Raw genomic sequence first — 576,716 nt, forward strand, 5'->3', positions numbered from 1 at the left:
TACTCCTTGTAGGTGCTTGACCTTTTTTTTTTTTTTTTGTTAACACAAAAAGTGTCCTTCACGACAAACTGGGTTGACAGAAGGTGATGTCCAGAGTGTGATGGTCAATCAGGTGAGAGGTGCAGGGATCAAATGTGTTCTCTCAAGGACCCTTCAAGAAAAGCGGGTTCAGGCTTTTCTGGATGTATTTTCTGAAAATTTTGGATAAAAGTTTTACAGACAACCTTAACAAAATTGAGCTATAGACATTACTTTTTATTACCAGATGACCAATGATGATGATTAACCAGTTGGTCATTGCCAACTCTGGGTCACCCTATGGATCACCATTCTTGCTTTGTAAATCCATAAGGTTTTGTTGGTGAAAATACTGGAGTAGGTCATCAGATCTTTCTCCAGCCATTGCCTTAGTTGGCCTGAATAGGATCACGATGCAGTTATACCCCTTCGCCATGTTGAGGCCTACAGTCGGGTTTGAAGGGGGGAACCAATATGGACCCTTAAGAGATGCATCTTCATTTACATGAATGTACCAACTTTTTGGTGGCACCAGGGTTGTCAATCAAAAGGGTTTGTCCCACAAAAGCAAGTTATTCCCTAGCCATTGAATAGCAGCACTGGTCTTGCGTAGCCTTTATGAAACTTGCATTCTCACAGAGATCATACTTGATATAATGTATTATTTTCCTACTTATCTACAGCTGACTTCTGAAAGCCCTGTCTTATGACAAAGTCTGTGAGGCTTGGCCTAAATCTCATGTAAATGGCCATACTCTGAGATTTATATCACATGGATGCTGAGTATGGAGGGGGGGGGGGGGGGGAAGAATTGCATCTAGCAGAAATTCCAGTGCTCTATGGGTCTTTGGATTTGGCACTGCTATGTCAGTGAGCCCTGATCAGTGGTGCGCCACCAATAGAGGCAGACTATATGATTGCAATGAGGCCCACAGGGCACAGTAGTCCATGGCCAAATGGCCCTGTACACAATTCCATCTGAGGAGCCTTTAGCCACCATTACTGAGCCTCCAGCTACCAGTAGGAATTTTCATATGTACTGATGCAAGTTGCTGGGCATTGTATGCGCAATCTGCCTGCTCTCCCAGTCTCCTGCACACTGTACTCTTGACAGTAGGAAGGAGAGGAGTTGGATTATGTTAATGGCATATAGCCATTGTTGAGCTCAGATATGTGCGAGTATGAGGACTATTTTTACGGTGGCTGGAGGTTTGGCAGCAGGGACTAGAGGATCATCTGGTGGGACATTGGGAGGGGCATGGTGTATAGCTGTAGGATGGGGGAAGAGTATGCAGAGGCAAGTTGTGGTTTTAAGAAGCCTTTATGATAGTAAGGAGCTGGATAGACAAGGAAAGGAAATCACTGGTTTCATATTCACATGATTTTCTCACCTGTGTGGAGCCAGACTTGTAGTGTAGAACTTGTATTTGACTAGATGGTGACTGCATTACTTAAAGGTATACACGAGTTGAGCCCACCAGGCTATAAATATTGTAAAAGGAAGAAAAAAAAAGCATTCATGTGAACATAAGTTATGGCTGGATGTGTAGAGGCCCATCAATTAAAATAATCATTATGCAAAAATGAAGCACAGCACAAAACTGAAGGCTTAAAAAGACGTTGACTTGCAGATGAACCAGTGAAATTCAAGTCTTCAAATAACATAGACAAGGAAACGGCTTCATTAAACATTACGCCTTTCTTTCAACCCAAGCATTCTTGATATTGCCAAGACAAAGTCTGCCATGCCCCTGCTAATATTTCATGCGCACCGATGACGGATGCCTACATTTTTCTCATTCTTTCACAACATGAGATGATGAAGCTTGCAAAGGAACAAAAAGGAATCGGCCCAGTGCTGAAAACATAATGGATGGACTGTGGGCTCGGAGTAGGGAGACATTCAGTGACACCTGGCAACCTGAATGCTTCACCAAGTTGATTTAATGGGATTTTCCATATGACTTTTTATAAAAAATCTACTACAGGTCGTCTGGTAGTTGGCCCTGCGTCAGCTGGCATAGGTTACTATCTGGAGCAGGACTTCTTCCAAGTAAAACTGCCTACCCCGCTGTGCCTCATCAACAGTTGGGCGGTACCTCACTGGTAAGACCCACTGCAAAAACTGAGAAGCATTGATTTTTATTTATTAAGCGGTGAGGTAGATTAACCATATAGTGTGAACTTTAACATCTGCAGTTAGATGAAATGGGGAGTTTTACACATGTATATGGTAAAAACTCATATGTGAGTTAAAGTGGAAAATCCCATTTTTATGACGGCGTTATGGGCTTTACAGGTCCAGGAAATATATTTGCCAACAATCTAAGGCTACAGAATACATCTACAGTATATTTGGTATAGGTAGCCAATTGTCCTATGCAGTAAAGAAAAGAGCCACACCTAGGAATGCAGAGTGAGGGTCAATCACTTCTGAGTCAGAGGTTCCATCTGGAGTAGCTTTCCGTAAAACTCCAGAACCTAACCATAGAGCTCTAAACGTATTTTCGAGTTAGTCTGGTACTAATATGTAGGGATAGTGTAACAAAATTAAACTTCAATATTTTATTTATCGTATTAGTGAAAATAACATATGAACGGATTTTTATTAAATTTACCTAAAAATGGCCATCAAACTAAATAAACTTATTCCTTGTGGTCATTGCAAACTGGAACAGTATGTTTGCCAGAAATGTCCTTGCTGCAGGAGTAGCATAAGAACTTGGTCATCCTGTGCTTCTGGTATAGACAAAATGCACTAATTTTGTTTGTGCTTTAAAAGTGTTAATGGGGGGGAGGAAATTGGTACAGTGTTAGCCAGTAGAGCAAAATGTGATTGTTCTCAGCAAGAGAAACCAGGTAATCTTGTAGATATGATACCTTTTAATGGCTAACAAAAATACATGATGTTAAACCAACGCAGGGTTCTACTTCCGGCTTAAATTAACTAGATCCGTGGCATGAATATTTATACACACATACTTCTGACAAGGCACAGACAAGGATGTGATTGGTTTGCACTTAAAGGAATACTGCAACAGCAAACAAACTTTTTTAACTAGACACTGATAAGGGAGTAAAAGTTTTATGGTTCCTGAATTATTGTTGGGAGGGACCAGGCCAGCAGTGTTATCTGTGCTATAGATGTCTTATACCTCCCAGTCACGCATGAATCCTTGTGAAGAATTTAACCCACTATTCAAAGTGCCAAAAGTTGTTATAAATTTATATTCCCAAATTCTTCTATGGCTTTGTGACTTGAAACCGCCCTTCAGTATCATAGCCCTCATATGCTCTAGGTCGTGTCCATGACTAGAAAAGTGCTCGGCCACAGGTAATTCTGTCTTTCTCTGTTTAATTGTGTGGCAATGAGATCTCATCCTGGCTTTCAGTTTCTGTCCTGTTTCTCCAACATAAAGGCCCCTAACAGGATATTTACTGCACAGGATCAGGTACACAACATCAGACGTGGAACATGTGAATGTCCCCGGGATCTTATAGTCCTGCTGTGTGTTGGAGATCCATATCCTCTCCGTTGTCAGTACATGTGAACAGGTCTTGCAGCTTCTTACATTGCAGGGATAAGTTCCTTTTTGTGTATCAGAGGGCAATGCACTCCTGATTCCAAAATTCCCCAAATTTGGCAGTTGCATGTAACACAGAAGTGGAGGGTGCGGGAATATGGTTTTCAGAAGTCATCCTTGTGTAGGGTATGATGGTTTCTTTGCAGTTTTCCTTAGTACCTCTATCTGCAGATTGAAGGTCACTACTAAAGGTACACAATTGTTTCCTTCTCTGTGTATTGGAGTAGCTGATTTCTGGATATCCTGGTAGCTCTGGTGATTTGGTCATCAATTGAGGTGGGATGGTAGCCCTGATTTTAAAAATGTCCTTTTAAGATGGTACAAATGTTCCTCTCTGTTGGGTTGGAGCAGATCCAGTTGTATCTGATAAACTGGCTGTAAATTATCAACTTTTTGATGTGTTTAGGGTGGAATCTGTCCCATCTGAGGTATGTTGGCCGATCTATCGGTTTCCAGTATAGGGATGTTTGTATTGAGTTGTTTAAAATTTTTATGGTGGTGTCCAAAAAGTTGATTTCTTTATATGAGTAGCTTAATGTCAGGTTTATGGTGGGGTGAAATGCATGGAATCTCTCATGGAATTTTATTAAAGTGTTGTGGCAAGTACTTCTCATTTTTAAAACATCTTTGATACTTGCTTTTAAAATCCCTCCTCAAGATTACAGTATCGAAACGATCCCGCAAAGATTGCCCGGTGAGAGGGTCTGTGAGACTGTTTAGTGATTGAGGGTTAAACAGTGCTTCATGCTGCGCTATTTTGTGCATGAAAGTGCTTGAGTACAAGATGGTTAATGGGTTCAATCTACCTCCGTTCATCCCGTGAGCCGAACAATACGGAAACCAGAAATGCTGGACTGAAATCAAACGATGGAATATATCCACAATGTGAACAAGCCCTAAAATTACTTCTGTTCTAATGCAATTTCGGTGCATGACAATCCCACTCTTTTCACTGCATGTATGTGCTTTTTCTGCGGGCATGGTCTATCTGTATTCCCTGCTTTTTTTCACCCAGGAAGGCCCAATTGATGTCACTATGTTCTTACCCACCATCTGCAACATGCGTAAAAACACAGTGCTAACACAAGCAACTCCATATTTGCTGGATTTTTATGCAATCCCATTGACTTTGATGGACAAGTTCAGTCCGTAATTATGGACCAAATTAAGATATGCTGTGATTTTTTTCACACGACCAGTCAGTGGATGAAATAAAATGCTCATCTGAATACCCCAATACAATTAATGTGATTTTACACTGTCCATACTACTTCCATACAAAGAATCTGGACAGTAAGTACCCTGTGTGAATGCTCCCCTAGGGCTTTAGCACACGAGCGTATGAGAGATGTACCCAACATTCTTGGACGCAACTGTCGTTGCACAGCACACACGTGTTGTGCAAGACCTGCTTGTGGTGCACATTGAATGTCCGATTCTAGTCTGTGATAACATGATGTGCATGAAAAAATGACCACGTGCATAGCCTAAGTGGCTATAATGGGTCTATGTGGCGTCCATGAAATACAAGGATGGCACATGGACCGAATACACGTTCGTGTGTGTGAGCCCTTCTATATTTGCAGAAAGAATATCAGAGGAACAACACACTGTAAAGTTGTTATAACTTATAAGACAAGGTGCTGCAGAATACTTTTTTTTTCACAGGAAATACAAGAACTTTCTAAAATAAGACATCACAGATCCTTTTAAGCAGGCATTTATGTGCCTGTCGAACGCTCATGGGAAACTGGCCTTAACCTGCTTTCACATAGCATTTTGCAGCATTTTTTTATTAGTGGCTTACTTTGTGACCAGATGTTACTTTCAAGTTTAAAGTGAAGTTTAAATTGCACAACTCAACAAGTTGACTTTGTACATTGTTTATGCGTGTGTATATATATAATTTATTTATTCTTTATTTTTTTCAAAGTGCAGTATCCCCTGAGTATGACGTGTTTTCTGGTATTTTTCCCATTAGACTTCTCTCGGACATGTTTTTTAATCTTACAAAATAAAAAAACACCACCGCAAATGCTTGGAAAGCTACCCTGAAAAACAATTGTTAGAAATAAACAGAACTTGAATTTCATCATGGTTATCTATAAAAAAAAAAAAAAGTTTAAAACCTCCAAACATAGAATACTTAAACCTCTAACTAATTTATACTGGGATACAGCCCACCCATCCCTCAACCAGACAGATTGCTTGTTGGTAGTCCATCAAGTCCCCCCACCCCCAGCTCTTCCAGAAATATAGATATACAGATATAACTAAGTGGGGAAGTAAATGATATATAAATGCTCAATTACTTGCACAAAACTTGGTAAATCTCCATAACAATTGTGTCAATGGAACATTTTATCATTTTAATGGCATCACACACAGAAGTGGCCGTAGATGGGGAAAAAAGCTTTTGCATAATTTCCTTTACTAGGGTGACACTGATATATGTTCTTGATCATGTGAATAGCTGTTTTCACATTCCTCACGGCCTTAAGACTACCATTGAATGTAGGTGATATGTAGTGAGCAGAAGTTGAATACATCATGTGCATGCTAAAAGAGTATACAAGCCAGAATTCCTTTTAGATATTTGGGAAGGTCTATCAAAGCCAACGTCAAACACCGCCTTTTTTTTTCCTGCTATACAACTACCTTTTATTGAAATTGGCAAACAAGATGGGGTCATCACAGCAAAAAATAAAAAGTTCTATCACAACTATCCTGCATACAAGTTAACTGTACCAACCACTGGGGACAGAACCATAGAAGATTTATAGGTTCCAATAGCACCTGCCCCCTTCCCCCCTTCCCCAGTAACTAATGGGGCTCCTCAGCCGGTCCGCCTAAGAGGACTGCAACATGTAATTTGTAGGACTTTGCAACAGATTTTGCATTGGCGTCTATAAGCTTCAAGGTTTACCTCTGCCAACCCCTGTAAGTCACTAGACTATCCTGTGTGTGTATGTGTGTGTATATATATAATATATATATATATATATATAATGCGCCTGTACACACATGCTGAGATTAATGCACTCCCAAGAAGAGCTTTCAGAATTGGCAATGGGGCGAGGTGCATTTTAATGCTTTATCTATGGAGTCCAACAATATTGGGATGGTCTTTACTCTCTCGTATCACAGTTTACCTATAAAAATGCGGACTAGTTTGGTGCTTAAGGACACAATGGTATTTGGTGCCTTTTTATCTCCACGTTTAAAGTTCACTTTTCCATTCACTGAGCTATGTGAGTGATTATTTTTTGCACGACTACTTGTACTTTTCATTTTTATCATTTTAGGGTACATATGACTTTTGATCACTTCTTCAATTTCTAGCAGGCAGATGAAAATAATTCTTTTTACAGTGTTTAATGTGGGCTAAATAATATTTGTTTTATTGCATGGGTCGCTACAGGCACGTCAATAACTATTATGTATTTTCTTTTACGTTTTTTTTTCCTATGCCCCAGTAGGGACTTGAACATACGATCCTGTGATTGCTCATGTAATACTTCTGTATTGCAGCAAATTATTTCTATTCTTTTACCTTGACAGCCATGGCAGGCCTTAAGGGCACCGTTATGCCACTGGCTGCTACAGGAATCCATCAGTCCTCAAGGATTGCACTGCAGGGGGCTGATGTGGTCACAGACGGAGCCGCCTCCTTATAAATCCCTTAGATGTCATGGTCGGCACTGACCACAGCATTGTAAAAGTGAAGAGGCTGGGATTGGAGTTATCCTTGATCATGGCCATTACCCCCGGGTTCTGCTATATAATACAGCAGAGGTATGCAAGTGATGGTGCTGGCACAGCTCCTTGGCTCATACCATCACTGTTTCTTAATAGTATGATGACTCGAGCAAAGGATATGCGAACCGCAAGGGGTTAAGAGCCTGAGATCTGCCCAATGGGATGGGTCATTGTTTTTCTATAGGCTGTATAGTAATTTATAGGATTATGTTTAGATTACTTTTTAAGTTTTTGTATTTTTGTGGTGGTGTTTTTTTTTATTTTTTAGAATTGTAAGTTGGGGTATTTTGCAATCGCTGTGTTTCAAGTAAATATCACATTTTATATATTTTTCTTTTCTAGTGCTTTCAGCACAAAAAGTTTTGAGAGATACAAATGAATCCGGGCCACAAAATAACAATGTCCACCTCATGCTGGTCACAAAGCTGCTAGCCAGCCCCTGTATGATGGGAAAATTTGCATAATTGTTTGTTAACCTTCCACGACAGATGCTTGTAATTCCTGTCACATACATGCGAGCTGAACATTCTCAGTTTGATTTAAGAAGCCAAAAAAAAGTTTCCTTTTGATTTTCTTTTTCGTTCCTTTGGAGATCTTAAATTCTGCTACTCTATACTCTAGTTATGTGTAACTAAATTCAATTGCTGTTTAAAAAAATAAATAAATAAAGCCTAAAACTACGGATTCCAACTACGGAGACAGACGCTTTACCTTGGAAATGAAATAATATTATTAAAGATTTCAAGTTCCTGTTACATATAATTACATGGGGCAAGTGGGCGTAATAACGGCCTGCGTGATAGACAAGTATTGTTAGGCAATAAGTAATATGACTTGTGTGATGCTTTTAGCAGGCTTCCTCAATATCATTTAGATTACTTTTATATTGTCACTTATTTTATTGGAACCAAAGAGGAAAAAAATCACTAAAAAGTTGTAATGGTAATTTTACCCAGAAAAAAGGCTTTGGACACCCTTATACAATGTGATTAGAGATGAGCGAGCGTACTCACTAAGGCAAATTACTCGAGCGAGTAGTGCCTTATGCGAGTACCTGCCCGCTCGTCTCTAAAGATTCGGGTTCCGGAGGGGAGCGGGGGAGAGCGGGGAGGAACGGGGGGGAGATCTCTCTCTCACTCTCCCCCCTCCCCCTGCTCCTTCCTGCTAACTCCCGCGACTCACCGCTCTCCCCCGCCGTAGAGACGAGCGAGCAGGTACTCGCATAAGGCACTACTCGCTCGAGAGTAGTTTGCCTTAGCGAATACGCTCGCTCATCTCTAAATGTGATGCTTTCAGTATCATTTTTTTTAATGTTTCCATTTTGAAATTATATCAATTTGGATTTACTTAGTCCAGCTTTTTTTTTTTACTGTTTTTATACTGGAGATTGGGTCAATGAGTCAAAAATTGATTTTCCTTGAACCAGCACAGAAGCTATTGTTAAGAGTCAATTCTGAACAGGGATGAGTTATAAGTGGTGACCACAAGGGTCTCTTCCGGGTTCTGTTCTTTTTAAAATGTTGGTAAGTGACTTAGGAGGAGGTTTAATAAGTAAGGTCTGTCTGCTGATGACACAAAAGTATGTAATAGGCTTGACACTCCTGGTGGTGTCTGCAAAATGAAGAACAATTTAGTTTAACTGGATAAATGGTTAAAACAATGGAAACTGCAATGCAATGTTTGCAAATGTAAAATAAAGCACTTGGGGAGAAGAAATGCTCAGACTGAGTATCATATTGGTTGTTCTGTGTTATCCAGGACTTCAGAAAAGAAGGATTTAAGAAGTTTTGATTGCTGATGACTTCAAAATGCTGCCTCCTCACACTGTGGACTCCACAAAAGTAAGTAGGATGCTCGGCTGCATAGTTAGAGGTATAACCAGTAGAAAGAGGGAGATTGTGATTCCCCTGTGGTGAGACCATATCTGGAATATCGGGTTCAGGGCTGGAGGCCTCCTCTACAGAAAGACATTGATAAACTAGAACAAGTCCAAAGATGGGTTATAAAAATGGTGGAAGGTCTCAAGGACAAAACGTATCAGGAAAGACTTAAAAGAACTTAATTTGTACACCATTGATGAAAGAAGGGATAGAGGGAAAATGACTGAAACCTTTATAGATGTTAAAGGTATAAATAAGATTTAGGAGGGAAGTAACAGTAGAACAAGGGGGTACAGTCTGAGATTAGTTACAGGAGAAATAAAAACAAGTGATGTCAGGAAGTATTAATTTATTTAAAGAGTAGTAGGTACTCAGAAGAAACTTCCAGCAGAGGTGGTTGGAAAATCAACAATAAATTAATTCAAGCATGCCTGGGATAAGCATATATCATGGCATATATTCCACCAGGTATTGAAATCGTTCTACTGGAATATTGGCCCAGGAGGACAGTATAGCTTCTTACAGTTTCTGCAAATTAGATGGAGGTGCTGAAATTCTCAGAACAGCTGACAGGAAGGGTTCATAGATTCATGCTGCTCACATGAAATTCTGATCCTCTTATCAGCAGGGTGCCATAAAGATTTGACTTCTGACCAGGCAATGTTTTTCCACTACTAAATGACCCACTTTATGCACTCTTTTGCCCACTAGAGTTGCTAATTTCTGTTTCTCTCAGACATCAATGGTGCTGGAACTGGTCATCTGCTGTTATAGCCTATCCACACTAAGGGATGAAGAGTTGTGCATTCGGACACATTTGAGTGAAATTTGCTTGACTGTGCCCCACCTGTTCATCAGAATGATTCCTAACATCCTCCTCTGACTCCTTTTGTCGATGAGTTCTTTATGTCCGCAGGATCCCCTTTTGCTGGATATTTTCCTTGTTCACACTATTCTCGGTACACTCTCCACAACGTTGCATGAGAAAGCCCTAAAAGGTTGACAGTTTTTGAAATACCGTGCCTGTCTAGTCTAGATGACCAATGATTATACCTGTTTTGAAGTCACTCGGATCGCTTAATTTTCCTATTCTAATGTGGGTTCACACTGAAACTGATCCACGGAAAACTTGTCACTTGATTTTATGCTGCTCTTCGGGGTCATGAGTATAATTTTCCATAGAAAGAAACTATATTTGTGGAAGGGGCAGGATCTCTAAGAAAAGTGGTCAATCAGTGTATATGTACAGATGGGTCTTTCTTTAGGTTGACTTTTAACAGGATGTGATAGCACGGTGTGACATACTATCAGGGTAATTACTTTACAATGTGTTGTGTTAAGAGAACAATAGCTTTTTAATGGGTTAAGATAAGATAACTTTCTGCACCATGCTATCACAATCAAGTTAAAATAGGTCCTATCTGTACATATATCATGTATAAGAGATGAGAGAGATGAAGCCAGGAGAGGAGCTAAAGGAATCCAGTGGATCCCACTACAGATAAGTGGTAGGCTGGCTAATCATCCCAGTGTTAGTGAAATGAATATGACACCATGTTCTATCCTATGCGTAGCCATTTTGTGAGCAAGTAGCCATCTTCTGTGTCAATGATTTTGACTTTTTCATTAACAAGATTTGCTAAAATGTATTAAAGAATAAGAAGGGATGTCAATGATTAGAACATTCCAAGGCCCTAGAATGTCTCGGGTCATTGTGTGCTCTGTTCTCCTGTCTTTCTCTAAACAATTATTGTTTAGATTTACTGTTCCAAGAAGGTAATCATGTATGGTCAACTTTGCGCCTGCGTGCATTTGGTAGGCATTTTAGATGTTAAATTCCTTATCTTGTATATTTATATTTTGTTTGTTTCTTTGACCAATAGTGGCAAATCAATTATAATAGATTTGAATTATTGTAATTGAACATGTGACCCTATATAAACTGTTGCCTGTCACTCAATAAACAGATAAATTTGATGATGCAAAGAGTTGATGTGGTGATAGTTATTCTCCTGAGCTCAGCTTACCTCTAACATTGAATTTGGGCGCCAATAGCATATCATATAGCAAATATTGGTTTGCTATAACACCAGCATTGAGAATTACATATGTTTGAGGAAATTGGGGTAAATGAAAATATGAAATTATAATGCTGGAGATTAACGAGGAAGGAGGAGGCATGGGCAACTAAATGAATGATAGCTATGGTGTGATACTGAAATCAGGAGCAAGGGTGATTCAGGAACCACTGTCTTGGGCACCAAGAGAGCTTCTACCACCCCTCAATGGGAGTAGACATTTGCTTTTAGTGTTAATGGATAGTCCTTGACATGTAGATGCCATGAATTATGTAGAATGTCAACATGGATTATACTGCTCTCCTCTATCCTTTGCAGTTGCTAGTACCAGGGTCTGAATATTCTAATTGGTTACTAACCCTGCATTTTAACTACAATGCTCACAGAGGGAACTAAACTGCATAGTAAGTTAACTAGAAACGTTTTCCTGGTCTTGTTTGTTTCATTGGGCAGCCATATATCTACCAGTGTCTCAAGACGTAAAAAGTTGTATTTCCTTAACGGTCCAGAGAAACCGTTCCACAACATTTCTAAATCTGGTGTCAAAATATACAGATGGGAGAGTGATGCCCAGTAACATTATATAGTCTATACAGAGTTTGGCTTTACAGAGGAGCACAATAATTAACAAATCTTGTAACATTTAGGTTGTGATTTCTGAAGTTACTGTATATTCCTTTTAAATAACGTCATCTAGCGAAGTCAGTGAATCTGGATACTGTGTTCAATCTAATATTTTCACAGTTAAAGGTTTTAGTAATAGATTTGGTCTTAATGGAAAGGCATGGGGATATTTACATTAACACAACGATGGGGAAAGTTAGCAATTAACGCAGTTTGGAAACAGCATGCATGCCATTATAGGTAATCTTTATAGCGCACAAAGAGATTCTTTTTTTAAAAGGTTATATAAATGTTCTCAGAAAATATGGAAAGTGCAAGAGGGAAAGATGGTAACGTAAATGTAGATATCTGTAGAAAACAAGTTATTTCATGTATAATATATTAAAAGGGTTTTCTGAGATTTTTTTCAAGTTTACCCTCCAACCTCACTTTTTCACATAGAAGCCAGAGCCACCAAATGTGCCTGTTTGGTGCTCCAGTGAAAATCTGCGTGATCTGTGATGTTATAAGGTCTTAAGGCCCTAGTCACATCTCATATACACACCACATATTGATTTGATTTACATTTCACTTTGCTTTTTGATAGTTAACAAAAATAAACTATTTAGGCCAGTTTCACATCTGTGGCGGAAGTTATGGCACAGATCCGGCTGAAAAAAACTGGGAGGAAAAGCGCTGCTTCTATCACTTTTTCTTCTGTCCAAAAGTCGGTCAGTTGGGCGGGAAGCAGGCGGACCCCATTATAGTCAATAGGGTCTACCAAGCTCTTTTCTGTTCCGTTCACAGATGGAACCGTTTGGCTGTAGAGATTCCCCTTTCCTGCTCCCCGAATGCAATACCTATGCAGTTGTGAAACCACCCTAAAACTTCTATTTTTGATAGCATTCTTACTTTGCAGTATTTCTCCACACTTGCCTAAGACGTTTGCTTAGTACTGTACATCATGGAGTTGGGAAGATAAATAGTTTAGATATATTAGAATTCTCCTACCGTCCATTCTTTGGTCTCGAGCACAAAATCCCTTATTCTAAAATGTTAGAAGATATTTCATAGACAGAGAGACAAAAATACAGAAAATATTTCCTTGAAATGGGAACTGACATTGTTATAAGTGTGGGAAAGAATGTTGCCTTAAGTGGCAAGCCAAGATAATTCATGTTCACACATAGATGGTGGGAAATTGCATTATATACAATTACTACAACTCTCTCATCAAACTATTTCGACATTAGGAAAGAGATAAATTCTTCTATGCTGCCACTGAGATCTGTGCTCCTCTATGCAAAGACTTTGTGCTGAAGTTCTCCCTGTGTATTTCTGTGGGTCAGAGGTGAAAATAAAGATATTCACCACTTAATTTCTTTCTGACAGAATAATTACTGACTATATAGGGCTAATCATTGGGAAAAAGCATCGGTACTATCACGGCGCTGATGATGCTTGGGTGCAGGCATGGGTCACATAATGAGCACAATGGTGCATGCATGGTGTCATTTAGCAAACGAACACCATGGGAGAAACTTTCCCCTTCTGTGTTGGTGCCGATCGGCTGACTGAGCAAACAGCTTAATCAGCCTATCAGTGTTTCTCTTGGGGTACTTATTCAGATGCTTGTTGACAGAGGATGCCAGTAACTCATGTGATTTACAGGTATTGTTCAGTGGTTACAGGTATTTGTCCTTAAGCCTCTGAGTACTCCTTTTGTACCTTTTAGGCTGCATTCACACGAACATACATCGGCTCGGTTTTCACACCGAGCCGATATACGTCATCCTCATCTGCGGGGGGGGGGATGGAAGAGCCAGGAGCAGGAACTGAGCTCCCACCCCCTCTCTGCCTCCTCTCCGCCCCTCTGCACTATTTGCAATGGAGAGAGGTGGGCCAGGGGAGGGGCTAATTCTCGCAACTTAGCCCCGCCCCGTTCCGCCTCCTTTCATTGCAAATAGTGCAGAGGGGCGGAGAGGAGGCAGAGAGGGGGCGGGAGCTCAGTTCCTGCTCCTGGCTCTTCCATCCTCCCCCCCTGCAGATGAGGACGACGTATATCGGCTCGGCGTGAAAACCGAGCCGATATACATTCGTGGGAATGCAGCCATAAGTATTAGCTTTGTACTTTTCTCTCCCCTGTCTGTCTGTCTCTCTGGAACTGTGTTTGGTTATCTTTGTGCTTTGATTCTTGGCTGTGTTATTTTCTGCCCATTCTCGTCCTGTCCTTTTGTACTACATTTTGCTCTGTTTCAGACTGAAGGACATTGTAGGGTGACAAGTTAAGTTCTAGCTGCAGGGTTGCCTCCTTCAGGACAGTTGCACCACTTGTCCAGCAGGATTAGTTAGGGCTTATTTAGGGAGAGGTTCTAGGTTCTTGCCTCTGGCTATTCCCTTGTCCCTACTGTCTAGCTTTTAGGTAGTTTCCAGCATTGTACATGTCAGCCAATCCCCGTCTTCCATTTCCGAATTTGCTTGAAAGAATGTTAACTAGTCTGAATGGACATGACAAGCACTAGAGATATGCCATGCCTATTCATGTCCTGTTGGCTCTGCTCATCTTTTTACAGTAGTTATAAGGTTATAGTAAGTGGTGGACCTTCTAAAACAACTCAGAGGAGTCAATGGGAGACAAAGTGGAAAAACGCTTTTCTAGAGCTGTTATAATAATATCGAACAACTTTCAGACTGCTCACGGCAGTCTTTATTTCCAAACACAGCAAACAAGAAAAAGTGTGCTTTAAAGTCCCAGAGGTACCTCGCAGGGTCCTCAAGTCTATACAGCAGACAAATGTAGTTTGCACTATCCAAGTGCTCAGGGGGTTTCTCCTCAGGCTGTCAGGCCCTGACTTCCTGGAGCTGCAGCCTTTTATGCTCCAGTAATGAAGTCAGGGCCTACAACTGGGCTTCCAGAGAACTAGGGTGAAGCTATGAACTGGAGCGCTACCCCGTCCAGACTAAAAGCCTGGGAGGGAGGTATACTCCATCCTCAACTTCACCCTTTGCATGTCTACAATAGGTACACTCTTCATACATTAGGCACATGTCAAGCCGTCTGGGTACCTACACAGAAATATAAGCCATCCATGAGCTGGAATAGATTTCTCCTCTCCCCGCGAGTTCTGAATTTTATACTCAATGCCATTAAGGAAGCATAAATAATATATTATTTTCCTATTATTACAATATTCATCATTCAGTTTATTTGACAGAAAAGGAAATCTGAAGAACGTATATTGAATGGTATAACTATTGTGTGTAAAACTCATTACATGTCCTCACACTACCATGACCACTGTCAGCCACAAATTATTTTGATAGTTTTTCAGTCTTTGGGTCTTATTTCTTAGAATTTCATTATTCACTGTCACACCTTTTTTCTAGTGCGAGTAGGTAACACCATCTTCGTTAAGTGGCCCTCACTTAACAATGGAGTGAGTTACTGGACCCATAGCCTCTGACAGTGACGTCCTTGGTCCACACATATCTAGTATGTGTTGTGTACTCACCTGTGCACTAGCGCTGTCTCATCATCTCTCTAGGCACCAATGAAATTAATTATGGTGGGGCTGGTTGAGGTGTTGCGCGATGTATAGATAGAGGCGCTGTTTTTTAAAATGGCAATACAATGGCCTCTGTGCTAGTTGTAGGTATTTTATACTCTGGCTTGCTTTATGCTTTGTGTTGGAACCTGACCTTGAAGCTAACTGTTGGATTTCCCTCTGTACTGCATCCTGATTTTGGCTGCACACCGTTACATGACCCATGGCTTATATGACTACACTCATGCTTACTCCAATCAGTGCCGGATTAGACCCTGTAGAGGCTCCTAGGCAATTAAAATCTCAGGCCGTCCCCCTTTCACATGATCTCCTAATATGTTTTTCATTTTATCAACCAGGATGTGGATGCTCTCAAAGCTTCTAATCACGAATATTCTACTAGGACCTGGAGTTGGCGGGAACTTGCGGCACACTAACTCACAGAAAGTTTAGTTTCTCAAGGTTTCTCATGTGTGCACTCTTGTGGGATATCATTGAACTAAGTCATGTAGCGTGCACGTCCGCTGCTAGATGGAGAGGACAATCACTACTGTGCATTACATATACGTAGGTTGCACCACAATCTTTTAGAAACTGACAGCTGACAGAAGATGAGCTTTAAAGAGCAGAACTGTAATGTGAACCTCATGTCTATGGTTTATGTACTTCAAGTTGTTAAAGCAACCATCCAATTTCAGGACAAAATTGTTTCCCAAAACTGGAGGTTGGAGTGGTGTCTTACCTGTACTTTATCTTCTCTTCCTGGCCCCTCCATTCTGCTGGTTTGCTGCATCGTTTTTGAGCAGTCGCGATGGCTGCCGCCATTTTCTAGCATTCTAATAGATGCTGTGAAGTAGTCTGTGATTATGTGAGCAGCACTGGCCAATCAAAGAGCAGCTACAGTCCATTAGTAGTCGTAACACTACCAATGCACTATAGCTGCTCTGGTATTCCAAAGACGGTGGCTGCCTGAAAAATGGAACTGGAACCAGCAAACTGAACAGAACTTTTTCCTAAAACCAAAGGGGTAGATTACATTAATACAGTATTTTCTATATACCATATATGATGTAAAGTTTTACTGTCTCTGAGATAATTCATTTTTTCCTATCTTTTGGAAACAATTTTGTCAAATGAATATTATTTTGATCTGTTGTCACAGGGCCCCTAAAATCTCTGTTACTTGACCTTGGGCTTGTCTGACTATACTTATCTATTACTCTTGCACTTATGACCAGGAGCGAGTCAAGTGCCTTATCCAGAAGATGGGTGCTATAGGTGAACTGTGCCGTCACGATGATTCTTTCCTTGGTTATTGCAGCAACCTGATTATTACAGTTTATATACTAGGAAGACCGCTTAGTTTACCTTAGGGTGCAAGAGGATAAGGTGACCCGCATCAGCAGCTGGGCTCCATAAAAAGTGCAAGGCTTGCTATTGTTGTGCTTACACCCTTGCCTACCATTGTACTTCTTTAGGGGAAAAGCCTACCTTTAATGTTCTAGCATCTATAACTTGGTTGCATGTCTCTTATGGGAAACATACTGATGAATGTTAACCAGTCAATTTGGCCCACAATGTGATAGAAACCTCTCAAGCCTGTATTACAGCAGATAAAGTAACCTATGTGACTGAAGAGAATACTAAATTCACATTAACCTCTAACCCATAAATTAATGGCATTTTACTGATTGCATGTTAAGCAATGTCAATCATTCTGTAGAAAGCTGTTCGCATTTTTAGTGGAGACGGAGGTGAAAGCTCAGTATGAAATATGTTTGTACAGACGACAGCATAAAGAAGCAAATAATGACAATCATTTGTATCTCGGCAGGAATTTACATAATGCAACCAAAAGAAGCGTAAATGATCAAAACACATTTGCCAACGATATGAAAATAATGATTAAGACATCTACGAAGAGCACAACGGGTGACCACCTACAGGAGAAGCAAATATTAGGATTGTAGAATAATGATATTACAACATGATGTTGGTAAACAACGTACATTTCTCCTACACTTACCTAATATCCATTCATTATAAAGTAGAGGCCATGATGCACACAGCAACAAAACTTCAGCTTAGGCCGCTTGCACATGGCGGATCGGACCTCGCATGTGGGATTCCCGCAGCAGAGTTTGACCCGGTGCCCGGGCCAGTGACTCCAGCTTACCTCTCCGCCAGTCTTCTCCTCTGTTGCGAATGTGCCAGCCAGCACATGCGCAGTATATAGGACGCCGTGCCGTCGCTATGGTGATGACGCGGCTCCTGCGGCCATTCTGCAATGATGATGACCGTGCAGAATGGCCGTGGGACAAACGGCTTCCAGTGACTTCAATCGATTTCCGCTCATGGGCAGGAAATCGTGTTTTCTCATAGCATGCTATGGGCTAGATTTGCTGTAAAATCCGGAGGCAGAATCCTGCTACGGATTTTGCAATGTGAATCCACCAGTGTGCAGGAGGCCTTAGGCTGGGTTCACACAGGGCGGATTTGCCGCGGCTTCGCCGCGCGGCATTTGGCCGCGGCAAAGCCGCCCACAGCCGCTAATCTCGGGATTGGCCAGCCATGTGGACGAGATTTCTCAGAAACCTCGTTCACACGGGACGGCCAATCCACTGCGGTAAATCCGGCAGCCGCCACAGCCGCGGTTTCAGAAGATGCAGCATGTCTATTTACCTTTCGTTTTTTGTTTATTTTCGTCGCGGCCGCGCTCTCCTCTATGGGAGCGCTGGCCGCAACGGAAAAGCAAGCGGCCGGGCTGCTTCAAAGCCGCCGCGGCTTAAACCGTGGCGGTTCTCCCGGTGGAAATCTCGCGGTTTTTGCTGCGGCCAAACCGCGAGATTTCCGATGGGAATCAGCCCTGTGTGAACCCAGCCTTAAAGTTGTCAGAACTTTCCTTGACTAGTTAAATGGACTGTGAGTAGAGATGAGCGAGCACGCACGGATAAGACAGTTACTCGAGCGAGCATCGCTCTTCTCGAGTAACTGCATTCTCGTCCGAGCAGGCTCGGGGTGGAGGGGGGTAAGTGGGGGGGGGAGTGAGAGAGATCTCTCTCTCCTACCCCCACTACCCCCCGCCGCCCCCCCCCCCCCAAGTCTGCTCAGACGAGAATGTAGTTACTGGATAAGAGCAATGCTCTCTCGAGTAACTGTCTTATCCAAGCATGCTCACTCATCTCTAACTGTGACATGTATAGAAAAAGGGGCCTCAAAGCAAAGATCAAAATGCCCCTTCAATTATGATACCAGGTTTTGCCACTCAAGACCAAAGAGTCTGCTGTTTGTTTTCCCCTTCACCCTCTTTCCATTGGCAAATTCCCATCCCCTTTTTACTTACAATGTAGAAGAGAAGGAAGTTCTGCATAGGTTCCTGTGACCCAGCAACAAAGGGGTGGGACCACCCAGGACTAAACCGCCCTCTGTTGGAGAGCCTTTGGCTATGGTGAAAGGAGCAATTTTTGGTACGTAAGACTCAGAATGCAGTCACTCCATTCCCACTCATCTAATATGCATTACAGCCAAAGTACAAGGGTCACTCCGAAACCAATGCCTCCTATCTTAAAATGTTGGCACATGATGTCATAAACTGAGTTTAGCATTATAGCGATAGACTCTTAACCCTCTTGCTAATATCCAGTCAATTTTGTTGCTGTGTCACAGATGGAAGCATAGGGGCAGTGTGACAAAATGCCACCTGACATGTCCTCCATGCAGAAAAAATTGCAGCCATTGACATTCATCAAAAATTGCTGAATGTTTACGGAGACCAACCAGTGGATGTTAGTACAGTGAAGCTGTGGATGGTGAAATCTGCAGTGGTGATGGCAATATGAAAGACAACCTACGTTCCGGATGGCCATGCACAGTTACCACACTAAATGAAGAGCGTCTCCATCAGCTCATCCACGTGAATTGGCAGATCATTGTTTCCAACGCTTTGAAGCCGATATTAAGCTTCTTACACAGTTCTCTGGTCGTAATCCATTGATTTACACGGACGAGCTGATTGAGATGCTCTGCATTTTGCAGTGTGACAGCTGTGCATGGCTGTCCCAAATCTGGCTTGTCTTTCACATCGCTGTCACCACTGTTGAAGCATACACCCCAAGCTTCACTGTGCTAGCATCCACTATTTGGTCTCAGCAAGTGTCGATGAATGTCAATGAGTGCAATTTTCTCCATATGGAGGAATTCCGTTGCAAACCATTGCTTTATATGCACTTTCATGTCAGATGATATTTTGTAAGACGCCGTTCTGCTGCCATCTGTCACATGGCAACGAAATTTATCAGTTTTTGGCGGGAAGGTACAAACTCTACGGCCATACTGCCAACATCTGCTTCTGATGTTATGTACCAACTAGTGATGAGCGAGCACACTCGCTAAGGGCAATTGCTCGAGTGAGCATTGCCCTTAGCGAGTACCTGCCCGCTTGAGACAAAAGGTTTGGGTGCCGGCGGCGGGCAGGAAGCTGCGGGGGAGAGCGGGGAGGAGCGGAGGGGAGATCTCTCTCTCCCTCTCTCCCCCCCCACTCCCCCCTGCTGACTGCCGCTACTCACCGCTTCCCCGCGCCGGCACCCGAACTTTCTGTCTCGAGCGGGCAGGTACTCGCTAAGGGCAATGCTCGCTCGAGCAATTGCCCTTAGCGAGTATGCTCACTCATCTCTAGTACCAACATAACAAGATAGGAGGCATTAGTTTGAGAGCAACCCTCGTAAGAGTACGTAGCCAATTACCCTAAGCATGTTCTAGTAAACCATAGTACATGGAAGAATCTTAGTCAAATATTATGAAAACATGCAGATTCCATGTGGATGTTCCCTTCAACAGATTCAAACCCATGGTTAATATTATGGTTAAGGAAAGCCCTCGTAGGCAATCCAGGATTCATGATTATTTTGGGATTCTGGTCAATTGATGGATTTAGCTTACCATACGTAATTTTGAAATGATAGAACTGCTTATACTAATATTCAGTTTCTTAAAGAACGACATCTACTTTAAAAACTCTGAAGCATTCAACCACTAAGTATTGGATTGTTCAATGTGTTTTTATTAGCCCCACATTCTTGAATAGCTGCCTGTGAAGGAATGTCATGGTTGGAGCTAGAAGAAGAGGACAGCGGGGTCCCGGACACCATTGGAACAGTATATCATCTTGACATCCAGTGAAACTGAATATTGATTTGGATTAAAGTGGTTGTCGGGCTGCTGAATTTTTTAATTATTTTAACAGCTCAGAATATTGTGAAAGACAAAAAAGTGATAGTCATTTCACCGTACCCCCATTCTTTAGTATCTCCCCCATCTCCGAACTTCTTGCTTCATGTAAATGTAAGGGGTGCGGTTCTTATTGTCTGTATTATTGTTCTTATGTTTATTTGAGACAGTCAAGACAGCTATGCTGTGGTGTTGGGAGCTAGGGCTCTTCCCTGTGTGAGGCAAGTATAACTTTTTATGGTTTTAGAAAGGACTGCAATGTAATTTTTTTTTTCAAGAGACTATCCCTTTAATACTTCAAGAAAACTGGTTAATGGAGCATTTATTTTAGGAGTTGTACTCATTTTACTGACCTCGGAAGGATGGAGCTCTGAGTCAACCTTAAGTCGGCTACCTGAACCTTGTGGGGATTGAACTCGCAACCTTCAGGTTGTGAGAGTTTAGGGCTGTATTTCTGCTGCCTTAACACTAAAATGGTTGACAGGAACTGCACATTTTTCCTCGGTGAATCCAGAAAATAAAAAGGATCGAAAAAGGAAGTTGAGGACTAACAAGTGAACAATGTACTGGAGATGTATATCATCTTGAAATCCAGTCAAACTGAATATTGATTTGCATTAAAGTGGTTGTCGGGCTGCTTAATTTTTAAAATTATTTTAGCAGCTCAGAATAGTGTGAAAGACAAAAAAGTGATAGTCATCTCACTTCCTTAGTGTCTCCCCCATCTCCGCACTTCTTGCTTCATGTAAATGTAAGGGGTGCGGTTCTTATTGCCTGTTTTATTGCTCTTATGTTTATTTGCTGATATCTGTAGCTTTAAAAAGCTACAGGTTTAAAAAGGGCCAGAAATTGGGAGTAGCTCTCTTGAGTGGGAAGACCACAGGAAGTAGTCAGTCGAGACAGCTATGCTGCAGTGTTAGGAGCTAGGGCTCTTCTCTGTGTTAGGCTGCGGTGCATAGCATCAGCCCTACCGGCACAAAATCCTCATCTGGAAGTAAGGATTTAGCTAGAGGCCATACGTCAGAGAGTCAGCTGCTTTCTCATTCCCTCATACATACTTGCCAATGTTAGCAAGACTGGAAACTGCCAAAACCTGATTATTAATATTCTGGTTAACCGGATTTAAATTCTCAATAAACAGGCAGGGAATACTGGACTGAAATAACCCAACAATCGAGTGTGGACTCTAAGGTCTGACTTTTCCTGGGAATGGGAGATGTAGAACTATTATTGGGCAGCCATATCAGATCCCGGATTCTTCATGACCTATCCTTAGAGCCCCCATGTTACTGCTACCAAGCATACATATTTTCATACTTGGCTTCTCCCGAACCACTCTGCCCGAGTACATGGCTAGGGGCACTATTGTGACGCTGGAGGGACTGGGCCTTGCACTCCCAGTTCCAGAGCTAGCTTAGTCCACCACACTGCAAGCTGATTCATCGATGCCGCTAGAGGTAAGGGTAGACCCCGAGCCTGAATCCTTCGTGCTCTCACATAACCACTGCACCCAGTTTATTTAATGTCTACCCTGCGAATATAGACTTCTCAATTTTTATGGCTGCAACCATAGATGTATTTACACTAGTGAATTCATGGAACTTTCCATAAAATTACTAGTTTTCCCATTACATAGTTGCTGAGCTTTTTTATTTTTCAGCTTCCCCAATCTTTTCACAACATGTGTACTGCGGCTTAATCTGGGAATAAAAATACTGAGCCAACGGAACCATCTGCTGACACAAACATTGACCTTTGGGGCTCAATTTTGCAAATTAATTATATCTGCCTTATGCTGGCAGCCATGGATAAAGTGTTTACAGAATAAAATATATAAGTATCTCACCTTAATGTCAATAATGAGTAAAAATGCAGCTTTACTACTTCAGCCTACTGAAGTCAAGGAAAATTATTGAGAATTGCAAAGCACAGAGAAAATGTTATACCCAGTACAGTAAGAATGGGTTGTTTTATGACTTTATATATGTAACCAGTCAGTTCTTCCCTATATAGAGAAGCGACTCATTGAAGGGGACGAGAATAAGGCCACAGGGTATATAAAAGAAGTAAAGGATGGAGCAAGCAGACCAGGGCTGCCTCCAGTTTCAGGATACGCATGAAGGGACGAATATTTGCATTCATATTTTTTCCCTATGCCTATTTTCTATTGTTATTTAGTATTTAATGAATTTTTTCTTCTCTTATCTTCTTTTGCATTTTTTTTGCATATTCTTATGGTACATTTACAAGGTATTTCACAAAGCAATATGGAACACTGAACGAGAAGTGAACGATTCTCCACATCTAAACAGTTCACACGAGTGCGAACGAGTTACTGGTGACATCACTTGCTTGTTCAAATGAGAATCGTCTCATCTAAAAAGGGGCATAAACTTCCCTATAGTCCAAACCTCCCATTTCTGTCTTAAGACTTTTCCTGAGCTGCACCAGTTCTCTGGAATGTACTATCCCAGGCAGTCATGCTAATCCCCACAGTCGTAAGCCTGCCCTGAAAACACATCACTTTAGGGAGGTCTACCTCATTTCCTAATCTAATTCTTCTCCATTTAGCCCTCCTCTACATTCTTCCTTAGAACCTGAGCCCCTTTAACAGATGACTGGACCATTGTACAAAACAAGCACTTGTATCTCTTGTGCTACCCCTACTTCATCCTAGATTGTAAGCTCTATTCAAATTGCCTATTGATTTAATACTGTATGTAATATCTGATTCTGCCTCTACATGTACCCTCTGATTTGTAAAGGGCTTTGGAATATGTTGGCACTATATAAATAATAATATTTTGTTCCTTAACTGATTTTGCTCTGGAATTATTACATTTGCATCATACATGATGGGCAATGGAAATAGTGGTTACTAGCTAATGTGCATCAACAGATTATATAAGTCCTTTCCTATATAAGTTTATTCCATAAGGAATAAACTTTCTTGGTAATGATCTACTAATATTAATAAAAAAAGCTATCCGGGTATAATATGTGCATCATGAAATCAAAAGCTGACATCCCTGCTTATCATTAGTTGTAAACCCTGGCTGGATCTATTCCAAATTAATATGAGATGCTTTAATCACCTGAACGCCAAATCACGTGACACTAAAAAACGGAAGCACTTCTTGCCTCCGTTAACGACTTAATGATCATAGTGAGTGTTATTACATTAGGCATCAGCCTTGTATGCAATAGAATAATTAAAGAGAGGGCTGAGGGTGAATTGCACCTGGCTACTACGATTGTCAAAAATTGTTTGTGGAGGTACAATGGCATCTCATGTTAATTGCCTGATACAATTATGCTGTTATCAAAGCATTGTATACAGTGGCTTGTGACAGCAATGGCAAATTGATGGGGATCCAGTTAAATATTTTGCAATTAGACCTCGACAACCGCTAACTTCAGAAGGGTCGGTGATCCAGGGATTATTCTGATTGCCAGACTGGAGTCAGGAAGGAATTTTTTCCCCTTAAATGGGGAAAATTGGCTTCTACATCATTATTTTATTTTTTTGCCTTACTCTGGATAAAGATTTGGAGGTAATGGGATGAACTGGATGGACATATGTCTTTTGTCGGCCTTACAAACTATGTTACCACTTTAACAACACCTCAAACCATACATCTTCAAGTCAGAGATGGCAGAAGGCCCCAAGAAGAAGGCAGTTACGGTCCTTTATGACTTCTACTTTTTTAGTTTTCATATAGCCCTCACTATTTCCTCCATAAACAGCTTGTGCAGTTCTCAATGCAGTGCCGACTGACGACCCTATCACCCATCTCTGCTCAATGCTCACCTCTCTGTACATCTGCTCTCTGGCTTCTGCTTACAATGGAAGCCATGACTCTGTGCAAGGGATCTAAATGACTTAAATGGGGTTCGGTTTAGGTTTACATCATTTTCATGAAAGAAATAGAGCTGTTGGTGCTCTATTTTTCATTGTACTGTAATTTTACATGCCTGCAATGCTGCTTCTCGCCACTAGATACCACTATAGAGCCAAAGGACTGTCCGCCTGTAACTTACAGAAGAAGGCACTGTAATTGGAGAGGCTGTTCTCAGGGAAGTAGTTCCAGCCCAAACAGGAAGGGGATGAAAAGTGTGTTCTTCAGAGCCATGTGTGAGCAGAAAGAGAGAGATACATGATCTGTAGAGGGTGGTGGTGTGAATTAGCCACCAAGTGTCCCCTGTAACATTCAGACAGAAATACAAGAGCTGTGTCACCAGTAAAGGGCTCTTAGTGCCCAGAGTAGTGTGGGACTGGAGGACACAGAAACAGTGTAATGCCATAACACAGACAGTAAGCCATGACCAGCACCAACATGAGTAACAGCAAAGGCAAAGTGAAATGTGTCTATAAAACCACCTGAAAAAAGAACAAGGGCACCCGGTGTATAAGATTAGTGATCCAGAGAGATGCAAAGACTTTGCATTATGGAAGCTAATGACATTCAGAGACTATTTACTGTTGTTACCTATAATGTATATATTCTGCCTTGTGGTGCCAGTTGCATGCCTGTACTTGCTGAATAGTTATCAATAAAGACCCAGTATATGGCAATCTTGCCACAGTATATTGTTGCTCGTTCCCCTGCACACCTCATCCCCTAAACTGAGAAATCTAATGCAGATACTGAACAATTACAGGTTGTACTTGATGCAGACCACCTCCACTTTTCTAGATAGTTCTGGGTGCAGCTTGAAAACTTTGCCCCCTTTTTTCTATCACCTATGAAAATTCAAGACTGGGGCAAAAGGTAACAAAATAGCTTGCTTCCTTTTAAGATTTCCAAAACAAAGAAAAACCCAAAATGGTTGAAACCTAAATAATTGAAAACTGTGCTTTATAGTAATTGCTTTTTTGAAAGTACACTTTGTACCTTGTACAGTATGTGAGTCTCTTAGTCATCGCTTGTCACAGTGGTCTGTGCTTCTTCATTAATCTTAAGAGGCAGATTTTATTTTCACCGTAGAGAATGGAGAAGGAGATATTCTTTTTTAATTCCTTTCTTTCTTTATAGGATCCTTTTTTTGTTACCGCTTTCTTATTATAAATCAGATCTAAGAGTAATACACACCAGACAATGCAACCATTTGTTCATACGGATGATAGAACCATCAGCTCCAAGTCAATGGAACGAGAATCCGTCAAAGAGAATCAATAAAGCTTGGTCAGCATTTCGCTGGTGTTCTTTACACGAGCAAGACTGATAATTTCAGAAGAAAGTAATGTGTCACAAGCCCTTGCCCTAACGAAGATTATAGCAAAGCAATCAGTCACTTGTTACAGGAGTGCCCGCTCTTCTAAAGAAGTTGACTACAATGGAAATGGCCCTCGTGATGAGACCTAAGATAACATCTGACCATTTCTTAAAGGGAACCTGTCAATAGCTGCTCTACTATACATTTTGCTGTATATAGGGCCTATTACTCAGGCAGGCAGCTACTTACTGCGGAGAGATAAATGGGGAAGTTTCTGCCTAGGATTAAATATAACTAACAAGTACTACACCAGATGTGGACATCTATTAGGCTCAGTCTACAAGTCTACACACTGAATACTACTTCTGTATCGGACAATGAATTCGGTGCAAAACCCTCATGCGTTATATTCTGATTTTGCAAAGGACTTTAGTGCATATTTTGAACTTTCCAATACATAGTGTCACTTCCGTGCGGCATAAGAGCCCCACACTCAGCACGGGCACAGGGTGACATTCACACTGAACGCAAGTATAATACACTATGCACTGCGGGACAATGAGCACCACTCCAGGAAGACGGAAAGAACCTGTCCCTACCAAACAGGGAAGTGAGGAGTCCTGGCCTGCAAACAGAGTTATTGTCCTGATAAGGACAGCCCCGCTGTCTTCCTCTGGGCCCTGACTGTCCCTATAGGAACCCCTGAAGAGATGAGCTGCCACAGCAATGCAAACAATAAAAGAAAGAACAAAAGAAAGGATAAAGCAGCGCTTAACTGAAATAGGAGCTTATCACCCAGGCTAGAGGATCTCCCCAACTCCAACCTCTCCTCTAGTAATCTGAATATAAAGCTCTCCACACCTGCAGATAGGAAGAACAACTGGAGAATCACACCCCAAACCCTCTCCCATGTATGACTAATAGTCAGCAAGCAAATATGCAGCGTACAGAGAGATAGCAAAGCAATCTCTGCACAACATGCATTAACCCTTGTCCTGCATAGCAACAGGGCGACAGGTCTGACCCTGCATCGCGGCCACCATGCCACGACGCTGTCGCAACCGACAAGCCGCGACATATAGACTGAAAGATGCTATAAAGTCCTAGGCAAAATCTGCATGTAGCACAAGAGGATTTTGCATCAGAATATTTGCTACATATTTGTGATACAATCCGCTACAAACTGCAGCAGAATTGACATGCTGCAGAATACAAAACTCCTAGCATGTCTTCGAGTCGGCAATGATTTTTTGTGCTACATGTGGATGGGTTTTTAAAATCTGCACCAAAAATCTGCAGTAATCCAACAACATGTGAATTCATGCATGCCACAATTTTGTTTCTGTTGAAGTTATGTTGAATCTAAGAGAAAAAAAATGTATCTTCCATATAAAATCTGAGGCACATGGAGTTACAGTAGAGCCAATGTAAAACTGAGACATAATATGGCCATGTGCATAAGAGCTTATTCATATGGATGATTTTCATCTGAAACGGACTGCACACAAATAGCACACTGCCCGATTATAGTCATCGGGGCTATAATGTGTCAATATCAATGCAGTGATATGACTAGTATAACAGATTTAGCCCTTTGATATATATACTCTAGACTTTCTATACACAGGAACATTAAAAACGATGTGGGATATGAGATCAGGCTTCATGGTAATACTTCCTATTTGATTAGGATCTAGTCTGGGTTTTCGTAGTACAATTTTGCAATATGTATTCCTCAATGTATATGCTTCTCTTCAAGTTTATTGTTGCCCTCTAGTTGTACCCTTGTTGGTAGCTGCCTAAGATTAAGTATAACCAGCAAGTTCTCTACCAGATGTGAGAACTTTGTGGTAGAACATCTATCAGGCTCAGTCTACAAGCAAATACTACTGTATTTCGATATCAGACTGCATCGCAAATCCACAATGAATTTGGTGCAAAATCATTGTGCATTATATTCTGATATTGTCAAGGACTTTAGTAAAGAATGGATATAAGCTGCAGACCAGCTTGCTGAGTGCCAGGAAATTTAGTGTCCTGGCTGCCAGCTTGGAGGAGGCGTCAAGAGTCAACATGGGCCAATGCCAAGCTTTGTGCTGAAGCTCTGGCAAGTCCACAGATGGAGTGTCCATCAGACGTAGAGAGACTACCTGCACTACGTCCTACTGAGGGGTCTGTTCATACAAATGAACAGTGTTTAGACAGTTGAGGCTCATTTACATGCAAAGACAATCTTTCAAACGATTAAAAGATTGACAGTTTTAGCAATGGTTTTGCATTAAGTACTAATGGGCACTAATGACCATTAGCACTTTATCAGCTTCATTTTGCGTGCAAATGAGCTGTTTGCAAATCCCAGCATATGGTCTGGACTTTGCACTCAGCTGCATTGTCTTCGCACAGGCTGCCACGGGCTGTTAGCAGAATACAATGTAATCAGCTGCTCCCATGCAGAACACAGCATGCTGTCCCTGCTATCTCTCTCTGGCTGAACAATGGATTTTATGCTCACCTAAAAATCATTGTTCAGCCGAAGAGTGAAAGATGAAAGCGTTTACATGCAACGATTATCACTCAAAAGCCATAATTTGAATGAATTTTGAGCAATAATCGTTGCGTGTAAATGGGGCTATATTGTAGATTAGATGTCAACCATTCTTTAGAGCCTCCTGCAGATGACCATATTACTAATGTGTGTTGCATGGATTCATAATACAAGGTGCATAAAGTGCTATCAGCTCATATTATACCTCAGTGTGCCTTCTATTTTATATTAAAGGGGTTGTCTCGCGGCAGCAAGTGGGGTTATACACTTCTGTATGGCCATATTAATGCACTTTGTAATGTACATCGTGCATTAAATATGAGCCATACAGAAGTTATTCACTTACCTGCTCCGTTGCTAGCGTCCCCGTCGCCATGGATCCGTCTAATTCTGATGTCTTCTGGCGTTTTTAGATGCGCTTGCGCAGTCCGTGCTTCTGGCTGGTGAATGGGGCCGCTCGTGTCGGAGAGCTGGTCACCGCGTCGTCATCGTAGCTCCGCCCCGTCACGTGTGCCGATTCCAGCCAATCAGGAGGCTGGAATCGGCAATGGAACGCACAGAGCCCATGGTGCACCATGGGAGAAGACCCGCGGTGCACCATGGGAGAAAACCGCAGTGCATCCCTGGGAAAGGACCGGCGGCCATCTTAGGGAGAAGATTTTTATAACTCCATATTTCGTCAGATCAGTGAGTAGCAAGCGGTTTAAAAACCACTTTAAATTGCTATTTTATGCCAGGGGGGTGACAGGGGGAATGGGGTTATGTAAAATTTTGATGTTTGCCGCGAGACAACCCCTTTAAGGATTATTATTGGCGCACTCTATTGCAGAGGTATTCTCTCATAGAAGCATTGTTCTTTATAGAGAATATGGTGCCAAATGCAGGTACTATGTGGCAGCTGGTTGAGTGTCTACCAGTTTGTATTGTGAAAATGTAAGGACTCTGCACTACTTGACAAGGTCCACGAATGATCAGAATTCTGACCTTGGTAGGCCAGTTGCTACGGTATGAGTTACCTCAGGTTTACACACCACAATCACCCTTAATAAGATCTGAAAAAAGTTTTATGGGCTGTGTGATGTCACACTGGATAAAAATCAGTTCTCGTGAGGTGTAAGAAGAACACAAATATAGTGTGAATATGACCCCTACTTTTTTGAATGGAGTCATATACATGAACATGCTCTACCTCATTGCATGCCGTGTGATGTGCATGTGAGTGCAATGCAAGGTTTCCCATTGAAATCAATGGGAAATACTTCTGATCCTGTATTGCGTGTGAAACTCATGCGAGAGGATTAGTATTTTCACTCATAAGCTCGAGTTTGGTATTACTGTAATATGTCTCCACCAGAAAAATTGGTGGAGACATGGGTTGGGCATCCTGAGTAATAGGGAACACCTACAGCTGCTGATTGACTGCTGCAGATATGTCCTCCTGTGTTCTCCAGCACTTCCCCGCTGGCAACGAACCAAGCTCCTGGAAGTGGCTCTGGCAGGGCCGCTGCAGCTGCTTCTGCTCCTGGCCGGGCAGTTCCTGGAATCGGCGGCAACTCCTGGCTGGCCAGCTTCTAGAAGCGGCTCCAGCAGGGCTGCTGCGGTGGCCGCTTCTGTTCTTGGGTGGCCAGCTCCTGGAAGCTGCTCTGGGATTCCTGCTGTGGCCGCTCCTGATAGGGCACCTCCTGGATGTGGCTCTGGCAGTCACACTGCGGCGACTCCTGGACGGGGGCACAGGCAGACATGGTGGGCATTGAGGAATGGCTTCGGTGGACACAAGGTCGGCATGGAGGCAGACAGCGTCTCTAGCATTGCCAGGAAACGTGAGCGTAGGCATACACAGCTGACAGTGGGAGCACTCCTAGATTCTGCAGCTTGTATTTTTGCCAGGAGATGTGAAGCCCAAGACAGGGTGCCTCAAAGTCGAACTGTTTCAATGAGTGTCTCAGATTATTAGATGTGACATCCAAACATGCAACATCGTCGGCGTAGTCCAGGTCGGTAAAGTGGTACTGCAGAAGAGTGACCCCATTACGTTGGACAATACGTTGAAGAATCCAGTCCATGGACCTGCAGAAGAGTGCAGGAGCCAAGACGCTGGAGACATGGTATACTAATACCCTCGAGTTTCACGGCCAGATATTCCGCTTGCCCATATGTAGGTAGCCTAGAGAGGCTGTTGCTACAGAGATTGAGTACGGTCGCTTATAGGGCCAAAAAGCATAAAGGCTTTCTCACAGTGGTCAGTTTATGTTCTGTGAATACATTTTCAGTATAGCGCTGAGATATTACTGTTGTGCCTTATTATACCTCTGCGACAATCCTTGGAGGGCGACCACCATCACTACTTCCAGGAAAAGATCATTACATCTCACTTTGTTTTGAGACAATTGCAACATCAGCATCAATAGCAAAAATCTTTTGAAAATGCTCATTTTATGTCATTTAAATACTGAAATTAACCCACCACTATGCAGATTATGTTAGTAGATGTATACTGGGAAATTTTGTGCTGTAGGGGGCAACAGACAGTCAGTCTGGTGCCTGAGACAAGAGGAAAAACACCCACAGGTATGGTATGGAATGGAAGATGTATGTCACAGAGGTTGTTAGCTTCTGTGATGTAGATCGGCCTAATAAACTCCTGGCCAGTTCTTCCACCTGAACCAGCAAGCTATGTAAAGGGACAGGTGGAAGTAAGGAGGTGTATGTGTCTGGGAGAACCAGACTTGTGTTGCGACCAGACTTCTGGTCAACCTGACTCAGATTGCAAGCAGAGAGAGATCTGTGACCAGGCGGAGAGACATTGTCCTGGGGGGACGCTTGGGGAGCTCTGGCCCTGGGAGCAAGAGGTCTGGAGAGAGACCTGGATGCTGGAGAGACTGTTCGTGTGCCTCAGGAAGGTTGGAGTGAAACCGTCCTGAGGGAAAACAGAGTGAGTCCTGAAGACAACTATATGAAGCGGCCCTGGAGAGTGGGTGAGAACCACAGTTGGACTGTTTATTAAAACCTTGAAGTAAAAGGATATTTAAGTTTACGTGCATAAAGTGCTATGCTGAAGCAAGCTGCTATTGCTGGGAAGTGTAAAATAATAGACATTTGGAGTTTAACCCATTGGTGTCTACCTTTGATGTGAGCGAATTAACCCCCGTGTTGCTACAGTGGATATATTCCTAAAGTGAATATATGGGATAATATACCCCCCCTTAAGTGCCACAGTGTTACAAAGCCCAAGACCACATGCCACAGATCGCATGCTTTTTTATAGGTCATGGAATTGGTAACATATACACATTAGGGTGGTTTATACTGCATACAGCACTTTTTTTTTTTTTGAGCGGGATTTGTGACGGAGGTTCAGGCACAAATGTGAAATCAACCTTATCCTCATTTTCATATAGTGAAGCACGAGAAAAGCAGAGCATCAATTTTAATGGAATAGGATCGCTATGAGAATACCACTTCTGTATGTTTATCATGGAAACCTGTATTATGTGAAGTCTGAAATACAGAATGATAATGTGCATTTCTTCTCATTTCTGCATTCACTATGTGGCATCACATGAGCAGCGATATCACCGACATCAGTCTTACAGGATGAGTGCACCATTTTATCATTGCAACACTTACAAATTGTCATTGCACATAACCGTTTTGATTTGGTCGGAACCTATTAAAAACTGCAGGACAAAATTCTTCTCCCCCCCCCCTCAATGGGTATATTACCATTTGACCTTCATTTTGTTGTTCATCTGATTGAAGTCCACTCTGCATGATATCAGCAATATAAAATGACTTACTTAAACCGACTTTCAAATGATATAAATTGAAGTGTGCAGGAGATAAGAGATTTTCTCTTACCAACAAGCAGAGAAGTGTGCAGAACAAAATTCATCCTCTAATATTTCCAGACACTGGAGCTGGCAAGCAGCTATTATAGACGCTTATCACAGATTTTTCAGGAAATATCGAAAATGCAGCCAGCATGAAAAGGATTAGGCCATGAAAATCAAACTGCTTGGACTTGAAAAGTGATTCAGTTTATTATTCAGGATTTTATCAGCATTAAAGAAGCCTTCTGCACTACATAACTTTATTGAAGTGGTAGGGATCAGGTTGGTATATGATGCCATAGCTCGCAAAGTCTTCTTCTTTATATACAGACTAGCTGATATACCCTCCTTCACCCGAGTTAATTTAATACAGGTATTTACTTGTTGTTTGCACAGAAAATTTATCACGGAGTCATGGTTACTTCAGAAGATCCAAGGAATAAAATATGTATACACATAGAGGTTAGATTCTCCTCAGACTGCATGCACTGATGCCTTTCTGAAGAATGTGCCACCCCTCCCACTCTTCACTTTTTACCCTTACAGGTAACACCCCTTTTATTCAAATGCAACCCCAGACTGGAGCTTGCAGCCCTTTCTTATCCTTAAAGGCATGCTCCATCCCTGCAGTCCATGGCCGCTTCCTTATGTACTTTAACAGCCTTTCAGTATATACACATAGACATGAGGTAGACTCTCCTCAGTATATACACAGAGGTGAGGTAGATTCTCCTCAGTATATGCACAGAGAGGTCAGTTTGATTGTTCTCAGTATATACACATAGAGGTGAGGTAGATTCTTCTTAGTATATGCACAGAGAGGTCAGTTTGATTGTTGTGCCAAAGAATGCTCGTGCCAAATTTCACGCTTGTAGGACACCGGGAATTTACATTACAAAGGGGTGCACTTACTTTTGCAGTTAGCATTGAATAATCGAGTTGTGACCCCTTGACTTTTCCTATTTATGACCTAAAGAATGGTCATGACAAATTTCATGTTTGTACGACATCGGGAAGTTAGAGAATTAGATTGGGTACATTACATAGGAGTGCCAATTAGAGATGAGCGAACGTACTCGGATAAGCACTACTCGTCCGAGTAATTTGCTTTATCCGAGTATCTCGCCGCTCGTCCTGAAAGATTCGGGGCGCTCCGCTGCTGACAGGTGAGTCGCAGCGGGGAGCAGGGGAGAGCGGGCGGGAGAGAAGGAGAGAAAGATCTCCCCTCCGTTCCTCCCTGCTCTCCCCTGCAGCTCCCCGCTCCGCAGCGCGTCCCGAATCTTTCAGGACGAGCGGGGAGGTACTTGGATAAAGCACATTACTCGGACGAGTAGTGCTTATCCGAGTACGTTCGCTCATCTCTAGTGCCAATACTTTTGTACTTAGCATTAAATAATCAAATTGCGACCCCTTTATTTTTCCTATTCAGGACCTAAAGAATGCTCGTGCCAAATTTCATGTCTATATGAAACCAGAAAGTTAGAGAATTAGATTATGTACATTACATAGGGGTGCCAATACTTTTGCACTTAGCATTAAATAATCAAGTTGTTACCTCTTTAGTTTTCCTATTCAGGACCTGAAGAATGTTCGTGCCAAATTTCACGCTTGTACGATATCAGGAAATAACAATACATAGGGGTGTACTTACTTTTGCAATTAGCATTGAGTTGTGACCCCTTTATGTTTCCTATTTTGGACCTAAGAATAGTCATGCTAAATTTCATGTATGTACAACCCCGGGAAGTTAGAGAATTAGTGGTGAGTCAGTCAATGAGTGAGTCAGTCAATCAGTAAGTGAGGGCTTTTACCTTTACATATATATATAGATGTACCAATCGTTAACGTGACTGATGGCGCTTCTCGATTTACAGCATCGTGCTACATTGTAGGCAGGTTATCATAATATGTTTAATGTCAAGTTAACATTTGCTACATCTGAAAATGAAGACAAGGGCTACAAAATAATATAATTTTCATAATATGCATTGTGCCTCACCTGTGCACTAGACTTAGGCTGAAGTCATTTAGGGTCATAGAAGAAGTGTTCTATGATACAGACACATTATGATCAGTGGAGGTCCATACGCTAGGATCACCACCAAAGCCATGACTATAGTGGGTGATGAGATGTGGTCACACCCAAGCTCTGGAACCTTAGGTGGCCCATAAGGTCTCTCCCCATATTACGAGACCAGTAGTATAAATATAGCATTATAATAGAGGGCCCTGTTTATAGGCGTAGCGTCAGGGGATGCTGGGGTCGCCATGGTGCGAGGCTGTTTCCACATAGATTGTGACCGTGCTATCCGGCCATGAAACACGGCCTAAGGCCGGCTTCACACTGGCGTGGGTGATGTTGCGCCGTGTTTCACGGCCCAATATCGCCCTCGCAATCCATGCGAAACCCCTAGATGCAAGGTGTTTCCATGTGGAAACAGCCTTGCATCACTGCGGGGCTGAAAGATTTTTCCGTGGCAGAGGTTCGCGGAGTTCTCCCATTAAGAACAATGGGTGATATTGCCGAAAGATAGGACATGCTGCGATTCTTTTTCTGCATGGCATCGCAACGTGGTGCAATGCAAGACAACATTGCAAATGTGACTAAATTCATTCAGAAGAATGGGTTTCATATCTGTCTTGCAACGCACAAATCTCGCATGATTCTCTCACCAGTGTGAAGCCGGCCTCAGGGTATGGATTCCGCTGTGGAATTCTGTCACTTTTTCAGTGCAGAAACTCATCAGAAAAACCACCTGCAGACTCTGTCTATTGACAGGGCTAAATCCGCATGTGGATTCCGAGGCAAAAACTGAGGTAGACTAGCTGCGGTTTGACAGGCATATTCCACATGAAAAATTCTGTAGTGTGACGATATCCTGTGTGACTAATGTGGTAAGAAACACAAACTGGTGCAGATTTCAACTAAAAGTTAAGCCAGTTTCCGACATAATTATATATATGTGCCCCATCCAAACCAGTTGCATTCTAGCCTGATGAAGGATCGATTGAAGACCTGAAAGCTAGTTGTAACATAATGTATTTTTGTTAGATATTAAAAGGTATCATATCTACAAGATTACTTGGTTTCTCTCACAGAGAACAATCACACTTTGCTCTACTGGCTGACACCGTACCAAACCTTATTTTCATTTGCCATAACTATAGTACATCTGACGGGCCACATGCAGCCACTTGCCCCAACACTAAGCTCCCCCCAGCTTAAAAAAGAGACGGAGGCCTAAAAAAAATGGCAATTAGTTGTAATGTGTTGGGGAACACTGTAGCAAGTGTTCCATACTGCTTCAGCGCCACCACAGGGGAAATTAAATATTGCACAATTGCAAATTAAATCAATAGGCTGTGCATGTAAGGTATCTTGGGCGCTCTTGGCTTAGGCTAATACCTGAGGGTCCTGAAATGGCAACTCCCTTCGATTGACTTAAAATTACGTAACAGGCTATAGGCTGTTTTTTAATGCACATTTCTTTAATGAAAACACCAACACCAAACACGGTATGATAAAAAAAATGTAACACAAAAGAGCATTGTACTCTCTAAACCGCACTCTATTGGAGCAGCGGTGTTGTGTCAGCGGGCAGAGTGATGTCCCAGGCGCTGTTCTGCCGATTCTCAGGTACTTGTCACAACAAGTTAGAGCGAACAATACACCAAGCAGCATCCACATTTTTCTTCTTTGAAGACACAATGCAGCTACATATTATGGCTTGACACATCGTTTAGACTTCATCTCATTCTTTCAGACAGGAAATTGTTTGGTTGGGATAACTTTTTTCAGCTGCAGTAGAAGGTGTTTTACAAACATAGGACCATGTCAAATGAAAGTGCTAATAATTATGTCTTTCGCTCCCATCCGCATCAGAAGCTCCATTTATAGACACCAGCGCGTATCCATCCCAAAGTCCCTGATGAAATAGCACAGCATGCTGCACTACTTCTTTCCAGGGAAATGCTGGAGGGCATGACGGATTCTGGACGGAGCCCATTATAGTCAATAGTGTCCGCCATGCGCTCTTCTGTTCCGTCATAGCATGAACTAGTTCCCAGCAGGGATGCTGTTTTTTGCTCCCATGGAGGCAACAGGAAAGCAAAATCCAGGAACAGAACTGTGAACATTTTGAGATTTTAAGCAGGCTGATTATGGGTAGGGACTTGACTTCCCTTGTCTTCATAGCCTAATGCCAAATGAAGACAAACATTTAAAAGCTTGTCTGTGTTGCATTCACTATAAATTTGACTTTTTCCTGTGTGAGCACTGAGCAGTTCTGAATGATGTTCACATGCTGTCCGTATGTTTTACTTCTGTATATTATGCACTTTTCATATCCAAAAAACTGAATTAGGACGCAATTTTTTTTTCTGCGTCTCTTAGCAATGGACCCATGAAATCTGGATGACACATGCGGTCTATTTTTTTGTGCCCCCATTGACTTGAATGGGCAAGTCTTGTCTGCAAATTGGACCAGAATAGTAAATGCTCTGATTTTCTTGTGTGTCTGTGTTAAAAAAGGGAACACAGACAACACCTAAACTTTGAACATATTTGGAAGCCTTGGAAAAACTTCAGACTTACCAGAAGTATAGGCTTTAGCTCCCCAACAAGAATCCCCACTTAATGAGACTACCTTTACTCTACTTGTGGTTATTTTTCACTCAAAGCTTCCTTAAGAACCCTCAGAGCCTACAATTTGGCAGATCCAGTGGATGTACAACTTTGTAAATAGTTTTTTTTCTTGTTTCGTTATGTCATCTGCGAAGTACAAGCAAATAATAATGTATACTCTACCTCTAAGTAGGTTCATTGCAATGTTAGTCTCAAAGGATTTACCTTGGCATACTTTGACCGCCCTATCCTTCTATCAACCCAGGTATGTACAATGTGCATTAAATTGAAAAAAATGCGTGTGCCGTGCAGTTTGCCGTGCTCAGCCGTAGACTTCTATGGGCAGTGCGGGCACGGCAGTCTGAAAAGAGCCAGATTTCCATACAGTGTGCGATCTTCAGAGGGACACCGCTGGAACATGGGAGCGGGTGAGTATAAAAAAAATGTATCACCCTGCTCCCTGTCACCTCTACTAACAGCACCATAGCTTAGGTTATGATGATGCTGTAGGGAAGTTCCCTTTAAATAAAAATGTACTGGGAAAGAATTGCCCCATAATATAGTTATAAAACCCCTGCTCTTATACTTTATTTGTACTATTCTCATATTAGATTATCTGTAGGACTCGTGACATCATAAAAATACCACTCCGGACGTTACGGAATGCTCATTGTCCACGCTAAATCAAATCACCACGAGACGCAGAGTCAAATGAATTGGATTTACCCAACGAAACAAACCATGCTGCCAGCCTTGCTGGAAAAGTGGTGATTAGGTGAAAGCCTATGCTTCAAGCCATAATGTAATCAGTGAGGGAACAGCAAAGAACATAAAGGGACTGTAGGCTGCTGGTAGGAAACTTGACTGTCGCTGAGTGCATTAGAACAGCGGGGAGCCTAAGACATATCTTCAGTCACAGCCATACATTCTGTACATGGTAAAAGTTTTATCTCCAGCTGATGCAATCTATAAAGAAACTTTCCCGTTCTTTTTCATGTTTATGTAGGGCTCAGTTTTCCGTGTCTGGAGCCACATGCTTTCTGAGGGAAATAATTCAATTTTTCCTTTTGATTCAATGTCCTACTATTAGGTTTTATATGCTACATTATTACACTACCGTTCAAAAGTTTGGGGTCACATTGAAATGTCCTTATTTTTGAAGGAAAAGCACTGTACTTTTCAATGAAGATAACTTTAAACTAGTCCTAACTTTAAACAAATGCACTCTATACATTGCTAATGTGGTAAATGACTATTCTAGCTGCAAATGCCTGTTTTTTGTGCAAAATCTACAAAGGTGAAAAGAGGCCCATTTCCAGCAACTATCACTCCAGTGTTCTAATGGTACAATGTGTTTGCTCATTGGCTCAGAAGGCTAATTGATGATTAGAAAACCCTTGTGCAATCATGTTCACACATCTGAAAACAGTCTAGCTCGTTACAGAAGCTACAAAACTGACCTTCCTGTGAGCAGATTGAGTTTCTGGAGCATCACATTTGTGGGGTCAATTAAACGCTCAAAATGGCCAGAAAAAGAGAACTTTCATCTGAAACTCGACAGTCTATTCTTGTTCTTAGAAATGAAGGCTATTCCATGCGAGAAATTGCTAAGAAATTGAAGATTTCCTACAACGGTGTGTACTACTCCCTTCAGAGGACAGCACAAACAGGCTCTAACCAGAGTAGAAAAAGAAGTGGGAGGCCGCGTTGCACAACTAAGCAAGAAGATAAGCACATTAGAGTCTCTAGTTTGAGAAACAGACGCCTCACAGGTACCCAACTGGCATCTTCATTAAATAGTACCCGCAAAACACCAGTGTCAACATCTACAGTGAAGAGGCGGCTGCGGGATTTTGGGCTTCAGGGCAGAGTGGCAAAGAAAAAGCCATATCTGAGACTGGCCAATAAAAGAAAAAGATTAAGATGGGCAAAAGAACACAGACATTGGACAGAGGAAGACTGGAAAAAAGTGTTGTGGACGGATGAATCCAAGTTTGAGGTGTTTGGATCACAAAGAAGAACGTTTGTGAGACGCAGAACAAATGAAAAGATGCTGGAAGAATGCCTGACGCCATCTGTTAAGCATGGTGGAGGTAATGTGATGGTCTGGGGTTGCTTTGGTGCTGGTAAGGTGGGAGATTTGTACAGGGTAAAAGGGATTCTGAATAAGGAAGGCTATCACTCCATTTTGCAACGCCATGCCATACCCAGTGGACAGCGCTTGATTGGAACCAATTTCATCCTACAACAGGACAATGACCCTAAACACACCTCCAAATTGTGCAAGAACTATTTACAGCAGAAGCAGGCAGCTGGTATTCTATCGGTAATGGAGTGGCCAGCGCAGTCACCAGATCTGAACCCCATTGAGCTGTTGTGGGAGCAGCTTGACCGTATGGTACGCCAGAAGTGCCCATCCAACCAATCCAACTTGTGGGAGATGCTTCTAGAAGCATGGGGTGCAATTTCACAAGCTTACCTCAACAAATTAACAGCTAGAATGTCAAAGGTGTGCAATGCTGTAATTGCTGCAAAAGGAGGATTCTTTGACGAAAGCAAAGTTTGATGTAAAAACAATGTTATTTCAAATACAAATCATTATTTCTAACCTTGTCAATGTCTTGACTCTATTTTCTATTCATTTCACAACGCATGGTGGTGAATAAGTGTGACTTTTCATGGAAAACACAAAATTTTTTTTTTTGAACGGTAGTGTATATATATTTATTATATACGCAGCATATATTTTAGCTATATTATTATTATCATCATGTATAATTTTATAAGTGGCATATATTATTTAATCTGAAAAATGAGCATAATACATTGTGTTTTTTGCTAGCTTGTAAAAAGCTCCATGAATTTCATGTGTTATTACTACATTTTTTTGGTAGCATTTTTTCATACAGATATGCTTTTTATTCCTATAAAGAACCCTATTGGAAATACCTGAAAAAAGGCACACTTACATATTGTCAGGATCTACGCCAAGATTTTAGCGAATGGGTAGAAATTATTCATTCCTTCCATCACGCACTATGACCAGTTGTAGGGAGGCCGGGGATAACACCATTAAGGTTTTAGCCTTGATTTCCTATGCTAAACAATGGTGCTCTCCTTTGTGCCTCCTTACCATCGATGCCGATAAAGCATTTATCTGGGTTGAGTGGAGTTTTCTGCAAGTGCCACTGGCTTATATGGGGCTGGGACCCATTTGGATCTCATTTATAACGGCTCTCTATTTTGCTCCTACGGCACAGGTTCGGGTCAACTGGAATCCGTCACGACCTTTCCCTCTGAAGAATGGGATGCTTCTTAACTCCCCTTCTGTATATTCTGGTTATGGAGTTCCTGGTAAGAGCCACACGTACCAACACTTCCATAGCGGGGGCAAGAATAGGGCCTCATGAATATAAGATGGCCCCTTTTATTTTGCTCCAATCTGATTGTAGGCTTTCCAAATATTTTGAAGGAATTCCAGACTTTTGGGGATTAGTAGCATGGCTCATATTCGGCAAGTGTTCCCAAAATTTGACCCATTTAGGAGTCTATTAATGGGCTATACAATAAACTGTGCAGTTCCTCCTCCCATTGGACATTAGAAATAGCAGTGCTGGCCATGATTTCAGGAAAGATCTCACACCAGATAAAGCACTTGCTATGTTTTTTCTTCAGACTGCACGCCTTGTTATACCACATCATTGGAAATCGCCTAAATCTCCATCTAGCAAAGAGTGGTTTAAAACATTTGAGGAGTTGCAACCTGTGGAGGAGCTCATCGCAGAGGATTCCGACACTGGCGACAGGTACTATGGTGTGTGGCAGGTGTGTTTCACGATCACGCGGTCCACTCCCTTTGTGGAGTGTTTAGCTCCTGTGATTAGTAGTCTCCCCCTCCTTTTTTCTTTTGTTCCTTCCCCTCTCATACCCCTTCCTCCTGTGTCTGTTTGTTGGTCACATGTAGTTGTCTACTCGTTTTCATCATTCCCGATTCTTTCGATTGTTCTTGTTCATACTTCCTATTGGCTTTATGGGAGTCTATTCTTGCCTGTTGTATACTATGTAATGGTTTTGTATAGCCTTCTCTAACATGCGCTCCTTGTTTTTCAATAAAAGTTCTTGAACGTAAAAGCCACACCTAGAATGGGCTACATTTAGAGAGGGGAAATGCCCTGGACCCCCACAAAAATGAATCAAAAGTAAAGAGAAACACTTAAAAAAGCACTGTTTGTGGTGCGTTTCATAACTCCTTGTTATGGGAGTAATCACTTAATTTAGGTGATACTCAATGGGCACCGCAGGCTTATCGATTAGGTATGCCTAATTATTATTCAATGCTTTGGAGAAAAAAACAATGAAAAACACTCAAGTGATGTTTCCAAGCTCCTCTGAAGCGCCTTATTATTGCATAGTTTATATAGCAACATCTCTAGCACTTGATCATCGGTTACTTCGCCTCGTCAGCATGCAATCATAATTCAAAAGCGAATGATAGTTTACATCTTGTACACATTCATGTATCTACAGCTGTAGAAGCATAGAAAATTCTTTTATGCATTATGTTCTATTGCAAAGAAAATGGTCCTTGAAAAGGACACTCAGTACACGAGCGAAGAATAACGGCAACATATCTGGAATTATGATTATCGATTCAAGGACATTTGTTAAAGAAGAATTCATTATTAGAAATTGTATTTTTCTGTCGCTTTGTGAGTGTATAAAGGAATGATGTGCTTTTATACCATTACTCTTGGGTTACTTTCACACTGTTGACCTTCAGCTAACATCCAGCCGCAGCGGTTTTTGCCTTAACCCTTTCCAATCCACTGTCTGACATCTCAAGACATTATGATTTAAAGGGGTTGTCCCGCGGCAGCAAGTGGGTCTATACACTTCTGTATGGCCATATTAATGCACTTTGTAATGTACATTGTGCATTAATTATGAGCCATACAGAAGTTATAAGAAGTTTTTCACTTACCTGCTCCGTTGCTAGCGTCCTCGTTTCCATGGAGCCGTCTAATTTTCGGCGTCTAATGGCCAAATTAGACGCGCTTGCGCAGTCCGGGTCTTCTTCTTTTCTCAATGGGGCCGCTCGTGCAGGATGCCGGCTCCGTGTAGCTCCGCCCCGTCACGTGCCGATTCCAGCCAATCAGGAGGCTGGAATCGGCAATGGACCGCACAGAAGCCCTGCGGTCCACCGAGGGAGAAGATCCCGGCGGCCATCTTCAGCAGGTAAGTAAGAAGTCACCGGAGCGCGGGGATTCAGGTAAGCGCTGTGCGGTGTTCTTTTTTAACCCCTGCATCGGGGTTGTCTCGCGCCGAACGGGGGGGGGGGTTGAAAAAAAAAAAACCCGTTTCGGCGCGGGACAACCCCTTTAAGGCTGTACAGCTCCCATGTTGGAAGACCCCCGTCGGGGTTCTCTTACCGTATATTGCCAGCCTCTCTGCTGTTGGATCCTATCCAACGTGTCACCTCATGCAGTACTGGCTTTAGCCAGCAGATAGCGCAGTTGTATAACGGCAGAAAAAGAGTAAGCCCCCTAGGAAAACCAGGATACAAATTGGATTGGAAAGGGTTAAAAGACACAGCTAAAACCACTGGATAAACATGGCATTTTTCCTAACAACATATATGTGAAACCACCCTAAAAGGGTTGTCTCGTGCCAGCGACCCCCGTCCATATGCCCTTTTAGGATGCGTTCACACACAGCAGAATGGCTGCGGAATTTTAGCTATGGAATGCGATTTAAAATTTTGCAACAATGTGCAGTAAAATGTCCACAAAGTAAACAGAGGCATACACTACATTAAAGAATATTAATCTTTATGACACTTTATGATCATCATAGCATAAAAAAATGATTATTTATTCACTCAGGTGTAAAGGTTGTCCAAAAACAGTATAAAAAATATAACACCTAATACACGGAATCCGCACGGGTCACCCGCGCGTAAGATCGACAATTCAAAGTCCCCATAGGGAATCTTTGGCATCATGCAGTACTGGCTTTAGCCAGCATATAGCGCCGTTGTATAACGGCAGAAAAAGAGTAAGCTCCCTAGGAAAACCAGGATACAAATTGGATTGGAAAGGGTTAAAATCAAGTAGGGAGGTGGGGAAAAGGCAGGGAGGTGGATGATGCGTGGATGATCCGCAGTACATCCGCATGGAAAAACCATTACATCCTGCAAATGGTTTCCGCGGGTCTCCTGCTGCGGAAATCTGCATGTGGAATCTGATTTGCCCGTGGATATGCGGCCTAAAAGTTACTTTAGGCTGTTTTCACGAGGGCGACAAAATCACGCGATTTTTTCAAGATGTGACAGCGCTACAGATCGCATATATGTGAAACCCATGCTTTCCAATTGGTTTCTTCCCATTAGCGATGTTTTGTAGACTGCAACATTGCATTAAAAAAAAAATTGCGGCTTTCTTAATATTGGCACGATTTGCGATGTTTTATAGCCCATGTTTAACTATGAAGCCTTCCTTTGTGTTGCATCGCATAAAATTGCGGTTTTCGTGCGGTGCGATGCAACTTTTACAGTAGGAAGTCTTACTGTTTTACCCCAAAATAAACCCTTTCTGCATAAAAAACTCCCCAATACATTACCTAACATGCGCTGTCCACTCCGCCACACTTCTCCTCCGGCAGTTTCACAGCACTTGTTTGTAGTCTTTAGCCAGCCCTTCCTGGTCAGGGGCTTCATGAATCCCGCCTCCAGGAAGTGATGGCTCTGATTGGTTCATCGAGCTCCGTGGCTCAGCCAATCACTGCAGCGCTTAATGAACCAATCACAGCTACTCAATGTGATGCTTGTGATTGGTTCATCGAGCGCTGCAGTGATTGGCTAAGCTGTGGCATTCGAGAAAATTGCAGCTGTAGAGCATGACACTATTTTTTTTCTCGCAATGTAGCAGCGTACAAAACATCGCTAATGGGAAGCAACCAATTGCAAAGCATGGGCTTCACATACACGCGATTTGTAGCGCTGTCGCATGTGCGATTGTCGCCAGTGTGAAAGCACCTGAAAAAAGTCACGGACACATCAAAAATCCCCCATTTCTACGAACTGCGCAGGAATTTCTTCTGTCTGGTTGGAACCCTACATACAGGATATAATCCTGCACTAGATTCACATAGAAGGTAATGCTGGAATGAAAGCCATAGACTAGTAAAGAGATGTGGCTGGATGTAAACAGGGTGGTGGACCACTACCATTAGTAAAAACTCATTACTAAAGCAATATCTTAATAAACGATAAATGTTCCTTTATGGAATATTACGATTGGATTTTAGTATATATGGCTAGAACAGTCTAACAAGCAACTGCCTGGAGCTGGAGATGAAACTGTCTGCGTTGCCAATAGCAACCAATCATAATGCGACTTTCATTTCTCCCAGTACTGTTAAAAAATGAAAGCTGTGCTGTGATTGGTTGCTACGGGCGACATGGTTTTCCTTGCAGTTTCATATCAGGACTGTGTTTTTGAACTTTGAGTCTTTGGACCGTACCACCTTATAATAGGGGGAATAAAGATAAAGAGTAGCGCTCTTTAACAAAAATAATCGTTTTTCATCTCTTGTTTTGACATTAAAAAATATAAATAAATGTCCTCTCTTTGACCTGTGAACAGCTATTATTGTCCACCCCACGTTGTCATTATGGTAACACGTGACTGTATGAGATCCCCCCCCGCTGGCTGTCACTTAGGTCTTCTGTTTCAGGAAGGAAACGTAGTCTGTTCTGAAGTGAATTTATTAGAGGGAGAGATATATGGTGACTTATGGGGCAGGAAAGTGTCTTCGGCATGACGTGCTTAGAGCTCGAGTCAGCCATTTTCTAGGAGTCCGAATGTATCAGCAGAACATGTAACTTCAGCACTCGGCACTGGAGACAGGGAAGTTATATTGAACTCGGCCTCTTGTGGCAGAGGGACACTTGAATACTCCTTTGATAGTTGGTAAGTTTGTGCTATAATTTGGGTTATTGGATATAAATTGTAACTGTGCTTGCTGTGGGACAGGGGGTATTCCTGCCTGCTCCTCTTATGGGGTCAGCTCATATAATAGGTTCATATTTGCATAGACTTCCTTAAAATAATGTGTGAACACAAGTATAGTAAGTACATTCTGCTGCGGCATGACCGATTGTTTTATTCCTGGGCCGATATAACATAACAGTGCATCCCCCATATTTTTTGGCCACCGCTGTATGTAGCGGCCGCGACGGTTTCCCCCGTCTGTAAGAATGAAGGGTTGAATTGGTGTCTAAGATGACGGGCTGTAGCCCTCTATAACGTATGTGAGAGAGGGATGAAAGGAGGAGAAAAAGGGCTAAAAACAATAATTACGTTAAAAATTAAATTATGGAATAAATTAAAGCACATTTCCAATTAAAGGGGTTTTCAAGTGAAATACTATTTCTGACCTATCATCAGGATAGGTCATGAATAGTTGATCGGCTGCGGTCCACCGCTCGGGAAATCAATGAGCGCCATGCCTGCAGTTACAAGTGCCGGCCACTACACGGAGGTCGGCGCAGAGGCTTCCGCTTCGTCCTCTGTGTTATTGCGGTCCTAACAGCATGCGCCTGCTTAGCTGATCGGTTGGAGTCCCAAGCAACGGACTATGGAGCATAGTTGCGCATGAACAAGGTTTTTATTTTTTCCTCGCCGGCCATTTAAACTCTGCGCCATAGCGCAGGAGTTTGAAAACAAACGCGGGAACATAGATCCGTAGTTAATACTACCGGGGCAAGTCCTATCTTTTCTCACTTGTACAATTAACAGCCGCGAATCCTGAGAGTGAAAACTAAATCAATTGAAATTGGTGGTTTAGTTTTGTCCGCAGTTATCACGACCGTATAACGAGACAGGTTCATGTGTCTAAGCCCTAAGATCTGCGGTGCCTCATGGCAGCTCTTGCCGGTCGGTGTGCACAGAGCTGTTTTCTGGCAGCCGGTAGTCACATTCACTCTATTGACGTGCGGCTGTAGGGCTGACAGGAAGTGGCAGTGAAGAGGTCGGACACCGCCAAAGTGATGGCATATCCTGGCAATGTGCCAACACTTTACTAGATGGACTACCCCTTTAAGATATTCATGATGTGTATCGGCATTATGTAGACTGGGTCCCGATTCTTTAACAAGGATGCTTAGCGGAGTCGGGTGGGGTCAGGACACGGCTCGTGGTTATTTACATGCCCGTATTTGCAGTATTTGTACGCCCCGTATTTTTTCTTGTAAACGGGCCCTTTAGAATATATATCAGTCTATGCCCATGTCTTTGGACAGAGACCATCATGGTAGGCATATAGCGGAGGCAGCTATATTGTTGCTCTTAGGCCGAATGCACATGACCGGGCTGGTTTCCGCGTGCGGGATTCGACCCTGTGCCCGGCCTGTGACTCCCATGTACCTGTTCGGTGTCAATGGAAGCTGCCTGTGTGGAATCCGCGCTGAAAATAGAACATGCTGCGATTTTCCCACTGCGAGCGGAAAATCGCGATTCACGCTCGGGGACACGGAAAAGCGATTTTGCATAGCATGTCTATGGACAGTATTTGCTTCGGAATCCAGAGGCGGATGCCTGCTTCGTATTCCGCAATGCAAATACGCCCATGTGCATTGAGCCTTAGGCTGGGTCGATTCGGGGTTAATTACCAGTAGAGTGTCTGCAGCCGGCATTCTGCTGCAGATCAGCCAAGAAATGCCTGCCTCCAAACCCGCACCGGGTTTCATCGCGAATTCCTCATTGAGAGGGGGTGATGCATTATTTTGCACGACGCAATTGCATACTCAAGATACGTGCTTGTGAACGAAGCCATTGAAATGAGTGGGTTCTAATTTCTGTGTATTGCGGTGTATGATTATATTGACGTGTACATCGGAGGCTCGTCTCAGGGTCAGTTGTGTTGGATAAGAAAAATGGCAAGTGAGTCTGGCGTAAAGGCGACAAGATAACCGAGTGCGCTTAAATATGCAAACAATAAATGCCCTCGTTACCGGTACTTTGCAGAATACAGTAAGGCCACTCCCACACTTGCGTTCAGAAAACGTCTTTTAAGATCGCGCCATTTGTACGTTGATTTTGAGCAGCCTTTTTGAATGCACATCGCAGAGTTTTACAGCGCTTTTTATTGCACTCCGTCATTGTGATGGGGAGCGTTTACAACGCGCTCGAAAATCGTCTGTCAGCCGCATTGGAGGATCGCTACTTCCCCGAAGTAATGCGAGACATTTTTGATACAAAAACGCCTCGGGTCTGCGGGTAATCGCACATTGGCGAGTGCGGTATCGACCCGCGTGAAATTAGCCTTACATGGAGTGGAAAATTTCCTTATCAAATCTGCATGATTTTTGAAAAACTCTGCGGCTCCTGAATCTGCAAACGCTATTCAACGAGTGGCTTAAAATACAAGGGTTAAAACCCACAGCAGATCTGCAACAATGTACTTGGCAAAATGCACGCCATTTATGTGCGGATTTCGGCACTGTGGATTTGTAGTGGGTTTTCTGTTACAGAAAGGTACCCTTTAGGGCGGTCACACGCAAGCGTATTTGAATTGCGTATTACTGACGCATGATTTGTGATGAATGGCTTCCAAGAAAGTACATTTGAATTGCAGAAAGGTTCCCTGGGTTGATCAGGGAAATGCGGTGGATATAGTATATCTTGACTTAAGTAAAGCATTTGACAAAGTATCTCATACCATACTTATTAAAAGAAATTACCGAATATGGCCGCCTACAGACGGCCGGGTCGGATCCCCTGCGAGAAATCTCGCAGCGGGACCCGACCCGCGCCCCTGCAGGGACCAGTGCGGCTCTCATCTTCTCCCGCGGCTCTGTGATGTTCTGGCTGCCGGCCAGCCGGTGCATGCACACAGCAGAGCCGGGGCGCCGGGAGTGACATTTCTGTGTGGGCCTCTGCGAGACCCAGTGATCTTCAACATTTTTATAAATGATCTGAAGGAGGGAATTGATGGGAAGCTGATCCATTTTGCCGACGACACAAAGCTGGGAGGGATAGCTAACACTAGGGAAGAGAGAGAGATTATTCAATAAGATCTAAAAAAGCTTGAACAGTGGGCAGAATGATATTTAACAATGAGAAATGCAAAGTCCTACATCTGGGCAACAAAAATGAAAATGGCACATATAGAATGAGAGGAATTGGGCTAAGCAGCAGCAGATGTGGAAAAGACTTGGGTTTACTAATAGATCTTAGACTGAACATGAGTCAACAATGTGATGCTGCAGCCAAAAAGGCAAACACAATTCTGGGTTGTATTAAGAGAAGCATAGAGTCTGGATCACATGAGCTAATTATCCCCCTCTACTCTTCTGGGCACCGCACTTTAAAAAAGACATAGACAAACTGAAGCAAGTTCAGAGAAGAGTTACCAAGATGGTGAGCGGTCTGCAAAGCATGTCCTATGAAGAGCAGTTAAAGGATCTGGGAATGTTTAGCTTGCAAAAAAGAAGGCTGAGAGGAGACTTAATAGCGGTCTACAAATATCTGAAGGACTGTCACAGTGTAGAGCGATCAGCCCTATTCTCATTTGCACAAGGAAAGACTAAGAGCACTGGGATGAAACTGAAAGGGGGGAGATGCAAATTAGATATAAAAAAAACAACTTTCTGACAGTGAGGGCTCTTTCCCATGGCCGTAGGTATTTCTACGTGCGCCTGCTGGCGCCGTAAAAACACGTGAATGGGCACATAAATCTAAAGCTTGTGCGCCTGTTCAGACGGCACAGGTACCAGCGCATTTATACGCCGAGGCCGCAATGCCATTGCCTCCCTTTCCCCCCCCTTCGCCGGCTCACCTCCTCTTTCCTTCCCTCCGGAGGTAAGCAACCGCCCCCTCCCCGCCCTTTGTCCGCAGCCAGCAAATGGAAGGGGGCAGGCCCTAGCTCAGTCCCCGTCCCACACCCTTCCATTGCAAAGAGCTAAAAGGGAAGGAGAGAAGAGGGAGGGAGTTTAGCAGTCCCGCTAAAGGAGTCCCACCTCCCTTCTCTGGCTGCTCTTATTGGCTCCCATAAGAGCCCATGCAGCGGCCGATGTATTCCGGATAGAAAGATAGTTCCAGGACTATTTTTTTTCAGCCCGGCGGGGCGCTTTTACGCTGCGGACATACGGCCATGTGATCTGATGCATTGGAATCCAATGCATCAGATCGTAGTGTATATTGGCCGGCCGTGAAAACTGCGCCGATATATGCTCGTGTGAAAGAGCCCTTTGGGAGATGAATGAGTGGAGCAGGTTACCACGGAAGGTGGTGACTTCTCCTTCAATGGAAGTGTTCAAACAAAGGCTGGACAAATGTCTGTCTGGGATGATTTAGTGAATCCTGCACTGAGCAGTGGGTTGTACCCAATGACCCTGGAGGTCCCTTCCAACTCTATGATTCTAACTATTGACCCATGAGATATGATCACAATAGTACACATGGTCATGTCTATGGCTATCTACATGTAATTTCAGATTTGGGATGGTTTCCCATGCAGCGTCAGAGGAGCGGACCCATCCTAGGAGACAGCGGGGTAGAGTTTGGGCCCTGTCATGGTGGCTCTTCTGTCTCCCACCTGGAGGGTAATCGTTGACACATCCAAGGGTCCAAGAGCAGGCTATTAAACAGGGTAACTCATTAATGGATTACCTTAGTCCTTTGTGTCACGCGTGACGCCATTGTTCCATCCTCTGCGGTGAATCCAGTTGTTGGTAATAAATAGTCCACACATAGGGATTTAACTTTCTGAGCCAAATCGGGAACGGTCGGTGAAGCTCGTTTACTTGAAAATAACTTGAATACAATCTAACAATACATGCCAGCAGTAAAACAGGGCAAAAACTCAAGACGGTGTGACAGGAAGGATTCACGGAAAGTCAGAATAAACCACAGTCCTGTTATCTGTAGGTCCTGATCCCGGCAACACTCTTCTCTAACTCTCTACCGGTCAACACTCAAATTTAGGCAAAGGTACGCTGCTCATTCTCTCTTTCTCTTAGCATTGAGAGGGTACTTTCACATCTCCTGGGTACAGCAAGTCCAAGGCAGGCTGTAGATTTCTTTCAGCCTCTTCCATTTTGGGTCACACAGGCTGAAGGTGCCAGTGTGGTCCTCTTGCAGATCTAGAATAGAACTCAACAGGACTCAACTCTCCTCTCTTATGCACCTTGCATCCACATATATATCACAAGGTCACATGACAAACAAACAGATAAATTTTCCAGACAGTCAGCTCATATACCAGACAATTAACTCTTTCAGTGCTGCAGCTATGCAATACACATCAGTCATGGAGCACAGAAGACACTGACATTACATAGACAAATGCATGCACACTATTATGATTCTATGACATTGACTTTTATTTTTCCATTCACACTTGCGGCGTACATCTATTGTGTATTTTACACACGTTTAAAAGAGCACAGCATGTTCTATTTTACCACTTATTATGCAAGTACCTCCCTAACGTTTTCTATGGGTGTGTTCGGAACTCAATACATACACAATTACATTGCATATTTACGGCTTTTTTTATGCATGTTGCTTGGAAAAGGGAATTAAAAAGAAGTCAGTGCATGACCGTGTGCGTATAATACGCTGTTCATGTGCAGGCAATAAATGCGACAATGCGCAGGGATACACGTTTCTATGCACTGGTAGAATGAGTGGGTTTTTTTTTTACACAGCGTATCACCATATGGTCTTATGAGCCCGGCCTTAAAGTGACATCCACAGTGTTGTTATGAAGGTGACAGGCATAGTCCATATAGAAATGAGAAACCGGTTTCCAATCAAAGCTGATGGCATTACCCTCGGAGCAGTGGGCAACCGCTTGGGCACCACTGCTAGACAATGATGTTGGAACTTCTCAAATGTACCTAAACTTTTCAATCTGTCCACTTCATGTATAGTGATTTTCGCAGTCCATCATTCTAATATCCATTAATCAGAGATCTAAGAAGATAACCCAAGATTTCCTTCTAATAGACCATCTTAATGACTTTCCTTTATCCAGATGAGACCATTAATCGCGTATTGTCTTTCAAGCAGCTTCGTACAAAGAGTCTTGCCATGGAGTGATGGCCGCCGCTACAGTGCCGACGTGCCAGGGGTTGTGCGGCTGCATCTCTATCAGACTGTAACATTAGGAACTCCTGACAGATGATCACAGGGTCTCTTATGTGCAAACATCACATTGCTTTCATTTCCCTCAGCCCCGTTTTAAAAAATTCCCACTAATGAAAGTCTGAATGCTCTTATTTTCTTGTGAAAGAAGTTGTGGTTTGCAGCTAATGAGGCCTTATTACAATCAGGTGGCACGAATGCGTTCTGAGAGCAATAATCATAATGGGCTATTCAGGAGAAATAGACAAAAATGTAAAGAACAATTTGGCAGATGAGCATAAATGCAGTTCTTAGAGCTGCTCTTTGTCTATTGGAAATTTGGTTTCAGATCTCATCTGTGTTTTTACTAGAGCTTGAAAATCCACTCCGTATATCATCAAACCAAGAATTTTTTATTTCTTCTCAAATTTAAAATAAACAATCTGGAGAAAAAGTACAGAAGTAAAAGACTGGGAAGTTTCATCGTGCCAACTGTTTGGGCTTATTCACATGGGTGTATAATCGGGGTGCGTGCGGTCTGTGTATTCCACGACCCTGTAATAGTCTGAGATTGTCCATATGCGTGTTTTTTTCCACACAGACTGAAAGTCCATGTGAAAAAATTTCTGTGAAAGCCCTATTCTCATCCTTTTTCACGGGCGAGAATAGAAAATGCGATATACGTGGTTGCTTGGGTGAAGCACTCTTAGACCCCATTTCGGCTTCATTCCCACGAGCGTATATCGGCTGCCATTTTCACGGCCGGCCGATATACACTACCATCTGGGGCGTAAAAGCTCGTGAACAGGTGCACAAATCGAACGTTCCCAAACAATCAGCTCCCAAACAATTCCATTAATGCCAATATTGTCTGGGTAATCTAGGGGAAAACGGTGGTGGTCCCTGCCTTCATATATATAAAAAAAAAATCAAAGGTATAGCCTCTAGTGCTCTCGCACACCTTGTATAATTTAATGTTGTATCTGATGTCTTTGGATGGGATGGGATGGGATGAACTGCTGGAAAGCAAGCCGGCCCTTGAAGCTCATCAGGGATTCGTCAACTGACAGATTTTTCTCAGGCGTATAAATATAAATTTCGAAAGGATTCTTTTCAGAGAAATTAGGGGCCTCCGTTTTATTTAAGTGATCATAAGAAGGGTCATCTCTTTGGGGGGAAATTAAGAATTATTACTAAAATTGAAGAATGTGAATGTTCCCAGTAATAGAAACCAGGTAATCTATTAGATATGATACCTTTTAATGGCTAACAAAAATACATGATGTTAGTGCGAGCTCCCGAACCAACACAGGGTTGTTCTTCGGGCTTAAATTAATTAGATCCAAAGAGGCATGTATATTTATACACACATACTTATGCATGCCTCTTTGGATCTATTTTATTTAAGCCTGTAGAAAGCTGTATACTATGAAAATTGGACACCGCGCTCCTAGGAATATCCACCCTCCGGAGGGTGGATATTCCTAGGAGCGCGGTGTCCAATTTTCATAGTATACAGCTTTCAACTTCAGCGGCTCTCGAGGAAGAGAGACGGAGGACCTGCAGATCTCTCCCCTGTCTAGCCCAGGGGATTTAAAGGGACCCACCGGAAACTTATTTTACAGGCTCTCCTGGATTAAGGGGTGTTGGTAAGGATCTTGGATAAGGTCTTTACCAAACACCGGGTGAGTGTGATTAATATATTTTGTTCACACATTGTTAGTATAAAGCCTAACCACTCAGGAGCGCTAACCTGGTTCATTTACTTTGATTTAAGCCTGTAGAAGAGCCCTGCGATGGTTCGAAAGCCCGCTACAACATCATGTATTTTTGTTAGCCATTAAAAGGTATCATATCTACAAGATTACGTGGTTTCTCTTGCAGGGAACAATCACATTTTGCTCTACTGGCTAACACAGTACCAAAACTTTTTTCATTGTAAAATAGAAGAAACTTGTTACCGTTTCAAAGTGGGTTAGGGGTATAACTGCCGCAAATACAGGGGTCACAGGCACTGCACTGGTAGACCATTATGAGTGGATGGAGGATGTTTTTAACTAAACCTATTAAAAACAAGATTCACTATTTTTTATTTTTTTATTTCTGGAACTCTTGTGGAGGTCCATAGTCTTGAATAGATAGAGGTGGGGTGTTCTGCAATAAATGATCTGGCATAGATGTTGGGAGGGAGAGGGGAAGGGAGAGAAAGAGAGACAGAGAGAGATGGAGATGAACCAAGAAAAAAAAAAAAAAAGCTCGGGACCCGGTGTCCCACATACAAATTTTACGAAAAGCTCGACTCCAATAACGCGGACCCGAGCATTTGGGTGCTTGCTCATCTCTAGTTTGTATGATACTGGGAAGTTAGAGAATTAGTGGTGAGTCAATCAGTAAGGGCTTTTGCTTTTTTTATATATATATATATATATATCTTTCAAAGGTGCAAAAATTAGCAACATTCGCATTTACACCTACAAATTGGGGTATGAGGGAGGGGAAGCAAATGAAACTGCTGAATTCCCCCCCCCCCCCCCATTGTGGGGGACATTGCACAACTCGGCCCTAATGACTAAACAAGTGGTTCAGCCCCCCCGTAGGGCTAGCGGTAGGAGTAGAGTTGTCACTGCTAGAATTTATTTCTGTATTTCTGTCTCCAATGCATTTTCATACCAGAACTGCTAGAACAAAGCAATGTGTATGCCTGACCTGCACTAAACCTCCTATGCGCCATTTTAGAACATTTTTTTCTTTTTTATAATGAACTACATATAAGCCCCCCCCCCCCAAAAAAAAAAAACAGCTAAGGTGAAACAGACGAAATAACGTAATGCTGCCTAAAAACTAACCACCCCAAAAAATTGAAAACTGAGAACATATTGGACGCATACTACTAAACAATATGCTACTATATTAAGTTTATTTATTTGCTTTTTTTCTTTCAAAATTTTTTTATTTAATTTTATTTTTTTAAACAGCGGTTAACCGAAAAAGTGTTCTTCGCTTTGTGGGCAAAGGAGGGCGATCATTAAAGCTTGCATTATGAAAACCTGATGAAAGGTTCACTTTAAGGATTCTGTTTGTGCTTTTACTGTTTTTAAGATTCTTCAAGTGGGTACATGGGCATACAAGTGTCCTTGAGAAAGTAAGCGCTACCCCCTTCCGCATACACTTATATATTCTGTTACTGGGCATTGCATGTTGATGCAGCAAGTTTATTAGTGAATGGCAGCGGCACTTCTGTGTATTACTTAGTGGTTGGTAAGTGATTAAAAACCTTTTTATACATTTTCTTAAGTAACTGGGAAGGCTAACTTGGTGGATCAGGAAAGTCGTAATTGGAGTGGAGAAGGAAGTCTAGTGTCTGGATTGGTCATTTTCTTTAAAAAATTGATTGGTTCAGTCTTAGAGTATTGTAATGTCCAACACCTCACTGGAGATGCTAGTTGTACAGGTCAAGATGGTCTTGTTTACTCTTAGTGCTCTGGATGTCCTCGGCAGTAACAGAAGGATACTTAAAGGGAATCTGTCAGCTTGAACAAGCTGTCCAAACTGCAGGCAGCATGTTATAGAGCAGGAGGAGCCGAGCAGATTGATATATAGTTTATGGGGAAAGGTTCAGTATAACTTGCATTTTATTCATTTAAACCTTTGCTCATTCTTAGCTGAACAGTCCAATGGGCGGAGCTATCAGTGATTGACAACTATCTCTATATGACTGTACATTGAACGCCTGGAGTGAATCCTATGTTTTACATTGATTTAAAGCTAAAGCTAAAACTTTGTTGAGTTCACCCAATACTGAGATGTTGTGTTGACCTAGAGAAATACAATTTTTAGTAAAATGAGCTATATATAATATTCAATTCTGAAGCCAGATGTGATAAAAATGCCAGATTGCTAAAATAATCTCATGATCCATGCTGATAGGAAGTGACTCTGACCTGTATCATTAAACTTGAATGAATAGAAAAATCTAAACTGGAAAGTTAGAAAGTTACCTGTGCAGTCAGTCCTAATCATTCTATCTGCATGTTGATTATTCATGCAGTAAGTATGAAAATCAAGTAGCTGACATTTACTAATAAGTGCAGTAGACTAGATTTTTTTTCTTCTAAAAGTGAACCTGTCACTTTGAACGAGCAGTCTGATCTGCCAACGTCGTATTAGAGAACAGGAGGAGATGAGCAAAGTGATGGATAGTGTCATGGGAAAAGATTCAGTATGAATTGTATTTTATTCAATTATATCCCTACTTCTTTTGCACTTGAAATCCAGTGGATATCTTAATTAGTGACTTACTTCAATCTCTGTATTCTTACTCCTATAGGGAAGGCTGTCAGTCATTGACTGACACCACCCACTGGACATTTAAGCCCAGAATGAGCAGGGATTTTAATCAATGAATCTTTATGTACACAAAATCATATATCCAGCTACTCTTCTGCGATGCCAGTAGATTGTTCAGCGTTTTCATAATGATAGGTTTCCTTTAAAGCAACTCTCCACTCCTGAGCCCAAAAGTGGTATGTAGGTCTGTACCTAGCGGGGAGAGGTACTGTTGTATTATGTCACCACCGGAAGTTAGGGGTGGAAGCATAATACAGCTGTGTTGATGCCCCCATTTTCTGATTGGCTGTCCCCCGCTGCCCTGTCGGCTGTGATGTGCCGTGCAGTTCATCATCCCACCCTGCCGTCGGCAACACTGTTCTTCTCCACTGCTGTAGTGGCGAGATCACCCTGCTGCTGACCACACTGGATTCCCCCCTGCTGTATCACCGAGATGCGGACGTTCGCGGATAGTCCACTCCCCTGGGAGTGTTTTTCGCTGCCTGACGGCATCAGCACTTCTGACAGCTGGTGAAGGGAGCGTGGGGGGATATGGCCACTGACGGCTACTTGGCTCCCCATTGTGCTCTCAGCAGCGGTGCCTGTGACAGCTGGTGAAGGGAGTGCAGGCAGGGGAGCAGAGTAGCCGTCAGCAGGTTGCATCCACTGTAGCTGCGGAGAGCGTGGCACGGGCTGTCCCATAGCGGTCTGCGGAGCAACAGCAGGGGCGAGGACAGTGTTGGTGGCGGCCGCCTGATCGAGCTGTGCACGGCACTTCAGAGCCGAGAGGGCAGTGTGGAAAGGCCGACACTTCAGAGGCAAGAGAGCAGCAGGGAGAGCCATTCACAGGCTGGGGGTGTCACTCGACATGTCAACCTAGCTGTATTATGTCTCCACCCCTAACTTCCGGTGGCGACATAATACAACAGTACCACAGGGAGATTACATGCTATTTATATCTTGCTGATGTGAAGCTTTTTATAGGGGCTGTACTAGGATCACAAGTTATCCCCTACCCACAGGATAGGGGTTAGCTGTATGATCTGTGGGAGTCTGACTGCTGAGCCCCCCACTGATCTCAAGAATAGGGGTCCCATGTCCTCCTCTGCCTGTCACTATGACGGCACTCTATTCATTGCAATGGGACTGATGAAAATACCTGAGTACTTGCAGCTTGGCTATCTCTGGCAGTCCCATTGCAAATGAATGGAGCATTAGTGCACTGGTGCAAGCAGTGCTCTGTTCATTCTCCTCCTCACTGCAGGGGGTGCAGTAAGCTCACAGTGAAAAGGACAGAAACCTCGCAGTGAAAAGGACAGGAAACGCAGGACCCTCGTTCTCCGGATCGTTGAGGTCTTAGCAGTGACACCCCCACAATTCTCCTCTGCCCTATGGATAAGGGATAACTAGTGATCCTGTTACAGCCCTTTTAACTTATCTCCATTAGGTCAGTGCTGTGGTCTGTGATTACAGTTTAGCTGCAGTATCTGTAGAGAGTATGATTACTAGAGACTAGATACAGCCGTATCAAAATCCACACCAATGGTGCAGTTTTTGATGCGCAATTCGACACAGACTTTAGTGCATATTTGACGCTGCGTAAAATTTGCATCAAATCTGTTACATGTGAACACAACCTTAACCCTATAGGATGCATGTTTACGTCCTGGCTGCAGAGTTTAAACTAAGCCCGGGCTATCTGCAGCGGTAGGAGTCTGAGACTGACAGCCAATCTCTCACTGCAACAGCAGGGATTTGTGAGAACACTGGTTCCTGCTGTTTTATCCTTTATATGTAGCAATCTATGTTGAGCGCAGTATGTAAAGGCTTCACTGAGGGAGTGTGTTCCCTCTGTGATGCCATTGGCCTATCGCAATGCCACTGCGAAAAAGCCGATAGTTTGCCATTGCCTGGTGTCTGTGTCTGCCATGGCATATGATCGCAATATATTATCATAGTGATCATACGATTGCGGGTTCAAGTCTCCTGCAGACACACAAAAAATGTGTAAAAATGTAAATGAAAAGTAATAGGAAAAAAGTTTTTTGCCTACTTTTCTCTATTTAGAAAAAAAACCAAAACCCACACATGCTTGCTATAGCAGAATCTGTAACGACCTGTACAATAAATTCAACACACTATTTACCCTGCATGGTAAAAAACTGGAAAAAAAAACAGCTAGAATGCTAATCTTGTTTATTTCTATTTCCAAACAACACAATAAAAGTGATCAAAATAGCTGTATATATGCCCAAATGGTCACAATTTAAAACTAAAGCTCACAATGAAAAAAACAAGCCCTCATATGGCCATGTTGATGAAGGGGGGGGGGGGGATTATGGCTTTTGAAAAGTGGAGATGAAAATCCTCCAAAACTTTTTGCATCCTTTTTGAAACTCTGTCACCATCTTTTTGCACCCCTCTCTAAGACCGGCATACTGACAGGCACACTGATTACAGTGATATGTCTGCTGTGTAGATCTGTGCTGTAGTTTTGGAGAAACTCTAAGTAGTTCTGCTTATTGATGAGCTGCAGGCTAGATACACCCTCCAGCCAATGATTAAATGCCTATTTCTGTTCATAGTGAGAGCTGCCAATTATTGGCTGGAGGCAGGGCTAATTGTGTGTCTGGTTGCTACTAATAAAATGTAAGTTTCTCCAAAACTACTGCACAGATCTACACAGCAGACATATCACTGTAATCTGTGTACCTGTCGCTACCTTATGGTGCTCTCAGTGAGGGCTGCAAAAACTTGGTGGAATATTCCCTTTAACCCTTTCCAATCCACTGTCTGACATCTTCCTACATGCTGATTGAAGCTTGTACAGCTCCAATATCAGAAGACGTCCGAGAGGGTATTCTTACTGTCCATTGCCAGCCATTCCTCTGTCGAAACCTCTCTGGCGCACACACATTGGCTTTAGCCAGCAGATGGCACCATTGTATAACAGCAAAAAGAGAGAGCCTTTTAGGAAACCCTGAATCCAAAATTGGATTGGAAAGGGTTAAGGCCAAGGTATGCCTTAAGGGATTAAAGCATAAAGATATGTCACTATCTCTTCTCCCATATTAGCCCTGTCTGTCTCATATCACATGTAGGAGCTCTTGAAGCTGAGTATTGTGCCAGGCTTTGGTTTTTGTTCACGGAGGTCTGGTTTATGCTGATGCTGTTTTGGATTTCCCTCTCAGCTTTCTCTAGCTTTGGTGGGAGTGTTTATCGGAGTGTTCTGCTATCTGTTGCACCTGCTTAATAATTAGGGAGGGCTTTTATTCCTGTCTTGGCTGTGGACCTGTGCAGATTATTCTCAGTCTTCATCTGATAGTTTGAATCAGCGCTGGATCTTGGTTTTTCCTGCTCATCTCAGGCTAAGTACTGTGGTTACTGGTGGTAGTTGTATTCTGAAGCCCCATTTACATGCAAAGATGAATGTTCAAAAGATAGGATGATTTACAGTCAGCGATCATTTTGCATAAGCGGCTAATGGGCACTAATGCCCATTGGTAGCTTATTAGCTTCATTTGCATGTAGATGAGCCTTTGTGCGCTGTATGCAGAGAACAGTAGGTGGTCTGTTCTCTGCATACAACTCTTTTGTCCTGCCGTGGGACTGCAGCTGAATACAATGTTATCAGCGCTCCCGTGGAGAAACACAGTGTGCGGTCCCTGCTAACAGCTCTCCGACCGAACAATGGATTTTAAGATCAACTAAAAATCATCGTTCGGCCGAAAAGTAAACGATGGTAGCATTTACGCGCAACAATTATCGCTCAAAATACATCATTTGTGCAAATTTTTAGCGATAATCATTGCGTGTAAATGGGGCTTTACTTAGTTGTTTACGTCTGTCCCAGGTAGGGACAGTGAGTTGCCAAGGAACATAGGTTGGGTGCATTCTTTTTAGGACGGGACATCCGCAGTATGCAGGTACGGTCTCTTATTCTGAGTCACATAGGGAAAGTTCCCCTCTCCATCTGTTATTCCACACGTTACTGTGGTGGTTTATGTTCTTTGTTGCACTGTGTAAACAGCCAGAGAACTGTTCGGGGGACGGCTTTCGGTACATCCTGGTCAGACTCCACCGGGGTCGCCTGCAGATGATGCGATTAGACTGCACATGGCAGTAGCAGTCAGTTTCGTTCTGCCTGGCCCATTGAGTGAGTCTGAAGTTGGCTTACAACAGCACGGGAAAAATGCAGTCATGCCAAAGCATGGGGACAATGCAAAAACTGACAACAGTATCACATTCTTTAGAGTGTTTTTGGAATTCTAGATGCTGCTGTTATTTAGATAGAGCGATACATAAAGTTCAGCTCTGATGGGACAGCACTGACGGGAGATGATTAAATCCTCGGGATGTAACGACGTGTGAAGAAGGAGCTATCTGTCTATCTCCTATTTACTGTTGTACACTTCAGAAAGTTTGTTCTTCCATATTAGTCCTTTTCGGAGCTGCGAGCCGTCTCATGAGTGTTGCAGTCCCACAACGTCTGGAGAGCCGGCGGCTGCTTAAGTTTGATATACGCCTTCCCATATCTAGACATGGCTCTTTTCATTACTCATTTACAAGTAATTTCCTGCCGTATGATTACATGGTGCCAGTAATAACTAAAAGTCATTTTCCTCAACAGAAGCCAGTGAGTCGGAGGAACAAATATGACTGTGACTCAAAGTAGATCCTCCTCCTCCGTCAGCCAGAACAGCAGACAACATCTTGTAATTGTCTTTCATGCCAAGCGCCTTGATTTCCCAGAACCCCCCCTGTCTTTGCTGTTCCAGAACCCCCTGTACTTTTGGGGAATTCAGTGCATGCAGCCTTTTATCTCCTTCCCCGCAGCAGAGGCGCATGTTGCCAGTGAAGTTTGGTGTATCAGCTTTTGTTTTCTTGACATTCCGTTTTGTGATTCGTAGTCTTCGCTCCAAGTTCATATCTTCCCAGCACAGACTCAGAGGTTGACAGCTGCTGAATTCCCACGTAAAGACACTAACCCACTTTCTGTGGGAAACAATAAAGCATCCGGCTCTTATGGGAGATGCTTAGTAATGGAGGGATTACACTAAGTGATGCCGAGCTGCGAACTACCACTAACACCAGTTTGCCGCACCGAACGTTTATGCAACTCTTTCTTTCATTGTTTGCATTTTTTAATATTCTTGAAAAGATGTTTGTACACATTTTTGGCAGCAAATCCTGGTGTTTTCTGTTGGATCTGTTGACAATCTAATACGATTGAGGGATTGCAGTCTGCACTGGCCAACTTTAGCTAAAAAGAGGGGATTAGTGGATACCACCTCTCCGCCCTCCGTAGAAAGAATATGGCGAAGTCAAATGTACTTTTCAGGGCGGGAGATGGAGTTTGTTAAAACTTTTTGGCCCTCGTCTAATGTCTTATGTCCTGTTTAAAGGGTTTCTGTGGGATTAGGATAGGGTTTGCTTTATTTCTTTCAGTAACATTTTGACTGTTTATACTTAGTGTTTGCTATTGCTTTTTTTTGCTATTGCTAATTGAGAGGAGACTTAATAGCGGTCTACATATATCTGAAGGGTTGTCACAGTGCAGCGGGGTCAGCCCTATTCTCATTTGCACAAGAAAAGATTAGAAGCAATGGGATGAAACTGAAAGGGAGGAGAGACAGATTACTGTGTTTCCCTGAAAATAGGACCCTGTCTTGTATTCATTTTTGCCTCAAAAGAGGCACTAGGCCTTATTTTCGGGGGATGTCGTATTATACTTCCCAGCAGGCTCGATTCACGTCCCCTAGCCGAAGTATTGATTGGCCAATTCTTAAATCCCACCTCCACAACGCGATAGCTGTGATTGGCTGAGCAGCGCTCGAGAACCAATCAATGCATTGCTAGATGAACCAATCACAGCCATCGCATTGGTTCATCGAGCGCTGCATTGATTGGCTGAGCAGCACTCAAAAACCAATCAGATCCATCGCTTCCTGGAGGTGGGATTTTATGAATCCTGTAACCAGGAAGCAATCTTCTGTGGGCGGCCGAGGACTGCAGGAAGAATGCTGGAGCTCTGGAGTTCAGCGAGAGGGATGTGGACCGAGCCTGCTAGGTAATGTATTACCTTTTTAAAAATGTAATGCAGCTAGGGGCTTATTTTCAGGGTAGGGCATATATTTCAAGCCTCCCCAAAAATCCTGAAAAATTGGGGTGGGACTTATTTTCGGGATAAGTCTTATTTTCAGGGGAACTGGGTAGATATTAGAAAAAACTTACTGACAGTGAGGTTGATGAATTAGTGGAACATTTAAGTCAATATTATTATTTTTTTGCATTTTATTCCTTTTCTACCACATGTTTACTATATACGCTATTTTGCCAAAAGTGTTTGGACGCCCCTATCAGTAGAATGGATCGTGTCTTATTAGCATGTCATTTGTCCTAAAACCAAGCTTCGCAAGATGCAGACTGGAGGCGTCAGCCATAGCTTGTGACGGGAACTACACACTACTGGATATACTGGTTTTGCTGCTGCACTCAAGCCATCCATCATGAAGTGCAATGCATCAACCTGTCTACAATGTTGCAAGGAGCGTTGTCATTGGACAGGTGAGCAATAGAAGAACATTCTGCAGAGTTACAATCCACGCTGCGCCAACTTCAAATCAAGTAGACGTACCTGGGTGTGTTGGATGCCTGGGGAACCCCTTTTGCCCGAGCGTGTTGTCCAAAAGTTCATTACGGCAGAGGTTCTGTTGTGATTTGGGGATGTTTTATGTGACACGGTCTCTGTCCGTTGGTTGTAATGTTACGATTTGCATAGAAGTCAACAAGGGCCTCCAGCATCTGTTGTAACATGGGTAAATCCATAAATCTTTGGTAAATCCACTTGCTCGTTCTTCCTGTCGCACTATTATCAGAGGCGGGCTACTTTTCCGTTTCCCACCCTGTGTAATGATTGAGTTCTGTAGCTATGCTGTATTATTTGTATGTTACTTAGATCGGGTACACGTCGGCTGTGGCATGGCAATTTGGAGATACCATAGAGAATTTAATTTGTAGGCACAGTGTAAATCATCACTATGGAGTCCGTCTGGTTCTTTTTGTATCTATAATGCTATTCTATTATTCAGTAATCACAAGTCCATTCTGCTTTTATTGTAATTTTATATTATTTTTTATGCTGATTCTACCCATAGTGAAAGTAATCAGAATGACAGTGAACATCATGGGCCTAGAAAAAGGAAGCAATTTGCTGTCCTGTAGAACACTGCTTATGGTAAATGGAGGTCATATTTGAAATAATACGATTTCATAGCTTCAGTGTCACATTTATTACATTATATGGGGAATAATGGATAATAATGACATTCATTTTAAGAAAACTTCAAGTGTGTGTACATAATACCGTGATCCCCTAATCCGCCAGCAATGTAACCTTCTCACTGCAGTGTCACAGTACTAACCGTGCGCTAATGTCATTCTTCATATCCTGGGAAATCTCGATGCTAAATAGAATATTTTAGAATCAAACATTATTAGTAGCGGTAGTCCTCCTTTAAAGAAATAATTTGCTGGATGTCTAAGGGAACGTCCTTCGAATTACCAGAAATGTTTCTGAATTTCTGCATTAAAGATAATTCTCCCTGAAATAAAATACTACCAGTAAATACATTCAACGACCACTTCATTAGGGCCAACTGGTGAGTGATATCTTGTGATGAGTAACGAGGTGCCATGTGATGACCTCTTCTGAAGAAGGCAACATTTGGCAGTCAATGGTAAACATCGTGACTTCATTGACTTTGACCATGGGCAAATTGTTGGTGCTCGGAGGTGTGGTGCCAGTATTTTTGAAACCGTTGCACTTTTTGCTGTTCCCAAACAACGGTGTACCAAGGCTGGTTGAGCCACAGACAGACATCCAAGAAAGGATCACACAGTTGAAGGCCAATTGTGGTTGATCCTAGAGCCGAGCATCGTGTGGCACGTCTGGTATCTCAGCAACAATGTTCCACAATAAACCAACTGACCCAATAGTACAACGGGAAAGTTAAACAAATTTTCACAATGAATTCATGGGTATCCATGCCAAGATCTGCTGGTATATCGCTTTTTTTCAACTATGAACATTCATAGGTTAGTGGTAAAAAAGAAGCCAGTATTGAGTTGCTGCATCGGGGTTATATATGTACATATATAAGCATATATTGCTGCTTGTCTTGGCGCCGATGCCCATTAATTGCTTGTAATTTTAGGTTTGATTTTCTACCATTTGGTTTCCTGTAGCCTTAACCTTATTTGGATACTTAAGTTTGAATTTTCTTGTGGGCTTTGTATTTCTTTATGGCTACTTTCAAATTATGGATGGACTATAAAGGGTCACAAGGAATATTCAAAATGTTTTTTTTTTTATGTTTGAATGTCCGAATAAAAACAATTCTTTCTACCTGAATCAGGCTAGGGAAGATTTAAGGCGATTGGGAGAAATGATTAACTTGAGAATTGCATGATTTATGTGAAATTGCTTCATTCGAGAAATATTTTGAGTTGGGTTTCACTCCAACTGGGTTAACTATTTATAAGCCACTAGCTGGATATGGGGGATCCAAACATTTTGAGAGAGTGGGATGAGATGTTTGTGGGCTTTTCTATTGAAAAACATCATATGACTTTTGGTTGAGATGATTAAGTCAGTTATAGCTTTGTTCGATAAGTTGAAACAGTATGAGGAGAATGAAGAAATAAAATTGCTTTCTCCTAGTATCTGAGAAAAACATTAGGACGCTTAGAAGATAATGTCCATAGGAAGTAAAATGCAGTCATACCGATATGTATCAGAACCTAGGCTGTGATTGTGATGTCTATGCGATTGATAAATTGAGTGGTGATGGTGGGGATTAGACATGCAAATTTACCCTTTATGAAATCTCTGGGGTCCCGTTGAGTGAAGATGGTTGTACTTCTGATGTGTTTAATAAGGACATGAATACTATAGATAAAACACATGACATCCCAAGTTATCACAGGGGTGGAATACAAGAGAAAGATAGACATGATTGAGAAAATTGGTTCCTCATAAACATAAGAGATGAAGTTCAGTAATAGATATGCACGTCTGAACAACCTTACCATGAAGAATTTATTCCCATTTTCTATAGTAATATGGCAGCTGCTGGTGATTGTGTAACTTGAAATATAATGGGATGAATATTGATGGTGGAGGCGAAGGAGAAGAGCACTGAATGGGATAGATGGAGAGAGCAGAGTAGGAGTGGTAATGGGAACTATATGGATAATGCTACTACTAAGCAGACTGGTAGAGAGAAAATAAAGAAATTAAATGGGGGAGTTACTAAAAAAGTGAAGACTATTAAGAAGGATCTTTTTGAGTCAAAAAAAGCCAAGCAGGGAAAGAAAGGGGCGCAAATCCATAAAAAGAATGAACAACAAAAAAAGTTGAACCGGATTGTAAGAGATATAGTTTGAGTGCTTATACCCTGTCTTGTGCAGAGGAGGCCTTATTGTGTAGAGAAGATTAAAATTTGCCCCCTCAACACCACTGAACGACTTCAGTCCTTCTATTGGTATAAAATGGCTTATGTGGAGGTTAGCTTTAATAAAAACAAATGTGAAAACAAAAATAGAAGAGGCAGGGAAGTTATAAACCTACTGGGGTTAATATATAATTGTCATTGAATCCCCTTAATGAATATTCGGAGACCTTTCACCTATTTCAAAATGTAGTGATTACAGACATCCGGAAGTTTAAGAAAAATGTAATAAATGTATGCGTCAGAATTTGACACCTGAGGAACAGCAAACTCTTTTAACTTTACAAAAAGTAAAAGATGGTAATTAGACCAGCCGATAAAGGTGTTGAGGGGGTTTTCGTCATTTTCAGTAAAGAGGACTACCATGTAGAATCCTTACATTTATTTAGTGATGAAAAAAACGTGTAATTCGCTTTTAAATCTGACTGATCGTTTTTTGAGAGAATTGGAAGTTCTCATAAGACTGTGTAAGAATAAAGGGGTTCCTTAATTAAAAAAAAAAAAGCAGGCCTTCATTCTTAACAAGAGTCCACACTTACCTGTTTTTTATTGCCTCCCTAAAATACATAAATCTTTGCACCATCCTCCAGGCAGGCCAATAATTTCTGGATTGACTCGCTTCCAATTTTATCTGAGTTTGTGAATAAACATTTACAAATTTTATGAAGAACCTCCCGGCTTTTGGAGGAAATTGAATGGAAAAAGGATTTTCTAATTTGGACATTGGATTTAGCATTCTTATACGTTGTTATTGATTAAAATAAGGGATGCAAAGCAGTGAAGCAATTTTTATGAAATCAAGGAAAGTACTGTGAGGAGCTGGTGGACTTTATTGTGAGGTGTATTACATTTATTTTAAATCCCATTTATTTTCTATATGAAGATCTTTTTTACTTGCAATTATGGGGTACATCCATGGGGACCAGGTCCATCCCTAGTTACGCCAACCTGTATAAGTGGGAAAGATCCACCATCTCGTTGGTTAGTGACTCTAGTTTGGGCCTGGTCCTCTGGAGGAGATTTATTGAGGATGTCACTTTCATATGGAAAGGTAGCGAGGCATCACTTAATGAATTTTTTAAACATATCAATGTCAGTGACGTCTTTATACAGTTTGGTCCCTTGTTGCAATAGGGACTTGTCAATTTCCTGGATATCCCTATATATGTTGATTAAGAAAAAACTCCTTACAAAAAGTTATCTGACGGAAATTGACACAGATAGTTTTATATCCCTATCCAGTTGCCATCTGTCCACATGGCTTTTTAATATTCCTAAAGGTCAATTTATTGGGACGCACCAATAATAATTATATAATAATAATCTTTATTTGTATAGCGCCAACTTATTCCGCAGCGCTTTCAGGCATGGATAAATGCAAAACAATACAACAATTACAATATGAGGTACATTCAGTTTGACACAAATGGGTTGAGGGTGGTACAGGAGGTGCAAGGGGTGGGGGTGGGGGAGCAAGGCATGGGGAACACAGGCAATAGGGGATTACATGTGGAAATCAGTTATTAGAAGGCAAACTGAGTGGGGCGCCATAGGAAGAGGGGGGGGGGGCTAGGTCAGGAGATTTGGTATGCTTCCCTGAAGAGGTGCGTTTTTAAGGCACGTCTGAAATTTCGTGCATCGGGAATTGTCCGGATGCCTTGGGGTAGAACGTTCCAGAGGATCGGTGCTGCTCTGGTGAAGTCCTGTAGGCGAGCATGTGAGGTTCGTATTACAGGGGTGTTAAGTCTGAGTGTCTTAGCCGATCGGAGTGAGCGGGCTGGGTGGTGTACTGACAAGTAGGGAGGCGCCAAAATAGTTCTAGTATTATGGAATATTTCAAAGAGGCAAATAGGTTACAAGAGACCTTCCTAAAGAGTGTTCTAGCACTATACGTGTGGAAAAAATATATAGAGATGCAATATAAGGAGCAGACAGGTTTATTCAGAAAGTGTGTGTAAATATTAGCCTCTCATTAAGGACTCCTGACCACACCCTTATGAGCAATCCATACTGTTAAAGGGGATGTGTTGGTCAGAGAGTTCTCCTGAAAATAATGTGACAGTTCTGACTTGATATCTCCAAGAGTTGGAATGTTGTGGATGAGGGATTCATTTAAGTGGCATTCCAGGCATCTGGGAGATTCAGAGGTGTAGTCAGTGAAGCATAAAGCATAGCGTGGCCAGAAAGTTATTGGGTCAATGGAAGATGAGTGGATAAAAGGTATATTCGTGTGATGTACAAAAAAGTAGCCAATTCTGGAGTAAGTGTCTCGAGAAGGAGAGTAAAACATGTACTCCCTAGAGTTAGGGTTAGTAGTACACCAAACGTCCTTGAGTTGATGGGTGTGGAGGAGCTTTTTAATTTTGTTTCAGGACCGAAAAGGCAAGGTGAGAGACACCTGTGGAGACATCCACTAGAGGACCACGTACTATATTTAAATCTCCACCCAGCACCAATGTACCCTCTATGAAGCCCTCCAGCTGACGTATGATGCCATGCAAAGCAAAAAAAAAAATCATAAGGCCATGATGCCTCTGCCATATAATTACTTACAATTACTACCAAACCCTGTTAGAAAGCTGATACTGCCATAACAAAGCTGCTGCCACCAATTCCCATTGGTTTCAATGCTGCAGGGCCATCAGTGTGGTAAGATGCTCTTCATATAACAAGATCTCATCTGCAGAAAGATCTTGCTTCCACATGGATAGTAGTGCATGTTAGGGGTGGGAAATGTTCTTTAAGGTCATTGAGACCAGGATCGGAGCACTCCTTTTTAATCTGTTTGTCTCTGTTTTGTTCCACTCCTACTTGACTACAATGCAGTAATAGATAGAGGACAAACCCAACAAAATGCAAATGACCTCTGTACACCTTTTAAGGAATCTTTCCATGTGGACTGCCCCTTACCTAGGACTATTGTGTAAGCTCATTGAGTGCCTCTTGTGGTTCTCCAGAAAGTCTTAAAAAATTAAGGAACTTTATATTATAACTTTATTACTTCCAGTTCTCTGTTTGATGTCAGTTATTGACACACAGATATTACTGCACCTTAGAAAAACTCAGAATAGCTCCCACCCACAAAAAGAAGTAAAAGACAAAGAAGACAAAATGTTTTACAGCAACTAAACCTGCATTCTTTAATGTCCTTTGTTTGTTCTCTAGTGCTTAAAAGGGTTTTTCCACAACCTAGATTTGCTTCGCAACCCCATAGTCCGTCCTGGTTGCTGCTGACCAGGCCATGTGACTGCTGCAGCCAATCACTGGGTATGGAGGGTCACTGCTGTGGCTGGTGATTGGCTGCATCAGTCACATGTCCTGGTCAGCAGCAACCAGGAAGGACTGAAGGGTTGTGAAGGAATTTTAGGTAGAGATGAAACCCATTTCAAGGTGCTATATAGTAATAGATCCAAATGTGTTAAAATAATAAAGCAGGGGTACTTGCCTGTCCTCTTCCTTGGCAATCCAGCGCTGCACCCCCACAGTCCTCACGGTCTTATTTTTGGAACGGCTACCACCTAAGCGTTTCAGTCAATCGGAGGCTGCGGCTGTTAGGTGTCGTTCTCCTAGCATCACCGTTAAGTTGCTGGGAGCCACGATGCCAGGAGAAAAACTCTTAACCACTGCACCCTTTGATTGGCTGCAGTGGTCAGGTGGCAACCGTGCCAAGATGAAAACCGGAAGGATCGTGGGACCGCAGAGCTGGATTGATGGCTGATGAGGACGGGTAAATGCTGCTGCTTTTATAGTTTTAACAGAATTGGTTATATTTTTAGAACTTTTTGTATAACACTCAGAGAATCCCTTTAAAACTCCTACTTGGGCATTTCTTTTTCTGGGAAAGCTAAATGACCAGCAGTATTTCAGCTGTCGCCCAACTATAGTACTGAACAGCAATTTTACCTGACGGTGCAGTGATACAACTCCAGCTTTTAATGATAGAACAAGAGACATTTTCCAGAGCTTGTACCCCGCTTGCTCATCACAGCTGAAGGGGTGCAGCACTCGGCTGAGCGCTTCTGCCACTTAGGCCTTATGTCCACGGGCACACACTGATTCCCAGTGCAGAATCCCGCAGCGGATCCCACCCGAGCCCGCAGCCATGAGGCCAAAAAAGACATTTTCTCACCTGTCCGGACGTGGCGTGGGTCTCCTCCATCACGGATGGATCTTCATTCCTCTGCACGGCAGATGTGTCCTGGTTAGAGATGAGCGAGCGTTTAGGCAAATTACTCGAGCGAGTATGGGCATTTTCGAGTACATGCCTGCTCGTCTGAAAAGATTCGGGGGTGAGCGGTGAGTTGTGAGAGTGAGCATGGGGGAGTGGGGGTGGGAGAGATATTGCCTTGTCCATAGTGACAGCAGCACCAGGAATCAGTGGAGATCCTGAGTTCCAGTCCCCCGCGATCATCTATTGATGACCTGCGGACAGGTGATCGCTAGACAAAAATCAAAAATGTCCCGAATAACTCCTTTTTGAGATAAAATTCTAATCTGGAGTGTGATGGAACATTTCTACAGGAAGCCCGAGGCCTACAGCGGCACGGTATGGGCTTCTAGATGTTTATGGGACTGTTTTGTAGATCTGTCTGTAATAGGCTCATGTATGTGAACCCTAAAGCACATCTATTAATAAGACTTGTACCATCCCTCCGTACAATCTACTTTCCATTATTGCTGCTTGTCTTAAAACAATATTATTTGTGCTTCTAATCCCAGAAGGGATTTAAAGCAATGAAAACCGAGCCACGGGCCGCCTCCTGCTCCATACGTGTATTTTTATGTACGTCTCTAAACCCCGTAAATCTCTGTAGTATCAGATAGAAAACGTGATCCGCACTACAACGCTCTGGTCGAGGTAAAGTGATCCCGCCAGAATGTGCGCTCTTAAACAGGCAATATCCTATTATATAAGGCCCGAGGTTGTAATCACTTTCCACTTTTATAAACTGTAATCCCGTGTCCTCACAGTTTAGGAATTCACATAAATGTGGTCAATGGATCTGTGCTCCAATTTCACGCTTTGTGCGGCCATTTTTCTCATTCCAGCTTAGTGTAATCATGGAAATAAATATCCGTTACCTCGTGTTGACTTGTTTCTGCTTACGGACACGACGGTCTGTGACCTGCGATGGTTTACAATCTGTTCTAGCCTAGAATACACAATTCATAGTAGTCCTACTTCCCTTTTAGAAAATCCCATTCTGCCAATTTCTGCATTTCTGGGAACGCTGAGTAACAGACAGTGGGTCTTATTTATCAAAGCAAGACCGTCCTTGTTGCCCATAGCAACCAATCAGAGCACAGATTTCATTTCTTAAAGTGCTGTGGAGAAATGAAAGCTGAGCTCTGATTGGTTGCTATGGGCCGCAGGGACAGGGTTACCGTTACACCGTTTTGATGAATGAAGACCATTATGGATACCGTCACCCAACTAGTTCTAGGTAATTAGTAAGTTTTACATCCTAATTGTATTGACTTGTGTGGGAGACCTGCTCTGTGATCTGTGCGGGGGTCATTGTGCAGGGAGGGTATATAGTCACAGCTGATCACCTGAATGGTGAGTCCTGTGTTATTTACACATAGGAGTTACCTTTCAGTGTAAAGGCCCTTTTCCACACAACGATGATCGCACAAAAGACATATTTTGAGCGATAATTGTTGTGTGTAAATGTGTGTCCATCGTCCACTTACCGCATATTTTTCGTCCATCGCTGACTTTAGGTCCGTATGAAATACTCATCCCTTGGGACGATAAGATAAGACGGACCGCACGCTGTGTTCTCCGCGGGCAGCACTGATAACATTCTTTAACAGCAGCTGTCCCGCTGGAGAACAATAGTAATGTATTTAGAGAACAGACCACTCGTTATTCTCTAAATACATGCAATGAAGTACTAAAAGGCTGATTAGCCCATTAGTACCTATGCAAAACGATTGCTCAAAGCTGTCTGACGAATTTTGAGCGATCATCTGTGTGTGTAAATGAACCTTAAGACCTCATGTTCCCAGGCATTTTTTCTCTGCACATTAAGTGTGTGGTGCGCGGCACTTGATACGCCATGAATGGAGTCAATGAAAGTAAATGGACTTTCCTTGATCCATGCACAGGAGCATGTAGACACTGCATATCGATACGCACGAGAAATAGATCACAGCATGCTCTATTTCTGGGCATACGACGCAGTGTGATCCTTACACTTTTGTAGGGGCAGCATATGTAATGCTGGCCATACGGCGATTCATATGTAACACTGATATGAAACCGAGTGGGGAATTACAAAAAAAAGAGTCCCACTCTCTGCTCGTATGTGTTATCTGCCGGCATCACAAACACCGGTAAGGCTCTGCGGGGACACCGGCAGTATTTTTCCCTACGCCCGTGGCCATGAGCCCTAATCCTGCATATCATGGTGGTGAGATGACGGCTGCAAAGCTTTCTGTGTCCGCCTATTAGGCTCTGTGGTCAGTGCGGAAAATGCAGTTTGGGACTGAAATTGTGTATTAAAAAAAATCATGAAAAATTCTTTAAAAAAAGTGTTTAGGGACTTTTTCACACAGGACGGAATTACATCGTAGGGTGCAGCCAAATCCACAGCTTTGCAATTCCATGCCAAAATCTGCAGGTCTAACTGCGGACTTTGATGCGGAATTGCAGGCAGATGTTAAGTCATTATCAATTTGCATGGAAATCCGCGGATTTTGATGCAGAATTTACCGTGGCTTGTGATACGTTGTACAGCCTATTCTGTCCCATGTGAAAGGTCCCTTAACGTAAAAATGTAATTTATCATGCATTCCCTTTAAAGAGACATTGTGCAATATCCCAACCCCTTTACAATTTTATTGCAGTTCATCAAGCTGCGTTTTCCTCTTTTCTGCACCGCTGCCCTTGCTGCGCTCCCTGAAAAAAAGCCCTTTGATTAAAATCATAAATTCAAACTATTGTTGCGTTTCAGGTTAAAATTTCATAATATTTTTAAGTATTTAACTTCCCTTTCAATCATTTTGCGTCGTTTGCTGGACTTTAACCGTGTTAATGTCAAGAATAACTGGAAAAATCGAGGTGTTCTAAAACTTTTGACCAGGAGTGTATTTTATTAAAATTATTAGTGAATTGGCTCCAGACCAGCAGATTAAAGTGGCTCAAGCAGGAATTTCAATTCTAGTGAGATTTGTATTTCTCCTAGTACTATGAGAGAAGATCTTGAAGCATTATCACGATAACTGAGCATCTGTAGCCTGGCAGATTAGGATAATGTGAAACGAAGATAATGATTCTATTAAATCTAATGTACAGTAATCCCTTGCTTTATATTCCACAGGATTGTATACTCTAGGTCAGTGATGGCGAACCACTTAGAGACCGAGCGCCCAAACTCCAGCCCAAAACCCACTTATTTATTGCAAAGTGCCAACGTTTGATTTTTACCTCCATCATTATAAAAAGGACAGGTCTGTTTCAGAATAGACAGGGAGGAACTAGCTGGAGTACCATGCTATGTGGCGCTCCCCTAGCCTCCTCTGAAGGCTTCACGCTGTCAGCGCTCCCGGTTTCTGGGTCTTAGCGGCATGTAGTGGCCTCAGCTGACCAGCGGTGTCGCACCTGATTATGCTGCGTAGTATCAAATTAGCTGCGCTTACGTGGATTATTTCCAGTCAAAATCTGAGCCAATGTTGTGAAATTTGACTGCTTTTTGGATGCAGAAATGCTGCATAATTTGACATGCAAACTTCCGCTGCGGGCATACCGCAACATTTCCGCCATGTGTAAGCATACTCTAAGTCAGCTTGAGGTAAGCTGCAATGTGCAGAGGGGCCTCAGTAGGAATTGTGTTCCCTATATTGGCCTCAGTAGTAACAGTGCCCCCTATATTGGCCTCAGTAGTAACAGTGTCCCCTATATTGGCCTCAGGAGTAACAGTGCCTCCTATATTGGCCTCAGGAGTAACAGTGCCTCCTATATTGGCCTCAGTAATAAGTGTCCCCTATATTGGCCTCAATAGTAACAGTGTCCCCTATATTGGCCTCCGTAGTAAGTGTCCCCTATATTGGCCTCCGTAGTAAGTGTCCCCTATATTGGCCTCCGTAGTAAGTGTCCCCTATATTGGCCTCCGTAGTAAGTGTCCCCTATATTGCCCTCCGTAGTAACAGTGTCCCCTATATTGGCCTCCGTAGTAACAGTGTCCCCTATATTGGCCTCCGTAGTAACAGTGTCCCCTATATTGGCCTCCGTAGTAACAGTGTCCCCTATATTGGCCTCCGTAGTAACAGTGTCCCCTATATTGGCCTCCGTAGTAAGTGTCCCCTATATTGGCCTCCGTAGTAAGTGTCCCCTATATTGGCCTCCGTAGTAAGTGTCCCCTATATTGGCCTCCGTAGTAAGTGTCCCCTATATTGGCCTCCGTAGTAAGTGTCCCCTATATTGGCCTCCGTAGTAAGTGTCCCCTAGATTGGCCTCCGTAGTAAGTGTCCCCTAGATTGGCCTCCGTAGTAAGTGTCCCCTAGATTGGCCTCCGTAGTAAGTGTCCCCTAGATTGGCCTCCGTAGTAAGTGTCCCCTAGATTGGCCTCCGTAGTAAGTGTCCCCTAGATTGGCCTCCGTAGTAAGTGTCCCCTAGATTGGCCTCCGTAGTAAGTGTCCCCTAGATTGGCCTCCGTAGTAAGTGTCCCCTAGATTGGCCTCCGTAGTAAGTGTCCCCTAGATTGGCCTCCGTAGTAAGTGTCCCCTAGATTGGCCTCCGTAGTAAGTGTCCCCTAGATCGGCCTCCGTAGTAAGTGTCCCCTAGATCGGCCTCCGTAGTAAGTGTCCCCTAGATCGGCCTCCGTAGTGACAGTGTCCCCTAGATCGGCCTCCGTAGTGACAGTGTCCCCTAGATCGGCCTCCGTAGTGACAGTGTCCCCCAGATCGGCCTCCGTAGTGACAGTGTCCCCCAGATCGGCCTCCGTAGTGACAGTGTCCCCTAGATCGGCCTCCGTAGTGACAGTGTCCCCTAGATCGGCCTCCGTAGTGACAGTGTCCCCTAGATCGGCCTCCGTAGTGACAGTGTCCCCTAGATCGGCCTCCGTAGTGACAGTGTCCCCTAGATCGGCCTCCGTAGTGACAGTGTCCCCTAGATCGGCCTCCGTAGTGACAGTGTCCCCTAGATCGGCCTCCGTAGTGACAGTGTCCCCTAGATCGGCCTCCGTAGTGACAGTGTCCCCTAGATCGGCCTCCGTAGTGACAGTGTCCCCTAGATCGGCCTCCGTAGTGACAGTGTCCCCTAGATCGGCCTCCGTAGTGACAGTGTCCCCTAGATCGGCCTCCGTAGTGACAGTGTCCCCTAGATCGGCCTCCGTAGCGACAGTGTCCCCTATATCGGCCTCCGTAGCGACAGTGTCCCCTATATCGGCCTCCGTAGCGACAGTGTCCCCTATATCGGCCTCCGTAGCGACAGTGTCCCCTATATCGGCCTCCGTAGCGACAGTGCGCCCTATATCGGCCTCATTAGCGACAGTGCGCCCTATATCGGCCTCATTAGCGACAGTGCCCCCTATATCGGCCTCATTAGCGACAGTGTCCCCTATATCGGCCTCATTAGCGACAGTGTCCCCTATATCGGCCTCATTAGCGACAGTGTCCCCTATATCGGCCTCATTAGCGACAGTGTCCCCTATATCGGCCTCAGTAGCGACAGTGTCCCCTATATCGGCCTCAGTAGCGACAGTGTCCCCTATATCGGCCTCAGTAGCGACAGTGTCCCCTATATCGGCCTCAGTAGCGACAGTGTCCCCTATATCGGCCTCAGTAGCGACAGTGTCCCCTATATCGGCCTCAGTAGCGACAGTGTCCCCTATATCGGCCTCAGTAGCGACAGTGTCCCCTATATCGGCCTCAGTAGCGACAGTGTCCCCTATATCGGCCTCAGTAGCGACAGTGTCCCCTATATCGGCCTCAGTAGCGACAGTGTCCCCTATATCGGCCTCAGTAGCGACAGTGTCCCCTATATCGGCCTCAGTAGCGACAGTGTCCCCTATATCGGCCTCAGTAGCGACAGTGTCCCCTATATCGGCCTCAGTAGCGACAGTGTCCCCTATATCGGCCTCAGTAGCGACAGTGTCCCCTATATCGGCCTCAGTAGCGACAGTGTCCCCTATATCGGCCTCAGTAGCGACAGTGTCCCCTATATCGGCCTCAGTAGCGACAGTGTCCCCTATATCGGCCTCAGTAGCGACAGTGTCCCCTATATCGGCCTCAGTAGCGACAGTGTCCCCTATATCGGCCTCAGTAGCGACAGTGTCCCCTATATCGGCCTCAGTAGCGACAGTGTCCCCTATATCGGCCTCAGTAGCGACAGTGTCCCCTATATCGGCCTCAGTAGCGACAGTGTCCCCTATATCGGCCTCAGTAGCGACAGTGTCCCCTATATCGGCCTCAGTAGCGACAGTGTCCCCTATATCGGCCTCAGTAGCGACAGTGTCCCCTATATCGGCCTCAGTAGCGACAGTGTCCCCTATATCGGCCTCAGTAGCGACAGTGTCCCCTATATCGGCCTCAGTAGCGACAGTGTCCCCTATATCGGCCTCAGTAGCGACAGTGTCCCCTATATCGGCCTCAGTAGCGACAGTGTCCCCTATATCGGCCTCAGTAGCGACAGTGTCCCCTATATCGGCCTCAGTAGCGACAGTGCCTCCTATATCGGCCTCAGTAGCGACAGTGCCTCCTATATCGGCCTCAGTAGCGACAGTGCCTCCTATATCGGCCTCAGTAGCGACAGTGCCTCCTATATCGGCCTCAGTAGCGACAGTGCCTCCTATATCGGCCTCAGTAGCGACAGTGTCCCCTATATCGGCCTCAGTAGTGACAGTGTCCCCTATATTGGCCCCATATTTCAGTTCTGCAGTCCCCTGCTGATGTAGCATCCGTTTTGTACTGACTGATGAAATACTTCAAACAATCGTTGCCATCCTGTTCCAGTTTGTCTATCTGGTTCACTTGTTTTCTTTCACTAAGTCTGATTAATATCTAACAGGCAGAATATGTGAGGATCAGCAGATTGTCTTTCCACTGAATGTATTTACAAAGAAGTGGTTTGCTGGTGATAGGGGTAGAGGGCTGCTGCTGGGCCTGCTATAGGGGACGTGTGTAGGGATCCTGAATACTATGTCTAAACATAAACAGTTCAGAATGACATGGATTGCTGTGTACAGTGGTGCTTCATATATAACCTTAGCAGATCTCTAAGCCAAATAGGCCGCCACAAGAAGGAGGCGTCTGCTTCTGAACCATGGAAAGTGCCCTATTTAGTATTATACGCACATCACTGAGATTACTGGTTTCCCAAGAGGTAATAGAATATTGGGACATACATAGTGTTTTTTAACCCCTATAAAACTAGAGGAGTTTGTTTTTTTTTGGTCCTGCCTTCCATTACTTTTTTATTTCTCCGTTTACATAGTTGTATGAGGGCATGTTTTGGTTTTTTTTGGAGGGCTAGTTGTATTTTTTTTTTTTTTTTTAACAGTACGATTAAAGGTATCCGATAATGTACTGAAAAACTTTTAAAAAACTTATAGTGGGGTGTAAAAGATGCAATTGCGCCATTTTTTAAGTGTTTTGTTGTTACACCATTTACAGTGCAGTAAACCTTGTGCGGATCGGTACGATTACAACAATACCCAATTTATAGTTTGTTCTTTTCTCTTTTTACAAAGGAAAGAAACTTATTTTGGTTTTTAATTTACAAAACTGTTTTCCCTCACCACATTCTGAAATCCCTAGCATTTTTAGTTTTTTTCATCGATTGGGCTGCGTGATCTTTTTGATCACCATTTCAATCAGTTTTTTGGGGAGTTCAGGTATTTTTGTATTATTATTTTTTATTCTTGCTCACCATGTAATATTTTAATAGCTTGAACTACTATGAACACAGCGATATCAAATATGGTTTTTTTTTCATTGTTTTAGATATTTTATGGAAAAAAGTGAATGGGGTTTTCTTTGAATTCGTTACAATTTTTCTTACTGTTTTTAGATATTGCGTAAAGCTTTTTTCTACATCTCTTATTGTCCCCATCAGATAACTGGAACGTGTGATCATTTGATTGCTTGTACTACACTCTTTGTAAAGATGAAAACCAAGCACCTAGCAGAATTTGTCATTTTGCTGTAAACATTGGCATGCAGATACATCTCAGGCTGACAAGCAAATGATTAGAGTTGTGGTGATTAGATGAACGGTCTTGCCATCTGAGACCCTAAAAGTGGTCCCACCCTTGGCCTATAAGAAAAAACTCTCAGAGGCTTCTTGTGTGTAGTGGTCTCTTTTTCCGCTTGTGTGGGGCTTGTTGATGACTAGACATGACTGTACGACGCAATCGTAGAGCTTTTGCCCAGTTAACAGAGTTTGAGAGGAGTCGCATTATTGGAATGCATATCGACGAATTGCCCACCACCTAGACCATTCTGACCAGACTGTTAGGAAGTGTTGGGACCAGTGGATGTGTGAAGGCCCACAGACAAGGCAACGGGCCTCAGGACACCCTCAACAGACCACCAGTAGAGAGGATCGTCTGGCAAGCCTGAGCAGCTCTAACTGTATCCAGATACAGATGGCTCCATCGTTACAGTCCTCTGTTTGCTGGAACCCTTTTCAGGCACTTGGCTGTAGGACATTTGGTCTCGCGGCGCCTATTACGTGTCCTGCCTTTTACACCCATGCACCATCGCCTCAGTTTGCAGTAGTATAGTGAACAAATAAATTGGACTCCTACAAAGTAGAACCTGTTGTCTTCAGGAATAAATCCAGGTTTAGTTTAGGCACTGACGATGACCGTGTTTTTATTTGGAAACCATGGGGTGAGCGCCTCAATCCTGCTTTGGTGTGGAGTGGCACACTGCCCCCTCCTGGTGTGATGGTCAGGACAGCCATTGTATACAACAGTTGGTCACCCCTAGTAGTGGTACAATGACCGCTCAGTGATATGTTGAAGACATCCTGCAGCCAATGTGTTGTCTCTTATGGCAGGGCTTCCAAGAGGCATTTTCTGGCAAGGTAATGCTCGACCGCATACGTCAAGCATGTCACAGTAATGCCTTCTCAACATGGCCACACTTTGCCGCCCGGGCATCAGATTTATTGCCAATAGAACATGTATAGGACCATCTGGGATGCCAACTTCAACAAGTTTGCACAATCAAGAGGCTCAATTACAGCAAATGTGGACTGATATGCTACAGGATGCCATACGGAACCTCCATACCCGCCTGAATCACATCTTATATCCAAGCTAGAAGCCATACAACAGGGTACTAGAGCCTCCATGCCCGCCTGTTTCACATCTTGTATCCAAGCTACAGGCAGTACAACAGGATACTAGAGCCCCCATACCCACCTGTATCACATCTTGTATCCAAGCTAGAGGAGATACAACAGGGTACTAGAGCCTCCATGCCCGCCTGAATCACATCTTATATCCAAGCTAGAAGCGATACAACAGGGTACTAGAGCCTCCATGTCCGCCTGTTTCACATCTTATATCCAAGCTAGAGGCAGTACAACAGGGTACTAGAGCCCCCATACCCACCTGTATCACATCTTGTATCCAAGCTAGAGGAGATACAACAGGGTACTAGAGCCTCCATGCCCGCCTGTTTCACATCTTGTATCCAAGCTACAGGCAGTACAACAGGATACTAGAGCCCCCATACCCACCTGTATCACATCTTGTATCCAAGCTAGAGGAGATACAACAGGGTACTAGAGCCTCCATGCCCGCCTGAATCACATCTTAAATCCAAGCTAGAAGCGATACAACAGGGTACTAGAGCCTCCATGTCCGCCTGTTTCACATCTTATATCCAAGCTAGAGGCAGTACAACAGGGTACTAGAGCCCCCATACCCACCTGTATCACATCTTGTATCCAAGCTAGAGGAGATACAACAGGGTACTAGAGCCTCCATGCCCGCCTGTTTCACATTTTGTATCCAAGCTACAGGCAGTACAGCAGGGTACTAGAGCCTCCATACCTGCCTGTATCACATCATGTATCCAAGTTAGAGGCGGTACAACAGAGTACTAGAGCCTCCATGCCCCCCGTATCACATCTTATATCCAAGCTAGAGGCGGTACAACAGGATACTAGATCCTCCTAATAATGAGTCTATTGTATTCATTATCAGAAAAAAATCAAACACCTAGGAGTTGTCAGAATTGAATAAATTGCAGTATATAATACTCTTCAATGCTACAGGCAAAGCTTAATAGGCATCCTTGCATGTTGGCCGTGGGCCCAGGTGAAAAGTTCAGCTTGGGCTCCCCCCCCCCCCCCCCCCCAAATACTTTATCTATATAATGCAGTCACCATATAATAATCAGATACACTCTCCATCCTGCTGCAACCCCCCAATTCACCTTTCAGTGCCTCCAACAGTAAAAGTACCCCTCTTATGCCCTACACACAGTAATAATTCCCTATCGTGACCAACACCAGAAATGGTTCCTGCTTCGTTCCTTCGCACTGTAATAATACCCGCTTATGCCCCACATAGTAATAATTCCCCTCTGTGTCCAACAGCAAAGTAGTAACACCCACTTTGTGCCCCAGAAAAGTAATAATACCCCTCTTTGCTCACACAGCAATAGTTGCCTCTATGTACTCCTTAAAGAGTGGATCTGTTGACAGGCTGCAGCAGCCTGTTTTTTGGATGTAACAGACCACTGTAATCAATCACAGATGTCCGTGCTTGCACGCTGAGGTCTGTAATTAGCTGCAGCAGCCTGTGATGTCTCCTATACGGGCCGCTGAAGGCTGTCAGTACAGTGTCATAGCTTAGATCAGAGGATGCGGCGGAGCTGGCGTTACGGTGGAGCATGTATAGCACATATAGCAGGGTTGGGAAGAAAGACACATTACACACTGAGCTCAGTGAGGGATTTACTACAAATGATGCCTCTGTGGCCTTCTGCAGTGACAAGAAGAAGGCAGCGCAAATGTCTAATTTGTAAATTCATGTGAGTGAAGCCCAGTTATGTTAGTGGCCACCCCTACTGCGATGCCACTGGCATACCACAATGTGACTGCTGCAGCTAATCAGTGCTGTAACTGGTATGGCTAAATCATTGCTCTTGGAATATAAAGACGGGCAATGGACCTCCGGCTCACTGGTTGCATTAAACAAGTGAATACTGTGAGTTTTTTAATGTAAAATAGTCGCTACTTTTTTGTAAACTCTTGGACAATCCCTTTATTTACTTATAAAAAAAAACTAATCAATAAGACCGGGCGAGGGGGGGCTGGCATGCAAGGTGTGATTGCTCCAAGCTGCTTTTCCATTCCTCTGCTGTCAGAACGCTTATTCCAGTTTTAAGCGGAAAATTAAGGATTTGAGAAAAACTGATCGCAAGATATATGCTGGTTTATTGCTGAAGTTTTTCATATAGGGAGCCAGGCAGATGGTCTCAGGTTCCTTAGCTCTTGAAGACCCTCATGTCAGCAGGGTTGATGGCATAGTGTTTCAGCTGTGGTCCTACTGACTCTTTTCCCTCTGTTCCCTCCAATTCCCCCTGTTGAGTTTTTCTTAGCTCTTTCCCAGAGCTGTTTAAGTGTCAGGTGGGCAGTTCCCAGAGCTGTGAAAGTGTCAGGTGGGCGGTTCCCAGAGTTCCCCTTTTGCCAAGTCTGATATCACCCATTGACTGAGCAGCGGGGACCGCCCACCTGACACATTTCCAACTCTGGGAACTGAAACAAAGAGGAGCCTTTATGGGAGAAAAGAGACATGGTTGGAGTCAGCAAGGCAGTGATTGCAAAGCTATGCAGCAGGCCCTACTGACACGAGGATATGACCGTTCCTATTTAATCCCTGTATTCACATGAGTGAGTTTTATTTCCATCTGATAGTAATATGGGTAGAACTCACGTGTGTTAATAACACCTATTTCAATGTGTTTATTCACATGAGTGAGTTTTCTTTTGCAACGATGCTGCGAGATTGAAAGATCACGGTGTTCTATTTTTGGGTGATTCTTCATGAGTTACCTATTATATCCTATGAGGTCTTTAAAAAAAATGCATCACACTTGCATGCCTTATATATGCCCTACCCCAAAAATAAGCCCTAGCTGCAGAGAAAAAAAAAGCACAAAACATCGCGTAAGAGGCGCTGTCCAGCTCCGGCTCAGGTCTCCTCTTCACCTCTACAGTTGTCTTCAGTCTTTTGCCAGGCCTTCCTGGATTGGAGGATCAAAATCCCTGCCTCCAGAAAGTGCTGGCTGTGATTGGTTCATCGTACGCTGGCAATGATTGGCTGAACCAGGGCGCTTGTTAACCAATCACAGCCATTCATTGAATGGCTGTGATTGGTTCAACGAGCACTGGTTCTAATCACAGCCAGCCCTTCCTGGAGGTGGGGATTTTGATCCTCCAATCCAGGAAGGGTTGGCAGAAGACTGAAGATGAGTGTCGGGGATCTTCAGAGAAGACGCACGCCAGAGATGATAGCGCTTCTTAGGTGATGTATTGTATTTTATTTATTTATTTTTTTCTACAGCCAGGGCTTAGTTTAGGGCTTTGACACTAGGATTTCCTACTGTGAAAGTTGCACGGCACAAAAATCGCGTTTTGATGCGATGCAACAGAGGGGAAAGCTCCATAGGGAAACATGGGCTACAAAATCTCGCAAGTCGTGTGCATATCGCGAAACCCGCAAGGTTTTTGACTTGTAATATCACATGCTACAAAACATCACATTTGTGTGAAGTCCATGTTTTTGTATGGGTTCCTTCACATTTGCGATTCGTAGCATTGTCGCAACGCGTGAAAATTGCGCGACTTTGTCACTTGTGTGAAGGAAGCCATAACCATATAGCATAAATGACATGATACATTTTTTTTCTACGGTTTGGTAAAATTACGACGATACCACCTTTTTTTTCCACCTTTGCACAATAAAAAACCTTTTTTGGGGGGAAATTGTTTACTTAATTTTTTTTCCATCACTGCATTCAAAGTCCCATAATTTTTTTATTTTTTATTTTTCGATCGACTGCGCTGTTGTGTGATGAGCTACAGCTTTTATTGGTAGCATATTGGGATGGATGCAGCTTTTTAAAATCCCTTTAATTGCATTTTCTTGGGAGACGAAATGAACAAAACAAGCATTTTGGCTCTGATTTTATTTTTTACAGTTTTTACTGTGCAGGCTAAACAGTGTATTCAATTTATTATACTGTTTTTACAGGTACGATTATACCAAGTATATGTTTTTTGTTATTTTCTAAATGTATACAAAGAGGGGAAAGTGCGCACAAGGTTTTTTTGTTTGTTATTTTTTGCGTGTTTTTTTTACATTTTTTTTAATGTCCCCCTGAGGGGACTTGAATCAGAAAAGCTATGTTCGCCATGATCATAGGATAGGCCATTAATAGTAAATGCCTGAGATACCCCTTTAATTGGCACTGAGCTAAAGGCATAAAATTGGGAAAAAGTGCTAGGTACTAGTGTTGCTGGGTGGTGCAATGCTCCAATTACCAATATAATATAGTGAAAAGTATTGGAGTTGGTCACATGTCCTAAACCAGCAGAATCAGACAGCAACAGTGTGCTTACACGGCCTGCGATGATGTCACCATCGTGATCAGTTACCGGGGGCTCTGAGCTCCGCCCCTGATCACATGGCCGTGACATCACAGGTCCTGTGAGCACATGGCTGCTGTCAAGCTCTGCATATTTTAGAACCTGTGATGACGTCACTGCAATGTGATAAGGGGGCGGAGAGCAGAGTCCACGGTGACTGATCACATGACAGTGACATCATCACATGTAACTCAACCAGTCACTCACAGACAGGTGGTCTTTAGTATTTTGATTAGGACCTGTTCACATATCCTTTTTTATTCTATTTATGGGTTGCATCAGGCTTTACATCTAAGTCCCTGAAAATTAAACCCTTGGATGGGGTCTTTGGCCACCATTGGTGAAATCTGCAGAAATGCAGATAAGTAGTTCTTGGCAGCTTTTTGTTAGTTTTCTGGCATTTTGAGCAGGAAAGAACAGCCTGGTGGATCGTGATGGCCTCAGTGATTATGTGTGCTTGAACTGCACGTGACCACCTGGTTAAGCGATTGGGAGGGTGAGTAATGGCTGTTTTATTATTTCCACTATTTCCCCAACTTGGGCAACTTTTCTAGAAATATTGGAAAACTCCTTTAAAGGGGTTGTCTCATCAAAGCTGATATTGAGAACGCAGCCCCAGCATATCCTGAAGTGCGAGAAGCGAGGACAAGAATAAGCACCTATGCTCCGTTCAGGGGGACCGTAAGAGACAGCCAGGTTCAAGTGCTCAGCTATCTCCAGCGGTTCGATTGAAGTGAATAGAGTGGAAGTGCACATTGGGACTGCATTCTTGATATTGGCTTTGGTAAGACAACCCCTTTAACTCTCCACAGCTCCTATGTTCTAGGGATTGGTGGTAGTCCTAGACATCACACCTCACAACCTACTTTAAAAGTCTTTTCAGGGCCTGAAATATGCTGTTTTTAGAAACCAGAAAAAAAGGGGTTCCTTCACCTTCCGGTTCTCTCCATGTTTCTGAATTGCTAAGATTCAGCTAAAGGTCTACATTACGTCTTTTTCTGCCCACTATACTCTAAAATAAGGGTTTGGGGGACTAAAATAATTACCCCATAGGAAATATATAGACTGACCCTGTGGGTCCATTCTGTTCTATTTTTTAGGACATTGGAGAAAAAAAAACACAAAAACAATTTAAAAGAAACATGCCATGGTTTGTAAAAAAAAAAACTGCCAAAAATACATTGTATAAAAAATAACAAGGGGAGGGGGGGGGGATAAGAAATCTTATGGAAAGTTTTTCGAAGTTTGTCAATCGCCAAATGAGCTAAACATATTGTGGTATCCAGTTAGATGAGATCTTGGCAGCCCTAATGATAGTCGGTGCTCATGGTTTGTTGTTTCTGAATGTACAGATTGCAGAGTGTCCTACGTTGCGTCGCGTGTAATGAGAAAACGATGTGGAGAATTTCGTTATAACCTAGAAACTTCTCTTCAATCGCAGCTGAGATGTCAGGAATAAACTTGTTTCCCGGAGATGAACTTCAAACTTGTATTTACTTCTGAATAAAGTTATTTCTCAATAACATTGGAAATTCGTCTTGAATGGAGAAACTAGAACAAAGTTTTGGTTTATTCTTCCAATATGTTCTGCTGCTGCATTATTTCTTACCTGGGGGAACAATCTTACATGTTGTTTGGAAGTTTGACAATCTAGTAATATCTCCACAACCCGGAGGCCTGTATGTGTTGCACTAGAAGAAGTCAGATTCAGCTCCTTCAGAAATTTTGACCCAATTCTAAAATTTACAGGTAGCTTTTGCTTTTATTTTGGAATCATGAAGGTTAGAGTTTAGAGCCTTTATGGACGTACACGGAGACTCTGTGGCTCTATAAAACAGAGTCGTAGACGTTCTGTGTGCCGCTGCATGGGGCCTCCACATGGCGCCATATTGCATGTTTCTAGGCAAGAATATTTCTATAACATGACATTTAATGGAATGTAGCACCATTTCTTTTAGCATTTGAGTCAAACGGAATCTGAAAAAACAAAAACCCAAACCTCTGTATGAAATCCGAGGCGTATGAAGGTACAGTAGAGCCCCATAGAAGTCTATGGGCAGTTTCATGGCTTCATACAAATTAGAGGTTATATTGGGCCACAATCAGATCATGTTTATGAGCCCTAAGAGTGCACGTCTATGAAGACAGGCCTCTTATTAACCCTTTCCAATCCACTGTCTGACGTTTAAAGACATTCTGACGGAAGGCTGTACAGTTTCCAATGTCAGAAGACGTCCAGCAGGGTATTCTTACTGTATATTACTGGCCGCTATGTTGTCGGGGGGCCTCTCCAGCATGTCCAATACCTCAGTAGTGGCTCTAGCCAGTAGGTGGCGCCATTGTATAATGGCAGAAAGAGAAAAACCCCCTAGGAAACCCTGAATCCAAAATTGGATTGCAAAGGGTTAAGCTAGTTATTAGATTTGATTCTAAATCTAATTTATTGGATACCCAGCTGTTATTTTTGTAAGAAAGACAGCAGGCTACTTGATGGCCAAGCTCAAGCAGCTCACTCGGAATTTTGGGGGCTGCTCAGTAGGTACAACAGCACCAGCTTGCTTTCACTAAGGTATTTAAAGGGTTGTCCGGTTATAATTTAAAATTAGTACCAAATGACTAAGAGCAATTTAACAAAGGGTACTTGCCCATCCTGAGCCCTTGTCTTTCAGTGCTGTAGGTCCATGATTCATCCAGTCTCAGTTGACCATGGAAGTCAGGTGACTGCTGCCTGCCAATCAGAGGCCAAAGTCTATGTCAGGAAACTATTCTCATCATGTTTGAACCATTGTATTGAGTTGATGTTGGTTAAAGAAATGTGCAAGGAACTGTAAACACATGCCAAAATGTATGAAGGATATGTGATAAACTGTGTGGACTGCTCTACAGTTTGTACTCCTTGATGCTTACAGCATTGAATAAGTAATTGCTGTGATATATAGCGGTACTGTTTGAAAGAAGAACAAACTTAGAGAACGTGTCATCAGAAAATGACCTATTGTAAAACTCTGGTTTTTATGTCAAACATGTTTTTTAAGACTTTTGAATGATTATTTTAAATGTTCAGTATTCTAAAAGAACAGTCAAAATCTGTACCATTGGTGCAGATTTTGACTAGAAATCAGCTGTAGATACACAGCGGTGCTCCTCCTCACATCCTCCGATGGCTTCCTGCTGTCAGCACTCCCCAGCTTCTGGTACCCAGTGGTCTGGTCAGGTGATACCGCTACAGGCTGCTGGGAACTGGAAGCCGGTGAGCCCATACAGCAGGAAGCCCTCGGAGGAGGTGCGGGGGAGCGCCGCATAGTATGAAGTCAGCTGCGAATGCACAGATGATTTCCAGTCAAAATCCGCACCAATAGTACAGATTTTGACTGTTTTTAGATGCAGAAATGCTGCAGAATTCGCTCCCTGCCTTCTTTTTTGAACCAGCCCTGTACTTTTTATAACGGCCAAGGTAAAATCGTACATTGTGATAAGCACCACCCCAGACTGCACCCCTCGATCCCGCTTTGATCCTGGGAAAATCTGGTCACCTTACATTCACTATAGAGCAGAAATGCTTGTGAGGATCGGTCTACAGTATTACATAGAAGAAGAAGGCTGCTGGTGACACATTCCCTTTTAAAAGGTGCCGTTAAAGTTCCTATTCAGTTGTAATTCCCTGCCTTATCCATGTTGACATACGCTCCACCAGCAAAGGCATATTCATATCTACATTCTGAGCATGCTCAGAGTGCAGAACACATGCTCTGGCTGTTAATCAACACCAGGAGCATCTCTTGAGCACGTTCTGTAGCTGTTCATTATTACTGGGGCACAGCCAATGGAGCATACTCTGATTGTGCTAGCTGCACTCCATCCAAAAGCAGGGATGTTAGCAGAGCATCAAAATGGATGCGGAAACTGTAAGGATGTAGCTGGCAAGTAAGTCTAAAGCCAGTTCTCAGTGTAGTAATTATCTATAGGCCCTTTTAGATGAGAAGAGTGCCGGGCAAACAATGCCAGACACTTGTCCCCACACGTTAGCTTCCGTGAACCTGCACGGGAGCTAGTATCGCTGGCTCACAGTGGGGTGACTGCAGGAGATTTTGCTCCTCGTGCTCCCCCGCCCCTCTCCATTGACGTAACATAGCGGCTATTCAGTACTGAACAGCTGCTATTTACACTGAACGATCAGCTCATCATCCATCGTTTATGCTGCATGGACAATGAGCTGATCACTCATCGTTCAGTGTAAATAGCGGCTGTTCAGCAATGAACATTCGCTATGTTAAGTCAGTGGAGAGGGGCGGGGGAGTGAAAGGAGAGAAATCTCCTGCAGCCTCCCCAACCCCCTGCTGGCCACTCTGTGGGTGAGCCAGCACTAGTAGGAGCAGGAGAGCGAGGACACACAGGGACGGGTGTTGGGCATCGTTTGCCCGACAGTTGTCTCGTGTACACCCGGGTTAAGGTGTGATCTGGCTGGTCTTTACTGAGCAGGACAGAATGGAGAGGGTTGAAGGAGATCCTCCCTCTACAGGCTGTTCATGATTATATCAGCTGGATCATGAGCACTGTGCACTCCAGCAGGTCACATGATGCATTCTATGATGTCACGGCGAAGTACTCTGGGAGTAATCCAGCAATGTAAATATGAATATGCCTCATGTGACTCCGGCAGCTGTCAGTATGTACGGCACATGACCACTGCTGCCAGTGATTGGTATGTTATGGCTGTATTACTGTAAAATAGGACCACAGACACATTAGTGTTGTAGTTTTGAGAGTGAAAATTTGTGTATTTTGTACCATAAATGTCTGCCAGAAGTTTTTTACAAGTCGGAATCCATTACTTATTGCTACATGTAAAAATCCTATTTTTCAGAGACTAATCTAGCAAATTCTGCTATTCTTCTTGATCCCATAGGAACTCCTTCTGAAAGTAGTGAAATGAAGCCTTCTGTACTGACAGGCATGCTTATACTCTATATTCTGTGCATACGTGTGGAGTTCAGCAATCAACATAATGTCCATCCAAGGAAATTGGAACAGATCAAGGAGGAGGTGGCTAGCTATAAAGATATAGCCAAATCTATCATCAATCTTGCCGTTTATGGCAGTGCCCAGAACAGATCCTATGAAAGGTTGGCACTCTTTGTTGATACTATTGGAAATAGAGTGAGTGGCTCTGATAATCTCAAAAATGCAATCAAGTACATGTATGCAGCCCTGCAACAGGACAAGCTACAGAATGTGTCACTGGAGCCTGTAAAAGTCCCACATTGGGAGCGTGGGAAAGAGTCAGCCATGATGATCCAACCGCGGAAGAAAAATCTGGCTATACTTGGACTTGGAGGAAGTGTTGGAACTCCAGCCGAAGGTATAGTACAAGTCTTTGCTGGCAAAACTCCTTAAAGGAAATACATTCTTTCTTGTCCGGTTCCCATCTTGTAACTTGTTGCCAATACTCTCTGCTAGTCCTTACTGGTAGACTGCTGGATATGTAGTGGGTAGGTGGTGCCACTATGCAGATTCTGGAAACGATGCAGCAGAAGGAGTTACAAAACAGTATTTTTATTTGCTAACAATGAAAATGAGGAATGTATAATAAGCAAGCACCTTAACTTTGACAGTAGATTTATTTGTCACTAATTACGGCAAAGAGTCCTTTTACACTGAGTGATAAATTGTTTGCGCAAGCGAAGAGCTTGCTTGCACGTTCAGCTAGGTTATACAGCTGAACGAGCGACACAAAATTGAATACTCACCTATCCCGGCGGCTCTCTACAGTGCTGCATTCCTGGTGCTAATTGCATATGGGCTGCGGGTCCGACGGCTTTCATTGACATCAATGGAGGCCATCTGCACAGATTCCGCGGCAAAATAGAGCATGCTAAGATTTGTTTTTCATGGAATATGTAATTTGTATTCGCAAGTGTGCATGCATTTCATTACCAACGTTTTACCGGGTTGTCAGCGCGGATGGCGATCACGGAATCCGCAATACAAATCCGCCCATGTCAGCCCTACGACCCACCCAGCACCCTTCTCCTGCCTCCTAACTCCGTCATAGACTCCGCCTCTGCACTATGTGAGGGCAGCCTCTTCCGCATAGGTTGTATTCTTTTCACGTATATCCCTGCTAAGCTTAGCGCTCCAGTGGGCGGTCCTCTAAGTGATTGACAGCTACTCTTGCATGCACAGTCATACTCAGCTGTCAATCTAGGACCGCCCATTGGACCTCTGAGCCCAGAATGAGAAGGGATATAAATGGATAAAATAGAAGTAATACCGAGTCTTTTTCCACCAAACTATATATCTTTCTCAGCTCATCCTGCTGTATACCATACTGCCTGCACTATAGTGATTAAATAGGGCAAACTGGGTAATGGCTCGGGGTATTGTTACAACTACACAAAGTCTGAGGCCTCATGTCCACGGGGAAAATCGGGCCCGCTACGGATTCTACATGTAGAATCCGTAGCGGGTCCCTCCTGCCCCGCGGACATGAGCGCTGAAAATAAGAATTTAAAAGAATTTACCTATCCGTAGCGGGCGGGGAAGGTCAGCTGTTCCTCACAGCCGGATCTTCTTTTTCGGCCGGCGGATGAATTCGTCACGCAGGCGGCACGTCGCCAGCACGTCGTCGACGTGCAGCGCGCATGGGCCGGGCACATCCGCCGAGCCGAAGCAAGAAAGATGCGGCCGTGAGGAAGAGAAGACCTTCCCCGCCCGCTCCGGATGGGTAAATACTTTTAAATTCCTATTTTAGGTCTCCCGCGGATCCGGACGGCTTCCATAGGCTTCAATAGAAGCCCGCGGGAGCCGTCCCCGCGGGAGACCCGCACGAAAATGGAGCATGGTCCAGATTTTTTCATGCTCCATTTTTTTAAAAATCCCTTTTATTGACCATCCGTGGGTATTTATCTACCCGCGGGTGGTCAATGCATCCCTATGGGATGCGGATCCGCATGCGGGAGATCCGCTGCGGATCTTAAATCATATTTTGCCCGTGGACATGAGCCCTGAAGCTGTGACGTGTATTGCAGTGTCTTCAGGCCGGGCGCACATGTGAGAAAAGCATACTAGAAATAAAAAATAAAGAACGAAGACCGATAAGAACCCTTTGGGGGTAACTTGTGTTTCTAAATCATTTGAGCGTTCACAGAAGCGCTTTGTCCCCTGACAGCTAATTTAGACTGAGCTCACGCTTAGGTGACAAAACCAAAACAAGTATTTAATCAGGATTGTTCTCAGTGCACAATGCAGGATTATACAAGATTGTATATCGTGTTCTATTAGGGAGTTTTATTTTAATATATGTTGGTTTGTAGCCCATCCTTTCATATGTCCTTTGGCTGTGTCTGATGTAGCCTGCTTGCTTGATGAATTCAATTATTCTAGATAATTGATAGAGTACAACAGGTTTAGTTAGATTTGAGGGGTTTTACATACTCCCATCACTTATCTGTACTACTAGGACATTAAAGGGGTTGTCCAGTTGTAAGTTATTGATGGCCTATCTTCGAGATGGGCCATCAACAGTAGATTGGTGAGGGTCAATCACCCGGGACCCTAAGTGATCAGCTTTTCACTTTGCCAGTCCACTCATGCACTAAGCAGTAAGCAGACAGCTCTGTTCCCACTGCAGTGGCCAGGCTTAGTATTACAGGCATTGAAGTGAATAAAAATGTTGCCTGTAATACCAAGCCTGACTAATGCTGTGAGAATGGAGCTGTCTGCTTCCTGTAGAAATCAGCTCAGTGCACAGGTCTAGATGACAGCAGATCGGTGGAGGGTCCCGGGTGATGGACCCCCACCAATCTACTATTATTGACCTATCTTGAAGAGAGGCCATCGGTAGTTTACCACTGAACAACTCCTTTAATCCTCATTCAGGGGTAGTAGCTGGACACTGTTTTTTTGAGTAGAAGAGCATTTGGGTTCCTTTTGGTCTTTATAAACCCAAGCTTGTTATCCACTTTGGCTCTGAATGAATGGTGTAATACCTGGGAGTGTTCAGAAGGTGATAAGGCCAGTGTTGAAAGTTCACCAACCTCACTGAAACCACCCAATGCCCTCTGCTCCCGGCAAACGGCTGACTGGGCAAGCATTTACCCTTCTTGCAGCCGTTACAGAGGAAATGTAATGCATAGCGGACATTCAGATGAATGGCCATCTATGTAATATGATTACACTTCAAGTACCAGAAGGGAGCCGCTTGTGCAACAAGAACCCCCCACAAAATAGAGGAAGAAGATGGCATCTGGACAAAGCAGAGAAGGCATGCGATGGAACTAGATAAGGAATTTAGCTGTAGAATAAATGGTGGTTTGCCAGGAAGTGGCTGTTTGTAAGATTTGGAAGATGTCTTTCTTTTGTTTATACCCACCCTTGTTCCTCCATACGGGCTCTCCTTAGATTTGGCGTCCAACGCTGTGAATCTGTTAAGTGGAACATCCCCACCGCTCACCGCCAATCGAGTCTGATGTCGCCAATTGACAAAACAGTGAACCATGGTGACTGCCTACTTGACACATTCAAAGTGCCAGGAGCCAAAACTAAGAAGAGTTGGTATGGGTGAACGTGATGAGCATCAACAAACGAAAGGCATAGTTGAAGTCAGTAGGGCTGCGGCTCCAACCAGCCTAGCTGATATGAGGATATGTCAGGTCCTCTTTAAGTTATGGAATATCCTAGTATTATGCCAACATTTACTGTATTGCAGAAAACCTCTTTTAAAAGTGTTTCAATTTCCCTCTCAAGTTCTTGAAAACGATCGGCTATACTTGAAGCGTTTTGTCGTTTTTATGTTTGATGTTTTCTACTCTACAGAAAAAATAGAGAATGGTCCTCTACAATGACGGTATAACTGGCTTGTATGTTTGAACAATACAGTATTCAGACATGAAACATAAGAGTTAAAAGGAATAATGGAGTCAATTATCAGCGGTATAACTGGTTTGGAGCATTTTTTTTATATACCCGAATAGACTATGGCATTTCCACTCTTTAGTACAGAGCACTGTCTGTCAGCCATATTGGTTTTCATGGGCTGGTTTCTGTCACCTAGAGCTCCCCCACGCCGTGCCTCAAGTTCCCCCAGGCTGTGTTCACATATGTATTCCTGATGTTTTTTGTATGCTACTTAGGCAAAGATATGATGCATGGCAGCCTACTTCCGACACCATCTCTGCGGTGCCATATCTTTTTTGCAGACTGCCTGAAATGGGTTTTGGCACACAGGTAGGGGCGTAGCTAAAGGCTCATGGGCCCAGGTGCAAAAGTTTATCTTGGGGCCCCCTAACTTCTCTAAACCCCTTAACGCAGAGGCGTAACTTGAAGCTCCTGGGCCCCAATGCAAAACCTGTAACAGGACCTCCAACTAGAACGCTTTATTCATAGTACTGGGCTCCCTATATGGAGAAGAGGGGGCCCATAAGGCCTTTCTTGTCAAGGCTCCTGGGCCCGGGTGCAACCGCATCCCCCATAGTTACGCCAGTGCACACAGAGACATGCATTGCTACAATGCTACAAATCGCATGTATGTGAAGCCCATGCTTTCCTATGGGTTCCTTCACACATGAGATGTTTTGTAGCATGCGACATCCCGACACAAAAACTTCGCTGGTCCCATGATATGCCCGCGAGTCATGAGGTTTTGTAGCCCATGTTTCCTTATTGAGCCTTCTTCTATGTTGCATCACATAAAAACGTGATTTTCGTGTAGTGCTATGCAACATTGACAGTAGGAAATCATACTGTCAAAGCCCTAATCTAAGCCTTAGTTGCAGGAAAAAATAAAAAAAACAGTATACATCACTTTAGAAGCGCTGTCAGCCCGGCCGCATCTTCTCCTCGAGTCCCCGGCACTATTCTCCTTCATTTCTTGAAAAATCCCCACCTCCTAGAAGCGCTGCCTCTGATTGGCTGACGCTTAGCCAATCACAGCCAGCGCTCGATTAACCAATCACAGTCATTAATCGAGCGCTGGCTCTGACTGATGCTGGCATCTGCAGATGTATCCAGATCTCAAGATTTTAGTGTAACTAATAGATTTTTTTTAATCCAATAAAACCCCACTCAGCTCCTCTTGATCAATTTCAAGAATTGGTTGAACAGGACTTAAATACTTTATATTCTGGAATATATCATAATAATCAGGTCAGTAATTAAAGAAAAGGGGAAGACCAGGCTGCTTCTCGGCTAATACCCGATTACACGGACAGATGATCGCTCAAAAGTCGCTCAAACGAAAGTACGAGTGACAGTTTTGAGCGATCATCTTTCCATAGTCTATAGTAGCTAAGTAGCTACTTAAGAGCTATGCAGGCGGAGCGGGACACTACCGCTATCACTCAGCGAACAATACAGCTGTTTTGCATAAGCAAACAGCTGTATTGTACTCTGGGATTACAGCCGGCGTCCCCCTGTGAACTACTAGCGAAACACGGTTGTAAGAATCTCATCAGTGCCGCCGACTGTGATAACAGCCTGCACCGCTGATAAGAGTTCATCGCTCAATTCTAGAAAACTAGAATTGAGCGATGACCGAATTGTGCACGAAAGCTGCATGATGTCCGTGCATTTAGACGCAACGGTTATCGCTCAAAAGGCGGCTTTGAGTGAATTTTGAGCGAGAATCGTTGGGTCTAAATCGGCCTTAAGACTTATGTCTGATGTTTCGTGAGGCGGACAAGGCGGTTCTGTGATAATTCTTGGTGTAGGGCTATATCCAAGACATTGCTATGTTCAGTGATACTGCCAGTCATCTTGAGCTGCACTTTCATCTGACATCGCAATACCAGGCAGAACTTTCTTTCTTGGTGGATGGTGGTTTAGATTTAGGAGTTTTTACATCCAAACAAGCGGAAGGCACCACTTCTTGTGTTGACAGAATACACCGGTAGATGCCCGATGATATGAAGAACATATTGGTACCTTCATTATTTTCTCCAGCGTCTGCACAGATATAGCCTGGTATTTGGCGTTTCCGCTATGCCTGCAGACCAGCTCTCTCCTTGTCCATTGATGAAGAAACCTTGCCCATTTAGTATTGGAGACCTCATGCATCACAGTGATTGCACCGATTGAGCGGGTACATGCTCTGTGACTCTTTCCCAGCCGCACTGACGACGTGCGTGACATCAGTGTGGCCGTCCGGCCTTGTTCTTTTTCTTTGAATGTTGGATGATCTTTAGGGGATAGAATAACATCCAAGTTGTATAAGCAAATATAATGCTCAAAAATTAATTGGAAATGTCCTGTGTAGAATGGAAACACTGTCCTAATAAGAGGCATGTCATTATGGGCTTATTGTATTTTGAGCACCAAAAATTTGAGGAGAGCATGCATGGGCCCTTTCCATAAGCCTTTTAGTCCTGATGGACTGCTAATACAGTAGGTCACAGAGGCCTGGTGTCTACAGCGCCCGTTGAAAGGCCTGCGAAAGAACATTCCTATATAGCAGGCCTGCAGAACTTAGCCGTAAGCAAGCCCTAAGGTTCCTTAGTGAAGGACTGCCTGCACAGTCCTGTCACTTAGTGTCACTGCAGCAGTACCGCTAGTATGGCATGACTGTGCTGTGGATACACTGTCACAGTTCAGAGCCTGCAAGAAATCCTCTGCTGGGCCGACTGTTGCGCCATCCTGCTACATAGACTCAACAAGGAACTCGTGAAAGGAGGTCAGCTTGAATTGGTGTTGGCCAAGTTTATTGCTAGCCAAGACAAACTAGAAACAATATACAACACTAGCATTTAGGGCGCACACCCACTCGCTTTTTTATTTCTTGCACTGCGAGAGCGAGTGAAAACACTCGCATCGCAAAAAAAACGCTGTGATATTGCCAGTGTTTTCAAGGGGGCCAGCGGCAGCAGCGCTAGCCCCATTGAAATCATGGAGTATATCGTGGACTTCCAGGATGGTTGAAAAACCCTAGCTGGTTAAAAAAAAGAAAAACTTACCTCTCCGCCGTTCAGACGCGTCCTCTGGCTGGCTCCCCTGCACTGCTGTCCAGCATTTTTAGCAGGCGGGGATTTAAAGGTCGCTGCCATCCAACCCGGTATGGACATCTATGGAGAGTCATGTGAAGGTGTGCAGAGCAAAGACATGAGATCTGGTGTGACTTGAATGGTCTAAATTTCATAGCTTCAAAAGTTTAATTCTCTGTATTATTACTAACCAGTGTAACGTGTTTTGAAGCCTTTCGCATCTTCTTCATAGACCTGCGGGTGAATACCGTGGCTCCTGCCAGGAGAGACTGGTGTCGCCCCTAAAGGAAAGCCATGTTCTTCCATGGCAGGAGCCACTGTGCTCACCCCCCTCTCTGGAGAAGAGGTGGCAGGCCTTGAAGCACACTAGCTGCTGGTTAATAATAAAGAGGATTAAACTTTTGAAGCTATAAACATTTTGATTTGGACCAGTCAAGTTGTGCCAGCTGTCATGCCTGCGCCCCAGAAGAGAGGACCACGGGGTTCTGAGGAGGTTAGAAGGTGTTCTGTGACCGTACTGCTGGATGTCTCCTTGGGTTCGAGAAGAACAAGTCTGGAGTCTTCCCTATGATGATATAAGTGCATGTTTTTAAAGCCACTGCTGCGGAGCGGTCACAGACGCGCTCTCACGGGGGACGTAGCTGGCTACGGGCGCAGCAGTACATTTTCTACATGCACTTTGATTACTGAGCAAACCTCAAGATATGAACACTAAACCACACAACACATCACTTTCAATTCTTGTTTGATGTGCAGGCCAAGCGGAGAGGCACACATGCCGGTGATGATGGGTATTTACTAGAAACCGTAAATCCTCCCTGTGATTTAAAGGATTAGCAGACTTTGGAAAGTAAGACACTCCTTTCTAAAAGTCATTTCGTTTCTAATCGAAAGCCTGCAGCTCTGTTTTGGAATGGGTGTTACTGGCGGTATGTTTGACGCATATAGGGCGAGGTCCATGCAGTCACAGATGGGGCGAGGACCCTGCAGTCAGATGGGGCGAAGGATCCTGCACTCAAAGATGGGGGGGGGGGGGGGGGCGAAGGACCCTGCACTCACAGACGGGGGGGCGAAGGACCCTGCGGTGACAGACGGGGCGAAGGACCCTGCGGTGACAGACGGGGCGAAGGACCCTGCGGTGACAGACGGGGCGAAGGACCCTGCGGTGACAGACGGGGCGAAGGACCCTGCGGTGACAGACGGGGCAAAGGACCCTGCGGTGACAGACGGGGCAAAGGACCCTGCGGTGACAGACGGGGCGAAGGACCCTGCGGTGACAGACGGGGCGAGGACCCTGCGGTGACAGACGGGGCGAGGACCCTGCGGTCCCAGATAGGGGGGGGCCAGGACCCTGCGGTCCCAGATAGGGGGGGGCCAGGACCCTGCGGTCCCAGATAGGGGGGGGGCCAGGACCCTGCGGTCCCAGATAGGGGGGGGCAGGACCCTGCGGTCCCAGATAGGGGGGGGCCAGGACCCTGCGGTCCTGGCAGAGAAGACCATGCAGTCACAGATGGGGTGAAGAACCCTGCAGTAACAGATGGAGGGGGGGGGGGGGGACCCTGCTGTCACAGATGGGGGGCGAGAACTCTGGTCACGGATGGGGGGGGGCGAGGACCTTGCGGTCACGAATGGGGGGGCGAGGACCCTGCGGTCACAGATGGGGGGGGCGAGGACCCTGCGGTCACAGATGGGGTGGAGGACCCTGCGGTCACAGACGGGGGGAGGGAGGACCCTGCTGTCACAGACGGGGGGAGGGAGGACCCTGCTGTCACAGACGGGGGCCGAGGAGGACCCTGCGGTCACAGACGGGGGCCGAGGAGGACCCTGCGGTCACAGACGGGGGCCGAGGAGGACCCTGCGGTCACAGACGGGGGCCGAGGAGGACCCTGCGGTCACAGACGGGGGCCGAGGAGAACCCTGCGGTCACAGATGGGGGGAGGGACCCTTCGGTCACAGATGGGGGGGCGATGACCCTGCGGTCACAGATGGGGGGGCGATGACCCTGCGGTCACAGATGGGGAGGTGGGGGGTGGGGGTGATGACCCTGCGGTCACAGATGGGGAGGCGAGGACCCTGCGGTCACATACGGGGTGGAGGACCCTGCGGTCCAGACGGGGTGGAGGACTCTGGTCACAGAGACTGATATTCAGCAATAGGTTCCTTGTACGATTTTTTGTTTCACACTGATTTGCCAAGTATTGCATTCTGTTTGTCTGCTAGTTTCTTTTGCATATACTATTGTGTACTGAAAAGGGAAATTCATCCAAAATTGATATTTTGCCGGGTCTTAGATAGAAGTTCAAAGATAGTATCAACCTAATCCGTGACCTTGGACCTCCATAAGTAGTCAGAACAAAGTAGCTCTATTTCCCTCAAACCTATATAGCACCACTGGCCACTTTTTAGGGACTGGAAATGTACTGCACCACATTGAGTGAGTGTGAATCCAAGTTAATGGAGTTTGCTTAGACAAGTGATGTTCAAGTTTCCTAAGCCAAGTACCCCCAATGCTATGATCCTATACCATGCTGTCTGTTCAAAGCACCGCCTGAAAAGAGCTGGATCATCCCACTGAGATGTGCCATGTATCCCACATAACACAGTTTGAGTACCTAGGGCTTAGAATATCGGCTCAGAGATTTTTCTTGGGTCCTCTATAGTTTTGAAAATTGTTAAAATTGTTTGTTTGTTTCCGGTGGAATCCACTTTTGGTTTCCGTTCCATTTGAAAAAAAAAGCATTAGTTCAAAACGGAAATCAAGATAATGTGAAGGAGCCCTTATAGACTCCCTGGTGTGATCTACATCTCTGTGGTATGTCAAAACATACATTTTCTATAGATTTCCCTTTTAACAAGTCAGGCTGGGATTCCACATAGCAACTTTCTGAATAGCCTACTGTAGTAAAAATAGATAATATTCCAGTAGAATTTTCCTTTAAGAGAGGAAAATTGGCTTCTACCTCATTGGGTTTTTTGGCTTCCTCTGGATCAACATTGAGGGGGGAAGATGGTAATAGGCTGAACCCGGATGGACATATGTCTTTTTCGGCCTAACATACTATGTTACTATGTTAGTACCTATGTATAAGTGGAGAAAAGACCTGTGTATGACAGGATCTAATATACTACTTTATATGGCAACACTTGTTGAAATGTGGAGCAAAGAAAAAAAGCCGTCAGAGCTCTATGTGGGGTGGCCTTTAGGTGACTAATGGATGGCGTAGAAGGATTGCTGCCTTACTAGTGACGCTAATAAACCCGAGGCCTACAAGGGTGTCAGGTGCATATAGTAAAGGAAACCAAAAGTCTAGGACCTAAGCACAATGTCCACGGGCGGATGGGATTTGCAGAGTCCGCATGGGAGCACCCTCGCAGGAGATCCACAGATCAAGCCGCCCATAGGGATGCATTAGCATCTGCAAAGCAGCTAAAAGCATGCGGATGTGTTTTTTTTTTCTTTCTTTTACCAGCGTGCGGATCGCACGTGCGGGAAGAGATCGCAGCATGCTCCATTTTTCCTGCAGATCCCGCTGGGACGGCTTCCATTGAAGTCAATGGAAACCGTCTGATCTGCGGAACACCCGCAGCTTACACTGCAGATGTGCCGCAGATCCGCAGGAAAGAGGAGATTCAAAAAAGAAAAATGGCACTGCGCATGTGCCGGGCAGAAGAAAGAAGAAGCGTCCGAAACGGAGGAGGCCCGCGCTGGATCTGGAGAGGTAAGAAACTGCATTTTTTTCTGTCCATGGCTGTGGGCACGCGTGGATTTCATTACAAGATTAGGCAGTGGAATCTGTGCGTGCAAGTGGACATGAGGCCTTAGGTGCAAATCCGTATGAAGCATAGACATGGAATGGAGGAATGGTGAAAAGAACTTTATTGTAACCACTGGCAGGGGCATAACTATAGGGGATGCAGGGGATGCGGTTGCACCCGGGCCCAGGAGCCTTAGGGGGCCAAGAAGGTCCCTCTTCTCCATACAGTTAGCCCAGTACTACGAAGAAAGCATTATAGTTGGGGCCTGTTACAGGTTTTACTTTGAGGCCCAACAGCTTCACGTTACACCTCTGGTAATCAGTATCATCACGCTTTTTAAGGCAAAGTGCCACTTTCTCAAACATCTGAATAGTGGACTGTAGTCTTCACTTCAGATGTCATTTTCCCCTTTTTAACTCTTTCTATGTCAGCAATAAATGTTCGAAAAATGTTGCCTAGAAGTTTCTGGACAGATCTTGCACACAGTCTTCATTTTTTACGACTACTGCAAATCCCAGCAGTCCAGTGAGCAGAATAAACGGGTGTCTCTTTATCGTCATCATAGCAGTACCGGAGCCTCAGATGTGAGCTGTCTTGGCCAAATTACCTTATGATATACGGCAATCTGTTCAAAGATGATCCAGTGACCTCAGACAGACAGTGAATGGGTGAGGGAGGGTGCCTTAAATAGACAGAAGTCTATCCAGGTTGACCTGGGATGCGAAAGCTAGTTGCACGCACTGACCCTTTAAGAGGTAAGTGGTATGCATTCATGCACCATATGGGAAGTAGGGACAGATGCCTGGGATACAAGGAGAGGCGGTGTTTACCACAAATGACAGAAGCAAGGAAATGGAAGCCACAGCCACCGGCAGGTGGAGGTGAGGAAAGTTAGTGGCCGCTGCCCTCCACATAGAACATATACCAACAACACAATGCCATTTGGAAATTTCAATAAATTTGGAAATTATTTATAAGATTTTTCTTTATTTAGCTACTTATTATGAACATGTAAATGGTACTAGTGGTAACAAAGGATCACTCTGCTTACGTGTTTTGAACCTTACAAGTTTGAGGTCCGAAATGCATAAACCGATTGATCCTTTGTTACCACTAGTATTGTTCACATGTTCCTAAAAGATTGGAAAATAAAAAAGAATGTCTACAAGACACTACAAGTGCTGGTCTTTAGCTTTCTGTTACGTGTGCTGCTGAGACCTGTAGTACTATTGTCTCTAGCAGCACAGCTCCACAGGTGGTTGAGGGCTAATTGAGCTAGCTGCGTGTGGTGATCTCGTATTAGCCAATCCCCCGGGTCTTTGCTCACATATAAGCCCAGCTCCTGTTCAGTGTCTGTCTGTTCCAGAGTGAGCAGTCATGAATCCTTGTCTGTTGCAGCTTGTGGTGTGATCTGTGTCTTGCTGGTTCATGTCCGTTTGTATGTTTATTTTCTGTCAGCTTGCGGTGTGACCTGTGATCTGTGTCCTTTCCTGTTGCAGCTTGCTGTGTGAACTGTGTCCGGTTCTGCTGGACTCCTGGTTAGTGTAGGGACTAGCAGTATAACCAGGAGCCGTGAAGTGGCCCGCTAGCTCTCATGTTTTGTACAAAATATCAGCTAATACCTGGTATTTACATTTAGCTTATCATCTCTTACTAGTGGTTACATTTTGGCTGCTGTATGCTGTGTACTCTGCTCTGTGTATCCTGTAGTTCTGTCCCTGTTATGTGGTATGTGTATGTCTCCTGTTCTGTGGTGTGGTTCCTAGGATCAGCTAGGGCCCAGTTCCGAAGACCGCTGGGCCGCCCTTTTATGGGGGCAATGTCCCATCCTCCCCGTTAGCACAGGGCAAGTTTGTGTGAGACCGTTTTGTATCCATCTCTTTCTCTTTTGGTGACGATCGTGTGGGCCTCTTTCTCAGTTTGCCCACACGATCATAACACTTTCGACTTTGAATTTCTTTTATGGCGGGGGAAAGGGGGGACGCAGTTCTTTGATGAAATATTTTTCCTGCAACGGTTGCGCGCACCATATATTTGTGTAAATGAGCTGCATGGGTGAATCCTTAAAGAATCCTCTGTTTTATTGGGGGAAAGTTATTAAATGGGATAATTAATGCTAAAGCTGCCTCTATGAAAAATGACTTCAGTAGGGTGACTAGAGATGTAATCAATTAATGAGGGTCTGATAGCTGTAGTGAATGTTGATTAGTTTGTAAATATTTGTTTTCATTTTGACATTTAAGATTCTTTTTTTCTGTTGATCGGTGTCAAGTCTAATTAAATCCAAAGTGATTCAGTGTTTTATACAATAAAACATGAGTAATTTAAAGGGTTTAGCTTTCCATATCCCCTAATAAAAGCTGCCTTGACTGTAATATTTGACAGGTAGATAGAAGAATAATAACCCACCTCCATCTGTTTTACCGAGCACGATGACCTGGGTCATGTTCTCCAGCTCTTTGACATGACTTTGCCAAGTATTTCCAATGTTGTAACATGATAAAGTAATTACAATGTTTCATCAACGTAGAGCTGGTGGGTGGAGACTACCTGCTATTATGTCTTCTATGGAGAAAACAGCAGATTGTACTGCCTAACTCTGTAGCACTCAAATACAAATATCATCAGGAAGGACAGTAGAGAAGTGCTGAGCAGTGTAGATGTGACTCCAGTAGCTATAACACAGCAAATAACGCACCATTGGCAGCAAATAACGCACCATTGGCTGCAGCAGCTATGACTGAGTCTCTGTTTCTTTACTCTTCCCTTCTCCTGTCTACATAAGACATTTCTTGGCAGCATGAGTCTCCATCCTCCTCCACTTCCAGTTCTTTGTCTTGTTATCCCTTACTAGATGTGGACTTCACTTGATAAGAGGCAGTTGACAGCAAATTAGAAGGAAGAAACTGTTTTGCACTTTTTGTTAGTTATTACGTAGACTATGATATAAGTACAAGTTCTTTGAAAAGTTAGTGACCATTGAAGGAACACTCATGCATCATTAAAAAGACCGTTAAAAAGGCATTCAGAAAGTCCTCGGACGCTTTCACTTTTTTACATTTTGTTATATTGTGGCATTGTGCAATAAAAAAATCAATTTTCCCCCATCATTCTACACTCAGTACCATATAATGAATGACAAAGTGAAAACAGAATGTTAGAAGCCTTTAAAATTTTGCATTGACATAAGTAGTTGAAGCAGCAATTACAGCCTCCTGTCTTCTTGGGTATAATGTCACAAGGTTTGCATACCTGGATTTGGAGATTTTCTGCCATTCTTCTCTGCAAATCCTTTCAAGCCCTGTCAGGTTGGATGGGGACCGTCGATGGAGAGAAATTTTCAGGTCTCTCCAGAGATGTTCAAATGGGTTTAAGTGAGGGCTGATTTGACCACTCAAGAACATTCACAAAGTTGTCCTTAAACCCCTCCCTTCTGACCAGTCTGAGGTCCCTTGCTCTCTGGATCAGGTTTTCATTATGAATGTCTATGTAGTTTTCTCCATTCAACTTTCCATCTCCCTGTCCCAACCACTGATAACCCCCCCCCCCCCCCCCAGCATGATACTGCCACCACCAGGCTTCACTGTAGGGATGGTATTGGGCAGGGAATGAACAGTACCCGGTTTCCCGGTTTCCTCTAGACACAATGCTTAGAATTGAGGCTAAAAAGTTCAATCTTGGTTTCATCAGACCAGAGAATCTTGTTTCTCACAATCTGAAAGTCCTTTGCCATAAAGCCCAGATTGGTGGAGTGCTGCAGTAATGGTTGACCTTCTGGAAGTTTCTCCCATCTGCACATAGGATCTTTGGAGCTTGGCCAGAGTAATTGGATTTTTTGTCACCTTTCTTACCAAGGCCCTTCTCTCCTGATTACTTGTGATTAGCTTGTGAGTCGTCAGCTCTAGGAAGAGTCCTGGTTGTTCCAAACTTCTTCTAAGATTTATGGAGACCGCTGCGCTCTTGGAAACTTTCAGTGAAGCAGAAATTTTTTCGGAACCTTCTCCAGATCTGTGTTTCTTCACAATCCAGTCTCTGAGCTCTAAGGCAGTTCTTTCTCCTCATGGCTTAGTATTGACTCTGATATGCATTGTGAGCTGTGAGATCGTGTATAAACAGGGGTGTGTCTTTTTAAAATGATGTCAAATTGACTGAATTTACCACAGGTGGACTCCAATCAAGGTGGAGAAACATCTCAAAGCTGATCATGAGAAATGGGAGGCTCCCAGAGCTAAATTTCAAGTGTTATACCAAACGGTCTCAGTAAAAAGGTGCAAAAAAACAAAAATAGGGGTGCAGCTATCTGAATGGGTGAGTGATTTGGAAAAAATTATAGGTAGAGGAACGTGCAGAAGATGTGATTCTTCTCTCTCGTTAAGATGGTGGGTCGTGGAAAAGATCTAGTTGTTCTGGTGCTGCCAACCAATGATAGTCGCACTGGTAGGTGAGACTGTTCTGATGGATTAGTGAAGAAAAAAATATGATGGGTGTAGGCACAGCTGACCAAAATCTAAAGTTCAGTACAATACAAGAAGTAAGCTCAGCTTCTCCAAATTATTTTAAACCAGCATAAAGACGCGTTTCGGGGAAATGCCCCTTCCTCAGTTATAACTGGTGATACACTTTGTGTTGGCTGTTGGTGTGTGCATGGTGCACCAGGCAGAGGGGCAGATGAATGACGGCTTGTTTACAGAGGCCAGTTGTTCGGTTTTTATGCCTGCCTAAACTGAACAGCAATCGATGAACAAATGAACTCTTGTTTATGGTTCATTCGCTGACTGTCTTTACGCTGAACGATTTCAGATTGGCGCTATCCTGACATAATCGTTCAGTGCAAAAGTTGTTCTACAAGTTGAAAGTAGTTTTAAGTTACAATGACCCATAAAAGACTATATTGCAAGTTCTATTGTTGCCCAGTCCATTGTAACCTGATGGACCTCTGTACAATGTACTATAAGACAATATTGCACAGGCCTAGATGAATCCGATACACATAGATTCATGGCTGTTACGAAGCATCTGACGTTGGCCCATCCTGACTCCAGACTACACCGCTAACTTTCAGAAAGTTACAATTCGATAACAGATAGCTGACTCCGGCACTTTTCAAAGCTGCAAAATCACGTTTCACTCTAAAACTTGGTGGGTAGGTGAAATAATGGGATTTATGATGTACGTTCCATTGATCCTGTCTGGATTTTGATTGTATTTGCTTAAAATTGTGAATGTTGAAATATTGAGAAAACACATATTTTAATAGAATGATATTTCAGAGAAAAACTAGATTGTGATATTGTGGATTAGACGCACAATGCTACTTTAAATTAAAAATCAATACAGATGATTGAAAATTTTGTCATTTTAAAGTATACCTATCATTACAAAAAATCAGCCCTCCTGTAGCGCTTGTCAAGTATATTAGATGTCCTGAAGCCAGAAATGTTGTGTGGAAGTTGCATATTTTAAGTCTTTACTTCTTTCTACTGTTTCTACAGGGAATCTACTCCCCCCCCCCCCCCCCACTCTCCACATAAAGCAAAGTTAGGGGCTCATAGTAGCTGAAGTGCTGAACCCAGGGATGTGACTTTTATAGTTCCCATCCTTGCCGTTGCCCCACCGTCCTCTTGCAGAGCTGTGGCTGCTTGTTCCCCTCGGACTACAGAGGCAAGTGCATCTACTGAGTGGACTAATTCCGTCATTCTGTGCGCTCGCTAGGGTAGTCCATGGGGTGCATGCAGCGGCGGCTTTGCAAGACGATAGCGGGGAAACGGTGAAGAGGGTAACTCCCTGGTTTAAGTGTAACCGCTCCAATGAGCCCCTAACTTTAGTTTATGGGACTTATAGTTGCTGGCAGGTTCCCTTTCATAAACAGTTTCTCTCTTTGTGTTTGCAGAACGCACAGCTTCTTACTGGTGTGATATCAGAATTGTACTACATGCATGGGGATATTCCGTTCTACTTTCTGTCCCTTCTAACCGCACGAGTCACATACACTAAAGCCCCATGTACACATTAGATGAGCTCCCAAAATTCACTAATGCCCATTAGCAGCTTATTACCTTCATTTGCATGTAAATGAGCCTCCCTGAGCTGTATGCAGTGAACAGCAGGTAGTCTGTTATCTGTATACAGCCCCTTTGTTCTGCTGTGAGACTGCAGCTGAATACAATGTTATCAGTGCTCCTGTGGAGAATCACAGTGTGCAGTCCCTGCTATCAGCTGCCCGGCCGAACAATGGATTTTAAACACAACATAAAATAATCATTCGGCCGAAAAGCTAACGATGGTAGCATTAACGCAACGATTATGGCTCAAGAGACATCGTTTGAGCGAATTTTGAGCGATAATCGTCCCGTGTAAATGGGGATTAAGGGACAGATGCTACAGTTTTTATTTTTTATTGGTATCAATAAAAACTGCAACTTCCTATTGAAAAAACAAGCCATTACACAGAAATGTCTATGGGAAAATAAGAGAGTTCTGGGTTTTTGATTGTAGCGAGGCAGAAAAAAAATGATTAAAAGAAAATTATTTTTTTTCACTTTTGAACAATAAAAACCTATGTAATTTTTTTATTTTCATAATCATACCAATCCGCAGAGATGCGCTATCATGTCATTTATATTGCAGATTAATGCCGTTTAAAAAAAAAAAGGAAGAATTGATGTTCTTTTATCTTGTCCCACCTCAAAAAAAAAAAAAAAAAAGCGTTCAACAATACATCATATGTACCCCAAAAATGTACCAAAAAAACTACGGCTCACCACCCAACAAACAAACTCTCATATGGCCATGTTGACTGAAAAATAAAAAAGTTCTGGCTTTTTTGAAAAGTGTAGATGAAAATCCCCAAAGATCGTTGCTTCCTCAATGATCAAACTAGGCCCCATCCTGTTAAAGGGTTAATTTGGTAAAATGTAGGTATATCCAAAATAGATGGTTCACTACCTGCAGAAAATGCTGCTCCTCATTGTTGGCATGTGGCGGGATACAACAATAACTTTTTTTTTCCATGTATAGTAAATAGAAAGCATTAAAGTGTTTACTGCGTTTGTAATGAACACAACACAGAGGGAAATTTGATTGTAACAAGATACAAAGACTTTAATTAGTACAGAAGAATTTATAGTAAACTAATTATGAGTGATGACCATAAAGATAAGATGTTCAAAACATCCTTCAATTCTGATCAGCAGTTCAAGTCATTTAATTACCATCAAACAGATTGATGCTTTGATGTAGTTGGAGGCTTGTTTCCTGTTCTGCCTACCAGCACTTGGACTGGGTGACATCTGAGAAAACTTTCTTGAAGTGTGACAGAAGAATAAAAGATAGTAAAACCGCCTGTAAACAATAAAACACAAATACTGCAGCCAGGAAGCGTGCCGCAGATTCCGTAAAAATGAGAACATGACTATTTTGGCAGATCAATTTAATTTCTATTCTAGTCTTAAAAGGATCCTGCCCCGTTAAACACGATGTCTGATCTGCAGTCTGCATGTTATGGAGCAGGAGGGGCCGAACAAACTGATAGATATTGTAGGTAGATTCTGTATAACTTGTATTTTACTCATTTATACCACTGCTAATACTGAGCTTAGGAGTCCAATAGGTGGTCTTGTCAGTGACTGACATCCTTATCTGTGTGCGGTATTATTGTATCTTGACGCCACCAGAAAGTTCTGGTGGAGACGCCCCCTGTACCTGATTGGCTGCAAACAACTCTCCCTTGCAGGTCCTGGCAGCCCACGAATCTGCTGCTGTCCCGGCTCACCTTGCTGATGGAAGTTTTCCGCTGCTGCTGCAGTAAGTATGTGTGGCCGACCCCCGCTGCCAGCCACGCCTATCCCGTACGAAATTGCAGCATGCTGCAATTTCTTCCCCATGAGCAGAAAATCAAACTGATTTCCGCTCGTGGACAGGACATCGCGTATTCCCATAGTATGCTATGGACTGGATTTGCTATGGAATCCAGAGGCGAAATCCCACTCTGAATTTCACAATGCAAATCCGCCCGTGTGCAGGAGGCCTAACATACGGTCCCCAGGTAGGACTGCATATACAACATGACAGGTTCTTTTCAAAAGCTATGATCTGTGGATTTAATTTTACAGTTTACGTATAGAATTAATCTACATATAAAGTTGCGGTATGCTGCCATTCAGGGTTCCATTTAGAGCTTCCACCAACTACTTTTGACAATGGCGTAGGGCTGTATTTGCATCATAGGATTATCGCGATCAGTCCTGTGATCCTCCGCTGCTAGTCTAGACTCAGCGCTCCTTGAGCACCGCCTATAGGAAATTGGAGAAGACAGAAGTGGTTGTAACGCCTCTGTCTTGGGTAATATACAGGAGGGTCTTCTATTTCGCCTTCCTGTTAGATTTACAAGTAGCTCAAAAAGTTGTAGTAAAAAAACTTGTAGTAAAACTTGTGTCGTTCAACTATTAACTCTACTTTGTTATATAGCAACATAGAAGTTGGGATCTATCACAGAAGTGTTTCCCAACCTTTTCAGCCTTGGGGCATCCCTGGGAAAACATTTTTATGGCACTAAAAGTGGGTGTGGTTAGGGGTGTGGCTTTATATTGGTCAGGGGCGTAGCTAGGGTGTGGCTTATTACGACATATGATTTTTATCTCCATTGTATCTAGAGATGAGCGAGCGTACTCGGAAAAACACTACTCACTCGAGTAATTTGCTTTATCCGAGTACCGCTGTGCTCGTCCCTGAAGATTCGGGTGCCGCTGCGGCTGACAGGGGAGTCGCAGCGGGGAGCAGGGGAGAGCGGGCGGGAGAGAGGGAGAGAAAGATCTCCCCTCTTTTCCTCCCCGCTCTCCCCTGCAGCTTCCCGCTCCGTGCCAGCACCCGAATCTTCAGGGACGAGCACAGCGATACTCGGATAAAGTAAATTACTCGAGCGAGTACCGCTTATCCGAGTACGCTCGCTCATCTCTAATTGTATCGTATGACAGGGCTGTTTAAAAAAACACACTGGGAAGACCGCTGGATGGGCTATTGATATACATTATATTTACAATTAACATGCTGCGAAATTAAATCCCACGCCTCATGTCAGTGTCCACACCATGTGGATGATTTTCAAAATCTCATCCACTTTGCTGCTACAGCTACTATAAATTCCGCAACTAATCTGCCCCCTGCAGCAATAGCGGACCCATATTGTGGCTCCCTATTGCAGCTGTGACAGCAATAGCGACCCCCTGTTGCGGGCCCGGCAACAATAGTGACCCCCTATTGCTGGCTCGGCAGCAATAGCGACCCCCTGTTGCGGGCCCGGCAACAATAGCGACCCCCTATTGCGGCCTCGGCTGCAATAGCGACCCCTTATTGCGGCCTCGGCTGCACTAGCGACCCCCTATTGCGGCCCCGGCTGCAATAGCGACCCCCTATTGCGGCCCCGGCTGCAATAGCGACCCCCTATTGCGGCCCCGGCTGCAATAGCGACCCCCTATTGCGGCCCCGGCTGCAATAGCGACCCCCTATTGCGGCCCCGGCTGCAATAGCGACCCCCTATTGCGGCCCCGGCTGCAATAGCGACCCCCTATTGCGGCCCCGGCTGCAATAGCGACCCCCTATTGCGGCCCCGGCTGCAATAGCGACCCCCTATTGCGGCCCCGGCTGCAATAGCGACCCCCTATTGCGGCCCCGGCTGCAATAGCGACCCCCTTTTGTGGCTCCGGCTGCAATAGCGACCCCTATTGCTGCCCCAGTAGTAATAGCGACCCCTATTGCTGCCCCAGTAGTAATAGCGACCCCAATTGCTGCCCCAGTAGTAATAGCGACCCCAATTGCTGCCCCAGTAGTAATAGCGACCCCAATTGCTGCCCCAGTAGTAATAGCGACCCCTATTGCTGCCCCAGTAGTAATAGCGACCCCTATTGCTGCCCCAGTAGTAATAGCGACCCCTATTGCTGCCCCAGTAGTAATAGCCACCCCTATTGCTGCTCCAGCAGTAATAGCGACCCCTAATTGCTGCTCCAGCAGTAATAGCGACCCCTAATTGCTGCTCCAGCAGTAATAGCGACCCCTAATTGCTGCTCCAGCAGTAATAGTGACCCCTAATTGCTGATCCAGCAGTAATAGCGACCCCTAATTGCTGCTCCAGCAGTAATAGCGACCCCTATTGCTGCCCCAGCAGTAATAGCGACCCCTATTGCTGCCCCAGCAGTAATAGCGACCCCTATTGCTGCCCCAGCAGTAATAGCGACGCCTATTGCTTCCCCAGCAGTAATAGCGACGCCTATTGCTTCCCCAGCAGTAATAGCGACCCCTATTGCTGCCCCAGCAGTAATAGCGACCCCTATTGCTGCCCCAGCAGTAATAGCGACCCCTATTGCTGCCCCAGCAGTAATAGCGACCCCTATTGCTGCCCCAGCAGTAATAGCGACCCCTATTGCTGCCCCAGCAGTAATAGCGACCCCTATTGCTGCCCCAGCAGTAATAGCGACCCCTATTGCTGCCCCAGCAGTAATAGCGACCCCTATTGCTGCCCCAGCAGTGATAGCGACCCCTATTGCTGCCCCAGCAGTAATAGCGACCCCTATTGCTGCCCCAGCAGTAATAGCGACCCCTATTGCTGCCCCAGCAGTAATAGCGACCCCTATTGCTGCCCCAGCAGTAATAGCGATCCATATTGCTGCCCCAGCAGTAATAGCGACCCCTATTGCTGCCCCAGCAGTAATAGCGACCCCTATTGCTGCCCCAGCAGTAATAGCGACCCCTATTGCTGCCCCAGCAGTAATAGCGATCCATATTGCTGCCCCAGCAGTAATAGCGACCCCCTATTGCTGCCCCAGTAATAATAGCGACCCCTATTGCTGCCCCAGCAGTAATAGCGACGCCTATTGCTGCCCCAGCAGTAATAGCGACCCCCTATTGCTGCCCCAGTAATAATAGCGACCCCTATTGCTGCCCCAGCAGTAATAGCGACGCCTATTGCTGCCCCAGCAGTAATGGCGACGCCTATTGCTTCCCCAGCAGTAATAGCGACGCCTATTGCTTCCCCAGCAGTAATAGCGACTACTATTGCTGCCCCAGCAGTAATAGCGACTACTATTGCTGCCCCAGCAGTAATAGCGACCCCTATTGCTGCCCCAGCAGTAATAGCGACCCCTATTGCTGCCCCAGCAGTAATAGCGACCCCTATTGCTGCCCCAGCAGTAATAGCGATCCATATTGCTGCCCCAGCAGTAATAGCGACCCCCTATTGCTGCCCCAGTAATAATAGCGACCCCTATTGCTGCCCCAGCAGTAATAGCGACGCCTATTGCTGCCCCAGCAGTAATAGCGACGCCTATTGCTTCCCCAGCAGTAATAGCGACCCCTATTGCTGCCCCAGCAGTAATAGCGACCCCTATTGCTGCCCCAGCAGTAATAGCGACCCCAATTGCTGCCCCAGTAGTAATAGCGACCCCAATTGCTGCCCCAGTAGTAATAGCGACCCCAATTGCTGCCCCAGTAGTAATAGCGACCCCTATTGCTGCCCCAGTAGTAATAGCGACCCCTATTGCTGCCCCAGTAGTAATAGCGACCCCTATTGCTGCCCCAGTAGTAATAGCGACCCCTATTGCTGCCCCAGTAGTAATAGCGACCCCTATTGCTGCCCCAGTAGTAATAGCGACCCCTATTGCTGCTCCAGCAGTAATAGCGACCCCTAATTGCTGCTCCAGCAGTAATAGCGACCCCTAATTGCTGCTCCAGCAGTAATAGCGACCCCTAATTGCTGCTCCAGCAGTAATAGCGACCCCTAATTGCTGCTCCAGCAGTAATAGCGACCCCTAATTGCTGCTCCAGCAGTAATAGCGACCCCTATTGCTGCCCCAGCAGTAATAGCGACCCCTATTGCTGCCCCAGCAGTAATAGCGACCCCTATTGCTGCCCCAGCAGTAATAGCGACCCCTATTGCTGCCCCAGCAGTAATAGCGACCCCTATTGCTGCCCCAGTAATAATAGCGACCCCTATTGCTGCCCCAGCAGTAATAGCGACGCCTATTGCTGCCCCAGCAGTAATGGCGACGCCTATTGCTTCCCCAGCAGTAATAGCGACGCCTATTGCTTCCCCAGCAGTAATAGCGACTACTATTGCTGCCCCAGCAGTAATAGCGACTACTATTGCTGCCCCAGCAGTAATAGCGACCCCTATTGCTGCCCCAGCAGTAATAGCGACCCCTATTGCTGCCCCAGCAGTAATAGCGACCCCTATTGCTGCCCCAGCAGTAATAGCGATCCATATTGCTGCCCCAGCAGTAATAGCGACCCCCTATTGCTGCCCCAGTAATAATAGCGACCCCTATTGCTGCCCCAGCAGTAATAGCGACGCCTATTGCTGCCCCAGCAGTAATAGCGACGCCTATTGCTTCCCCAGCAGTAATAGCGACCCCTATTGCTGCCCCAGCAGTAATAGCGACCCCTATTGCTGCCCCAGCAGTAATAGCGACCCCAATTGCTGCCCCAGTAGTAATAGCGACCCCAATTGCTGCCCCAGTAGTAATAGCGACCCCAATTGCTGCCCCAGTAGTAATAGCGACCCCAATTGCTGCCCCAGTAGTAATAGCGACCCCTATTGCTGCCCCAGTAGTAATAGCGACCCCTATTGCTGCCCCAGTAGTAATAGCGACCCCTATTGCTGCCCCAGTAGTAATAGCGACCCCTATTGCTGCCCCAGTAGTAATAGCGACCCCTATTGCTGCTCCAGCAGTAATAGCGACCCCTAATTGCTGCTCCAGCAGTAATAGCGACCCCTAATTGCTGCTCCAGCAGTAATAGCGACCCCTAATTGCTGCTCCAGCAGTAATAGCGACCCCTAATTGCTGCTCCAGCAGTAATAGCGACCCCTAATTGCTGCTCCAGCAGTAATAGCGACCCCTATTGCTGCCCCAGCAGTAATAGCGACCCCTATTGCTGCCCCAGCAGTAATAGCGACCCCTATTGCTGCCCCAGCAGTAATAGCGACCCCTATTGCTGCCCCAGCAGTAATAGCGACCCCTATTGCTGCCCCAGCAGTAATAGCGACGCCTATTGCTTCCCCAGCAGTAATAGCGACGCCTATTGCTTCCCCAGCAGTAATAGCGACCCCTATTGCTGCCCCAGCAGTAATAGCGACCCCTATTGCTGCCCCAGCAGTAATAGCGACCCCTATTGCTGCCCCAGCAGTAATAGCGACCCCTATTGCTGCCCCAGCAGTAATAGCGACCCCTATTGCTGCCCCAGCAGTAATAGCGACCCCTATTGCTGCCCCAGCAGTAATAGCGACCCCTATTGCTGCCCCAGCAGTAATAGCGACCCCTATTGCTGCCCCAGCAGTAATAGCGACCCCTATTGCTGCCCCAGCAGTAATAGCGACCCCTATTGCTGCCCCAGCAGTAATAGCGACCCCTATTGCTGCCCCAGCAGTAATAGCGATCCATATTGCTGCCCCAGCAGTAATAGCGACCCCCTATTGCTGCCCCAGTAATAATAGCGACCCCTATTGCTGCCCCAGTAGTAATAGCGACTCCAGTAGTTATGGCGACCCCTATTGCTGCCCCAGTAGTAATAGCGACTCCAGTAGTTATGACGACCACTATTGCTGCTCCAGTAGGAATAGCCATCCCTATTGCTGCCCCAGTAGTAATAGCGACCCCTATTGCGACCCCAATTGTAATAGCGACCCCAGTAGTTATAGCGACCCATATTGCCACCCCAATTGTAATAGCGACCCTAGTAGTTATAGCGACTGATATTGCGGCCCCAGTAGTAATAGCGACCCCTATTGCTGCCCCAGTAGTAATAGCGACCCCAGTAATTACAGCGACTGCTTTTGTGACCCCAATTGTAATAGCGACATTAGTAGTTATAGCGACACCTATCGCGGCCCCAGTAGTAATAGCGACACCAGTAGTAATAGCGACCCCTATTGTGACCCCAAATGTAATAGCAACCCTAGTAGTTATAACGACTCCTATCGCGGCCTCAGTAGTAACATTAACCCCCCACCTCCCAGTAATAACATTAACCCTCCTGCCCCAGTAATAACATTGACCCCCCCCACCCACCAGTAGTAACATTAACACCCCCAACACATATACTCACCTCCTCCTTGCAGTCCTGCGCTCACTGTGTCCCGGACACCGGCTCTGTCCTTGCTGCAGACGATACTGGTGTACTTTGATGCCGAGGTGGGGTGAGTGACAGCTGTGTGGCCGATGGTGGCAGCACAGCTGTGCCGACCGCAGCAGCCAGAGGGGCGCACATTGGAGCAGGCAGAGGGTTGGGGACCACTGATGGCAGGAGCGTCAAGGGATTTAAGCCACGGCCAGCCGGGGGTGAGTGATGGCAGACTGATGTATTATGTCCCCACCTCTAACTTCCGGTGGCGACGTAATACACCAGTACCGACATGATTTCCAGCCAGGAGCCGCGGCACCCCCGGCAGCCTCCCACCGCACCCCGGTTGGGAATCACTGTATCACAGTATAACTCAGCAGCCGGTGTTGGAGAGTGTGAAATAATAGCATACTGTGCTTGTTGATGGTCTGACTGTTCGCAAGCCATTATGGCCTTCGCTCAGGTGCCTCGTTAAGGTTTCCATTAAAAATCCTGAAAAAGGCACCTCTGAACCGGACCTTTCTTGACCATTAATGAAAGCTGCTTAACCAGGTTTCTGGTTTGATCGGTTTCTGTTCTTCTCCAACTTTTTGTGCCAGAAAGAATAATGTGGTGGATCGCTCTATTCTTTCCAGCATAAAATGCCAAAAACCTATTGGAAACCTGCCACAACGTGGATCTATTGGTTGCCATATCGTTAATGGCTGAGATAGGTTCCATTCAGGTCCCGTAAACAGAATTCATGACCAGTAGGAATTGTGGTTGTTGAGGCTTAAAGAGGTATGCCAATCTTATAGGTGGTCTGACCCATCGATGCTGAGAATGATTGGGCCATGGCATTGGTTAAGCACACTATCCCCCTCACTGCACAACGGGGCCCGATCACCCACCACAGGGAACTGCAGCACAGCTCTTGTCGGTCAATGGGACTGAGTGCGGCACTAAATCAGCACTGTGGCCCCTCCAGTCTTGGGATTGGTGGTGTTAGAGGTCGGATCCACGTGATCTTGATGTGGTGCACTTTAATATTCTTTTACAGCAGACACATCACATCGGATCTAGAGAGTTTAGTAACCACTTAAAAAGTTTCTAGCTGACACAGATTTGTTGTCGCAGTGACCGGAGTTTTATTTGTTTTCCTGTTACAAAATGTCACTGATAAAGAAATGTTTATAGAACAGAAATCTGTCAGACACATTTTTGTAGTGATTTTTGGAAAGTCTTCTGTCACAATGTTTATATTGTTACAATAAATGTCTTTTTTTTTCCCCCATATAAGCTATTCTAAGTATTTTAGCACTCCGCAATCACAAAGCAACAGTATAGGAAAGAGAAACGTATAGATGATACAAGAATAATTGATTCACTCCTGTTTAATAGGATTTGATTTAATTAAAGGTTTTTTTAAAGGCATTTTTAAACCACTCGGTACCCCAACCGATCCGCTATTCCAGTGCGCACTGTCATCAGCAAAACACACAGGGTACAGAGCAAAAGCGGATTGCCCTGACTTCTGTGTAGTGGCTGGCGCTGGTAATTGGAGGGCAGCCCACATTGAAAACAATGAGAGCTGTGCCTGCAATTACCAATACCGACCACTAGACGGAGGTTGGAGTGTTCTGCTTGCATTCCATAACCTGTCGTTTTGGCAGTGACCGCAAAGGCCTAAACAGCTGATTGGTTGTTATCTCAAGTGACGGACTCCGGATGATCAGCTATTGATGACATATCCTGATGATAGGTCGTCAATAAAAAAAAATATCTATAAAACCCCTTTAATTTAGTGAGTTATAGACAAAGGCTGGTTTTCATAATGTTAAATACTAAATTGATGTTTGCCTCTAATGTGACTTTAAGGAGTAACTACCATTTACTTCTGATATCTCTGTTTTATGAAATACATGTACGAGGGGCTGCTAAGTCTTTGGCTTTGTGTTCTTTTTTTATTTCTATGGTAACGAATGTACATCACATGAAAGCCTTATGTGTCTAATATATGTTTTCCAAATTTTGTGTTTGTAGCTTATGGCAACAGTGATCTAGGCACGCGGGAAAACAAAATGGCGGAGTCTAAGGCGATATTCACAGCAAATGAGAGCAGAGGAGTGATAAAATTCTTGTTTCCCCCAGTCGTCTCCACGACAGCACCAATTGAGATTGCCTCCTCCTGATAGGACAGGAACACACTGAGAGGTTAAAAGCTCCCCCCCTTCCCCACTTTCCTCAGTGTCTTCCTGTCCTGGAGGCAGGATCTCTGAGAGGGGCTGGTGGAGAAGCCAGCCGGAAGCCTACTCATGGGCGGATCGGAGGGCACTGGGTCAGCCTGTCCTCCCTTCCCAGCCAGACGACTCCTGGGACACCACATGGGGTGGTAACCCCCGGGCCAGGTTCCTCCCGCGGCCCATGGGGGGTACAAAGCGGGAGCCTCAGTCCCCCTCCTCCTCCTCGTATAGTGACAGCGCGGCGCTCCAGGAAGCCCTTTGACGGCGGGGGGCGGGGCGCCCAGCGTGGTGACGTCATCACGCTCGCATCAGGAGCCGCATGGAGGGGGCGGGGCTTAGTGCAGGAGCGCGAAAATTCAAAATAAGGAACCTGAGAGAAGCCAGAAGGTGGACCAGCACTACAGGTCGCAGGGTGTCTGCAGCACCGGTACAGTAATGAGTGCTCCAGCCCCAGAGACAGCTGAAACCTCAGCCTCAGTGGCCGTAAGTAGCCAGTGCAGCAAAAAATACAAAATGCTAAATCCAATGTATTGTATATGGAAAAATTGCATATTTACCCGCAAAAAATACTTTCCCCTCTTTGTTTGTCAGGGGGATAAAAAAGACATCCTCCCCCAGAACAAAACCCAAAAAATGCATGGAGTGCGGGACGAGACTGCCAGCTACGTACCAGAGGCCTCTATGCAAGGCATGCGTAGCTAGGCTAGTCAAAGAGGAATCGGGGGGATTCATGGAGGACGTTAGGAAGCTGGTGAAGGAGGAGGTTCGATCAGCCCTAACGTCACAGCTGGCGCCGCCAGCGAAACGCCAGAAAAAGGCGTACGTTCCCGACGAGCCTTCCGACTCCGAGAGTTCTATCAGATCAGAGCAAGAGGAACAGGCGGCCGAGGAGTCCTCAGACGAGGAGGACTACAAAAGATACCTTTTCCATCAGGACGACTTAACAGAATTAATTAAGTCAGTCAGGACTACATTAAAAATGGAAGAGCCCAGAGAACCACGCACCCTGCAAGATGAGATATTTGGGGGACTAGGGGAGAGGCGTAAATATACCTTCCCTGTCCACAAAAACACCATTAAAATTATCCAAAAGGAGTGGAAGAAACCAGGCGCAGGTTCCTTCTCCGCTAGAGGGGTAAAAAGAAGGTACCCATTTGAGGAGGAAGTTTGCGCAAGCTGGGAAGAGATACCCAAGGTAGACGTCCCAGTGGCCAAAGTAGCTAGGAGGACGAGCCTGCCCTTTGAGGACACCACACAATTAAAAGATCCCATGGATCGCAAAGCCGAAGGCCTTCTAAAAAAATCATGGGAGGCAGCAGCAAGCATACTTAGGCCAGGGATCGCAGCCACCTGCGTGGCGCGCACCCTGGGGGTATGGCTCGAACAGCTGGAGCTACACTTAAACAATAAAACGCCAAGGGAACAGATCCTAAATTCCCTACCTATCCTGCGCATGGCAACAAATTTTCTAGCGGATGCCGCGGCCGAAACAGTTAAACTCTCGGCAAAAGCTACAGCCCGATCTAACTCAGCCAGAAGAGTACTATGGCTGAAATCATGGTCAGGCGACTTGGCCTCAAAAAATAAACTATGCGCCCTCCCGTTCTACGGTCAGTTTTTGTTCGGACCAGACCTAGACAAAATCCTGGAGAAGGCGGCCGACAAAAAGAAGGGATTCCCGGAAAAAAAGCCGCAGAGAGGGGAAGACCTTCTTCCGAACCCCAGAGCAACAGTCCGAGGCCTACCGAGGCAAGGGCAAGACAGGCCGCTGGAGTTACCCCAAGGGGGCAGAGGGAGAAATATCCTCTTTAATCCCCACCAGGGGGAGCCCAAGCAGAGACCCTGACGCCAGCTCCGTAGGGGCAAGGCTGGGGAACTTTGTGGACCAATGGGCCGCAATTTGCGAAGGCCCATGGATCCCAAAGATCCTACAGCAGGGATACCGGATAGAACTGGTGTCCCTCCCCAGAAGGAAATTCATCATCACAGGAGGCTCAGGGCGACAGTTACACTTACTAAGGCAAAGCGTTCGGGACCTGCAACATCTAAACGCAATATCCCCCGTACCGCAAAACGAGGAAACTCAGGGCCATTATTCCAGGCTCTTCCTAGTAAGAAAACCCTGCGGGAAACACCGCATGATAGTGAATCTGAAGCCTTTGAACACCTGTGTCAAGTACAGGAAATTCAAAATGGAGTCCATCTCTTCAACGATAAAGTTGATTCCCAAAGGGGCCTACATGGCGTCCATCGATCTGAAGGACGCTTATTTCCACGTACCGATCCACGAGGGGTCCCAAAGATACCTAAGGTTGGCAGTGGATAAGGGCAAAGGAATAGAGCACCACCAATTCAGATGCCTGCCTTTCGGGATCTCCTCAGCACCCAGAATTTTTACCAAAATTATGGCAGAGGTAGCTGCCTACCTGAGAAAAAAGTCGATCCTAATAATACCCTACCTGGACGATATTTTAATAATAGCAGAGTCCAGGGAACTACTAACGAAGCACCTAGAGATAGTGCTAGAACTCCTCCAGTCTCTAGGATGGATCATAAACTGGGAAAAATCCAGCTTAGACCCCGACGGGAAGAAGACGTTTCTGGGCATAATGCTCAACTCAGAATTACAATGCTCCTGCCTGCCCGAGGAAAAAATCCAAAAAATCCAAAGGCTGGTCAGATCCTTCCTAAAGAAACGATCATGCACAATTCGGGAAGCCATGTCTCTCCTGGGAAGCCTAACGTCATGCATTCCCGGAGTAGCATGGGCCCAGGCTCACACCAGAGCTCTACAGGCCTCCGTCCTATCCGCATGGGACAAAAAGCAGTCCTCGGTAGGGACAAACATGTATATCCCAAACACAGTGAAAACATCCCTGCGTTGGTGGACATTCCCAGCGAACCTGCAGGAAGGGGTTCATTGGCTACAAAACCCAGCCACACACATCACAACGGACGCAAGCGCCTGGGGATGGGGAGCGCATGTGGGGAACCAGTTCTTTCAGGGCCCGTGGTCCCAAAGGATAAAAGAACTATCCTCCAATTACAGAGAGCTACAGGCCGTATGGCGGGTCCTACAGCAGTTAGGAAACTCGCTACGGAACCAGCATATAAAGATACTGTCGGACAATACCACCACGGTCGCCCATATTCGGCACCAGGGGGGCACAAGGTCTCCGGCCCTGCAAAACATTTCGCAGAAAATCTTCCACTGGGCAGAGGGCCGGATCCTTTCGATCACAGCAACCCACTTAAAAGGGACGCTAAACCAAAAAGCGGACTTCCTCAGCAGGAGGCAGATAGACCCAGGAGAATGGTCTCTCTCCCTGGAGGCATTCAGAATCCTGACCAACCGGTGGGGGTCCCCACAATTGGACCTATTTGCAACCAGGGAGAACGCCAAAGTAGGCAATTTCTTCTCCCTCCGGCCAGGAGATCGTCCTACAGCAATAGACGCCCTAGGCCAGGACTGGGGAAAGGGGCTAGCGTACGCGTTTCCTCCGATACCGCTGATCCCCAGGGTCTTACAACATTTCAGAACCCAGGTATGCACGCTCATCCTGGTGACCCCCTTCTGGCCCAAGAGAAGTTGGTTCGGTCTTCTGACAACATTGAGTGTCCAGGACCCAGTCACCTTTCCGATCTGGACAGATCTGCTATCACAGGGGCCACTGAACCACCCGGGCTTAGACAGACTCCACTTAACAGCATGGCTCTTGAGGAATCCTCACTAAGGGGGAAGGGATTCTCACAAAGAGTGGTAGAAACGTTAATGTCCAGCAGAAAAAAGACGACCCACCTTATCTACCAGAAGGTTTGGAGAAGGTTCTCCTCATGGAGACAGGGAAGGGATTCCGGGGATTCTATCCCGAGCATCCCTTTGATCTTAGAATTCTTGCAGGAGGGCCTACAGATGGGCCTCTCTCCAAGTACCCTGAAGGTCCAGGTCGCAGCCCTTAGCACCATATGCGACACAAAGTTCGCGGACAATAGATGGGTCAACAGGTTCTTGACAGCAGCAGCTAGATTACGACCTAGACCCATAAAACTTGTTCCAGACTGGAACCTTAATGGGGTTCTAAGGGCCATGTCAGCGGAACCATTCGAGCCGATCGAAGCACTACCGATAAAAATGCTTGCAATCAAGACCGTTTTTTCTAGTAGCCATCACGTCTGCAAGGAGGGTTAGCGAGCTGCAGGCCTTGTCCATTCGCCACCCATTTCTAAAAATCTCGGATTCCAAATTAATATTTAAAACGGACCCTGCCTTCATGCCAAAGGTGGTATCACATTTTCATAGGTCCCAGGACGTAATAATTCCCTCATTTTTTAGCAAACCAAAAAACGAGGAAGAAAAAATCCTAAGCTGCCTGGACGTCAGGAGAGCAGTCCTAGGCTACATAGATGCGACAAGCCACTGGAGACGGGACGACAACCTGTTCATCCAGTTCAGTGGCCCAAATAAAGGGAACAAAGTGGCAAAAAACTCCATAGCCAGGTGGATCCGCCTGGCCATTATATAATCCAATAAAGCCCTCGGGAAGGAAATTCCTTTATCTCTTAAAGCCCATTCTACAAGGGCAGTAGCATCCTCATGGGCCGAACATAGCTCAGCCTCGGTCGAGCAGACAGGCAAGGCCGCAGTCTGGAAAAAAACCCACACGTTCATTAAACATTATAGGGTAAAAGTGCAGCAGGACGAGGACATGGCCTTCGGCCGCAAAGTCCTCTCGGCAGCAATCCCACCCTAATAAACTTTAGTTGGTACGTCTCAATTGGTGCTGTCGTGGAGACGACTGGGGGAAAAAATGGATTATACCTACCTGATAATCAGGTTTCCAGGAGTCTCCACGACAGCACCCGTACCTTCCCCCCCCTAAATTGATAGAAAAGAAACTATAGAATATAATATAATAAATAAATATATAATATAATTTTATAATCAACAAAAAAAAGCCCGGTTAAGGGAAAAAATTTAAGTTGAGCTCCTACCCCGGCAATTCGTTAGAATCCACTGAGGAAAGTGGGGAAGGGGGGGAGCTTTTAACCTCTCAGTGTGTTCCTGTCCTATCAGGAGAAGGCAATCTCAATTGGTGCTGTCGTGGAGACTCCTGGAAACCTGATTATCAGGTAGGTATAATCCATTTTTTCTGCAAGGAAAGTCTGCGAAGGATATTCATGGTGATATGTCGCAGACATTGGGGGATCAATGCCCTTCATATTCTACAGTTAAGAACTGAGTTGCCAAATTTAAAACGGGCCACTTCAGCACCAATGATGAGGAACGTCCTGGACGACTGAGAGAGGTTGTTGTTCCGGAGATCGTCGATGCTGTGCACAACCTCAAACTGGAGAAGCGGCCAATTTCAGCTAAAGGAATAGCAGACATCATGGGGATTTCTGGTGAACGTGTTTGTGTCATTATCCATGAACCTTTGAACATGAAGAAGCTATCTGCACAGTGGGTCCCCAAATGTTTGACAACAGATCACAAAAGCATGCGAGTGAAAACTTCCTGGTCCAGTTGTCAGCGTTTCCGGACTGTTAAGAACTTCCTGGATTGACTGGTCACTATGGATGAGACCTGGATTTATTTGTATGACTCTGAAACCAAGGGGCAGTTAAATGAGTGGAGGCACAGTGGTTTTTCTTGCCCAAAGAAGTTCAGGGTACAAAAATCAGCCACTAAGGTGATGGTGTCTGTGTTCTGGTATAAGGAGGGCGTGCTGCTAGTGGACTACCTTCAAAATGGTTCCACCATCAATGCAAGGTATTACATTGAACTTTTGGACCAATTGCAGGCAGCTCTGAAGGCCAAAAGGCGCGGCAAGCTGTCCAAAGGAATCTTGTTCCTACAAGACAACGCCTCCGCTCACACTGTACAAGCGACCACGGCAAAACTGGTGGAGCTAGGCTTCCAGCTGGTTGACCACCCACCTTATTCACCAGATCTCGCTCCCTCCAACTATCATCTGTTTCCAAACCTGAAGAAAGCCTCAATGGTACCAAAATTCACACTATTTTTGATGCCATAGCTGCTACAGATGACTGGTTTGAGGCACAACCGAAATCCTTCTTTTTGCAAGGCTTACAGAACTTGGAATACCGATGTAAGAAGTGTGTTGACATCAGTAGAGAATATGTGGAATAAATGTAAAGATTAATCTTCCTATCTTGCTTCTTTCTGGGTAAAGCCAAAGACTTATCAGCAGCCCCTCGTACAACCCCAATTCTGAAAAGGTTGGGATGCTGTATAAATGTGAAGAAAAAAAGAATGCAATAATTTGAAAATCTGATATAACTATATTTTATTCACGGTAGAACACATATCAGAAGGTGCTAAGTGAGACATTTTACATTTCATTTTACAAAATTAACTGATTTAGAAATTGATGGCAGCAACACATCTCACAAAAGTTGGGGCAGGGCCGTGTCTACTGTTTTTTCTAGCATCTCCTCTTCTTTCTACAACAGTCTGTAAATGTCTGGGTAATGATGAGACCAATTGCTGGAGTTTGGGAATGTTGTCCCATTTTTGTCTCATGTATGATTCTATCTGCTCAACAGTTGCTGGATTTTTTGTTTCGTAACGCACCAAATGTTTTCTATTGGTGAAAGGTCCGGACTGCAGGCGGCCAGTTCACCCCCGGACTTTTCTTCTGAGAAGCCATGCTATTATGTTGGACGCAGTATGTGGTTTATCATTGTCTTGCTGAAATATGCAAGGCCTTCGCTGAGAGACACGTTGTCTGGATGGAGCATATGTTGTCCTAAAACCTCTATATACGGCTCAGCATTGGTAGTGCCTTTCCTGATGTGTTAGCTGCCCATGCCATAGGCCCTAATGTAACCCCATACCACCAGAGACGCAGGGTTTTGAACTGTGCGCTGATAACAAGCTGGATGGTCCCTCTTCTCTTAAGTCTGCAGGACACGGCATCCGTGGTTTACGGAAATAATTTCAAATTTTGGTTCATCTGACCACAGAACAGTTTTCCATTTTGCCTCAGTCCATTTTACACAAGCTTTGGCCCAGAGACGACTCTGGTGTTCCTGTATTGTATTGACTTAAGGCTTCTTCTTTGCATGATGCAGCTTAAACTTGTATTTGTAAATTGCACTGCAAACAATGATTTCTGGAAGCATTCCTGAGCCCATGCAGTGATTCTCTGTTTTTAATGTAGTGACACCTGAGGGCGTGTAGATCTCGAGCATCCAATATTGACCTTCAGCCTTGTCCCTTGTGCAAATGAATTTCTACAGATTCTCGTTATCTTCTGATGATATTATGTATTGTAGATGGTGGGATATTCAAAGTCTTTACAATTTTACGTTGAGGAACCGTTTTCCGAAATTATTCAACAATTTGTAGGCACAGTTTTTTGCAGATTGGTGAACCTCTGACATCTTTGCTTCTGAGAGACTCTACCTCTCTAACATGCTCTTTTTATACAGTCATGTGACTTAGTAAAAAGGTTGACACTTCAGCTGTTTTTCATTAGTACCACTTTTCCAGCCTTTTGCTAACCCTGTCTCAACTTTTGTGAGATGAGTTGCTGACATCAACTTCTTAATGAGTTAATTTTTTTAAATTAAATTGAAAAATGTCTCACTTTGACCTTCTGATATGTGATATCTGTTCTATTGAGAATAATATATGGTTATATGAGATTTCCAAATCATTGCATTCCTTCTTTTTGTAATGGGTATTTGCACTTTACACAGCTTCCCAACTTTTTTGGAATTAGGGTTGTACTTACCATGAAATAACAATTGTAGATGATTTTCTGGTAACTCCTGTGTTGTGCGGTTCCTTTGTTATTCTTCTTGAATATTTGTGAATAAATTGATAACTGGATGTTACTGTTGTCAACGAGGCGTGTCCTCAAATACTCTGATACTGGAAGCAATATTACTGTCAGACTGTGTAGTGATACATTGCCAACTAGGGCTACACAGCGACGTGTCACATGTGATTTCATGTCAAATGATGGTCAACGGTGTCACATTGCGACCAGCGATCTAACTCACTTGCGACACAACAGTTCTACAAAATCAAAGTCTGTTGGATTTGGGTTGCAAGATACATGCAGCGTTTTCCACCACACACATCAAGGTAAGTCGCATGTGGCTGTGACCGTCCTGCTATTTGGCTGTGTTTTAACTGTTAAATCACAACTCTAAAACTGTTGCCGACTTTTATTCATACATTTCTAGAAGCATTAAAGGGATTTTCTCATTAAAACAAAACCCTGTCCCCCAGCTGAGCCCTACCTAAAATAACAAGCAAGGGTATTCTCACCGCTCTGGGGGCCCCAGGACACAGCTGACAGCTGGCATTGGCATTGGTGGTGACTTCCAGGTGGCCAGGCAGAAGTACATAACCGCTGCTGCTAATCAGAGGCCACAGCATCACCGTCGGCACTCCTGGCATCAGCACGCATATCCTAGCCACCAAGATGCCAGCAGTTTGGGGACGTGACACTGTGGTCTCTGATTGGCCACAGTGGTCACGTTCTTCCACCCACCCCATCTACCAGGAAGTCATGGCTGATGTCAGTGCCGGCTGTCGGTTGCGTCCCGGGGGCCCTAAAAGAGGTCCAACTGGGAGACTGAGTTTTCTTTTAATGACAAAACTCCTTTTAACAGAGCAACTGCAGAATGCAGAGGTATTAGAGCAGAAGCTCCAGAATTGTTATATTATGAAGAATACGAGTATTTACTAAAATAGGCAAAAAATATTTTTCAAACAGTTAGGCTTTAAAAAATTTAATGGTAACCATCTATAAATTGCAATCTGCATGCCTGATGTGTATCCCATTGCACTGAAACCCTGAATCAGTCTAAATGCTCACTTACCCACTCCCTAGTCCCCGCCACAAATATGCAGTTTTCAATTCAGGACTGGCTAGCTACTATACAGCGCAAAATATTTAACAGCCCCCAACTATAATCTTTCATTCATAGCACTGGTCTTATATGGGGAAGTGAAATCTTGTGGACCTGCACCCATTCTAGTTACACCCCTGTCTGTGTTTCAGGCACCAATCTGTCACCAGTGCACTAAATGGAAGTGCTTATCAGAGCCCATCACTTTCAGTAACTCAAAAACAGCATCCATTGGTAATATTCCACAATTTGTCAGACTCTACCCTTCGCCTTGGCCTGGTTCTATATTGGGTTTTCCTATTAACAGCAGAAGCTGGTTGATAAAACAAAACCAGAGAACTGAACTGTAGGATCTCAGAGGGGACTATGTCACAGATGATGTCTTCCTTCTACATATAGAAATATTACAAGCCCTGTCCATATGTCCTATCAAGTCATATGCACATTGTACAGGAGAATCCCCTTGAGTCTCCCATCTATGTGCCCAAACTCTGGCGAAACTGGTAGTTCCATGCATTTCGGGGGAATTGTGTGGGCAGCTGTGGCTTTTCCTGGAGACACCAACTGGGGTGAGAGAAGCTTCTTTTTAGAAAGGGTTTGTCTTCATGAGACAATAACTGTATATACATATCATATACATTTTCAAATGTTCCCATTTTTGCCTTGTTTTCTGATGGTTAGTATCTTAAAGGCTGATCTCATCCAGTCATATTTTCTGCATATTTTCAGTCTTTACATCAGACTCGGGCTGGCCCACAGGGGAACAGGTGAATCCCCCGGTGGGCCCTGAGCCAGGATTAGACCACCAATCAACCACAGAAATGATGCACAGTGCTGTACACTCAATGCAATACATATTGATAGGCAGCATATTGGATAGATTATACTTGCATGTAATTGTTCATTGGACCCCCAAAATAAATCTTACTGATGGGAAGGCCCCCCCCCCCCCCCCCGAGACACAAACTTGAATGTAAGAGAGCCTGTAAAACAAATTATAAGGCTTTCTAAATGCACGAGAAGGAAAACTCATTGCATTTTTTTCTGCAGGGACTTAGTATGTATTGTGTGTGTATGTGTATTGATTTCTAATGCAGAAAGGTTTCTGTACCCTTTAAGCCAGGAATTACAATGTTCCCAAGGTCAACTTTTTTAGAGCTAACATGACTTGACATACATGGAACTAGTGGGTTGTCATTATTTAACAATGACAGCTTTGAAACAAAATCTAATAATATGTCTGCAGTTAGCCACGAAGTCTACTACTAATGAGATCAATTTAAGGGACGTCTACAGAGAGAACGAATTTATTAAATACTGGACTGATTAAATCAATGCAGAATGTTAAATGGAGCATCGGGCTGAGTGCCAGGTACAATGTCTTCCACACCCAAATAGTCAAAGTTTGCCTGTGAAACTAGAGGACTATTGTTCACATTCCTTGACCTAGGAGTGCATTTGTCAGGATTCCCAGATATGGAGACCTATTGGGAAGAAAAGTATGAAACCCTGAACAGTAAGAACAAAATGTTAAAATGCAAATTCTGTATTTCTAAGTTTGTTTTTCAGAAAATATTGGCTGCCTATAAAAATTTATATTTTAGGATTGATCTATAGAAACAGTTCAGGATCCATCATATTTGATGGTGAAAAACCATGGACACCCAACAGACCCAATTATAAGTTGGTGAGGATCCTTGGGTACCATCGTGCAATTGATTTAGCTAATGTTGTGGTTTCCATTATGAATCTAACCCACAACATAGAGTTTAAAGGGGTTGTCCGACTTCTAGCCATGTTGCTGTTGGAAGCAGACAGCTCCATACATTCCACAGTGGCCGGAGTTGGTATTGCAGTCTTGAGTCCCATTCACTTCAGTAGAACTTACCCTGCAGTACCAACCTGGGCAACTGTGTAGTGTACAACACTCTCTGCTTCCTGCAGTAATACAGCTAGAAGTGAGACAACCCCTTTAAGACCACAGAAAGGGAGCATTGTACTGGGATCCTTACAAAGTTTCTTACTGAAAATCATTGTCAATATAATCCCTAACTCTGCACTTTAGAACTAATATTGCAAGAATGTAATAAAATCGGTTGGAGACCAAAAATAAGTTTCAAGTAAAAGATCAATATCCATTCAGGCCTATAACTCATCGATAGACACGTGACTGCGTTCAACGTACAGGTTGGGCATACAGTCACATGTTTATGTAGAGTTTTGTGCCTGAATGGATGTCAAACTTTTACCTGGAACTTGTTTCTGGTCTCCATCTAATTTCCTCTATTGAATCTCTTCTGATCGACTGGCTACCTGTGCTAATAAGGTCGAAGCATCGGCATCATCCTCCTTTGCACTCTAATAGTGTTTTATCTACATTTGCTAAAACCAAAAAAAAGGTTTGGTACGATGTCAGCCAGTAGAGTTAAGTGTGATTGTTCTCAGGGAGAGAAACCAAGTAATCCTGTAGATATGATACCTTTTAATAGCTAACAAAAATAGATGATGTTACAGCAAGCTTTCAGGGCTTCTGCCGATCCTTCGTCAGGCTAAAATGGACTGATGAAGAATTGATAGAAGATCCGAAAGCTTGCTGTAACATCATGTATTTTTGTTAGCCATTAACAGGTATCATATCTACAGGATTACTTGGTTTCTCTCCCTGAGAACAATCAAAATCTACATTTGCACAGCATTCATGACTTCCACAGAGGCTGAAGCTAACTTTTAGGATAGGTCATCAATAGTTTATTGCTGGGAACACGCCACTCAAGATCCCTGGTGATTAGCTGATTGTCCAGCTCGCTGTCAGCAGCGTGGATGATGATGTTGGAGCAGAAGTGCCAGAAGGGTGATACGAGGTTTCAAGTCCCATTGATTGCAATGGGAGCAAATCCCTCTACGAAATTTCCACCTCCTACCCCGATGACGACTGTACCGCTGCCGGTCAATCAACTGATCGTTAGGGATGCCAACCAGGTAGGTCCCTGGCAATTCACTATTGAAAAGCTAACTTGAGGATAGGTCATCAATAGAATTTGCCTGTTAAACTCCTTTAGTAGTTTTGGCAAGTGATGTAATCAGAAAGCCGTTTCCTGTGGCCGGTAACGTGATTGCTCTCCACTATCCATATTATGGTACTTTTCGTATATTGAATATGACAGTACTTGATGTTTTAATATATTATATGAGAGTGCTGGGTACTGATCTAAAAGCTTGGGGGAACATACGGAGTAAAAGCTGCATCATACCAAACGTTAAGAACTTGCCAATCTAATCGCAAGTGGTTTACTGAGAGGCTGTGCCAGAGAAAAAGTGAAATAAGAAATGGTAAAATTGTAGATGTATTGTAAATATATCCTATATAGTTCAGCTGGCATTCCTCTACTGCTGCGCTTCATTCCTTCTTGAATAGAATAGCTTCTTTTCTGTGCGAACAACACTGAGGTATCAAATTCTGGACACAGTGTCTCTCTCATGTAATCTCATCGACTATTTTTGGAATTACTCAACCGGACTATTAAGGTTACACCCACCAGATTTTGGCTTTACATACTGAATTTCCATAATTGTAAATTGTGACACACCACGTGCTTTAGGGCTCTTGCGTTTTTCTTGCGTGTTTTTTTTTCACACGCTATCGCTGCATTTTTTACGTGAATGTCCACGGGACTTTTTAATGTTAAAAACGCATCGCACGCAATTCGCAAGTTTGTGATTTGCAATTTTTAACATTAGAAAGTCCCATTGACATTCGTGTTTAAAAAAAGCAGCGATACAAATGCAAATACAAGTGCAAGAGCCCTTAAGAATATTACTGCCTTATAATGCACAGATTTTCAATTAACCCAAGAACTTGTCTGATAAAAGGGAAAAATTATTTATATATATATATATATATATATATATATATATATATATATATATATATATATATATATTACACACATACCTTGCTTCCCTGAAAAAAAGACCTACCCTGAGTTTTCGGGATTGTTGGGGAGGCCTGAAATATAAGCCCTACCCCGAAAATAATCGCATTTACATTTTAAAAAAAAGCAATACATTATTACCTAGCAGGCATGGGCCGCGTTCCTCCCGCTGTCCTCCGGATCTCCGGCAGGCTTCCTGCAGTCCTCGGCTGCCCACAGAAGAGTGCTTCCTGGTTATGGGATTCATAAATCCTGCCTCCAGAAAACGATGGCTCTGATTGGTTGAGCAGCGCTCGAGAACCAATCAATGCAGCACTCGATGAACCAATCATAGCCATCGCCTTGGTTCATCGAGCGCTGTATTGATTGGCTGAGCAGCGCTCGAGAACTTATCTGAGCCATTGCTTCCTGGAGGCGGGATTTATGGACCTTCTACTTTAATTTTTCAGTATATTCTATGGTATCTTAAATGGTAAGACTGAAGAATACAAATTGTCCTACTAAAATACAAGCCCTCAGATGGCTATGTTGATGGAAAAATAAAGAAATTTGGGAGGAGAAAACAAAAATAAAAAAATAAAAAATTCTCACGTCCTTAAGGGATTAAGAATGAGATAAATAAAGATAGAAGTTCTGTTTACCTGGAAACCTCAAGTGTCTTGGATTTTTGTATACCTTATGAATTGGTAAAGAACAGAGACTCAGACTGGTACATGGGGACATACTATTGATTATTGGGAGCGCAGCCCCAGTTGATCTATTTCGCTGTTGGTCGGCACCAAACCTACCGTATGGAGAGCCTTTTTTTCTCCAACATACCTTCATTGTAAGTAAACAAGAGGGTAAAAAGTTAGCGCAATGGTCATGGAAAGTGTAGAAGGGAAAACCGCCTGTCCTGTCTGAAAGACTAGGCATCGTAATGAGTGGGCCGTTTTCCTCTTTTGTTACGTTGCCCCTATTTTCTATACACCTTTCCGATTTCAACAGCTGTTATGAATTTGTGCGCCGTTTCCGAAATTCCAAATGGCTAAAAAAGTTAACTTTCTTGTCACCTTCTTTGCTCTGCACTGACATTTGCCTATTATTATCCTGCCACGACGCATCGTTGCCCCCCATAAATCTCTGAACCAGAACTGTCCCGATGTTAAATTGATCTCATCCATACATAACCACTCTTTGTGTCCTATACTTTTCCATTTTATTGAAATCTTCATGTTCAGCGGAGCAAGCAAAACAAATGTCCGAGGTAATTTAGATTTCTAAAGCACTTAGCAGACGTCTGCCGTAATCCTCTGATAGGAACACGTCTTGTTTTCTTCCCTGATGCTATAATTTTGAACTTCTCTCCTAAATATGCGTGGTGTATTTCACATCCCCGGATCGTCTCTGTATTTTCTTTCGGCAAGTACAATATATCATTTGAACGGAATGTAAAAGTATAATTTAATACAGGTTTTTTTTCCTATTATTTTTTATAACTTTGGTATAATTACAGCTTTCTCTCCTGTATAATTATTTTGCAGAATCTCTGAAAGTGCTTTTTTTTCCCAAATGTAATGGATTACAAAAGTGTTCGCATTCATAACATTATAATGACTAGTACAGAAATGTAGCAGTGTGAGCCAGGGTTACCGGATGGCAACGTGTCAGAGAACATTTGCAATTATGGCCCCATTCTTGAGAGAAAATGATATAATTTGTGGAAAGCACAGTGATCAACTTTAATATATATGATGCCAGGCAGGCAGTCAAATGGTCCACTTTGTTATGTAACTTCTGATCGGAGGTTAAAGTACTATTTTCATCTATATGGATTTATAGCTTCTGTAATGTTCTAGTCCTTAACTATTGAAATTCAGCCTCGTTCACACAACTATAAAAATACATAGCTCAATAAGGACTATGAAAGGGAGAAGACACCCATTCGATATTAGAAGGAAGGTTTCTGACAGTGAGGATGATCAATGAGTGGAACAGGTTGCCACAGGAGGTGGTGAGCTCTCCTTTAATGGAAGTCTTCAAACAAAGGCTGGACAGACCTCTGTCCGGGATGATTTAGTGATCCTGCACTGAGCAGGGGGTTGGACCCGATGACCCTGGAGGTTCATTTCAACTCTACCATTTTAGGATTATAATTAGAGATGAGCGAACCTACTCGGCCACGCCCCTTTTTTGCCCGAGCGCCGCGATTTTCGAGTACTTCCATACTTGGGTGGAAAGATTTGGGGGACGCTGTGGGTGAGTGGGGGGTTGCAGCAGGGAGTGGGGGGGAGAGGGAGAGAGAGAGGGCTCCCCCCTGTTCCCCGCTGCTACCCCCACTCCGCCACGCCTCCCCCGCCCCCCCCCCCCCCCCGGTGCCCCCCGAATCTTTTCACCCGAGTACGGAAGTACTCGAAAATCGCGGTGCTCGATTGAGTAATTACTCGAAACGAGTATATTCGCTCATTTCTAATTCTAATATATTCTCATGACTCCATGGCTAATGTTTAGTAGTCTTTTAGTCTATGTTCACACGGTTGAATCTATGTCTGATTTTTTTCCATCAGATTCCCCATCAAAATCCATGGCAGAAATCCACAGCTAAGCCCGGGATTTCTACCTCAAAAGTTCACTTAAGTATATCGCGAATCTGCAGGCGGATTTAGCCCTTTCCAATGGGCAAGTCCATATGCAGATTTCCCAACACAGATTTAACGCAGAATCCACATCAAGAAGTTACATGTCATAAAGACGGCGGAAGAGATTCCCATTAACAGTAGTGAAATGCAGATTTAATGTAGAAACTGTGGCAAAAAAATCCTTTGTGAATATACTCTTAAAGGGATATTCTCCCCTTTGTCCTCACTTTCAGGTGCTTCTCCTACCCATGATGATGTTATTGAATAGAGCATAGGTCGCGTTTGTGGGTCTGCCTATCCATTCATTTCAACAAGGTTGATTGAAATAGCAGAGCGCTTTGTACTTGCTTATCTCCAGCAGTCCCACTGAAAATGAATGGAATGGTACTGTGCAAGTGCAATCTGCACTCGATTTAATCTCCGCCTCACTGCTGGGGCTGCAGCAAGGAGGACTGGGAAAACGTGATCACCATTCTTAGGATCAGTAGGGATCTCAGCTATTGGTCCCCTACAGATCTTTCCATTTTCTCTCATCCAGTGGATAGGTGAAAACTTGTAAAAACTGTTACGTCCATGCAGGCCATGAGAACCATGATCTACAAGAATGCAACCTAAATATGACTGGAAAGGATACGCACTTGAACGGACACCAACAACATACATAAACGAACTTGCATACAAACAACCACAAAGATAACAAATGCCAAACTACTTACCAAAAGTACTAAGCTACTATACAGGTGGAAATATCTAAGTGAGTATGTATTTTGGCCAGACTACGTAAGTTCACAAGCCCACGTCAAGAGTTCTCGTCTTGTGAGTTCCTACTCTAACAAAACAACTAAAACCACAAAAAGGGAAACCTGACTACAAGCGGGATGATCGTCCTAATAGGGACGGCCCCACGCTGGAACCTAGAAGTCAACTGTCTCGACCTAGATGGTAACAGGCAGGAATGCTAGACAAGGGAAATAACACAACAGGGGTCTGCTCACCTACAGACATAGGGTAATACAACATTATGACACCTAATGTCTTAACACCTGTAAACAGACACTGAACAAGTCACTGTTGAAATCAACAAACAGACAAGAGAATCCCACCCAGAATCTCCTGAATGTAAATTACACTGAAACAGAACATGCATGACTCCAAGCACCAGAGTTCTCAGTGGGAAATGTATCAATGACAAAATGAGCAGCACCCTCTAGTAAGAGAGGCTGGTGTCTATGTGCATAAGACCGATGCCTGCATAAACCGCACAACAAAAGATGAGAGAGATTTTGCATGATTCAATGATTAACTGAATGCCATGTAAAAAGGCCCTAAGTTGCTGCTAAACTTCTCTAGCGGTGGCTTATCTCCCTTAAGAACATTTTGTCAATCATTCTGTCCTCCAACATTTGTGGTCAGTGAAGAGTAGGGAAGCCCCATACACAGATTGCTTGGAGAAAAAACCCACTAAAATTGTGCTCTAACCCTGGAAATATCCCTGTTCTTCAGTAGTGACCAGCTGGGATCTATAACCATTCATTTGTTATATGCCATATTCAGATTAGATTAAGTGTTCTTGTAAAATTTCCCTTAAGTGAACCTCGGGAGTTTGCATTGGTCCTCACTTGCATGGGGTACACATTGGTCTTCATCATAGCAGCTGCTCAGATTCCACTTTTTAGGAGTCTTGTTTAGCTAAATTAATGGAAGCTTACAACATTTCTGTCTGCATAACATTATGGAAACTGCTCCAAGACATAGCTGCCAACTGAACCTAATTCCATCACAATGTCTCATGTTCTAAGAGTTCGTCTATGGAATGTTCCTGCCCTTGGTAACACTCATTCACTTTTTAGTAAGACATTAGGCTTATTCTTTAATATATCTTGTACAGAGAAGTCCAATTTTCCTATTAACATAAAAGAAGTATTCAGTATGAAAAGCAATTTTTTTTAATACAGGGATGACTGAATTATTGAAATTTGTAGAGGGTTGGCTGGCCGGCCCACTAGAGGACTGGATTGGCTCAGGAACTGCTAATGGGCGCCAGCTACTACAGGGCCTGAGAGGCGCGGCAGACTTTATGGTTCAGTTAGAGCCGCACCACCTATAGTGGGATGGTGGGCCCTCAGCCTTTCCTCCACTGAATAATTTGAGACGATTGGTTGCTGAGGATATATGGCCTAACAGTGATAGACTTTTATATAGGGTTGACTGATTGGCAAGCATACACTTAGTGAATTACTTACTACTTCAGCTCATGATTGAAATGGCCGAAGGCAAGGACGTTGGATTGCTTACAGGGGTTTTCTGCGTTAATTAATTTAAAAAAAACTCTATTTATCTACATGGTAAAACAGTTAATACCTATACCGACTACCCGCATGTTGCCCACCGGCAACTCCAAGTCTTTTCTGTCATGTACTCTTCTAGGATAAGTGATAAGGGGGGACTTGTTATTTGTATAGCGCCAACTTATTCCGCAGCTCTTTCAGGTAATTTATTTTTTACCCTCCAGCAAGCTGAGTACTCATTATACCGACCTCTGATGGATGGAAGGCTGAGTCAACCTTGAGTCAGCTACCTGAGCCAGGCGGGGATTGAATTTGCAACCTTCAGGTCGTGAGCGAGAGCTTAGGACTGCATACTGCTGCCTTAACACTCTGTGCCACACAACACCCATAAAAGTCTGATTGGTGAGAGTCTAACCGCTGAGACCGTACCAATCCCAAGAACGGGTGTCTTCTGTTCTCCCTCCTCACTACACACTTCTTATAGCCCCAGCAGTGAGAAGGAGCTTAAACAAAGTGGCAGCTGAACATGCGCAGTGCTGCTCCATTCATTCTCAGTAGGACTGATGGACATGGCTGAGTACAAGTGATCGACTATGTCTGTCAGCTCCATTTATTCTGATATTGCTGCGGGTGGCAGAAGCGACCCCACAGTGATGAGAAGAAGGGGATTCAGGTCCCAGCGGTAAGACCCCCACCAATCAGGCTTCTCTAGGGGTAGGTGATAAAAGTTGATTCTGGTAAACTCCTTTAACGAACAAGTCGGACAGATGCCAAATGATGGCGAATATCCACTGTAAAGCTTGACTTACCATGTTGGGTTTTCTCCGTGTTCGTTAGGTGCTCTGCCTGAAAAGGTTTTCATTCCTAATGACAGATCTACACCCTATGAGCCCAGATTAGGCCACAGATCATGGCAGAGATCGAACACCAAATTGCTTTTTTAATCTGTGGCACTGTTGTCCAAGACCGCAACATTAATAGACTGTCTTCGAACAACCGTTTATTCAGCTAATGAGCACTTGAAATCCCTAATATATGGCCGGACTTAGTTTTATGATTTATGGAGAAGGAGCGAGTATAGCCATATGTCAGTTTGCCATTAGCAGGTGCTCACCCCTCAATGCTACATATAGAAACCGCACTATTATGCTTAATGATGACTGTAAAAGATCAAAAAATCAAATAATCAAAAATAATTTTTACTTTATGGTCTAGTTATGCTGAATGTTATTTTTAATTAAAATGTAGCTAATTTAAAAAGTATGCCCACATCACCTGCTTATTGATGGTTTCCAGAAAATATAAGAGAATGGTGATTTTACATATATCCTGCTATGTATACTTTTATTAGACACTCGCCAATTCAGGATTGGAGCTTCTCTGTATGGAAATTAGACCCTGATGGACAGCAGCATAAAATCAAGTGAGCGAGTTTTCTATGCATTGGTTTCAGTGTGAACCGTGAATCCGCATCAGAATGCGAAAATCGAGCGATCTGAGTGACTTCCAACAGGGCCAGGTCATTGGTGCTGGACTAGCCCGAATTTTAAAAATTGGCAACCTTGTGGGGTTTTCTCTTGTAACAATGTGGAGAGTATACCGAGAATGGGGTAATCAAGTAAATACATCAAAGGGGATCCTGTGGATGTTAAATACCTAGTTGCCGCAAGGGGTCAGAGGAGGATGTCAAGAGTTATTCTAACAAACATACGGTGTCCAATGAAGCAAATTACAGGCGAATACAATGTTGGTGCTCCAACTAACATATCCAAAGGCACAACTCATCACTCCTTAGCACGGAATGGCTATTACAGCAGGTGACCAATTTGAATACTAGTGCTGTTTGAGATAAAAAGGCGAAACTCCAGAGGGTCAAAGAGCACAAAAATGGATCACTGAGCAAAGTGCTGATGGGAGGTCAGAATTTGGCACAAGCAGCATGAATCGCTGAACCCTTCCTGTTAGAACATGTCAGGACCTTCATCTAATCTGCAGTAACTACAAAAAGGTTCCTGTCTGCAGGGGCCGATATTCCTGCAGAACTATTTCAACATCTAGTTAGAGCCCCGTGTGTTGCAGAGAGTCCTAAGCTCTCGCTCACGACCTGAAGGTGGCAAGTTCAATCCCCGCTTGGTTCAGGTAGCCGGCTCAACGTTGACCGAGGTCGGTAAAATGAGTACCCAGCTTGGTGGGGGGTAATGAATAAATTACCTGAAAGTGCTGCGGAATAAGTTGGCATAATACAAATAACAAGATGTGTCTACGCCATGATAAATCGCTGCGGTTACTAATGAGGACCAACGTGCTACTAGATGGGGCGGTCTTTAATAAATTGTCGATTCAGTGTTAGTATATTGAAACGGAGAAGGTGCTAGATGTTATTTTTGCCCGAGCTGTTCAAAGTTAGCGCTACACTTTTAGGCCTCATGTCCACGGGGAAAATCAGGCCCGCTACGGATTCTACATGTAGAATCCGTAGCAGGTCCCTCCTGACCCGCGGACATGAGGGCTGAAAATAAGAATTTAAAAGTATTTACCTATCCGTAGCGGGCGGGGAATGTCTGCTGTTCCTCACGGCCGGATCTTCTTTTTCGGCCGGCGGATGAATTCGTCACGCATGCGCCGGGCACATCCGCACATCCGAAGCAAGAAAGATCCGGCCGTGAGGAATAGAAGACCTTCCCGGTCCGCTCCGGATGGGTAAATACTTTTAAATTCCTATTTTAGGTCTCCCGCGGATCCGAACGGCTTCCATAGGCTTCAATAGAAGCCCGCGGGAGCCGTCCCCGCGGGAGACCCGCACGAAAATGGAGCATGGTCCAGATTTTTTCATGCTCCATTTTTTTTAAAATCCCTTTTATTGACCATCCGCGGGTATTTATCTACCCGCGGGTGGTCAATGCATCCCTATGGGGTGCGGATCCGCATGCGGGAGATCCGCTGCGGATCTTAAATCATATTTTGCCCGTGGACATGAGGCCTAACTAACATCTCAGCCTGCGTTTCCACATATGATAACTTTTTGTAAATAGATTCCAGATGGAACCAAGGCATAGTAATATCAGATATTGCAGGCTAGGACCGAACAAAGGATACACAATTTAATTATATGCTGGAATGTTAAAAATGGAGTTTGCCAGAGCATTCCTGTATAAAGTACCAGCATTATTCAGTTCCTTGTGTCTGTATTCAGGTGGAAATGTACCTTGCCTTGTGCTCCCTATGTATAGGGCTGTCAGGATTATTGTTCATTTCAGAAATCCCCCCCCCCCCCCATTCTTCAATGACAACCCCATCTGCTTCTTGCAGGAATCTGATTTGGCAGACATTGTTTGCTGGCATTTTAGAGCAGCAGATCTTTTGCAAGATGAACAAATGCTTCAATGACTCCAATATAAGACTCAAATTATGTTGCTTCGCTAAATCATAGCAGCCTGTTGTGTTAGTGAACAATTAGATTCTACAGGCAGCAGATAACCAGATGCTTTGCTAGTTACAACTCACACAAACACTTGCATATGTTAAGTCTCACAACCACGGAGAGTCTGAATGTTACTTCGTGATTACTTGGTCACAGCAGTTGTGCCCGTGCCAGCACCCACGGGGAAGTGAGTGATTGATCGCCATCACCCAGGTGGCAGAAGCCCTTCGACCCTCCTGATAGTGTGATCAATCATGATTACTCATCAAGAAGAGGGTGATGGTGACCACTGTAGCTTAACCCTTTCCAATCCAGTTTGTATCTTGGTTTTCTTAGGGGGCTTACTCTTTTTCTGCCATTCTACAACAGCGCTATCTGCCGGCTAAAGCCAGTACTGCATGAGGTGACACATTGGATAGGCTCTGACAGCAGAGAGGCTGGCAATATACAGAAAGAGAACCCTGACGGATGTCTTCCAACATCGGAACTGTACAGCCTTAAATTATAATGTCTTCAGAGGTCAGACAGTGGATTGGAAAGGGTTAACCCCTTCCTAACAGCTATATATGTTCTAACTGCTCATGCCCTATATACAGCCAGCTTTGGGGCCAAGCCCACTCCATGAACGGCAGGTATCAGCTGTCTCTAACGTTGTGCATAGGACATAAGATTAGGGCCACAACGGGTATGTTTCTGAACACACGACAAACAGGGGTATCCATTTTGGGGTATAAATCCTCATTTTCACGCGCGCTATAAAAAAAAATCCTGTCTTATAAATGACATATTTGCAAAAACCGAAAAGAGCAGCAGGTGGCTTTCAGAAGAGAAAGTTTGCTTGAAGGTGATTTAGGCCCCATTGCCCACTTGTAGAGCCCTTGAGTGGCCAAAACGACAGGGAACTCTCACAAATTACCCCATTTTGTAAACTAGACCCCTTAACGCATTCATCTAGGGGTCTAAGCTGAGGGAAAAAATTATAATTTTAATTTTTTTGGCATCATTTAAAAACTTTTTTTTTGTACAGCACACATAGGAATGAAGACTTTCACCCCAAAATGGCTACCCGTGTTTGTCCTGTGCTCAGAAATATACCCAGTGCGGCCCTAATCTTATGTCTAGCTGCACAACGGGGCCTAAACCAAAAGGAGCATTGAAGTCCAACTGTTTTTAACTTTTACGTGATCGCCATTGTCCGTTGGATAACGGCAATCACGTGACCTGAGACTGCTCACTGCGGCCTCAGTCACTGCTCCAGGCTCTTGGCTACCTTTAGTAGCCAGGAGCAAGGAGATTCTAAATTTCCCGGACCCTCCCCAACTTCTGCGCTTGTGTCCGCCATCTTGCCAACAGGCGCATGCGCTGAAGTTGGGTAACTGTCAGCGGATAAATATCCAATCAGGGGACATCGACGGAGGCCTTAGGTAAGTAATTTCACCTACCCTCATGGATCAGATCCGTGATGGGAGGTGAAATTTTTACTTTTTTTTTTACATTTATGTGATCGCCATTATGCATTGGATAGCGGCGACCATATACCCAGGATCTGCGTACTGCTGCACCCCGTGAAATCTCCATACTCTCGGCTATGTTTTGTAGCCAGTAGCTGGGAGATTTTAAATTACCCGGGCAATCTGCTGCTTTTGTGCATGCGTACACCACTTTAGCGATGGACGCATATGCAGAAGCTGGCATAAAGTCCACGGATAAATCTCGGGGCCTTAGCTACGTAAGTTCATCCTCCCTCACGGATATGATCGGTGAGGGGAGATGAAACTTTAGCTTTTTAATCTTTCTTTTTTTTTTACACTTTTCTTAAAACTTTTTTTTTAACGTTCCATGATAACTGTTATCCTGGAAGGTCCATATTGTCGAAAGACATCACGGAGGACAGGGGTGAATGTCTTCACTTCCCCTTATGGATGGATCCGATCCATGAGGGTAGGTGAAAATTTTATTTTGTTTTACTTTTTTGAACTTTTCTGTAATCGCCGTTATCCATTGGATAGCAGCGGACACGGACCTGGGGACTGCTCACCGTGGTCCCTGGTGACATCTCCTGCAGGAGATTTCAAATGTCCCGTGCCGATCTGGTCGTCTGCGCATGCGTCGCCATTTTATTTTAGGTGTACATGTGCAAAAGACGCCAGAAGGTCCATTCCGGACCAGATCAGCGCCGTAAATCGCGAAGGATGAGGGGTGAGTAGTTTCAGCCCCCTCATGGATACGATCGACCGCTTGCCACAGTCTTTGTCAAGTTAAAAGTGACTGCCACTAGGGGTCTCCCTTCCATCACCTTTACAATCCACTGCCTGTTGTTAGGCATTTAGCTGCTCTAGTAAGAGGGACATGTAGACACTGCTAATTACTATATGCAACAGAGGAGCTGGCATTTAGATTATTGCAGCTGAGTTATGCAAGGCAGCATGAGAACCGTGGTTCTCCGTGAAGTCTTGGCCAGTGCCGTACTGGCAGAATGGCGGAGTAGCATACCACTCCTAACTGTAGAGATTGCATACAGGGTAGCAGAAATACAGGAAAATCTATGTGGAAAACTGCATTGATAGAGCTCAAAGTGGGTGCAAACAGCAGCAGAGCAGCGGCCAATGAACACCTGGCCTGCTTTTGACAACTTGTTGAAATCTCAGGTAGGCTTTAAGTTTTTAAGAAAGTTGGAAGTTTTGTGATGAGCAAACTATTTATTACAATCCATTGAAAGCTGAACTTTCACGGCTGGACCAGGGCTTGTTTCCACGAACGCTAGAGATTTTCCTTCCTCTGCTTTGTTTTTGGAGCGGAGAAACGGAAATCAAACGGAATTAAAAGTTTGTTTTGTTCCCCATTTATTTCAATTTTTGTTAATAAGAACTGAAACCTTTCCGTTTAATTTCTTTTCATTAGCGCCATTTGTTCAGTTTGAAAAACGGATGTGAGAAGAAACTGAATTAAACAGAAATATTTTAGATTTTGTAAAAAAAAAATTATATCAATGGGGAACAAAACGGAAAGATTTAATTCCATTTTATTTCCGTCTCTCTGCTCCAAAAATGGAACAGAGGAAAGGAAGTCTCTAGCGCTAATGGGAACAAGCCGTAGTACAATGGTAAGAAACTGATACTTTTCGGTAAAATGCAACTGAATGTTATTTGCTGCACACATTATAAAGCCATCTAAATATTTCTCTTTTTTTGTGCAATCCACAATATGACAATGCTGTGTATTATTACGATAATGCCGGGGGGGAAGAAGCAAGTATATGACACATTATGTGAAGCTCTAAGCAGCTTTTCGTACATTTGGCAGATAATGTTAATATCTTGCCTTTAAGGCATTTTCACATTGCATTTGACATTATAATGTAAGCTGAGCGCTAGACAAATGAGTTCTATTCTTCTTAATGTTCCATAATGATGTATTGGGTGCATTATTTAACACGTTTCCTTCTAGATGATGGGTGAGAAACGGGAAAATAAGTTCCAGAACCATGCTGATTTGTGACTCCACCTTTTATTATCAAATCTCTATTGTCAGTAGTCACAAGCTGCCCAATATATGTTGGCATAACTAATTATATGTATTCATGATCTCATTGGTGGGGTTAGATGTTATATACTGAAAATTATACAGTGTAGCCGATGTAATACTCACTGCCCCCCAATGTAATACTCACTGCCGTTGGTGTTTGTACATTGTTGCCTTCCCATTATGGGTTTTTTGCTTTTTTTTTTTTACTTTTTAGGCTCCGTTCACACCAGCGTTTTGGGCTTCAGCAATAATTCCATTTCTCTGCCCTGACAAGTTGTCCAGTGTTAAAGGGCCTTGACTTGTAAGAGTGCTTTCACATCTGCGCTGGGGATTCCGCTTTCCTGCTTCGTTCAGGGAGCAGGAAAGGGGGATCCTTGCCGCCGAAAGGTTCCATCTCTGGACAGAGCCAAACTGTGCTGGGCGGACCCCATTGACTACAATAGGGCCTACCCACTTTCTACCCGGCTTTTGGGCGGAAGAAAAAGCTCTGTCCACAATGCAGTAGCTTGGGTTGGTATTCCAGTCACAACTCCCATTGAATTCAGTGGGAGCTGTGCCTGCAATACCAACCTGGACCACTGCGCTACAGATAGAACTGTCTGCTTCCAACTCCATCTGCAATAGCAGCAGGCTCAGCAAACATCTGATTGGCAGGCATTCCGAGTGGTGGACCCCTCTGATCAATTATTGATGACGTATTCCGAGAATAGGTCCTTAACCCATTTAGGACCAGACACTGTAAATATACGGCACTTGGACCCGGGCTTAAAGCCCATCCATATGTAAAATTACAGTGGGGATTAAAGCCTTCTGCTTTTGTAATCAATCAGAAGCAGGACGGGTTTTCAGCTGTTAGTCACAACTGATTACCTGGAGGAGGAGTGAGAAGTGGGTTTTAACCCTTTCTGCTGTCTCCTTTCTTCAGTACACATCGCTCAATGAGTGATATGTACTAAAGTGAAAGTGGAAGTGTTTCTTCCACAACGGGAGCCCGGGGGTCACGTGACCACCAGGATTCCCTGCAGGGTCTCCCCTTTAATGAAGATGACATTATTTTCTAGAGCTTTTTGTTCTCCTTTTATCTTTTGGGTATGTTCTGATGATATATTTTGGATTTTTTTTCTCTGTTTAGAGGCTTAATAGAAATGAAAAGTGAACTAAAGCCAGGCCCAATTTTGTGAAGCAACAATATATTACCATAATGGGTAAAGGTAAAGTCGCCTGGTGTAAGTACCGAGTCATGACTGACTCAGATGGAAGGCTGAGTCAGCCTTGAGGCGGCTACCTGGACCGAGCAGGGATTGAACCCACAACCTTCAGGTTGTGAGCAAGAGCTTAGGTCTGCATTTCTCCGGCCTAACACTCTGCACCACATGGAGCCCATATATGACCACTTTTAAGAATCTGATAAGTGATCATTTAGATGAATGGTTTGATTTTTGGAAAATGGACTTGAAAATAAAATATAATCAGCATACCGACTATTTTAAAGGGGCAAAACCTTTTTAGTTGGGGGCGTTGTAGCATCGGATAAGGTAAAGTAAGCACTTTTGAAAAAAATGTATTCGCTTTAATGCCCTCTTTAATAAATTTCCGTGAACTGTGAAAACGCCGGGGACACAAGTAGGACCATATTAGTTGTCACCCAGCTTTCTCGAAACCGATAAAACCAAAAACAGCTGGATCAGATTTTTCCCTGTAATGGATGACAGAAGATCGTATATTTATGGATGAGATTTTGATTTCTAGGCGAAGACTCTTAAACATTTGTTTTTCTGCAGTAAAATCAATTTGTTCTTGTCATCAAGAAGTGAAATGTGTAGTCGTATAAAATGAAGCAATGAAATGCCTTATTTATATTTTTAGGGTTTTTCTGCCGAATTCATTTGCATGACAAGAGCGTGATCATCCCCTACATAGCACTATTGCTCTTCGGAGACGGTGTTTTTTTTTTCCTTTACTATTTTTCATTTTTTGCAGTTTATTGAAGGGTGATGATCAGTTATGCAAGGAAGTGATGCAAAAAGCCCGGTATTTGCCTCCATTGATGAGCAATCAGTACCATTTTGTATGTCATTACATTTCTTAGTATGGTGCCTGAGTTGAGGATCGGGCTAAATGAGACACTGCAGTAATTCTTCTTTCATCTGCTAGGAGAAGTGATATGAAATGTAGATTGCAGTGCCAGCCTGCTGGGACATTGGGTTTCTAATGGAATATGAAATTTCGAGCTATCTGGCTGTCTTTCCAGTGGCATGCATCCAGACTCTCGAATTATCTTGTCATTGGGACATTCCTTCGGTAGAGTATTGAACCTGGTGTTCATTTCAGGCAGCTGCAACCTATCAGCACATTTTACCTGCATGCCAAGAATAACTTCACTCCGGTGTCTCCGCGGCTCGCTGTTCTTTATTCCACTGACAGCAGGCAATTATGTGCAGTAAACCCATTCTGGAGGACTGTTTACCTTTGTAGTACAGGCGATGGGAGCAGCACCCGACCGAACGCAGACGATTATTTCATTGAGCTTTACCGTTCCTCAATTATTTAAATTGCTTCTGTACTCTTAAAGGATGTAACTTAACATGTTTCAAATTGAATATCATGATTTTTACTACTACTCCCCATATTCTTCACCGATGAAACCGATGTTGCAGGGTGGCAGCGTCCGTGTGGGACTTGCGGAAATGTGCGCAGAGCCGGCGCACCTTTCCGAGCAGGTCTGACAAGCTTCGGTAGCTTTTCAGAAAGCGCTGAACCACCAAATTAAAGACGTGGGTCAGGCATGGCACGTGCGTGAGGCTGCCGAGCTGCAGAGCCGCCACCAGGTTACGGCCGTTGTCACACACGACCATGCCCGGTTGGAGGCTCAGCGGCGCAAGCCAGCAGTCGGTCTGCTCTGTCAGACCCTGCAGCAGTTCGTGGGCCGTGTGCCTCTTCTCTCCTAAGCTGAGTAGTTTCAGCACGGCCTGCTGACGCTTGCCCACCGCTGTGCTGCCACGCCGCGCGACACTGACTGCTGGCGACGTGCTGCTGCTGACACATCTTGATTGCGAGACAGAGGTTGCATAGGAGGAGGAGGAGGAGGAGGGTGGTTTAGTGGAGGAAGCATACACCGCCGCAGATACCACCACCGAGCTGGGGCCCGCAATTCTGGGGGTGGGTAGGACGTGAGCGGTCCCAGGCTCTGACTCTGTCCCAGCGTCCACTAAATTCACCCAATGTGCCGTCAGGGAGATATAGTGGCCCTGCCCGCCTGTGCTTGTCCACGTGTCCGTTGTTAAGTGGACCTTGGCAGTAACCGCGTTGGTGAGGGCGCGTACAATGTTGCGGGAGACGTGGTCGTGCAGGGCTGGGACGGCACATCGGGAAAAGTAGTGGCGACTGGGAACTGAGTAGCGCGGGGCCGCGGAAGCCATCATACCTTTGAAAGCCTCCGTTTCCACAACCCTATACGGCAGCATCTCCAGGCTGATAAATTTGGCTATGTGCACGTTTAACGCTTGAGCGTGCGGGTGCGTGGCGGCGTACTTGCGATTGCGCTCCAACACTTGCGCTAGCGACGGCTGGACGGTGCGCTGAGAGACATTGGTGGATGGGGCCGAGGACAGCGGAGGTGAGGGTGTGGGTGCAGGCCAGGAGACGGTAGTGCCTGTGTCCTGAGAGGGGGGTTCGATCTCAGTGGCAGGTTGGGACACAGGGGGAGAGGCAGCGGTGCAAACCGGAGGCGGTGAACGGCCTTCGTCCCACCTTGTGGGGTGCTTGGCCATCATATGTCTGCGCATGCTGGTGGTGGTGAGGCTGGTGGTGGTGGCTCCCCGGCTGATCTTGGCACGACAAAGGTTGCACACCACTGTTCGTCGGTCGTCTGCACTCTCAGTGAAAAAGTGCCAGACCTTTGAGCACCTCGGCCTCTGCAGGGTGGCATGGCGCGAGGGGGCGCTTTGGGAAACAGTTGGTGGATTATTCGGTCTGGCCCTGCGTCTACCCCTGGCCACCGCACTGCCTCTTCCAACCTGCCCTGCTGCTGCACTTGCCTCCCCCTCTGAAGACCTGTCCTCAGTAGGCGTAGCAAACCAGGTGGGGTCAGTCACCTCATCGTCCTGCTGCTCTTCCTCCGAATCCTCTGTGCGCTCCTCCCTCGGACTTACTCCAATTACTACTACCTGAGTGATAGACAACTGTGTCTCATCGTCATCGTCCTCCTCACCCACTGAAAGCTCTTGAGACAGTTGCCGGAAGTCCCCAGCCTCATCCACCGGACCCCGGGAAATTTCCAAAGGTTGGGTATCGGTCGCGACAAACTCCTCCAGTGGGAGAGGATTCGGAACCATTACTGCCCATTCTGGGCAGGGGCCCGAGAACAGTTCCAGGAAGTCTGCCTGCTCCTCAGAATGTGTCATTGTAATGGAGTGAGGAGGCTGGGAGGAAGGAGGAGCAGCAGCCAGAGGATTCAGAGTTGCAGCAGTGGACGGCGCAGAACTCTGGGTGGTCGATAGATTGCTGGATGCACTTTCTGCCATCCACGACAGGACCTGCTCACACTGCTCATTTTCTAATAAAGGTCTACCGCGTGGACCCATTAATTGTGAGATGAATGTGGGGACGCCAGAAACGTGCCTCTCTCCTAATCCCACAGCAGTCGGCTGCAATACACCTGGATCAGGAGCTCGGCCTGTGCCCACACCCTGACTTGGGTCTCCGCGTCCTCGCCCGCGTCCACGTCCTCTAGGCCTACCCCTACCCCTCAGCATGCTGTATTACCAGTAGTGCAGAAACGGAACGCTGTAATTAAATGTGCCGCTTATTGGCCTGTGGTTGGAGGCTGACTTCGCTTACGGAACGCACAGCAGAGCCAGGAAACAATTTTGCGCACGCCTGTAGTGAGACGTAGGTGCGTATGACTGAGCTAGTGGAATTCACAGCGCAGAAGCAGTCAAGTGGCCAAAGGCCAGTAGTAGGCCTTAAGTATTTTGCTTCTATTTTTTTAAAATGCTGAGCTGATACAGCAGAGAGATACTGTAGGCGGCGTATAATATTATGTATACTGTTTCCCTCTGGCGGGATGACGGCGGTGATGTAACAGAGACAGCAGAGCCAGGAAACAGTTTTGTGCAAGCCTGCTGTAACGCTTAGCTGCGTATTAATTAGGACTACTACCCCCAGCAGATAGATACTGTAGGCAGCGTATAATATTATGTATACTGTTTCCCTCTGGCGTGATGACGGCGGTGATGTAACGGAGACAGCACAGCCAGGAAACAATTTTGCGCAAGCCTGCTGTAACGCTTAGCTGCGTATTAATTAGGACTACTACCCCCAGCAGACAGATACTGTAGGCAGCGTATAATATTATGTATACTGTTTCCGCCTGGCGGGATGACGGCGGTGATGTAACGGAGACAGCAGAGGCAGGAAACAATTTTGCGCAAGCCTGCTGAAACGCTTAGCTGCGTATTAATTAGGACTACTACCCCCAGCAGACAGATACTGTAGGCAGCGTATAATATTATGTATACTGTTTCCGTCTGGCGGGATGACGGCGGTGATGTAACGGAGACAGCAGAGCCAGGAAACAATTTTGCGCAAGCCTGCTGTAACGCTTAGCTGCGTATTAATTAGGACTACTACCCCCAGCAGACAGATACTGTAGGCAGCGTATAATATTATGTATACTGTTTCCCTCTGGCGGGATGACGGCGGGGATGTAACGGAGACAGCAGAGCCAGGAAACAATTTTGCGCAAGCCTGTTGTAACGCTTAGCTGCGTATTAGGACTACTACCCCCAGCAGACACGCAGTAAACTGAAGACGGTCACAAGCATTTTTCCCCAATTTCTTTGAAAAAGCCCCCTGCCTATATAGCCTGTATATCTCAATGACTGCAGACTGAGGACGCAATGTTCTGCACGCCCGATATACAAAAAATAATTGTGCAACACTGCTAAAAGCAGCCTCAACAGTACTGCACACGGTCAGATGTGGCCCTAAGAAGGACCGTTGGGGTTCTTGAAGCCTAAAATAACTCCTAACGCTCTCCCTATAGCAGCTCCGGCACCAGCAGCACTGTCCCTGATCTCTGTCAGAACGCATCTGTGGCGAGCCGCGGGAGGGGCCGATTTATATACTCGGGTGACACCTGATCTCGCCAGCCACTCACTGCAGGGGGGTGGTATAGGGCTTGAACGTCGCAGGGGGAAGTTGTAATGCCTTCCCTGTCTTTCTATTGGCCAGAAAAGCGCGCTAACGTCTCAGAGATGAAAGTGAAAGTAACTCGAACATCGTGTGGTACTCGTCACGAGTAACGAGCATCTCGAACACGCTAATACTCGAACAAGTATCAAGCTCGGACGAGTACGTTCGCTCATCTCTAGAGTATATGCCTAATTGTATATGCAGAAGGAGTTTTACCAATAAGCTATAACTCGGACAACCCCCGAATGGTTGGCACTCTGGTTATGTGCAGCAATGTGCTGGTACTATTTGTTATGGGGGCACTCTGTAGGCTCTGGTTATGTGCAGCAATGTGCTGGTACTATTTGTTATGGGGGCACTCTGTAGGCTCTGGTTATGTGCAGCAATGTGCTGGTACTATTTGTTATGGGGGCACTCTGTAGGCTCTGGTTATGTGCAGCAATGTGCTGGTACTATTTGTTATGGGGGCACTCTGTAGGCTCTGGTTATGTGCAGCAATGTGCTGGTACTATTTGTTATGGGGGCACTCTGTTTGCACTTCTTGTTAGCAGGAGTCGCTCTCGTTGCACTTTTGATGTTTTTGTGGGCTGGATTTTTTTATTAGAAATTGGCTGCATTTAAAGTCCCCTCTAAAGGGATCACCCAGACATTTAAAATTGATGGCTTAATCTTAGGGTAGACCATCAATATTAGATCAGTCTTGATCCGACCCCCGACGCCCCCATGGACAGTTGTTTGAAAAGGCCAGGGACTCTTCAATGTTTACAATGGTTTCAGACTGGTTCACACTTGCAAGTGTCATACTTTTATAGGGGCAGTACAAGGTATTGCAGTGTTGTGCCATTCAAGTGAACAGTGTCATTCCCTTTGTGATAGCAGCTGATCTCCAAGGATTCTAGATGCGAGACCCACAGCAAAGGCTGTTTCATTCTAAGGCTGGGGTCACATGGGACTGAAATTTCGTGGAATGACCGCGGTTTTTGGAGCAGCTTTGCCGTCGACATTTTGCTGCGGCTATCTCTCCCCATAGAGAGGAGAGAGACCTCCGCAGAAACTGGGAAAGAATTGACATGCCGTGAATTTGAATTCCGCGCCGCATATCAATTTCAGAGCGGTTTGGCTGCAATTTCTCAACCGATTGGCCGATTTTTTTTTTTTTTTGGCAAATCTCGTCCACTTTGCTGGCTAATCGCAGGATTAAAAACGCGGGCAGAATTTCCGTGTAGAAATCCCGCATGGACATTCCATGGCAATTCCGCCCTGTGTGAACCCAGCCTAAGGGTGCATTCAAATAAGACAGATTCCCTATAGATTATCCACAGCTGAAAAATCCGCAGCAAAATCCATGTCAAAATCCGTACTATTTAGTGTGAATTTATACACGTATCTGCAGCAGACTTCAATTAGGGTGACGTCTGCCACGAAGCCATGTCCAGATCTGCGTCTAAATCCACACAAAATAGTGTGGATTTTCATGCTGATCCACGCAAAATCCATTGTGGAAAATGTGCAGTGAATTTTGGCTCACATTCACACTAAGGCCTCATGTCCACTCGCATGTACGGATTCCATTGCTGAACCCCGCAGCGGAATCCAGCCGTGCCTGCGGATATGGACTGGAAAAGACATTTTCTTACCGCTGGTCTTCTCTGTGCCAGCCGGACCTTCTTTCTTTAGCACGGTGGATGCGTCCAAACGTGCCGGATGCATGCGCAGTCCAGGTTTTTTTTTTGTTTTTTTTTTCAAATCTCCTGTTTTCCTGCGGATCTACGCACGTCCACGGTGGCAGCTGTGGCTGTGCCGCGGATCGGACGGTTTCTATTAACTTGAATGGAAGTCGGCCCGCAGAACCCGCAGAAAAATAGAGCATGCTGTGATTTCTTCCCACGCGTGCGATCTGTATGTCGGGGACAAAAATCACATCCGCATGCTCTAAATTGTTTTGCGGATGCTAATGCATCCCTATGGGCGCCTAGAGCTGCGGATCTCCCGCACGGGAGACTTGTGCGCATTCTATAATTAAAATCCGCCCGTGGACACTGGGCCTAAGACTGGGCTCAAACAGCCGTAAGTAGAATTCGTTCGCAGAGGCCCGCAGCGGATTCCAGCTGTGAGCCCATTCCTGACCCCGCAAATGGCGGTGAAATTGTACCGCACATGACCGCGCACTCATGCAGGCGGTCATGCATTGCACCTTTTTTTACTTACATTTTCCACACCGTCGTTTAGCGATGACGTGGATAACCGCATATATACCCAGGGCTATATCTGCGACCATATTGAACAATGGCCTCTGTCATGGATATCCGTGGCAAAATAGAACATGCTGCTTTCTGAGAGTGGATTGCGCAATTTTGATACACTAATGTGAGCAAAACTGTGTAATTCAGTGCATTTGATCTGCAATTTAAATCCGGTTGTGAGCCCGGTCTTAGACAGCAAGAAGAGGAACCAACTTTCATAAGATCACCAGTTTATTGATGCACATTAATATCCTAACAGGAGTGGCTTACAATAGCGTGACCAGCTGACGCATTTTTAAGTGGTCGCAGCAGCTCTTAGTCATGGCATAAGAACACGCACATGCTCAGTTTAACCCCTTAGTGACCATCCCATTGCCTTTTTACGTCCTGCTTTGCTGGGCTTTAATCCCCGAAGACGTAAAAACACGCTTTCTCTGGGAATTAAAACCCTGCTGGCTCTGGACGTGACAGCTCCATGCTGCCGGTTACCGGAGGTAGCCGACATCCTGAAGTTGTCGTCTCCAGGCTGCGGGATACTGGCAATCGCATTGAAGTCAATAAAAATTTTTTTTTAAAGTTAACGTTTCAGATCCCCTTACAGATCAGATTCATAAGGGGAGCTGATAATACTCACCCCTGTCCTCCGCGATGTCCCCTGGCATTCTGGTCCTGCAGGACCTGACACCGGCTTCAGCGCATGCGGGCCATATGTCATTGCGTCAAGCGTATGCTCAGAGGGCCTGGAGGCCCAGGAAATTTAAAAAACTCCCTGCTCCCAGGGATAACAGCGATCATGTAAAGCTTAAAAAAAAGTTTAAAAAAGTGTGAAAAATAAAAAAGTTTGTTTCATCTCTCCTCATGGATCATATCCGTGAGGGGAAATTAAATTAGATACCTAAGGCCCCCGGATTTATCGACGAACCTTACCCTGGCTTCTGCACACGTGCCCGTCGTCAACGTGGGCGACGCATGCACAAAAGTCGCAGATTGCCAGGGTAATTTAAAATCTCCCTGCACCTGGCTACTAAATGTAGCCAAGAGCCAGGAGATCTCACGGGGGGGTGCAGTACGCGGTTATTGGTCACATGCTCACCATTATCCAATGAATCATAGCAATCACGTAAAAGTAGAAATAAAAGCTAAAGTTTCACCTCCTGTCACGGATCTGATCTGTGAGCTGAGGTGAAATTACTTGCCTAAGGCCTCCTTCGATGTCCCCCGACGGGATCCTTATCCGTGGACCTTTCCCCAGTTTCATGGCGGATGCAAGTGCAGAAGCTGGGGAGGTCCCAGGAAATTTAAAGGTAGCCCAAAGTCTGGAACAGTGACAGAGGGCCGCAGTAAGCGGTTTCAGGTCACATGATCGCCATTATCCAATGGATAATGGCGATCACGTAAAAGTTAAAATAAAGTTTGATGCTCCGTTCGGTTTGGGCCCCCTTGTGCATCCAGACAGAAGATTAAGGCCACAATAGGTATGTTTCTGAACACAGGGCAAACGGGGAAATCTATTTTGGGGTGCAAGTCTTCATTCCTATGTGTGCTGCACAAAAAAACTATTTTTAAAATGACACAATTTCCGAAAAAACGAAAATCGTAATTTCTGCTTCGCTTAGATTAATTCAAAAACTGTGAAGTCAAAATACGCAGTACACCCCTAGATGAATTCGTTAAGGGGTCTAGTTTCCAAAATGGGATCATTTGTGGAGGTTCTCTATCGTTTTGGCCACTCAAGGGCTCCACAAGTGTGTAATGGGGCCTAAAACACCTTCAAGCAAAATGTCTGATCTGAAAGGCACTGGCTGCTCCTTTTGGTGTGGGCCTCGTTGTGCATACAGACATAATATTAGGGCCACAATGGATATGTTTCTGAACACGGGACAAACAGGGGTATCCATTTTGGGGTGTAAATCCTCATTTTCATGTGCACTATAGAAAAAAATCCTGTCTTTAAAATGACATATTTTCAAAAATATGAAATTTTATTTTTGCATTAACTCCTGAAAAGAAACTATGGGGTCAAAATACTCCTGACCCACCTCAGTGAAGATATTAAGGGATGTAGTTTTTAAATGGGGTCATTTGTGGAGGTATCTATAACTCGGACACCTACGAGTCTTTGCAATCTTGGCTTGGTGCAGGAAAATAAAGTGTTCCTCAAAATGTTGATACTTAATGTTAAATTTGTACGTCTCCTAAATAGTTAAAAAAAAGTTTTTCAAATGTGTGTCCAAAATAAAGTAAACAGATGGAAATATATATATATCTCATCAAAAATGTGTACAGTAGGTTAGCACATATTTGAGATATTGCAGTTGAAAGTGTGAAAAAATAAAAATGTATTCAAAATGTTCCCAATTTTGGCACTTTTAATAAATATACACAAATGCTATCAGTCTATTTTTACCACCTAAATGAAGTACAACATGTGGCGAAAAAACAATGTCAGAATCACTTGGATATGCAAAACCTTTACGGAGTTATTTTATGTTAAAGTACACATGTCAGATTTCCAAAATGTGGCCTGGTAATTAAAGGGGTTGTCTCGCGGCAAGCATCAAAATTTTACATTACCCCATTCCCCCTGTCACCCCCCTGGCATAAAATAGCAAATTAAAGCGGTTTTTAAGCCGCTTGCTACTCACCGATCCGACGAAATAAGGAGTTTAAAAAATCTTCTCCCTAAGATGGCCGCCGGTCCTTTCCCAGGGATGCACTGCGGTTTTCTCCCATGGTGCACCGCGGGTCTTCTCCCATGGTGCACCATAGGCTCTGTGCGTTCCATTGCCGATTCCAGCCTCCTGATTGGCTGGAATCGGCACACGTGATGGGGTGGAGCTACGATGACGACGCTGTGACCAGCTCTCCGGCACGAGCGGCCCCATTCACCAGGCAGAAGACCGCACAGCGCAAGCGCGTCTAAAAAAGCAAGAAGCCAGCGAAATTAGACGGAGCCATGGAGACGAGGACGCTAGCAACGGAGCAGGTAAGTGAATAACTTCTGTATGGCTCATATTTAATGCACGATGTACATTACAAAGTGCATTAATATGGCCATACAGAAGTGTATAACCCCACTTGCTGTCGCGAGACAACCCCTTTAGGGAGCAAACAAGCCTGGTCACTAAGGGGTTAAAAAGAAGCATACAATCGATAAACAAACAAAAAAAGTAATAATGTAATGAAGCAGAAAAAGGGAGGCTGCTCTCACACAGGCAGCTGTAAAAATGTCCTGTTTTAACGCAGTGTTTTATAGCTTTTTCAGTCGGTGTTCCACAGCGGTTTTCAACGCACCCCATCATTGCAATGGGTGATGAAATTCAATAAAAATCACTGAAATGTACTAAAATAGAGCACATAGCGTTTGAAAATCGCAGCTCATCTGTGAAGCCCCACTGAGATCAGTGGAGGTGTTTTCCAGTGTTTACCGTGGCGTTTGAAACATTGCGCTAAACGCTGTAAAAAACGGCCTGTGTGAGAGCGGCCTTAGTAGTACAAAATCGGGTCAGATCCCTTATTTAAACGAAAAATCCATATGCTTCTCTATTAAATAATTTCTGATGGGGGGGCGTGGCCTGGACGCTGAGCAAGATGGCCGTGTGAGGGAAGCGCTCCGTCCTAACGGCACCGCCTAAGCCTCTCGTCAGCAGCTAACAAGCGCTAAAATGGGGAAAACCTCAAGGGACAGGAGCGTGGAGCACCAGGGGACCCCCCGACCGGCGAAATTACAACCGGACATGCAGCGCTTCTTCAAGGAGAAGAGCGCTCACTCGCCGCGGCCTCCCTCCAAGATGGCGCCGGCAAGGGAGCTCATCGCGTCTAACAGTAAGGGGGAAGGGGAGGGAGACTCCTCGGAGGGAGAAGACTGCGAAACCATATCCAAAGGTTTCATGAGAAAACTGATCTCGCAGGCCCTGCGCCCCATCAGCGCGGATCTCGCTGAGATCAAAGAAGAATGCAGGTTAATGGGGCACAGACTAGATGATTTAGAATCCTCTTCTTCAGCGGTTATTTCGCACGCGCAGCAACTGGAGCAAGCTCTGAAAGACCAGCAGATGCATCTAAATAAAGCCCTCCTGATGCAAGAGGACTTTGAAAATAGGAGTAGACGGAATAATCTGCGCATCAAAGGCCTCCCCGAAACCTTTGCAGGTGACTCCCTCCCTAAAGTGGCTAAGGAAATCTTTGGATCGCTCCTGGGCGCGGAGAGAGCTGATTCTATCCTAATTGAGAGAATCCACAGGGCCCTGCGACCCCCTCCAGGCGATGCGGAGCCCCCACGGGACATAATTTGTAAGCTCCTCGCCTTCCCTGACACTCTCGCTATACTAAGGGCTGCCCGTACTCACAGATCCCTTTCATATGCGGACACTACTCTCTCTTTATATCAAGACTTGGCGCCTTCTACCCTGGCTAAACGCCGTCTTATGCGCCCGCTACTGGAAGTCCTTAAAGAGAGACAAATAAAATATGCCTGGCTCTTCCCGTTCGGGCTCGGATTCTCCCTTAAAAATAAAAGGATTAATATCCGCTCACAGGAGGATCTGGAGGGGGTCTGGCAGCTGTTGGGGATCGAGCCTATTGACCTCCCCTGCTGGCAGCCGCTTCCGGATCTCCCCCGCTTTCACCCACTGGAGCATCTTGGGAGAGAGCAGGCCTCCGGAGGTTCCAAGTCGCCCAGGGAGAAAAAGAAAAGGCCTAAAGAGGATTTCCCTGGATAAAACGCGAAGGAAGGAGTTTCGGCTATTTAGTCCCGCTTGTTGGGTGGAAGTCGCTGGGGTCATGTCTGGAGGGTTTACGTTGCCATCACCCGCAGGTTGCTGCGGCGAGTACTATGGAGAACTATGGAGCCTTTACCATCTCTGAAAGAGACATTTATTTCTCTTCATAGCGGACACAACACACTCCGTAGCAGGCGGCACGGACTACCCTTGGACTGGGTCCCCTCAGGTGGCGCGTTACGCCTGAAAAGCGGGACCGGCGAGTCCCACCCCAGACCCACGTTTCCAGTTTCTACAGTTTGTTGGGCTTTTTCGTGTTAAGTTTTACACCTTCAGTGGTGGCCCAACTGTGACCCTTGATTCAGAGTGATCTGCACCAGGTTCACCTTACGATATATCCACTCTATTTCCACTCTCTAACCCCATAAACAGTCGGAGAGGCCGGCGTTAGTGCCTGTCAGACCAGGCTGTGTTGAGTACACCACTACCCCGGTGGTGCCTGTAACTTAACAGACCCCCCCAGTAGTACGCCCTCATCTTGGTGGGGGACTCGGGTTACTATACACCCTCCCCCCTCCCAAGGTACTACTTGTTTAACTCGCGGACGCTTTTGTCTGCCCCTGTACCCTTATCCCCCCCCCCTTTTTCGTTCCCTGTGTTTCCTCACCCCTCCCTTGTTTCCCATTAGTACTATACATCAGAACTCGTCAGGGAATTCCTTGTACAGTGTACCATCAATAGTACCAGGTTGCAGTAGTATTTCTCTTAAACTTTGTGTGTAGTCACATTTTCTATTTCCTCCTCTATACAGGTCGGGTGCCATGGGGGACCTCCGGCTCACCTCTTTCAATGTGAGAGGACTAAATTCACCGGCTAAAAGACACAACACAGCTCTTCTCACCAAAAGGTATGGCACGAAAATCCTCTTCATTCAAGAGTCACATTTTAAGGGAGACAGAACATTTAATCTACCGGGGAAATATTTTTCCCAGGCTTTCCATAGCACCCACCCCTCCTCAGCGTCAAAGGGAGTCTCAGTTTACGTACACAAAGATGTAAGATTGATAGTAGAAGCCCAATATAGTGATGGAGAAGGCAGAGTACTTTTCCTGAAAGGAACATTGAATAACGTAAAGGTCACCTTGGCCAATTTATATGCCCCAAATGCTAATCAGATCCAGTGGCTGTTGCAGCAATTAGAGACTCTGCAACACTTCGCGGTGGGCCAGCTACTGATTGCAGGAGACTTCAACGTCACGCTCAACCCGCTCCTAGACTCCTCAGTGGGACGCTCCCAGGTTTCACAGAGCAAGCTAAAGAAATTAGGGAAGTGCTTGCTTGGTCTGGGGGTGGTGGACGCCTGGCGTCTTCTTCACCCCTCGACAAAGGATTTCTCCCATTACTCCTCAGTCCACTCCTCGTTTCAGAGGTTGGACTATATCTTTGTCTCCTCCGCCCTCCTTGCGACCCTCGAGAGGGCGGAAATCGATACGATTACGATCTCGGACCATGCACCAGTGCACGTGGTCTTACGCCCCACACACCAGGTACCGAGGGAATGGAGATGGAGAATGAATGCCTCCATATTAGAGTCACTGGAGGACAGAGACCTCCTAAACAAAGCGTTGGAGGAATACTTCCTCTTAAATAGCGTCGGGGACACCTCGATTCCGGTGAACTGGGAGGCCCATAAAGCCTACATGCGTGGCATGCTGATCGCACTGGGCACCCGTGTGAAAAGGCGCTTACAGAAAGAGATAGACGGGATACTGATCGAGATTGCCAAGTTGGAATTGGTGACCAAGCTCTCTCAAACTAAACTTAATTTGGAAAGCCTTGCAGCCCTTAGGGCAGAGTTAAAACGCCGCCTGGACGCTAGATTTAACAAGAAACAGCTTCACTTTAAACACATTATCTTCGCGCAAGGGAACAAGGGCAGTAGGTACATGTCGTCTGTTATTAAAAAAGCTAAGACGAAAAATCTAATCAAATCAATAAAATCTGAAAAGGGTCAAGTGGTAACTGCCTCGCCCGACATAGCAAAAGAATTCCAGGCCTTTTATTCTAAGCTATACAATTTGAAAGCCAACTCTAACCCGTGCGGACAAGAAGACGCCAGCCAATTAATAGACCAGTTCCTGGGGCAGGCGAACCTCCCCAGGCTAAACCCAGCAGAAACATCTTCTCTGACCTCTCCGGTTACCCAATCGGAGATTCAGAAATTAATATCATCCTGCCCGCCGAATAAAAGCCCAGGCCCGGATGGGTTTACCATTCACTATTATAAGACCTTCCAAACCATCCTAATACCCAAACTCACTGACCTTTTCAACGACTTGTTGAAGGGATCACCCCTCCCTAAACAGTCCCTTGAGGCCCACATCACCCTGATCCCTAAAGAGAACAAAGACCTGGAATCGTGCGGTAGCTACCGCCCGATATCCTTGATCAATCTGGACATGAAGCTTTGGGCGAAACTCCTCGCCGAAAGGATGGGCGGCTTTATGACCAGCTTGATCGATGGGGAGCAGGCAGGCTTTATGAGGGGAAGGGAGGGGAGGGACAACTGCCTCAGACTCCTACACGCTGCACGGTACGCACAGTCACACAAAATACCCCTGGCACTAGTAGGCACGGACGCCGAAAAGGCCTTTGATAGGGTTGATTGGAGCTACATGGAAGGGGTTCTGCGCCATTTTAATTTCCCGGGAGAATTTATCGCAGCGATATTCTCCCTCTATACCCAACCGTATGCACGTCTCAGGATAAATGAGGTACTCTCCCCTCCCTTCGACATCAAGAACGGCACGCGTCAAGGCTGCCCCCTGTCGCCGACCCTCTTCATACTGGCCCTTGAACCCTTCCTACGGAGAATCAGGCAGGACCCGGCTATAACTGGCCTAAAGGTCGGGAATAAATGTCTTGATACGGCAGCATATGCCGATGATATAGTGTTCCTGGTCACAAATCCAGAAGAGGGCTTGACAAGGCTCGCGGAACAACTAGAGGAGTTTGGTCACATATCTAATTTCAAAGTCAACTTCTCGAAATCGGTAATTCTGAACGTCTCCATTCCCTCGGCCCGCTATGATATCTTGAGAGCAAATTCCCCCTTTTCATGGTCCAATACCTCAATTGACTATTTGGGAGTGAAGCTCACTAAAAAAGCAGAGGACCTTTACAGAGCTAACTTCGCTCCCCTGTTAGATCAGGTGAAGAATCTGCTGGGGTCTTATGACGTCCCACTGGCCTCATGGTTTGGCAGGAAGAATATAATAAAATCATACATCTTGCCAATAATATTATATAAGATACGTATGCTACCTATCTTCCTACCGAGATCCTTTTTCAAGTGCCTTAATTCTGCCTTCTCGGGATTCGTGTGGAGGGGGAGGAGACCACGGTTGGCCGGCAGTTTGCTGATGAGGAGAGGCGCTGAAGGAGGGATCGATCTCCCTAACCTTCATGATTTTTACCAGGCGTCTCAACTGGGATACTGGGTGACTCTTGCCTACCCTCATAAAGATGATCTGCCCCAGATCCTTGCCGAGGGCTGTGCGGACGAACCCCTGATGGGGGATCTCTGGCTGCCAGCGAGGTCTCGCATCGGTGGTCGAAGCTTCAGCCCCCTCTTGAGAGGCCCATGTGCAATGTGGGACAAACTGAGACCCTCGCTGGCGCCGGACCCATCTCCCATCCTGCCACTCCGATTGATCGGTAGACTAATGAGATATCCGTCGGACTCTTGCTCCGCGTCGATCTGGAGGAGATCCGGTTCATTGACAATCGCCGACCTACACTCCCTAGCTCACCTCCCCCCAGAATCTATAGTTCAATCCTTGGGCTTCACCGAAAACCTCTCCTTCTTACACAGAGCTCAGATCAAAAATACCATAGAAGAGTTCCTCATGCTACACCAGACACTCAGACCGACTTTGCTTTTTGAACAAACTCTAACCAGAAACAGGGTCGGACTGAAAAAGATCGCCTTTCTCCGCAGGGCTTTCATTACCCCGCCAGTTGAATATAAACCGGCTTTCCTCTCTTCATGGGAAAAAGAGCTGAACATTACTCTCACATCTGAGGAGTCCAATTTGATTCTTAAAACCTCCTTTGGCCTATCGCCTTGCATTTTAGCTCAAGAATCTCATTACAAATTGCTGGCCAGGTGGTATAGGACGCCTCAATGGCTATTCGACCACCATCTGACCCCACAGAACCTATGCTGGAGATGCAGGGGGGACATTGGCTCCTACCTCCATATCTGGTGGACATGCCCGACCCTGGCGCCCTTTTGGAGGGGGGTGGAGGAGACCCTGCGGAGACTTTCCCCCACATTCATTCTATCCCCGGACATTATCTTTTTGTGGAGACCCTCTAGCTCCTTTCACCCACTGAAGAACAAGCTCCTAGCGTCACTAATAGATTCAGCCAAGGCCTTAATTCCCCCCCTATGGCAGCAAAACACACCGCCTACATTGAGACAGTGGAAGGAGAGGGTGGACCTCCTCTACAATCTGGAGGAAATGCACAGCTGGACCAGAAACACATATGACAAATTCTTACAGATGTGGTTCCCATGGAGGGCCATTAGCGACTCTGACATATGGACCCGGTGAGCGGAGGCCCCCCCCCATCCTCGCACCCGGCCGGTAAGTGACTTCTACATACGCTACCTTCTCTGGTTTCTCCGTTCTTCGTTTATCTCTCCTTTTGGCGCCTTCTCTGCCTGACAACGATTAATTATGCGACTATTGTGACACTCACAACCCCCCCCCCTTCCCCCCTACCACTGCTTCCCTCACCCACTTTCCTCATTTGCTCCTGCCTATCCCTAACCCCCCCCCCATATTTGCTCTTTAGCTCAACTTGCCGTTGCAATGAGCTATAGATTAAGACCTAGGTCTTTCTGCGGTGTAGAAATCTGCACTATCTCGAGACCTTGTGTGCACTCTCAGTGTAATACCTAAGTTCTCTCAGCACCATTGTTAGCGGTCTTGGCTATATTCTAACAAGTTGTCGACACAGACCTAGAGGCTAACGATTGTTAGACATTTTTCTTGATGTAACTCATATGGCTTCTATTGTGTGTTTATGTTCATTTAATGTTAAAAACCTGAATAAAAATTGATTTACAAAAAAAAAAAAAATAATTTCTGATGGAGGTCTCTTCCCCTAAAGGGACGACTGAGCCGTTCCACGCCTGCCGCACGCATAGGGTGAAAGACTGATCCACACCAGAATCCACCATTTGCGAGAGCACACTTAGGGGATGTTCTCATGGCGCAATTTTCTGCATGAATGCCACCTCAATAAAACGTAAAAATCTGATTTGTACCATGAATGAAATCCACGGCAAATCGGAATCCATTTGGCAAAAAATCTGCTGCCAAAAGTTTAAGGCAACGCGTTTCTGATTTGCATGGAGTACGACTCAGAAACGTGTTGCCAATAAACTTTTCTTCAATATCCTGTGATTCCAATGTTCTTCCCTCAGCCGAGCCTTCATGACTCTTCATCTGTGGTTTCCCTGAAAAGAAAACCCACAGCAGCAATCATAACGCAGCTTTAATTCCTTAGGCCTCCTGTCCACGGTGAGGTCGGATTCCGAATGCGAAATATTGCAGCGGAATCAGACCCGGCGCCCCCCAGAGACCCTATACTCATCTCTCCGGATCTGTCGCGAGTGTCTTGCCTGGCGAGCTGGCGCATGTGCAGGGCAGCGCATGACACGCCGGCGCTGAGCTATGACGCGTATTCTCGTGGTACTTCTGCAGTGTTTACAGTGAAAGTATCGCAGGACAGACGGCTTCCATTGACTGCGATTTTCTGCACAGAACAGAACATGCTCCGATTCTCCCCCGCGAGCGGAAAGTTGCAGTTGGTTTCCGCTCATGGGCAGGGGAGAATCGTTTAACACCGCATGTCTTTGCACGGACATTGCTGTGGAATTCACGGCGGGTGTCTGGCTGCGAATTCCACAGCAACAATCCGTCCGTGGGCATTCGGCCTTAGGCATCATGTCCACGGGCATGCACGAATTCCACATGGGGAATCTCTCACGGAATCCACCTGTGCCCGCGGCCGGAGACCCTGCGTACCCGTCCGTGTCTTGAAGTTCTATACTGCGGATGTGTGCGGAAGTGCTGCGCTGGCGCTCATGTGCAGTACGGATTTTTTTTTTAATCTGCTCTTCCCGTGGAATCCGCAGTGTCAACTGCGGACGGGCCACGGATCAGACGGCTTACGTTGACTTCAACCGCATGCTGCGATTTCTCATCCGCGAGTGGAAACCTCAATTGGCATGCTATGGAGAGTTATTGCTGCGAAATCTGGAAGCGGAATGCCCGCCCACTCTGGATTCTGCAGCAAAAACCCGCCTGTGTGCATGAGGCCTTAAACCGCTCTGCTACAATGAAAGCTGCGCTGTGATTGGCTGCTACGGGTAACAAAGATAAGTTTTCTTTTCTGCAGTTTTGATAAAATGTGCCTCCAAATTATCTTTTCTCCCAAATATCTTTGTTTCCTAAAAAAGACCAAATCCCTCCAGCCAAATCCACATTTTCTGACCCATTTCCCCCACAACATGCGCCTTCTGTGCGGCCGTTCAGAGCACATCGCAGCGTGTAGTTTTAGAGATTTTTTTTTTCTTTTTTTTAAATTTGTAATTATGTTTAATTGCAAGACGGTTGTTTACATCTAACATATTGGGAGTAGGCTAGTGATTTTGTGCTACAATTTTCCAATTTTCCTCAGTAGGAAAATTACTCATATTTCATACAACAGCTATTCAGTCTTAATTGAGCAGAGATTTTGCAGCTGCTTTAGAAAAATCACTTGTGTGACGCTGCTTGTAATTTCAGTCATTTTAGTTCAAATTATTCCGAACTTGCATGTTTTATTTTGGGCTATTTAAAGGGAACCTGTCATGCTGAAAATGCATTCCTATCTGCGGGTGGCGAGTTGTAGAGTAGGGGATGCCGAGCGGACTCCTATATGGGGAAATACTCAGTAGAACTTGTCCTTTAAGGCTCTTCCCCACTGGCGATGCGAGAGCGAGTGAAAACGCATGAGTTTGAAACCAATGATTTTCAATGGTTTCACTCACTGCAAGTTGCTGTAAGAAAATCTATGATATCGCCCATTGTTTTCAAATTATTCTCATAGTCACCAAGAGAACCCCTGTAGCCCCACCCCCGCGCAAGTCATGAGAACGTCCTCTAGCCCCGCCCCCACGGAAGCCCTGGGAAAGTCCTCTAGCCCCACCCCATCTCTCCACATATGGGGAAAAATGTAAGAGATCCCCAGTAGTTCCGCCCCTCTCTCTCTCTCCCTGCAATGGGGGATTCCACCGCTCTTTCGCGATCTTCTCCTATTGATTTCAATGGGCTGGCGCTGCTGCTGCTGCCGCCCCATTGAGGGCAATGGGTGAAATAACAGATTTGAAACCATTGAAAACACTCGCATTGCTAGAAAATCTTATCGCCAGTGGGGAAGAGCCCTTATTGATACAAATTTGTGCTCCTTTTGGGCTTAGGAGCCAGTGAGTAACAGCTAAGGGCTCGCTCACACTCAGACGCCCATTGATTTCTATCCAGCCACTCGCACCTATGGTTTTTTTTAACAAACACGTGGAAAAAAAACGCAGCATATCCTATTTTGGTGCATATTATGCACTAATATAGGCTGTGGGGATTTGCAATGTGCTACATATTTTTGCATGCCTAATATGCGAGACACATACACCCATGTTAGTAAGCCCTAAGGCCAGACTCACACGTCCGTAAGTGTAAAACGTTGCTGGGCTCCTGGCCATGACACTGCATAGGGCCGCGAAATTGTACTGTGTGTGACTCACACACTCGGTCATGTGCAGTACACCTCTTTTTTTTTTTTTTTTTGTTAATATTTCTCGCGCCGTTGCTTAGCGATGACTCGTATACCCGCAGCCCGTACGCAATGTAATTGCTTATGGACTGCGGGTATATAGGTAAGAAAAGAGAACAGTGGGCTCTATTACACGCATATATACACAACACAAAATAGAAGATGCTGCATGCTATTTTGCGCTTGCCGATTAAGCAATTATGACAAACTAATGTGAGCCAAACTACGTAAAGCAATGTAATTTGATTGCCTGCGAGCTACAGAGTATCACACGGGCGTACAGAGCCCGCAATTCCCATACGGTCGTGTGAGCCTAAGTCTGTATGTGTATTCCTATAGGGAATACCATCAGTCACTGATAAGATGGTACACTGGACTGCTGAACCCAAAATAAGGAGAAATTTGCAGTGCTGTGCAAAAGTTTTAGGCCCAATGCCCACTGACGGATGATCGATGCAGAATTCAGAGCCAGATGCCCGTCGTGAATTCCGCAGCAATGTCCGTCCATAGATATGCCACGTTAAATGATTCTTACCTGCCCATGAGTGGAAAACAAACGCAGCATGTTCTATTCTGTGCGGAAAATTGCGCTGGCAGCTTCCATTGCAGTCAATGTAAGCCGTCCGATCCGCAGCGATTCCATAATGTCAATTTTAAAATTGCAGTCGATTCGCGTCATCGGTGGCGCAACAACAGCGTCGTGCCCTGCGCTGTGCATGCGCGTCAGCCAAGACTCAAGCCGCGGATCCATATGAGTATAGGGTCTCTGGCCGGCACTGGGTCTGATTCTGCTACGAGATTTTCGCAGTCACAATCCCACCCAGCCATGGACATGAGGCCTTAGTAAGTCATGCGGAAAAAATGTTGCAAAGTAAGAATGCTCTCAAAACTAGAAGTGTTACTCGTTTTATTTTTGTCAATTAACAAAATGCAAAGTGACTGAACAAAAAGTCTAAATCACATCAGCATTTGGTGTAACCCCTACCCCACCACCACCACTCTTTGTCTTCAAAACCTCATTAATTCTTCTAAGTACCCTTGTGCACAGTTCTGAAGGAATTCGTCAGGGAGGTTGTTCCAGACATCTTGGAGAACTAAGCAGAGATCTTCTGTGGATGTAGCTTGTTCAGATCCTTCTGTCTCTTCATGTAATCCCAGACAGACTGGATGATGCTGAGACCAGGGCTCTGTGTGGCCGTATCATCACTTCCAGGACTCCCTGTTCTTCTTTACACTGAAAATAGGTCTTAATGACATTGGCTGGATGTTTGGGGTTGTTGTCCTGCTGCAGAATAAATTTGGAGCCAGTCAGACGCCTACATGATAGTACTGCATCTCCACGACTGCACAAGAGAATGTCGCCTGGTTTGATGTCATTCCCTGCTTGTGATCGTTCTTCCATGTGGATGATATGTTGTCACATGCAGTACATCCGCGCGGAGAACCGAAGTTTGTTGTCACACTACGGAAACCGACACAGAATTTTTTGCGCATATTCCTCCTCTGAAACTGCTGCAGAAATTTACTGCTCAGGCCTCCTTCACACGGGCGACAAAGTCGCGCGATTATGTCGTGTTGCTACAATGCTACAAATCGCATGTATGTGAAGCCCATGCTTTCCTGTGGGTTACTTCACACATCTGATGTTTTGTAGCATGCAACATCCCAACACAAAAACCTCACGGGTCCTGTTATATGCACGCAACTCGGCAGGTTTTGTAGCCCATGTTTCCCTATGGAGCCTTCATTTCTGTTGCATCGGATCGCAGCTGGGGCATATTTTTGGGGTAGGGCTTATATTTCAAGCCCCACCCCCCAAACCTTGCGTGTGGTGCTGCAAAATCGCGGTATCACCATGAAAAAAACACAGTGATATCGCACGGAGCAGCGATGCAATATTGCTGCGATTTTTCTGGTGGAGATGCCATGTCGGCCGTGTGAACGACGCCTTGGCAACATGTTTCTGCTGCCGATTAGCACACAAGTTTAGCCCTGTCTTTGGGCATCATCTGTGGGCAGAATGCCAAAGCCTTTCCTTCGGATCTACTTGAAGTGACTTGTTTGATCCCCAGATTGTAGCCCCCAGACAAGTCCCCTATAGGCAGTAGGTGCAGCTGCTATGTAGTCACAGGAGTATAGTCAGACGGAGTCAAGTGTAAGAACCATAAGCGTAAGCATGAACGACAAATCTAGAGCAGATCAGAAAGGAAGAATCAGAAGTCTAGGCCATTGGCCAATGCTTGATAGACTAGACAATGGACGACCAATGCAAGCAATAAGACAAGATGCTGAATCCAAATACAAGCTTGGTCAAACACAGGCTGTCAGACATGTGCAGCTACAATAGAGGTATTGACTCCAGGGTAGCAACTGATATGCAGGTAAGGGTCAGGCATTGTTTAAGCAGTGATTAATATCTATTGCTGTAGCAAGCAGATGCCCTGGCTAATGACATAATTGTTGTGTGCTGGTTGCCATAGCATAGTGGTACACCTGTCGGTAGAAGCCTGGAAGACCGTGCTTGAGTGAGAAAAAGCATGTAATTCAATTGAAAGAAATTTCTATCAGTTATACATGATTATAGTCATTATTAAAGGGGTTGTCCAGTTGTAAACTATCGATTGCTTAGCCTTAGGTTAGGCTACCTTTAGTAGATTGGTGAGGGTCCACCAACTGGGATCTCCACCGATCATCTAGAGCAGTGTTCCCCAACTCCAGTCCTCAGGGACCGCCAACAGGTCATGTTTTCAGGATTTCCTCAGTGTTGCACAGGTGATGTCATTATTGTCGGTGCCTCAGACATTGCCACAGGTGTTCTTACTATAGGATATCCTGAAAACATGACCTGTTGGTGGTCCCTGAGGACTGGAGTTGGGGACCCCTGATCTAGAGGCTTGGTCTTTGTGCTCATGCACTGTGCTGATTTCTGTAGGAATCACACAGCTCTATTCCCAATTCAGTGGCCAGACTTTGTATTACAGGCATTGAAGTGAATGGGAACTTGGCCTACAATGCCTAGTTTGGCCACGGCAGTTCGAACGGAGCTCTCTGCAGAAATCTTCTCCGTGAACCCACGCCGATTTACCATTGCTTGCCTATCCTAAGGATAGTCATCAATAGTTTGCAACTGGACAACCCCTTTAAAGGAGACCTGCCATCTAAATTACACTGCCCTAACTGCAGGTAGCATATTTTAGGGACAGGTGCTTCATCTGTACTGGACTTTATTTTACTGTGAAGCACAGAGGCATTGTAGAGATCACCTAGTTTAAGCATTGGCTCATGGCTAGTCTTAGACCCCCAGCTGTGGGAGAAGGGTCTGTTGCATCCCGATTTCCTTTGTCTAGCTCTTTTGATTGACTGATCTTTCGCTATGCACAAGCAGGGAGGTACCCATCAGTCTGTTATCTAGGCGGGAAGAGGCCGACAGGACTCAGCCCCTGTGACTCCAAACCCCATTCTGTAGAGATTTTGAAGTATGTAACCCTGAAATGCCGCAGCGTTTCTGAATCACACACATACCCCTGTAATAACTCTGACTGTTCCAGGTTCATGCTCTCCATGGTCCGTAACAGGTTCCCTTTACTAAAAATTGGCACTGTCTCAAAGGTTGCTTCATATTGATGCCAGTCCGGCAATCAACTGATAGCGGGGTGGGCAAATGGGGTGGGGTTTAAAGTCGACTTTGCTAATACCGCAAGAGGAAGCTGCAGCCTGCCAAACAGAAAAACGTAGTATTATATGCCTCCATTTAATCATGTAATATATGGATGGGTTTGACGTGAGAGCCAAAGTTTAACGGTCTAATAGAGGGCAGTCTTGATCACTACTAGAGATAAGCGAACCTACTCGTTTCGAGTAATTACTCGATCGAGCGCCGCGATTTTCGAGTACTTCCGTACTCGGGTGAAAAGATTAGGGGGGCCGGGGGGAGGCGTGGCGGAGCGGGGGTAGCAGCGGGGAACAGGGGGGAGCCCTCTCTCTCTCCCTCTCCCCCCCACTCCCCGCTGCAACCCCCCACTCACCCACGGCGCCCCCCAAATCTTTTCGCCCGAGTACGGAAGTACTCGAAAATTGCGGCGCTCGGGCGAAAAAAGGGGGCGTGGCCGAGTACGCTCGCTCATCTCTAATCACTAGACATCCACACTATATGTTTTAATAAGGGGTTCTCCTGGTGAGACAATCCTTTTAACTATTCCAGGGCCACCTATAATGGTAATGATCAAATCAAAAAAATTCTGGTAAATTAGATTCAATAAGATGGTTCATTTAAAAAAAAAAAGATATTTGACTGATTGAGGACCCAAATATGTGCCTAAGCCAAGCCTAGTGCTCCTATTATACCTTACACAACTTTATGAACATTCTCCTCTACCGCTTATATTTTAAAAAGTTAGAAAATTTGGCACTACTTTAGAAATCCAGAGGAGAGCTTTCATGTTTAGTGCTTCATCTATATTTGTATCTGCCAGTGACCTACTTGTGTCATATGTTACATGTACGCGACTCATGACTCCATTTATTTTTGTAGCACATAAAGTTATTTCCAGCATTAAAAAAAACCAAAAAAACCCCCACTTTTTAACTTTTACTTCTATTTCTTTGCAGTAGGATTAGCGACTGACCTAACCTCGCCAGGCCATCGGGATCATAAGCTAACACTATAAAAAATGTAAATTTTAGGGGAATGTTGACACGTCGCTGATTTGCAGCGGATTCTCCTGCTGATTTTGGTGCAGATCTGCAGCAGATTTCACCCTTCCAATTGAATTCAAATTCAGGGTGAAATTTGCTGCAGATCTGCATCAACATCTGCAGCAAATCAGCTACACGTGAACGCACTCTACGAGGCGTATTAGAGCATGAACCGGTGTTTTAGTTTTTTTTTTTTTACTATTGAAAGGGGTTGTCCTGCGCCGAAACGGCTTTTTTTTTTTTTCATACACCCCCCGTTCAGCGCAGAACAAACCCAAGGGACGTGATAAAAGAAAAAAAAATTTTTACTTACCCGAATCCCGTCTCTGTAGCTTCTTTCTTCTTTGCAGCCAAGATGGCTACCGTGATCTTCACCCACGATGTACCGCGGGTCTTCTCCCATGGTGCACCGTGGGCTCTGTGCGGTCCATTGCCGATTTCAGCCTCCTGATTGGCTGGAATCGGCACACGTGACGGAGCGGAGCTACGCGATGACGCGTAGAAGGGGGCGGAGCCAGAACGCCGCTCGTGCCGAGACCCAAGAGAAGGGAGAAGACCCTTCTGCGCAAGCGCGTCTAATCGGGAGATTAGATGCTGAAATTAGACGGCACCATGGAGACGGGGACGCGAGCGCAGGGAAGGTAAGTGAATAACTTCTGTATGGCTCATATTTAATGCACGATGTATATTACAAAGTGCATTAATATGGCCATACAGAAGTGCTTACCCCCACTTGCTGCCGCGGGACAACCCCTTTAAACTCTGCACTATTGAGCGCAAGTTTGAAAAAAAAAAAAAGTAGATAGGTCCTGTTCTACCTTTATCGCTTGTAGAAAAACTATATTCGAGTGAGATGGGGCAGGTCCTATCTTTTACACGCGAGTGAAAATAAAAACCATTGGAATCACTGGCTTAACTTTGTCCCGTTTTGTGGCCGTTACAAATCACGGTCGTCTAAAGAAGCCCTAAGGGTATGGTCACACGGCAGAATTTGCCACGGAATTCTCCACAAGAATTCCATCTCTATGACAACAAAATGTTTGACTTTATACTACGGTTTTCAACTTAAATTTGCACGCGGATTTAGCCCTGTTAATGAGCAAAATCCACATGCAAAATTCTGACCCGTTTCCGCGTCGAGATAACGTGTTACTTATTGCCGCAGGAATGTGTTGGAATTGCACGCGCGGATTTTGCCTGTTGACATGGTTAAATCCATCAGCGGATCCGCGGCAGAAAGCTGTGGCTTTTGCTGAGTCTTTTAGAGGCAGAATTCACACAGAAAATTCCACAATGGATTTCTCTGTATCGCCATACTGTAACGGTAGGTTCGCACGTAGTAGAATTTAGGCCTCATGTCCACGGGGAAAATCGGGCCCGCTACGGATTCTACATGTAGAATCTGCAGCGGGTCCCTCCTGCCCCGCGGACATGAGCGCTGAAAATACAAATAAATGACAATAAACTCACCTCCCATCCGCTCCGTTTCTTCTCTTCGCGGCGGCGTCATCTTCTGTCGTCGCGGCCGGATCTTCATTCTTCGGCTCGGCGGATGTGCACGATGACGTCGGTGACGTGCCCCGCGCATGCGCCGGGCCGAAGCAAAATGATCCGGCCGTGGCTGAGAGAGGATGGCGCGGCGCCGAAGAGAAGAACCGGAGCGGGTAAGTAAAATGTGATTTTTGTGTCCCGCGGATCCGGACGGCTTCCATAGGCTTCAATAGAAGCCCGCGTGAGCCGTCCCCGCGGGAGACCCGCATGAAAATGGAGCATGGTCCAGATTTTTTCATGCTCCATTTTTTTAAAAATCACTTTTATTGACGATCCGCGGGTATTTATCTACCCGCGGGTGGTCAATGCATCCCTATGGGGTGCGGATCCGCGCGCGGGAGAAGAGTTAAAATCCGCTGCGGATTTTAATTCTTCTTTTCCCCGTGGACATGAGCCCTTAGTGTGGGTCCACACGCAGATATGCTGCGGATTTTGATGCGGGTCCATAGCAGATTCGACCCTTTTCCACAGTGAAAAATTTGCACCAATTCCACTAACGACGTGTGAAGTACCCTAAAAGGGTTTTCAAATACCCTTTTTGACTTAGTACCCATGGCTCTCATCTATTAACCAAAGTGGAGAACTACTATGAATTGTGTCTTGCATGTCTATACATGATGTTGACAATGGATTTTATTGTCCGTTGTCAGGTTTCAGTTGTGTAATTGTTCTCCCACTGGCCTGGTACTGTAGGTTAATTAAACACTTCCTACTGGGTTTTCCCCCACAAATTACAGTTGATTTCTAAGGATCCCAGCAACTGGACCAGCCTTGTGATCGGCTTACCATCAGGATACCATTCTCCCGAAAACAAATTCTCTAAAGTGGATACTTAAGTGAATTCAAAACTTGAGTTTGCATATTAGTTTTAGCTAACAAAGATTTTTAACCTTGGTGTTTACAAAGTGGCAACTTTACAATATTTGGGTCATTACCGAGTTCTCTCTTCTCTCCAATCCAAACCTTCTCTTCCCGCCTCCAAGATTTTTCCCAAGCCGCACCAGTTCTCTGGAATGCGCTACCCCAGACAATCAGGTTAATTTAAGCGTGCCCTAAAACACATCCTTTTTAGGGAAGCCTACCATCAAATCAAACTACTAATTTGGGTCATTACCAAGTTCTCTCTTCTCTCTAATCCAAACCTTCTCTTCCCGCCTCCAAGATTTTTCCCAAGCCACACCAGTTCTCTGGAATGCGCTACCCCAGACAATCAGGTTAATTTAAGCATGTGCTAAAACACATCCTTTTTAGGGAAGCCTACCATTAAATCAAACTACTAACGACGACCTGTCTGTCCGTCCATGAGTGAGTAGTTTTGTGAGTGACTTACATGTTTTGCCCCTGATCACATGATGGTGACATCATCAAAGGTCCTTCATCCCCAGTGAGGAAGTTACATTCTCCGCCCCGATCACATGATGGTGACCTCATCCCAGGTCCTTATGCACACGGCTACTGTCTGGCTAGGTGTTCGTTAGTGTTCCATAGCAACTGAGGCTGCATAAGGATATAGGCCCTTAAAGACGTCACTGACGTAATCAGGGACAGAGCATGTAGGTCATTCATTTGGAATGAGTGTCACAGTCATGTGATCAGGGGCATAGCCGCAGGGCTGTAAGATGAATATGATGTAATCTGCGCTCCCATGGAGAACACAGCGTGTGGTCCCTATTATCTACTCTCTGGCCAAATGATGGATTTTATGCTCACCTAAAAATCATTGTTCATCCGAAAGGTAAACGAGAGTATCATTTACACACAACAATTATCGATCAAAAGCCATTGTTTGAGCAATAATCATTGCGTGTAAATGGGCCTTAAGTCTAGCTAACAGAGTAAGTGCCTGGGATGATGTAAAATGAAAAAAAGCCAATGAAAGTGCGATAAAACCACACCGTTAGATACCGGACTTATCGAACCTGGTTCTAGCTCAGTAACTTCACATCACAATGATAACTTTTTCCTTTTATTTTAACGTTTCTCGACTAGTATCTACCATCAGCGGCACGAATCGATCACCGCGGAGCCCAGGACTCTCTCACGCCTAAAACAAATGTAGAAATTTTTTTTGCACTTTCAGGCATTAAATTAACATAGTGAAGTCACAGTCCCTCCAGAAACCATATTTCCATGTAACAAACCAGCCAAATCACGACAGCTCTGGCTGACAGATCTTATAACATAAATCACGGCGAACTGTAAATAGAAACTAGCAGGCGTAAATCTCACTGGAGACCCGGCGGCAGAACTGTGCGGCTTGTATAACAGGTGAGAAATTGAAACAGAGATGCATTTCCCAGTCCGCCTTCTGAATGTAATCAACGGAGAGACTCTTGTGTTATCTCTCTAAGGGCGGCTGCCGCTTTCCAGAACAAAAGGCACGAGGAAAGGCCTCGAATTATGTAAAAAAGAAAAATGAGTGCGTAATTTAAGCCCGTATTCCCCGGACGCCCTCTTGGCAGATAATTTTGCCTTTTTATGTGACACTTTTACGGGAAATCGAATTAATCCTTATGGTCTTTTACGCTTATTGTATTGCATGCGATTCTCAGACTTTAACCCTTAGAAACTGCAGTTTGTGTTTGTTTTTCTTGGGGGGGGGGGGGTTGGTGGAGCTATTTTTTAATGTGCCATCATTTTACCTTTTAATGGCTAACAAAAATACATGATGTTATAGCGAGCTTTCAGACCTCAAAGGGTCCTTCTTTAGGCATTAATTGCCTGAGGAAGAACCACGTGAGGTCTGAAAGCTCGCTATAACATCATGTATTTTTGTTAGCCATTAAAAGGTATCATATTTGCAAGATTACGTGGTTTCTCTCACTGAGAACAATCATGTTTTACTCTATTGGATAACACGGTACCGTGGTTTTTTTTTTTGTTTCATCACTTTACGACACATCGGAGCTAAATATTTGTGCCCCTCTTATGGTGCATTGGGATCTATTTGCGCTATATAATATATAAAGAAAGTAAACCAAAAGTCAAATCACCGTTGTAACGATTATAATAATGTAGTATAATAGTTGCAATGAAAAACAGAATCCCTACAGCTATGATTGTCACCCAATTCAGGGTAGGCCTCTGGTTAATTAAAGGCGGTGTACCGCAGCTGACTCTTACCGCTATTCATAGGATAGGTGATAAAAGGCTGATCTGTAGAGATCTCACCACTGAAACCCTCACCCGTGTTCCCTCCTCTCATCACTGAGGGCACGCTGCAACCACTCACAGTGGCATTGAGATTGACTGGAGTGGCATCGCAGATGTGTGGCACCACTCCATTTATTTAATTGGGAAATACAGAAATAGCCAACTACATGCTGTCAGCTATCTTTGGCAGTCCCATTGAAAATAAATGGAGCATCAACATGCATGCACGACCGATTCTTCATTAAATTTCCTCACTGCAGGGGGTGTAGAGAGCCCAAAGTGAAGTGAGGGCGGGCACACAAGACCCCTTTTCGAATTGGTGGGGATCCTTGTCAGGTGCCCCCACGATCAGACTTTTATCATGTATCCTATGAGATCAGTGATAAAAGTCAGTTGTGTTACATCCTCTTTGATGGGGGGGTCAGAAACGCTATCATTTCTCCTTAGGGAGAGCATCTAGACGGTGCTCCTCTGTGTAATATGCAAATAAGGGAGATGGAATAATACCTCCACAGTGCCACCTATTGGAAGGCAGCATTCCTTCAAGCCAAAGTTAGACTCTTTATACAAGCCTTGTAACAATGACTGGGAATTAAAAGCAAAGCCAGACTCCATGTACAGACAGCTGTTTCAGGCTATACGGTAGGAGTCTGGCTTTGCTAGTGAGAGGCCTGGGACAGGAATGGGGGGTGGGAGATGGGGGGCAGTAACGCCATATTTTTTCCTTAGGGAGAGCACCTAGACGGTGAGTGAGGAGACTCAAAAACCATTCATGCTCCTCTGGGTAATATGCAAATAAGGGAGACGGAATAATACCTCCACAGTGCCACTTATTGGAAGGCAGCCCCTATTTGGTGCTCAAATGGTAACTCTCCATACTTACAGTAATCGAACTACAGCATCGTACAAATCATGGCGGTAGCAAGCCTCGGCTGGCAGGCTATCTGTGGAAGCTGCTTTAGTGGAGAAAGCTGGAACATCCTGCCTGACGGTACAGATTGCATACCCCTAAAGCCAGTCTTTAAAGTGCCGCAGACTTTTTATATAGCTATTCTTCATGCCACATATAATCTTGAGTCTGTCTTAGCTGACAATGAGTGGATTTTTTATTGCATGACAGTCACAGTCCTGAGAAAATCCACAAGAGTTGAATTTACAGATATAGCAAACATTAACTTGACATTTAACATCTTAAGTGCATAACTGCAGAAACTGGCTTAACCTGTAGCTGAAGCTCGTTGCTGGCATAGATTTCAGCTTTGGCATATAGACGGCCCTAAAGATGTGCCAAGTGTATTAAAGGGGTTATCTAAGAAGTTTTTTTAATTAATACCCTGTCCCCTTTGCAGTAAAATAACTAACCAGGTGTGAGTGCTACCAGTCTGGTACTCTATAAATCAAATGAATAAATAAAGGCCCATTAAGACACAACGATTATCGCTCAAAATTCACTTGAAAGACTTCCTTTGAGCGATAATTGTTGCGTCTGAACTCGCGTCCATCGTGCACTGTTCATATACTGTTCGTTCATCGCTCATTTCTAGCCAGCTAGAAATCACCAATGACTCTTATCAGCGCCACACGCTGATATCACAGTGGGCGGTGCTGATAACATTCTTTCAGCTGGTATCCTGCTGGCAGTTCTCAGCGGGACACCAGCTGAAAGCATCGGGAACAAAGCAGCTGATTGCATATACAAAACGGCTTCTGTTCTCTGAGCTATTGCTGCGGTATCCCGCTCCGCCTGCATTAACTCTTTAGTAGCTAATTAGCTACTTAGAGTTATGCAAAGATGATCACTCAAAACCGTCACTCAGACTGTCGTTTGAGCCATCATCATTCCGTGAAAATGGGCCTTTAGAAATGAATTGACCTTTGCTGTTGTCTATGCAGACTTCTGGATTTTCAAATGATTATTTATATATCTTCTATAATATTAAATGGGTTATCCAGTGGTGGTCCGTGCCAGCACCACCACTTCCTTCCCAGTGCTGACATCAATTCATGGGGTTTATGGTCTTAGTCCCCCCTATCATAGAGTAAGAGGCTAATATGCGATCAGGCTCGACACGGCTGCTGTCCGACTCGGCTGGTTTAGCACCTGTGATGACGTCACCGTCATGTGATCAAGGATGGAGCTCAGCCCCAGTTACTGATCACATGACACTGACATCAGAGGTCCTGTAAGCACACGTCTGCTGTACAGCTCTGCTGGTTTAGCACCTGTGATGACGTCACCGTCATGTGATCAGGGACGGAGCTCAGCCCCAGTTACTGATCACATGACGCTGACATCAGAGGTCCTGTAAGCATACGTCTGCTGTCCAGCTCTGCTGATTTAGGACCTGTGACCAACTCTAATCCCATTCACTATATTATATTAGTGAGTGGTGCATTTCGCCACCAGAAACACTGGTACTATAATTTCCTAATAATTACTAATAAATATATATAAAATATATATAAAACGCTGTTGAATTCTGCCACAACCTTCCCTGTTCCCAGGGGGTTTGAGGGTTTTACAATCTAATCTTCCTCTAATCGTACTGTAGGGTAGATTTCATACATGTCCAAGTAAGCGTAACTGAGCCTAATTTTATTCTGCAGGAATAACGGCAGAAGTGATCGTGGTGTCTTCCTTTGATGAACTGCATAGGAGAGCTGAGGAAGCCAAAGGGAAGATTGTGGTTTACAACCAGCCATTCATCACTTATGGGGACACTGTGCAGTATCGGTCACAGGGAGCCTCAAAAGCTGCCAAAGTTGGGGCTGTGGCCTCCTTAATCAGATCAATAGCATCATTGTCCATTAACAGGTAAGGCTTGTATTCTAATTTCTAGTAACACCAAAATCGACCACCATGGAATCCAGAGAATATTGTATACCTTTAAGAGATTTTGGGGACTTTATTTTTACCTAAAGGGACTAACTCACCAATTATTTTTGTGTTAATTAAAACAAGATAGCAAAACATTTTCCATTTTTCTAATTGGTTTCCATTTTCTGATTGTAGATTTTGTATTCTGATGTCTATATAGTACTATGGGGCAGCCATCTTTTCTGAGTTACATTTAACATTATTTAGAACATTTAGAGTTGGGCTTTACTACAGCTTCATGGGCCATTCACACAATGATCTAGTGACTTGTATGGGAGGCTGTGCTAGACATGCTCTGTGACCTGTGCAGGGAGGGGGAGTAGATGGTCACAGCTGATCACCTATTGTGAATGGTGGATCCTGTGTTATCTATATACAGGTGTTACCTATCAGTGTAATCCTGCCTGTGATGTTAGTAAAGGCCCATTTAGACACATCGATTCTTGCTCAAAATTTGCTCAAAAGCCGTCTTTTGAGTGATAATTGTTGTGTCCAAATGTGCCCATCTTTCACTGTTCTGCCAAACGACGGTTTTCAGTACTGCTTGAAAACCGTTGTTCATCAGAACAGCTGATGAACAGGACCGCACACTGTGTTCTGCCCATGGAGAGCGGATTACCGCTGGTAACATTGTTGCAGCTGTTCTCAGCTCTTAGCCCTGCCGGAAGAACAGCTGATAAGCAGGACCGCACGCTGTGTGCTGCTTGTGAAGAGATGAATACAGCTTATAACAACGTTACAGCTGTTCTCAGCTCTCAGCCCCGCCTACAGAACAGCTGATAAGTAGGACCGCATGCTGTGTTCTTCCAGGGAGCACTGATTACAGCTGATAACATTGTTACAGCTGTCAGCCCCGCCAGCAGAACAGCTAATAAGCAGGACTGCATGCTGTGTCTGCTGTCCATGGTGCTGAATTCTCCACTGGGAGCCTGTGGCTGAACAATGGAGCTAATTACAGAGCTGAGACCTCCTGCTGAGTTCTGTGACAGCTCCCAGAAGCTCATTGGCATGCTAATGAAGCTAAATAAAGTACTAATAGCAATTAGTGCCTTTTAGTACTTTGTGCAAAACAATCGCTGATCTTTCAATCTTTTGAAAGATATCTGTGTGTGTAAATGGGTTTTAAGATGACTGCTGCAAAGCTTTCTCTACAGATCAGGAAGTATCAGAATTATTCGGCTCTGTGGTCAGTGTGAAAAATGCAGCATTTTAGGATTTTAATTTTTTTAAATACAGATTGTGACCGACAGTTAAAAAGATAATTACCAAAACTTCTTAAATATGCGAAACACAAAAATGTGATTTATATAATAAGCCACAATGAGACATGCCTTTTAATGGGGTTTTCCAGGAAAATACCATTGATCACCTCTCCTCAGGGTAGGATCTCATTAAAATCAATGGGAGCTGTGCCTGCAGTTACAAGTACTAGCTACCACATTAGGGTCCGAGCAGCAGCTTCCGCTCCGACCCTTGTGCACTGTGCTGCTGACAGTAGGCACCCAATCAGCTGATCGGCTGGGGTCGCGAGCTGCTCAATCCAGGTGATCAACTATTGATGACCTGCTGCTTCTACTTGATTCTGTGCGGCAGGCACTGAGGCTTCAGCGCAGAAATGTGAGCCACCGGAATGGGTGAATATTCAATTTTTCTTTATTTTAAGACTGTAAAACCTTGTTTTTATGTCCCGGAAAATCTTTAACACTGGGGAGAATCTGACGTTATCGTATGCCACTGAAATGCACAAATGAACATCTATGTATATAAAATTGAATGTATGTGTGTGTGTTTGTATGTGTGTCTGTATGTGTGTCTGTATGTGTGTCTGTATGTGTGTCTGTATGTGTGTCTGTATGTGTGTCTGTATGTGTGTCTGTTTGTGTGTCTGTTTGTGTGTCTGTTTGTGTGTCTGTATCTGTGTCTGTATCTGTGTCTGTATCTGTGTCTGTATCTGTGTCTGTGTCTGTATCTGTATCTGTGTCTGTGTCTGTGTCTGTATCTGTGTCTGTATCTGTGTCTGTATCTGTGTCTGTATCTGTGTCTGTATGTGTGTCTGTATGTGTGTCTGTATGTCCTTTATGCGCTTCTACACCATTCATCCGATCGCCATGAAACTTTGGGAAGTTGGTGAGTACACTCCTGGGAAGATTACTGGCATAGTACATCTATCCTATGATAAATGGCGCGTGCGAGCGTCGTCGACAGTTACGCCCCCCATGTAGATCGTTCGATTTCCATCATTGCCACTAATTCTCTCACTTCCCGATGTCGTCCAAATTTTACATGCGGAATCTAATTCTCTCACTTCCCAATGTCATAAAAACTTGAAATTTGGCACGAGCATTGATTATGTCATAAATTAGGAAAAGTTAAAGGGTCCCAACTCGATTATTAAATTCTAAGCGCAAAAGAATTAGCGTCCAAATTTTACGTACGAAATCTAATTCTCTCACTTCCTGATGTCATCTATATATATATAAAAATGAATGTCTGTCTGTCTGTCCTTTATGCATTACTACACCATTCTTATTTCTTATACTGCTGAGGTAACATGAAAGCTGTGCTGTGATTAGTTGCTATATATTCTACTGCTGAGGCAACATGAAAGCTGCGCTGTGATTGGTTGTTATATATTATACTGCTGAGGTAACATGAAAGCTGTGCTGTGATTGCTCGTTATATATTATACTGCTGAGGTAACATGAAAGCTGCGCTGTGATTGGTTGTTATATATTATACTGCTGAGGTAGCATGAAAGCTGCGCTGTGATTGGGTGTTATCTATATATATAAAATTGAATGTATGCGTGTGTGTCTGTGTGTCTGTCTGTTTGTCCTTTATGTGCTACTACACCATTCATCCGATCACAATGAAACTTTGGGAAGTTGTTGAGTACACTCCTGGGAAGATTACTGGCATAGTACATCTGTCCTATGATAAATGGCGCGCGTGCGAGCGTCGTCGACAGTTACGCCCCCCCCCATTTAGATCGTTCAATTTTCATCATTGCCACTAATTCTCTCACTTCTCAAGGTCGTAGAAACATAAAATTTGGCACGAGCATTGATTATGTCATAAATAGGAAAAGCTAATGGGACCCAACTTGATTATTTAATTCTAAGCGCAAAAGAATTAGCATCCAAATTTTACGTACGGAATCTAATTTTCTCACTTCCCAATGTCATAGAAACTTGAAATCTGGCACGAGCATTGATTGTCATATATAGGAAAAGTTAATGGGTCCAAACTTGATTATTCAATTCTAAGCGCCAAAGAATTAGCGTCCAAATTTTACGTACGGAATCTAATTCTCTCACTTCCCGATGTAATATGGCACAAGCATTGATTATATCATAAATAGAAAAAGTTAATGGGTCCCAACTCGATTATTCAATTCTAAGCGCAAAAGAATTAGCGTCCAAATTTTACGTACGGAATCTAATTCTCTCACTTCCTGATGTCATCTATATATATAAAAATGAATGTGTGTCTGTCTGTCTGTCTGTCCTTTATGCATTACTACACCATTCATCAAATCGCCATGAAACTTTGGGAAGTTGTTGAGTACACTCCTCTGAAGATTACTGGCATAGTACATCTATACTACGATAGGTGGCACGCGTGCGAGCATCGTCGACAGTTATGCACCTCAGACAAAGATCGTTCGATTTCCATTTCAAGCACGAAAGCAAAAGGCATTACGAGCAACGGGATGCGTGTTCAACTACAAAATGATGCATCCGCCGAATCGTTTTGCTGGATATTGAGAATGCTGAGGTAAAATGAAAGCTGTGCTGTGATTGGTTGCTATTTCTTATACTGCTGAGGTAACATGAAAGCTGTGCTGTGATTGGTTGCTATGTATTATACTGCTGAGGCAACATGAAAGCTGTGCTGTGATTAGTTACTACTTATACTACTGAGGTAAAATGAATGCTGGGCTGTGATTGGTTGCTATTTTTCATATTGCTGAGGCAGAATAAAAGTTGCGCTGTGATTGGTTATTTCTTTTACTGCTGAGGTAACATGAAAGCTGCGCTGTGATTGGTTGTTATATATTATAAAGCTGAGGTAACATGTAAGCTGCGCTGCGATTGGTTGTTATATATTATACCACTGAGGTAACATGAAAGCTGCACTGTGATTGGTTGTTATTAGAGATGAGCGAACATGTCCGTTACGGACACATCCGCACCCGGACACCGGCTTTGCCGAACACTGCAGTGTTCGCGCGTAAAGGTCCGGGTGCCGCCGGGGGGCGGGGAGATGCGCGGCGGCGCGGGCGGCAGTAGCGGGGAACAGGGGGGAGCCCTCTCTCTCTCCCTCTCCCCCCCACTCCCCGCCGCACCCCCCCGCGCTGCCACGGCGGCCCCCGAACTTTTTCGCCCGAACACTGAAGTGTTCGCAAAGTTCGGTGTTCGGGCGAAAAAGGGGCGGGGCCGAACGTGTTCGCTCATCTCTAGTTGTTATCTATATATATAAAAACGAATGTATGTATGTCTGTCTTCGCAGCAACGCGCGACGGGTAAGCTAGTCATTTATATAATTTATGTATTTGACATATTGATGGATATGGTATTTTCGGGTATATATGTGACCCCCTGTATTTTATGCAGTCTTTATATTGATATCTATGAGAAATTATGTAATTCAACAGACCCTCTCCTTACAAAATGAAATTCTTTTTAGGCCGAATGTCCACGGATGGATTATCGCTGTGGAATTTGCAGTCAGACACCCGCTGCGAATTCCGCAGCAATGTCCGTTCATAGACATGCTGTGGTAAAAGATTCCCCCTGCCCACAAGCAGAAATCAACAGCAAATTTCCGCTCTCTGGAAAGAATCGCAGCATGTTCTAATCTGTGCGGGAAATCGCCAGGGACTGCTTCTATTGCAGTCAATGGAAGGCGTCCGTCCCGCGATACTTCCGCTGTGAGCACTGCAGAAGTATCATGAGAATCTGCATCACCACCCAGCGCCGGAGCGTCATGCTCCACACTGCGCATGCACCTTGGCTCACTGGGCGAGACACAACGGATCCAGACAGGTGAATATAGAGTCTGGGGGCGCCGGGTCTGACTCCGCTGCGATATTTCACAAACGGAATCCGACCCCGCCGTGGGCAGTAGGCCTTACTGTAATAAAATGTTCATTCTCTGATTACTCGGAGTGCGTTATAGTTACATCTAAATGAACCTCCTGAACAGTTAACTATTTAATTTGGTTTGATTAGAGAATAGCGCGGAGCAGACATTGATTCTTTTATGTGTATGTGCTCAAGGACTGAAAAACATTTTTATATAAATATCTGTTAATTAACCTTTTGTGTGCTTTTTATTTTCCTTGATGTAAAGTAGCGCCCATGGTGGTTATACGGTACACGGAGGGGCAAGGACACATTTACTACAGAACTAATAAATGGATGGAAACCATTCTAATAGCTGCACAAAGGAGCAAAGCTCAAGGTCTCCCCAGCATATTCATCAGCGTGCTTTACTTCTTTTTGTTTAATTCTATTTATTACTCGATTTTTACTCTGCGCAACAAGAATGACAGTAAATGTAGCCCACCAATCCATGCTACATGTAAAGTCACTTGCAGGATGAAAGAAGACTCAGTCACCAGGGGCTTTTTACGCGCTTGCAGCACAGCGCTAATTGCAGTATAATGCTCCCATTGTTTTCAATAAGAGCTGCTTAGACAGCCGCTCGATCGCAGCGCTTTTTAGTAGTGTGATTTTTGAGCAGAGTCTGTTCTGTTTTTGAGCGTTTAGCGCTCCTCATCAGTGATACCGCATCGCATGTGTGAGGGAGGTCTTAGTCATTTTTATGGTAATTAATATTTTTATGGTAGTCGGCGCTCTAATTTTTTTTTTTTCTGATACGAGTTTGAAATTCCCTGCAAATGCGGTACATAAATTATAGAATTCTGGGTGCTTGCAAGCACCTCTAGGGGGAGCTTAGGAGTCTACTGCATACTGTTTTATTATAGAGTTCAATGTTAAAGCTGTATGCAGTAAGCTCCCGTGCTCCTTCTAGTAGCCATTGTCAGCAGGCCACATTCTATCATTTAAAGGGATTTAGTCAGTTCGAACTCACTGTCCAAACTGCAGGCATGTTAAAGAGCAGGAGGAGCGGAGCAGATTGATATATAGTTTTATAGGAAAAGATTCAGTATAACTTGAATTCTATACATTTATTTCTCTGCTCATTCTGAGCTGAACAGACCAATGGGTGGAGCTATCAGTGATTGACAGCTACCCCTGTATGTACAGTCATTCACAGATGGATGTCACTGATGGCTCCGCCCATTGGAACACTTAGCTCAGAAGAAGCAGAGGTTTAAATAATTATAATATAACTTATACAGAATCTTTCCTCATAAAATTATATATCAAACTGCTCAGCTCCACCTGCTCTATAACATGTTGCCTGCAGTTTGGATAGCATGTTTGAGCTGACATATTCCCTTTTAAGGGCCACTCTGGGGAAAACACTATTGTGTATTACTGCACTCCTCACCTGATTGTCTGTCACACTCTAAAACTCTCATTTGAACATTGCACTTTCATGCAGTGCAGCCTCCTGTCTGATGCTTATCCGCCACCAATTTGATGCTAAGTTTTCTCCTTTCTTTCTCTTTCACTATTCTGTGCTTTCAATTTCATGATGCATCAGCACAACATTACATGATCAGCTAGAGCCAGTACCGTTTCTGCCTGCAGGGAAGACGCTGCCATTACATCTGTATTCAGATGCTGCAGACCAGACCAGAAGTACACAGTCAGGAGGATGAGCTGTGATCACCTTCATTTATAATTGTGTGACAAAAGTCTCTAATAATCAGCAGTAACTATAATGAAGATGTGTTTATCCTCCTCTAAAGAGCTTGTGTGGCAGGGTTAATGAAATAGCATATAATGTGTATGTAAGGCCAAAAAAAGACATATGTCCATCCAGTTCAGCCTATTACCCCCCAATGTTGATCCAGAGGAAGACAAAAAACACCAGTGAGGTAGAATCCTGGATCAACAACCCTTTTGAAGTTATTAATGCTTGTAACCTATAATATTGTTTCACTCAAGAAAGGCATCCAAGCCCCTCTTGAACTCTTTTATTGAATTTGCCATCACCACATCCTCAGGCAGAGAGTTCCACAGTCTCACTGTTCTTACAGTAAAGAACCCCCTTCCATGTCTGTTTAGAAACCTTCTTTCCTCTAGATGTAGAGGGCGCCCCTCTATTACAGTCACAGTCCTTGGATATAAATAGGTGATGGGAGAGATCTCTGTATTGTCCCCTGATATGTTTATACATAGTTATTAGGTCGCCCCTCAGACGTCTTTTTTTCTAAACGAAATAATCCCAATTTTGATAACCTCTCTGGGTATTGTAGTCCATCCATTCCGTTTATTACTTTAGTTGCCCGCCTTTGCACTCACTAAAGCTCTGATATGTCCTCCTTGAGTATCGGTGCCCAAAAGTGTCCTCAACTTTCTATGTGTGGTCTGACCAGTGACTTGTAAAGAGGAAGAACCAGGTTCTCATCATGCGCCCCTGGACCTCCTTTGATGCACCCCATTATCCTATTTGCCTTGGCAGCAGCTGCCTGACACTGGTTGCTCCAGTTAAGCTTACAGTTAACTAAAACCCTTAAGTCCTTTTCCATGTCAGTGTTCCCCAGTGGTTTCCCATGTATTGTATAATGGTGACATGTATTTCCTCTTCCCATGTGCATACCCTTACGTTTATGAGTGTTAGATCTCATTTGCCACTTTTCTGCCCAAGCCCACTAACTTATCCAGATCCTCTTGCAACCGTATACTGTCATCTCTTGTGTGAATATCTTTACTTAGTTTTGTGTCATCTGCAAATATTGATCTTTCACTGTGCAATCCTTCTAACAGGTCATTAATAAATATATTAAAAAGAATGGGGCCCAGTTCTGCCCCCTGTGGTACCCCACTAGTAACAATGACCCAGTCAGAGTATGTACCACTAATAACCCCCTCTGCTTTCTATCATTGACCAGTTACGTACCCACTTATACACATTCTCGCCCAGACCAAGCATTCTCATTTTATATACCAACCTTTTATGCTGCACTGTATAAAACATTTTTGAAAAGTCCAGATTCACAAGATCCAATGACTCTCCCCGATTCAGTCTAGAACTTACCTCTATAGAAGCTGATCAGTCTGGTTTGACAGGAGCAATCTCCAATAAAGCTATGCTGATATGGAGTTATACATGTATTTCCCTTGAGGTGCTCTGGGATAGCATCTCTTAGAAACCCTTCAAACATTTTACCAACAATAGAAGTCAGACTTACTGGCCTGTAGTTTCCAGGTTCACTTTTTGACCCCTTTTTGAATATCGGCACCACCTTGGCTATGCACCAATCCAGTGGAACAGAGCCTGTCATTATAGAGTCCTTAAATATAAGAAACAAGGGTCTGTCTATCACATTACTCAATTCCCTTAAAACCTGGGGTTTATGCCATCGGGACCCGGCGATTTGTCTATTTTAATCTTTGTAAACCTCCTCTGCACCTTTTCCTGGGTAAGGGCTCCTGCACACTGACAATCGCGATATCACTGCTTTTTTTAACGCTAATGATAAGACTTCCTAATGTTAAAAATGCAGCACACAAAAATCGCAAGTTTGTGCTTTGCGATTTTTGTGCAATTACTCTTAGTAATCTATCAACTCAATCTGCGATGTGTCGAAGTCGAGCGCCAGGAAGACAACTCACTGTTCGACAATCCTAGTCTCTGTGGCAGATAGCCCTATCAGTCACCCTAATAATTGAGTCTCCCACTAGCAGGACCTGTCTAGCCTGCCCTGCGCTCCTATTCCCATTCTAAGTGGAGCAGACACCCTCCCTGGCAGTCAGAGGGCATGTCCTGCTGCAGCGGTGCAATCCTGTAATGGCATTCCCTTCATCTGCCAACTTTGCAAACTTGTTGGGGTTTGTCAGTTCAGGACCAGCCTCCCTGGATCTCTTCTCTCTACTCCTCCTACTAACTGTCACCCAGCTTGCTGCATGCTCATCCTTCTCTCCCAAACTACCATCCACCCCCGCATCTACCCCAGCGAGCGTCTGCTCAGCGAGCAGCAAGTTCCTTTCCATATTGCCAATGGATCTCGGTTTTGCAAGCTGCTTATTTAAATCCAGGATCTGGGCTTCCAAATGTGCAATCTACTCACATCTCACACAGCAGTATCCATCCTCGACCGAGTGTTCAAGGACTGCATACATGGCACAAGATTTACACTGGATGGCATTGTCAATCATGGAGCACATTCTAAATGGGGACTGTACAGATAGATTAGATAAAACGTAATATATGCAAAAATTCAGATAAATAAACCGTAATAAAATACAAAGGACTTTCCAAAGCCCCCCGAATCCAAAGTCACTAATCCCAAGTCACACTTACGACACAGTACAGTTATGTCAGTCACTCACATTCGCATATCTTGCACGCTCACTTAGGTCTTGGTTGATAAAACACTTGGCAGTAGTGCTTCTGTTCCTCCTCTCTACAAAGCACAGATATTAGGATGACTGAGAAACTGACTAGTTTGTGAATACATAAACCCAAGTAGATCAGAATTGAGATCTCATAACCCACCTGAGAAGGGCTCCAGGAGTTTCCGATAGAAGATGTAAAGATATATTAGGAAAATAAGCAGCACAGATCAATGAACATGTATCGCAGCTATCTGACAGCAAGAGTCGTTTTTACAGTTTCTCCTTAAATAGTATGTTTTCGAAACCTTTAAAGGCAGTCTGTCAGGTGAAATTAGCCCTACTAACTATTACACTGTCAGATGTGCAAGGAGATCCTAACATTATTTCTTCTGGCAGCGCTTCCATTATAGAGAAATCTTCCTCCTTCTTCCCTGCAAACAAGCTCGAGACTGTCTGATGGGAGGTCCACTGGGCTCAGACTTGTCCTGTTCTTCTGCTCTGTCTTCATCATCCCCTCCCCTTTCTTAATGATTCCAAAAGGGAGCTGTCAATCACGGGATTGGAGGCTGCAGAGGGATTGTGGGAGAGTTCATGTAACTAGTAACTACAGGGGGATCACAGGATGAGTTTTGTGATTGTTTACTCAGGAGGTGTGTGGGGGGGGGGCATCTGTGACCGATTGGGGGGAGTGTTGGCACAAGCAACTGATCATTGCAGGAATGGGGGGTAGAAGTAATGGGAGGGGATCCAGCAGCTGCGAATGATTGCTGGGGGAGTTTTTGGTTATTCAGCTTGTGTGGTAGATTTTTTAGGGGGGAGGGCAATAGGGAGATTTTGCTCCTGTGGCTGATTACTAGGGGAGATTTAGCTCATACAGTTGATTACTGGTGGGGAGGGGATTCAATTCCAGTGGCTGATTATTGGGGGAGATTCGGCTTATGCCGTTGATTACTGGTGAGGAGGAGATTTAGTTCCTGTAGCTGATTACTGGGGGAGATTTAGCTCATACAGTTGATTACTGGTGGGGAGGGGATTCAGTTCCTGTGGCTGATTATTGGGGGAGATTCAGTTTAAGCCGTTGATTACTGGTGAGGAGGGGATTCAGTTCCTGTGGCTGATTACTGGGGAAATTTGGCTCCTGTGGTTGATTACTGGTGAATAGGGGATGTGACTCCTGTCACTGATTACTAGGGGATGGGAAACTTGTAGTTCTGGATGGAAGTAATTATTATACTGTGGGTATGGGGGCCACTCTGGGTGTGATTATATTAGGGGGATGGTCTGGGTGTGATCACTGTACTGTGTGGAGACACTCTGGGAGTTTATACTAGGGTGTGGCATCACGTTTATTATCTTGGAGAGGGCACTCTTGCTGAGTACATGTAATTTATAGTACAGTAAGTGTTATTTATTTCTACATTAATCATATGTATTCAAATTTGGCGGCTAACAATTTTATTTGGCTACTACATTTTTCAGTTCAGTAGCCAATTTCATCTAGGTACCTTTTTTTTTTTTCCAATGTGGAGCCCTGCTTACCTACTATGTTACTATGTATATTTTTACTATTCATTTGAGAACTGGCATAATTAAAGGGGCCTCCGAGCTCCAAAAGCTTGTAAGAATAGTTTTTTTGGTTAGCCAGTAAAGGCATGCACCTATTATGCTTTTGCTTTTTTTATACAAAAGTATTTAACATTACATAGATTTTTCTAGCTGACATGATACTATGTTGTACATACTTACAGCTATGTTAACAATAATAGACAAATACCTATACAATGGTTCGTCAAGTTTAAGTATTTTATGATATAGCAATAGGATTGATCTCAAGAACCTCTTCAAAGGAAAACTGCAATTAGAAATACGGAGAGAAAAAGAAGTAAAAACTTGTTGCCCTCGGCTCACTTCTGACAATGTCGGTATCCAGCGCAAATAAATTAAACATATGGAAAACATTGCAGAACACGCTTTCCCCTGACATCTGCTGTTGAGGGGAAGTCAGAGACCCCCATACACGAGCTTGTAGGCTGATTCTACCGCAACTGGTTGATTCGAACAACCTTTGTATGTATGACGAGCTCTAGTGTGTGCTCTTTACATCTTCTCTTACTGGCCCGAGCCAGAAGGTGTGAAATAACTAGCTAAGCTGTAAAAGTCTATTTTAATGACTGACGCTCAAACCGATGAAACCTCTGAAAATCCTATTTATGCTTCAAACCGTGCTCCTTTCAAGTCATTAAAATGTGAGGATTTATTCTTGGCCATAGATGTGTTTGATGGAGTCATTATTCATCCCTGGCTCGCAATTAGGCTTTTATAATTGTGATTTAAGCCAACGTTCCACAGTTGACTGAAGATAAATCTTGTATCAATATTTGTGTAAAAAATGTCATGTCTTTTCATTAGCTCCAACTTTAACTGCCTTAGTAGATAAATAATTAGTATTGGGTAGTTTTTTTAATACTACAAGTCAATGAGATAACAGATCAGATCCATAATAAGGCTCTGTCCACATTTCAGTATTTTACGAGGTGCATTCAAGTTCTAAGGTCTCCTAATTTTTTTCTCGGGACAGTAGCAGATAGAAACATAGGACACGTTTTAGAAGATGTAGGCATACTTCTGGGGTCAGATGGTAGCACAGAACCTACATGACAGCATTTGGAGTTGGGAATGTTCTTAATGCTTAAAATGGTTATGTTCACATTCCACGAGCAGGGTGTAATTATCCATTTTCTTCACTTACACTCATCAGTTGAGTGAAACATACGGTGAAGGTGTCATGGATGTGAAAAATGTGTGCTCGTGGGTGCACCGGTTCAGAGAAGGCCAAACATTGTGTGAGAATGAACCAGAGGAACCTCGGCCATGCTCCAGCGAGTCCGACAGCTTAAGTGCGCAAGTGGAGCAAGTGGTTATGGAGGGATGCTAATTGACCGTGTAAGAAATTGTCTGCCAACTCAGCATTTCTGTCGGATCTGTGTACACCATCCTACGTGAAGAGCTGAAAGTGCGGAAAGTTTCCTTCAGGTGGGTGCTGCGAATGTTGACTGCCGATCAGAAGGTTGCCCACGCGGCAATGTGTCCAGCAGTCTTGACACATAAAAGCAGCATGAATGGAGCCTTCATTACGTCAATTGTCCTAATGAATGAGACGTGGATGCCATTTTTCAATCTTGCATCAGGGATTTTCCAGCGGGCAAAACGGACCCATAAAGAAGCATTCACAGTGGCCATGCAGTCATGGTGTCAACGTTAGGAAAAATGTGAACGTGAAGAGGGAGATTCTGTTGAGAAGTGACAATATGTTCAGCCTTCTGGGGTAGGTAGTTTTTTAGAAAAGAATTAGGAGATCGTAGAACTTGAATGCACCTTTATAGTAGGTTTGGTGTATATACAGGGAAAGCTATCTATAGCATATCCATAGGCCTTGACACAGGTCCCATAACGGTGTCTTGTTAATACTTTTTTATTCTTCACTGTTTTGTAGTCTGTACTATTTCATGCAGAGGCATATAGTAAGAAAAAAGTCAGCCACAAAGAATTGTTTTCTCGCTCGTGTCATTGGGGGACACGGCAAAGATCATGGGATATAGCTACTGCCACTAGGAGGCGACACTAAGCACCAAAGTGTTCGCTCCGCTCGCTAGCTATAGCCCTCCCTGCCGATGCCCGGCTAATCATTTTTTAGCTTAGTGTCATAGGAGGAGGACGATCTCGCCCGTAAGGGCTGAATGTTATCCTTGGATGGGCCAGGGCTAACGGGGACACAGACTCGCCCAGTTAACCCAGCCGAGGAGGGCAAACAGTTCAGGAGTTGTTCCGGCTGTTGTCTGCCCGGCCCCACTTAGAAGTAAAGGAGGCACATCAAGGGTTCCTGCATGTGGAGCGCCAGCTAGAGCCCCCCATAGTCTTCCCAGTGGTTCGCATCACCTCCCCATGTGGGGTAGGCGATGTTAGGGGGACGGCTCTGCTGGAGCTGGGGAGCCACCACCCTTCAGGAGTCCAAGAGGAGAGTATATCTCCCTCCTCCTCCCTCTCCCGTACCCCAGTGAGCCTCTCCTGAGGGGCTATGAGGGAAGGTGGCAGGTTTGAATCCCTGATGAGCTTCTCCTGTGGCATTACAGCTCAGAGTCTCCTAAAGTTATGGCCAGCATGGAGGTAGCAGGGAAAATCTACAAACCGTAAGTAGTCCACACAAAGCTGATTGCTTATGTTTGGTGAAAACAAAGATCTGGTACCGTGGTAGCCAGTAGAGCAAAATGTGATTTGTTCCCAGCAAGAGAAACCACGTAATCTTGTAGATATGATACCTTTTAATGGCTAACAAAAATACATGATGTAATAATAGCGAGCTTCCGAACCAACGCAGGGTTCTTCTTCAGGCTTACTGGATTGGATCTGAAGAGGCATGGATATTTATACACACTTATAACATACATACTCATGACAAGGCACAGACATGGATGTGATTGGTTCGCACTTAAAAGGAATTCTGCAACAGCAAACAAACTTTTTTTGTCTAGGCACTAATAGCGGAGTGAAAGTTTTATGGTCCCTAAATTACTGTTGGGGGGGGGGGGAAGGTCAGCAGGCTAGAAATGCTACAAGAGGTACACAAACATTTTTAACTAAACACTGATAAGGGAGTGAAAGTTTATGGTCCCTGAATTACTGTTGATGGGGGTCTTATCTGTGCAATCAGGTCTCACACTTCCCATTCACGCATAAATCCTGGGGAATAATTTAACCCAGTATTCAGCGTGTCAAAGGTTGTTATCAATTTATATTCCCAAATGCTTCTGTGGTTTTGTGACTTGAAACCACCCTTCAATATCAAAACTCTCATATCACCTATGTTATGTCCATGGTTAGAGAAGTGCTCGGCCACAGGCAATTCTCTCTTTCTGTGTATAATCGTGTGGCGATGAGATCTCATCCTCGCTTTCAGTTTCTGTCCTGTTTCTCCAAAATAAAGACCCCCAACAGGACTTTTGCTGCACATGATCAGATACACAACATTGAACGAGGAACATGTGAATGTCCCTGGGATCTTATAGTCCTGCTGTGTGTTGGGGATCCGTATCCTGTCCGCAGTCAGTATATGTGAGCAGGTCTTACAGCTCCTTACATTACAGGGATAAGTTCCTTTCTGTGTGTCAGAGGGTAATGCACTCCTGATTATAAAGTTCCTCAAGTTAGGAGGTTGCCTGTAACACAGAAGCTGAGGGTTCGGGAATATGGTTTTCAGATGGTCATCCTTGTGCAGGACATGGTGGAGTTTCTTTGCGGTTTTCCGTAGTACCTCTAGTTGCGGATTGTAGGTCACTACTAGAGGCACACGATTGTTTCTTTCCTTCTCAGGTTTTTTCTCTTGCTGGGAACAATCACATTTTGCTCTACTGGCTAACACGGTACCAGATCTTTGTTTTCATTATACCTAATGGAGGATACCAGAATGTACCGTACAAAAATGGAACTGAAACATCTTCTGAAGAAGTTGGCACAACTGAACAGCGACATTTTTTTTCTAACCAGATGCAAGAAGTAACATCTAATTCCCAAAGGACTCTGCCTAAAGAACCCAACTCTGCATACTTACAATACTCGTTATGCACAACGTCTTTGCTATAGGACTTCTGAGAGACTGCGGAATCACCTTATTCATGTCTTCTACAGCAACAAGAATAAGGCCCTTGTGGACATACAAACTTTAAGAAATACACTTACAGAGGACGTGAACCTGGAAATGCAACACTTTTATACAACACTATGATGCTGCCTTATTCAGAACAAGGAAAAGAAACTCCAGAGACTTTGACTCAAAGCAGGCCTGTACCCAAACACGGATCAGGAGCACCCCGAGTCTGGCAGGAGGGAGCAGAACCCCCAACGGGACACGGACAAAGGTAAAGTCAGCTGTGTTATCAATCTGTCATCTCACAACCCCAGTAAGGTGGAGCTCAGTGTCCTCTCCAGGGGACTTTCATTCTGTCCCACTAAAACGCTTGACAAAACAGAACTTTGTAGTGACATGGAGGGATATTTCAGAAGACTTAGACTGAAAGAATTCTTTCACAATAAAGAGGACACAGGACTTTCAAGCACACAAGCACAGGAGAAACTTGGGGCCAAAAAGAAGTCTGATTGGACGCCCCCTCCTGGCCGGAATCCCACTTTGGACAAGTACATAGACTCCTTTAGACATGCGGTGCAATCCACTATACTGGACAAGCATGGAAGTGAAACATTTAATATCAATATGCAGGAAAGAAGGGCCATCCATGTACTTAAGAGCAACAAGGAAATCACGATTAACCCTGCAGATAAGGGTGGTGCTATAGTCCTCATGAATACGTCAGACTACAAGAAAGAAGTAGACAGACAGCTACGGACACCAGATACTACACCAAACTGAATCAAGACCCGACTCAGAAATATGTGAGGGAATTGAGAAGGGTCATCAGAAGCCTGTCTGTGGGCTCCACAAAACTTCTGGACTTGATACCGGAGAACCCCAAGGTTGGAACATTCTACATGCTTCCAAAACTACACAAAGCTGGCAACCCAGGAAGGCCGATTATCTCAGGTGTGGGTATCCTCACTGAAGGAATCTCAGGATGGGTGGAAGGCATTCTCAAACCACTGGTAAGAAACAACCAGCTACCTGCAAGACACCATGGACCTACTGAACAAACTGTCAACCGTAGGCCATAGTTGGCCACTATGGATGTGGAATCCTTGTATTCCAACATTCCACACAAGGATGGACTGACTGCCTGCCAGGCGCACCTTGAGGCCAGTGGGGTCGCCTCTGATGCAGTGCTACAACTCACAATATACATCCTCACACACAATTATTTCTCTTTTGGCAAAGAGATATTCCTGCAACTCACGGGGACTGCCATGAGCAGTAAAATGGCACCGCAATATGCCAACCTTTTTATGGCAAAACTGGAGAGTGACTTTCTGGCCTCATGCCCCAGCAAACCATTGGCCTACTTCCGCTACATTGATGACATCATTATCCTCTGGACCCACACCAAACAAGAATTAATAAAATTCCATGAAAGATTTAATGCATTCCACCCCACCATAAACCTGACATTAAGCTACTCGCATACAGAAATCAACTTTTTGGACACCACCATAAAGATTTTAAACAACTCAATGCAGACATCCTTGTACTGAAAACCGATTGATCGGCCTACATACCTCAGATGGGACAGTTTCCATCCTAAACACATCAAAAAGTCCATTGTTTACAGCCAGGCCATCAGGTATAACCGGATCTGCTCCAACCCAACAGACAGAGTGGAACATTTGTACCATCTTAAAAGGACAGTTCTAAATCAGGGCTACCATCCCACCTCAATTGATGACCAAATCACCAGAGCCACCAGGATACCCAGGAATCAACTACTCCAATACAAGGAGAAGGAAAGAAACAATCGTGTGCCTCTTGTAGTGACCTACAATCCGCAACTAGAGGTACTAAGGAAAACCGTAAAGAAACTCCACCATACCCTGCACAAGGATGACCGTCTGAAAACCATATTCCCGAACCCTCAGCTTCTGTGTTACAGGCAACCTCCTAACTTGAGGAACTTTATAATCAGGAGTGCATTACCCTCTGACACACAAAAAGGAACTTATCCCTGTAATGTAAGGAGCTGTAAGACCTGCTCACATATACTGACTGCGGACAGGATACGGATCCCCAACACACAGCAGGACTATAAGATCCCGGGGACATTTACATGTTCCATGTCCAATGTTGTGTACCTGATCATGTGCAGCAAATGTCCTGTTGGGGGGCCTTATATTGGGGAAACAGGACAAAAACTGAGAGCCAGGATGAGATCTCATCGCCACACGATTATACACAGAAAAAGAGAATTGCTTGTGGCTGAGCACTTCTCTAACCGTGGACATGACATAGGAGATATGAGAGTTTTGATATTGAAGGGTGGTTTCAAGTCACAAAACCACAGAAGAATTTGGGAATATAAATTGATAACTTTTGACACACTGAGTACTGGGTTAAATTATTCCCCAGGATTTATGCGTGAATGGGAAGTGTGAGACATTTATTGCACAGATAAGACCCCCATCAACAGTAATTCAGGGACCATAAACTTTCACTCCCTTATCAGTGTTTAGTTAAAAATGTCAGTGTACCTCTTGTAGCATTTCTAGCCTGCCGACCCCCCCCCCCCCAACAGTAATTTAGGGACCATAAAACTTTCACTCCCTTATCAGTGCCTAGACAAAAAATGTTTGTTTGCTGTTGCAGAATTCCTTTTAAGTGCGAACCAATCACATCCATATCTGTGCCTTGTCATGAGTATGTATGTTATAAGTGTGTATAAATATCCATGCCTCTTCAGATCCAATCCATTTAAGCCTGAAGAAGAACCCTGCGTTGGTTCGCAAACCCGTTACTATTACATCATGTATTTTTGTTAGCCATTAAAAGGTATCATATCTTCAAGATTACGTGGTTTTTCTTGCTGGGAACAATCATCTTATGTTTTGTGTAACGGCACTCACCTGTTAACGCAGGTTGAAACTTCAGAGCCACAGCCTGGTGATTAGTTCACTGGCTGTGTAGCCCCTCCCTCCTTCCTCTCCCCCTGCTGGACGGTTCATCTTCCTGCTCCATCCTGGCAGCTGTATTAAGGTTCAGTGGTGGACAGTACTCCGATCTCTGGGCCCTGCGGCTCCCTAGGCCACATTTGGACCAAGGGTAAGCTCTGTCTGGGGACCAGCTTCCCCGCTGCTGTATCCCTCCTGCATGTGGAGTGTGAATAATTGGCAGATTTTTTTCCTGTGAGTTCCCAGCATCATGTCCGACCCCAGAGCTCAGGAGACATTATGCTTGCTCTCGCTGTAATACGAAGTTCGCATGTGGACAGGTTGAGAACAGGCGGCTGTGCAACCTCCAGACACCCCCCCCCCCCTCCCCATTTAGCCCTCACCTGCAGTTGAGCCAAAATGGGCCCTCTGCCTGTCTCTTGTGGTGTGTAACCTCACCCAGGCGGCTGGCGCAATTCTGGGTAGACTGGATCACGGACTATGTGCCCCTTTCCTAGGTGCCATGGCTCCACCTCCTCCTGCAGGTTGATGGAGTAGTATTATTCTCTAATCTACCCATACTCAGAAGGGCGAACGCGGTCAACTTTAGCATGATTCGGGTCTTACTGAGACCTGTGGTTCTTCCCATATGGGGAAGAGTACCTGCACACTGTACAAGATTTACACCAAGCTACAGGTTATCTTGTGTGGCAAACAACAATTGGCTTGTGGTACCTTCTATGCACGCTCCGGACTGGGTTGAGCTTACCTTATCGGTAGCTCCCCTATTGCCCCTCCTGCAGTTCCCTGCACCCAGCCGTACGGCAGTGTCTGAGTCCAGGATGACACACGGACAGGGGGCGGCCAGAGCCACATACCAAGTGCGTTCTCGTCACACGACAAGATTTGCATCCAGCAGAGAATACGGGTTGAGCCTCGCCTGTCGCCCTCCTGCAGTTCGTTGCAGGGATTCTTAGCACAGTGTCTGTATCCAGGATGACACACGGTCAGGGCCGGCCAGAGCCACATACTATGTGCACTCTCGCTACAGTACGAGATTACATCCAGCCGGAGAATATCTCATCTTACGAACAACAGTATTCAAACTAATTGCTAGCATGGCTTTGGCCTTGCTGAGATCTGGTACCCTTTATGTGGGATAAGTACTGCACTGGGAGTCCCCGGACTCATCGCTCCCCAGGTCTGCTTCACACCAGGTGGAGCCTTGCCTGTTGGTAGCTCTCAGGTTGCCCCTCCTGAAGTTCCCTGCAGGCAATTTTGGGCAGTGTCTGTGTCACAATGACACCTGGACAGGAGCCGGCCAGAGCCACGTATTATGTGCGCTCTCACTACAGGCATCCAGCCGGAGAAGATCTCGTCTTGCAATCTAATTGCAGCATGGCTCCAGCCATGCTGATACCTGTGGTATCCTTCATGTGTAAGGAGTGTTCGCACAGGGAGCCTCCAGACTCATCGCCCATGAGGTCTGTTACAGACCGCGTTGAGCCTTTCCTAGTAGCTGTCTCTGTGAGGGGTGCCGCCTGTGGTTCTCGACAGGCAGCCTTGACGCATTGTCCGTGTCCATGACTGCAGGCAAGAAGCACATGCCATGTGTGCTCTCGATGCAGTACAAGATTGCATCCAGCCATGTTCAGACTGGTTGTCAGCAGGTACTCCAGGCGTGCTGACATCGGTAGTTCCTTCCTTAGGGAAGGAGTACTAGGCACAAGAAGTCCACGGACATATTGCTTTTTCTTTCTACACTTCGGAATGGGGGAGCCGTACCTGATGGCTAGTTTCCCTATGGTGGCCCGTCTGCATGGTCCTTGCAGGCAGCTTTAGCACTTTCCTTACTTAGAGGAGTAGACGCGGGCTAGGACTGCCCGGAGCCGCATACTATGTGCACTCGCACCGCTGTGTGGGATGGACATCCAGTCAGGATAGTGGTTGACTGGGGGGGGTGCCTCCTCCAACTGGGTGCTGCGGGTGGTAGATCCATCTACTAGCTCCCCTCCAGTCAGCTCTGACATGCTGATCCACTATGGGTCCGGTCCTTCTCCTGGCGGCCTCGGAACCAAATCAGCATGTGTGGCTTTCTAAAAGGACTGAGGTGGCAGGCTTAGTCAGCTGTGTCAATGCGGACGTGGGTCACGCACGTCGAACAGGCCTCGCATTCTCTGTTGTTAGGAGTACTCTGTAGTCAGAGCAGTCTGTGACTTCACTCCTACAGCATTTCTCTACGTAGCCTTCCTACGCAGGTAAGCGCACAGACCGGGAGACAAGCATTTAATCAGATGGAGTAAGTAGCGCGCTGCGATCCTCCTGCGCTATTTCCTCCAGCAGGATTGTTAGCAAGAGACCGTGAGATGGTATACATTAATACTGTTTTCAATTCTTAGCATTCACCTTCCCGACTCCGGAGGATTTTGCGAAAGGACCAGCGAGGCTAACATCCGGCAACTAGGTCGCCTGTCAAGGGGCCCCAGCTCTTTGGTTTCATCCCCTCTTTCTGATTGTTCTAATATCATGTTCAGCTCGCCCGGTCTACTCGTCTCTCTACTAAGCGGGATGCGCTATTGGGCGAAGGTTCTTCGGTCACCCTGGCTCTCAACTGTTGCTCCTGACAACACTGTTGGAGCCCATATTTCTAGAACGGGTGCCTCATTCTGACAACACTGGTGAAGTCTTGGTTTCTGTGGTGGTTTCCTCGCACTGGCGCAGCTTCGCGGCAGTGCGGGGTCACTGTGCCGGAAACCCCATATGTTCAGGCTGTGTTACGGCACAAATTTCTAGAACGGATGCCTCATTGGAAGCTCCTCGTTGGGAGCTCCCTTTTTTCTTGGTGGTGGCTGGTTCTCGGACCCCCTTTTTTGCTCTGTCTCTGAGCATGCGGGTTGCCTAGGCACCTAATTGCGGTTAAACAGCTAAATTTTGCTTCTTTACATGCGGCTGCTTATATATTCCCAGCGCTTGGGTACTGCTCTTGAAGATCTCAAGGTCGAAGCCGTGCCCCCGCAATGATATAGGCGAGAAAGAGATTTTAGGTAAGTCAGACCCGGTCATTCAAATGATGTTTAAGAGGAAGCCATCCTCATCGAGGGTGTATCATCCCGTGTGAAGAGGGTTTGTCCTTTGGTGCCAGGATGGGCTGGAGATGAAGCTTAGCCTCAGTTCCCTCAAGGGACAGATTTCCGCCTTGTCTGTGCTTTTGCAGCGCCCCATGGCATCCAGGTCGGCTGTAAGCACTTTTCAGCTGAGAGTCGCCCACACCGCACCCCCGTTTCGCTCCCCGGTACAACCTTGGGATTTGAATCTCGTCTTAGATGCCCTACAGGATTATTCATTCGAACCATTACAAAGGGTACAATAGCGATTATTATCCTGGAAGGTAGCCTTGCTGGTGGTGGTTACCTCCCTCCGAAGGGTCTCCGAGGTCACGGTGAAGCTACCCTTTACAGGGTTCCACCAGGATGAAGTTGTATTGCGTCTGGTTCCTTCTTTCCTCTCCAAGGTGGTGTCGTCTTTTCATATCAATGAGAACATTGTGCTGCCGTCGCTCTGTCTTGTGGCAGTCTACCCAAGGGGACGGGTTTTACATGCTTTAAACCTAGTGGGAGCTCTGAAGATCTATTTGGAATAGACGTTCTGATTCTCTATTCATGATACCAGAGTGTCCGAGTCGTGGTCTCGCGGCCTCCAAAAGTCGTCATCTCAAGCTGGATTCGCTCGGTGCTGGTTGAGGCCTTCCAGGCTATGGATAAGACACTGTTGTTTTCGGGTGACTGCACACTCTGCCAGGGTGGTGGGAGCCTCATGGGCGGTCAGCAATGGTGCCTCCGCCTTGCAAGGGTGTAGGGGGGCTCCTGGTCGTCCCTACACATTACACAAGTTCTAATGAATTCACACTTTTTGCGTCAGCCAATGCTTTGCTAGGCAGAAGGTTACAGACAGCTGTAACTGACCACGTCCGTTGGGGATTTTCCTTTTCCCTCCCTCGGGGACTGCTTTGGAACATCCCATGGTCTTTGCTGTGTCCCCCAATGACACGAGCGAGAAAAGAGGATTTTTTACTCACCTTAAAATCTCTTTCTCGTCTCGTCATTGGGGGGGCACAGCACCCACCCCTTATTTATATGACACCGTGTTTTGTCCTGACCAGGACCCCAGTTCTGTAAGTTGCACATGGTGCTGTGTTTTCATTACAGTTATAACCTTAGTGTCCTATTTCTTACTATTGTTGTTTTTTCCGTTCCTGCTTGGCTGCTCCTACTGCTGGCATACAAACTGATTAGCTGGGCGTTGGCAGTGAGGGATATAGCCAGCGGGCGGAGCTAACACTTTTTTGCTTAGTGTTGCCTCCTAGTGGTAGTAGCTATATCCCATGGTCTTTGCTGTCTCCACTAATGACGAAACGAAAAAGAGATTTTACAGTGAGTAAAAAATCCCTCTTTTTTTTGACCCCCTCCCTTTTTTATTTTTCTTAAATATACAATGGTATTCATCGCAGTCTTCAATCAGAATAGTATATGTTTCCCAAATTGTGTCAGTCCAAGATAGCATGGAGATGGGGAGAAAAAGTGGAGAAAGACAAAAGGCAGCTTTCTTGATGTAGTAGTGCTGAAAAGTGTCAAAGGATAAACTCTCGGTTGGTTTTGCCATACGGCGCAACCCCAAAAAAGTGCACATCATGGATCCAGAAGTAGTAGTTGTTAACCAGGGGCTGCCAGCTATGCTCTCTCTAAGAGTCTTGTGTCACTGACAGTACAACTCAACAAGGCATCAAGAGGACAACTAGAGGGACGGTCTAATCTATCCTGTGTGGCACATAGAGCCTCACGGTTGTTTTATCATTTGTACATTCATCCATCTTTTTATTTTTTGCTGCGTTTCCAGTGGTTGTATTTTTGGCTTTGCTTATGTATACTATACAGGAACGCTGTACTCTGTTTTATTGTAAGTGCCTGACTAAGGCTCTGATCTGGAGTGGACATGCATTGTTCTGCATGTGTTATCTTTTTTCCCCAGTAAACCATTTCTCTTATTGCCATTCACCATCTGATATTTTGATGTCCATGAGAAGCATTCTTTCCAGTTGTCGTTTTGATGTTCTGTCTAGTTATATACCCTTCCTTCAAAGGTATGCATCCGGAAACACTTTTGACGTATACATCCAAAGGCTAAAACTAAGCGAACAGAGCCCAAGTCTGTGACCCTCAACCTGTGGCTCACTAGCAGCTGCAAAACTAATGGACAGTTGTCCACAAAATAACTGACTAGACTACACAAGAATATGTTGTGGAAAAAAAGTCAGACAATTTAGGCCGTATTCAGACTGAGTTAAACCCAAGAAAGTTGGCCACAACGGACCGCACGTGTACACTTAATAAGGTGCTGGTAGGTCGGTTATCTGGAGCCACGCTGATTGCAGTGCATTCCACAGGTGCTGGAGTGTATGGAAGAATCTATAGAGCAAACACAGCGATCAAGGTGGTCCCACAGATGCTCAATTGGGTTCAAGTCTGGGGAATTAGATAGCCAGAGAAGTACTTGGCAGTCTTGGTCATACTCTTCAAATGACTGTCAGACCTTTATAGCCATGTGACATGGCAATATTTTGATGGAAGATCCCATCTATCCCAAGACACAGAATCGGCGTGTATGGTTGTACATAATCTGCAAAGATGGTTTCGTAACCAAATCGGTACAGAGTGCCCTCCACATGGATGAGCGGGCCCAGAGTACGCCACAACAAAAATTCCCCAGACTATAACACTGTCGCTAACTTCTTGCGTTCTTAGAGTAATGGTTGCAGGGTGTTTGTTCTGTAATGTTTCTTGCATGATACATCAATGTCCATCCATTTGATGAAGCAGAAAATGGACTCCTCTGAGAAGGCAACCCTTTGCCAATCAGCAGTGGTCCAATTCTGCTATTGCTATGCAAATTGAAGCCTTTTCTTCCTATGCACCTTTGTTATCATAGGTGCAGTGACCATCCATCTGCTTCGGAGCCCTATATGCAGTAGGGTTCGCTGAACTGCTGTCTTAGGCACATGTCTAGTAGTCCCTGGTTCATTTTTATGGTAAGCTGCTCCACTGTAGCGTATCGGTCGCCCCTCGCGCATCTTCGTAGCTGGCATTGACCTCTCACATCAATGGCACGTGCTGCTTTGCAGTTTCCATATCAGTTATTCCCAATGGTGCCATTTGTCCACCCGCGATACACTTTCACCACAGCAGCGCTCACACAGTTCAAAAACTGCGCTGTTTGAAAAATATCGCCACCCTTGGCTTGAAGGCCAATAATCATCCCTTTTAGCAACTTTGATAAATTGCCCCTTTTCCCAAATGAGTGATATATGAGCAAAAACCCTATAGACCTTTATACCAAGTCAGCCTATGACATGGCACTGCCTTCATGGGCTACACGCTACCCATGGCGAAAGTAGGAGGTGCTCCTAGTAATGTAACTCAACGGTGTACATAGTAATTAACCACTTGATTAGGTCACTGTGGAAGTATTCTGTAGTTTTATTGAACGCATAAGAACCCGGTTTTCCTGTAAAACAGTCTTACAAATGCGCCACATGTCAAGAAAATTCCAAAATCCTTTTCTTTTTAACTTCTGCTACTTTATGTTTTCTGCCATACAGAAACTAAACAAAAACAGATGGCGTGTGCAGTGCTTCTAAGGAGCGCCACTCTTTATAATGCTAATTTTTGCATAGAAGTCAGCTCTCTGGTTTCAAAAAAATAAAGAAAATCTCCAGACTGTATAGAAGCATGATGTATTCACTAAAGCCCCCCCCCCCCCCCCCCCCCCCCCGTCCTTCATAACAGCCCCTCAACCAATCTGACTTGTTCCTTATGGAAAACCGCTGAAAATATTTATGTTGAGACGGCTCAGCGTCCCTTCTAGGCACTTTTTTAATTTTCTTTTTGATACAGAGATGGTGATTGCATATTTCATATTTATAGGATAAACTGAAAGCTGTCTCGCTATAAAATGTAACTTTTCATTTGTATTCCCAGCTTGAGGCTGACAGCCATCTATGTTTCTACGAACAGACCACAAAAATGACATTTTTAAGATCCTGTCCGCAATCTCCTAAAAAAATGCCCATTGATTAGAAGAACACAGATCAGGAATACAAGTATATACACATTTCATAGACCCCATTGAACAGATAAAGACTGGATAGGGTTGGGTTAGGAGCTGTTTGGCTAGTGCCTAGTGGCTTACGGAGGTCTAAGAGGATACTAGACCAGCTTAGTGCAGGTAGGCAAGAGGACAGTGGCAATGTCCAGGCATTATTGATGGAGGTATAGATGATTATAGGTGATGGAGAGGCTGGTTAGGAGGACATTGAGTTGTGCAGGAGAATGGCAACTCTGGGAAGGAAAGTGGCTTCTTTATGCAGGAGCTTGGCTACTCTGTTCTGGAGAATCTTCTTTGCGTAGAAGAGTGGTTACAATGTGCAAGAAAAAAGGAACACTGAAGATGATTAACTCATCTGCAAAGAAGAATGGCTACAAGGATAGTTTCTCCATGGAAGGAAATGGCTACTCTGTGCAGAAGAATGGTTGCTGGGTTCAGGAGGATGTGCGCTGTAGACAGGAGAATGGCTGTGCTGCAAAGGAGAACGGGTACGGTGTTCTAAAATTTATCTACTCTGTGCAAGAGAAAGGAAACTTTGTGCAGCAAATTATATCTCTTTAGTAGAGTAGCTCTCCTGTACTGGACAATATCTGCTTTGCATAGGACAATGGCTACTCTGTACAAGAGAAAGACAACTCTGCAGGAGACTAAAGGCCCTTTTACAAGATAATTTTTCAAACTGCTGAAAAATTTAGCGATCTATTTGCATAAAGTGTTAATGGCCATTAACACTTTATCATCTTCATTTGCATGTAAAAGGACCCCCAGAAGCTGTTTGCAGAGCCCAGCTTGTGTTTAAACACACACTCAGCTGTGTAAATAGCTGCCAACATACTCCTTTGTTTGCCTCCAGGCTGTCGACACATTGCATTGTTCTCCTCATGGCTAGTATAAACATGCCGCCTGGAGAACATCCTGCAGTATTTTAAAAGATGACCGAAATACATTCAAATGGAATGTATTTGCTCAGTTTTTCGGAGGTGTGAAGGATGGATTTTAAGTTTAACTTCAATCTATCGTGTAAATGAAAAGTGCACAATGCCTGTGTTTACATGTAATGATTATCGCTCATTTGCAGCCATTTGGATGAATTTTGAGTGATAATCTTTGCATGTAAAAGGTCCCTAAATCATCTGTTAAGGCGAATGACCACTCTGCAAAGAAGAATGGCTACAAGAATGTTTACACCATGCAGGAGAATGGCTGCTGTGGGCAGGAGAACCCTACTCCATGTTGAAAATGTAGGGGAAAATTCATAAAAGACTTTACGCAAAAATTCAGGTGTTAAAAAGGCCCTAAGTGCACAAAAAGTTTAGACTTTTCTGCATTCTGTGCCAGCCTCTCCACTTTTGTAAAAAGATAATGGGGCTTGGCAGGAGAGGGCAGGGCCAGCAACGGGCCAATCATTTGGCAGAAATTATAGCACAAATCTAAGATAGGTTGTAGATTTCAGCAATTGGCAGACGGGTAGCCCAAGACATGCATGTTATTATGTTTGATACATCTTACTTCATCATCACTTCTCTACGACTAGGGTGTAAAACATTGGTCATAGATAGTGGTTCCTCGTGCTATGTGCAGTAGAATGGCTGCTCTGTACAGGATGAAAATAATTGTGTGCAAGAACTAACAGGTGTACAGCTGTGAGCAGGGCCGGGTTAACAATGGTGCTAATGGAGCAGCGGCTCCAGGCTCCACGTATGTTCAAGGGGACCACTGGAAGCCTGCGGGGCGCTGTGCAAGGTGGGCATTCAGCTGTTTTTGTTTTTTAAACTAGCAGAAAATAGGGCAAAAGAGATGGTATTACAAAAGGGGGCAGAAAAGGCAGCATTATTATTAACTGGGGCAGAAAAGGCGGCATTATTAATAGGGGCAGAAAGGGCTGCATTATTACCCATGTGGGCAGAAGAGATGGTATTCTTACTAACAAGGGCAAGAAAAGGTGGTGTTAATAAATAGTGGGCAGAAAGTAGGCATTATTACTCATAAGTACAGAAAAGGGTCATAATTAATTATGGGGGCAGAAGAGGCAGCAAAATTACTGATGGTGACAGAAAAGGAGACACTTTTGCTATGTAAACAGCAATAAAAGCAGTACTTACTGCATATTGACTAATTACTATCTGGGGCACTATGGATTGTGTAGAGGTGTGCAAAACAAACATAGGGACGGTGATAGATATCTTTGGCTCCTTGCGTTTCCGTGTGTCAAATTCTGCAGAGACAAGTTATGGCCAGGAGGAGTTATTGTGGCGGTCTGGAGGCTGATAAGAAAAGGGAAAGAGGATGACACCAATCAGAGATGACGCCACCAGTGATCAGTGAAGGTAACTGCACTGTAATCAATATCAACATGTTGAGCTGGCAACTGACTTATTTAGAGATATACTATTAAGGGGTCACTAGTGAGTAATATTACTGTGAGGAACTACAGAAGTCATGGCTTAGCCGGAAAGGCGTGTCGCTTAAAAATTTGGCACGCCGTAAAATTATCCCACTAGCAGGGGTTAACATTGGGGGGTTATCATAATCAACAGCTCCTCTGGGCAGCCCTAATCTGCCCTCCCCTTCCCTTTATATAGCGCAGTGTATTTTCGCAGTCATCTGAAGTGGGTCATCTACAGATCTCTATAGAGATATCTATTTATATAGGGGAATTTTAGAGCGATGACCTAAATTTCACCTCTTTGCTTAAAACTTTCAAGTTAGATGTTTGGTTTTCTTGTTTAATTTGGGTGGCTTAATGTCTGGAAGTATATTGTCTGTAGATTTTAGTGGAATACAAGTCGCTGTCTGGAAGCCGGCAGGCAGAGATTGTTTACATGTTGTCTGCTAGTTGGATGGTTTTCATTACATGTAATACAAGGTCAAGAAGAGACACAATTGTAAGAGGTAGGTAAGATCCAGAACTGCCAATAGATTACTTGGTATTGAAAGGAAACCAAAACAAAATATCAATAGGGTGTGTCTGTCTGTAGGCTACTACAATTCCAGGAGGTGCAAAAGAGGACCAGTACAATGCAGAGTTGTGAGTAATGATAATTCTGAGTTCATAGAGGGGAGTCCCACATTGAGATCCCTATCTATTATCCAATGTGGAGAGCTGCTACAAAGAACAGTTTTAGAGGGCCAGGTAGGTACATCCTTATATTACATGGACAGCCTACTGATTTCACTGAGCACCATGCATACTTCCAAGCATTAGGCCGGTTTCACATCTGTGTCGGAACCACCGGTTTGAGGTTCCACAGCGCTTTTTCTTCCAGACGCCGGGCACCTGAGCGGAAACCAAACAGACCCCCGAAATTGCATCATACGTCCATGCAACTGGCATGATGGCACATAAGTGTGATGCAATTTTTTTTAATGATGATAATAATATGATTCCTCCCAAGGAAAAATGGGACATATAGCGTTTTTTTCCCCCAAAATCAATGTCAGTTAACACATTGAAACCTGTTATTTTCACAAACAAGTTTTGTCCCTATCGCAATCGGACGGAAGTGGCGCATGAAAATCGCCCCTGTGAGTCCAGACTTAAGAAAGTACATTGGAAAGTTTAGATCCTGAGATTATTACACGCTATCGATGAAGATGACCCTGATAACAAATGCAATACTGTGAGTTGGTTCGATACATGGTACACGAGGATAAGGAGTGTGTGGAGAAAATGGTTTGGTTCGGTGAAGCACAATTTAAATGAATGCCCAATAAATAGAGATGAGCGAACGTACTCGGATAAGCACTACTCGTCCGAGTAATGTGCCTTATCCGAGTACCGCTGTACTCGTGCTGAAAGATTCGGGGCGCTCCGCTGCTGACAGGTGAGTCGCAGCGGGGAGCGGGGCAGAGCGGGCGGTAGAGAAGGAGAGAAAGATCTCCCCTCCGTTCCTCCCCGCTCTCCCCTGCAGCTCCCCGCTCCGCAGCGCGTCCCGAATCTTTCAGCACGAGTACAGCGGTACTCGGATAAGGCACATTACTCGGACGAGTAGTGCTTATCCGAGTACGTTCGCTCATCTCTACCAATAAATCATCCTAATTTTTTTTATTGGGCTCCAGCTAATTCTCACATTCATGTGAACAAAGCAGTCCGTTCACCGGGGCTCAATGTCTGGTTCGGACTGTTATCTAGGGATTCAATTGGCCCAGCGTACCTCAACAAGCTCCACACATTCACTTTACCAGCTATTTGTGTGCTTTATGTGGATGAACAATTTTACTTCCAGCAAGATGGCACTCCACCACACTACCAGTGAGCCGCGAGAGCCTCTCGATGCCATCTGCCAGGACTTTGTATAGGAAGAAAAGGTGCTGCCGACTTCCCTCTTTGTTCCCCTAACTTAACATCCCCGGACTTCTACCTGTGGAGAACCCTAAAGAATGTGATATACCGTAGTAAACTGGCTGCACTGTGGGGAGAAATTGAAATGTTGTGCGGAACAATCCCTGTGAACACAGTAACCAATCTTGCTTGTGCAGTAGTTTCCCAGAACTAGAAATGTCTGGATGTTAATGGTTACCACTTTGAGCACCTAATATGATTTCAGAAATAATACATGACTTAGAGCTATCCTTTGATGTCTATATAAATCTCGTAATAAAGCTTTTATGCACATATTTTTCATGCTGAATTGTGTATACATTTTTTGTGCCATCCCGTATGTGTGTATTGTAGGAGAGCAGTATACAGGATGGCCTGCAGACTGGCATCCTGGACCCTGAGAGAGGGTTAACACCTGTGGGTGTGGCAGAAACTACACATAAGTATCAATTCCTGCCACACTCATGGGGAAGTTATAGCATAGTGAAGCTATAAGGGCTGCAAACCTGAGGTCCAGGGTGGATCAGCAGACGCCTTGAGTCGGATAGCGACGGTAACCCTCGACTGTCACACCTAAGTGGGGTGTGGAATATGAACTTTGTGTGGTATACTGTGCACATATGTTTACTGTAGTGACGTGGAATAAAACTGGCAGGTGCAAGATTTAAAAAAAAATCCAAGTGTCTGGAGTGTTTGACACGCGTGGTGCCCATTTTTCCGACAGAGAGGTCGGCGATCCGCAGAGAGTGACCCTTGCTTGCCACAGTATGTATGTATATATAATGTGGTGTAGTGAAAAAGAATACTGGTGTCCTATATTGAAATAGCAGTAGCGTACTTCAAAAAAGGCATGGATACACTACACAATGGTATGGCATATGGGCTCCTGCGGGCCCTGGAATGCGGATTCCGTTTTTTTTGGTTGGAAAAAAAAAGTAAAATGCAATTGCAGAGTTGGAGAGTAGCATGTGAAAAGCAGAAATCCGCTTACCGCGTCTCTCGAAGTCCTGTGGGACCGCTGCTATGACTGAAGGAAGGAAAGCGTACTGGAAGTGGCCTCCTGCTGCTACAATAGAGGAATATCATCCGGGTAGCCATCAACCGTCGTCTACAGGAGATTCAGATACCGATATCCATACACAGGTCCAATGATAGCTCCATACATCTATTGTAGCAGAAGAAGGTCACTTCAAGAGTGCTTTCCATACTTAAGTTATATCAGCGGTCCCACTTATGTGAGGCTACAGTACCTCGGTGACCAGCCTTTTTTGTGTTAGCTTGCATGGGGAAAAAAACCCTTCTAGGTGTCTCTGTGTAAAATTGGAGGCACATGGAGGTACAGTATGGACCCATGCCAGGCTATAGGCTCTGCATCATGGATCTATACAGCATGTATCTGCAATATAGCCTTGACCGTGAGCCCTAAGGCTTTAATCCTTTGATCAATATATTAGCTGTATGCTTAGAAGCAGAGCCCTGTGCTTAGACTTTTACAGGTTCTAACCTCCAGGAAAGTTACTATATTTTCTCTGCAAATAAAACTTGCCATGGACGCTTTCCTCCACGAATTAAACTTATTTAAAGGCTTGGCTCCTGAGCTCATTGAATCATAAAATGTGCTAACTGGTATCAAATGTGCATGCGAAGTTCATTATTTTTAATGCTGTGCCAGAAAAACACTTGAAGCCAATGAAAAAGCAAGAAGCGGTCCTCGGAGAGATGTTGATTGGGATGTGGCAGAATCCGTTTAAGTTTAGGAGAAATTACCAAAAAACAGTTGTTGTTGTAAAGGTGCAATAAAAAAAAAATCACCAGTGAAAATAAGTCCTTGAATTGTCCTTTTCTGTAAACTTAAATATTCTATTTAGCCAAACCGCTGTATCTGTTTTGGGGAAATTCAAGCGGAAACCCTTGTGGGAGCAGCGCTGGTTGCCAGTGTTCCTTGTAATCGGTGCATAGACGTTTACAAAAAAAGTCGAAAGCTGTTTTTTCTGTTACTTTAGTGGTAAGTTGACTTTAATTTTTAATTGAGATAATACCAGTCGAATTTCTTAAACATGTACTTCTAGTTATAATTGTTTTTGCATGCATCAGTAGTTCAGTGCATGGGAAAATAGGAAAGTTTGTAATATGTCTTCTTAACCTCTCAAGAACCTACAGTTCCTTGTTTCTGACTGTAAAAACCTATTAAAGGAGATGTCTCATGAAAGCAAGTGGGGTTATACACTTCTGTATGGCCATATTAATGCACTTTGTAATATACATCGTGCATTAATTATGAGCCATACAGAAGTTCTTTCACTTACCTGTTCCGTTGCTAGCGTCCTGGTCTCCATGGTTCCGTCTAAAATCGCCTCTTCTGGCGATTTTAGACGCGCTTGCGCAGTCCAGGTCTTCTTCTTTCTTCAATGGAGCCGCTCGTGCAGGAGAGCGCTTCCGTGTAGCTCCGCCCCGTCACGTGCCGATTCCAGCCAATCAGGAGGCTGGAATCGGCAATGGACCGCACAGAAGCCCTGCGGTCCACCGAGGGTGAAGATGCCGGCGGCCATCTTCACAAGGTAAGTATGAAGACGCCGGACCGCGGGGATTCGGGTAAGTACTATGCGGTTTTTTTTTTTGATCCCTGCATCGGGTTTGTCTCGCGCCGAACGGGGGGGCTATTGAAAAAAAAAAAACCCGTTTCGGCGTGAGACATCTCCTTTAATGCACTAAAAAAAATCATATATAGTGTAAAGCATTACATGCAAGACAGGTAGGAGGGGCATGCAAATGTAGTTGCTCACTTTTTTTTAATGAAACCGCATGAGGGAGAGAGGGGAGGCAGAGCAGCAGGGGAAGTGAAGCAGCAGGGTAGGCGGAGCAGCAGGGGAGGCATTTGATTGGCTCACAACTTCAGTAAGAGTTTGCCCACTCTGCAATGTAGGGAAAAATGTATATTTTCGGAAAGCTATATAGGGGTGAGAAGATGCACTATAAATGCACAAGAATTCGATCTCAAATCTATCTCCTATATGTCTACAGCTGTCCAAGTCGGCTTGAGATGACTTTTATTTGGTAACCATACAGATCCTGTCTAGAGATGAGCGAACGTACTCGGTAAGGGCGATTTCGCAATCGAGCACCGCGATTTTCGAGTACTTCACTACTCGGGTGAAAAGTACTCGGGTGCACTGTGGGTGAGCGGGGGGTTGCAGCGGGGAGTGGGGGGGAGAGGGAGAGAGAGAGGGCTCCCCCCTGTTCCCCGCTGCTACCCCCCACCCCCCTCTGCAACCCCCCGCCCCACAGCGCACCCGAGTAGTGAAGTACTCGAAAATCGCGGTGCTTGATTGTGAAATCGCCCTCACCGAGTACGTTCGCTCATCTCTAATCCTGTCATATCCCCTACTAGGGCGTATAGTCGTCATAAAGGGGGTCCCCTGCTTAGGACCCCTCTCTGAGTCACAACAGAGAGCCACTCTGTAAGAACTCTACTATTATAGTTGACTCAATCTCCAGGAGGTGTTATGTTTCATCTGTAATGAGAGGGAATGAAGCACGTATCAACTTAAGGCCCTTTTAGACTGAACGATTTTTTTTTAATGCTAATCGTTCCAATGAGCAAAAGTGAACGATAATCGTTCAGTCTAAACGCAGCCAACAACCGAATGTTCACTCTTCATTCGTCGTTCATTTTATGCATGACTAAAAATCATCGTTGGCTCTTTCACTTATTGTTCAATTTAAATGGCACTCATCTAGTCATTTCCATTCACTTATATGACTGAACAATTTCTTGTTTGAACGAGCCAACAATGTATCTGCCTGTATAACCAGGCCGCATGAGCGAACTCTGACATTGTTTCCTCATTCGCTTGTTCAAACGATAAATCGACCCGTCTAAACGGACCCTCAGTGGAAACACAAATGCAGCTAGAAATCCGCAAGTAGATGACGGGGCAGAGAGTGATGGTACCTGGATGAGGATGATTAATGTAGTGAAACTGTCATTCTAGACTGAAAGAGATGATTTAGAACCAAAATAACCAGAGAAGTGCTGACTGTAAGGCCGCTCTCATGCACACTGCTTTTTACCGCGATTCGCGCAGCATCCCTAGCGCCGTGCTAATCGCTGTACAACACTCCCATTGTTTTTAATCGGACTTCTCAGACCTGCGCTCCAATGCTGTGTTTTTAATGCTGCGATTTTCAAGTGCTGTCCTATTTTACAGCATTTTTTAATGCACCCCATTTACAAATGATGGGATATGTTAAAAAGCGCTGTCAAGCGTTGATACGTGCATTCAAAAATGCCACTCAAAATCACGGGTAACATAGCGAGCGGCATTTAATTGAACATATGTGTGAGAGTGGTCTTACACTGGCTCTCCCTAATTTCTTCCTGACACTGTCCCTAAACAGTCCTACGTTGTCCCTATGGACAACCCTGCCTAAAATGCTATCCCTGAGAGCAAGAGGGCACTATGGGCCAGACAAGAGGCTGAAGAAGCAAATGTTGGAATGATCCAAGGCACAAAGAAGTAAACAGACAAGGAAAGATCAAACAAACCACCAAACTAAGAAACACAGGTTGAACTAGAAAAATCAAGGAGCAAGACACTCTAGACAGATTAGACAAGACTGGACTAGATCTAGAAACTTTGAACTAGAACAAGGAACACTGGGTAGAACATAAGCTGTCACAACTATCAACCGCACACTGTAACCTAGGGGCTGACAGCCTTAGCTGCGGTAGACGCCCCTAGCTTATGATTGGCTCCTAGTCTGCTGTGTTTCAGAAAATTTCGGCCCTCGGATTTCCCCATCCCCAGCGCTGCCTACAGCTGCAACCACCTCACAGCTCGGTCCAGCGCCAGGTGTCGCGCTGCCGGCGCACATCTCCTTCCACCTGCCCTACCGGGTGTCTGCTACTGCTGCTGCTGCCGCCTCACAACTCGGTCCAGCACCGTGTCTCAGCCCTGTGTGTTGCGCTGCCAGCGCACAGCTTCCTCCACCGCCGCAGGACTACTCACATGTGCGCTCCCGGCCGCGCGGTGTGACTGCAGTACTCCCCGACCTACAGACATGTGCGCTCCCCTCCACACCGGTAGCTGCCACTCGGCCCAGCCAAACTGCAGGAGACCTCCGGGGACCGAAGGTACGAGTGGCTTCGGACAGCTGCAGGGCAGCACAGCAAGGCACATAGCTGCTGCGCTGGGGCGGCGTAACAGACCCTAATTGTAACCCTAACATTCATCCTAACCCTAATGCCATAACACGCCACCCTAGGCAATCAGAAGCTCTGGGGCATTTACTGGGCGGACGCTGCCTGTCTCTGGGTCTTCACCCATCATTCTGGTGGAGACAAGATACAATAGTACCTGGATAATAGTTGTAGCAGAATAATCTTCTTCCATAGAAAAGCATTAGATCTGCATTCTACTATAGCACAGTTTATCTTCACCTAGACTAGATTTTAATGCATTACATATTCCTTCCATGACAGGATCACATATATTAATCTAATTTTTCATCCAATTATTTGGAAACTGAAACTGGATGTAAAAAAAACAGCAAAATGAAGATGGAGTGTCTAGTTGTAGTTTGATATATTCACATCTATTGGATAGTTTTTTTTTTTTCTTTTGCATAATCTTATTTTTTAGATTCTCTTCATTCCAGGTTGAATATTAAATGAAACTAGCGCAGCAGCTTTAAAAACCTTTCCTTCTTTTACTGAAAATTGCCATTCTGCGTGTGCCAGCCGGTTGTTATCGATATCATCTGTAGGATCTGCAGCCTCAACCTGGATGTATGACTCTTCCAGGATAATTTAATGAGCCATCTGGTAATATTTTTTCAATCTTTTGTACAAAATCTCTGGAAAGCGGATAAAACCATCATGTTTTCTTTGCATCACAAGCCGAAATGTTTACTTCTGCGCTTCAAGACCCTGCCATTAACACTTCAGACATATTTTCTGCATATTTCGCCGAGTCGACACACAGTTTATAAGGGAAGCTGTGGCATGACATCAAAACTGAGGCAAAGTAAAGTTTTAGTCCTGTCAGGTTGCGTTTGATGTTTTACGTCTCTGATGTGATGTTCGCAAAATAAACCTGAAGAATTGGAGCAAAGCAGGAGAAAGTTGTTGTATTAGTGACACTTTATTGTAACAGATCGCTGACAGGTTACATGGAGGGATGTGATTCGTTTCAGACAGCGCTGCTAGAAGATTTGGGAAACCATTACAATTTTCTCATTGGGAACAGATTGGGCCTGGAATATATTAAGATTTTTTTTTATCCCCTGGAACTATAAACAGCACTGGTTCCAATGGAATGGAGCAAGCAGAGATCCTGAAAAATGTGAGGAATTGGTGCAGAAAGTTAGTTTTTATTATACATAAAATAACATTTACTGAAACCATGATAGCTTTTTAATTCCTTCCCTCTCCATGGTGTCCATTTACATCATGGCAAGGGGGTCATTCCTGGTTCATGGGAAAATGAACATCATAGTAAACTATGCCTACAAGGGCCAGTGGTGATTGATAGCTGGGCTTCTACAGTAGCGTCTGGGAATGAAGAGAAGGCCAATCTCCCTACATATTGTGGTCAGCACTGATTGTATCATCTTAAGTGATTTTAACTAGGGAGACAGGAGGTTCCGTCCAACACACCATTGCCCCCCACCCACCAAGTTGCAGTATGCCACTACTTGCTAAGGCAATTGGAGACTTAATAATTGGCCTCCAGGTCCGCCATGTATGGAAGCCTATTAAATGGGCACTAACTTTTCAAATAACTTGGCCAGTGTGTTAACAAGAAAAACTGCAATTTACTTTATTTGCCTAAAATGTTGTTTATGTGTTAAAACATCACCATAAAGTTCTTCCCAGTAGGGTTCTCCCTTCCTCCTAACTTTCTGTCCACTTTCTGTTCTCAAGTCTGTCATTAAAGACCAAATTATGGAAGTGGAGGAGAGAGAAAAATCATCATTTTTGTTGAAGTGTATAGAGAGCAGAGGGGAAGGAAGAGGAGAAGGTGAGACTCACGCAGAGGTAGAGAGGCAGAATAATGACTGTTAGCCATCATACACTGCAATAGATAAGTGCAGAATATTATGTAAGTAATCAAACACTTGTGTTTTTAAGTGCCCTTATGGGGGTACTAGGTTTTGTATGTAAAGAAGTAGAAAACAAAAGTGAACCTGCTCCATATAGTGACACTGAATGTGCACCGCACATGCATAGTGCATGTTGGGAAGGGGTTAAATAATGTCACACTGAACATTCACTGCATTAGGAATAGCTGGCGTGTGACATTGTTTGGTCAGTATCACAGTACCACATGATGGCCGTGTCACATTCGGCTCTTAGATAATGTGCAGACCTCTACTCTATGCAAAAAAAGGCAGCATTTGTTAGTCTTGGGTGACTTGAGTGATTTTGACCGCGGACAGATTGTTAATGCTCAGTGATGTGGTGCCAGTATTTCTGTAGTTACACTTAATAGCTGTGTCTGAACCAAGAATAGTTGAAAAATGAACAGTCATCCGACAGAGTATCACACAGCGGCAGGCCACGTGTGGCTGATCCTAGAGGCGAGCAGCGGGTGACATATCTGGCATCTTAATGTTCCACAGCAGAGTAACTGACCCAGCAGTACAACAGCAGGGAGGTTGGACAAATTTCCGCAATGACTTTGTGGTGTAACTTGCGTCGACTGGGGTTCAATAGTCAAAGACTGACAACAACGTCTCACATGGGCACAGGAAAGACGTCAATGGACCTTGGACACGTGGCAGAAGGTCGTTTAGAGTGACAAGTCCCGTTTCCTACTGAAACAGATGAATGGCCAGGACCACATTTGGTATAAACAGCATGAAAAAGTATTCCATGGGTGCACTGTTGGGGACCAACAGGCCGTCACGGCAGTGTCACGGTTTGGGGAGCATTTTCCTGGCATGGCCTAGAACTGTTGGTCATCATATCACAATCCTTGGTTGGTGAACTCTACACGGACCTATTATCTGACTATTTGCACCCATATCTTCAAGACGTCTTCCTCGACTACAGTGCCACTTTTCAGCAGGACAGAGTTCCATGTCGTCAAACAATGACTTCTCCACACGTACGATGCCTCCAGACTCGCCACACTGCAACCCCAATGAACATGTTTGGGATAAGCTAGAAAGGGCTGTGAGATCTGCTCCTACTTACCCACAATATGTGCACCAACTGATGGAGCGGCTGTAGTAGTTGTGGGTCAAGTTGAGTATCGAGGATGTTCGCCACCTTGTGGAATCTGTTCCCGGATGTCTGAAAGCCGTGATCGCCCAAAAAGTGGACCAATCCCTTATTAAGTAGGTGTTCCTAATGCAGTGATTGTTCAGTGTAACGAAGACATATGACAAATGTTATTTATTAACTACTTTTATGTAGTATGACCATCTGTCTTACAACAGGGAAATTCAAATTTAGAAAGCTGCACATTTTTACATATTTTCAGTAAATTTCTGATTTTTTAAATAAATAATTACAAGACCTATCTACCATTTATCTCTAAAATGAAGCACAGTTGAGATTATTAACAATACAAAATTTTGTTTAAATGGGACCGTGGTCAGACCATACTCTGGTCTACGGGTCACTTCGGGTCTTGGCGGGGGAGCGTGGAGGGAGGAGTACTTGGAGATTAAATGACAATATCTTAAACGGCGCAATATGCCTGAGAGATATTCGCTCAACAATATAGCGGATCATAGATTGGATAACACGGCGGCTCCTATACAGTGGGAGGCCTTGAAATGTGTAGTGGGAGGAGTTTGCATTTCACATGGTACAAGACTCAAAAAAACAGCACTCACAGAATTTAGAGAAGAAACTAGAGGAGCTAGGAATATTAGAGGGATCAAAAAAAGGGGCCCTCAGATAGATCTTGGGCAGATATCTCAGAACTGCGTAACCAGATATTATCTATTTTGGACCAGGCATCCCTCTGTCGTAGGGATAAAATCAGGGGGGGGGGTATATATGGAGAACAATGCGCTCTATCCTGCAAATATACACAGCAAAATAGAACATGCATTCTTTTTCGTGCTTGCATATTACGCAATTCCAACACGCTAATGTTAGCGGTACTATGTAAGCCAATGTAATTGCCTACGAGTTACCGCTTATCACATGGGCGTACAGAGCCTGCGTAATATGCAGTAAACATACGGTCGTGTCAGCCCGGCCTACATTACTTATTAGTAAATAAGCCCCAATATGTCATAAAAAGCAGTCTCAGAATCACTTGCGTAAGTAAAAACTTCAAAACGTATCCCCCGAAGAAAGTGACAAAACGCTAGATTTGAAAAATGGGGTTGCATCCTGAAATCCAAAATAGGCCGCATACTTAAAGGTGTTGTCCAGTTATAAACTATCAATGGCGTATCAGCAGCCTAGGTCACCATAGTAGATCAACAGGGGTCCGATGCCAGGAAACCTTGCCAATCAGCTATTCACTGAGTGTGCTCGTGCACTGAGCTGATTTCCGCAAGAAGCAGACAGCACCATTCCCACTGCAGTGGCCAAGCTTGGTACTACATGCAAAGTTGCCACTGAAATAAATGGGAACTTGGTCTGCAATACCAAGCCTGGCCACTGTAGTTGGAATGGAGCTGCAGAAATTGGGTCATTCTATCAGTACATGGACCCAGCAAACAACTGATCAGCTGGGGTCCCAGGTGGCAGACCCCTGCCGATTTATTATTGATGGACTATCCTGCTGATTGGCCATCAGGGGTTTAGAACTGGACAACCTCTTTAAGGGTTAAATCTTGCACATGCATTGTATATAAGTGAGACAATCTCTGCGCAGGCAGGTAATTTGGTGATACTCTGTAGCCTGACAATTTTTCAATTAATTTTCCTTTAATGGGATATTATTTTGCCAGAACACATTGCTTTTATTAGCACAGTCAGAATTCTCCTACAGTAAACTGTTTTATAATGAAATTTTCTGAGAGTAATGCCTCCGTTCAATTAACTTACTAAATATCAAGTCAAAAAGTGCCGGCTCTGTTTTTTTAATTCTCCTTACTTGCCTCATTTTGTGAGGATTCACGTTCCTTTTTGATGAACTCTTCTATGCTGATTTCTTTCTTGGCTCTGCTACAGACTACCTGCTTGGCCTTTAGTGTTGCAGCATTATACCTATATATGTTTTCTATGCAGCATGAGGTCCTTAATTTGCCCAGTTATTGCTACTGTATTACCATAATAGTTCTTTAAAGCAGCATTATGGAACCTGAGTGCCGGATTATACAGCATTTTGGGCAGATATATAGTCATAGAACGATCTGTATGGGTAGAACACCTCCAGGATGATGAGCAAGAATAAAGTGTGTTAAATGGGGTATTCCAGTGCTTTTTTTAATTTTTGCTATTGATGACAGCAATAGATCAGCAGCTGATTCCTGGGGCGAGCTGTCACTGCGGTCAGCACAGGAAGCAGAGTGTGCTGGCCATAGCGCAGTGGCCCTGATTGGTACTGCAGGTGCAGTTCTCATTCAGTGGGAGCTGCACTATAGTACTAACTGGGGCCACTGCACTATGGTTGACAGCTTCAATTTCTACCACGGGAATCAGCTCAATGGTAACCATCTGAGCAGCGGATCCTCACCGATCATCTATTGACTTGTAGGTCATCAATAGCAAATATTTAATTAAAAAAAGTCCTGGAATACCCTTTTAATATTTGACTCTCCCAAATGGTTATATCTACTGAAGGCCCTTTAACTGTACATGGGCTCATGATAGGCTCAAACGTTCGCCTGCCTGATCACCGGTTCATCTGAATATGCTGGTGATCAGCCAACGAATGAGTGCTGTGCTGTTAAGGAATAATATCTTATTCCTTAATATCACAGCAGTGATTCGTTGGCTGATCGCCAGGGATGAATACATAGTAACATAGTAACATCTCAGCATAAAAATTTAAATCAGCTGTAAAATGAGCAAACGGTGATTACTGGCATATTCAGAGTTGCCGATGAGCAGGCAGGCGAATTTGTAGAAGAAAAAAGTTTTACACCGACATAGAAGGGGATTCTTTACTGTAAGAGCAGTAAGACTATGGAATTGTTCCTAAGGACGTGGTGATTGTGAACTCCCTACAAGAGGGGCCTGCATGACTTTACTTTAGTGTAACAATATTACATGTTCTAGTCACTGATTACTTCAGAAGGGTCGGTGATCCAGGGATTATTCTGATTGCCAGATTTGGAGTCGGAAAGAATTTTTCCCCTAAAAGGAGGAAAATTAGCTCCTACCGCATGTTAATTTCCCCCCCCCCCTTTTTCTGGATCAACTTTGCAAGATAATAGGCTGAACTGGATGGGCTTGTGTTTTTTCAGCCTTGTATACTACCGTGTTTCCCTGATAATAAGACCTACCCTGATAATGAGCCCTATCCTGAGGGAGTTTTTTAAGGAGGGGGGTGGGCTTGAAATATAAGCCCTTCTACGAAAATAAGCCCTAGCTACACTACATGTAAAAATAACAACAAACAATATTCTAGCAGCCGGCGTATGGGTCCCTCACTCTGGGCTGCGATGCTGCTGCAGCTTCTGTGTCTTCCTGCATGTCGACAGAGCACTTCTTCCTGGTAGCGGAACTTGAATACCCCACTTCCAGCAAGCTAATGCTCTGATTTGCTAATCGAGCACAGCTTCAGCCAATGAAACACGATACTCGATTAACCAATCACAGCCACTAATGATGTCATTCAATGAACATTGTGATTGGTTAATCGAGCGCCGTCTCTCATTGGCTGATGTGGCGCTCAAATGACCAATCAGAGTATTAGCTTGCTGGAGGCGGGGTAGTCAAGCCCCGCTATCAGGAAGAACTACTCTGACGGTGTGCAGGAGGAAGCCTGCAGCAGCGATGGAGACCAGTGCGAGGGACCCGAACCTAGAGTATTATAAGGCGCCCCCCAAAAACAAGACACTGTGCCTCTTTTGAGGCAAAAATAATCTAAGACAGTGTCTTATTTTCGGGGAAACGCTGTATGTTACCATGTTTGGGCCCGATCATCAGCCTGTATAAAAGGCCTTCAGTCTTCTTTATCAGATCTGAGATGTTAGATTGTCTTGCATTTCTATTATGGAAGCAAGTGCTGGTCTGTTAGCTTTTCTGGAAGATGGCAGTAGTTGTATTGTGTTACTGTTCTACTATAACAACTGCTTGTCTTGCAGCCCACACACAGGATGGCAGTATTATGAGAGCGATGTCCAAAAGATCCCCACCGCCTGTATTACCGTTGAAGATGCCGAACTCATGGCTCGACTGTCAGCCCGCGGTGTTAAGATCGTCGTCAATCTCAATATGGGAGCAGTCCAGCATCCAGACGCTGATTCATTCAATACAGTGGCAGAAATAGTGGGCAGCAAATACCCAGAACAGGTATGTGATCAGCCAAGCAAATAATGTGGGAGTTCGCCCACCCTTATCCAAGGGCTTTATGGTTTACCTTCTGTGCCATAAAAGTTTGTTTTAACCACTTTTACTAGTGCAGCCTGATATGACATCTGCTACATGGAGTTTAAAGGGGTTATGCTGATATTAGAAGTTGTTCCATAGCTGCTGGATAGGGAATAACGTATATATTGGTGAGAATGCAAGCACTGAAATCCCCACTGATTCTGAAAACAGGGGTCCCAAAAGTCCCCGCAGGAATGGTGCGGCTGTTGACATTTGCACCACCATTCCATTAATTTCAGTGGGGACTGCTGCTCTATGTTGCTCTATGGTATGGTACCTACATACAGACACCGTGCACACAGCTTGGTCGTGAGGCCTAAATGACATGCTGTCTCAGCCATCAAGTCACTACCAATCGGATATTTATTTCCTATCCTGTGGACAGGGGAGAATAATAATAATAATAATAATCTTTATTTGTATAGCGCCAACTTATTCCGCAGCGCTTTCAGGCATGGATAAATGCAAAACAATACAACAATTGCAACAATTACAATGTGAGGTACATTGGGTTAGACACAAATGGGTTGAGGGTGGTACAGGAGGTGCAGGGGTTGGGGAACACAGGCAATAGGAAATTTCATGTACAGATCATTTATAATAAAGCAAACAGGGTGGAGCACCATAGGGAGGGGCGAGGGACTAGGTCAGGAGATTTGGTATGCTTTCCTGAAGAGGTACGTTTTTAAGGCACGTCTGAAATTTCGTGCATCGGGAATTGTCCGGATGCCTTGGGGTAGAGCGTTCCAGAGGATGGGTGCTGCTCTGGTGAAGTCCTGTAGGCGAGCATGTGAGGTTCGTATTACAGGGGTGTTTAGTCTGAGTGTGTTAGCGGATCAGAGTGAGCGGGCTGGATGGTGTACTGGCAGTAGGGAGGCGATGTATGGTGGCGCAGCGCCATGCAGAGCTTTGTGAGTGAGGTAGAGGAGTTTAAATTTAGTTCTGCAGTGGATGGGCAGCCAATGCAGCGACTGGCATAATGCAGAGGCGTCTGAATAACGACTGGATAGAAAAATGAGTCTAGCTGCTGCATTTAGTATGGATTGGAGTGGAGCGAGTCTAGTGCCGGGGAGGCCAATGAATAGCGAGTTGCAGTAGTCAAGCCGGGAGTGGATAAGGGCAACCACGAGTGTCTTTAGCGTGTCCGTGGTTAGGAATGGACGTATTTTAGCAATATTTCTGAGATGCATGTGGCATGTTTGGGCCAGAGATTGGATATGGGGGGGAAAAGGAGAGGTCAGAGTCCAGTGTGACCCCAAGGCATCGGGCATGCCGTCTGGGGGTTATGATGGTGCCAGACACTGGAATGGAGATGTTGAGGGGAGGTCGGTTAGAAGGTGGAAAGACAAGGAGGTCAGTTTTAGAGAGGTTTAGTTTGAGAAAAAGGGAGGACATAGTATTAGAGACAGCGGACAGACAGTCGGTGATATTTTGGAGGAATGGTCCAGAGATCTCACGAGAGGTGGTGTATAGTTGGGTGTCATCAGCGTAGAGATGGTATTGGAGGCCAAATTTGTGGATGGTTTGTCTGATTGGGGCAGTATAGATAGAGAAGAGAAGGGGACCAAGGACCGAGCCCTGGGGTACCCCAACAGCGAGAGGAAGTGGAGCAGAGATAGAACCAGCAAAGGAAACACTGAAAGAGCGGTCAGAGAGGTAGGAAGAGAACCAGGAGAGAGCAGTGTCCTTTAGACCAATAGAGCGGAGCATAGTGAGAAGGAGGTTATGGTTGACAGTGTCAAATGCAGCAGACAGGTCAAGGAGGATTAGTAGGGAGTAATCACCTCTCGACTTTGCAGTCATCATGTCATTTGTTACTTTTGTGAGGGCAGTTTCGGTCGAGTGTAGAAAGCGGAAACCAGACTGGAGGGGGTCGAGGAGTGAGTTGTCAGAGAGAAAGCGATTAGGCGGGAGTAGACCAGGCGTTCCAGTAATTTGGAGATGAAGGGGAGGTTTGAGATGGGTCGGTAGTTGGCAGCATCAGTTGGGTCCAGGGTTGGTTTTTTAAGCAGAGGGGATATGATGGAGTGTTTAAATGAGGAGGGAAAAGTGCCAGAGGTTAGGGAGAGGTTGCAGATTGTGGTGAGGTGAGTAATGAGAGCTGGGGAAAGGGAGCAGAGGAGGTGAGAGGGGAGAGGGTCGCTAGCTCAGGTGGTGGGGCGGGCAGCGGAAAGGAGCCTGGAGACTTCTTCCTCTGTCGTTGGTTCTAGCGTAGATAGTGAGTAGGTGCTGGAAGCAGTGCTGATGAAACTGGGATCTGGGCTAACCATGCAGTTATCAGAGATTTCTTTACGAATGTTGTCGATTTACTCTTTGAAATAGGCAGCTAGTTCTCCAGCAGTCAGGTCTATCACAGGGGCCTGTTCTTTGGGGCTGAGGAGGGAGTGGAAGGTCTCGAAGAGTTGTTTGGGGTTGTGGGATAGTGAGGAGACAAGGGAGGTGAAATAAACTTGTTTGGCATGGTGAAGGGCTAGGTTATATGTTTTAAGCATGAATTTGAAGTGGAGGAAGTCTGCTGGCAGCTTTGACTTTCTCCACAGCCGCTCGGCGCACCTAGAGCACCGCCGGATGAAGCGCGTTTGGGACGTGAGCCAGGGTTGCCGTGGTCTGCGTTTGACGGCTTGAGTCACGAGTGGTGCCGCTTCATCCAGGACACGGCTGAGGGTGGTGTGATAGTGTTCGGCTGCCAGGTTAGGGCAGGGGAGGAGAAACATAGGGGATAGGGAGGACTGAATAGTTTCGGCAAACTGTTTAGTGCGGACAGACTGGAGGTTCCTAGAGGTGCGATAGATAGGAGGGTCAGGGGAGATGCTAGGGTGCCTGATGGAGAAAGAGAGAAGGGGGAGAACTTTATATGTTAGCACAACTACTTTAAAGGGATTGTCTAAATCAAGGAACCCCCTGTCATCTGATCCCCCATGTGTTAAAATATGAAATCAGCATTTATTCACTTCTCTCGGCTCCACGCTCATCCCGCGCCGCTGGCTCCAATCTCCACTGTCTTTGTTTACAGGCTGCTGTCACGTCCTGCTGTAGCAGCCAATGACAGCACTCGGCCATGGTCACTGAGCACTGTCATTGGCTGCTGCAGCTTGTTTCAGGCTGACTGCAACCTGCAAAGTGACATCACATGGACAACGGTCCCGTCGGCAGATGATTAGTGGGGGAGCCGGGAGAAGTGAGTAACTGCTGATTTGTTATTTTAAGGCACGGGGGACCCGGTGACAGGGGTTTCCTTAAAGGAGATGTCTCGAGGAAGCAGTTAATTTTTTTTTTTTGCCCAGTCCCCCTAATTAAACATACATTACTAATTACCCCTGTAAATGACTTTCCTAGCTGGTTCGTACTTACCGTTCCAGCGTTTCAGCAACTTATAAAAGTTTCCCCAAGATGGCCGCCGGCTCTTTCCCCGTCGCTCGCTGCAGCCCGACGTGCGCGCTCCCGAGACGCTGCCAGCTGTGTCTCCATGGCAACCGGACGCCCTGCAGCCGCCGACCAGACGCCGCGCAGCCGCCGACCAGACGCCCCGCAGCCGCCGACCAGTCACCCACCGCCAGGCAGCAGGTAACCGGCGCTAGCCCCCGGCTCCCCAGCGCTACGCTCCCGGCTCCCCAGCGCTAGACCCTCAGCCCAGGTGAAGGCCCCGGAGCCCAGCGCTAGGTTCCGGAGCCCAGCGCTAGGTTCCGGAGCCCAGGTGAAGGCCCCGGAGCCCAGCGCTGGGCTCCGGGGCCTTCACCTGTCAGTGAACATCACCCCCGACCCATCACTTACCCCCCTGGCCCAGCGCTAGTTCCCCCGGCCTAGAGACAGCCCCCCCCCGGCCTAGCGACAGCCCCCCCATCGCAGCGACAGCCCCCCCCGGCCTAGCGACAGCCCCCCCATCGCAGCGGCAGCCCCCCCCCCCCCCATCGCAGCGACAGCGACGACAGCCCCCCCCCCCGGCCCATCACTTACCTGGACGGCAGGACAGCTGGACGGCAGGACAGCTGGACGGCTTCTCCGGACAGCTGGGCGGCTCTGCACCTTCCTCTAACAGAGGAAGGTACAGAATGGCCGCTTCAGCGCGCTCCCGAGCAGTGACAGCTCATCTGCGCATGCGCAGAAGAGCTGTAGCAGGGAGCACACTGAAGCGGCTCGTGCTGAAAGGAGAAGACCGGACTGCGCAAGCGCGTCTAAAAAAGCAAGCTGCCAGCGAATTTAGACGGAACCATGGAGACGAGGACGCTAGCAACGGAGCAGGTAAGTGGAATAACTTCTGTATGGCTCATATTTAATGCACGATGTATATTACAAAGTGCATTAATATGGCCATACGGAAGTGTATACCCCCACTTGGTTTCGCGAGACCACCCCTTTAACTCGGACAGTCCCTTTAACTCTGACAACGGTGACAACCTCCTGCCCTAATTGCAGTGGAAAGTGCAGCTCTGAAGTACAAACTGCTGCTTAAACAAAGTGCTAATCATAAACACATGTCGGCTTTATTACTTGGGTGCAGCAAGCAGTTTGGCTGATGCTATATAGAAGCATTAGCTATAATTTGGAAATTATCTTTTTGTCAACCTTCCCGTTAGGGATTGCGGAGTTCTAGCTGGCGGGTCACATGGTAGGTACAAAGTATTTGCTTAGAATAAAAATGCAAATCTCTACATTATTTTCCTGGCACTGTACTGCTCCTTTGCACTTTTGATCACGTTTCCCTTCATGCCTGATGATTGATCTACCAAGCCCATAATTATATCGCACACTGAATAGCGCTGAGTACGCCAATTCCAATGTGGGGAATGCGGTTCCAAGGATTTCTTTGTGCTCTTAATGAAGACATTCGCATTCTGCTCTATATGTCTTCTGTGCTCTTGGAACTTTACACCTGAAATCAACAGTTTGATACTTTGTATCTCAGTGCCGCTACTTCACATATTCTTCTTGCAGCTACCGAGGTGTTCGGAATCACACGATTACACGTAGCTTCTGGTAAATCACATATTGTGTGGTGGCTTTGTCATTAGCACAGGCACCTATATCACACGGGGTCCGCCTGTGATGCCCAGAGTGGATTGAGGAGTCTGAGGACAGCGGGGTCACAGCATGATCTAATGAGACACATTTAGAATAAGCTGCGCCGTCTCGCTTGCCCATACACCATCCTAAACTTTACAGTGACAGAAGATCAATAAAACTTCTTTTAAAGAATGTTGCAGTTTTGTCCATTGGTTTTGGCGGCTGAATAAGACGTTATTTTTCGAACACCTGTAGAAGTTGAAATACAATGCAGCAGTTGGCAATAATGGTTTGTCCTAGAAAGGTCACTCATCAGCATACGCTGCCGGGGCGCTGGCGAATGTATAGTTTATATAACCGCTGCAATAAATAGAGAAAGTCATATAGTACCGAAAGAGTTTGTCCCTGTCTTAAAGGGGTTTCATTCAAATAAAGCTTAAAGGGAACCTGTAACTAGATTTTCACCCTCTACATTATCACGTTCTACAGCTAGGGGAATAGCATCTTCAACCTGTCCCTATCAAAGATGCAGCACCAGCCTTAGGCCCAATGTACATGGGCGAATTGTTGCTGCGGAATTGGCGGCGGGCATCTGGCCACGGATTCCACAGCAATGTCCGTCCATAGCATGCAATGTAAAATGATGCTTCCACCGCACGAGCGGAATTTACCTGCGATTTCTGCTCGCAGAGGACAAATCGCAGCATGCTCTATTTTGGTGCAGGACTTGCACGGACGGCTTCCATTGCAGTCAATGGAAGCGATCTGGCTTGTGGCGATTCCAAAATGTCAATTGCAAAATCGCCGTGCCATCGCTGGTGCTGCATTCTCTGCACTGCGCACTGGTGCGCTGGCCCGGCACATCCGCAGCAGGGAGAAAGCAATGTGAACAGGTATCTGGGGGGTCACTTGCCGGCACAGGGTCTGATTCCGCTAAGGGATCCGACCCGGACGTGTGCATTTGGCCTTAGGTTGGATGATGCCTGGTGCATATTTTTTTTTCTTGGCGTCCCCCACCTCAAAAAAAGAAAAATGGAAGTACAAAGAGGAGACAGCGCCTCGGAAGACAATATAGATCATTGGGGGGGGGGGGAGATCTTCAAGTTCTCATATGATCCACATCAGTGGAGAGCAGCATATGGGGAAAAGGATCTGTTTTTTTCCTCATTGATTGCAATAGGGTTTTTAAAAAATGGAAAGCTTTCACTTACTTCTGTTCTGTTAGGTTTTTGTTTTTTAAATGGAACACATAGCGCAGCCTGCAGCGTAATTTGCGCTCTTTAAAAATGGAAACCTGACCGAATGGAAGCAAACAGAAGCTTTTCATTGAAACCAACGGGGGAGGAAATGGATCCTTTTTTTTCCTGTTTTAATTCCAATTCTCTGCTGCGTTTGTGGATAAAGCCCTAACGCAGAAGTGAACTTGAGCCTAAGTGATTGGAGTGAACAAGGCCCCCCCCATACACTTTTATCGTATCGCGCCCCCCCAGCACAAAATGCTCCATTGCTCAACCTACATATCAGATTATCTATTGAAGGTTCCCATTTTCAAGTGTTTTTTAATAGAACAAAGCAGTCAGGCATCACAGATCATTTGAAAGGATTTCTGCCTCTTTTGCTGCTTTTTCTTGATTTTGATACACAGCTCTGGCCTGCGTCCCTCTAGGATGTTTCTTATGGACTTTGCAGCTTTTTTTCCCCCATGTCTGAAGATGGCATTTACATCTTTCTGAAATAGAAGCTGCGCAGTTGGACTCGGGTCATTGAGGACACTTCATTACATTGCAGAACTCTTTTATCATAAGTAGCTCTGCGCAGTCTGAGCCGCTGACTTCACTCTCATACTAACTATATACTGATGTAGCAAAAATGTAACCGGGACAGATTATCCCATCATACACGGAGGTGATCTGTTATCTTAGGGGTGCATTCACAAGGCAGAATCCCATGTGAAATCACGGAGGAAATCCACAATTATGCAGGTTTCAGAGGCTGAAAATTTCAGGGCCAATTTCGCCGCGTGAACCTACCCTTAGGGCTCCTGCACACTAGCGAGAATATCATATAAAATTTGTGCATTGCCAGACGCACAAATCTCACACAAATATGAAAGCCATTCTTTTGAATGGGTTAATTCACACTTGCGATGTTTCCTGCATAGCACCGCATTGTGATGCGGGAAACATCGCAGCATGCCAATGCTCTAGCAATATCGCCCATTGCTTTCAATAGGGCCTGAAGCAGCAGCGACGGCCCCATTGAAAGCAATGGGAGAGCCTCACAATCCTCTGCCACTGCTGTAACAGCAGTGCCAGGGGATTCCTTTATCCCTACTGGGAAGTCCCTTCATGACTGAACACTGTGGCAGCAGTGGCAGAGGATTGCGATCTTCTCCCATTGATTTCAACGGGGCCGGAGCCTCTGCCACCGGCAGCATTAAAAACAATGGGAGAACATCACGATCCCCTGCTGCAGCTGTCACAGGGGATTCCTTCAGCCCTGCTGGGATGGGAGGCTGTTTCCCTGCGGGAATGCCTCGCATCCAGGGCTTTTCAGAAGGATTGCGAGTGAATCACATCCTGATATCGCTCTTTTGCACGAAATCTGCCTGCAAAACATGTAGACAAATCAGCTGCTTTTTTTCCACAGTTTTTGGCGCAGATTTGCACATAGAATTTGCCATGTCAATGGGAAAAACATGCGTACGGAATTCCAAGGCAGCCAATCCTGTTTCTGCATCAAGTGTCATATCGCTTGTTTCCACGTCGCAATTCCGCGCGTTGATTTTGTCCATTGACGGCAAACTCCACATACGTATCCGTGTCAAAATACGCAGCAAAAACCTTTTTTTACATGCTTTTTCAGGCGGAATTTGCAGTGGAAAATTCTGTAATGGATTCCACCACGTGGAGATGCCCTAAGGCCTCATGTCCACGGGGAAAATCAGATCTGCTGCGGATTTGTAACGCGGATTTGGGCTGCGGATGCACTGTAATTGCCTTTTATTTTTCATGCGGGAGATCAGTTGTGCTATGTGCTCTATGAGCTCCCGCACGCGTGATCCGCACTAAAATGCTTCATGCTCCAGAAATTTTTTAATTACCATCCGCAGGTATTTATCTACCCGCGGGTGGTCAATGCATTCCTATGGGGCGCGGATCCGCGTGCGCGAAAAACGCTGTGGATTTTAATTCTTATTTTCCCCGTGGACATGAGGCCTAAGGGCTTTTTCACGCAACCGCATTTGTGTACGTTTTTCTACATGCAAGTTGCAGAGAATGGAGCCCATTGATTTCAGTGGGTCCATTCCGATGAGCTTGTGAGTTTTGCATAAATATTTTGGTGCAAATGTAGAACCTGCTTTATCTTACTGGGTTTTGCACAGCAAAGGTCCCCATAGATGTCTATGGGAGGTGCGCAAATTCGCAAGACGATGCATGATACACTGCGCAAAACCATGAAAAACAAAGAAAACCGCTGGACATCATTAGACTAATAGCCTTATAATCCATGGAAATGGTGTCTCGTGTGTGTGAACTCACCCTGATGCACAAAATGTACAATACTATGCACAGACATAGGGATCTGCTTCCTACTGACAGTGGGACCGAGAATCTGCTGATTGGAAGGATCTGAGCATTGGACCCCCGAGGATTGGTTATCAATAGAAAAAATGTCCAAAGCTTGTGTGTCAAGCATATTTTTTTTGTGGGAGAGACAGAAAAATTTACTAAGACCCAATGTCCACGGGTGGGTTTAATTTGCAGAATCCGCACAGGAGATCCGCAAATCAAGCCGCCCATAGGGAAGCATCGGCGTCCGCAAATTAATTAAAGCATGCAGATTTGTTTTGGTCCAGAAAACAAATCGCAGCATGCTCCATTTTTGTGCGGTTTCTGCACGAACGTCTTCCATTGAAGTCAATGGAAGCTATCCGATCCACGGCGCAGCCACAGCCGACATTGCGGACGGGCCGTGGATACCGTGGGAAAGCAGGAGTTTGAGAAAAAAAACTATACTGCGCATATCTGATGGTGAGCCGTGAGGACCATGCACAGTATAGCAAAACCAGAAGTGGAGAGGTCCGCTCGGACACCGCTGCCGGAAAATTACAGGTACATAATGGTCACTGGCCGCGGGCAGGGCTGGATACCGCGTGGGATTCCCTGCATGGACATGAGGCCTAAGCTACGCTTTTCTATCCCCCAAGAACTATATAAACTTTAGGTCTACTGGTTATATACTTATGAACTACATCTCACCAATTATGGTCTATAGGTATGCCAAGCAATAGGATTTAATAGTTTTTTTTCATATTAAAGCGTATAGTTTTGATAGTTGTCTAAAATGTGATGTGAAGAGCTCACACGCGTCAAATTCAAGGCCCGCGGGCTGAATCTGGCTCTCCATGTCATTTTATGTGGCCCATAAGGTCCAGACGCAGAAAAGCCCTTTTCTAGATTGGACTGTCTGGCGCTCTGTGAACTCATTTGCAGCTTGCTGGTGGGTACTGGGATCACGGCGGCCATCTTGGTCCTACACTGGGTACAATGCGGACTGAGCCCTGTGGCCGCCACTGCAGCCCCTGGAGCCTTTGGTTTGCACTTCTTCTGCTGAGCCTATCTTGCGGTGCAGCGCTGCTTGCCAGGACTCAGACAGTTACGTTAAGCAGATTTCTGTACTTTGCTTCATTCCGCTATCCATAACCCCTGACCGGTCTCCATGTTCTGGCCGCTGAGTAGCATTTTACCCCCCCCAATGATGCTGCCACCACCAGGCTTCACTGTAGGGATAGTATTGAGCAGGTGACCTGGTTTCCTACAGACATAATGCTCAGAAATGAGGCCAAAAAATTAATTCTTGGTTTCCTCAGACCAGAGAATCGTGTATCTTGTGGTTAGAGAGTCCTTTAGGTACTTTTTGGCAAACTCCAGGCAGACTTTTACTAAGGAGAGGCTGTAAAGACCGCTATAAAGACCAAATTGGTGGAATCCTGCAGTGATGGTTGACCTTCTGGACGTTTGTCCCATTTGCACGGAGGATCTTTGGAGCTCAGCCAGAGTGACCATTGGGCTCTTGGTCACCTCTCTTACCAAGGCCCTTCTCTCCCGATTACTTAGTTTGTGAGTCGGCCAGCTCTAGGATGAGTCCTGGTTGTTCCAAATTTCTTCCATGTAAGAATTATAGAGGCCACTGTGCTTTTTGGCACTTTCAGTGAAGCAGAAATGTATTTGTAGCTTCTCCAGATCTGTGCCTCCCCACAATCCTGTCTCTGAGCTCTATAGGGAGTTCTTTTCTGCTTATGGCTTGGTTTTGGCTCTGATATGCTTTGTGAGCTATGAGACCTTGTATAGACAGTGTTGTCTTTGAAAATTATGTCCAATCAACTGAATTCACCCCAGGTGACTCAAATCAAGTTGTAGAAACATCTCAAAGATGATTAAGAGAAATGGGCTCCCCCCAGAGCTAGATCAACTAAGGATCGGGTACCTTACTATCTGCTTGTACGTTGCCCCAGATGAATGTGTTGGTTTTCTAGGGTTATATCAATAGCACAGTTTGGGCTCAGAGTTTTTGATCTTTAGAGAGACAGCATTAAAATAAATAGGGTTTTAGTATATGGCCAGTTTTAGTCTGGGCTGGTAGTATGTGTCCTTTTGCTCTGAAAGTGCCATGTGAAGTATTCCTGCAGCTTTTATAGCAGACTTATAAAACATGGTGGAAAGTGCTTCTTAAACCTGATTTGTTGCAGCTGTTGAGTTCTCAGCTCTTAAATACCTCACTTTTATGCACTTGACCTTCCATACACGGTAATGTTTTATAATCACTTTCTTTGCTTTTATTGAAATAAAAAATTATGGTAAGCATCTTGTTTTTATTAGCGAAGGAAAAGTTCTCAATGCCACCACCGATGATCCATCTGAAAACTTCCACAATATCTCACACTCTTGGCACCCAGGTTATTGGTGCAGAGCGTTTGTTATTTCTCAGTTAATGCATGTTGGTTGTTAAAATTGTTGGCAAAGTTATTTTTTTTACAAACATATTCTTGCAGTTTTTTTTTTTAGTTTCTTTTTTTTTTAAATTCTTGAAGAATTCGAGGGCTACATATAAAAATGTATATTCTGGAGAAAATATCCTACCATTTTGTATCTACAGATACTATTCCGACCTATGTGTCTTCATGATTAAAGCGACGCTCCAGTACTGAACAAACAAAGATGTCCACAGCGCTCCTGTGACTACTGCTACACACTGTGCATTAGTATGCATCAGTAATCTAAGGTCAGGAAGGCTAGAGTGCCTACAAGGTGTGAGGAGACTTATAAGGCCATCCATGCTCCTCTGGGAAATATGCAAATATGGAAGATGGAACAATACCTTTACAGTGTAACCTATTGTAAAGCAGCATTCTTTCAAGTTAATGTCAGATTTTTTTAACAATCCTTGTAACAATAACTGGGAATTATAAACCAAAGCCAGAATCTTTTTCAATAAGGAAAATATAGCCATGCATAGACAGCTGTTTTAGGGTGATTGTCAGTGTGCAGCAGGTTTCTGGCTTGCTGCCTTCCAATAGGTGGCACTGTAGAGTTATTGTTTCATTTTCCTATTTGCATATTTCCCAGAGGAGCATGCATGGCCTTATAAGTCTCTTTATATCTTCTAGGTGCTGTTATCGGAATAGCAATGGGATACCCTGATTTCACTGCCTGCTCTGAATTGTAATTGAGAGGGGAGTGCATGCCGATAAAGCCGAAGACACAGAGATGTATCAAAAGGCAATATGCTTCTGTTATTTATCAGAAAATAGCCTAGCTTTTTACAGACAAAGCATTGCATTGCAGAAGAGGAGTGTACAGAAGAGTAATCACATTTACATCTGATTGGTTACCTTGCATACACAAAATGACGTTTCATTAGAGATACATACTCTTAAAGTCTTAAGAACTCAGAAACTAGAACCTATCCTATTGATTAACATATGTTAACGCCTTAAGGTGTGTGTTACTACTAAAACAAGTGATTTCTAAGAAACAGTGTAGGACAGTTTGATCCTGTAGTCATACTTCCATCACTTTCTTACCTCACAGTAACTTGTACATACCACTGAATGGCCACTTTATTGGAGACAGCCATCTAGGAGCATTTTGGACCTTCTATGGCCTTCAGAACTGTAGCAGTTCATCATGAAATAGATTCCACTAGGTATTGAAATAGATTTGCAGGAATATTAGAATTAGATGGAGTTACTAACGTGCTTTGGACACCCGATGGGAAAGGTTCAGCAACTCCTGCTGCTTATGCCAAATTCTGACCCTCCCAGCAGCATGGCACAACGTAAACCTGGATTCATCTGACTAGGCACTGCTTAGTAATCCAATTTTTGCCCTTTCTTGCCTCCTGGTGTTATGCCTTTCTGTTAGAGAACAATGGCACTAGAACTGGTTGTCTGTGTTTACAACTCAAACTCAGCTCAACTGGAAACTCCCAAAATAAAGTCTTTACCTTTCAAAAAGTCTACCCTTTCTGATAGCGGTAAAAGGGTACACATGGCAAATAACACTAATGCGAACAAAAATTCAATGTCCATGTTCCTGCAAGTATTCTGCTATTACTAATTCAATATCTTACTAAAAGCATTTGAACGCCCCTATCAGTAGAATGGATTGTGTCTTATTAGCATGTCAGGTGTCGTAAACCAGGCTACATAAGATGCGGACCCTTGGAGGTGTCCATCATAGTTTGGGACGGGAACTGCACGCTGCTGGATATAAGTGTTATGTTGCTGCACACAAGCCGTCCATCATGAAGGCAATGTATTGGCCATCTACACTGATGCAAGAAGCATCATTATTGGGTAGCTGAGCAATGGAAGAACCTTCTATGGAGTCACAAAGTACTCTACTCCATTATCAAATCAGATGAACATACTTGGGTGTGGAGGATGCCTGAGGTATGCTTTTTGCCTGAGAATTGTGCGAACAGTTAAGGCCAGCTTCACACGGTCGAGAAACTCTCACGAGATTTGTGCATTGCAAGCCACACAAATCTTGCATGGGTATGCACCCTGTTCTTTTGAATGCAGTCATGTACATGAGTGATGTTTTCCTGCAACCTATCGTGCTGCGGGTAAAAATCGCTGCATGTCCTATCTTTTTGCATTTCTCGAAACGTGTTGCCCATTGTTTCTCAGACCAGTATCGCACTCGCCATGTATAGGTAGCCTTAAATAGGGATTTCTGGGACATAATTTTAAGCCAGTTTACGTTTTTCTTGTTTTTTTTTTAAAGAAAAATCGAAAACCCACCAGCGGCTCACCATCTAGCACTACAGCCTCAGTGCCCGCGTGGACACTAGAAGAAAGAAGCAGTGGGGGGTTCATGTGTTATTTATTGCACACGTGGCCACTCAGTCACTTACATACTTCCACGGCTGTGGAAGAATCACCACTGAAGTCTGTGAATGGCCAAGCTGTCATGTGCAAAATGAGTGGCACATGGCTGCCTGCCGCTGCGTCTGGGTACCATGCGGCAGACACACTGTATAGTAATAGTGAACCCCATAGTGGCCCGAGTGGTAATCGGGTCCTGTATAGTTGCCCCAGTAGTTATAAGGTCCCTATAGTGACCCCAGTGGTAATAGGGTCACCCATAGTGGCTCCAGTAGTAAGTTACCCCCATAGTGGCCCAGTAATAATAGTGATCCCCATAATGGCCCCAGTAGCCATATTGCTCCCATAGTGGTCCCAGTAGTAATAGTAATCCCCATAATGGCCTCAGTAGTCATAGTGCTCCTATAGTGGCCTCAGTAGTAATAGTAACCCCCATATTGGCCTCCTTAGTAAGTGTCCCCTATATTGGTGGCCCCAGTAGGAATAGTGCCCTCCATGGTGGGTCCTGTAGTAATTGTGTCCCCTATATTGGCCACAGTAGTAAAAAGTGACCCCCATAGTAGTCCAAGTAATAGCAACCCCTCTCCCCCCCACCTTTCTCGTATTTGCCTCTGGCCGGCTAGCAACCCAACAGGCATTCCACTCACTCAGGGCTCTTTCACACAGGCGTATACCAGCCCTGTTTTCAAGGCCAGCTGATAGACGCCACCCATCTGAGGCATTGGTTTCCAATGCCTCACGTCAGATGGGCATTTTTCCTCTGCGTAAAACTGTCCAGATGGCCAGAAAGCGGATACGGTGCGCATTCCGGTCGGTGCTTCTATGCCGGCCAGAAAAGATAGTTTTGGAACTATCTTTTCTGGACGGAATATGGCCGCTGCAATAGACTCCTATGGGTGCCTATGACAGCTACAAGAGAAGGGAGGTGGGAGGGAGTATAGCAGCATGTCTGCTAAACTCCCACTCCCTTCCCTCCTCCTCTCCGCTCCTTGCTGGCTGTTTGCAATGGGACGGGTCGAGAGCTAGTGTGCTATGCTCCCCCTCTCTGACCCTTGACGGCTGCCAGAAATGGGAGGGGGCGGGGAATAGCACACTCCCCTGCCCCCTCCCCTTGCCGAGAGCTGGTGAGGGGTTGGAAAGGGGGGGGGGGGGGGAGGCAGTTTAGCAGAGGTAAACTGTCCTTCCCCACCCGCTGTATCCCAGGCTTAAAAATAGCAAATGAGTCCAGTAGCACTCTTACTCTTATCCCACTACAGGGAGAGGTACTCGGTCATGCACAGCCACAGTATGAGAATCATGGACCTCCAAATGCCCAATATCGATCATAGTTCAGAAAAAGTAGCGGCAGCATCAAAGGTGTATAGCCAAAATAGGAAAGATTTTATTGCTCAATGTTAAAAGGCAATGTTTTGACTAGAGGTCCTAATCACGCCTATCCCGGGCTTGGCGTATACTCACCGGACCCGGGCTGCTGCAGGCTGAATGAGTGGATTGCCTGTTAGGTTGCTGAACAGCCGGCGGGCTACATATTATGAGATGGCAGGCCAGATTCGGCCCGTGGGCCTTGTGTTAGACGTGTTTTAGACAATAATGTGCTGCTGACAACGTGGTAATACTCTGCGAATGGTCAGCAATGCTTCCAACAAGACAATGCCTGTAACCAATGCCACGCTGTTTTACATTGGTTTGAGGTCAGTGTCCCATGATTGGATTGGATTGGATTGGCTTGGCTTGTACAGAGTTTCGACCTGAACTCTATTGAGCATCTCTGGGATGAACTGGAACATCAGGTCAGGAAATATTAACAACGTCCATCATCTTCTTGGAAAGAACTTGCCAGACATTTGCAGCATGAATGGAAAGAAATACGGAAGTCTATCAAATGTTAGTGGAAAGTATGCCACCGAGAATTTCCAATGTCATTAGGGCCAAGGGAGCCCCACTAAGCATTAACATATGTTAATAAATACTATGGACTCTTGCTCAGGGATCCAATTACTTTTGATAGCAATATATATATGTGTGTGTGTGTGTGTGTGTGTGTGTGTGTGTGTATATATATATTCATTCTCATAACTAATATAGATCAAGTCAACATATTATGCTTTTCGTACAGTTTCCTCCACTCTTCCGTCCCAGTAGACCTTGCAATCTAATCCTGCAATACAGTCACATGATAGTTCACTCCAGCCAATTTAACAGGAAGTTAAACTTGTCATTATGTTTCTGGAATCTGGGAAGAAAGTAAAGTTGTTACAAGAATACCATATGGCCAGAAGGGGAAAACGTACAAATTCCATGCAGATGGTTGAAAGCAAGCCCAAGGCCCGAGTCTTACAGAGCAGAAAAGTTAATCATTGTGCCACCCAAAGCACTTAGCACGCTGGCAGGAGAAATCCCATGCTCTCATCTTCGGTTGATACGTCCCTAGTCTCGCAATATGCTTCATTTTTCATAAGACCCAACAGATTCCCTGTAACATTCGGAGCTAGGACATGACACTTCTGTTCTGTAGGATGAGTGACAATTTCCATGCGGAGGATCTGTCGTAGTTACTGAGCCCTGTAAATACAAAACACACGTTTACCCGAATCCCAGCGGCTGATTACCTCAGATTATGCATTTATTCATTATTGCAAATTAGTTGAGAACGCTGACACAAATCAGGCACACCCACTGACTACAGGCACTGTGGGGAATCACGGAAACATTTCGGAGTAATAAACGTGTTTCCTAGGCTACGGTATCTACACAATATTTTATTAACAATCAAATCACAGAATAAACATATTGGCCGGAAATTAATGAGAGAACTGTTATTCTCTTGTGGAACAGAATCCAGAGCCGTTCACACTCGGCTCTTTGCTCATCAAGTGGGTCGTACTTGACAATATCCTTGCTTTTATATGAAGGAACAGATTTGCTCCATGCAGTAGATATTCATAAACTAGTTTTTAGTATTATTTATGGTACCAGTGATTCTGGTGGCGCCATTTACTAATATATAGTGAAAGGTTTGTTTCAACACTGGACAACAGTTGACGATTAGATGAAGGCTGGAGTGGTGTTGGCGGTATTAGCACTTGAGATGACAAACGGACCTAGATAAGCTGGGAGCTTGGGCAGAAAAATGGCAAATGAAGTTCAATGTTGATAATTGTAAGGTTATGCACATGGGCAGGAGAAACGGATGTCACCAATATACACTAAATAGGGTACTGCTAGGGAAAAATGATATGGAAAAAGTCCTGGGGGTACTAGTGGACTGTAGAGTAAACTGGAGTAACCAATGCCAGGCAGCTGCTGCAAAGGCTAATAAAGTCTTGGGGTGCATTAAAGAGGTATAGGGGTGAGGGACGAGAACATTATCTTCCCACTATATAAGGCACTAGTCAGGCCTCACATGGAATACTGCGCACAGTTCTGGTCACCAGTGCTCAGGAAAGATGTTACAGCGCTTGACAGGGTTCAAAGAAGGGCAACTAAACTAATACATGGAATGACGGGACTGGAATACCCAGAGAGGCTATCAAAATTGGGATTATTTACTCTAGAAATAACTATGTATAAATACATGAGGGGACGATACAAAGATCTCTCCCATGATCGGTTTATACCCATGACTGCGAAGGTAATGAGAGGGCATCCGCTATGTCTAGAGGAAAGCAGGTTTCATCACCAACATAGAAAGGGGTTCTTTAGTGTAAGAGCAGTGAGACTGTGGAACACTCCGCCTGAGGATGTGGTGATGGCAAAATCCATAGAGGAGTTTAAAAGGGGACTTGATGTCTTTCTGGAGCGGAAGGATATTACAGGATATAAATCTTAGGTTAATTGTTAATCCGGGTATACAGGCAGGTAGGAACTATTAGGGGTTGATCCAGGGATTAGTCTGATTGCCATTAGGGAGCTGGGAAGAAATTTATCCCCCAAAAGGGCTAATTGACTTCTGCTCTTGGTTTTTTTTTGCCTTCCTCTGGATTAACAACACAGTAGGATAAACAGGCTGGACTGGATGGACATTGTCTTCATTTGGAATTACATACTATGTTACTATGATATCACATTCAGGAGATGTGAAGATAGTGGTGAAGGACTATGCTTCAATGTTGTTGGTCCGTATGCACCGCCAGCTATGTATGTGGACATTTGTGAGGTGTCATTTATCGGAGTCTCCACACAGGTGTGCAGCTGTTTCACAACCAGCTACAAACTGCTAGACTGAGTACTGTAGTGAGCTGATGATTACTGGTGACATCATCTGCAACAACAAATACCAGGATCATGGTAGGGCTGCAGCGCTGGATTGCCGCATCAGCGGACAGGTAAATACTGCTCCTTTTCTTATTCTACCACAGTGGGCCCTATAGGGGGAATATTGTCCAGTAGTCAGGCAACCCCTTTTAATACTGTCATACGATGACCAAATATTACTACCATATATATGGACTGAATAATACCACCAAACAATGGTCAGTTGTTATCACTACACCCTGACAAGAGCTGACCATTACAACTCCCTGTCACTTCATTAGGGTTGAATTATGAAAGTGCCCGCCCAATCTCTTTACTGGCAGAGCACTAGACAGTGAGTTTGCCACTAAAGTGGAGGACACATATATACGTCTTAGCTGCGTGGTACATCGACAATTTGGATGTTAGATTCTTCTCAGACTGCATGTACTTTTGTCCCTCTGCAGAATGTGCCACCCCTCCTATCCTCATCACTTTTTGACATTAAAGGTAACGCCCCTTTTTATTCAAATTTACTCCCAGATTGGAAGTTCCAGCCCCTTAAGGGCATGCTCCATCCCTGCAGTCCATGCCCGCTTCCTTATGTACTTTACAGCCTTTTAGTATACATAAATACAGAGGTCAGTTAGATTGTTCTCAGTATATGCACACAGAGGTCAGTTAGAGTCTCCTCAGTATATACACATAGAGGTGAGGTAAATTCTCCTCAGTATAGACACATTGAAGTGAGGTAGATTCTCCTCAGTATATACACATAGAGGTGAGGTAGATTCTCCTCAGTATAGACACATAGAGGTGAGGTAGATTCTCCTCAGTATATACACATTGAAGTGAGGTAGATTTTCCTCAGTATATACACATAGAGGAGAGGTAGATTCTCCTCAGCATATACATGTAGAGGTGAGGTAGATTCTCCTCAATATATACACACAGAGGTGAGGTAGATTCTCCTCAATATATACACACAGAGGTGAGGTACCTTCTCCTCAGTATATACACACAGAGGTGACGTACCTTCTCCTCAGTATATACACACAGAGGTGAGGTACCTTCTCCTCAGTATGTACACATAGAGGTGAGGTAGATTCTCCTCAGTATGTACACATAGAGGTGAGGTACCTTCTCCTCAGTATGTACACATAGAGGTGAGGTAGATTCTCCTCAGTATGTACACACAGGGGTGAGGTAGATTCTCCTCAGTATGTACACAGAGGTGAGGTAGATTCTCCTCAGCATACACACATAGAGGTGAGGTACCTTTTCCTCAGTATGTACACATAGAGGTGAGGTAGATTCTCCTCAGTATGTACACACAGGGGTGAGGTAGATTCTCCTCAGTATGTACACAGAGGTGAGGTAGATTCTCCTCAGCATACACACATAGAGGTGAGGTACCTTTTCCTCAGTATGTACACATAGAGGTGAGGTAGATTCTCCTCAGTATGTACACACAGAGGTGAGGTAGATTCCCCTCAGTATATACACATAGAGGTGAGGTACCTTTTCCTCAGTATGTACACATAGAGGTGAGGTAGATTCTCCTCAGTATGTACACACAGGGGTGAGGTAGATTCTCCTCAGTATGTACACATAGAGGTGAGGTACCTTCTCCTCAGTATGTACACATAGAGGTGAGGTAGATTCTCCTCAGTATGTACACACAGGGGTGAGGTAGATTCTCCTCAGTATGTACACAGAGGTGAGGTAGATTCTCCTCAGCATACACACATAGAGGTGAGGTACCTTTTCCTCAGTATGTACACATAGAGGTGAGGTAGATTCTCCTCAGTATGTACACACAGGGGTGAGGTAGATTCTCCTCAGTATGTACACAGAGGTGAGGTAGATTCTCCTCAGCATACACACATAGAGGTGAGGTACCTTTTCCTCAGTATGTACACATAGAGGTGAGGTAGATTCTCCTCAGTATGTACACACAGAGGTGAGGTAGATTCCCCTCAGTATATACACATAGAGGTGAGGTACCTTTTCCTCAGTATGTACACATAGAGGTGAGGTAGATTCTCCTCAGTATGTACACACAGGGGTGAGGTAGATTCTCCTCAGTATGTACACAGAGGTGAGGTAGATTCTCCTCAGCATACACACATAGAGGTGAGGTACCTTTTCCTCAGTATGTACACATAGAGGTGAGGTAGATTCTCCTCAGTATGTACACATAGGGGTGAGGTAGATTCTCCTCAGTATATACACACAGAGGTGAGGTAGATTCTCCTCAGTATATACACATAGAGGTGAGATAGATTCTTCTCAGTATATACACATAGAGTATTGCAGATTTCCACACAGTTTTTCACACATAGAATTGAATATTAATGTTGCAACCCCTCTACTTTTCCTATGTAGGCCCTAAAGAATGGTTGTGCCAAATTTCAAGTCTGTACAACGCCAGAAAGTTGGAGAATTAGTGGCAAATTAGTCAGTGAAGGCTTTCGCCTATATATATTATGACAGACAGATGGTGGGCGTGAAGGGGTTAATATGCTGTGGATATAATTTAAATAGTATGTATATTTTAGTAAACAAACAAGCCAAGATGTGTCGGCTGTCTTCATTGGATTGCCATTCACGGAGTAGCCGTAAATGATTATTTATGATTATTTAGTAATATCGTATTACTAATTGTCTCTATTTAGAAGAAGCTGATGAATCCCTATAAATTTTTCCTTAATTGCCCGCGATGGCATCGGAGCAGTAAGCCACGGCGCAGTGTTATAGTTCCGCCACCTCTTTCCCGTTGCCCTGTATTTTATTTTAATCTGGCAGTTTTGTTATTCAAATCACTTGTCAGCTTTCTATTTCCCTGAATGCTGCCATGTGCAATAAATGTGGGTGGTCTACTTAGTCACGGCCCCATGGGAATTGTAATGATTGCAATCTTGATTCATAACTTGTAAGATCCATCTCTTTAATTGCACAAGAAACTATCTGCCGTTAATCTCTACATGAAGACATTTGAATTCCAGAAGCGCGGTAGAAATAGAAACGATTTCCTATTAATATTTCAGTATTGTACCCACGCGGGGGTTTAGTCGCCTTGTTTATAAAGATCTCCGCTTCGCCTTGAATATTAAAAATGATCGTTCCTCATATGAGAAAGTCAACATGTATTAATACAGCGCTCCGCTGCTTAAAAGCTATATAGTCAATTTTCTCAGTGTGGTAGCAGGCTATTTGCCTCTTTACCAAGATTATGCTGCTACATTATAGTTTAACATATGGTATGTAGGGATTGGTTTTAGATAATTACCCACAGTTCTGTTGGGTTTATGAACAAAAATAGCATGCTCCAGTATAATGGCTACAGTCCAGACTATCCTGCCATGTAGCTATAAAACACAATACTGCAATGCTAAACTGCAATACCAGACTCAGCCCCTAGGACAGGAGAGGTGCGGTTTCTGGAAGAAAGCGGCCATGTTTTTTTAAATCCTCATACAATCCATTTTAAGGGGTCATTTTGGTTTCCGCAAACGAATGTTAATTTTTTGTATGATGAATATACCGTATATACCGGTGTATAAGACGACTTTTGAACCCCGAAAAATCTGCTCTGAAGTCGGGGGTCGTCTTATGCGCCGGTAATACAAAAAAAAAAAAGTGTAAAAAAAAAAAAATTCATTACTCACCTCCCCCGGTGTTCTGTCGCGCTCCGGCAGGATGTCGCTCGCTCCTCGTCCCCGGCGCAGCAGTGCTTTCTGAATGCGGGGCTTGAAATCCCCGCTTCCAGAAAGCTAATACACACGCCGGCAGCCATGACAGCATTGAATGGCTGTGATTGGCTGAAGGCGCACGTGTTAGCAATCACACCCATTCAATGATGTCATTGAATAGTGTGATTGGCTGAAGCCACGTGTGTTTTAGCCAATCACAGCCATTCAATGATGTCATGGCTGCCGGCGTGTGTATTAGCTTTCTGGAAGCGGGGATTTCAAGCCCCGCATTCAGAAAGCAATGCTGCGCCGGGGACGAGGAGCGAGCGACATCCTGCCGGAGCGCGACAGAACACCGGGGGAGGTGAGTAATGATTTTTTTTTTTTCTCCACTGTATACCGGCGTATAAGGTGAAAGTTGGGGGGTCGTCTTATACGCCCCGTCGCCTTATACGCCGGTATATACGGTAATATATAATTCCACTATGGCTTGTTTCTTACGAGAGTATCCCTATCGCACGTTTACTGCTCAGATGGCAACCTTTCTTCCCAGTCCTTACCTCCTTTGGCTTGATGAAGGGTTTTTGCCCAAAACGTTGCCGTAACCTCTACTTTATACATCGGTAGCATTTCCAATAGGATGTCAAGTTTTATTTGCATCAGTTTCAAAGTGTGTCCGCTTTTGTATTGGGCTACATTGAGGAGTCTCTGATGGTGTGACCCCAGGATTGGCACCACATCAAGATACAACTTTTCAAGAACTACTACTTGTGTTTACTCTACTGTTGGTCTAATGAACGAAACTCAAAGCATCATAAAGTGCCATGATGCTGTGAGTTCAGGTCAGTAGAAGCAAAGTTGGGCTGGGAAACCCATTCTTGTAATGGGTCAGAGAAATGTATATGCTTGTGTGAAACTGCCTTATCGCATCTATTTTTAAGGCTTCTGCTTGTCTTTTGAAGGGACATCTGTCAAAGGCGGCTGCACACAACCCGGGTCGGATTCCGAATGCTTGATTCCACACCGGAATCCGACCCTGTGACCGGCCGGTGACCCAGCGTACTTGTCTTTTCTTTTTCTGTACTGCGGATGGTCCGCAGTACAGATTTTCCTGCACCGTCGCTAGGTGATCACGCTAGTACCAAGACCTTTACTCAATGTTAATTGCGAAAGGGCCGCAGGCCGGACGGCTACCATTAACTTCTAAATAGAGCATGCTGCAATTTTTTTCCCTTTGCGAGCGGAAAATCGGAATTTATTTACGCCCATGTGCAGGAAAAAGCACTTTTCTGTAGCATGTCTATGGCCGGTATGTGCTGTGGAACCCAGGGGAAATGCCCGCCACCAGATTTGGCAATTCAAATCTGTCTGTGTGCAGCCGGTGCAACTGATGGATGGAGGGGATGGCACGGCGATAATCACTGGACTCCTTGTGTCTTCTACTGTAAAGTATGAGGAGTCGCAGGGCACTGTTATCTGAAGGTGTGTGCTACATGAAAAAAGTTTGGTACCATATTAGCCAGTAGAATAATATTATATTGATCTCAGTAAAAGGAACAAAATAATCTTGTAAATATTATAACTTTTAATGGCTAACACATGAATGATGATGTTAAACTCGTAAGCTGGCAAGGCTGCTTAGGCTTCTTTATGAGGCTGGTATAACAACATATCTGAAGAAGTAGACACCTCTTACTAATCTCTATACTTTGCTTCAATCTAGTGGTGACACGCTGTTTGAAAAAACCCTTCATAAATGGTAAATTGATTTCCCAGAGTTTACGGTGGAGGACTGGGAGGAGGTACTAGCCAATTGTTTCCAACTGTACTCAATGCCCGTGATGCACTAATTCAATATAAATTTCTATATAGAGCTTACTTCACATCTGTCAGACTGAAAGCATTGAATATCTTAGATAATGACATTTGCTCCATCGTTCATGTAGTGTGACTGTGTAGCAAGGTGTCATCCATCTGATCTGCAGCTCTCCTGTTCAAGAATACACACTTCGGTTTTCCAAGGATTTTGTCACCTCATGTATTTCTCTTGGGAATATTCTACTCTCTAGTTCTAGGGACAAATTAAACATTTTTCCTACATTCTACTATTTTGTGCTCGTAAAATTGTTGAAATCTCTTGGAAATCTGCAGACCCTCCATCTTTGAATCACTAGCTCAAGCTGGTTAACTACTACATTTCATTCTACAAAGTCCTGCAGTGAGTAAATTTGAAAAAATCTGGGCCAAATGGCTTAGTATTTCAACTTCTATTGATATGCCTATCTTTAGGGGTCTGTCACCAGGAACCTTCACTAATCATCTGTCTTCGAAGCCGATGTGCTTGTGCATTGAGCTGATGTCTGCAGGAAGCAAACAGCACTTTTCTCACTATAGTGGCTCAGCATGGTATTCCAGACACAGCTACTATTGAAATAAATGAGAACTTGGCCTGCAATACCGAGCTGGGCCACTGAAGTGAGAATAGAGCTGGCAACTTCCTGCAGAAATCAGCCCAATGTACAAGCACATCAGCCTCGAGAACAGTTGATCAGTGGAGGTCCCCGGTAGAGACCCTTGCCAATCTACTATTGATGACCTACCCTAAAGATTACAACTGGACAATCTCTTTAATCCAAGTGAGAATGTGGTGAGAGGGTAGGCTAACGTGTCGGGGTCTTTATCTTCTTGTCTGTATTTGTCTTAAGTGTGTGAGCCTGCACCCTTTTTTCTACAGTTGTTCTTAAGCAATGATCACTCAATCCAAATTAATTTTGTACTCCAGTATTGTAATACAATATGAATGTCCACCTTATGTGTCAGAATCTGTTTTCGTCAGCTGGTCCTAAAGTATCGTTGCTGGTTTGCTTTGTTTTTCTTTGCTAGCTCTGGTACCGCTTTCTTCAAATGTGCAAGCTAAAACCTTAAAATAAGTATCTATTTGAGGATGTTTTGAGCGCCAATGGGTCTTTTTCAAGCAACAATAAGCCCCAAAACTGTTTAAATATACTGCAATTTGGCCATACAAGACCACAATGATGTCACAATTTATTGTATCCAATACACTGTGAACAATTTTTGAAGTTTAAGTAAGTCTGGGGTGCGGGATAATGTTTCTTCTTGTGGAGAGCACCACATGGGTCTAGGGAACCTTATAGGCCATGCAGTGCTCCCTGGGAAAAAGCTATGCAAATGAGTGATGAAAAAATCCTCCATAGTGCCACTTATTGGAAGATAGCTGAAGTTTAAGTATAAATGAAATGCATAAATAAAGCAAAGCAACCAAAAAGTACAATCACCTCCTGTGCAGCCTTCACCACCAGCTTCTTCTAAAATGTTCCTTAGTAGGTTCTGTAGTATTTTTAGGTTTCTGTGTGGTCAAAAAGTTTGAGAACCCATGCTCTATAAAGAAGTCACATACAAACCATACAATAAGCTCCCGAGACCTCATATAAACTCCACTAAAAACTGGAGACCAGTCTCCTTGACATGACCACAAATGTATAATTTAGCTTCCATTTTTATATAAATGTCATGACTGGTTTGGCTTTGAGCGGCAGCCAGAGAACGTGATGTTTACATGTCTGAACATCTTAGACTTCCCTACTCTTATGAATTTTATCTTCTCCACTAATTTTCTGCACAGTTGCTCAAGAAGTTGCTAGCTAAGTTGCTCGGGACGTATCAGCAAGTAGACCTAATGTTCTGTGAAGCTCTCCAGAATTCACGAGGTTCTCACGCAGCATAACTGCCTATATTTATACATGACCTCCAGACAGATCGGGATGCCTTTAATACATGATGTCCAGGTGGCTTTCTGTTTCGTCCACATATGCAGTGAGGTCATCTGAACGGCAATATCTAATAGTGGAGAATTTGTGATTTCCTTGTCTCCTCAGCAGTTTCCCCATGTGGATCTGATCAAAGGTGACCCAGCTGTTCTAGGGAGTGTCATTGTAACACATAATTTAGAACATGCACAGTGGAAAAATGGGGAAAGACAATTTGCAAAACTACATGTTCATATTCTGCTATTTCTATAGTTGCAAGAAAGCCCTGTTAGCTTTTAAACTCTGCTCCCCCTAAGCTGGCCGTAGATATGAAGATTTCCCCTGGTCTAATGAGTGTTCCCAATTTGTTTTGCAACTAGGACAATTTAATATTTACCACATTCTGAACAATTTTCCCCTTGGAACATATCCTTGCATTGCCATACATGTAGTATGTGTATGGAAGGAAAGCACATACTGTTAGTGTAATGTTTGCAACTAGCAAGGAAGAACATATTTGGACATATTAAAGTTTTTAATATATTTGCTACACAGTGAATCAGGGGAGAGTGGGTGAACGCTGCATTAAACACACAGCTGACGCCTGCTATTGTGGTGGCCCAGAATATCCATTTCTGGCCCCCTCAATAATGTCATACATGTCATGTCTTTTGTAGGTGCGCTGTGCCAATTTTCTAGTCATTCTGTTATGTGTATTGCAAAGCTGCAGCAAGTGAGGAGTTAAATGTTTGCATGAGACTGAGAGATGCTTGCAATGCATCAATATTTGTCTAGTCATGTGTTCTATGTGGTCTATAAGTATGAGTACTTTGGGTGTGGGAGTGAACTCTTCTGGGTTCCTGAGAGTTCCAGCCACATGGGGGTACCTTCAACTCCCATGTGGTGAAGAATGGAGGAGGAAAAGCGGTTTCTGATCTTCTGTGCGGCAGTGACTGTGGAGGAGTGAGTCCCAAAAGAGAGAGAGCGTGACCGTGTTGGTGGTGAGTGAAGGCCCAGCCCCTGTGCAGTGGTACTTTTGTGCTGTTTTCCTACATGGCCGTCCTGTACTTTGGGATCAGCGCGTAGAGGTACTAAAATTCTGCTGTTCTACGCGGCCATTCTGTGCCCTGGGATCACCGTATAGAGGTACTAAAGAAGATTCTTGTTGTCCTGCACATCTGTCCTGTGAAATTTGTGCCTTCACCTAGTGTTTGATGAGAAGTAAAGTTTTGCCAGGCCCTGACCATTCCCAGAGACCTGAGGTACGTTATACAAGTCTACGGCTCATGCTGGTACAGAATTTTTCTTCCCATTGATTAACTACAAGTAATGTTAGGAAATACCTGCAAAATCTGTTTAAATATGATTAAGCTATTTTGTAAACCACTTTACTAAGTAGTGTAAGTTTTAAAGTTTAAAACTTTGCTTTGCAAAGCAGTTTGCGAATTAGTCTGACCATTAAACTATAGCATAGTTAGGTTTTTAATGACTTAGGCCCCCTGCATACAGGCTGAAATCTTGCAGCGGGATTTCCCACAGAATGTCCGCACGTGCACGCTGCCATAGGACTCCATCCTATGCAGGTATTATCTAATGGAGTCCTATGGCAGCGTGACAGCCGCGATTTGACCATGAGAAAATTCGCACAGTGAACAAATCGCGGCAAGTCCTATTTCTGTGCGAGCCTCGCAGAAGCCCGCACAGAAATGTCACCACTGACTCGCCGGCTGTGCACTGTGCATTTGCCGACTGGGCAGCAGCTGGCACATAGCAGAGCGGGGAGAGAAGACATTGGACGAGTGAGTATAAGATGAATGCCGGGGCACGGGTCGCATCCGAGCCGACCGTGTGCAGGCGGCCTTACTCTGTAAGTAAAGGCAGTGATTACAGGTAGATTTCCTTTACTTAGGAAGTAAGCCTCTAAAACCCTATCTGCAGCTCCAAGAGGTTTGCCAATTTTAATTTTAGCCCCTACCTACTGCAAAGTTATGCAAGCCTTGCCTAGAAAAAGGCCATAAGGTATATATTTATGTTCTTATGTGTGCGTGCCTTAAGCCCAATGTCCACGGGCAAATTTGACTTGTGGATTACCCACACATGAAGACGCCCATAGAGATGCATGGGCGTCCGCAAATGGATTAAAACATGCAAATTTGATTTGTGGATCTTTTGGTCTGGAAAACAAATCGCAGCATGCTCTATTTCTGTGAGGTTACCCCACAGACTGCTTCCATTGAAGTCCATGAAAGCCATCTGATCTGCGGCACACCCACAGCTAACACTGCGGACGTGCCGCGGATCTGCAAGAATGCAGGAGATTTTTAAAAAATGGTACTGCGCATGTCCAACGTCCGTGAGGACCATGCGCAGTGCAGCAAACCCAGAAGTGGAGGGATCCGCGCGGACGACGCTACCGAGGAAATGCAGGAAAGCAGGGCTCACTGGCCGCAGGCAGTGCTGGATTCCGTATGGATTCCCTGCACAGAATCCAAGTGTGCCATGGACATGAGGCCTTAGGCCTCCCTCACACAGGGCGTTTTATACAGCGTTTAGCGCTGCCTTTTCAGCCCAGCGCTAAACGCTGTACAAGGCTCCCATTCATTTCAATGGGGCTGCTCACACAGGGCTGAAAACGCAGCGCCTCCCAACGCTGCGCTTTGACAGCGATGCATGTTCTATTTTGGGGCGTTTTCAGCCCCGCGTCGCCCATTGAAATGAATGGGCAACGGTTTTAGCACTGCTGAAAATGCGGCAACACTTGGTGTCGCGTTTTTAGCAGCGTTAACCGCTCGCCGATTTTCCGGGTGAGGGCTTGCAATAGAAGCCGAAAATCAGCCCCAGCTAGGCTAGGTAGAAATAAAGAAAGTAATACTCACCTAGCCGCTGCAGTCCGGGCGCGGCCACTGGTCTCTGCCGCTGATCCGGGCTTCCTCTGCATGCACAAGTCTATTGCCGTAGGCCAGGTTTGAGAACCCCGCCTCCGGCAATAGAGTGCTGTGATTGGTTGTTGGCACGCTCGATGCCCAATCACAGCCCTTCATTGACTGTCTCAGCCAATCAGCGCCGGCAAGCTCTGATTGGCTGAGACAGTCAATGAAGGGCTGTGATTAGGCATCAAGCAAGCACCGACAACCAATCACAGCACTCTATTGCCGGAGGCGGGGTTCTCAAACCTGGCCTCCGGCAATAGACTTGAGAGTGCCGAGGAAGCCCGGATCAGCGGCAGAGACCAGCGGCCGCGACCCGGACTGCAGCGGCTAGGTGAGTATTGCTTTTTTTTTTCTTTTCAGCATTCTTGGCTGCGTTTTTAGCCGAGCTGAAAACGCAGCCAAAACGCTGGCATAAAGTATGCCAGCGCTGCTGAAACAGGGCGGAATCTGCGGTAACGCAGCGTTGAAAAACGCTGCGTTTCTGCAAATGCCCTGTGTGAGGGAGGCCTTAGTGTAGTCAATGTAATGAAAGTATAGTTGCAAGAAAAAGTTGCCCACAGCCGGGTTGTATTCCGACTGCAAAATCTCGCAGCGGAATCACACCCGGCTTCCCCCAAAGACCCTATACTCACCTCTCCGGATCCGCTGCAAGCGTTTTGGCTGGCGAGTCGGTGTGCAGTGCAGTGCATGACGCTGGGCGGTGACGCAATATCCCACGATACTTTCGCTGTGCTCACAGCTGATTTCTGTTCGTGGGTAGGGGAGAATTGTTTAACATGGCAAGTCAATGGATGGACATTGCTGTGGAATTCGCAGCACATGTTTGACCGCGTATTCCGCAGCGATAATCCATCCGTGGGCATTAGCCCTAAGTGAACACTTTGGAATTACATTGATTACTAATAAAATGTGGTCTGATTATTATCAAAGACACAATGCTAGACAAACACAATCAAACTGTACTAATAACACGCAAATAGTTGCACTTTTCATGTGTCGTAGTGTGATGGCCACAACACAGAAGCGGGTCCAGGCTGATATCACGATGTCGACCCTGCCTATGTGGCCGCAGTGCTGGCACTTGTGCCTTGTCATTCGGCACTTGATGATGATGTGTTAAGTAGATGTACTGCTGTAGGGCCTTACTGGTCGACGGGGAGGTCGTTGTTTCTCCAGCCGACCAATCGGCCTTCATTGTAGTATATGAATTCCGACCCCTTTTTCTGCTCTGGTCCACATCCTTTGAGTTCAGTCTTTGTCTTCTATCTGTTTATTAACTATTGTCTGATTTAGAACATCTCCCACCCTGTACTGTCTAGGATAATCAGGTAGGCCCAAGTTCCACATGTGGGGCCACTCTTGTGAGGACGATTGCGGAAGTAGTATTAACTAACCGGCAGTGCGGCGCACACCAGAGACCACCACACGAAGAATTGTACTGTCCTCAAAGAATTGCATGGTGCGGGAGAACGCTGTAGCTGCTGAAATCCACTGCGGGTACGCATCTGATTACGAGTCACAATCGGCACAAAATGCTTCCGATTTTGCAGCTAAATTTTCTGCTATGGTAAATCTGCTGCATTTCTGCTACATGTGAACATACCTTTAGAGTTACATATCATTGTGCCAGAGTTATATTCTTGTATTTCCATCCTTTCGGGCAACTATTGCGTCTGATTGCACAGCTGATTTTATTGCACGAGTTTTGTGCATTGTGAAGCATATAGAACTCGCACTAAACTAGAACCCATCCTTTTGCATTGGGTGTTTTTACATGGGAGATCTTTCTCTTGCGGCAATGCTGCAAAATAGGTTAGCAGCATGTCTTATTTTTTGGGGAATATCTTCCACTGTTTTCTATAGGTTGGGAATTACATCAATCACATGCAGATACAATTTCCATGCAAGTGTGGTGCAATGTTTTTTTTCTCCAACGAAACATGCGATTTTCATGCTTCTTAAAAACCTGCATCCAAATTGCATGGCAGAAATGGGATGCGTTCTCGCGAAATGCATCACACTTGCCTTGGAAAATCGCAGTTTACTAGCACGATTTTGGTCTGACTTTCTCAGACTAATATCGCACTCATCTGTGTAAATACGGCCTTATTGAGCACATTGAGTTAAAGGGTTCGTTCCAGAATTTCAAGTTATTCCCTGTCCACAGGACAGGGAATAACTTGCTGATCAGTACGAGCTTCATTGCTGATTCTCCCGCCGATGTTGAGAATGGTACTCCCATGACCCACTCTCCTGTCACTGCGGGGGTCGCTTCTCCTCCCCCTAGTAACCTCATTTTGAATGGAGCACTGTCCGCCCATTTGTGGGTAGCACTCCATTCATTTCAATGCACTCCATTAATTTCAATGGGGCTGGCAGAAAGACCCAAGGGGGTGCCGCTCGGGTATCTCAGCAATCCTGTTGAAAGTGAATGGAGCACTGCTGCGCTTGTGCAACCAGCATTTTACCGAGTCCCCTGTGCAGTAACCCCACAGTGAGGAGGAAGGGAACATGAGATCCCTGTTCTTGAGATCGGTTGGGGTCTCAGCAGTGAGACCCCTTTTGATAGCAAATTATTCCCTGTCCTGTGAATAGGGGATACCTTGAAATTCTGGTACAACCCCTTTAACAACAACAGTGAAAGGAGAAAAAGTAAGTGAACTCTTGAATTTAATTAACAGTAATTCTTTCTGTAGCAGCTTTCACCTTCACTAAATGATTTACACTATGTTTAGGAGCAATTTTGGCATATTCCCCCTTGCAATTATTTTTTAGTTAATGAATATTTCTGGGATGCCTTCCGTACACAGCGATCCTCAGGTCAAGCAACAGCATCTCCATAAGGTTAGGTTCAGCATTCTGACTTGACCTTTCTAAAGTACAAATCATCTTTTTTCAACAATTTTTTATTTGATTTACTTGTGGGCTTTGGGTCATTGTCTTGTTGTTCCACCCAACATCTCTTTAGCTTGAGGTTATGGACTGCTGCCCTTACATTTCCCTGTAAAATGTTTTAATCTACCTTAGGATTCATTGTTCCTTGAATGACTACAAGGTGACGAGGTCATGAAGAAATAAAGTAGCCCCAAACAATTATGCTCCGTCCACCATGCCTCACAATTGGCATGAGGTTTTGGCCTTGGTTTAGGGCTCCTTCCCACGGACGGATTTCCGGCGCATAATATGCGGAGGAAATCCGCTGCGTTGCCCGCAGCTATTAGGTTCTATTGAACCTAATAGCTCAATGCTCACGGTGCGGAATTCCACCGCAGAATTCTGCACCGTGAAATCACCCGACCTCACCCGCGACATGCTCTATTTGCCGCGGGTGTACGCGCGGACGGCTTCCATTGCAGTCAATGGAAGCCGTCCGTCGCGCTATCTTCCGCTGTAGCACAGCGGAAGATAGCGTGAAACCGCTTCCCTGCCTACCGCCGGCGCGTCATGTGACGCTGTGGGCGCATCATGTGACGTGGCCGGCGTGTCACATGACGCTGCAGCGCGTCACGCCGAAGCATCATGCTTCGGCGTAGGACGCTGGATCCGCAGGTAAGTATTGGGGTCTCTGGGGGGGCGGAATTCCGGGTCGTCACGGCCCTGTGCAGCCGGACTTACAGTGTTCTTTTTACAACAAACATAGTGCTGTGCATTTGTGCTGAAAAGTTCAATCTGCTCTTCAAATATTTTTCTAGAAGCATTGTGAAACATTCAGGTGGATTCGGGCAGATTTTTGATAAGCTGCAGTGTTTTTTTGGACAGCAGTGGCTTTAGTTGTGGTGTTTTTCTATGAACACCATTCTTGTGTGGACGAATGAAAGATTTTTGCAGTGTTTAGAGTTTTCTGTAGGTTTTTGGCTGTTATCCTTGGGTTCCTTCTCACTTCTCTAAGGTTTGCCTATTGTGCTCTAGCAGTACTCGCAGTACTCTTAATAGGACACCCACTCTTAGGAAGAGTAGCAACAGTCCCGGATTATCTGTATTTTGTAGATATCTGTCGAACTTCAGAAATTCCCTTAGCTTGGTGTCTGTCAGGAATTCCTTACTGTTCCCTCCTCCTCTTCCCTGCTGTAGTATCGCCTGTAGTTTATGGACTGATTCGGTGATGGGGAGGTGTCTTCCCCAGCCGGCCAATCAGACATAATGGAAGTGTTTTTATTCTGACCTCGCCTCCACATGGGTGCTTGTTATTTTCCTGCTAGAGGTGTCTGGTGGGGATACTTTTACTGTGGGATTTATTCACCTTTGCCTAGTTTTGGTATATATAGATAGCACTTCCATCTACTATATATCCTTCCTTATCCTCCAACTTCAGATGTGGGGCTGTCCCTACCAGGACATTTTAGCCAGGGCCTGTGAAACTGTAGTGAGTTAGGGAAAGCGTTCCCACTCCTATATTGGTGTTACCCACATGTTGGTTTCTTAATTTATGTATATGTTGGTCCATTGCAGACTTTAATTGCGTCAAGGTATGATGTGTTGGGGACGTCCGTGAGAGTCACTACAAATGTAACACAATGATGAACCACTTACTGAAGCCTCTGCGAATCTGAAAAAACATTAGATCCTAGTCCCTATTTTTAGGCAGCTGTACATACTTTTTCCATTGTAGGTTTCCCTAACTGCCCTTTATAAAGTATTTTTGTGGGTTGATGGTGAACAATGCCAACACCTCTACCCTATATATAAGTGCTGGTAATTGCACTGGCACAGCAGTGGCTGTCACACCTGGTGCTTGGCAGGGGCCCAAAGGCTGCTTTCACACCTGTATTAGGACTCAATTCAGGATTTCCGTCTCTCTGCTCCATTTTTGAAGGACAGAAACTGAAATCAAACTAAATAAAACAGATGTTTTTCTTTTCCCCATTGATTCCAATGGGGTTTCATAATAAACAGGCAGCAAATAGAAAGAATTCCCTTTTCCTTCCACTCCGTAAGGTTTCCGTTATTTTTGGAAGGAAAAGGAGCGCAGTCTGCAGGCTGACGGAATGGAAGCAAACGGCATCCATTCCGCTATTTTGAACCCCATTGGAATAAAAATGGGAAAATACTGATTGTTTTATTTCAGTTTCTCTCCTCCAAAAACAGAGGAAAGAGACGGAAACCTGAATGAGCCCTAATACAGGTGTGAAAGCAGCCAAAGCCAGTTTTTGCCTCGGAGCTCCAAGTTATGCGCCTAGGGAGCAGTTAATTACACCGATGCCACAATGATGTCACTTTCATGATATATCTGATTCACAGGTACAAACCTTTGATTGTTAACCCCTTTAATGCTTTACTAAACAATTTGTATGAAGTTTTTTTTGTTCAAAGCATCTAACTTAAAAACTTTAAGATTTTCTACAGAGAAGTACATTAAATGTTATCACAGTGGGGAGCTTTATAATGAATATACTATGGGCACACGCACAGCGTTCTGCCACTAAGAGCAATCATTATAGAAAAACACTTATCTGCTCTCTTAGACAAGGAAGAGTGATTTGCTAATAGGGATCAAGGGTGGGAAAAAGTCTCCTTTTTTGCAATTAGTGTGTACTTGTGTGTGTCTTCTAATGAAGCATTGTGGAACCAAAGGTGATTCTATTTTTATTTTTTTGCAAATTGTAGGCTCGTTAGCTTACCAAACACCATATTCTAATGTTCTGTATACTGTGTGTGTATATACAGTATATAGTACAGGGTTATTGTAAGTCAGGCCTGCACAACTTGGCTCTAGGTAGGGTCTACCTCTTGGGGCCGCGGATAGGTTTTTAGTGGCTCACTTCGTAAGTAAAGGTAATCAATCTCTAACTATTACCTTTACTTAGTAAGCTACTAAAAACCTATCTATTCTATAGTTCAGTGATTAAACTTTAATAATTAAACTACAGTGGTGCCTTGGGTTAAGAGATTAATTCATTCCGTGATAGAGCTCTTAACCCAAAACACTCGTAAGTCAAATTAATTTTCCCCATTGAAATGAATGGAAAAGCCATTAATCCGTTCCGGATCGCAAAGCTCTCACACTGATTTCAATGGGGATGGCGTTGCCCCATTGAAAGCAATAGGACGTCGGCACCCCTACAGTGATTTTCGGAGAAGGGCTTTAAATATAAGCCCTTCCCTGAAAATCATCCCAAGCTGTAGTGAAAAAATTTAAAAAAAAATATATATATACTCACCTGTCGGGGCTGAGGCACGTCTAGCCACTACTTGTTCTCCCTGGACTTCTCTGAAGCTTTTGAGCAGGCGATTAAAAATGTAGGGAGAACAAGTGTCAGCGAGACACGCCTGGGCCCCGGCAGCAAGTGAGTATATATATTATAAACGGTGAGTATAGTTTTTTTTACTACAGCTAGGGAAGATTTTCAGGGAAGAACTTATATTTATCACTGCAGGGGTTGCCGGCAGCAGCAGTGGCCTCATTGAGAGAGAGCAAGGCTCTAAACCCAAGTTTTTGCTCTTAAATAAGAGCAAAAATTTGGAAGAGCGCCTGCTCGCAAGCCAAGAAGCTTGTAAGCTGAGGCACTCTTAACCCAAGGTATCAATGTATTTTGCAAACTGCTTTTCTAAGCGGTACTCATTGCGCTGCTATCCCAACGCTCCTGCACTGTTGGAGATTCCTAGGGGAAACTTTCTTCACTCACCGCTTTCCTCTTCTGCACCGCTGCTCATGGGGCCCAAAGGACCTTCCCTGACATCACGCTTGCATATGACTAGCCGCACAGCAAGAGAGGGGATAGAAGATGTCAGCTGCATGTTTAATGCCAGGTTCAAGTCACAGAGCTGATGGCCACTATATACTCCCCCGATGCATGGCCCTCTCACATGATTGGGATTCAGGGAAGTTCTTTTAGCTTAGTCATGCTAGCTGCTAGCAAGACATGAATATGCCGTGGACTATGACATGACTATGATGTCAAGCATCTAGCCGCTAGCCTTTTGTCACAGTCCAAGGGCCACCAGAAATCCTTTGCCAGGCCGCTTCTGGGTCATATGGTGTATGGGCGTGTTGTCAGTGATTGTTAGCCTTGTTTTGTAGAAGTTAACGTTCTTCGCTTGCATGCAACACCAGTAGCACACAGAAGGAGGATGTTGAAGAATACTATTGCTTCGATATAGTAAGGGCTCTGTTCATTAGAGCTGAGACCTGGGCAAGTGGTGAAATGAGTTCTAGAATATCTGTTAAAATATTTTACTTTAAATAGTTGGACTTGGTGAATATTGTCCATCGGTTCTAATGGGACCGGTACACGATAGGCGTTGGGTGCCGGACGGTTGCCTCGGTAAATATCCCACCCAGCGTGTAGTTGCATTAACTAACCGCAACTTGAGATTGTTCACACCATCTTTTCATCCCCCCAGTAGGGATTTCTCTTTTTTTCAGTTCCATTTTTGGAGCAGAGAGACTGGCTTAAAACAGAATTAAATGTTTGTGTTTTTTTCCCCTGTTGATTTCAATGTTTTGGTTTTTTTTTAAAGATAGGTTTGCATTTTCTTCAGTTCTTTAAGCTCTAGGAGAGTCTGCTTCCATAACCCTTAACCCTTTTTACATTATTTTACAGTTTCTTGTCATTGCTGCAGTGCTCTCTTTCTCTCCCTCAGTGGGAAGTCACAGCACAACCTGTCTTTCTGTGTCTGAAGTTGAGGAAACTCGTGTAAGTGATCTCTTCCTACACTACTAAAAAATAGTAATTTTAAAGTCTTAAAACATTTCTGTGAGTAAACGGAAGTTATGGTCATAATTGCATGTCATGGCTTCCAGTATTTAACCCTGTAACAACCTATTATGGATATCTCCATCGTGGATTGAAAGAGGATGTATGGAGCAGCCTCTGGAGCAAATCTTGCTTCATATCCAGCAGCTATAAACTGTTTCTGAAAGCTGGCACCCACCAGCAATGGCAGCCTTCTGATCAAGCTCAGATCATAGCCTATTAACTGTTTAAATGCTACAGCCAATGCTGACCATCTAGCCAGCTTTAACCTCCAGTGCCCCATTGGTCCCCCTGGGAAGTGGAACAAAAAGTATGAAAAAATGAGAACAAAAGGCCATAAAATGGCTGGGCAATAAAAGTAACTGTTTACATCTACAATCCTCTGCATCCTTATATTAAAATTAAAGGGATATTTCACAGACTGGACTTTTCTTTTCAAGTTTTCATGCACTGGTGGAGTTCCAACCGATAGCATCACCATCGATCCCGAGACCGGGGCTTTCATATTCATCATTCCTCCCTACTGCTAGCTTGCTTGCTGCACCCTCCACAGTAAGGAGGAGACTGAATAGCGTGACTGCCGAGTATGGAGCACTCTGCCCTTTCCGTCAGCTGCACTGAAATGGAGCCGCAGTTGCACATAAGTGTCCAGCGCCCTATTACATCTGACGTAACTGTGTGTAGGGGAAGCCACCAGGAAGTGAGAAGGAACGGGGAAAAGAGACTGCCATTCTCAGAGGTAGTCCCAGCACTCGAACCCACACCTATCCAGAGGATGGGTGAAAACCTGAAAAAATATCCTGCTTCTAGAACACCCCTTTAAGTATCTTTATATTAATACCTTTCAACTTTAATGTGAAAGTTAATGGTGTTTAGTGAAATATATATTCATGGCTTCCTGCTACGGCAGCTTTCCCTAATTCATATGTGTCTCACCAGGCTGCGTACTCTCTTTGAACTTAGTTGCCAACCTTTAAAAATACTTTCTTTGGACACTTCACTGCTAAAGCAGTATGTCATGGGGAGCCACACAACGCTACATTCCCCATTGTGATATTACCGCATTTTTTTCATTTACATTCCTTATATTCATGTGCAACACATTTTAATTTAAAATGTCAACAGAAAATGAATTGCGGTTAAAGACTGAATCTTACATCCAGCAAAAAGAGCCCGCTTGTTGAAATGTTCTCATTACTAAGAAAGTGAAACATTTGCCGTTGAGAAAAAAAGTTTTCAGGGGTAACTCTTAAAAATTGTCATAATGCTGCAAACATAAAATATGCTATATATAGTAATACATTTATTGTGTTACATGTAAAGAAGTTGTCACAGAAAGGCTATCCCATCAAAGGTAATTGGACGCCTGAGCAAGAATTAATTACAGTAGTAGTTATTTCTATATATAATAATACTTAGTGGGGCTCCTTTGGCACTAATGATATCAGATACTCTTCGTGGTATACTTTCTAAGTCTGATCTACTTCAGCTGGTATTTCCCTCCATATATCCTGCAAATGTCTGGCGAGCTCTCTCAAAGAAAATGGATGTTCATATTTCCTGACCTGACACTCCAGTTCATCCCAAAGATGTTCAGAACGGACTCTGTACTGCCATTCCAGTCGTGGAACATCCATATCCTCACACCAGCCAACAGCATTGGATTTGTGGCAAGGTGTGTTGTCTTCTTGGAAGTATTGCTGACCATTGGGAGAGTATTACCACATCGTCGGCAGCACATTAACTGTCTAGAATGGAAAGGTTCTCTATGTTCATAGTTCATGTCACTACAACCAACGGACTTAGACCATGCCATGTAGAACATCCCAAGACCATACCAGAACCTCTGCCATTCTTAACTGTTGGCACAATACATTCAGACAAAGGCATTCCCCAGGCCTCCTCCACACCCAGGTACATCCATCTGACTTGAATACAGAGTAGCGTAATTCATCATTCCACAGAACCCTCAACTGTCCAATTACGACATGCCTCGCAACGCTGTAGATGGACCGTCTCCTCTCCTTTGAGAGATATTTGCAGGATGAATAGAGGGAAATACCAGCTGAAGTATACCAGACGTAAATTAGAAAGTATGCCATGGAGAGTTTTCAATGTTATTAGAGCCAATGGAGCCCCACTAAGTAGCAATATAGGTTAATAATTACTACCCTATATACTCGAGTATTAGTTGACCCGAGTATAAGCCGAGTCAATAAGTTTTACCACAAAAAACTGGTAAAACTTATTGACTCGAGTAATAAACCTAGCTAGACTCGAGTATATACTAGGTTAAAAAAAAAAACCCGCAATACTCACCTCCCAGCCGGCATCTGTGTCCCTGGCGCGATGGTCTCCCCGGCGGTGCGGCAAGCTGCTTCAGACTTCTCCCTGCTCAGTTTTCAATTCCCCCGCCATCAGAGCTGTGTAAGTAAGCGCTGTGATTGGATCGAGCGCCAGCCAATTACAGCCGGCGCTCGATAAACCAATCACAGCCATTCAGTGATATCATTCACTGAATGGCTGTGAATGATCAAGCGCCAGCTGTGATTGGCTGGCGCCTGATCCAATCACAGCGCTTATCTACACAGCGCTGACGGCGGTGGATTTTAAAGCTGAGCAGGGAGATAACAGCGGGGAGATTTCTCAAGCAGCTTGCCGCACCGCCGGGGAGACCATTGTGCCGGGGACACAGACGCCGGCTGAGAGGTGAGTATTGCAGAGGTTTTTTTTTTACCTCACTGTTAGCCGAAGGTGGATTTGTCAGCATAAAAAATGTGCTGGAAAACTAGGCTTATACTTGAGTATATACGGTACTTTTTTTTTTTTGTTGCTCAAGTGTCCAATTACTTTTGGTAGGTGTATGCCCTAGAAAAATACACCGCAGCTCTCTGCTTCTTAAATATGTATTAGTTCCCTCCCTCTTAAACAATAAGGCGCAAGAAGATCGTGCTCAGAAATAAGTTTTTTTTTGCGTATCTAAGGATCAACAAGAGTAAGCTAAGAACTTTTCCTCCTACCGTCATCCGCGCCTTGTCCCCTTGCCTGTATGTATTTTTCAACCTACTATATCCTGGGCCATTGGATGGCCACAGTGGCAGGTAAAATCCATACCTGAACAGTCACAATGTGTTTGGTTGCACCATAAATGGAAAATTTGCGGAATGCTGTGTGTACAGTCTCTGAAACAACACTTCTTAGTAAATTAGCACTGCTCTGCTAGTGCCACAGCCCGAACAAATCCTTTCATACTTTGAGCACCGCACACCAAAATGATACTTCGGCTAGGACTGCTTTGTCCGTGATGCATGCCCTAAGACTGCAGTATTGCCCTTCTACTTCGCAGCTTATTACAGCTTATTGCAAATGATCACAACTAAGACGATCGCAAGAAATCCAGAACTGCTAGAATTCTTGCAATTGGTGGGTCACAACCAGGGCAACTGTAAGATTGCGAGGTAGCATCTTCCACTCTGCAACGTGTGTCTTGGCCAAAGTCACCCTAGTATTATTATTTCTGTGCCAGGGTGCCCTGTGTGTCTCACAGAAGACAAGCTCTGTATAAATGGCATACTCTAACAATTTTTGGAGCAAGTACAAGTAAAGAAATATATATATTTTTTTTGAAGTATTTTTTGAGAAGCGCGAGAATGATACATGGTATATAGTTGGCTCACAATAGTATTGCACACCAGCAGCGTAATATCCGAGACCAGCAAAACACTTGCAAAAAGCAAACTCGCCATAGGGATTACATTTTAATAAATTAGCCATTAGAAGACACTAGCAATAAACAGCTAGGGGGTCGTTCACATCAGTATCGCAGGCTCTGCTCAGAGCTTCTGTCGCTGATTTCTGTTAGAATACAGGACAAGATGCTGCATGCAGCACTATTTCATCCTGTAAGATGCCTGACGGCTGTATGGAAACAGAACAGATCCCATTATAGTCCATGGAGCTCCGTCATAAGACAATGCTGTTAAGATGCGTGCAAAAAAATAGGTCCAGATACGCAGGGACACAGAAGGTTTCAGTTTCTGAAAAATGCCTCATGTTCACGGGTGGAATGGATTCCGCATGTGGGAAACCAACCCTGTCCGTGGCCGAGGACACTGCGGGACGTCTACTTTCCCGTCCGGGTCTTCATCTTCTTCCCTGTAGATGTGTGCGGAAGCACTGTGGATTTTTTTTCTTTAAACTCCTGCTTTCCCGCGGAATCCACGGCACGTCCACAATTGAATTGTGGATGGGCCATGAATCGGATGGCTTCCATTTACTTCAATGAAAGAGAGCATGCTGCGATTTTTTTTTTCCCGCCAATCGGATCCACCCGTGGACAATTGGGTCAAAGCCTGTATATTCACAGACTGAAATCTTCATACGCCTGTGTAAATGAGCCCTTAAGGTACTATCTACAAAAATTCCAAACCCCGCAAAAATGTTCCTTGTCCCTGATGTTGGTTCCTTCAGATAGAGGTACCTGGGCATGCAGGAGCCTGGGGAACACCTTTTGCTTGACTGCGTTGTGCCAACAGTTAAGAAGAACGGAGGTTCTGTTATGGACTGGTGATGTTTTACGTGGCATGGTCTCGGTCTGTTGGTTGTAGTGACAAGAACCATGAACATGGAGGTGTACCCTGACCTTCTAGACAATAACGTGCTGCCAACAGTGGGGCAATACTATGGAAATGGTCAGCAGTACTTCCAACAAGACAACGCACCTTGTCACTCAACCAACGCTGTTTTACATTGGTTTGAGGATATGGATGTTCCATGATTGGACCGGCCCGACCTCAACCCTTTTGAACACCAGACGTTTGCAGCATGAATGGAGGAAAATAGCAACTGAAGTATATCCGACATTAGTAGCAAGTATGTCATGGAGTGTATTCGATGATGTTGGGGCCAAAGGGGACCCTACTTAGTATTACCACATGTAAATAAATACTGTTGTTTCTTGCTCAGGTGTCCAATTACTTTTGGTAGGACAGTATATACTATGCATGCGCACATAGCGTAGTAGTACCGTATAGTACAAAATATTAAAATCTGCGCTTAGAACAGTAAATTGTGTCAAGGAACAGTCAATTCCCTTGACTAGTTAACAATATGGAAGTAAATGATGTTTTCATTCCCTCTAACTCCCACATAAAACGCCTATTCCTTCCTTTGCGTTCCTCCAGTTATTTTATTTTCTTAAGACACATTAGTTATTATATGTTTCTCTTTCGTTTTTTTGCCCCACGGGTATATCCTGATAAGTACATTCATCCAGAACCTTTTGAAGCGCCACGATTCATCTGAATGTTTCTTACAAAGACAACATCCCAGACAGTTTGCTTTCATAAGAGAAAAATTAGGCATGCTAAAATTAAACGTTTTAGTAGAACCAGCAGAAATTTAAACAATCTCGCATTCTTAAAGCAACTGGGATATCTCACTTTTATCAGTCGGTGCATTATTATACATTTATTACAGATTCAGAGTTGATCTTTTTAGAGCTGTTCTGACCATAGCTAATATTGAAGTATATCATTCTGTATAATCGCCATCATTATTACGCTATTAATCAGCGCTCTCCCCACCATGGCCCCATGTGCCGTTCATAGCTTCTGTCTATCCCCACATTGTTCGCCTCTGCCTCCTGCTGCCTGTATAATGAAGAACCTGTCTCGTTAGTTGGCCATTTGTTTAATCAATGACTAAAGCGTGAAAGGAAGTGCGTTTAACTGCTATCTGAATGAAGGTTTTCTCCCCATTTGCCCCACTTTTTGATTCTGGGAAAGATGGGGAGTTGGCTAAAGGCAACTTCATACCGAGCAACTATTGTTCAGAAAAGTTTTTGAAGCGTACGAACAACAGACATTTGTTCACTTTTATATAGAGCAGGGATCGTTCATTAATTGTTTGCCAAGATGTAATTCATAGAGGGGATCTCCATGCAAATTTGTTCACAAGTCGTTCCAATACGAGTGGCTGTGACTTTATAGCAGACGACTTTCGTTTAAGCAGCAGCTATTTTTTTTTTGGTAAGCTGAAATGAAATGACTAGCGACTTACCGCTCGTTACCCGGTCGCTTTGCCATGTTTACATTGAATGAAGGGTGTTCTGAAGGCCTGTCAAGGTCGAGAGGGATCAGCCCTATTCTCATTTGTACAAGGAAAGACTAGAAGCAATGGGATGAAACTGAAAGGGAGGAGAAACAAATTAGATATTAGACAGTGAGGGTGATCAATGAGTGGAACAGGTTACCATGGGAGGTGGGGAGTTCTCCTTCAATGGAAGTGTTCAAACAGAGATCTGTCTGGGATGATTTAGTGAATCCTGCACTGAGCAGGGGGTTGGACCAGATGACCCCATAGGTCCTTTCAACTCTATCAGTCTGTGAATGACTATTGTTTGAATTCACTCTTCAAGTAATTATTCTTCAGGTAATTGTCCCCTGTAAAGTTACTTTAAAAGACATTCTACCACCGCAACAGCCTCTGTCAGTATGCTATTATTAAGACATACGGTAATCATAAAGAGAGTTCTCCATTCAGGACCCTACTCTGTGAGCCAGAACGGAGGGCTGCTGTACAGGAGAGACTCCCGCTGTTGTGCAGCCCGCCTATGTATTACATGGGGAGACATTGAGTTGAGTAGCTGACATGTAATGCTGTATTATACCTACAGGGGATGCTGCCGATAAGGCTTACCCCAGTGATAACAGCTAATCAATAGGGAGGGGTAAGAGAAGCCAGATCCTCAGGGATCAGCTGATCACTTGGATGGCTTCTATTTAATGGGGTTATCCAGTCCCCAAAATGTATTTGAAAGCTGCTCAGTATGGTGGGAATTCATAAGGCTTTCTCACCTCACCCAATCCCCTTCTGCAATGAAGCAAGCTGGTGATTGACTGCAGCGGTCATGTCTACCTTTATCACTGCCATTATTGCTACAGTATGAAGCACAGTGCAATAAAGGACTGGGCACAGTCAGAATGAGAGCAATGAGAGATTGGGTGAGGGGTGTAAGCCTTTTTGTAAAATGTTTTTCCCCATGCTGAACAACTTAAAAAAAAAACACAACTTTCTACTGCATAACCCCTTTAAAGGGGATGTACCATGAAAAATATTGTCTATAGTTAAATCAAGCAGATAATTCTACACATTGTTTGTATTTATACTTACTAAAAATGTGTCTATCCCCAGATTTTCTAGGACTAATATTAGAATAGCGCCACCCGCTGTTTCTATTCTGTGTCCACCTCAGTGATTGTTGCACGTGCTCAGTCTCGCTTCTCTTTCTATTACACGTGTTAAACTCAAGGCCTGTAGGTCAAACCCGCCTGCCACGTCATAGAGAGGTACTCGGAAGTCTGTATGAAATCACGGCAGTGACATCACAGGATCTCACATACGGTACGGCAGGGTCACACGGTGTCGGCATTGATAAAACACGCTGCCATTAAATTAAAACACTTGTGATATAAAGACACAATTCTCTGGTCCTCTTTTTGCAAGAGGATTCAATAAAGAGAAAACGACTTCACTATTTCACCTTGGCAGACTATCAGTTGGATCTCGGGATTAAATTGTGCATCCTACTTAATGAACTTTAGTAGAAGGAAATGTAGCGCCTCGGAAAGCCGCCTGCCAATTGTTACTCATTAGTTTTGAGCACATGGAAGTTGGTGTTTGTACATATTGAATTATATGAATATGCCATATGTGATATTTTTCTTTCATGCCACACGGTTCGCTGTCCTGTAACGGGAACAGCCATAGGAGATCTTACAGAGCTTATTTACTGCCCTGGAGGACAAAAGGTGTATTTTTTAATATTGCTTGTTTAGGCAAAAAAAAGTGGCTTGCTTGCATTTTTAAAACTTTTTGCAAGCTGTGCTGATTTTTGTAACAGGAAGCCCCTAGGTACAGGAAAGGTCCCCTGGTGCAAGCACCAAGTCATGACTGACTCCTTGGGTGACGTCAACTCGTGACTGTTTTTGCGAGGTAGTTTGCCATGGCCTTTCCCAGTCATCTTGCTGCCATTTTAGGGTCTTTTTTTATTTTGACAGCTTTTATGGTGCTGCATTGGGAGAGAGAGAGAGAGAAAGAGAGAGAGATCTCCCTCCGTTCCACCCCGCTCCACGCCGGCACCCGAATCTTTGCGGGCAAGCAGGCAGGTACTCGGTAAGGACGATACTCGCTCGAGTATCTGTCCTTACCGAGTATGCTCGCTCATCTCTATTTTCTATCTGTGGTCCGGTGTGAGCGCTTGATGGAGTTTTTTTTGTTGGGCTGTGTTACAGTGCTGTGTGCGCTCTCCAATAAACGTATATGGCAATTTATGGTAAATACTAAATCCTGATGATCTGATCGGATTTTATTGCCCAGCGACGAGCAACACTAGTAAAGACTTGTGGTCAGTCGACTTTTCCTTCAATTCTAGACACGTAGTACCTGCCTGTGTGACCTTATAAATGGCCAGGGATAGTTATTGAGTCTGTATTTCTTATTTAAGGGAGCATTTAGTAGAGCCGGGTTAACAGCCTAGAGCTGTAATACCGCATTAGCACTATGCATATATTACTGTATAAGTTACCAGATCCATTCACATGCTTCGGGTGAAGTCCATCCATCAGGGTGTAAATGCAGTGGGCTGGGGAGTAGCATGGAGATTAATCTGAGGCATAGGTTACCAGACGGCACATGAGCTTATTAAGGCAACATTTCACTAAAAAGGATGTATCTCCCAATTCCTGATTTCTTGTAGCAATGTAAAGTTGGTATAATAAATGAGTTTTGCGGTCTAATTAGAAGCTCGTTGCATCCACTAGCTCACTCCCCGCACATCTCCTTCATCGTTAGTGCTGCATTCTATATTCTGAAGCTACGTCATTTAGATCATTTAAATGTTTTATTAGTCTTGTTTCTTAAAGAAGTGCTTACATTAACCCTATCGCTGCCATCCACTCACTTTTACCCCAATTAAGCTATGTTCACAATGAACTACAGAGGCAAAAAAAGACAGAATTGCTATTTTTTATTTATCTGCTTCCCGCAAAAAATGCAATAATAAGCATTCCAAAAGTCGCATGTATCCCAAAATGATACCAATAAAAACTACCACTAATCCCTCAAAAAATACAGCCTTTACATAGCTCCGTTGGTGGAAAAATAAAAATGTTATGGGTCTTGGAATGCGTCAATCCTTTTTATTGTACAAAAGTAGAGAAAATAAAGAATATAAAATATATAAATTTGGTATCGCCGTAATCGTATTGACCCATAGAATGGCGTTAACGTGTTATTTATACTGCATAGTGAATGCCATACAAAAAAACTAAAATAACCCAGAATTGCTATTTTTTGTTCATTCTATCTCCCAAAAAGTGGAACAGCAATCAAAAATGTATCTGTACTAGAGTTGAGCGAACGTACTCGTCCGAGCTTGATGCTCGGGCGAATATTAGGGTGTTCGGGATGCTTGTTACTCTTAACGAGCACCACGCGGTGTTCGGGTTACTTTCACTTTCATCTCTGAGACGTTAGCGCGCTTTTCTGGCCAATTGAAAGACAGGGAAGGCATTACAAGCTCCCCCTGTGACGTTCAAGCCCTATACCACCCCCCTGCTGTGAGTGGCTGGCGAGATCAGATGTCACCCGAGTATAAAAATCGGCCCCTCCCGCGGCTCGCCTCAGATGCGTTGTGAGTTAGCTGAGGGAAAGTGCTGTTGTGTTGGAGCTGCTGTAGGGAGAGTGTTAGGAGTGAGTGTAGGCTTCAAGAACCCCAACGGTCCTTCTTAGGGCCACATCTATCCGTGTGCAGTAGTGTGGAGGCTGCTGTTAGGAGTGTTGCAAATTATTATTATTTTTTTTCAAAATCGGCTGTGCAGAGCATTGCGCCCTGCAGTAATACTACAGGGACAGAAGTGGTGGTTAGGCAGGGAGAGTGTTAGGAGTGAGTGTAGGCTTCAAGAACCCCAACGGTCCTTCTTAGGGCCACATTTAACCGTGTGCAGTACTGTGCAGGCTGCTGTTAGCAGTGTTGCATTTTTTTTTTTTTAAATCGGCTGTGCAGAGCATTGCGCCCTGCAGTAATACTACAGGGACAGAATTGTGTAGGCAGGGCCAGAAGACATATTTTATTGATTGAATATAGTCAGTAGGCCTTTTCTTTAAAAAAAAAAGGGAAACATTCTATTTGGCCTGCCTCTGACAGTCCTCAGCGTTCTGGGTACGTGTGTTGTGGGCGTAGAACGTAAAGAAATCATACGCAGCCAGCTCCGTTTAACAGCAGGCTTGCGCCAATTTATTTCCTGCCTGGGAAAAATCACCGCTCTGCTGCACGTCATATAACACTGCAGTTCTGTGGAACACATTTCTTATCTGATTGAATATAGTCAGTGGGCCTTCCCTTTAAAAAAAAAAAAGGGAAACATTCTATTTGGCCTGCCTCTGACAGTCCTCAGCGTTCTGGGTACGTGTGTGGTGGGTGGAGAACGTAAAGAAATCATACGCAGCCAGCTACGTTTAACAGCAGGCTTGCGCCAATTTATTTCCTGCCTGGGAAAAATCACCGCTCTGCTGCACTTCATATAACACTGCAGTTCTGTGGAACACATTTCTTATCTGATTGAATATAGTCAGTGGGCCTTTTCTTTAAAAAAAAAAAGGGAAACATTCTATTTGGCCTGCCTCTGACAGTCCTCAGCGTTCTGGGTACGTGTGTGGTGGGTGGAGAACGTAAAGAAATAATACGCAGCCAGCTACGTTTAACAGCAGGCTTGCGCCAATTTATTTCCTGCCTGGGAAAAATCACCGCTCTGCTGCACTTCATATAACACTGCAGTTCTGTGGAACACATTTCTTATCTGATTGAATATAGTCAGTGGGCCTTCCCTTTAAAAAAAAAAGGGAAACATTCTATTTGGCCTGACTCTGACAGTCCTCAGCGTTCTGGGTACGTGTGTGGTGGGTGGAGAACGTAAAGAAATCATAAGCAGCCAGCTACGTTTAACAGCAGGCTTGCGCCAATTTATTTCCTGCCTGGGAAATCAAATCACTGGTAATACAGCATGCTGAGGGGTAGGGGTAGGCCTAGAGGACGTGGACGCGGCCGAGGACGCGGAGGGCCAAGTGAGGGTGTGGGCACAGGCCGAACTCCTGATCCAGGTGTATCGCAGCCGACTGCTGCGCGATTACGAGAGAGGCACGTTTCTGGCGTCCCCACATTCATCGCACAATTAATGGGTCCACGCGGGAGACCTTTATTAGAAAATGAGCAGTGTGAGCAGGTCCTGTCGTGGATGGCAGAAAGTGCTTCGAGCAACCTATCGTCCACCCACAGTTCTGCGCCGTCCAGTGCTGCAAATCCAAATCCTCTGTCTGCTGCTCCTCCTTCCTCCCAGCCTCCTCACTCCACTACAATGACACATGCTCAGGAGCGGGAAGACTCCCAGGAACTGTTCTCGGGCCTCTGCTCAGATTGGGCAGCAGTGGTTCCTCTCCCACCAGAGGAGTTTATCGTCACTGATGCCCAACCATTGGAAAGTTCCCGGGGTCCGGGGGATGAGGCTGGGGACTTCCGGCAACTGTCTCAAGACCTTTCAGTGGGTGAGGAGGACGATGACGATGAGACACAGTTGTCTATCACTGAGGTAGTAGTAAGGGCAGTAAGTCCGAGGGAGGAGCGCACAGAGGATTCTGAGGAAGAGCAGCAGGACGATGAGGTGACTGACCCCACCTGGTTTGCAACGCCTACTCAGGACAGGTCTTCAGAGGGGGAGCCAAGGGCAGCAGCAGGGCAGGTTGCAAGAGGCAGTGCGGTGGCCAGGGGTAGAGGCAGGGCCAGACCGAATAATCCACCAACTGTTTCCCAAAGCGCACCCTCGCGCCATGCCACCCTGCAGAGGCCAAGGTGCTCTAAGGTCTGGCAGTTTTTCACAGAGACGCCTGAAGACCGACGAACAGTGGTGTGCAACCTTTGTCGCGCCAAGATCAGCCGGGGAGCCACCACCAACAGCCTCACCACCACCAGCATGCGCAGACATATGATGGCCAAGCACCCCACAAGGTGGGACGAAGGCCGTTCACCGCCTCTGGTTTGCACCGCTGCCTCTCCCCCTGTGCCCCAACCTGCCAGTGAGATCCAACCCCGCTCTGAGGACACAGGCACTACCGTCTCCTGGCCTGCACCCACACCCTCACCTCCGCTGTCCTCGGCCCAATCCACCAATGTCTCGCACCGCACCGTCCAGCCGTCGCTAGCGCAAGTGTTTGAGCGCAAGCGCAAGTACGCCGCCACGCACCCGCACGCTCAAGCGTTAACCGTCCACATAGCCAAATTTATCAGCCTTGAGATGCTGCCGTATAGGGTTGTGGAAACAGAGTCCTTCAAAAGTATGATGGCGGCGGCCCCGTGCTACTCAGTTCCCAGTCGCCACTACTTTTCCCGATGTGCCGTCCCAGCCCTGCACGACCACGTCTCCCGCAACATTGTACGCGCCCTCACCAACGCGGTTACTGCCAAGGTCCACTTAACAACGGACACGTGGACAAGCACAGGCGGGCAGGGCCACTACATCTCCCTGACGGCACATTGGGTGAATTTAGTGGAGGCTGGGACAGAGTCAGAGCCTGTGAGCGCTCACGTCCTACCCACCCCCAGAATTGCGGGCCCCAGCTCGGTGGTGGTATCTGCGGCGGTGTATGCTTCCTCCACTAAACCACCCTCCTCCTCCTCCTCCAACGCAACCTCTGTCTCGCAATCAAGATGTGTCAGCAGCAGCAGCGCGTCGCCAGCAGTCGGTGTCGCTCGTCGTGGCAGCACAGCGGTGGGCAAGCGTCAGCAGGCCGTGCTGAAACTACTCAGCTTAGGAGATAAGAGGCACACGGCTCACGAACTGCTGCAGGGTCTGACAGAGCAGACCGACCACTGGCTTGCGCCGCTGAGCCTCCAACCGGGCATGGTCGTGTGTGACAACGGCCGTAACCTGGTGGCGGCTCTGCAGCTCGGCAGCCTCACGCACGTGCCATGCCTGGCCCATGTGTTTAATTTGGTGGTTCAGCGCTTTCTGAAAAGCTACCCCCACTTGTCATACCTGCTCGGAAAGGTACGCCAGCTCTGCGCACATTTCCGCAAATCACACACGCACGCTGCCACCCTGCGGACCCTGCAACATCGGTTTAATCTGCCAGTGCACCGACTGCTGTGCGACGTGCCCACACAGTGGAACTCTATGCTCCACATGTTGGCCAGACTCTATGAGCAGCGTAGAGCTATAGTGGAATACCAACTCTAACTTGCGCGGCGCAGTGGGAGTCAGCCTCCTCAATTATTTACAGAAGAGTGGGCCTGGTTGACAGCCATCTGCCAGGTCCTTGGAAAGTTTGAGGAGTCTACCCAGATGGTGAGCGGCGATGCTGCAATCATTAGCGTCACCATTCCTCTGCTATGCATCTTGAGAAGTTCCCTGCAAAGGAATAAAGGCAGACGCTTTGCGCTCGGAAACAGAGACGGGGGAAGACAGTATGTCGCTGGATAGTCAGAGCACCCACCTGTCTATATCTCAGCGCGTTCAGGAGGAGGAGGAGGAGCATGAGGAGGATGAGGAGGAGGGGGAAGAGACAGCTTGGCCCACTGCTGACGGTACCCATGCTGCTTGCCTGTCATCCTTTCAGCGTGTATGGCCTGAGGAGGAGGAGGAGGAGGAGGAGGAGGAGGAGGATCCTGAAAGTGATCTTCCTAGTGAAGACAGCCATGTGTTGCGTACAGGTACCCTGGCACACATGGCTGACTTCATGTTAGGATGCCTTTCTCGTGACCCTCGCGTTACACGCATTCTGGCCACTACGGATTACTGGGTGTACACACTGCTCGACCCACGGTATAAGGAGAACCTTTCCACTCTCATTCCCGAAGAGGAAAGGGGTTCAAGAGTGTTGCTATACCACAGGACCCTGGCGGACAAGCTGATGGTAAAATTCCCATCCGACAGCGCTAGTGGCAAAAGGCGCAGTTCCGAGGGCCAGGTAGCAGGGGAGGTGCGGAGATCGAGCAGCATGTACAGCACAGGCAGTGCAACAGTCTTTAAGGCCCTGGACAGCTTTATGGCTCCCCAGCAAGACTGTGTCACCGCTCCCCAGTCAAGGTTGAGTCGGCGGGAGCACTGTAAAAGGATGGTGAGGGAGTACGTAGCCGATCGCACGACCGTCCTCCCTGACGCCTCTGCCACCTACAACTACTGGGTGTCGAAGCTGGACACGTGGCCTGAACTCGCGCTGTATGCCCTGGAGGTGCTTGCTTGTCCTGCGGCTAGCGTCTTGTCAGAGAGGGTGTTTAGTGCGGCTGGGGGAATCATCACAGATAAGCGTACCCGCCTGTCAACCGACAGTGCCGACAGGCTTACACTCATAAAGATGAACAAAGCCTGGATTTCCCCAGACTTTTCTTCTCCACCAGCGGACAGCAGCGATACCTAAACAATACGTAGGCTGCACCCGCGGATGGAAGCATCGTTCTCTCTCACCATCCAAAACGGGGACATTTCTGCTTCATCAATCTGTGTATAATATTCCTCCTCCTCCTCCTGCTCCTCCTCCTGAAACCTCACGTAATCACGCCGAACGGGCAATTTTTCTTAGGGCCACAAGGCTCACTCATATAATTTTTCTAAACAATTTTTATACGTTTCAATGCTCTTAAAAGCGTTGAAACTTTAACTTGAACCAATTTTTCGTTAAACTGGGCTACCTCCAGGCCTAGTTACCACTTAAGCCACATTAACCAAAGCGATTAATGGGTTTCACCTGCCATCTTAGTTGGGCATGGCAAATTTTTTCTGAGGTACATTACTACTGTTGGTACACCAATTTTTTTGGGCCCTCACCTACAGTGTAATCATAGTAATTTCTATGTTCTTCGCCTGCACTCATGGTACAGAAAGGTGTGTGGGGTTGGCCTACACTTTAGCTACATAAATGTAACTGGGGCCTTGTCTATACTGCAGCTACTAAAATGTGAAAGAGACTGTTATCTCCCTAAACTGCTGCAATGGGAATGTTACTGGGGCCTGTCTTGAGTGCTACTATTACTGAAATGGAACTAAGACTGCGCTCCCCCTATACTGCTGCTAGTGATATGTTAGTGGGGCCTGTCCCTAATGCTACCGCTGAAATGTTAATAATTGTGGGCTCTGCCTATACCGCTGCTAATGGTATGTCACTGGGGTGTGGAAACAGAGGCTTCACAAAGACATGATGGCGGCGAGGCCATTTCCCACCAACGCTGTTACTGTTAAGGTGGATATAACCACGGACACGTGTAGAGGACACATAGTGCCTCCAAAACATCCCCCTCCTCCTCCAACAATGAAAACATTCTTGGCAAATACCTTTGCATTGGTCCGTCTGGTGGCAGTCCAAGAATTTCACCTTTAACGACACAACAAGAGAGCACCACCACCATCCCCCCGCCACGGCCCACTTAATCCTGGCCACATTCCGAAAACCAATCACATAAAACCGCGCTACCAGGTCCGCAGTCACCACCACATTACCACCAACGAGGTTACTGTTAAGGTACATATTACCAGTCAGACTAATGCATGCAGTGTGGGCCGAAACCCACCTGCATTAAGCACGACATTACTACCTCAGCTGTGTTGGGCAATGCAATGGGATATTTTTATGTACCGCCGGTGGGTTCCAGGGAGCCACCCATGCTGTGGGTCCACAGGGAATTATAAATGCATCTGTTTCCACTTCTAAAGAACCCCAGTCTGACTGGGGCATGCAGTGTGGGCCGAAGCCCACCTGCATTAAGCACGACATTACTACCTCAGCTGTGTTGGGCAATGCAATGGGATATTTTTATGTACCGCCGGTGGCTTCCTGGCACCCACCCATGCTGTGGGTCCACAGGGAATTATAAATGCATCTGTTTCCACTTCTAAAGAACCCCAGTCTGACTGGGGCATGCAGTGTGGGCCGAAGCCCACCTGCATTAAGCACGACATTACTACCCCAGCTGTGTTGGGCAATGCAATGGGATATTTTTATGTACCGCCGGTGGGTTCCAGGGAGCCACCCATGCTGTCGGTCCACAGGGACTTCACAATAGGGAGTTGTACCTGCCTGTGTCTATGAATTAAAAACCGCGGTCTGACTGGGGCATGCAGACACCTTGACAGAATGAATAGTGTGTGGCACATAGGTTCCCCATTGCTATGCCCACGTGTGCAGCTCCTGATGGCGGTGGCACAGGATTATATTTCTCATTGCTTCTGTACAGCATTGTGGGCTATCGCCCCGCCCCTTTTAAAGCGGGTCGCTGCCTAGCCGTGCCAACCCTCTGCAGTGTGTGCCTGCGGTTCCTCGTCATGGCAGACGCACTTATAAATAGACATGAGGGTGGTGTGGCATGAGGGCAGCTGAAGGCTGCGCAGGGACACTTTGGTGTGCGCTGTGGACACTGGGTCGTGCGGGGGGGTTGGGCAGCATGTAACCCAGGAGAAGTGGCAGCGGAGTGTCATGCAGGCAGTGATTGTGCTTTGTTGGAGGAAGTGTGGTGCTTAGCTAAGGTATGCATTGCTAATGAGGGCTTTTCAGAAGTAAAAGTTGTTGGGAGGGGGGGGGCCCACTCTTTCCGCTATTGTGGCTTAATAGTGGGACCTGGGAACTTGAGATGCAGCCCAACATGTAGCCCCTCGCCTGCCCTATCCGTTGCTGTGTCGTTCCCGTAACTTTCTTGAATTGCCCCGATTTTCACAAATGGAAACCTTAGCGAGCATCGGCGATATACAAAAATGCTCGGGTCGCCCATTGACTTCAATGGGGTTTGTTATTCGAAACGAACCCCCGAGCATCGCGATAATTTCGTCCCGAGTAACGAGCACCCGAGCATTTTGGTGCTCGCTCATCTCTAGTCATCACTTAAGAGTTAAATATTCTTAGTTTCTGCATTGTTTTGCTGGTTATAGTGTAGTTGTGTGTATTTGAATCCAGTCTTCCCTGTAAGCTAGATTCTTGTTTTTAGTTTGTTTTCCTACAAGTATAATTTGTTCCTGTGGTTGTTTCTCGTCCAGTCCTTGTCCTAGCGTTGTAGTTTGTTGGCTTATTCTCAGTTTGTATCTGCCCTTACTACATCCAGTTTAGTTTGTTTTCCTTGTCTCTGTGTCCTAGGTGTCCTCCCATTTATTTCTCAAGGACAGTGTTTGGAATAGGCTTTTCCATTAGGGATAACTAAAAGTTATTCTGGGTCAGTGGTGTCAGGTGTTAGGGTCAGTGTTAGTGATACATTAGGGAGAGATTTAAGGCCCATTTACACATAATAATTATCACTCAAAGTTCATTAAAACGAATAAATTTGAGCAGTAATTGTTCAGTGTAAATGTAAATAAATTGCTTACTATTTATTCGCGGTTGTTTATCACTGACTTTTAGTCAGCGAAAGAACTATCGAGGATTGCTGGCTTTTCGTTTCGTGTAAATACTACCTGCTCAGCGCTTCACATAGAAGGTGAAGTGCTGAGCTAGAACCCAGCAATGTCTCTCAGTCTAAACGCTCTGCACAAGGGCTGACGACCTTAGCGGTGACAACCGTACCCCTGCAGTCGTTTAAACCAAGGGTCCCAAACCACCGGTCCGCGGACCAGGGAGGGGCCGTTAGGTGTTTACTGCCAGTCCGTGGCACCACCGGGAACTTTTGTTCTAAAACACATGTGGCAAACACAAGGCCCGCGGGCCAAGTCCGGCCCTATGCCTCGTCTTATGTGGCCGCGGCATGCCGACGCCGCTCACCACTGAAGCGATTACCAGCTGGGGTGCCGCAGCTCCCCGCTGGTAATCGCGCTGTTGCCACTGATCCCGGCACACACTGACGTCAGTGTGAACCCAGGATCCTCCTCCCTGAGTCCCCTGCTCATTAGTTCCGCAGGAGAGGACTCGGGAAGGAAGCGTGCCGGGCTACACACTGACATCAGTGTGCGCTGGGATCATGGCAAGCAGAGAGGGAGCGACGCTGACAGGAAGGAAGAGGTAAGTATATGGGTTGGGGGGTTCTGCTTATTACTGGGGGGGCTGCCTATTACTGGGGAGGGGGCTGGTTATTACTGGGGAGGGGGCTGGTTATTACTGGGGGGAGGCTGCTTATTACTGGGGGGAGGCTGCCTATTACTGGGGGGAGGCTGCCTATTACTGGGGGGAGGCTGCCTATTACTGGGGGGAATTGCCTGTTACTGGGGGGGCTGCCTATTACTGGTGGAGGGGGGCTGCCTATTACTGGGGGGGAGGCTGCTTATTACTGGGGGGGAGGCTGCTTATTATTGGGGGGGGGGTTTACTGGGGAGAGGGCTGGTTATTACTGGGGGGGAGGCTGCTTATTACTGGGGGGGAGGCTGTTTATTTTGGGGGGCTGCCTATTACTGGGGGGGATTGCCTATTACTGGGGTGGGGGCTGCCTATTACTAGGGGAGGGGGACTGCCTATTACTGGGGGGGAGGCTGCTTATTACTGGGGGGAGGCTGCTTATTACTGGGGGGGGGGTGCTGCCTATTATTGGGGGGGTTATTACTGGGTAGGGGTCTGGTTATTACTGGGGGGGGCTGCTTATTTCGGGGGGGCTGCCTATTACTGGGGGGGCGGACTGCCTATTACTGGGGGAGGGGACTGCCTATTACTATGGGGGGGCTGCCTATTACTGCAGGGGGGGACTGCCTATTACTGGAGGGGGGCTGCTTATTTCTGGGGGGGGGGCTGCTTATTACTGGGAGAGGAGGCTGCTTATTATTATTACTGAGGTGGGGGTTTATTACTGACGGGGCTTTTAATTACTGAGGGGGGCCTTATTACTGGGTCGGGGGGGCTTATAATTATAATGTTGCTATGGAGGTTAATATTACTAATTGGGCCACTGTGGTGGTTGTTATTTTTACTGGGGCCACTATCAGGATCACTATTAGGGCTCGTTCACAAGGCGCCTTCTTGAAGCACTGAGGACTGTGGCGCCAAACAACAGAGCGTCCTGCGAGTAGGAGGAAGGGTCGCCTCTGTGCAAGCAGCAGCAGCCGCTGCGCCTGTACACCTGTTAGGACCAGGTCAGTTTTCAAGGTAATCCTGGCGGAGAGGAGGGGGAAGATAAATTATATGCTGCCCTATGTGTGTGCTGGGGGGGGGGGTAAATTATATGCTGCCCTATGTGTGTGCTGGGGGGGGGGGAGATAGATTATATACTGCCCACTGCCCTATGTGTGTGCTGCCAGGCGGGGGGGGGGGGGGTATATTATACTGCCCTATGTGTGTACTGCCAGGACATTCTAAATGTTATAATTAAATAAGTGTGCACTAAACTCCAACCCCCTTCATAACCCCGCACCATATAACCAAAGCCCCGCCCATGTCCCGCCCCACCCTGCCTGCCTTGTAAAAATGGTCTTGCTTGAAGCCGGTCCCTGGTGCTAAAAAGGTTGGGGACCACTGGTTTAAACAACTGTCGGCACATGTAAAATGGCTATTAGGGAGAGCTAGCTGTAGGGTTATGTAGGGTTGAATGGCTGTGATTTGTTGATTGAGTACTGCAGTGATTGGCTGACCCGCGGCACTCGAGAGCCAATCAGAGCCAGTGATTCCTGGAGGCGGGGTTTTTTAAAAAAAACCCTGACCAGGAAGCGCTGGCTGAAGACTACAAACAAGTGCCGGAGCCGTGGAGAAGTACGGTGGAGCAGACAGCGCCTGTTAGGTAATGTATTGGTTTTTTGCCCCCCAAAAAATCCCGGCAAAAAAGCGCTACAAAATCGTGATATCGCCCAGAAAAAACGCAGCAATATCGCACAGAACACAGCTGCGATATCGCTGTTGCCTGCATGAAAGAGGCATTATTGTCCAGCCGGTGTCATTACATTAATATATTTTCTGAAAGTTGACACCTGAAACATCGTGAAAATGCCTCCCAGCATTGTTCAATTATGGGCCCCCCTGTTGGGTGGATTGTTCTGTAATTCCTTGGCAAGATCCACAACAATCCTACAACAAAATCAGTGCTTGTTACATTTGCATTTGCTGCAGATTTCACTTCACTTGTTATGAGTGGTGAAATCTGTGGTGAAAATCTAGAGTAAAACTTGACATGGTGCAGATTTTAAATCCACAACGCATTCAAATTTTTTCCATGACAGCACCTATGAGAGATCTCTCCTCCCTTCAGACAGGAAACAGGAACCTCCCAGATCTCTTTAAAGGCGGATACACCGTTCACCTTCTCAGTTCCGGTTTCCTATCCATTGAGCAGATTAGAGAATGCTGAGGTAGCTGCCGCTTGGCTACTCGGGTCTTTCAAGGATTCCTCCAGATCTCTAAAGGTGGTGGACTGCGTGTCCTCGTTTCCAAACTCAATTGCATGAGAGGTGACTTGTCTTGTACAAGTCTCCACTAGGAGGCACTGGTTAAGCCTGGAATCATCCTCTTTCCCCGTGGTTAGTGCTGTGCTCCCCTGTTCTCGTAGGTCGGGGTAAGGTTCTTTTCTTCTGGCCTCATGAGATCCTTCTGCAGTTGTGGGTGAACCCTTCAGTGGTGGAAGTGCTCCCTGTGTTGCTGCACCCGGACCAGAGCTTTGCTGTCTGTTACCACCTGTTTTATCTGTTGCTTCCATTAGCAGATGGAGCTCCGGTGTGTACTAATCTGAATGATACCTAGTATCACCACTGATTGGAGCAGGAGAGCTGGGGAAAGAAATGAGCGCTTTCTAAGAGGATCTTCAGCCAGTTGTTAGTGGATTCACCTTGCAGTTTTAAGAGATTGAATTCCACCTTTGTCTTAACCCTATAAGATTTAAAATTTATAGGGGTTGCTTTTCTGTGTATTCATTATCCAGACTCAGGACCTAATGGCCTTTGTCTATGGCTGAATAGTCTCTGGGCTCCTGGCCCACGGCTGAATAGCCTCTGGGCTCCTGGCCTACGGCTGAATAGCCTCTGGGCTCCTGGCCTACGGCTGAATAGCCTCTGGGCTCCTGGCCTACGGCTGAATAGCCTCTGGGCTCCTGGCCTACGGCTGAATAGCCTCTGGGCTCCTGGCCTACGGCTGAATAGCCTCTGGGCTCCTGGCCTACGGCTGAATAGCCTCTGGGCTCCGGGCCTACGGCTGAATAGCCTCTGGGCTCCGGGCCTACGGCTGAATAGCCTCTGGGCTCCGGGCCTACGGCTGAATAGCCTCTGGGCTCCGGGCCTACGGCTGAATAGCCTCTGGGCTCCGGGCCTACGGCTGAATACCCTCTGGGCTCGGGGCCTACGGCTGAATACCCTCTGGGCTCGGGGCCTACGGCTGAATACCCTCTGGGCTCGGGGCCTACGGCTGAATACCCTCTGGGCTCGGGGCCTACGGCTGAATACCCTCTGGGCTCGGGGCCTACGGCTGAATACCCTCTGGGCTCGGGGCCTACGGCTGAATACCCTCTGGGCTCGGGGCCTACGGCTGAATACCCTCTGGGCTCGGGGCCTACGGCTGAATAGCCTCTGGGCTCGGGGCCTACGGCTGAATAGCCTCTGGGCTCGGGGCCTACGGCTGAATAGCCTCTGGGCTCGGGGCCTACGGCTGAATAGCCTCTGGGCTCGGGGCCTACGGCTGAATAGCCTCTGGGCTCGGGGCCTACGGCTGAATAGCCTCTGGGCTCGGGGCCTACGGCTGAATAGCCTCTGGGCTCGGGGCCTACGGCTGAATAGCCTCTGGGCTCGGGGCCTACGGCTGAATAGCCTCTGGGCTCGGGGCCTACGGCTGAATAGCCTCTGGGCTCGGGGCCTACGGCTGAATAGCCTCTGGGCTCGGGGCCTACGGCTGAATAGCCTCTGGGCTCGGGGCCTACGGCTGAATAGCCTCTGGGCTCGGGGCCTACGGCTGAATAGCCTCTGGGCTCGGGGCCTACGGCTGAATAGCCTCTGGGCTCGGGGCCTACGGCTGAATAGCCTCTGGGCTCGGGGCCTACGGCTGAATAGCCTCTGGGCTCGGGGCCTACGGCTGAATAGCCTCTGGGCTCGGGGCCTACGGCTGAATAGCCTCTGGGCTCGGGGCCTACGGCTGAATAGCCTCTGGGCTCGGGGCCTACGGCTGAATAGCCTCTGGGCTCCAAGCCTACGGCTGAATAGCCTCTGGGCTCCAAGGCTACGGCTGAATAGCCTCTGGGCTCCAAGGCTACGGCTGAATAGCCTCTGGGCTCCAAGGCTACGGCTGAATAGCCTCTGGGCTCCAAGGCTACGGCTGAATAGCCTCTGGGCTCCAAGGCTACGGCTGAATAGCCTCTGGGCCCCAGGGCTACGGCTGAATAGCCTCTGGGCCCCAGGGCTACGGCTGAATAGCCTCTGGGCCCCAGGGCTACGGCTGAATAGCCTCTGGGCCCCAGGGCTACGGCTGAATAGCCTCTGGGCCCCAGGGCTACGGCTGAATAGCCTCTGGGCCCCAGGGCTACGGCTGAATAGCCTCTGGGCCCCAGGGCTACGGCTGAATAGCCTCTGGGCCCCAGGGCTACGGCTGAATAGCCTCTGGGCCCCAGGGCTACGGCTGAATAGCCTCTGGGCCCCAGGGCTATGGCTGTTTTTCCGCTGTGTGTGGATGGGATTTGTTTAAGTCTCGTTCACTTTTCTGTTATTTTGATACTCTGTGGATTTTCCATAGTGTATCGACCTATGTGAGCAGTCCTTTCTAGCTGTAGTGTCCCTTTAAATTAAGTGTTTCGTTAAGTTAAATGTGATAAACTGTACTGTGCTGGCTCTCTGCGATCTATTTCCCAAAAACCCCTTACCTAAATATTTGTCAGTGTCTCAGAGTACACAGGATGTCCTTTGGTGCTCAGTGATTTCATAAGATTATTTTGGAGTTTGCTGAGAGGCGCAGCCTTTCCATGTTCTTATTTTGACTCTCGCTTGCTTCCTGGCCACTTCTAAGTGGTTGCTATCTTGACTTGTGTACTTCAAGTGTCCTAGAGAATAAAAACAAAAAAAGTTGTTTTTTTTTGTTTTAGGTAGAACACATTATAGAAGTCTAGAGGCTTTCTGTTTTTTAGCTTGATGTCTCGTGTATGGAGTTATTTGTGGGAGATAGCCCGAATGTGGGCTCAGAGACATCAGGATGGCAGACACTCAGGCTTTGTGTGCCCGTCTTTGAAGGCAGCAAAATGGGTTAATGCAGCTGCCAGGGACTGGAGGCCGGGTTTGGGGTAAGTTAGGGGGGCAGCGACCCGTAGTGTGAAGAGGCGGAGCAGGTTTAGGAAGAGGTGGAGATAGGCAGAAAGAGAAGAAGAAAGAAGAGGAGGGTAGCGGTTGGAGCGGGATCGAGTGGAAGACACCCGCCTACCCTCCCCGCAGTGGATTTCAGACAGGATACGGTTGGAGTATAGGACGTGGAGATCTTGGACGTCGTCACAGCTGTTAGTCTAGGTGGAAGGTCTTCCTATGCAAGCAGTGGTAATAGGAGAAGGGTGGTTAGCAAGTCCAATTATATCGGGGCTTACGAACGCCATTCAGATTCAAGAAAAGAAGTGAGAATTCTTAACTATGGAAAGGGTTAAAAAGTTTTATAGAATGTTAAAATCGTTAAAGTTAAGAAAGCTGTGGCCTACCCCACTTTAAAAAGCCAAACGGTGTGGAGTTTTCAGTTTAGAGTAAGAAGGGGAGCAGATTAGAAAATTGGGGAAGTGCCTCCAGTCTTGAAACTCTAACATGATTTTCCTTCTGCGTTGGGCTAAGGCTGTATTCATATCTGCATCGAAGGCTCCATGCAGATTGTCCATGTAGGACTTTTTTGTCTGGTAAAAATGGCAGACAGGTGCAGGAACAGAATGGACCCCTTTATAGTCAATGGAAAGTGTTCGGCGCAGTTGGGTTCCATTATGAGACGGATCCATTAATCCAGAGGCTGCCATTTTCCTGCTCCCAAAACAGAGCAGGAAGACTGAATCCCTAGTGCAGATGTGAATTTAGCCTTACTTCCCCCATTCCACAACAGAGCCCGACTTCTACATACAACGTGACATTTCTTAGACGTATTCTCCCAGCAGGAATGTATATTTAATGAACAGAAACCCACACAGGAAAGTAAACCTTTCTATGGCAGCGCTAATTTGTTTTGCAGCATAATCCAGGGAATAAGCAGAGCTAAGGAGTGAAAGGTGCTGTCATTCGGCTCGCTGACATTTGCATGGTTTAACAGTTGTGATTGAATCTGCTCTTCATACGCTACTAGTATTGACACCAGAAGAATAGTAAATTTCATGGTGCTAAGCTACAGTCAACGGGTTATTAAGGACAACCTGTAATTTTTTCTCTTATATTGCCCTTCTTCTCGTTTACCCTGAGGATACACAATGCATATCTTGCATCACATTTAATATTCCCTAGGCATCAGCTTTTACCAGGGAGGTGAGAACCTTTGTGGTGTAAGCCACTGCAGCGGACACCCCTGCGGCTCAGCCTGCATCTTCATTGGAAGTATGTGAAAACAGAGAAAGGTGAAGTAGTTGTTTTAAAGGGTTCTTCCTTTTAAATATGCTGTACTGCATACAGTGCTGTGCAAACATTCTAGGGCCTATTTAGACACAACGATTATTGCTCAAAATTCGCTCAAAAGACATCTTTTGACCAATAATCGTTGTGTGCATTTACACGACAAGATGATCGCTCACAATTCGCTCCAACCTCTGTTTGATTGACAGTTTTGAGCATTCACTTTGCATAAGTGTGTAAATGAAGGCTCACACTGTATGCAGAAGACAAGCAAGACCGCTATCTTCTGTATACAGCTGTTGTCTTCTCGGAGCGCTCAGCTGGTATACAGCTTAGCGCTCCGAGCGGGGTATGCAGAAGACAAGCGGGGCCGCTTGTCTTCTCTATACAGCTGTTGTCTTCTCGGAGTGCTCAGCTGGTATACAGCTGAGCGCTCCAAGCAGGGTATGCTGGACCGCTTGTCTTTTGCATACTCCTTCTGTGTTCACGGAGTGCACAGCTGGTATACAGCCGAGCACTCTGAGCGGGGTATGCAGTACACAGCTGGAGCGCTGTCCTCTTCATACTCCTGCTGTTTTCTCTGAGCGGGATACCAGCTGATAGAATAGTATCAGCGGTATCCCACTGAGAAGTCAGTGCGCGGCACTGATAAGGCCCAGCATTGTTTTTCAGCTTGCTGAAGATAACGATGAGTGAATTGATAAGGAAATCTTTTCTCACGAGTGGACAGGTACTCGCTAAGGACAATACTCGCTCGAGTATTTGTACTTAGCGAGTATGCTCGCTCATGTCTAGTGGCAACACATCAGGAAATTCACTTTAAGACAGTATTTTTAGTAAAATATCTGGATTCCCCACCCTTTTATTGCAGTTTAACCGTTATCACGAACATCCCAGTGCACACGTCATAACACCAACACAGTTCATACCCAACTAGGGGGTGTGTAAGTCTAGGACCATCCTCCCTGTCAGACTTGAGCCTTCTCAGCTTGGTCCGCACCAGGCCTTGGGCTTGCATCCCTCTCAGCTCTACTGAGCTGTCGGTCCTCCCCTTCCAGGGGTCCCAGGTCCGTCAACTTCAATTTGCTGCTCTCTGGGATCTCACAAGCCCTTACCCCAGAGAGGGCAGTCTCTCTCTGTATCTCATGCATGCTGTCATGCGCAGTGTGACTTTTTTTTTTCCAATTCCCCGCTCAGTCTCATAGTGGTGTTGCGCATGGACGACATTGAATATGCTACCCACAGAGAACAATAGGACTGTTTGTGCGAATATACGCAGTGAAATGGAGCATGCTGCGATCATTTTCACATGTGTATCGACATGCAATGTATATACGCTAATGTGAATGGATGAATGTACTTTAATTGACTCGATTCACCGCATATTACGTGGGCGCACATCGCGTGCGTAATAGGCGGTGAAATAACGCCCATGTGAATGAGCCCTTACTATACGAGCAGTGAGACTATGGAACTCTCTGCCTGAGGACGTGGTGATGGAGAACTCACTAGGATGCCTTTCTTGAGTGTAACAATGTTACATTTTATAGTCCCTGATTATTGAAGATTAGGCTGAACTGGATGGACCCATGTCTTTTTTCGGCCTTACATATTATGTTACTATGGTTTTGAGGCTAAATGAAGATTTGCTATCATTTCAAAAATGTAAACTATTTTTTCCTGTATAGGTATTTGGGAATCATGTGTGAATTCAGGTCACAGCGCAGCTCCAGTCTAGGCCCTGATTTACGCAAACATTTTATCGCGGCTATTTTGCCACGATAAAACGTCGGCCAAAAATTTCGACCATCTGAAGCGGAAAGATAACACATACGCTGCGGTTTCCGGTTGGCCATTTTTACGTGCAGCCGTAAAACATAGGTCTTGCCCTATCTTCTGGCCACGATCAGCTGGCAGCTCCCATAAAAGTCTATGGGAGCTGCCAGCAATGGGAGATGGAGGGACGTTAGCAGCGGCACATGCTGCTAAACTTCCTCCCTCCGTCCTTCCTTTACCGGTTGCTCCCATTGGCTTCTATGGGAGCTTCTATTGCTGCAATCAGCTCGCAAAGGGAGGAGGGGGGAAAGTTTAGCATTGCTAATCTCTATCTCCCTGGCCAACCCAAGTCCGGGCTGCGGCGTATATACACCACACCTGGCCGTCTGATTGGGCAAGGAAAAGGCGAGATTTAGCCACGACTTGGTCGCGACTTTTTTCTCGTTCATTTGACTTTTGAGCGAGATACGGGCAGCCTAAAATCGCAACAACCGTGTGAAAGAGGAAAGAGGCTTTAGGTCTGTTTAGACCTGCCGATATCTCAATTAGCGAATGATGTCCAGAGTTCACTCGTTCATTCAGACAGCCTGTTTATAAAGGCAGATACATCATTGGCTCATTCAAACGAGAAATCATTCAGTTATTATCATTAGCTGTATAAGTGAATGAGAACGACTGAACAACTTTATTTAAACCGTACGATTAGCGAACGACCCAACGATGACTTTTATGTCCACGAAAGGCCAACAATTTCCCATTTGATCGTTAGCTGCATGTACACTGAACGATTATCATTCATTTTCGCTCGTTTGAACAAGACTCAGCATTTTTGCTCGTCTTGATTTTGTTTAGTTTCACCTCAAGAAACCCAATTTAGTTTAGTTTCGTAACTTTTAAGCATACTCTAGTATTTTTGTTCTAAATTTAATTAAAGAGTCCAAAAACATTGCCCAGAAGATAAGCGGAGCTTTCTGCACTTCAACAGAAATACAGTAAGTAGTTCCCGCTCAGATCTGTATCTGTGAATCAAATTACAGTATATTTACACTTCACTCTGCAGCGAGTCAATGATTTACTGTGGGATCTAAGGCTTACGCACGAGGGAGTACACATAAAATATCCAGTGACTTCTGCTTGTTTCATATCTTCTTACTTTTTTCCCCTGGAAGTTAGTAAATGATGCAGTACAGAGGTTTTCTCTGGAAAGTAGCACTAAGATCAAGCTCTACCCTTATTAACCCAATAACACGGGCTGTCAAGCATCTTTAGTACTTTTTTGCTATTTTCTTTATATGCCGTATGTAGCAAATTATGTTTGCTATTAGAAAACTGTCAGCAAGCAGCCTAGCTTTCTATACCTGGATTCTTCCAGTTCGGACAATTATTTTGCATGTGACGGGTTCCTTGATGATGAACGCTCTTATTACTGGTTTGAAAGGGAAGCTTTTAAAAATGGCGGAATCCACCGTTGAATCCCCACTTCCTCTGCAGTGATACTGCACAGAAAATGGACCTGTCGCCCATTACTAGTTCATATAATGCAGACTAGCCAGGTCCTCCAAAGTGGGAGTTCGGTGTTTGACGTTACTTTTTCGAAGAGCATGATGTGCCAGATTTCTGAAAATACAAGGGGAGGGAGCGGGTTCATCTGAGATTGATCTTTAGGAGCCATAATGGTAGTGAGACCAACAACCACATCTCTGGTTGATTTGAATTCAAAGGGGTTGTCCAGTTGTGAACTATTGTAGGCCTATTCTTAAGTTAGGCCATCAATGGCAAATCGATGAGGGTCCATCTCCCAGGATGTCCACTGTTTACAGGGCTAGTGTGCTCATGTACTAAGTTGAATTCTGCAGGAAGCAGACAGCTCTGTTCTTACTGCAGTGGTCAGGGATGGTATTGCAGGCCAAGTTCTCATTCATTTCAGTGTGAACTTTGCCTGTAGTACCACTGCAGTGGAAATGGAGCTATCTGCTTCTTGCAGAAATCAGCTCAGTGCACAAGCACACTTGCCCAGAGAACAGCTGATTGGCGGCGGTCCTAGGTGGCAGGCCTCAGCTGATCTACTATGATGACCTATCCTGCGTCTAGGCCCTCTGTAGTTTACAGCTGGATGACCCCTTTAGGCTAGTTACAAATGGCCTGTTCTTGTGGCATGAGCTTAAAAATATGGAGGATGTTTTACTGTTAAGCGTGACTCCAATTATGACCAGATTTTGTTTTTAGATGTGATTCTCAATATAAGTTTGAGGGTTGAGGCTCTCTTTTTCTGATACAAATATCTAAGGTTAGAGGTACACGGCAACATTGTCTCATGGCTAAAGATCACAGTTTCATACTGTCTACATTGCAAGTAAAAAAGTGAATGTGCTCCAACAGGTTTTCATTTCTGCTAATTATCGTGTCCTAGTAATTTGCAGGTTACATCAGGACTACATTCACTTACCTTCACTGCAGTATAATGCTGCAGTCTTTGGCTGTGTGGTGTGTCATATGTCCAAAGTGATTGTGTAGCTCTAGCCTTGAAGGGGTTGTCCGATACTTTTACTGTTGATGACCTATATCCAGAATAGGCCATTATCCCCTTGAGTGGCGGGTTTCCTACCACCCTGTCGTGCCCACCAGGGCAGGTTTTTTAAAATGGTCTAATCATTGAATTTCAACTAATTTTGCAGTTGCGTCTCAAGAGCCATAACTTTTTCATTTTTCCATTGACATGGCCATATAAGGGCTTGTTTTTTGCGGGACAAGTTGTGATTTTTTTAAACAGGGGGGAGGAAAAAAAGAAATGGGGAAAAAAGAAAAAAAGAGGCCATGTCATTAAGGGGTTAAATAATGTATTAACTTCCTTCTCTGGGTCATTACGACGCATGGATACCACATGTGTGATTGTATTTTTGATTTTTTACAAAGTAAAGGGAGACAAGTGTTTTTATAATTTTTTTAAATAATTTTTTTACTTTTTTTCTTTTTTTTTTACATTTTTTTTTGTCCCTTTAGGGGACTTCCACAGGGACTAGAGATGAGCGAACGCGTTCGTCCGAGCTTGATATTCGTGCGAATATTAGGGTGTTCGGGATGTTCGTTATTCGTAACGAACACCATGCGGTGTTCGGGTTACTTTCACTTCCTTCCCTGAGACGTTAGCGCGCTTTTCTGGCCAATTGAAAGACAGGGAAGGCATTACAACTTCCCCCTGTGACGTTTAAGCCCTATACCACCCCCCTGCTGTGAGTGGCTGGCGAGATCAGGTGTTCGCCTAATATAAAAGTCGGCCCCTCCCGCGGCTCGCCTCAGATGCCTGGTGAGTTAGATTAGGGACAGTGCTGTTTATACCGGAGCTGCTGTAGGGAAAGAATTGGTAGTTAGTGTAGGCTTCAAGACCCCCCAAAGGTCCTTATTAGGGCCACTGATAGCTGTGTGTTGGCTGCTGTTAGCAGTGGCATTTTTTTTTTCTCAAAATCGGCTCTGCAGAGCGTTGCACCTGGCATTAGGGACAGAAGTGCTGCATAGGAAGGGAGAGTGTTAGGAGTGAGTGTAGCCTTCAAGAACCTCAACGGTCCTTTCTAGGGCCATATTTATCCGTGTGCAGTACTGTGCTGGCTGCTGTTAGCTGTGCTGCATTTTTTTTGGGCTTCTCAAAATCGCCTCTGCAGAGCATTCCACCCTCCATTGATACTGCAGGGAAAGAATTGTATAGGCAGGGCCACAACACAGTTATTATTCATAGAATATACGCAGTGCTGCCTTTTGGTGGAAAAACAAGTGAAAACAAATCTATTTGTCCAGCCTCTGTCCGTCCTTACGGGCGGTGGACACGTGTGAGCTGCGTGAAAAACATTACTAAATCATACGCACCCAGCTACGCTTTACTGCTGGCTTCGCCATTTGCTTTCCTTAATTGGGAAAAAAAATACCTGCTCTGCCAGAGTTATAATAACTCTGCTACCCTCACGTTCTGTGACACATTAGCAGGGACACAGCACAGTTATTAAACTTCTCATGTTCATTGAATATACGCAGTGCTGCCTTTTGGTGGAAAAACAAGTGAAAACAAATCTATTTGTCCAGCCTCTGTCCGTCCTTACGGGCGGTGGACACGTGTGAGCTGCGTGAAAAACATTGCTAAATCATACGCACCCAGCTACGCTTTACTGCTGGCTTCGCCATTTGCTTTCCTTAATTGGGAAAAAAAATACCTGCTCTGCCAGAGTTATAATAACTCTGCTACCCTCACGTTCTGTGACACATTAGCAGGGACACAGCACAGTTATTAAACTTCTCATGTTCATTGAATATACGCAGTGCTGCCTTTTGGTGGAAAAACAAGTGAAAACAAATCTATTTGTCCAGCCTCTGTCCGTCCTTACGGGCGGTGGACACGTGTGAGCTGCGTGAAAAACATTGCTAAATCATACGCACCCAGCTACGCTTTACTGCTGGCTTCGCCATTTGCTTTCCTTAATTGGGAAAAAAAATACCTGCTCTGCCAGAGTTATAATAACTCTGCTACCCTCACGTTCTGTGACACATTAGCAGGGACACAGCACAGTTATTAAACTTCTCATGTTCATTGAATATACGCAGTGCTGCCTTTTGGTGGAAAAACAAGTGAAAACAAATCTATTTGTCCAGCCTCTGTCCGTCCTTACGGGCGGTGGACACGTGTGAGCTGCGTGAAAAACATTGCTAAATCATACGCACCCAGCTACGCTTTACTGCTGGCTTCGCCATTTGCTTTCCTTAATTGGGAAAAAAAATACCTGCTCTGCCAGAGTTATAATAACTCTGCTACCCTCACGTTCTGTGACACATTAGCAGGGACACAGCACAGTTATTAAACTTCTCATGTTCATTGAATATACGCAGTGCTGCCTTTTGGTGGAAAAACAAGTGAAAACAAATCTATTTGTCCAGCCTCTGTCCGTCCTTACGGGCGGTGGACACGTGTGAGCTGCGTGAAAAACATTGCTAAATCATACGCACCCAGCTACGCTTTACTGCTGGCTTCGCCATTTGCTTTCCTTAATTGGGAAAAAAAATACCTGCTCTGCCAGAGTTATAATAACTCTGCTACCCTCACGTTCTGTGACACATTAGCAGGGACACAGCACAGTTATTAAACTTCTCATGTTCATTGAATATACGCAGTGCTGCCTTTTGGTGGAAAAACAAGTGAAAACAAATCTATTTGTCCAGCCTCTGTCCGTCCTTACGGGCGGTGGACACGTGTGAGCTGCGTGAAAAACATTGCTAAATCATACGCACCCAGCTACGCTTTACTGCTGGCTTCGCCATTTGCTTTCCTTAATTGGGAAAAAAAATACCTGCTCTGCCAGAGTTATAATAACTCTGCTACCCTCACGTTCTGTGACACATTAGCAGGGACACAGCACAGTTATTAAACTTCTCATGTTCATTGAATATACGCAGTGCTGCCTTTTGGTGGAAAAACAAGTGAAAACAAATCTATTTGTCCAGCCTCTGTCCGTCCTTACGGGCGGTGGACACGTGTGAGCTGCGTGAAAAACATTGCTAAATCATACGCACCCAGCTACGCTTTACTGCTGGCTTCGCCATTTGCTTTCCTTAATTGGGAAAAAAAATACCTGCTCTGCCAGAGTTATAATAACTCTGCTACCCTCACGTTCTGTGACACATTAGCAGGGACACAGCACAGTTATTAAACTTAGATTATTCATTCACTAGAGGCAGTGGGGCCTTTCGTTTTCCAAAAAGGGAAAAAATTATATTTGGCCTGCAGTCTTGCGCCAATTTATTTCCTGCCTGTGAAATCAAATCACTGGTAATACAGCATGCTGAGGGGTAGGGGTAGGCCTAGAGGACATGGACGCGGCCGAGGACGCGGAGGGCCAAGTCAGGGTGTGGGCACAGGCCGAGCTCCTGATCCCGGTGTGTCGCAGCCGACTGCTGCGCGATTAGGAGAGAGGCACGTTTCTGGCGTCCCCACATTCATCGCCCAATTAATGGGTCCACGCGGGAGACGGTTATTAGAAAATGAGCAGTGTGAGCAGGTCCTGTCCTGGATGGCAGAAAGTGCTTCGAGCAACCTATCGTCAACACGCAGTTCTGCGCCGTCCACTGCTGCAAATCCGAATCCTCTGTCTGCTGCTCCTCCTTCCTCCCAGCCTCCTCACTCCACTACAATGACACCTGCTCAGGAGCGGGAACACTCCCAGGAACTGTTCTCGGGCCCCTGCTTAGATTGGGCAGCAGCGGTTCCTCTCCCACCAGAGGAGTTTATCGTCACTGATGCCCAACCATTCGAAAGTTCCCGGGGTCCGAGGGAAGAGGCTGGGGACTTCCGCCAACTGTCTCAACAACTTTCTGTGGGTGAGGAGGACGATGACGATCAGACACAGTTGTCTTGCAGTGAGGTAGTAGTAAGGGCAGTAAGTCCAAGGGAGCAGCGCACAGAGGATTCGGAGGAAGAGCAGCAGGACGATGAGGTGACTGACCCCACCTGGTGTGCAACGCTTACTCAGGAGGACAGGTCTTCAGAGGGGGAGTCAAGGGCATCAGCAGGGCAGGTTGCAAGAGGCAGTGCGGTGGCCAGGGCCAGGGGTAGAGGCAGGGCCAGACCGAATAATCCACCAAGTGTTTCCCAAAGCGCCCCCTCGCGCCATGCCACCCTGCAGAGGCCGAGGTGCTCTAAGGTCTGGCAGTTTTTCACAGAGACGCCTGACGACCGACGAACAGTGGTGTGCAACCTTTGTTGCGCAAAGCTCAGCCGGGGAGCCAACACCAACAGCCTCACCACCACCACCATGCGCAGACATATGATGGCCAAGCACCCCACAAGGTGGGACGAAGGCCGTTCACCGCCTCCGGTTTGCACCCCTGCCTCTCCCCCTGTGCCCCAACCTGCCACTGAGATGCAACCCCCCTCTCAGGACACAGGCACTACCGCCTCATGGCCTGCACCCACACCCTCATCTCCGCTGTCCTCGGCCCCATCCAGCAGTGTAGTTCAGCGCACCGTTCAGCCGTCGCTTGCGCAAGTGTTCGAGCGCAAGCGCAAGTACGCCGCCACGCACCCGCACGCTCAAACGTTAACCGTCCGCATAGCAAAATTCATCAGCCTTGAGATGCTGCCGTATAGGGTTGTGGAAACTGAGTCCTTCAAAAGTATCATGGAGGCGGCGGCCCCGCGCTACTCAGTTCCCAGTCGCCACTACTTTTCCCGATGTGCCGTCCCAGCCCTGCACGACCACGTCTCCCGCAACATTGTGCGCGCCCTCACCAACGCGGTTACTGCCACGGTCCACTTAACTACGGACACGTGGACAAGCACAGGCGGGCAGGGCCACTACATCTCCCTGACGGCACATTGGGTGAATTTAGTGGAGGCTGGGACAGAGTCAGAGCCTGGGACCGCTCACGTCCTACCCACCCCCAGAATTGCGGGCCCCAGCTCGGTGCTGGTATCTGCGGAGGTGTATGCTTCCTCCACTAAAGCACCCTCCTCCTCCTCCTCCTCCTCCTCCTCCTCCTCTGTCTCGCAATCAAGATGTGTTAGCAGCAGCATGTCGCCAGCAGTCGGTGTCGCGCGGTGTGGCAGCACAGCGGTGGGCAAGCGTCAGCAGGCCGTGCTGAAACTACTCAGCTTAGGCGATAAGAGGCACACGGCCCACGAACTGCTGCAGGGTCTGACAGAGCAGACCGACCGCTGGCTTGCGCCGCTGAGCCTCCAACCGGGCATGGTCGTGTGTGACAACGGGCGTAACCTGGTGGCGGCTCTGCAGCTTGGCAGCCTCACGCACGTGCCATGCCTGGCCCACGTCTTTAATTTGGTGGTTCAGCGGTTTCTGAGAAGCTACCCACGCTTGTCAGACCTGCTCGTAAAGGCGCGCCGGCTCTGCGCACATTTCCGCAAGTCCCACACGGACGCTGCCACCCTGCGCACCCTGCAACATCACTTTAAGCTGCCAGTGCACCGACTGCTGTGCGACGTGCCCACACGGTGGAACTCTACGCTCCACATGTTGGCCAGGCTCTATGAACAACGTAGAGCTATAGTCGAATACCAACTCCAACATGGGCGGCGCAGTGGGAGTCAGCCTCCTCAATTCCTTTCAGAAGAGTGGGCCTGGTTGGCAGACATCTGCCATGTCCTTGGTAATTTTGAGGAGTCTACCCAGGTGGTGAGCGGCGATGCTACAATCATTAGCGTCACCATTCCTCTGCTATGCATCTTGAGAAATTCCCTGCAAACCATAAAGGCAGCTGCTTTGCGCTCGGAAACGGGGGCGGGGGAAGACAGTATGCCGCTGGATAGTCAGGGCACCCTCCTGTCTATTTCTCAGCGCGTACAGGAGGAGGAGGAGGAGCATGAGGAGGATGAGGAGGAGGGGGAAGAGACAGCTTGGGCCGCTGCTGACGGTACACCGGCTGATTGCCTGTCATCCTTTCAGCGTGTATGGCCTGAGGAGGAGGAGGAGGAGGAGGAGGATCCTGAAAGTGATCTTCCTAGTGAAGACAGCCATGTGTTGCGTACAGGTACCCTGGCACACATGGCTGACTTCATGTTAGGATGCCTTTCTCGTGACCCTCGCGTTGCACGCATTCTGGCCACGACGGATTACTGGGTGTACACACTGCTCGATCCACGGTATAAGGAGAACCTGCCCACTCTGATTCCCGAAGAGGAAAGGGGTTCGAGAGTGTTGCTATACCACAGGACCCTTGCGGACAAGCTGATGGTAAAATTCCCAGCCGACAGCGCTAGTGGCAGAAGGCGCAGTACCGAGGGCAAGGTAGCAGGGGATGTGCGTAGATCGAGCAGCATGTACATCCCAGGCAGTGCAACAGTCTTTAAGGGCCTGGCCAGCTTTATGGCTCCCCACCAAGACTGTGTCACCGCTCCCCAGTCACGGCTGAGTCGGCGGGAGCACTGTAAAAGGATGGTGAGGGAGTACGTAGCGGATCGCACGACCATCCTTGGTGACGCCTCTGCCCCCTACAACTACTGGGTGTCGAAGCTGGACATGTGGCCTGAACTAGCGCTGTATGCCCTGGAGGTGCTTGCTTGTCCTGCGGCTAGCGTCTTGTCGGAGAGGGTGTTTAGTGCGGCTGGGGGAATCATCACAGATAAGCGTAGCCGCTTGTCAACCGACAGTGCCGACAGGCTAACACTCATCAAGATGAACAAAGGCTGGATTTCCCCAGACTTCTGTTCTCCACCAGCGGACAGCAGCGATACGTAAGCAATACGTAGGCTGCACCCGCGAATGGAAGCTACGTTCTCTCTCACCATCCAAAACGGGGACATTTCTGCTTCATCAATCTGTGTCTAATATTCCTCCTCCTCCTCCTCCTGCTCCTCCTCCTGAAACCTCACGTAATCACGCTGAACGGGCAATTTTTCTTAGGGCCACAAGTCTCACTCAAATAATTTTTCAGAACAATTTTTATAAGTTTCAATGCGCTTAAAAGCATTGGAACTTTAACTTGAACCAATTTTTCGTTACACTGGGCTGCCTGCAGGCCTAGTTACCACTTAAGCCACATTAACCAAAGCGATTAATGGGTTTCACCTGCCCTCTTGGCTGGCCATGGCCAATTTTTGGGATGTACATTAGTACTGTTGATACAGCAATTTTTGTGGGCCCTCGCCTACAGTGTAATCAAATTAATTTTTAGGCCACCTGCATTACAGCTGACGTTACCTCAGCTGTGTTGGGCAGTGCAATGGGATATTTTTGTGTACCGCCGGTGGGTTCCAGGGAGCCACCCATGCTGTAGGTGCACACTGAGTTTTTAATACATCTGTACACTTCTAAAGAACCCGTCTGACTGGGGCATGCAGTGTGGGCCGAAGCCCACCTGTATTACGCACGACATTACTACCTCAGCTGTGTTGGGCAATGCAATGGGATATTTCTATGTACCGCCGGTGGCTTCCTGGCACCCACCCAGGCAGTGGGTCCACAGGGAGTTTAACCTACATGTGTCCACTTGTAAAGAACCCCAGTCTGACTGGGGCATGCAGTGTGGGCCGAAACCCACCTGCATTAACCCTTTCCAGTCCACTGTGTGACCTGTGAAGACATTAGGGTTTAAGGCTGTACAGCTCCGTTGTTGGTAGACGTCCGTCGGGGTTCTCTTACTGTATATTGCCAGCCTCTCTGCTGTCGGAGCCTATCCTACGTGTCAGCTCATGCAGTACTGGCTTTAGCCAGCATATAGCGCCGTTGTATAACAGCAGAAAAAGAGTAAGCCCCCTAGGAAAACCATATACAAATTGGATTGGAAAGGGTTAAGCACAACATTACTACCTCAGCTGTGTTGGGCAATGCAATGGGATATTTCTATGTACCGCCGGTGGCTTCCTGGCACCCACCCATGCTGTAGGTGCACACGGAGTTTTTACTACATCTGTACACTTATAAAGAACCCCAGTCAGACTGGGGCATGCAGTGTGGGCCGAAGCCCACCTGCATTAAGCACGACATTACTACCTCAGCTGTGTTGGGCAATGCAATGGGATATTTCTGTGTACCGCCGGTGGGTTCCAGGGAGCCACCCATGCTGTGGGTCGACAGGGACTTCACAATAGGGAGTTGTACCTGCCTGTGTCTATGAATTAAAAAGCCCGGTCTGACTGGGGCATGCAGACACCTTGACAGAATGAATAGTGTGTGGCACATAGGTTCCCCATTGCTATGCCCACGTGTGCAGCTGCTGATGGCGGTGGCACAGGATTCTATTTCTCATTGCTTCTGTACAGCATTGTGGGCTATCGCTCCGCCACTTTTAAAGAGGGTCGCTGCCTAGCCGTGCCAACCTCTGCAGTGTGTGCCTGCGGTCCCTCGTCATGGCAGACGCAATTCTAAATAGACATGAGCGTGGTGTGGCATGAGGGCAGCTGAAGGCTGCCCAGGGACACTTTGGTGTGCGCTGTGGGGGGAGGGGGGCGGTTGGTCAGCATGTAACCCAGGAGAAGTGTCAGTGGAGTGTCATGCAGGCAGTGATTGTGCTTTGTTGGAGGTAGTGTGGTGCTTAGCAAAGGTATGCCATGCTAATGAGGGCTTTTCAGAAGTAAAAGTTGTTGGGAGGGGGGGGGGCCACTCTTGCCGGTATTGTGGCTTAATAGTGGGACCTGTGAACTTGAGATGCAGCCCAACACGTAGCCCCTCGCCTGCCCTATCCGTCACTGTGTCATTCCCATCACTTTCCTGAATTGCCCAGATTTTCACACATGAAAACCTTAGCGAGCATCGGCGAAATACAAAAATGTTCTGGTCGCCCATTGACTTCAATGGGGTTCGTTGTTCGAAACGAACCCTCGAGCATCACGGGAAGTTCGTTCCGAATAACGAACACCCGAACATTTTGGTGTTCGCTCATCTCTAACAGGGACCCATCAGGACCCCTGATCACATTCCGGGGGTCCGATGGTGACAGCCCTTTACATGCTGCAGTGACAGCCCTTTACATGCTGCAGTCACATAGACTGCAGCATGTAAAGGGTTAACACAGCAGAGATCGGAGGTTTTCTCTGATCTCTGCTGTAAGAGCTAGTACCTAGCTGTCCTCTCACAGCCAAGCACCAGCTCTCCCTGCCACAGAGATCATCGGCTTGCTTCTGACAAGCCGATGGTCTCTATGGCAACCTGTAAACAAAGCAGGAGATTGCCGGCATATCGGCAATATCTTCTGCTGGTTTTTCAAAGCCCTTGCTTTGTTCTCTGTGGGTCTGTGCAGGCAGAGCACACTGTCACAGCTTGTGGAATTGTGCTCTGCAGCTCCCATAGTGATACATAGCCCGGAAATCTTCAGGGCTATGTCGCTATGAGCAGTGGAGCTCGTCCCGGAAAATTTCCGGGCGTGCCACTCAAGGGGTTAATAGTTGATCAACAGGAATCCGCCACTTGGGATTCCCACCAATCATCTGATCGTTGGCCAATTGTTTCTGCGGCCACCATCGGCACTCTCAAAATTGCAGTGGCCTGGTTTAGTTCTCCTATTAATTTCAATGCAATCTATGCCTGCAAGTACCAAGTTGGACTGCTGCAATACAGACAGTTCTATCTGCTTCCAGCACTGTCCGCACTGACAGCAGGCCCGGGGATTAGCTCATTGGCAAGGATCCCATGCAGCGGATGCCCCACGATCAACTATTGATGACTTGTCCTGAGGATAGGTCATCAATACTAAAAGAACTGGACAACCTTTTTAAGTCTCTGTTTACAGAACAGCAGACCTGATTGGTTTTGGCTGTCTGCAGTCAACAACAAGGAACATGGCGTTGTCTAGCTTCCTAAGAAGTCACAGTGATTTTACAGCTTTGTGTCAGAAAAGTGGAGCTGGGCTTCTATAAAGATGGAGAGTTTCAGATCTAAAAACAAAACTGGGTTAACAGGATTTTCCAGACAATTTTTATTGATGACCTATCCTCAAAATAGATGATCAATAGTTGATAACCTCTTTTTAGTTTTAACGAGAGCTTCATGGGGGTCACAGAGATCTGCTTCTGCTCTGTACACTGTGTTATAGCACTGACAGCCAGCACCCAAACAGCTGATTGTCTTGGGCCCCGAGTAGCAGACCTCAGCCGATTAACTATTGATGACCTAATCCTGAGGATAGGTCATCAATAGAAATTCACCAGAAAACCCCTATAATAGTTGGCCTTAGACCTCTTTCCCACGAGCGTATATCTGTCGTCCGTTTTCACGTCAGGCTGATATACGCTGTGATCTGATGCATTGGATTCCGATGCATCCAGATCACATGGCCGTATTCCCGAGACGTAAAAGCGCTCGGTCGGCCAATATAGCGCCGGGGGTTTTTACGTCTGGCCCAAAAGATAGTCCTGGAACTATCTTTTGGGCTGGAATACATCGGCTGCTGCATGGGCTCCTATGGAAGCCCATGGCAGCGACCGGAGGTGGGAGGGAGTTTAGCAGCTAAACGTCCTCCCTCTGCTTTCCTTCCCCCGTGCAGGCTCACCTCTGCTCTTCTCCCCGCTGGCTCTTTGCAATGTGAGGGGGCGGAACAGGGTTGAGCTAAGCGCCGTCCCTTCCCGCCTCCTCCCATTGCTGGCTGCTGACAAACGGCGGGACGTGGGCGGAGTTAAGCTCTCGCCCTCTTCTTACTCCTTGTCCATAGCCATCAATGGGAGGAGACGGGACGGCACTTAGCTCTGCCCCCGCCCCCTCCCATTGCAAAGAACAAACGGGGAAGAGAGCAGAGGTGAGCCTGTGATGGTGAGGGAGGGGAAAGGGGCGACGGCATGGTAGTCTCAGCGTATATGCGTTGGAACCCATGTCGTCTGAATGGGTGCACAAACGTTTGCTTTCTGCGCCCGTTCATCAGTTTTCTCTCTCCCAACATAGCATATATCCGCCGGCCGTGAAAATGGCGTCCGATATACGCTCATGGGAAAGAAGCCTCATACTTTGAAAAGTATAAATACATTGTTGTCTTTCTATTTCTTAACCCCTTCCCGCTCCAGGCCTTAAATTTACGTCCTGGCAGCGGGGTACTTCCCACAACAGGGCGTAAACTTACGTTCTGGGGATAGCGCGAGATCAGAAGAGCTCTCACGCTATCCCGCAGCTGGAGCCAGCTGTCAGTCATAGCCGGCCTCCCGCTGCAACAGCGGGGTGCATCGGAGATCGCGGCATGGGAAGGGTTCACAGAGGGAGCGCGCAGAGAGCCGGCTGGTTGCCATGGCAACAGGACGCCAGATACCGGCGTCCTGTATTGTCATAGCCTGTGATCGCTGTATAAGCGATAAGGCATTGCGAAAAAAAGCGTTTAAAAAAACGCTAAGAAACTGAGGCAAGATACAAATTTTTAGCGTTTTGCCTCTCTAAAAACGCAATAAAGTGATCAAAAAAGCCGTATGTAGCCCAAAATGGTACCAATAAAAGCTACAGCTCGCAAATAATAAGCCCTCACAGAGCTCCGTACATAGAAAAAGGAAAAAGTTACAGGACTTTCAATGCAGCGATTTAGAAAAAAAAAAAGATTTCCTAAAAAAGGGTTTTTATTGCAGAAAAGTGGAAAAGCCTAAAAAAAATGTAAGAATTTTGATATCCTTGTAATGTATTTAAAATTCTATGTGAATAGGATTTTATTATTTACACGGGTAAACCTCTTCAGGTAGTGAATTTCCTTTAAAGAAAGTGCAGATATCTCCTATAATCAGAGAGTCATCAGTTTCCATTATTTACTTTCCACAGAACCTGGAAGTTGGAGCAGACTCTAGTGACACTGATAGTAAAACCTTCTGTACATCTCCGAGACGGATCCAATGAAAGAAAGCGCTTTTAATAATATCTGCTGGTAATTGTTTTCCCAGAGACAGACATCTCTATTGTATGTGCAATATTACAATAAAACTTATTACAATTTCAGACCATGGCAGGGATTTCAGGTCTTTGTAGAACTTCTACATGCTGAAAAACAAGACAGCCGAAGAAAATACAATGTTTAGGAGTCAGTTTTCACTGATGTATATACACTCATTGGCAAAGGTAGTGTCAAATAGAAATGTCGGATTGCTACAACACTCAGCTTGCAGTTATGTCTCCGGCACATATATATATGATTACAGTTGTGGTCTAAATAGACACGGGATCTTGCCACCAGAAGCCATAGAAGTGCTTACCTCCTTGGCCTTTGAAAAGTTTTCAGGGACTACTTTTGTGTAGTGTACCTCTTGTTGAGAGATGGTTGACCACTAGACGCCTCTACAATGCACTCGAAGACAGGTTGCCCAGTTAACAGACTTTAAGAGGGGGCGCATTATTGAAGTGAGAGAAGAATGATCCTTTTGATGAATTGCCCGACATCTATACTATTTTGACCAAGCTGTTGGGAGGTGTTTAGACCAGGGCTTATGTTAGGGCATGCATGCAGAGCAAATAGGCTCCATACGGCCCACACAGACACCAGTAGAGCAGATCATTTGATCCACTGACAAGCATGAGTAGGTGCAACTGTTTCATTGCCCACAATCCAGGTGTAGCAGAAGGAAATGTTGTGCCACAGTCCCCATTATGTGTCCTACCCTTAACATCGCAACACCGTTGCTTTCATTTGCAGTGGTGTCATGAATGAGAAACCTGGACTGCTGTGGTTTGGGTAAATCTTCCACAGGATAACATATGGAGCCTGTATGCCTCCATGCGTGACCATATCTTATGTATCCAGGTGAGAAACAGATTAACAAGGTACTATCCTCCTTTGAATTGTACAATTTCCCATAGTAAACTTATTCTTTCACTCTAATACTGTAATCACTTACATATACCGTCATTAATTGATTGATTATTAGAGATGAGCGGGCATACTCGCTAAGGGCAATTACTCGATCGAGCATTGTTCTTAGCGAGTATCTCCCCGCTCGGAAGAAAAGGTTTGGCTGCCGGCGCGGGTTACAGGTGAGTTGCGGCAGTGAGCATGGGGGAGCGAGATCTCCCCTCCGTTCCTCCCCGCCCCCCGCCGGTAGCCGAATCTTTTCTTCCGTGCGGGCAGGTACTCGCTAAGGGCAATGCTCGATCGAGTAATTGCCCTTAGCGAGTATGCTCGCTCATCCCTATTGATTATCCGTTCGGTTGCATCTGACCCTCGGTCACTCCATGGATCAACGTTTTCCACACGTTCCTGTCTTTCACCGCTTCTTTCAGTACAGCGATTGATATATTCGTTGTGGCCTTGATTGTATCTAGCCATCTTGTTCTTTGTTATCCTGATCTTCTCTTCCCACTGACCTTGTCATGCATCAGTACTGTTTCCAGTGAGTTAGAATGCATCACGTGGCCAATACAAGAGCCGCTGTTTGATTTTGCCCTCTAGTGATATTTTCGGTTTGGCGCGATCTAACACTACCTTGTTCGTTGTCATGGCAGTCCAAGGTATCCGTAGCATTCTCCTCCAGTAGCAGAGTTCAAACACATCAATTGTCCTCCTGTCCGTTTTCCTGAGTGTCCAACTTTCGCAACCATACGTCGTGATGGGAAAGACGATAGAATTGACCCGTCTGGTTTTTGTTGCAATGCTAATATCCTTGCTTTTCCAGATCTTTTCCATTCCTTGCAAAGAAAATGGAAAAGAATAAGGGGCCGCGTCATTATGGGGGTTAATGTACGGGACGCAGTAACCCCAAAGCGAGGAGGATGAGGGACACAGTAACCCCAGAGCGAGGAGGATGAGGGACACAGGACTCCTGCTCTCAAGATCAGCGGGTGCCTCAGCGGTTCGAACCCCCAGCCCCCCACCCGAGCAGAAAGTTTCCCCATTCTATGGATAGGAGATAACTTACAATCTTGGTACAACCTCTTTAACATTCGCCTGTTCTCAGTTTCAGCTGCACTTTTCTCTGCTTCCTGTACTCATGAACGACTGATGATCAAACTCTTTCCATTGCACTGATAGCCGTTATACTGGACATCATGGAGTTATGGGTATCACTATGGTTCTACATGTCCTCACTTGTTACTGAATGCTAAATAAGTAGTTTTTTACTGCGGGAGTTCAGCTGCAGTGTTTAATAAGACAGTAGAATCCAAGATAATGATGTACACATATGAAATGACCATTATAGGGCTGGATGTGATGCCTACTAATGAGCTACACCTTGGGCTTTGCACATTTCACTAGCCCATAAATGGTTTGAGATGATGGTGATCTGTCTCATTCTGCCTGGACTTCTTTCCTTATTATGTGTCGCATGTTCACTGCATATGGAGGAATCTTTAATGACCTGGTGGCAGATTGTGTATAAGAGCATCTTCTGTCATTTATTATAATTAGGTATCATTATAACATGTATAACGAGGGGCTCTGCAAGACATACAATTTACAACTGTTGCAATTATGCAAAAATAATTGGATAATTATTTTGTATTTCATGGTGCGTAATATTTTATCTACAGTATATGTTACTGGTGGTTGGTATAGTCCTAGAGTATTAGTTACCTACTTATGAGTCATTACTTTTTTATTGTGCTAATTACAATTATCACTGAGATTTTAATTTTTTGTTGTTGGAGATAGAAAACCATTAGAGATGAGCGAGAATACTCGCTAAAGGCAATTGCTCGAGCGAGCATTGCCTTTAGCGAGTACCTACCCGCTTGAGACTGAAGGTTCGGGTGCCGGCGGCGGGCTTTCTTCTCCCCGCTCCCTCCTGCTGACAGCTGCTACTCACCGCTCCCCCGCATCGGTACCCGAACCTTCAGTCTCGAGCGGGCAGGTACTCGCTAAAGGCAAAGCTCGCTCGAGCAATTGCCTTTAGCGAGTATACTCGCTCATCTCTAAAAACCATTTAAAACACCAATATGACTTTGGCCTCATGTCCACGGGCGGATTTGAATTGCGGAATTTACACGAAAGATCTACAGTTCAAGCCGCCCATAGGGAATCATGTAAAAGAAAACAGAGAAAACAGCAGGCCATGGTCAGTAGGTGCAATAGGGGTAACAAATTATGAACACCGCATCCTATCAAGGTGCAGTGTATGAGGTCAGAAACACATCAATAAATCACTTACTACTTTTGGGGGGGCTCCACCTTGCCCTACCCCCTCCCCGCTGCGACATGTCCCAGCAGTAAGAAGTGGAACTTAAATGACCACAAGTGTATCCTAAAGTTCCAGTTTATTCAGCAATCAGCAATCGAATATACAGCAAGGCATTTCTTACATAGGGAACCATGGGCGTCTGCACTTAAATTTACACATGCAGATTTGTTTTCCGGATTCTGCATGCTCCATTTAGTGCGGATTCCGTGCGGGCTGCTTCCATTGAAGTCAATGCAAGCCATCTGATCTGCGGTTTGCGGACGGGTTGCGGATTCCGCGTCAAAGCAGGAGTTTATAAAAATATAAATGCTGCGCGTGTGCACTGGGCGGCGCTTCCACACACATCCGCAGTACAGGAAAAAGAACACCCGGACAGATACACAGGATCCTCGGCTGCAGGCTCCAGCATGCGGAATCTGACCCGCCCATGGACATGAGGCCGAAAGAGTGAAAATTTGCTCCTGATAGTGAAGAAGCACCCTTAAAAGGGTTGTCTTATTTTCAGACTACATTCTCTTTATAGCGCTAACAGTGCTAAATTAAGAAAAGTAGAAGTGCCACAATCCAGCACTGCAGCTGTACCGTGGTCCTGGTGTTTATTGTGGCACGTGATGTCACTCGAAGACACCTGACTGCTGCAGTATCACCATTCCAAACTCTTGGCATCAGGAAGCCCAGGGTGTGAGCACTGATGCCAAGAGAACGGATGGTGACACTGCAGCCTCTAATTGGCTGCAGAAGTCAGGTGACTTCTAGTGACATCATCTGCCACAACAAACACCAGGACCACTGCGGGGCAGCCAAGGATGGGTAAATACAGTATCTTTTGTTATTTTAGCATAGTGGGCACTATAAAGAGAATGTTGTCTGGTAACCATACAATCCTTTTAGCTATTATATAGGAGAAGGGCTTATTAAGAGGAGCGTTTTCATGGCCGTCCGATATGCGCTTCCATCTGAGCTGTCTTCCCACTTCCCTCCCCCTCACTGACTCTCTGCCTCTCTCCTCCCCTCCAGCTATTTGCAATGGGAGGGGGCGGAAAAGGGCAGAGCTAAGCTCTGCCCCTTCTCACCCCTCCCATTGCTGGTTGTGAACAAGGGGAGGGGTTGGAATCTTAGCTCTGCTTTTGTCCCAGCCCCTCCCATTACAAATAGAGGGGGGGGGGGTGAGAGCCAGAGAGCCAGTGAGGGGGAGGGAAGGGGGAGGACAGCTCAGATGGTAGCTTATATCGGCCGGCTCGAAGACTGTAGCTTTGGAGGATTTATTTATCTAATCTCTTTCTTGTTTCTTCTATACAGTATTTCCAAAATGTGTAGCCCTTGGATAGAGATTGTCATCATACACATCAGTCCGTGTCGCAATTTGTTTTCCCTAGTGTCAATAATCATAAGAAGCTCATTAGAGTGTGTAGAGTAGTGTAGAAGAGATAACAAGCTGGTGAACCCCTAACACAAATTTGGAGACCATAAAACTTTTACATCCCTTATCAGCGGACTGGTTACATCTTTACTCCTTTACCCATCTTGTACTGGTATTATTTAAAGTGCAAATGAATCACTCTGTGTCTGTGTCTGTTAATATGTATGTATATATAAATGCATGTTTCTTCAGATCTACTCCATAAGCTTAAGGAAGGACCCTGAGTAGGTTGGAAAGCTTGCTATAACATCATGTATTTTTTGTTAGCCCAAAAATACATGATGATATCTACAAGATCACTTGGTTTCTCTTGCTGAGAACAATTACAGGAAACCAACAAAAATACAGACAGAATATAGGAACTCCAAGTAGATGTTGTCTGTGGTTGGTTCCAAGGATTGCCACATTCCACTATAGGTCACTTCTGCCATATATAAAAACATCAGACAAAGACAACTCTAGCAAAAGCCCTTAAATGGAGATTGTGTCCCCCTATAGGCAGTTTCTGCGGGTATAATTGTATCTTGACGCCACCAGAAGCTAGGAGTTTGACAGGAGGAATGCCCCTGTCACACCCCGAGCTCCTTGAAGGTCCTAACAGCCTGTGGATTGATTAGTGCCAGCGATGCAGGGTGAGGCCTTAGTCAGACGGGCGTTTTTTCGCGCGATTTGCGCATGCGCATGCGTCCGGCGATTTTTTTTTTAAACCATTGCTTTGCAATGGTATCGGACACATGAGCACTTTTTATGCGCTCGTCCGATAAATTATAGAACAGAAATCGCAGATCGCACCTATATGCGATTCCTGTTCTCTTCTCTATATGCGCTCAATGGGTCCAGCGGCAGCAGCGCCGACCCCATTAAGAACATATAGAAGACAAATCATTCTTCTCTGCCACAGCTGTAACAGCTGTGGCAGAGAAGAACGATGTTTGCCCATTGAATTCAATGGAGCCGGCAATACAGCCGGCTCCATTGAAAGCAATGGGCTGCCGGCGTGCGCGGGATGAATTGTCGGGAAGGGCTTAAATATATAAGACCTTCCCTGCAATTCATCCAGAAAAGTGTTAAAATAAAAAATATATATATATACTCACCTGCTCCCGGCAGCCGGAGTTCCGCGCGGCCGGCCTGCAGTGGGTGTGAAGGGGGTGTGAGTCAGACCTGCCTCTATATATTTAAGCCCTTCCCGACAATTCATCCCGCGCACGCCGGCAGCCCATTGCTTTCAATGGAGCCAGCTGTATTGCCGGCTCCATTGAATGCAATGCGCTGGACAGCTCCGGCCCGTTTCTAATGAAACGCGGCTAGGAGCAGATTTTCGGGCGATTTTCGGGCGCCGGTCACGCGATTTGCGGATGCGCATCCGTCATGCGATCCGCAAATCGCGCGAAAAAACGCCCGTCTGACTAAGGCCTTAGGCTGAAGGTGACTGGGCTTGTTAGCCTTACATTAATACCTGTAAATGCTACCATTTTAAAGCTGTAACATTGCAGCATTAACATGTAATAAAGTAAGGCTAACAAGCAAAGTAACCTTGAGCCTAACCCTCCAGGGCAGGCACAAATCAATCCTGCTACTGCAGCCTGTGTGCTCCGTCCCGTCGGCATTTCTGTCATGCTTACCCCCTGGCCGCTGCCTTGCGGCTCCGTCTTGTGCCAGTGCCTGCGTGTTCCGTTTCGGCGTCCGCCTCTGTGCGGAGAAACAGCTGCCGCCTCTCTGTTTGCTGACGGCGGCTGCCTCTCTGCTCGCTGATAGCGCCCGCCTCTCTGATCCCTGATGCCCCGCTGACAGCTCACAAGGAAACCAGATGCTACCGGTAATGCACATGAACGTTACTTTGCCCTCCCTGCTGGCCCTCCGCCTTGTAGGGCGCCGCAGGTGAAGCCACTTGCACCCTGGGGACATATTATCAATTTCTGTAACAGCTCAGCCGTTTTCAGCAATTCCAGCAACCTGATTGGTTCTGATTCACAATTCCAGCAACCTGATTTGTTGTTTGGGTTGGCTGATTCAACCTGATTGGTTGTTAGGGCAGAGCTGTTATAGAAATTGTTAATATGCCACCTGGGGCTGTATGCCTCTTCTAAACATCTTAGAGGCCTTGCAGAACCTTAAGCCGAAGAAGTTGTGTAGCCAATCACGTTCAGGGGGCGTCACCCCCCCCCCCCCCCGTCAATCTTGACTGCACCAGGAATTCTTGGTGGCGTCAAGATACAATAATACCGTTTCTGCGATAGATCCATGAGTATTGAATAAACAATTAATCCATAACCCGCAAGCAGAGTTGAGCTGGTGAGAACTGATATCACATGACCATCTGAGAGAGAAGAGGCCAGGAGATTCAGAGAGTAAGAAACAACTAACCAAGAGTACACTCGCCCACTTATATATACTAGCGGGACAGCTACATAATGAATGAATAAAAACAATCACCAGAGTGGCACTTTAAAGGGGTTTTCTGGGTAGAAAATGGAAATTCTGAAAAAAGTTGAAATCTAAGAGGCACAGCTAAGCAGAGGAAGCCTGTACGAGGCGGACGCTCTTCTTCATCCATGGGGCCTTTGATCTGCCGCTGTGTTTACTTGCATCACTTTCACAGTGCACACAACAACAGACTGTTAACTACAACTCCCAGCATGCATAGAGCTTGTTTACTGGCCACCCACAGGTCCTGCAACATGGATACATAAGTATCAAACAGAAGAATAGCAAACTGAAGTTTAGGACTTCTAAATGTGTATGTGTATATGTATATGTATGTGTATATATATATATATATATATATATATATATATATATATATATATATATATATATATATATATAATTTATTTATTAAATATAGAAAAGTCATACATCCAAAAAGAAAAGACACAGAAATACACACAAACATAAAAACACATTAAATCAAAAAAATCTCCACATAATATGAGTCTGTGAGAGCATAACCCAAATCAATATTGATGTAGATCATTAGTTTTATCCAGGGCAAAAGCCATGGATGCATTTCTAGTATAACCGCCATCCAAGAGGAAAGAGCAAAGTGTATGTCACAGATCATGCAAGGCATTTTAAATACCTATAAAGAGTATTAAGGCCCATTTACACCAGCCGATGATCGCTCAAAGATCGCTCAAACTACAGTTTAAGGCCGCCTGCAGACGAGCGGCGAGGACGCTGGCCGCGGGACCCGACCCGAGCGCCTGCAGGGACCAGTGCGTACTCACCCGCGCCTGCAGCTCTGACTGTTTGATGTGCTGGCTTGCCGGGCAGCCGGCGCATGCGCAGACCGGAGCCGGCGGCGGGTGAGTGACATTTCTGTGCTCTGCGATCCCCACACAGAAATAGGACATGCCGCAATTTGTTTGCCGCGCGAGATTTTGCGCAGCCAAACCACGTCCGTCTGCATAGGCTTGCGTTTGTTAAGTACCAATTAAGCGTGCAAATGAAGCCCTCACTGAACACAGTTAATAGCCCTAGGGCTCTTATCTGCATTCAGATCCTTTGTTCTCCACGGGAAACAATCAGCACCCCCCCCCCCACGTGGAGAACTGCTGATAAAAGTGAAGGACGATTTTTAGGTTGGCTTAAATTTAACGATCAGCTAACCGTGCCAGAAAAGTGGATGATGGGCGCTCATTTACACTCACTGATTATCGCTAAAACGATCGCCGATTAGTGTTTTTTTGTTGTTTTTTTTTTAGCGATCATCGGCTGGTGTAAATGGGCCTTAAGGTTCCCCAGAGTTTAACTATAATGTGGGGAATAGACCCGATGCGCGTTTCTGATCAGCCTTCTCAGAGCTGGATTCCGCTGCAGGCTCCCGCATGCAGAATCCGGATCGCCCGTGTGCGTCCGGTCTTAAGACTAATTACATAATAAAAAAAATCACCAGAGTGGCTCTTTAACCCCTTAACGCCACAGGATGTAAACTTACATTCTGTGGATGTCGTGGGCTCAGATGAGAGCCCACTTCATCCCACAGTGGAAGCCGTCTGTGACTGATAGCTGGCCTTGTGCTGTAACAGCGGAATCAATCAGAACACTGATCCCTGCTCTTAACCATTTACATGCCACGATCAATATACATTTTGGCATGTAAAGAGTTCACAGATATGAGATCATCAGCCCTCTGCGATAGGGTTAAGATGACAACCGGACGGGCGTGCCGTGGCCTGTGATCGCTATTGTGAGCGATAATGCATTGCATTACAGAAGTACTGCAATTCATTATCATAGCAATCAGAGCTACAGGGGCGTAAAATAAAATATCCAAAAACCCCTTCTTTGCTCACTTTTCCCTGTTTTTATATAAAAAAAGAAAAATTTTAAACTCACATATTTGGTACCATTGTATCTGTTTTGACCTGTACAATACACTGAACACATTATTTATCCTGTACGGCAAAAACCATATAAAAAATCCTAAAAAAACTGAGGCAAAATGCTTATTTTGTTCATTTTGCCTTCCAAAAAAAAACACAATAAAAGTGATCAAAAAAGCAGTATGTGCAAAAGTGGAAAAACCTAAATAAATAAATGTGGTATAGTCGTAATCATACCAGCCTGCAGAAAAAAAAATCATCATGTTATTTATGCTGCATGATTAACACTGTGAAAAAAAAAACAATGGCAGAATTGATGTGTTTTCTCTCCCTGCCCAATACATTATATTAACCCAAAAATGGTACAAACAGCAACTACAATTTGCCACACAAAAAACAAGCCATCATCATCATCATAGGCTATCACTCGTGGCCGAGTATGATTGTCTTTCAAGTATGGGGGCTTTAAATGGGTCTGTAGATGACTATAGAGACCTATTCTTGATCCACAGCTGTGGGGACATTGGTTTCCAAGTGGAAGACTGTTATGACAAGGCTTCCCTTGACGTGCTTTCCTCTTGATATGTTTCTCCATTTCACCCTCCATTTGGCTGACCCCCGAATTGAGCACTTGAGGGCCAGGGCTTCCCAGTTCTCAATGTCTATGCCACAGTTTTTAAGGTTAGCTTTAAGTCCATCCTTAAATCTCTTCTGCTGTCTACGAACATCCCATTTTCCGTTCTTGAGTTGAGAGTTTGGGAGATTGTAATCGGGCATTCGCACAATGCGGCCAGTCCAGCAAAATAGATGATGAAGGATCATCGCTTCAATGCTGGTGGTCTTTACTTCTTCCAGAATGCTGATATTTGTCCACTTGTCTTCCCCAGAGATTTGCAGAATTTTTCTAAGGCAATGCTGATGGAATCGGTCCAGCAGCTGAGAGTGACGTTTGTAGATGGTCCACGTTTCGCAGGCATATAACAGGGTTGGAAGAACAACAGCTTTATAAACAAGCATCTTGGTATCCCTATACATGTCCCAGTCCTCAAACACTCTTTGCTTCATAAAGCCAAAAAATACTGCACTCACAGAGCACAGACAGTGTTGTATTTCAGTGTCGATGTTAGCTTTTGTGGAGAGATGGCTGCCAAGGTAGTGAAAATGGTCAACACATTCCAGTGTTACACCATTAACCCTTTCCAATCCAATTTGTATCCTGGTTTTCCTAGGGGGATTACTCTTTTTTTGCCATTAACAATGGTGCTATCAGCTGGCTAAAGCCAGTACTGCATGAGGTGACACGTTGGATAGGCTCCAACAGCAGAGAGGCTGGCAATATACAGTAAGACAACCTGACGGACTCCTACCAACATCGGAGCTGTACAGCCCTAAATCACAATGTCTTTAGACGTCAGACAGTGGATTGGAAAGGGTTAAGCTGTATTCTTGGCATTGCAGAAGGATTCGTTGGTGCCTGCTGATAGAGCACTTCGGTTTTCTCGATGTTCAGTGAGAGGCCAAGCTGTTTGTATGCTTCTGCAAAGATGTTTAAAGTGGCTTGTAGTTCTTCTTCTGAATGAGCACAGACTACGTTATCATCAGCATATTGGAGTTCTCAAACAGGCATTGTTGTGGCCTTGGTTTTGGCTTTTAGTCTGTTAAGGTTAAATAGTTTGACATCTGTCCGCTTAGATGCTTTCCATGTCGGTGGGAAGCTTCCCATCAACAAAGAACAGTATTGTAGCTATAAAGATGGAAAATAAAGTTGGGGTAAAAACACTGTTTGACCCCTGACTCCACCCTAAATGGGTCACTTTAGAAGCCATTGCTGACCAAGACCATTGCCATCATGGAGGAGCCACAGGATGTTCACAAATTTATTAGGGCATCCGATTTTTTTGGAGGATGGTCTAAAGAGAATCAAAGGCTGGACAAATATCTTTCTGGAATGATTTAGTGAGTCCTGCACTGAGCAGAGGGTTGGACCCAATGACCCTGGAGGTTCCTTCCAACTCTACCACTCTATGATTCTGAGGATTCTTGCAAGGATTTTCCCAGCGGAAGTTAGAAGGTAAGTTCCTCGATAGTTTAGATCACTAACACTACAATTTGCCACATACAAAAGAAGGCCTCATACGGCCAGCTCGATGAAAAAATAAAAAAGTTATGTTTTTCGAAAAGTGGAGATGAAAATCCCCCAAAAATCATCTCATCCTTATAGCGAAAATAGGTCAAGTCCTTAAGGGGTTAAACTTAAAGCACATCTGATTTTGAGCAAACCTTTTTTTTTCATCTAGAGCAGTAATGTTTGTGCTAAAACCTGTAAGTGCTGGTCATAAAGGGCTGTAAATAATAATTTATTTTAATTTGCCCAATTTTGCAGGTAAGAAAATCTCATTGGGTTCCAATGTGTTTTCATTAGTTAATCAATTCAACAAAAATGCATTCAATCCAGGAAAGAATAAAATATGCATTAGGCAGAATCTTTTTTATGCTGGCATAAGTAAGGAATTTACCATGTGTAACTGATATTGCTTTATCTAATACACAGCCGGATATCCTTCAGTGGAGCTGAAATTTCACTTCTTCTCTACAGAGTAAAATAATTTATCCTATCTAAAGCAGTTATTCGCAGGATTGAAACAGGGCCTTTATGTTCATGCGAATAGAATCTCCTACTTGGAGAACAGTTATTATGATCCACTAGTCTAGCTTCTTATGATCTATATATTGTAAGACATGCACAGTGGTTTGGGGATCGGGGCAGCTTGGACAATATAGGAGTGATTTGTATGTACGTTTCTGTGTATTTATAATACAGACTCTGTTCACCTCTTGTTTTTCCCCTATATATGGTATATGTGTAGGTAAATGTTTTATATGTATGCCAAAAGCATGGAAAGATGGAACAATGCCACTACAGTGCCACCTATTAGAAGGTAGCATTCCTGAATGTCAAAGCCTGACCTTTTAACAGTCCTTGTAACAATAACTGGAAATATAAGCCAAAACCAGAGTCGATCATAGTATCGTAAAGTTGGAAGGGACCTCCAGGGTCATCTGGTCCACACACACACACACACACACGCTCAATGCTGAATTCACTAAATCATCCCAGATAGATGTCTGTCCAGCCTCTATTTGAACCCTTCCATTGAAAGAGAAGGTACCACTTTCCGTGGCAACCTGTTCCACTCATTGATCACCCTCACTGTCAGAAAGTTCTTTCTAATATTTATTCTGTGTCCCTCCCTTTCAGTTTCGTCCCAATGCTCCTGGTAACTCTTCTCTGAGCTTGTTCCAGTTTGTCTGTGTCTTTTTTAAATTGGGGTGCCAAAAACTGGACACAGTAATCTAGTAAAGGTCTGACCAAGGAAAAGTAATGGAGGCTAATTACTTCACATGATCTAATCTCTTTGATTCTCTTAATACATCCCAGAATTGTGGTTGCCTATTTTGCTGCTGCATCACACTGTTGACTCATGTTCAGTCTGTGATCTGTTAGTATACCCTTGTCTTTTAGATACGCTGTTGCTTAGCCCAATTCTACCCATTTTGTTTGTGCTATTTTCATTTTTCTTGCCAAGCTATAGATCTCTACATTGTTCAAGTTCCACTGTTCAAGCTTGTCTAGATCTTGTACCGTGCAATACTTTTGCCGTCACCAAGGGCGATGCATTTCAAGGAAATGCCCAAAGATAGGACATGCCGTAATTGTTTCCCGCATCACATCGCGATGTAGGAAAAAATTGCTCATGTGTATGACCCCAATTTAAAAGAATGGGGTTCGTATTCGCATGAGATTTGTGCGTCTCACAACGCACAAATTTCGTGAGATTTTCTCGGCTGCCTGAAAGTGGCCTTAGCCATCCCTCCTAGCTTAGAACTGTTGGCAAATTTAATCAGTTTTCTTTCAATTACCTCAGGAAAAGATAACCATGTACAAACTGACTGTTTCAGGAGCGAGTATATGCGGGGACGAGTGTCGGGCATCGTTTGCCCAACATTCGTCCAGTGTAAATGGGCCTTTAATCCATGGAAAGAACTGAGTACGTTGTTTTGCAGTATATTTGGATTGTGTTATTTGGCCCTTTCTGATGAACTGTGTATGTAATTACTCAAACCCTTATTGACTAGGATATATTGTAATAAAATATTGTGACTGTTCCTATTCTCACGCGGGTAATTTCCTGACAGACATCAGATATAATCAATGTACTGCTGAGTTGATTCCTAGCCAGGCTAATTGCCCGGGCATATGCAAGCACATTGCTGTGTTTTCTTTTCTACCTATTTGGTTATTCGGTTTATTATTAGAACGCATTCCTCGAATGATTACAATCCCCATGTGAGCCATGTATATGTCTCATCTCGGAAAATGTTTTCTTTATACCAAAGGTCAGTACAGATCCTCAGTGTTGTTGTAGACAGCGCACACATTTTCAGTCTTCTGTACATATGTTCATTTTCGGTCTCTCCGTTCCTCATCATTTTTGGAGTGTCAACCTTTTTAACATTTTGTAAGCTTTTACACAACTTTTACACAGTGACAGATTAAGTAGACCGTATGTCACAAGCTGTCCCTTTCCCCTTCCCCACTGCCACTCTGCCATGCTATGTCTATAGTCTACACTTCATTAAGAAAATGAAAAAAAAAAAGGTTTGGTACCGTGTTAGCCAGTGGAGCAAAGTGTGATTGTTCTCCGTGAAACAAACCAAGTTATCTTGTAGATATGATAACTTTTACTGGCTAGCAAAAATACATAATGTTACCGCAAGCTTTTGGCTAATGAAGCCCGATGAAGGGTCAATAATAACCACCTGAAAGCTTGCTGTAACATCATATATTTTTGTTAGCCATTAAAAGTTATCATATCTACAAGATTACTTGGTTTCTCTCACTGAGAACAATCACAGTATAGTCTACACTTCCACTTTTCTTTGCTAGTGTTGACAATCGGGTGGTTCAACTCCTTTTCTCAAAGGGCTGAGTTTCTATACACTGTGACGCTGTTCAATCAACGTAGAAGAATAATGTAAAAGCATCCAGGATGCACATATAAAAAGTCCTTATTCCTCCAAGAACATAGCAGCAACCTTTCAACCACAAGCATGACCTTGACAAAGACTTTGTGGTCAAAAAGTTGCTGCTATGTTCTTGTAAGAATAAAGACTTTTCAGATTTGCACCCTGGATCCTGTCACATTTTTCTTGTATGATTCCAGATTAGATCCAGGAATTCTGGTTCCAGGTTACTATGCATACGTTGCCCCACGATTGAAGTGTTCTAGATTGTGCTGCTGACATCTTGTTTGTTTCTTTATGAATTCTGTCCAGTTATTACTGACATTATCAGATTATGTAGGGACACATATTCTTGACAAGGGGAATAGTAGTATCCAGTTATTAATTAGGCTTGGACTACATGGAGAAATTTGTGGCATACAAGTATACACATCCTATATTTAACCAGTGACTCACAGTTGACGCCTTCTCTGATTGGGGCAATTCTCTTTTTTTTTTCCCTCTGTCTGACCCAGACTGTCATGATGACTTCTTACAACAGCAGAGTTTGCAAGACTAATGCATTCTTCATATTGGCTTTTTGCATTTCCAATGTTCTTCTCCATTGCAGGAGCTGAACAATGAAAGTGACAGTGGTGCCAGATCCCTCATCTTGCTAGACACCAACAACGCTTGTTGGACCCTATTGAATGTAATGGGCCTTGTCAGTTTCTGTTATTGTGTTTGTCATTTTACCAGAAGGAGTAGCACTCCCTACTGCACTATTTTTTCCATTAAAGTCAGAGCAATCTGAGTTGGAGACTGGATCAGATGTGAGCAAGTTTAGCAGGTCCAACCTATAAAAAAGGTTGTCCCAACTGGAAAACCCCTGTATACATGTTCTTTTATGGAATATGGACATTATAGATGGTCATCCCCATTTATGCACCCAGAGTGAAGAACCACTAATATCAGCAGCTCCCATTCTGGCGGACACAAACCATCTATGTATTTCATGGATCGATATACATTTATCTTGCAGCCGCCCGAGGAAAATAAGTTGTTTTTCAGGGTTTTCGCTAGCCAGAACCATCAGTTAACTAATGCAGCAGCTCTCAGATCAAAGGAGTTTTCTAAGACGAGGCAACTTCTTTCATGTCTTGGCTTAGAGAGCTACTGCTACTCGATCTATAATGCATTTTTTAACCTAAGGGCATGTTTACACCATGGAATCTTCACGTGGATTTTGGTACATATTCCTCCCATTTTTTAAAATGGGCAATCTATGTTGCCTTTCCTACAGCTGCAGATTTCAAAACCTTGTTGCATACAATTGAGTGATATGTTAGTCATTGCAATGGGTTCCGTGCGTTAACAATGGCAGGTAGCGTCTTCGAGTTTTTCAACGTGACTATGCCGTCTTATGAACGTTCTCTAAGTAGCTTGGAAAGTGATTTTGTAATCTTTACACTCTGATATTTTCTGGTAATTATATGGTGATTGTTTCCAGAATTATAGACGGTTTAAGCACTGAGCAGGTCATTGTGATCTCATACTTGGAACTTCTAAAGTCATCCATCCATGTATATGGTCACTGCTTGATGTAGGTCCTTTTAATATGGCACCATATTCTCAATGAAAAAAAAATGAAAGTCAGCCTGAACTTAATAAAATACGATCCGCCACCTGAAAATCTCCTACCACATGAATACTGAGCACAGTGGAAACCGGTGTAATTATATTTTTCAACCAGCCATAATGATATTTTTACAGCACTTCAGGAATCTGATGATGTCATTATACATCGAAGCCTATATTTTGCGGTCTTCCTTCCAGCGCTGTTTAACAGTTTTACGTGGTAAAAATAATAATAATTTCCCTTTACTTTTTTGGCATGGAAATCGTTCTTGGAATAATCGGGTAGAGATCTCATATTCTCATGGATGAAATGTGGTTGAATGTGTTTTTCCAGACGTTTCTCTTGTTATAGGGAGTGATGACGTTAGTGCACGGATGAAAAACACTGCAAACTTCACACGTTGACTTATTACTGAAGATTCTTGATGTTCCACCAATCGAATCTTCATTGCATGTCGTCCTTGTATTTTTCATTGTGTGATTTTTGGAACTGCATGTACATTTTAGATGTTGCATGGTATACATTGTACAAGTAGAGGTATACATTATAAAGGTAGCCTCCTATCAGCTCAGGTTCCATATCCTCCATGTATAGTGTTAATAATTAGTGGATGCCACCTGTCAAAGCGCTTCATGATATTGGCAAGCAAAATTGTAGGAACCTGCCTGTTCAGGGGTCATTCTACCTCTTTCATTTACAACATATTAAGGGGGAAGGTGTGTAAACCTAGTTTCATCTGTTTTGGCATGAAAGGGGTAAGGATAGTGGCTTGGACCATCACTTGGAGAAGGGCCACCACTTCAGTGTGCATGCCCAAACACGGATTTCTACTAGTTAGCTGTACAGGCAGCAAGTATGCTTTAAGGCGGTTGTTCGCTCACTAAAAAAGAACGTTCTTGTTACAGGTCTGAGCAGCAGGACTGCTGAGGGATCACTGGAGAATAATCAGCGACTCCCAGGCAGCAAGAGCTGGATTTTATAGGGAGGTGGGGGAAGCTGATTGGCAGACAGACATGTCAATCACCAGACCCCTCTCAGACACTAGCAGGGTAATTAACCTAGACTAGAAGGCACAGGAGCTGTGTTAACCCTGGCTTGTCTGGACAGAACCTACAGAAACAAGGAGTGCTGGCAAATAATTAGTAGGCAACATTGCAAAGTGCGACATACTTATAACATAAGTGATCTCAAATTGAAGTCCCATTCTGTGGATTAAAAAATGTATAAAAAGATTTAATAAGATTTCTTAAATATTTTTTTAATATTTAATAAGTAAAAAAAAATCCAATTTTTTTCAATGAAGAAACCGAAGCAATGAAAAATACAACACAATTGTTAACACCATGTACATAGAAATCCGAACTACTGAAACATTCCACTATTTATCGCACACATTTAACACAGTAAGAAAGAAATGTACTACGTTAGAATTGCCTGTCTCCAAAAAAAAGATGCAGAAGAATGATCAAAAAGTGATATATACTCCAAAATGACACTAAAAAAGACTACAGCTCCTCTCACAAAATCAAGCTCCCAAACAGGCCAATCAGCAAAAAAATAAAGAAGCTATGGGTCTCAGAAAACGGCTACAAAACGCAATTAAAAATAACTTTTTTTAAACCTTTCAAAAGTAGTAATATATAAAAACCTCATGAATTTCATATTTCGGAATATCATTAATAGTTTTTTAGCGCACTCTGAATGCCATAAAAACAACCTGCAACAGCGTGAAGTCTTTGTTAAAGGGCTTATACCAGGATCACAAGGTTTTCCCTGTACACAGAATAGGGGATAACTTGCTGATTGTTGGGGGTTCCACTAATACGACCCCCACCGATCCTGAGAACAGCGAGAACATGGGTCCACTGTCCCCCGTCCTCCTTACCGTGGGCTTACTGCAGCCCCTGCAGTCAGGAGGAGCCTGAATGGAGTGCTGGTCACACAAGTGCTCCATTCACTTTAAGTGGGATTGCCGGAGATAGCCGAGGCGCAAGCGCTCTCAGGTATTTCCAACAGCCCCATGGAAATGAATGGCAAGCTGATCACACATGCCTGGCCAGCGCTCCGTTCATTCTGATATCTCTGCGGGGAAAGGAACCTACCCCGCAGTGACAGGTGGGGGGGGGGGGGCAGCATTCCATTATCAAGATAGGTGGGGGTTTTAGCGGTGAGACCCCCACAATCAGCAAGTTATCCCCAATCGTGTATACAGCGCCTAACTTGTGATCCTGGTATAAACCTTTTAATATTTCTCACTTATAACATGCTGAATATTTCTCCAATAAATTACATTCTGCATTTTCTATCACCCAAGACATTAAAATGTGTGATATGTCTGCCAGCTTAATGTAATTAAATCAAAAGTCAGACGAACGCACTGTTTCCATTCTGTAGCTCAAACATACATATTAATAATTTAATGTGTGTTAGACAGTTCGAGCCTAAAAATAGTCTTGCATTAAATGATTACAGCAGAACATTTTCTCTGATGCAAAAACCAAAACTTCTCCGCCATATGTTGGAATAACGTTGCCAGATGATAATGAATTCTACTTATGTGTACGGTATGTACCAGCGTGCTATATAGTATCGATGCTTGCATAGTAAGTTGTGCGATCAGGCTTCTTGCTTCATTAAATAGCGTGTTGTGCTAAGCAGCAAAATTAAATTGGCATTTGTAATATTATTAAATAGTAAGGTTTAAAAAAAGGCATCAGTTTCTCCATTTCGTACTACCGTGTTTCCCCAAAAATAAGACCGTGTCTTATATTAATTTTTGTTCAAAAAAGGTTTAACTTTTTTACATGTATAGCTGCCTGGACACTATTTAAATTGACTTTTTTAATTACCTGTTAGCAGGGCCTAATTTTGGAGTAGGGCTTATATTTCAAGCATCCTCAAAAAGCCTGAAAAATCATTTTGCGTCCTCAAAAATTCTGGAAAATCATGCTATGTCTTATTTTCAGGGTATGTCTTATTTTTAGGGAAACAGGGTATTTGTCTACATTGTTAATCCAGATTAACCCTTTCCCAAAATCCAATGTAAATAAATGTCATATGTGCTTGGTAGCAGGCCTAGGAGCCAAGACAACTCTATACGCAGCAGGAACCAGTTGATTTTGAGCCGAGAGCTGCATTTGAATGACCTGCAGAGGAAGGGGGCTTCCTCTGTCTCCTAAGCAAACCCCTGCATTGAGATCACAAGCAACCGTTTGCTTATAAAGCCCTGAAGGGGTGCGATGTATTTCTGACTTATTAAGCCGCGCCTATGGCAGGACTTAATAAAATGCAATGCTTGATAAAATAGTTGCAGAAATGGCAGTATATTTTGAGGTCCCCTTTAAAAAACAAAGTTAAAGTGAGGTATTTTTTTAAATTATTACAATACATAAAATATATTAAAAGTTAAAGAAAAACTTTTCACATTTTTCACATAATGAATAGAGATGAGCGAACCTACTCGGCCACGCCCCTTTTTCACCCGAGCACCGCGATTTTCGAGTACTTCCGTACTCGGGTGAAAAGATTCGGGGGGCGCCGTGGGTGAGTGGGGGGTTGCAGTGGGGAGTGGGGGGGGGAGAGAGAGAGAGAGGGCTCCCCCCTGTTCCCCGCTGCTACCCCCCGCTCCACCACGCCTCCCCTGCCCCCTGGCGCCCCCCGAATCTTTTCACCCGAGTACGGAAGTACTCGAAAATCGCGGTGCTCGATCGAGTAATTACTCGAAACGAGTATATTCGCTCATCTCTAATAATGAAATCATTTTAAAAGATCTTTTGCATCGCTGTGCCTGTAAAGGCAGATCTATTAAAACTATGCTTTATTCATCTCACACGGTAAGTGCCAGAATTGCTTTTCTTTTGATCACCCCATTGTGTTAACTCTAAAACTGCAATACAAAGCTAAAGTTTATCTTTTTATTTACTTGCCCAAATTCAGATCACCAACATAGTGTACCATATCTGTCCCACTTATTTCAGGCATAAACCTCCAAGGGAAGAAAAAAAAAATAATTCAAGTCAAGTTTAATTTTTTGATTTAACTCAAGTATCCAAATTAGTATTCATCACTAACTTTACCGATGCTAATGCTCATGTATTCCTGATAATTGCTGCACTGAACTTGCAATTGCAGGTGTAGCCCAGCAATTATCTCTAGATCACATTTTCTATACTATTTTGCCTTTGATCTTATTTTACTCACTTGCACTCACACATATATTAAAACTCACAGAAATAAAAGCCAGATACAAGGTATATACTGCAGGGAAGGCTCAATCGCCATATACCCTAATAGCATGTGGCAAGCCAGATTGCAATACAGGAGCAAAAGTGTTCATGTGCCGACTAATGAGCGGTATATGGCCATTGAGCTTTTTTTTTCTGTGAGTTGTCGGTACATTTTTTCTCACCTCTGTGATTTTATATAGTTAATTGTGAGATAGCGTAGGTACTGGCGGATGCATGGTGGCCTTGCCGCGGCCCGTCAGCTTATGTGTTTTGGCCAAAATACTAACGAGCACCCGCATTTATCAGTGTGTGTTTTTGGGGTTTTTTGCATGTGGCTTGCTATAGATGCTGGAGGAACCCAGGATGGCATGCCAGTGTGGCATACTTTGTTAATACAGGGCAATCCACTACTTTGTCAGTGTGGGTTGTACTCCTCTTTGTTGTGGCGCACTTATCTATGGCTGTCATCTTGGTATCAGTTCATACTGTGCAGATTAGGTTTGTCGACAGTCACCCCTCCCCCACCTTGAGTGGCTGCTCATTAGTCGGCACATGAACACTTTTGCTCCTCTATTTTGCAATCTGGCTTGCTGCATGCTATTAGGGTATATGGCGATTGAACCTTCCGTGTAGTATATATCTTGTGTCTGGCTTTTTTTTCCCCGTGAGTTGTCTTTGTACTTTTTTCCCACCTCTGTGATTTCACACATATATTAAAGGAGTATTCCAGATATTTACTGTTGATGACCTGTGCTTAGGATAGGTCATCAGTTGATCGGCTGGAGTCCATCACTAGAGAAAGTGTAATAAAAGGCTTTACTCCTATGAGAGTGAAGTCTTTTATTACACTTTTGGCACTGACCACCGATGTAGATGTCCGGCACAGGTGAACTGACAGCGGCTCGGAGGATTAGCTGATGGGCAGGGAACCCTAGTGATGGACCCCAGCTGATCAACTATTGATGACCTATCCTGAGCACTGGTCATCAATAGTAAATGCCCAGATAGAAAGACTTCTTAGATAGATAGATAGATAGATAGATAGATAGAACTGTAACGCACTGAGCTTAAGTCTGGCACTGAAGCTGAGAATCTCATAATGTTAGAGAACAGGTCATTACCCAATAGCACCAAGCCGGTGAGGTCTTTTTGTCATTTGGACATAATCCACGGTATCAAGTCTTTCCAGTAATAACGGGATGTTCTTTGCGCTCGCTTATGTTACACATGTCAAAGAAAGATGTCTCCATGCTACCAGGTGACATCTTTCTTAGGATTTTGCTGATAAAGACGAAAAGGTCGGGTTATAGTTTCTAAAGGACAGATGTGATGGCTATACGAGTTTATCTAAAGGAGAACGTGTAATGGGAAAAGTTTCTAGATGAGAACAAGAAAGAAAAAAAATACTTTTGCATGTAGTACCCTTTTATTGTACTGTGCTCATTGTAAGCTTTTATTATCTAAATGTAAGCTTTAAGCAAGATCACTAGGTTTCAATTAAAGGGGTTGTCTTAGTTGTGGGTTTTAACTAAAACGGCTTTCCCATATAGTAAAATAACTGACGGAAATATATGCACCTGCATAGGAATGCCGTTTTAATGAAAACCCACAACTCGGATACTTCCTTTAACTCCAGATAAACTGGACACACTGGGGTGATATACAAAGCCTTTATGCTAGTGGGAATTTGCACAAAAATTTAGGGTTTGTTGGTAGTGTCTGCGGCCGCCCCGGACCGACAGATGTGTGTATAATTTACGCCAGAGAAATACGCCAGGTCCAACTTGGCATACATTTCTGAATGGTAAACGGAGATCTCGAGATGCACCTAATGTGCCTCTTATATTAGGCGCTTCGTGCAAAGGGGAAATTAAAATAAATCCATAATTTCCCCACTGTGTTAAGTGTGGTGCAGGATCGGCAAGGGTGGATTAAAATGCAGGAATTCTCTAATTAGTCTTTTTTGAATCTTTTTTTTCATGCTCCACTCCTTCAGCACCTGCGTTAGGTATAGCTTAGTATCACTTTTGCAAGGAGTGTTGCTTTAATCTTTATTGCTTGAGGGACCTTTAAACGGGACGACTATCGCATAGGAGTATTAGTCGTTCAATGAATGGAGGCAGAACGGAGGTGATCGCTTCCAGACGCCCGCCTCCATTCACAGTGAACAAGCAGTTGAAGATTGAATGACTCCTATTTACACTGAGCGAGAAGCCGCTCACTAGTCACCTTGTTTCAGTTAGCTGAGAAAAAAAGGCCCATTTAGACAAACCATTATCGCTCAAAAGCCGTCTTTTAAGCGATACTTGTTGCGTGTAAACGCGCGGCCATCGTGCATTTATTCGTTCATCGCTCATTTCTAGCGAGCTAGAAATGAGTGATGAGCCTTATCAGCGCCGCATGCTGATAACTCAGCAGGCGGGACTCATAGCATTCTTTCAGCTGGTATCCCGCTGGCAGTTCTCAGTGGGACACCTGCTGAAAGCACAGAGAATATTGCAGCTGTTTGCATATACAAAACAGCTGCATTGTTCTCTGAGCTATCGCGGCAGTATCCCGCTCTGCCTGCATAACTATCACTCCAACTGTCGCTAGAGCGATTTTTGAGCGATCATCGCTCTGTGTAAATGGACCTTAAGTGACTAGCGAGTACTGAGTCATTTCTCCCTCCATGACTTGTCAGTGACTGTGTGTACATGGGATGCCGAATATTGCTGTTTCAAGCAATAATTTGGGCGAGTACCTTTTACTTGTAGGACATGGATTCCCATTATAACCAAGATTTTCCCAACTGTTCTTTTTTTGTTGCTTGATATCTGTATTGACTTGTTTTTCTTTGTTATAGCATTCAGCAACATTCAAGGTGCCTTCAAAGACTAAAGTTACTGCAGTGATTATTGTTCAAATCACAGTCATTTACTGCAAACTATAAAAGCCCAGAAGTTATTTGCTAATCAGCGGGTCACAGAGAAGCAATATTAGTCTAGAGTTCTATAAATGTTATGAGATAACAATTAGGGCCTTTTCACACCAGAGTTTTCTTTTCTGCTTTTCTTCAGTTTCAATACATTTCTGTACTTTCCGTCTCCATTCAAATTTTTACACTTGATCAGAAGTGCAGACTGCTGCGCTTTCGTTCCCAGTTTCGAAAATAGCATACGGATGGACCTTTTTTTTATTGCATTGTACTCAATGGAGGCGGATGTAACTTGAAGACAATCCATTATGGTAAAGCTGCTAGTGGTGCTGCCCCTCAGTACTTATCGTTGTGCCTAGCAGTGCTGGGGTCCTAGGAGCAAATCTTATCAAGGGCAACATCAACTTTGAAAAACTATATAGCCATTGCCCTTGGTCAGACTTGAACTTATAACTCCAACACTGTTAGGCAGCAGATCTAACAACTGAGCCACCACACTTATGCCCCATTTAGATGGGCCAACAGTCATCTAAACAACTGCACAAGCGCTGACGTCACTTCTAAAGTTGTTAGCATTCGTGTAGAGCGTTCAGACAGACTTCACGACCGGATTTTGGGCTTCTTTCTGGTTTCTCGCTCAGTGCTTCACATTCTATGTAAAGCGCTGAGCGGGGAGCATTTACACTCAGCAAGAATCCCGCGATCCAGTGATGGTTTTTTAAAGTTGACTGAAAGTCAGTGATAACGAGAAGTAAACAAATAGTTAACATTTTTTTGCGATAATCATCTTGTATAAATGACCAATTATTTTTCCTGCCCTTCTATTTATCTGCCAATAAAAGAATAAACACAAAGAAAACATGAAAAGCAAATACAGCCATCATTCTTGGTCAGATTCGAACCTACAATTCCAGCACTGAAAGGCAGCAGTGCCAATGACTGAGCCACCATGCTTGAGAAGAAAGACTAGAATAAACACAATGAGAGCATACAATCTCCATGCAGATGTTGTCCATAGACAGGGATGAACATAGAACCCCAGTGCTATAAGGCAACTGTGCTAGCCACTAAGCCATCAAGCTTCTTCCTTCTTCTTTCTTCTATGGAGGAGAAGATCTTCTAATTCTCCTCCGTCCACTACACCTCCTTCTTATCTTTATTCTCCTTCTTTCAAGGAGGAGGAAGAAGGAGAAGTTTAAGGAGAAAAAAAAAAAGCATGGTGGCTTAGTCTTTACCACTGTTGCCTTGCTGCGCTAGGGTCCTAAGTTCAAATTTGACCAGCCAACAACTGTATGGACTTTGCGTGTTCTCTTTATGTTTCATTATACAGAGAAGTGAGAAAGAGGAACAAGTATGGTGGCTCAGTTCTTAGCACTGCTGCCTTGCAGGTCCAGATCTGACCAAGAGTGATAGCCGTACGAAGTTTTTCAAAGTTAATGTTGCCCTTGATGAGATTTGAACCTAGGCCCCCAGCATTGCAAGGCAACAGTGCTAACCACTGAGCAGCAGTCATTGAAGAGCTACTACCACGTCTTAAATGCTGAAGAACGGACGTAAGCAGAAAGCTTACAGATGCTTTTCATTTTTAGTAAAACTGGATGAGTTGAAAACATACTAGTGTGAATGTCGCCTTATTTGTATGTATTATTGTTAAAATTGGTCAACAGCGAATACTATATTTACTATTCACCGCTGATCATTTGTGCTTATTTGTATAAGGCAATTACACTACTTAAAAACAATTAAGGGAACACTTGTATCATACATTGGATCTTGATGAACCAAAGACATGCTCAGTATGAATTTGCTCCTATTTGCGAAGAGACCCACCAATCCTGGTGTCCTCTGGCGAATGCCATTAGAGCTGTGCACAGTACTGGGCTGTGAGCACAGGCCCACTACAGGACATCAGACTTTCATGCAGTCTGTTTTTGACAGTTTGGTCAGAAATATTTGGACCAGTAGCCCACTAGAGGTAATTTTGTAGGACCTTGGCAATGCTCCTCCTGTTCCTTCTCAAACAAAGGTGCAGATACTCATCCTGATGTTAGATTGATGCCCTACTATGGCTCTGTCCAGCACTCCTTGAGTAACAAGCCATGTCTTGCAATCTGCTCCATATTCTTGAGACTGTGCTGGGAGACACAGCAAACCTTCTTGTGTTAGCACATATGGCTGTACCATCCTGGAGGAGCAGGACTACATGTACAACCTGATTGGGTTGCAGGTAGCGCCTTATGTACCAGTAGTGACAAGGACTCTAGCAAAACTAGAAATGAATCAGTCAGGTAGGATAAGGAGAGAAGAATTGTCTCCACTGCCTTTTTGGTGTTGTCTTGATGTTGCCTCACCATTTGCACCAAAGCCGGTGAAATTGATTCATAGTCATGTACGCTTGTATAGCTGGAAAGATTGATGGCCCTGAAACTTTAAGTGACTTGGTGGTATAGTGTGCTACTTAAAGGTTATGGACACCCTTGTGCACCTTTTTAGGCAAATAATTATTTTTGCTATTGGAATTCATTAAACATGTAACAGTTTTTCTCCTACGCTTGTCATTTATTTCAGATGTGACTCATGGACTGTTCAAAATGCACCGAATATATTAAGAGGCTTGCGACTCAATAGATTTGGTGCATCTTCTGATGTTGGCCCTTGTATGCAACGTCGGTCTTAGATAAATGTGCAACTTTGTCTCTACTTGCTTCGCTTAGATGTATATCTTCATTCCCATTGTAATACACTACAAGTTACTGTATGTAGTCCCAGGCCCTTCTAATCACACTTTTGATCACTGCTGCTTGAAGACGATGTTTATTTGATTAGCATTTTACAGCTCTGAAGTCTTTTTCAGCACACGCTCTACATTATAAGATTACAGCTCTGCCAGCTATAGAGACGGTATCAAAGAGCAGATACACAGACCGACTGTCAAGCTGTAATTTCTAATTTCATGTTGTTGTAATAGAAATATTTGCGTAAGAGCAAATTCACATAGACAGATTGCAATAGTTTAAGTATGTGGCAAACGCAGACATGATGAATCGCTTGAACCATAGGGAGAAAACATTGCCAGAGTGGTTTGGCATAGCTGATCGAAGTCACAAATCCAGCACCTTTGGTACTACATGACTCAGAAAAAAACATGAGCATGTTACTATATTGTACATGGCAGAGATATCTAAAATACGAGGTCATAAAATGTGCTTTTTGAAAGGTATGTTAGTATGCGATATTGCACATGATTATCTCTTTATCTCTTTGTATGTAACTATCACATACACTAACTGAACAGTGTATTAGGGACATCAGCTCAATTACGGGTGGGTCAACCTTCTTGGGCGATCGTGGCTTTCAGGGAACAGATTCCACAAGGTGGTGAACATCCTCGATACCCATCTTGATCCATGCCCACTGCAGCAGCTCTGTCAGTTGGTGCACATTTTGTGGATAACTGTGAGCAGATCTCACAACCCTTTCTAGCATATCCCAAATATGTTCAATGGGATTACAGTCTGGTGGATTGGGGTCAAGGCAATGTGGAGAATTCATAGTGATGTTCCTCCAAACACTCCCTAGTGAGCTGAGCTCGATGACACAGAGTGTTCTTTATTTGGAAGGTGGCACTATGGTTGAGGAAGTCTTCTTGAAGATATAGGTGCCGATGGCCAACTAACAGGTCCCTGTAGCATTCACCATTCAAGATGACCAACAGTCTTCGACCATAGCAGAAAAATAGCTGGATCATGACAGCCTCCACCAGCCTGTTAAACTCCAACAAGGCGCCCATGGGATACAACTTCATGCGGTTTACACCAGATGCAGACCCGCCTTCCATATGGTTCAACAGAAAATGAGACTGTAACGATCTGGTGTGGGTTTGGAGCATGTTCAGTAAAGCCAGAGGTCGGTAATGGATAGGTGTCAGTTCACAGTACAAAGGAGCAGGCAGGTAGTGTAGTCAGAAAATGGCCAGAGGTTGGTAATGGGTAAGTATCCGTTGCCATACAAAGGAGAGGGCAGGTGGTATAGTCAGAGGAAGGCCCAGGAGTCAGTAACGGGTAGGTATCAGTTGCACTACGAAGGAGCAGTCAGGTAGCATAGTCAGAGGAAAGCCAGAGGTAGGTATTGGTTCGCAGTGTGGAGGAGCAGGCAGATGGTGGAGCTTGATTACTGGCTGGGAGCTCTATAATCTTGCAATGAGGAAGTGGAAGAGCCAGGCTTTTTTAGAGCATCCAATCAGGAACTGGGAGGAGCCAAAACAGGGAACTGGACCAAGAGCAAGGAAATATGGACAAGGTCATGCAGGGGAGCTATACAACTCTCTGAATAGCTCATGCATGTGTATTACCACTAAGGCTCTGTTCACCATTGCTTTGTGGCTTCCACCTGTAATGGAAGCCTTGATACAGTAGTAGAGGCCATTATACATATACAGCCGTAGATCTGTCGTGTAATAGACACCGACGGTGCTCAACAAATCCATTGATTTACAGTGAGGTCTGTTGGGTTGCCTTTGTTTTGACAGCAAGAATAGTGCTGCATGCATCTGATGGAATTGCAAATGAAGACTCCGAATCAAGTGTAAATAAAACATGAAATGGATGAATGGAGGCAGAGAATTTTTTGTGTGCCTTTAATTCTAGATGCTGTCAAATTTATAGTTATATGTGTTCCTCAGAAATGGAGTTATTGACATAAATGCTACCTAATAGAAGACTATCATCAGTTGGCAAGGTGAAGCCGGGATTGCACAGCTGGTTCTTTGAGTAACAATGATTGGCACCGATTGGGGCATTTGTAACACCTCTTAAGGTGCTGCTGAAAAGCGCATTATAATTTAGGATGTAATTTTCTTGTTATCACACCGCTGTGGATGGAATTTACGTATAAGAGCCATATTAATTCATTTACTCATGCATACGTTTAACAAACACAAAAAGAGTCCACCATAATTATTCCAAATTAAGAATAAAATTACCTTCTGAGTACATTTAAGTGATTTCTGGTTTTAGTGTGCAAAAATGAAATGTCATAGTGATAATTGGTAATTTTCTCATACAACCGAATGTAAGTGGATTAGTCACTCTAAGAGCTATAAAGGATCGGTAGCTGTAACTAATGAAAGTCCGACACAGAGGGGATTTTTTCATTTTTGGGGAGATTCAGTAACTTGTTTTTTTTGTTTTTTTTTACAAACCCATTGCTTATCTAATTGAATAATTACTCAGCATACATGAAGTGAACCAGTAACGGACCGGGCATCAACTTAACATAGGGAGATAAATACCATAGCAAAGATTAAAACAGGGTCCCCCTCGGCTTATACTCGAGTGAGGTAAAAAAACACCGGAAAAAACCCTGCAATACTCACCTCCCAGCCGGCGTCTGAGTCCCTGGCCAGATGGTCTCCCCGGCGGTGTGGCAAGCTGCTTGAGAATTCTCCCCCGCTGTCATCCCCATGCACAGCTTTGAATTCCCCCACCGTCAGCACTGTGTAGGTAAGTGCTGTGATTGGCCAGCCAATCACAGCCAGCGCTCGATCACTCAGCCATTGAGTGGATGACATCACTGAATTGCTGTGATTGGTTTATCAAGCGCCGGCTGTGATTGGCTGGCACTCAATCCAATCACAGGACTTACTTACACAGCGCTGATGGCGGGGGAATTCAAAGCTGAGCAGGGAGATGACAGCAGGGAGAATTTTCAAGCAGCTTGCCGCACCGCTGGGGAGACCATCGTGCCGGGGACACAGACGCCGGCTGGGAGGTGAGTATTGCATTTTTTCTTTACCTAGTATATACTCCAGTATAGGTAGGCTTATACTTGAGTCAATAAGTTTTACCAGTTTTTTGTGGTAAAACTTATTGCCTCGGTTTATACTCGGGTCGGCTAATACTCGAGTATATACGGTAAATGCTTTATGCTCTTACTTTGCTGCATGCACTTGCAGGTTGCACACTCCATTAATTTCAATATGGGGCTGATTAGGTGGAGACTTGAATTACTGAAGCCCTCCTCTTTCTTTATGCCTAGGTCAGCCGCAGAAACAAATAGTAAGGCTGGCTTCATACGGGACGGATTTGCCACGGAAATTCCATGCAGAGTTTCCGTGCGGCAAATCCGCCCACGGCTCCTAATCCCGGGATAAGCCAGCCATGTGGACGAGATTTTCCAAAAATCTCGTCCACACGGGGCGGCCAAAACGTCTCGGCAAAGCCAGGCGGAAACGGCGATGCGGTGTGAAATTGACAACTGCAGCATGTCAATTCTTTTTTTTTTTTTTGCGGCCTCACTTTTTTCTATGGGGAGAGAAAGCCGCAACAGAATGCCGTCAGCCGAGCCATTCCAAAACCCGTGGCGAAATGCCGCTGGTTTTGAAGCTGTGGTTTTCCCGCGGAAATCTCACAGCTTTTTGGTGTGGCCAAACCGTGCGATTTCCACGGGATTTCCGTCCGGTGGGAACCCAGCCTAAGAAATATCTTTTAAATAATTTGAATATCTTACACGAACAAGGAATAGCAAACAGATTACGTGTCTGTGTATAGAACTTGCTAATTGATGAACTCCTGTGATTACAGCAGCCTCAGCTACGACTAAAACCTGTGTTTAGGAGTACAATAACAGAAACAAGGTGATCCAAGGAGAGTGGCAAAGGTAATGTGAGCTAGCAGGCCTTTAGAAATAATGGCCAGTATCTGTGCCGTGGCAGAGAATGATAAAAACTCACTAGTAGTAAATTAGGAGGAACGAGGTAACTGCACCAGAAACAACTGAGCTTTGAAGAGAAAGGCTTTACTAAGGTGCTATATATGAGAGTACTGTAAAGTTATTTTTTTTTAGTAGAGAAATGCTTTAATTAAATTCTTATTGGTTAAAACTTTAGACAGTAACAAGTAAAATAGTAAAAGGTGGGCTGTGACTACCTTCCAGTCAATTTTTCCATTGAAGAACATGTTATTTGATCAACACTTAATTAAAATATTAGTCGACTACTGTATACTAGTAAACCAACGTTAAAATGCAAACATTATGGAGGAATTTAGTGTTTCTGTGGTGTCACAGTTTACATTCTAAAAATTTCCAAATATTCCAATACTGCAGAAAAAAAAGACACAATCACCCATCCTCATATTATACATTGATCTATTGCTTTCCAGCAATATTTATAAACATGGGGGTCTTTGTTATATTTTCCTCAAATTGTATAAGCCCACTAACCAGTTCCTGGTGACCTCTTCTAAGTGGGTCCCTATGATACTTGCCACCGCACCACATAGTGACCCCCACTGCCACAATACCTCCACTGCTCTCCATGGCTCTGGGCCACATCCTCCCATCAACAGCAGACACTATTGAGTGACGTAGAATTCTGCCCCATTGAGGTGGCTGTAATAGCATTTAGCCCATGTGAATGAGGCTTAAGAACATAGGATATCAGGTGGCATTACAATTAGCTCTTGAGCGTCCAAGAGGTGGAGAAAAGGTGAAAAAACACTTGGGAGACGAGGGGGTGAAGAATGCGGAATGTACGAGAACATGACACATAGCAGACATTACGCCATTATTACCGGTTGGCCAACAAGCTAGTGCCTGGACCGATGAGAGTGTAAAAAGTTATTCAGGAAATGTGCCTTTAACATTTCCAACTAAACCTATAATCCAACGTGGGAAGATCTGGCAGAGATGTGGTGGCGGATGCCAGTATTATCATGTGCCGGTTCTGGGAGATCGCTCTTGCACCATACAACGCTTCCTTGGCCTGTCTTCTAAATTCCCTGTTATGTAATTGGAGACATATTTTTACAATAGTACGTTTTGTAGTACAGAGCCGGATTCTGACAAAAGACATTAAATGGATCACATCTGGAAATGTCAGCAATTATCCAGACTGTAATATTATGCGCAAAGGTCTAGGGTTTGCCTTTGAGCCAAGGCTGACCCATCCGCCCGTAGTCAACCGTTGCGTATTATTAATGGAACTGTGTCAGGGCGATGTATTAAAATTTACAGGACAAGATGAGTGATTCAGTCATGTAATTCAAAAGTAATCCCGGCTTTCTGAAAGAAAAGCTTAGGCTGCTTAGGAGGCTACTTCAGTGTTTTTATTGGATGTAACAGAAGAGTGCACTCACTTTCATTGTTTATGACCATCTAATCAGAATGACTTTCGGTAACTGTGGTGATGAGTGAGTTGAGTCCAAGATCCCAGAGTTATGAAAAACAGTATCTAAGACACATTCCTCTTCAGTGTATTCTGAGGCATGACTACCAGTCACACCCAGACAATCCCACAAATGCCTTGAAAAAACGTCTGTAGGATGGGTTAAACATAAATGCATGAACAAGCACTTCAATACAACTAGCCGAGAAGTGGAGATAATGGAAAATAATGATGCATAATCTGCCGTGAGAATGGTTATTCTGACTGAGAAATTTGCCGGCTATTCATGTTATTTCAAGAGGCTGTCTGATGCAGAAAACCCATTTTCAATTATCCGAGATATCTATTAGTCATAATGGAGAGTGGCTACAAAATGTATCACTCTCGTTGGAGGACCCAGCGCGTCCATGCATTATATGGAAAGTCCATTGATTTTAATGCCATTTCTATAATGCTTAAAGGGTTTGTACTACAATTGACTTCTATCAACTATACATTGGAAAAAGGGGTAAGTGTGATCAGTGGGGGTTCTCACCACTGAGACCCCACCAATTCTAAGAATGGGAGTCCCATGGATATATGAACCCATACTACTAATCATCAACCAAATTTCATCATAGCTTTGATGCCCACCTGCAGAAGGCAGGCAGCAATCACCCATTTAAAAGATACCCACGGCAGATAAACAAATACCACAAACCATAGGGCGGGAAGGTTGGACAACTTGCTTCGCTTCTCAAACTGCAGTCCCCGTCCTGCCGGCACCCCCTTATCACACCTCCTCCTCTTTTTTTCCACTTTCTCCTGTCCAATCCCTCTCATTGTTGCCAGGATGCTACCAGTCGGCAGACTGTCTCTACTTTTTCCCACCGATTTTCCTTGGACCAATCCTACTCCTGTCACCAAGGTTCAGTATTCCTCACCAGCTTTTTCTGGTACCTTCTGCTTACACTGACATGAACTTCTACTGACACCATTAATTTCTCCCTACCTACATCTAAAGCTCATTTCTGCTCCAGATTCCATGAGGCCTCAGGACCTTAATGTCCTTTGGCTGTACATTCATTTTCAAACGCACTGACGGAGATAGCCAAGTACAAGCGCCTGGCCTTTTCCGTCACCTACATTGAAATGAATGGAGCGGTGGCTACACATGCGTTGCCACAACTCCACTCATTCTGACAACACTGCAGATGGTCTGAGTGATAAGAAGGGATACAGACCCCCCTTACCCTTTTCAGGATCAGTGGGGGGTCTCAGAGGTGATACCCTGCCTGGTCAGATTTTAGCATCTATCTATAAGATAGTTAATTCTGGTACAACCCCTTTAATATCTCCTCTGGTGGTACTGCAGGGTTAAGGCCCTTTTACCCGGGTCGACAGCTGTTTGGACGACCGCACGAGCGCTAACGTCACCGCTAAGGTCGTCAGTGCTCGTGCAGAACATTTAAACAGGAGGGCCTGCCGTCCTCTCGCTGGCTTCTCGTTCGCTTCTTGCTCAGCGTTTCCCTTTCCTACAGAAGATCATAATCATCTTATCTTCAGGAGGCCCCTTTAACCCCTTAACAACACAAGACGTAAATTTACGTCCTGGGCATCTGGGGTTTGTATGGAGTGGAATCGGGAACTGCTCCCGCTCCATACAATGCGGACGCCTATTGTCTACGATCGTGTCTGTTAACCCTTTAAAATGTCCCTAGACTATGGAATAACATAATGGTTGATAACATCCTACCTATAGGAGGCATTACTTGGCCCAGTTTGTCGAATGTGTTAATGCAGATAAACATGAGCCACTCCCTCTCTCGTAAATTGATCACATGTATAAAGTAGTAGCACAAAGTTTACCTGAATCTTTTATGTATTCATACATTCGGGTTTATATAATAGGATAGAGATGAAACGAAGTTTAACTTCTGTTTGATAACTTATCTCAAGTTTTTAAAAATCTATTGTTATCTTAGCATCAGAGGCCATTGAAAAGTTATTAAAATAGCAAATAAACTGTGGCTCGGAACGTTTTCTTAAGACTTTAGGTATAAAGTAAATCTTTGCTACGTCTGTACGCTGCAGTATGTACACACTCCATCATTCACATGTCATCATTGTAGTGACATCTTTTAGCTACATTAACCTTCATTAAGATATGTGAATCTTTTATCACTAGTTGACCCATCAAAACAAACTGATGAAATCTTCAAATCGTTGACTTCAGTATTCACTATCTGTGAAGCAAAAACCAAACAGCCTCATGTGTTGAGACTGCACCCATTGTGTGTGTTCTTTTTAGTCGTGCCAGCACCTCACACATCACCGAGTCTATTATTTAGCATAACATTGGCCTTTACTCCTCAGTCTTACAGCCTACGTCCCTGTGAATGAAGGTGAGACATTACGGCTGCTGGAGAAATTGTACTAATATAGTTCATTTTAGAATACAAAAAGACCTTGCTATGTACTGTATTGCCTGAAATTAAGGGCATTTCTAACAAAATGTCATCTGGCAAGGCATCGGGCATCAAATAGAGCAAAAAATAACTTTCATGGCCTCCAGGATACCTCAAAAGCTGGTTCACGTAGTAATTTATTCCTAATACATTCATTAACAAAAAAATAATGCACCCAGATAGAAATGTCAGATTGCTGCGAAACTCGGCATGCAGTTATGTCTAAGACAGATATGAAAATGATTACAGTTATAGTCTGAATAGACAAGGAGTCTTGCCACCAGAAAGTGTAAGACCCTAAGTCCACGGCTGAGGCGGAATATCGCTGGCGAGGAGGAGCAAGGGGGAGGAATGACAAGTCTGCGCAGTGAGCCTATCTAATAGATAGGCTCACCGCGGAAAATTGCAGCATGCCGCGATTTGAATCCCACGAGCGGAGAATTGCTATGATTCTCCAATCGTGGACATCGGGCTGCGCTTTCCATACTTCTCCTATGGAAAGCGTTCACTGCGTTACCCGTGGCTGGATTATCGCCGTGCATAATACCATGAAAACTCGCCCGTGGACGGGCAGCCTAAAGGTGCTTCCCCTGTCGCCCTATAAAAAGGCTCTTAGAGGCTACTTTTGTGTAGGGTACCTCTTGTTAAGAGATCGTTGACCACTAAACATACTTCTACGATGCACTTGTAGGCAATCTGCCCAATTAACAGACTTTGAGAGGAGGCACACCATTGGAATAAGAAAAGCAGGATGGTCATTTCAACAAACTGTCTGCCACCTCGGACATTCTGACCAAGCTGTTAGGAGGTGTTGGGAGTAGTGGTTATGTGAGGGCATGCACAAACAATAAACAATCTCTGGATGGCCGAGGAAGACCATCATTAGAGAAGATTGTTTGACTCGTAGACAAGCACGAGTAGATCCAACAGTTTAGTTGTCCACCATCCAGACACAGGTGGCATCTTTATTAAAGAACCCTTTCCTTGCACAGACCATTTCCAGGCACTGAGCAGTACTGTAGGAAATTTGGTGCCACAGCTCCCATTACATGTCTTGCCAGTAAAATCTCAACACTGTTGCCTTTGTTTGCAGTGGTGTCATGATTGAGAAATCTGGACTGCTACAGACTGGAACCATATCAGTTTGGCAGATGATGACGGTCGTGTTCGAGTATGGAGGCCTCGTAGTGAGCACTTCAATCCTGCCTTTGCTGTGGAGCGACAGACTGCTTCCACTGCTGGTGTGATGATCTAGACAATCAGTCACACCTAGTTGTTATCAAGGTGTAAAGTTTATTGACCACTAGGCATGCCTCTGCAACACTGAAATATTTTGCCTAGTTAATAGAGTTTGAGAGGTAGTGCATTATCGCAATGCAAGAAACTGAATGATCATATCAATGAATTTCGCCATCTGGGCCATTTTGACCAGACTGTTAGGAGGTGCTGGGACCAGTAGATGTGTGAGGGCACACAAGGTGACCAGGCTCAGGACGCCCCCGACAGACCACCAGTAGAGAGGAGCATCTGACCAGACTGTTAGGAGGTGCTGGGACCAGTGGATGTGTGAGGGCATACAAGGTGACCGGGCTCAGTATGCTCTCAACAGACCACCAGTAGAGAGGATTGTCTGACAAGCATGTGCAGCTCCAACTGTTCCATTGTTCACCATCCAGAGACAGGTGGCACTATTGTTATAGGCCCCTGTGTCTGTCGGATCCATTTCCAGGTGCTTAGCTGAAGGACATTTGGGCTCACTGTGCCAATTACATGTACTGTCTTTGACACCCACCATCAACTCTGTTTGCAGTGGTTTCATAACGACAAAACTGGACTGCTACATAGTGGAATCAGGCTGACTTCGGTGATGGATCCAGGTTTAGTTTGGATACTGAAAACAGCCATGTTTGTGTCTGGAGACCTAGGGGTGAGTGCCTAAATCCTGCCGTTACTGTGGAGTGGCACACTGTCCCCACTGCTGGTGTGATGGTTTGGAGGCTCATCACATACGACAGTCGGTCACCTGTAGTAATTTGGGGGGCCATCGCATACAACAGTCGTTCACCTGTAGTAGTGGTATAGGAGACAATGACAGCTCAGCGATATGTTCAGGGGACATCCTGCAGCCACATGTGTTCCTCTCATTGCAGGGCTTCCGGGAGCGATTTTCCAGCAAGATAATGCTCAGCTACACGCAGTAAGGGTGTCAAAAGAATACCTCGACAACATTGTCACAATTCCTTGGCCTGCCCAGTTGCCAGATTTATTGCCAATAGAACATGTTTGGAACCATCTGGGATGCCAACGTTGATAGCCTACGAGTTTGCACAATCTAGAGCAATATACCGCAATATACCATACAGAACCTGTGCAGCGAACAGGAGTCGACATAAGGGTAGCATAAGCAGTTGTGCCAATTCTAAGTGTGTCATGGTAGTAGCTACTCTGCCGGAGATGGTGGCTCATGCAGTAGGTGGGATTGCAATAGGACCCGTGCCGGGGCCATGTATAGTTAGTGTAAGTCCAATGTGACGCCAGTGCATTTTGGTAGAGACGAAATAAAGAGACAAGTCCAAGAGGTAAAGAGTAAAGCCCAACAGATATAACTATATACTTTTACTCCTTAATTCTCTACTGGAGAAACGAGATAGCCAGACTGAGCTAAGGGATTAGCTGGGCAAGGAGGTTATTCATAGAGGAATGGAGGGGACATTGCAGGCTGTCCTGTAGACACTTGGACTTCTGAGTGTGCAGGGACAAGATAAACTGACGGTTCGGATGCCTGTTTCCTTTCCAGTCTCTGCGTGGTCTGCCTTGTCTCAGATTCCTTCAGTCAGTGATGACAAAGACTCCGCTCTTCAGGCCTCCTCCTTCTGGCTGACCTCCAGCACTAGAACTTTGGTGTCACTCCCCTGGCTCCTGTCAAGCTTCACTTGACTCTACACTGACTGACCTAGACTACTCAACCCCACCCACGCCCTGCCTTTTATACTTCACTCACTAACCAATCCTGGGCTGCGGGGAAACTCACTACCACAGACTCCACATTCCCTTTCCTGTGAGCACCATAGCGTAGTCTATGGTGCTTATTGGATCTGACAAGTTACCTTTAAGTTGAATTAGAAATTAATACTGGGTAAGGGAAGATTTCATTTTTTTTCTACTAGGAGAATAAGAAGACTTTCCCAGACATCGAAGCCTCATTCAGTCTTGTTTCTGTCAGCGCTCCCATAATTTCTTCTTACTTGGAGACCAGCACAATGTTTAAGCTGCTGATACTGACTCAAGATTCTCGGCATGCACACTGCAATAAACAGAGTCTTGTGGATGCTTGCAGCCTGGGTAAACTCGCCTCTGAAGTTTAAACACTGATTTTAATTTAAACTCAAGAGACTGTGACTGGAGCGCAGTTCTGTGGAGATTCTTGTACTTGGAGGACATTGTATTACTGTCTGTTAAACACATCCAAAGATGCTGAAAAGAAAGCAGAACCTTGTATTTGGGGGTGCTGATAAGGCCTTGGCTTTTCAATCTTTGTTTTCACATCAATGAGAGTTAGATCATTTGAAAGCTCAATCTTTGCAATACTTTGTGAGCAAATTTTGGCAAGCTCTCATGGGACATTCTTATGCAAGTTTGCAGACAACATGGTACGGTCTGCAGAAGTTTTCACTACAAAGCAGAGCAGTGGTGCCCCCAGTCCCTGTGACGGCTCATCCATAGCAGTTGAGGGAGATGGAATAAGACTTCCACAGTGCTATCTATTGGTAGGCAGCATTCCTGCAAGTCAATGTTAGACTCTTTATACAAGCCTTGTAACAATGACCGGGAATTGAAAGCAAAGCCAGACTCCATGCACAGACAGCTGTTTCAGGGTATTTGCCCTTCACCAGTGTACAGTAGGAGTCTGGCTTCACTAGTGAGAGGCCTTGGATGGGGGTTAGAAACGCTATCTTTTTTCCTTAGGGAGAGCACCTAGACGGTGAGTGAGGAGACTCAAAACGCCATTCATGCTCCTCTGGGTAATATGCATATAAGGGAGATGGAATAATACCTCCACAGTGCCACCTATCCATAGCAGTGTCACATCACTACGGTATATGTTTGAGCATAGAGGCTGCATGGAAACAGAGCAAAATCCTTGTAGTAAACTTATAAACATCCATTTCGGCTATAATACCTAATGAGCCTTTCCCTCTTCCTTATTTGCTCACCCCTAGGTGTCTCCACACACTTTTTTGGGTGCTCTCCTTAAGCAGAGACGACACCCCTCTTGACCCATGTCTCTCCATAGTAACCCCAAAACCTTGTTATATGTCCTGTTCTCTTGTGTGAAGTCTTTTCGTACACTGATGAGCTGTTTCTCATAGGGTGAGTTGAAAAAATATTAATTTGCCTCCTAATTCCTGCATCTAGCCCTATGCTTCAGGGTGGGAGTGGGTGGGCCGACACTTGTTAGTAATGTCAGCAGCTGTGCCCATACACATGGAACTTTGATTAGCCGTGGGGTCATTTGTACAAAGGATTCCTGCAACAACATGTCGGAATAAGTTGGCTGAAGAGGGACACAGTTTAAAAAAAAGAGTGTAAAACAAAACGGGGGTGTGTGCTAAGTGGAAACCGATTGGCCGAATTTGGCCCATCGCTCCGTATACTTGATTTTAGCTCAGCGTGGGTGACATTTTCCAGTATGATTATTCACATTTTTGGCATCACCCATCTTGCACAATAGAGATGGGCGAGCAAGCTCGGTAAAGGCAGTTACTTGAGCAAGCATTGGTCTTCTCGAGTAACTGCATACTTGTCCGAGCAAATCCGGAGGGGTGACGGTGGGGGGAGCGGAGGGGAGAGTGAAAGAGATCTCTCTCTCTCCTCCGCTCACCCCCGCTGCCCCCCCCCCCCCGCATTTGCTCGGATGAATATGCAGTTACTCGAGAAGACCAATGCTTGCTCAAGTAACTGCCTTTACCGAGCGTGCTCGCTCATCTCTAGTCGTCTATGCAATTACCTGGAATACCCTTTCAACCTCGTGTTTGGGCAGCTTTAGACCGTGTTGGCTTCATCACGGGTGTCAATAGTTCTAGAGTACCGTTTTCTCCTGTTGTTGCCACTGGAGGGTAGAGGTGATCTGAAATGAATCTGATGGATTGGTGATGTAAGTGAAGTTCTTACCTCCGCATGGACTCATTTATTGTACGAAACAATGGATTTAAATGAATCGTTTTATGTCTTGAAACACAATCACTGACAACGTTTTCAGATTTATTTCCTCACTGCAGGCGTTCCATCAGTAACCTCTAAGAATTCCTCCTGTCTTCTCCAGCTTGCCACTTTGCTCATTAGTATAATTATTTTGACATGCTAGCTATTTCTTTGTGAATGTCTGTATCTCACAGTTATTACATACATTTGACCTCTTTCCGTCTTGATCTAGACAAGGTAAATGATGTCACTCTAGGTTATAATTTGCTTTGGCGTATGACAGGTAGAGTCTAGAATTGTTGCAGAAAGTCGCACTAGGGCAATAAAAAAAGAAAACATCTGCACATGCCATTTTTGTTACATTTTTTTGCTGCCTCAGATTTTTTTTATTTTATATTTTTTTATTTCCATGCCTAATCTGCTCAGTTTTTGACCACATGTTGTTAAGATTGTTTTGAGAAAATTGAATTTACTGTAATGTAACTTCTGCCCACTACAGTATATTACCTTCATGGCCAAATTGCAAACAAAACCATAGTTGTAGCTAGACGTTCATTCACCCACGGCAACAATTCCATTTGCTTTCTTAGCCCTGCACTATATCGGGATACGCTGGCCATGGCAGAGTGGCTTCTATGCGCCCCCTCTGGTACCCAGTACCTGGGGTACATGCCCATCTGCTCTTGCTATCTATGCCACTGACCAAACGTGAAGTACTCTAAAGCTTCATGCACACAGGCACATTGGGGATCCACAAGACAAGGAGCCCAAAGAAATCATTAGGCCCTCATTGTACCTCTGTGTGCCCCCAAGTTTCTCACAGCAGTGCATATCATAGTATGGCACCTCCTACAGAGGTACCTGAAGTGCCTACATGTTCTTATTATGGATCCAAAGTGCATTTTGTGCACCTTCATACTGGTGCATGCACACAGCATTGCCATGTCCTAAGGATAAAAAAATGCTAGTTACAGAAACTTATACTTTTTACAGTTTGTTTTTTATTCACTGAGGCCAGTGAAATGTTTAAAGGCCATTCTCAGGATCAGTGAGGGGCTTGGCATTGAAACCCCCACTGATCAGCAAATTATCTCCTCTCCTGTGATTTGGGAATAACTTGTGATCCTGGTATAGCCCCTTTAACTACAGCAATCAGCTGCTATTGTCAAGGAAAGCCAGATCTGGCATGCCATGTTGGGGGAATGTAGCATTACATTCAAGGACAGAAGTTATGACGGGAGAAAGGCTTTAAAGTTGCTCATTGGTCGTAGCATTCCCTAACTGTGATGACTTTCTGGAACAAGTTATCTTAAGCCATTTAAAAGCTATTGTTATCTTAACACAACAAACCCAATTGGTAAGGAATTGAAAGGGTAAATAAGATATGGCATAGAACGTTATCTTAATGCATGAAAGGGAACCTATCACCACTATAAAAGTATATTGCAGATGGCACTCATGGCAATCTGAGAAGAGTCACATTGCCGTGTGGCGTGACTGTGCAAAAACCAGGGAGCGGGCGAGTATAAAAAATACATCACTTGGCTCTCTGTCCCCTCCCCTAATAGCAACATAAGTTAGTTTATGGTGCTGTATGTAGGGAGGTGACAGGTTCCCTTTAAGAGTCAAGTTAAACTCTGCTACATATGTGACAGAAGCATGATATTAAAGGACTATTAACAACTTGGCTTTTCATGGCTTAGATAGGAAACTGCTGGGAATTGAAGTGAATTGGAGCTACGCAAACAGCGCTGCGCTGGTCAGGTGGTCGGAAACCGGCGGCAGAGTTTTCTGATCTTGACTATAAAAAGCTGAGATGGAAACAGCTCTTTAGAAGTGGTATTCCAGCCATTAATATATATGGAATATCTGTAAATGTTTATGTTGGGAACTCCCCTTTTACCTCTTTCACATGCGCCATTTATACATTAATCTGTCGATCATTTTTTTATTGTAACTCTATAGCTTTTGGAAATACATTTGCTGACAATGGAAACTTTGTCATTCACCTAAAGGCCCTTTTACACGGAATGATTTGTTCAAATGAGCAAAAATGAACGTAAATCATCCAGCGTAAACGCAGCCAATGATTGAATGACAAACGATAAATCGCTCGCTTTACGTTCATTTTAATACGGGCACAAAATTCATCATTGGCTCGTTCACTAATCGTTCGGTTTAAATACCGATCGTTCAGTCATTCCAACTTAAACAGCAAATGTGAGCGACTGAACAATTTCTCGTTGGAACGAGCCAGGGATGCATCTTCATGTATGAACAGGCTGTCCAAGTGAACTCTGACATCGTTCGCTCGTTCAAACGCCCAATCAACAGACCTCGCTATGCCCTAGTAGGGAGCCCGGCTTGCTTATCTGCTGGTACATTGCTCATGCTGTATTGTTAATCATGTTCACTTGCCGGTTTACACCTCTATGCCAAATACATCAGTTTTATAAAACGCTACATGCTGGAAAGAATCAAGTCGCTGATGTCTGGTATTTCGAATTACATACATGACCACTTCTTACATAAATAATATCACAGAACTTCCAAGACTTCTAACATTTAGCTCAGCAGAATAAAATGTATGGCTGCTTTCAAGGATTGACTATAATTATAGGCCTAGTGAAGGGAGGCGACACAAAAGTATACAGAGACACAACGCCTCTCGCCAGTCACACAAAATAACTGGAATTTATACAACTGTTTCTTATTTCGTTTCAATGTATATGTTTCATTGTAGTTTAAGTATAAATTTCTGCTGTTTGATTGATAGATGCACAGATCAGCCATAACATTAGAACCACCTGCCGAATATTGGGTAGGGCCAAAACCGCTCATAACTTTCAAGACATGGACTTTTCATAACCTCTGAAGGTGTCCCTTTAAAGACGCTAGCAGCAGATCCTTTAAGTCCTGTAAAGGCCATTTACACGGGACCAATGTCGGGCAAGCGATGTCACACACTCATCCCCGTGTGTCTCACTCCCGTGCTGTCACATACGAGCGAGAATCACTGACTCTCTGACAGAGTGGCCACAGGAGGCCTGGGCTGCTGGAGGAGATTTTACTCCTCGCTCTCCCCGCCCCCCCTCTATTCACCTAACACAGCGGCCGTTCAGTACTGAACTGCTGCTGTTTACACTCCTCGTTCAGGATTTTATGCAGCCTTAATGATAAACGATGATCGTGAACGATGTTCGTTCAGTATAAACAGCAGCTGTTCAGTATTGAATGGCTGTAATGTTAAGTGAATAGAGAGGGGAGGGGATGAATGGGGAGTGAAATCTTCTCCAGCCTGCCAGATGCTCGAATTGAGGCCTGGGAATTTGCAGTTCTCATCCTGAAGTCTTTGTCCTGTTCCTCAAACCATACCTGAACAATTTTTGCAGTGTGGCAAGATGCAATATCCTGCTTAAAGAGACTACCATCATTAGGGAATATCACTATCATGAAGGAGTGTACTTGGTCTGTACAATGTTTAGGTAGGTGGCACTTGTCAAAATAACATCCACATGACTGCCAGGACCCAGGGTTTTCCAGAAGAACATTGCCCAGAGCATCACACTGCCTCTACTGGCTTGTCCTCCTTCTATAGTGCATCTTTATGTCATCTCTTCCCAGGTGAGTGATGCACATGCCCCCAGCCACTCATGATGCAAAAGAAAACTCAATTTATCAGTCCAGGTCACCTTCTCCCGTTGCTCCATGATTCATTTCTGATACGTGCCTATCATAGATGCTTTTGGCAGTGGACAGTGGTCAACAATGGCACTCTGACCGGTCTGCAACTACACAGCCCTGTATGCCACAAGCTATGGTGCTCTGTGTGTTTAGACACCTTTTTATCATGGCCTGAAGGAACTGTTGCAGCCATTTGTGCTAAAGTAGCTCTTCTGTGGGATCAGACCAGGCAAGCTAACCTTCACTCCCCACATGCATCAAAGAGTCTTGGACAGTTGAAGACTAGAGATGAGCGAGCATACTCGCTAAGGGCAATTACTCAAGCGAGCATTGCCCTTAGCGAGTACCTGCCCGCTCAGAAGAAAAGATTCGGGTGCCGGCGCGGATGAGCGGTGACTTGGCCCTTTTTGCTTAATATATGCCACCCATTGACAAAGGGCATTGTCATGAGATAAGCAATGTTTACTTTAAGGTCCGTTTTACACCAATTATTGTTTCAATGAGCAAACAATGTCAGAGTTCCATTGGACAGCCCGTTTCTACAGGCAGATACATTGTTGGCTTGTTCAAACGAGAAATCGTTCAGTCGCTCACATTCGCTATATAGGTGAGTGAGAGCGACTAAATGAACGGTATTTAAACCGAACGATAAGTGAACGAGCCAACAATGATTTTTATGCTGCATGAAATGAACGATGAATGAAAAGTGAACAATTATTATTGTTAGGCACTTGGCCATTGACTTGCGTTTAGACTGAATGAATATTGTTCATTTTTGTTTGTTTGAATGGTTTTTCGAACAATAACCGTTCTTAAAGGGCCTTTACCTGTCAGTGTTTTTATGTTGGTGATAAAGCTCTGTCACACACTATGCTTGAGACTGGCAAGGCTCCTGATAAGTACTGTTGTTTAGTGCATTGATAAGTGTTCAGCATGTGCCACACAGGAATTGACATTCCTACCCAATAGAAATTGATATTATAAGAGAGTACGAGTTGGAAATAGTTTATTTTTCATATATTTTTTCACCCCTGTGGGTGGTATGTGTCTTTCTCAACCTCAAGGCTTCTTTCAGAGGCTTGCGAATTTGAGGGTCCTGGTTTTTCCTACTATAACACTCTTCTAGACAGTGTACTCAGATGTTGTTCCTGGGGTTCGTTGGAACCATTCCCCCAGCTTAGGAGTTACAGACCCAAGTGCTTCTTCCATCATTCGGACCACTTTGGCCTTCACTTTTCTTCTTCTTTCAGACCCTGGGACTTCTCCAGCTTCTCATACTCCTCATTTCCTATGTTGCTGTCACTTGGTACTGCTATATCTATTACCACCGCTGCCTTCTGTCAACTACCATGATGTATACTTGGTTGGCCAGTATCTGGAAGTCCCATGGGATCTAAGACCTGTTACTCTCCACAACTTTCTGCTAAGTCTCCCATTTAGATTTGGAAGCATTTAGCCCATACATTGTGCAGATGTTCTTGCATACTTGATTGTTCCATTCAGTGTATGCTGTTCCAGCTTCCATCTTGTATCTTACCACTAAGTGTTGGACTTTTGAGTCTGCACCTGTCTCTGAGTCCTGTCTAGTGTGGTAGATCCCTGCTTCTATGGATCTGGTGCTTAATGCCTGTTCTTGTGCTGCTGAGATCAGTGTCTCAGAGCTGTCTTTGAGTCCAGCCTTCTCCAGCCATTGGAAGGATTTCCCAATGTCAGCCACTTCAGCTATCTGTTGATGGTACATCCCATGCCGGAGCTTATCTTGCCATGGTCCTTCTTTCATTTGCTCTTCCTTCGATTTCTGCTGCTGCAGCCTCAGGCATTCTTTCAGCAGCTCATCTTTGGGTGCCACCTTATTGATGTAGTCCTGAATGCTCTGAGTTTCATTAAGGATGGTAACTTTGACCTCCCCTCCCCATCACACCCCTTCCACCCTCTTTCCAGTTGTTGTACAGTCTCTATGTGTTGGACGTGAGGTAGAGACCTCCTAACTTTGTGAGGAGTTTTTAGGTCTTCACATCAGCAGCCCCCTTGTCTTCTTTGGCCAGCTCACTATACCAGCAGGGTATCTGATGACTGGCAGGGCATACATGTTGATGGCATGGATTTTGTTTTTCCCATTGAGCTGTCTCCTTAGGGCATGTCTTACCCTTTGGTGGTACTTGGATGTTGCTACCTTCCTTGCCTCTTCATTTTGGTTCCCATGAGGTTTTGGAATACCAAGGTCTTTATCTCTGCTACTGGCAATTCCACCCCAGTAAATCAGTCTTAATTACCTTACCTCTCTTTACTGCCATCCAGTCACACTTCTCTAGTCCGTATGACATCCCAGCTCCCTCACTGTAAATTCATGTCAGGTGGATCAGCAAGTCGATGTCTCATTTGCTCTTACCATACACCTTCATGTCATCCATGTAGAGGAGGTGGCTCATGGTAGTTCCATTTTGATCTTTTATCAATATCTAGTCCTTATGATTAAATAGCTGAGGGGGTCCAAGCCTATGCCGACTATGATTGTTTTTCCAACACCTATGATCCCAAACTTCAAAGACAAAAGTTGACAGAAGAGCACATTTTAAAAAACTTACCTCGCTCAATAAAAGAGTTTATCGCTGCACACACACACTACCAAAAAAGAGGTTGCAACACAAAAACATACATTGTTTCAAATCTTTTTGGACATATGATGCTAATATATGATGCTAATATGTAGCCTCTGTCAATAATAAAATTCCAGTATATTAAAGGGGTTGTCTCGTGAAATCAAGTGGGGTTCAGCACTTCTGTATGGCCATATTAATGCACTTTGTAATATACATCGTGCATTAATTATGAGCCATACAGAAGTTATTCATTTACCTGCTCCGTTGCTAGCGTCCCCGTTGCCATGGATCCGTCTAAATTCGCTGTCTTCTGGCGTTTTTAGACGCGCTTGCGCAGTCCGGTCTTCTCCCTGGTGATGGGGCCGCTCGTGCCGGAGAGCTGGTCCTCGTAGCTCCGCCCCATCACGTGTGCCGATTCCAGCCAATCAGGAGGCTGGAATCGGCAATGGACCGCACAGAGCCCACGGTGCACCATTGGAGAAGACCCGCGGTGCATCGTGGGTGAAGATCCCGGCGGCCATCTTGGTAAAGGAAGAAAGAAGTCGCCGCAGCGCGGGGATTCGGGTAAGTAATAAACTTTTTTTTTTTTTAACCCATCCCTTGGGTTTGTCTCGCGCCGAACGGGGGGCCTATTGAATTAAAAAAAAACCCGTTTCGGCGTGAGACAACCCCTATAATGATTTGCCTTCCATGGCACTTCCAGTGTTGCATCTGATTAGGAATTAACCCACTGGCCATGGGTTAATGTTACCTAGAAGGCAATATCTGGGCTTACAATGTTGTTTTCTGTTTCAACATGATGGATAATGTACTATTTTCAGCTCCTTTCTCATATCCTGATGTCGCTGTGTTCATTAACACAGTTAGTCAGACATAATGAGCTGATCAGCGATCGTTTCGGTGAACTCGTATAAATTCATATCATGCAGAAAAGATGTATAACACGTTGTCTTCTTAGCAATGAAGACACAGATTGCATCTGCCTTTACATACGGTCATTTTAATGGAGCTGTACAAAATCATTATGCATCATGCTTGATGAAAAGGTAATAGGTGAGCCCTGTCATCAGGAAAAGAATGCTTTAAGATCATAAAAAGATACCGTAGTGGCTTCCCCTGAAATAAGACGAAAATGTGCTATTTGAAATAACTTGGTAAAATGCATCTCCATAGTCTAAGAACATAACAAATGGCACATTGTGAAATGCGACAAGATGTGCCAGTAAATTAGTTGTTTCATTCCACTGTGTAAAAAGTAAAAAAAAATAAAATAAAAATGTTCCGATATGCTCAGGACTAGACAGAAGAAATATACTGACAGTTCAAGATAAAAGAAGTTTGTTTTTTAAAGTGTTTTTAAGAGTTGGTTTTAGAATTCTAATTTAAAGTGATTGTCTGCCGAGAGCTTAAAAATCCTATACAAGTTAATACCTATAGGGAATGACTGCAGATCTCAAATTTTGTTCTTTGCCTGCTTTTTAACTCCGCTCCTTTAGAGCAGAGCTGTGATCTAGGGCTACAGCTTAGCTATAGTGAGTCTGAAGTAGTCTGAGACACACCCATGTCTCATCATTGGTTCAGGCTGCTGTTCCCTCCCCTCAGCACTGACTTTTCTGATTAGCTGCAGTATTTAAGCAGAGAAAGTCAATGCAAAAATAGCTGATTTTATATTCTAGCAAGGGAAGACTTGTTGATTGTTTGGAGTGGGATGGAAGCCTATTTAAACTATTTTCTTTTTGTCAATTTTCAGATTGTGTTGAATCATATAAAAACACATAGGAATTAGTTTTTTGTCTGTTTTTTTAGCTTTGTTATGCAGAAAAACAAACTCTTCAAACTCATAGTAATAGGAGTTTAATTCAGTAAAGTGGATACGAAGAATTGACAGGTAGCTACCAGAGTGTCTATTTTCTGTTTAACTGTTCTAAAAATTGTTAGGAGACATATTAGTAAACCTATAAATATAGATCTCCAAAGGAAATTTGAGTATTTTCTATGCTAGTGTTTTCCAATCAGGGGTTCAGAACCGGGTTAACGTTTCCCCAGAAGGCTTACTATGAGGGGCATACCCCCAAATATGGAACCTCAGTTTAACACTACTGCTCAGTCTTAAAGAAGTTGTTCAGCTTCACACTTTTGATGGCCTGTCCTCAAGATAGGCTATCATTAGTAGATTTTGTTACGTGTTCACTAGGCCAATCCTCTTATGCATGGAGCTGATGTTTGCAGGAACAGATAGCCCCCTTACCACTGCAGTGGTCTATGCAAAGTTCCCATTCACCCCAGTGGAACTGTACCTGAAATACCAAGCAGGGCCACTGCAGTGGGAACAGCGCTGTGTCCTTCCCGCATGTCAGCTCCATGCATGAGTGTACTTGGCTGGTGAACAGTTGATCGGGTCCTGGGTGGTGGATTCCTGCCGATTTACTATTAATGGCCTATGTTCAGGATAGTCCATCACTAGTTTAAAGCCGAACAACCCCTTTAAAACTAAATCCAAGAAGGGATTATGAGTAATTTCCCTGTAGTACATTGATACCACCAAGAGATGTGAAAAATCTTATTCGAGCCTGTAGGTTTGCCCTTTAATAATGACCTTCAATGCCCTTTTTGCCTATTACCAATCCTGCGGTTTTCTCCAGGCCTCTGGGAACAGATTTAACTTTGTACACAGATAAACAGAGCAGGTACAAACCACCACTCATGGTGCTGCGGCGTTCCATAGAGTGACGAGAAGACGCCTGTACTTCAGATGCCTCTGAAGCATGTCGGTGTTTAGCTAATGCACAGAGAGGCCTTCGTGTTTTGGGAATGAAATGTTCTAAAAGACACAACTGTGTTCTTCATCACTGGAGTCGCTGGATTATAGCCAGAGTAAAAAGGCAGAGAAAAATAGAGGCGCCAGTATTAGTGGCAGCAGAGGATTCATAAACCCTGTTGATTCTCCAAAACAGTTGTGGAAGGAGCTTGTTTGTGAGCGCAGTCTGCATTCACCTTTTGATGATTCTGTAGTGGCTTTGGCGTCAGGAGCCGTGACTCCTGATTTTGTCCGATCGTCCATGAAATGAATAAGTCACCGTGAAGTCATCTGCTGCTGCTTTGTCTCTGAGGGAAGACTCTGTTTTTTATTATACTTCCTATAACTAAAGGCGACGCTGAGACGTGATTGCCGCGTTTCGCCATCTCCCTTTTATTACTAGATGAAACAACAGCTGCAGTGATGTAATAATTCACATGTAACATCCTCCAGTACAGCTGAAAGGTACACTTTAATTAGTCACATTGAATTAGCTGTAAAGTGAAACATTTTGGATCTCATTCTCTGTCATCTTAATTACTATTTTCCCAACTTGCTTAGATTTACTACTTGCATAGATCTGGGTATTACACCATAAATGAGCAAAATATGTAAATTTCCACACAGTCATAACTAATATACCGTTTTTCTCTGTTAGAAGTTGATATTTTTTATGTGTTAACTCTTAAAGAGGTTGTTTCACACAGACCACCCCTTTACTCGGCACAGTTAGGACAAATGGACGTCATAGAAGAGGTGGTCACCTTCTCGGAATCATCTTTGAGCCAGAGTCAAGTGCCTCTTTGGCAGACTCAAACTGTCCATGTACAATAATATTGATGGCCGTTCATCTGAATGGCCACCTTGTAATTAAACAGTTCTGTACTATGTCTGGCCTGCCACATCCTCCAGCAAATCAGATGTTTGCCTGGGCGGCCGGGAGCCAGGTCCGTGGAGATTAGGTGATGGCCATAGCAGCTCAGTCTGAACAGGGTTGTGTGTGATGAGATAACCCCTTTGACGGGCATAACCTGATCATGTTGTTACTTTTATATAATTAGATTAGTTTAATTTGTATAGGTTTTGGACTAATTGTTGGATGACGCCCAATAGTGTCAAATGATGGACTTCCAAAAAGGAAGCTCTTTCACAATTATGTATGTGTGACATCTATAGTCAGGTATGTCTTAGTGAGGCAAAACATTCAATTAAATCGAGTTGGACCATATTTAGAGCAGAACTGGGTAATTAGCTCAATAACTTGTCAGGGTACACTTATTTATATATATATATATATATATATATATATATATATATATATATATATATATATATATATATATATATATATATATAATATATAATATATAGCCATTAAGCCATAAATGTAACGGGTCATTACAGGGCACCTGTGAGCTGTATTAAGCCCCCCAGGACTATGAAAGATCCTTAGTGATGATCTTCATTCGTATTCCAGGTTAGGAAAAATAACTTTGATCGCTGAATTCAGACAGCAGTAAGGAGTCATTGGGGTGGAGCCTCTCATCCAAACAGTCACACTGGGCAGTTCTTGTTTTGGTTTGGTTGATGTCCCACAGGCTGGGTACATCATCACAAGCCATTTCGAGCAGCATTTGGTGGAGTGCTCAGATGTAGCCAAGGCCAGTACACAGTGCATATGTAGAAGGGGACACTCCTGCACCATGTTAGTTCAGAGAGCGTGGTATCTTGCCAGCTTTGGGTCAGTTCATTTGTGGGATTTGTCTGTCCTCTTCTGACCAGGAATTGCCATTGTTCATCTTTTCTCTGTTAGTTTACAACAGCATATGTGAGGCATGTAGATGTTGGGACCCACACACTGAGCATGTAAGGCAACTATATCACTTCAGGAGCATCTTTTTGCCACGAGAAGCTGGACGAAACAGAAGGGATCCTATACCAGGCCTTCTGTTTGCTGGGTGCATCACAGCCTGGTAACCGGTTTGCGATTGTAAGACAGTGGAGCTCTGGATTCACTGTTGGAAGCCTATCCTTGGCATGTATATCCAAGTCCGGATCTGTTTTTTTTCGAGCGATGAGGTCCCAGCGCCTGCCGCCTTCACTTCACTGACTTCAGGCTTGAGAAAGTTTTGGTAAAGCAGTGTTGTAAGTTGCCTTGGATTGCTAGGTACTATTAAAGTTTGAATGCAGGAGCAATGGGAGTTCGCCTTCAGTCCTTGCCCCAGCGAAGACCACTCTCCATCACCTGTCCCCCTTGCAACTGGGCCAATCCTTTTCAATATGGTCTTGAGACCAATGCTAGCCCAACGGCCTCCCAGGATTCTGCAGGCCCTCCAGTCAAAGACCCTCTTAACATGCACTGAATGCTACTTAAAGTGGTTTCTAATGACCTACTTAGCCTCTGGGATCTCAATCAAGCTGGGAGGGGGGTGGACTGTCCAATGTGACTGTTTGGGAGAGAGGCTCCACTACCATGACTTCTTACTGTTGTTTAACTTTTTTAGTCAAACTAGGAATTTAACTTAAAGCCTTATGTAAAGTCTGGTGTGTACCTATAATAATTGGGCTAATTCTACTGTTCATTGCTTTCAAATGACTAACCAATATAAAAAAGGCTGCTTTCAGGACCTAATTAGCATAGTGGCCAAGTCATGATAGGGTTGAGGACTGGGTGACCAAGATCCCCGATGTCATGCAAATCAATGCAGCTAGCAAAAATGCTCCTTGACTGTAGATTGTCAATGACTGTGCTGTTTGCCTAAAGCCTGGTTTGGACGCAACAATTATCGCTCAAAGATGTCTTTTGAGCGACTTTTGAGTGATAATCGTTGTGTGCATTCACAGCGCAAGGTGATCGCTCAAACATTGAGCGATCACTTTGTGTTCCGAGCGGGGTATGAGAAGACAAGCGGGGCCACTTGTCTTCTGCATCCAGCTGTTCTCTGCTCGGAGCACCCAGCTGTTAAACAGCGGAGAGCTCCAAACGGGGTATGCAGAAGACAAGCGAGGCCGCTTGTCTTCTGCATCCAGCTGTTCTCTGCTCGGAGCACCCAGCTGTTATACAGCTGAGCACTCCGAGTGGGGTATGCAGAACATAGCTGGACCACTCTGTTCTTCATACCCCGCCCTGTGTTCAGGGAGTGGAATACAGCTGAAACAATAGTATCAGCTGTATTCTGCTGTGAACTCCTGATAAGGCTGATCGTTCTCTTTCAGCATGCTGAAAGAGAATGATCAGTGATTCGTTAACGAAAACTGCACAATGTCAGTGCAGTTAGACACAACGATTAACCCTTTCCAATCCAATTATTTTTTCTCATTCATTCTCCCCAGCTCCAAATGAATTGGAGCTGGTGAGAATGGATGAGAAAAATACATTTCCCTGCTTCCTCCTGAACTGACAGAGTTCAGGAGGGTGCAGGTGCTCACTGCACCGTGGAGGGGGCAGCTTACCTGTCCGACGTCTTCCGCATTCTCCCTCTGCCTCCCTACTCGGCGATCATGTGACCGCTGGGGTCAGGTGGCACCCAGCGGTCACATGATCGCCGAGCTGGGAGACAGAAGGGAGAATGCGGAAGACGCCGAACAGTTAAGCAGGCCCCCTCATGGTGCAGGCTCCCGGCTCAGCGTTCATGTGACCGCTGGGGGTCAGGTGACACCGGCGGTCACATGATCGCCGGCCGGCATCTCTGTGCATTACATAGCGCTAATTGAGCGCTATGTAATGTGTAAAGGAGAAGGCAGAAAGGGTTAAAAACCCTTTCTGCCTTCTCCTTGGGGTCCTCGATGAGGACCAGTGCAGGAATGCATCTGCACCCGATGTGTCTGATGATCGGGTGCAGATGCACTCCTGCACTGCAGTGTCGGGCCTGCCCCGACATCGGAGCTGTGGAGGGAAATTATGATGTCGGGGCAGGCCCGACATTGGATTGGAAAGGGTTAACGCTCGAAAGACGGCTTTGGGTGTTTTATGAGCGAGAATCATTGTGTCTAAATCAGCCCTAAGACCACTCAGCCATTAACATAGAATAGCCAGTGAACAACTGAACTCTTAAGGTAATTCATTTGCAGAATGCATGCACTTGCAAGACTGTGAAGATCTTGACCAGGCTGTGGCCACAACCCAACAGTGACTCGGTTGCTATGTGGGATCCTATTCTTAGAGATCCTTTGTTGTAGAATAGAAAACAGTCAAAGCTCAGGTGTAACTGGCCTTAATTTGACATAATCCTGAGCACGGAGCATAAACTATGTCTCATAAATACTAACAATTCAAACGCTGGTCATATGATTTTCCCCGACACACAATGTGCCTAATATATGAAGAGGCTCACACCTCTTCATATACTTGGCACATCTCGCCACCATCCACATACACCGAAATGTACACCAGGTGTCACCTGACGTACATTTCTGGTATAATTTCCACCTGTTTCTGCTAAAAAAATAATTATGCATAAATGTAGCGTAGCAGGGTGGCCATGCCCCCTTTACAGGTGCGTTTCGGATAATGGTGCAAACTTACCAAACCCTGTGCCAAATGTAGCAACTTCTTTACACCCGGAACTGACGTAAACGTTTTTATTAATGACCCCCTGTATGTATGAAGAGAAGCCGCCATGGCCCTCTGCATATTGCATCCCTACAACCTTGTCAAGTAATAATATTGTATTTACTATATACAGTATTTGTTTCTAATGATATATCATTAGCATATACCACAGCGCTGTACACAGATTAGAGTCAAATCAGGAAGTCAAAGAAACCAGGATCTTTTGCTATAGGATAAACTTATTACTGAATTGTGGAATAAGTAATGCTTGTAAATTCCTAAATCTGCATTAATGGCTTCCTCTTAGTTAAAATCAGGACATTAATGGAAAACTAATATTAGCCTTGTCTCACATACAGAAACTATCAAGCAGGAAATATACAGCAGCAAAACAAGTTTTAACGCTCATTTGTGGCAGAACAGGCCTTTAATTCAACATTCTGAGACACGGATGCTTCAGCTATGGACTGGGGCCAGAGTAAACCATTGCTAAATTGATATAAAGAGGCAACACAGTCTGTAACTAGAACTTCGGTTATGAAGCGCGATGGTTGATGCCAATCTAACGTCTCAGACAGGCTGATCAGTGTGTATGACTTGTGTGATGTCAGCGGGTAGAACGGCTGGATTCTAGTGTCTAGAGTGTGTTGAAGTTTGTCTTTTTCCTTATAATGCCATGCAAATACTTCTGCCAGTATTAAGATCCACTGTATATTATGCTACTCCTTAAGGCTGGCACGCTTTGAGCATTACATTTTTGTTAGAAGAGTCATCTGAAGATCAAATGATCGCTCCTAAGACCCCCAACGATCAGCCGTAATCTAGCAAGTGTTCACTATTTCTGCAGTGCCATTCACAGAGAATGATCTGTCTGTTATTATGGAAGATGGAAAAATACCTCTGCAGCGCCACCTATTGGATGACGGCATTCCTGCAAATCAATGTGAGGAGAGATTATACTCTTCCCGAACCCACGTCATAGAATCCAAGCTAGAAACCTACTGCACACTGATGAGAGGCAAAACCCCCGAAACAGCAGTATGTGTATGATTTTTTTGGCTCTTGGCCTTCAATTCCCAATCACTGTTATAAAGATTTGTATAAAGGGTCTGACATTGACTTGCAGGAATGCTGCCTTCCAATAAGTGGCGCTGCAGAGGGTATTATTTCATCTTTTTTTTTTTGCATATTTCCTGGAGAAGCAACATGATTTTCACCTCACTCACCTCATAGGTGCTCCCCTTAAGGAGAGATGATACCCTTCCCGACCCATGATCTGTCTGTGCAGTACATTCAGCATGGAGAACTAGATCATGTCACATCCTATACTGTTTATTTTCTTTTATATCATTAAAGGGGATAAGGATTTTTTGACCTTTTAATCTTTCTTTTTTTACGTTTTTTAACTTTATATTAAACCTTTTTTAGTTTTTTTTTTTATTGCACTGCGTTGCACTGTATTGTGCCTATAAGCATTATTCTATTAAGGAGTAGTGGAAGATGACTGATCTGTGGGCCTTCGTTAAGGCACTCAGCGTCCATGACAACCCATCGGAACCCTACAATCATGTTGCATAGGGCTGATGGGGTGATAGAGGAAGTCTCTTCACTCTGTGTAACTGCTTAGAGGCCATGGTTGCTATTGACTGCAACATGGTGTTAAATAGCCATGATCCAAAAGTATCTTCAATCGCATTCCATGCTAAGGGAAAATTAATTTTTTGCTGTTGGTTTGCCCGCTGAGTCTGAATTGAGAGCTGATATGTATGAGTGGCTCCTGTTCTTGCGGACTCAAGCCATATATGTATTTCATGGATGACCATTCATTTGAATAGCTTCCATGTAATACTATATTTTGACTGGGGCTTCCCTTGGCAAAACGTCTGTTTACTGTGGGTCGCTCCAAACTGAAATGGAGTAAGACAACACCTTTGAAGGGATCATGTCACCAGGTTCATAAAGTTTGACTTAAGGTCCATTTACACATACAGATATCTTTCAAAAGATTGAAAGATCTGAGATCGTTTTGCATAAAAGCACTAATAGGCACTAATTGCTATTAGTACTTATCAGCTTCATTTGCATGCAAATGAACTTCTGAGAGCTGTTACAGGACTCAGCAGGAGGTCTGAGCTCTGTAATTAGCTGTATCATTCAGCCACAGGCTTCCCTAGGAGAATTCAGCACCATGGACAGCAGACACAGTGAGGTCCTGCTAATCAGCTGTTCTGCTGGCAAGGATGAGAACTGAAACAGCTGTAACAATGTTATCAGCTGTTATCAGCTCTCTGTGGGCAGAACACAGCTTAGGGTCCTGCTGTTCTGCTGAAGGACTGTTTTCAAGCAGAACTGACTTGAAAGATGGATACATATAGACACAAAGATTATTTCTCAAAAGAAGGCTTTTGAGTGATAATCATTGTGTCTAAATGGGGCTTTAGAGCTGAGCTCTGAGTCACGGAGGCGGGTCACTCTGGTCTCACCCTGCCCAGCTCTCTCCCTATACACAAAAGGGGGTCAGCCTGCATGGTGCGGGCAGGCATCAGCCGGCATGGCCCGCCTCCAAGTCTCAGAGTCAAACTTCATGAACCTGGTGACAAAATTCCTTTAACATTTCTTATACTGATCATCTAAATACAAGTTGATTTATTGAAAGCTATATTCTGAGAAAATAGCCATGTATGCCTTGTCTTGCAGAATTATGCAAATGGGAATTGTTAATGATGCCCCTCTGGTCTGTGCCATAAGACAAAAAAAGGTTAACTCATTTCAGAAAACAACCTCAGTTCTAAACATCAAATCTCAAGCAAAGGGTCTATGCAAATAAATAAATAAACTTGCTACCTAAGGCCGCCTGCAGACGGCCGGGTCGGATCCGACAGCGAGAATTCTCGCTGCATGACCCGACCCCAGCGCCTGCAGAGAGCAGCACGTACTCACCCGCGGCCCCGGCTCTTTCATGTGCCAGCTGCTGGGCAGCCGGCGAATGCGCAGACCGGAGCCGGCGGCGGGTGAGTGACGTTTCTGTGCGGGGCGCTGCGAGCCCCGCACAGAAATAGAGCATGCCGCGGTTTGTTTGCCGCGTGAGATTTCGTGGGGCCATCTGAATAGGATTGCGTATGTTAACGCAATCCTATGCAGGCTTCCAGCGGCGTAAATCCCGCAGGAAATCCCGCCGCGGGATTTCCGCCCATCTGCAGGCGGCCTAAGGATTTATCAGTACATTGCAACATTTCCAAAAATAGGTCAGTCATTTCTGGTAAAAAAGTGAATTTTTTTTCATGATCTCATGAAGCTCCTCGTTGAAATATTATGTCCAAATGGCTTTCACAGCCCTATTAGGAATTACACCCACATTGAGATGCTAGTTTCCGGCTCTTGCAATATCTGTTCCCATTCCAGAATGAACATGTCATCCCGTTATGAAACAGCCACACACTTTTACTGCCAGGAATCTTGTACAACACATTGTAAGGTATCCAAAGATAATGATAGAAATGCATCTATTACATTCATGCATGTGCTGATTTTTCTACATGGAACAGATGGGTCTCGATGAATAGAACTAATGAAGAAACAATATAAGTGATACTTGTACAAATTGTTGACATATTTACTCCTTATTGTAGGTTGTGATTGTCAGTGGACATCTGGACAGCTGGGATGTTGGGCAAGGAGCCATGGATGATGGTGGTGGAGCCTTTATCTCATGGGAAGCGCTGTCCCTCATTAAAGAGCTGGGTAAATATTTATAAATAGAGTCATCTACGCTCAATTTTGCTTTTAGTCATTTGTTGCTTTATAGATATGTTATGGGGGTTTTAGTTTTTACTGTTCCTTTGTTAGTCTTCTCGCATTTCCTTATGGCTCTCATATGAATCATGTTATAGTGGTGATACAGTAATTGACCCTCGTATAAATTTGGATCGCTGTCTAATTTTAAACCATAGAGCAAACAATTATGTGTATTTTGTATTTCCAGTCGTATCAACGCAACATGCGGCTTGTGATCAGACAAAAAATACATGACCGCTATTCATGTGGGTAGGCACATTGTCACTTAGTCTGCTGTTCTCCCATAATAGCACAGTTCAAAAGATGGCAACTCCAAATATGCATAAATCAAGGAAAAAAAGAGTATGATGTCATCAATATTAATAAAAATATACAATATGACACTACTACATGAGCAGTGTCCGCTGCGCTTTCAGGTAATTTTTATTTATTACCCCCCACCAAGCTGGGTACTCATTTTACCGACCTCGGAAGGATGGTTGAGCTGACTACCTGAACCACGCGGGGATTGAACCTGCAACCTTCAGGTCATGAGTGAGAGCTTAGGACTGCATTTTGCTGCCTTAACACTCTGCGCCACACAAGGCTTATAGAAAGACCTACTAACAAATTAAAAACGTGTTCCACAATTCATAGTAACCATGTTATATACCTCAATTATTGGACCAATAGAGTAAATATAATTAAAGCAACATAAGTACAAAACAATTCCAAAGAACCTACAAAAGGTTAAGGGTACCTTTCCGACACGCGTTTCACATTTTCCTCAGGGGGTATGGAATGCTGTGTCCCCTCAGATCTAAATATGCTCCCAGCACCCCCATGGGAACTTCCATAATGGTACCGCAAACAAACCAATGCATGCATCCAAAACGAGGAGGTGCATGTTGTCCATGCCACTTAAAATGATTGACGCATGCACAGACTATATGAAAGGTCCCACGCATGCGCATAGCAAATGTTGAGACCATGCAACGTCGTACACACCTACATCCACCGTCCCGCACATGCGAACTATACGCATACAATATCAACTCAAAATATACTATGGACTTCCAATAATCTATGTATATATTGTGACTGCATGACCTAAAATTTCATGTAATGAAAACATTGCATATGTATATAATTAGTGCCTGAAATTACAATACATACTAATTAACTAAGTATCATATAAATAAATACAATATCACAGTATAAAGGCTCTCTGCTGTGTGCACAGAACATGTCCAGTAGTGTACAAAGGACATAAGGCTCTCACGGACACCACATGCTACCGCATAGACTGTGTTGGCTGGCATGTGTATTGAGATCATTCACAGGGCAGGGAGAAAAAGTAGCCCTGTGGTAAGTGGATGGATAATGTATTTTTTTTACAAAGCTCCCTAATACGCTTTACAAACATAACGTAAGACATACTCTGCTGTCCCTCAGCTCCTGGTCCACCACTTGGTCCCCACTAGTCTTGACTTTTAAATGCCGGAAGGTGGTGGTGATGTCACAGATACCAGGTCCATGTGATCGCTGCAGCCTTTCACCAGCTCACTTCAGCTGATGATTAGCATGCAGCAATCACAGGACCTATTGCTAAGCAGAAGCAAAGAGCGGCCGGGAACAGAAGCTACGGCGGAGGGAAGTATGGCTTTTGTTATGTTTGCACAGTGCATTGAGCAGGTTTTTTTACATTGTTTCCAATAACCCATTTAAAGGCCTCTCCAAGAGCTAATTGGCAAAAGGCGATTCCCTTTTGCAGATGATTCTAGAAGTGTGGTCTTTCATGGGTACGTTGCCCATTAAATAAAGGCATACAAAGTCTGGTTACTGGCAAATTTGTTCTTCTCAAGAAAAAATTGATTAATGTGATCTATGACTCAATGCAAGAAACCTACAGAAGACCTCAGAAAATGTGTCATTGAATTGCATGAAACTGGAAAAGACTATAAAAGCATTGCTGAAGACTTGGGTGTGCATGATTCCACAATTAGACAGATTATCTACAGATGGAGAAAATTCTGAATTGTTGCTGTCTCCCTAGGAGTGGGCGTTCTAATTAGATCATTTTGATGTGTACAATGGACAGTCGTAAAAAAGTGAAAAAGAATCCAAGAGTTACAGCGAAACACTTACAGAAAACTCTAGAAAAACCTCTGTTCAGGTGTTCACTATTAGAAAAACACCAAACAAGAACGATGATCATGTAAGGACATCACAAAAGAAGATGCTGCAATCCAAAAAAAACGTTGCGGTCCATCTCAAATTTGCACAAGACCACCTGGGAAATGTGGACTGATGAGACAAAAATGAAACTTTTTTGTACAAATGCACAAAACTATGTTTGGAGGAAAATAAAAACCCTGCACCCCAACCAAAACCTCATCCTATCTGCGTAGCATGGTGGAGGTGACATCATGGTTTAGGACTGCTTTTCGGCCTGATAACAATAAATCCTAAGGTGTGGCAAAACAATGTAAAGGAGATTGTAAATGCAGCTGTTCATGGCCTCAAGCTGGAAAGATAAGGGTGATGCAACAACAATGATCCAAAATGCAAAAGTAAATGAACTAAAGAACGGTTAAAATGCTTGGAATGACCAAATCAGAGTTCTTATTTAAACCCTATTGAAATGCTGTGGCAGGACCTGAGGAGGGCTGTGCACGCAAGGCATGCCAGAAATATTGATGAACTGAAACACATTTGCATGGAGGAATAGTCTACAGTACCTCCTCAGTGTTATGCAAATCCTTTTTGTAGCTACAGGAAACATTTGGTAGAGGTGATTGCTGCTAAAGAAATCTTCAGATTATTAAATTCAAGGGTTTACTTAATGCCCATTTACACAGGGTGAATGTTGGGCAAATGATGCCCGACACTCGTCCCCCCAAGTACCCACTCACATGCTTTTACACAAGAGCGAGTATTATTGCTTCACACCGGGCAGCTGGAGGAGAGTCCTCTCCTCGTGCTCCCCCACACCTCTCCATCCACTTAAGATAGTGGCCATTCAATACTAAACGACAGCTATTTACACTGAACTCTCATAGTTCAGCATAAACAATGGGCCATGAGCTGAGCTATGAGAGTTCAGTGTAAATAGCAGCTGTTCAGTACTCAATGGCCGCTATGTTAAGTGAATGAAGAGGGGCGGGGGAGCACGAGGAGAGGAATCTCCTCCAGCTGCCCGGTGTGAAGCAATGATACCCACTGCTGTGCAACAGCACGTGAGCGGGTATGTGTGGTGTCGGGCATCGTTTGCCCGACATTCGTCCCGTCTAAATGGGCCATTATTTTCTCTCCCTGCAAAGTGAATAGTTACTCAATGTGCTCAATAAAAGACATGTAAGATACAACGTTTTGTGTTAATTCAGTCAAATAGTTTTTTGTATTATTGTGAATTATTTAACAATCCGATTACATTTTACTAGCAGTTAATGGAATATTACAAATAATTCCAAAGGGGGTTACTTAATTTTACTTGCAAGTGTATTGCATGGATTAATAGTTGACAACACCCACTCCCATGCTTCTAAAACATATGTTCATTAAGTGTCTTGCATTGGGATTGGACAGGCCCACATGGGAACAGGTGAATTCCCCAGTGGGCCCTGAGTCAGGAGTAGGGCCACAGCCCACACACATACATGAGAAGCACACAGCACAGTCCTGTTGCTGCACTACAATACATGAGGATATTATAGGCAACATACAGCATCCCAGCCAGTCCACCTATACATCCAAGTAATAAACTGGCTACTTTATCTATCCATGTAGACACACAGACTGGTTGAGATGACATCTATGTACAGTGGCAGGCACACGCTGGCCTGGATATGCCAAAAATGCAACCAGTGGGATTCCCCCCTATTAGATGAAAAGGGGTCCACCAATTCCTGCTCCATACCCTTCAGTGGAGACAGGGCTGCATGTAAATCCTCTGACCTTTCCATTGAAGTGTATTGGAAATGCAGTAACTGAGAATTTTAGATCGTGAATCATGTAGGTGTACAATGGGCCCCCACGATAAATGTTACTGGTGGGCCCTGGGTACCCCTGTCCTACACTGGAATTCACCTTGACATTTGTGTGGGACTGGCTGAGGGTAACAAATGAACTGTGATCCATGCTGTTGGTATGGACTACCCAGGTAATACCTGCTTTCAACAATTTTCTGAAGATTTCTTACATTTGCACTTATATTGTGCAGCTTCAGTAATATATTGCAAGTTATGAGACTGCTTCTGCTTTCATATGCTAATTTTTATTTTAATCCTTGCCACACTGCGCTGCTACTCATTAACTCCGTTTCCTCCAAGTGAGGAATACATCCCTTATTGCAGTTCAACATCATTTATTACATAAACAAATGGTAGGACTGACGTCTCTGGAGTCACACTAACTGACTTAATTGAGTTGAAATGTGTTCCATAAATAACACCCTTCACCCTCCACCAGACATGTGGGCAGCAGCGTGAGGCTATGAAGGTCTGAACCAAGTGAGGGTTTCTTCGGCACGTCTACACTTCTACGGATTTTATTTTACTTTTATGCAACTGCATTTGGTTTTTCACCTGTTTGTCCTAACAAGTGCAGTATTAATTAAAACATTGTGTAATCATTTAATGAAAACCCATATGCAAATTACGTATATGAGAAATCCGAGTTAAAGGGAACCAGTCAGGCTCTATAAACTGCATAAACTTAGTTTATGGGCTCATGCAGCGACCGAGACACGAGGCCCACACTGAGGAGCCGGCGAGGTAGAGATGGCGCTTGTCACGGTGGTTCTATTAGAGTCCTCCCCTAAGGGACGCACGGAACCTTGGCCAAGTCACCGTTAGGCCTCTTCCAGGCAACGCTGGGACAGCGGTAACTTGTATAAGGATGTGTAGTGGACCGTAGAAGTTGTCACTCGTGACGCCACTGTTCCTTCACACTGTTGATTCTCCAGCGGTAGAAATAAGAGAGTCCACACACTGTTATACCTCAATCACTGGGCACGGGCATTGACTGGAACTTTACTTATGATAATACAAGACTTCACACGCCAGTGCAGGAATGACAGTTAAGTAAGGTCGGGGAGGAGAACGCAGAATGGCATCAGACCTTCAGGCTAAGTTATCTGTAAGATTCCGCTCCTGGAAAGGGGAGCACTCCGGAGGAGGACGGGGGCAAAGGAACTCTCCACTGACACTGAGGGCTCAGTCACACGGGCGCATCTGGGCGCCGATGCGCCCATCTTCCTGAACGTAGAAGACGGCCGCACTGCAGGTACGGACAATTCTCAGCACCGCCGACAGAAAGAACACATGACCGGCTCCATTGCCGGTCATGTGTTCTTTCTTCCGGCGCTGCGGAGAGCCGTCTGCACTGCAGGTGCGGCTGTCTTCTACGTGCAGGAAAACGGGCGCATCAGCGCCCGGATGCGCCCATGTGACTGAGCCCTCACTTGTACTCTGTGGCATGAACACGGCATGGCAGACTCCTTTTTTTTCTCTCACTTCAACTCCTCAAAGGAATGGTAGGCCTCAGGATACCTCTCTTCTGCTTCCATCACTTCACCACATGAGGATTGAAGCTACCCCCATGTGGCCGGCACTCTTCACTGCTTTCTCAGGAATCAGGAGGAATTGTAGAACCCCTGTTATTTGCTTTAAAACCTATATTATTTCACTTTCCATAGTCCCTTTATTTCGGTGTCTTCCCACTATTCCATGCTTTGAAGCATTGCCCTCTATGGGAGGACACAACACATTCATCAAGGTACTCCTAGTTCATCAGTATAATACCAGGTCTGTAATAATGACTGATACTTCCACAGAACGATAGGAGAGCCGAGCAGCCTGACAGTAATGGGTCTTTGACAACACATATGGGAAATGTAATGGCTGCAATAAATAGTCATCCCTGGCATCTGTTAGCCATAGGTGAGTGCGACAAGTCAGAAATGGCAGAATAGCATATAAAAACGAAATAATCATACAACGCAGGGGCTCACGGTGTATTTACAGGTAGTTTTACTATTTCAGGAATACAGTTAAAGCTCCTGCCTCTAATTAAGATAATGAAATCGACTACTTTTTTTCAATATTGCAAATTCTAATTTAACACAATCCCAAATTTATATTTTTTTAGTTACTAATTGATGAAGAACAGCGTCTGTATGTTTCTATGGTGCATAAACATTCTCAATGATTGACTAGGGAATGATGCATAAGTTCCACAACTGCATCTCTCACCATTATTACATGAAGGGTCATGGAAATATTAGATTTCCCAATTTTGTCCATGTATGAGCTTCAAAAGGAAAGGATGGCCGAATAGGAAACGTTACATTACTTCCCACTCAGTTTTCACATGATCAGCAAAAGTTTTCCATATTTAGTTTAAACAGTCTCAGAAAGTAATCTTGAGGTTCTTGGGAGCTGCTCTGTACTCGTAACCTAGTATTTAAGTGCTGAGCGTAAAGCCTATGTAAAATTACATTTTTAACAATGTAAAAGTTTTAACGTGCACGTGTCCTGGATGGGCATTTAATTCCGTTCGAAACATTAAAGAGGTTTTTCAATTATATCAGATTTTTTTTTTAATGACTCCAGAGAAGATAGCAATATAGCATAATAAAAAAATCATTTCCCATCTTGTAACTTTCCCCGCGCTCCACTGCCACCGATCCAGTTCACACTGCTTTGGTTCTTGCTATTACAGGAAGTGATGACATTGTGTCACTCGCAGGTAGCTGCTTCCCGTCATATCCATGCAGTGTAAGCGTGACTTTAGACGGGACTACTGTTGGGCTCATAAGCGTCCAACAGTCGTCCCAACGACCATCACTCCTGAGCTTTCAAGCAGGAGCTTAAAACCGGTCTCACGCAACTGGATGTGAAATGCAGATTCCGTGATGGCCGTCCCTGCGGTAGACACAGGTATTGTAAGACTTGGACTTTTAAAGTTTCGCTCACATTTGCATGTAGGAATTGCAGATTCTGCAAGCAGAAGCAAAATTGCAGTCTGCTCTATTTTACTGCAGAGTCCATGTATACGGGCTCCATTGATCTCTATGGATGCGTTTGATCCGCAGTGCATGTGCAGTTAACATTGCGTATAGGTGTGGATTTGTATGCAGATTGCTAGGAAACCAGATAACAAATGGTATTAAGAAAGCAGGAATTTGTAGACAGACAGTGTAGGACAGAGTCTGGGGAGCAACACACCATCCCAGACTGCTGCCTGCAACTTCCGCTTATTCTTCTGGGCTCTTCCTACACAACAATAAGTAGTTGTTTTTTTAGTGGTTTTTACTACTTCCAAAATAGTAGTATAAAACCAGCCAAGCCTAGAGAGCAGTATTCTATTCTGAAGGCTCTGAGGACATCTCTTACTATGACAGCTCAGGGGAATGTCGCCTGGGCGGTCGCCTGAGTTATGGAAGGGTGTTGGGCTTCTTCCTGATGTCATTCACTGCTTGCGATCTTTCTTCTACATGGACGATACGCTGTCCATATGCATGCACACATGACCATATGCAGTTTGTTTTCGCCATCATTCGTAGGTCTTGATCTGCAGATATCTGCACGCGGAATCCGACCCCCGCGTGTGAACCCGGCCAGAGGCGTTCAATGAATGGGGGCAGAGAACACCGTAGATCTCCTCTGGCCGCCCACCTCCGTTTACTGTGAGCAGGCAGTCACTCAACGATAAATGTTTGCTTGTTTACACTGAACATGAATTCACTCGCTAGTCCCTTCATTTCACTGAGCTGAAAAGGAACTGGCTATCAACTAATTCACATGGAACAGTTGTGGATCGGCTGCAGATTTCATAATTTCAATTGAATTCAAATTGAAGGGGTGAAATCTGCTAGAGATCTGCAACAAACTCTGAGACACAATCTGCCCCAAATCGGCTACATGTGAAAACAACATTAAAGAAGAACTGCTATGCAAGTACTAATTGAAACTTAAAGGGGGTTAACCAGCTATTTAAAAAATGATGGCCTATCCTCAGGATAGGCCCATTTAAAGGAACTCTGGGAGCCTCTTTTCATATTCACCCTAATCCATGTTCGTGCAGTGTTTCCCGGCAAAGCAAGAGCCAGCGTGACTCTTTTTAGAAGGCTGCGCACACGCATTCCCATAGAGATGAACCATAAGTTAGTTTCTGGTACTCATAGTTGAAGACAGGTTCCCTTTAATATCTGATAAATGGAGGTGCACCACCTGGCACCCCCGCCAATCGGCTGTTTAAAGGGGCCGCAGCCCCAGTGCAAACATCACAGCCCCTTCAATGTTTACATCCGAGCATAAATCTGTGAGCGCTGAGAATGCCGTATTATTCATACTGGCCGTTAAGAATACTACAGGCTTACATTGACGTGAATGAGCTGGACTGCACACCTTTGATTTTCGCTGGATCCCCACAGGTCAGTTGATTCAGGTCTTCAGACAAGCTTTAATCACATCTGAACTGAACATACATGAAGAGGCTTGGAAACAGTCAAACCACGTTTTGATTTATCTCTTACTGCTAAATTATTCATAGTTTTGTAAAGTCACTTTTTTTTTATAAAGATCTAACGTATTCAAAATGGTGGCACCTATTGTATATATGTGACAAGGCGCCAAAACCCACTCGGCAGATACTATTCAAGAGAAAATATAGAAAGGTGACAGATTGTCTTTAAATACTATCCCCATCTATTGTTATCCGGGGTGAGGGACCGGCAATGTTTCATCTAGCTTCCAAAAGAGATTCCACTGGGTGTCTTTGAACATCGACAGTGCTTCTTATTTAGTGACTTTTTTACTCTCATCTATATATAAACCATGAAGGTTTGTACTAGCAGTAGGCTTTCAACATCAAAGATGTGCAAATAATTCCAGAAATACCTTCCCTTGGCTAAAGGAGTTAAGATAACATACACTCCTGTTATTTCTAAAGACCAGCAGGATCGCAGATACATTGGGGCAGATTTATTAAGATTGAGGTTTCATATCCGGCCAAAAAAAAAAATCGTTGAAGTGAATATTGCCGAATTTAGTAAAAGACATCTTAATAAATTTGGCTTATTTCTGACTTTCCTAAGGTGAGGAAAATATAAAATGTATGTGTTCTATGTACTATGACTTCACAGGTAGTATAGCATTAGCAGAGAAGGACCTAAACTGAAGGTGAAATCATTCTGTACAAGTACTAGGAGGAGAGTGGCACCGATGCCAACTACAGCGGTCATGGGGTGTTGGGATGTTGTGATGTGAAGCTTTGCACAATCCCATGTTCTTTCTTGTGTGTTTATGCCTAGATGTATTAAGGGTCCTTTTAGATTAGCCGATTTATCGCTTTAACAAGCGAGTGACGCCACCGCTAGTTCGTTTGAACATTGTTGGCTCGTTCAAACAAGAAATCATTGAGAATCGTTCAGTCTTTCACATTTGCTGTAGAAGTGACTGAGAGGGACTGAACGAGCGCCGGTTAAACAAAACAAGTGAATGAGCCGGAAATGATTTTTATGAGTCGTTGGCCCACGTTTAGACTGAATGATTAGCGTTCATTTTCACTCAAATCGTTCCGTCTTGCACTTATTTTCTGTTTTGATTTCTTTAGTTCTCCTAATACACTAATTGGTTCGATAACTTTTATGGAAACAAGCAGATCCATCCATTAGATAAGCAAATTACAAGATATACAAGACTTTGGAAAGCCAGAGTCAAGTTCCATTAAAAAAAAGGACAAATACCCTTATCAGAATAGAGCAATGTGCGAATAAACACCTCAAACAAGACGCATGCAAAACTGAACAATGCCAACAAAGTTTAAGAATGGAAGGGGGTTCAAGGAGAAAATAAAGAAAAATGTAAAAGTTAGTAAAGGAGAGAGAGATCAATTTACAAATAGAAGAAAATGATGGACCACACCACACTGAGGAATACAAGAGTTCAACAATTCCCTAAAAGGGGAAGACTCTTTGAAAGGGTTGTCCAATTACTGTAGTAGGAGGTATCTGGTAAAATTTCACATCTGAAGAAGGGATAGTTATGATGTTTTTTCTTCAAGATCCATGTGCGATTATACCTTGACGCTGGTAATGATCAAATCATGCTTTCAGTCAAGGAATTCGTTATACACATTTGAAGAGTTACACCATATGGAGGAACTTATACCAGCAGATTCCGGTTTGTTACCGGACAACATTTCTTCCGCAGAGATCTATTGCCCCATCATTGTGCTGGTGATTGTTGTGTAAGATAACGTCAGCAGAAGTCATCTGAATGCTGCAGCCAATTAGAGGCTGCAGCATCTCCATGCTGAACTCTTGGCATCGTGGCACCCAGGATGTGAGGGCCAAGAATACGGGCAGTGAGACTGCAGCCTCTGATTGGCTGCAGCCGTAAGGGGTTTTCCCCTGAAGTCCTCTTCCACAACAATCACCGGGAACATAGCGGGGCAACATCACTGGATCCCCTGTGGACGAGAACAGGTAAGTACTGCTTTGTTTGTTATTTTAAGACAGTTGAAGCTATTGCAGAAATGTTGTCTGGTAACTGGACAACCCCTTTATACCAAAAGCCAGATTTGCCAAATTCCATAATAGTTATCGAATAAACTGGAATTTGCAGTTATAAGTTCCTCTATACGGTGCAGCTCTTCAAACGTGTATAACCATTTCTTGACTGAAGGAGTGATTAGAGGATTCCCCGTGTTGAGGTATAATCACGCAAGTAGCTAGAATAAATAAAAGTAAGGCTGGTTTCACACCTGCGTCTGGGTTCCGTTTTCCTGCTCCATTCGGGGAATCCCTGCTGCTCAACGGCTCCATCTCGGGACAGAACCAAACGGACCCCATTGACTTTAATGGGGTCCATTCAGTTTCCATTTTTGGATGGAAAAAAAAGTTCTGCATGCAGTGCTTCTTTTTTTGGTATTTTGAACTGGATCTACGACGGAACCTCCAACCGCAGGTTCCAACGCAGATGTGAAATCGACCTAATAATCCCTTCTTCAAATGTGAACTTTTTCTGTACCACCTAATACACTAAACACATCAACTTTGACTGACATACGATCGTACGGATCAGTAATGCGTCCTAAGCAACATTTAAATTGCAGAACATCTTTTATACCCTGTAAAGGTCCAACGACCCTTCCCTCCACACCGGCCCTCTGCACTACCCACTTGTGCAGGAACCTGCAAAATAGGTCTACTCAACTGAATGGGCTGCATTGTAATTTTTTGCACAGCTGGAAGTGCAATACGTACCAACATGGAAATATTCTTTAACGCTATGTAACTAATAACCCTAATTATAATAAGAGCCTTGTGATATTTCTACTGACTTGCCTATATGATGTTAGAGACACATTCTAAGTGATCGGAACGGCTACTAATATTCACCTTGTCTCGGTAACAGAAGCTCTTCTAGATTATAACCTCTCTCCGACGATCAACTCTGTACCGTGCGTTACATGACTTGTGTATAAAACAATATATTCTTATTTTGTGAGGCCTCAACCTCTAGCAGACTCTCAGATATGTGTCACCTTCTTCTCAGCTTACCTCCTGAGGAAACGTCTCATTCTTCTTTATAGATTTCTGATCCCAAGTCATTCCACTATCTTTCAACTTTTGTCACATCAAAAGTGTGTCTGGGCACAATTGCCTGCTGTTGGCTATTGCTGTCTCTCCGGCTTGATGCTCTATTACAGAGGTGGATGGATGGTACTGTATGTCAATCACACAATCAATCAACCAACCAGCCCTCTTTATTATGTGCTCTCTGTTCATCGCTCCGTGCTCCTCGTAATAGAACTGTCATTCCTTGTTATATTCTTTACACAGGAACTGTCCCCTCATTTCTCTTGCTGGCACATATAGACAAACATTATATATAGTTTTATATTTTCTGCGTCTGCTATAACATCACGAGTGCATTGCAGTTTATGCAGAAATAAAAATATGTCTTGCCCCTAGTAGCAAAACATTATAATATTACATCTGTTTTCTGCCTGACTGTTCCTTCCACTGAAATGAATAAAACCCCAAGAAGAGAATTTTCATTCTTCGCAGGTGCATGTGACGGTCATTTAAGTGTCTTTGCCTCAGTTTATGAATACCTTCGCCGTGCATGCAATCCAAAAAGACATTGAAGCAACTGTGAACTGATTATGGCAGTGGCATATGGTAAGAATTGTCATAATTTTGACAAGTGGGAATGAAAGAGACAGCAAGGAAAGAGAAGTATGGCAGGTGATAGAACAAAGCTGCCAGCCCGAATATATGCCAACTGGGAAGTTTGGTGGGTTGGACTCTTTAGTTACAGAGAAAGGAGGAGCGCACAACTGGGGCATCTGCCCCTGGTGCAGCCATTATTGACGAAAGGGGGCTGATACATTAGCTGTTTCTTAAACTGACAGAGGCAATAAGTAAGATTTGATACACATTCCGCTTTTGTCTTATTTCTTGCTGCAAATCATATTCTTGTTCAAGGAGCTTTACAAATAAGGTCACATGACTAAATCTGTACAGGTACCAAAGGCATAGTAACTTATTCCCAAAGACTTCTGCTCCATTCACAACCTGATTGGTTGTTTGGGTTGGCTGAATTACAATTCCAGCAACCTGATTGTTTGTTTAGGTTGGCTGATTCACAGTGATTGGTTGGGTTAGAACAACCAATCAGGTTGCGAATCAAGCAGGAGTCTTGTGGAATAAGTTAATATACGTCCCGAAGCCAGAAGGCAGAGCAGCAGTCCTCCACAGAGGATGAGAGCATGAGCTGTTGTGGGATTATAAGGGGTCTATTCTTGGGCTCTATTAGTTTTGGAGGTGCAGAATTTGTATTTATGCATTCTCTTCTGGGGTCTATATTAATTATGAGCTTAGATCTGGATGGATTTCAATTCTGTGTTGTGGTGCCTGTAAGACAGAAAGAGAAAACCAATTGCAAAGTTGAAAAGTGGCAAGTGAGAAGCAGAAAACCGCTTTCTGCATCTGTAAGTCCTGTGTGACCGCTGCTATGACTGATGTAGGGCAAGTGTACTTGAAGTGATCTTCTTCTGCTACGATACTGTTCGACAATGCAGTCCAGGGCTGAGGCTATGATTGCAGGACCATGTTGGTGAGTGCACCGATTCAGTGTAGATGCAATACAAATTACTAGTAAGAGCATAGCCCAATCAGAAGGCAATGCAATTTTCAGCATGAACGTATAGGTTGGAGTCGATCACCTCTTTGGATTCCTAGGACTTTCAAAGTGGATCAGTACCTGAATCTCCTGCAGATGACTGTAGATGACTTCCTGCATTATGTGCCCCTATCACAGCAGAAGGAGGTCATTTTGAATACTCTTCTCTTACTTCAGTGATAGCAGTTGACACCCTGCTACAGTAGAGCACCCAGTCAACACAACACTTACCTTAACTTGTTTTTCTTGATGAAGGGATCTGTAATGGCTTCCAATGGAATAGAACTGTTTTCTGCTGCAGTGAGGCAGTCCTACTGAATCCAGAACACATGGGAGGACCGTTGTGCTCAACATGTGCTGCAGTGGTGCTGGGATCGCTGCCGAATTGACTAGTCTGGTGCTGGTTTTAGAGGTGGTTATCACCTTCTGGTTCAGTGGGTGTGATTTGCTGTGGTCGCATCTTTTGGTAATTAGCTGGCTATTTATCCTCGCTGAATACTGAGTGGCATTGCTGTGTATTCTCAGTTGCTCCCTGTCTGACTTGGCAGTGAGAACTTCTTGGACAGCTTGGTTCCTGCTTGAACGAACCAGTGTGCTGCTACAGCGTCTCAAGCGAAGACTTGTATTTTGCTTATTTTTCCTTATTTACATTCATTTGATTTTTCATCTTTTGGTTTCGTCCTGGTCCACGTAGGGTTACCAAGGGCCCAGGAACGAGTGCCGGCCCGCACATAATGGAGCGATCAGTAGGCAGCGTTAGGTAGAGCTCTCTCCCTCATCGTCACACAGTTAGGGAAAGACTTCATTTATTTTGTGTCGGTCGTTGCACATTGGGCACTTTGGTTCATGTCTCGTCCACTTTGCTGGCTAATCTCAGGATTAAAGTTGCGGACGGAATTTCCGTGCAGAAAGTCTACACGGAAATTCCATGGCAATTACGCCCCGTGTGACCCCAGCCTTAAGATCCATTCACATGTAGCTGATTTTCTGCCAATTTTGGTGCAGATTTGGGTGCACCAGATTTCACCCTTTCAATTTAATTTGCTGCAGATCTTCCCCCAAATTCGCAGCAAATCCATTACGTCTGTACGCATTGTAAACCGTTTTCAGACGAGGCTCTTGATATATATTCTCCAGTTACAATCAATTTTCAAATACTTGTGGTTGGTGGTATTTTTGTGAGCTATTTTTGTGTTACAACGTGTACATCGACTTTTTTTAATTTCTCCCTCCCTTCATCTTATTGTTTGTTTTGCAGTCTAATTTATACTTATACAATGCTTGTCAAAACTTTGCCATGAATGGTTTCTACTCTGTTCTTATTTTCTTTTCTCTCTCTAACATTCAATTAATGAAAATCATTTTCTAAATAATAGGTTTTCGACTGTTCACTTAGAGGCAGAACATTGCACAGAAAAGTTCTTCAAAGAGGATATTCTGTGCCAGCAACTGGGAGCCTTGTATCAGCTCATGGTTCTGCCTTCATTAACATTCAGATTTCAGAAATAGCAATATTCTTAAAGTGCTTTATGCTGGTGTTGCCTCCTTTGAAAGAACAATCTATTACACGCAGCATCGTTAAAGGACTGTAATTGAAGCCTTCTGCATTTTATACAGAATTTGCTGTAATACAGTATCTATTTTAGATAGTGAACCTAGCCTTAGATTTATCAACTTACTGTAATTCTTTACTCTTAAAGCTGTATGCATAATTAAGTAGTTCCCTTACTCCATCCAGTTTCGCCCTTATTTTCTCCAAGTCATCCTATAAATGTTTTCATTGATTGAAAACTGAGTGTACGCTAGTTGACATGTGAGGGTCCACCGTTTTCTATAACTTTTACTATTCAGTGACACTAAGGTAGCCTTCGACCTTTCTAAGAGTGGCTTTACACAAGATCATCCAAAAAGTCGTTTGATAGAGCAAATGTAAGCGACGATTGTTCCGTGTAAACACAGTCACCAGCCCGGTGACGAGGAGAATCTGTTCACTAGTCGCTTTGTTTCAGCTCACCTAAAAAAAACGCTGGTTGATTTACTGTTTACACCCAATGACAATCATTGCCTTTCAACAACTAGTGAATAACTATTCGGGAAGGCGTGCGCTTGTTTGGCATGTGCCTCCCACTAACTGCTGATTGGCTCCTGGCTTTTTTTTTAAACATTTGTCCCTCCCACTTAATGCTCATTGGTTCCCAAAAACACATAAATATGTGCAAGTCATCCTTGACTGCAGCAGCGAGTGTTCACTCGAAGACCACTCACACATATTTGTGTGTGTTGAGCAGACTCGGCAACCAATGAGCGTGCTTTGCGGAGCGGCCAAGTGAGCGTGCTTTGGGGAGAGTTTCAAGTGCACGTCCCCAAAGAACTTTTCAACCCACGTAGATGCTCCCATCAACTCATTCAGCAGTTGTGAAATTAAACAAGGGAAGAAGGATCGCTCTCTATAAAAGTAGACAAACACTCGAGTGAATGTAAGGTTATGCACATGGGCGGGAGAAGTGGATATCCCCAATATACACTAAATAGGGTACTACTAAGGAAAAGTGATATGGAAAAAGACCTGGGGGTACTAGTTGACTGTAGACTTAACTGGAGCAATCAATGCCAGTCAGCTGCTGCAAAGGCCAATAAAGTCTTGGGGTGCATTAAAAGAGGTATAGGGCGAGGGACGAGAACATTATTTTTCCATTATATAAGGCACTTGTCAGGCCCCACATGGAATACTGTGTACAGTTCTGGACACAAGTACCAAGGAAAGACATTGCAGTGCTTGAGGGGGTTCAAAGAAGAGCAACCGAATTAATAAACGGAATGAGAGGACTAGAATACCCAGAGGCGCTATCCAAATTGCTGCTATTCACCCTACAAAAAAAGACAGTTAAGGGGTGACCAAATAGCTATGTATACATACATTCGGGACAATACAAGGATCTCTCCCATGATCTTTTTGGACCCAGGACTGTGACAGTAACAAGAGGGCATCCTCTATGGTTAGAGGAAAGCAGGTTTCATCACCAACACAGAAGGGAGTCTTTTACTGTAAGAGCAGTGAGACTGTGGAACTCTCTGCCTGAGGACGTGGTGATGGCAAAATCCATAGAGGAATTTAAGAGGGGACAAGATGTCTTTTTAGAGCGCTATAATATTACAGGATATAGACATTAAATAACCAGCAGAGTTGCTGATCCGGGTCTTGGAGTCAGGTATAAACTTTTCAAATGTTGATTCAGGGATTATTCTGACTGCCACTATGGAGTTGGGAAGGAGTCCCCCCCCCCCCCCCAAATGGGCTAAATTGGCTTCTACCTCATTGGGTTTTTTTGCCTTCCTCTTGATGAACAAGGTGGGGTGGAAACAGGCTGAACTTGATGGACTTATGTTTTCTTTCAGCCTAAGATACTATGTTATTCAAACAATATTTATCCCGTGTAAAGCCACCGTAATCTATTTATTCATTAGACTCTTGACATAAAGTGACTTTGTACGTTGCGGATGACATATTGAGCGCTTGGGAATCCTAAGGAACAAAAGCAAAGGCTAATCACTGAGCTACAATGGTGCCTTCTCCACTTCTCCAACTCTCCTTCTCATCCTCCCATCCTAAATACTGAGCTGTGTACTTGCCAACCTATCTTATTGTGCATGTTTTTTAAGTGGTCTGTGGGAACCCAAACATACGGGAAAAAATATCAGTAGCGTGGAACTGCCATGCACCTTTAATGCATTAGTCAATTGTCTCTAGAAATTGTTTTACTAGATTTTGTTTTAGCCTTATACCATTTACTTATCCATATTCTACTGCTTATTCCATATTCTACTAACCGGGCTTATCTAAACATATCTAACGTAAGCCATACACACTTTATTCCTCAATCCCTATACACATATATACTCTGCTCGGCCAAGCGTGCTTGTATTCTGAATGGGAAGAGAAACAGGTAGACACATCTGGCTGAGGCTTCTTTTCCTGAGAGCAAAAGGATTGGGCATCTTGAAATCCAACTGCCCAATCGTCTCCCTCAACCTTTGGTGTTGGGAGGGAGTCTGGAGATTACCATACATATTAGCTCATCAGAAGATCCCACTGGAATCATAAACATAAGTAGATGTGGTTCCCAACTGATGGTAGGCATACCTAGAGTTTAAACCAGATACAATTTGATGACTGGCAGGTTGCAGGGTGTCACTACTTGTGTTTTTGGTTTTGCTCTTGAAAGTCCAGACAAATGTAAATGCAATTCATTGTGTTTGCACTACATTATACTGTTAATGAATGCAACAGAACTCGAGGCAATCAACAACAGGCCACTTGATCCAGGGGAAGAATACAAATAGGAACATACTTTGTTTGATTCTCATTAACTGGCCAAATGTGTGGAGATTGTTCACGTCTTGGACTAAACAATCCAATATGTGTTTTCTTCTCCGAACAATGGCTCATTGCACCAGACCACCGCACTGCATAAACTTGTTCCGTTACATTCAACTTTTTTCAACATGATTTTGCATTTGTATTAAAGACTTTTCGACCTCACACAGTCACAGATATCAAACCAATCTAATGTACTTCATTTGGAGGCCTACAGGCAAAAACAGAAAGATTCATTAATTGCCAAGTAAATGTTTAAATATGGCCACCACCCACAATGTGAAGAAGTTTCCAAAATAGGTGGCAGTTTTTGACTAATATGTACATTTCCTGAAAGTATCTCATACATGGCAGATACATGTACGGTGTCACAGGGGGGTTTGGTCTGTAGAGTATCACACTTTGGAGATATTCTGCCCTAGAAGCAATGCCTTTTGAAAAGGATATCTCGGTAGTAGTGTAGTGTGTGGTGCAACATGCGGAGCCTCTATGAAATGGGAGACATATGGAGGTATACTAAAGACCCATAGATGTCTATGGGCATTGTATTATATCCCTGTACAACTTGGCGGTTATATGGAGCTATAATGTGTATATGAAACCTAATAGTTTTTAGTGCTTCTTAAAATAGAGATCTCCTGGTTAGTAGGCCATAACTGGCTTTATGAGCAGATATCTATGTGTGTGAACCTCGTATTATTACTTTTTCTATACAATGATTCCTCAAGATACAATGGCTTCAGGATACAATATTTTTGACTTACAATGGCCTTTCCTCTGCTATTGTAACCTGAAATGAGATTCAACACACAATGCCACATACATCTGGATCTGTGGCTCATGCACTTTACTGCAAAATCTAGCCAAAAAGCATTGGTATTTCATTGGTAAAACCCCTGTATTACTGAAGTGCATGCATTGATTGGCTGTCTAGTAGAACCTTTCTACAGTACAGAGCTGTACTGCATGTCCTGTACTGCCCTTTATGTATGCCAGGTAGAGCTAATTCTTTGGTTACCAGTTGAAGGTTGCTCCATGTTATTTTTATGGTGTAATGTGTGTTCTGTATTGGACCCTGAAGAAGCTCCTGTTGTCATAAGACAGAGCCAGTCAGCCAGGGGGTGCAGTTTTCCTGCTCCCCAAATGAAGCAAGAAAACTGTATCCCCTATTGCTGATGTGAACAAGCCCTAAGTTGTCTGCTTAATTTTCTTCAAACGTAATTGTATTACTCTTGGAGGCTTTGAAACAAATTACCAGTTTTTCAATTTACAATATTTTAAATATGATGGTTGCCGGGAAGGGCATTGTTTCTCCTTAAGAAGAGCACCTAGAAGGCAAGGGAGGAGACTTATAAGGCCATCCATGCTCCTCTGTGAAATATTCAAATAAGGAAGGTGGAGGAATTACGGAGAAATGATACCCTTCCCGACTCATGTTTATAGGCCTCTCACTAGCGAAGCTGCTGTCTGTGTATGGATTTCTGTCTTGGTTTTCTATTCTCATTCCTTGTTATAAGGGCTTGTTTAAAATGTCTGACATTGATATGTAGGAATTCTTCCTTCCAATAGGTGGTGCTGCAGAGGTATTGTTCCATCTTTCTTATTTGCCCATGTAGTGTGTAATAGTAACATGTACTTTTCCTGCCCATGCACAAAACCTTACACTTATCAACGTTGAATCTCATCAGCAGCTTTTCTGCTCAAGCCCTCAATTTATCCAGATCTATTTGCTACTGTATTAAGGACCAAGCGCTGTAAATTTACGCCACTTGGTCCTGGGCTTTAATCCCAGCCGATAGTAAAAATACAGCGGGGGATTAAAGCCCCTGCTTTCTGCACTCAATAACCAAAGGAAAAGGGAGAAGGGGTTTTTAACCCCTTCTGCCTTCTCCTTTCTCTAGTACACAGCGCTCAATGAGCACTATGTACTTAAAAATGACAGTGGAAGTGTTTCTTCCATTATGCGAGCCAGCGGTCACGTGACTGCCGGGATCCCTGTTACAGCAGAGCTGCAGGGTCTTAGCAGATTCTGATCCGCTCTGCCAGTGACTATTGTCACTACAGGGGGATGTTTTCCCCTATAGCATCCTATGGATGCTCCAGCTACAGTGGAAAAGTGTGTAATAAGTGAAAAACAAAACATGTACATAACCTCAGAGGTCTTATATGACATCATGGGGGACATAGATAGTAAAAAAAAATAATTACCTAAATAGGTAAAACAAAATTACAGAATAAAATTAAAATATATACAAAAAAGAAAATAACCCAACGCCAACCAAAACTGTCACTGTATGCACCCCGTAATCCGAAACCATACATATTATATATCAAAACATCTAAAACAAAATGAGGAACCAATGCCTATATTTTATTTTAGCCTAAATTTACAAATTAAAAAACACATAAATGTTAAAAAAATATATATTTTTTTTAACTTTTTGCTCCTCAATAAAACTAAAAAAAAGGGGAAAAAGTCAGTAAAAAAAATATTTAAAAAATAGCCCTTCATGCCTTGTAAAAAAAAATGCAGCAAAAATTATTTTGATAGCTGAAGGAAAAAAAAATAGGCCAGTTAAACCACCACATGGGGAAAATACTTAAAAACTGTAGTGTGGAATTTAAACAGGATTTTACATAAAGACAAACCCCTCCCCCCTTCCAATTTTGATGATCCCTTCTGAACAAACTACAACCCTGTAAATTAACCGCCCAGTCACAGCTTTCATCCAACCAGGTCTCTGTTATTCCCACTGTGCTACAGTTTTCCACAGTTCGTCAACTTTATTGGTCCGACTTCTAGCGTTAGTCGACATTCAGTGTAGAGGCTTTTGGTTATTGTGTTATTTTTAAGTACATCCTTGTTAACTGTTCAGCCAGTTCTAATTGCACTAACCCCTCCCACCACTCCACCCCCATTTTCATTACTTAGTCTCAGATCACTGTCTACACTATCTTCCCCTCTATCTCTCTATTTAATCCCCCCCTTCCTTCATCCTTCTTCATCTTATCCTCAGGTGGGTGAGATTTAATTTGGGTGGAGTTCTTTACTATATATTTGTTTATACTTGAATGGATTGAAGTAAATTACATTAATTATTCAAAGATACCAAATGCATATTCCAGCAAATATAAAAGGTTCATTGAGCCCTTCAGAGGAGAGGCTTCTGAGGGTCTATCCTTCATCTATACAGAACATGTGTACGTCCATTTTTAACTGCCTCATAGACACTGTTGTTGCACACAAGACTAATCATCAATAACATCTAATAGCTTATTTATAATCCAGTCCATAAGAAATAGACCCTAGCCACAAGTGATTGTCTACAGTTCAGCTTACAATGGGATTGTCTTCTGCTGAACTTTGGGGCATTAGTGTGTTAGAGCCTGGGCCTACCAGTCTGCATGAGAGGCATGTCTGTCTCATTTTCAGAAAACTATTGCCCTAGTGCTATAGGATTTATTAGCCAGTCCAGGTATTTGATGTGTTTTATCTCAAGTGCACCTGATGCAACTAATGAAGCTCTTAATTACTTACATCAGGTGTGCTTGAGACAACACCTAATTTGCAAATGTGTGCTGTTGTGGGGGATTCTGTTCAGGGGGTTGAATAATTCTGAGACTGCAGTAATCTTTAAAAGTAGAATATGGAGAAACCACTTGAAATTAGTTGTGTTGACGTATTTAAAAAGTTCCTTTTTTTTTTTTGTTTGTTTTTTTTACAAATAGCAAAAACAGGCTTTTAAATAGTTTGATGCAATATATTTGAGATGCAGTACCTATCTTAAAAAGATTGAGAAAACCTGTTACAGGATTAAAAAAAAAACACCCTGCCACTTACATCCCTTGTGTTTTCGGCATCAGGGGATTGTTTTAATGGATCCCAGACAAATGTATCAGTGACGAGGCTTTTGGCAAATCCCCGAGTGCAGGCACGTAACACAATGTATCATTCACATAGGAGTTTAGAAAGAGCTAGATTCTCTCAGTCATATTATTGCTGGGAATATCTATATACGAGAGTTGGTACCATGCTGCGTTTGACGATCTGCTGATATTAGAAGTACCAGCATTGCCTTGCCTTGGCCGCAGTGGATTATGAAACAGGGTAATCATTCAGACTCTAAATATTGGCCAACATCTGTCTGACATCCGTTGCCTGACTTGGATCTCGGCATGTCCTTGCCACATATACGGACAGCATATGCTGTGTTAATTGCCCACATGTATCTGCACTACGTCTGCAGCTGTTCCTGTAGTTTCTGTCCTCGGCGTTCCCCGTGTTGTTTTCCAGCCTCCATGTCTTTTATTCCTTGTCCTCTTAGCTTCTTGGCTATGTGTCCAGCTGCTGCGCATAATCTCAATGTATCCTATTATAAAGGAGACTCCTCAGGAGTCCTCCTCACAATCTCACTGTATTAAGTATGATTACTTTCTTTATGCTTTACAGCAGAAATTGAGACGAAGAAAATCTTTCAAGATAATATAGCAAACTGCATTTGCGGAATTTTTTTATGACGATCACGTTGTAGAATTTCGAATCGTTCTGTTGTTTTGGGTAATGTATCTGGCCTAAATTGGTTTAGATTATATCAATAGCATTTTTAACAAATGCCTCTATTACACTGAAGCTAAACAGCAACTGTGCTCATGTAATACCGTACCGCAGAACACTGCAGATAATGAATATTTGTTATTTCTATAGCGCCAACGTATTCCGCAGTGCTGTACAAAGGCTGTCATTATTCACGTCAGTCTTTGTCCTCAGCGCTGCTCATAGTCTCATTTTTCAAATACATACCAGAGATAGTTTCATTAATCAATATGTCTTCGGAGTGTGGGAGGAAATCGGAGATCCAGGAATAAACCCACACAATTCATGCAAAGTTTGATCTTTATCTATCTTCTGTTGCTTATATAGTGCTAAGCAGAGGTGTAACTATAGGGCAGTGGTGGCAAACCTATGGCATATGTTCCAGAGGTAGCACTCAGAGCCTTCCCAGCTGGCACTCGCCGCCGTCGGCCACTTACCACATTAGTAAATACCGGCAGCTTCCCCGCTGGAATTCACTCAGCAGCGCTGCTAGAGGCGCTGATTCCAGTGCACACTGTGATGTCAGTGTGCAGCCGGGATCCTCCTCCCCCCTCCTCTGACGTCTCCTACTTGGTTCCGCGAGAGCAGGGGAGGGGAGAAGGTGTCCGGCAGCACGTCACATTGTGCTCCTGGGATCAGTGGCAGCAACAGCACCAAGCAGAGAAGGTGGGGGGAAGGGGGGGGGGGATTTGAGTCTCAGAGGGGGGCGCTATTACTACAGGGGCCACTATGGGATGTCGCTATTACCACTGGGGGCCACTGTGGGATGTCACTATTACTACTGGCTACTGTGGGATGTCACTATTATTACTGTGGACACTGTGAGGTGACGCTATTACTACTGGGGGCTGCTGTGGGATGTCACTTTTACTACTGGGCTGATGTGGGATGTCAATATTACTACTGGGGCCACTGTGGGATGTCACTATTTCTACTGGGCTGATGTGGGATGTCACTATTACCACTTAGACCACTGTGTGGTGTCATTATTAGTACTGGGGGGCCACTGTGGGATGTCACTATTACGACTGGGGCCACGGTGCAGTGTCACTATTACCGCTGGGGCCAATGTGCGGGGCCACTATAACCACTAAAGCCGCTCTGGGGTGAGTCACTATTAGCACTGGGGCTGCTCTGGGGGGGGTCACCCTTACTGCTGGGGCCGCTCGGGGGGGGCTCAGTATCATTGCTGGGATATGTTTACACGAGGTGTAAATGCTGCAGAATGTCCTCAGCGGAAATTTCCGTGGCAAATTCCACAGCATCCGCATCCAAAAGAAGTCAAAATCTGCACCCCGTCTATTTTGAAACAGCCTTGTCCTTTTAAGAACGACGGGGGTAAAAATCATATGTCGTGATAAGCTCTGCCCCCTGACATGTTGGCACTTTACAATAAATAAGTGGATTTTGGGTTGCAGTTTGGGCACTCGGTCTCTAAAAGGTTCGCCATCACTGCTATAGGGGATGCGGTTGCACCCGGCCCCATAAGGCTTCTCTTCTCCATATAGGGAGCCCAGTACCATGAATAAAGCATTATAGTTTAGGGCCCTGTTACAGGTTTTGTATTAGGGCCCAGGAGCTTCAAGTTACGCCTCTGGTGCTAACCTATTCTGCAGCACTAAATGGAGGTCTCAGACATACAGGGAACTTTTCATAGGAAGCAAATAAACTTATCAGTATGTTTTTGGAGTATGGGAGAAACCTACATAGGGAAATTTTACAAACCGTATGTAGATGTTGCCTTTGGTCAGTTTCGAATAAAGCAAGGGTTCTGCCCATAACCATACCGTGATACTAACCAATGCCGTTGACCCTTATATTGATATTTACCAATGCTATGTCTTGTGATGGTATATCTAGAAAAACCAAAGATGGAAAAGGCAAACTGCCCCACCACCAAGTCATCTGCATATGGTTGCTATGCTCATCCCCGATAAGCTCAATTATGGCTAATTCACACTGTATGTGATTGTTCATAAGATCGGTCATACACCATACATTTTCATCATCTTTGGCAGCATATGCCATGTTTAGGCAGGAGATGTGCTGCCCACAATAATGATTTTTACGGCAACAAAAAAGATCTGATTAGCTGATAAGCAGGTAAATAATCCTACAAATTTATCCACGTTTCCTTCTATACTTTGATCCTATACTGGCTGATACAATAAAAAATGTAAGAAATATTTAGGACATTCTGTATGGGTCCAAGGAGATCTGCAATTCCCTCCTTCTCACAAACCTCAGATGCTTCTGTGAGGCAATGGACTCTAGCATTAGCCTTCCCGCATTGCTCTGTATTCAACTGAGGACCAGGCATGCTAAGCCCTACCTCTAAATGATGAAGTGAATATATTCAGGAAAAAGTGTCATAGGCCAGGTTCTTATATGCCTGGTCAATCGGCTTTTTTCTCCCTCTGGTGCTCCAGTGAAATACTCAAAAGAAATTGATGCCGGACCTGATTCCATAGTTTGCTGTAGGGCAGTTCTTGGCAACTGAAGTTTCAGTTTTGATGCTGGATGTCTCCTTGTGCTGGATAGAAAAACATTGCATGTGTAGTGGCCCAGAGTTAGTGGGGCCCCTCCATAATGTTATATGCTTGTCTCGTGCCATTGTCCTGTCAGTGCCTTAATTGTGGAGTGCATTTGCGTTGTGTATTGCACCTCTGCAGCACTGAATGGGTTAATGTCTGGGTTATCTCTGGAAAATATATCATGTTGTGTCTTATATATGTGTTTGCAAGAGTTAGGAGGGGTAAGCAAGTCAGTCAGAGGGTCAGAGAAGCAGTCTATGAGAGAGTTAGTGCGTTAGTCTTGCAAGTGAGAGAAGTCTGACTCCCACACTTCAGTGATTGGTCTGTGTGTGGAGAGAATGGAGGAAACTGAATGATTCCCTTCTGTGTGGCCTGGGACCAGCCTACCCAGGATGTGCCAGTTCTACCACTAAGTACTGAATAAGAAGGAAGGACTGTTGCTTGGCGAGTGAAAGGCACCAGAAGTGTGAGTGTTGACCGCTAGAGAGTTGGAGAGAGAGAGCGTTGCCGGTAGCAGGGTCAGACAGATAACTAGGACTGTGGATTGTCCGGAATACCCCGAGTATCCTCCCTGCTACACTAACTTCTCTTGTTGTAACTGTGCCAAACTACTGTTATAAAGAGGATTGTGTTGAAGTTACAGTAAATGGACATTACGGACTGATCCCGGTTTGTCCATAGCATTTCTGTGTGTGTGCACTTCTTTATTCTACCGCCAAGGTTCACCGCAGAGGATGGAACGGTGGTGTCACGAGTGACAAGAAAGATTTCAGGTAACCTCCGGTTACTTTTCCCTGTGACCTCCCCCAGCAGTAACTTGGTCGGGTCCCGAGCTACCCCCAGGGGAGAAGATGGTAGAGCCCTGTGACAAGGCCTCTTATCTACCCCACTATCTTCTCGGCTGTAGGCCCGCTCCTTGGACACTGCACATGCAGCATTTTTATGTTAAGCTATAGATGCTGGAGTGGTACAAAATATGCGCCAAAATGGCATCAGTTGTGTCCGGCTCTGGCGTGGGACATCTAGACACAACTGATGAATGGGAATCTAGCTTTCCAGTACTTCAGTATGCATAGACATCCATCAAGTGAAGCTCTTTACATCTCAACCCAAAGATGAGCACTTTAGACAATGCAGCAACACAACGAAGCAGCTGAATGGTAGAAGGCTTGGTTACTGGCTTGATAGTTATCAGTGTTACTTTACTGGACGTTTTTAAGCAATAGTTTACTGCAGTTGCTTACAGTAAAATATTCCACAGGAAGACCGTTTCTCATTAAATTTTAAGCTTTTGCCTTGTGCTAACTAAAAACACATTGCTACGTATGTTTACACATTTCAGATACTGCATTCCTATTCACGGCATTGTGTAACCAATATACAGCCTGGGATGACCTTGTTAGCAAAATACTCAACGTTGTTGTTGAGAGTTCTGGCCATTTATGAATGTGGCTCAAGTCGTCCTGCAGTTTTTACTGCACTATGCAACAATGAAGCTTTAGTTTTAGCCAATTTCTTCAGAATTATATTCAGTTGTTTATTAAAATGGAGTGGAAAAGATTGATTTTATTTTTTTCCTTCCCCCCTTTAAAAAAAAAAATCGTAACTCCTTTATTTATCCATCGACATTGCTGTATGAGGGCTTGTTTTTTGCGGGACGAGTTGTACTTTTCAATGGTACTATATAATGTACCATATAATGTACTAAAAAACCCATTAAAAATTATAAGTATAGTAAAATGAAAAAAAAAACCTACATTCCGTTATCTTTCGGTGCATCTTGTTTTTACGGGGCACAAGCTGCAACGAAAATGACATGATAACTTTATTCTATGGGTCAGTATGATTACTACGATACCAAACTTGTATAGTTTTTTTTTCTGCTGTACTACTTTTATTTTTATTTATTTTTTATTATTTTGTGCCACCATCTTCTGTGCGCAAAATTTTTTTTCCCCATTTACATAGTTGTGCCTTTTTTGTAGAATGTCCTATAGTTTGCATTGATACCATTTTGGAATACATACGACTTTTTGATTGTTTTTTATTGTATTTTTTTCTTGGAGACAGGGTGCCCCAAAAAGCGCATTTTAGGAGTTCTTTAGTAAATTTAGTAAAATTTTATTGATGTTATTTTTACTTTTTATTTTATTCCCAAAAGGGGACAACTAGCAATGCTTTGATCACTCCCACAGTATGATGTAATGCCATAGCATTACATCATACAGAGATCGGGCAGATAGTCTATGACTGGGAATTGAAAGCCAAGCCAGTATCCATACCCATGTCACAGGTCTCTTGCTAGCCAAGCCGGAAACCTACTGCACACTGATGAGGGGCAAACATCTGTCTGTGTATGGATTCTGGCTTGACTTTCAATTACCAGTCATTGTTACAAGGCTTGTATAAAGAATCTAACATTGACTTGCAGGAATGCTGCCTTCCAATAGGTGGCACTGCAGAGGTATTGTTCCATCTCCCTTATTTGCATATTATCCATAGGAGCATGAATGGCTTTATAAGTCTCCTCCCTCACTTACCTTCTAGATGCTCTCCCTAAGGAGAAAAGATAGCATTCCTGACCAACAGCGATTAAAAAACACATGCTGTTTTTTAAACACTGCATGTTTTTAACAATGTGTTTATTTTTAAAAATTATTTTTTCATGTGGTTTTTAATTGTGGTTGAAAAACACAATAAAAAAACACAATGTGTGAATGCAACCTAATATACTCCACTTTTCCTTGCACCTGTATTCCTACTACATATGAACAGTTCTCAAGGTAGGGCCAGCAGGCCACCCTACCACAGCTGTAATTTGATCTTTTCCTGGCACTGTCTTCCACCGATCTGGAATGTTTTAAATTCATAAATTGTCCCCCCCCCCCCCCCAATGGTGGCCAACTACTCCACTTACTCCTCAACCCGCCCCTGTTACACACAGACTGTTTTTCTCTCCTGTAACTGCACAATCTTCATGCAATTAAAAAAAAATTATGGTAACACTAGTAGCATACAGTAGTTGGCACACGGTTTCCTGAAAATCTCCCAAAATGCATATGCAACTCATAGTATTTCTATGGACTACAAAAACCTTAATCATATTATCCTCTATTTTGAGTAGATATTAAAAATAGTAAATGCTTAAAATCAGTCCAACAGCATTAGTCTACATAGTTCAGCTTTTTTTTAATGGTCTCAAGGTCATTTCCAATTCTCTTTCCCATTTGGAACAATTAAACAACAAATGGTAACCACAATTCACGCGCAATTTCACAATGCCATGTAGAAGTAGCCTAAATTATCAATAAAGATATGCCTCCAAAAGTCGGGGGGGGGGGGGGGGGGCAAAAAAAGCTCTTGGAGAACTCTCCTTTTACCCTTGAATGATCATCCATGCCCTTGCACAACCTAACACATAAAAGCTCCAGATTTTGTACTTTTAGAGCCTGATTTTTTGGAAGTTATACAGCCCTGATACATACCATATAGTAACTCAAGGGCCTTCAAATGTCCAACAAGAGACACTTAAGAAGATTTAGGATAAATAGATGTTGCTCACTCTATATCCTTCATACATATTCAACAGAGGTCCAAACATGCATTAACATAAAACACAAGTTAACATACGCAACTATGCGAGAAAACTGCAAAAATATTCAAATTTACAGTAATTCAGATGTAATATAAATGTGACTTATTATTCTAGCAGTAGTGGTATCTTTAATAAGTTTTAGAAACTTTTTCATTTCGATTGAAAGTAAAAAAAAAATATGATTTTTAGAATTTTGCAGATCATTTTTAAGCAGGAAACTTTTATATCCTTATCTGTGAAATTATAAAGTAATACATCAAATATGACATTGGATCTTGTCTTTTAATGACCCTAATTTTTCATCTTTTGCATCACTAGAACATTTTATTTGAAACATAGATCAAATACAACGCTGTGGAAAAAGTATTTACCCCTCCCCCCTTCTATATACCGCCTTCGTGTATATCATCACACTGAATAGTTTTTGTGACCATTAATCATATTTAACATTTGAAAAACAGAATTTCAGATCTTGAGCTGTTACTGCATATATCTAAAGAACAAAGATATTTAGCATCCTGGTTCCTCATAAAAGCCAAATGACCCCAAATTACTTATTTTATTCACACCTTATAAACTGACTGCTACGTTCGTACAGGTCATGTGAACAGCGACCTGCACTAACGCAACATAAATAAGACTGAAGGGAAGCATGTGCATTCAAGACCGGACACAAAGATCACAAAACAGACATGGATTCAGGCATCAGACACTGCATCTGACTGAGTTCAGACCAGACAAAGCGGCCAAATACTTATGAATATACTAATGCTAAAAGGCTAACCGAATTACTAGGAAGGATGAAGTATTGGTTAATATTTTGACTAAAATACTTAAGCTCACAAGCCCATGTCAAGGATCCTTGTTATCTTGTGAATCCCTACACTAACACTAAAAAAAGCACAGAGAAAGAGAATTCTGCCTTAACCCTTTCCAATCCACTGTCTGACGTCTAAAGACATTCTGATTGAAGGCTGTACAGCTTCCGATGTCGGAAAACATCCAGCAGGGTATTCTTACGGTATATTACTGGCCGCTCTGTTGTCGGGGGCCTCTCCAGCATGTTGAATACCATAGTACTGGCTCTAGCCAGCAGGTGGCACCATTGTATAATGGCAGAAAGAGAGAACCCCCTAGGAAAATCTGAATCCAAAATAGGATTGCAAAGGGTTAAAGGCGGACGATCGTCCTGATAAGGATGACCCCACACTATGGGAGCTCACTTGCCCTGGATGGAAATGAGGAACATGACAGGGAACACAAGAAAAGGACAACAACTACAAACATAGCAACTATAAGCAGGACATAATTCACATCAAGCATCTGCACACCTACAGACAGAGCGGAATTCAGGCATAATTTAGACAAGGTGTCTGCCCACCGACAGACTGGTGAGTAATCAGGCGTTCTCTCACCAAAGGACAGAAGAGATCACTTCAAACAGAACAGCATGCAAACATGCATACACGCAGCAGGAGTCTGCAAGCAAATGATGAGTATGAGTATGAGTAATGACGAGTAAGTATAAGGACCAGCACCCTCTAGCAAGAGGGGCTGGTATTTATGTGCATAGACCTGTGGTGATTGGCTGGCTGGAACAATCAACCACACATGCCAAAATCAAAAGCCAAATCAACCACACATGCAGCAATGTGCTCCTGGCAGTACATAGCAATACAAGCCCCAAGAGCACAATGTGACATTGATGACATATCACTAGTACATGGTAAAAAAATGTATGTTGAGTAGTTGAAAATATCTACTTGGGGTCTTCCTATGCTGCTTACGAACTCAACTTCTCAGAAACATAAAACACATATTCATAGCTGCTAGGTATTTCTTGACTAGAAGTCTGTTCTAAGTCACTTATTTTTAATTTACTAAATCAGGAGGGTCAGCATAATGAAAAGCATGGTATTGAAGGAACTTGACTCCTCCTACACTTAACTTCCTTGAACTTGACTTCTTATTGTGCTAGCTTCCCAAAGTCCATATGTCCCTTACGACACATCCTTCAAACTTGACCTGGATTTAAATAGCTACACATAACATGATAGTCATGTGATAGTCTCAGAGTTTGACACACCCGAAAGGGATATTTCAATATTGGAGAGATAACCACAAAGACAAAGCACACCATTTCCTTCAAAATGGATGTCCATGGAAATGTTTTCACATATCTCCGACCCAGTACCGCTGTCTCTATGGCAGATCGTTCAACTCCAGAACAGCAAAGCCTTGAGAAAGACTTCCTACAGTCGAAACGTTGCCTCTTTTTTACATTATGGAGCAATAAAGGATGATTTGTTTTAAATTCACCATCTGATGCTGCTACTATTTTTGCTGTTCTGGATACCATACAGGGACTGGAGGTCCATGGTCCCTTTGGTAGCTTTGCATTAAAGAAATACCTCTGCACTAAAGTGCATACTCTGGAGTGCTGCGGGTTTTGTATCTTGGAAATACATAGATCATTCAACTCCATCACTTTCTCATTTCACTACCCCTTCCCACGACTTTTCTCTCGTATTAAGACACCCTTTGAACAACTGTGCAATGCACAAGGCCCAGTTAGAAACACCCTCTCTACTAAATTCACAGTCTGAATCACCATATCCCATCTACATAAAAAAGTGGGAGAGATCTCTCAATGTAGTTTATGGAGAAACACAAACAAAAAATTTACAACTTCATGCATAAATCCTCAGTATCCAGTAGATTTCAAGAGTTAAGAGTTTAAGGGTTTAAGATTTTCTCTCGTTGGTACAGGGTGCCCTCCTGCCTTCACACCATGATGCCTTCCGTACCTCCACTTTGCTTAGATGCGGGAGAGAACGAGGTACTCTGATGCATATCTTTTGGGAGTGTCCTATGTTGGCCGGCTTCTGGTTGGAGGTCTGGCGCATTACATCGAAATTTACAAATGTCATATTACCTAAATCTCCGTCGTTGTTTTTGCTGCACTTAAGTGACATTCCAATATCCACCTGTAAGTGCTTCTGTGGTACGTCCTCTGGTATGGTGAATCTGGTGAATGTAGCTCAGGCATGTATCTCGAAGCTTTGGCATGTGTCAGTGCCACCTCATCTCTCTTTATGGTTTAATATGATACAGGAAATCAGAGAGCTAGAAGAAAGCACTGACATGTCTGTAAATAGTGTTTTCATGTTGATTCATTGATATAACGCCTTATTTTACTTGTATGTCATGACATAAGTTCAAATGTCATAGTTCTAATTGTCTAGACATGCGTGCCACTCAACTGATACCAAATTGCAAATGTTTCTGTTAAATGAATATTACAAATAAAGAATTTATTAAAAAAAGAGTTTGACACCCTTCCCCCAGAGTTTCCTTGAATCTGGTTTCCCTTATGTGGTTGCTAGCTTCTTGTGATAACTTCTTTTGGTCTTGCATTTCTCCTCATGATCCTTCTGGTGGCTTCTTTGACCCTGACTTCTCCTTGTGATGGCTTCCTGATAGAAACCTTCTTCAATTTAATTATTTCCCTATCTCCAGCTTCATTACAGTTTCCATGGTCAAAACGCAATTGTTGTCTGTCCTTAAATATACAACATTCTGTGTTAAACCAAAGATTCATTTCTTCTACCTACATTTCAACAGATAAATTAAAACTGTCTTGAGCTTTTGCACGAGATCTTGCTAATTATCTCAATTGGGGCTCAATTTTAATCTACTTGAAGCTCACCAGGTAGAAAATGGTGCTTCCTGATGCTCGCCATTGGTCGTATTCCATGAAAAAATTACCTTAATTCATCTTAAAGGGGTTGTCCCACGAAACAAAGTGGGTCTATACACTTCTGTATGGCCATATTAATGCACTCTGTAATGTACATTGTGCATTAAAGGGGTTGTCCCGCGGCAGCAAGTGGGTCTATACACTTCTGTATGGCCATATTAATGCACTTTGTAATGTACATCGTGCATTAATTATGAGCCATACAGAAGTTATAAAAAGTTTTATACTTACCTGCTCCGTTGCTAGCGTCCTCGTTCCCATGGAGCCGACTAATTTTCGCCCTCCGATGGCCAAATTAGCCGCGCTTGCGCAGTCCGGGTCTTCTGCAGTCTTCTATGGGGCCGCTCGTGTAGAATGCCGGCTCCGTGTAGCTCCGCCCCGTCACGTGCCGATTCCAGCCAATCAGGAGGCTGGAATCGGCAATGGACCGCACAGAAGCCCTGCGGTCCACGGAGACAGAGGATCCCGGCGGCCATCTTCAGCAGGTAAGTATGAAGACGCCGGACCGCCGGGATTCAGGTAAGCGCTGTGCGGGTTGTTTTTTTAACCCCTGCATCGGGGTTGTCTCGCGCCGAACGGGGGGGGGGGGGGGGGGTTAAAAAAAAAAAAGCCCCCGTTTCGGCGCGGGACAACCCCTTTAATTATGAGCCATACAGAAGTTATCAAAAGTTTTATACTTACCTGCTCTGTTGCTAGCGTCCTCGTCTCCATGGTGCCGACTAATTTTCGGCCTCTAATGGCCAAATTAGCCGCGCTTGCGCAGTCCGGGTCTTCTGCTGTCTTCAATGGGGCCGCTCGTGCAGAATGCCGGCTCCGTGTAGCTCCGCCCCGTCACGTGCCGATTCCAGCCAATCAGGAGGCTGGAATCGGCAATGGACCGCACAGAAGCCCTGCGGTCCACAGAGAGAGAGGATCCCGGCGGCCATCTTCAGCAGGTGAGTATGAAGACGCCGGACCGCCGGGATTCGGGTAAGTACTACCCGGTTTGTTTTTTTAACCCCTGCATCGGGGTTGTCTCGCGCCGAACGGGGGGGGGGGGGGGGGTTAAAAAAAAAAAGAAACCCGTTTCGGCGTGGGACAACCCCTTTAAAATGCATCTCCTGAGACCAGAAAAACAATAAAATAAGCACAAAAGAAGTTAGTGATGTAGCTAAACTAGAAATTGTTGCAGCCAGAGAAAGGACTGTGCAGCATAAGGTTACTTCAGTCAAAAGTCTCTTTCCAGCTGACCCAGACCATTAGCTCGGAAGAGGGTGCCTCAACCTACCTGTGGTCTACCATCAAGGCCACAGGTCCTATCACAGCATCTTTTTTTTTTATTTATATTTTGTTTGGATCTCTTATCCTGAGTAGCTTATTTTCCGAGGCAGGGCATTTTACTCTTAACTCCTTCTATTTTAGACAGTTGGTAGTCTATCTGGTATCAACTACCAGTTAGTCCCAGGATACTCTGGGGATAGCACAAAACTTGAGTAGCCATCTCACCTAATACTCTCTCAAACTCAATGTGAGGCTGTTTGCATCATTGCAGTCTCTGTAGGGCTGCATTGCTGATATTCTAGGACTAAAGGCCCATTTAGACACAACGATTATTGCTCAAAAGCCATCTTTGAGCAATAATCGTTGGGTGTAAATGTGCCCATCTTTCACTTTTCTGCCGAATAATGAATTTCAGTTTGGCATGAAATCCATCCTTCAGCAGAACAGCTGATAAGACGGACCGCACGCTGTGTTCTGCCTGGCGAATGCTGATTACATTTTCTCAGCCGCCAGTCCCCCTGACAGAACAAAGGGAATTTATTCAGAGAACAGCTTAGTAGGCTCACACCCTACTAATTGGTACTAATAGGCATTAGTGGCAAGTAGTAGTTTATGCAAAATGATCATTAAAAGGTAGAGATGACCGAACGTACTCGGTAAGGGCGATTTCGCAATCGAGCACCGCGCTTTTCGAGTACTTCACTACTCGGGTGAAAAGTACTCGGGTGCGCTGTGGGTGAGCGGGGGCTTGCAGCAGGGAGTGGGGGGGAGAGGGAGAGAGAGAGGGCTCCCCCCTGTTCCCCGCTGCTACCCCCCACTCCCCTCTGCAACCCCCCACCCCACAGCACACCCGAGTAGTGAAGTACTCGAAAATCAAGGTGCTCGATTGCGAAATCGCCCTCACCTAGTACGTTCGCTCATCTCTATTAAAAAGCCATCTTTTGAGCAATCATCTTTGAGTGAAAATGCACCTTTAATCTTAAAGACTAGCTCTTTCTATCGTGCATTGGCTACCGGCCTCTTAAAGTGTCAGCACATGCCAAATGCTTCTGACCTCAGACAATACCAATATAGTCCCTGCTTTATAAGAATGCTTCCTACAGTACTCTCTTCCTGAATAGCTGGTCCTTTTGGTCCTAGTTTGCTTTTGAGTGCATTGGTTTCTGCTATTCTTGGTTATGAAAGATCTCTGCCAACCTCCACCCTTGCGCCATCCACCTCCTTTTTTTGGCTGCAGCCTTGGTACCATAACCTGTTGTTTTGTGTCATCCTATCTGTCAGATGTTGCTACTACTCTAGTGGTATCAACCTGGGGATTCCCTGTAGGTAATCTATGCAAGTTAAAGGTAGAGTGCATAGTGCCTTGTTACCCTAACGCAAAATTGATTAGTAACTTAATAGATCCACATATCCAATATTGCCTTTATTACATTAAATATCAAAGTACAAGATATGGGCTTGGAGAATTTCTTCACATGATATTCTGTGTAGATGAAGTATGACTAGAGGAACTTGAACAGCTTTCATTTCTTTGTACAATTCCTTTATATTGGAAGGGCCTCCTGCTGCGGGGACCTTTATAAATCAGCCAACCTGTTGCAGAATCCTACAACCGGTTCTCCATTCTCCTTTAGCAGCACTACATGGACAACAATGCATTGCACAGCTCTGAGGAAAGCAATTGGTTGTCCATGTAATGTATGGACATACCAGGTCTTCCAGAGGTGTTTTCTTCTATGGTTAAAAGACAAAAGTCCTAAAAATGGGGACCTCCAATTTTTAACTGACGATTCCATAACACAATATTTAAAGATATCCATTAGAACTCAAGATGAATGAAATAAATGTTACTTTTATCACATATGTAGAAAAGATATTTTTCTGACATTAACATTTAATACATTTATTTATTCTCAAGATTGTGAAGCCCAGACAATACTGTTTTATAATATGCAATGAAGATAACATCTTATTTACCTTTGTAATTGGGAAGTCTGAGAAAATAAAAATATTCTATTTCTTCTAATCTGAAATACATTGGAAATCCACATATAAAATAATCCCAAGGTTCATCAAATAAAGAGCTCTTTGTGATGATTTACACCACAAGGCAGGATTACTTGACTTCAAAGGATGATCACTGCTTATAAGTTTACATATTACATACCTCAACTTCTCATCATAAGGCTAAATCACATTAAGGCTGCCTGTCCACGGCCGGAACTAAATATCGCTAGCAATATTCTGCCGCGGGGGAGGAAGAGGGAGTAATACAAGGTCTCCGCGATGAGCCTATCTAAATGATAGGCTCACAACAGAATCGCAGCATACCACGATTTGACTCACGCGAGTGGAGAATCACTATGATTCTTCACTCATGGATGTTGGGCTGTGCTTTCCATAGCTCTCCCATGGAAAGCGTATCATGCAAGCTCCGCATGCGATTTATCGCCGCGGATCTCACAATGGCAACCCGCCCGTGGACAGCCAGCCTAACCTGACAGTTTTAGGAAATTTATAAGTTTAGTTGGTGCGGAATTTCTTCTGCTCACAACACATAACTCATAATGGCTGCAGTTTGGGGTATTTTAACTCGTTGAAAATAATATGGAAGGCAAAGAGGTCTTCAACTCATATATTGGAGCTTATGGTTCCATCCTGCTTTCTGTGCCTATGCAATTTTTAGCAGGGACAGAAGTGGTGCTGGATCCAAGAAGGCAATATGAGAGAAGCTTAAGCTAACACCGGTAGATTCCTATTGCACAATCCGCAGCAAAACATGGGCATTAGAAAGCATGTAAAATTGCTTTTTTGCTCACACCTATGGATGCAAACTGCGTATTCCGTGAGTGGAGGAAAAATCACAGCATGCACTATTTTGCCCTGGGTTCCATTCAGATGGACTCCATTCTTGTCAATGGAGGCCATCCAATCCGCAGCCCATCTGCAATTAAAATGGCAAATGGGCCACTGGTATCCACATCATCGCTAAGCGGCGGCACGGGAAATACAAATATTGAAAAAAAATCTATCTGGCGCATGGCCACCGCAGTCATACACAATACAAGAAAATTAGGTACATGGGGTCGCCGTCCAGGCTCACAGCTGGAATGCGCTGCGGGGTCCTGCATGTGGAATCCGGTTGCTCGCCTAACAGATTACAAAAAATAATAGTTTATATATTTTTTAATTAGTAAAAAATAAGGTAATAAATCCCCTTTTAGAATTACTTATTCGGGATAGAGACAATTGTAAATACACATATGGTACAACATAATATTTAGCGTTGTAATTAAAATGATTCCATCCCTGCAGCAAATTTGGTTTATTTGCCAAACTAATAAACTTTCAGCTAATGGCAAAAAAACAAACAATCAAACAAGAACAACTTAAATAAACACAACTAATTTAGTAAGTGGTTTCTCCAAATTCAACACAAAATGCCCTTTTAACACCCAATGTGAGTAAAAGAGATGAAAAAGCAGGGTGGAGCAAAACCCAGTGACAATGGTGGAATATTTCTGGAGTACAAAGTGCTTCCAATGATGGAGTATTTCGAATGGTGGAGGTGCTGCCAACCAGATGACGCTTCACCATCACATATTGGACCTTTATCTTCATCTTCTAGTAGCTTAGAGGGTTGCGCCTCCATACTAGTATTTTTCTATATCCTTTTCCCTTTTAACACCTAAGGCCTCCCTCACACAGGCGCTTTTTAGTGGGATTAGCATGGCGCTTTCAGCACCGCACTAATCACAGTGCAACGATCCCAATTGTTTTTAATAGGCCTGCTCACACAGGCGCAGACAGACGCTCAGTCATGCCGCTTTTCAGCGGGGCGATTTTCGAGTGATGTATGTTCTATTTTGGGGCCAGTACCTAGTTAAAAATGTTTGTGTACCTCTTGTAGCATTCACCATCAGAGCCACAGGCTTTACCCTTTTATTTATTTGTTTTTCTATTCTTGGGTGCTTTTAGGGATACTTTGGCGAATTAGATATCTGACATCTATTTGCAGGCTCTATTAGATAGCTCCTCTAATACGCTTACTGGGTTTTATGATAGAACTATTTGCTGTTCATGAGCTGCTGACTCTTGAAATTGGCTGCACCATCTGCAGCTAATACACCAAATAAGGGTCAAAAAAATCTCTAGGGCTTATTAGCCTATTTGGGGCTGTTGCATTTACCTCTGCAACAACCATTTGCTGTTCATGAGCTGCTGACTCCTGAAATTGGCTGCACCATCTGCAGCTAATACACCAAATAAGGGTCAAAAAAATCTCTAGGGCTTATTAGCCTATTTGGGGCTGTTGCATTTATCTCTGCAACAGCTTCTTTTGCCTGCGGCAATCAATACCTAGTTCTGGGCAAGATCTACTTGTGGGCTTTTTGTGGTGAATCGCATTCAGCCCTAGCTGTACTGTTATTTTTCACTATAGCTATCCATTGTGTGGATTTCCCAAGAACCTGGCTATAGAGACACGCCATGGCGATTTAGTGCTCGAAATTGTCCTGAATAAATCAGATGCTGTGATCCAGTCGATATATGATCGAGCACATAAATTGCGCTTTCCCAAGCCACCCTCTTCTAATATTTTAAAATATCTATTCATCACGAAAAAACAACAAAAAGCAGAATCAGTTATCATCCTGATTTATCATTCTTTCTTCAAAATATATGTGCTCCTGATGAACCACATTCGTGTGGGGAAACGCGTTGAGCCGAGCATACTGCAATTGAATAACCCTGGTCTGCGCCGTAATTCTTGCGCATAAGGGTCTAGTTCTCTTGGAGTTTCTCCTATTTGAACCATCTCGTCATGCGCTAAGCGCTATACTGTAATCACAGAGGGGCGAATTTTTGTTAGGAAGAGGTTCCCTACCTAAAATACTCTGCGGGGGGCATTATACTTACAGGCGCCCTACAGCAGATAGAGCCTTCCTCCTACCTCCTATGTGATACAAATAAAAAATAGAGGACATAACATTAGTAGTCCTTTATCAATACTGATTTTTCTAGCCTCCATAAGTTTCCTGAGATAAGGAAGAGGCGACCTTTGTGTTTTTGTGTGGTTGTTTTGTTCGTCCATGCGATACGCATGTGTGTGAGCCCATTCATGTTTTTAAGTTTAATTTTCCATTAAAGTATATACATTTTAGTCTATAACTGTGACAAGGGCCAAATAATTTAGTCTATAGACTTTTTCCGTCTCTGTGACTAGTCACTTGTAGCATTCCTGGCCTTACGACCCCCCCCCCCCCAACAGTAATTCAGGGACCATAAAACTTTCACTTCGGTACCAGTGCCTAGACAAAAAAGTTTGTTTTCTGTTGCAGTATTCCTTTTAAGTGCGAACCAATCACATCCATATCTGTGCCTTGTCATAAGTATGTATGTTATAAGTGTGTATAAATATGCATGCCTCTTCGGATCTATTCCGTTTTTAGCCTGAGGAAGAGCCCGAGAGGTTCGCAAGCTCACTATTACATCATGTATTTTGTTAACCATTAAAAGGTATCATATCTACAAGATTACGTGGTTTCTCTTGCTGGGAACAATCACATTCTATTTTGGGGCGTTTCTGCCTTTTTAAACGCTGTACGTCGCCTATTGAAATGAATGGACAGAGTTTTTGACAGCGTTAAGTGCCCTAGCTACATTCCGTGAAAAAAAAAGGAACAAAAAGTGGTTGCAGCACTTACCCCCTAAAAGGTAGACACGTACCAACCCATGGTTGCAAGCTGAATGCAGAGCGGGATCCAAGCTCAAAAATCAACGAAGTAGAAAGACTGGATATTCAGCAGCAATCCAAAAGAGGAAAAAACTTTTTCTCTTAATACATTGATGTCTTTAATGATCACCGGACATGGTTAACAGAGACAGCAACGTTTCGATCCATTCAGCAGGATATTTCTCAAGCTAACTAATGGATTCACTAACATACAATAAATAGCACACCATTTAAAACACACCCATGTGATTAGCCAATCATCCCGTAGAGGAATAAATAAACACCTGAAGTGCATAATCGCGCTCCGGTCACTTACCCAGTGCCCAGGAGAGTCTCTGACATCATCAGTATGTGCCTCTAGGAGCCAGTATCTTACCACAGTCAATGAATAGAGCGTCATGACGTCATTACGTCAGATCACATGACTAAAAAAAAAAGGGATTGAAATCCTCACCTCCAGCAAGAGATTGCTCGGATTGGTTGTTGAGTGCTGGCTCATCCAATCAGAGTCAGTGCTTTATGCACCAATCATAGCGATTCATCATTACCAGCAAGAGATGGTCTGTAAGAGGCTGACAACTTGCAGGAAAGACAGAGATCAGCGGCAGGGACCTGGATGGCGCCTGCAAGGTGAGTATTCAGTTTTTTTCAGCTTCCTTGGCTGCGTTTTCAGCTGTGCTAAAAAAAAGAAAAGAAAATGCAGCCAAATGCTGGCAAAATGCATGCCTGCGCTGCTGAAACCACAGTAAAGAGCAATGGATCTCTTGCATTGTCACATGGGATAATAGCTTGATAAAGGCCAAATATTGGCCAAAACATTGTCTGAAATTTTACCTATGGAACAATAAAGATTTTTTTTGATATAATGAAGAGTTGATGCACTACTTTATGCTGCCATTTCCTTATGGACTTCTATACTTACCTTTTCCTCCCCTGTCATTCTACTTACCAGATCTTCACCTCACCTATGTTCTCCTGTCTCCTGCAGTCCAGGGAGGTGGGTGGGGGGATCACTTCACCTCTAGCTGGCTAATTCCTCTGCTTCCTGTGAGGTTACGTACATTGCTGGCAGTCTGCTTTTTGCTGATCTACTTCAGAGACTGCTCATGCAAGCTGTCTCTGAAATAGATTAGCATTCCTTCCTAGCCATTGAACAACCTGACCTTCACTGACCTGCCTGGAAGAAGAATGTAAGGAATGCAGCCTTCATAACAAGCCATCTGGCCGCTGTGCGGTGAGGTGACCCCGGAGGCACTGCAGAAGCTGAGCAAGGAGAAGATGTGGTAAGGAGACTGACAGGGGAGGAATAGGTAAGTATAGAATTTTTTTTTAATGACAAAACCCCTTTAAATGCCAAACAGTTGTCCCATGTAAAAGTAAGTACTCTAAGCCAAGAGAGTGGTTCAAAAAGTTAGCAGAAGAGATCTTTGCTTTGCACAAACAAGGAAAAGGATACAAAAAGATAGCAAAGGCACTGAATGTTCCTAGTGATACAATTGGAAGCATAGCTCACAAGTTCAAAGTTACAGAAACACTTGCTGTACTACTTGGATGTGACAGAAAGAGGAAACTTACATCGGCTGCCAGTAGATTCCTCAGGAGACAGTAGGTCAAAATGTCTTGCGTAACTGCAAAACAGTTGTAGCAAGATTTGGTGGCAGCAGGCAGTAAGGTGCATACTAAACACTGAAGGTCTTCATGCCCAAACTTCAAGACATTCACCTCTGTTGACCCCAAAATACAAGAAAAGTTGAATCAAATATGCTCAAAAACCAAATAAATAAGCCACAGAAATTTGGGGATTCTGTTGTGTGGAGCAATGGAACAAAACTAAAACTTTTCGGGGTCATCGATCCTGGAGGAGGAAGAATAAAACTATGCTAAAAAGAACACTCAGTCTACAGTAAAGCATGGTGGTGGCTTGGTGATGCTTTGGAGTTGCTTTTTCCTCTGGCACTGAAAATACGTGGAGGGCAAAGTGAATTTCATGAAGTATCATGAAACCCTAGTAGAAAACTTCCTGCCTTCTGTGAGGACGCTAACGTTTCAGCGTCATTGAACCTTTGAACAGGACAATGTTCCCAAACATACCACAAAGATCACCAAATCTTGGTTTTAGAAGAAGCCCTGGAAGGTTCTGGAGTGGTCATCACGGTCATCCAACTTGATCTAACTTTGGTGAGATGTGAAGAAGGTGGTTGCCCATGAGGAACACTGTCAGAAACTGAGCATTCCTTTTGCAGCAGGTCATAACCGCACAAGGTGTTCTACTGAGTACTAAACATGAAGGGACTGAATAATTCTAAGACTGCAGTAGTCATTAAAAGTGGCATTTGGCGTTGAAGTTGGAGAAACCGCTTGTTCTATTAGTTGCATTAGGATATTTCAATTGTTTGATTGTTCTTTTGCAAACAGCTGAAAGTTTCTAAGTTTGGCAAATAAACCTAATTGGCAATGAGGGTTGAATAACTTTGATTGCAACTGTACTTTCATCATCCCTATTTCCTTGTCTAATAAACATGCTGATTATATTCTGTGGTTTATTTAACTGTGCATTTCACTGCAGTGATTCCTTGCCATACTAAACAATGCCACATTGTGTCCTGAATCCCGTTTATATAAACAGCCTCTCCTCACATGCTTATAAATCCACATATTGCCCATGGATCTGAAGAAGACAATAGAACACTATTAGAGATGAGCGAACGTACTCGGATAGGCACTACTCGTCCGAGTAATGTGCCTTATCCGAGTACCGCTGTGTTCGTGCTCAAAGATTCGGGGCGCTCCGCTGCTGACAGGTGAGTCGGAGCGGGGAGCGGGGCAGAGCGGCCGGGAGAGAAGGAGAGAAAGATCTCCCCTCCGTTCCTCCCCGCTCTCCCCTGCAGCTCCCCGCTCCGCAGCGCGTGCCGAATCTTTCAGCACGAGTACAGCGGTACTCGGATAAGGCACATTACTCGGACGAGTAGTGCCTATCCGAGTACGTTCGCTCATCTCTAAACACTATCGCAAACCTCTTGCTCATTGTATGTATATATGTACTGGCCCGTTTCCAAGTACTGTTATGTGTAGCCAGCATATCGCCCAGTGCAAGGTAGCATGCGCATTAATAGATTTTCTTACAGCAATCTCCAAGACAACTCAGGAATGTCTTCATTTCCAGCATAGGTTTGAAGGAAAGCAAAACCTTTCATTAGTCATTAGTAGAAAATATAGCGTGTGATTTCGGACCGATGCAATCTATTATATAACATTAGATGCTGCTCTGAGACCTGCAGATTTATATTGCAGCACTTCGATTTGCTGTGTCTGTAGCTGTTGCACACCATAGGTAGATACATGTTATTATTTATAATACTATATGTACCGTGCACCGACAAGAAATCTATATTCTTGCCCTCTGGCCACTCCCTGCCTCTTCAGTCTCTCCATTTCTTAAATTCTTTTTTAGTTTTTCTCATCCCCTCCTTCCTAGAATCATAACTTTTTTTTTCTGCTAACATAGTTTTTGGCAGCACAAGTTGTATTTTTTAATGGCACTATTTAATGTAACATGTAGTATACCAGAAACCGTGGGGAGAAATGATTTTAAAAATGCAGTTGCATCATTTTTGGGGGAGTTTAGTTTTTACAGCATTCATATGTAAAATGCAGTAAATGATATATGAACTTGTTCTGTGGTTCAGTATGAGTACGGTGATACTAAAACGTATAGAATTTTTTTGAGGTTTTCTGCTTTTAAAAAGTAAATATATTATTATAAACAAAAATTGCTTCCCGTCGCAATGTTCTGGGACCAATAACTTTTTTTTTACATTTTTTTTTCATTGAGTGTGAGTGCTTGTTTTTTGCGGGGTGAGCTGTGGTTTTTATTAGTTATTTTGCTTTTTATTCATATTTTTTGGGAGCCAAAATAATAAAAAAAAACAGCAAGTCTGGCATTCTGTACTTTTTTTCATGGCCTTCATCATGTGCGATAACTATTTTGATATTTTAATAGTTCGGACTTTTACATACACGGCAATACCAAAAAAGTGCGCATGTTTTTTTTATTTTATTTTTTTTAATGGGAAAAGTGGGGATGTTTTGAAATATTAATATTTTTAAATCTTTTATTATTGAAAAACTTTATTAAACATTTTTTTATGCTTTTATTTAGTCCCCACAGGGGATTTGAACTTGTAGTCATTTGATAGTTTGTACTATAACTTTTTTGAAAATTGCGTATGAAGCCCTGGAACAGGCAGGGCTTGGTGTGCATCTATGCATGGCAGCCCTGCGAGCTTTCAGCAGGCTCAGGACTGTGATGCTAGCCCATCAGCATACCTCGATCTTGTTGCAAGGGTTGCCGATGGGGTCCAGAAAGAGACCCACCTCTTGCTGACTGTTTATACCCGTGGTCAGGTTTTTCTGCAGCATCTAAAGGATTAACTGCCACACTCTGACTACAGCAGTCACTGGCAGCTGTCAGAAACACCCACCAGGTATGACGCATAATGTATATATTTTCCTTATGCAGTCGGGAAGGGGTTAATAACCAATACTCAATAAGCAACATACTATGTTGCTTTGTAGATGGCAAATGTATCAAGCTATCTCGTTGGCAATGTATTAATTAAAATTGACCCGTCACCCTGAAATAAAACAAAAAAATTGCTTTTCCATTGCATGCTATGGGCAGTATTTGCGGCAGAATCCGGAGTTGCATTTTGCCACGACCATCACCCGCACGATGCAAAAACCATTATCCTCTAGACGGCCAGTCCAACACTGTTATTGCCATACTTGGCCCTACACATCAAATGCGTGGAGCCTGGGCCATGTACTGAACATCACATGACTCTGCCATCCATATGAGGCATTGTCAGCTCTTGTTATCCTCATCACACATAATCGGCTTGGCCTTTAGAGACCCTGCATATCATACATTATAACGCTGAGCTTTACTCATCATACATTATCAACCTGAGCTGACACATAATGTAAGATACTTTGGATCCTATACACCGTATAACACATGGCAAGCTACAAGCCTATCCTATTCTAATTATACATTACCAGCCTACATCCGATGTGTTGTACATTGCAAGCCAGGGTCCTCCTTGTCTACAGTCTTGTCCCTTTTGTCACAGTGTAGGTTATGTATACATCACTTCAATATACTCCTAAATTGTGTCCTCCTTGTGTGATATATTATTCAGATCACCGAACTGTTCAACCTGATACCAAAGACACAGGTTACAAAGATTTGGTTTATAAATTCAGTATTTTTTTCATCTGTTAGGTCTTCGTCCTAAAAGAACAATCCGTTTAGTGCTATGGACTGGAGAAGAACAAGGAGGAGTTGGAGCAAGTCAGTATTATGATAAGCACAAGGTAAGGGGTAATTTCTATACAGCTAGCTGCATTACATTGTATTTGAATATTCCACAAATGTTTGTAAATTTGGTCAAATTTTTCTTAAAACCCAAAATACTTTTGAGAGTATCCAATCCAATTGAGTATGGAATTAACCCTCCACAATACAACCCAGTGAGTCAATATTAAACCATACAGCTCTTTCATCATTCTTGCCCCTCATCAGTGGATGCTGGTTGGCTGGGTGAGAGGCCACCAATTTGAGTTGGGGTAATGAGTCTCCTTGTGGAAAGCACCACAGGAAAGACGCTGAAGGCTTGTTAGAAGGTCAGATATACACTCATATGGTAGCTACCTTCCAACGGGTGGTTCTGTGGGGGATTATTTTAGCATTCATTTGCATGGCTTTTCCCCAGTGCTTTTAAGACTCCCTCCACCCTCGTGGTGCTCTTCACAAAGAGAAATATTACCCACCTGGACTCACTGAGAGTATCCAATAAAACTCTAAATTATAAAACAACTACGATAATTATAATTATCAGTGAGGAGTGGAGCAGCCCATGTATTGAAATGAACATGTACATACAGTGCCTACAAGAAAGATACTACAACATACTGAATTCCTTAGTTTTTAGCCAAGTAGTATAGAATAATCGCATGCAATAAATATTAAAGAGACTAGCTATTAGTATTATTTATGGTACCAGTATTTCTGGTGGCGCAATGTGCAACTTACTAATATAATAATATGTAGTGAAAGGGATTGTTTCAGCACTGGGCAACGGTTCACGATTAGATGAAGACTGGGCTGGTGATGGCGGCATTAGCACTTGAGATGACATGATATCATGTTAGGAGATGTGAAGATAGCGGTGAAGGACTATGCTGCAATGTTGTTGGTCAATATGCACCACCAGCTATGTATATGTGTAAATTTGTGAGGTGTAATTTATTGGAGTCTCCACACAGGTGTGCAGCTATTTCACAACCAGCTACCAACTTCCAGACTGAGTACTGCTGTATCCATAGCAACTGAGGCCACAGGAGTTTGTGGGGGATGTAGTCTGCCCATAATCTCTCATTCAGTGCACAAGGTTAAAGGACCTGTGATGACATCACCATCATGTGATCAGGGGGCAGAGCTAAGAGCTGGTAACTGATTACATGATGGTGACATCATCGCAGGTGCTCCATGTAATTCACACAGTACACACTGACTCACAGACAAGTGGTCATTAGCTCTTTGACTTTTGACAACACTCACAGCTAATTGAACTAATAGCATAGGCATTTGTGATATACATAGCATGTAAATAATTGTGCAATACCATAAAACTACAATTCCAAAGTCACCCATTCCCCTTCACCCTTAAGACCGCAGAAAGAACTTGGAATAGAGCAAGAATCGATTATCTGAATTGTTATTCTGTTCAAAGTCTATGGGACTGACAGTAACAGCTCAGTGTTATTTCCCATAAGTCCCCAGTGATCATCTCCCAATGAAGTTGCATCAGAGTCTGGGCCCATCAGAGGATCCCCTAGTACTTTGGTGGGCCAATCCAGCTCTGTGGCTGACTACTGAGATATTGAGTCATCAGGTACTAAGTGACTCATGTGATGTCACCCTAAAGAATAAATTGATATTCAAGCTGAAAATTGTCTCTTTCATGACTATTCAAGGTCCTGGAGATTTCAATTCCTTGTCCGATTACTTTAGCCTTTGCATTGATTGAGCTTTATGTGGGTTTGTCAGCTGATGAAGCTCAGTAGGGTTATGAAAACCAAAAGTCATGTAGGAATACTTTTAATCTCCATTTTATCTGGAACTCTCCCAAAATAATAGCTAATTAAATAAGCCCTGAGTTGAGTAATGTCATGAAGAAGGCATAAGCTGTGTCAGATTTCTTTCCAGTCTCGGAATGTTGTTGGCTGCACATTTTGGGTGGTGTCATTGCCCTTGCTGTCCCTCGGCAAAAAGCAGTTATGGGGAAACTTGCTGTTTCTAAGAAACACAATGTACATAGAAATTAAACTGCAAGGGCTTTTCTTTTATAAATCACAGATTGCTTCTAAGAGTTCATAAGAGAAGAGTTTAACAACATGACATACAGAAAATCTTACCCCTCCAGAGTTGTGCTCAAAGCCTGAGCTCTCATGCAAACATTGCGCCTAACGTCTCCTTAGCAGGTCTCCTTTGACGTTTTAGATTGCTTGTCACCCGCTGTTCATGTGGATAAAAAGCAGTGTGATAACGTCATTGACCTGATGGGTCCTTAGATGACCTGATGGGTCCTTAGATGAGGATTCCTCAAAAGTGATCAAAACAAAAATGTATATAGCATAGAGTTATTACAACATGATACCAATTGCTGCAACGACAGTACCTGTGGAGCTGCCTTTCCTTCTCGCTGACTCACTGCCGCTGTTATATTTTATGTGCCAAACAACATCTTAAAGGGGTTTTTACACAACTTGAAATTAAAGGGGTTGTCCCGTGAAATCAAGTGGGCCATCAAGTGGCCATATTAATGCACTTTGTAATATACATCGTGCATTAAATATGAGCCATACAGAAGTTATTCACTTACCCACTCCGTTGCTGGCGTCCCCGTCTCCATGGCTCCGACTAATTTCTGCAGCTTCTGGCTTCTTTAGACACGCTTGCGCTGTCCGGTCTTCTGCTCTGTGCTCGCGCCGGAGAGCTGGTCTTCTCCGCGTCATCGTAGCCCCGCCTCCGTCACGTGGTGCCGATCAGCCAATTAGGTGGCTGTAATCGGCAGTGGAACGCAAGACATCCACGGTGCACCATGGGAGAAAACCACGGTGCATCATTGGGAAAGGACCGGCGGCCATCTTTAAAAGAAGAAACTGCCCGAACGGGGATGCAGGTAAGCGATTTTGTTTTTTTTAAATAACAAATGGATTGTTTTTAACGGGGCACAATGTGGGGGTAGGTAGATTTTTTTCGATTTCGCCGCGGGACAACCCCTTTAATTCACAACCACTCTGACCTTGGTTACTGTTGACCAGGACATGTGACTGCTGCAGCCAATCACTGGCTATAGAAGGTCACTGCTATGGCTGCAGCAATCACATGTCCTGGTCAACAGCAACCAGGAAGGACAGAGTGATTGTGAAGCAATTTTAAGTCATGGGGAAACCCCTTTAAAGAGTCAGGCCCATGTCAGCTGTTGGTGTTCAGTCTATAATTGTGTAACTGTGAACCTGCTTAGAATGTCCACACCTTGTCTCAACATTCCTTGGTTCTAATTTGGATTTGACATGGACTGTTTCCAGACTTTACCTTTCATTGCCGCCTGTCCTGACCCTTATCTGTCTGAACTGCATGAACTCTGCCCTGACCTTGGATTTTTATAATAACACCTATTGATTTTGGTACTACAGTTCAGAAATTAAGCTATTTGCTGTTGGTATTAGCGAAAACCCATGGAACATGACCTAGGGATTCTCTTAGGAAAGCCCATACCCCCACGAGAGACATTTTACAATGAAAATTTCTACCCTCAGTTTAGTGCTAAGCCAAATGTAATAGAGACCCAGAGGCCAGACCCTGACATATTTTGTGTTTTGACTGTTATGTATGGTCTATTCTAGAACTTGTTACAGGAGGACCACAACTCTAAGTTGGCCACACACATGGGATAGTTGTTGGTGGAACATCAGTTTGGCCAAAAACGATCACTTTCTTCACGTTGACTCACTGCCATTGTCATATTTTGTGTGCCAAACAACATCTGAAGGAGTCAGACACTTGTCAGCTGTTGGTGCTCAATCTATGATTGAGTACGTCTGCGTATTTAAACCTGGGTAAAACGTCCATACCTTGTCTGTCCTTACCTGTAGTTGTTAGTTGTAATGCATGATCATTTGCAGCTCCACCATGGTTTATTTCTAAAGGATAAGTGGGTAAAACCTATAGGGTGTATCCTGCATAAACAAAGGATCGGGAATGGGGAAAAGGTGGCTCTATATCAATGCCACAGTCTTTCTTATTAAATAAATGAATAGAAGTAGGGTCTAATAGGCTTATAAATCAATGTAAAAATGACAGTTACATATAATACATTGCATTATAGAAGTAGTGCAGTGTATTATATAAGTGATCAACCAATTGTATCTTCAAATCCCTTTGTGAACTAATAAATTAAATTAAAAAAATTCCCAAGTATAAATAAAATTCAAGTAAAAAATATAGAAAAACAACTATTTTACCAATAAATGCTATTATCAGAATGATGCCCCATCCCAAAAAACTCTACAAAAGTGGTATTGCTGCATTTGTAACAACCCAAACTATAACGTTCTAATGTGACATAGTGTCCGACAATCTTTCCAGCAAAATCTATACTTGTTCCCTTTTTTTTCTTTGCGTATGCCCAAACTGCAGTTTACATCCACATATGGGGCATTTCTGTGCTCAGTTGAAGTTGGGTAGCAATCTGCAGGGTGCTTTTTTTCTTATTGCCACTTGTGAAAGTGAAGAAAATTTGGGCTAAATCTACATCTTTTTGGAAGAATTGTAATTTTTTATTGTCATAGTCTCATGACCTGCGGGCTCAAAATGCTGTCCGTGAGGCATGTAGTTTCCAAAATGTGATATCATCTTATGTATTGACTCCTCAAGGCCTATACCAACCTATTATGTTGCCTGGAATAAAGTGGTCCCAAAATCCACAAGTTGTTTCTATTTTTCAGAGGCCCATGTTTGAGTCATCTCGCACACCGGGCCACATGGGATATTTGCCCAAACTTAAGGATAATAAATACTGAGTTTTGTTTATCTGATAACTCTTGCTGTTATACAGAAAAAATGGTTTGAAATTGAAAATCGGCAAACAAAAATTCCAATCTTTACATTTTGTTTCCACTTGCCTTTAATTCCTGTGAAATTCCTAAAGAGTTAGCAAACTTCCTAAATGCCTTTTAAGTAGTTTGAGGGGTGTAGTTTCTAAAATGTTGTGCTTTATGGGGATTTGCAATATATAGGCCCCTCAGAGCCACTTAAAATCCTAATTGGTCCCCAGAAAAATAGATTTTGAAATGTTCTTCAGAATTTGAAGACTTGTTACTAAACTTATAAGCCTTCTAAGTCCCGAAAAATAATGGGACATTTAAAAAATGGTGCCATCATAAAGTAGACACATGGTAAATGTTATTTTGTGTGATACGATTTTCTGTGTTACAAGCCAAAAATAAAGAAAAAAATGGAAAAATACAAATTTTTTAACATTTGCTCTATATCTCTGCTTTCCAGCTTTATGACCATGTAAAGAAAACACTGGTTAGATTTGTAAAATGGAGCTGTGTCCATATAGGCCAAAATAGGTTGCGTACTTAAAGGGGTTGTCCGAGCTTTAAAACCTTTTTTTAAACAGCAGCCTGCGCTGTAAAATAGCATAAGGAAGGAAACTCACCACTTCCCCCTTCTCCCGCTGCAGCACGTATCGGTCTTTACTGACAGCTAAGTCATGTGACCGCTGCATTTAATCAAAGGCTGCAGAATCACCACCCAATCTCTGACATTAGCACTCAAATCCTGTACACCATGATCCCAGGAGTCTCTGCCAACAGCGGAAGTCAGGAGTTCTGACTTCCGCTGTTGGCAGAGATCAAGCTCGTTGTAGGAGCCAGTACACGTTTTCCTTGGGAGAAGGCAGGTGAGTATCCTTCCTTTTATTATTTTGTACTATGGGTTGCTGTTTAAATTTTCTTTTTAACTCTGTCAACCCTATAAGGAGTTAAAGGTTAGCAGGAGATTAAACAAGTATTCACATCCATGTCTGATAGATGCAGGTTCCCCTCCCCATGGCTGCTGCATCCATGCGCAGGAGGAATGAAGTGGGCGCCCAAACATGTTTGCCCATTTCCGTTACTCTACAGAAAAGAATGTAGAGCCCTCTCCATTGATACTTCACCTGGATGTGACATGTGTGATGAGGTTCATTGATAAAGGATATACAATAAATATCTGAGCTGGTATTTTAACTTTTTTGTATATTTTCCATGTTTACTGTTCCTTTAAGAAATTCTGCTTTCCTTTTCCAAAAACAGATAGGTTTGGAAGAGCCGAGTTGTTTTTACAGCTAGCAATAAGTATATAACGGCCTCCTTACTTGTTCACAATGTTATTTTCAGTTGGGTCCTGTCTTGTATCCAAGATTCTTACAATTCAGTTGATGTTACATAATTTTCAATTAACTTGAACTACTTGAAGTTTTACGATAGTGACCTATGCGTGAAAAGAATTTTTGGAACTTTTCGTTATGTAACTGCTGTTAGAGAAGATTGTTATTATAGGTGCATTGTGATCGAGATCCTTGAGTTAATTTTGTTTTTCTGTTCATCTCTATATATTGATGCTGTTCTTCAGCTTGCTGAATTTGTAAATGGTCTATCGGATAGCGGTCGGAGTAATGTTCAATTGTTTGACAATCTTTAGAAATCCCTTTGAATACTGATTTGTATTTATACCAGTCTGTCGGAAAGCCACAGAGATAATAAACTAATTGTAAATGTAGTTGGTCATAAATGTGTTTTTTGCTCAATGCATTTCTCTTTTTATACTATGTTATTGAAGATGTAATATGTTTCATGTCCATGGCAAAGAAAAAAAATATGGTGGTCAATTCTTAATGTTTCAAATGACTGTATTTGGGCTTAGATGTGTTCTGCCATGTACTTTTGAAATCAGTTTGCCCTTCCTACTGTAAAAGTGGCAGTTCTTGCAATTGCAATCTTACGAGGAAGCCCTGACTGGGTTATTTGCACCAGAATGGGTGTCAACATTTACGAGGGGGTTCTGATAAGTACTGAGCCTTACCCAGACATAAATTGAGCTAGGTAGCTGTAAACTGCAGGGTGTACTTGTCTATTTGTCTATATTCAATGATGCAAAAATCAACTACCTGGGATTTTAACTTATCTTTTTTTTTCCCAGTCCACATGGCAGTATCTCTAAAGACATTCAGTGTGAAAGAGCATAGAACCATAATCAATTTCCTGTTTCTCCAAGGGAAAGGTGCAAAGCAGATCCATGATGAAATGTCACAAACTTTGGGTGACATTGGCTCTTCAATACTAGGCACCAACGCTATGTAATGTATGGTGCTGTGCCTGGTATACAATGAAGAGGCCATAATGTTTGTGCAAGTGCTGTGACCACTTCAAGTTGATCATTGGGGATGTGGGGAGTCGGACCCTTGCTGATCTGACTATTGAAGCTTTACCCTTAGGATAGCTCATTAGTATTTGATCGGCGGGGGTCCACCTCCTATGATCTCCATTGACTAGCTGTTCACTGGGCCAGCTGTAATTGTAGACAAAGCTGGAACCAGACAGCTCTGTCTATACTGCAGGAGTAGTTCTCATTGAATTTAATGGAAGCTGCACCTACAGTACCAACCTGGGCCTATACTACAGACAGAGTTGTCTACTTCTGGCTCTGTCTGCAATAAGCTCCCTCTAGTGGTGGCTGAAGAAAGCCAAAAATGCATAATTTCCCTTTGTCTATCCAGCGGAATTGGAGCTCTGAAATTAATAACTGCTGAATGTAAAAAAAAAGACAGCGGTGTTAATAAATGGATATTCACTTTTAACTATTATTTTATGCTAGTTTGGACTGACAGTATAACATAACTTTCTAAACCCTTCCAAGAAGTGTTCAGTCATTATCTTGTCGTAATCCAGGAGTGATGTTAGTGCACTGACTACTGACATGCATTTTGGCTTCTTTTACCTTTTAATCTCCCATAATTTTTAGCGTTCACATTTGCCAAATATCACACTAAACCCTGGACAAATGTACTGTCATTTTATGATGTGCCGGTGTAATCCATCTACTGACAGTTCCAGTGGCACAGCCAGCTTGTCACGTAATTAAGCTTCTTGCCGATGTCACCTTTGTCTTAAGGGGTTGACTGTATAATGTCACACAGAGTGATCTGTGCAAATAAGCCCTGATAATTATTCTTGGCAAAGGTCGCTCTATAATAACTGTTTGCCACTTTTCTTAGCAGCATGAATGACTAATTTCGAGAAATCCTGTGATCTGACATAATAAACAGAGCCCTCTACCCTACCGGATCATAGCTCCGCACCGCATTATCAGACTGGTTTGTTTATGGAAAGAGTCACCAGATTAATCTTACAACGAGAACGTTGAGTTAAATGTCTTAGATAGAGTATTGGATTACACGCCTGGGAACCCTCAGAAGGTTACCTTGAGATTTTAGGATTTCCAGATAACTCACAAGCTCATAGTTCAGTTCAGAAATACGGTTTCCATGGTTTGTAATAGCTTTCTGGTTTTAATGTCACTTAATATGTACAAGCATTGGTAGGTACTAAAACATTTTTTTGTTTCATACTTTGCTCAGAAAGGCAAAAAATACAACCCCCCCCCCCACCCCCCCAATAAAAATTAATGTGAATCTCTGCTTTATAAAATCAATTTGTTTTAGACAGTGACGTGCCTAAAATATAGGCAGACCATGCGGTTGCTACAGGGCCCAGATTTCAGGGCGTCCAGTTACGATGAATTGCTCCACCTCTGTGTTTCCCTGTCAATCGTCCAAGCCCACTGTCTCCTGAACATTGTTAGTGCGCTGATGTTGTATGCAGCGCCATCTTTCCTGGATCACTCAGGTCATGTGACTGCATGCATGGATTCTGCAACCCCACCCTTACCCCTCCCCAACGCCCACTCTTACCCCTCCTCAACCCCCCTCCTCTCTCATTTCACTTCCATCTAGGTAATTGTGGCTTCTGGCGCTTTGCCACCTTTTGCAATATTAGCCTGATTGCTTGGTGCGTGAACAGGAGGCGGAGCTTAACCTTGGTGCAGCGGCAGTCCTCGCTCCTCCTCAGCTTGTGAGTGGCTGTGTGTGCTTTGGGCAGAGGGAGTAGTAGAAGAGCTGAGCAGTGCAGTGTGCTAGCTGTCAGGAAGGTTAGTTGTTTGTTTGTTTTTTTGGTGGGTTGGACAGGGGCCATTCTAATTCTTTCGATGAGGTCGCATTACTTCTATGGACGCTCCTGGTTTTAGGTCAAACATTGTTCAATTATTGGAACTCCATTTTTCTGCTACAGAGCCCCAAATCTCCTGCATAGACATAGTTAAGGCTCCATTCAAAGAATATTAATGTCTCATTCCCCGGGATCTGTCTGAATCTCCGAACCACAGGACAGCACCGTAGACCTTCGTTAGTCAGCAGAGAACAATAAGGTCTTCATTTGACCAGCATTTGTACTGGACAGAACAGACTAGTTGGCTACACTATTCTGTCCAACACAGATACCATAAGGGCTCATGCCCACGGATGGAGCGGGATACACCCACAGTTGTACGCCGTGAGAATCCCGCATTTTTCCGCCGTCTCCATTAATATTATAATAATGGAGACCACCCACCGTAGAAAAATAAAGTAAAATAGAACATGCCACGATTTTGTTTCCCCACTGCATAAATCCGCGGCAGAATCCCACATGTGAGAACTGAGCTATTAGTTTCAATAGAACCTAATAGCTGTGTTATTCTTATGTAAATCTTATTTGCAGCTACAGGAAATGTTCAGTGTAGGTGATTGCTGATAAAGGGGAATGTAGAGGTTATTACATTCAAGGGTTCACATTTTCTCATTGCACTGTGGATGTTTTACTCAGAGTGTTCAATTAAAGCTATGAACAGTAAGGCCGCCTGCAGACGGCCGGGTCGGATCCCGCTGTCAGAATTCTCACAGCGGGACCCAACCCGAGCCCCTGCAGGGACCAGTGCGGCGCTTACCTCTCCCGTGGCTCCAGCTCTTTGATGTGCCGGCTGCCGGCTAGCCGGCGTATGCGCAGAGCGGAGCTGGAGCGCCGGGAGAGACATTTCCGTGCGGGCCTCTGCTTGCCGCAATTTGTTTTCTGCATGTATTTGCACGCGAACAAGTCGCGGCCATCTGCATAGGATTGCATTCTGCAATGCAATCCTATGCAGGCGTCCAGGGGTGGAAATTCTGCAGGAAATCCCACCGCAGAATTTCCACCCGTGTACAGGGGGCCTAAAGCATTTTGCCTGTTATTAAAGGGGTTGTCTCGCGGCAAGCATCAAAATTTAACATTACCCCATTCCCCCTGTCACCCCCCTGGCATAAAATAGCAAATTAAAGCGGTTTTTAAACCACTTGCTACTCACCGATCTGATGAAATAAGGAGTTTAAAAAATCTTCTCCCTAAGATGGCCGCCGGTCCTTTCCCAGGGATGCACTGCGGTTTTCTCCCATGGTGCACCGCGGGTCTTCTCCCATGGTGCACCATGGGCTCTGTGCGTTCCATTGCCGATTCCAGCCTCCTGATTGGCTGGAATCGGCACACGTGACGGGGCGGAGCTACGATGACGACGCGGTGACCAGCTCTCCGGCACGAGCGGCCCCATTCACTAGGCAGAAGACCGCACAGCGCAAGCGCGTCTAAAAAAGCAAGAAGCCAGCGAAATTAGACGAATCCATGGCGACGGGGACGCTAGCAACGGAGCAGGTAAGTGAATAACTTCTGTATGGCTCATATTTAATGCACGATGTACATTACAAAGTGCATTAATATGGCCATACAGAAGTGTATAACCCCACTTGCTGCCACGAGACAACCCCTTTAAGTTTAGTTAGATTGTTTTTGTCTATAATTGTGCTTTAGATAAAAATCAGACCACATTTTAATAGTAATCAATGCAGAAATCCAGGTGATTCCAAAGGGGTCCCCTTAATTTTTTTGCAACCGTACTAGCTTTTAGTAATAACCCTTTTTTTCCTTTGTCTTCAGGGTCATCTCAGGAGTTCATCCTTTATTAGAAACGTTTCCATTCTAAGCTATATTCTGTATATTTATTCTTATCTGCCAGCCAAGCTATAGATATTAGTGTTTTGAGGTTTTTCTTGGCGTGCATCAGATGTTGAATTAGTTGGGTGCTGGGTGGCTTGGAATGTTTAAGCCATTAAACGGACCCTGGGAAAAGAAGCAGAAGTTGGAAGCCATAAATGCATAAAAACAGCTTCTCAGCCAATTTATGAAAAGTGCCAGTAGTTGTTTCAATGTTGAAAGGCCTAAACTTCTAAAAGCATTAAGCAAGATTCATTAGAAGCAGCTGGACCAACAGTCAATCTATTTCTAAGAAGTTTAGAATGTAATCTTATTTTACTTGAACTATTTACAAGAGTGAAAAGCCATGCAAGCCTATTTTTGATAAGCCCTAACGGCCTTTTTAATCTGCGCTTGTCAAAATAATGCCCATGATGGTTTTGTATGTTTTCCAGCACTATATGTGTCCCTTTACCTCCTAAACTTGCTTCCAATTTGCTTCCAATATTAATAGTGTAAGTCCTTAAAGAAAAAGTACCAAAAACATGTCTATTGAGCGGGATTAGAAAAAAATGGCTGTTTTCTTTCAGAAATACCCCAACTGTCCATGGGTGATGCCGGGATTTGCAGTTCTGCTGTATTAACCCCGCAGTGACGAAGCCTATTTGCACCTTAATGACCAACTAGTTTTTCCGTTTCGTTCATTGTCACTTTTTAATTTTCCATTGATATAGTCATATGAGGGCTTGTTTATTGCGGGACAAGTTGTATTTTTTAATGGCATCATTTTTGGGAACATATATCTGTATAACTTTTATCTAATATTTTTTTTATTGGGATTGGGGAATAAAAAGAAATTCTGCCATTAGTTTTTTTCGGATTTCATTTTTACAGTGTTCAATGTGCAAAATTCATGATGTTATAAGTAGAGATGAGCGAGCATACTCGCTAAGGGCAATTGCTCGAGCGAGTGTTGTCCTTAGCGAGTACCTGCCCTCTCGGAAGAAAAGGTTCGGCTGCCGGCGCGGGTGAGCGGTGAGTTGTGGCTGTGAGCAGGGGGGGAGAGAGGGAGTGAGAGATCTCCCCTCCGTTCCCCCCCGCTCTCCCCCGCCGCTCCCCGCCGGCACCCGAATCTTTTCTTCCGAGTGGGCAGGTACTCGCTAAGGACAATGCTTGCTCGAATAATTGTCCTTAGTGAATATGCTCGCTCATCTCTAGTTATAAGCTTATTCTCTGGGTCCGCACAATTCCAGCATCACCAAGTTTATATAGTTTTATGTTTTGTTATTTTTTTAAAGATTTGCTTTAAAGGGCCAGAACGTTTTAATTTTTCCATCGACCGAGCTCTATAAGGTCTTGTTTATTGCAGAAGGAACTGTAGTCTTCATTTATCCAATTTTTATAAAAACACAAAATAAAAGTTGGTCCTGCACTTCTTTAAAAGAGCAAGATTGAGAGTTCAGGAAAAAGTTTGGAAGACTTAGCCACAGTAGTAATTTCCTCCACAGAGAATTCCTCTGAAGGATGTCCAGATGAAGTGTTTAAAAAGTAAACATTTTTTTAAATTTAACATATAAAACAAGAAAGGACTGTTACATAAATAAAAGTCAATGCATTAGCTACCGGCAAGTGCAACGCGTTTCGAGGTCTTAACTACCCCTTTATCAAGCATACCGGTATAATGGAGTATGCTCGAATACTTAAGTTTCCCAGAGTCTCCTCCCCTCAGGGATGTAACGTGTCACTGCTGTCCTCACTTAATCAAAGTGTGTGTGATGTGGTTCAGACGTTGGGACGCATGCAGCACGTGTAGTGTCATGTGACCCGTCACCCATCTGGTTCCATGGAGGGTGCGCTTAGGAGTCACGTATCACTCTTCTAAATGCTGACGCTTAACTAATGACATCACACGTCCACAATGGATGACAATGCGTTGCAATGTGTCCCTCAACGGTAATGGACCGTGCAATGACATTTATACTGTAATATTATAATAGGGGGACTAATTCCTGCACTAATCACCTGCCGTGGTGGTTTGAATACATGCAAGATGATATTGACAAACGTGTCTACTAGAGATGAGTGAGCATACTCGTTAAGGACAATTACTCGAGCGAGCATTGTCCTTAGCGAGTACCTGCCCGCTCGGAAGAAAAGATTCGGGTGGCGGGGAGCGGCAGGGGAGAGCAGGGGGGAACGGAGGGGAGATCTCTCTCTCCCTCTCTCCACCCTGCTCACCTGCTCACTCCCGCAACTCACCGCTCACCCGCGCCGGCAGCCGAATCTTTGCTCCCAAGCGGGCAGGTACTCACTAAGGACAATACTAGCAAGTATGCTCGCTCATCTCTAGTGTCTACCATTACTAAAAAAAAATTGGAATAGCTCAAAATGGCTTAAAATGCATAAATTGTAACCAATAAAAGTTGATTCCTAGAGTTAAAGGGTATGTTTGTTTATTACTATCTCGTGACAGTCGTGTTGTAATAAAAAGTACATAAACTTAAATTTAAAAAGAGGCCATCGTAGCTGGCAGAGCCAGAGGCTATATAAAAGTCTCCGGTTGCCTTGCAAACCAACGGGACCCCGCAATCATATCGCGGGGGTCCAATGGGTGACAGAGGGATCACTTGCACTTATTTACGTGCTTTTGGGAACCAATGAGTTTCAAATGAGAGGGGGACACACCTCCCTGCAAAGTTGTTGGCTAGTCATTGAAAGATAATGATCACCTCTTTGCACCAGACGATAATTAATCAACCAGCGACTATTTTTAGGTGAGTGACTAATGCATGAATTCTCGACTAGAGATGAGCGAGCACCCAAATGGTCGGGTCCGCGTTATCCGAGTCGAGCTTTTCGTAAAATTCGAGAACTCTACTCGAGTAACGAACCCCATTGACTACAATAGGAGACTCGAGCATTTTTGTATGTGGGACGCCGGCTTTTTTTCTTGGCATTCGCGCTCTCTCGCTCTCGCTCTCGCTCTCTCTCTCTCTCTCTACCCCTCCCCCTCTCCCGACGCCTCTCCTTCTCCCTCTCTCTCTCTCTCCTTCCTGCCAGACAAAAAATTTGCCAATGACGTGCGCTGCAGCGGGGAGGGGCCAAGCAGGCACGTCACGGCGGGGAGGAGCAAAAAACTGAGGCGGGATCGAACACGATTTGATCCTCGGCAGAGTATGTTCGCTCAACTCTATTCTTGACTCAACACCCAGTTGATGGCAAGGCTTAGAGGGAACAACTAGCGCTTGCATTCACTATATCTAACAACTATTTGGACGATAATTGTGAAACCAGCCTTACTTGCCATTCACCTGTTGTCTTATTCTGCCTCCAGCAGGAAGTTGCAGTATTGCTCTACGAACGGCAAAGTTCCTGCGCCAATCTGCACATCTGAAGTAATCTTTAATAGATCTGCAGAAACCACAGTGTAATGTCCCAGGAAAGCTTCTCTTGGAAACCTTGTCAGATGCGCAACAAGGCGGTTATCGATTGGAGAGAAATGCAGCGGATATACAATGTCGGATCTCTTACTGAAGGGTTTGAACAATGATTTTGAAATACATTGTATTAAGTCCCTATTTAAGGTTCTACAAGAGATTATTGTTATTTTGGGGGTAACTAGAATAATATAGAGATGCAGATGGAATAACTAGATTTTATTGTAGCAGGTTATTGGCAAGAGAAGTGGTTCTTTTGATTGGATGTTCTGGACTCCGTGATTGGGTGCGTATATGAGTGGAAGGAGTCCAGTGTCTTTGGTTGAGGATTTGTACTCTGTGATTGGAAGAATGAATCCATAAGGAGTTATCTTTACGAATGGCAATTCATACCTGATAAATGAATCGGATTGCTTTGACAAGGTTGGTGTGTGTTTTTTGTGGTGGGCATTATAGATAACCTTGGGGACTGGATTCAATATCTTTAAAGGATTGGCCGCCTCTCATAGCCACTTCAGGGAACGTTGTTTTACATATCGAAGACGATGTTGGTGTCAGTTTTAAAAACTTCTTATGATATCGGTGGATGTTTTATCTATATTATTTGTACATTTTTAAAGCATTTTATGTCATTTCATTTTAGTCTAGGTAAATTATTGGTTCTATTATTGGGGGTGGGATTATGTTAATGTGGAATGGTATATAACCCTTCTGTGGCTGGGAGAGACTATGCCCCAAAGGAAGCTGTGGAAGCGAAACTTGAGTCAGACAGGGGACTCTCCATGTTGGATTGTGTTTCTGCTGTTGTAACTTGGCTGTTTGTGAGTATAATGAAAAGGACGTACCCATACTTCTCTTGTTGCCAAAGCTTTGTTGCACTCTATCCTGTCTTCTACCTCTGAATTAGAGATGATAGATGGTTTTAGAAGTGGACAGGTGTAATTGTGAGGAAGCTATCGGCACTGAAGATTTGGTAGTTGTGTCTTGCGATCACTTCGCAACTGACATTCCATTCTTTGGTTTCTAGCGGAGCGCATTCTGTAATGTATGACTACTGATTAAAAGAGATTTGAGACACACTTGGTTTGCTGCACCCAGTAAACCCTAACCAGCTGTAGGGGAGCATTAATTTCTTTGCATATATAGTGAACGTTCCCGGCTGTGAGCAACTGCAATACCGAGCGTTCCATCAAAAGCCAAACCAGTGAGAGACCACAGCAGTGAGTGTTCTTTCAAAGACCATCAGGGACAGCTCAGTCGAGGATCACTCGCACATATTTATGTATTTTTGGGAATCATTGAGTGTTCAGTAGGAGGGAAAAATGTTCAAAATAGGTGGAAGCCTCCTTGCAAAGTTGTTGGTTACTCGTTGAAAGACAGTGATTACCTGTTTTTATCAGACAATAAATAATTAACTAGGTACTATTTTTAGGTGAGCTTAAACAAAGCGATTAGCAAATGTATTCTTAAGGCCCATTTAGACACGATTATAGCTCAAAATTCACTCAAAAGCTTTTTGAGCGATAACCGTTGCTTCTAAACACCTGCCTTCATGGACTTTTCGTGCACTGTTCGTTTATTGCTCATTTCTAGTTTTCCAGAAATGAGTGATGACTTATTAGAGGCGCAGGCTGATATCTCAGCCGTCAGCACTGATAAGATTTTCTCAGCTGGTATTCTGCTGGGAGTTCTCAGTGGGACGCCAGCTGAAAGCACAGAGAACAATACAGCTGTTTGCATATACAAAACAGCTGCATTGTTCTCCTAGCTATCACAGTGGTATCCTGCTCCACCTGCATTAACTATTTAGCAGCTGATTAACTACTTAGTTATGCAAAGATGATTGCTCAAAACTGTCACACAAACTGACGTTTGAGCGATTTTTGAGCGATCATCTTTCAGTGTAAATAGGCCCTTAGTCATCATCCAGTTGGAGACTGTGTTTACATGGAACAGCTATCGCTTACATTTACCCCATCTAATGACTATTTGGACGATACTTGTCCTGTGTAAAGCCAATCTTACTTTGCCATTCACCGGCTGCCTTATTCTACCTCAAGCAGGAAGTTGCAAGATTGCTCCATGAACTACTAAATTTCTGCGCCAATCTGCACATCTGAAGTGATCTTTAATAAATCACTTCTGCAGAGACCCAAGCGGTATTAGTGTATCTTGATGCCACCAGCAGGATAGGTGGAGACAAGAGACATGCCCTGAACCAACGTCCCCACCAGGATTGGCTGCTCAGGACAATGAGTGGCCATTATCTCCCCTGTTGGCTCCCCTGAAATACCTCTCCGCCGCTCGCCATTGTTCCGTTGCTGGCTTCTACGATGTCACTGTCCACTGTGCCATCATTGGAGGCTGGCGAGGAGACAGTGGGGGAGCATGGCGGAGTGAAGGCAGAGCGGCGGCCCCACTGACAGCTGAGGGCATGCATATGACACAGCCGGAGCAGCAGAACACAGCGCCGGTTAGCGTCAGCAGTGCCAACCAGCACAAGGCCCAGCAGAGGAGTCACTGATCAGCGGCGGGGAGCGTCAGCAGCGGCATCGGCAGAAGCTCCAGCACAGGAGTGACCTCAGCTCCGGCGCGCAGTCTGACAGCAGTGGGACACAGCGGCAAGGGGAGCGTCTGCAGCGGCACCACACTAAGGCCCTGCGGAGGAGTGACTGCCCAGAGCTCCGCCGCCCAGTCAGACAGCGGCGGAAGGGTGAAACCGGCGGCGTGTTCTGCAGAAGGAGGGCAGCACTGCGCCGCAGAAAGTAAGCAGGGGGGAACAGCGACGGAGACAGTACACTGCCAGCATCAGCGGTATTATTGAGCAAATCGGGAGCTAGGGGTGTGACAGGGGTGTTCCCCCTGTCAAATCCCTAGCTTCTGGTGGTGTCAAGATACACTAATACCGACCGAAGCCTCTTGCCCCAGAAGAAGCTCATCTGATGCGCAACGATATTTATAACTTGTCTGACATGACAGTGGGAAATTATATTTGTAGTATATGTATTGGGTGTATTAATATGTTTGGTGATTTGCCCCCACGCAAGGTCTTCATGAAGAGTGATGGTGTTTGTTTTTTGCTTTTGTTATGTTTTGTGTCTTTTTAGTGTAGACTCTAGGGCATTTTTGCATTTTCTCTGCTACATGTTTTAACGCGCAGTAAAGTGGAAAGTGACTTTTATGTAACGCTTCTGGTAGATCTCTTTGATAGGGAGCTCAGGTTGTAGCTCTCTGACTTGTGCCCTTTACAAATGTTTAATTGTGCTCCATAAACACTTGCCAAGAATGACTTTTTGGCTTTATAACTGCATACTTGAACTATAGTTTCTTTTTATGTTGGTTACGTGGAGGTTTCAGAAGGGTTAGAGACAGAATGGGAAAACACTTGACTGTATCTAGTGTCTAATTACAGATAATGAATAATTGCATTTTTGTTCTGAAGCGGTATTATACAGATATGCAAGATATTTTCACTGGTTTTATACTGTATTAAATAGCGGGAATGATCCTTTATTCACGTGCATAGTTAATGTGTCAAATTTATTGACTTTTTTTTCTTCTTCCCAAGCGAGCCTTCTTTGTCTCATGAGCCGTTACCTGCAGTCACCTTCTCTTTTATTATGAAATGTCAACTCCCTAAACTATGGAGAATGCTACTTCTTAATAAACATTACACAGGTCTGAAGAAAATTGTATCAGGAATGGAAATAATTTTTTTAAAGGGGTCCTACCATCAGGTTTTGTTACAGAAGCGGACATTTCCTCTCAAAAATTATTATGCGGAGCCTTTTCATCATACTGTATAAGGCTTTACGTTTAGGAGATCTGCTCCTATATATTTTTATAAGTCTACGCCACTGGTCCCTAACAATGGGTCCCAACTTGATTATTCAATTCAAAGCGCCAAAGAATTAGCGTTCAAATTTTACGTACGGAATCTAATTCTCTCATTTCCTGATGTCATAGATAGATAGATAGACTGTATGCAATAACCTAGATAGATAGATAGATAGATAGATAGATAGATAGATAGATAGACTGTATGCAATGACACGTACATCTTGGAACCATAAATACTAGAGCACGCCAGCCATTTACAGTCAGTCTCCATTGGAGTTGGAAGTGGGCAAACATGTACTAGGCTATCTTCCCAAGAAGCCACAGCAGCCAGATAAATTGGATGTTCCACACAACGGCTATTTTATTCAGCCTGCAAGGGGGAAGCAGCGGCCTACAAAACCTCAGTGGTCGCTGCTGCCGTCATCTAGATATATAAAAACAAATGTATGTATGTATGTCTGTCTTCGCAGCAACGCGCGACGGGTACGCTAGTCTATATATAAAATCTCCCAAACATTATGTGAAAGGGGTCTCCATTTTGGTCTAGACACAAAATTCTTCCAGGGACCAAAGGGAAAGTTATGTTACCTAGTGCCACAGTCTTCCCAATCTTCCTGTCCCTAGCAGCACTCTTCATACGTGCAAGATGGCCATGGCAATTCTTCGACTACCCAATGCCAACTGAGCTCTGCCGCTGCATTGTCATCTAAGACATTACCTGCCTCTGCTCAGTCAAGAAGCAGCATTCACTTTCTGACCAGAAGGGCCCGTTTACACTGGCGTATTTTCTGTCCATATTCACTCCTTATTTTTACGGATTAGATATGAATAGTGATGAGCGAGCATTGCCCTTAGCGAGTACCTGCCAGCTCGAGAGAAAAGGTTCGGGTGCCGGAGCGGGTGGCAGGTGAGTTGCGGCAGTGAGCAGCTGGAGTGGGGGGGGGGGGGAGAGGGAGAGAGAGATCTCCCCTCTGTTCCTCCCCGCCGGCAGCCAAATCTTTGCTCCCGAGCGGGCAGGTACTCACTAAGGGCAATGCTCGCTCAAGTAATTGCCCTTAGCGAGTAATTGCCCTTAGCGAGTAATTGCCCTTAGCGATTATGCTTGCTCATCACTAGATATGGACTCATTGAATTATATTGGTGTGCTCAGATAAAAAAAAAATTACATCATGTCCTATTATAATTAATCTGTCCCATGGTCCAAAATCACCCATGACAGTTACATGTGGATGTGTCATGCGTATTCACTGCGTCTTTTATGTATGTTGCCAGGAGACAATGGGAAAAAAAAGTTACATCATCTGTTCCTTTTTGAAGCTTTTACTTTTTTTTTGCATGCTTGAAAACCAGAATGAATTAACATGGACATAAAAAACTTTCATACACACCAAAATGCACAAATAGGCACCAAAAATACACATTCAGTGAAAATGGTACATTTTATACGGACGAAAACTGCATGTGAATGAGGCCTAAATGCACAGTATGCGTCCAGTGGTGACAGAAGGGTTGCGGTCTTGTTGGACAAATGAAGAGGGGTCCCAGCAAAAGGCGGCAGGTGGTAGGTAACATCAGAAAAAGGAGGGCGCAAGTAATATGACTCCTCCTCCGGTCTCAGGGTCAGAGAGTTGCTTTAAATCATATGTCAGATTGTGTTCATGTCTCCCTGATATAAGGAGCTTCTGTATTAAATACCATCACATATAACTCAAAAAATAGCTTTTTCATTCAGTGCTAATTTTTTTGCCAAATGAGGCATATCTTGACGAAACCCAGTGGACCCCATTGTAAGTCAGTGGGGGGGTCTGTCTTGCACAGTTTGTATTTGCTGTGTAACTGAACTGCCATTGGTTCACAACACAGATAGACAGAGCCTAAATTTTTTTAAATGCTTTGAGTTAAGGGCAGAGAAGAAATATTGGAGGTTGGATTGAGCACTGCTCCTTATAAGAGAATGCAAAGAGCGTCATGGAGGTTCTTGCTCAACAACTTTTTCATAAATACCAAATTTTGAAGGTTGAATGGACTTTCTTCCCTTGGATGACTCTGACAAAGCACATATAAAAATCTATATTGCAAAACAAGAAAAACGGGGGGGGGGGGAAAGTGTATGACGTCATTGGGCACATCACTATATAAGATACACATAGATGACAATTAAAATAAAATAGAATATAATGGTAAAAAAAAATAAAAATTGTCTGCTGCATGTTGTTGAGGGGGGGAGAGGATAGGGGGAGGGGGGGGGGGGCAGAAAAAAAAGAATAAAAGCTCTGCACCTGGCGTCCCACATACAAAAATGCTCGAGTCTCCCATTGTAGTCAATGTGGTTCGTTACTCAAGTAGAGCTCTCGAAGTTTACGAAAAGCTCGAGTCGAATAATGCAGACTCGAGCATTTGGGTGCTCGCTCATCTCTAGTTAGCATGTAGGATATATTTTTCCATGCCATTTATAAACTAGTGTCCTTTTATGTCGCAAAGGGGCCTTTTTGTATCACTGATTTGACTTAGCCATATTTCTAACATGCTATCAAATGTCACAGTCACCAAAGCCCTAGCCAGGCTAGATATTTGATGTGTTTTATCTCAAGCACACCTGATGAAACTAATGAAGCCCTTGATTAGTTGCATCAGGTGTGCTTGAGACAACATCTAATTAGCAAATGTATGTTCTTATGAGGGATTCTGTTCAGGGAGTTGAATAATGACGAGACTGCACTAGCCATTAAAAGCGTCATTTTGTGTTGAATTTGAAGAACCCGCTTATTATATTAGTTGTGTCAAGGTATTTTAATTCTCTTCTTTGACCGTTTTGCTTTGTTTGTTGAAACCGCAGAAAGTTTGTAAAGTTGGCAAATAAACCTAATTTGCTTTGGGGGTCGAATAATTGATTACAATTATCCCTACCAATTGCTAGAATGAAGAACATCTCTACCCCCCCCCCCCCCCACACCCCACACCCCTCCATTCTCACAAGAAGTTGCATAAACGGCTGGGAGCCCTTGTCATTCTAGTCATTTAGTATATTTTACTGTACTCTTCAAGGGCATACACTGCTGAGGAGGAAGCTGCAGCCCACCTCCTGTCCTACAGTATGTCCGCAGCAGGCATGAACCTCCCTACCTCTGTCTGACCTCACCAGCATTGCATGACTAGGTTACACACAGTCCATGCATTCACTTTACTATTACACTATGTTTCGGGTTCATTTACTGTTAAATATCTTGACTATGTTTCTATTGAATTACCTCAGGTATGGGAGCTGTACATTTTATTAGGGATGTGAATGTAATATGTGGGTGGTTCAATATTAAAAGCACATGCTGTTGAGTTATAAATACGAAAATTACAGGCTACAGCTGCCATACACATTCTCTGGAAGAAATACAATGTATATTGGGTAAGCCGGAAAAATAGCCAGAATCCGGCTCATGAGCTTGTGCTGCAAAATGTTCATTTCATTCAAAAAATCCCTTAAAAACATCAAGACATTTGCATGGTCATAACATGAAGGCCATCGTGTTTCCAACACACCTAAGCGTTCTTAGTTATGGCTGACTAAATACCATCCTAATAATAAAATACCTACATGAAAACCATTGGTCCATCAGAAAACTATATACTGAGTATTTTATTAAAATCCATTTAATATTCACAAGCTGATCACTGTATTGTGATACGATATTCGACTTATGGTCAAACAACTTATTCCTTCCTTGACTCGAACTGTGATGTAATAATTGTCTCTTGGACTTGGACCTTATTCTCCTTTCCTCTCTACAGAGTAACCAAGAGGGATAGCCTCTCTGGCTCAAATGGGACGAAACCACTGCAAGTTTTCTCTCAAAGTCTACCTCCTCACTACAATTTCTTTGGGCACAAATTAACTACCCCCATAGGAATTGAATATATAGCATGTTTGGGGTGATTACTTAAAGAGGTTTTCCAGTGAAATATCATCAAGATAGGTCATCAATAGTTGATCAGCTGGGGTCCGTCGCTCAGGACCCCGACCAATCAGCTAAGCGGGCGCATGCTGTAAGCGTCACAGCAACACAGAATGGAAACTGCTGCACTGACCTCTGTGTAGTGGCCCGCGCTTGTAACTGCAGGCACAGCTCTCATTGAAATCAATGGGAGCCATGCCTGCAGTTACAAATGCTAGCCACTACATGGGAGGTCGTCGCGGAGGCTTCCCTTTCCAAATACACAGAAGCCTCCACACCAACCTCCGTATAGTGGCCGGTACTTGTGACTGCAGGGACGGCTCCCATTGATTTCAGTGAGAGCCGTGCCTGCAGTTACAAGTGGCAGCCACTACATGGAGGTCGACGTGGAGGCTTCTGCTCCGTCCTCGGTGTATTTGTGGTGCTGACAGCATGCGCCTGTACAGCTGATCAGTTGGGGTCCTGAGACTATGAACTACTTATGACCTATCCTGAGAATCTATCCCCTTTAAAGCTCTTAGAATAGTGTTTTCTGATATGAGTTTCTTAAGAGTCAAGGAACTTATATAAAAAGTCTACATGCCCCTATTAAAATGCCATGTTAAAAATCTGCCAAAGATGAATCATTGCAGATTTATTTCCACCTTCAATGTGACCCGTTATCTGACCAATTCCATTTTTAGGGTGGGAAAAAAAAAAAAGTCAAAAATAATCCTCAGACTGCGTTGTCTAAATTAGCGCTGTATAAATGTTGGATGCGATTAGTAAATCTGCATCACTGTTTTCATACAAGTTGCATGATCCGGTTCAGATATGCTGTCATATCCTCCAGTGAAGAATGTTCTGCGTGGATATACGGAGATGTGATTTAAAGATCTGGCTCCAAATTACAGACTAACGTGACATATAGAGGGTTTTATTCTTGAAGTAAGGATAGGTTAGAGGAGCAATCGCGGCGACAAATAGGTGGATGAGACTGCCAGGGAAAACGAGAAAGTAATGATAGGGGATGCTTACTTCCTTGTCATTAGTCGACTCTGGATGGTGAAGCGCTTCTGACACCTCTATTTTTCAGACTTCTAAGTACAAGCTGAACTTTAAGCAGCAACTTCATTGGTCAGCAGTCTGCAAGGATGAGAGAGGCAGAACAAACAGTTTAGGATTTTTTTGGGGCCCAGTTTTTCCTTTTTTTTTTACTACCTTTTCCAAATACACTTAGATTAACTGAAAGTGATCTCTAAATGTTAAAGGCTTTGTATACTTTTGCTCTCTTTTATTCTACTTTCTTTTCGTCTGTGCGTCTTTGGAAATGAAGACTTTTTGTAATTGGTTTCCATTCAAAATGTCTGATTGTTTGATGTCTATACTTGTATTGTTTTTCAAAGCACTGCAGACTGGAGGACTGAAATCTTAGCACAACCCCTTCAGTGAGAGTAAGCTTGACAGGTTGTTCCTCAGCCTCTCCCTTAGGTGACTCCCCTTTCATGAGCAAGCATGCTGTGAGGGGGGCACATTACACACTGAGGGATTTCAGAGAAACGACCCCTCAGGGGTTTTCTACAGTGACAGCAACAAGGCAGCACATTGTCTGTGAGGGAAGCACATTAAACACTGAGGAATTTTTTGACAGATGACAGCTCAAGGGTTTTCTGTAGTGACGGGACAAAGACAGCACATTGTGTGTCATTTGTAGGTTCACGTGAGTCTTCAACACAGGGAAGTGCAGTCTATGGAAATCTTAAATGTTATAGTTTATTGCATTCACTCCAAATCATAAGCCGTAAATGAGGATGATACGCCTGTGATACATCTGGAGCAAGAAAACTATCAGGGCCCTCTCACACGAGCATTGCATATTTGCTGCATGCCAACAATCCCCATACACTATCTTGGCATGTAACAGGCTCGAAGATGGTGCATGTTACGTCCTTTTCTTACGCGCTGTGTGAGGCTCACAGTTGAAAGTAATATGAAGTTTATTTAGGAGATTTTCCCACACGGACGGCTTCCACAGCTTCCATTGAAGTCAATGGATTTTTCTCCATGCAGGAGAGAGTTGTAGGACAGTGTTATGAGATGTGGGGAGATGCTGATCATCTCACCAGCCCTCATGCCCTAGCATCCTGCACCTTGTAGCTCTCCATCCATCTATCCACCCCTCCTCACTTGCCCATAGTACAATTAGGCTCTGTTTTTAGTGGACCTAATTTCCTACCACCTTTTCATTTGATCTAGAGATGGCATTGTACACAACTATATAGTATTTATCTGTTGCACCACCAATATATCCCATCTGATCAGTGCTAGGAATGCCCCCACACCAGAAACGTGAATGTAAAATATAATGCAAGTATGAGGCTTTCTTAATGCATCAAAAAGAAAACTCCATGCAAACCCCCACCCCCTTCCCACCAGACAAAAAAAAAAAACAGATAAGTGCACAATTTTTTTTCCTGCAGGGACTTTGTAAGATATGTGTTGATTTTTCATTCACAAAGGTTTCCATAGCTTTTAACTATGTCAACTAAACCAGTGACTCGCAATTAAAGGAGATGTCCCGAGGCAGCAAGTGGGTCTATACACTTCTGTATGGCCATAATAATGCACTTTGTAATGTACATTGTGCATTAATTATGAGCCATACAGAAGTTATAAAAAGTTTTATACTTACCTGCTCCGTTGCTAGCGTCCTCGTCTCCATGGTGCCGACTAATTTTCGCCCTCCGATGGCCAAATTAGCCGCGCTTGCGCAGTCCGGGTCTTCTGCTTTCTTCTATGGAGCCGCTCGTGCCAGAGAGCGGCTCCGTGTAGCTCCGCCCCGTCACGTGCCGATTCCAGCCAATCAGGAGGCTGGAATCGGCAGTGGACCGCACAGAAGAGCTGCGGTCCACGAAGGTAGAAGATCCCGGCGGCCATCTTCAGCGGTAAGTATTGAAGTCACCGGACCGCCGGGATTCAGGTAAGCGCTGTGCGGGTGGTTTTTTTAACCCCTGCATCGGGGTTGTCTCGGGACATCTCCTTTAAAGAGATTTTTTGGTATTTTGTGATAATTGTAATTAAAGGGGTTGTCCCGCGCCGAAATGTTTTTTTTTTTTTTCAACAGCCCCCCCGTTCGGCGCGAGACAACCTCGATGCAGGGGTTAAACAAGAACACCGGACAGCGCTTACCTGAATCCCCGTGCTCCGGTGACTTCTTACTTACCTGCTGAAGATGGCTGCCGGGATCTTCTCCCTCGGTGGACCGCAGGGCTTCTGTGCGGTCCATTGCCGATTCCAGCCTCCTGATTGGCTGGAATCGGCACGTGACGGGGCGGAGCTACACGGAGCCCCATTGAGAAAAGAAGAAGACCCGGACTACGCAAGCGCGTCTAATTTGTCGATTAGACGCTGAAAATTAGACGGCTCCATGGAAACGAGGACGCCAGCAACGGAACAGGTAAGTGAAAAATTTCTGATAACTTCTGTATGGCTCATAATTAATGCACAATGTACATTACAAAGTGCATTAACATGGCCATACAGAAGTGTATAGACCCACTTGCTTTCGCGGGACAACCCCTTTAAGGAGTATTTCATATTCTGCTAATAAAGGCTGCTCTTTGGATAAGAAGCCGTGGAACAATTAACTCTGAAGCCTGTGATTGGCTGAGCAGTCACGTGCACAAAGTACAGCCATCGCTTCCCTTGCTGGATGGAGACTCGCTCAATCAGATGAATATGTCATTTTTCATTATTTTACACTATTTTAATCCCATAAAAAATTTGTTTTGAACTTCCGGAAAACTTATTTAAAGGGCATGTCCAATGAAAAATATAATTTTGAGAGCTACTTAGGCATGCTGGTAAACATGAAAGAGGCTTACCTCACTGGGTCCCTGCCACCCCTATACCAATGGTGCTGATCCCTTGCTGCTCTCGACTTCCTGCTCTAGCAATATTATTCCGACACTGGGACATCCGACCGCTGCAGCCAGCCATTATCAGGAGCTACATGACCGCTGTGTGATCAGTGAATGATGGCGGCAGCTGCATGCATTTTATCTAAATAGTGGTTTTCAAGAGTGGACAGCCGCCATGTGCCTCCACGGATGCTCTCCTGCCCACTCTGACATAGAGACACAATTGCGCACTGGGGGATAGAATTGCCAAGACGACTACAACATGCAGCCAGTATCATGCATGGTTCCTATTAAATAGAATAGCAGCCCTGACGGACTGCTGGCAGTTACAATACACAGGGATTCACAGGCTGAACCATGATCAATTTCTTTAGCAGTTTTTGAAGTATCGTTATTCAAATCGATTAACCCCTTCAGTACTTGTGTGCGTATATCTAGCTTAGAAAGGCAGGTAAGCCTTTGTTTTTCTTCGTGTTTGACATGAAGTTGCTTATATGGTCATATTATATTATGTTACGGCATGCCGCAGCGGCCGCTCTTTTAGCTCACCTGCTGCTGCGGTTGGTCACTGTTTACGTTCCTGCGGCAGAAGCCATATCCCCCCAGTGCATAGTCACTTCTACCTGTAGGGCCCATGCGTGTACCTTTCGTCCTGCCTAAAGGGCCAGTGTGCACTTTGCTAAATTGTCCCCAACCTATCCCCAGTCAGCCCTAGCTATATTAGGCATCCTCCCTTAGCCTGAACAAGGGAGCAATTTGTTTCCCCCGTTGATAACCCCTGATCAGTGTTTGGTGGCTCTCCTGGTTTTCCTGACCCATGCTTATTTCTGACTAATCTGACTTCTCTATCCCTGACCATGGCGACATTTATCGGACTCCTCTCTCTGCCAGCCCTGACCTGAACTGTTTATCGTATTGCACCTGTTTTGCCAGCCGTTGCCTCCTGCCTGTCTTCCATACTGAATTATATGCTGCTCTCACCTTGGTAAGCCCCTGGTTACGTCCCTGTTCACTCCCTTAGGTACCGCGCCTTGATGTAGCATCAGCTGCCACATAACTGAGACTACTTCTTGACATAATGGCTTGGGGAACTTGCAGCAAAGACCAGATCCCAATTGGTGGGGTGAAAACTGGGGTACCCCAAGTGCTGCCTTCAGGTTTAGCCAAAAGCCAAATCAGTGTGGGGCAAAGTAGATCCACATCCATTCAATGACAAATTACTGTATTTTATAATATATTACTGTACTTTATATGATGTTGTACATTTCTTTGTTAACAGAAAGACATTGCCAACATGGACCTCGTCATGGAGGCAGACTCCGGTACCTTTATGCCACTGGGTATGCAGTTTTCCGGCAAGCCACAAGCCAGGGCCATAATGGAAGAGGTCATGCAACTTCTGGAGCCCATCAACATAACCCAACTTTATGACTATGCTGATGGAACGGACATAAGTTTTTGGATGGAAGCCGGCGTCCCAGGTGAGCAGAAGTCTCCATCATCTTGCTTCTGATAGCACAATAGTATTTGATAGCAGTTACTACATGCCCGCTACCTAGTTACACATAAGGCCACGGGTTAAGATCTGACTTCACTTCTGAGATGGAAATTATCATCGTGTTTCTCCTGTAAATCTGCCAGGAAAATTAAAGGTAGGACGCACAAAGTCTCAGAAATGAGCGAGTCAATTAAGTTGCAATTCCTGAGCATTAGTGAAAACAAGTGACACATCTCCGCAACCATGCAAGAAATATATATTTGCGTTTTTAGCCTCAAATCTATAATTTTATGTTCATAATCAGCCATTTGCATTAGTTTAATGTAGCAGAAAATAACTGCTTTGTATACCACTGTCTAAGAAGTCTTCTTGCCCACAGAGACTATTTTCTGCCAAGTTTTATGAGGTATAATTAAAGATTATTTCAAAGAATGATAGGGTCAGTGCATTTCGCTATGTAGTAAAGTAGAATAGCGCATGACTGGCAGATGGGAACACAAAGTGCAGTCTTGCAATAAATGTGTTGTCACATTTGCACCTCATCTCATCGCGAAGAGTCGGCGTTATAGAGCTGCTTGATTGACGGCACAAAACACACTGCATCGTCCTAATAGAACAATAAGGCAGCGGTAGAACACTTCACATTCTAATAGACTAAAGCGTGAATTGAAAACGCGTCTCATGTCCAGGGAAGAACACCTCCAGGAGGTAACACTTCCTTACCTAAGACACGTCTACCATATGTCTTATTTCCTTTCTTACATGTCTTTTAATTTTCTTTAAGTTTCATATTGCATGACAGCCCATAGAATCCCTGCAGCGCCATCCAACATGGCCATAGGCACTCTATGAGCCACCGGATGGTGCTTGTTACAATAGCATATGACAAAATGATTCTCCCCTGGAAGCAGTGCTTTAAGGGGACAATACCTGTGTAATATGGCATCAGATATAACATAGCACATATCAATTTGGACACCTTCAGACAATTTTTTGCCAGTTTTGTTCATGTTCACCTCTTATGTTAATCTTACGCCGCCCGTCACTTACTTTATTGCACCTGCACACAAGTTTTTTTACCCAAAAGCAGCAAGACAGTGATCTTGTAGCGAGGTAAGCAAATACATTTTATATTAAGAAGTCATATTATCCCTAAAAAAAACAATGGACGGTTTGCAACACACCTCATAAAAGTCTATGGAATTTTCAGAAAGAACTCGGCACTGTTTCCTCAACTTTTTTCTAACTCCCAAGATCTTCAATGAAGCATAGCCACCTCTCCAAGGTAGTCCATGCGGAGTACTGCCTTCATGTATCGGGGGAACTGAGTCTTTGGACTCCCCTTTTCGAAGTAGGTGATGGGCCTGTGGATATGTGCACATTATTGAAATAACCCTTTACTTTCTACTATTCACGAGTCTAGCCTTTTTCATGTTTAAAGGGGTTTTCCAGACAAATACTACTGATGACCCATCTTTAGGATAGGTCATCAATATTTAATCACTGGGAACCTGCTGTTTGGGATCCCCAGCGATCAGCTGATTGTCTGGCCCGCTGTCATTGCAGCAGAGCTGGATGCCAGGAGTGGGTTCGGAGTAGGAAGCGTCATAGGGTCACTACCATTGAAATCAATGGGAGTTGATGGCTCCTATTACACTTTCGCGTCTGACCTAGGTGTTGAAGAAGGAAGTGCCGGATGTGTGATAGGAGGCTGCAGCTCCGATTTCTTCCACCTCCGGTGATGATGTCCTGTTTCGCTGCACTGACAGCAGGCCAGACTATCAGGTGATCACCGGAGATCCCAAAAGACAGGGAACCCAAGGATAGGTCATCAGTAATTATATGGACAGCACCATTGCCTTACTTCAAAGGGTTCTTGGGTTTAAATCCAACCAAGGGCCACATCTGCATGGAGTTTATATGGGTTCCCTCTGGGTACAAGGTTGTCTCCCACTCTCCTAAAACATAGTAACAAGTTAATTGGCTTCCAAAGAATTGGACCCTGTATATGTCTGAGACAAATGCAATTAGTTTGCAAACCCCAATCTAGACAGGTACTGATTGGAATAGTGATATCTTACTAACAAGCTGTGTAAATTGGCTGATATGGGCGATAACCAGTATTTGTTGATATTCTTTGTTTTCTTGTTAAAAACAAAAAATGATCCTCAGAATTGTGTTTGGCAGAATATTGTTCTGCATAAAATTCTATTTAATGGAAATCAGATGGGACAAAGTATTCTAATTGTTTCAAAAAGTCTTTGGATCAAGGGAACAGCATCTTTGCATCTGTGATTAACATTAAAACTATAGCTCCCTTTGTTGTTTTAGTGTTTACTAAGGAGGCTTAGCCATATGTAAGCGCTGTCCCAGCAGTAATTAAAATAATCCCATCTGAAATAATGAAATATGACAGGGTTGTCACTGCAATTTTTTGGTCCGTTTTTGAAAGGCTTATGAGAAAACCATAAAACATCTGCAGCAGATACACAATTTTTTTTAAAGTGCATTTCTGAGAATCACTATCTTCCGAAGGGCAGTACATACGGCATCTCGCACAGCCAACAAGATCCCTACCATGTACTGATAAAGAAGCAACAACTATAGGTGAGTTTGGCTGGTTTAACTTGCTAAGGCTCTGTTCACATCTGTGCTAAGTTCAGAGTCTCCAGTGTAGATCTGGGAAGGATAACAGGAACCAAACAGACCCCATTATAGTCAATGTGATCTGTTTGGTGCCGTTCAGTTCAACCATAAAACTGTATTGTTCTGCTAGGGGATTCAGTTTTCCTGCTCTCATAATGGAGCAGAAAAAATGGAATCCCTAATACAAATGTGAACATAGCCATAGCTGACTCATGCTTCAAGGCTCTTTTGAAGGTTGTAAATTGATTTACAGGGTAGAAAATATAGAGATAGTTTGGCGGAGATCAGGAGGATAGAGACCAGAGAATGCTACTGTTACAGATGGCTGTATGACCATGTCGGGGAATGGTGGAGGAGAGCAGAGCAGAGAAAGCTACTATTGCTGCGGGCTGTAATTAATTCCAGGTGAATTTTCTGCTCTTCTCAGCAGTTAGAGAGAACAGAAGCAGCATCTACTTAGAGAGAAGATGAAATAGATGGAGAGATAGCTGTGTAGTATTGAGGGGCCATGCTTATGCTACATAGCCTCTGAAAGAGGAGATGGGAGGGGGAGCTCCTGCATGAGAATGTCCAGCTGATCAGTGCTGGGAACATTCCACAACCTGAAACTTGAATGTATGAGATACTGCAAACCAGGTATGAGGCTTTCTAAATGCATAAGAAGGAAAACTCAATGCAGAACATTGATAAATGCATCCTTTTTTTTCTGCAGGGACTTAGTAAGATGCATGTGTGTATTGATTTTTCATGCACAAAGGTTTCCATAGTCTTTAGGAGTCTATTGGGACTGTAATCACATTTTCCATTACTGAAAAAGGATAAATAATGAAGAAATGACTGAACGGTTTTCAAAAACTTAAAAGGGTAGTCCCACCAAAACAACTTATCACCTACCCACAGACCCAGAGAGATGATGGAGTGGTAGTGTGAACTTGGTGAGGCGATCAAGACCTGAGAAGGTCGAAACGCGTCCTCAGGACGTCTGTATTCTCCTTGTTATGATGGGCACATACTGAATAAAGAGAGAAGAAAGTTTTTATCTCTATGCATCCAAGCTCCTATCATTTAAATGCACTTGTGAACTTGTAACAGCTGCTTCATCTACACAGGAACACTCCTGTTCTTCTGACTGATGGGGGCCCCAGCAGTCAGATCACCACCAATCAGACAAGTTGTTTTGGTGGGACAACCCTTTTAAGGGGTCAGATAGTAGAGCACCTCAAGAGCATATAGGTTTGACAATCTGGAAATACTTTTGATAGGATTTCCTGGTTGAATTTTGAAAATTCCTGTGTTCTGCTAATGACTTTGGAGCTCTTTCCTAATTTTAGACATGAATGCTATAAAGCAAGTAATTAATACATTTTTTTCTATGATGGGAACATTTTTATTCATAAAATATTTCCTGACAACTTTATAACTTGGGAAGATCAGGGGCACTGTACAATACATCAAGCCGAGTGGTCTCACAAAATTTAAAATTTCACCACCATGTCTTGATGGGATTTTCCATCTCTAAGGCTGATTTCACAGGGCAAGAAATTGCGTGATTTTCACGCAATGTGAAAATACAGAATTATGAAGCTACTGAATTTCAATGTATTCTTTTACATTTGTGATGTTTTCACTCATGCGATGTTGCGAGAGAGAAAAAATGGCAGCATGTTCTATCTTTTTATGATATCGTCCGCAGCGGCTGGGGAAATCCCTTCAGCGGCGGCTCGCGAAATCCCTTCAGCTGCAGCTGGGGAAATCCCTTCAGCGGCAGCTGGGGAAATCCCTTGAGCCGCAGCTGGAGGAATCTCTTGAGCCGCGGCTGGGGAAATCTCTTGAGCCGCGGCTGGGGAAATCTCTTGAGCCGCGGCTGGGGAAATCTCCTGAGCCGCGGCTGGAGGAATCTCTTGAGCCGCGGCTGGAGGAATCTCTTGAGCCGCGGCTGGAGGAATCTCTTGAGCCGCGGCTGGAGGAATCTCTTGAGCCGCGGCTGGAGGAATCTCTTGAGCCGCGGCTGGAGGAATCTCTTGAGCCGCGGCTGGAGGAATCTCTTGAGCCGCGGCTGGAGGAATCTCTTGAGCCGCGGCTGGAGGAATCTCTGGAGCCGCGGCTGGAGGAATCTCTGGAGCCGCGGCTGGAGGAATCTCTGGAGCCGCGGCTGGAGGAATCTCTGGAGCCGCCGCTGGAGGAATCTCTGGAGCCGCCGCTGGAGGAATCTCTGGAGCCGCCGCTGGAGGAATCTCTGGAGCCGCCGCTGGAGGAATCTCTGGAGCCGCCGCTGGAGGGAGCTCTGGAGCCGCCGCTGGAGGAATCTCTGGAGCCGCCGCTGGAGGAATCTCTGGAGCCGCCGCTGGAGGGAGCTCTCGAGCCGCGGCTGGAGGAAGCTCTCGGGCCGCGGCTGGAGGGAGCTCTCGAGCCGCGGCTGGAGGGAGCTCTCGAGCCGCGGCTGGAGGGAGCTCTCGAGCCGCGGCTGGAGGGAGCTCTTGAGCCGCGGCTGGAGGGAGCTCTCGAGCCGCGGCTGGAGGGAGCTCTCGAGCCGCGGCTGGAGGAATCTCTTGAGCCGCGGCTGGGAAATCCCTTCATCCCTGTGGGGAGGAAGTGATACCCCACGGGGATGAAGGGATTTACCGTAGTGATGTGAGGCTGTTTTCACATTAAAACGCTTCGAATCCATGGGGATTTTACATGGTGGAAAGTGCGATATTGGGCTGTGAATTCAGCAGTGGATCAGCAGCTGATTTCAGCCTTTCAGCTACAGCTAGTATTAAACAGGAGGAAGTAAAAATACTTAACAAAGTGCAATTCCTTGCCGCCACCAAGAGCGCCACTCACTGCCTGCACCTGGAACTGCTACTGCAGGGAGTGGTGTTTTGTTAAGTATATCTCCTTTCTACTAGCTGTAGCTGAAATTAGTTGCAGATCTGCAGCTGAATCCGAGTCAAAATCCACAGCAATGGTGCAATTTTTGATGCGGAAATGCTGCAGATTTTTCTGCAGCATCTCTGCTTCATGTGAACGCACCCTAAAGCAGCAACTTGCCTTTGTTGTGTTCGCTGTTGTTGAAAATAATCTTTTTTAAATTTAATGATAAATTGATCAGCTCAGGACCAGCTTCAGATCAGCAGCCAGAAGAGTCTTTGGCTAGCGATACCGATTCTCTGCAGCTATATGAATGGTTGACCATATAGTATATATTATTATTATTCCTGTGCTGCGGAATAAGTTGGCGCTATACAAATAGAGATTATTATTATTATTATATGGATAGGCTCGGTGAGCTCTAGCTCATACTGCCTCTGTCTCATGACCAGGTTGATGTCCGTATGTCCCAACTAATATGGAAGAGGCTGTCTTCAATGAAAGAATGGCACCAGAAGAGTAAATGATGGTGAAAGCTGTCATTTTGCTTTACTAATAAGCTTTATATATAGCGCTAACGTATTACGCAGCACATTAGTACTAATAACAAGATAGGACATTTGCTGTAGAACGCACAGTCATGGGTGACTTCATGTGTAGGGGTCGTATCCAAGTTCTGTTTTATCATTCAGATATCATTCATCTCGTTCTTGTGTGTATTTGAGTTTCTATTTAATAACGGTTTGGATTATTTTCCCAGAGAATAAATAAAATCTCCTCTAAGCTTTAGGTTTTATATTAATCTCTCCTGGGCCGATGTATAAAAATAGCAGGGGATTCCTGCCAAAAGGTCAGATGGGTTCATATGCAAAATTACATGCCCCTCCAAATTTTTTCCCAGAAACACATGTATCAGAGTTTTTTAGGATTGAATGTATATACAGATCTTCTACGTCAGGCCTTAAATGTATTCTGCCCTTATTTCATATTTTACCATTGTGTCCTTGGTATGTCACATTGAAAATGCTAATCAGCAATCAGATTGAGTCTTTCGCTGTGATATCACAGCTTTTGCATAAAGACTACAGAGATATCACTGCACAAGCATAATAAACACAGGGATAATATACACAGTGACGTCACAACACAAAGATAATATACGCAGTGATGTCACAACACATAGAAAATATACACAGTGATGTTACAACAAATAGATAATATACACAGTGATGTCACAACAAATAGATAATATACACAGTGATGTCACAACACAGAAAATATGCACAGTGATGTCACAACAAAGAGATAATATACACAGAGATGTCACAACAAAAAGATAATATGCACAGTGATGTCACAACAGAGAGATAATATACACAGTGATGTCACAGCACAGAGATAATATACACAGTGATGTCACATTAAAGGGGTTCTGCATGCAAACTTCTCCACCCAATTGAACGTCTGGTTTGGAGAGACACCACTGCATGGGCTGTTTGTCAAAGCAACTGTCTGACACCCAGCTAGTACCATTAACTAGAAAAGGATACCTGCTGGTTGTTGGGCAGTTACCTCGGTAAATGTTCCACCCTGCATGCTGTGGAATATCTCCATGGCTAATGTCCGATTCACAGTAGAGTATGTCCACAAAACTCTGTGATAAAGTTAAGGTATAATGCACATAATGCAATATACTATAGTGGTAATATACAGGGTGTCTCAAAAGTGTGGAAACACCCATTCAGAATCCAATTTTGCATACAAGCTAAGGGGAAAGGCGGAATCCTAATGCTTTATTAGTATTGACGTTCGGTCATCCCGATTTTGGTTTATCAGCAACAGAACCTGTTTCTTGGAGTTTAGAAAAAAGTTTGTCCACTGCCCTGTGAGTAATGGGAGATCTAGTTGGGTGGCATTGACATGCCAAGATGACAGGTGTGCTTCGTTCAACTGACATAAAGACGATCTCAACACATTCTGCTTAAGATAACGCCACCATTCACATTGCCTGTAATGAAGAAAAATCACTGTGGTAATATGGGAATAAACAACGTTATGTTAGAATGAAGCAACACCTTGTAGCGGCACAAAATCGCGATATTGCTGTGAGAAAACGCAGTGATATCACACAGACCAAAAATGCGATATCGCTGCGATTTTCTCGCGGCGATATCGCATTGAGCATGTGAAAGCTTTGCACAATGAGATTTAAGACCCAGCTAAGAAAATAATACTATTCATTTGAATATACAAAAATGATGCCCTATGCAAATGAGGTGAAATCTGTCATATTTGTAGGATTGAAAGGCTTAATTACATTGTTGTAGAAGTTTCTAGAACTCCTTATTCCCTTAACCCTCTCAATACATGGGAGCCATGGCATATTCGTTAGCACTTCTTATAAGCAGCAGTATCATACTACGTTTAAATGTTTAATATGGTAATATGTCAAAAGAAAGAATAGCAAAACTTAATTAAAGTTTTTATTTTTTTTTTCGTTAGTTTATTTTTCTCTAATTAAAGCTATTTCTAGAGAATGATCTTGCATTTAATTCTGACAGTTTTATAATTAGAAAAATATGAGTGGCCTGGTAATGATGGAGTTGTAGTTAAAACCGTATTTTTTTTTCAGTCCAATAATATTATGTTTCTCGTGGTAACAGAAGAGAATACATTAAATTGAGCATTACTAAGATAATTATGTTAGCTCTCACATGATACAAAGGAAGTGCACTGAGTTTGATCGTTAAGCTGTTACTTACTTAAAAGGTTTTCCGGTTTTATACAATTAAAGCTTAACACATACTTGTAGTTTCAGATGACTCTTCGGAATACGCTGTCTTGTTGTGTGTGTACATGAGGATGAACACTACTGCTGACCATTATATAACCTGTATCTTAGAGAAAGAGGTGAACAGCGCCTTGTACTATGGTGACATCAGCTCAGTTTCTGTTATAATATGAACAAGAAAAAAAGGGGAACTCACCTGGTGCTAGGCGGGGATTCCTCGTAAGAGGGCTACCCGCCAGCACCTCTTGTCCCAGTTTGCTGTGTATGAATAATAGCCACACTTTTCGTCCCATCCTGATCCAAATAGTTCGGAGAGCCGTCCAGGACAGTACGCCCACTGGTCCTCAGAGGGAATGCATACATAAAGATAGAAATACAGAAAAGAAGAAAAAATTCTACACGCTCGGTGGATCGGGATAAAGATCTGGCCTCTTTCATTTAAAGGGGTTGTCCCGCGGCAGCAAGTGGGTCTATACACTTCTGTATGGCCATATTAATGCACTTTGTAATGTACATTGTGCATTAATTATGAGCCATACAGAAGTTATCAAAAGTTTTATACTTACCTGCTCCGTTGCTGGCGTCCTCGTCTCCATGGTGCCGACTAATTTTCGGCCTCCGATGGCCAAATTAGCCGCGCTTGCGCAGTCCGGGTCTTCTGCTCTCTTCAATGCAGCCGCTCGTGCAGAATGCCGACTCCGTGTAGCTCCACCCCGTCACGTGCCGATTCCAGCCAATCAGGAGGCTGGAATCGGCAATGGACCGCACAGAAGAGCTGCGGTCCACGGAGGAAGAGGATCCCGGCGGCCATCTTCACCGGTAAGTATAGAAGTCACCGGAGCGCGGGGATTAAGGTAAGCGCTGAGCGGTGTTTTTTTTTACGTCCCTGCATCGGGGTTGTCTCGCGCCGAACGGGGGGGGGGGGGTTGAAAAAAAAAAACCCGTTTCGGCGCGGGACAACCCCTTTAATAGTTAAACATTCCAGATTTTATTCTCAAGTACGGCGTGCAACGCGTTTCAGCGCAATGATGCGTCTTTCTCAAGCATCGTGCTTGAGAAAGGCACATCATTGCGCTGAAACCCGTTGCACACCGTATTTGAAAATAAAATATGGGATGTATAACTTGCATTCTGGAATTTTTATTGGATTTTCCCTCTGCAGGCTCCATCTCTAATTTTCAGTTTTCCATAGGCTGATGGGTTGAAACTGATATGATGGGCTGCTTTTATGTCCCCCATAAACAACAGAAAAAAAGAGGAGATCCTGCTCTCCTATCCCTCATATGCAGAGTAGAAGACATTATACAATAGTACATAAAAAGTGTAGATTTGATTCGAGTAGCTAAAACATTTATTATTACCGACAGCAGCATCTCTGTGTGAGTCTCTCTGCTTCTTTTTCACTTGGATCCTCCTCATCTCTCCATAGACTTTTATGGGCAATATGTATTCTGATTGCTCAATAATCTGCTAGTCCATCTGAGTGAACTGTTTGGGGGGAGGGGGGAGGAAAGGAGCTTTATAAGTGGAGAAGGACACTTTTTTCCCCTCTAATAAAATATATTCCAAATTGTATTGAAAGTGCAGTGCCTATTAATTAAATGTATAAATGAACGGTTCTACAACTTTCTAATTAACTCTTTGTTTCAGTTGTTTACTTTTTCTGAGATACTGGTTTGCTGTCAGACTTAGACCCCATTTACACTGAAAGATGATCGCTCAAAAATCACACAAACGACATTTGAGTGACAGTTTTGAGCGATCATCTTTGTATAGTCTATAGTAGCTAATTAGCTACTAAAGAGCTATGCAGGCAGAGTGGGACACCGCCACTATCGCTCGGCGAACAATAGAGCTGTTTTGCATAAGCAAACAGCTGCATTGTTCTCTATGCTTACAGCTCCGCTGTGAACTACCAGCAGGACACGAGCTGAAAGAATCTTATCAGTGCTGCCGACTGTTATAACAGCCTGCACCGCTGATAAGAGTTCATCATTCAATTCTAGAAAACTAGAATTGAGCGAGGAACGAATCGTGCACGAAAACAGCACAATGTCCGTGCATTTAGACGCAATGGTTATCGCTCAAAAGATGGCGAATTTTGAACGAGAATCGTTGTGTCTAAAAGAGCCTTTAGCCTGCTCTCCGCTGAGAACAAGACACAATTGTATCTAGTCTAGACAATGCTCTAAGAGTTATACTGCCTAGACTCCAGACTGATACATTGCAGCAAACTACTGGAAAGATTTGTACAGTGACTGATGATGTAATCAGTACCCAAAGACAATTACATTGTAGCAGTCGTTAACATGACTGCTGTATTGTGATATCTCGATTTGCAGCATTGTTGTTAACTCATTATAACGCCTCAATTTAACAAGTTAACATTTGCTACATCTGTACTTCTATGTATTTTATGAGGTCATGTCTGCACAGCCGCACTAAATCAAGTCTGTATTTTACAGATTTAGCCACAATTCTGAACTAAACCAAATAAACTATGTTTAGCATATACAGCATCCAGCAGTTATTGTGAGAAAACCTGCTAATGGACAATTACTGCTTTATTCAGGCCTCTCCTACTGTGATAATACAACGTGCAGAATTTTATATATTTAGAAAATATATTTATAAATTCATCAGCTTCGCTTTTAAAAGCGTTATTTCCTTGCTGTATTGTAATTTAGAGTTGTTATATCGCTATTCTATTATTATAATACAGTAATTATCAACAATAGAAAGGACCTCATTTCCTACAACTCATACATACCCCTGTTTAGCTGCCATACAATGGCCTTGTTATCTAAAGATAGCAATATCTTACGTCTTATGCTGTTATGTGATTATTTAAACTCACTGCTGTAATGAGAAGAAAGGATATTAAGGGAAAAAAGTGAACATCCACCCTCGGAACGCTATTTTTTTTTTTTCAATCTAAATAGAAGTGGGAGGTCCATTTATCTGATATCCAAATCCCCTACCTAAAGTTAAAGTGTAACTAAACATTGAAACTTTGTTTCTTATTATTAGTAATTTCTTCATTCTCCCCTCCTGCTTCACACACTGATCACTCATTCTGCATTATGTACTAATGAGATCTGTACACAGAAGCACATGCACAAAAAGGTAAATGACAGCTGCTGCCCACAGATGTCTGTGAAGAGGAAAGAAGGTAGGCAGACATAGCTACAGCATACCATACAATTGAGCTGCTTAGATGTGAATCTAGGACTGGAATGAGATAAACACTTACTATTGAATGACAGCTGAGTACTGCCTGTGATTGGTCACAGCGCTCAGCCAATCACAGGCAGCACTCAGCCATTCATTGAATGCAATGTTATTGGCTGATTGCGTGTGATTGCACGCCTGTAAAACACGGACATGTGAACACATCATGGGAAACCAATGGTTCTAAATAGACCCGCGGTTTTGTGCGCACCTATGTATGCACATAAACACGTGCGTCTGAATGAACCCTTAGAGTTAAGTGGTTAATTAAATTCTGGCTGCCTGAGGCCACCACTAGGACGTGCTTGGTGCGTAGTGATATCTGTCTGCAACGTACAACTAAGCCTTTCCCCTTTCCAATGTATCAACCAAATATTGAGAGAACAGAGGGGGAAGGACCCATGCTTCCCTGATAGATTGCTATAAGACTTTTCAATGCTTTGAAGAATGTAAGTCATGGGATACCATATATTAAAGCACCCTGATAGCCGGGCTCCTGTTGTAACGGCTGGGATCAGAGAAAGCTCTGATTGTGGCTGTTTAATCTTTTAGATGCCCTGGTCAATAACAATTGTAGGATGTTAGACAGAGGGCAGATGCTCCCTCCATTGGCATCCAGAAACAATATCAGGGAGTGTCAGTGGGTTACAATGGCAATGGGGGGAGGCCTAACAAAGGCACCCAAATATGTTACAAGCATCAGCCTATTAGGCCAAGGCAGAGGCGTACCTGAATAGTTTGTCAATGTACTCTGCCAGGCAATAACGCTTTGGAATATTTTGTGTTCTAAAGCATTATATAAGCTAGCTCTGCTTCAAGTCCCCCTAGCGGGATGAAAAAAATTGAAAATTTAGCATAACAGAGTTTAAAAGAAAAATAAGCCTCACAAAAAGTCAACCCTATTTTCATTAAAAATTATTCAACTTTTTATAATTAATTCACCATAACAAAATAAATCCTGGATGCAGTCAAAGTCGGAATGATCCATGGTAGTGGTGGCCCTCATAGTAGTTCCAGGGATGCTGCCCAGCCAGAGGCCAATAACAACCCCCCATTGACCTCTGGCTAGGTGGCATCCCTAGAGGCTTTACGCTGACCCAGCCTGCAGCTCCGCTGCTGAGTCTGTGACCGCTGGTGCAGACGCCGGCAGGGAGAGATCAGCGGTCACTGACTCCACACTGCGCCCATGGCGTCTGCGCCGAGGTTAGAGGTCAGCGGTCACAGACTAAGCAGCGGCACTGTAGATTGGGTGAGTGTAACTCCTCTAATTTAGATGGTGGGCCACATAAAATGAGGCTGCGGGCCTTGTACTTGACAAGTTTGATCTATTGAAATCCAAGCAGAAACTATACATGGACTTACAAGTTCAATGGATAAGAGAGTTGCCCAAGTTATGTGAAAGAAGGGCTCATATATCAATATTTAATTTTATCTGGAAATATAAACTTTTGGTTTTAAGGTGTGTTTATTTCTTACAAAGTTACCCGTGCCTGCAGCAAATAACGGATTTATGTTGGAAATGATGTGAATGTCATTATGTGTTCAAAAACTGAATTCAGCATAAGTCTGAATAACTTTGTGCTCATTTCAAAATATAAATAAACCCATCGTAATTATCCGGAATTCCACTTGCCATAACATCCACGTTGTGATATAACCGTTGAAAAAAAAAAATCATGCACATACTGTTTTTGAAAAAACAAACAAAAATGGCATGTGCATAATAACTTGGGATACAGTGTAGATGGAAAATAAAAAGTTATGGCTCTTAGATTGTCCCCTCTTTCAAAAAAACGAAAAAAGTGAAAAAAAACAAAAAAATGTGAAAAAACAAAACAGCTTGGCTCTTAAATTGACTCCCGATGCGCAGTAATAGTGTCGCCACACATGCAGTATGTATTGAGAACATACCTGGTGTTCTCCTCTTTAGTGTAGCTGCCGTCGTTCACCCATTTTCCATTCCCTTGTACAGGATGCAAAATAGAGGTCGGATTCTCAAACTACCTCACTATTTTTTTTTACTAATATGGCATTTCCCACTAGTTTTTTTATGAACTAGATATCCCCTTTACATTGAATGTCAGTTTACATTGTTACATAGAGAGTGTTTTATGTAATGAGACGTGCTCCCCGTCTATTTTATGCTATTTAATAGCTGCCCATTTCACCGCACTTCTATTTAAGGCTACTTTAGAAAAACAGCATTTAATTTGTGATTAAAAATAGTATTTAAATGCCAGCTAATATTTTTTTAGCATTTTAACACTGTACCAAGTTCCAAGTAGATGTATGTAGAAGTCTGATATTTACACAATCTGAAAGCTATTATGTCCCCAGCTGCTCACAAGCAAATATTCAGCCGCAGATTAAATATAAATGAAATATTTCATATTCTCTCAGTGTTTTTCTGATAAATGCAGGCACATAAACCTCTAAAATGTTTCCTCCGTGTACTTCATAATGTGTGATCCTGTCGGCCAGACTCCGCAGTTTGTGAATCACTAATAGGACATATGGATAAAGCATGAGCGGACATAGACAGCAGAGGACCCTTGTACAAGAACACTATACAGTAAGCAGCAAATCATTCTTGGCTGTCTAAGACGTCCTCCATGGGGAGTCGGTATACCAGTAATTTTCAGCAATGGGCACAATTAGCTTCCATGAAAGTGTTATGTTGTAAAGCAACAGTGGGGCCCCCTTAACCACAGGAGCTCACATATGGTATGCCCACCCCGGTACAAAGGCTATCCTGAACTATATCTCTTCCTTTTTTGCTAAATGGCTGTTTTTTCTTGCAAAATACACATTACTTTATTAACCCTTTCACAACCAAGGGTCATTGATGCTCCTTTTCAGGGGCATAACTAAAGGCTCAGGGGCCCTGGTGCAAAAGTTCAGCTGGGGCGCCCCCCTACATCTGTACCCGTACCTATACCTAAACCACACTGCACTTGAAGCTTCTGGACCCCAATGTAAAATCTGTACCAAGCCCCCCAGTAAAATCTGTAACAAGGCCCCCAAATATAATGCTTTATTCATAGTACTGGAGAAGAGAGGTCGTATGGGCCCCCTGATGCTCAAGAGCCTGTGTGCAACCCTATCCCCTGCATCCCCTATAGTTACACCCCTGCCCATGTCCAGATCACATTTTGCATTTCTGGTATCCCAACTTTCAAAAAAGCATAACTTTTTTATTTTTCTGGCGAGTTCCATTGGGGCATGTCTATGTGAAACGAATGCTACCTGATCTGCAGTGACCAACATTAAGAGAATAGAAAAAAATAGTTTGTTAGAAGTTTAGCATAAATTTTAACATTCTCGTTCAATAAGAAAATGGCGCAAGAAGTAGCTAGAGAAGTAGCATGCTTGCCGGGTTTGGGTAAAGTAACTATAAGTGCCTTTCTGAAGGGCAAGCACCATTACCTGTTGCCGCATTGATCACCGATACCAAATATCGGGTCAAAAGGGGAAAAATATTTTTTTATAATAGCCATTAGAAAAAATATCTGAGCCCGGGGTTTTGAGGGGTCTTAGCATATTAAGGGCCTCCAGTACTTCAGAGGCAGCACTAGGAGGGAAGTATACATTTACTAAAGTAAAAGGGACATTCTTAATCTTGCAGACTGGGATTATAATATGACCCAAGGAGTCTAAATACAGATTTTATTGGGAAAATGACACCAAGTCGCTGATTGCAATTAATACTTCTCTTTTTTTCCTATCGGCGTTCAAGGCTAAAAAAAGATGTGGAAATTTAGGGTGCGAGCGCTTTGGATGTTTATCCCTTATAAAATGTGTTTCCTGAGTAAAAAGTACATCAGCGTGTAATTTGAGGGCCTCGCGCCAAAGTAAACTGCATTTAAATGAGCTGTTCATACCATTAATATTTAATGAAGAGATAGTTATAGGCATGATAAATGTGTAAACAGAGATGCTGTGCTGCCTTCATGGTAAATGGAGGGTGGTGGACGCGGAGCAAGAAAGGAAAACTCTTATGATATAACAGAAGCAAAAAAAACAGAAGAACAAATAGGAAAACTGAAAAGCAATAAATAGTGTTCACCTGGTGCAGACGGCACAGAAGGTAAATATAAATTGCAGGGTTTTACTAGATATCCCGAACAGCTCCATATCATTCAACTTTGAAAAAACATCATCATTAAAATATGGATTAATCAGGAATGACAACCAATCTGCTGAGGACCAATCTTGAGTGATCCAAAATGAGGACTTACTTATTGAAGGGAGTGCAGCTCGGGTGACAGGGATATGCCATGTCTTCAGAAGAGACAAACCATCTGCTACAAACACTAAACATAAGATGCTCCGTTTCTGGAAATAAGAAGCTTGTTAGGGAAGCTCCTTTTGATATTGGCACCATGAAGAGCAGAAGTGACTCTGCACACTTACAGAGTCGCTGAAGAAAAGTCAATCAACATCAATATGTTATTATATGGGGCTGGTAGAGATCCTCTTCACCTCTCCTCAAACAAGAACCTCTTTTTAGTTTAAGAAAAATGGATTCGGGCAAGAACATCCCTTGGAGCGAGCCTTAGGATTACCTGGAACAGAACGAGCTTTAGCAATCCTATGAGCTCTGTCAATGGCGTACTCCAGTGTGGGATAAGGATGGGAGCTTAAAGGGCTTTTCCAGGGAAATACTATTGATGACCTATCCTCAGGATTGGTCCTCCTTAGTTGATTGGCTGCGTTCTGTTGCTCAGGACCCCGACCAATCAGTTGAGCGGGCCCATGCTGTCAGCTCTACAAATACACAGAGGTCAGAGCAGAAGCCTTTGCACTGACTTCAGTGAAGTGGCCGGTGCTTGTAACTGCAGGCACGGCTCTCATTAAAATCAATGGGAGCCGTGCCTGTAGTTACAAGCTCTGGCTACTAAAAGGAGGTCCACACGAAGGCTTCCACTCTGACCTCTGTGTATTTGGAGCAGAAGCCTCCACGCTGACTTCTGTTTAGTGGCCAGCGCTTGTAACTGCAGGCACGGCTCTGATTGAAATCAATGGGAGCCGTGCCTGTAGTTTCAAGCTCCGGCCACTATAAGGAAGTTGGTGCCGGGGCTTCCGCTCTGACCTCTGGGTATTTGGAGCAGAAGCCTCCATGCCCACCTCCGTGTAGTGGCTAGTGCTTTTAACTGCAGGCACAGCTCTCATTGAAATCAATGGGAGCAGTGCCTGCAGTTATAAGCGGCGGCCACTACACTGAGGTCGGCGAAGAGGCTTCTGCTGCTTCACCCCCATCCTCTGTGTATTTGTGGCGCTGACAGCATGCATCTGCTCAGCTGATTGGTTGGGGTCCTGAGCGACGGACCCCAGCCGATCAACTATTGATGACTTATCCTATCCGAGTTCGAGGCTAAAAAAAGATGTGGAAATTTAGGGGGTGAGCGCTTTGGATGTTTATCCCTTATAAAATGTGTTTCCTGTGATAGGTCTTCATAAGTATTTCCCTGGAAAACCCCTTTAAGTACATATTGAGAAAGATCAGCTGGAGACTGAGATTCCAAAATCCCCCAAAATGTGTTCTCGAGCTGTCCTCAAGATCTGTAACTTTTTTTACGCAGACGAGAGACCTCCTCCAGGACATTGGGAGCATCTACTAACCCGTTATGTGCAGGGGTATATTATCCCATTTTTTGTTCACAGTGAGCTGTACATGTGCTAAGATCTTCTATATATCTCGAGAAATATCCTTCTGGACGGAGAAGAGCAGCTCGTTTAGTGTGTTAGTAGTTAAAGGACTGTCTGTATCTGGATAAGATTCAAGGTTGCCTGATATATCCTCCATGTTTAAGTCCTCAGTATCTACAGTATGAGACTCTTTCTTAGAAGAGGTTCCTTTAGAGTTGGGGGAAGCCTGTACAGAGCGAGGGGCACCTCTTTTAGGAACTTCCTAAGGATAAAACTGAGGTCTGTGGTTCCAGGTGGATAGAGACTGGAGGAGGACTGTGGTAAAGGAGAACCATGTTCCTGGGGTGCCAGTGCCGCTTGATCAGGTTCGAGGCTGTGATCGTAGATCTCTGTATCTCTGGGATCCAGAAGGAAAAAATCTGTAAGCTTCCTTGGAGCTGTAGATTTAATGCCTTTTTGGCCCATTATTAGCTAGCATTAATAAGCTCTGTGTAAAATGACAATGTGTCTGCTGTTGAAAAGGAAAGGTAGTAATTTCAAGCAAATTACTCTTGTGGTCTGCAGGCTAATGGCTCAAAGATGGCCGCAGATTATGTTGTAGAAAAACAAACTGATTTGAATAGAGATGTTGTGAGCTGCTATGAAGCTATATATGATCCGGAACGCAGGATTCAATCAACCATTATTTTATGCTGTTATGCTAGTATATAGTATTGATGTAGACTAAAGGCTATATTAAGTGTAGTCATCCACTAGGTAAGCATTAAAGCCTTATGTTATTACAGATAGGAAATATCAGGCTGCGATAGAAAAGTTCAGCAATTCAAGCAGAGGGACGCAGGGTCATCTAGTACTGAAAAATCTGTAAAAAAGAACAAGAAAAGTTCTTGATAAGCTCACCCACATAGCAACCACCTGGGACCTTGTACTGTGTGCAGCCCCAATGCCCAAAACAGTGGCTCGATCTATGTAGTAAATCAGAGAGGGCCCTTAGGTGTTTAGCAGACTGAATAATGCCTCAGAGATCCCACCCTGCTTTTGCTCTCAGACCCACTCACATATCCAGCAGGGGCAGCGCACCACTCTTTCTCTTGTGGGAAATCCTATGGCCACAAGATGTGGTCGCATCAGGAGGCCCTAGGCACTGGCTCCAACAAAGGTCTGGCATGAAGACAGCCGCCAGTGTGGCACCCCGTTGTGAATCCAGGCAGCAGCCAACAGTCTGGCCAGATGAGTGATGCGCAACGAAGGGATCCTGCCTTCAGACTCATGTAGTCCCCCGGAAGTCACAAGCCCACCTTTCTGATTGTGGGATTACATATTTTGTTTGTATCTGGGAGAAAGACAGAATGGAGTCTCCACTGTATAAGTCGGAGATTTTCATAGTTGCCCTGTGTGGCCAGTTGCTCAGAGATAGGTCAGAAATGAGATACTTTAGGCTAAGTAGAGGGAGTGGGATTTTTGTTGAGGAAGTTATTTCTGGGTTTGGTCTGGAACACAGTGACTTCCACCCCTGTATAATAGCCCGGACCGTTGGAGAGTGATGAGTGTCCCCTTGGGGTTGGGCCGCGGATGCCAGGAGGTATGTTTTCCATTCAGTTATACCTGATAGTATCGACTCCAATGGGGCCCATGTTTTGTCTGTGTCCGCTCTGCACCAGTGTCTGCTTTGATCAATCAAAAACGCTTTATGGTAGTTACGGAGGTTGGGAAGACCCACCCCTCCGAACTTTAGTGGTCTATTTAGGATGGAAAATGCCACTCTGGGTTTAGCTCCTCCCCAGACGAATCTGTTCATCTGTTGATGGAGAGACATAAAGATAGGTTCAGGGATAGTTACGGGGAGAGTTCTGAAAAGGAATAATATGCGGGGAAGGATAAGCATTTTGTATAGAATTACTCTGCCCATCCAGCTAGGTTCGAACCTGGCCAGGCAATTTAGTTCTTTTTGTATCGCGGCCTCCAGCCGTGGAAAGTTAGCTGACGGAAGTTCTTTGACTGAAGGGGTCAGCATTATTCCCAGATAGGGTAAAGACGAAGGGCACCACTGAAATGAGAATGTAGACCTCAAATATTTCTCATCTGTTTTTGTTAGGTGGATCCCCATCATTTGTGATTTTGTGGGATTCATTTTGTAGTAGGAGACAGCTCCAAATTGTAGTAGAGAGTAGATCGCTTGTGGGAGAGAGGTCCCCGGGCTAGTTAAAGTTAGTATTACGTCGTCGGCAAATAAATTAATTTTATGCTCCTTTAATCCTATAGGAATGCCATGAATAAATGGGTTGGATCTTATCGTCTCTGCCAGTGGTTCCATTACCATTGAAAAAATTAGAGGGGATAATGGGCATCCCTGACGCGTGCCGTTGGTAATTTGAAATGGTTTGGATAGAATGCCGTTGGATAGAACCGATGCAGACGGAGTAGTGTAGAGCGCCGTTATAGCCGAGAGAATTGGCCCCGAGAGTCCAAAGCCCTCCAGCATCCGACGCATAAATTCCCAATGCACTCTATCGAATGCCTTCTCCGCATCCAAGGCAAGGAGCAGAGAAGGCGTTCGTGAAGAGTCTGTTTTAGCTAACAAGTTTATCAGACGTCTTGTTTCATCCGGGGCCTGACGCCCTCTTGTGAAACCTACTTGGTCGTTTTTAATTAATTGGGGTAAGATAGGGAATAGTCGGTTTGCTATAATTTTTGCGTATAGTTTAATGTCTGAGTTAAGAAGGGATATTGGTCGGAAATTGCCTGGAACCTCAGGAGCCTTGCCTTCCTTATGTATTGTGACTATTGTTGCTTTTAGATTTTCTGGGGGGGCGTTGCCCATTGTCATAATATAATTGAAGAAGTTGCATATGTGGGGAAGCAGAGTTGTCGTGAATGTTTTAAGGTACTCGTTTGCGAAGCCGTCCGGGCCGGGGAGATTTGCCTGTTTTTAGTGATCAGATGGTTTGTTCTACCTCCTGCGTTGTGATAGGAAGGCTCAGTTCCTGATTTTGTTTCTGAGATAGGCGTGGCAGGGATAGAGTTGATGAGAATGCATTGATTGTCTCTCTATTAGGTTGAGGGGTATCTTTATCTTGTTTTAGGTTGTAAAGCGAATTGTAATATTTACTAAATTCGTCAGCGATTTCCTGTGGGGCGTAAATTTTGTGTTTTGAGGTCTGCGATATTAGGTAGGGGATCTTGGCATTTGCTCTTTCTGCTTTAACTCTATTAGCCATTAATTTGCTTGCTTTATTATGTGAATGGTAATGAAGCATTCTAAGTCTTTTTAGATATCTCTCGTGGTCTATTGCGAGGTGCGCTTGTAGTTCTGTTCTTGCTTTTTTCAACAAAAGCAAGTTCGCTAAAGAAGAGTCTGCCTTGTGGGCTGCGGCTAAAGCCGACACTTTATCTAGGAGGTCTGTTAAGATTGCGTTACGTTGTTTTTTATAGTTTGCTGTTTGCTGGATAAGAAGGCCTCTTATAAATGCTTTATGTGCATTCAACAATATAGCAGGATTAGTGGCTGAAAGAGCGTTGAAGGTGAAATATTCTTTAAGCATTTTTTCAGTATTCGCGATATTATTTTTTAGGGACATTACATGCGTGTTGTTCCTCCAGATAAAGGTAGTCGGAGGCGCATGTGACAGCTGGAGGGAGAGAGTTATCGGGGCATGATCTGACCAGGTAATGTCACCTATTTCACATTTTATTGTCATCGGTAGGAGCCATTTAGTTGTTAGAAACATGTCGAAGCGGGAATAGGTGTTATGTCTATGTGAGTAAAATGTGTAGTCTCTTTCAGAGGCATGTTTACATCGCCACACATCATATAGGTCCTCCTTTTGAATCCACTCAGAAAGATGAGGGGGAGGTCTGTTGCTTCTCGATGTGGAGTCTAGTTCTGGTTTTTGAATGATATTAAAGTCCCCGCAGAGTATGAGTTTCCCTTTTACCAGGTGAGTAATTTTTTTGAGGACGCCGTTTAGGAAGGTGCGTTGACCGGTATTTGGGGCATAAACATTTACTATAATAAATGTCACATTGTTAATCTTACACGATAAGGCAATAAATCTCCCTTTATCATCTCATAGTTCTTGTATTAGCTGGAAGGCTATCGTTTTTTTTATTGCAATAAGGACTCCCGCTTTTTTCTTAGGGCCGTTAGCGTAGAAGATTTGGGGGAACTCTTTGTTTAACAGTCTAGTGGAGTCCGACCTCTGGAAATGGGACTCCTGGACACAGACTACTTCAGCCTTGGACCTTTTGATTTCCCTCCAAAGGAGAGATCTTTTGTAAGGGCTATTCAGGCCTTTTACATTAAGGGACATTACCTTCAATGCCATTTAGAGTGTTATAGTGGTGCTTTAGTAATACTATAAATTGACCGCAGAGACGCCTATAATGCAATTTAGAGTAGTATAGAAACAGATTGTGAGATACCTTTGAGAAAACATAAAACTGAAGTAAAATTAGAAAAGAACGCACAATTGTGCAGTGGGTCATACTGCGCAAACTTGGGGGAAAGTCTGCGAAAAAACAAATGTGGCAAACCTGTAGATGTCAAACGGGAATCAGAGGTAGAGTCTCTTTAGCTTGTATCTCTCCATTCTTGTGGGATCTTGGGCGAGGATTTGTTCTCTGAGGTCTTGTTTTGGACCGGTTGTGTTGGGCTAGGAATGTTCCATTTTCGTAGAATCTCCATACCTTCTTCGGGTGTAACGATTATATGAGTTTTTCCGTTCTTTGTAATGATGATTTTTGTTGAGAAGCCCCATTTGTATCTTATATCATGGTTTCTTGGGCCGATGTTATAGGTGCTAACTTTTTCCTGGCTGTTATCGTGGCTTGAGAGAGGTCGGCGAAGAGTTTGATGTTCTGGAAAGGAGCTGGAAGCGCCGGTTGTTGTCTCGAGGCCCGCATCAGTTGTTCTTTGATGTGGAAGAAATGGATTCGGGCAATTGTGTCTCGTGGGTAGGAGGTCGGGATGTCCTGGGCTCTTGGAAGTCTATGAGCTCGGTCAATGGTGAGATCCAGAGGAGAACATTGCGGAATAACCGCTCGTATCAGGCCCTTGAGAAACTCAGCAAGCTCAGCAGGTGGGATGGATTCTGAAATGCCTCTAAATTTGATGTTATTTCGGCGATTTCTATCTTCGATATCTGCCAATTTATTTCGTAGGCTTTCAACTTCGTCCTCCAAATTGTTATGTGAGTCCACCAATGAGTTGTGGGCTGATGCGAATTCTCCCATTTTACGCTCTGTATGGTCTACTCTGTCTCCTAGTTCCTCCACTGACGCATTTATACCCGCCAAGCTTTTGGCTATATCTTTTTGTATTGAGGTCTGTAATGCTAGCATAGCTTCTTTCATAAAAAGCTCAGAAGCTGCTTGATTGAAGGCTGGGATATCTTGTAATGTCATTTCTAGCGGGTGATCCGGATTAGCGGAGTAGCGAGCTCTCTGTTTTAACGGGCTAGACGAATTTGATTTGTTATTCTTTGTTGTTGCTGTGTTAGGGGACGAAGATTGTGATCCCCTCTTGTTGTTTGTTCCCGTGTGAGGAGTGAGTGTGAGATCAGAGGAGTTTATGCATGCCCAGTCTGCAGAAGAGTTATTGGTTATAGGTGACTGTTCGTTCAGGACTCTCTCAAGTTGTGTTGCATTGGTAAGGTCTTGTGTCCCTGTAAGAGTGTGGTCGCTACATTCTGTGTTGCTTTGGTCTTCCAGGAATGTGCGCGTTTTTGGAGGTAGCGCGCATGGGTTAGATCCTGTATTAGGATCTGCGTTGGTTAGGTTTTTAGTTGAATGTTTATTACAGTTGTGGGTGATTGCCTCTGAGTATGCAAATTGAGGCTTATTGTATGGAGCTTTTTCACGGGGTGTTACTGCTCCCCTCATAGACTTCAAGTTAGAGCCATAGTGTTTGTGGAAGTCTTTGTCTGCAGTTATTCTCTGGGGCCCTGGGCCCACGGGAGCCTCTAGTTGGACTTCTTTGTCATTTTGTGCAGCCTGTCCCCGTTCTGGTGGAGTTACAGTGGTCCCAGTAGTTAACAAAGTCCGGGGATCCATATTACTATCAGAGCGGGCAGGGGATGCTTCCCGCGCTGTGATTGAACTTCTGCAGTCTGCTGTGGCGGGGACCCCCGCTGGGAGTCTCCCGGGAGAGCTATGTGCGGCAGGGGAAGCTCCGCTGCTATGGTCCAGCCGGGCTTTGTCAGTACTAGTTGATAATGCGACAGGGGAGCGAGCGGGGACGCCGGCTGTGTCGGCCACAGAGAGCACTCCCGGGCTCTGGCGCGCACGGCCGCCTGACAAGCCGCCGGCGCTTGAGATTAGCGGAGAGTCTCCGGGTTAAGCAGGGAGAGAGTTCACTCTGTGTGTGGCAGGGGAAGCTCCGCTGCTGTGTTGCGGTCGGGCTCCGTTAGTCTTAGCCGGGGATACAGCGGGAGAGCAAGCGGGGGTGTCAGCTCTGTCGGCTGCCGGGAGGTCTCCCGGGTTTTGGCGCGCACGGCCGCCTGACAAGCCGCCGGTGCTTAGGGTCAGCGGAGGGTCTCCGGAGGAAGCAGGGAGAGAGTCTGCCCTACCTTGAGGGAGTTTAGGAAGGCTTCTCCCTCCGCGACGGTTTGTGTCAGGTGACGGCAGGTCTGAGATTGTCGTTCAGCTGCTCCTCCTCTCTCCTGAAGCGCGGGTGTCCTTGGCCGCCATCTTCTTTCTCCTCACCTCGGCTCCGAGAGGCATAAAAGTCCGTGAGTTTTTTTGGAGGAAGCTTTTTCACTCTTTTAGGCATTCTGGAGGTATTGAGGAAGGTATCCAGAGAAGAGTGGGAGAGTTTTTAGCTTATTTCCCCGTCGCTTGGCAGTCGCTTTGTAGGTTAGAGGGAGAGCTGTATTAGAACACGTCCATCCAGGTCTCCTTCCAGGCCACGCCCCCCCACAAGCCCACCTTTCTGATCGCTTTTTATTCCATTTTTTTTCTGTAATAATGAAATATTTATTTTACTTATTTTTACTGTGTTTTTTTGTGGGAACTTGCAATAGTTTGATCACTTATACGATACAATGCAATACTGTGATATTGCATTATACTCTATTTAACAGGCAACCTATTAAGCTGTGCCACAGGTAAGTCTTAAAGGCAAATCATCATTGCAGCCCTAGGGGCCAAGACCTTTCAAGACATCCTAATACTATATCCTAATCAATTGGAACCCCCGCATGAGTTAGTCAATCACAGCCATTCAATGATGTCATTGAATGACTGTGATTGGCTGACGCCACGTGAGTTAGCCAATCACAGAATTAGCTTTCTAGAGGCGGGGATTTCAAGCCCTGCATCCAGAAAGCAATGCTTTGCCAGGGACGAGGAGGGAGCGACAGCCTGCCGCAGCGCCGCAGAACGCCGGGGGAGGTGAGTGCTGCTTTTTTTTTTTACACCGTATTCCCAGCGTATAATGCGACAGTTGGGGGGTCGTCTTATTTGCCCAGTCGCCTTATACGTCGGAATATACGGTAAGTTCAAGAGGTCAATGTAGAAGTATAACAGGGTCTTTTGTTCTCAGTACCATAACATATTTGTGGCACTGATATGGAGGGCGGAATTCTCAAATTAGCTTTTGGGATACAAATTGTTTCATTAACCAGAAATCGTAAAATAGAACTTGTAGTAAAAAAAAAAAGGAAATTCCAGAGGGTGAAGTTTTGCTGAGCACATCAGGGCTCAAACCCACTTATTATAAAAGAATTCAAAGAAACCAATTGGAATAAAGTACAAATATCGATATTATAAATACTGGTTGTAGAGTAAATGACTCCCCGAACCATGGAATATGCTTCTCACAAGCAGTAGGTGTATACTGTATGTACTCCTTCTCTTTGATATATTCGATGTGCACTACACCAAATTCTGATTTATTATCTTCTGTAACATCCGCATCCCACATCTGACTGATCTTCATAACACAGTTTATCCCAAACCTCGCAATGATGGAGGCCAGCGCCATCTGTCATAGAAGTGATATATCGTCTTTCCATACTTTCAGAGCCTAATAATTCATCTCATTAAACAGCAGGAAAAAAAACTACTCCATTTCTAATAACAAGCTACAAAAAAGCGCTGTGTAAAGTTGATTCATTGCAGTTTGGTCATTCCAATTATCCAGACCTCTGCCTATAATTTATTTAGAAAATAAATTATGCATTAATAGTGTCTCACTAATTGCGGCACAGAAGGAAAATGTAATTTACATTCTTGATAAGAAAATTGTGCTTTAAAAATATGTAAAACGCAGTTGCAAGTTACTTCAGTTATTAGCATGGTAATTCAGCATCGGTCGCAGCTGAGAGATGACGACTTGTTTTACATTCTCGATAAGGAATTGGAAAGAAACGAGAATGGAAAACCTCATGTGTAGTAGTATTCAGATTTACATTACAAGCCATAGGCTGCAGTCAGGGGAGTAACTACCACCGTAGCGGACATACTGCTTCTTACAGGGCCGGCGTCGCCGCAGCCAGGGCCGCCTGAGACTGTGGTTACTGGAAAGTGGGGAATGTTGTAACATTTTTCAAAAATGACCTTATACTTATCTTATCTTTCCTTCCATCTCTTTGGTGCCCACCGCTCTGCTCTCCTCTTGCTCCTTGGCAACCAGTTATGTAGTTGCACCTAGATCAGGGATTAACCAGAGCAGTTATATGCCTAGTTGGCACGTGACCATTATGAACAATTCCTGGCTTTAGCTGTGCATGTAACAGGCTGCCAGTAGGCAAGAAGAGAGCGGCACAGCTGAGGGGGTGACAGAGATAAGTATAATGTTGTTTTTTACTTTTTAGCAAAAAATAGCATTATTACTGAGTGGAAGCCTACAGGAGGAATTATCACCGAGTGAAGGCCTACATGGGGCTGATTGGGAGCCTACAGGGGGCATTATTATTGAGTGGGAACCTACAAGGGGCATCATTATTGAGTAGGGGCCTACAGCAGGCTATGTTACTGTATGGGGGCACTAAAAGCAGCTCTTATTATGTGGGACCTAAAGAGGGCATAAAACGGGGGATACTATTACTTTGTGGGGTACCATAGGTGGCATTATTACTAAATGAGGCACTATAGATGGAGATATTGTGTTGAGGTGTGGAAAAGATTAGTGGTATGCTCAAAAAGCAGAGAGCCAAAATGTCTTTGTGTCCAATTCGGCAAAGAGACAAGCAGAAAGATGTCATGGTGGTCTGGGTCATATGCAAAAGATGGGAAAAGTGAACAACTCAAATCAGAGGGAATGTGAACCTGTGAATCATTGAATATAACTGTAATCGCTTATATGGTCTGCAGAGTGTAAAGCTGGTATCTACTGCTATGTAGTCACTGTTCAGTATATTTTTCAGTAATAGTATGGTGGTATTATGGGGTCATGGTCTGGAGTATTATTTGGTCTTTATAGTGTTAGTATTGGTAATATTCAATGCTGTACAGGTCTTTATTCAGTAACAGTATTGTGGTATTATGCGGTCACTGTGTGTTGGTAATATGTGATCATGATGTGGCAGTGTTGTTTAGTCCTTATATAGTGTTATTATTTCTAATGTTGGCCTTGGTATAGTGGGATTTGTTGAGAAAGAGTATGGAGGTAATTTGAATGGAGATATTTGCATATTGTATATACAATATATCATTTATTTTGGGGTCTGGTCTGGGGTAACATATCAGCGCTCAGCTGTTTGTTGTGCTCTTCCTAATTCTGCAAGAGTGAGAGCACGCTTAGCAGCCTAGTTGTTTTTGTTGGGCTTTTTTTTCATTTTTTAACACCACTTGGTGGGAATGTGTGTCCTTACCTGAACCTTTACATGGGACTGGTAAATGGTAATTCTCAACGTAGGGGGCACCCATTCAAAAATTTTCCTATAGGGCTCAGTCTTTTTGTTACACCCCTGGCTGCAGTGTAAATGAATACATATTAAGGCCTATGGACATCATTGAGGCCGCTTATTATCCTTTATATTAGCCCACTCGAAAAATCTCTACTGACCAACGATAGTGAATAGGTGATCATGTAATATTATACTTCTGTTGCAGAGCGGCTGCACAAAACTTTTCCCTCTTCCCCTCATATAACATCTGATATCTGCAGCATGGCAAAGCCAGACCGGCTTCAATCAGCTGATGTCTGGACAGATTCATTTGCAAGGTGGGACAATGCAAAACAACCAATAACTGAATGTTAAAACATACTTAGTCACCATTATCCAGATCCTTACTGCCTCAAAGCACCAAGATGGCATTCTTTACACTTTGTACTTTACAAATGTTCCAGTTTACAGCTTTATCTATATATATATATATATAAAGGCGAAAACCCTTATTGACTCGCTGACTGACTGACTCATTTACTCACTGACTGACCCTCCGCTAATTCTCTAACTTCCTGGTGTCGTATAAACTTGAAATTTGGCACAACCATTGTTTAGATCGTAAATAGGAAAAGTAAAGGGGTTACAACTTGATTATTCAATTCTAAGTGCCAAAGTAAGTGAACCCCCCTATGTAATGTAACTAATAACACACATCTGTACTGCACAAACGTGAAGTTTGCCATGACCATTCTTTATGTCCTAAATAGGAAAAGTAAAGGGGTCGCAACATCAATATTCAATTCTATGTGTGAAAAATTGTGCGAAAATCCGAGATATATGAGTTGTTTTCTAGGGACATGATTTATATGCTGAGGAGAATCTACCTACCTCACCTCTGTGTGTGTATATACGGAGGAGAATCTACCATACCTCCTATGTGTATATACTGAGTCTGGGGGTAAATTTGAATAAAAAGTGGCATTACCTTTCAGGGTAAAAAGGGAGGAAAATGGGGGGGAGGGGGCACATTCTGCAGAGGGACATTGGTACATGCAGTCTGAGGAGAATATAATGCTCCTCTACGTTTATACATATTTTATTCCTCGGTTCCTCTGAAGTAACTACAACTTTATAAAAGTTTCTGTGCAAGCAACAGGTAAACACCTGTACTATATTAACCCGGGCGAAGCCAGGTATATTAGCTAGTAATAACATATGAGCAAAAAAAAAAAAGCATTCAACTGATGGAGAAGAGGAAGACAAGACTGGAAATTAGTTGATAATGCTCTGGCAATATTCCTTTACAATGCATGAGCTTTATATCACCAGCCTGACATGAATGTCCTGCAATTCACTGGGATGTTTCAGCATTCATATAACTTTTAATAAGTATTGGAAGCTATGTGAATGCAATGACTCTTGTCAATATATCTCACCTTCATCTGGCCTATCAAGCTTTCTTCCATTAGAATCTGCTTTCTTTGTTATATAGCAGTGATTCAAAACTTGCGAGCATCATACAGAAGTGATAACCTTTAGCGCAAGCAATCCTATCCAGTCATCAACCTAATCAAAGCAAGCGTGACACAAGAAAGAATATGCATAGCTTTATCCACAGCTGTCAGTGTTTAAATGGCATGTGGTAAGTATAACTAAAATCGACCATATTTAAGATAGTGAAGTAATCGTAGAGGGTCTGTGTTTTATCATTACGGTTGAAGGATCTGTCCGCAGTCGCAGTCAATTTTTGTTTAATGCTGCAACACATCTACAAAGAAAAATGCCCAACCGTTTAGTGTCTACAGCTCTTATACAGATAATGTCTCTGCATTGTCAGGGGCAGACACCAAGAAAAGAGCTCCTGTCAAGGACAGTAGGGCCCTGTTCATGGGGCCTACATTACTGTGGATCTGATATGAATCCGCGCCGATTCAATATCAAATCTGCCTTTTTTTAATGTTATTTTTCAGGACTCAACTATTGATCACCTATCCACATCGCGCCCTGTCACTTGTCACACGGCAGCCTCTAGTGAGTGCCAAGCCGCTGGTCAACTGATGCCACTTCCGCATCACCTGACCAGTGGGTCTGTGCTCGCTAAAGGCTGTCAGGTGCGGAGGCATGCTGATAGTGCAAGCTTAGGGGAACATTGTAGCTGCCAAAATCAGCTGCAGATATGCAGCTGATTTAGAGTCAAAAGCTGCACTGATGGCGCATATTTTGACGCTATTTTTGGTGCAGGAATGCTGTAGAATTTGTTGCGGAATTTTTTTCCATGGAATTCCACATACATTTTTGTTCATGTTACCACCCCCACATCAATCAGAAAGTATATTTACTCTCTGATTGTCACATATGGGTTTTTTTCCCAAAAAGAAGCGATATGCTGAGGACTTCTTCACCTAATCACTCCTGTACATCATGTAACGCTGCAGATGCTGCAGTCAGTTTTCCAGAAAAATAGATTTTTAAATTATTTTACCCTTACACAAGGCTGTAACCCTTTCCAATCCACTGTCTGACGTCTAAAGACATTCTGATTGAAGGCTGTACAGCTCCGATGTCGGAAGACGTCTGGCAGGGTATTCTTACTGTAGATTACTGGCCGCTCTGTTGGCGGGGGCCCTCTCCAGCATGTCCCATACCGCAGTACTGGCTCTAGCTGGCAGATGGCGCCATTGTATAATGGCAGAAAGAGAAAGCCCCCTAGGAAACCCTGAATCCAAAATTGGATTGCAAAGGGTCAAATATTGAAAGAAAAGCCTTAATTGGTATCATCACATCCATAGCAATCCATACTATAAAATAATAATCACCGTATATACTCTAGTACAAGCCGAGTTTTTCAGCACAAAAAAATCTGCTGAAAAAGCCCCCCGCAGCTTATACTCGAGTGAGGTAAAAAAAAACCTCAATACTCACCTATCAGCCAGCGTCTCTGTCCCTGGCTTGATGCTCTCCCCGGCGGTGCGGCCAGCTGCTGCTGTCTTTTCCCCGCTGTCTTCTCCCTGGCTTCACTGAATGGCTGTGATTGGTTTATCGAGCGCTGGCTATGATTGGCCGGCGCTCGATACAATTACAGCGCTGACCGCGGGGATTTCAAAAGCAAGCCAGGGAGAAGACTGCAGCAGCTGGCCGCACCGCCAGGGACACCGATGCCGGCTGAGAGGTAAGTATTGCTTTTTTCTTTTTTTTTACCTACTATGTACTCGAGTATAGCTCGGCTTATACTCGAGTCAATAAGTTTTATCAGTTTTTTGTGGTGAAACTTATTGACTCAGCTTATACTCGGGTCGGCTAATACTTGAGTATATTCAGTACATTATTTTAATGCACAGAAAAATACATTTAAAAAAAATGAAACCAAATTAGCCATTTTCTGATCATCTCGCTTCCCTGAAACTGGAAAAAAAATCCTTAAAAAAATCATGTATACCTCAAAATGGTACCATTAAAAACTACAAGTTGTCCCACAAAAAAACAGGCTTGATACAGCTCTGTCGACTGAAAAATAAAAAGGCTCTGGTCCTGGAATGTGGGGCCATACGAAAAGCATTTTTGTAAAAAAAAATGTTTATATTGCGCAAAAGGGGTAAAACATAATAAACAGAGATGAGCGAGTATACTCGCTAAGGCACATTACTCGAGCGAGTAGTGCCTTAGCCGAGTATCTCCCCGCTCGTCTCTAAAGATTTGGGGGGGCGGAGAGCGGCGGGGAGAACGGGGAGGAACGGAGGGGAGATCTCTCTCTCCCCCGCGCTCCCTGCCGCAACTCCTGTCACCCGCGCCGGCCCCCGAATCTTTAGAGACGAGTGGGGAGATACTCGGCTAAGGCACTACTCGCTCGAGTAATGTGCCTTAGCGAGTATACTCGCTCATCTCTATTAATAAAACCTCTCTAAAGGTGGTGTTGTTATAATCATGAAGACCTGTAGGATAAAGATAATGTAGTATTTATATCACACTATGTACGCCATGAAATGTAATTTAAAAAAACTGGGGAAATTGCTTTTTTTTCCAATGTCCACAACAAGAGAAAAATGAATACAAGTTTTTAAATGCATTATATGTATCCAAAATTGGTTCTTATAAAAACTAGAACTCATTGCACAAAATAAAAGGTGTCATACAGCTACATTGATGAAAACATAAAAAACGTCTGACACCTGGAACATAAGAGGAAACGATTTACTGGCTTTTAAAGCTAAAATTAGTTATGTCACCAAGGGATTAAAAATTAACTTAAGGCGACTGAGTTCTGTGTTAAATAACTTTACAAGAGACATAAATTTGAAATGGACAATAAAGTTATATTTTCTGGCAGGTTTTCCAATTTAACCCCTTAATGCCAAAGGGCGTAAATGTAAGTCCTGGCTGTGGGGTACTTAACGCAACAGGACGTACACTTACGTCCTGTGGATGGCGCGAGATCAAAAGAGATCCCGCGCTATGTAGCAGTGGGAGTCGTCTGTCACTGATAGTCGGCCTGCAACGGCGGGGGTGCATCAGGATAGCAACCCCCGCTGTTAACCCCTTCCCTGCCTCAATATATGCAGATCGCGGCATGTAAAGTGTTCACAGAGGGAGCGCGCTCCCTCTGTGACGCTACGAACTCTCGCAATGTAATCGCGGAAAGCCGATGGGTTGCCATGGCAACAGGATGCCAGATACAGGGGTCTTGCTTTGCCATTGCTTATGATCACCATTAGAAGTAGTAAGAGCAGTAAGCTTTATGATAAAGCAGTAAGCTTGATCATAGCGATCATAGGTGTTATGGTACAAGTCCCTTACAGGGACATAAATAGTGTAAAAAAAAAAAAAGAAAACTAAAAAGCACCCTTTATTTGTGCCTTTTTCCCTAATTAGTATTAAAAATGTAAAAAATTAAAATCCCACATATTTGGTATCGTCATATTCGTAACAACCTGTACAAAAAAATTTAAACACACTTTTTATTCTGCACAGCAAAAAGGGTAAAAAAAACTTTAAAAACTGAGCCAAAATCCTTATTTTTTTCATTTTGCCTCCTAAAAAAGCAATAAAAGTGATCAAAATAGCCGTATGTACCCTACAATGGTAGCAATAAAAAAAACAGCTCGTCATGTAAAAAACAAGCCCCCACAGAGCTCCATCCATGGAACAACAAAAAAGTTATAGGACTTTGAATGCAGCGATTTAGAAAAATAAATAATTTTTTTTTTAAAGTGCTTTTATTGCCGGAAATTGGAAAAACCTAGAAAAGAAGAAAAAGAATGTTGGTATTGTTGCAATCGTACCGGCCCGCAGAAAAAATGTATTGCGTCATGATTAACTCTGTAAGAAAAAAACAATGGCAGAATTGATGTGTTTTATAAAGTTGATTAGTTCATTCTTGACAATTAACAAACAAATGAACAATATTTAGTGTGACTGCCCTTTGTCTTCAAAACCGCATCAATTCTTCTAGATACACTTGTACACAGTTCTGAAGGAATTCGGAAGCGAGGTTGATCCAAACATCATGGAGAACTAACCACAGATCTTCTGTGGATGTATCTTGCTCAGATCCTTCTGTCTCTTCATGTAATCCCAGACAGACTTGATGATGTTGAGATCAGGGCTCTGTGTGGCCGTATCAGCACTTCCAGGACTCCCTGTTCTTCTTTACACTAGAGATTGTTCTTAATGACATTGGCTGGATGTTTGGGGTTGTTGTCCTGCAGCAGAAAAAATTTGGAGCCAATTAGACACCTTGGGCTTTTGAAACAAATTCTCGATTTTCTAGCATTTTCCCCACACCTGCCTAAAACGTTTAAACACAGTACCGTATGAATGACGGCCTGTTTACTGTGAATGGAGGAGGGCGTCTGGAAGCGATCTCAGTCGTGCTCTGCCTCCATTCAATGAGTGATCCTCGCTCCTGTGGGAAAGTACAGGAGCAATTACCGCTGGGACTGTGGGATGCTGAAGGTCCTGACAATCGCCCCATGTGAAAGGAACCTTATCCTCCTTGCACCTGGTATAGTACAGCTCTGGGCACCGCTACGCTCGGTTTTGACGTTTTTGCTATATCTCCACACAATGGATGCTGGTTGACATCAGGATCCAGTGCAGTAGTGCCAAGAGCCGGCAGCAAGGAGGAAAGAGATATTGGCTGACTTTGTTAATTGATATATTTTTGGGGGCTGCAGTCGTGCCCTATCTTGATCCTCCCTTTCTTTAGCATCAGGGTAAAAACCTTTTATCACAAGGGGACTGGCTGAGAGAGGGTTAAAATAGGGTGACTCCCTGTTGACATGTAAGCCCTAAACTGCTAATTTCTAGAGATGAACGAGTACCAAAATGCTTGGGTGCTCGTTATTCGAGTCGAGCTTTTCATAATATTCGAGAGCTCGATTCGAGTAACGAACCCCATTGAAGTCAATGGGAGACTCGAACATTTTTGTATTGGACCCGCCGGGTGCCAAGCTTTTATTTTATTTTTTTTCTCTCTCTCTTTTTCTCTGTGATTTTTGCCATCTCGCAGCGTTGCGCCAAGAGAAAAATCGTCCATGTACATAAACTCATTGCAAATAATAGGTTGTATTTTTTGTGAGTTTTGTGTATCTCACAATGCACAAAAGTCGCACGATTTTCTCACCCATGTAAATACACCCTTAGTCATGGCCATGGATCATCTGTTTTTGCTACTTACGTTGATTACACTCTTTTATATACCACACATAAAACTAGTTGTGATGTCACAGCAGCTTATTTGACTGAAAACACACTCATGATGTCACAGTAGCTTACGTGGCTAAAACTGGTTGTGATGTCACAGCAGTTCAACTCAATGATATACATTTGTGTTGTCACATCATGTTACCTGTCTGAAACCCACTTGTGATGTCATAGCAGTCTATCTCACTTTAACATACTTGTGATATCACAGAAGCTGACAACTGTTTTACCAGATGGAAACCCACTTGATATAGTGCAGGTCAAACGGGACCTCCTATTATTATGCATTGTTTTAAAATAAAGTACTCTAGCGCCTCCCCATTTGCTTCATGTCGTCAGGCAGTAGCTTTAGGGATGCAGCAGTAGCAATTACACTTAAGCCCTGCTCCAAAGTCCCCTCTGCCACATAAGAAGACACAAGTATTACAAAGGGCATGTGGGGGCCTTGCTACATACTTTGGATTGGGACCCAGGACATATAAATTCTGCCTTTGTAGGTGGTAGGGTTGCCACCTTTGTCACTAAAAAATACTGGCCAATGTAAAAGGGGCCGTGACTTATCACAACGTGTAAACTTGCCTCCGTTATTCCTGTGGCCTCTATTGTAATAGCGCCCCCTCTATGTTGCCCGTATAGTAATAGTGACCCCATAAGTAACAGTGTCCCCTCTCAATGGCCCCATTAGTAACAGCACGCCCTTCCTCAGAGGTCCCAGTAGTAATAGACCCCTCTCAGTGGCCCCAGTGGTAATAGTGTGCCTCCTTAGTGGCCCTAATAACAAGTGCCTCTCTTAGTAGCCTAATAGTAATAATGCCCCTGTTAATGGCCCCCGTTTGCGGTCTCAACTCTGACCAACCTTGGCAGCAAGTAGTTTACTCAGTGAAGCAGGTCTGGTCCAGCCGCCATGGCTGCTGTACGCAGAGACTCTGCTTCATCTCCCAGCATACAGTATGCAGCGCAGATGCCAGGAGAGGAAGCAAGGTCCGGACCAGACCTGTTTCAGTGAGAAAACTACTCTTTGCCATGGTTGCTATTATTTTTTACTGGCTATTAGCACTGTTTGCAGAAATAAATACAGACACTGGCCTTGGAACTTAATGACAGGCTGGACCAATGATTTACTGGCGGGGTGAGAACCCTAGTAGGTGAGACAAGGGTTCATTATTCCTATTAGCAACATGTGTACCTCTCGTTCCATAGATCATATAACTGCATACCCCACTGCCGGCGGTCCTCTCTCTCATCCTGTTGGCGTGTAACTCTATCCACAAACTCCTCTTTTTTTCCCCTAAAAGTCACCATTTTAATAACCTCTATTTCGCATGTCCCAGTTGCAGAGCTCTCTTTATTCACACGCCTACAGTTCCAATCTAATTCCATTCTGCATTGCATTGTACGAAGTTTCCTCATCTTCCCATTCTTACAGAAATATATTTCAAGCTGTCATATTTAATAAATGTCGCTTTTTTTCAATCAGGGTCAATATAAATGAGGTTTTTTTTAAGCCACTGTGATTACAGTGAGTATTATATTACATAAGACCTTTACTAGATAATTCATTAAACTTTGAAGTGGGTGTTCAAGTTTAATTAACTGCCACTTTACTAAAGGTACTGTGCGTTTTCTATTGGTGGCAAAGTAATTATTATCGCAAGATAAGAATGGCGATGCCGAGTTCTTAGAGAAGAAATCAAAATGTAAATTCAGTTCACAGAGCAGAGAAGGAAAATGTAAGTAATTGAGGTTTTCTAAAGGGGAAGAAATACACTGTGAAATTGTATCGCTTCTTCTTTGTCTTGCCTCAATGGGATGTTCATATCAGGTGACTATAGTTTATACTTAAAGTAAATGGACACATCATTCACTGGTGAAACCTCAGCAGATTCTCTTCAGTATGGAAGAAGGGTTTGTCTAATTGATATTTGATTGATCTCAGAATGAAAATAGAGGTTTTTGGTTCATAGGATAATAAAGGTGGATATGTTCCTTAAAGGGTATATGTACATTTGCATCCATTATTTTTGTTGTCTCAATGCATATAGAATGAAAAAATGAAGGAACTTTGCAAAGGGTCTTGATCAGGAATGGATTGCCTTATGAAACATGGTGCCTTATGTGACACAATCTATTGACACTACCCCAATATGCCGTACTGTCAAACTGTGTAAAAATAACCATACAATGCCTGATTAGAAACAATAGGGCGCCCAAATAGCATTGTCATACATTGGCCATATAAGACTTCCGTACATTTGCCCAGGATATCAATGTTATTATAATATCACTATAAAATTAGTGTTCATAGTAGTTGTAAGCATTAAATATCAGGCAGTGTGGCTTTCCTTAAAAGAGTTGTCCCATTGCTGAATGTTATTCCTTATCCACAGAATAAGGAATAATTTACTGATCAACGGGGGTCTGACCACTCGGACCTCCACCATTCCTACCAAGATTTCAGCCCAGAGCACCCCGAAGTTCTGGCAGCAGAGGCAACACATGAACTCTGCTATCTCTGGCGGTGCCATTGAAGGGAAAGAAGCAGAGGCAAGAATGAGCAGCCTCCGCTACGAGAACTTCAGAACATGCAACTGTTATGGAAACACTAGTAATTATTAGGAAATGATAGCACCAGTGTTTTTTGGTACATCACAAACACACAGCTCTGCTACATGCACGTCACACACACAGCTTTGCTACATGCACATCACAGACACACAGCTCTGCTGCATGCACATCACACAGCTCTGCTGCATGCACATCACACACACAGCTCTGCTACATGCAGATCACACACACAGAGCTCTGCTACATGCACATCACACACTCACACAGCTCTGCTACTGGACAGTCACACAGCTCTGCTACATGCACGTCACAGACACACACAGCTCTGCTACATATACCTCACACACAGTTCTTTTACATGCATGTCACACACACAGCTCTGCTACAAGCAGCTTGCTGAGGAGATATATTGGCTCATTACTTTCACATATGAGGTGTATGTGATTTACGAACTTCAGCAGCTCGCTGAGGAAACATATTGGCTAGTTGCTTTCGCATATTAGCTGCATGTAATTTACGAACTTCAGCAGCTCGCTGAGGAGACATGTTTGCTTGTTGTTTTTGCATATGAGCTGCACGAGAATTACAAACTTCAGCTGGTGGCTGAGGTGAAATTGTGGCTTGTCCCTGTATCATGTAAGCTGCATTTTCTTCACGGTGGTGTCGAACCCTCTGCGGTGTCATATTTGCACGACAGCGACAGTTTGTTTCAACACTGGACAGCAGTTGACGATTAGATGAAGGCTGGACTGGTGTTGGCAGCATTAGCACTTGAGATAACATGATATCACATTCAGGAGATGTGAAGATAGTGGTGAAGGACTTTAATGTTGTTGGTCAGCTATGTATGTGTACATTTGTTAGGTTTCATTAATTGGAGTCTCCACACAGGTGTCCAGCTGTCTCACAACCAGCTACAAACTGCCAGACTGAGTACTGCTGTATCCATAGCAACTGAGGCCATGGGGGTTTGTAGGGGATCACAGAACTGAAGAACCTATGATAATAAAGTAGTAGTGGTAGCATACAGGAGTAAATGTAAAAATATATGACCTTTATTCCTCCATGGTCATCTTTAAAATGGTAGACAAGCTACATTTCGGACAACAATAGGCCTTTTTCTAGCTGAAGGACCTGTAATAATGTCACCATTGTGGGATCAGGAGCGGAGCTCAGAGCCCAGGTGACTGATCCTATGACAGTGGCATCTTGCCATGTAACTGACACAGTCACTCGCTGACAGACAGGTGGTCATTAGTATTCCATAGCAACTGAGGTCATCAGGGTTTGTTGGGGATGTATAACTCACTCGGAATAAAGGACCTGTGTGGACCTCACCATCGTGTGATCAGGGGCAGAGCATGTAACTCACTCACTTGGGATGAAGGACCTGTGATTATCTCTCCATCATGTAATCGGGGGCGGGGGGGGGGGGGAAGGGGGAGGGGGCCTTGGCTAGTGAGAGGCCTGTGACATGGGTCTAGAGAAGTATCATCTCTCCCTAGGGAGAGCACCAAGAAGGTGAGTGAGGAGACTTATAGGGTCATCCATGCTCCTCTGGGTAATATGGAAATACAGAAGATGGAACAATACCTCTGCATCGCCACCTATTGAATGGCAGCATTCCTTCAAGGAGACATAATAGCTGTCTACAAATATTTGAAGGGCTGTCACAGTGCAGAGGGATCAGCCCTATTCTCATTTATTCAAGGAAAGACCAGAAGCAATGGGATGAAACTGAAAGGGAGGAGACACAGATTAGATATTAGACAGATGACGGTGATGAATGAGTGGAATAGATTACCACGGGAGGGGGGAGTTTTCCTTCAATGGAAGTCTTCATACAAAGGCTGGACAAATATCTGTCTAGGATGATTTAGTCAATTCTGTACTGAGCAGGGGTTTTGACCCGATGACCCTGGAGATCCCTTCCAACTTTACCATTCTATGATTTTATGCATTATTGTTTGGTATTTTTATGTTTTTAATACTTGCTGATTGAATTATCGTTTGATAGTTGTTTACCAACCTAAAAAGGAAAGGAGTCCTCTAAACTCTGGGTCGACCTGGAATGTAAGAATTCTCATGCTTTTGCAATGGGATCCTTCTGGCTTCTGCCCTCAGTTGTCAATAGGGCACCCATGCTAACCCCTCTCTTAGGACAGATTTTGGATGCCTGGAATGGTTTTGCCTCGCTCCTGGGCCTGGTTTCCTTACTCCGTTGGTTGGTTATTCCGAATTCCCAACACTTTTGGAGAGCACCTCCTCTTGATAGAGAGGAGCGCTCTTGCCCCTAGAATCAGAAATGTTATATTGATACAAGGAGTCCGCCCAATGAAGGAGATTATGAGGGGCTCCGGACCGGAGTGTGGTACCAATATCTGCAGATAAGACACTTCATCCAATATCAGGGCTCGCTGGCCTCTCTTCTTGCCCCCCTTTCCCACTTTGAACGGCTGTGTGTCTCCTCCACATTGGGAGTCGTGAGTATATCAACTAGAGACTCATGCCGATGTGATGGGATTCATTGGGGGCTGGGAGAGGGAGCTGGGGAGAACCTTTCAGGGGGAGATGTGGGAGAGGGCCCTTACACTGACTCACTCACTTGTGATCTTATCGAAACTCCAGGAGACAAATTACAAAATCCTGTCTTGATGGTGCAGAACTCCTTCACATTTGGTAAAAATGTTCCCTCAGACCCCAGACACCTGCTGGAGATAATTCAGAGGGAGAGGAGATTTTGTTCATATCTGGTGCTCCTGCCCTCTGGTCCTACCCCTGTGGCAGGAGATCATTAATCTCTATAACTCGATTTACAGAGACTCTGTGTTCCTCTCACCAGAAGCTGCCATATTGTCCATGATCTCGAAAACCTCTCTCGAAAATCAAAAAAGTGCCCTTTAAATTTTTTCTCATTGCCATAAGGCAGATTATACCAGGACTGTGGAGGTCCCCATTCTCTCTCACGAGGATCATGTGGCTGGAAACCCTTGACAATAAAAACCAAATGGAAGAACTGGCCGCAACAAACAAGGGTAGAACCCAAACATATTATACAATTTGGACAGCTTAGATCTTATTTATAAACTCCTCAGAGTTGAAATTTTGGCTTCAAACAGGAGTTGTCCCTTCCCAGATTTAGTCATTCTATGTAACACCTGAAGAATAGTCTTGACTGCCCAACCACTGATGAAAACCCTCCCCCTTTCCATCCACTATCCTACCTTTTCCCTTCCTTCCTCCCACCCAGTTGGTTAAGTTTAAAAGCATCAAATAGCTTCCAGAGTGTATACTACCGCCGACTCTCCTGTCTCAGTAAACTTGCTATAGTAACATCTGTTCCCGGTAGCGGATACTCTGGGTTTTCGTGCGAGAGGGGATAGGAGACACCATCGGCAAACTCCATTGTATGTGTAGGCTTCATGACCATAAACAAAATAAGCTCTGGAATCATGCTGTTTTTTGACTGTTTATTGAAAATTTATTGAAAACTTAATAAAAATAATTTGAACAATAAAAAGGAAAGGCAGTTCCTGTTATTACTCTATCAATATGCTTCAGATTGTACTCTGTAACATTTAAATAAAATGAAGTTAAGTGGAAAAATGACGTATAATTTATATCCTAGGTGCAAGTCTCCTTGATGACATTAGTAAATATTTCTGGTTCCATCATTCGGAAGGAGACACAATGACAGTCCAGAACCCCATCTGGATGAACCTCTGTGCAGCTATCTGGACTGTTGTCACTTACGTAGTTGCTGATTTGGAGGAAATGCTGCCAAGATAACAAGATGGAGGAACCGTGATGGGGAATCGTACATGGAGAACCATGAAGATTTTCATTAATCTGCTGCCCATTATATATTCTGAGTCTGATTATATCATTGTAGATTTTATTAAGATGAATTTTGATTATTTCTCTTCACTTGTCTCCATTCAATGTGTATTTCTCCTCAATATATGATTTTACTTTATTGTACTTTAGCATATTAGGTTAAATTTCTATTATACATTCATTGACTAAAAAAAAATGCACCCAGATAGAAATGTCGGATTACTGCAAAACTCAGCATGCAGTTATGTTTCAGGCAGATATGTACAGGATTACAGTTGTGGTCTGATTAGACACTGGATCTTGCCACCAAAAGCTTTAAAAGTGCTTCCCCTGTTGCACTATAAAAAGACTTTCATAGGCTACTTGTGTGCAGTGTAACTATTGTTGAGAGATCGTCGACCACTAGACGCCTCCACAAGCTTGACAAAACCATAACCTATGGTTGAAACCTTGCTTTGCGAGTTGGAGTAAATAAAGCTGCATCACGAGATATGAAAAGTTTCTAACTAGAGATGAGCGAACGTACTCGGTAAGGCCGATTTCGCAATCGAGCACCGCGATTTTCGAGTACTTCACTACTCGGGTGAAAAGTACTCAGGGGCGCTGTGGGGCGGGGCGTGGTGGAGCAGGGGGTAGCAGCACAGAACAGATGGGAGCTCTCTCTCTCTCCCTCTCCCCCCACTCCCCTCTGCAACCCCCCACTCACCCACAGCGCCCCCGAGTACTTTTCACCCGAGTAGTGAAGTACTCGAAAATCGCGGTGCTCGATTGCGAAATCGGCCTTACCGAGTACGTTCGCTCATCTCTATTTCTAACATCTGTGGATTCCTGTGTGCTGCTTCACCATCTGAGATACAAGAGTGTGGTGGACTTTGGACGTACTAGTCCTTAGTGAGCGTGCACGTTTACAGCTTCCCCAAGTTTGCCTTGGTTAAGTAACTGTGCTGTTGACAATATAAGCTGTTTTACATATCTTATCATGCATCCAGGCTAGAGGCGGCCCAACAAGATAGTAGAGCTTCCTGTGAACTGTAGAGTTTTTCCTAATAAACTTATCCTTCCTCTCTAATATTGTAATAATTTACATATATCATCATTACATTCACACATAGAAAGTTTCATCTGATTCCAACAACTCCTTCTTGGCGCATTATTTCTTTTGTCAATGAGTGTATTTCTATACTGTATTATTATCAAGATTACTATTAATTTACTATATACTATTTAGGGTCTGTTCACATCTCACTATGGCCTCCATCCAACGGGACTTCCCTTTTAAAATCCCGAAAACGGCACCTGTAGAAAGGACTTGAACAGAAGCTGTTTCTGCAACTAATGAAAACTGATGAAACAGAGATTATTAATAGGTTTCCATTACTTTTCGTCATTTTCTGCTGGAAAGAATAGCACGATGGACCATGTTATCCTCTCTGACACAAAATGCCAGAAACAAACAGAAACCTGCCCTAACAGAGACCTAATAGGGCCCATCCACAATGGAAATAAAAATGAAATTAAATGTTTCCGTTTTGTCCCCCATTGATTTATTTTGGTTTATTTCAGTTTACTCCTGTCCCTTTTCAATTTCATTTCCACTGAACAAATAGCGCAGCCAGTTACTTGCATTTCTCTAACCATCAAACAGAACAGTGAAATGGAAATGCTTAACTGAGGTGAACACTCATGTGGATGGACCCTTAGGCTGTGTTCACACAGGACGGATTTGCTGACGAAATTATGTATGGAATTTCTGTGCGGCAAATCCACCCGTGGCTCCTAATCCCGGGATTAACTAGCCATGTAGATGAGATTTTGCAAAATTTTCGTCCACACGGGGCGGCCAATCCGTTGCGACAAAGTCGCGCGGGACTGGTGATGCGGTGCGGGATTGACAGCCGCAGCATGTCAATTCTTTTTTTTTTCCCCGTTTTGGCTTCACTCCTCTCTATAGGGAGAGAAAGCCGCAATGGAATGCCAGCGGCTAAGCCGCTCCAAAACCCGCCGCAAAATGCCGCGGGTTTTGATTTTGCGGCTCTTCCGCTTAAATCTCGTGGCTTTTCGGTGCAGCCAAACCGCGAGATTTCTGTGGCAAATCCGTCCTGTGTGAACCCAGCCTTAGTCTCTGTTTCATCAGTTTGCTGTAAGGGTCATTTTTGGTATTTTAAATGGAAACCTAATCTGAACAGGCTCCTACTCGTACCTACTATTTTTTATATTACTATAGGTGATTAGTATCCACTTTTCTATTACTATATTGTGATATCTGCTACTATTATATTGCCATAGTGTATCATTACCAGGTCTACAGTACTTCTTTTACTACAATGTATTGAGTCAGCAACTGTTTGGTATTTTGTCGGAACTACCCAGTTCTGCTGCTTGCAGTAATTCACTTTTTGGCTTTTTGCTGCCAAACCTTCCTATGAACCTTGCACAGATCATCATTTAATACAATCTTTCTTTATTTAGGTTTCTTTCCTGTCTTTGTTCTGCAGCCATTTAATCATTGGGATTGTGTAGGATTGCAGGTCAGCACATAGAAACTGCAATGTTATACAAATTACCTCATTTCATCGAATGCTATGTATATACAATGGGGCGCAGCGAGGATGTTAAGGAGCGCTGTGAATCTTATTTTCTGTCTCTTAGCACCTTTCGGCTGCGAGGAAGATAATGTATTCAGTAAGGATTAGGTATAATATGAATTTGATTACATAAAAGTGTCAATAATGCATAAAAAAGAAGAATTACTTCAGTACATTTTAAAGGTATTCTCGCACAAATGAAACACCGCCTATCTGTGTGTTCTTTTAGGTTGTGTGGGTATCAAAAAGGAAAGTTCGCCCCTTTTATAAGTGACAGAAGAGTCTAACAAACAATGGTGTCACGTTCGTGCAGGACGTGAGTACGGCGTCCCTCACAAACGTCACCAACACGTCAGACCAAGACGCAACTACTGTCAAAATGAACAAATATTTTCATCTATTAACCCCTTCCCACCACAGGGTATAACTGTACGTTCCGGCAGAGTGGTACATAACAGGATGTACAGTTACACCCTGGGGATAGCAGGAGATCATAAGAGACCTCGCGCTATCCAGCAGCGGGAGCTGGTTGTCACCGATAGCCGGCCTCCTGCTGCAACAGCGCAGGTGCATTGGGACGCTGTTCACCCCTTACCTGCCACGATCTATGTAGATCCGCGGCATGTAACGGGTTCACAGAGGGAGCGCCCTCCCTCTGTGACCTCATCGGACTCTCGCGATGTTATCGCAGAGAGCCAGATGGGTTGCCATGGCAACAGGACGCCAGATACAGGTGTCCTGTATTGCCAGTGCTTGTGATTGTTAATACAAGCGATAAGGCATTGCAGAACAGAAGTCCTGCAGTGCCTTATCATAGCGATCATAGCTGCTATTGTACAAATCCCCCTCAGGTACATAAAGAGTATAAAAAAAAAGATAAAAATAGTGCAAAAAAAAGAGAAATGTAAAAAAAAACAAAAAAAACTTATGTGCTTTTTCCCATATTAGCATAATTTTTTTTTATTAAAGTGCCACATATTTGGTATCGTCATATGTGTAACGACATGTACAATAAACTGAACACACTTTTTATCCTGTACGTCAAAAAGCGTAAAAAAAACATAAAAACTGAGGCAAAATGCTTATTTTTTTCATTTTGCCTCTCAAAAAACGCAATAAATGTGATCAAAAAAGCTGTATATACCCCAAAATGGTACCAATAAAAACGACAGTTCATATTGCAAAAAATAAGCCCTCACAGAGCTCCATCCATGAAAAAATAAAAAAAGTTATAAGACTTTGAATGCAGTAATTAAATGAAAAATAGTAATTGCCAAAAAAGGGCTTTTATAGTAGAAAAATGAAAAACCCTAAAAAATATAAGAATTTTGGTATCATTGTAATCAAATTTGCCCACAAAAAAAAAATTATCACAGCGCTCAGCCAATCACAGGCAGCGCTCAGCTGTCATTCAGTGATGGCTTGGCGCTGTCTCTGATTGGCCACAGCACTCAGCCAGTCAGAGGCGGCGCTTTCTGGAGGTGTGGATTTTTCAATCCCCAGCCACCAGAAGACAGAGGAAGACTGCCGAGGCCGGAGAGAAGAGCCGCATGGCTCTTCTAGGTGAGTTAATATTTTTTTTTTCATTTTTTTTCCAGCTACCGTAGGCATAATTTTCAGGACAGGGCTTATATTTCAAGCCCTTTACCGAAAATCATCACCGTGCTGGTGACCTTCATTCCATTGCTCTCAATGGGGCTGCAGCAGCGTCGACCCCATTGAATGCAATGGGATAGCATCGTGGAACTCGGGGATGAAGGAATCACCTGCCGTAGCTGTCACAGCTGTGTCAGAGGAGCACAATGTACTCCCTATGTTTTCAATGGGGCTGGCTCTGCTGCCGCCGACCCCATTGTAAACAATGGGCGATGTCGCACATTCTTCTTTGCAATGCGAAGTTACAGTGAAAACATCGCAAATGAACATGAAACCATTGAAAATCATTGGTTTCATTATCATGCGTTTTCACTCACTCTTGCATCACAGGGAGGTCGTATCGTCAGTGGGTGTGAGCCCTAAAAATGAGGGTATTGCCCCGATAAGGATAGCCGCATGTCAAAAACAGGGGGGGGCCTGGTCTGGACCTAGATGGAGGACAGGGAAGTTGTTTAATGCAAATGGAAAGAGCAATATATATAACACAGTATTTGATAGATGTGAATAACCCCCATACAGAATAAATAACCACAGTAACTTGGCTAACAAAACTCCATTGCCTCACCAAACACGTCAGGTAAGACAATAACCAGCGCCCATGTAGAAGTGGGTCCAGAATAAATAAACTTTCATTATGACTCATTGACCTGCTAGGGAAAACACCTCCCTGTCTGCCAATCAGTCCATACACCATAGGAGATGTGCGCCCATTGATGCCCAACAGCAAATGACAGGGTACATGCGCCAAAAGTGTTGTCATGTGGACCAGAGCTGGCATCATAACGTCACCTCAGCTCCACTTACTGCAATTCCCCTGCAGCTAAAAGTGTTATGACCAAAATGTGCAAAGGATGTTATACAGTAATTAAAGAGCACTTACCCCATAAATATAAAAAGTTGTAGCAAACAGAAGTCCTCAAGTTGTTTGTGTGAAATCTGAACAAGCAATATGGCCGTCGTTACAGTTTAGGCAGCAATTGTCATCCAGCTTTAGCCGAGTTATGCACCTATATGTCTTGGGCTCCCACATTCCTGTATAAAGGGGGATACGTGACAACGTCTATGGAAGCTGTAATGGCGGGCATATTGGTTGTGAATCAGTTTTTCCAGGAAACAATTTAATTACAAAAAACACAGGTTTACAAGAAGCGAGCAAATCAATAATTTATTTTTTACCAATTTGTTGACCTTAGTAGGAAAGGAGGTTTGATGGAGAACATCAGGATTTCTCCCCTATTGAGAGATAGTTGCCTCAGTTTTGACTACTGATCATTTTCTGTAACAGAGATCACATCACCGCACAATTACTTCCTACTGGGTTATGAACAGAACCGCCGTGTCAATCATGGTGGAGGATGCAAGCATGGAAGGAGAAATACATTAGCATGAGCCTTAGAATGAGCTTTAGTCCCTAATCATGGCCCTGAAGGAATGCAGCAGAGCTAAAAGCAGCTTAAATAAAATGCAAGTAACGTATATAAATGTATAATTGAGGAAATTTTCTTAATGACGTTTTTCTAAATAAATCATCTGAATTGCGATTTGCTTAAATGTACCACTGATGTGCAACCAGAAATGTTGTGTGCAACATCCAGATTTTGGCTCATATCGCTCTTCTCTTCTTCTTAGCATGATGTTCTGTGAGTCAGTCCAATATCCCAGGGCTGCCTCTCCTCCCCTCTCACAGCATACAAAATCATGGATACACTGAGGGACAGATACTGCAGCTGCATCTCCCCTCCCTATGGTATTTTCCATCTACTGTTTTACACTAGAAAGATTTTGGGGTACTCATAAGGTTTCTGTAGATTTAAAAGAAACCTGCAGGAAGGAAAGTTAAACTGCAAGCTACAAGATAGGAAGACAGATGGCACTTACTCTAATTGAATATACTGTATCACCAAGTTTCATATATTCGCATGTGCTAGAAAATCTTCATGCTATGTAGGGAATTTCAACATCAGACTTTCTTGGATTGTCCACAGGATATGATTTGAAAGTCTGATAGATGGGGTCCCACCACTGGGACCCACACCTATCTCTAATTCCGTCCCTCATTGCCCCCAGCCCAGATCAATGCAGTGGCCAGGGCCAGTTGGAACTTTCGGAAACAGCTGAACTGGCTTTATTTTTGAGTATAATGAAAGTTAGACTGTTTTGCTATGTACTTTGTGCTTCAATTATAATTAATATATTATAATTTAATTAATATAATTGTTCACAATTTTAAAGATCTCTGCTTGCTGTCACCTTCATTATTTGCTTCTATGGGATAAACATCTTTCCAGTTGATGTTGTAGACACACTGGTGACATAATAGGTAAGGCCAAAGAAAGACATATGCCCATCCAATTCAGCCTATTACCCCTCAAAGTTGATCCAGAAGAAGGGGAAAAAAACACAATGTGGTAGAAGCAAAGTTTCCTCATTTAAGGGAAAAAATTCTGGCAATTGGAATAATCCCTTTTGAAGTTATTAATGATTATAGCATATAATATTGTGTCAGGAGGAGACTTACTCATGGCGGTGGTGCGCAGCGCAGACCTAGTGGTTCTGCCGGATGTGGCTGCTGCCGCGGTGGTGCTGCCCGGCTTCCCTCTGTGCCGCTTGGCATTCGGGTCGGCTTGCGGCGTGGAGTCCGCTGCTCTGTTGGGCGTGTTCTCGGCGGCCGGGCTCAGAGTTCCCTGTTAGGGGGCGCGTCCGGAGGAAGGCCGGACTTCATGTATTACCGGCCAGTGTGTCATCAGGCCCCGCCTCAACCTGGATGCCCTGGGGGTTATCCCAGGGTGGCAAGTAGGTAGGGACTGGGTAAAGGGTTGGTTGTAGGGACTTCCAGTCATCTGTTCTCAAACCAGCCCTGACAGAAACACTGGCCATACAAAGATTCGGGGCTGAAGGTGGACCCCGAGTATCTGTTTGCTATGGAGGCAGTTTCAGCAGTAGCTGATCAGGTTCTGAATTTGACCCAGGTCGTACAGGAATTGTCGTCTCGTCTTTTGCGCCAGGAGCAAGTCGGGCTTGAGGTGCAGGCGAGGTTGTCACGGGAATCTAGACCGATAAGTGAACCCAAGGCAACTTTACCTGACTTCTTTTTCGGAGACCTAAGGTGTTTTTTTGCGTTTCGCGAGGGTTGTAGACTTTATTTTAGTCTGCGCCTACACTCCTCTGGGTCTGAGCACCAGAGGGTAGGCATAGTCCTATCCAGACTAAGGGGGGACCCACAGAATTGGGCCTTTTCATTACCTCCTTCCCCCCCCCCCCCTTGCCAGTCAGTGGATTCTTTCTTCTCTGCATTGGGTCAGATTTACGATGAGCCAGATCGTGCGGGTTATGCGGTTTCTAAGTTATTAGGTCTCCGTCAGGGCCAGAAGACGGCCGAGGAATTTGGTTCTCATTTCCGGCAGTTCTGTGTAGATTCAGGGTGGAATGACCGGGCCTTAAAGGACCTTTTTCTTACCGGGCTATCGGTGGCCGTAAGAAACTAGTTACTGAGCCACCTTGAGCTGGAGAAGTTAGAGACACCTATGAAACTAGCGGTATGGGCTGATCGGCGTCTGAGGGCTGGGAGGTGTCACTAAACCAGAGAGCTTCACCCCGGTGTTGATGGAGCAGCATCCCTTTGCGTCTGACAACCCGATTGAGGAGATGGAATTGGGCTATCTGTCAGCGCCAGATCGCAGGACCTTCCGTCGGAAGCACGGGCTGTGCTTCTACTGCAAGAACCCTGGACATCATGTCGCCACCTGTAACAAGAGGCCGCAGTAGGAAAGACTTCCGCTCCTAGGCGAGGTTCGGAGGGATCGCCTAGGGGCTCAGGTACTTCCGGGAATTCCTAGGTTTTTTCTCCCTTGTTCCATTTCCTTTGGTTCTTGTCAAAAGAAAGGCCGTGCTTTCGTTGACTCTGGGGTGGCTGCTAATTTTGTGAATTCCGAGTTCGTCAGGTCATTTGCTTTTGAACTGCGGGATTTGGATCCTTATATACAGGTCACTGGAATAGACTCCTGCCAGTTGACTACAGGGTTGATAAAGAAGGTTACACCTGAACTAAGATTTTCTGTGGAATCGTTGCATACAGAGATCTGTACATTCTTCGTTATGGAAAATCTATTGGTGTATATTGTGTTGGGATTACCGTGGTTGCTTCTACATAACCCGGTTATTGATTAGGCAGCTTCCAAGTTGATTCACTGGGGTTTGGGTGTGGAGATCATTTGACATCTGTTCAATTGCATTCTTCCAGTTGTGAGATTTCTAACCTACCTAGGAACCTGGAGGATTCCCAGCCTGAAGACTGGGTGGTGGTGGCGGCCTTGACACCTGACATATCCGACCAGGTTTTGGCTGACCAGGCTGATTTTCCGGCATCCCCACCTAAAGCGAGGCGGTTTGTACCCGGTGCCGAGCGGTGGCAGGTACTTGAAAAGGTCCGGGTTTTCAGAGAACGTTGGAATTATGCAGACGTTCGTACCGGTGGCCACGGATAGCCCGCTATATCAGGGGTTTTGTTGAATCCTGTACTGCCTGCGCCTGTGGGAAGATGCATAGAGTCTTTCATAAACCTTTGTTGAAGCAATACGTCCCTTCTGTGGTGCCCAAGTCCTTTTCCATGTCAGTGTTTCCCATGTAGTGTGTATTGGTGACATGTATTTCCTTTGCCCATGTGCATAACTTTACATTTATCAGTGTTAAACCCCATTTGCCACTTTTCTGTCTAAACCCCCAGCTTATGCAGATCCTCTTGCTACCTCCTTGTGTCCTCTCTTGTGTTAATATCTTTACATAGTTTTATGTCATATGCAAATATTGATATTTTACTGCATAAAGCCCCAAACCAATCCCTGTGCTACCCCACTAGTAACAGTGACCCAATCAGAGTATGTACCACTAATAACCCCCCTCTGCTTTCTATCACTGACCAGTTACTTACCCTTTTACACACATTCTTGCCCAGACCAAGCATTCTCATTTTATATACCAACCTTATATCAAACACAGTATCAAACGCTCTGGAAAAGTCCAGATACAACAGATCCAATGATTCTTCTCGGTCCAGTCTAGAACACGCCTCCTTTTAGAAATGTTTAAATTAGGGACTGGGGGAAGGGCAAAAAGAGAAACAGGCGGGTAGACAGTGTAGATAGCGACCTGGGACCAAGTAATGGGAATGAAGGTCGAGCAGGGGGTGGGGTTAGTACAGTTAGAACTGACAGATCAGCTATTAGTACCATTAGTAGTACAATGAATATAAATAACAACAACCACCATATAAATTGTATGACAATGAATGCAAGAAATCTGATAAAGTGGGTGAGCTTGAAGCGAGAATGTCTGATGAAAATTATGATATAGTGGGAATAACGGAAACATCGCTTGATGATAAGTGCAATTAGGCAGTGAATTTACAGGGCTATATTCTCTTCAGAAGAGACCGTGGTGAACAGAAAGGAGGAGGGGTATGTCTGTATGTGAAATTGTACTTATGCCGAAGCTATGAGAATATATAGGTGCAGGAGATGACCGCATGGAATCCCTGTGGGTAGAAATACAGGGAGAAAGAAATAACAAAATCCTGATAGGGGTTTTCTATAGGTCACCAAAAATAACAGAAGAAACTGAAACCTTATTATTAGGACAAATAGAAGAGGTGTCATAGCGCAACGAAGTAATTATTATGGGAGACTTTAATTATCTGGATATAATATGGGAAGATGAAACCTGCAAATCTCACAGGGGTGATAAGTTCTTGAGAACAATTAAAGATAACTACCTTACCCAACTTGTGCGGGAGCCAACTAGAGGGAGGCCCACTCTGGAGTTATTATTAACTAACAAACCAGACAGAATCTCGGAGGTGTAGGTGGAGAGACACTTGAGAAATAGTGACCATAATATAACAATGCAATTAATTTCCAGCTGTCATTTAACAAGAAGCCTTATCGTGGAGTGACAAAAAAAACTAAACTTTAGTAAAGCAAAATTTAATCAGCTCAGAACTACTATCGGTAACATTAATTGGGATAATGTCCTCATAAATAACAATACAGTCGACAAATGGGAGAAGTTTAAAAACATCCTATTTACCTCATGTGAGCAGTTCATGCCCTTTAAAAGCAAAAGAACTACAAGTAGAAGGAAACCAGTGTGGCTCGATAAGACTGTAAGGCGGGCAATAAATGAAAAAAAGAAAGCATTTAAACTACTAAAACAAAAAGGCAGCGAAGAAGCTCTAAATTAATACAGGAAAAAAAACAAATCGTGTAAAGAAAAGATCAAAATTGCTAAGGAGGAGGCAGAAAGACTTATCGCCAAGGAAATCAAAAATAACCCCAAACTATTCTTTAATTATATAAACAGTAAAAGGATTTACACTGAAAGCAGGAAAAACCATAGAAGACGATGCGGGGAAGGCAAATCTATTAAGTAGTTTTTTTTCCAAGTGTATTCACAAGTGAAAAAGAAATGGCACACGAGATGCAAGGGAATAAAATGAACTCCCCACTAAATATTGCATGCCTAACACAGAAGGAAGTGCAAAGCCGTTTAAAGAGGATTAAAATCGATAAATCGCCATGCTCAGATGGCATACACCCAAGGATTCTAAGGCAACTAAGTGATGTGATGGCTAGACCACTATTTCTTATATTTATGGACACTATTGAGACTGGGGTTGTACCACTGGATTGGCGCATTGCCGATGTGGTTCTAATATACGAAAAGGAGTCTAAAAGAGAGCCTGGTAACTACCGGCAGGGTAAGTCTCACTTCAATAATTGGAAAAATATTCAAGGGGTTTCTGAGAGATGTCATCCTAGAATACCTCGAGGGAAGCAACGGTAAATGGGGTACTGCTAGGGAAAAGTGATATGGAAAAAGACCTGGGGTTACTAGTTGACGGTAGTCTTAATTGCAGCAATCAATGCCAATCAGCTGCTGCAAAAGCAAATAAAGTCTAGGGGTGCATTAAAAGAGGTATAGGAGCCAGGGACGAGAACATTATTCTTCCACTATATAAGGCGCTCATGTACAGTTCTAGACACCGGTGTTTAGGAAAGATGTTGCAGTACTTGTGGGGGTTTAAAGAAGGGCAACTAAATTAATAAAATGAATGAGAGGACTGGAATACCCAGAGAGGCTATCAAAATTAGCATTACTTACCCTGGAAAAAAGACGAGGCGACCAAATAACTATGTATAAATACATTAGGGGGCAATACAAGGATCTCTCCCATTATGTGTTTATGCGCAGGACTGCGTCAGTAACAAGAGGGCATACTCTGTCTGGAAGAAAGCAGGTTTCATCACCAACACAGAAAGGGGTTCTTTACCGTAAGAGCAGTGAGACTGTGGAACGCTCTGCCTGAGGAAGTGGTGATGGCAAAATCCACAGAGGAGTTTAAGAGGGGATTAGATATCTTTCTAGAGTGCTATAATATTGACGGATATAGACATTAGGTGACCCGCGGGGTTGATGATCCAGGGATTACTGCGGCTGCCATTATGGAGTCATGAAGGGTTTTTTTTTCTCCAAATTAGCTAAATTAGCTCATTGTTTTTTGTTTTTTTTGCCCTCCTCTGGACCAACGGAGGGGGGGGGGGGGGGCTTGACACAGGCTGAACTAGATGACATTGTCTTTATGCAACCTAACATAGTATGTTACTATGTCTGTCGAGGAAAGTCCAGTCTCCTGGAAGCACACCGTGCAATCCCTCTTTTGAGTTTGGATCTGGAATCTAGGAAAATACATGTTTATGAGTGACAGTAAACTCCCAAAGTAAGACACTCATGTGGGATGTAGGGTCCTCATACTGGGCCTGGAGAAAGTATAGGCCTGTTACAGGGGCCCTATCAAACAAAACTTCATATGGCGATAGCTTGGTGTTTCTATTAGGTATGGTTCTTAATGAGAAGAGGGCTAAGAAAATGCATCTCTACTACTTTCTATGACTACACCATATTTACAAATTACTTTATCCAACAATTTCTTAGCCATAGTTTTGTTGTTAGCAGTTTTATTTATTTTGCAAGCCACACCTCCAGCTCATGTAAGAAGAGGTCTATGCAAGCCAACACAAAAGCCTGTTTGGGAAGATCGAAAGCCTTGTACAACAGAGACACTGCTTCTGTATTACAGATTGGTTTACCCGTTGATCCAACAAAATTCTACTGCACCACAATGGTGTGAAATTGAATCCGATTCCAAAAGGCATACTTCGAGTCAATGCAGACATTAACAGTCTTACTTTCAGGCAGTTTACATGCTTCAGTGAGCACCATCAGCCCAGACCCCTATGGGGGAGTGGTGTTCTGTCCAATTACCTCATTGTTGGTTACCAATGCATAGACTGTTTTGCTTGCCCATTTTTATGGTACCTAGAGTAATCTATGAAAAACTCAAAATCTGTATTAGCAATGGAAATTTCAAGAACACTTTCAAGACCACTGGTCTCGTTTTCCATGAACTCTAAACAATAAAACTGGATTCAGGACTATGCACCTTCTAATTGTGATATTTGAGTGCACTATTTTTGGAGGGACATGCAGTCATATAGGAGTTACAGAAGGCTGGAGACTTGGGGTATCCATTCTCTACAATGTCTCACCAATTCTAAAAGTCTGCAATTCCTGGAGGTTTCTGGAGAGTGAGATAACCTGAACTGCCTGAATTTTGTCAGTAGTAAAGTGCCCTTAAATGCAATGGTCTAGGAACACGACTGTTGACAAAACTGAAGTTTGGACTAATATACCTCGCAGTTATTCTCAGCAAGAAAGTGAAATAGACTGATATTCTCTTCCAACCAATATTCAATGGTGTTGCAACACAATAGTAAATCATCAACATATTGAAGCAGTGAAGTGCTGGGATATTTTGAAACTCTGTTTTGCAAATCTGTTTGTAGGGCCTCCAGTACTTCCTGAGGAGTTGGCTGCTCCCTGTGACAACACACACCAGCAATGTTGCTTGCCAGGATGTATGGAAGCAAATAAGAACTGGGCACTCTCTTTAGGGGTACACTGAAGAAGCGTTTGTGGGATCCACCACTGAGAAGAAGGTGGAGCTGGCCGGTAACTGTGACAACAACGTATGTTGATTTGGCACCATTTTGACAGCATTTACTGCTCGTAAATCATGGACCATGAGAAAAGTTTGAGGTTGCCCTTGCCAACCATTTCTTGACTGGAAAGAATGGAGTGCTGTAAGGGGAATGACATTCTTTTATGAACCCCTTTCCAAGTTAGGCCTGGAACTTCCTGAGCAGCACTCAGGGCTTTCCCTGATGTTTGGTGGTTGTAGGCCAGGTTTGACTTTAACGTCCACCAGAGTGACAGGCAGTTGCCTAACATACATTTTGTGTTTGGCCCACAGTATCTCTGGTACTCTTACAAAAACGTGTTACATATAAAGAGATACATTTTCTTAAGAGTGTGTAACAACAAGCACAGCACAAATGGTAGTTAACTGTTGATTAGCGGCTAGTCACTTTGATACCATTTGAGGTATACACAATTATTGCATAATTCAATTAAATTTAGATAAGTAGAACCAAGTATATTGACTACACCATTTACTTGTGTTATGTATACATCAAGTACACACATTCCACTCAAATTAAGATACACCTCTCTGCTAGGCTGGTCTGCGTTAAGGAGGAGCAAAACTATTACATCAGAGAAATCTTACTCTTCTTCCCTCCCTTCCCTTACATAACCTAGCTCCACCCCTTGTGGTCTGGCTAACTGTTTGAGCTTGTCTTTGTCATTCCATATCCAGAGGTACACATAACGAAGGAGGTGGGACAGCGCCTTGGGTAAAACACATAAAATATCCAAGTCCAATAAGGGCAGTATCGGGGGGATTCCCAATCCAACTATATGTAATCCAATCAATGGAGAGCTGCAGCAATGGGAAAAAATAAACCCTCCATCAACAAGTGATGGAGGTAAAGAAGTCACAAGAATTGCAAACAAAGCTGCGCTGCAAACATACAGAGTGAGGAGCTACTCACTTAAGAGAGGGGAGTAGGCACCCAGATACTGGGCAACAATTCTCCCCTCTCAGGGTCCAGGGTAGCCATGAATAAAAATAGTCCAGATTCACGCCCACCAGGATCAAATCAACTCCATGGCAATCCAATAGTAAAAGAGCATTCATTTATATGTACAAAAGGTTCCCCCTCAGGGGAACCAAAAACATACAAAACGTTTCAGCTAAATGTACCCTTTTTCAAGTATAAGACATCACATTTATTGATCAAACTTAAATAATAAACCAAATACACATACCATTACTGCAAAAGAGCTCCTGGTGACATGCGTTGGCCGGCGCCATTGTACCAACGTACAAGGAGGAGGAGTGTACGTCATGACGTAGCTACCGCCGAGTGCTGATGACATAACATTGCCGCAGAATCCTGGAAGTGAGGAGGAGGGGTGAACAATCACATGACCCGTGGCGGCATACGTGATGACGTGTATGCCGCCGGGTGCACAGGGAAGAGTGGAGAGGTACACATGAACAATATAACATACACAGGGCCCTTTACACTCACACACAAATTCACAAAAATACCAGGTTGACATTATTTATGATCAGGGCCTTCAGATAGTCCATCCTAATTTTTTTGTGTAGCAATATCACAGTCCACCAACTCACACATATGACGCAGGCATTCTACATTGCACTGCCCCGCCCTTTGAAATGACCTTATCTCCTAGAGAACAAAGAAAACTTAACTCTTTCTAAACAAGTAATAGAACTGTATAACAGATCTCATTGTTCATTTTCTCTCATTTCTACATGCTTTGACTATAATCGCACATCTTTCCAAGCAGGGACTTCTATACAAAGCAATTCATTCTCTGGTTTCCTTGCGCCACATTTTGTGCAATACGGCTTCTAGTACAAGTCTAACTCTGCTACATTGTCACATTGCGGGAAGGAGTCAGTGTACGACATAGAGGCAGGGCTGAGGCCGTACTTACTGAAGCTGGCCTACTCTCCTCCTTTGTCTCAGATGAATTCAAATCACTGTACATAAACATCCTTTCAATTCATCAGCACAAACTTTCTGTGACACTTTAATTTACTTATCCACTTCCTTCTTTACATTACCATCTGCTATCCCACCTCCACATTCACTTTTGAATTTCCTCGATTTCCCTACATCAAGAGAACCAGTTTTCGATATATATATATATCTTTTTAATATCCTCTCACATTCACGGAGTCCTTCCTTCCCAGAGTAGTCTCCCATGACCTCACTAGCGGTCACCTCTTGGTCCCCTGGACCGTGGCTGTTTTTATTACTCACCCTAGATTAATCAGACCGTTTTCCTAAATAGCAACAGGAACTTCCCAGAAGCCTTTTAACTTCTCCTATTTTTTTCCGGAGTGTGCGATATGGCGACAAGAACTTCCTAAAAGTCTTTTTAATCTGTTCCAATCTCCCAGAATAAGCGGTATGGCGACAAGAACTTCCTAGAAGTTTTTTAACCTATTTCATTGTTCACATTAAAGCAACCTAGCAATTGGGTAAAAGCGTAATAGAAAAAGTTTTGCTCTCTACATCTTCCAGTAAAAACTGACAAGGATGTGTTTCTGCTCCTACTGAGCCTTAATCACCTAGCAATTGTGTATCGCTTTCTCTGGTCTCTCACTGTCTTGACTCACATCCACAAAACAAAGAGGTACAGCAATACCCACAATGTGCGTCTATCCTGCAAACGTTTGTCTCACATGTTGTTGTATTCATTCGTACAGGCTATCCACAAGCTGAAGTATAGGCTTCACTTCTTATAACCAAATTCATTAGACAAAGGATTTCCTCATACACTAGTAGTCTGTCAGTAAGGACACACACAGGGTTAAAGCTTTTGCAGCATAGTCCTTATCTGCAGCATATTGAAACTCATGGAAAGAGGGAAGGGACATTCCATTGTGCAAACTGTTCTATCTTTTCAGCAGGCTGCAACATGCGCACTAATGATATATGTTGGATCACAATTTAATACAACCGGGATAAGCACAACATGTACATTTAAAACTGGGAAGGTGACTCCAAATTCTGTAACAATATCACCATGGGGAAATATTGGACCATTCTATACACAACTTTAATAATATTCTGATCCCGCTTGTACAATGAACAAACACTACATACACAGTCCACACAGTCTGGACATGGTCTATTCATTCACATAAAATACACCGATTGATAATTTGGCAAGTGAAATAGAAACAGAGGACTGTACCTTTTCTCCAGACAACAGGGACAAACAATGCATGGAAGAACAAGGGTCCTACTTACCATGGTTTAGTGCCTGTCTGGTATCTGTTGTCCAGAGACCCCGACAATCCTTAGAACATTTCGCCTGCCCACGTTCTTCAGCAAGAACTGTTATAATAATAACTTATATTAGGTGATACTCAATGGGTATCATAGCCTTATCAATTAGGTATGCCTAATTATTACGAAGCATCGGAGAAGGAAACGTGAAACAGTCATGTGATGTTTCCAAGCTTTTTTGAAGTGTTTTAATGCTGCAAAGTTTTTATAGCCAAATTTTTCTGAACATTTGCCAGGAGGTGATCACGAGCTGATAAACCCCCTTAACAACCAATCAAAATATAATAAGCATATCATAGCGAATTATAGTAAGTTTACATCTCACGCAATTTAAGAGACATTGTAAGTGGAACTAGCTTTTCTAAAAGTTTGCATTTGGTGGCCATCACAGAATCAAAGCGGTACGTTATATCCTGCCATCCACACTTCTTTGATACAATCTTGTTAGTTAACCCGTGTAATTGTCATTGGCCGTTAAGTCTTAATCTGCATAGAATATTGTTGTTATTGTTATAGCTGTAGATAGCGCCTAGGACCTCGAAAGTACCTTCATTATCCTCTCATTTACTGTTATTTCTGTGTCCTGAAATAAAAATTGTATATCCTTTTTGTTTCTCCTTCTGCTGCATCATATCCTGAATCTGCATCGCTAAGCCAACCATTGATGACATGACCATCACATGACCAGGACACATTCTTATCTGTGAACACTAAAGGTTGTATTGAGTGACAGCAAGCAGAGATCTTGAGAATCATATTTGGAATTGATACAGAAAGTGCATGTATAACCTTTCATTATACAAGGCATAAAAGTAATTTGCTAATCCTGGAATAGCTTTAAGTCTGTAGGAATTTTTTCAAATCTGTATTTCCACAGCTGTGATTCTAGACAGATTTCCTCTATATACCAATTTCATGTTCTGCTACAGAATCTGCATACATCTTTCAGACTGTAAAAGAAGTAGCGAACCAACGTTCCATGGCTAATGGCAATTATACCAATATGACACCTAGAACTGAGCGGTGGAATGAATGAACTCTGTATTGTTGCCGCAGGCTTTAATACCAGCAGCTGACGTTAATTGATGGCGGATGGGATAAGCACATTTGATTATAACGACTCATTGAAGCCCTGTGGTAAGAATTTAATATTCTGAGTCTTCAAATCCATAATTTATTCCCCAGATTAATGATCATTCATGCAGAATTAAGATATAATATACTCATCATAGTCGCAGATGTTCAAAGACCAGTAGATTCCATCGTAGATGTAGGTCATAGATTTTCAGATTGCTTCCCAATACTTTCATTCCAGTGATGTTATAGTAAATATACTGTACATACCGTGTTTCCCCGAAAATAAGACCCTATATTAATTTTTGCCCCCAAAAGAGGCACCGGGTCTTATTTTCGGTGGGTGTCTTATACTCACCTAGCAGGCACTGTCTGGGTCCCTCACGTCCAATGCAATGCTGTGATTGGTTCATCAAGCACCGGCTCTGATTGGCTGAGCCGCGGCGCTCAAGAACCAATCAGAGCAATCGCTTGCTGATCTCCTTTAGTAGCCAGCAATGCTCTGTTGGTACTGAGGACTGCACGGAAGCCTGCCAAAGTGCTGGAGAACAGCGGGAGGGACCCAGACAGCGCCTGCTAGGTGAGTATTGATTTTTTTCTCATCTAGTGTAGCCAGGACTTATTTTGGGGGTAGAGCTTATATTTTAACCACCAGAAATCCGGGTAAGGTTTATTATCGGGGTAGGTCTTATTTTGGGGGGAAACACGGTTTGAACGTATTGGGCTTGGAGGTAGCAGAGGACCCCTATGTTGGAACATCACATGGACTCTTGCCCACCAGTAAAACAACAAAAAGGAACTAGTATTGGGTGCAACGCGTTTAGGCGCACATGAGTGCGCTTCTCAAGCATATTATTTGTACAAGGGGACCAGAATTTATAATAAAATCAATACAAGCAGCCATAGAGAGATAGTACAGTGGTCATGAGGCGCTGGGCGGCATCATGACGTCACCACAGCGTCCAAAGTGCTCACATGACTGGATAGAGGAGGTACATATGTCGAATTGAGCGCATAATGCTCAATGACTGGGCAGAGAGGGTATGTCTGTATGTATTATGGGATCCATCTGGCATATGTACCTCCTGGAACTTTATAATCAGGTTTAACTTGGTATATATATCTACAAGAGTACTTGGTTTCTCTTACTGAGAACAATCACACTGTGCCACATTTATCATGTGTTTTTAGACACTTTCGGACAGTTTTTCTGACTTGCCCGAAAAAGAGGTGTGGCCTAAATTGCACTAAATTGATGCAAATTGCACCAACCACTGGGTGCAATTTTGGCATAAACTTAGCCAACTAATACGTGGTCTAAAATTAGACTAGACAGTCTAAAAATGCAACATATTTATCATATAGTGGTAATCTGGTGCATTTTAAGACAGTCAAGTCTACATTTACACAGTCTAACTTTTAGACAGTATTAGCAAATAAGCCCAGGTGACTTTAACCCCTAAGTGACAAAACCTGTTTGCGTCTTAATGATCGGGCCAAATTTTGGAAATCTGACCCTGTTTTTTCGTCACATATTGCACTTCATTTAGGTGGTAAAAATGGTCCGATAGAATTTGTGTATATTTATTAAAAATGCCAAAATTGGCAACATTTTGAAAAATGTATCATTTTTTTCACATTTTCAACTGCATAATGTCAAATATGTGCAAACATACTGTACGAATTTTTGATGAGATATATATTTTCATGTGTTTACTCTATTCTGGAAGCACAGTGGAAAAACTTTAGTTTTTTTAACCATTTAGGAGATGCACAAATTTAACATTAATATTAACATTTTGAGGAACATATTGTTTTCCTACATCAAGCCAAATTGGAAAGGCTCATAGGTGTCAGAATGATAGATTACCCCACAAATGACCTCATTTTAAAAACTACACCCTTTAATGTATTCACTTAGGGGGGTCAGGAGTATTTAAACCCCAGAGTCTCTTTTCAGGAGTTTTTTTTGCAAATACGTCACTTCAAAGACAGGATTTTTCCAAAGTGCACATGAAAATGAGGATTTGCACCCCAAAACAAATACCCCTGTTTTTCATGTGTTCATAAACATACCAGTTGTGGCCCTAATCTTCTGTCCACATGCACAACGGGACCCAAACCAAAAGGAGCAGCCGGTGGCTTTCAGAACAGACGCTTTGTTTGAAGGTGTTTTAGGCCCCATTGCCCACTTGTAGAGCTCTTGGACGGCCAAAAAGATGGGAAATCCCCACAAATGACTTTATTTTGAAAACTGGACCCCTTAACAAATTCATTTAGGGATGTCATGAGTATTTACCGCCATAGTTTTTGAATTATTCTAAGCAAAGCAGAAGGAAATAATTACAATTTTCATTTTTTAAGTGTCCTTTTCAGAAGTTTTTTTTTTGTACAACACAAAATGAATGAAGAGTCATCCAAGTAGAAGGTAAGTCGTAGCAGCAATAATGATGCAATAGTTATGCCAATGTTGTCTTTATTCCTCTGTGCAACGTTTCGATCACATAGTGGAGTCTATTGATCCAGACTCCTGCTGTAGCTGGCAGCTCCTTATCTGTGGGTCCCACCTTACTGGTTCTGTGGAGGAGTGCTGTTCCCATACTACTTTGTACAAAATGAATTAAGACATGCACCCAAAATGGATTTCCCTGTTTGTCCTGTGTTTAGAAATTGTAGTCCCAATTTGCTTACAGGACACATGGCTAGGCCTGTAATGGATGAAACACCTATTGGATTTCAGGGCACAACTGAATAAATTCCAGGCCCAATTGCAAACTTGTGCAGAAAAAAAAAATGACTCCCTAAAAATACCCCCCCCCCCTTCACCTTTTTGGCATTCCCTAAATCTTAGATAAAAGTAATAATGTAAACTGCGTGGTATGTCAGAAGACAGAGGTAATTACTGCGGCCCAGTTGGGATGGGCACATGGGGCAATAAAACCTGGTATCCCTCCTCCTTCCGTGCTTCCTGCAAACCCGAAACTTTTTTTGGGGGGTATTTCTTGACCTCAGCAGCAGAGATGGGGTATTAAAAGTGGCGCTCTGGGAGGCTTCCTAAGCTTGCTGAGGTGAAATGGTCTCAAACAGAAGGCGCTCAACAAGCTGCTCCTGGAACTGCAGGAAGGCGAGAGTTCCCGGGGCTTCTTGTAAATTACAGATTACAAGTAGCGGTCTGAGTAACGCCGGGCTCACGCAGCTGTAGGTGGAATCCGCAGCGAACCCAGCTGGGATCCTGGTCGTGGTCCTGCGTTCGGCCGCATAATGTACTGCGCATAACTGCGTACTCACACAGGCGTTCATGTTCAGTGCTCCTTTTTTTCTTTATATTTCCTGTGCCGTCGCTTGGCGATGACGCAGGTACCCGCAGCCCATACAATATGTAGTTGCCTATGGGCTGTGGGTATATCTGCGACCATAGAGCACAATGAGCTCTATGTTGCGGATACCCGCGGTAAAATAGAACATGTTGCTTTCTGTTTTCTTTAAGTGGATTACGGAATGCCGACCCACTAATGGGAGTGTAATTGTGTAATCCAATGCATTTGATTGATCTGCGTATTACCGCACATCAAACGTATGCGAATTCCGCAATTTGTATCTAGTCATGTGAGATAACGGGGATCACATGACCGGGGACCACTCACCGCGGCTCCCGGTCACTGCTCAAGACTCTTGGCTACCTTTAGTAGCCTGGAGCAAGGAGACTTTAAATTTCCTGGGCCCTCCCCAGCTTCTGCGCTTGTGTCTGCTATTTTGCCGATGGACGCATGCGCCAAAGCTGGGGAAAGGTCTGCGGATAAATATGCCATTGGGGAACATTGCTGGAGGCCTTAGGTGGATCAGATCCGTGAAGGGTGGGGAAACTTTAACTTTCTTTTAGTTTTACATGATCGTTGTTATCCATTGGAAAACGACGATCAAGTGAACAGAGACCGCGGCCCAAGTGAAATCTCCAGGATCTCTGCTACATTTGGTATCCAAGAGCATGGAGAGTTTAAACTATCCCTGCAATCCGTGGCTTTTACACATGTGTCCGCCATTTTATCGACGGGTGTGTGCGCAGCAGGCTAGGTAAGGCCCACAAATAAATCCGGCGGCCTTAGGTATGTAACTTTTATCCCAGTGACATCTCCCTGCTCTCGGCTACTCATGCTAGCTTGCGCCCGACATTCTGCATTTGGCGTGCATGTGCAGCAGGAAGCTTTCACGTCCACAGCCCCGCGGCTTTAATCCATAGGGTCGGCGCGTTTTTACGGCCCTATGGATTAAAGCCCAGCCAGCCAGGACGCAAAAAGACTATAGGCTTTTCACTAAGGGTTTAATTGATCTGAGTTCTGTAAGTTTCAAACTTGTACAGAATTTGGACATTAAAATTATCCATGTGAATAAGGCATCACTGCTTGAACATTGAAACAACTGCCACGGCCAACTGATAATCAACAATAATATCACGTTGGCAGAAGAGCTGGGGCTCTATGTAAGATGCTTGGCCAAACATGGCTGCGATGGGAATATCTATAGGTACGGGTTGGCCATGAGGACGGAAATAGCCAACCGTGGCTGTTTTCTTCTATTTATGTAACTCCTATAGAAGTGAATGGGAGCTACAGAAACAGAGTAGGACAATGAGCTACAAAGTTTTCATAACTTGGGAGCTGCAGAAATAGTGTTGATCACTGTGCTACCCTATTTCCGTAACTCTGATTCATTTCTATTACAGTTAAGGAAATAGCGTAAACAGCCTGCTCACTTTTTCCATAATTCCTGACCACCCCATTTAACCAGGCCAAGAGCAAAGAGGGCTGGAGCTTAAGACAGGTGCAAATTCCAGATCTGAAACCCTAACTTAATGTATCAGACTTTTTTTGACATGTCCTATTGACTTACCATAAAAGTCTCAAATGGGAAATTGCCCTTTAATACGTGTGACAGAATATTGGCCTGATGGAGCTTTCACCATTTACTAGTTCATTTCTCTGTAGCACTAACAAAAGGAAATTAAAGTGTTATGTCCGTTTGGCGCACTAAAGCACAACGCCTCCATGCAGATGCAGGATTGTGTCCTTTTAAGACTACAAACACATTATAGTGTTGCATAACACCAATTGCAACTCTCCAGGTAAAAGATGAAAGGACCCCTGTCCCTTACTAACCAGGGAAAGAAGGGAATCCCTGTCTAAAAGCGGGGTAATCGTCCTGATAAGGTCAGCCCCACTGTCTTCATCTCGGAACTAGCTATCCCTGATTAGGAGCCTGGAGAGATGCACTAAACACACGTAGAACACAACACAACACTAGTCACACACACACTGAACACAGAACAGGCCTGCACATAGAGCACGTCTGGCTACTTGCACAGACATAACATATGTCACTGTTCACACATACCAGGATGTGCATGCAACATATAACGGGAACCCCACCGAGAGCTCACATGCATACAAATTGAATACCATAGTCAGTCCAAGCGTCCTCACACATAGGGAACAGTGTCAGGCATCAGCCATCTGACACACACATAGGACATCAGACGTCTGGAGGCCGCACCTGCCCAGGGATAGGGAGAAACCTGTGGGCCACCTGCACCTGTGTGGTCACCGTACCACACACTACACAGTGCATAGAGCCCAGAACGCAAGGAGGGTAGGGACAGCGGGTGCCCAGACTGTCTTCAGGGTAGGAGAGAGGGACGCTACAGACAAGCATGCACACACTGAGTGGGATTAACAGTGAAGAACTAAAAGACTAAAATGACGCGTAATCTCTCATCATCTACAGCAGACAAGGGTGATTGGCTGGTGGAGAATACCACACCCTGCCAGCTCAATTACCCCCTACTTGTGAAGATATGCACAAGGAAGCCTGTAGAACAACAGGTACCAAATGCTCGACCTTAACATAAAGAATGACATGGTCCCCATTGAATTTAAAGGTGTAGTCCAAAAATAACCTTTTATCACCTATCCACAGAATAGATGAAAAACGTCTTATCAATAGTGGTCTCAGTGTTGATACCCCCATCGATTCCATGTCCCCCTCGTCTCGTTATTATTGGCTCACTGAATGGAGTGGTACCTGAGCATGCAAGATACTGCTCCGTTCATTTAAGTAGGGCTGATGTAAATAGCTCAATGCAAGCGCTTGGCTATCTCCAGCAGCACCACCCATACTCGCCACCACTCCATTCAATCTCCTCCTCACTGTACTGGCCACAGTGAGGAGATTGAGGGAACACAAGTCAATTTTGTGATAACCCCTTTAACGTGCTGTACATGTAACCCACAGACATCCTTTGCTACAGCTAATTGATGTTGGTCCCAAATATGAAACTTCATTCTACTACCAACTCAGAATTATCTAATAAGCCAGTTGGAAATTAGTCTTTTAAACAAAAAAAACCAAAAACCCTTAAAGCCAAATTGAACTCCTATTTGTTAACATTAATATAAACAGTAAAAAGCAGTAAAAAAAATGACACAAGAACAAAGAACATTCCAGAATGTTTCTTGTTAATGGAACTTTCCAGAAATACTTTGTCTAACCAGGATTATTTTTTGTTCTTGGTGCTAAAGTTTGATGAATGAATTTCCTCATACTGTACTGGGAATATAGTACTAGAGACGGGCAAGTGGATTCTTCCTCTGCTCTTCTGCGCTCAGCCTGTTGCCAGTCCTGCAGCTGCTTAGAAGATAAGAGCTCATTTGACTCCTAAGAGTCCTTGAACAGAAAGAGCCAAGTGAAATGTTCTGGGATTTTCTTGGAACCACACTATGGAATTTAGCACAGAAGAAAAGAATCCTTGGCCAACGGAGGCTCCGCTTATCCTGCAGTTGTTGAGTACATGCTGGAAGATGTTGCTGCTGAAAGGTTTTTCGATATTAGGAGGAAGTGGCTTTCCAAAGAAAGATATCCTCAAAGCAGGAGATTACGTGTGGAATTACAGCAAGTACAGTAATTACACAGATGTACTAAATACAGAACACAGATCTGCAGTACCGGGTCCCAGAACTGGGATCAGCAAGAGACAAAGCTTAAGAGGCGTAGCAACAGTATAACTTCACACTAATATTAACCCCTTCAGGTCAAATTGTAAAAGTTACATTAGAAATGGGAAAAACCCTTCCAAAAAGTCACTTTTTTATTGTAGATGTTGAATTTATGTTTCCTGTAAATATATTTAGCGCAGAACTCAATTGTTTAAAGTCCATTTTTAGCCCTTCATTGACATAACTAATTTTAGCCTTAAAGGAGTTGTAGCAGAATTTCAAGTTAACCCCTTTCCATAGGATGGGAGATAACTTGTTGATCATTGGGGGCCTCACCGCTGTGTCTCCCGTCCTCACTATGGGGTTATTGCACCCCCTGCAGTGAAGAGGAGACTGAATGAAGCGCTGGTCTTGCAAGCGGACCAGCACTCTATTGACTTTCGATGGGACTGGCAATATATCCAAGTGGCACCCACTTGGGCATTTCTGACAGCCCCGTTGAAATGAAAGGAGCACTGACCGTGCATGTGCACCAGCTCTATATTCAGAGTGAAGTCACTGCGAGGAAGGAAGTGATCCGTGGTGGAATCCCTATCTCTGAGCCGATGTAATACAGGAGTGGTTACACAGCAATGAACATCATACGGTACACATTGCACAAACCATAGTGAGTGGAGAGGGACCCCAATATTCACACCACACCCCATCAGGCCCCACTGGATGTTTTTATAATCTGTAGGTGACAAAAGTTGGGTAATCCTGGGGCCACTTCAGCTCTTCCTTGTTTGATCATCTTGGAATTTGAGTATTCTCAGCAGAATTATGCTGTCCAGAGATGATGGAGCCTAAACCATCGCAGTGGAGTATAAAACGTACCTCGTGCACCATTAGGGGGGAACACAAGAAAGTTGACGCAGCTGGTAAAGAGTGGTGTGGCGGTGGCCAACTCTGTGTGCACACTAGATGCATGTGGGCTGCATCTTCTCCGGGGAGCTACCCTAAGACCGGGCTCACACAACCAGATCAGATTCTGCTTGTGGGAGGCTTGCAGCGTATTCCAACTGTGAACCAGGCCGGTGACCCAGCGTACAGCGCTAACCTGAACTGTGTATGGCTGCCTAGGCGGTCATTCGCAGTACAGGGGGTTTTTTGTTTGCATTTCCCACACCGTAACTTAGCAATGACGCAAGTACCCGCAGCCCCTATGCAATATTAATTCTGTATGGGCTGCGGGTCTGACGCCTCCATTGACTTCAATGGAGGTCGTCTGTGCGAGGTCTGTGGCAAAATACAGCATGTTGCGATTTTTCTTCCATTTGCAGAATACACAAGGCTGTATTTACACGGATGAGTGCGATATTATTCTGAGACACTAGGACTGATGTTGCACTTGCAAACCAGTGATTTTTACTGCGATGCGTTTCATGCATCAGAAAATCGCATCTTTTTTCAATTGTGAAAAAATAGAAATATGGCGCTGCACCGTGATTGGGAACTAAGGGCATCTAGGCCAGTTTTTCTCTCCAACATTTTTGAGGTCCATACAATGCTTTTATCAGTGTACTTCATTGACTGTTAAGCAAAGAATCCATTACATATAATCTTTGTAGAATGCATAAAGTTGCAGAATGGTGAACTAAAAGATTTTCCGTAATGTAGCAAGTAAGATCATCCATCCATAACTATAATCACAACTTTTTCTGGACCGCGATGACCAGCCGACCTGTCACCATACTCCTCATATCTGTCAGACCGGGCCTGTAGGTTAAGAATTTGATGTTTTATATGTAAATACTATTTCCTGGATAAAGTGCTATGTAGGTGCAGTAAATCAAATACATGTACATTATACCTTACAGCAAAGCAAAGAACACGTTCACGATGACCGATGGCTCCGATACTGTCAGTTTGTCATTCTGAAGCCATGATTAAGAAGTGGAAAGCATTTACATCATCGCAGTGCGAGCAAAATAAGCCATAAATTACAAGGCATGCTCACATTCGGCTGCAGAGTACCGGAGAACACATTTACAGTGTAAAACTAGCAGAATATAACAATCCTTCAAGCTGATGACTGCATGCATAAATAATTGAAGGCTAGGTGCCAACGTGATACTTTCTCAAAGTTTCGTGAGAAACCCATAGTGTAATATTCACGTGAATGATTGCCGAGTGCTAATGGATTTTGTATTCTCCCGACGGTTGATATTCTGTTTAATCTATAGTGAGATATTTGTTGTGGACATGGTCTTATATTGGTTCAATATCTTACAGAATTTGAGAATGTCGCTGTCAAGTTTGCCGCAGATATTATTTAATTTCCAGTTGAAGTGAAACGGATGGCTGCAGTAAGGCAAGACTTTACTTGCAACTTTTTTAAAGGGGAGGTGGTATATCTATATTTTTTCTCTCTTGCAGTACCACCTTTCACCACTAGTGGTAGCGAATACTTCCCGGCATAGCTTCCACTGTAATCTATCTGAGATATACAGTAATTCTGGAAATAATCTGGGGTATGCAATAATTTTACAAACTCACAAATCAGAATTCTTCACAATCAGAGCTGCAGATTCTTCAAAATGTGTAATCCTATGATGCTAGTGCAAGGGATGGGTGAACGGCATGTAACACACACTTGTCCCCTTACAAAACTGCACCCTAAAGCAATGTTATTTATGTCATTGTGCTTAGGGCGTATGGATATTTTGGTCCGTGAATATGCAGGAAATTCACGGGCCGAAATACTCCGTTGCTCCGCACTTTCTTGCCTATCGGCATACTTTTGACTCACGTCAATACACAGCGTACTTATGTGTGTTAAAAAGAATGCACGGAATTGGGTTGATTTCATTCATAAATACACAGCTTATATGCAAGTTTCTTGCGTATTTTGCGCATACTTATGTACTCCCATTAACTTCAATGGACCTCTATGGTGCATAATATGCACCGACATAGCATGGGCCATGCATTTTTTCACGTGATCACACATTGCATAAAAAGATATGCGCAAGTGAGCGAAGTCATTGAAATTAATGGGTTCTATGCACTGCATATTACGCTCGCAAATACGTCGGTGTGAATGCACCTTTAATGTGTGAAAATGGGTATACATTTGATTCTCAGTAATCTCAGGACTGATGCAAATGCTGGTCTCTTCATGTCTGTAATAATATCATCATGTAAGACAGTGTGCAGCAGGACGGAATAGTGGAGATGTGACTAATTAGCAGCAAACTCACCATTAGCTTTAGCAGCAGATTTGTGTGTGTCTCTCCTCCTCCCCTCTGCTCTTATAGACTTCAATGAGCACCATAACTCATCCCCCTCCACTTCCTCTTCTTACATCTTGCTGTGTCCAGCAACACACTTGACAGTAGATTGTGGACAGAAAGCTAAGAGAAAGGGAGACCCCCTAGTGGCCAGCACTTTTAAGGGATCTTTCAGAACAAAAATGTTTTTTTTTAAGGTAAATAAACTAAATAGCAGTACTGCTAGTTATCACACTGGCTATGACATAATCACAAGTTATATGAAAAGTTAGTGACCACTGAAGCCTGAAGAAGAGTAGCGCTGGCAGGACCACCTTGTGAGAATGGTGTGGTAGAGAGAGTGAGATGGGTCCTGGAGTTGGAAGCCCTCAGAAGGTTCACTAGAAGACTAAGAGAAACACAAAGGCTGGTGAGTCTGAGAGATTGTTGTAAAGGAGCCAGAGCTGCATACTGCCTGGAGCACAAGTTCCACTTCCACATCGAATTAGGACTGGGAACCCACGATCTGAGCATAGGCCAAGTAGAGATTCAGATTTGTGAGACAGAACGTGTGCTGTAATTGTAGGAGGTCAGGGATCATGTAGGCTAAAACATAAATCAACGTCACTAGTTATTCGCCTCCAGAAAGTCTAGTGGTAGAAACAGAAAGTTACTATCAACTTGAACTGTATGTTGTATTTTGAAATTAAAGTGGTACTCTGCAGCACATGGCAAGCCTGTGATGGACTGTGCTAAGAAGGACCACGCTCCAAATAATGCAAGTGTTGTTGGCATGCACAGAACTGTAAACAGCTATGACAGGTACGGGTGATTCTGGAAATGGGTAATGGCAAAGACCCCCAGAGATGCCAAATATACGGGGCTGCTGTAATCCTGTGAACAATGCCTAGGCGGGAAACACTGTGGTATGGGAAAGCCTCCTGTAGATCCATAGTGGTTTGGATGGCTCAAGCAGAAGCTGTCAGCCATCGTGAGCTTGATACGATATTGTACCTCCTCTGGAGACTGTAACCAATATGCTTATGTTCCACTGAAAGGGACAATAACCACCAAGACTGTTGTGGCTCCACATGAGAAAGAAAATATTTCCTGTTCACACTAAAAAGTGTCTGTGAAAATCCAGCAGAGCGTAATGCCCCCTTAACTAATTCTGACATCACACTGATACAACTGCAGCGTATGTCTTACCTTTAAACCCTACCTAACTTTTCAGGTGGTCTTTCAGAGTGTGTGTACATGAGAAATATCACAATTTCTGGCTATTATATGACTTGTATTTTTCACAAATTTTCCCCTTGACAGGCTGTATCTCTAATATTCTGGTGGGTGTAGACTGCTCGAATATTGTTTTCTCTACACTGCACTTGGAGAAAACATGAAATTCTGCTCTCTGCAAATACAGGGGTAGACAAAAATCTGGAAACACTGTACAAAATGAATTCACTCTGAGCTGCTCTTTTGACTCCTGCTTGACTGAGAGCTTTTCTGCCAAATTTGTGTTCAATTCACCTCTTGCCCTGCACTGGATGGTTTTGGGAACCAGCTGGTAACAGCAGCTGAGTGGCTGAAACCCCTGACCAATGGAACCTGTTGCTCAGGCAGATGTGTTATATTACCTCCACTTAAAATTGGTCTCTATGTGTCTTATTTAAATATGATTTATAATCTCATGTAATTTAAGGCATGGATTTCGGACGGTGTTTCCATATTTTTGTCCACCCCTGTAACTGCATCATGTAGGATATTATATAAAAGTACTCAGTAGTGTAGATGTGATTTTAGTAGCAGAAGCCACGGCTCCATGTATTTCTCTCCCTCTTCTCCCCTTCCCTCTCCTCCCCATAGACTTTTTTGGGCAGCACGAGTCATTACTCTCCTCCACTTCCTGTTTCTTTTTATCTCTGTTACCAGAGATGGATTACCCATGATACCAGGAAGGGAGACCCCTAGTGGACAGCACATTAAAGGGATTTTACCAGCACAATAATGCTATTTTCAGTAAATAAAGTGATTTGCACTTTTGCTTGTTATCACATTGGCTATGACATAAGCACAAATTTGTTGAAACGTTATTGACCATTTAAAGCAGCCCTGGAAGAAGCATAACAGATTACATGAGAAATCTTTGTCTAAGTTACTGCACATCCTTTTGTTAGCCCTGTACCGTTATCATGGTAACATTTCTACCATATGATGTCTCATTAGACCCGTGTCAGTTGCATCCTGTCCATTGAGTCATTTACCTCGTTAATGTCAAGTTCAGTTTGTGATGTGATATTATAGCTGCAGTTTACGGCTAATTGAAAGCGCTCACTCCTTATTTTAATCTCACACGTGTGCAATAAGTGCTACTCCAGAGACGAATATTTCCGCAATAGCATTATTATCCGTGCCTACAAGTAGCCAATTTATATGTATGACGTCCTTGATCTTTAATATCGAGTCAAGTAATCCCATTTCCTTTCTGCGAGAGACCTAACATCTTCATGTTGCGGCACATGAGGAATGCAGCCCAGAGCCAAAAATAGGTTTTATCCAGATATAAATAACAAGTGGGATATGTGAAACAGATTTGCTGCATTGGGAGTTCCAAAGAATTACATATTTACCTCCTGATCTTTGCTGGAGCCATGGAATCTATTGTGTCAGCCATGTTGCCGTTAGGCAGCTGGTGTCCCCGACACCCAGTACAGGCTGACGTATATATTGCATCTATTAGTAACTTCTCTGGCGGTGGATCATTTGGTTTATACATTATAATTCGAGACCAGAGGTTCCCAATGTGGACGGCTCTTACGCTGTTGCAAACGTGTGACTCCTAGCTGGCCTCAGCTGTCAGACATGTTTGGAGATGTAGTTTTACAGCTGCTGGAGGGCCACAGGATGGAGACCATCTTCAGCTCTCTGGCTACTAGGAAGCTAGGACTCGCACCCTACCGAACAATGTAAGAGGTTCAGCCACTCGAAATCTGTGACCAATGGCCATGACATAAGCCCGCGCTTCCTGGCCGGGTGGGGGAAAGTGGGGAGGCAGGAGACCAGCGCCTGCCAGCACTGGTCTGGTGACTGCTGTGTAGGGCCATGGTACAAGCGCCTGATATAGCCTTTTTGTAGAAGCTTCCTAGAGGCTGTGTGTGTGAAGGAGAACCTTTGAGCATGCCCTCTCCATAGGAAATAGTGAAGGACTAAGCCCTCCCCCATCTCACGGGGCCTGCAAGGTCTTTATCAGGACTATAAATACAATTGTAGTTGTGTCACAGATGGGTGTGCAGTGAGGCTGCAGACTCGGGATGGCAGCTTTGTAGAAGACATTGTGAGAGAGTCTGCAGAGCAAATGGCGGTGGACACTAAGAACTGGGATCGGAGCTCTGTCCCTAGGCTTGGGAAGCAGCATAGGAAGAGGTCACCAGAATAGCCCTGATGATCAGAGGGCAGATGCTGAGTAGCCAAAATGACCTGATGACCTGGGCCAAAGGAGAATGACAGACCATTTGAAAGGAGGCTACCTTCCCACAGCGCTTGGTCCCGAGGCAGATGAAAGTGAAATGGATCTAGAACATCAAAAGCTGCCAGATATGTGAGGCTGGCCTGCAATCACTTACGTAACTATAGAAGATGCAGGGGATGCGGTTGCACCCGGGCCCAGGAGCCTCAGGGGGCCCATAAGACCTCTCTTCTCCATATAGGTAGCCCAGTACTATGAATAAAGCATTATAGATGGGGCCCTGTTACAGTTTTTGTCATGGGGCCCAGAAGCTTCAAGTTACGCCTCTGCCTACAATGACCAAGTATGCGCACACTTGACAAGACTTTGGCGGACATACCTTAATAGTTGTTGTATATTAATATGTAGGACTGGTTATGTTGAGGTTAAAGCCGGGCTCACACAGCCATAAGCGTAAAATGCTGTGGGGTTCCCACAGCATTTTACAGCTCTGAGGCCATCCGTGACCCTGCATACTGCCACGTATGGCGGTGAAAGTGTACTGTGTATGACCTGTTTTTTGTGGTGTCTAGATTTCCTGCACCGTCGCTTAGCGAGGATACGTATATTCGCCACCCATACACAATGTAATTGAATATGGGCATGTGTATATACGTGCCCATATAGAATAATGGGCTCTATCCCGCACATATATGCAGCAAAATAGAACATGCGGCATTTTTTTTTTTTTTTGCCCTCGTGTATTATGAAATTCTGACATGCTATTGTGAGTGGAACTGTGTAAGGTAATGTTATGGATCGCCTGCCAGTTACCTTGTATCACATGGGCGTAAAAGGCTTCCTATTACACTATAAACATATAGTCGTGCGAGGGGCATTGTAATGTGAAAGTCCAATTAAGTTTACGTAACTTTCAAGTACTGTGCCCTCCGATGGAGCCGAAATATTCATCCGGTTGCTATTTAGTAAAGTATATTTTTGATTTAGAAAAAAAAAACCTGTCATCAGTCTTCACCCGTCAGCTGCTGTGCCATCCTACACCTGTTGTCTCACCGCCACCCGTTATATCATGCTGGGAGTTGTAGTCTTGCAGTTAATAAAGAGCCAAGGGTTACAGATCATACCCCTAGATGCTATTCTACCCCTTATATGCCATGATACATGCTGATCACAGAATCTGAGTGATTCTCTCTTGCCCCATTGCCACACCACTGTTACAGATTGGTAGTTTCCATTGTAACTAGGGGCCTAAATGTAGACTCCAATTTTGCGATGCGTAGATTCCTTAGGCCAGACATGCCAACACACAAGGCCTGCAGGCTGAATGTGGCCCACCAGCCATGCATTACATCTTAACCAGGGGTTCTCCAGGTAGCACCCGCCGGGATACATGGGGGTTGGAGCGAGAGCACTGCTCCGACCCCTGGGTAGACATCCATAATTGCTAACGTAGCGCTCATTGAAATCAATGGGACCCCAGCCTGCAATTACAAATGCTGCTCCCATTGATTTCATTGAGAGTTGTACTTGCAATTAGGAGCGCTGGCTACCAAACAGGGGTTGGAGCAGCCCTTCCGCTCTGACCTCGGTGTATCCCAGTGTTGCCTGGATAACCACTTTGAAAGAATTCTACTTACCCCGTCTGCAACCTTCTCCGGCGGCGCAATGCAGAATCTGGCCTCTCCTGACCACTAACATTTGCACCGAGGTGAGAGGTCAGTGGTCAGAGACTCAGTAGTGGCCGCTACCACCGAGCTAGGCCTGCACGTAGGGTGAATGGAAGGCCTGTAGGAATTCTGCCCAGCCAGAAGCCAATAGGTGGGTTGCTAATTGTATCTGGCTGGGCAGCATCCCTGGGACTACTCTGGAGGTCACTATTACTACTGGGGGCACTATTACTACTAAGGCCACTATGGGAGCACTGTTACTACTGGGGCCACTATTGGATCACTGTTACGATTGTGGCGACTATGGGTGTCACTATTACTACTGGGGCCACCATGGGGGGTCACTATTACTACTTGGACCACTATAGGGGGAACTACTGTTACTACTGCAGCCACTATGGGGATCATTATTACTTTTGGGGCCACTATGTGGGTTACTGTTACTATTGCAGCCACTGTGAGGGTCATTATTACTACTGCAGCCACTTTGGAGGTCACAGTTATGGTTCATTCACATAAGCGTAGGCACATTTCGATCGTAAAAATATGCTGTGTATTTGCACCACCAAAAATTACTTACACCCATGTTTTTTTGGCCGCTGCGGCATGATTTTTATGTGTAGCAATACACTGCATTTTTGCCCATGCAAAAAAGAACACAGACGGGTTCAGTAAAATGGCTGCACAAATACGCTCATGTGTACGAGCCCTTACTATACAATTACAATAGGCCCTTGAAGGCAGCCATGAGACTGATGTGGCTCTCTGTTAAAAGGAGTTTGACTACTCTGCCTTAAGCCTAATAGGTTGTCTGTCATATCTACAGTAATAGACGTAATACACTGCAATACAGAAATTGTGCACCGTAGTATGCATCATCAGAGGAGTTTTTGCAAAAATTAAAAAAAAAAATCCAGGTTAAAACAACCTAAGGGCTTATTCCGACGTGCGTATATCGGCTGAGTTTTCACGCCCAGCCGATAAACGTTCTCTCTCTCTGCAGAGGTAAGAGGCGGGCCAGGCCAGGAGCAGCGCACTGAGCTCCCGCTTGCTCTGACACCAGTGAAAAATCATAAACTGCAAAAAAGCAGCTTGATGGATGGTAAAATATAATATTCTGCGTCAGGATGCAGTGGCTCCAAAATAAATTATTTTCAACAATAAAGTGCTTTCTTTATGCAGAAGTAGAAAAACCTTTAAAAACTATATACTCCCATTGATTGACAGAGATCCGTAAACCTGTGTAGCTTGTTTAAGAAGGCTGGAATCAGTTTGTCATCCCTACTGTAAAGGTGACAGCTCTCGGTGCTGCTGTCCCCTGTGGAGCCCTGACCAGGAAGGGCTGAGCATGGTAGGACTGATTACATCAGGTCAGCACTAAGGTCGGCATCATCTTATGTTCTTATTATATAATACTGTAGGTTACAAGACTGTGTGATTCCAAGTCTTCCTCTGCAGCGTTCTACTGTAGTTTATTGGTCCCCTATGACTCATAAGCCTTATAATGTACGAGAATTACAAACCTGTTGCATTACATCAGTGTAGATTGAGTTATGCACGTAGTAATGACTGGACTTCAACCAGACCAAGTCAGCCAAAGGTCCCAAACAATTACAGATCTGAAATTCATCACATTTCATTTTGTCTTATGATTTCTGGCCTGCAACTGTATCGAAATATCACATAGTATCACTACTTCGTATATCCTAAGAGGTGAAAAGCAATGCAGGTGCTTGCAAGTTGAGTAAACTGTAATGAGTCCATTTCTATATTCCTGGATGGACGTTGTAGAGCCGTGTATGTAAACACAAGAAGCCCAAAACAAGGGTCTACAGATGCCCCTCATAAGTACAGAACACATAGGGCGAGATGTCTTTGATTAAGCTTTTGGGGGTCCTTGGTAGCAAGCATTTTCGGGACACAGATACAGGAATAGGCTTAAAGGAGGAGGGTGCATCAAAGTCCCTACCGGACTCTAGCAGTGGTGCCCCATGTGTCTTGAAGACCTTGCTTCTTGCTGGGCAAAGTGGGTATGTCCACAAAGGGCCTTGGAACAGAATGTGTCGTGATTTAGGTGGGAATCGCTACATGTTAACAAACCGTTTATTCAACTGGCTCACCACTCAATAACACGGGCTTTTGAAGATGGTGTCGGCTGATGCACAGTGCAGAACTGGCTCTCGCTTCACAAGAAGCATTAAGGTCTTATTTGTCCACTTCGTTGGCTAGTAGTCTATAGGAGACTTCTCAGCTGTTACTAGACACAGCCTCTTATCACAGGACCTCCAAGACTGGGCCTGTCTGTATCCGAATTGGCAGCCCATGGGATAGATTTCCTCTTTGCCCATTGGTCTTGTTATGCTGCTTCACAATGGTACACACAACATGCCTACTAGAGTTGAGCGAACGTATTCTGCCGAGCTTGATGCTCGTTCGAGTATTAGCATACTCGATGGTGCTCGTTACTCGAACGAGCATCACGCCGTGTTCGACCCCGCAGCCATTCTGAAATCATCATTGCACAATGGTCATGGCAGCAGCAGCATCATCACTATAGCAACGGCACAGCATCCTCTGTACTGCACGTGTGCCGGCCGGCGCTCTGAGAGGACGGCGGAGAGGTAAGCTGGGATCATTGGCTGGGCATCCAGTTGAACTCCACTGCAGGAATCCTACTTGCGGGATCCGACCCGCCCGTGTACTGGTGACCTTAAGACCTAAAAATAAAAGGTCTCTTGTCTTACACAGTTGTGGCAAAGGGAGGGCACTGTTCCTCATTGAAATGTTCTGCAAAGGACCTTTCAAACTGGCAAAATTAGCTCACAAGATGCAGTAAATTCTGCATCAAAATCCACAGTTAGAACTGTGGATTTTGGTATACAATTCCACAGTGGCAGCTTAAGCTCTGTCCTGCGATGCTAATTCTTCCCATATGGGACTTACTTACAAGCAGTGCTCCATGGGAAAAAGTATGTAAATTAGCTGTCCTCCAAAAGGAAAAAAACTATCTCATATCAGCCAAACCAGAGACTCTTCCAAAAGAAGGGATGCCTCCCAAGATTGGCCTTAGTATAGGAGTATTAACAGCATAAAAACAATTATTGTGCATAGAAAGCACAAAGTATGGAAATGCATGCACTAATTAAGGCACTACTGCTGTAGTGTGTAAATAATACAAGACGCCTCGATGCTTCAGATCCTTTAGTGCCACCTTCAGCCTATACATGTTAAAGGAATATTTAAGTTTCAGCAAATACATGTTATACTTGAATCCTGAGGATAGGTCATCAATAGAAAAAATGCCAGAAGTTCCCGACAAACTTTAAGCACTTATTACTTTTAGGACTATTATGTTTAAAAGGTTTACCTGTACAAGATGAACAAGGATATTAGATATAACAAATGAAAATTGCATAAACTATTTTTCATCTATTTCTGTCAGTCAAAAATGAGCTCCCAAAAATTTCGAACAAACTTTATGAACAATGATCGCCACCTCTGGAGACCATCGCCATTAAATAAGCCAGCGTGTTATGGAGGTCCTATTCTCTAATGGGATTATTCACCCATAGTGTCGATCCCTGCCAGTGTGGTGACCTCTGGTCACAATGTAAGGCTAACCATTAAACTGGGGTAGAAGAACAAGAGGAAAGATCTAGGATAGGAGGAAGAAAGAGGAAATGGGAAATAGAAGAAAGAAAGAGAAGGGTACAAGCATGAGGTGCCCTGCGGACTGACCCCGCAAATCAGATCTGCTCAATGCATTTTAGGGAAATATGCCATTCTCCAACCATCTCTGGAAGGAAGGCAAATCTTGTAAGTCTAACCACCTAGTCCAGAGGCGTAACATGAAGCTTCTGGACCCCAATGCAAAATCTGCAACAGGGCCCCCAACTACAATGCTTTATTCATAGTACTGGGCTCCCTATATGGAGAAGAGAGGCCTTATGGGCCCTCTAAGGCTCCTGGGCCCGGGGGAAACCACATCCCCTGCATCCACTATAGTTACGCCCCTGACCTAGTCCAAGTAGAGTAAAAACCAGAAGATTCCTCATCCAAGTCATAGCATCTAAGTTCCTCCATATATTTCACACAATCCATGGCGCCAACCTACACTATTCTTGGAATTGCCAAGCTCTGAATAATTTGGCGCATAGCCATTATGAAGAATCAGAATACCTTTAGGATTATTATGAATGCATGCAGACCGTCATATGCAGGTTATCTGTCTGATAAACATGGGTACAGCTCACATTGAACATCACATGTACACCTATCCGTGTGCTGTCCGATATTTACAGACTCGGCATATGGCATGTGCTAGTCTCATCTGTGAAAATCCACAAACACACAGCCCTAACCCTTCATACTTCCCGTAACCGATGAAATCTTACACATCTGTTTTTTGACATTTTTTCCCTAGAAGCAGCTGTTTTTCTGTATGTTAAGTACAAGCGCACCTCCGTGAATCACAGAACTCATCTGCTTTGCAGTAGATAGGTAACTCTCCAGATTTAGGACACATTCCGGCTGAAATCCAAATTACATTTCCAAATACGCTGAAAGTTGCAGTAAACCTAGATGAGTCTAATAGAAAAAAAACCTGGGAAAATATTTACATTCGCAGCCCAGAACATTTCACTTTTAACTTAACAAGGTCATCGTTGCCAGCCAAATCATTAGCTGGATCTGAGCCCTGAATGCTAATGCAATAAGAGGGAATATTACAAGTAAATGACATCCCTGTGTATAGAGAATGGATTAAGGGCAGGCACAGCCCCGCGCCACCATTCCCTTTTACATGAATAATTTAGCTTTTAGAACAGATAATTAAGAGTGATTTCTCACAGAACTCTTTGAAGTCAATGATATGTCAAAAAATTCATAGGTTGCTTCCTCTTTTGGCTCCGTGAATCATTTACCTTTTTCTCCTATCTTTCCGCGAGTACAATTAGCAACTATTGGACCTTTTCAGGAAGCATAATTAATATTAACTACTCTGAAATGATGTCCTGGTACATTAGGAGCCCGATACTTTTGATCATTTACTTTGTGCCGTTGAGCAGACAGCACTATTTCTAGCCTGCCCTGTTATTGCAATATTATGTCTTACTGAGCTTTCATCTCTTATCCCCGTCTTTGCGTTATAAGATGCAGGGTCCTAAAAACCAAGCTAATGTGTTAGAAGAGTGCATAGAACAAAACCACTTCCCGACTGCATCACATAAACATACGTCAGGTGGTCACAAAGAGTGTATGAAACGGGCTCGGGAGCTGAGTCCACTTTATGCCCAGCGGTTATCAGCATGGTTTTGACAGCTCACGGGCCGCAGGTGGTGTTGGCACCTATCACTGCAGCAAACTATTTAGATGCTGCCTTCAAAACTCACCACATGTTTAAACAGCCATCACTCCTCCCATGCCCCATTGGCACCCCTGGCACGCAATCTAAGAATGCTGATGGGTTAGCATGGCAGCGAGGCTCCCAGGGCTGCTATGTATTAATGCCTTTTAAGCCAGATGGAGCCTGTTAGCACTTGTTGAGCCCTAGAAGCTGTATTATTATATATTATAAGGTGAGGGAACAGGGAACTGCTTTTTATACTTACTGGGTTTTCCATTGCAGTACTGTGCCCCCAAGAAATCCACGTGCTCACGCAGTGGGACTCTTCAGAGGGCTATGTGTACATGCTTTTCCATAGAGATCAATGAGAGACACGTGCACACAGCCTTCTTAGAAGAGCCGTGCTGCGTGCACACGCTGATTTCTCGGGGGCACAGCGCTAGAACAGGGGACCCAGTGACTATGGAAAGCAACTTCCCGGACTGCCCATTCCCTCACGTTTGCACTCCATAATGTATTTTATGGTTATGAAAAGTGCTAACAAGCTCCTTCTTAATAGGCAACATTGAAAATTACTATATACAGCAATACTGAAGGATTGCAGTATATAGTAAAAGCGATCAAGTGATCGCAAGTTCAAGTCACCTATGAGGAGTAAAAGGAAATGTACATAAAGGTTTAATTAAAAAATTTCAATAGTAAAAAAATAAAAGTATTGAAAGTTAAAAATAAACCTAGTCTCATTTTTTCCCATAAAAATCTAAACAATGACAAAACCCATATATTTGAGAATCAGCGGACTAGCGCTCCACTCTACAGGATTCCTTCAAGGAGGTGGCTATAGGATAATGCGTAAGTGTGTGGAAATATATGGGATGGGACTTACCTGGTCTGGAACGCCCGTCGGATGGCAGGCGTCCACACTGTTAGTCTGGAGAGGCTTGATAGAGTATCCAAAAGAGCAAGATCACTAATCCATAGGGAGAACATCTGGGAAGAACCCGCAGGTAGCAGGACCTTGGTCAAGAACACAGTAGACAAAGAAGAAAAGAACCCCACGCTTCTCTGCACTTTGGATAGTGTGAACAGTACCGGTCTAGTGAAGAGTATGACTTACTTCACTGAGGAGCCCTATAACCATACAGGACTTCTCTCAATTCAGGGATGACCTCAGTAAGCGAGAGGGAGATTTCAACATTTTATTGGTGCAGAGACAAATGTCTCGATATAAGCAACCGTAGAGGGAAAATCAATGGAGTGCAACGCGTTTCGGAGCAAGACAGGCTCCTTTCTCAAGCACAAATCTATCAAGTTATGTTGAGAACAATATAAAAAAATAGTAATATAGAAAAGGGGAAGGGAGGGAAGGAGGAGGGGAGGGAGAGAAAAAAACACTTATAAGAATAGTAATCAATTTTTTAGGTACTAAGTGAAACATCAAGAAATAATGAGGTACATGACTATTGGAGTATTCTAGAAATAGAAGAACAAGTTGGTCTGGGTGGATATAAGAAGTTAAATAAATATATAAACAGACATGACAAAATATATACATGGTGTTATAAAATCCTGAGAAACAAAAGATATGTATACATCGGGACAGTAGGCATAATACCTAATAAAGAGAATAGAATATGTGCTATAGTGTTGCAGTCATTTGATAAAATAAGTGGGGTGGAGAGGGGGAAGGAATTAAAATTGGTAAGGGGCCATTTAAAGACACAGATATTATATAGCTGATAGAGACAAGGAGACCATAAAGTACAAGGCGATCAGCTGACAGCAACTCATTCGCGATCTCACAATACATGTTCAAAACGGGCAGCACCGCATATCAAGCGCAGTGGCAAATAAATAAATAATGTGCTATAGTGTTGCAGTCATTTGACATAAATAAATAAATCAGTGCAGTAACAAATGCGACTTATTTATTTATTTGCTACTGCACTTGATATGTGTTGCCTGTTTTAAACATGTACTGTGAGATTGCGAATGAGTTGCTGTCAGCTGATCTATGAATGTACTGCTACTGATAACATGCAAGTTTCTCATAAACTACTGCACAGATCCACATAGCAGAATATCACTGGAATCAGTGTAACAGGCATTATCTTATGGTGTTTTCAGAGAGGAGTGAAAAAAGTTGGTTAAAGTCTCTTTAACCCCTTAAAGGGGTTGTCTCGCGAAAGCAAGTGGGGTTATACACTTCTGTATGGCCATATTAATGCACTTTGTAATATACATCGTGCATTAAATATGAGCCATACAGAAGTTATTCACTTACCTGCTCCGTTGCTAGCGTCCCCGTCTCCATGGCTCCATCTAACTTCAGCGTCTAATCGCCCGATTAGACGCGCTTGCACAGAAGGGTCTTCTGCCTTCGGCTCGGTCCGGCAGCGGCGTTCTGGCTCCGCCCCTTCTACGCATCATCGCGTAGCTCCGCCCCGTCATGTGTGCCGATTCCAGCCAATCAGGATGCTGGAATCGGAACACGTGATGGGGCGGAGCCACGCGATGCCGCGTAGAAGGGGGCGGAGCCAGAACGCCGCTGCTGCCGGACCGAACAGATGGGAGAAGACCCTTCTGCGCAAGCGCGTCTAATCGGGCGATTAGACGCTGAAGTTAGACGGAGCCATGGAGACGGGGACGCTAGCAACGGAGTGGGTAAGTAAATAACTTCTGTATGGCTCATATTTAATGCACGATGTATATTACAAAGTGCATTAATATGGCCATACAGAAGTGTATAACCCCACTTGCTGCCGCGAGACAACCCCTTTAATGCTATATGTGGTAAGTGTATGTCCTGGCTGCAGGGTACTTAAAGGGGTTGTCCCGCGCCGAAACAGTTTTTTTTTTTTTCAACAGCCCCCCCGTTCGGCGCGAGACAACCCCGATGCAGGGGTTAAACAAGAACACCGGACAGCGCTTACCTGAATCCCCGCGCTCCGGTGACTTCTTACTTACCTGCTGAAGATGGCCGCCGGGATCTTCTCCCTCGGTGGACCGCAGGGCTTCTGTGCGGTCCATTGCCGATTCCAGCCTCCTGATTGGCTGGAATCGGCACGTGACGGGGCGGGGCTACACAGAGCTACACGGAGCCCCATTGAGAAAAGAAGAAGACCCGAACTGCGCAAGCGCGTCTAATTTGGCGATTAGACGCTGAAAATTAGACGGCTCCATGGAAACGAGGACGCTAGCAACGGAACAGGTAAGTGAAAAATTTCTGATAACTTCTGTATGGCTCATAATTAATGCACAATGTACATTACAAAGTGCATTAATATGGCCATACAGAAGTGTATAGACCCACTTTGTTTCGCGGGACAACCCCTTTAATGCAACAGGACGTAAACTTACATCCTGGGTCTGGTGCAGGATCAGAAGCAGAGCCAGCACCATCCTGCAGGGGGAGTTGCTGTAGCAGCGGGGATAAATAAGGATGGGGATTCCGGCTGTTAACCCCCTACACGTGATCTATGTAGATTGCAGAATGTAAAGTATTCACAGAGGAAACACAGAGGGCCAATGGGTTGCGATGACAACAGGATGCCAAATACTGGTGTCCCGGCTTGCCATTGCCTATGATTGCTATTGTAAGCGATAAGGCATTGCAGTACAGAAAACCTACAATGAGTTATCATAGCGATTATAGCTGTTATGGTTCACGTCTCCTACAGGACTATGAAAGGTGTAAAAAAAAACAATACTGTAAAAAAAAACATGTAAAAAATGTACAACCCACTCCCCCTTTTTTGCCCACCTTTCCCTATAAACAAAATTTTAAAATCCAACATATTTGGTGTTATCATATCCGTAATGACCTGTACAATAAATTGAACATGCTAAATATCCGGCATGGCAAAAACTGTAAAAAAAAATGGAGGCAAAATGCTTATTTTGTTCGCTTTGCCTACCCAAAAAAACACAATAAGGCCTTCGTCAGACGGGCGTTTTTTTGCGCGATTTGCGCATGCGCATGCGTCCGGCGATTTTTTTAAAACCATTGCTTTGCAATGATATCGGACATATGAGCGCTTTTTATGCGCTCGTCCGATAAATTATAGAACAGAAATCGCAGATCGCACCTATCTGCGATCTGCGATTCCTGTTCTCTTCTCTATATGCGCTCAATGGGGCCGGCGGCAGCAGCGCCGATCCCATTGAGAACATATAGAAGACAAATCATTCTTCTCTGCCACAGCTGTAACAGCTGTGGCCGAGAAGAACGATGTTTGCCCATTGAATTCAATGGAGCCGGCAATACAGCCGCCTCCATTGAAAGCAATGGGCTGCCGGCGTGCGCGGGGTGAATTGTCGGGAAGGGCTTAAATATATAAGCCCTTCCCTGCAATTCATCCTGCGATCAGCGCTGAGCCAATCAGGGGGCAGGTCTGACTCACACCCCCTTCACACCCACTGCAGGCCGGCTGCACGGAACTCCGGCTGCCGGGAGCAGGTGAGTATGTATATATTTTTTATTTTAACACTTTTCTGGATGAATTGCAGGGAAGGGCTTATATATTTAAGCCCTTCCCGACAATTCATCCCACACTCGCCCGCAGCGCATTGCTTTCAATGGAGTCGGCTGTATTGCCGGCTCCATTGAATGCAACGCGCTGGACAACTCCAGCCCGTTTCTAATGAAACGCGGCTAGGAGCAGATTTTCGGGCGATTTTCGGGCACCGGTCACGCGATTTGCGGATGCGCATCCGTCATGCGATACGCAAATCGCGCGAGAAAACGCTCGTCTGACTAAGGCCTAAAAGTGATCAAAATGGTACCAATAAAAACTACAGCTCTTCAAGTAAAAAACAAGCCCTCACAGAGCTCCGTCCATGGAAAAAAAAACTAATGCGACTTTGAATGCAACGATGTTAATGAAAAATAAATAAATTCCAAAAAAGGGTCTTTATTTGCAAAAGTGAAAAATAATTTTGGTATCATCTTAATTGTAGCAGCCTGCAGGAAAAAATGGATCATGTTATTTTATGTTGCATGATTAACACTGTGAAAAAAAAAACAATGTCAGAATTGATGTGATTAATAAAAGTTTTCCAATACATTATATGTACCCAAAAATAATCCCAATAAAAACTACAATTCACTATGTACAAACAAGCCCTGATATTGTCATTTCAGTGGAAAAATAAAAAAAGTTACAGCTTTTAAAAAGTAGAGCGGAAAATCCCCTCAAAATTGTTGCGTCCTTATGCCCAAAATAGGCCGAATCCTTGAAGGGGTTCTTTCACTAGAAAATAAAATCAATACTTACCTATTCCTCCCCAGGCAGCCTACTTACCACATCTTCTACCGCTGATCTCCTGGCTCTTGCAGTCTCCCTGGGTCGCCTCACCTCCAGACAGACGATTCTACTGCTTCATGTGATGAAGCACTCATTCACAGGCAGTCTTCTTCCTGCAGGGCATTGTACCTGGTCACCAGTGACGTAGCATTCACAGCCTAGCAGGGAGTGCCGATCTATTGCCGTGACTGAGCATGCTCTCTGCAATAGTCTTTGAACTCTTGATCGGCATTCCTTGCTAGGCAGTGAATGTTACGTCACTAGTGACATAGCGTACATGACCCAGCAGGAAGAATGCCGGCAATGGCCAAATCATAACAAGAAGCAGAGGATCCGGTCAGCTTGAGGTGAGGTGAGCTGGGGGGGACTGGAGAAGATCAGCGAGAAGAAGTTGCGGTAAGAAGACTGCCGGGGGAGGAATAGGGAAGTATTGACTTTAATGCTTACAACTATTTCATTGTTTGTTATTAAGAGATGCTTCCAGTTGTTGCCTGTTATATATCCGCTATATGGCTTCCCCAATCCCTTTTTTTTTGCACAACTATCTCTCAGTGTTGGATATGTTTTTCAAGGTAAGAAAGTTAGGAGACCACTGCCCTGAATCATCCCTCCTTGTTTCATATGGGCAGCCTATTGATTTCAATAGGGACCATGCAATGCCTCGTTTTCCTGTGGTGGTGCTGCAGGGAATTTGAACACTTGTTGACACATTCCTCTGTAAGGAAATGAAAAAATGTCGAACAACTCATCTCAGCCGAACCCACTAAATGTCTTCTCCCTCCTCCTCCTCCTCTTCCTCCTTCTATTCCTCTTGTTCCTACTCCTCCTGTTCCTCTTGTTCAAACTAATTTGGGCCGAACCAAACTCTTGCTCAAATTCAGTGAAGCAGCCGCACCAAACCTTTGAAAATTTTGCTCATCACCAATTATAGCATTGAGGACTGTATTAGAGAAACGTTCCATCACACAGCTGACAAATATAGCTGTACAGACTTCTTGCGGATATTTCCCAATATGCAGTTACATAGACCTCCAGAACATTGACTTGTGTTATACATGTTGTTTTGATAAGTTTCAATAATACCCCAGAGATTTTACAGAAGAATGTTTCTTTTTGGCCAGTTTCACATGAGCGTATTATGGGCACATTTATCAATTCAGAAGATCATAGATTCGTATGATGATCCGAGTTCAAGTCAGGAGACTCGCAGTCAGGCTGGGACGCTCGCCTGTATTATAGACGTATAACTGCACCCGTAACAAGCTCATGTGAAACTGGCCTTAGAGAGGTTTTCCACTTTTGGTAATCACTTCCAGTGATCAGCTGTGGACTTTGGGAGAATAAGTATTGAATACCTCAGGGAAAGTGAAGCATTAGATACTTCAGAAATCAATGGGCTGGCGGTCTCTGTAATGTATGAAATGTTTTGGGTCCTCCAGAAATACTATTTGTAGTTATTTTATACTCTGGCTAATAGATAAGATTTAGAGATGAGCGAACGTACTCGGATAGGCACTACTCGTCCGAGTAATGTGCCTTATCCGAGTACCTCCCCGCTCGTGCTGAAAGGTTCGGGAGCTGCCGCTGCTGACAGGTGAGTCGCAGCGGGGAGCAGGGGAGAACGGGCGGGAGAGAAGGAGAGAAAGATCTCCCCTCCGTTCCTCCCCGCTCTCCCCTGCAGCTCCCCGTTCCGTGCCGGCACCCGAACCTTTCAGCACGAGCGGGGAGGTACTCGGATAAGGCACATTACTCGGACGAGTAGTGCCTATCCGAGTACGTTCGCTCATCTCTAATAAGATTCTTAACCTCTTAAGGACGTGACCCTTTTTTCCCCCCCTTTTTCCTCCCAGTCATAACTCATATATCCATCAACGTCGCTGTCTGAGGGCTTATTTTTAGCAGGACGAGTTGTATTTTTTAAGGATGCCATTTGATGTACCATATAACGTACTGAAAAAAAAAATTCTAAGGGGAATGAAATGGAAAACAAATGCAATTACGCCATTTTTTTTTTGGGGGGGGGGGGGTCTTGTTTCTCCGGTGTAAATACTGCAGCAAAAATGACATGATAACTTTATTCTTATATTTTTACACTTTTTTGTATAGTTTGATTGCTCCTGCAGTATGATGTAATACCATAGTATTGCACTATACTGTGATTTGACAGGCAGATTTCAAACTACGGTAGACAATCTGCAATGGCAGCCCTGGGGACTTCTAGAAGGTCCTCGGCTGCCATGGCAGTCAAATGGCACCCTGAGATCTCATCAGGTTTGGTGGGCTATTCGTGCCCCCTGAACTCCGATCGGAGTTCAAGGGTCCCGAAAATGCCGCTGTCTGAATTTTCGCTGTCTGTATTGATAGCATTTAAAGGGTTAACAGTCATAATTACCATGACTGCTGATCGTGGCTGTTACCGACGATTATCAGCTGTGAGAAACAGCTGGAACCCGCATTGTATGGAACAGAATTAGCACCCAATCCCCTGCCATGCAAACTCCACATGCCCAAGACATAACTGTACATTCTAAAGCTTTGTGGGGTTAAAGTGGTCATCCGGTTGTCAACAATCAATGGTCTATCTGCAGGATAGGCCATAAACAGTAGATTGATGGGGGTCGGTCGCATAGCGCCCCCTCTGATTAGCTGATTAGCTGCTTGCTGCGTCAGTGTGCTTGTGTACTGAACTGATTTCTGCAGGAAGCAGACAGCTCTGTTCTCTCTATAGTGGCCAGGTTTGGTATTGCACACAAAGCTCTTATTCACTTTAATTGGAACTTAGTAATACCAGGCCTAGTCACCACAATGAGAATGGAGCTGTCTGCAGAAATCAGCTCAGTGCACAAGCACACTGACCCAGCAAACAGCTGATCAGTGGAAGTCCCGAGCAGCAGCTACTCACCGATCTACTATTGATAGCCTAATGTATGGATTGGTCATCAATAGTTTACAACTGGACAACCCCTTTTAAACTTTTCTAATTTTCTAACAAGGTGTGTGAAATTCGGTTTTGTAAATCAGACAAACCTCTTTAAGCTGTCATCATTTACTGCAGTGGCAGGGGTATGCTTAGGGCTCTTCTCAGGACTTGCCTTGCCTAAAACATAGAACAGTGTGAGGCAGCCTAGTGCAACAGTTCTCATTGTGATGCACATGACACAGAAGCAGTGGTGAACTTGAAAAAAGCTTTACTTGTATTCAGAGGAGGCACAGATGAATAATGGTTGCAACTACTTACAGGTACACCAGCTTATTGGTTCTCATATACAGGCACAACTTGAACCAGGTTTAACTGTGGTGATGGTGGTACTTTCCCCTAGTCAAAATTAATAGTCTCCACATAAATCTTTTATGGCAAAAATATATCTATAGTCTTCACTTTCCTTATCTTTTTGCGTCCTCCACCTGTGGACTGCAATTTTCTTCAGATTCACTTAGCAGAGGGACTCAAGATGCTGGGAGCCCTTTTCATCTCCAGCACCCAAAACAATACAATATTGCTCCGCCAGGTCACCGTAACAAGCTCAACTATACTCAGCAACAAGGTGGTCTCTCGCTTCACTGATTACGATAAGCAGCATATCACATCGCCTCACGTCATGATGCCAAACTGCCTGGTGTACATCATGGGTCGCTCCTTATCAGAAACCTGTGTGGGTTGAAATTAGGATCACGGAGATGGGGTTAGTTATCTCGCTGCTGTATTAGTGAAAGTTAAGGTAAAACACTACGAATAGCAAAATATCACACTGCAGGCAATAAACAGGATAATAAAAATCGTAGAATACGGCTAACTATACTGCAGCATGGGGAGTAAAAGACCAAATGAAGTTCTTTCCTGCAATAAATAAAAGGCTAGCAGCGGAAATATTAACAGCAACCATCCAACATGACAATTATGCCTCAGGGGGCGGTTAGCTCCCACTACCTTACAATCACATGAATATAATGATGATACTCCTTCATTAAAGCTCATCATCCATGAATCTAGTAATGTCAATGAAGATTGGGTTACAATGAAGTTTCTTCTAGATGCCAAGATAAGAGAGTGTTTAACAACACTGTCTAGACAATAGTTTATAAGCTTGGAGTCTGGTCAGTGACAGGAAGTATCTGGTAAAGTCTTCAGGGTTGACACATTAGTTTTGATGTTTCAGGACCCACTTAAGGAAATCAGGACATTTCTCCTCTATGTGATCATCTTGCCGGGTTACATCTGCATGATCGATCATTATCTGCTTCTTAATGGCTTCACTGGATGGAATAGGTTGAGCAATTCTCTGTAGACTTCTTTTCGGGAGTCTGACTTTCAGCTGCCATAGAATCACAGGCTGTAAATGGTCGTTTGATAGATCTGTCGTCAGCTTATAAGCAGCACGTGACAACTGCGGTGTCAACACTCCCACCATAAGCAACGGTAATGACAATACACAACACCCACTCCAGGGTGGATGGAATTCCTTATGTCTCCATGAATCCAAGAATATATTGCAGTGGCAGCTGACATTAGACATCCTTGTGTTTTAAATAGAGAAGTGCATACAGATCTGCAGTTTACACTGAATGCCCGGATTATTAGCGACACCCATCTAGTAGCGCATTGGACCACTGATGGTCTACAGAACTGCAGCAGTTCGCCTTGGCATATATTCCACTACATGTTGAAGTTGCTTTGTAGGAATATTTGCCCATGTGGGGAAAATAGCTTATTCGCAAATTAGATGGTGGAGTGAGATGTTCTGAGCAGCTAACAGAAAGGGTTCATCTATTCATGCTGCTTGTGCCAAATCTCCCATCAGCATGGTGTACGAGAAATCTGGATTCATCTGACGAGGTGATGTTTTCCACTCCATAGTGATCCTTTAGTTCCTATTAGGCAGCAATGGCGGTTGAGCTGGCCGTCTGCTGTTATAGCCTATCTGAGATAAGGAACAAGGACACATTAGTTGGAGCACCAGAATTGTATTTGACTGCAGTTTTCTTGACCGTGTACTGCCGTTTTGTCAGAATGACTCTTGACATCCTCTTCTGACTAATTTAGTCGATGTGCTGTTTATGTCCACAGGATCCCCTTGCGCTAGCTGTTTTTTTTTTTTTTTTATACTTTCACTATTCAAGGTTGGCAGTTTTGGAAATACTGGCATGGCTAGTCTAGCACGGATGACCAGGCCTCATTCAAAGTCACCCAGTTTGCTTGATTTTCCCATTCCAATTTAGATTCTCACTGAAAACTTGTTACTTGATTTTATGCTGTACTCCTAGGTCATGGGCCTAATTAACATACAGCAAATGGCAGGTGTCTCTAAAGGCCCATTTAGACAGGACAAGTGTCGAGCAAATGATGCCTGACACTCGCCCCGCACATACTCGCTCTCCTGCTGCTACACGGGAGCTCGTATCACTGGCTCCTAGCGGGGAGGCTGCAGGAGATTTCTCTCCTCTCGCTCCCCTGCCCCTCTCTATTTACATAACATAGCAGCCGTTCAATACTGAATGGCTGCTATTTACACTGAGTGATCAGCTATCAGCTCATCGTCCATCATTAATGCTGCATAAACGATGGACGATGAGCTGATCGCTCAGTGTAGACAGCAGCTGTTCAGTACCGAATGGCCGATATGTTATGTCAATGGAGAGGGGTGGGGGAGCGCGAGGAGAGAGATCTCCTGTAGCCTCCCTGCTGGACGTTCGGTGAGCGAGCCAGGACTACTAGGAGCATGGGAGCGAGGAGACACAGGGACGAGTGTCAGGCCTCGTTTGCCCGACATTTGTCCCGTGTAAATGGGCCTTAATAAAGGGGCCATTTAGTGTATATGCTTTGCTTAAATAATCACTTCTTTCCATGTTATATGTTATTTTACACTAAGTTCTTTTCCTGCATATCACAGTTAATAAACCTTCATTACCAGTGTTTATTCATCCATTCAATAGGTCAAAATAGTGCAGCACAATTGAGCAGTAGCTCTGCTGTAATCTTAGCCTTTCCACTGCTATCATGCGCATGCTGTCATGTGCATCTTTGTTAACCCTGTTCCAGTTCTGATATCCTGTCATTATTTCCCACCAGTTGGCACATATGGTCTTGGACCAGTGAGTTGGAATTGACATCATTGCCTCGAATATATGCACTTTGATTTCTACTCTTCCTTAGTCAGACCTCATCTGGAATACTGTGTCCAGTTCTGGGCACCCCAGTTTAAAGCAGACATAGACAAACTGGGGCAAGTTCAGAGAAGAGTTACCAAGATGAGCGGTCTGCAAATCATGTCCTATGAGGAACGGTTAAAGGATCTGGGAATGTTTCGTTTGCAAAAAAGAAGGCTGAGAGGAGACTTAATAGCTGTCTACAAATATCTGAGGGGCTGTCACAGTGCAGAGGGATCAGCCCTATTCTCATTTGTACAAGGAAACACTAGAAGCAATGGGATGAAACTGAAAGGGAGAAGACACAAATTAGATATTAGACAGTGAAGGTGATCAATGAGTGGAACAGGTTGCCACGGGAGCTGGTGAGTTCTCCTTCAATTGAAGTCTTCAAACAAAGGCTGGACAAATATCTGTCTGGGATGATTTGGTGATCCTGCCCTGAGCAGAGGGTTGGACCCGATGACCCTGGAGGTCCCTTCTAACTACCATTCTATGATTCAAATGTGCTTGAAACAGTGCAACTTAAGGTCATGCTGCATAGTTTTCAATGCTGACACTTAAAGGGGTTGTCCCGCGCCGAAACGTTTTTTTTTTTTTTTCAACCCCCCCCCCCCCGTTCGGCGCGAGACAACCCCGATGCAGGGGTTAAAAAAGAAAACCGGACAGTGCTTACCTGAATCCCCGCGCTCCGGTGACTTCTTACTTACCTGCTGAAGATGGCCGCCGGGATCTTTTCTCTCGGTGGACCGCAGGGCTTCTGTGCGGTCCATTGCCGATTCCAGCCTCCTGATTGGCTGGAATCGGCACATGACGGGGCGGAGCTACAAGGAGCTGCTCTCCGGCACGAGCGGCCCAATTCAGAAAAGAAGAAGACCCGGATTGCGCAAGCGCGTCTAATCTGGCGATTAGACGCTGAAAATTAGACGGCTCCATGGAAACGAGGACGCTAGCAACGGAACAGGTAAGTGAAAAATTTCTTATAACTTCTGTATGGCTCATAATTAATGCACAATGTACATTACAAAGTGCATTAATATGGCCATACAGAAGTGTATAGACCCACTTGCTGCCGCGGGACAACCCCTTTAACATGTTTATAAAGAAAGATGCTCCCATCTTACAGGGAAGAAAAGAAATGATATGAACATGATGGCTCGGTGGTTTGCAGTGCTGTCTTGACCAATGGGCTTGTAAATTTGAATTTGCATGGCGTTTTCATATTAAAGCTTGGTGGTAATGGGATTTTGTCATCATCTTATAAAGAGCAATTGTTTCCCAAATTAGAGTATCTTTATCAAGGTTCCTCCTTCTGTGATCATCAGTTTGACTCATTTGCAAATGGTGCTATTTGGCTGATCATATGGTGCCTCTCAGCCAATCAGCACATGCTCCCAGAGCACCATTTAGTGAATGCAATAAATGCTTATAGACGGAGAAGTATTTAGAGTTGATGCTGCCCATAGTGCTCACAATCCCCATTGGTAGTCAGCTTAAAGCTGCTGTCTATACGCTTTTGTAGTGACTCTGAGTTGACAGGCCCCTCCATAATGTATGCATGCATTTATCTTGTGCCTATGTGTTGTCAGTGTCTTTTATGTTGTATGAATATGATGTGTATTGCATAGTTGCAGCACTGAATGTGTTAACTGTCTGGTATGTGAGATGTTTGGAAAATGTATCTTGTTGTTTGTCCCATGATCATGCTATATATACAGGAGTGCAAGGTGTTTTGCAAATAGTTCCGTTCTGGTCTTGCAAGAATGAGGAGCATTGAGGATCTGCAACTGAGCCACACAAACACCTTCAGCTCTGTGTGGGCTGGAATGGAAGAGGCTGAAAGGTAACCCCAGTCTTCCCTGGGACTGCTTTACCCAGCAGATGCCAATGGTATCCCGAACCACTGAGGAGAAGAGAGAGAGTAGAACCACTATGTAGCGTGGAGTGAGTGCTGACTGGTAGAGAGCTGGTGTGAGTGAAGGAGTTGGTATCGGGAACAGAACCCTTCAGGTAACTTGGACTGTGGATTCTTCTGACATTCTGTGATTTCCTCCCTGTCACACCACTTTGTGATTTTGCACCATTTTCCTGCTGGCGTGAGTTTATGCCTTTAATTGGACATTACAGTTATTGTCCAAGTAAATGAGCACTGCCTACCATCCCCGGCTTTGCTCCTTAAAAGTTCCCCCCTGTGTGTGGATCACTTATTTTATCATATGGATTCATAGTGGAGGGAGGAACAGTGGCGTCATGAGTGACAGGACTGTTTAAGGTAAACCACATTTTTGGGTTACCCCTGTGAAAGTCCCCCTAGAAGTAACTTGGACGAGTCCCATGCTACCCTCAGGGGAGGAGATGGTAGAGTCCCGTGACACGGCAGCTGTGGGCCTGTTGCTTGGAAGCTGCACTTTAGATACCCATTGGGCAAATACCTGTTAGGTTGACGGCTATAGCTCCTGACTACCCCACACATATATGCTCAGCTGAGTGTGCATGAGTTATCATTAGGAAGGGAAACACGTTCACTACAAAGATCTGTTACCAGAACCAAGCTTACTACATAGATATGGTAACAGAACCACGCTTACTATATATATATATATATATATATGTGTATATATATATATATATATATATAGTATGTATGTATGTGTATATATATATATATATATATATATATATATATATATATAGACACAGTACCAGAACTACAATTAAGTATGGTACTAGAATCAAGCTCTTTACATAGACATGTTACCGGAATAGATACAGTAACATAACTGAGCTTACTACATAACTGAGCAGAACCAAAGTTATGACATAAATTCAATAGTAGAACTGGGCTTACTACATAGACATAGTATCAGAACCAGACTTATGTTTTCCTCCATCAGAAAAAATATCCACCACCACTGAAAAAAATGGAGTCATCAAAAACATTATATAGATGGCATACATTTGCGTTCACTTTTTCATAGTAATGTGTACTTCAATGCAATTGAAAATATGGTACAAATCTCGCCAAAGTCACAGATTTTGACATATGCCCCAAACATCTGAATGTTTTATCTGCTTCAAAGTAATACATAAACATTCCCTATATGATGACAAGTATCTATCAGCTCATAGTTCTGCAGTATACCATTAGCTTGTATTGCTACTGATGCCGGATTATCGTTCCTTCATTACACACAGTCAATCTGCTGCACAATAGTATGTATCCTATTACACTCATTGTCAAGGAACTATCCCTCCACTAGAAGTTGCTGCCGCAATTGAATGAAACTTCTTCTATGTGACTGTAATGTTGTTATAAGTGATTACAATATCAGAGCAAAAGCAGAACTTATTGTGGAAAACTGACCACTTGAATGGAGGTTCTAGTACCCTGTTGTATCACTTCTAGCTTGGATACAAGATGTGATACGGGTGGGCATGGAGGCTCTAGTACCCTGTTGTACCGCCTCTAGCTTGGATACAAGATGTGATACGGACTGGCATGGAGGCTCTAGTACCCTGTTGTACTGCCTCTAGCTTGCATACAAGATGTGATACAGGTGGGCATGGAGGCTCTAGTACCCTGTTGTACCACCTCTAGCTTGGATACAAGATGTGATACTAGCGGGCATAGAAGCTCTAGTACCCTGTTGTACTGCCTCTAGCTTGGATACAAGATGTGATACAGGTGAGCATGGAGGCTCTAGTACCCTGTTGTACCACCTCTAGCTTGGATACAAGATGTGATACTAGCGGGCATGGAGGCTCTAGTACCCTGTTGTACTGCCTCTAGCTTGGATACAAGATGTGATACAGGTGGGCATGGAGGCTCTAGTACCCTGTTGTACCACCTCTAGCTTGGATACAAGATGTGATACAGGTGAGCATGGAGGCTCTAGTACCCTGTTGTACCACCTCTAGCTTGGATACAAGATGTGATACTGGCGGGCATGGAAGCTCTAGTACCCTGTTGTACTGCCTCTAGCTTGGATACAAGATGTGATACGGACTGGCATGGAGGCTCTAGTACCCTGTTGTACTGCCTCTAGCTTGGATACAAGATGTGATACAGGTGGGCATGGAGGCTCTAGTACCCTGTTGTACCACCTCTAGCTTGGATACAAGATGTGATACAGGTGGGCATGGAGGCTCTAGTACCCTGTTGTACCACCTCTAGCTTGGATACAAGATGTGATACTAGCGGGCATAGAAGCTCTAGTACCCTGTTGTACTGCCTCTAGCTTGGATACAAGATGTGATACAGGTGAGCATGGAGGCTCTAGTACCCTGTTGTACCACCTCTAGCTTGGATACAAGATGTGATACTAGCGGGCATGGAGGCTCTAGTACCCTGTTGTACTGCCTCTAGCTTGGATACAAGATGTGATACAGGTGGGCATGGAGGCTCTAGTACCCTGTTGTACCACCTCTAGCTTGGATACAAGATGTGATACAGGTGAGCATGGAGGCTCTAGTACCCTGTTGTACCACCTCTAGCTTGGATACAAGATGTGATACTGGCGGGCATGGAAGCTCTAGTACCCTGTTGTACTGCCTCTAGCTTGGATGCAAGATATGATACAGATTGGCACAGAGGCTCTAGTACCTTGTTGTACCGCCTCTAGGGGCATGGAGGCTCTAGTACCCTGTTGTACCACCTCTAGCTTGGATACAAGATGTGATACAGATGGGAATGGAGGCTCTAGTACCCTGTTGTACCACCTATAGCTTGGATACAAGATGTGATACAGGTGGGCATGGAGGCTCTAGTACCCTGTTGTACCACCTCTAGCTTGGATACAAGATGTGATACAGGTGGGCATGGAGGCTCTAGTACCCTGTTGTACCACTTCTAGCTTGGATACAAGATGTGATACAGGTGGGCATGGAGGCTCTAGTACCCTGTTGTACCACCTCTAGCTTGGATACAAGATGTGATACTAGCGGGCATGGAAGCTCTAGTACCCTGTTGTACTGCCTCTAGCTTGGATACAAGATGTGATACAGGTGAGCATGGAGGCTCTAGTACCCTGTTGTACCACCTCTAGCTTGGATACAAGATGTGCTACTAGCGGGCATGGAGGCTCTAGTACCCTGTTGTACCGCCTCTAGCTTGGATACAAGATGTGATACAGGTGGGCATGGAGGCTCTAGTACCCTGTTGTACCACCTCTAGCTTGGATACAAGATGTGATACTGGCGGGCATGGAAGCTCTAGTACCCTGTTGTACTGCCTCTAGCTTGGATACAAGATATGATACAGATTGGCACAGAGGCTCTAGTACCTTGTTGTACCGCCTCTAGGGGCATGGAGGCTCTAGTACCCTGTTGTACCACCTCTAGCTTGGATACAAGATGTGATACAGATGGGAATGGAGGCTCTAGTACCCCATTGTAGCACCTCTAGCTTGGATACAAGATGTGATACGGGTGGGCATGGAGGCTCTAGTACCTTGTTGTACCTCCTCTGGCTTGGGTACAAGATGTGATACAGGCAGGCATCGAGGCTCTAGTATTCTCTTGCCCGAACATGTCAGCTGCACCTCAAGAACATCGCAAGAATCCGCTCTTTTCTCACTGTGGAGACGTTAAAAATGCTTATTGTCGCCCTCATCCACTCCCGGCTCGATTATTGCAACTCGTTGCTGATCGGCCTCCCCTGCACCAGACTCTACCCTCTCCAGTCCATCCTGAATGCGGCAGCCAGGCTCATCTTCCTGTCCAGCCGCTACTCGGACGCCTCTGTCCTGTGCTGGTCACTGCACTGGCTGCCCGTTAAATACAGAATTCAATTCAAACTCGCTACCTTCATCCACAAAGCCCTCCACAGTACAGCGCCACCCTATATCGCCTCCCTCATCTCAATCCATCAACCAGCCCGGGCTCTCCGCTCTGCTAATGAAACCAGACTGAGCACCCCTTTAATTCGAACTTCTCATTCCCGCCTCCAAGACTTCTCCAGAGCAGCACCGGTCCTCTGGAACGCACTACCAAAGGCTACCCGAGCAATCCAGGACTCGCAGAACTTCAGGCGTGCTCTAAAAACGCACCTCTTCAGGGAGGCATACCGCATTCCCTAAACAAACCTCTCTGTACTCCGCCTGATAACATGCTCCCTGACCTACTGACTGCAATCCCTGCTAGCCATCATAAACCGCTCCTGCAGTCACACCGTTTCTGCCGTCACACGGCTAAATGTCTGACCATTGTCTATGTGTATAGCATCGCTCACTCTCCACCTCGCCATACTGTGCACATCTCCAGCCCCTTTACCCTCTGTATCACTCCATTACTTGTAGTATGTAAGCTCGTTGGAGCAGGACCCTCACCCCTATTGTTTCCATCAACTGATTACTATATGTAACCGTGGTTCTGTAATGTTTGTATTTTGTCTTTCTGTATTCCCCCCTGTCTATGTAAGCGCTGCGGAATATGTTGGCGCTATACAAATAAAGATTATTATTATTATTATTATTATTCTGTTGTACCACCTCTAGCTTGGATACAAGATGTGATACAAACGGGAATGGAGGCTCTAGTACACTTTTCTACCACCTCTATCTTGGATACAAGACGTGATACAGACGGGAATGGAGGCTCTAGTACCCCGTTGTACCACCTCTAGCTTGAATACAAGATGTGATTCAGGTGGGCATGAAGGCTCTAGTACCCCGTTGTACCACCTCTAGCTTGGATACAAGATGTAATACGGGTGGGCATGGAGGCATACAAGTTCTGTATGGTATACTGCGGCATATCGCTCCACATTTCCTCTAACTGAGCCTCTAGATTACGCAACCTTGTAAGCTGTCAAAGTTGGTGTCCCAGATGGTCCCATAAATGTTCTATGGGTGATAAATCTGGTGACTGGGCAGCCATAGAGGTGTGACAATGTTGTGGGGGCTTCCTGTGCCCCCCTTGTGGGTGCAGCCGAGCATTATCCTGCTGCCCTTTGGAAGCCACCATGAGAGGAACATATGTGGCTGTAGGATGTCTTGAACATATCGCTGAGCTGTTATGGTCCCTCGAACCAGCACTAGGGGTGACTGACTGTCGTATGTGATGACCCTCCAGACCATCACACCAGCAGGGGGCAGTGTGCCGCACCACAGCAAAGTGTGAATGCTGAGAAAGAGAGGTACGAGGACTTATATTGTTTCTCTGTTATCAGCCTGAAGGCTGAAGCATATTATATATTGTTCTGTTTATTGCATATATATCTACCAAATGAAATTTAACCGATTGCATATTAATTTGAGCCTTATTAACTCTCCTTGCTCTTTGTATAGAACAAAGTTGACTGTACATACAGTTTGTTGAGCCAGGTATCTAATCCTCTTCTATGCGATAGTCTCCCATATTGTAGCTGATGAACGCTGTGTAATTGGATACCAGAAGGGATGTATCTGTAAGTCCCCCACTAACACTTATGCCCCCCCTTCCCTACATACAAATTTATGACAACCATAGGATAGATTTATATATATAAAACAGTTTTTTTAACCCCTTAGTGACGGCCCCATTGCCTTTTCACGTCCTCGCTAAGTGGGCTTTAATCCTAGAGTACGTAGTTTTATGCATCCTCTTTGGATTAAAGCCCTCTTGGCTGAGGACATGACAGCTCCATGCTGTCGGTGCCCGCAGGTAGCCGACAGCATGGAGCTGTCACCCAGGGCTGCGGGCAGAACCCCCGGCAATGTGATCGGCGCTATCCAATGGATAACAGTGATCATTTAAAGTTAAAAAAAGGGTAAAAAAGTTTTTCAAAAAAGTTTAAAAAGCTGACATTTCATCTTCCCTTACGGATCATATCTGTGAGGGAGGATGAAATTACGTACCTAAGGTCCCCGGATTTATCCGCGGACCTTACCACAGCTTCTGCGCACGCAGCCGTCGCCAAAACGGCATACGCATGCGCAAAACCTGTGGATTGCCAGGGTAATTTAAAATCTCCCTGCTCTTGGCTACAAAATTAGCCGAGAGCCTGGAGCTTTCACGGGCGGCCGCGTTGAGCGGTTCCTGGTCACGTGTTCGCCGTTATTTAATGGATAATGGCGATCACGTAAAAGTAAAAGAAAAGTTGAAGTTTCATCTCTTCTCACCAATACGATCAGTGAGAGGAGATGAAACGTTTTACTGGAGGCCTCCGTATTTGAACCCCGACGCATTCCTCCTCCGTGGAGATTCCCGGAATTCTGCGCATGCGACCACCGGCAAAATGCTGGACACATGCACAGGAGGCGAGGAGCCTAGGAAACTTAAATCTCCTTGCTCCCGGCGACCAATGATCGCCGAGAGCCTGGAGCAGTGAGCGGTCCCCGGTCACATGCTAAAAAAAAGCAATCTACTTTAGGCTGGTTTCCAATGACCGGATAGGAATTACGGATCCCGTATCTGTCTGATCCGCGGTAATACGCAAATCAATCGCATTGGATTACACAATTCCACTCACATTAGCGGGATGGAATTACGTAATCCACACCTTTGTTCTGGGCGCTTTCAGCTGGTGTCCCGCTGAGAACTGTCAGTGGGATACCAGCTGAAAGAATCCTCAGGCGCGTTTAGCAAGGTCTTCTCCCTGCACTGCTCTGAAGTGCTTTCAGCAGGCAGAGATTTACCCTTAGGCCTTTCAGCAGTGCTGAAAGCACTTTAGAGCAGTGCAGGGAGAAGACACTGCTCGATGCAGGTGAGTATATATATATTTTTTATTTTTTACACATTTTAGGGATGATTTTCTGGGAAGGGCTTATATTTAATGCCCTTCCATGAAAATCACTGCAGTGCTTGCCGGCAGCCCATTGCTTTCAATGGAGCCGGCTATAGCGCTGGCTCTATTGAATTCAATGGAAGAACATCACGCTCCTCTGCTACAACTAAAACAAAGATTTGGTACCGTGTTAGCCAGTAGAGCAAAATGTGATTGTTCTCAGCAAGAGAAACGACGTAATCTTGTAGATATGATACCTTTTAATGGCTAACAAAAATACATGATGTAATAATAGCGAGCTTTCGTACCAACGCAGGGTACTTCTTCCGGCTTAAATGGATTGGATCTGAAGAGGCATGCATATTTATACACACTTATAACATACATACTTATGACAAGGCACAGATATGGATGTGATTGGTTCGCACTTAAAAGGAATTCTGCAAACCAGAAAACAAACTTTTTTTGTCTAGGCACTGATAGCGGAGTGAAAGTTTTATGGTCCCTAAATTACTGTTGGAGGGGGGGAAAAAGGTCAACAGGCTCGAATTGTTATAAGAGATACACAAACATTTTTAGCTAAATACTGATAAGGGAGTGAAAGTTTATGGTCCCTGAATTACTGTTGATGGGGGTCTTATCTGTGCAATCAAGTCTCACACTTCCAATTCACGCATAAATCCTGGGGAATAGTTTAACCCAGTATTCAGCGTGTCAAAGGTTGTTATCAATTTATATTCCCAAATTCTTCTGTGGTTTTGTGACTTGAAACCACCCTTCAATATCAAAACTCTCATATCTCCTATGTCATGTCCATGGTTAGAGAAGTGTTCGGCCACAGGTAATTCTCTTCTTCTGTGTTCAATCGTGTGGCGATGAGATCTCATCCTGGCTTTCAGTTTCTGTCCTGTTTCTCCAACATAAAGACCCCCAACAGGACATTTGCTGCACATGATCAGGTACACAACATTGGAAGAGGAACATGTGAATGTCCCTGGGATCTTATAGTCCTGCTGTGTGTTGGGGATCCGTATCCTGTCCACAGTCAGTACATGTGAGCAGGTCTTACAGCTCCTTACATTACAGGGATAAGTTCCTTTTTGTGTGTCAGAGGGTAATGCACTCCTGATTATAAAGTTCCTCAAGTTAGGAGGTTGCCTGTAACACAGAAGCGGAGGGTCCGGGAATATGGTTTTCAGACGGTCATCCTTGTGCAGGGTATGGTGGAGTTTTCTTGCGGTTTTCCTTAGTACCTCTAGTTGCGGATTGTAGGTCACTACTAGAGGCACACGATTGTTTCTTTCCTTCTCCTTGTATTGGAGTAGTTGACTTCTGGGTATCCTGGTGGCTCTGGTGATTTGGTCATCAATTGAGGTGGGATGGTAGCCCTGATTTATAAATGTTCTTTTAAGATGGTACAAATGTTCCTCTCTGTCTGTTGGGTTGGAGCAGATCCGGTTGTATCTGATGGCCTGGCTGTAGACAATGGACTTTTTGATGTGTTTAGGATGGAAACTTCCCCATCTGAGGTATGTGGGCCGATCAATCGGTTTCCGGTATAGGGATGTCTGTATTGAGTTATTTGAAATCTTTATGGTGGTGTCCAAAAGGTTGATTTCTGTATCCGAGTAGTTTAATGTCAGGTTTATGGTGGGGTGGAATGCATTGAATCTTTCATGGAATTTTATTAATTCTTCTTCGGTGTTGGTCCAGATGATCATGATGTCATCAATGTAGCGGAAGTAGGCCAATGGTTTGCTGGGGCAAGAGGCCAGAAAGTCACTCTCCAGTTTTGCCATAAAAAGGTTGGCATATTGCGGTGCCATTTTACTGCCCATGGCAGTCTCTGTGAGTTGCAGGAATTTCTCTTTGCCAAAGGAGAAATAATTGTGTGTGAGAATGAATCTTGTGAGTTGTAGCACTGCATCAGAGGCGACCCCATTGGCCTCAAGGTGTGCCTGGCAGGCAGTCAGTCCATCCTCGTGTGGGATGTTGGAATACAAGGATTCCACATCCATAGTGGCCAGGATGGTGCCATTGGGGAGGGGACCTACAGTTGACAGTTTGTTCAGTAGGTCCGTGGTGTCTTGCAGGTAGCTGGTTGTGTTTCTCACCAGTGGTTTGAGGATGCCTTCCACCCATCCTGAGATTCCTTCAGTGAGGGTTCCCACACCTGAGATAATCGGTCTTCCTGGGTTGCCAGCTTTGTGTAGTTTTGGAAGCATGTAGAATGTCCCCACCTTGGGGTTCTCCGGTATCAAGTCCAGAAGTTTTGTGGAGCCCACAGACAGGCTTCTAATGACCCTTCGCAATTCCCTCACATATGTCTGAGTCGGGTCTTGATTCAGTTTAGTGTAGTATCTGGTGTCCGTCAGCTGTCTGTTTGCTTCCTTTTTGTAGTCCGATGTGTTCATGAGGACTATAGCACCACCCTTATCTGCAGGCTTAATTGTGATTTCCTTGTTGCTCTTAAGTGCATGGATGGCCCTTCTTTCCTGCATATTGATATTAAATGTTTCACTTCCATGCTTGTCCAGTATAGTGGATTGCACTGCATGCCTAAAGGAGTCTATGTATTTGTCCAAAGTGCGACTCCGGCCAGGAGGGGGCGTCCAATCAGACTTCTTTTTGGCCCCAAGTTTATCCTGTGTTTGTGTGCTTGAAAAACTTGGGTCCAAAAAGAAGTCTGATTGGACGCCCCCTCCTGGCCGGAGTCGCACTTTGGACAAATACATAGACTCCTTTAGGCATGCAGTGCAATCCACTATACTGGACAAGCATGGAAGTGAAACATTTAATATCAATATGCAGGAAAGAAGGGCCATCCATGCACTTAAGAGCAACAAGGAAATCACAATTAAGCCTGCAGATAAGGGTGGTGCTATAGTCCTCATGAACACATCGGACTACAAAAAGGAAGCAAACAGACAGCTGACGGACACCAGATACTACACTAAACTGAATCAAGACCCGACTCAGACATATGTGAGGGAATTGCGAAGGGTCATTAGAAGCCTGTCTGTGGGCTCCACAAAACTTCTGGACTTGATACCGGAGAACCCCAAGGTGGGGACATTCTACATGCTTCCAAAACTACACAAAGCTGGCAACCCAGGAAGACCGATTATCTCAGGTGTGGGAACCCTCACTGAAGGAATCTCAGGATGGGTGGAAGGCATCCTCAAACCACTGGTGAGAAACACAACCAGCTACCTGCAAGACACCACGGACCTACTGAACAAACTGTCAACTGTAGGTCCCCTCCCCAATGGCACCATCCTGGCCACTATGGATGTGGAATCCTTGTATTCCAACATCCCACACGAGGATGGACTGACTGCCTGCCAGGCACACCTTGAGGCCAATGGGGTCGCCTCTGATGCAGTGCTACAACTCACAAGATTCATTCTCACACACAATTATTTCTCCTTTGGCAAAGAGAAATTCCTGCAACTCACAGAGACTGCCATGGGCAGTAAAATGGCACCGCAATATGCCAACCTTTTTATGGCAAAACTGGAGAGTGACTTTCTGGCCTCTTGCCCCAGCAAACCATTGGCCTACTTCCGCTACATTGATGACATCATGATCATCTGGACCAACACCGAAGAAGAATTAATAAAATTCCATGAAAGATTCAATGCATTCCACCCCACCATAAACCTGACATTAAACTACTCGGATACAGAAATCAACTTTTTGGACACCACCATAAAGATTTCAAATAACTCAATACAGACATCCCTATACCGGAAACCGATTGATCGGCCCACATACCTCAGATGGGGAAGTTTCCATCCTAAACACATCAAAAAGTCCATTGTCTACAGCCAGGCCATCAGATACAACCGGATCTGCTCCAACCCAACAGACAGAGAGGAACATTTGTACCATCTTAAAAGAACATTTATAAATCAGGGCTACCATCCCACCTCAATTGATGACCAAATCACCAGAGCCACCAGGATACCCAGAAGTCAACTACTCCAATACAAGGAGAAGGAAAGAAACAATCGTGTGCCTCTAGTAGTGACCTACAATCCGCAACTAGAGGTACTAAGGAAAACCGCAAGAAAACTCCACCATACCCTGCACAAGGATGACCGTCTGAAAACCATATTCCCGGACCCTCCGCTTCTGTGTTACAGGCAACCTCCTAACTTGAGGAACTTTATAATCAGGAGTGCATTACCCTCTGACACACAAAAAGGAACTTATCCCTGTAATGTAAGGAGCTGTAAGACCTGCTCACATGTACTGACTGTGGACAGGATACGGATCCCCAACACACAGCAGGACTATAAGATCCCAGGGACATTTACATGTTCCTCGTCCAATGTTGTGTACCTGATCATGTGCAGTAAATGTCCTGTTGGGGGTCTTTATGTTGGAGAAACAGGACAGAAACTCAAAGCCAGGATGAGATCTCATCGCCACACGATTGAACACAGAAGAAGAGAATTACCTGTGGCCGAACACTTCTCTAACCATGGACATGACATAGGAGATATGAGAGTTTTGATACTGAAGGGTGGTTTCAAGTCACAAAACCACAGAAGAATTTGGGAATATAAATTGATAACAACCTTTGACACGCTGAATACTGGGTTAAACTATTCCCCAGGATTTATGCGTGAATGGGAAGTGTGAGACTTGATTGCACAGATAAGACCCCCATCAACAGTAATTCAGGGACCATAAACTTTCACTCCCTTATCAGTATTTAGCTAAAAATGTTTGTGTATCTCTTATAACAATTCGAGCCTGTTGACCTTTTTCCCCCCCTCCAACAGTAATTTAGGGACCATAAAACTTTCACTCCGCTATCAGTGCCTAGACAAAAAAAGTTTGTTTTCTGGTTTGCAGAATTCCTTTTAAGTGCGAACCAATCACATCCATATCTGTGCCTTGTCATAAGTATGTATGTTATAAGTGTGTATAAATATGCATGCCTCTTCAGATCCAATCCATTTAAGCCGGAAGAAGTACCCTGCGTTGGTACGAAAGCTCGCTATTACATCATGTATTTTTGTTAGCCATTAAAAGGTATCATATCTACAAGATTACGTTGTTTCTCTTGCTGAGAACAATCACATTCTGCTACAACTGTAACAGCTGTGCCAGAGGATCGCGAGCTTTACTGTATGTTCTCAGTGGGTCAGCGCTGCTGCCGCCGGGCCAATTGAGCACAAGGTGAAACCCCTGGATGCATCCGGAGGTTTCACGTCAAAAAAAGACGGATGCAGCAGTTACTTGCTTTTTTAAATCCACTGCCCTATATTTACCGCTGCACATTTTTGTGCGCAGGTAAATATTGGGCATATGACCGCTGCCTTTGAAATGCATTGGTTGTTAATAGATGCGGATCACAAATGCAAGTTTCATGCGCACATAAAAACGCCTGTCTGACTGAGCCATTTCCCCTGGGCAAATTCTAATCCATATTTATCCAAAAGAAAATAAAAGCAATGCAGGGGCATAATATAGGTCATGCTGAAATACAGCCATATGAATAAATACATAGATTTATATTAGCTCTGTATTAGCGTCCGCAAAATATGGACCACATACGGAGCTAAATACCCTTGTCTGAAAGTGGCCTTAGACAGTATTATTACATATGCCCTATTATCTTAATATTAGAGATGAGCCAGCATACTCGTTAAGGACAAATACTCGAGCGAGTATCGTCCTTTTCGAGAACATGCCTGCTCGTCCAGAAAGATTCGGGTACCGGCGGGGGTGAGCGGTGGGTTGCGGGAGTGAGCATGAGGGAGCGGAGGGGAGAGAGCGAGATCTCCCACCTTTTCCCCGCCGCTCCCCGCCGGCACCCGAATGTTCGCGGATGAGCAGGCAGGTACTCGAAAAGGACGATACTCGCTCGAGTATTTGTCCTTAACGAGTATGCTCGCTCATCTCTACTTAATATCTAAAATATAACATATCACGTTTCCTAATTGCACTAATAATATAAAAAAATAATTTTGCTTGCAACCCGACTATTCCAGATTACTACTATTAGTGGGAATTCGTCTGCTGCCTGCAGTGAAATATCAGTAAAACACTTCTAATGAAAAGCGCCTCTAGTGACCAATTAATTTCTTTGATTTATACTAAAAAATGTACAAAATATGCAAAACGTTTTCTTATCAGAATCTTTTTGCATATTTTTGCACCTCTGGGATTTCTGGGTCTTACTTTCTCACATTCTTCTTCCAGTATACCGCATATATTTAGACTCACTGCAGATGTACATGATATGTTTCAATATCATTGTTTGGCACTGCTGGAGGTATTCAACATTTTGGCAGGACATTCTCTTAATTTGGGTCCAGTTAGTTGGAGGGACAGCTGTCTGCAGACCCTCCAGCTTTGTTCTGGATCTGATTGCCAAACAAGATAGAATTCTTTAAGTTTTACTATTGGCCTCAGCCAACGTGGACTGTTGGAAAAGCCATTCATGGCGATGCGCAATGTGCAAGGTGCTGACTAAAAAGGTATAAAAAACGTTAACAAATAATCTGAGAAATGCGTTTTAGTTCATTATTAGGGGGTTTTGAGATACTTTAAATGAACTGATATATTTAGCTTCTTGCCACTATGAGTCAGATTTTCCTGGCAGACAAAGAAGGATAATATTTCATCCAAACACAAGACATGGGACGACTTAAATAATGTATTTTACATCAGCAGTTTAATACACGCTACAAGTATAAAACATGCTTTCTACTATTTGTGATTCTTCGCAGAAAATGAGCATGAGGTGCATCACATGTTTCTGTAATTAGAAGTCCTTCTGTAGAATGAGAATCGGAACAGAGCGAAAACTTGGAGGTCAAGAATATAGCTTAATGTAAATATCAATAGGGGACGGACTTAGAGGCAGTGCGTTGTACTTCATTTAGTTCTATTATTTGATTTAAGACTGTAAAAGAGAAAACGGGACCGAATAATTAATATTGGTTTGCCCAACTATAATAAATCTTTTTTAAATAAGTGGCCATATTAAAAAATAACAAGCCATAATCACCTATCTTCCTCCTGGGAAATGCTATAGTGGGTCTCGCGAAGATGCTGGTCTGTACTGACTGCATAAGTGACCATTCAGAGGCCACAGAGTCATCGCCTGTTCTCAGGTCTCTGCCAGGAGATCCGAACAGTGATGCTGCGACCTCTGATTAACTGCAGTAGTTACATGACTTCCAGTGTCAACGGAGACCGGCATTGATGCGCGACCCACTGCAGTATTTACTGAGGGTGAGAAGAGAGGTGAGTATGGTTTATTTTGTTATTTTATAACATGGCAACTTGTTTAAAAATATTTTTTTAGTCAGATAACCCTTTTAAGTTTAGACGGCTTAAGCCTAGAGCAGGCTGAAGATGCACCAAGGTCATCGCAGTGGCTCACATCATGTGACAAATTTGGTGCATCTTGTTAGACCCCTTTCTCTTCCTTAAGCCACCTTTTGGTTGGCTCTCCTTCCACCAATATTTTGTGCCAAACTTTTGGCCCATGTTGGCGCATTTAAGTCCTGCCCCTTTCTTTATAAGCCCTACCCTTTCTGTATAAGCCTCACCCCTTTTCTAGACATTGTCTAGTGAGATGCAAAAAGTGTTTTAAACACATCATGAAGTTGATGCATCTCCTCCAATACGTTTGTTCTGTTCCTAAATACTGTAACTATTTATATTTTATTCTAAAAATATTTTCTTGGAGTTGGCAATATTTACTGTCTTTCTATACTGTCTGTATAGATACAGTAGTACAACAGTGAGTGTGTTTTATGACAGCTGAAGGGAATGGGAGACAGTTGACAGAGAAATGTGAAGAGACCAAAGGTCCCATACACATTAGTGAAGAGTCATTGGAGCACGACTTTCCCATGACAGTTGATGTGGGGGGGGGGGGTACTTTGAATTTCAACACCCAATTATTTTATTATTCCTGGGGATAAGCCACCATTGCAATGTTATCCATTCGCATCAAAAAAACATATATATATATATATATATATATATATATATATATACACACACACACATTTTCATAATCCCTTATTTAAAAAAGGCCATTAAAAACATGGGGATGAAAAAATGAAAACAAAACCCCAAAACATCAAATTCTAGCCCCTTAATGACGCGGCTCTTTTTTCCGTTTTAGTTTTTCCCCTCCCTCCTTTTAAAAAATCGTAACTCCTTTATTTATCCATCGGCACCACTGTCTGAGGGCTTGTTTTTTGTGGGATGAGTTGTATTTTTCAATTGTACTATTTAAAGTACCGTATAATGCACTGGAAACTTAAAATAAAATTCTAAGTGGAGAAAAGGAAAAAAAAAACACCACATTCCGCCATCTTTCAGTGCGTCTTGTTTCTACGTCGCACAAACTGCAACAAAAATAACATGATAACTTTATTCTATGGGTCGGTACGATTACTTCGATACCAAACTTATATATTTTTTTTTTTCAAAGACATTAAATTTTTGAAAATTATTTTCTGCAGCCATCTTCTGCGTGCAATAACATTTTTATTTTTCCATCATCATAGCTGTGCAAGGGCTCATTTTTTGTGGGACGTCCTGTAGTTTGCGTTGGTACCATGTACGAATACTTAGGACTTTTTGCTCGCTTTTTATTGCATTTTTTCTTGGAGACAGGGTGACCAAAAAAGCTCATTTCTGGCGTTCTTTATTTTTTCTTTTGGACGATGTTCACCGTGCGGGGTAAAATAATGCATTACTTTTACGGACGCAGCGATACCAAATATGTATTTTTGTTTTATTATTTAAATTCCTTTATTGTAAATATGGCAAAAGGTTTTTTTTCAACTTTTATTACTTTTTAAAAAATAATTAGTAAAACTTTATTGATCTTATTTTTACTTTATTTTTTTAGTCCCCACAAGCGACAACAACTTGCGATGCTTTAATCGCTCCTGCAGTAAGATGTAATGCCAATCGGGCAAACAGTCCATCAAGCCAACCCATGATGACGGCTTGATAGGTGTTCTACCAAGACAGCCCTGGGGCCTTTCAGAAGGTGGCTGATCAGAGCTGTTGCTGCCGGGTGTCAGCTGTAATAAACAGCCGGCGCCCGTGCTGTATGAAGAGAGTGATCTCTATTTATACATACCCCGACACTGCAGGACGTAAATGTATGCCCTGCAGCGTTAAGGAGCTAGAGACCAAAAGAGGCTCCATTATTAAGATAGTTGCTCAAACATTAGTTTTCAGATTAGCATACCTTTACACGGGTGATTATCACCTATATAATATCTTTCTACAACTATTTTCAGCAATAGTCGGCCCGTCTACGGACAGTCACCAATAGGGCGCTGAGTGAGAAATCGTCCACTTGTCAGGGTCATGTGATTTTTAGCTCACCTAAAAACCAAGTGACTGTCAGTCCGTGTAAACAGGAGCCCTTCAATCATTGAATGACTGCCTATTTGCAGTGAATGGAGGTGGGTGGCTGGAGATTTCCTGCTTGCTCTGCCTTCACTGACTGAATGGCCATCATTCCTGTGTGAAAGTATAGGATAGTCGCTGGGACAGCTGTCGGGCACTTATGGACCTGACCGTTGTCCCTTATAAAGGTACCTTTATACTATGGGGGACAGAAACGTATGAATCTTGATCTGAATACAAATAAAGCAAAGTGAAAATTTTCTTTCTCAAATACCCACAATCAAGAGGCCTTATCTCACAAATTTATTTGGGCCTTGTAGATACTTCGTACCGTTGGCAACTACCATATGTAGCAAAATGGGAGCGAGGTATAGGCAGCATTCTAGATGACGAATGGTCCCAGATTTGGAGATCAACCAGTTGTGGTGCCCGCAATACACTGATGTTAGAAACCTCCTAAAAAATCCTTAGTCCCTACAAGAATTGCTCACGCGGTTCCAGGTCGCTCTAAAGACTATTTCCGGGGTTGCTCCCCCCCCCAGGAGATATGTTCCACATATGGTGGTCCTGTCCTTGAGTCAAAAAACTCTGGACTAGGGTATACTTCCCCATCTATACAGTAACTAATCATAACCTGCGTAAAAACCCATTGGAAGCCCTACTGAACAAACAGATTACAAATATATCTCCAAACTCTAGAAAGCTGATTTTGTTCTTTTTCCTAGCCACAAAATAAACTATTGCTCGATCTTGGCAAAAAACCTTACTGGACTTCTCTGAGGTTAAATGCCGAATGAATTGGTACCCGATTAATGAGAAATTAACATCAATATCAGAGGATAGGTATGACAGATTTCTAAATATTTGGACCCCATGGATAGATTATGCCCTCCCTACAGTGGAGGCTGGCACCTCAACTGAACTATAACTACAAAGCCCAAAAGCTAGCCTTGGGGATCCCTCCCCCTTCGGTTGTTGCCCCATGAGAAAGGAACCTCCCCCCTCCCTACCCCAATACCTGCCTACCTCCCTCCTTTTCCCCTTCTGCAAGTTGGCCCTGGCCAGGCCAATGAGGTTTTTGAATCCTTTCTATGACAAAAACAATAATGAAAGGCAGAGAAGAATCTGGCTAGAACATATTAGAATTATACTACTACCACTAACCCAGCCAGCCATGTACGCCTACATTCATTATCTCAATGTTATATTCCTTTGTAAAATGGAAAATTTTTAATAAAGATTATTAAAAAAAAAAAAAAAGATCAACATTTAGAATAAAACCTTGAGGACATTGTTTCACAGTGCGGTACATTACTTTGTGACATATCAGGAGACACTTTGCTAGCACTACTTTTCTGAACCAATCTGATGGTAATTTCTGTAGGGTCATTCTGCAGATGTTATTCATCAGGATCAGTTTGCTTGTATAGCTGTTTGAGTGGCGGAGGCTCTGTCCTGACCACTTATTGGGAAGCACTGTGCTGACTCTGATGGTCAAGAGATGTAATGCTTTCCTTGTGGAGAGCGCCAAATAAGAAGACTCATGGGCCATGCAATGCTCACTGGGAAATTTGGTATGCAAATTAAAGATTGTACAAAGCTTTGACCGTGCCATTTATTGGAAGGTAGCTAACTTCCGTAATATGGAAGAGTGTTCTGCTTTGACCCGAACTCGGAGCATCAAAGGAATATGCGTGTGTGAAACCAGCCTAAGGATATAAACCAGAGTCCTCCCCAGAAGGAATGGATGACCATGTATAGACAGCTGTTTTGGGGGTTTTGCTCTTCATCAACCTACAGTAGGTTTCTGGTTGGCTGGGTGGGAGGCTTATGATGTGTGCCTGGAGTGGTATAGTTTCCCCTTGTGAGGAGCATGTCATTCTGAAGGCACTATTAATTGAAGCCTTTTTGTGGTCATTATTGGGGCAAAAAGCATTGACACTGAAATCTCCCTAAAAATGATACTTAAGGGTACGTTCACACATAGCAGAGATGATGCGGTTTTACCACATCAGATTTTGATGCAGATCTGCAGAATACTCCATCCCGTCAGTTGAAAAGATGAAATCTGATGCTGATTCACATCAAAATCTGCGTCAAATTATTTTTGACGCACATCCGCACCAAAATCGTCAGCACCGAATATACTGCACCAAAACCTGCCATGTACGAACTTACACTAAAGTTGCTCAGCTATGTCTCTGGCATTAATGGGTTACTACTAAACTGAATTCATTATTACATTCATTAATGATACAGGTTCAGCTTCCGCTAATTACGAACACAGTGTTGTAATAACATCATTTACATGAGAGCTAATTTATTAAATGCATTGCACATAAAAAGTAACACCCGCACCTCAGTGTCCACGCAGGAACAAGACTTCTATAAGCAATTTGATCATTCGCTATGAGCAACCGCTCCAGTTTTTGTTTCAACTAGTATGCTATAGTTATTATTGCAGGATTTCTCTGTCCCTGAGCGCATCCTATCCTATGATTATCACATTTGTCACTGTTCTCCCTTTGTGCGCAGGTATCTGGATAAGACAGACTCATTTACGGAGAATAATTATAATACTACATTGAGGAACAATCTGATAGCAGAGAAAGCCTTATACAAAATGGTAATTCATAATATTAGAAAATGCAAGTTAGATGCGCAGCCCAGGTCCGTCACAAATCTTCCTCCAGGGTTATGACTAACCATACTGCCTAGGAATACATGTAAAAGAGATAATAACCAATATTTAAGATAAGCCTTCCATTTATTTCTTTGGTTAGACAATAGTTATCTGCTACAGAAAATTCTGCTGCGCTCTAATCTTTTCTGCGTCTCTATCTCACTCTGTTCCTGGCTTATAGACTTGTTCAGTGATTATAAATTTTAATAGATTCCTTGCAAAGGGCTGTGCTCTTTCAGGATGAACTGCCCTTTATCCGCGTGCATATTTAATGCCGATGGGAGATAGCAAATGTGAGTTTTTATCACCTTCGCCTGCAAAAGGCAATTGGTAAAATCTATATTGCATTGCTGCCGATGAACAAAATAACTGTAACTATTGTGACAAGATGATAGGAGTTGTAGTGGATGGGAGACTCCCAGACTCCTATCATTCTGTGAAGCAGCAGGGAACTGGCTTAGTCCATTTAGACACAACGATTATCGCTCAAAATTCACTCAAAGCTGTCTTTTGAGCCAGAATCATTGGGTCTAAATGCATGGACATGCTGTTTTCGTGCATGAGTCGTTCATCGTTCAATTCTAGTTTCTTGAATCGAGCGATGAACTTTTATCAGCGGTGCAGGCTGTTATCACAGTCGGCAGCACTGATAAGATTCTTTAAGCTCGTGTCCTGCTGGTAGTTCACAGCGGGACAAGAGCTGTAATTGCGGAGAACAATTTAGCTGTTTGCTTATGCAGAACAGCTGTATTGTTTGCCGAGCGCTAGCGGTGGTGTCCCACTCTGCCTGCATAGCTCTTACTTGTAGACTATGCAAAGATGATCACTCAAAACTGTCACTCCAACTGTCGTTTAGGCGACTATCTGTCACTGTAAATGGGGTCTTACCTACTAATGTATTAGAAGCTCCAGTGGGTGGTTGTGCAATTTGGAGCTTTCTTTGCTTGGAGCTTCAGACACCCAAAGTTTTGAGAGCCAACATGCTGCAAAATCCTGTGTGTGAGTACATAACTTAACATTGCACTTGTGTCATTCATATGATGAGGCTGGAAGGAGTAGACCTCCAGTTGGCAGTTGGAAAAGTTTTTTTTTGTAAACTTGGAGCCGACCAGGCAGATGTTTATTTTTGCATAATCACCGGAAAGGGGTTGATGTCTGTATAGCTGCACTGCAAGTTAAAGGAAAAAAAAGCCATCTTCAGTCTGGAAACTCCATATCACAGCTGCTTGCATTGGAGTTGTGGTATGCATCTTGGGCGATCCCCAACTAATTCCCTCATAATATTAATGATGCTGCCGTACAGTCATTAATATGTAATACTCATCACAACCTGAAGATCGTAGTAATCGTACTGACCCATAGAATAAATTTGTTATGTCCTTTTTGTTGCAGTTTGTGCGCCGTAGAAACAAGACACACCCAAAGATGGTGGAAGTAAATCTTTTTTTCATTTTACTCCACTTAGAATTTTTAAAAAGTTTTTCAATACATTATATAGCACCATTGGAGAATACAACTCATCCCACAAGTCCTCACAGAGCTGCGTCGATGGATAAATAAAGGAGTTACGATTTTTTAAAAGGGGAGGGAGGTGTTACGGCACTCTGCCCCCCGAGCGCCAGTTGGGGTGCCCTGATCTCCCGCACCCCCACTGTCCCTGCCTACTTGCCTCGGCCCTGGCTAACCCCAGGCGGACAACTGGACGGCGGTCCCTGCCCTGGCTAGGGACCTGGCGACTGACAAGCAGGAACCTACCTAATGGGGGGAACAGAGTGCCGACAGAGGAGGCAGATGAATCAGACCAACAAAACTGACAAGGCTGGAGATGGAACTCACAGGCAAATGGCAGGGTGCTGGATAGCAACTAGTGCTGACTGGGCCAGACTAGATTAGAGGCAAACAGAACCAACTAAAACAGACTGAGTAACAGGGGACCAGAGGGAGCTGACCGACAACTAGGGGCTGGCTGAGGAGAACCGCAGACAGACTGGCTAGGTGCATGCAGAACCAATAACTGGCAATGAGCTCAGTTCACTGCCAGTCTTTTAACCACAAGGTTCCGCCCAGGGGCGGAGAGTGGGAGGAGGCAACTCCACCCACTGCTGTATAAGAAGCACAGAGGAGTGCGGGCGGCACCCTACGGGCGGGCACGCCCACGCCGCCGCCCACTGGCCAACCCAAGCTGCTGGGATGACCTCGACACAGGGCTCCAGGCTGCTGGAGCCGATGCCGGAGCGACGCGCGCCGACCGCGGGACCCCATGCCGCACTGTATGGTAACAGGAGGAGGACGAAAATGAAAAAAAAGGACCGCGTCATTAAGGGGTTAAGGAGTGATGATACCCCTCCTGACTCACGTCAAAGCCACCTCACTAGCCAAGCCAGAATCCTACTGCACATTGATGAGGGGCAAAAACTCCTAAACTGCTGTCGGTGTATGGATTATGGATTGATTTTCAATTCCCAATCATTGTTACAAGAACCTGTATATAGGGTCGGACATTGATTTGCAGGAATGCTGCCATCCAATAGGTGGCGCTGCAGAAGTATTGTTCCAACTTTCTTATCTGCAGGCTATATGCACACTACAATATTAACCCTTTCCAATCCACTGTCTGAAGTCTGAAGACATTATCATTGAAGGCTGTACAGCTCCAATGTTGGAAGGCGTCCGTTGGGGTTCTCTTACTGTATATTGCCAGCCTCTCTGCTGTCGGAGCCTATCCAACGTGTCACCTCATGCAGTACTGGCTTTAGCCAGCATATAGCGCCTTTGTATAATAGCAGAAAAAAAGTAAGCTCCCTAGGAAAACCGAGATACAAATTGGATTGGAAAGGGTTCAATACATATAGCACATAAATTACAGCTGACCAATATAGCGCCAGGCGTTTTTACATCGGGCCCAAAAGATAGTCCTGGAACTATCTTTTGAGCCGTAATACGTCGGCCACTGCATGGGCTCCTATGGGAGCCCATGACAGCGGACGGAGGTGGGAGGGAGTTTAGCTGCATGGCTACTAGGCTCCACCCCCTTCCTGCCCCTTGTCCGCAGACAGCAATGGGAGGAGGCGGGATGGGGTGGCACCTAGGTCCATCCAAGTCCCGCCCCCTCCCATTGCAAAGCTGAGTTGAGCCTGCGAGGAGAAGGGAGGGGAAAGGGATGACGGCATGGTGACCTCGGTGTATATGCGCCGGGGCCCATGCCGTGTGAACAGCTGCACAAACGGTAGATTTGTGTGCCCATTCATGAGCTTTTACGCCCCAGTTGGTGGAGTATATTGGTTGGCCGATATACGCTCGTGGGAATAAACCCTCAGAATTATTCAACCACTTCCTGACCAGCGTCCTTGGTACTTAGCTGAGCACCTCTTGCTGTTATGACCTGCTGCAAACATAATGCAGAGCCGGACAGCAGCTTCTGACAGCATTCCTGAGGGATCTTAGCTCGTTCCTCCAGATCAGTTATATTCTTGGGTTTTTGTGCTGCAATTGCCTTCTTGAAATCCCAATAATGATTTTCTATAGGGTTAAAGTCAGGCGACTATGATGGCCACTCCAGAATCTTCCATGACTTCTACTGAAACCAAACCTTGGTGGACTTTAAGGTATGCTTGGGATCATTGTACTGTTAGAAGATCCAATGATGCCCAAGCTTCTGCTTCTTCATAAGGGCTCAGTCAGATGAGCGTTCTTTTTTGCACACCACTGTGCGCAAAAAAAAGTGCTCTACGCATTATCAAAATGCTGTGACCATAGCTCCATGCCCATTGCTTTCAATTGGGCCATGGGTTTCAGGCAACACCCACAGTGATTTTCAGGGAGGGCGTTAAATATAAGCCCTTCCCTGAAAATCATCACTAGGTGTAGAAAAAAACCCAAAAAAAACATTACTCACCTTGCAGCGCTGTTCGGGCTCCGGCACATCTTCTCTTTTGCATGCCGGCACTGATCTAAAGCACTTTCTTCTGGCCGGGGATTCAAAAATCCCCGCCTCTTGAAAGTGCTGGTCTGATTGGCTGAGCACTCAGCCAATCACAGGCAGCGCTCAGCCATTCATTAAATACAGGCGCAAACAAAGGAAAAGACTTTGAGGTACGACAAGTGAAATCCAACTTATCTTTTATTTAATAACTAGCAAAAAAAATGCACTTCTGTGCTCAAGGCCCCTTCTTCTGTTAAGCTAGGGTAAGTACAGGGATAAAGTAGGATCAGACTGTATATGCAGGAGGAATGGAAACCAGGCTTCTCCTATCAGATGGCTGAATGGCACATTTAGCTTCTAATTGCTGCTCACTGTTATACAATCTAATCTCACTTTGATTATCCCTGTAGTTACCCCAGCCAAACTGAAGAAGGGTCCTTGAGCCCTGACAAAAACATTGTATTGTCTATATATATAAAATTGAATGTATGCGTGTCTGTGTGTCTGTCTGTGTGTGTGTTTGTCCTTTATGCGCTACTACACCATTCATCCGATCGCCATGAAACTTTGGGAAGTTGTTGAGTACACTCCTGGGAAGATTATAGGCATAGTAAAACTATCCTACGATAAATGGCGCGTGTGCGAGCGTCGTCGAAATTTGCGCCCCCCCCCCCACGTAGATCGTTTGATTTCCATCACTGCCACTAATTCTCTCACTTCGCGATTAGAGATGAGCGAGCACCAAAATGCTCGGGTGCTCGTTACTCGGGCCGAAATTATCGCGATGCTCGAGGGTTCGTTTCGAGTAACGAACCCCATTGAAGTCAATGGGCGACTCGAGCATTTTTGTATTTCGCCGATGCTCGCTAAGGTTTTCATTTGTGAAAATCGGGGCAATTCAAGAAAGTGATGGGAACGACACAGCAACGGATAGGGCAGGCGAGGGGCTACATGTTGGGCTGCACCTCAAGTTCCCAGGTCCCACTATTAAGCCACAATACCGGCAAGAGTGGGCCCCCCCCCCAACAACTTTTACTTCTGAAAAGCCCTCATTAGCAATGCATACCTTAGCTAAGCACCACACTACCTACAACAAAGCACAATCACTGCCTGCATGACACTCCACTGACACTTCTCCTGGGTTACATGCTGCCCAACCGCCACCCCTCCCCCCCCACATCTGCTTTTTACACTTTTTATGTCCCTATAGGGGACTTTTACCATTGCACCTATGATCGCTATGATAAAGCATTGCAGGACTTCTGTTCTGCAATACCTTATTGCTTCTAATAGCGATCACAGTCACTGGTAATGCAGGACATCTGTATCTGGCCTCATGTTGCCATGGCAACCCGTGCTCCCTCTGTGAACCCTCTACATGCCGCAATCTACATAGATTATGGGAGGGAAGGGATTAACAGCGGGGGGGGGGGGGGGGGTGTCGCTGTCCCGATGCACCCTCACTGTTGCAGTGGAAGGCTGGCTATAGGTGACAGCCGGCTTTTGCTGCTGGATAGCACCGGATCCCTCTGATCTCGCACTTTCCACAGGATGTAAGTGTATTAAGTACGTAAGTGTATGTTGTATTAAGTACCACCCTGCCCAGATGTACACTTACGCACTGTGGCGTTAAGGGGTTAAACCTCCATGTATTTCAAGGGGACCTCTCACACTAGCATTTTTGCACAGCGTATTTTATGTGTGCAAAAGCATACACAGCATGGCCCATTTTCAAGGGTTTTGCACGCATTTCACACATTAAATCGCCCATTGAAATAAATGTGGTGTGTATAAAAACGCAATTGCACATGTTAGGCCCCCTGCACACAGGCGGAAATTCCGCGGCGGGATTTCCTGCTGAATTTCCGCCCCTGGAAGCTGCCATAGGATTTCGTTGGAAAACGCAATCCTACGCAGACAGCCGCGATTTGTCCACGCAAAATTTCACGCGGGAAACAAATCGTGGCATGCTCTATTTCTGTGCAGGGCTCGCAGAGCCCCACACAGAAATGTCACTTCCCGGCCGCTGGCTCCGCTCTGCGCATGCGTCAGCTGGGCAGCAGCCGGCACATCACAGAGCCCGAGCGGCGGGAGCAGGTGAGTGCCGCGCTGGTCCTTGCAGGGGCTCGGGTCAGGTCCCCGCTGCGAGAATTCTCAGCGCTTTTACATAAGGTCATGTGAGAGTGGCCTTAGTGTTTTTCCTAACGCTCGTACCTTTGCACCAGTTTGGTTGCTCATCTACCTTGCATCACTTGCGCCCTCTTAGCGGGATGTCCATCTGGCCGGCAGCACCTCCTTGCCATTCTTCCGGTACTCTATCCCATGTTTGCAGGTAGAACTCCAAAGCAGAAATGTACTTTCTGGCCAATGGAAAATGGATTGCCCTACCAATGCAAAAATGTGACATACAATCTGGTCCAAGGACTACATTACCTAGGGAGTTGTTAACGAAGTCTCTATAGCCGCTACAGTGAGAGTGACTGATGCGTGTGATCGTCCTCCGATATAAGGATTTTATGTTTATTAATATAAACTAAATATAAAACCACATCACCTTATTTTCTGCATAATTGAATGCAATCTAATGCCTTATTATAAATGGTCCCAGCATGTGAGGCTTTTATTAGTGTCTGACAACCTTCAGCTACTGAACGCTGTTAATGCTGTAGAATGTGCTGGAAACAGGAGATTAATTTTCCATAAAGGTCTTTCATCGCTGGCTGATAACAAGAAACACATTATCTTAGTTAACTCATTCCTCAAATGGTTTCCGCGGCCGGCACATATATGTTCTGTGGATCCAATTCTCCTATCACACTTGACCATGACTATGAGCTCTATTTAAAGGCGATGTATTTTGGGCTGATATAATCATTCTTCCAATAGGGTTTGATTAAAAAATGTAAGGATAACCTTTGTTGTGGTTATAAAGGAGCTGATAGGAATGTGCAGGAGAGGAGAGATGGAGGAGGACTGAAAACCAAGCATCAGTCCAGCCTCACTGACGGATCTCCGATTGAGACTCAGGCTGCAGTGTCTATATACAGCGATCAGTAGAAGCTGCAGAAGACAAACAGTGCTGAATGTTTAATCAAATCCTATTCTAAAAATGATTGGCAGCCTAAAATACGTGCATTTAAGTGGAAAGAAATCGCCTTGGAAAGGTATACGAAATGAAAACCATTGGAAGTGACCATTTAGATAAGACTCTATTGGCATCTCCTTTTTTTAGGTTTCCGTCAGTGGTTCCAGGATTTTTAACAGTAATTGTTTGCAGGACTATTCTTGACATTAAATATTGTAGAAGGGCAATGAAAATCTGACCGACGTAGTTATAAGTCAATGGAGTCCATCAGGATTTGATGGGATGTATTTGAATTGATTTATCATGGCTGTATTGGCTCACTGAGTGACTACTGATGAGCACACAGCCATGACACTGTTATGATCAAATGTTTGGGAATCAGAAAACAGGGCAGTACTGAAGTTTTATGGAGTATGTAGAAATAAGAGCTTCTATTCATATATTCTGTTACTTTCTTTAGAGTTCATTACAATAGGAGGTCCAGTTATGTCAGGCCTTATATCATAGAGCTTTTAGTGCATTGCCATGTAGCATCAGGTGTTGTGTGCCCTGCCGCACCCTATGTTCTGACACTGGATGGCAGAAGGACCCATGTGGCAGTTCCTGGACCAGAAGAGGAACCTAAGAGCGAGGAGGGTAAGTATTAAAGTATAACTAAACTTTCAGATAACTTCTGACACATCAAAGTAACATGTCAGCAGCTTTGCTAGGTGCAGGTCCAGTTGCTAAAGTAAAGGGGTAAAAGAACTTGTGCCCAATCGGATATTTGTGTCTCTACTTGGAGCATTGTACGAGCTCAAAAGAAAGTCGACAAGTCTGTAGGCTGCTAACCGATCACAGCCAAGGGGCACACCACACGACTGACTGCTTCTGCCACTTCCTTTCAGTGTTCAGTGGAGAGCAAAGGAGCTACCAAAAATACACAATGCATATTCAGGACTGGAGGTACTTCCTCCTATTCTTAACTGCTCCCATTCTTACTCTACACTAAAAACTCCACAACTTTTAGCTTTTTAAAGTGGGGCAGGCCACAGCTTTATTTAAAGGGGTTGTCTCGCGATAGCAAGTGGGGTTATGCACTTCTGTATGGCCATATTAATGCACTTTGTAATATACATTGTGCATTAATTATGAGCCATACAGAAGTTATTCACTTACCTGTTCCGTTGCTGGCGTCCCCGTCGCCATGGTGCCATCTAATTTCAGCGTCTAATCGCTAATAATGACTAATAAACAGACAGTTACCATGTAATTAACTGCAGCTAGCTCTACTAACTCACTCTTAAAAACCATCAATACTTTGGTTATAATATGAATTGACAACAGTGACCAAGAAACCAGTGACATGAATAAAATAACTTACAGTTTGTTTTTACAAGTTTAGCACTCTATTAGTCTAACCGCAAAATAACTGTTGAATAACGTTGCCATTTGGAACAACTGATGATGATGGAAGGCAGCGCATAATAGGACTTTTTGTGATAATTGTCTCTAGTTGGTTCTTTGGAAGGCTGTTCATGAAATACCCAGGCAAACTTTCTTTAAGTGATACAGCCTCTCAACTGAATCTGAGTATTCAGAACTTGAAATAAGTCGAGTGTCTGTGTTATTACCATGATCCCCACTAGCAGGCCTTCTACAACTGTCCACATATGTTGGCTTTTATTGAGGCTAGCCTCACTTATGACTCAATGACCATGAATTTTGCAATGTCCTTCCGGAACTTTGTCTTTTGTCAAACAGCCCAGTTCCATACTTTGTCTATTCCTAGGCAATGGGGTATTCCTTCTCTCAGTCCTCAGCCAGTTTGCAGCTCCAGTCCATGGCAGCACTGTCATCAGATCTCATAGCCTCCTACACACTGCTGTCAGCACCTCTGCATTCAGTACAGCACCTTTCATCCTCTACACTCAAGTGGTTGAACAGAAGCTCCACTTACTCTTTCACAATAACTGTAATGTCTCCTGTGCTGCAGCAGGAAATTGGATTTTTTTTATAGTGCTAACATCATCTCACTAGAATGGTCCAGGGAGCATGCTCAGTTTAGTTTGGAACGGCCATCTTGGTGCTCCATTCTGAATCCCATTCACCCTTAAGAGGAGCCCCTTATATGGTAACCATTTAACAAGGAACGCTTTCCAAACTTACCCTTGCTTTGGTCACTGGAGGAACCTATATGATATTGTATTTGGGCCAACACAATATGAGTGACATGTCTGCGAATAACCCCACATTTATTACTAGAGATGAGCGAGCACCAAAATGCTCGGGTGCTTGTTACTCGGGATGAAAATTTCGCGATGCTCGAGGGTTCGTTTCGAATAACGAACCCCATTGAAGTCAATGGGCGACCCGAGCATTTTTGTATATCGCCGATGCTCGCTAAGGTTTCCATTTGTGAAAATCTGGGCAATTCAAGAAAGTGATGGGAACGACACAGCAATGGATAGGGCAGGCGAGGGGCTACATGTTGGGCTGCATCTCAAGTTCCCAGGTCCCACTATTAAGCCACAATAGCGGCAAGAGTGGGCCCCCCCCCAACAATTTTTACTTCTGAAAAGCCCTCATTAGCAATGCATACCTTAGCTAAGCACCACACTACCTCCAACAAAGCACAATCACTGCCTGCATGACACTCTGCTGCCACTTCTCCTGTGTTACATGCTGCCCAACCCCCCCGCACGACCCAGTGTCCACAGCGCACACCAAATTGTCCCTGCGCAGCCTTCAGCTGCCCTCATGCCACGCCACCCTCATGTCTATTTATAAGTGCGTCTGCCATGAGGAGGAACCGCAGGCACACACTGCAGAGGGTTGGCATGGCTAGGCAGCGACCCTCTTTAAAAGGGGCGGGCGATAGCCCACCATGCTGTACAAAAGCAATGAGAAATATAATCCTGTGCCACCGCCATCAGGAGCTGCACACGTGGGCATAGCAGTGGGGAACCTATGTGCCACACACTATTCATTCTGTGAAGGTGTCTGCATGCCCCAGTCAGACCGCGTTTTTTTATAAATAGTCACAGGCAGGTACAACTGGGAATCCCCAACTCCGCAATGGGAATTCCGTGTGCACCCACAGCATGGGTGGCTCCCTGGAACCCACCGGCTGTACATAAATGTATCCCATTGCATTGCCCTGGACAGCAGAGCTAACGTCAGATTAAATGCAGGTGGGCTTCGGCCCACACTGCATGCCCCAACCTGACCGGGCTTTTTAATTCATAGACACAGGCAGGTACAACTCCCTATTGTGAAGTCCCTGTGGACTGACAGCATGGGTGGGTGACAGGAAGCCACCGGCGGCACATAAATATATCCCATAGCATTACCCATCACAGCTGAGGTAATGTCATGTTTAATGCAGGTGGGCTTCGGCCCACACTGCATGCCCCAGTCAGATTGGGGTTCTTTACAAGTGGACACATGTAGTAACAACTCCGTGTGGACCGACAGCATGGGTGGGTGCCAGGAAGCCACCGGCAGTACATAAATATATCCCATTGCATTGCCCATCACAGCTGAGGTATTGTCATGTTTAATGCAGGTGGGCTTCGGCCCACACTGCATGCCCCAGTCAGACTGGGGTTCTTTAGAAGTGGACACATGTAGTTACAACTCCGTGTGGACCGACAGCATGGGTGGCTCCCTGGAACCCACCGGCGGTACATAAATATATCCCATTGCAGTGCCCATCACAGCTGATGTAACGTCAGCTGTAATGCAGGTGGGCAAAAAATTAATTGGATTACACTGTAGGCGAGGGCCCCCAAAAATTGGTGTACCAACAGTACTAATGTTCCTCAGAAAAATTGCCCATGCCCAACCAAGAGGGCAGGTGAAACCCATTAATCGCTTTGGTTAATGTGGCTTAATTGGTAACTAGGCCTGGAGGCAGCCCAGTTAAAATAAAAATTGGTTCAGGTGCAAGTTTCAACGCTTTAATGAGCATTGAAGCGTATAAAAATTGTTTAGAAAAATTATATGACTGAGCCTTGTGGGCCTAAGAAAAATTGCCCGTTCGGCGTGATTACGTGAGGTTTCAGGAGGAGGAGCAGGAGGAGGAGGAGGAATATTATACACAGATTGATGAAGCAAAAATGTCCCCGTTTTTGATGGTGATAGAGAACGATGCTTCCATCCGCGGATGCAGCCTACGTATTGCTTAGGTATCGCTGCTGTCCGCTGGTGAAGAAGAGAAGTCTGGGGAAATCCAGGCTTTGTTCATCTTGATGAGTGTAAGCCTGTCGGCACTGTCGGTTGACAGGCGGGTACGCTTATCCGTGATGATTCCCCCAGCCGCACTAAACACCCTCTCTGACAAGACGTTAGCCGCAGGACAAGCAAGCACCTCCAGGGCATACAGCGCGAGTTCAGGCCACGTGTCCAGCTTCGACACCCAGTAGTTGTAGGGGGCAGAGGCGTCACCGAGGACGGTCGTGTGATCGGCTACGTACTCCCTCACCATCCTTTTACAGTGCTCCCGCCAACTCAGCCTTGACTGGGGAGCGGTGACACAGTCTTGCTGGGGAGCCATAAAGCTGGCAAAGGCCTTGGAGAATGTTCCCCTGCCTGCGCTGTACATGCTGCCTGATCTCTGCGCCTCCCCTGCTACCTGGCCCTCGGAACTGCGCCTTCTGCCACTAGCGCTGTCGGATGGGAAGTTTACCATCAGTTTGTCCACCAGGGCCCTGTGGTATAGCATCATTCTCGAACCCCTTTCCTCTTCGGGAATGAGAGTGGAAAGGTTCTCCTTATACCGTGGGTCGAGCAGTGTGTACACCCAGTAATCCGTAGTGGCCAGAATGCGTGTAACGCGAGGGTCACGAGAAAGGCATCCTAACATGAAGTCAGCCATGTGTGCCAGGGTACCTGTACGCAACACATGGCTGTCCTCACTAGGAAGATCACTTTCAGGATCCTCCTCCTCCTCCTCCTCCTCCGGCCATACACGCTGAAAGGATGACAGGCAAGCAGCATGGGTACCCTCAGCAGTGGGCCAAGCTGTCTCTTCCCCCTCCTCCTCATGCTCCTCCCTCTCCTCCTCCTCCTCAACGTGCTGAGATATAGACATGAGGGTGCTCTGACTATCCAGCGACATACTATCTTCCCCCGCCTCCGTTTCCGAGTGCAAAGCGTCTGCCTTTATGCTTTGCAGGGAACTACTCAAGAGGCATAGCAGAGGAATGGTGACGCTAATGATTGCAGCATCGCCGCTCACCATCTGGGTAGACTCCTCAAAGTTTCCAAGGACCTGGCAGATGTCTGCCAACCAGGCCCACTCTTCTGAAAGGAATTGAGGAGGCTGACTCCCACTGCGCCGCCCATGTTGGAGTTGGTATTCGACTATAGCTCTACGCTGCTCATAGAGTCTGGCCAACATGTGGAGCGTAGAGTTCCACCGTGTGGGCACGTCGCACAGCAGTCGGTGCACTGGCAGATTAAACCGATATTGCAGGGTCCGCAGGGTGGCAGCGTCCGTCTTGGAGTTGCGGAAATGTGCGCTGACCCGGCACACCTTTCCGAGCAGGTATGACAAGTGTGGGTAGCTTTTCAGAAAGCGCTGAACCACCAAATTAAAGACATGGGCCAGGCATGGCACGTGCGTGAGGCTGCAGAGCTGCCACCAGGTTACGGCCGTTGTCACACATGACCATGCCCGGTTGGAGGCTCAGCGGCGAAAGCCAGTGGTCGGTCCGCTCTGTCAGGCCCTGCAGCAGTTCGTGGTCCGTGTGCCTCTTCTCTCCTAAGCTGAGTAGTTTCAGCACGGCCTGTTGACGCTTGCCCACCGCTGTGCTGCCACGCCGCGCGACAGCGACTGCTGGCGACATGCTGCTGCTGACACATCTTGATTGCGAGACAGAGGTTGCGTTGGAGGAGGAGGAGGGTGGTTTAGTGGAGGAAGCATACACCGCCGCAGATATCAGCACCGAGCTGGGGCCCGCAATTCTGGGGGTGGGTAGGACGTGAGCGGTCCCAGGCTCTGACTCTGTCCCAGCCTCCACTAAATTCACCCAATGTGCCGTCAGGGAGATATAGTTGCCCTGCCCGCCTGTGCTTGTCCATGTGTCCGTTGTTAAGTGGACCTTGGCAGTAACCGCGTTGGTGAGGGCGCGTACAATGTTGCGGGAGATGTGGTCGTACAGGGCTGGGACGGCACATCGGAAAAAGTAGTGGCAACTGGGAACCGAGTAGCGCAGGGCCGCCGCCGCCATCATGCTTTTGAAAGCCTCCGTTTCCACAAGCCTATACGGCAGCATCTCCAGGCTGAACAATTTGGCAATGTGCACGTTTAACGCTTGAGCGTGCGGGTGCATGGCGGCGTACTTGCGCTTGCGCTCAAACAGTGGCGCTAGCGACGTCTGGACGCTGCGCTGAGAGACATTGCTGGATGGGGCCGAGGACAGCGGAGGTGAGGGTGTGGGTGCAGGCCAGGAGACGGTAGTGCCTGTGTCCTCAGAAGGGGGTTGGATCTCAGTGGCAGGTTGGGGCACAGGGGGAGAGGCAGTGGTGCAAACCGGAGGCGGTGAACGGCCTTCGTCCCACCTTGTGGGGTGCTTGGCCATCATATGCCTGCGCATGCTGGTGGTGGTGGCTCCCCAGCTGATCTTGGCGCGACAAAGGTTGCACACCACTGTTCGTCGGTCGTCAGGCGTCTCTGTGAAAAACTGCCACACTGTAGAGCACCTTGACCTCTGCAGGGTGGCATGGCGCGAGGGGGCGCTTTGGGAAACAGTTGGTGGATTATTCGGTCTGGCCCTGCCTCTACCCCTGGCCACCGCACTGGCTCGGCCTGTGCCCACACCCTGACTTGGGCCTCCGCGTCCTCGCCCGCGTCCACGTCCTCTAGGCCTACCCCTACCCCTCAGCATGCTGTATTACCAGTAGTGCAGAAACAGAACGCTGTAATTAAATGTGCCGCTTATTGGCCTGTGGTTGGAGGCTGACTTCGCTTATGGAACGCACAGCAGAGGCAGGAAAGAATTTTGCGCAAGCCTGCTGTAACACTTAGCTGGCTGCGTATGAATTAGGACAACTACCCCCAGCAGAGACCCAGTACACTTGTGGACAGGAATACAGCGGTGATGTAAGAGGCAACAAAAAAATTTCCAAGTAGAGGGAAATGGGAAAAAAACTAAATTCCATTATTTGGGCGGGGTTTTGTTCTAATTGCGTACACACTGCGGCAAAAATGACATGATAACTTTATTCTATGGGTCAGTACGATTATGATGATACCAAATATATGTTTTCTTTTTTTGCTGTGCTACTTAATACTAAAAACTAAAATATCTTTGGAAAAACAAAATTATTTTCTGCTGCCATCTTCTGACAGCCATAACTTTTTTATTTTTCTATTGACATAGCTGTGTGAGGACTTATTTTTGTGGGAAGCCCTGTAGTTTCTATTGATGCCATTTTGGAGTACATATGACTTTTTGGACACTTTTTATGACATTTTTTGTGGGAGATGAGGTGACCAAAAGAGCGTAATGCAGGCACGTTGCGTATTTTATTTCCAGATGACGTTCACTGTGCGAGATAAATAATACGTTACTTTGAAAGATCAGAGTTTTACCGACGCAGCCATTCAAAAATGTTTTTGGTTTTTATTTTTTCATTATAAATATAGGATTTTTTTTTTTCATTTTTAATAACTTTTATTTTTTACCAGTAGTGCAGAAACAGAACGCTGTAATTAAATGTGCCGCTTATTGGCCTGTGGTTGGAGGCTGACTTCGCTTATGGAACGCACAGCAGAGGCAGGAAAGAATTTTGCGCAAGCCTGCTGTAACACTTAGCTGGCTGCGTATGAATTAGGACAACTACCCCCAGCACAGACCCAGTACACTGAGGACGGTCACAGGCAGCCCAAATAGATTTTTTTTCCCAAATGTTTTTGGAAAGGCCCACTGCCTATATACACTGTATATGTCTTCTCTCTCTGCGTCACCACTACTGGCCCTGGAGTATGTAAAATAACTGCAGACTGTTGCACTGTGGACTGGAATACAGCGGTGATGTAACAGCCAACACAGAGCCAGGAAATAATTTTGCGCAAGCCTGCTGTAACACTTAGCTGGCTGCGTATGAATTAGGACAACTACCCCCAGCACAGACCCAGTACACTGAGGATGGTCACAGGCAGCCCAAATAGATTTTTTTTCCCAAATGCTTTTGGAAAGGCCCACTGCCTATATTCAATAAATATGTCTTCTGTCCTTGCCTCACTACCACTACTGGCCCTGGACTATGTATAATTACTGCAGGGCGCAATGCTCTGCACGGCTGATATACAAAAAAAAAAAAAAGTGCAACACTGCAAAAAGCAGCCCCCACAGTACTGCACACGGTCAGATGTGGCCCTAAGAAGGACCGTTGGGGTTCTTGAAGCCTAAAATACTCCTAACGCTCTCCCTATAGCAGCTCCGGCACCAGCAGCACTTTCCCTGATCTCTGTCAGAATGCATCTGAGGCGAGCCGCTGGAGGGGCCGATTTTTATACTCGGGTGACACCTGATCTCCCCAGCCACTCACTGCAGGGGGGTGGTATAGGGCTTGAACGTCGCAGGGGGAAGTTGTAATGCCTTCCCTGTCTTTCTATTGGCCAGAAAAGCGCGCTAACGTCTCAGAGATGAAAGTGAAAGTAACTCGAACATCGCGTGGTACTCGTCACGAGTAACGAGCATCTCGAACACGCTAATACTTGAACGAGTATCAAGCTCGGACGAGTACGTTCGCTCATCTCTATTTATTACAAATTATAGGAATGCAATGTCAAGTTAATGATATTAAATGTTTGTTGCAATGTACTGGCTTTGGGTTTGTAGGCCCAAAACTTTATCTGTGCATTCCATTGAAAATAGTAATGTGCTTATGGCAATATTATCCTGTTTCGGACTAATTCTGGGTATTTTTGTACTCCGTACTGGTTCTAAACCACCACTGTAGTACAACACTGTCTCTCTGCTAAATTATACAGAATGTACTGAGAATCAGTGTGAATGATGTGAAGCGCACACTGAGAAATGCAAGTGATAATGAGGACTTAGCTTGTCTGGTTAGTTAGAATGTAAAACCTAGTGAGGAGTGAAAACATACTTTTCTGCTACGGATTGTTTCCATGCCATGCATATCCCTTTGAAAACCAACACTGTTGCCAACTTGAGTTAGAATTCCATGGGAAAGTATTTGCAAATCTCCGACTGACGTGTTTATCTTGTAAGCTGTCAAGATGGGTAAGTATGTGAAATGATTGCTATCATTCTGCTAGAATAGAGAATTACCTGCCTACCGTTCATGAAATCTGACAAAATAAGCATATTTTATGTGTGTTGTGTCTGATTCCTCATAATCCCTGGCTTAGATCTGGATGTGATTTTGCTTAATACTAATTCTACTTAGAGACCAGTTTTTGAATTACAGTAATTAAACTTTTATTATGAACCCTTAACAGCTATGTATTTTATGGCAATGGCAATCATTAAAGAAAACCTTGTAAATGGAGTCATTTTGAGAACCTCCTAAAGTCAGGGCTATTTAACCATTAGGCTAGCTAGGCACGTGCCTAAGGTGCAAAATTAAGGAGGGCATGTGAAGAACATGTGAAGAAAAACTAATACTATGTTAAAAAAGTTTAACAAAAAGTATTAAATCTTTATAAATTGAGATGGTTATCTGTGTGTGAGTCTGTGACAACAGTGAACAAGGAAAGCAAAGTTGTATGGGATAGTCACAATAAATCAGTTCAGTAAGCAAAGAGCTTGGGACATCACCCTACTCCTGCACTTTCAGATGACTCTTCGGAATAAGCTGCCATGTGTACACGAGGAATAGCATTATTTCTGGCCATTATATGACTTGTATCTGACACTTATCACAAGATTTCCCCTCTGCAGGCTGCATCTCTGATTCACAGTTCTCTTTAAGGGACCTTTCACACAGGTGGGAATTAGGATCCAGGACACCAAATCCGCAGCTGTGGAATTCCACATCAAAATCCGCAGGTCTAACTGCGGATTTTGATACAGAATTGCAGGCAGGTTTTAAGCCATTGTCAATTTTGCATCAAAATCCACAAGTAGCCTGTGGGTCTGGTGCTGAATTTACTGAGGATTGCGGTGCGTTCTACATCCTAATTCTGGCCCATGTGAAAAGTTCCTAAGCTGGTCAGAGGAGCCTGCTGTCATGATGTGTTCTATATCACTGCACATAGAGAAAACCATGTATAGCACGATCAGAGATATAACATCAGTGTAGAGGACAGTGTACAGTAGTACCAAGCAGTGTAGATGTGATTTCAGTATCTGTCAGACACAATAATTTATTCACCAGTGCAATTGCAGCACTGTCTATTGGAGTGGAATTAACCACAAATGTTTGTTTCGATGGAGCAATAACAGAGTTGGTCCATAGAAAAACTCAAAAATGTGGTTTTTTTTTAATAATGAATTTCTGATCTGTCTCTGAACTACCTAGGCTGTTGCTGTTTGTACATGCATAATAGTTTGTTATGGCCAAATCAGGAAGCCCAACTATTAAGCACTATTTGTAGTACTCTTCAGTACTAGATAGATAATCAGCTCAGATTTCAGGGCTACCTTGGGATCAATACATTTTATAATATAATTGTAGGCAAAAGCACTATTTGTAAAATCTTAAACTTCAGATATCTTTTTGTTTGTTTAAACCTACAATACAATCTTATTAAAAATTACTGCAAAATAAATTCAGACAATTTAAAGTAACTTAGTATTTTAACCCCTTAAAGGGGTGGTCTCGCGAAACCAAGTGGGGTTATACACTTCCGTATGGCCATATTAATGCACTTTGTAATGTACATTGTGCATTAAATATGAGCCATACAGAAGTTATTCCACTTACCTGCTCCGTTGCTAGCGTCCTCGTCTCCATGGTTCCGTCTAAATTCGCTGGCAGCTTGCTTTTTTAGACGCGCTTGCGCAGTCCGGTCTTCTCCATTCAGCACGAGCCGCTTCAGTGTGCTCCCCGCTACAGCTCTTCTGCGCATGCGCAGACGAGCTGTCACTGCTCGGGAGCGCGCTGCAGCGGCCATTCTGTACCTTCCTCTGTTAGAGGAAGGTGCAGAAACTGGAGCTGCCCAGCGGAGAAGCCCAGCCCAGCCCAGCCCAGCAGCCCCGAGAAGCCTCCCAGGTAAGTGATTTGTGGAGGGGGGCTGCCGCTGCGCCGGGCTGCCGCTGCGCCGGGGGGGCTGTCGCTGCGCCGGGGGGGGCTGCCGCTGTGATGGGGGAACTAGCGCTAGGCCGGGGGGGGCTGTCGCTGCGCCGGGGGGGGCTGTCGCTGCGCCGGGGGGGGCTGTCGCTGCGCCGGGGGGGGGCTGCCGCTGTGATGGGGGAACTAGCGCTAGGCCGGGGGGGGCTGTCGCTGCGCCGGGGGGGGGCTGTCGCTGCGCCGGGGGGGGGGCTGCCGCTGTGATGGGGGAACTAGCGCTAGGCCGGGGGGGGCTGTCGCTGCGCCGGGGGGGCTGTCGCTGCGCCGGGGGGGGGGGCTGCCGCTGTGATGGGGGAACTAGCGCTAGGCCGGGGGGGCTGTCGCTGCGATGGGGGGGCTGTCGCTAGGCCGGGGGGGGCTGCCGCTGCGATGGGGGGGCTGTCGCTAGGCCGGGGGGGGCTGTCGCTGCGATGGGGGGGCTGTCGCTAGGACGGGGGGGGCTGCCGCTAGGCCGGGGAACTAGCGCTGGGCTCCGGGGCCTTCACCTGGGCTGAGGGTCTAGCGCTGGGGAGCCGGGGGCTAGCGCCTTACCTGCTGCCTGGCGGTGGGCGTCTGGTCGGCGGCTGCGGGGCGTCTGGTCGGCGGCTGCGATGCGTCCGGTTGCCATGGAGACACAGCTGGCGGCGTCTCGGGAGCGCGCACGTCGGGCTGCAGCGAGCGACGGGGAAAGAGCCGGCGGCCATCTTGAGGAAACTTTTATAAGTTGCTGGAACGGTAAGTACGAACCAGCTAGAAATGTCATTTACAGGGGGGCTTAGTAATGTGTACTTAATGGGGGGGACTGGGCAAAAAAAAAATTTAACTGCTTCCTCGAGACATCTCCTTTAACGACATAGGATGTACAGTGCATTTAGAGTTTGCATAGAGGGGGATCGGGATCCAATCCTTCTCCATGCAATGTGGCGCCAGCTGTTTCTTACAGCTGACACCCACCAGCAACAACCACGATCAGCGTGAACTCTGATTGCGGCAATAAACCCTGTAAATGCTGTTATCAGTTCTGACAGTAGCATTTAAATCCCTTGATCAGCTTGAGAGACTGCCTGTCAGATTGTGGTATAATGTAATACTATAATATTACACTATACTACTGGAGCGATCAAATGATCGTAACTTTAAAGGGGTTGTCCCGCGGCAGCAAGTGGGTCTATACACTTCTGTATGGCCATATTAATGCACTTTGTAATATACATTGTGCATTAATTATGAGCCATACAGAAGTTATAAAAAGTTTTTTACTTACCTGCTCCGTTGCTGGCGTCCTCGTCTCCATGGTGCCGACTAATTTTCGCCCTCCGATGGCCAAATTAGCCGCGCTTGCGCAGTCCAGGTCTTCTCCTGTTCTCTATGGGGCTCCGTGTAGCTCCGTGTAGCTCCGCCCCGTCACGTGCCGATTCCAGCCAATCAGGAGGCTGGAATCGGCAATGGACCGCACAGAAGAGCTGCGGTCCACGGAGGCAGAGGATCCCGGCGGCCATCTTCACAGGTAAGTATAGAAGTCACCGGAGCGCGGGGATTAAGGTAAGCGCTCCGGTGAGCTTTCTGTACGTCCCTGCATCGGGGTTGTCTCGCGCCGAACGGGGGGGGGGGGGGGGGGGGGTGAAAAAAAAAAAACCCGTTTCGGCGCGGGACAACCCCTTTAATTCCCCTATGGGAGTTTAAAAAATGTAACAATCAGTTTAGAAAATGTTATATATTAGAAAAAATAAAAGTTATTAAAAATGAAAAAAAAAAATCCTATATTTATAATGAAAAAATAAAAACCAAAAACATTTTTGAATGGCTGCGTCGGTAAAACTCTGATCTTTCAAAGTAACGTATTATTTATCTCGCACAGTGAACGTCATCTGGAAATAAAATACGCAACGTGCCTGCATTACGCTCTTTTGGTCACCTCATCTCCCACAAAAAATGTCATAAAAAGTGTCCAAAAAGTCATATGTACTCCAAAATGGCATCAATAGAAACTACAGGGCTTCCCACAAAAATAAGTCCTCACACAGCTATGTCAATAGAAAAATAAAAAAGTTATGGCTGTCAGAAGATGGCAGCAGAAAATAATTTTGTTTTTCCAAAGATATTTTAGTTTTTAGTATTAAGTAGCACAGCAAAAAAAGAAAACATATATTTGGTATCATCATAATCGTACTGACCCATAGAATAAAGTTATCATGTCATTTTTGCCGCAGTGTGTACGCAATTAGAACAAAACCCCGCCCAAATAATGGAATTTAGTTTTTTTCCCATTTCCCTCTACTTGGAAATTTTTTTGTTGCCTCTTACATCACCGCTGTATTCCTGTCCACAAGTGTACTGGGTCTCTGCTGGGGGTAGTTGTCCTAATTCATACGCAGCCAGCTAAGTGTTACAGCAGGCTTGCGCAAAATTCTTTCCTGCCTCTGCTGTGCGTTCCATAAGCGAAGTCAGCCTCCAACCACAGGCCAATAAGCGGCACATTTAATTACAGCGTTCTGTTTCTGCACTACTGGTAATACAGCATGCTGAGGGGTAGGGGTAGGCCTAGAGGACGTGGACGCGGGCGAGGACGCGGAGGCCCAAGTCAGGGTGTGGGCACAGGCCGAGCCAGTGCGGTGGCCAGGGGTAGAGGCAGGGCCAGACCGAATAATCCACCAACTGTTTCCCAAAGCGCCCCCTCGCGCCATGCCACCCTGCAGAGGCCAAGGTGCTCTAAGGTCTGGCAGTTTTTCACAGAGACGCCTGACGACCGACGAACAGTGGTGTGCAACCTTTATCACGCCAAGATCAGCTGGGGAGCCACCACCACCAGCATGCGCAGGCATATGATGGCCAAGCACCCCAGAAGGTGGGATGAAGGCCGTTCACCACCTCTGGTTTGCACCACTGCCTCTCCCCCTGTGCCCCAACCTGCCACTGAGATCCAACCCCCCTCTGAGGACACCGGCGCGACTGCCTACTGGCCTGCACCCACACCCTCACCTCCGCTGTCCTCGGTCCCATCCAGCAATGTCTCTCAGCGCAGTGTCCAGACGTCGCTAGCGCAACTGTTTGAGCGCAAGCGCAAGTACGCCGCCACGCACCCGCACGCTCAAGCGTTAAACGTGCACATAGCCAAATTGATCAGCCTGGAGATGCTGCCGTATAGGCTTGTGGAAACGGAGGCTTTCAAAAGCATGATGGCGGCGGCGGCCCCGCGCTACTCGGTTCCCAGTCGCCATTACTTTTCCCGATGTACCGTCCCAGCCCTGCACGACCACGTCTCCCGCAACATTGTACGCGCCCTCACCAACGCGGTTACTGCCAAGGTCCACTTAACAACGGACACGTGGACAAGCACAGGCGGGCAGGGCCACTATATCTCCCTGACGGCACATTGGGTGAATTTAGTGGAGGCTGGGACAGAGTCAGAGCCTGGGACCGCTCACGTCCTACCCACCCCCAGAATTGCGGGCCCCAGCTCGGTGCTGGTATCTGCGGCGGTGTATGCTTCCTCCACTAAACCACCCCCCTCCTCCTCCTCCTCCAACGCAACCTCTGTCTTGCAATCAAGATGTGTCAGCAGCAGCAGCACGTCGCCAGCAGTCGGTGTCGCGCGGCGTGGCAGCACAGCGGTGGGCAAGCGTCAGCAGGCCGTGCTGAAACTACTCAGCTTAGGAGAGAAGAGGCACATGGCCCACGAACTGCTGCAGGGTCTGACAGAGCAGACCAAACGCTGGCTTGCGCCGCTGAGCCTCCAACCGGGCATGGTCGTGTGTGACAACGGCCGTAACGTGGTGGCGGCTCTGCAGCTCGGCAGCCTCACGCACGTGCCATGCCTGGCCCATGTCTTTAATTTGGTGGTTCAGCGCTTTCTGAAAAGCTACCCACACTTGTCATACCTGCTCGGAAAGGTGCGCCGGGTCAGCGCACATTTCCGCAACTCCAAGACGGACGCTGCCACCCTGCGGACCCTGCAACATCGGTTTAATCTGCCAGTGCACCGACTGCTGTGCGACGTGCCCACACGGTGGAACTCTACGCTCCACATGTTGGCCAGGCTCTATGAGCAGCGTAGAGCTATAGTGGAATACCAACTCCAACATGGGCGGCGTAGTGGGAGTCAGCCTCCTCAATTCTTTACAGAAGAGTGGGCGTGGTTGGCAACCATCTGCCAGGTCCTTGGAAACTTTGAGGATTCTACCCAGATGGTGAGCGGGGATGCTGCAATCATTAGCGTCACCATTCCTCTGCTATGCCTCTTGAGAAGTTCCCTGCAAAGCATAAAGGCAGACGCTTTGCGCTTGGAAACGGAGGCGGGGGAAGACAGTATGTCGCTGGATAGTCAGAGCACCCTCATGTCTATATCTCAGCGCGTTGAGGAGGAGGGGGAGGAGCATGAGGAGGAGGGGGAAGAGACAGCTTGGCCCACTGCTGAGGGTACCCATGCTGCTTGCCTGTCATCCTTTCAGCGTGTATGGCCGGAGGAGGAGGAGGATCCTGAAAGTGATCTTCCTGTTGCGTACAGGTACCCTGGCACACATGGCTGACTTCATGTTAGTATGCCTTTCTCGAGACCCTCGCGTTACACGCATTCTGCCCACTACGGATTACTGGGTGTACACACTGCTCGACCCACGGTATAAGGAGAACCTTTCCACTCTCATACCCGAAGAGGAAAGGGGTTTGAGAGTGATGCTATACCACAGGACCCTGGCGGACAAACTGATGGTAACATTCCCATCCGACAGCGCTAGTGGCAGAAGGTGAGGTTCCGAGGGCCAGGTAGCAGGGGAGGCGCAGAGATCAGGCAGCATGTACAGCGCAGGCAGGGGAACATTCTCCAAGGCCTTTGCCAGCCTTATGGCTCCCCAGCAAGACTGTGTCACCGCTCCCCAGTCAAGGCTGAGTTGGCGGGAGCACTGTAAAAGGATGGTGAGGGAGTACGTAGCCGATCGCACGACCGTCCTCGGTGACGCCTCTGCCCCCTACAACTACTGGGTGTCGAAGCTGGACACGTGGCCTGAACTTGCGCTGTATGCCCTGGAGGTGCTTGCTTGTCCTGCGGCTAGCGTTTTGTCAGAGAGGGTGTTTAGTGAGGCTGGGGGAATCATCACGGATAAGCGTACCCGCCTGTCAACCGACAGTGCCGACAGGCTTACACTCATCAAGATGAACAAAGCCTGGATTTCTCCAGACTTCTCTTCTCCACCAGCGGACAGCAGCGATACCTAAGCAATACGTAGGCTGCACCCGCGGATGGAAGCATCGTTCTCTATCACCATCAAAAACGGGGACCTTTTTGCTTCATCAATCTGTGTATTCTATTCATCCTCCTCCTCCTGCTCCTCCTCCTGAAACCTCACATAATCACGCTGAACGGGCAATTTTTCTTAGGCCCACAAGGCTCAGTCATATAATTTTTGTAAACAATTTTTATACGTTTCAATGCTCATTAAAGCGTTGAAACTTTCACCTGAACCAATTTTTATTTTAACTGGGCTGCCTCCAGGCCTAGTTACCAATTAAGCCACATTAACCAAAGCGATTAATGGGTTTCACCTGCCTTCTTGGTTGGGCATGGACAATTTTTCTGAGGTACATTAGTACTGTTGGTACACCAATTTTTTGGGGCCCTCGCCTACAGTGTAATCCAATTAATTTTTTGCCCACCTGCATTAAAGCTGACGTTACATCAGCTGTGATGGGCAATGCAATGGGATATATTTATGTACCGCCGGTGGCTTCCTGGCACCCACCCATGCTGTGGGTCCACAGGGAGTTGTAACTGCATGTGTCCACTTCTAAAGAACCCCAGTCTGACTGGGGCATGCAGTGTGGGCCGAAGCCCACCTGCATTTCATCTGACGTTACCTCAGCTGTGATGGGCACTACAATGGGATACATTTATGTACAGCCGGTGGGTACCAGGGAGCCACCCATGCTGTGGGTGCACACGGAATTCCCATTGCGGAGTTGTACCTGCCTGTGTCTATTTATAAAAAAACGCGGTCTGACTGGGGCATGCAGACACCTTGACAGAATGAATAGTGTGTGGCACATAGGTTCCCCATTGCTATGCCCACGTGTGCAGCTCCTGATGGCGGTGGCACAGGATTATATTTCTCATGGCTTCTGTACAGCATTGTGGGCTATCGCCCCGCCCCTTTTAAAGAGGGTCGCTGCCTGGCCGTGCCAACCCTCTGCAGTGTGTGCCTGCGGTTCCTCCTCATGGCAGACGCACTTATAAATAGACATGAGGGTGGTGTGGCATGAGTGCAGCTGAAGGCTGCGCAGAGACACTTTGGTGTGCGCTGTGGACACTGGGTCGTGCGGGGGGGTTGGGCAGCATGTAACCCAGGAGAAGTGGCAGCGGAGTGTCATGCAGGCAGTGATTGTGCTTTGTTGGAGGTAGTGTGGTGCTTAGCTAAGGTATGCATTGCTAATGAGGGCTTTTCAGAAGTAAAAGTTGTTGGGAGGGGGGGGGGCCCACTCTTGCCGCTATTGTGGCTTAAGAGTGGGACCTGGGAACTTGAGATGCAGCCCAACATGTAGCCCCTCGCCTGCCCTTTCCGTTGTTGTGTCGTTCCCATCACTTTCTTGAATTGCCCAGATTTTCACAAATGAAAACCTTAGCGAGCATCGGCGATATACAAAAATGCTCGGGTCGCCCATTGACTTCAATGGGGTTCGTTACTCGAAACGAGCCCTCGAGCATCGCGATAATTTCGTCCCGAGTAACGAGCACCCGAGCATTTTGGTGCTCGCTCATCTCTAGTTAATATTCAAATTTTAGTTCATATTGGATTTCAATAAGAGGAAAAAAAATAAAATTTGATTTAACTTTGACCGCATCTTAGCATATATATGTGGTTGGGACTGCAGAGATGCTGGAAGAACTGAGATGCTGTACCCTCTAAGCATAACCAAATCAGAATTCTAAGGATATCGCTCTCTTGCGCAGGTTGAGTAAAGACCAGGTAGGTTTGCGCCAATTTTTATGAAGAAAAAAAACATTTTGAGGAATGTAATCGGAGAAAAGCTCAGGGAAAACCAGACTACAGGTGAGAAGGGAATGTTGGACTGAGGTGAGCTGAGCTACGGACTGACCGCTGGGAGCAAAAGGCAAGAAGTTAACTGCAATGAGAACACTAATTCTCCCTGTAGTCACACTATATTATAGCGACTAATTTGTTTTATGGAAAGCCATTTATTTTAGTTTGATTGCTCTGCTCTGGACATGCGGCTCTCAGTACTAAAAGGCATCTCCATCACATTTTTATGTGTATCGCGTTTTCATAAATACAATGATACGTATAGTGTTTAGGCTATTATATATATATTTAGCCCCCTCCACAATTTCTGATATATCTGAATGTGTCTGACTTATTTATCAAGTTTTTTTAGCCCCTTTTCCTAATCAAAACTGATCAGGTATTTTTTTGTAGCCCATGCCTATTTATGAACAAGGGGAATGCAGAATGCATTGGGATTAGAGGCTGATGCATCAGTTGTAGCGCAAGTATTCTAGTATTAATACATTTCCTCCAATAAATGCTGGCATTCAGACTCACAAACTTCTAAATGGTGAAGGCTCTGGGACCATTGTTCCCTTTTCCCTTTTATCTTTACTAGAAACCATTAAGATCCATTGCCTGAGGGTGGATTCACACAAGCGTCTTTTTGTGCATGCATACGAGCGCACAAAAACATGCGTCTATTGCAACCACTGCATTCCCTATGGTGTGTTCACATGTCCATATTTTACAGGCATGCGCCTGTAAAGATAGAACATGCGTGTACCATAGGTCCTGCACGCATTGCCTTCAATTAAGCCGCAGCTGCTGCCGGCGACTCCATTAAAGGCAATGGTCTGCCGGCACCCCTGTAGGGATTTTTCAAAGAAGAGCTTTAACTATAAGCTCTGCCCTGAAAATCATCCCTTTTAGTGTAGAAAAATAAAATAAAAAATATATATATACTTACCTGTCTGCAGCTGCCGTGTCCCCCGCGGGGATAAAGAACACATCTGCCACATGCAGTAGATGTTTTCTTCATCCCCGTGGGGAATAACAAATTCCCTGCTGCACCTGTCAAAGATGTGACAAATGCGGCAAAGGAGTTCTTCATCCCCGTGCCGAACAAAGAATTCCCTAGTGCTGCTGTCACAGATGACAGCTGGGCTAGAGGATCCAGCTGCCAGCACCCCTTAAGTGTTTTTCAGGGAAGGGCTTTAAATATAAACCCTTCACTGAAAAACAAGCCAAACTGGTGTATAAAAATGAAGAAAAAAAACCATACTCCCCTTTCTTTAGCTGCCGGGGCTCAGCCGCATCCTGTCTCCACTGTCCCCGGCTCTGCACTGAAGTTTTTTCAGCAGGAAGGGAATTAAAATCTCTGTCTGCTGAAAGAGCTGCTTCTTATTGGGTGAGGCGCTCAGCCAATTGCAGGCAGTTCTCGCTGAATGAATGACAAGGCTTTGTCCTAGGCCCAGTGTTGTTCAACATTTTCATAAATGATCTGGAGGAGGGAATTGATGGGAAACTGATCAAATTTGCCAACGACACAAAGCTAGAAGGGATAGCTAACACTAGGGAAGAGAGAGAGAGTATTCAAAAAGATCTAAAAAAGCTTGAACAGTGGGCGGCGACTAACAGAATGGTATTTAACAATGAGAAATGCAAAGTCCTACTTCTGGGCAAGAAAAAAAGCACATACAGAATTGGAGGAATTGGGCTAAACAGCACCAAATGTGAAAAAGACGTGGGTATACTAATAGAACATAGACTGAACATGAGTCAACAATGTGATACAGCAGCCATAAAGGTAAACACAATTCTGGGATGTATTAAGAGAAGCATAGAGTCTAGATTACGTGAGGTCATTATCTTCCTCTACTCTTCCTTAGTCAGATCTCATCTGGAATACTGTGTCCAGTTCTGGGAACTGCACTTTAAAAAAGACATAGACAATCTAGAGCACGTTCGGAGAAGAGTTACCAATATAGTGAGTGGTCTGCAAATCATGTCCTATGAGGAACGGTTAAAGGATCTGGGAATGTTTAGCTTGCAAAAAAGAAGGCTGAAAGGAGACTTAATAGCGGTCTACAAATATTTGAAGGGTTGTCACACTGCAGAGGGATCAGCCCTATTCTCATTTGTACAAGGAACGACTAGAAGCAATGGGATGAAACTGAAAGGGAGGAGACACAAATTAGATATTAGAAAAAACTTTCTAAAAGTGAGGGTGATCAATGAGTGGAACAGGTTACCATGGAAGGTGGTGAGTTCTCCTTCAATTGAAGTGTTCAAACAAAGGCTGGACAAATATCTGTCTGGGATGATTTAGTGATCCTGCATTGAGCAGGGGGTTGTACCCGATGACCCTGGAGGTCGCTTCCAACTCTACCATTCTATGAAAAATATAATACCGTAAATTGAGTTATCATGATGCGCCAATCATATTAGTGATTTCTACATCTATATGTATAATATATACAGTATAGTATATTAAAAGAGTTGTCCAGTTGCAAACCATGATGGGCCTATTCGTAGGATAGGCCGTCAACAGTAGATTGGTGAGGTTTTGCTGCCCAGAACCACTGCTGATCAACTAGTTTCTGGGCCATTGTTATCCAACGCTGAGCTGACTTGGTATTACAGGCAAAGTTCCTATTCACTTCAATTACAACTTGGGCTGCGATACCAAACCTGGCCACTGCAGTAGGAACAGAGTTGTCTGCTTCCTAGAGAAATCAGTTCAGTGTTCAAGCACATCAACCCAGAAGGCAGCTGACCATTAGGGATTCCAGATGGCATATCCCCGCTGATCTGCTATTGATGACTTTTCCTGTGGATAGGCCGATCAATAGTTTGCAGTTGAACATCCCCTTTAACTTTACAGTATATGTATAATTTCAAAATAATAGGGTGAGAAAAAAGGAAGCGAATGAGAATAAGCAAAATGTAGCACATGAAGTGTCCACAAGGTTGCATGTAATAGTAACACTCTGATAGGTTGAGGTCAATGACAGTCCAACCAGCATATTGGTGTTTGTTAGGGGGTTCTTATCCCAGACCTACCTGTCAGAGGGCCCCAGTTATACTATTATATTCTTGTTCCTGTGAGATGCTTAGTGGTGTTTGTCTTGTATTATTTGGTTATTGGACTGTTGAGTCTCTAGTCTGCATCAGTTAGTCCTCCCTTCTCTTTCTATGGTCTCTTGTACCTGTTGCCTAGTGTGTCTTGTGCGCTGAAGGGTCGGTCCAGTATTGCCATTCCTGGAGTAGCTCCAGGTTCCAATTGCAGGGTTACCCTTTTCAGGGCGAGTGCTTCAGTCACTTTAAGATCAGGAATAGAGCCTTGCCCTTTCCCGTTTGTTGCTGTTTACGTCTCAATCTGCTGTCACCATTCTTGGTGTGTAGCACATCTCCCAGCCTATCCCATTCCTTGTCATGGTAACTATGTAGGTCTGATCAGACATAACAGCAATCAGGAGACTGGAGAGTCACTTTAATAATAAGATGAAAATTCCAATCTGCCTCAACTTTTCTCATTTTGAACTCCCCACCCGCCCCAATCTCCTCTACTTACTAGTGCCTATAAAAGACAAGAGAATGAATTCTCTACTCAGTAATTAAATGCACGGTGAAGGCATGAAAAATGAAATTGTAAAATTATTTTACTGCAAATAATATATAGTTAGGCTGAAGTGTATATCAACCCCCAAGTACATGATACAGCGAAGGAATAAACTCCTCAGAAATTGACTCTAATTTCCTTTTTGAATTTATTTGTCAACTTTCTCGAAGTTCTCTCGCAGTCTATTTTTGTTCTTTGTTTATTTCCCAGTTGCATTATTAAGATTTTATGTACTTTCTAGTTACCTGCGGCATTAATAATCCACAAATGCAAATGTTACTCTGTCCACCTGCTAAGCTTATTGTTTACAGCTGAAAGCAGCTTTGGCATTTTGCGAAGCAAATGGAAAGAAAAAATGTCTTGGAGACTTTAAATAAGCTGACAGAAGTAAGTGGGCTAACTGTAATTCTGAAGGCTATCACGCGTTTCAGGCCTCCAGGGAAAGCACAATTTGTATTTGTACAGGAATATGAACTTGACAGCGGGGTCACTGCCAAAAGCCCAAATGGCTTGATGTATGTTTTGGTTTTTAGAAGACTTCAGTAATACATGCTGAGAAACAGATTACCAGTTTCACTAAACGAAAAAGGAAACACAACCGAACCGTATGAACCATTTTTTGCACAAATTGAACAGATTAGATCTAAGAGTTAACCGGGATTGGACAGACCATCTCTAGATGATGACTTCCATTGTTTGTACTGCACTTTATATAGCAACATAGTATTTTAGGCTGAAAAAACACTTGTGTCCATCCAGTTCAGCCTATTTTCCTGCAATGTTGAGGTTAATTTTCATTTGGGATGAGAATAAAAGAAAGATGGGATTATGGTATAGGAATTGAACATTTTACTTGGCATCACTGCTAATTAAAGGAGTTCTCCGTTTTTTTTTTACTGTTGATGACTCAGGATGGGTCATCAATATTGATTGGTGGTAGTCCGCCACTCAGGATCCCTGGGCTTACTGTTAGTGCAATCAACATTGCAGCGGCCTGATTTGGTAATACATGCATAGCTCTCATTGAATTCAGTGTAATAGCATTCTATGACACTGCAATATGGACAGAGCCATCTGCTGCCAATGCTATTTGAATGATATTAGGCCTGGGGATCAGCTAATCGATGGGGATCACGAGTGGCAGACCCCTACCAATCAACTATTGATAACCTACAGGTCATCAATAGTAAAAGTCCTAGAGAACCTATTTAAGCTCAGTTGAAAATGGGAGGCCAATCCGCCACTGGGAGGCCATCTGACTGGGTATCATGGCCAGATATAGGAGAGGTGGCCATGCATGCACGTGGCCTCTGCACTGATGTTTATACACTTATACAGACAGCAAAACCAGTGACTCACTAAGACTTCAGAAAGAAGAGCTAAGTGCATGTCCAACACTCCATTTCTTTTGGCTACGTAGGGTCAATGAACAGCTGTCATGTCGAGAAAGTTTGGATGAACCCTTGAGGTAGTGGAGGCTGCAGGCAGGGGCGGGTCTACGGGTAAGACGTGCATAGGAGTCTATAAGGAAAAAGGGTACAATTTATGGATTTAAAATGTTGTACAAGTGGTTACATAGTGCCCAAGCTGCTGGTAATGCTATATAGGTATGATGAAAACTGCCTTTCAATGCATATACAAGGGAATGGCTCTTATCACGCAAGAAAAGGCTTTCACCATGTGACAGCTGTATGGGCACAATGATCTATTTGCGATGGGGGTTTATAATATTATAGTAGATGCAACAGCTATTCATGATCCTCTCTCTTGCACCAAAAGCATGCATTCACAATGCACAATGAAAACACAAATCCAGCAACACAGGGGTTTTGTATTCGATTTTACCTATATCTATCCCTCTAGAATAGAGGCACTACAACATTTGCTACAAATACATTGCGAGACTACAAATGAACCACCACATGGTAATTGCTATATGTAAATGTAAAACTTAACAAGCACCAATCGACTTGCTATATTGTCAATTGGGACTTGTTTGGGCAACAATCTGTGCATGTAAAAGGAACGTTAGGGCTTTTTTACATCAAATGATTATCATGCAGTGTAAACATGGCCAGCATATTAATGATGAATTACAGCTCCTTCACTTATCGTCTCGTGTTCAGTTTATGCAGGCAAAAAAACCTGCCGATAATATAATCGCCCTGTATAAGCAGGCAGTTTGCAGTGAATGGAGGTAGGCAGCCGGAAAAGATCTGTGACCCACTCATCCTCCATTCCATGAACAATTATTGCTCCTTTGTTTCAAGGTACCCTAAGACAAATGAATAGGTAAAGGTTTAGCTATATATAGAAATTAGATCTTGAGATAATGCTGAGACTTCCTGCTGTGAATGGTGAATAAAGAGCTACTTACAATGCAGCTGCAAACATCATGGTATGACTGTCACGCCTGTGCTTATACTGAGGATCTGGTCCACTTCCATTCACTGCAAACAGACTGTCATTAATAGATGAAGGACTGCCTCTTGGTTTTTAGGGCAGCTAAAAATCAAGCGACTCCAACAAGTGAGTGATTTCTCACTCAGTGCCCTGTCATTGGCCACGTGTACACGGGGCAAATATTGCCTGAAATCGCTGTTTGCAGAAATTATTTGGGCAATAATCACCCCGTATTAAGGTACTGTAACGTCTTACCGGTGCTGGATAGGAGCCGCTGGTGTAGTAGCCATGCGGGACTACAGATGGAAGCCAGAGTCATCACCAGGTAGTCATGTTTGTAGTACCAATGGATGAGGCAGGAAGCGTAGTCAGATGGAAGCCAAAAGTCACTATTGGGTAGTCATGTTTTTAAGAGAGAAGCAGGTTTAGGAGGTGATGCTTGATTAAGGCAAAGAGCACAATAATCATGCAATGCAGGAGTGTCAGGAACCAGCTTTTATAGGAAGTCCTAATCAGGAATAGGGCTGGATAGTAGGATCTGAAAAACAAAGTCAAAGTATGCAGAGGGATTTGTCCAAAGGCCTGGATAGCCCAATAAGAAGGGCTACTGCTTGGAGTGCAGGAGGTTCCCGGTTCGAGTCCTGACAGGTACCTTATGAAGTATTAATTAAATTATCTGATAACCTTTCATGACACTGAGTGATGTGGGTGATTCTACGCTAGTACCGGGTGACAGTTTTGTGTCTACATCTTTAAATATACCCACCATTGTGATAGGATCATGTATAACTACTATAATATTATGAACCACCAACACAAATAGAAAAAGACACCAGATGGAATATCCACTCATAAATAGCTGAAGAAAGGCTTGGGAGAGATCAACAGACTGGTCGAGCAGTTGGTTTGTCTTTGCTCTGTACGTCTTAGTACATTTGCTCGATGAACTGTACAAAGTTCTTGTAAAACCTGCATTTGTGCTGAATGTAATACTGCTGATTGTCTCATTTAAATATTAAAATTATAATTATATCTTCTCTCACAAAGTCTTTTTACATCCTTCCAAAATAGATTCTTTATATTAATGATTTGAAAGATTTCAGCTCACAAAGACTTCAGCTGTCAGTCCTGACAATAGGGCAGTGGATGTACATTAGGCGAGTCAAAAATAAGGGGAAATTAGAAATAAAATATGCATTAAAGTATAAGGGCAATATAATGAAATATGGAAAAGCCATTGGAAAATGAAGGGCAATAATTATACACCAAGGACTGGTCACTGGCATGTAACTGTAAGGCTGCCTGTCCACGGGCGCTTTTGCATTGCGTTCCCCGTAGCGATAATCTGGCGCGGGGAACTCAGTGAACGCTTTCAATAGTGTTGCTATGGAAAGCGCAGCTTCCCTGTCCACGAGAGGAGAATCATAGCGATTCTCTGATCATGGGCGTCAAATTGCAGCATGGTGCGAATTGTCACGATTCTCCGTGGTGAGCCTGTCAGATAGGCTTACCGCGGAGATCTGTCAGCTGGCTCCTGCTCCCCAGCGGCGGAGATCTGCCGCAGGATATCGCACAACCCGTGGACAGGCAGCGTAAAAGGAATTGAAAAAATGGGTAGGTGATGTAGCAGTGTATGAATCAGGGGGTTCAGAGGTTGTGATCATACCTGGGTTTGAAGCCCCAAAAAATCTCTCAACCTATATGAGGAGACCAATACAATAAATTCTATGTCATAGTTAAGGTGAGTTCTAAGATGCGAGAAAAAGTAGGTTCACACACAAGCTAAGTATTAATAAAGTTTACTTAAAGGGGTTTTTATCATGAGTATTTACATTTTCCCGCAATTGAACACATTATGAGCATAGTCTCTGATTATTATGTGTACATATGGGGAAACTATTTAAATAGGAATTAAGTTAAAGATGAGATTTTTTTAAAAATTGGGGTAAAAATGATGGAAAATAAAGAAAAAAACCATACGCACCTTTTCAATAACCTCGTCTGTCCAGAGCTGCCTCACCAAGTCCTGCCGGCCTGATCCCGAAATTGGCTATAGCACCAATCACTGGCCTCAATAGGCATCTGTCCACACACAGGACATGACCGCTGAGGCCAGTGATCAGTCAGTGGTTACATGAGCAATGAACGGTACGTGACAGCTGCAGTTACTTCTGTAGTGGTGCACAGGCTTGACAGCTGCTCCATTCACTTTTATAGGATAGGCAGAGATCAATGTACTTGGCATTAACCCTTTGTCCCCTTGAAGTCAATGGAGTAGTGGTCAAATATTTACACCGCAACTCCATTCACATGGGGTATTTGGGGTGCTCCATTCTTGGGATCACTGGAGGTTCCAGCGGTCAGACCCCAGTAATCAGATATTTATCTATCTTGCAGATAGGGGATAAATGTCTTTAGTTGGGAAATCCATGCAACTGAGATATAAGTCTGTTGGGTCAATAATGTACTTTACACTGGTCAGCAAATGTTAACGTTTTGTTTGCTTCAGAAAGGAAATATGCCAATCTTTTATAATTTTGATGTGCTGAGTTGGAAAATGACAATGAAAACCTTGGATTAGCTCAGGTTTATGAGATATATTAACTATTATTAAAATAAAACTACAAACATACATATGACGTAATACAGGCTATTTGCAGCACAAAAACTGTCAAGATATTCTTCTAATTATGAAAAACAAAATGTAGCTGTGATTGGATCGAGTGTCAGCCAATCACAGCCAGCGCTCGATAAATCAATCACAGCCATTCAGTGATGTCATCCAATGAATGGCTGTGATTGGCTGACGCTCGATCCAATCACAGCGCTTACTTACACAGCACTGACAGCAAGGGAATTCAAAGCCAAGCAGGGAAATGACAGCAGGGAGAATTCGCAGCTTGCCGCACCGCCGGGAAGACCATCGCGCCGGGGACACAGACGCCGGCTGAGAGGTGAGTATTGCGTTTTTTGGGGGTTTTTTTAACTTCACTCAAGTATAAGCAGAGGGGGGCTTTTCCAGCACAAAAAATGTGCTGAAAAACTCGGCTTATACTCGAGTATATATGGTACTTATTGGAGGAACCAAGCAAAAATAGCAGTTATTTATACGGTCCGTAGGCTCCCCCAGACCATGGGAACACCAAATTTCATGGAGCATTTCTTTCCTTTCAGCCACCGTCGAAGAGTGGATGCAAAATGGTTACAGCATGTGTTATAATGGTTACAACATATGTCATAAATATTTAAAAAATAAAGTAAAATAAAAACAGAATTATAAGTAGATAGAGCACATTTATTTATTTGTAAAACTAGAGCCAAATTGCAAAATTTATTGTCAGATTCTTGTTCAGCATCCTCGAATTAGTAATATTCGGCTACTTTTGTTTCTAAAGCTTTTAGCTGTAGCCCAGTGTATCGACACCTGCAATGATAAGGTATAACACAGGATATTAGATCTTAGATAATACGCATCATTATATGAAGTACGGCGGGTGTTTTTAGGGAAAGACAAAATAAAATATAAAAACACAAATTGCAGCTTTCTACAAAGTAATACTACAGGGAATTAGTGAAGCCGTGGGTAAATTATTTCTAAAAAAAAATACATTTCCTATACACTTGTGGATTTCTCAGTATGGTGTAGCAATTATCCATCAGAATGTGAGAAGCTGCATATAACACATTAGGCACAAATAAGAACAATCTGTGCGCAGCAAGAAAGCAATTGTAGATGAGTTTAGTATCTTAAAGTTAGGGCTTGTTCACATCTGTGCTAAGGATTTACGGTTTCCTGCTCCATTATAGGGACAGGAAAACTGCACCCAGTGGCCAAACAGATCTGTCCTATGACAGGACCAAACAATGGGGTCTGTTCGCTTTCCATCTGGCCATCCAGCATTTTATAGGAGAAAAAAAAAATCTGATACTGATATTAACAGACTTTATACTTTATGGTATATTAGTTCACCATTTAACATTTTATAAAACACACATAATGTCCTGCAAGTTGTAAATACAGTACATAACTATATCCTTGAACAGCCATCCGTATGCAATTGCTAGAGTGCTACAGAACCACTTGAGAAAGTTCTGTGTTGTTCCCCCTTTATGTTGGATCTCATCTTGTACTTTTGTATATGATGCTGACCCATATGGCATAAAGATGGATATTACATATACTAGTAATTATTAGGAAATTATAGTACGAGTGTTTCTAGTGACACAATGCACCACACAGCTGTGCTACATGGTACATCCATTATGATCCCCACACATTACACACACAGCTCTACTACATGCCACATACAGCTGTAGTACATCCATCTTGATTCTCACACATTACACACACAGCTCTGATTCATTGTATATCTATCTTGATTCACAGACAAGACAAACACAGCTTGCCTGCTCCCACAGCGGTGACATCACCGCAGGTCCTTCAGCCCACTGGATTTCTGTGGTGGCGGTAGGTCAGTGTCTTCTATCAGGACTGCTGAGTTTTGTCTGAGATAAAAATGGCTTGGTTGTATTCTTATTTTGTAATTTTTGTCCTCCCTTTCCAAGAGCCCTAACTGTGTTGTTCTTCTGTTGGTCAGGCTCTGTGTTTTATATATCCTATAGGATCTGAGATGATGTCACCAGGGAGCATTAGAAGAACCCACATACAGTACTTTCTACCAAACTACAGAATGGCTTCTCCCACAGCAGTAATATCACCACAGTTCCTTCAGCCCACCGGATCTTTGTGGTGGGGATTGGTAGGTGTCTTCTGTCAGGACCGCTGAGTTGTGTCTGGGATAATAACAGCTTAGTTGTATTCTCATTTTGCTATTTTTGTCCTCCCCTTCCAAGTGCCCTAACTGTATTGTTCTTCTGTTGGACAGGCTCTGTGTTTTATATATGTCATAGGACCTTCAATGACGTTGCCAGGGGGTGGAGCGATGACATCAAAGCATACACACTAATGACAAGTGGTCGTTAGTAGTTTGATGCAAGCCTTGGAATAACTTGCATATATTGTCCTTGGATAAAAATGCACACTTTGCTCTTGCCCAAACTTTGTCATATTCCACTTAAATGGTTTTATTTTATTTCAATTGCATGCTAAAAAGAGAAATTGGTCCAGATGTCTCCACTCCACTAGTGTTTGGGTTGGCTTCATCAAGATAATCTTTACCCTAAAATTGTCCAATTCTCCTGCAAGTCCCAGCATGTATTCCTCAACATCGTATTTTTGGCTTCCTTTCTGTTGGTGAATAGGCAATTCCAATTGTGCCTAAGTGCTGGTATTTCATTTATCGTTCTACTGAAAAAGCGAGAGCAACTTCATTCACTGTCCAAGTGTAAGGGGGAAGACCAGTGTTCACTATTGTGTGATTTGTGTTTTGTTAATATTGTTGTGGTTGAATAGTGGTTGTTTCTTTAAGAGCAGTATGCTGAAGTACCTCGGGGGTGTGGTCCTTCTCCTCATGTGACACACCTGACCAGAATCCGACGAATGAAAAATTAGCAATCCCGCATGTATCTGCACCAGAGTTTTGGAGTTGTCACTCTCTGAGAAGTCGGAAAGTAAACCTACTCTACCACTGTCAGTACCTGGCTAAAAAATAGGACTGTGAGTACACAAGCTTTCTGTAGATAATGGAGGATAGCTCAATTGGAATTTGCAAACTTTACGCTATAGACTGCAGCTGATTACAGCCTTGTTAGTACTGGTTAAATTGATAAAGCGCTCACCCTGTTTCATGGGAAACTGAAAAACTTGCTGCAGCCTAGTTGTATTTTCTTAGTATTAAAAGTTTTCAAGCATCCAAGCATGTCTGGTTATGATTGCTTTCCATGCTGCTCCCACTGGGAATCACTCCTGAGGACTCAATATAGAGATGGCCCATTTGTCTGCTCTGTGTCTGTTGTGGCCAGATCCTGGCCATGAGGAAATGATGACTCTCCTGCCCACGATCGAAGACAAATGTACAATAACTCCTTCCCTTGTACAATCCCAAACATGGATGGATGGATGCTTGCCTGTAACTAAACTGACATTGGCCAAACCAGCCCAAGTAAAGGCAGGGGATAGGGAACAACTTCAGATAAGTCCCCAGCTGCCCTCACAACTTGGGGCTTCAAGTAGGGTGGACCGGTCCCCTGTGAAACCCATACTAGATGACTGTGATTCAGGAGAGATGGAGAAATGGCTTGCATACGACCATTGAGAATACTGTCATGAAAGGAAACAGCAAAAGAGTTGGTTATGGAGGATTTTGCAAGATTGGTTACCTGAGGTGGAGCATCTAAGAATTGACAGTAAAGTCACTTATTTCAACGATTTGCCTCGGATAAAGAACAGAAGGACCAGGTGTTCATCTACTTCACCTTTCTATGGGACCTACAAGTGTCATCCTGGCCAGGCGAACTATTCCAAGGCGATAAGGTCTTCTATGCTTGGGTGACAGGCCCCTGGGCATCTGATCTGTTGTAGTCAGCCTCCAAGTTGATTGGAGGGCTCTGTTGCCCTTGGTGGACAATACAGATTGCCTCCAGGAGGCTGTCCAGTGAGCACCTTTCTCTGCTACTTCATCTGCCTCAGTAGATGTCCTATCTGAGTATAGCAAGAAACCCTCCCAATGGGATCACCAAACCCCACTATTCATTGTCAATCAGTAAGACGGCCAAAGGGCATGAAATATGTTCAACTCCTGGGTCTCCAACGGAGACCCCCAAGACAACAGATCTTAGATGTCTATGTATATAAATGCATGTATGTTCTGTTTTCTGGTTCATGCTGGCTTGAAACAAGTTCAAGTAAAGGTGCTTTGCCAGAAGACTGGCAAGATTTAAATTACGGGGGATGTAAAGGGGAAGCCCAGTGTTCACTGTTGTGTGATTTGTGCTTTGTTATTGTTGTTATGGTTTAATAGTGGATGTTTCTTTAGTATGCTGGAGAGTCTGGGGCTGTTGCTGCTACTCCTCACATGACACACCTGACCAGAATCTGGAAGGGTGACAGAATTGGCGAGGCCCTGAAGTGAACAGATATATTAAAGTGCATCTCTCTGAAGTTGGGCTAACTCCTACAGGCAACCAGCACATATTACCAGCAGGTGATAAATCGGTGATCACACATATATCTACACCAGAGTTCTACAGTGGTCATTCCCTGAAACATCTGAAAATAACACCATTCTACCACTGCCGTTACTCTGTCAAAGAAATTCAAGTTAATCTTCAAGAATCACCCATTCTTTCCTATGGGAACAAATAAGGAATCGCATTGTACTCCCATCTTCTTTTTTTACTATTGGAATAACATATGATTTTCATACACATTTTTCACATGCATGAAAATCACAAGTGCAGCAATGAGGTGCGTTTTTCTCACAAAATGCATTGCACTTGCATGCAAAATCATAGGTTTATAAGGGTGATATTGGTTCAAGTTTCTCAGATAGATATCACTTTTGCCCATGTAAATACACCCTAAGGCTTCCTACACATGGGCAAGTGCGATATTGTGCTTGTGAATGTGCAAAGTCTCCGCGGATGAGAGGCGTTTTTGTGTCAAAACTGCTCCCCATCACTTCACTACAGTTGCAATCATCCAGGGCAACAATTGGCGATGAGTTCTGAGGAACGCGCAAAGATTGAGCATGCAGCAATTCTTTCCCGCAAAAATTGCTCATGTATATTACCCCATTCAAAAGAATGGGGTTCATATGAGTGCAAGATTTAGGCGTCCTCTAATGTACAAATCTCATGCTAATATGAACCCCATTCCCTTGTCATACACATGAGCGATTTATTCCTGCATCGCAGAGCAGGAAAAAAATTGCGGCATGTCCTACCTATGGGCGTTCCCTCGGAATTGTTTTCAATTGGGGCTGGCACAGCATTGCACTGCATGCGAGTGCGATGCTCGGTTTAGCCATTGAAAACAATGGGAAACACTTCGCAATCCTAAAAGCGGCATTGGAGAACGGCTACTTTCCTGAAGTGATGCGAGGCGGTTTTAACACAAAAATGCCTCGCATCTGTGGGGACATCATATGTTAGCAAGTGCGATATAGGGCCAAGTTTCATGGCCCAATAACGCGCTCGCTCATGTGAAATTAGCCTTAGGAAAACAAAAATAACTGTAAGCTTTACATATTCTGACATTTTTTACTGATGGTTCCTACATAATAACTCAATCTCAAGAGTTCACTGGCATGTCCCTAAACCAATGGGACATTGTCCAGGACTTTTGGGATGATTACTATTGATGACCTATTTTCAAGGAAGGGATCTCTGCCAATCAGCTGATCATTAGGCTAGAAAAATGGCATAAGTGAAGTAAGCGACACTTCTGAATAACATACACCATTTTAATCTTGTTTCATGACTACTTATGACAGAATTGTAAGAAGATGCAGAGCGTGACTAAACTACGGATCCTGCCGATTTTGGCACTATATAGGCGTGTAAATGTACAACAGCTGATGTAAGTGTCTTTAGTAGGAAATGATTTGCAGCAAATATATTATGTAATATGCACCATTTCATGATTTATTTTTATAATTTAGACCAATTTGGGCCAAATTAAACACCTCTTCATTAAGTGTAATTTCTATTGCACCCTTATTATAAAGTTCGGCTGGTGGTTTTCCTTTCCAACACTCTGATAACTTGTATCTTCTGAAGAGACAGGACTATTAGCGAGACTTTACTGCTATATCAATTTTCGTACATTTCAAAAACTGCAAGAGAGGGACACATTTTAATAGATTTGGCAAACTTGTTGTCACTTTTTATATCCGATCTGTCCAGTGAACATTATGAGTTCTGTATCCACAACATCTCACAAACAATATCAGACCGTAATCCCTGAAGATTTTATAGTAGAGAAAATGAAGCAATACTTGGTACACCAATATAACATGAAGAGAACATTACACTTCTTAACCCTTTGATCCCGGGGGTAATTTTACCTCCTCCTATGAAGATGATCACATTCATTCCAGGACATTTATTTTAATGGTGGAGCAGGAGACAAGAGAAAAAATGGTTCAGCTTCTCAGCGAGTCCATAAAATATTCTACTGCTAACTGAAATAAAATATCAGATCATTTCTGAATTCTCTCTAGGACTCATTTCTCATTTACCCCAAAAAGCCATATAAATAGCTTTTTTCAGACTGCAAATCTTCTGAAAAGAACACACCAATCAATCATCATTTAAAGTATAAGAGGAACATTAGGCACTCACTAGACTGTATCTGACATCTAGAACTACTGCGCTGTTGTGAGGGGTTTTAGCTGCATTGTAATCACATATTCTTACACTGTTTACATAGAATTAAGTTTACGCTTTTTTTTTTTTCTAAGAAAAAAGTTTTATTACTAATTCTATTTTCTGCATAAACTTAACTTGTCTTTATATGATGCGGGAAATATGTTCATGTAGCAGGGCTCAATTTGTTCTGTTACTATAAGCACCATAAACTAAGTGATGGTGCTTAAAGTTTAGGTGTTATGGAGTCCGGGGAGCCTCTTTTCACACCTCATTCCTATGGTGTGCCCCGGTAGAGTCAGCACATGCACAGCAGGCTTGATTCTTTTTAGAAGGCTGTGTGTTACGTTCGTGTGGGCAAGTGAGCACCATTACCATTGATTGATCGGGAACACCAGGTGAACTACCACAGATTAACACCTCTCCCTATCGTCTACTAGACACAGACCTACCTGAGCGGGTACATCACCCCATTAACCGTTTCCAATCCAATTATTTTTTCTCAGCCATTCTCCCCAGCTCCAAATAAATTGGAGCTGGTGAGAATAGATGAGAAAAAATACATTTCCCTGCACCCTCCTGAGCTGACAGAGTTCAGGAGGGTGCAGGTGCTCACTGCACCATGGGGGGGGGGGGGGGGGCTGCTTACCTGTCCGGCGTCTTCTGCCTTTTCCCTCTGCCTCCCGACTCGGCGATCATGTGACCACTGAGGTCAGGTGGCACCCAGCGGTCACATGATCCCCTGGCCGGGAGGCAGAAGGGAGAATGTGGAAGACGCCGGACAGGTAAGCAGCCACCCCCCCATGGTGCAGGCTCCCGGCTCGGCGTTCATGTGACCACTGGGGGTCTAGTGACACCGGCGGTCACATGATCGCCGGCCGGAATCTCCGTGCATTACATAGCGCTAATTGAGCGCTATGTAATGTGTAAAGGAGAAGGCAGAAAGGGTTAAAAAGTGTATCTGCACCCGATGTGTCTGATGATCGGGTGCAGATGCACTCCTGCACTGCAGTGTCGGGCCTGCCCCGACATCGGAGCTGTGGAGGGAAATTATGATGTCGGGGCAGGCCTGACATTGGATTGGAAAGGGTTAAAGGGCGACCCAGCGCTCTTTGGATCTGGGCCCTTGCTGCTACTAGGAACCTATGCACCCTGGATAGGACACATGCACATGCCACCACCGACAGGGACAACTGGACAGAGTAAAAAGACACACAAGCCATAATCACATCATACAGCAGCAAGCATGCAACCATTAGTTGCAGATGGTAATACTGTAAATTCCAGGTATTAGTTGACATTTTGATCAAAATATTGAAGCTAACGGGACATGTCATGGCTTCTGGCTATACCACTAGTCCCTACACTAACTAGGAGTCCAGCAGCATACCTAAAACACAAAGCTTTCTGGCAGCCACCCACATAGAACCTGCTCACACCACAAACACAGAGAATGAGAACAAAGAAGGCTGACCACACCCATACCTGGGAAGACAACTTTTATGTGTACTGACCCAGCGTGATTGGCTGACTGGAGACACACACACGCCCAGCCAGCACAATGCCCACACCTGAGCAGGAGAGCTCCAAAGGACGTGTAGAACCACAGGTCCCAGGAGACAGACGTGACGCTGTGCTTGCACCTTCCAATAGGGATGAACTGGAATGTGCACATAGCTTTCTTAAAAGAGTTACGCCACTCTCACACATACCACTTTTTACCGTGATTAGCGCGGTACAACACCCTCATTGATTTCAATGGGGCCTCACAGGCCTGCGCTTAAACACTGCGTTTATAACACCATGATTTTCGAAGATTGTCTGTTCTATTTTTAGGTGCTTTAGCGCTTTTTAACACACCTCCTCACCCATCATAATGATGGGGTGCGTTAAAAAGCGCTGTCAAATGTGTTAAAAAATGCTGCGCTTTCGAGCGGTGTTTTCTGAACGCATGTGAGAGAGTGACCTTAAGCTGTTGTGTGTGTGGTATCTGCGTCAGGGCAGCCGCGGCAACGGGGGACCAAACAAGTATGAAAAGAGGCTCCCCGGGCTCCATTTCATCTAAGGGCTCATTCACACGGGCGTATGTCGCCTGTGTATTATGTGGTGCTAAAAGGCAATTGAATTCGATTGGGCCACTCACACCTGCAAATTTTTTTCAGGCGCATATTACATGTGTAAAAAAATGCAGCATGTCCTATTTTAGTGTGTAATACACACCAATATAGGCTACGGAAATGTAACATATGCAGCAAATATGCATATATGCATATTTGCTGTGTACTGCAAATTTTATACTGATCATCGGGGGTCTGACCACCCAAACCCCCAGCAATCCCAAGACCAGCGCACCAGAATACCCCCATGTGAATGGAGCAGTGGTGCACATGCTCAATTGCCACTCAGTTCTACTACTATGGAATAGGTGAAGATTGATATACTTAGCAATCTCCCTTTGTACCATAGAAGTAAATGGAGCGGTGGTCACACATATGCACCCCCACTCCACTAAATAGGGGAATTTGGGTGCGTTGGTGTTTGGATGACTGGGGCCCCATCACTTGGACCCCGAGCAATCAGGCATTTATTCTCTATCCTGTGGCTTTAGGGATAAATGTCTGTATAGAAAAACCCCTTTAAGTAAAAAGAAGGAAACACAACCTCTGCAGGAAACTGACTTACATAAAACTTGACAGCTGCTACAGTTTCATCTATGAACATAGTTAAATGCGATGTACTCCTCTTCTTTTTTTCAATGTGTTTTTGGAAATGAAGACTTTTTGTAATTGGTTTTCATAAAAAAATCTGATTGTTTGATGTCCATGGTTGTAATGTTTTCCAACTGCAGACAGGAGGACTGAAATCCTAGCAAATTCTGTCAGCCAAAGTAAACTGATAGCTCCTCCACTAGCCTGCTCCCCTGTTGTGAACAGGCATTCATTGCCTTTCCACTGAACTATTACAGAGGGCTGTATGACAGTGCTGAGGGGATGGTAAAGGAAATCAGGAAGATAAAGAGGAGAGAAAGCTACTATTACAGAGGGCTGTAATTCACTCTAGGTGAATTTTCTACTCTTATCAGCATTGAGGGGGAACAAACAAGCAGTTACTCAGAGAGAGGATGATAGATATCTGTGTAGTAGTGAGTGGGCTTAGTTATGCTACACAGCCTCTAAAAGAGGAGAGGGGAGACCAAGCTTTTCTGTATTCAAAAGAGATACCAGCTGATTAATGCTGGGAATGCCCCAATGCAGAAACTTTAATGTAGGAGAGCCTGCAAACCAAGTATGAAGCATTCAAAATGCATGAGAAGGAAACTCAATGCATAAACATTGTTAGCTCATGCAAGAGTAATAGGCAATCAAAAAAACAAAAACTTGGTAATGCAAGTTTCACATTGCTGATGGGTTACAAAAGACTGCTAACCGGATGGGCCCATCTGGATCTCTATTGTCGAACCAAGTGGGAAGAATATATATTAATGTGCGGGTGGCGTAAGCTCCCAGTCTGAGCTTGTCATCCCATTGCTTAAGGTGAGGAAAGAGTCCAGCTGCAGCTTCGTTATTCCCCATCTATCATTAACTAAAGAAACAAACGAAAAAACCCTTAGTCTAACTTCAACCCAAAACTTTCCCTTTTTGTAGGACAACTGTCCCTATCCTCAGAACTGCTAATTGGAGGGGAAGAGGGAGATGGGAGAGACAGTGGAGTGGAGTAAGGAAAGAATGAGGAAGAGAGAGAGAGATAAGAAAGAAAAAAAAAGGGGGGGGAGGTGTCGGGGAAGAAAATGAACCTATATGGGGTCTTCCCTCCTGTCCTTATGACCACTCACCCAGAACCTGTCTTTGTGGAAATTGTACTAATTTACTTGCAACTTGGCCCTCCTCTGGGATCTCATGCAATTAGAAGTTGTAGACAATACGATATTCCGTCGAGTCTCGAAACTCAATCCAGTAAAACCATGTTTTCAGGAACCTATCATGTATAGCTTTCATTGATGCGGTCAGATATTCCATCTCCATCATCTCCTCTATTATTGTGAGCCAGATTGGGACTGAGGGGGGAGCCGTCTGCCACCATAACCTGGAGATACAAGCTTTTGCTGCATTTATCAGATGTTGAACCACCGAGCATTTATATGTTGCCAATAGTATGTCGCTGTGGTGCAACAGGAGCAGTACGGGTGATTTGGGTAGAGTGAAATTTGTGAATTTTGAAGTGATTCTCCACACCTCAGTCCAAAATCTGGTCAGCCTTGGGCATTGCCAAAATATGTGCAGCATTGTACCCTCCTCCTTCCACATCTCCAACACAATGGGGAGAGGGAAGAGAACATGGCATGCAGGCGAGAGGGCACCCTATACCACCGTGTGAGTATCTTGAACCCTGTCTCCTAGATTTTGCTGGAAATGGACGATTTGTGTGTGAGTGTAAGGTTCTTCTGCCTCTGTTCTGTTGTAAGCGACACTGACAGATCTCTTTCTTACTTACTTAGGTATGATGGAGCTAATGCGTCTGGTCGGAAATTCAGCTGTTTGTAAATGCGTGAGAGAGTGTGTCTTGCTGGGCCCTCTACCATGCACATTTGTTTAAATGGGGTTTTTGAGTGGGTAAAACTTTGTGGGAAGGCAGGGATGAAAGAAAAAGACAGAGTGCCTTATGTGCCACGTTGGTAGAGGGGTCGGATCTGTGAGCACACTCATTCCCTCCACTGACATCCATGACCTATCCTGTATGAAGTGACCAGCTCTAAATTTTTTGTTTGCTATCCATCTACTGAAGACTTCTATCTCCAGCCAAGGTGGGAAGGCGGGGTTTCCTAAAATTGGGAATAATGGAGAGGGCTTGGGGGAGATGTCTGTTCTCTTGCTTATTTTAAGAATTGTCTCCATAGTAGCTCCAAATGTGGGGTGGTTTCTGGCTTCTAATGGAAGCACACTTTCTATCCATGATAATGCTGTTCAGGGCATTGACAAAGCTTCTTCTATGGCTATCCATTGTTTGGTGTCTATGCCAATCCACTACTCTGAGTAGGTGAGATGCTTGGTGATATGTCTTAATGCCTGGAAGGCCCAACCCACCCTCTGATTTAGGTCTCATCAGTGTGGAACAGGCTATGTGAGTCAGTTTATCTGCCTTGATGAATTTGTCTATTAAGGAGTTTAAGTGTCGGGCTTGTCCTATTATATGAGGGCATATGTAATAACTGTCTGGCTACAACCACCAAAGGTATGTTTGCAGAAAATGCTTTGGAAGAAAAGGATGTAGATCATCTATTTGTGCCTGGGCTCAGTGATGCCACCCAAAATTTCAGCATTTGCACCAAATTCTCAAACAATACATTAGTGCATCGACTTTGTGCATATGCCACCCAACTGTTGAATTTTCAGCTGCATATACAATGTAGAACTGATAGTAAATAGACCATTTTCAAAAATGTGTTGCTTTTCAATATTATGATAAGTGGAATCAAATGACAAAAACATCTCTACAACATCTGACACATTAAATTCTGATATATGCATACTTCTCTAATGGCCTTGACCTTAGCAATGGAAAAACCAAAGCAAAATGCAGTTCATAACTATATGTAATCAACATTTCTCTTGCCTCATCTTACAGCTGGCTGGAAACTTTGAAATCATATGCAGTTGCATAACAGTGCCTAATGGATGAATCACAATATCTTAAGCGCATATTTGTTTGAAATAGCTCCCTGCAAGTCAGTAATCAAGGGCATGGACTTGTCAATGTTTCCTACATTACCTTGATACATATTTTATAATTATAGCCAATTTATCAAAGGCATTGCCTACCGGACAGACTAGCATTGCAGCATCCGAGGAGCGGGCCCTAGCCTAGGAGACAGAGGGGATGAGTTGTAGGCCTTGTCACTGTGGCACTACTGTCTCCCACCTGGATGGTAGCCAGGGACAAGTCCAACAGGGCCACAGGCAGTCTATTAAAGTAGTGAGTAACCGGGAACTAAGTTACCTTGGTTCTTCCTTTGGGTTGTCACGGGTGATGCCAGCGTTCCTTCCTCTGCGGTAAAGCTGGACAATGAGTAAAGTTGAAAACAAAGCTGGGAACGGTCAGCAATGTTGTTTTACTTGGAAAACCAATACTAGACAGTTCAACACTACATAAGAATTGGTGGTGAGACAGGGAGGCAGAACCCAGAATGAATATCGGGCCCACAGTCCTAGTTATCTGTGCAGCTCCGCTCCTGTAAAACAACACACTTCTTTCCTCTTTGGACTCTCAACCTGTCAACACTCACTCTTTTAGACGCCTCTTAGTGCTGCATGGCGAACTCCTCTTTCTATCAAGGTCATGTAGTTATCCCGAAGTCTCCTGAGATTAAAGATGTCCAAGGGAGATAAGTGATACCTTTCAGCTTCTTCCATTCTCACTCTCACAGTGCTTTAAAGACACATCAACAGATATTCCAAGTGTCTTGGTTCTCTGCAGACTAACTTGACTAGACCAGACTCCAGACTAGACTCAGACATAGACTGACTCCACTACACACACATACACTCTCTGACTTGCACTCACATTCTGCAAACATTAAAGGGGTTGTCCCGTGGCAGCAAGTGGGTCTATACACTTCTGTATGGCCATGTTAATGCACTTTGTAATGTACATTGTGCATTAATTATGAGCCATACAGAAGTTATAAAAAGTTTTTTACTTACCTGCTCCGTTGCTAGCGTCCTCGTTTCCATGG

General features: G+C 44.4%; 1 protein-coding gene across 3 annotated transcripts; it reads left to right on the plus strand.

Annotated features, from left to right (window-relative positions):
- Nucleotides 1-2,106: 2,106 nt before the first annotated feature.
- CPQ (carboxypeptidase Q) lies at nucleotides 2,107-461,314 on the plus strand. 3 transcript variants are annotated; one of them, XM_066578371.1, is made up of 8 exons: nucleotides 2,107-2,124; nucleotides 87,397-87,849; nucleotides 172,272-172,479; nucleotides 214,306-214,513; nucleotides 346,722-346,833; nucleotides 391,199-391,290; nucleotides 418,526-418,727; nucleotides 458,637-461,314. In XM_066578371.1, the coding sequence occupies exons 2-8, from the start codon at nucleotides 87,420-87,422 to the stop codon at nucleotides 458,795-458,797; spliced, it is 1,413 nt and encodes a 470-aa protein (XP_066434468.1). In that variant the 5' UTR covers nucleotides 2,107-2,124; nucleotides 87,397-87,419; the 3' UTR covers nucleotides 458,798-461,314. The 3 variants fall into 3 exon arrangements, with proteins under 3 accessions (XP_066434468.1, XP_066434465.1, XP_066434466.1); XM_066578368.1 differs by lacking the exon at nucleotides 2,107-2,124 and adding an exon at nucleotides 44,831-44,879; XM_066578369.1 differs by lacking the exon at nucleotides 2,107-2,124 and adding an exon at nucleotides 61,883-61,931.
- The last annotated feature ends 115,402 nt before the right edge of the window (nucleotides 461,315-576,716 follow it).

The sequence above is a fragment of the Eleutherodactylus coqui genome, chromosome 9, assembly GCF_035609145.1.
Source record: "Eleutherodactylus coqui strain aEleCoq1 chromosome 9, aEleCoq1.hap1, whole genome shotgun sequence".
NCBI lineage: Eukaryota > Metazoa > Chordata > Amphibia > Anura > Eleutherodactylidae > Eleutherodactylus > Eleutherodactylus coqui.

Coding starts and splice junctions, on each gene's coding strand:
- CPQ (XM_066578371.1), top strand. CDS start 87,420: ATGAAGCCTTCTGTACTGACAGGCATGCTTATACTCTATATTCTGTGC. Junction 346,834..391,198: donor GTCCCTCATTAAAGAGCTGG/GTAAATATTTAT, acceptor TTCATCTGTTAG/GTCTTCGTCCTAAAAGAACA. Junction 391,291..418,525: donor AGTATTATGATAAGCACAAG/GTAAGGGGTAAT, acceptor CTTTGTTAACAG/AAAGACATTGCCAACATGGA.